Raw genomic sequence first — 494,568 nt, 5'->3', positions numbered from 1 at the left:
TATTTGCAATAGCAACACCCCATTCCTGATACCAAAATCTGTCTGTTTCCTGGGCTGATCAAGCAAATACCATGCAGTGAGGTGGTACAATGGGAATTTATCTGCTCATGGTTTTGAGGCTAAAAGAAAGTTCAAATCAAGGTGTCATCAAGACAATGCTATCTTCCTAAAGCTGGCTGCCAGGCATTCTTGGTCCTTAAGATGTCATGTGGCAAGGTACACAGAGACATCTCCTGGTCTTTCCCTTCTCTTCTGGGTTCTGTTGAATTTCAGCTTTTGGTCAGTCTGAATTTCATTCTGCTTATAAAGAATTCTAGTAACAGGATTAAGACCCATCCTGATGGAGCTGGGCCACACCTTGACTGAAGCAACCTTGTCAAAAGGTCCTAATTACAATGGGTTCACACCCACTGGAATGGATTAGGTTTAATATGTTTTCTGGAGTACCTACAGCTCCAAACTATACCTGACAAAAGGGATTTTCCCATGGGACTCTGAGCCCTGCCTGCTGAACGGAATGGTGACAAACACTGAAGATGTTTGCGTAGTGACACAATGAGCAGAAACATTTGGCCAGGAAAGCATTTACACGATGAAAATATTTCTTACAGCAAAGTTTTTACAAGTTCATTTTATACTAATGATCATTTTTTGTATCTGTGAAGATAATTCAGGTTTTCTAATTTTGCCACACTTCCCACCTCTTACATGATGAGCTCTTGTGAATGTATCTCCAGTCAAATGTATCAAGACCTTACCAAAGCAAGCCCTTTCAAAAAACCAATCCTGAGTGGTCAAAAGCCATAACCCAACCCCAAAGCGCAGCATTTTCTGCGTTTCCCACCTTGGAAACCTAACCAAGGCTGAGGACAAACCACAAGGCTCTTTAGCCTCCCCTATGGGGCCAAGGCAGGACTCTTGCGAAAACAGTGTCTTGGGCAGCAATATGCTCTTCCCCTACCCATCTATGCCTGCCCACCTATAGGACCCAGAAGCTGCCCAGCCCACCTCCTCCCCACCCACCTGGCCCTGGCCCCTCCCCCACCTATATACAGATGAGAACTTTTATAGGGCAAACTTCTGGCAGACAGGTATCAGATTTCTCTCTACATGGATACCTCTAGACCCTTTGTTAAGTGTCTAGTCTTTCCATACTATAAACTCTAGGGGCATTACCCAAAGGAAAATTACGGAGCCCCATTCTGCATGGCTCTCTAATCCTAAGAATGGGTCAGGGACACAGCAGCAAGTGTAGCCAGTTCTCCCTGCTCCACCCTTCCAGCACACACAGGGGCTGCTGCTCTTGGCAATACTTCACTGCTTTGTTCTTAAAAAAGTGACGCAGATTTGCTTGGTTAGAACCTCACTTAAGATATCATGCATCCTTTTCTCTTCACCTACTCTGAGCTAGATACTGGGCCAGCAAGAGATCTTTAAATGAAAGCTAACTTGGATAACTCTGTACAGATCACTGTGGGAACACCCCTCACATCAAACTGGGCAATGGGCCCCCTCCTTTCTCGCCAATAAGTGCTGGCTGAACATGCTTGTGTTTCAGACTAAGAACCATCAATGCTCCTTATTCAGGGTAGCTATGTTCTGCAAAGTTGCCTAAAACACTGAGTTAGCAATACTGAACCACTGCTCTGAAGCAAACTATAGAATTCGGTTCTTGCAAGCCTCTGGTCACAAAACTTGTGGACTGTTCAATACATACCCTTGCATTACATATATTTCTGTTTAAAGATGTCTTTATATATATATATATATATATAGTTGATTCACCAACACTGAACTCACAGCCAACAGTACTGTAACTTGGGCCTAAACAAAGCTCATTTAACACGTATTCCCTCCATAGGAACATCACAACCTTATTGTGCTTACGGACACTTAACAGCACCTCGGCACTATACTTGGAGGCCATTTTAAACAATGAAATCACCATCGAAAAGCATAAGAAAATTTTGGCATTAAACATAAGAAAGGACACTTATTTAAAATAAGGAAGCTGGGATAAGAAGGCAGATTGTCACCTTATTCCACCTCAGCTGGGAATGTGTACATTAGGCAGCTCACACTTTTTGCCAATTTGCTCAGGTTTGGAAATGACTGAAAAAGCACTGTGAATACTGATTTGGGGATTACAAATGCATTTTAGTAAGGGGCACATTTGCATACACATAACTTGTGAATAATGAAGATCAACTCTTCTCTCTAAAGGTATGAGGAATAGAACTAGCTTTCAGTATATTAGTTTGAATTTGGGGCTTTTTCAGTTCTAGAATTATACTGCTTCAAAAAAGGCTAATGGTTGAGACAGACATGATATAGGACTTGTTATGATTTTAATGTCACTCTCTAAAAGAGGCACCTTTGCAGGGCAGACACAGACCACTGCCTCTCAGAGGGAGTCTCCCTTCCACGTTAAGAAGTGGGCACTGTCAACAGTCAGGCAATCAGAAGTCAGGCCCCAGGTGCTTCCACACCACAGGTCCCTTTGTGGAGGCCATTCCTTTACCCTCAGCCTCATCTAATTTGAGGATCCACACAGTGCTACAATCCTGTGAAAACACTCACAGCCAGTCCCCCGCAGGCCTTTAAGAAATGGCACCGTATTACAGGTAACGTCTCTCCTGCCACACATTTCTCGATACACGAGGCTGAGGGTGCTGGCGTTCTGGCTCCTGCAGCCTTGGATTAGGCCAGGTCATTCCCCAGGGTCAGATGGCTGAAAACACAACAAACTTCTGAATGCTGTCCAGAAGTCACAGAAAAGAAAACACAGCACATAGCCGAGGTCAGCTGATGCACATCAAGAACCCAGTTGCTAAAGCTGGGCCGATTTTTTAAAACAAAAATAGCTCAGTTCCCTGCCTGGGGGGTCTGACTGAAATGGCTGTCTGAAGAGGTGATGGTTGGCACAGGAATTGCTAATTTGGGGGCTTTCCCTGGCATTGCAGTCACTGCTATCAAGCTACTGGGGATAGTAGTTGTGTTTAAGCTATTAGGAGTCTCACTAGTAGCTTGGATTTTAAAATAGACCAAATAGAACACTGGCAAAACAATCACAATTAGAAGCATGATAAAAACAGCATTCCACCACTGAATTCCACAGTCTGCACCATCTGCTGATGTCTTCTGAGTAGCTGGAAGCAGTGGCTGATTACAGGTCTCTGGGCAGTAACTTTCATTTAAAAAAACTTCTGACTGCATGGCCTTCTCAATATCCTGATCGATCCCCTTAAAGAAATCTGCCAGTTGGCTGGACTGGACCCCGGCGCCTGTAGCTGTTCTTTCTGGGTCTGGGAGGCCCACAAAAGTCAATTTGGTCTCGGAATATGGGTTCAGGAGAGGTTTTAGCTCTCTGTGGGTCTCTGTTAGAATCCCATGGTTTTTCACTGGAATCTTAATAGATTTTAAAGCATATAAGTCTTGTTCTCTGATGAAGTTGTTGACTTTCTTAATATCTGCGACCTAGAGAAGCCATGAAAAAAAAAAATCATGAAATACGTAAAGTTCCATAAAATATCCACCAAGTGGCTCAATCTTTCTGAGTGATGGACCTACCCACCCCACTTAAGAAGTATGAACACCGGAAAACTGCACCTACACAGAAAACTAGTTTAGCCTGAGTAACTGATTTTGGCTCTAAGCCTTAATGTACGTCTTAATAATCCAGTTTTTCTACAGACTGACAAGTCTGAACAACTTAAGATCAGATGTGGAAAACAGTTTTCTTATGTGGGACTGCAACAAAGTGCTTTTAGACGAAAAAAACAATTCTGTACAAGAATGAAAGGTATAGCCCTTAATACCTTTTTTTTTTAGGTTTTAAGGCAACAGTGCCCCCATCTGGCCAACTTCCCTCTTACATCAGGACCCAATTCCACAGACATCGTTCACTCAGCCACCTCTATAGACACACTCTGAGCCTAGTTAATGGGTACTGATGTTTTTTCCTCACCACTTTAACCCATTTTCCCCCAAGGCTGTATGGAATATAAACTTATTTTTTAAATAGAGACCTATAGTTAACTTTGAGAATATTACAACGCTTCCTACAATTAGAAACACATAGGGAATCACAAATCAAGTTGGAAGCTATGGACTGAGATGTTCTATTTCAATATTAGGTCTTGAGGAAAAAGGAACACACAATACCGTGAGTTTTATCAAGTAACGTAAAGTTCATTACAAGCTCTTCTCATAACTCAATATGCTGACTTCTGAACGCAAGATTTAAGGTGAGAGGAACGTAAGTCAAAAGGTAAATCTTCCCAGAAACTAATTTCGAAAACTATCTAACTTCAGGGGTAGATTCTAATGTTTTAACTCATAAGTCCAATTAACCTCGAGTGTAAATAGAGTCTGAGTCAAGCAACTGCTTTTATCATTTAATTACACTGGAGTGGGGGACATTTTTAAGTTGATTATGTCCTAAAACTAACACATGAGATACCTTGGTCTTCGCCCCTGATAAACTAATCACAAATTATGTACTTCAAATAGGAAAACTGATCACTTAGAGGAGACATTATATTTCCTCACTGATTTATTAGACATCAACATTCCAAGAAACCCGCCACATCTATTCAGGTCTTCGGTGGTGGGTGTTACTTTTCTATTCACGCCCTACAAAGAACACATCATATCCACAAAAGTTCATCATGAGAGTCGAGAGTATAGTGTAAAGTCCACTCTACCGCACAGGAGACTGAGCAGGTTATTTTCCTGGGAAAGAACAACACACCCAGTGTGTTTAGTCATTTGGACCTTGTTAGATAAATGACAGACAATTTAAAGAAGAAAATATGTTTTAATAAGAAGCTTATACAGCCATAGCGAAGGCCAGCTAAATTTTTAATAGTGTTAGCAAAATGAAATAAATCTTTCAAGAAAATGCAGGAATTCTGTAAATATGTTCCTACTTACTTTGCCATTGTTAGTCACTCTGAAGGCTAAAAACATAATTAAAAAGGAAAACAGAGTTATACAGATACACAGCATACAAAGACAAGATCATGTAGTTTTAAAAGATAGAAGGTAAAATTTTATCCATCAAATAGGCTACCTATATGGAAAGCCCAGAAAATTAAAGTAGCAAGAAAAATAAGCTCACCAAAGAAATCTTGGATCAATTCTGCCTGGCATCTCCAGCCCCCTGAGATTTTAAGTAAAACATACTCAAAACAACAAAATCAGTTTTGGAATTTCAGTTTGCTGGGGTAGAGTGGGAACTGCCCCACAGCCCGAGCCTCCTGACCCACCCTCACTCTACAAGATCCCAGGATTCAGAACTAAAGGTGCTTCTCTCAGCCCCTCTGACTATACAGCAGGCCTCTCCCAACAACCTGTCAGGTATAAAAGGAGGCTCCCACCCTGCAGTGAGTTCCTCTGAGTTTGTATAAACTTCTTCACCTGAGGGGCTTCTTACTTTGCAGCCGTACTGAAGCGCGAGTTTGTTGAGGCTGTCCTCCTGGGCCAGCTCCCGCTGCATCAGCACCACGTTCCCAGCTCGCGGTGGGCAAGGGCGGTCGGCTTCGCTCTGGAGTTCCTTGCCCCGGGGCCGCAAAACCACACTTTGTGACTCTTCTTCAGAGGAGTCCTCCACGTCTCCACTACCATTCTTGAGCACGCAAAAGTGGCTAGTGGGAGTCCTACAGACCACAGCTGGGCCTTGGAAGCTCTCGGTTAACACTTCCTTCTGCCTCATTTTCTTAACTAGAAACCAAAGGGGAGAGTTAATTCCACATAAAGCATATTCATTCTTCTGTGGGTACACTAGATTATTAGATTACTCCTTCCCTAATCATTTTAAATACTCAACAAAAACCCATCAGCACAAAAAAGAATGTGTTCATGCCTGCAGCACAGGAGACACATAAACTTTTTTCTAATTGCATACTTCTTGCACAGAAAAAGAGGAATCCCCCATCTTCTCGCCTCATTCCTTATCCATCAACTGTTTTTCCTCCACATCCATGTATGTAAGGAAATAACTTCTATTTATGGTTCAGTGCAGTAAAAAAAAAAAGTCCCGGGGAACCTTACACTGAGAGAGGTAAGTACTCATTTCCCTGCTGCTTCTTGCCACTGAGAATCTTAAATCTCAGAACCTCTTTACAAAAAATTCTTATTCAACACAATGCGTTGCAAAGTATCTTCATTAAGAAGGTCAAAAAAGGACACTTATTTGCTAAAAAGCACTATGTGACCAAATATACTATTAAAATTGAAACAGCTTGAAATACATATTTCTAAGAAATCCGTCCAGTTTTTCACAGGTCACTCTGCTTCCATTACACCTGCATGTCTAATGTTTATTTTCACTGTTAGCCAAGTGCACAAGCCACAGCATCCCATTTCCCCGCTCCAAAGTGTTAGGATGGAATTCCAGAACTGAAATCTCAAACCCGGGGACAGCCTCAAAAGGGCTGCGGCCATTTAGGGAACCTCCACCCCCGGCCTTCCCTCAAGAAAGCTAGGGCCCTGGAGCCGTGACCCTCACCCTGGCCCTCAGGGAGGCTGGGTCTCGCAGGCCGCCCCGGCCCCCAGCCGGCTCTCCGGGCGGGGTCTCAGCGATCAGAGCCCGACCGACCCGAAGGAGGCGCAGATAGGCGGCCGAGGGTCGCGGAGGGGACTCGGCAGCGGCTCGGAAACTGCAGGAGGCCCCGGCCGCTCAGGCCTCAGTTTCTCCGAGTCCGTTCCGCGAAACGGGTCCTCTCACGCAGGAGCTGACAAAGAAACTGGGGACGGACGGGCCCTGGGCTTAAACGGGCGGGGCTCCAGCGTTCCACTGAGGCGCGACCTCCAACCTCTGACCTCCAACCCCAGGGTGTTCGGCCGGCCCTCAACGGTCGCTGTCGCCGTCCCTCCAGCTGGGATAGGGCCTCCTAGGAGTCCGGGAAGTGGAGGCCCGGTCCAGGCCGACTAGCGCAATCAGGGCAGCAACGGCCGCAGAGACCCTCAGCCAGGCCCGCTGCCCCCGCTGCAGGCCGGGTCACCTCAGCGTCCAGGTTCTGCCGAGCCCCGTCGCCGCCGCGCCTGCCGATTGGCTCCGAAAATCAGCAGGGCCCAGGGGGCGGGGCAGGAGAGGCAGCCAATGAAATCAGCGGTAGGTGGGCACTGGAACGGGTCAAGCGACGCTAAGAGGTCGGCACGCGAAAGGCCCAGCCTGGGGCGGGGCCGGGCCTGGAGGCGGGTTCCAGCTCCCCGACCTGACCTTGGCTGGGCCGGATTGGCTGAGACGGCGGCGCTGGCAGGTTCAAGTTCCAGTTTTTTGCGGGTGCTCCGGGTTGGAACAGGCTTTGACGCACACTCCTCGGGAGGGCACAGATTTCTGATGAGCCTCAGTTTTATCACCTGTGGAGGAGGTCTTTGGCCTGCCTTCTGTGTGAACGCGGGGACGGCTCTGCAAGCCTGAGCCTTTGGGGACCAGGACCGGGAGGAAGGGAATAGAAACAAAGTCCACGAAAGCAAAATATTAAACCACGACTACGTGGACATAAACATTCGTAACATTTATCAAATACCAAATGGTGGAAGGTTTCTTAAAGCTTAAAAGTGATGGATGGGGCGGTGCGACGGTGGCTCAGTGGCAGAATTCCCGCCTGCCATGCCGGAGACCGGGGTTCGATTCCTGGTGCCTGCCTATGCCAAAAAAATTTAAAAGTTATGGATGAACTCGCACACTCTGAAGCCCAAATATTTAAAACTTCTATCCAAAAAAAGAAAACCAAGATTAAAAAGCAAACAGTTATCTGGGGGAAACAGATGTGCCTGAACATGATAAAGGATTAAAATCTTTCATCTAGAGAGACCTCTTCAAATGAATTCGAAAGACACTTTAAGACCCCAATAGATAAATGGGTGGAGAACAGGAGCAAATAATTCACAAAAGAATACAAATGGTTAAAAGAGCGAAAAAATATACAAATTCAAACCAGGTATCAGAAACCCCTTCAGTGGCTTTCCATCCCATTTAAAATAAAAGCCAAATTCTTTATCTTGTGGGACAAAGCACAGGATGATGTAAAGGCTTCAAGACATTCTCTACCATTCTCTCCCCTTCTTTTCAGTCCCCCTGCTCTTCCTTCTCACCTTTAAACATCACCATCTCCCACGTCTGGCCCTACATGCCAGCTGCTCTTTACCAGGAAGGGCCTGCTGCCAGCTGCTGGCACAGCTGAATCTTCTGAACCCCAAGCCTCAGATAAAGGCCTCTGTCTCACCTAGGCCTTCCCTCACCACCCTGCATGCATAGCTCCTCCCTCTGGGCTCTGTCAGGACATTCTGGTTTTTAAATAGCATTACGCAGTTGGTGAGAAATTACTTGTTCTGTTACCTGAATTCCCGTCTCCAATTGTCTTTGAGTCTGCTCTCTCACCAGTGTATTTCCCGGGTCCAGCTCTAAGAGCTCAGTCCAGCTCTCCTGTACTCAGAGGTGCTTAATAAGTATCGGTTGAATAGATGACACTAAGTGAGAGGCCAGGATGCAAAGAATCCAAATCCTGACCTGTCTGATTCTAGAGTCTAAGCTGCCAGCATCAGGCAGGTCTGACAAGTCTAGGGGTCGGAATTTAGAAGTGGGATTAATGGTGAGAGGAGTCAGAACAGAATTTACACACCTGCCTTAACAGATCCGCTTTCTTATCCGTTATGTGTGTTTGGTTCATTCACCTTATGTTTATGGAGTTCCTGCAATGGGCCAAGCACTGGGGTTGGGGACAGTGGTGGGCAAAGCTGGTAAGCCCTCCTAGAGGGAAGACAGACAAAAAGAAATAAAAAATACCCAGAAAAGATCATTATAGAGTATACTAAATTGATGAAAGATACAAACTAGGACATGTCTGTTAATAAAAATTACCCAAACTTTACAAAGGCAAAAAAGTGGCTGTGTGCCCTTTCAATGTCATGGTGGAATGCTGCGTAGCAGATGTGCCCAAGAATTATCTGATACTCTGAGGCAGTTCTCATAGGGCTCCCAAACTATGGGCTGGAGATACTTGGCATCCCTGACACCTCATCAGGGAGTCTGTGAGGTCAAAACTACTTTCACAGTATGCTGACATCATTTGTTTTTTTTCACGACCTTATCTTGAAAATACAATGTTAGCTATCATTGAATTCTTACTGGGTGCCAGGCAACATAAGTGAGCACAATACCCCTACAAGTTAGGTGCTGTTATGATCCCTATTATACAGATGGAAAAACTGAGTATGGGAAAAACTGCAAGTTGCCCACCCAATATCTAGTCCCACTTTTTTCCCTTAGAAACAGAACCTCAAAATTATTTGTGGCAGGAGGTGCAATGGTGGCTCAGTGGCAGAGCCACCGGGTTCAATTCCTGGAGCCTGCTCATGTCCCCCTCCAAAAAAAAAAAGATTATTTGTGGCAGCAATGAAGCAAGCTAAGACTACATTTCCCAGCCTTCCTTGCAACAGGGGTAGACCTGTGTGAGTAAGTTCCAGAAAATGAGATGTAAGAGGAAAATGTTGGGTGGGGCTTCTGGAGCTGCTCTTTAAAAGGGGACATCTGGAAAATCTCTTTTAAATGTATGTGTCCTTTTTACTCTTTCTCCTGCTGCCTAGAATGAAGATGTGATGGTTAGAGCACCAGTAGCCATCTTGGACCATGAGGCAACACTGAGCTAGAATCCATGTGCTAAGGGTGGCAGAATAGAAAGACAGAAGATGTGTGGGGTTGACATAATAAATGTCCTCATTGTTTAAGCTGCTGTTAAAATCTCTATTAGCAGCTGAGCTGCACTGGGTAAAATAGTGCTCTCCCAAAATTTATGTCTACCTGGAACTAGTCAATGTGACCTTATTTGGAATAATGACGTCTTTGAAGATGTAATTAATTTAACATGATATCTGCTCTAGTTTGCTAGCTGCTGGAGTGCAATATACCAGAAACAGAATGGCTTTTAAAAAGGGGAATTTAATAAGTTGCAAGTTTACAGTTCTAAGGCTGAGATAATGTCCCAATTACAACAAGTCTATAGAAATGTCCAATCAAAGGTATCCAGGGAAAGAAGGCCGATGAAATTCACAGTTTCTCTTTCACCTGTAAGGGCACATGCCTCATACAGTCAGAATTTCTCTCTCATCTGGAAAGGCACATGGTGAACATGGTCAGGGTTCCTCTCTCATCTGGAAGGGCACGTGGTGAACACAGCGTTATCTGCTAGCTTTTCCTGGCTTCCTATTTCATGAAGCTCCCCTGGAGGCATTTTTCTTCTTCATCTCCAAAGGTTGCTGGCTGGTGGACTCTGCTTCTCGTGGCTATGTCATTCTGCTCTGCTCTCTCTGAATCTCCTTCATTCTCCAAAATGTTTCCTCTTTTATAGGACTCCAGAAACTAATCAAGACCCACCCAAATGGGTGGAGACATGTCATCTAATCCAGTTTAACAACCACTTTGATTAAATCACACCATCCAGGGAGATGATCTGATTACAGTTGCAAACATACAGTATTGAATAGGGATTACTCTGCCTTTATGAATGGGATTTTAATTAAAACATGGCTTTTCTAGGGTACATACATCCTTTCAAACCAGCACATTCCACCCTCTGGACCCTAAAAAAGACATGTTTTTTTCCATATACAGAATACATTAATTCCATCACAGTATCAGTAAACTTTAAAGCATTTCAGTAACAATCAAATGCAATATGAGGTTAAAACCAGTACAAAGTCTCATCAAAGTTAGGTACAAGCATGTTCTGTGCTCAGGCAAATTCTCCTCTGTCTCTTGACCTTTGAAAACTCATAACAAGTTATTTGCTGCCAACATACAAAGAAGGAATACTCATAGGATACATATACACGTTTCCATATGTAGGAAGGAAAGCGGGTCACTGGACCCATACAGTTTCGAAAACCCACAGGGCAAAGTCCATTAGATTTCAAAGCCTGAGAATCATTTATCTTTGGGGCTTTAGAAACCAGCAGTCTCACCCTTTCTAAAGGCCTACACAGGGGCCTACTTCTCTCCAAATGCAACCTTGGGGGGTACTGGGGAGACCACCTTTTTCTCAGCTCCACCCTCTCCAAGTATTGGGGCCGCACCTGGACTTTCTGCCATCTCCAGGGCGCACACTCAACCCTTCCATGTGGTGGTAGCCAGGCTCTCCCCAAACCCCAAGGAATGTGCTTCACCCTCTCCAAGGCCTGAGGTGGCATGACTCTTCCACTGCAACAAGGCGGAAGGCCCATCCCCTGCCTCCGAGGCAAACTCACCTCCTTCACGGGCTTGGGTGGGTGCGCTCCCCTGGCCCAAGGCTTCTTGACTTCAGACCTCAGCCTCCATGGTGTTGCCTCTGAAGTTATTGTTCCTCCAATGTGTCCCTTCTCTGTCCCTCTGAGTGTCGACTGGCAGTGGTCCTCTTTATACAGGTCCTGCAACACTCTCGTTGGCTTTCTATGCAGTAGCCCTGGATCATGCCCATCAGACATAAGGAGTTTCCACAAATCCTTCCTGGATAACTCCATGTCCAATCCTGGCTTTCTCTGAAATGGGTGACTGGTTCCACATTTGGTCAAGTCTTCATGTGGGGCACTGTTCTCTGGGCTTTCCCTTCCAGGAAGCCCAGAATTCTCCAGAACATCAACTTCTGATTTCTTTGTACTCAAGAGTTCAGTTCTCAGCTGATCTCTTTCCTGTCGCATTTCACTATAAGCTGTGAGAGAAACCAGGCTGCACTTTCGACATTTAATTTGAAGATCTCTTCTGCTAAATATCCAAGTTCATGGCTTTTAAAATCAGCCTTCCAGTCAAAGCCACTCATCAATTTTGCCAGATTATCTGCCATTTTAAAACAAGGCTCCTCTTCCTTCCAGTCTGTAATGACACATACCTCATTTCTGTCTAAGGCTTTATCAGAAATGTCTTCAGAGTCCACATTTCTACCAGCAGTCTCTTCAAAGCATTCTAGGCCTTCTCTATCAAGCTTCTCACAACTCTTCCAGATTCTTCCCCTTATCCATTTAAAAAGCGTTCCAACATGTTTGGTTGCAAACTGCAGTAGCACCCCACTCTCGGTACCAAAATCTGTTCTAGTTTGCTAGCTACCGGAATGCAACACACCAGAGACAGATTGGCTTTTAATAAAAGGGGATTTATTTTGTTAGTTCTTCAGAGGAAAGGCAGCTAACTTTCCACTGAGGTTCTTTCTTATGTGGGAAGGCACAGGATGGGCTCTGCTGGTCTTCTCCCCAGGCCTCTCGGTTCCAACAACTTTCCCTGGGGTGACTTCTTTCTGCAGCCTCGAATTAGCTTTCGATGGAGATGTGTCTCCACCCATTCAAGGTGGAGTTGCTTATTGGAGCCCTCTAAGAGGGAATCATTTTGGAAAAAGCACAATTCTGACAGAGCCCATACAGCCAGAGAGCTTTGGAGATGCAGAAAGAAAACTCCCCTGGGAAACCTTTATGAAATGAAGAGAGAAAGCCAACAGATGTCACCATGGACCCTGCCAGCTGAGAGAGAAACCCTGGATTTCATCAGCCCTTTCTTTGGAGTTAAGGTATCTTTCTCTGAATGTGTTAGTTTGGACATTTCTATGGCATTAGAATTATAAACTTGCAACTTAATAAATTCCCTTTTTAAAAGCCGTTGTGGGTGGGCCATGGTGGCACAGTGGCAGAGTTCTTGTCTGCCACGCCAGAGACCTGGGTTCGGTTACCAGTGCCTGCCCATGTAAAAGAAAGAAAGAAAGAAAAAGAACAGTAAAAGCCATTGTGTTTCTAGTATATTGCATTCTGGCAGCTTACAAACTAAAACAGGCAGAGAGAGATGACAGGGAACAGATGCTAATTGGCTGACTTTTACTAGAAGCTCCAAAATTCCAGTGGGTAGAGAGCAGAGAATTATGGTCAACATTGTTTTAATTTCTTAAGCCCAATTTCTCATTTTCTAGAGAAGAATATAAGACTCAGAGACATGAGGGAACTTGCCCAAGGTTGCACAGCAGTTAGTGGGAGCTGTGAGGCACAATGGAAGAGCACCGAGCTGGAGTCCAAAGCCAGCTGTGAAATGTCCAGCCATGCCATCTGGGTGAAATCCCCTTAGCATTGGACCCCTTTACTCTGTGGTCCTTATCCCAGGGATGGTCACACATCCTTTTTGCATGGAAAAATTCCAGTTTATGCCTTTTGGGACAGCACATTTATTAACACCCTTACCTTCTGGTGAGTGTCTGAACATACCCTGTGCCTCTCTCTGTGGCCATCTGCTCACCTGGCCTATGCACTATGTGCACTGCACATGCTTTCCCTATTCATGCCCCAGCAGACATTACCAGTTCATCACAGATCCAGAGAGCTGCTAGGTCTACACACAGTATCCAAGACAGCTATGACTAGTCAACCAATATTGTCAGGGAAGTGAAAATGATTTGCCATCCCTACTCATGGTATCTGGTACTTGATTTGTTAGGTCTTGGGGTTTCTAGTGCCTGAGGAAAATCCATTGGTCTTTGGGATTCAGTCTTCCATCCATAAATGGGAAGAACAAAACATCCTGGCATCCTTCTACTTATTGCAGAAATGAGGCCCTTGGAAGAAACATGTATGTTAGCATTAAAGCTCCTGGCTCCAATGAGATTGCCAACTTCAGAAGTTCATGAGAGAGTTCATGAGAGGGGAAAAACATTTTAAGAAATTTATTGCATTTTGTACAGCAAAAAAAGCACCATTAAAAAGTTAAAGAGCATATGACAAATTGGGTAAAAATATTTGCCACCTTTGACATTAGATGTGTTAATATCTTCAATATACAAAGGGCCATGAGAGTTCAATTAAAGAAAAAACACTCCATAGAAAAATTGCCAAATGACATAAATAATTCACTAAAGAAATACTAGACCTAATAAACATATAGAAAAAGTAAAGTGTCAGCTTTGCAGAGAGTCAAATCATGAAACTTGAAAAACTGTAAGACACTCTTTATCGCCTACGAAATTGGGAAAAGTAACACCTAAAAGGATTCTGTGGAATGTGGTTTTGCATATGGGGAAAGGAGAACTCTTAAGCGCAACTTGTGGGAGTACAAATTGGGACATTTTTACCAGTAGTTAGCAATAACTTTCAAAATTAGCATATTCTTTGATTCTGATATACTACATTTATGCACTTACCAAGGAAGTAATTAGGACATGTAAAAATGTTTTAGCTAAAAGATTGTTCTTATTGGTAAAGACTGAGGGGGGGGGAAGTCCAGCAGTAGGGGATTAACTTGAATTAATTTAGCTCATTTATAAAATGGAATAAAGTGCACTCATTTAAAATAATCTTGAAGTAGTTTTCGACATGGAAAGATGTTTATGGATAAAAAGTAATGCTTTAAAAATTGCTAGAAAATGACGTAAGGAACAAAATACTCCACTGTATCACCCCACATGTGTCTGGAGTTTTATAAAACAGAATGCTCATAATGGTTATGCTGGGGTGATTTTTATTGCCTTATTTCTATGTATTCTATTTAAACTGTCTCTGATGTACATATTTACTTGTTATGAGGCGGTGGTGTAGCACTGCACAGCTTAACCAGAGGTTCTGAGGTCAGACAACCAAATCCCATGACCTCTGCAACCCTCTGTTTCTCCCTCCATAAAATGGGATCTGAGCTCCCTGCTGCTGTCAGGATTAAATGTCAAGTGTCGGGCAAATCCTGACAATGAACAACCAGGGAGTGTTCACTATTACTATTGAGGAGGAAACAGCGAAGGCCTGAAAGTTATCTTTTTCATTAAAAACATACATTGGGGTGGGCCACGGTGGCTCAGTGGCAGAGTTCTTGCCTGCGTGCCAGAGACCCAGGTTCGATTCCCAGTGCCTGCTCATGCAAACAAAACAAAATAAACAAAAAAATACCCCTACCAAACCATTCATTGCTGCTCTCACTTAAGTAGCTGGAGGTGATTTGTGGGGCCCTTTAGGAGTCCAGATCTGCTGTGATTTGGGGACAGATTTGTCTGGCGAGTTTTAGCCATTTGTCTGCAGCTTTCTTTGTGTCAGATCTAAAGTTCCCCAAGGCCAGGGTGTGGAAGGAGCAGCAAGAGGAGGCTGAAGGACCCACAGCCAGGTCTGCAGCTGGAGAGCTGCCATAAGCCAGCAGGAGTTGGGGACCCGGCCCATCAGAACAGGTTGAGATCTCCTAGAAGTCCAGCCTTGCCAGAACTCCAGGGATTGCCCACGCTGACTCCCTCTTGCCCCCTCTCCTTCCAGCGCCGAGCCTGGGGCTGTTCTATCAACACCTCCTTGTGGGAAACTCAGTCTCCTTTTTTTGGTTTCTCCAAGGAGCCACACCCGCAAGAACCTGGTGTGTGCAGCAGGGTGTTTTGTTTTATAGACACATCTTAACACTTCCTCATGGTCCTTCCGGGGAGCAAAGCCTCAATCCACCCCCACCCTCCACCCCCACCAGTATCACCCCACCCCCAATTTTTCAATCTGCTTGGCTTTCTCCTTTGCCAACCTTTAAGCTCAGCCCAGCTTCCCAGGTTCTCAGGACCTAATTCAACATCTCCATGGTCCTCAGCGCCCCATCCCTGGCTGGGGAAGAGGTTCACTCATTCGTCCAATTGCTTGTGAGGGAATCTGGGTGGGGTTCAAGTTTTCAGATTTGAAGAGCACCACAGGTCCATAAAAATTACATTTAAAAGGGGTGGGCCTTTTCTTAAAGTCAAACCCTACCAACAAGCCCACTTCTAAAGAGAAAAATATGTTCACACAAAGGCCTGTATGGTAATATTTATAGATACTTTCTTCATAATTGTACAGATCAACTAGTGAACGGATAAACTCATTGTGGCACATTCATCCAATGGAATACTACTCAGGCATAAAAAGGAACTGAGGCATGGGACACCATGGATGAATTTCTAAAGCATGATGCTTGGTGAGGTGTAGCAAAAGTCTCCCAACTGTCAAATGAAAAAACAAATGTGGACTTGAAAGGAGAGACTTCCTTGCAAAATAGGAAATGGACTATTGCAACAGGGAGGTCCTTCTGATTCTAAGGTCTGCAAGCATCTCGAGTTAGGCAAAAACAGTCTGTCTTTTACAGTGAAGGAAGACCTGGTTTGGGGAAGAGAAGTGAAAGGGTGGCGCAGTCAGAGAGAAGATCTGTGGTTTGGCCCAACCGCTAAACTATCGGGGAACCTCTACTCCTCAGCTTCTCACTGCTTGCTAGAGGACACTGCCACACGCAGAAAAGGGGCTCCAGCCGGGGGTCTGGGTCCAAGGGGCGCGCGCAGGAGACCTCGCTGCGGGTCTAAAGGACTGGAGGCCAAGTCAATTAAGGCATGAAGCGAGGTAGCTTTATTGTTGGTGGACGCTTACGCCAGGACCGCCAGTAGCTAAAGACCACGAGGCTCTGCGAGCCCTGGATTATATACAGTTTGAGGAGAGGCGGAGTTAGGGCGTGGCCTCCAGGGGAGGGTAGCCAATCACACAGGGAGGACGGATGAGTGACTGTGACCATAGAGATGCTGTTCCTGAGTGTACTTGTAGCAGTGGATGTTGGGCAGGTGGAGGACTAAGGAGAAGGCCAATAGGGTTAAAGAGATAAGACTGCATCATCACTAGTCGCTGGTGAGGCTTGTAATTCAGAGGCCTAGAAGAACCAGACGTGCCAAAATGGCGAGGGAGGGAGAGAAAAAGACTAAGCTACCAGGCCAAGAATAAAAGTATGCCACAAAGATCAGAGAATGTTCTATGCTGAAGCGGCCTTTTTTCTGGAGGCTTCTTTAAAGTTCAAGGTTCCAGAGGAAAGAAAAGACAGAAGCTTCACCAGAGTTTGGTGAATAAGCATTTTTGTTCGGATTGATCAGTGAGGACAAGCAGTTCAGCTAACCATTTGTGAGACAAAGAACAGGCCCGTGGAGGGTCTGTCCTTGTCGCAGGTAAACACAGGGGCAGCTCTGAGCCTTTTCTAAGCCACGTAGGGAAGAGTGGTTATTTGCAGTCAGCCGTTTCCTGAAATGGGGGCAGAGGGATTTCTTAAAAACTTCCTTGTTTTCAAGGATCATGGGACTCAGGTAAAATCTTACCTTGTCCTACTATATGATTCCATTTACCTGACATACTGGAATTTGCAAAACTGTAGGAACAGAAATCAGATGAGTGGTTGCCAGGGACTTGAGGGGTGGGGCAGTTGTCTGCAAGTGATGAAAATGATCTAATCTTGATTGTGGTAGCAATCAAAACTCATCAAACAGCATACTTGACAAGGGTGAATTTTCACTGCATGGAAATTATACCTCAGTAATCCTGAATTTGAGAGCACGTGGGGCAGGCGGGAGAGGTTTAGAGCAGCTATCCCAAGTCAGGTCCTATGAGCAAATGAGGCAGGCTGCTGACCACACAGGGAGATCTGAGGGGTGGCCACACTGCGATGGACTATGAATGCAAGCTGCACACCCGAATTTGAAGACTTCTATGAAAAAAAAAAAAAAGACTGTACAATAGCTCCTTCCCAATTTTCAGATTAAATTACATGTTAAAATGATAATTTGGGGATACATTAGGCTACAAATAATACTATTAAAATTAATTTCACCCATCTCTTTTTTTACTTTTTGCTAACATGGCTACTAGAAAATTAAAAATTACCTCTGGAACTCAGTATATTTCTCTTGGAGGGCGCTACTCCAAGATACTCCACTGCCTGTGGGTGCCGGAAACCCACTGCGCAGAGACCTCATTATCTGCAGGTCCCCTTGCTCTCTAATGAGCCCTTGTTCCAGTGTCAATATCCGGATCATTGTCATCAGGCCCAGGCTTGGCCAGGAGGTTGACTGGCTGGCAGGGACTGGGCCCAGGACAGCTGGCAATAGGATGAAAAGGGAGTGGAAATGATGCCCAAGAGAACCTTTTAGCACAGTGTTCGCCACCTCTGCCGTCCCTGACACCCCAGCCAGGATCTTTCGACCCTGAGATCTGTTGTTCAGCTCCTTCCTGCCCCAACCCCCTGATAGGTGGGGGGTGGGGGATGAGGGGTGGGCAGGGAGCAGCAGGGCTGGCAGAGGCAGATGGAAAGTCTCTCACCTGAAGATGCAGTGGGCCTGGTAGCAGGGGATAGTCAAGCGGCAAGACACATCGAGTAAAATTTTAGAGAGCAGGGTGTGAATGGGCCCCCAAAGAGAGGAGCTGGGGGCAGCAGTGGGGAAGCAGCGCCTGGAGCCGGGGTCAGAGGCAGCAAAGGTACATAAAGAGGGGCCCCATGTTCCAGGTGTTGCCAGAACCTGCAGAGAAGGCTTTTCAAGGCGCCCTGGGGAGACCATGAGGGTTTGCTGTCTGGTGGGACTGTTCGGTTGAAACTCTGGGTTAGTGCAGATCAGGGCATGAAACTGTGGAGTTGCTGGTACCTCTGGTAATGCAATGCCACTGGGACCCCTCCACCCACCACACCTCCCCCACCCACCCACCCACCCCAGGCTGTGATGACACACATAACGTCCAGAACCTCAGCTGGACTGTTGTCACCTTAAAACAGAGTTCTAGCTAATGTGTCTTCTATATACAGAATATGTACTCAGTGCCAGATTGTGAACACCTTGTTATTTCCAGTGCTTGGAACCCAGAAGGGACTCAACAAAGTGATTATTTAATTGATTTGAGTTTGTATTTGGCTAGTGAGTGAAATGAGAGCACAGGGCTGCTGCTGAAGCGGGGGCAGAGTGCCTCCGCGCGTGGAGGGGCTGCTGTGCCTCCAACCCTTCCAACGTTACTTCCAGTCTCAAGTGCTTACAGGAACAGCAGATCTTTGTATCATTCCTGGCTAACTCCTTTCAGACTCGATGAGCCCTGCTGTAGGATTTGAGCCATCTATTTGCTGGCTTCATCAGGACTTTTAGATTTGGCACTAAACACCTAAATCACCCAGAGGTGCTCAGTTCAGATGCTCCCATGCCTGTTGATGACAGAGGCCTCTACCAACTCTGTCTTCAGGTGTTCCTGAATAATGGGGACACTTCCCCAGCACCTGAACTAGGCTTGAGGCCACAGCCGTACTGCCAGGGGCTCTGGCCTCCTCAGGAATTGGAGATTGTCTCTCAGGCAGTCTGCGCGAGAACAAATATTGTAATCCCTACACCACTCCATTCATATTCACTTTTTTTTTACAGAGTTATTGACATTATTTCACCTATCATGAATTTCACCACCCACGTTCACCTTTTGAGTTGAACTGCATGTTGCAATTAATAATGAGGGGGCAGCTGACATCCTGGTTTCAGTAGGCCAGGTGAATAAGAACTAAGAAAGTTAAGCTGGGGAAACTTTCAGAGCTGAGATGCAGCCTGTGGATTTAAATGCATTATGTATCATCCTACGGGAGGGGATGTGGGGGGACATCAGTGGATGATTGTTTGGCTTCATTAAGGGAAACATTTGGACCACTGACTGACGTTTCTAAGTTTCATTTAGACTTGATATGTCTAGTAGACACAGTTCTTACTTGCTTTGTATGTGAAGGTCTCAGTATTGGGTAGCCGAAGTTACAGGGGTTCAGTTTGAATTCAGGGGTACAAAGAAACAGTCCCCTCTATTTTTCCCTTTTCAATGATTACGACTGAAGGGAATGTCCCAATTATTCAGAGTTTTAACATCTTAAAATGAGAAGTAAGGGATGCTGTTTCCAAAGTCTTGAGTATTCTTAAGAACAAGTGTCCATGCTCAGTTTTACAATTATTCGATGGGGAGGGGAGCTACTCTCAGTCAAAATACTGAAAGGGTTTGGTTTCGGCTTTCCTCTCTGTTGCCATCACCACCTTAGGATCAGAACCTGAGCCAAAGCAGAGTATTTCCAAATGCTTGCCCCAGAATGACCCATATTCTGTCCGGGGGAGGAAGGTGGGGTCCTGAGAAGAGAAGAGCACCGAGAGTCAGGTTACTAACTCTCATGAAACCAGACATAATAGGGAATTAGCCTTGGCAGATTTTGAAGGAAAGATAATCTATACTGAACAGTGAAGAAAGAGGAAAGGGAAGGAAGGATGGATGGGAGGAAGAAAGGAAGAAAAGAAGGGAGGCAGGGAGGGAAATGACATTCAAGGGAAAGATCTGAAGATACTGACCCCTGGGAATCCCTAACGAATGGCCTAGCCAGGTCACCCTACAGTGGTTGTTTTCAACCCCGGGTGATTTTGCCCCCTAGGGCTCATTTGGAAATGTCTAGAAACATTTTCATTTGTCACAACTGGGCGTGTGTGTATGCTACTGGCATCTAGGGATGCTTCTAAATATCCTACATTGCACATACTGTCCCCATAACAAGGAATTATCTAGTTCAAAATGTTGATAGTGATGAGGCTGGGAAACCTGCCCCGGCGTGAGGCTCTGTGCCACAAGCCCACCATGTGCTTGAAACTAACAAGTGTGATTTTAATCTTTCATCCTCAAATATGAGCAGGTAATCATTGATTTGCAGACATTTAAAGAAAGGCTCCAACATCAACAATAGTCATCAGAACACAGAAACAGAAAAGAAAGAGACTTGAGTAAAATAGAAAAAAAAAGCAGAGAAGGAAGGAAGGGAGGAAGGAAGGAAAGAAGGGAAGGAAGGGAAAGAAGGAAGAGGAAGAGAAGAAAAGTAAGAGGGGAAGAGAGGAAGAAAGGAGAAGACAAAGGAAAGAAGGAAGAAAGAAGATACCAGATCCACAAAACAAGAACAGGATGCTATTAAAAACAGTTATTTCAAAACAAGGAAGAACTCTTGAAAATTAAAAACGTGACAGCAGAAATAATAAACACTAAATAGTCAGTACATATTGTTGAGAAAATCTTCCAGAAGAGCAAAAATCAGAGAATGAAACTCAGGGAGAAAAGAGAAGAGCAGTAGAGGGCTAGTGTAGGAAGTCCTATAACAGGGGTTTCATGAAGAGAGAACATGGAAAACAGAGGGAAAGAAATCAAAAAATACTTCAAGAAAATGCCACAGAACTAAAACACATGAGCATTCAGTTTTAAAGGGTGAAATAGATCCACCACCGGGGTACTTCATGAAGGAATTTTATGGTGCAGTAGCTTGGCATTATGTACCCCAGAAAAAGGTTCTCGATCCATTCCTGGGGCTGTGAAACTGTTAAAAATAGGAACTCCGATACGGTTACTTCAGTTCACTGGATCAGGATGGGTCTTAATCCTATTTCTGGAGGCCCTGTAGAGCAGGCCACACAGAGAGCAGCTGCAGGAGTAGCCAGAACCTGGAAGTTGATGGAACTTAGAGGAGAAAGAAGACAGCACCACATGTGTTGCCATGAGGAACCCCAAAGATTGCCACCAGCTACTGACCTGGGAGGAAGCAAGCATTCTAGCCTCAGAAAGCATAAGCCAATAAATTTCTGTTGTTAAGCCCACTCAATGTATGGTATTCGTTTTAGCAGCCAGGAACTAAAATAACCAAGGATGAAGAGACTATCTTACAAGCCTCAAGAGGGCAATGAAGAAACCAGGTGACAAAGAATTGGAAATAATGATGACTTCAGACTTCTCATTATCACGCTGGAAGCAAACAGATAATTGTCACAATGCCTTCAAAATTCTGAAAATAAATGTTTTTTGATAGAGAATTTCTATGCCCAACAAAACTATCAATTTAGCGAGTGGAGGTAATAAAGACATTTTTGGATATGCAAGATTCCCTATAATTTATCTCCCATATACCTTCAACTAGGATGCCACTGAAGGATGCCTCCTCCAGAACAAGGGAGTGAAAGAGAAGGGATGAAAAATCATCCAGGACACAGAGAATACAATATGGGAGAAAGGGAGATGGTGAAGGGTTTGCATGGGCTGGGGTGGGGGAGGTACCCAGATCAGATTGGATCAAGCCAGATATGTCTGAATGTATCAAGAGAAATTGGCAGGGAGTTTAGGATTTGATTAGTACAAAATCATAGACAACTAAACACATTTTAAAACAATCCAACAATTATAACTCTAGGAAAAACAAAACATAGTGCAGAGTCTAAAATTAATAGAAGCATAGCACCCAACTCAGTTGCAAAGCATGTGGTGACCCCACCTAGTTATAGCTGTACTTGGAGGGGGAGGGGAGGAAGGGTACTTATGGAACAGTGGGGGCACACAGGACTCCCACATTTGTGGGAACCGTGAACACAGTATGAGTGGGGAAAATCCTCATCTTCTAAAGTGGGACTCCACAGGAAATACCCAACACTGAAAAAAAATCAAAAGTAGCAATCAGAGCATGTAACTTAGACATACAAAGATAAATACCAAAAGAAGCTGATGAAAGAGTTGAGTGTATTTGCTCTTGGGGGGGAGGGAAGGGAAGTGAGAGGGGGAGAGAATTATAGAACTACTGGATTCAAGAGCTGATGCCTTATAGCTTTGATAAAAATGGAAACCTTAAAAAGGAAGGAGGGAAGGACAGGATAGCAGGAAGGCGGGAGGAAGGAGGTATGTCCTTTACAGTTGGCACCTGCTGTAATTGTGGAAAGAGAATAAACTGGTGTTCTGCTTGAACTGTACCCACCTTCACACTGGAGCACAGAGCCCCTGATGGAGAAGGCTGAGAAGGCATCAGGTCCAGTCCCTGCTTTTTGTAGGATGCCCTATGCTCACTGGCCATACAGACATTCAACTACAGACATGGGGTATATGGAGGAATAAAGTCAAAGGGATGGGTTTCTTTCTGGACTAGTCTGACCCAGGAAGGAGAGGCATGATTTGGATTTCTGATTCTAAGCACAGCATACTCTTTAACTTCTTGCCATCACCTGCACACAGCACACTTCCTCAGTCAATGAGCTCAGCCGCACAAGCATTATGAAGTAGCAATGACGATGAGTGTCCATGACTACAAACAATCCTTTCATTCGGGTGGTTTTTTTCTTAAAAGTGTTCTTACTTGGCCTTCGTAATAACCTACCTGGTAAGGCCTGCAGGACAGGTTTGCTTATCCCCATTTTCTGTGTAAAGAAAGCAGGAGGGAGAGTCATATAAGTAGGACAAGCTTTGGAATCAGAGAGGCTGGGGTGACTGGCTGCCACATGCTTCTTGTGTGACCTTGAGCATCAGTTCTCTCATATGTCAAGTAACGTTTGTTACATCGACTAGTTACCAGGATTACATGAAACAAGGTCTATAAAATCTCATAAGCACTAAGCAAAGGTGGGTTTTCCCCTCTCCTATTTTCTTCAAGTGTAAATCTTTCCTCAAAGACTCTTATTTTGCTTGAAAAATAATCTATCTGTGCTTCATTTCTTATTGTTTAAATGCCTTTTAAATTGCAAATCACACACACACAATCCACCCCAAATTTTCAATCTCACTTACCCCGTGGTTTAACCCACTGTCAGCATGTTGGATCCATTAGGGTTCTTAGCTCCAAGCAATAAAAACCTCTTCCTCAATTTAGGCTAAAAAGTAACTTATTGAAAGTATCTCACTAACTTTCAGGGAAATATGAGGACAGCATCATAGGAAAAACCGTACCCCAGAACCAGCCGTTCATTTTTCCATTCAACAAATATTTGTTGAGCACCTATTACATACCTGTTTTCAGAGACTGCTATAGACCCTGGGATGTAGCAGTCATCAAAACACACAAAAAGCTTTGCCCTTATACTATTTATATTCTGGTCTTGGGGAAAGAGCGCTAAACACGGAATAAGCCAAATATACCACAGTTTAGATGGTAATAAGTGTTTCAGAAAAATAAAGTGGGGAGAGAGACAATGCAGCTTTCTCAGACAGGATGATTGCAATTTAAAATGGGGAAGTGAGAGGAGTTGTAAAGGTGGTATAGGAATAAAAAGTCAATATATTGTGTCAGTGGTGGCAAATGCCATGGAGGAAAATAAAGGTGGGTAGCGGGATTGTGACGGTGGGGGAAGGAAAATACTGCTATTTATAGAGCGTGGTTAGGGACAGTCTCAGTAGTTATGTGACAGCTGAACCAGGACCCAAAGGAATTGACGGAATGAGGTACGTCGATTTCTTATGGAAGAACATCCAGGCAGAGGACGAGAAAGGGGCAAGACTGTGAGGTGGAGCCGCACGTCAGCTTGTAGGCTACAGAAGGACTGTGGCTTTTTCAGTGAGGCAGACAGAAGCCACTGGCATATATGTGTATGTGTCTAGAAGGGCGTGCACATCTACGTGGGAAGCTGTCACTTTTTACTACTATGGGGTATTATATACTGCTTGTTTTTGCTTTCATTCTATAGCTCAACAATCCCTCATGTCAATTCCTTCCCACGGGAGGATGAATTAGGTAGCCCAGCAAACGCATGTTCTAAATCTTCATCCACATCCCTGCGGGTGTTCTAAAATGGGACCTCTTAAAGATAGTAATTTTAGTTAAGGTGTAACTCAACTGAGTCCGGTACATCTTAATCCATACTGCTGGGGGCCTTCTAAAGAGAACCCGGATGTCACACAAGTGAGAAAGGAGAAGACATCAGCATGGGAAGGGAACAGAGGGGCGAGCCAGAGAACCCCAAGCATGGCTGGCAGCCAGTGCTGAAACACTTCAGGTTTTCAGAAGCCAGCAAACTTTATCAATATCTTGATTTTGGACTTTTTCTAACCTGAAAATCATGAGCCAAGAAATCCTTGTTGTGGTGAGTCAACCCATTGTGTGGTATTTGTCAGAGCAGCCTGGCAAACTAAGATACGCCCTCTCATTCTTTCTACGGCTGCTTAATTGTAGTGGAAGGTGATGTGTGCCAAAGCTGGACTCATGAGTGAGTCAGAGATCGACTCAGCAAACCTGGTCCCTCCCTGCGGATTTCCTGTCCCAGCCCAAGGGAGCTGCCTCACCTCGGGCTGGCTCTCCTCCCAGGGACAGTCGGTATCCAATGATGCTCTATGCACGGTGCAACGATATGGCCCCTTGCCTCAATCAGGGCAATTCTGAAGGCTATTCTAGCTCCAAATCTTCCTGTGGGTGAGGCCCTCATTGCAAGGGCCCAACCCTGCTTTCCTTAGTAAACTTCCAGCATGGAAATCCCAACACAACCTGTAAGACAGCTGGTGCCAGGAGAAGTTCAAGGAAGCTGCTAGCCTGGGGCTTGGAAGCTGCTAGCCTGGGACTTTGAAGCTGGCTCACCTGCCACCAGCTGGCAGTGAAAACCCCATCTCTGGTGGGGGGTGGAGTCCAGTAAGAGCTCGCTTGCCCAGAGGTTCAATGGTTAACTTTCATCGGCAGGAAACCTGGATGAGATATCGGTGGGAAGAAATCCACTGCTGGGTGCAATGTTTCAGGCTCTTGAGAGGTGAAGGAAAAGTAATAGTGATAAGGTGTTAATGGAATCAGAGAGTTATTAAGGCATTGAAGAAAAACAATCAAGTGCTGAGGGTGACTAATCACCAATGTAAAGCTTGACAGCTTGAAAAGGGAATCTCATCTCTTGCAACTGATGGGAATTAAAAAAAAAAAAAACCAAAAACCTGGGCATCGGGACAAAGACTTAGTTACAAAGGAAGCCGAGCCTCAGGGACAGTTGAATCCAGTGTTCCTAAGCTGCCTCACCAAGGTCAGGACCTGTATATTGAAAAGGAATAGGAGCCTGAGCTGACACACTGAGAAATCCTGAAGGCTCGGATTCCCCTGAGTCTTCAGGGCCTGCAGAAGGCTAGAATTGCCCCCTTGCTTGAAGATGATGCAGAAGATTCTGCCTTGAGATACGGTATGTACCTCGCTTGCCCACTAGGTTAGGCCACTAGACTAGGATCAAGCCTGAAGATAATTCAGCTGAGGAAATGCTGGGGCAATGATTTGACCCTGGCCAGCAAGAGGAGGTGGGGTTGCTATTACAGGATGAAGCAAGGAGAAATGTATTTGGCCCCCAGGGGGTGCACAGGCATGTCTCTAAGCTCTTTCACACCCAATGTGGATGGTAAAAGGACAGATGCAGCAGCCATGGCCTGAGAAGGGCATGTGACCAGGGGCTCAGAGCCCTTACGGATGTTGGCTAAACCACCCAGACGAGCAGAGATGCTAGCCTAGCTTGAGGGCAAATGGGTTGCAGAGGAGGGAAACAGGAGCATCCACTGGGGCCTGGGACCAGCTGCTGCAGCAGGCATTAGAGTCTGGCCCATTAGCCCTTCCTCTTGTGAGTTTTCCCAGGAATAGAGAACCATCGGATCTTAAAGGAGCTGTTCCCAAAGAGATCTGAACACATGAGTCAGAAGGGTCCAAGTGGGGCAAAGGATGGACAGTAGTCCCATCTGTCCCAGTCTGATTCCACCATCAGCAGACCTTTGTTCCCAGCTGCCTGGACTGCTGGCCACCCATGGCTCTGACCTGAATCTCTCTCTCTGGGAACTGACCTGTGCTAAAAGAAACTGCCTCACCCTAGGTTAAGTGCCATCCCCGGAGGCAGTTCAACCAATGACTGGCTGATACGGAGGTACAAAAGCCTGGCCCTGTGCTCAATTCAGGGTAGCTCTGAAAGGCCTCTCCACCTCCAGCTCTCCTTGGGACTGACAGAGGCCTCCCTTAGAGGGGAGGTTCCCAGGAGCATTTCCTAATAAACCTTCTGCTTGCTGCTCTGAATATTAGCATCTGTTTCCAGGGGAATTTATCCTAAGACAATATTATTTCAAGATGTGAATGAACCATAGTGCATCCAACCATTTCCCTGCCAACGACCCTCATTTTGTTTTTCTATTTTGCCAATAAAAACATTGCTACAATTAACACCCATGTAAATATAGCCCACATATACATATGGGTTCTTTTATTATTCTGAGTTAGATCCCAGGAATGGGATGGCTGGATTGTAGTCTTAAATTGAGTAGGAGTGCCAGATCACTTTCCAAAAATGCCATAACAATTCACATTTCAGCAACAATGTCTTAAGAGAATCTCTTTGCCCACAATACATATTAATACTTATTTTAATCAGTCTGCTAGGTATAAAGTGAGATGCTATTTGGCTAAGTTGCATTTCCCTATCTACTAATAGCTTCAGCACCTTTTTATGTTGGTTTTTTGGATTTGTTCCTCTGTGAATTACTGTGTTGATTGGTTTGGATTCAGCTGTGTATATCGGAACACCCAAAAACAGCAGAGGCTTCAACTGAATATAAGCTTATTTCTATCTCCTGAAAAAGGATAGAGGTAGGCAGTGCTGGATTAGTATGATGGCTTTGTAAACTCATCAGTGACCCAGATATCTTCCAGTGCTCCATTTCATGTTCTCCAGGGAACGGCTGTGATCCTCAGCCCCATGTTCTGAGATGGCTGCTAGAGCTCCAGGCATTGTATCCTCATTCCAAGCAGGAGGAGAAAGGCAGGTACAAAGGAGAGCACATTCCTTTCCTTTTCTTTTACAGCTCCTGGGTTGCCTAATTGGCCAGAATTAGTTTTCACAAAACCCAGACAAGTTTTCATGCAGATGCAATATCTTATTCTAATATTTGAAATGCAATACTTTAAAAAAATTACTAATTGTTAATTTTCTGGGATAGTAAAATAGGCTTCAACTTGATAATCTCCCAGCTCAATGGCAAATTGTGCCAGAACCATTTATTAGGTAGCCCATTCCTGCTGAGATGAAATACCATCTTTGGTGAACATTAAATTCACACACACAATGGGACTGTGCCAGTTTGAAACTGCTGTGTACCCCAGAAAAGCCATTTTCTTTAATCCTCATCAGCAGTGCTAGGTGGAATCCTTTATTGTTCCCATGGAGATGTGACTCACTCAATTGTGGATGGTAATCTTTGATCAGATGGTTTCCATGGAGATGTATCTCCACCCATTCAAGGTGGGGTTGCTTACTGGAGCCCTTAAAGAGGGAACTATTTTGGAAAAAGCTCAGTGCCCACAGAGGCCACAAAGCCAGAGAACTTTGTCAATGCAAAAGGAAAACACCCCTTGGGAAACCTTTATGAAATGAGGAGAGAAAGCTAGGAGATGTCACCATGTGCCTTCCCAGCAGAGAGAGAAACTCTGAACTTCACTGCCTCTTTTTTTGGAGTTAAGGTATCTGTCTCTGGATGCCTTAGTTTGGACATTTCTATGGCCTTAGAACTGTTAACTTGCAACTTAATAAACTGCCTTTTTAAAAGCTGTTCCATTTCTGGTATATTACATTCCAGCAGCTTTAACCAACTAAAACAGGGGCCTATTTGGGGACTTTTTATTTTGGTAATATTGACTTTAAAAAAATACATTTTTATTGAGGGGTCTTTACACACATAAAGTTCAACCATGGTATACAATCAATGGCTCACAATATCATCACATAGTTGTACATTCATCACCATGATCATTTTTAGAACATTCACATCACTCCAGAAAAAGAAATTAAAAAAAAGAAAACACTCATACATCCCATACCCCTTACCCCTTCCTTTCACTGACCACCAGTATTTCAATCTATCCAATTTTTTACCCTTATCCCTCCTATTTATTTATTTTTACCTTATTATTTTTTTACTCATGTGTCCATCTCCTAGATAAAAGGAGCATCAGCCACAAGATTTTCAGAAGCACACAGTCACATTGGAAAAGGCATATAATAATACAGTCATTTTCAAGAATCAAGGCTCCTGGAACACAGTTCAACAGTTTCAGGTACTTCCCTTCAGCCACTCCAAATGCATCATAAACTAAAAAGGGATATGTATATAATGCGCAAGAATAACCTCCAGGATTGCCTCTCAACTCTGTTTGAAAATTCTCAGCCACTGAAACTTTATTTTGTCTCATTTCTCTCTTCCTCCTTTTGGTCACAAAGTCTTTCTCAATCCCATGATGCTGATCCCGGCTCATCCTGGGAATCATGTCCCACGCTGCCAGGGAGATTTACACCCCTGGGAGTCATGTCCCACAAAGGTGGAGAGGGCAGTGAGTTCAGCTGCTGAGTGGACTTAGAGAGAGAGGCCACATCTGAACAACAAAAGAAGTTATCTAGGGGTGACTCTTAGGCATAATTATAAGTAGATTTAACTTATCCTTTGCAGGAATAAGCTTCACAGGGGCGAGCCCCAAGATGAGGGCTCAGCCTACAGAACTGGTTGTCCCCATTGCTTGGAAAATATCAGGAACTCCCCAAGTTTAATATTTCCTCCTTTCTTCCCAATCCCACAAGGGGACTTTGCAAATACTTTTTTCTTTCCTTGCCCAAATTACTCTGGAATATATTGGGGCATCACACTAACTTACACAAACCAACAAGATCTCATCCCCTATTCACAATCCCATGTAATTATGGTGTTCAAGTTAACAGACCACACAAGTTAAATTAGTTAATGTGCTACCCCGAATATAAATTTTGCACCAAATAAACATCTCTCTTTTGGGTCTTGCACAGAAGTTGAAGTTTGAAAATATGGCCCATATCATCCTTCGTCTAGTATTTGATTTACCGTAGTCCTATCCAGATCAGCTCCATTCATATCTCTAGTCAAAGTCTGATCACTTTTTCAGCTTTTTAAACAGCTGCTGAATGGGATAAGGCTGACTTCCATAGCTTCAGAGCTCTAACTCTGAGTCTCAGGTGTCACATAAACACCCGAAGTTTCTGGGAATGACTAGGTTATAAAGAAACAGCTCAGTATCTCAGAATTTAGAAGTAACAGTTGCACCTCCTGAACAGATGTGGCTGCTGTAAGGGTCTATAATCTAGGACCCTTTACAATAGGCCACAACCTGATAACCCATGCTCTCGACTTCAATTCTCCAAGTTTTTTATATTGTAGTAGTTAGTCCATATGAGTTTGGCATTATAAAATTTGTCTTTTTGCTTCTGATATTCTCACAAACAGTGGGGACAATCAAATCAACAGGGTGAGCTCTTAGTCTTGGGGTTTGCCCCTATTAAACTTATTCCTGCAAAGGATAAGTTAAGTCTACTTATGATTATGACTAAAAGTCACCCCCAGAGACCCTCTTTTGTTGTTCAGATGTGGCCTCTCTCTCTAAGCCAACTCGGTAGCTGAACCCACTGCCCTCTCCCGCTACGTGGGACATGACTCCCAGGGGTGTAAATCTCCCTGGCAATGTGGGATAAAAATCCTGGGATGAGCTGAGACCCAGCATCAAGGGATTGAAAAAGACTTCTTGACCAAAAGAAGGAAGAGAGAAATGAGACAAAATAAAGTTTCAGTGGCTGAGAGATTCCAAACAGTTGAGAGGTTATCCTGGAGGTTATTCTTATGTATTATATAGATACCCCTTTTTAGCTTATGGTGTAGTGGAGTGGCTGGAGAGAAGTACCTGAAACTGCTGAGCTGTAGTCCAGCAGCTTTGATTCTAGAAGATGATTGTCTTTTTGTTTGACATTTCATTGAACATACTGTCCTTAAGGTTCATTCACCTAGTTGCATGCCTCACTTCATTCTTTCTTGCAGCAGCTCAGCAGCCCACAGTTCCCCTCCATTCCTCAGTCGTTGTACCCTTAGGCCACCTCCATGCATTGTGAATTGTGAACACTGTCACCATAAACACCAGAGTGCAAATGTCCACTCCTTTTCCCATGCTCAGTTCCTCCAAGTGCATATCTTGCAATGGGGTTGCAGGATCATATGGCAACCCCACCGCTAGCCTCCTATGGAACCACCATGCTGCCCTCCAAGGGACTGCACCTCTCAGCTTCCCTACCAACAGTGAATCAGCACATCTCTTTCTCCACATTTTCTCCAGCATTTGTTCCTCTCTGTTCATTTTTAATCAGTTTTATTATCACATCATACAATCCAACCTAAGTATGTAGACATGCTTTACCACCATAATCTATATGAAGACATTTCCTTTTCTTTGGCAGATAATCCATACCCCTACCCCACGTCCCCCACTTGTTGACACTTAGTTTTGGTATAATGCCTTTGTTACATTCAGTAGAAAGATATTACAGTGTTACTGTTGACTACAGACCCTAACGTGCATTGATTGTATTTTTTACCTGTATACCATCCATTTTCAACACCTTATAATGTTAACATTCATTTGTTCCCCCTCATGCAAAAACGTTTTTATATTTGTACATTTACTCACCATCACTGACCACTCTAGATTTTGCAAAGTTATACAATCAAGTCTTTATCTTCTATCTTTCCTTCTGGTGCCTTACATGCCCCTAACCTTCCTCTTTCAACCACACTCACACTCATTTTTGTTCAGTGTGTTTACAATATTGTGTTGCCATAAGATAGTATTGTGCTATCCATTTCTGGATCTATACAATCAATCCTATTGAACCTTCTATATTCCTTTAGCATCGAATGCCCAATCTCTACCCTTTGTCTATCTCTTGATATCCTGTGTTCTCAAGTTCACTCATTAATGTTAGTTCATATTAGTGAGGCCACATAGTATTTTTTCCTTTTGTTCTTGGCTAATTCACTCAGTGTAATGTCTTCAAGTTTCATCCATGTTGTTACATGCTTTATGACTTTATTCTGTCTTACAGCTGTGTAATATTCCATTGATGTAGGTACCATAGCTTGTTTACCCAGTCTCTGTTGATGGACATTTGGGCTATTTCTATCTCTTGGCAAGCGTAAATAATATTGCAATAAATATCGGTGTGCAAATGTCCATCTGTGTCCTTACCTTCAGTTCCTCTGAATATATACTTAGCATTGGGATTGTTAGATCATATGGCAATTCTAAACAAGCTTCCTGAGGAACCACCAACCTGCCTGACAGAGTGGTTGTACCATTTTACGTTCCCACCAATAGTGGATAAGTGTGCCTCTTTCTCCACATCCTCTCAAGCACTTGTTATTTTCTGTTTTATTGATAGGTAATATCAACTTTTAACTTGTTGACATATTTGAAACAAATGAGCTTCCCACCCACCCTCTCCGGCCCCCTCTCTGCTAGTTTGTGACTGGCAATTGTCTAGAGAAGCAGTACATTGAGCAAGCTGCAGTCTTCCAAAGTCATCCATGTTTTTATTTAAATCTTGACCTGTGTTTTAGTTTCCTTGGTTGTTCAAACAAATGAGTCAGTTTAAACAATGGGGATTTATTAGCTCACAGTTTTGAGGTGAAGAGAAAGTCCAAATCAAGACTTTATTAAGCCTTCATCAAGGCGATGCTTTCTTCCAGAAGACCAGTGTTCTGGGGTTGGCAATCTTTGGTTCCTCTGTCACATGGCAAAGCACATAGTGCTCTCTCCTGGCCTCTCAGTTCTCTTTCGGGTCTCCTTGAATTTTAGCTTCTTATTTCCTGTCACTTTCTCTAATTGCCTGATTTTCATTCTATTTATAAAGGACTCCAATAATAGGATTAAGACCCATCCTGATTGAGGTGGGTCACCCTTTAACTGAAGTAGCCTCATCAAAAGGTCCTCCTTACAATGGGTTCACACCCACAGGAATGGATTACATTTAAGAACATGTTTTTCTGGGGTGCACACAGTTCTAAACCATCAAGCCTGTGTCACAGACAATTTTGCAGTGGGCCCAGCATCACTTGGGGTTGCCTTCAATGGGTGATTCATATATTCAAGAGCTCTGCCTTCCTTGCAACGTGCTCCATCAGCCTCCCAATTCACTTGGCTCCCTAATGGACTCCAAAAAGTTAAGGTGTAGATTTCAGGCCTTGCCCACACCCCACTATACATCTAAGTCTGCAGCCATGGTTTTGAGATGAATCTGCACTTTAACTGTGTCAACAAATTTAACCCTATAAAAACCTTGTGAGTAGGGACTCTTCTGGTCTCCATTTTACAGATGAGGAGGCTGATATTTGGGAAGATTTAGAAACTTGCCTGCGATCATTCATAGGTAGAGCTGGACAATGGGGCCAGATGGTCTAACTCCAGAGCCCAGGCAGGTTGCCTACAAGCTGTGCTTGCCCAGTTCCCTGCCACGTGAAGGTAGGCCAGCCTGCAGTGCCTCCCCAGTGCCAGAGAGAACACGGACAGGCACAGGCACACTTACCTGATGTGCCTCTTGTCTGAACTCAGATCAGGCTGCCACCCAGGAAAAGAGGGGGGCAAAGGAGATACTGACCTGGCTTACTGAGTCTGCTGCATGGAAGAGAGGTGGGAGAGAAAAACAGAAGCTGTGTGAAGTGTGGTAGGTTGAATCAGGTATCCTCCAAAGCATGCTTTTTGTCTTAGTCTATGTTCCTGGTGGTGTGAGCCCATTGCAAAGAGATCTCTTAAGGATGCTGTTTTAGTTAGGGTGTGACCCAAGTGAATGAAGGTGAGCTTTTATCTCATTACTGAAGTTCTTTATAAGCAGAAGAATTAAGATAGAGAAAGAGGATGCCATGGGAAGAGCTGGAAGCCGGAAGTCAGTGGGAATCCAGAAGAGAAAAGAGAGGACATGACCATGTGACGGGAAAGCCAAGGAACCCAAGGATTGCTGTCCAGTCAAAATGCTACTGACCTGGTGAGGATACAAGTTGTCCAGTCTCTGAAACCACAAGACAATTAATTCTCACTGTTTAACCCTTTGTGTGGTCTTTGTCATAGCAGCCTGGAAACGAAGATAACTAGCCTCCCCCAGGAACCAAGCTCAGTACAGGCCTGCATCCAGTGTGGTGGGAGACTGCGGCCTCTTAACATCTTTTTTTTCTTCTAAAAATAATATGGAACGCTTCATGAATTTGCACGTCATCCTTGCACAGGGGCCATGCTAATCTTCTCGGTATCGTTCCAATTTTAGTATATGTGCTGCCAAAGTGAGCACCCCTTAACGCCTTGAGCTTGGCCACATCACAGGAGCTTCTCTTGTTCCTCTGACTCTCCACCTGAGCTCTGTCCTGTTGGGAGGCAATTCTCAGTGAGTCTCTCACATTTTGCACATCTTAGGGGCAGAGGCACTGGCTGCCTTTTGTTCTGGACTGTCTTTTCAAGGATGTTTGCACAGCAAATAGGCTGGGAAGATACAGTGTCTCCCTCTGAGGCAAACGGCAGATTTATTAGCTGTCCAGGATAATATAGATAATGTCTCTTTCTGGAACAAAACTGGGGCAGGCACACTAGCAGTCCATTATAAAAGAATGAGGTTTCATGGTTCCCCAGCTGTGATGCAAACCCAGAGCAGACACAGCATTCACCCGTATTACCACCATGGGATTTGGGGGGCAGGGGATGGGAAGAATCAACGCAAACATGAAGCTCATGATCCCTACTCTGCTGTGAGTGATAAAGTCCCTTTTCTTTGATCCAGGCATCCTGTGTCTTCTGCCAGCTTCTACGTAACTGTGGCAGGCTAACTTTTTAACATTGCGAGAAAGGTAAGATCTCAGAGCCTTCATTGTTCGTGACAATTTTTGATGATTAGAACAGGGTGCTGACAGAGACACGGCTTTCTCTTCGCTTCACACGGGCTGACCAACAGTGTTCTTCAGAAAAACAGAACTGACAGGATATATGCATGTGTGTAGATAGGAGGAGATTAAGTATAGGGGTTGGTCCATGTGACCATGGGGCTAAGCAAGTCTGAATTCCGTAGGGCTGACCACAAGTGGAAAACTCTGACGGAGGTAATGATGAATTCCCTAGGAAAAGCTAGCTGACTGAAGTAGAGATTAAGATTCTATATTCTGACTGCTGAAATCCTCAGTCCTCCCTTTAAGGCTTTCAACTGACTGGGTGAGGAACCAGGAGGCCAGACTGGAGGCTCTGCCAGCCTGTGTCCTGAATGATCTAGATCTTATGTGGGTTGTCTACAACAACTGTAAACAAACTTTCTTTCCGGGGTTGCCACGTGCACCCTTGGAATTGTACTTCTCGTGTAACCAAGCATTCACTTGTCTCCCTCCTACGCACAGGGACACTGGAGTGGGCACAGGAGACCTCAGACCTTTAAGGAAACCACACAGGTAGATCACATGGCCATCCAATGTCTGTAGAGACCTCTCCAAATGAGATGACCCTTGGTGACTCGGGGCCGGTATCTCACAGGGATCGCTGTGCATCCTGTAGGCAGTTTTCCCTGAAACAGAAGTTATCCAATTAGAAGAGGTGGTATGAAATTTGTCCCCGACTTTCACTGAAGTGATCAATGGCATCACCTTGGCCCCAAAACCCATTTGGTTTCAATTAACTGGCAAGGGTACTAAAAATTCCCTCATCTTCCTCTTTGCTAATACATTTGCTAATACATCCTTCTGTACCTGGCCAAGTGGAAAGGTCAATACAGAAACTTCAGGAGAAAGCCACCTGGATTTCTAAGGTAGACTTTGATGGTTGATGGGATTAGTTCATCTGGTTGGGTCTCGGACCTAGAGGGTCATGGTTAAAATACTGCAATCTGGCCTCATTGTGCTGCTTCGTGTCGTTTGTTTGCTGATTATAGCCCTATCAAAGTCCTGTCAGATACTACGAGAAAAAGTAAATGGATTTGGTTCCGGCCCCTGTTGGTCAGATTAATCAGAGTGCCCAGTGGAGTGGTTTACTTAGGGAAAAATTCACTGGATGCCAAAATGGCATAGAAACAAATGGTGGAGACTGTTGGGAAACCATTCCCAGTGGGTCTTTCATGTTCCTGCCTGTTTTCTGAGCAGAGGCACTGACAGCCCTTTGCCCTGCCCAGAGCAGGCTTGCTGGCTGTCCAGTATAACAAACACAACATCTCTGCCCTGAGTAAAGGAAGTAAGTTACCTAAACTTGGGGTTCCTTGCTGGGACACAAATCCACTGCCTGTGCAGCATCTACCTCTGTGTAGCCCCCATGCAACTTGGGGAATAAAGGAGAAACAACACAACATGAAATTCCTGCAGCCTACTGTGTGTAATAGAGTCCTTTTGCTCTGACCCAAGAGTCTTGAGGCTTCCACCAGCATCCATGAAACCTAAAGAGGCAGGCTAAATTGTCAGCTGGCGAGCAGAGTAAAATCTCAGCCCCTTCACAGTTCTTGGCACATCCATTCTGGGCTTTCATCACCTAGAATAGTTTTAATTTGTTCCTAGTTAATAGCTGATTAACTGCTGAATGAATAGTGTTGAATGAATTCTGCAGATGAAACACTCCCAACTATCTTCCTCATAAAGCTTCTGAAATGCCTGTGGTTTATGACCATGTAAATTTCACTTGGGTGTAAATGAAGGGGCGATGACAGGGCATTCTGCAAGATCAAGGTAGCAGGGAGGAGCTGTATTGTGATTTAACAACCATCAATTTCTATGGCTATTTCTGTCTATTGCACCATCATCATAATTTGGGGGCATGTTTGTGTACCAGGCATAGCTCTAAGTGTTTCTTCCTATTGAACTTGTACTAAAGTCCTTGAGGTAGAAACCCCAAGTCCACAATTTCTTTTCTGAAACCCTTGGGGACAAATAAACTCTGGAACTCCAAATCTGTTTGGTTTTTAGAAAAGATTTCAGGAGACTTTTATTATACACCACTCCAGCAGGATCCATAAAAGTACCCTGTTATTAAGCATGTTTATATGCTTTGCAGTAAAACATATGCGTAGTCCCACCAAGTAGGATTAAGTAAAGGATATAAATGAGCTGTGATCAATGCAAATTAGGCCTTCCTTCCAGTTAATTATAATTTTTCATTTTCACTTTGTCAGAGCTTTTTGGATTTTAGAATTGCAGACAAGGAACCATGGATCTGCATATCACCCTGCATTTTACAGATGAAGAAATGAAGACACAGAGAGGTGAAGTAACCTGCTCAAGATCACACAGCTAAGGTCAGAGTTAGGGTTCAAAGTAGGTATGGGGCTCGGCTTTAACAACACTGCCACTCACAATGGTTCAATTGGTGACAAGCCCCTTCTGTGGAGGGGACATGCTCTTCTGGCTCCTTCCTGCTGGGATTGGGCCCTCCAGCTACTAGCTGCACATGCCCAGCTCTGGGCTGCAGGCCCCTGACTGGCTGTTGGGGACTGAACTATGTTCCCACAAAAGATATGCTCGAGTCGTAATCGATGTCCCTGTGTGTGTGAACACAACCTTTGAACAGGCTATTATTAGTTCAGGAGTGGCCAAATTGAAACAGGGCAGGCCTTAGTCCAATATGACTAATATGACTATACAGAAGTCAGAAATCAGTGGAAACCAGAGAAGAAGACATAAGGAGAGAGAAGTTGCCATGTGTCAGGGAATTGCTGGAAGGCTACAGAATCCAGCTGAAAGCAAGCCCTGCCAATACCTTGATGCTGGTCTTTTAGCCTTCAAAGCAGTGAGACAATAAATTCCTGCTGTTTAAGTTAATCCATTGTGTGGTATTTGTCATAGCAGCCCTGGCAAACTAAGACAGTGGCTGAGTGCTGGTGGGTTCTGATCTCTAGGGTAGAACCAGGAGGCCAGAGGGCTCTGGGCTCACAGGGCCATGCAAATCAGGCTGAACTGCAAATCAGCCACAGGCAGCCCTGCCCCAGGTGCTTTGCTCTTAGAGACAGGCCCCTAGGCCCCCAGGATCCTCCCCTGGAAAAGGTATCAGTGGCTCTCCCTGTGCCAGGCCTGGGCTGTTTGTTTTGCACTGGGGCCTGGCACTATTTCCTTCTAAGAGGCTGCTTGGGCTTAAAAAAAACTTCAAAACTGGAAGACTTCTGGGAAGATGGCAGAATAGGAGAGGCCAAACTAACTTCTCCACCACAGAATAACTAGAGAAAACGCAGAAAATGACTGGGCCAGTGGTTCCAAGGTACAAGTGGCCTGAGAGAGACTTCTTCATTAAATAGAGAAAACCTGGATGAAAAAGCTGAGAAATTAGGACTGAAAAGACAGGGTGAGTTTATTTAATGGTGACTGCCTCTGGGACTGGCTGCTACGCATGGCCCAGAGTGGGTGGGGGAGGAGCTGATCACCAGCTGGGGAGTCATCCCTCAGCCCCACAGCAAGGAGCTCACGAGCAGGGATTTGGGAATCAACAGACTTATTTTATCCACGCACAGAGAACTTGCTGTGATGCACAGCCCCTACCCACCCCCCAACCTGGAGGCATGCCACAGGGGTTGCCTGGTCTGGGGGAAGACTTGGGGGGGGGGAGTGGAGGGGACCCAGAGCATAGCAGAGCTGGCTGGACAATTAGCAGGAAAGAGGGATGTTCTATGTTTTGCTGCCTCTATCCTTTCCCCATGTGTGGTAGTTAGATTCAGTTGTCAAGTTGGCCAGGTGAAGGCACCTAGTTCTGTTGCTGTGGACATGAGCCAATGGTAGGTGAACCTCATCTGTTGCTGATTTACATCTGCAGTCGTCTAGGAGGCATGCCTGCTGCTATGAATGATGTTTGACTTAATTGGCTGGTGCTTAAATGAGAAAGTGCAACGTAGCACAGCCAAGCAGCTCAGCATACCTCATCTCAGCACTCGCAGCTCAGCCCAGGCCTTTGGACATGCAGAAAGAAATCACCCCGGGGAAAGTGGTTGGAACCCAGGGGCCTGGAGAGAAGGCCAGCAGAGACCACCCTGTGCCTTCCCACGTAAGAAAGAACCTCAATGAAAAGTTATCTGTCTTTCCTCTGAAGAACTAACAAAATAAATCCCCTTTTATTAAAAGCCAATCCTCTCTGGTGTGTTGCATTCTGGCAGCTAGTAAACTAGAACACCATGGAAGCCCACAGTGCTCACTGCGTGCACAGGTGGCAAAGTGAGGACAAAGGAAAGAACCACACGGGAGCATCAAGAGCTAAACTCCCAGCCCAGTGGCCTGCGGGTACACAGAGGACAGGGAGCTTGCAGGCCACCAACAAGCAGGGCACTTCCAAGCTGGCTGAGGGCTGGGGAAGGTGAAATTCTCAACCCTATGGCCTGAGGATTTTCCACTCAGAAGCCTTGGAATCACCAGTTCCACATGCCCTCAAGTGGGTTCTCAGCAGAAGTGCAGAGCACCTACTCCCCAACCCCAGGGCTGGCCATCTGCTCCACTGACTGGAATTCCACCTGGCTTGGATCCTGCCCTCCCAGCTGCCACAGTCAGGGAAAGCAGGTATGAGGAAAAGAGGTGGCCCAAGAGCAACATCTGCTAGGAAGTCAGGGAAAGTGCACCCCAGAAAATTGCTGTTCTGTCAATCACCTACAGATGTTCAAATAGACATGTATCTCCTATGGGGGATCTTGCCTTGCGCAGACTGGGAATTACTGATAAAGCAAGTGCCACAGGAGATCTTCAAAGCAAACCCAAGCAACTATAAAATTTTAGGTGAGTGAGGGAAATCAACTTTCAAAAGAATCTTATCAAGATAATCAAATGCGAAGAAATCAACAGAAAATAGCAAAGCATATGAAGATGCAAGAAAATATGGCCAAGCCAAATGACCAAATGAAAAACCATGAGGAGACACAGAATTTGGAACATATAATCAAAGAAATATATACAAATCTCCAAAATAATTTCAATGGGTTGCCCAAAGACATAAAGTATATCAAGAAAACACTAAAAGAGCATAAAGAAGAATCTGAAAGTGTAAATAGAAAAATAGAAAAAAAAAAGTTCTTGAAATGAATGCTATAGACCAAATTAAAATTATAATAAAGACACAAAACAGCACATTTGAAGGAGCAGAAAAAACGATAAGTGAACTAGAGGGCAAGGCAATTGAATGTGAAGACACAAAAGAACAAATGGTGAAAAAGATGGAAAAATTGGAATTGACTCTCAGGGAAATGATGGACAACATAAAGCACACAAATATAGGAATCTCTGGTATCCAGAAGAAATGAAGAGAAGAGTAAAGGGCTAGGAACAGCATATGAAGAGATAACTGGAGAAATCTTCCCAACCCTTATAAAAAACATAAATATGCAAATCAAAGAAGCCCAGTGAACTCCAAATGCAATAAACCCAAATACACACACTTGAAGACAGATAGTAAGTAGTCTGTCAAATGCTAAAGAGAAGGAGAAAATCCTGACAGCAACAAGAGAAAAGCGATTCACCACAAACAAGGGAAATCACACAAGACCAACTACTGACTACTCACCAGGCACCATGGAGGTGAGAAGGCAGTGGTATGAAATATTTAAGATTCTGAAAGAGAAAAACTGTCAGCCAAGAATTCTTTATCCAGCAAAATTGTCCTTTAAAAGTGAGGGAGAGTTTAAAATCTTCACAGACAAACAAATGCTGAGAGAATATATTAACGAGAGCCCTGTCCTGCAACAAATAACAAAGGAAGTTCTGATAGCTGAAAAAAAAAGATGAGAGAGAGAGGTCTGGAAAAGGGTACAGATTTGAAAAGTATTGGTAAGGGTGACTTAAAGGATAAAAAGAGAACCAAAGGATAAGATGATTGGTTCAAGCACTGCCTTTACAGTAATAACTTTGAATGTGAATGGATTAAACTCTCCAATTATAAGAAAAAGATTGGCAGAATGGATTAAAAAGTATGATCCATCTATATGTTGGTTACAAAAGAGACTCATCTTAGACCCAAGGATACTAATAGATTAAATGTGAAAGAATGGGGAAAAAATATCCCACACAAGCTGCAACCAAAAGAAAGCAGGGGTAGCTCAGACAAAATAGACTTTAAATGCAAATATGTCATAAGAGTCAAGGAGGACACTATATGTTAATAAAAGTGACAATTTACCAAGCATAAATAATAACCACAAATGTTCACACACCCAATCAAGGAGCTCCAAAATACATGAGGCAAACATTGGCAAAACCGAAGGGAGCAGATTTTTCTACAATAGTGGGAGATTTCAATATAGCACTTTCTTCAATAAATAGAAAACAGACAGAGGATCACTAAGGAAACAGAGAACCTACACGATGTGATAAATGAGTTAGACCGAAAAGACATATATATAGATCTTTGCATCCCCAATACCAAGATACCCATTTATGGGGCACAAAACAGGTCTCAACAGATTTAGAAAGACGGACATCATTCAAAGTACTTTCTCTGAGCATGATGAATGAAGCTTTCAATCATGGTACCTGTGATGGGCCATCTGCTCTCAGCTGGGTCACCTTCTCAGGGCTCCACGTTTTACCCATTCCCCAACCGCGAAAAGGACTTTTTTTGGAAATCCAGATGCCAGACCGGATAAGGATAAGATGTGGCCACTGGGAGGAGTGTTTTTACTGCCCTGGCTGGGGTCTACTTCTCTAAGGGTAGATGTGGGGAATTAAGAGGAAAAACCCTGAGAAAAGTGCTTTGGACATGAACTTGGCGCTGTCAGATGGAAACTTCTGGGAGAATCCCGAGGTGGAGGGTGCGCACTGGGCAGGCCGCGGGCTCCCCCTGCTGGCCTCTCCACGCGCCTTGGCTGGACTACATCCTGTCTCCAGGTTTTCAAACTTTTTTGGCCAAACCCTCCAGTGAAAAATACATTCCACATTGCGCCCCAGGACTCACAGCCATACTTACAACTGACAGCAGTTAAAAAACATAAAAAATATAAATAGTTAAAAAAAATAATTCCTACCTTCATAGAAACAGAAAGTAGACTAGTGGTTACCTGGCGGACGGGGGCGGTGGGAGCTTTTGTGCAATGGATACAGAGTTAAAGTGCACTGAATTGTACCATTTAAAATGGTAAGAATGCTTTTGTGTGTGTGCCATATATATGTTACCACGATAAATATTTTAAAATAAAATTGGTCCCTATTCTCACTCTGTGTGAGGCTTTTGGATATTTTCTATCAGATGCTGCTGCTGCTGCCTTTGGTAAAACACCGGTTTGCATGATCCTTTCCACTGATTTCACAGCCCACAAACAGGTCACGTCCACAGGGCTTTAGAAAACACTGCACTCAGCTGTGAGCCCTCTGAGGACAAGCCCTTTGTCACCTGCCCTGTCTAATACACAGCGCATGCCACTGAATGTGGGAGGGAATTAGTCCAGCTGAGGGGGAGATTAGGGTTAGAGTAGGGTTAAGAGTTATAAGGCGTGATGATGGTGAGAATTATGAAACTTAGGACGTGTCCCATGTACTCCGTCTACCAGGAAGGTCAGAGCAAAAGTTAAAGCTTAGTAGTGAATAGTTCAGCAATCAGTTTTCAAATTTTATGTTCTCTCTCATGTCTAATTTTGTAAGATGCCTGAGGTGGTTTGAATTATGTACCCCCAAAAAACATGTTCTTAGCCCCACTCCTGTGGCGGGAGCCTTCTAATGAGGTGGCTTCAGTGGAGGTGTGACCCGCCCCAGTCAGAATGGGTCAAGCCCTGTTCCTGGAGACCTCTGAGAAAAGGCCACACAGAGAGAGAAGCCTCGGGGAGCAGCCCGCAGCTGGAATCCGTGGGAGCCAGGAGAGGAAGGAGAAGATGCCACCACATGCATTGTCAAGTGATGGAAAAGCCAAGGAGCCCCAAAGATTGTTGGCCAGCCAGAAAGATACCCACCCGGGAGGAAGCAAGTCTTCTAACCTCCAAAACCGTGAGCCAATAAATTCCTCTTCTATAACAACTCATTGTGTGGTATTTAGTTTCTCAGCTGTTCGAACAATGCCTCATATCCTTTTTGAAAGAAGTGTGTATACACACACACACACCCCAATCAGCAAACAAACACATTACAGATTGGGATGCATGTTCATAGATATGTATTTGGACCTATTTCTCATTTTGGCAGGGCTGGGATGCCCAGGCTCCTTGCAAAAAAGAGGGTCACTGTCAGAGGTCCTCAGTGCTAAAAAAAAGGCAGAGCAAATCTCTATCAGACTTGACTCCTATTTTCAGGCCCCTCCCAACCTCCACCTGGGTGCTGCCCTGATCAGTAAATTCAGAGAACTTTCTCCAGCACAGAAGCAAGTTGCTTTGGCTATTAGGGCTCTTCAAACTGTCCCTGCCATGGTTCAGAGCTGAATCGTTAGACTTTGTCTAACAAATTCCAAGGCTGGACCCCACCCCTTGCCTGGATACACCATTCCCTTCTCTCCACTTCCCTAGGCCAGCTGACATGGAATATACCCAACAAGATTAGAAGTATGTCAGTTATTGGTCCACAGTGCTTGTATTTTAAGGGGAGACAGCTGACAATATGATCCCAAGGGCTGTTTCACTCAGGGAGGTATATGGGGGCCCACATAGACGCCACACAGCTTAGCAACCCGTCGTGAACCCCCCGAGGTGGCTACTTTCTCAATCAAGTTTTAAACTCACCTCCACGTAAAGATGAAGAAGAGTTGAATGGCGTTGTTGGAAATGTATGCATGTTAGTACCCAATGAGCCACGTAGATGACAAAATCTAATATTTTGGCCAAATTCCAGTTATCATGGGTTGCACCTGGATGAAAACCCTACCTTTACAGAGGGGAAGGCGTCATTACTATGCATGGAAAACTAAATGTCACCTCTGCACTTCCTTCTCCCTCAGCCCTCGTCCGACAGGCTGCAAAGTCTCATCATTCTGCTTAAGATTTCTCCAGAAGCCAGCCCTTCTCTCTGACCCCTAGCCTCGGTCTTGCTTCGGCCTCTCATAGGCACCTGCTATGGCATCTGTGCCGGTTTGAAAGGATTATGTACCCTAGAAAAGCCAAGTTTTAATCCTAATCCATCTTGTGGAGGCAGCTGTTTTTTCTAATCCCTATCTAGCACTGTAGGTTGGGAGCTTGATTAGATTATCTCCACAGAGATGTGACATGCCCAATCGTGGATATTAACATTTCATTAAAAGGAGATGTGACTCCACCCATTCCAGGTGGGTCTTGATTAGTTTACTGGAATCCTTTAAAAGAGGAAACATTTTGGAAAGAGACACAAAACCCACGCAGCCAGAGACCTTTGGAGAAGAAGAAGGAAAACGCCCCTGCAGGAGTTTCACGAAACAAAAAGCCTGGAGAGAAAGCTAGCAGATGTCACCATGCTCGCCATGTGCCTTTCCAGCTGAGAGAGAAACCCTGAACTTCATTGGCCTTTTTTGAGGCACCAACCTCTTGTTGGTGCCTTAATTTGGACATTTTTATAGACTTCTTTTAATTGGAACATTTTCACGGCTTTAGTACTGTAAACTTGCAATTTAATAAATTCCCCCTTATAAAAGCCTTCCTGTTTCTGGTATATCACATTCCAGCGGCTAGCAAACTAGAACAGCATTTCAGCTCTCCACCCCACTGAACATGCCTGTTTCTCTTTTCCATTTGGAATTCTCTCTTCCTTTCGTCCACTGGAGGAATCCCTATTTCTTTCTTATGACCCAATTCAATATGATGGTCTCTGCAAATGTCCCTGATCCCTCCAAGAAGATTTAAAGCCCCTGCCCTGGGCCCCCTATGAAAGGGGCAGGCCACAGAGCCCTGGCATGAGCAGTGACACAGAGATGTTGCTGGCCAGGGTGGTCACAGTTCCCTCCAGGGACCAGGACCACAGGACACTCAGCCAAGCCTGTTAGCTGGCCTCCCATGGCCCCCTGATCCATCTCAGGACACCTTGGAAGGAAGGAGAGTCTGCCACAGAGACGGCTGGCTAACTGAGGGCACACAGACCATGCCCAGGGTCTGAGGCCCTAAAGCTGAGGGAGGAAGGCTGGCCTGGGCCTGTATATCTTGACTGACCTCTCCTTTGTGAGGAGCTGGAGCAGGTGCTGATGGGGGGCCCAGAGGAGGGGAGGTGGCCCCACCTCACAACACGTTTTTCTTGCCATTTTCTACACCCTCTTTGTTATCTGCACAAAGCCGGAGTTAAAGATGCTAGGTGTCATTACACCCGGTTAGTGCAGGATCTGAGGGGACAAACACAGGTCAGGTGGCCCTTCCAGAGTTGTGTGTGGTCCCTCTGCCACGGCAGCAGCCACTGCACAGACCTGCAGCCATTTATTTTCATGTCAAGGCACAATCTTCAGTTTCCTCTCTACTTCTCCAGGTCCCAGCCTGGTGTTTAAAACAAGCACATCAAAAGCTAGTTGATTGACTGAGTGAGTGACTGACTGACAAAAAGAGGAAGGAAGGAAAAAAGGAAGGGAGGGAGGGAGGAAGAGAGGTTAGAGAAAGAAGGAAAGAAAGAAGAAAGAAGAGAGAGAAAGAAAGTAGGAAGAAAAGGAGAAAGAAAGGAAGGGGAGGAGGAAGGAAATATTCCCCAAACTTCCTGTTGCCTCAGGAAACTCCTACCTGGAAAAGCAGCTTTCACACATAATTCCCTGTACAGTGGCTGTGCTTTCTATACAGTCATCTGAAATGCATTCAGCTCTGCTCTGCTCTCCAGATGGACAAGAGATAAGAAGCCAGCACAGAGTGTTCAGTGAGGCCCATCCCTCCTGCTGGATCTGGGGCCTTCTCGAGTGAACTCTTCGCTGGTCCATCCCTCCAAGTCCAGTGGCAGTTTCTCTAACTCTGCTTGTGGCAGGGGTGTGGAATTTATGTCAGCAGATGCTGTCTGCCCTGGGTCCCATCCTGATCCCTTCCTGTGGCGCCGTGGTGGGTCCACAGGCTCCAACCTGCGGCTGGGCTTCAGCAGATGCCCTGATACCTCTGGGGAGTTCCTCACAAGGCCCCACAAGCTGCCATGAGCCTCCTGTTTGCTCTGGCTGACTTTCCCCCTTTCCGGTTTCCCAACACAAACCCGGGCCCTCTCACACATTTGTTCATAGGCCACCTCAGCAGCCTACGCATGCTCCGATAGCTGTTCAAAGTGCTGCCTCTTCTACCTTGAGGTCCTCGTGTCAAACAAATTCTCCCAAGAAGATGTCCAGATCCTCCTTTTCCAAATTACTCTTCTGGCAGCTTCAATAGGTAGCAGGCTGCTTCCAATGGCCAGTGGGGCGAGAGGTACCCTTCCTCTTGGAGAACAGATGGAATCTTGAGACATTCTTCCAAATGTCAGTACTGCTGGGTCATTCGGATTTAGCAGAATTGAAATCACAAGATTCCCCCAGCTTTAAGGTTGACCCATAGGATTTACCCTACAGGCCTGCATGGGGAATGACTCTGTGCATGGCTGTCGTCATTTCGAGTCCTGAGCTCCAGGACACCCTCAGTCTGTCAGCCCCGCCAACCGGCCCTCTTAAATATTCCCGTCACACCCATTTGTTCCTTCCTAACCTCACCAACACTGGAAGTGCTCCAGTGTCACTCTGGAAATACTCCAGTGTCACTCCCTGTTCTGCATCTTGGCTTCCTCCCACTCTTTCCTCCACCTCTGCCGGAATGGTCTTCCTAAAATACAATCCAGTCACGTGCCTCCCTCTACTCCTACCCCTCACATTGGTTCTGCACTGTCTACTGGATAAAATCCAGACTTTTCTTTGGAGTAGCCTCCAAGGCTTACCCAGACCACCTTTCCATCTCTGTAAACCCTCCTTCCTCATGAGTGCTGGGAGCTATTACACAGATCTATCCAACTTTCTCTGGAAGTGCCATGTCCCTTCCTACCTCCATGCCTTAACTCATGCCACCCCTCGGTTCGGAAGGCCCTTTGCCCCTCTTTTCTGACTGGTCAACCCCTGGCACGCAGTAAGACCCAGCTTAAAGGGCCACTATTTCATCAAATCCTTCCTCCAGACAGAGTTTGCCATCAAGAAAACAATAGCCTACCCAAAATAGGGGCTTCCTGGGTCCTTTGCCCCTCAGCTCTCCACACAGGGCTTGACATGCTTCTGGCATAATAAAGTGTACTGGACAGATGCTGCTTAGAAATAAAATGTACAAAGGAAGGACACAGAAGTTACAGAATGTCCCCAGGACCCAGCTCCCCAGCAGCACCAGTAGGGCTAGTAAGAGTTAATTCCTTCCAGGCAACCAACAACCACAATTATCAATCAAGAATTCTATATTTGACAAAACCACAAGATAAAGATATTCACAGATAAAGAAAATAAAGAGAATTTGTTGCTAGCAGAGCTGGCTGTACTAGTTATCTTTTTCCATATAACAAATTGCCACAAAACCTAGTGGCCTAAAATAATACATATTCATTATCTCACAGTTTCTGTGCATGAACCTGGTCAAGACTTAGCAGGTCCTCTGCTCAGTGGTTCCCAGAAGCTGCAATCAAGGCATTGAGTAGGCTGTTTAGAGGAGTAAAAGAGGAAAAAGGATCAAGAAAAGATACAGGACAAAGAAAACAAACAGAAAATGGTAGATGTAGTTTCAACCATGTCAGTAATTATGTTAAATGTTAATGGACTAAACGCTCCAGTCAAAGATAGAGATTTTAAGACTATACAAAAAGAGGAAGATCCAACTACATGTTGCCTATAAAAGGCACACTGTACATTCAATGATACAAATATGTTGAAAGTAAAAGAATGGAGGAAGATATTTCACACACACAGAAACTGTAAGAGAGATTAAAGCCCCATAAAGCTGTACAACACAAACAGCGAACCCTAATGTGAACTACGGACTATAGTTAATAGTACAATTACAATAATATCCTTTCATTAACTGCAATAAAAGGTACCATACTAACGAAGGGGTTAATAATGGGGGATGGGGAAATAGAGGGACTCTTGTCTTTCCAGCATGATTTTTCTGAAAACCTACAGCTTCTCTAATAAAAAATATATGTAAAAACATAAAAAAAAAAAAAATGGCCTACGGATTTCACTGTATGTAATGATATCTTAATTTTTGAAGGTGTATAATACCACTGAATTGTATACATGTGTGTGATTAAAAGGGAAAATTTTAGGTTGTCTCTATGTTACTAGAATGAATACATTTTTAAAACCAAACAAGACACAATACGGCGTGAACCCTACTGTAAACAGAGGACTACATTTAGTAGGGTAATCATAATAATATCATTTCTTCAAATATAACAAAGGCACCACACTAATACAAAGTGTTAACAATAGGGGAAACTGTGTGTGTGTGTGTGTGTGTGTGTGTGTGTGTGTAGTATATTGGAACTCTGACTTTCTGTAGGATTTTTCTGCAAACCTATAACTCTCTAATAAAAAAAATGTGAAGCATTTTTCCTGGCAGAAAACCAAACTGAACCAAACTAAAAACCGAACAGCATGTTAGAGAAAAAGAGATAATTCCATAATAGTGGCAGGAGACCTCGATACCCTACTTTCCATAGCGGACAGGAAAACTAGGCAGAACGCCAACAGGGAGCAGCGGGTGTGGGCACCACCACCGGAAAGTAACCGATCTAACAGGTATCTACAGAACATTACAACCACTTATATCCGAATTCGCACCCTCCTCCGTGCGAGGCCATGGAACAACTCTCAGTAAGTAAAGGGACGGAAAGCCTATGACGCGGGCTTTCTGGCCACAACAGGATGAAATTAGAAATAATCAATTTCAAAGGAAATGTGGGGAATTCTCAAATATGTGAAAATTAAACAATACACTCCTAAATCACCAATGGATTGAAGAAGAAATCACAAGGGAAATTAAAAAATACTTTGAGATAAATGAAAACAAAAACGCAACATACCAAAATTGAAAGGAGGAAGCAAAAGTTGTATTCAGAAGAAAATGTATAGCTCCAAGGGCCTATGTTAAAAAAGAAAGATCTCAGACCAATAACCTAAACTTTCATGTTGAGAAACTAGTAGAAGTGCAAACTAAACTCAAAGCAAGCAGAAGAAAGGAAATACTAAAGATTAAAGAAGAAAATAATGAAATAGAGAATAGAGGAAGAATAAAGAAAACCAAATAAATTAAAAAGTTGAATTATTGACAAATCTTTAGTAGAATACTCTCCCCACCCTACCAAAAGAGAGAATATTCAAATTACTAAATTCAGGAATGAGAGAGTGAAATTACTACCAATCTTAAAGAAATAAAATAAGTTATATGGAAATACTGTGAGCATCTGCATGCCAAAAAATTAGATACCCTAGATGAAATAGTCAAAATTTTTTTGAAAGACACAAATTTTCAAATCTGACTCAAGAAGAATTAGAACATCTGAACAAAACTGTAACAAGCAACGTGTTTGAAATTACTTATCAAAAAACTTCCCTGAAAACTTCCCAGATGGCTTCAATGGTGAATTCTACAAATGTTTGAAGAAGAATTAACATTAATCCTTCATAAATTATTGCAAAAAATAGCTAAGGAGAGAACATTTCCCAACTCATTCCAAAGTCAGTATTATTCTAATCCCAAAACCAGACAAAGACATCACAAGAAGAGAAAACTATATACCACTATATCCCTTATGAATATAAACACAAAAATCCTCTACAAAATACTACCAAACTGCAAGCAGTTGCTTATAAAAGGATGATACATCATTACCAAGCAGGATATATCCCACCAATGCAAGGTCGGCTCAACATATGAAACCAACCGTATAATATACCACACTAATAGAATAAGGGACAAAACTACATAATAATTTCAACAGACATATAAAAAGCATTTGATGGCATCCAACACACTTTCATGACAAACACACCCAACAAACTAGGAACAGAAGGGGACCTTCTCAACCTGATAAAGAACAGCTATGCAAACCCACAGCTAACATCATACTTAATGGTAAAAGATTGAATACTTTGCCCCTAAGACCAGGAACAAGAAGGATGTCCACTCTTATAGTTTCTATTCAACATTGTACTTGAGGTTTTAGCCAGGGCAATTAAAAAAAGTAAATTAAAAATATTCAGAAAACATTGGAAAGAAAGATGTAAAACTCTCTCTACTGCAGATGACATGATCACGTATATAGAAAATCCCAAAGGATCCATAGAACGTTATTAGAGCTCATAAATGAGTTAAGCGAGGTTGTGAGACACAAGACCATTATACAAAAATCTGTTGTATCTCTATATACTAACAATAAACAACCCAAACATGAAATTAAGAAACATTAAATATCATCAAAAGAATAAAATAATTAGGAATAAATTTAACAAAAGAAGTGCAAGACTTTTATACTGAAAACTACGAAATACTACAAAATATGGCAGAAAGAAATTAAATAAGACTCTGTCTTACTGTACCAGCTAGGACAAGTGGCACTGCATAAAAGTGGTAAAAAAGCAAACATTCTTATCTCATTCTTGATCTCAGAAGGACAGCTTTCAATATTTCACCACTAAGCATGCTGTTTGTGATGGGTTTTTTGTAGATTTTACCGGATTAAGAAAGTTCCCTAAGATTACCAGTTTGCTAAACATTTTTTAAAAATCATAAGTGGGTGTTGAATTTTATCTACCACTTTTATTGAGAGAATCATGATTTTCTCCTTTATTCTGTTGAAGAGTTTTCTGAAGTGGCTGTGTCAGTTTACACTCCCTATGTAAAAGTGTATTGCTGGTTTTTCTAATTTTCACTTATTGTTCCATTGGTTTTCCTACTTTTTCTTATTGTTTCTAGGAATTCTTAATATGCTGTTTGTTGGATAGATGTATTGCAAATATCCGTTTCAATCCGCGATTGTGGGTTTACCTTTTTTCAGTGGTGTCATATAATACCCAAAGGTTCTTAATTTTAATAAAGCCAGTTATCAATCTTTTCCCTTATGGTTGGTGTTTTTTGTGACCTGTTTAGAACTCAAAGGTTAAGAAGGTTTTCATCTGACATCTTTCGGAATCTCGATTGTTATCTTCCTGATTATGTCTTTTATCAATCTGAGATTGATTTTTATGTATGCTATGAGTAGGGATCTAGAGTCAGTTTTTTTCCATATGTATATCCAATTGACTCAGAAATTTATTAAAGATACAATTTTTACTCCATCAGACTGGAGTGTTATCCCATATATCAGGTGATCTGTGCTGTGTGTGTGTGTGTGTGTGTGTGTGTTTTCAGTGCTCTGTTTAGTTCCTGTGTGTTTTCAGTGCTCTGTTTAGTTCCATTGGTCTATCAATGTGACAATACTGCACTATCTTAATCACTGTCACTTTAATAAATTTGAGTATTTTATAATATTAGTCTTCCAACTTTGCTCTTCTTGTTCAAAATTGTCTTAATTCTTCTTGACCCTTTGTTTTTCCATATAAATCTTAGAACCAGACTCTCAATTTTGACAAGAAAACCTGGCTAGTGCTTTGACTGTATTTATATTAAATCAATAGATTGATTAGGAAGAATTAACATCTTTACAACACTGAGTCTTCCAGTTCTTTTACAAGTTATAACTCTATTTAGTTCTTCATTTCTCTCAAGTAATGTACTGTAGTTTTCTGGTTTCTATTCTTAAACTATTTCTAGGTATGTTTTAGATGTGTTATAAATAATATAGATTTTAAAATTTCTATTTTCTAATTGTTTGCTCCAAGTATATAGAAAAAACAATTGCTTTTTGTATATTGACCTTTTATCCAGCAACCTTGCTTATTTATTTATTTATTTACTAATTTATTTATTTATTTAGGGGGTGCATGGTCTGGGGTGCAAAGTAATTACTTATTAATTCCAATAATTCACGTGCAGATTATTTTGGATTTTCTATGTATGCCCTTGTGAATGATGACATTTTTATTTCTTGCATTCCAATCATTATATGTTTTATTTTTCTTATCTTATCACACTGGGTAGGACCTTCAGTAAAAATGGTGAACTGAAGTGGCAGTAACGGGAATCCTTATTTCTCATCTCAGGGGAAAGCTTTTACCATTTTACCATTAAGAATGATATTTGTCGCAGATGTGATAGGCTGAATAAGCCCCTCCACCTCAAGCTGTCCACATCCTAATTCGTGGAACCTGTGAATATGTTATCTTCCATGGAAGAAGGGATTTTGCAGGTGTGATTGAATTAAGGGTTTTGAGCTGGTAAATTGCTTTGCTATCCAATTGGGTCCAATACAATCACAAGGGTCCTTATAAAAAGGAAGCAAGGGGGAGCCAGAGTCAGAGGAAAGAAGATGTGATGATAAATCAGAGGTCAGAGAGAACTTTGAAGATGCTATGCTGCTGGCTTGGAAGAAGAAAGAAGAGGCTACGAACCACAGAATACATACAATCTCCAGAAGCTAGGAAAGGCAAACATATGGATTTTCCTTTTGAGCCTCTGAAAGGAATGCAACTCTGACACCACCTCAATTTCAGCCAAGTGAAGCTGATTTTGAACTTCTGAGCTTAACATCAGTGAATTTAACAGATGACTAAATCCTGAGCCCTTTGAGTCAATAAGTGTTAATAGAGCACCTATTATGTGTAGGGCACTGTGGTAGTGTGAAGTGCTAAACACTCCAGAAAAGGCCACGTTCCTGTGTGCAGACCTACTGTGGGTGGGACTTTTTGATTAGGTTATTTCAACTGAGATGTGACACACCCCATTAACGGTCTCAATCTCCTTATTGGAATCCTTTATAAAAGGATAAAGGACACAGAGACGAAGCCCAGTTTTCTCAGAGAAGCCCAGAGAAGTTGAGAGAAAATGACATACCCACAAAGGCTGAGAGAGGAAACCAGTGAAGCCATGCAACCCGGGAGAGAAGGCACAGCAAATGCCAGCCATGTGCCTTCTCATGTGACAGAGGTGTCCCACAAGGCAGCAGCCTTTCTTCAGAGAAGATGTCATCCTGTTGATTCCTGAATTTGGACATTTTCACAGCCTTAGAACTGCAAATTTAGAAGCTAATAAATCCCATTGTAAAAGCCAGCCCATTTCTGGTACATTGCATTCCAGCAGCTTTAGCAAACTGAAACAGGCCAGGAATAAAACAGACAGAAATCCCTACACAGTAAAATAAGAAAAAAAAAAAGTGCTATTTGACATGGTGACAAATGCTATGGAGAAAAATACAACTGATAAAGAGGATTGAAATACCTGAGGCGGGGTTGTGCTCATCAACTGCCCCCTTATCTTCTAACCCATGACCCAGCACCATGAATGAATGCCAGATATATTGAAGTATCTAGGAAATAACCGTAGCTTTTGCTTTTAGAACAGATGCAGTTGCGACTGGACTCACCTTCATGCCCACTTAAAGGTGGCAGGTTCAGGGTTCACGTGGTTCTTATAAAACTGTCTTAGGCTCCGCAGTTGCCCACATGAAAATTCAGAGAGAAACCAATCTCCCTTTCTTGTCCCCACCCCCATCCCCGCAGGTCTGTGGAAGAGCCTCACCGGTGGGCATGGGGATGGTCCTGGTCATCCTCTCGGGCCAGCAGCAGCCACCTGGGTGTGGGGCCGGGCTCTCACCTGGCAATGCCCTAAGCGAGAAGGGAAGACTCAGGTCCCGGGCGAGCGTGTGCGCGCAGGGCGAGCGTGTGCGTCCAGGGCGAGCGTGTGCGCGCAGGGCGAGCGTGTGCGTCCAGGGCGGCCGTGTGCATCCAGGGCGAGCGTGTGCGCGCAGGGCGAGCGTGTGCGTCCAGGGCGAGCGTGTGCGCGCAGGGCGAGCGTGTGCGCGCGGGCCCGAGCGCGCGTCCAGGTGTGCCTTGGCCCCTGCGGGAGGGAGCGGGAGCGCGGCGGTGCCTTCACCAACCCCAACCCGGCTCCTGGAGTGCCGGCGCCCGACCGGCAGGGGGCACTGTGGCGTCGCCGTGGCTTTAGCTTGGCGAACCCGCGTCTCCTCCTCTGGCATTTGCCCAAGAGCACACCGCTGGGGAGTGGCAGAGCTTGGGTTTAAACTCGGGTGTCACTGACACCGAAGACCATGATTTTCCTACTGCCCGTGACTCAGTTTCCCCAGAATTCAGGCCTCGGTTCCCTTCTCAGGCCTTTCTTGAGGCAGATGGAAGCCAGGCAGTCCAATGAGCCCCACCCGAGGCGCCCGCTTCCGCGGTCCTAGCGTTCACCCCCAGCTGTAAAGGGCTGTGGGTGGCGACCAGCCTCTGACCCAGGGCCTTGGAGTTGGGGAACCAGAGCCTCCCGAGGCCACACCCGGTGGCTGTTTGAAAGGTCCAGGTTGACGCTGGATCCGGGTGTGTGTGTGTGTGTATGTAAAGGAGCCAGCCCCCAAACATCTCCCTGCAGGGTCTGAAGTCCCCCAGCGTGGCAGACAGAATAATTCCCTCCATTCCCCAAAGATGTCCACACCCTACTCCCCGGAAACTGGGAGTTATGCTACATGGCAATGGGGAATTAAGGTTGCAGGTGGAATCCAGATTGCTCATCAGCTTGGGATAAAGAGATGACCCTGTATTATCTGGACTGGCCTGATGGAATCACAGGGACCCATATAATTGGAAGAGAGAGGGAGAAGAGTAAGAACCAGAGAAATGGCAGCATGAGAGGGATTTGGCTCCAAAGCCATGAGCCAAGGACTGCTGGGACTTCCCAAGCTAGAGGAGGCCAGGGAATGGTTCTCTTCTAGAGTCTCCAGAAAGGACTGCAGCCCTGCCAACACCTTGGTTTTAGCCCAGTGAAAGCCTATTTCAGACTTCAGACTTCAGAACTGTAAGATAATTAATTTGTGTTGTTTTAAGCCACTGAGTTTGCAGTAGTTTGTTACAGCAGCCGTAGGAAGTGAAGACACCACTTTGTGTCCTGAGGCCTGTGCTAAAATGCATTGGGGCTGGTGGGTGGCCAGGAGCCCTTCAGATTTGGATGTGGTGGAGGATGGGAGGTGGGTGGTGATGGGCGTGGGGGTGGGCAGCCAATGGGAACAGCGATCCTTCTTTCTGGTGGCTGATGTCCCTCGGTGCTGCTGGGAAGAGCAGTTTGTCCAGTGTGTGTTCACAGTCGCTGCTCCCCGTGCCTTTGGAGTGAGTGGGAGTAGGTGAGGGGACTGCAGAGATGATGGCTCGGAACAGATGGGCCCGGGGGTGGGATGCAATCCAGCAAGATGCCTGGAAAGTTCTGATGGCTGGAGGTGGGAAGAGGTCTGGGAAGTGGGAGGTGTGTGGAAGGAGGTTGGGTGGGGGTGTGGGTGGGTGGTAATAAGCAGGGCAGGGCTATCACCTCTTTGGCAGAGAAAAGAGTTGTGCCAACTCTATGAGCCAGGACTTCTGCTGGGCTGCCAGGGGGAGGAAGCACCTGTCCACAAATGGGAGCCTGGCCCAATGGTGATAGTTCCTTGTCACACCAGACTCTGCCACTTGCTGGCTGCGCAACTATGGACAAGACAGTTTAAATTGGACTATGGAGACGTCTGAGTAAATAATTGAAGTATACACATGAAAATGTTTTGGCTTTTAAATTTTTTTTGTTAATTATTGCTTTCAACCATATCCCATTGAAGCTTCTATCCCCTAGAGAGGAGCTCTAGTAAAAATACCCAGCCTGGTCCAACAACTTGTTAGCCACTTTGGGTTAGTTAGAAATGTTCTTATTGGTTGGAACTAATCTGCTTAGCCCACCTTGATTCTCAAATTGTGATCCCCAGCCCAGTTGCAGCAGCAGCAGCTGGGAATTTGTTAGAAATGCAGATCCTCAGGCCCCACCCCAGACCTTCTAAATCGAAAACCCAGGCTGGCTCTGTAACCCGAGTTTAGCATGTCCTCCCGGGGATTTTGATGTATGGTAAACTTTGAGAATCAATGATGACTCATCCATGAAGATAGTATTGTTATTACTAATACTTTTTTTTGTAATTATGTTTTCCAAATTTTTATTTCTAGAAATGTTTTTTTCCAAACCCGCCAATAGTGTTTTCATATGTCTTCATCTTTTCTGTTTTTTTTTTAATTCCTTCTTTTATGTTGTTAGTAAGTTTAAACCAAATTATAGGCACTGTTGGATTGTCCTACTGTCTTTCTACTCCTGATGCTCACTGTCTTGCTGTCACCTGTGCCTGTAATTTGGGATTGTCTTAAGAGTTGGTATTAATGGGGTCTTCCTTGATGGGAATCTCAGGCACCCCAGAGGAGGGTAGATTCCTCTAGAATGCTTATGGGTTTGCTTCTGCCAGAAGGGAATGTCAGGACCATATTTCATGCCAATGCTTTCCCTTGGGGGATTCTGGACCATGTGGGTAGTCTACAGCCTAAACTTCCACCTGCGTAAGTACAGACCCACTGTGACAAATTCCCAGAAGAGTCATTTTCCCTATTTAGAGGCCAGGCCAAGTCCAACTTTCCTGACATAAATGCCAGTGGATGACTTCTTTCTAGTTGACTCTTGCAAGAGCCACTTGATTTATGTGTATGTGTCGGGGGGTCAGAGTGGGGCAGATCCAAGGCCTCCTGTCCCAGCTCCCTGCAGCAATAATGCATGAGCCCCTAGGTTGCACAGAGCACCAGTCCTCTGCAGGGCAGCTGGCCAGGAAGGAGCTCAGGCACCTCAGCTCCAGTTGTGCTTTCCTTTTTCATCTTTGGCCCTTAACTTCCTATAATGCCAGTTAGGCACTTCAGGGCATCTCTGTTATATTTTTCACAGCAATTCTGGGCATATTGCAGCGGATGTGATTTTCAGGTTAACTAGTTTGCATGTCACTGCCAATGGAGTTCTCCGATTGTTCGTTTGAAACTTCAATCCTCTCTTCTCCCCTCTACCCAGTACAGGCCAACCCTGGTGATTCAGTAGCTGGAGAGGGGTATAAGTGGTCCATGAATCCCCTCCCTCTTTCCCTTCCTAGCCCTAGTCATTCTGGGGTGGGATGGGGAAGGGGCCTGGCGAGGCCTGGCTGCCTGGGGCGAGCTCATGACCCTTTCGTTCTGTGGGCTATTCCTGCTGTTCCAGCTCGTTGTCCACTGCGGCTCTCAGTGGCCAGGAGGTGACCAGTGAATGTAGGTAGTGCTGAAAGTCCACTACCTTCTCCAGCTAACCCCAAGAAGCACCCTCATGATAGGTCCTGGCAGATTTGTAGCCCAAGACTCCTCTCCCTTCCATAGCCTTCAACTCAGGGCCCTGTACACATCTGCCTCCTCCATCTTCTCCACCTCTTGGGAGCTGAGGACTCTGATGGGATCATCCTGTGCCATCTCTACTTGGCATCCCCTCTCCTCCCATCAACCCTCTGGCCCCATTTCCCATTTCTCTGGCTCTGGAGTCACCTAAAGAAGCCTCTTTTCCAGCAAACCAACCAACTGCTTAGAATTCCTCCAAGCTCAGCATAACTGGGTTGCATATGTGAGGGAAATGCTCTGTAGAGGAGAGAGTTGCTTTTGACCTTGGCCCAGTTTGAGATTCTGGGTGTCTGATGGGGGGAAGGAAAAGTTTCCAGTAGAGACAATAAGAGCTAGAGAATACTGTCCACCCCAAGCCAACGGGGCCTTGTCTGCGCTGGGCTCTAGACAAGGGCTTCCTGCTTATGAGGAGACTCCCTCCTCCCCACGCCACCTGCTGCTATCCAGTTTGGCTCTTCTGATGCCAATGGTAGTTGGTTCAAGCCAGAGTCCCCAATGTGTAGGAGGTGGCTGAGAGAGGCTGAGCCCAGCCTGAAAGCAGTGTGGTGAACTCACAGACTGTCTGTGGGCTCCAGAGAAGGGAGCAGAAAAACTGCCCTAACCCCCCACCTACAATAACAAGCATATGCCGAGGCTTCTCAAATCCCAGGCAAAGCTATGCACCCAACAAACACCACCATAGCTTCATTTCTTGGAGGTCCCTTCATGCCCCTGGACTGGCTGGATGGGGGTGGATCAGCTTTCCAGACCTTGGAGCAATTCCCACAAATTTGTGCACAAACAGCTATAAACGGCCTCTCCCTGGAACCAACCCTCCTCAAGCCAAGAGTCTGGACTTAAATAGAAATCCTCTGTTATGGCTGAGACAAGTCAGCCTTGAGCCAGGGAAGCTGCAAACTCAGGACACCGTGTTGCCCTGAAAGGAAAGCCGGGACCCCCTGTGGAGAGCAATGGAGGTTCTGCTAGAGATTAAGCATATTCTAGCTGAAGTCTGGGCTTCTAGCACCCTGAGGCCAAGCCAATGGGCTGCCTTTGTTTATCTGCTGGCCTGGTTCTCTTTCCCTTTCTTTTTTCAAGTCTACCACCCCCCACCCCACTGGGTCCTTAATAATGTCAAAGAGGCAGCGCTGGGTTGAATTATGTCCCCTGATTTAGGCGTGTTTTTTATCTTAATCCGCATGCCTGTGGAGTTCAACCCATCACAGATGGGGGGATGTTATTTGAGATTAAAGTGCAGCCCAGCTGAATGAGGGTGGGTCTTAATCCAGATTACTGGAGGCCTTGAGAAGCAGAAGAAACTCAGGGTAAAGAAAAAGCCATGGGAAGTCGGGGGCACCTGGAAGAGAAAGGAGACAACATGGCCATGGGACAGGAAAGCCAAGGAACCTAAGGACGGCTGGCCAGTCAAAACGCTGCCACCCCCCAGGAGGAAGCCTCCAAAACCATGAGCCAAAACATCCCCATTGTTTAAGCCAACCCACTGTGTGTTCACTGTCATAGTAGCCTTGCAAAACTGAGATGCCATTTGTGTTAGTGTTCTCTAGAACCCACAGGAGAGATTTGTAAATATGAGATTTATAAAGGAGTCTCATGCAACCACGGGAATGGAAGAGTCCAAAATCCATAGGGCAGGCTGTGAAGCTGGCGGCTCCAATGAAGGGTCTGGATGAACTCCACAGGAGAGGCTCACTGGCTGAAGAAGCAGTGACAGAATCTCTCTTCTTTAAAAGCCTTCAACTGATTAGATTATTTCACTGTGGGAGACATGCCTTAGTTGATCACAGATGTGATCAGTCATAGATGCAATCTACTGACTGATGATTTAATATACTAGCCACGAAATATCCTTGTAGCAATGGTCAGGCCACTGCTTGCCTGACCAGACAATTGGGCATCATCATTTGGCCAAGTTGACACCAGAACGTAACCATCACGCCATTCCACCACACACCCAAGGCAAACCCTCTCATTTTTGGAAGAGAGGTTATTCATCTTTATGATGGGCCAGGTCACACATTCCTACCTGTTACCCAGGGCTCCTATGATCATCAGGTGAACCACTTAGGAGAGGGGGAAGGATATGAAAGCTGTGAGTGCTGGTTTGTTTAGGACCAGAGCTCAGTTCTCTCCTGTGCTCTCCCCAAACTTGCCAAAGACATTGCAGTTCACTTCTGGTTGGCTGACTCCCCAGCCATGCCCACCTGCCCCACCTGGGCTGCTGAGTCTGTGGTAGGGAGGCCTGCCCAGGGGAGTGGAGAAGCTTGAGGTTGGGGAGGAAAAGTCTGCCACCAAGGGAGGATCTTGGCCTGGGGAAAAATGGAACAGGATGTCCATTCAGGAAATGCTGTCTTTTATCATTCCCTAGGACTGTCATGACACAGTTGCATAAATGGAACAGGAATCTGTGGTCTCACAGTTCTGGAGGCTGGAAGTCTGAAATTGAGCATCAGCAGGGCCATGCTCCCTCTGAAACCTGTAGGGGAGAACCCTCCCTTGCCTCTTCCAGCTTCTGGTGATTGTTGGCAATCTCTGGCATTCCTTGGCTGGCAGCTGTAGAGCTTCACTCTCTACCTCCGTCTTCAGACGGCCTTCTCCCCTGTCTGTCCCTGTGTCCAAATGTCCCTTTAAAAAAAAATAAGGACACCAGTAATACTGGATTAGGGCCCACCCTGCTCAAATTTAGCCTCATCTTTATTAGACGAATCCCATCTGAGATGATCCTATTCCAAATAAGGTTGCATTCTGAGGTACTGAGGATTTCAGCATACTATTTCTGGAGGACACAATTCAACCCATAATATTACCTTTCAGGAGCTTGGCTTTTCCTTGCTAATTCTAGACAGTGAGCTACAGCGACCTCCCTCTGAATATGGTCAGCCATGGAAGGAGAATGGAGAGGCACCCTTTGCATGCGTGGCCTCATGTAGCCATTTGGGAAGGCAGACTGCAGGATGCTTAGTTCTGTTCAGTATTTGTGTATCTCATGTCCTAGAGATTTTGTCCCTGGGCATCCATCTGAAAGATTTGCACAGAAGGGGACAGAGAGGAGGATGGTGGAGGGTTGAAGGCCACCTGGGCATCCATTGCTGGAGAATGGACAGGTACACTGTGACAGATGCCACGTGGAATACTCTGCAGCCACACAAAGGAGAGACCCAGCAGCCTGGCTAGACCAGTGAAAACCAGGCAGCATAAGAAAAGTCAGAATGGGAATGAAATCTCTAATACAGTAGATCCATTCATAATCATTGAAGATGCCTACATATCAACAAACTTGAATCATCTCAAGTCTACACAGAGAGGAAGGAGAAATGTTGCCCACATCAGAAAGGCTGAATACCTGGATGTGCTGGTTCCAAAGTATTATGTACCCCAGAAAAACCATGTTTTAATCCTGATTTAATCTTGTGGGGGCAGCTGCTTCCTTTAATCCTAATTCAACATTGTAAGTAGGAGCTTTGATTAGATTATCTCCACAGAGACGTGGTATGCCCAATTGTGGGTGTGACCTTTGATTAGATGGAGATGCGACCCTGACCATTCTAGGTGGGTCTTGATTAGTTTACCGAATTCTTTAAAAGAGGAAACAGTTTGGAGAGTCAGAAGCCTCAGAACTGACAGAGCACCAACAAGAACTTCAGAGCAGAGCTGATAGGCAGAGAACAGAGACATGGATGTTTGGAGCTGCTTGGAACCCAGCAGACATTGCCATGAGATGCTAAGCAAGCCAGAACCTGGAGAGAGCCAGGGGAAGCCAAGAGACGAAAGTGAGTCCCAGAGAAGCAAAGTGAGGATCCCCCACAGGAACAGGGCTGAGAGCAACAGAGCCCAGGAGCATATGCCAGCCACATGCCTTCCCAGCTGAGAGAGGTATTCCGGACCCATTGGCCTTCCTTGAATTAAGGTATCTTACCCTGGATGCCTTGGTTTGGACATTTTATAGGCTTAGAACTATAAACTTGTAACTTATTAAGTTCCCTTTTAAATATTTTTATTTAAGGAAACAAAACAGTATACTTAGAACCACCAAAAATGGTTATCTTAGTTAGCTTAACCATAGGCATATTTAAATAAGGTATCTAAATAATCATTGGAAAACCTGTGTTTGCACAGAAAATTTCATAAACCAAAGCCATTCCACTTCTGGTAGATCGCATTCCAGCAGCTTACAAACTGAAACACTGGGGGTGAGAGTGGAGCCTGGGAATAAAGAGGAATAAATAAATAAAAATAAATATGATAGGAGCAGGAGCTTGCACAGAGGAATCATGAAGGTGTGCTCTAAACTGAGGTTGACTCTGCACATGAAACAAAACAAACTACAAACCTTGATAAGGAGATGTCAGCTGTAAAGAAGGAATGGTTACTAAAGCCTGGGCAGAAACACGATTGCAGGGTAGCCCCACCCTCTGTCCCCACCCATGCCAACAGCTCCAAATATTGGCTAGGTCTCTGGCAGAATCCTTCCCTAGCTTGAGAACGTAATTACCAGCACCAAAATATATATACCTGCATGGTTGGTTAAAAGGGAGAAATGTTAGGTCACATATATGGAAATAGAATAAAAATTAAATTAAAATCCATGGTACTACACTACACATGCAGAGAACCCTAAGTTAAACCATACAGTTCATAGTTCAAATTATAACATTGTGCTTTCATCAATTGTAACAAGCGTACCCCACTCACACAAGGTGTTACTAAAAGGGTGGTATGTGGAAATGCTGTATTTTATGCATGATTGTTCTGCAAACCACAATGTCTCTGATAAAGAAAACATTGTAGCCATAATAAAAAAGACGGATGATGAGTGTTGGCGAGGATGTAGAGGAATTGGAATCCTCAACCATTGCTGGTGGGAATATAAAATGGTGCAACCACTTTGGGAAACAGTTTGGCAATTTTTCAAAATAAAATTAGGGTTATCATATAATGTAGCAATTCCTCTCCCAGAAAAATGAAAATCTGTATCTACATAAAAATTTGTACAGAAATGTTCATAAAAGCGTTATTGGTAATAGCCAAAAAGTGTAAACAAACAAATGTCCATCAAGTGATGAATGGATAACAAAGTGTAGTATATACGTACAATGGGCTATTATTCAGCCATAAAAAGGAAAGAAGTACTGATACATGCGACAACATGGATGGACCTTGAAGATATTGTGCCAAGTAAAAATGCCAGTCACAAAAGACCAAATATTATATGATTCCATTTGTATGCAGTGTCCCTAGAAACAGAAAGTATATTATTAGTTACCAGGGACAGGAGGAAGGGAGAGAAGGAGAGTGACTGCTAGTGTGCACAGCTTTTCTTCCGGGGGTGATGAAAATGTTCTGGAATTAGACGGTGGTGATGTTTGTACAACTTCGAGAGTATACTAAAAACCATTCAGTTGTATACCTTACATCAGTAACTTTTATGTACTTGAATTATATCACTAATTTAAAAAAATCACAACTGGCTCTGATGCAAACTTAAATTGTCAAATTCAGCATTAAGTTAAATAAATTTATTTTAAAGTAATTTTCTTAGTTTGCCAAGGCGGGTAAATCAAATATCAAGACTGGTCGGCTTAAAGAACAGAAATTTACTCTCTTGATTCGGGAAGCTGGAAGTCCAAAATCGAGGTGTTGGCAAGGCCATGCTTTCTCCCAGAGTCTGCAGAGCTCTGCTGCAGGCTTGCTGCAATGCTTGAGGTTCCTTGGCTTGCAGCCCTGCCTCTGTCACGTGGCCAGCTCTCTCTCCTTGGCATTTGCTCCTCTCATTTCCATCCTGAATTTCCTCTGCCTTATAAGGCTTCTAGCCATGTGGATTATGGTCCACCCTGATTGCATCTGACCTCATCTACATAGCATCTTTGAAGTTCCCACCCACAAATGAGTCGGGCCCCTTCACTAACATTCAAACACCCTATTTACAGAAGGGGTCACCCCCCACAGGAACGTGGATTAAGACTTGAATGTGTCTTGTGGGTGACTTGATTCAACTCCCCAACAGTAATTGCTCCATTCATAAAAAAAAAAACTTTGACAAAGGAGGGGAAGGGTTGGGGTGATTCTGGTGGAGATGGGGGTAATCAGTTCCTACTTGGGGGGGCAGTCTTTAAAAAATTTTTTTAGAGAAGGTATAGGTTTACAGAAAAATCATGCATTAAATTCAGAGTCCCCACACAGCACCCTATTATTAAAACCTGGCATTGTGTGCTACATTTGTTACAATTCACGAAAGAACGTTGCCTGTCCATGTGCGAAATTCTGAAATAGGTGCATTAATGTTTCCCATTTTGATTGTTTGTTTATTTACGCTATGTCTATAGTTTTTGCAATATAGAATGAGGAGCCACAGCAGTAGTACACAAAAGATTTAGTGCTGTTGTGTCATCTTTGTGATTTGTACCTTTTATCAGTACATAATTTTCCTCTTGCTTAATGCTTTTGGCCTTGAATTTAGTCTGATATTGATAATGTGGTCCTTGTCTGTTTCAGGGTTGATTTTTAAAAAATGCGATTTGATTGAGATGTATTCACATATCATATAATCATCCAAACTGTGCAAGCAGTGGTTCACAGTATCGTCATATAGTTGTGTATTCATCACCACTATCAATTTTTGAACATTTTCATTACTCCAAAAAAATACACATAAGAATAAAAATGAAAAAGAATACTCAAAACTTCCCATATCCCCCCCATTATTTATTTATTTTTGTCCTTATTTTTTTACACATCTGTCCATACACTGGATTAAAGTAAGTATCAGCCACAAGGTTTTCACAATCACACAGTCACACAGTAAAAGTTATATAGTTATACAATCATCTTCAAGAACCAAGGCTATTAGAATACAGTTCAACAGTTTCTGGTTATTTCCTTCTAGCTATTATAATACACTAAAAACTAAAAAGGGATATCTATATACTGCATAAAAATAACCTCCAGAATAACCTCTCAACTCTGAAATCTTTCAACCACTAAAACTTTTTTTTTTGTTTCATTTCTCTTCCCTCTTTTGGTCAAGCAGGCTTTCTCAATCTCTCGATCTTGGGTCTCAGCTCATCCCTGGGAGTCATGTCCCACATTGCCAGGGAGATTTATACTTACTGAGTTCACCTCTAGAGTTGGCTTACAGAGAGAGGCCACATCTAAGCAACAAAAGAGGTTATCTGGGGGTTACTCTTAGGCATCACTGGAAGCAGGAATAAATTTCTTAAGGGCAAGCCCCAAAATCAAGGGCTCAGCTGTTAAACTGGTAGTCCCAATGCTTGTGAGAATATCGGGAATTCCCCAGGTGGGGAAGTTTAATATTTCTACATTTCCCCGCAGTTCCTCAAGGGGACTTTGCAAGTACTTTTTTATTCTCTGCCCAAATTACTCTGGCATATATCAGAGCATCACACTAACCTGCACATACAAATAAGATCTCATTCCCTATTAAAGGTTCCATGTAATTATGATGTTTGAATAAATTGACCATACAAGTTAAATTCTATAGTGTGCTACAGATAATATAAATTTTGCAGCAAATCAACATCTCTTCCTTTGATCTCACACAGAACTTGAAGTTTTTTTTTTTTTAGGTGCATGGTCCTGGAATCAAACCCAGGTCTCCCGCCTAGAAGGCAAGCGTTCTACCACTGAACCACCCATGCAACCCAGAACTTGAAGTTTTAAAATATAGTCAATATCATCCTTTACCCTTTAGTCTGATTTACTTTAGCCCTAACCAGGTCTGCTTAATCCAGGTCTCTGATTGAAGTCTAATCTCTTTTTCGGCTTTTTAAACAGTTGCTCTACGGGGTAATGCTGACTTTCATAGCTGCAGCATGATAGCTCTAAGTCTCTTTAGGGTAGAATTTACTTGTAGAATCTCTTTTCCAGTCCTTTATTTTGAACTTTTTTTCATCACTTTGATTTGGTGGGTTTCTTGCTAAGCAACATAAAGCTGGGTTTTACTTTGCAACCTAATCTGACAAATTCTCCTTTTGATGGAGAAAGTCAGCCCATTGCATTAAGTATGGTCATCAACTGACCTGGCTTTATTTCTTCTGTCTCATTGGGTTCTGTTTTCTCCTTTTCTTATTTTTGCTAGCTTGGTCAAGCTTCTGCTCATTTCCATCCCTCCTCATCCCCAACCAACCCCCCTGATTAATCTGGAAGTTCTCTGAGTTTTCATTTCCATAGGAATTATTGCCCATTCCTATAACAAAAGAATATATAGTTCCCTATTATCATTTCAAATCAGAATGATAAGTATGGCCCTCCCAAAATGCTTTATAAGCCACCCCATAAGATAGAAACTTCTGAGGCTTTTGCTTATGAGCGAAATGATTCACAGTGATAGTAAAACAGACTGAAAACCAAGGGGACATTCCAGCTCTGACAGGTGTAAGATGTTCTTCCAGGGAAACTGATCTAGTGATGCAGCAAAACTGAATGGCTGCAAGAATTTGTAATCTAGAGCTATAGGGTGGCTGTACTCAGTGAGGGCTTGTATACAGTTTTAGGACTTTTTGAAAGGAATCATAAAAAGGTTTTTTTTGGGGGGGTAAAATATATATCTGTGCACTGACAAAAGCTTAGAAGTATACAATTCTATAATGAAATGCTTTTTTATCTCTAAGTAGTGAGGTTGCAAGTTATTTTAATATTCTAATGTTTCTACATAAGTTTATATGAATTATATAATTAAAAAAGAGATAGAAATTATAAAGGAAAGCCAAGTTAGTTATACAGTATTGGATAACAAGTGAACTTCTGTGGGCTGGTTATAACATTTTGCTTTAGTTCTTTAAATTTTGTTTCAGACACGTTTTTCCCTTAAAGTTCCTATGCAAGTCAGCAACTAATTTTTAACCAAGATTTATGTGCTGTTTTAGTAAGGAGTTTGTTTTAATATAGTTAGATCTTGCTTTTTCACCTTTTACACTTGGGTCTGGGATAAATCAGGGCTTCCATTATTCTAACAGACATCACATAGAGGTAGCTATGGGCCATGCTTCCATATACCAGGAAATAAGCATCCTATACAGAAACCAATTGCAAATCCAATGCTCTATAAAATGACAGTCTACCAGCATGTGAAGTCTGCTTATATGGGGCAACTTGTGGCAAAAGGTCACTGTCGCCCACACACCCAGAAAAGAAACCCAAACCAAACCAAATCAAACCAATTCCTGGGCAACCAGCTTTCCTCTATGTGATTACTAATTGTTTCTAAGCCATTGTTCTACTAGGCTCCAGGATCCAGAAGTAGACAAGTAAACACAGCCCCTAACCTGGAGCCTACCATGGAGCAGAGAGGGTAGAGGCTGAGAAATTCCAATAATTTTTTGAATAATGAATTCTGTAGAGTGTATGGAGATATTCAGCGTCTCAGGGAATGTGCAGCTAATCCTTGTGTGTTAGGAAAACAACACACAGGCTTGAGGAAGATAAGCCTGAAGGTTGGGAGAGTAGACAGACAAAGTAGGGTGAGATGGAGCAGGGGAGAAGACTCCAGGCTTAGGGAGGACCATTAGTGAAGACCCCAAGGCTGAAAAGGCAGGGAGTACTTGTGGAAACTTGGGAGAGACAGGAGACAAGGGAGTGGGGTGGTGGGACAGGCAGTGTACAATCTACTAAATCACAGGGTTTGCCAACTTTTTTGATAGTGAAGAGACACATTTCACAAATGTGGCCTGTGCACACATATCTATTCATACACAAATAGGTAGATTTCTCTATATAGCTCTTTATCTGAAACCAAAATTTCATAAAGCAATAATGATCCTGATTGGGAGGAATTCCTCTGGCCATTTCCTGGGGTCCCCCAAACTCAATATCATTGAGGGTCATTTGATTTCTCCAAAACTCTTCCAATATCTTGCCTGTAAGTTAGGGTGTGGCTGCAAGTAAGGCCAAAGAGGGGAACTGGGTTCTAAAGGATGGCAGGCCACTTACTATATGTCTTTTAGCCTTAGCCTCTGCACTGTCACTGGGGGATAAGACTATCTCCTACACAGGTGCACGAGGGCTAACGGGACGACACCACACTCCCACCCGTCTACTTTGGCCCAGGTGGGAACCTGATGCCCCTTGTGGGTTGGTGGGTTGGCTGATTGTGTGACTCGTGATAACGGACATTCAGGTGGGGAAGCAGCATCTCACAATCTGCCCCAGGTAGAGGCCAAGAGGGTGCTCTGCTAAGGGGCCAGAGGCAGTCATTCTGTAGACCACTGGGAGGTGGATGGAAATGTTCTCTGTATCTATGGCCATAATGTTCTACATCCTTGCTCCAATAGAAAGGAGAGGAGCAGGAGAAATGCTTGGAATGTTGGAGGTTTCCAGTGAGGAGACCTCACTTCTAGAGGATACCAACATACAATGAGGAGGAGCCTTCTGCCATTTCTCACCAACACTGAAGGGTCGGCATGGGAGGTTTTACTTGGCACAATTTCTCCCTTGAGAGAATGAGCCCATGGGTTGGAGGCCCTTTAACTCCCAGGTGAAGGGACAGTCTTTGACTCAATCTGTTCTAAGTGAATTGTTTAAACTCCCCGTGGATGCTTCTTTGTGTGTTCCAGGCAAGCCCTCAGTGATGCATCACCCTCAGTCTCCTGGGAGAAATCAGACCACCTACTCCATACCTAACTGGCTGCCTTCCCTATCTGCCTCACTGGCAAAATATCTGGAAGTAGAGGACAAAATGTTAGGATAAGCAGCATCTCTGTGGTTAACAGGAGAAATACCAGGTCATAGACAACTGAGTCAGTTGGTCTCTGTGAAGTAGCATCTGAAATCATTTCCTGAGGTGGATTACTTCTTAGGTTTGACAGTCCAGACCCGGTTTCTCACAAATTGTACAAACAGATGAGGAATAGAGGCTGTAGTGAAGGCTTTTCCCACCCTTCATAGCCAACCTTCTGGCACATTCTATGACTCTGTTCCATCTTCTGGATCTCTGTGTCTTACTTTTATGTATCTTTGCCTCGGCTCTGCTGGTCTTTCCCTTGGTTCCTCCTCACTGTCTAGTTTATCTTTTTGTCCCCACCCCCCACCCCTGCTCAGTTTAAAGCATCTTTCATTTCATCCCATGGGCCTATAAGAGTGTTACTTCCTATCTGCACAACCATTGACCTCAGCCTCCTTCTAGTGTCACTGTTCATAGGCTGTCTTCTCTCCCTACCCTCATCCTGAGCCAACAGTGAGGATATCTCGGGGTTCTTCAGAGAAACAGAACAGGAGATTAAATATATCCATACATAGAAAGAGATTTCAAGAGATCTTTCCCCACGATTGTGGGGGCTGGCAAGGCTGAAATCTGTAAGCCTGGCTGCCTGGAAACTAAGGGCTGCAGTCTTGAGGCAGGATTTCTTCTCTGGGAAACCTGAGTTTTTGCTTCTAAGGCTTTCAGCCGATTGGCTGTGGCCCACCCACATTTTGGAGGGTGATCTCCTTTATTTAAACTTAACTGACTTTAGATGCTAACCATCTCTACAAAATACCTCCACAGCCATACCTCGGTAGTGTTTGCATAACCTGGAGGACATATAAAACCAACCATCAGAGCATCGACTTCTCAGGCTATAGAAACACTCTTCATAATCCACTTGCTGGAAAACTGACATCCAAAAACTAAACTCTTTTCCATCTTGCTTTTGGAAGGCTGGGGTGTAGTAACCCCTACAGTGTTATACTCTTGCTAACTCTTTGCACATAGTTGGCAAACACTAAATAAAGCAGATATTGGGCACCAATAGGGATGCTGTAAAACTGAGTAGACTTAGTAACAGGTTTCGACTAGGTATAAGCAGACCCTCAGAGCTGGCCATTGACACGACATTATTCAGGCTCTTTGTTAAAAGACCAATCAATTGTGAATGAGAGTAATTTACTTGTGGCATGCTGTCGCTGTTAAATCATGTTCTGGAGTGCTGGGAAAAGACTGAAGGGAGTTAAAAGTTGAAGGCTTAAGGCTTCTTAAGACAAAGCTCATTTAATGATATCCATGGGCTGATGACGTATTGCAGTAACCAGTCCTTGGACAGAGTCCAGTTTTACTGGTGATCCCAGGGGCGAGACAGTTGCCCAGATGTTGGGTTTCTGGAAAACAGTTATTCGTTTTCAGCATGTGTCTGGGGAGAAACCTTAGGCAGCACGTCTTGTATTTTTCAAAGCTCCAAATGGAGACCAAACGAGAGGGAGAGGTTTAAGGTTTCTACCTAAAATTCCAAAGTTGTATTAGGATTGGGAGAAGGGCCAGATTTCCTTGCAGTTGGGAACTTCCCCAGAGCCTCTCCAGGAGACTAGAAACTTACGTAAGGAAGACAGTCAACTTTGGAGGGACAAGGTGCTGTGGAACCGTCTAAGCTGCTTTTTAATGCAGTCGGCACAGCTGCTGTTACCATGAAGAATAATTATACCTGCCACCATCTCTTTGGACCTACTCTGTGCCTATCTCTGTCTTAGGTGTTTCGTAGACACTGACATATACAGTTTAATTTTCAGAGCAATCTTTCATGGTAGGTCCTACAATCCCTATTTTAAGAGTGAAAAACATGTACCATGTGCACCAGTGACACTGAACACACACAAATGCCAGGGTTCGGGGGTGGGGGTGAGGAAGGCTTATAAAACAACACTTTGCTGTGTCTTCACTGTTCCTGTAAATCCACTCTATAGGGCTAAATTCCTCCTTGGCCCTGGATGAAAACTTTGGCCCCATGAATTTTTTTGGTCTCTTCTAGGTAATAAAAGCAACTCTCCAATCGCTTTCTCAAAGCATTCTATTTTGCAAAATACCGTCTCAATTCAGTAATAAAAATATCCAGTTTCATGTAATAATCAAAGCCCTAAACTTGATTTAAAATTGCGTTTACTTCTTTTTCACCTCAGGCGGGAAGCCTGTGGGGGGGAAGGGGTCTATGAGAAGTCTCTTTGAGCTTTCTCCACTTGGGCACTCCTCTTCTTTCAAGGGCAGTGTGGAGAAGAAAGGGGAGCAGGGAAGTTTCTACTTGATGGGTTCCCACATGGTTATCAAGTATGAACATTCTTTGGGCCTTGCAGGTGCTTAAGACTGCCTTGGCCTCAAGAGGCCTTTTGACAGGTTGTTTGGAGCTGTGTGTCCATCACCCGATTCTTTGATGGGCATCTCTTCCTGTAGGGCTTCACATGGGAGATATGCTCTCTTCCACCTATGGCCAGTGCTCCTTCTCCACTCCTAGGATGCTGATGGACCACCCCTGTTGCATTCCCTCACCTCTCCACGTAGTTCTCTAGGATAAGATCTAACTCGCCCCTCACCGATACTCTTTCATACATGGCCCATGCATTCTTTGCCCAGACACACTCTGCAAGTTTGGGCGGATTCTGGTGTAGCTACCTCTCATTTGCTCTGCCGTTAATGTGGCTAGGCAGCCATTTTTTGCCCTTTAGATTTCCCAGGTGTGAGCCAGGCACCAGTCTGTTGTGCTGCTCAAACCTCTAGGCATATGTATTAAAATCTTTGAGAAGTCCCTGTGTAGTCCCTCTTCATGGACTCAAGGGGAGTAGGAGGCCCCATCCATTCTTCCCCCCACTTGGGTAGGGCTGGAGGGAGATGCATGGCTCACCAACAGCCATCTCCAAAGACATCCTTCTTTTATTTTGGCATGGGCAGGCACTGGGAACTGAACCCGGGTCTCTGGCATGGCAGGTGAGAACTCTACCTGCTGAGCCACTGTGGCCCGCCCCAAAGACATCCTTCATTAGTCACCAAAACCCACCTCTCTTAGATCCGTAAAGTGGGTGAGCGAGGGCTTTAAGGACATGTAACTGGTTTTGCCTTTTTGTTTGACAACTCTTGTCAGGCACTGCCTTTGGAATGTCTTGGCATCGGCCCAAACTTCCATTTTAACATTAATACACAGCTGGTAAGAAGCTGGACTCACATCTTGAATCCAGGTCCCTCAGACCTCTGGGTCTCAGGTCTGAGGTCTTTGCACAACTCTATTGCATGGTTCCTCTGAGATGGAAGGGTCCACGGCTGTAAGCTCATGAGGGCAGGGCCGTGTCTGTCGTATTTACCACTGTACCCCTTGCTATCTAATGCACCTGGTGCACAACCCACATTATTGTGTTCATGGTCATTGATGCATGGACGTCAGAGAGCCTGGCGCATAATACGGGCTCATTAAATATTTGTGAAGCATTGTTGAATGGTACTAAGGAGTGACTGGGAATCATGTAAAGATACTGGGGCCTTCTGGAAAGGCCGAGGGGGTGTGTTCTGTGAAGGGAGGCTCCATGCCATACAGCTGGGAAATAGCATCATCTGAACATTTCCCATGGGGCGGGGCCAGGCTCATCTCCATGGGCCCAGCTTCCACCTCTTCCCTGCTTCCTTCCAGGCAGACAGGAGCTATCTCTGTTTCTGCTGAAGGGCTGTAATTCCACATGCACCCCCAGAGGAGCCGATCATGGGGCCCACGACAGCTACACCGCCGTGAGCAGGCTGCAGGCAGCCCAAGTGAGCCAGTATCTCAGCCCCACTGGAGCAAAGGAGATCCTGGCCTGGGCCTGCTGTCAGATCCCAGTTAAGTACATGGTTTGGTAGATGAGCCTCCGCCCTTGGCCAAAGCAGGAGGCAAATCTGAAAGAGGCATAGTTAGAACAAAGAAGCTGAGGGTCACTGCTGCTTCCGCTGGTGTGACCTTGGTGAAAATCTTTATACTCTCTGGGTCTGGTTTGTTCCATCTAAACAAGCTGGAGTGGGGAAATCTGTTGGTTAACATTTTGCATATGTATGTTGCAAGGAATGACAAGACAGGCTCCATGAAGCATATTTTGTCCTTGGGGGTTAAACGGTACAAGCCATTTAATTTAGGAGCTTAGCTTAACCAGCTCATCCAGTTTAGCCCAGACACCTTCCCCCAATCTCCCCACCCCCCCTGCCCAGGCTATTCTGGCATGGTTTCTGCAGAAGCAACTAAGTCTAATTAGGTGTTCCTTTATGCCTGGAGCCCAGCTGTCCTGCTCAGAGCAGAGGGCAAAATGCCACTGGCCTGGTGTTCAAGGTCCCATGTAGTCTGTCCATCTATAGTCCTTGCTCATTTGTTCCGGCATCTTTACTGAGTCTTTCATCTGCGCTGGGCCTGGGGGGTACAACACTGAAAACATAAGTGACTTTACATCCCCAACTTCAGCCCCTACTACTCCCGCAGTGCCACAACCGTGTCCCCGGAACTTCCCTTCCCCATTTCTAGTACCTTCTCTTCAAGGTGTTGATGGATTCCCTTAACAAAGCAAGTCACTACCTGCTCTTATCTGTGGGAGGTGTGGACAGACCAGACCTCGGGAGTCCTGGTGCAGAATAGGGCGGCACCCACTCTCTTTGCAGCATGACGGACAGTCCTGGATTGCTCTCAGGGACTTAATGAATGAAAACCAAACAGAGTCTCATTTTGAGGTGGTTCCATTCCTGAACCTTCTCAGGACCTGGACCCTGCAGCTGACATTGCCCGAGGCCTCTGGGAGGGGCGCAGTTTCTTTGTGATGGGACATGTTTATCGTAGCTTTCCAGAAGGCTGGGTCTGGGGTGGGGAGAGAGAAGGTCCAAAAGAGCCCAGAAAGCTCGTATAAGGATAAAAAGTATAAGTGGCTTATTAGGGTTTTTCCTTTCAGAGGAGAGCCAGGAAGAGTTATACGTGGTTCCCAGTCTGAGGAGGGCATGCCAGCCACGGGGATGTGAGGCCAGAATTGAGCACCTGCTTGGACATAACCCACGGACCCCATCTGGTCTCCTCCCACGGAACCCACCTGTCTTGGTCTGCTAGGCTGCTGCAAGCCGATACCATAACTTGGGTTGGCTTCTAACAATGGGAATTTATTAGTTTACAAGCTAACCATTTTGAGGCTGCAAAAAGGGTCCAAATCAAGGCATCATCAAGGCGATGCTTTCTTCCTGAAGACCAGCTGCCAGCGATCCTGGACTCTGCTGTCACATGGCCAGGCACATGGCGGCGTCTGCTGGAATCTCCCTTCTCTTCTGGGTTTCGAAGCTTCTTGCTTCCATGGCTTTCTCTCTCTCTCTCTCTCTCTCTTTCTGTATTCATCTCATTTATAAAGGGCTCCAGTAGGAGGATTAAGACCCACCCTGAACTGTGCCTTAACTGAAGTAACCTTATCAAACGGCCCTACTTACAATGGGTCCACACCCCCAGGAATGAGTTAACTTTAAGATCAAGATGTTCTGGGGGTACAGCTCAGCTTCAAACCAACATTCCACCCATCCAGGCCTTCAGTCCTTGGAGCAGCCTCCTGTGGGTCCTCCCTTAAATCACCCCGAGAGTCCCCACAGCTTCCCACATCACCTCTTCATGTGGGGGCACACAGCTCCCTGCCTGCCCTGGCTCTCATCGCAGCGCTGGCCTCTTGTCTCTGGTGAGCCACGTGGATGCCATGTGGGCAGACGCCATTCTTCCCAGCAGCGCCAGCACCTTGAGAGGAGGGAGGGGAGAGGGGCGAAGCCCATGCGCTGGCCAGGACCTACCGGGCCTGGCATGCGGGAGACTGAGGCGGAAGGGAGGGCTGTAGAGCCCACCATGCTGCTGGGGGTGGGGGGAGGCCCTGAGAGGGGCCCCCAGGCGTGGACTATGTTGAGGGGTGGCATGGAGGAGGGCAGATGACCAAGGACTCTGCGATGGAGCTCAAGGGCACATATGGGAAGTTTTGCCCTTGCCTAGAATTATCATGCCTTGTGCAATGATAAACTTAAAGGCAGGTACAAATAGACCACAGGAGATTTTCCTGGGGCCAGAGTAGCCACAGGACTGAGATGGGTGATTGGGGTGGGGGTTAGGGTGGAGAGAGTTGCACCGGGGCTACCTTGAAGCTTCCCCTGAAGCAATGGCTGTGGTGAGGCTGGGCGTGACCCCTGACCAGGGACTGGCAGAGGAAGAGCTAAGAGACAGGGGAGCAAGGGCTGCCAAGGGACCAAGGTTTGCCTTCTTTAAGCATCTTAATCCCCTGATGTTTCAGGAAGCTGCACCCACTGGCGTCTGCAAGGATGAGGTGTTACTGGGACACAAGTTGTGGTCTGAGGCCGCCATTAGTGGGCCTCCAACATCAAGCTCGGGCAGGCCATGGGGGGGGCGGTCACTGGGGAACTGTTGTGCGGCTGTTCTAAAGATGTCAGGGACGCATTGTCCCTGAGCTGTGCAGACCTCCATGCCCCCGTGACACCACCAGCAGTAGAGACCAGAAGACTGTTAGTGTCGTCAAGACAAAGCTCTGCACCTCCCTGAACAGGGAAGCTCATGCGACCACGAGAGAGAGAGATGCCAGGCACCCAGTTCCTGCGAGGACCGGCCTCTCTCTGGCCCTTCACTCCTCGGCCCATGTGGGCTGATCGGCCACCACCTGTGGGCACTGTAGTGGGAATGGAGTGAGGGGTGCCCCAGCCCTGCCTGTCAGGAGCTGGCAGCCTGTGCTCGTTTGAAGCTGTTATGTACCCCAGAAAATGACATGCTCTTTTCATCCATTCTTTGGGTGCAGATCTGTTGTGGGTGGGACCTTATGGTTAGGTTATTTCAACTGAGATGCAACCCAGCCCATTCAAGGTAGGTCTCGATCTTTTACTGGAGTCCTTTGTGAGAGGATAAAGGACCGAAAAAGCCAAGAGCACTTCCCAAGAAAAGCCCTGGAGAAGCCAAGAGAGGACCCACAGAAGCTCAGAGAGGAAGTCACTGGAACCAGGAGCTGAAGGCGATGAAACCCAGGAGCAAAGGACCGGCAGATGCCGGCTATCTGACAGAGGAGCCCCGGATGCCAGTGGCCTTTCTTCAGAGAAGGTATCATCTTGTTAACGCCTTGATTTGGACATTTTCTTGTCCTTAGAACTGCAAATTTGTAAGCTAATAAATCCCCATTGTAAAAGCCAACCCATTTCTGATATATTGCATTCTGGCAGCATTAGCTGCCTAACAGGGAGACAGAGAACCACAGAGAACTGCAGCACTCTGGGAGCTGTGCTAGGGTGGCACGTGTGCAGGTGGCTGAAGGGGCACAATGCTGTGAGAAATGGGGGGTCTTCCTGAGGAAGCAGCATGAGGAAAGCCTGGGATACCAAAGAGTCTAGAGCAGCGACCAGCAAGCCCTTTCTGTAAAGGGTCAGCCAGAAAATATTTTAGTCTGTACAGACCATACAGTTTATATAACCACTTGACTCTTCACAGCATGAAAGCAGCATGGATAATACATACATGAACAGGCGTGGCTTGTTCCAATAAAACTTGATTTATAAGAACAGGCAGCAGGTAGGATTTGGCCTGCAGGTCCTGGTTTGCAGTCCCCTGGTTTAGAGTGCTGGGGGCTCACAGGCAGGCACAGGCAGGGTGCAGGAGGGAACAGGGAGGGATAGGGCTGGTGTGGCCTTGAGGGTGAGCTTGACTCTGTCCTGCTGGGATGGGCTTTGAGTGGGAAGTGGGAAAGGGAGTCCCTATTAGACAAGTGTCTTAACAGGGTCTCTCTGGCTGCAGGCTAGTGCAGTGGGTGGAGAGAGGGCCACATTAGAAAGAATTTAGAATTCAGAAAGGGACAGGACATGGGGGTCCTATCTATGGGTTGGGGGTGGGGTGGGGATGCAGGACGGATTCTTTGGTCTCTGGCTTTTGTGAAAATGGGTCACCATCAAAATGAAAAGGCCCGGGGAGGAGCTCTGGGCATGAGACAGGCTGATGGTGGAAAACTCTGAGAAGGATGATGTTGAGCCTTCCAAGGCTTGTTCCATGGAGAGGCGATCTAAACGAAAGCAGGTGTGGTCTCTCTCAGCACTTTCAAGAGCTGACTTGTCTCCTCCTGGTATCTGCTGTCAGATGAGCTACTATTCCTTTGGGGGGCATCTGTCTTTTCTCTTCTATTACTTCTAGGACTTTCGCCTCATCCTTGATACTCTGCAGCCTCACTATGAAGCGTGAAGTATGGATTTATTTCCGTTCATTCTGTTCACTATTTGCAGTGCCCTGTGACCCGAGGACTCACATCTGCCCTGATTCTGGTCATTCTCAGTAATTCTCTCTTCGAAATATGGCTCCCCCACCATTTCTTTCCTTCTGGTCTTCTAGAGCCCCCTTTAGACAAAAGTGACACCTTCCAAACTATCTCCCCTCTCTTGACTGCACTTTCATTTTTAAAATTTTTGTTCCTTTGACTTTGTTTATTGCCTTTTGGGTAAATTCTTCAATACTAACCTTCCAGTTCGCTAGTCTGCCAGACTTCATCCAAGGCTTTGGGTGTTTCATTTCCATGACGTTGCTTTTCAATTCCAAGCTTTCTTGTTGGTTCATTCTCAAATCGGCTTGCTTTTATTTCAGGATTTCCTGTTCCTTTAAAATGTGTGCTGCTTCTTGATTTATTTCTTCAAGCACCCTAAAGTCGTCATGTCAGAGTCCAGCCCACATCTGGAAACGGGTTGTGGGCAGCCAGACACGTCTGTCCAGCCTCGTCTGAGACGAGAAAAGTACAAAGGACCTTCCGATGTGGACGGACCTGTCAGCGGGTTTGGAAAGCGCCGGCAGCCTAATTGTGGAGTTCCATCGCGGTCACTGCGGTGTCAGGGAATGGAGTTGGCTGGAGGCTGCTCGTGAGTGAGGCCCTCAGACCTGGAGGACTTGGCTTTGCTGAGTTAGAGCAGAAAGTCAGCAGATCCGATTTCTCCTTGGGCAGAGGCCTATTCATCCTGACTTCGGAGCCAACAGCCCTATTCGTTTTGAGCTGACTTCAATATTTTCCACATTCGGGCTCAGCTCGTCATTGGCTGGGAGAAGGGTATAACAACATATCACTAGGATTCTCTGAGGACATGGGGCCTATGGGCTAGTCATCTTCTATTCCCCCACCCTACGTTTATCACGCTGCTCAATAAAAATTTGTTGACTTACCTTGTAAAATGGCTGTTTAATACATGAGTCACTAGATAAATGCATTTTATATACCTTAGCTTATGCATTCGGATGGGTGCTGTAGTCGCTCTGGGAACCTCTGTCTTAACTGAGCCAGGTGGCCATTGTTCCAAAGAACACAGGGACTCTATAGAAGTTGCTCTTACATAAGTTATAATAGGTTATCCAATCAACCGTGTGATCAAACGCCACAGGTATACATTGTATGTGTGCGTATATATGCATATTTACATATAAAATAAAAATGCAATATATTACAATATAATATATGTGGATATATTACATGCTTGCTTTCTTAAGAGAAAATCCTGGCAAAAACCATTAACACATCAAACCAACATCCTTACAAAACATTTGCAACACTCTCTCTTCCCTTTCCTGTGTCCCAATTTAATAGAATGCCATTTGGCTTCCTGAGGTTTCAGTATGTAATAGGTCAACAATTATAATCACATGTTCACTTTGCAATAGACTGTTTTAATGATGTGTTAATACACAGCAATCCTCGGACGGGACTTCTAGAACTGTTTTCTTAATAACTATCAACTGGCATGTTATAAGTAACCTCAGGGGCGAGAAAACCAACTGCAGGAGATACATCAGTAGCCAAAGGATCGCTGAATGGCAGACTGGCATGGGCAGAATTAATATGTCAGCGAGCAGCCAGAGACCTCTCAAACTTCTCAAGAACAGTCTGCAAGGAACTTCTGTGAGCAGTTTGAGAGTGAATTTTTAAGGGGTACATGGTCATATAAAGGCTCAGCGGAAACACCGAGAAGTTCCCATACACTGGACAATGAATGAGGAGTGGGGTTTCAGTAGAATCTCCTATATCTACAAAGGGTCAAAAGTCAGAAGTGGACAATCATCCTAAATTGGGGACGGTGGGGAAAAAATGTAGAGCGTGGAAAAGGAGGGTAAGAGAGATGGACGTGGGGCGGGAGAAGGAGACTAAATAAATATTGACATAAGAGCGAGACGGAAAAGACAGACAGAAAGGGAGAGGGCAAGGCAGAAAGCACGAATGAGAGATGACGAAGTTTGAAGAGAGGGAGAGAGGAAGAGGGAGAGGAAAATGGAAAGAAGTCTGTGGAAACTTCGGGGCCATTATCATTTTCTCCGGGCCTCATTTAAGTGCAACTGCACGTCTGTAAGTATAACTTGTGTACCTCATTCAGAAGCGCTGGACTATTGTATAAATATCAAGTGATAGGGCGTGAGGTAAAGCAGTCCTGGTGGTGCTGACGGCTGCCTCCTGCCAGGAAGAGGTCTTGTTTTGGCTTTACTGGGCTCTGTCTACCAAGCTAACCCTTTGATTTCCTGGGCTAAGTTACATTTTTCTTACAGTGGGATGGATTCCCCCAGATTTGACTCCCTGGACTTTTCCAAGGGAAACTTCAGTGGATCACTGAGAACTTCCAGAAGGAAAACTTTCTAATTTCGTGGTCATTTTTGAATGAAATCTCCCCATGACACTGAAGGTGTCTGGGATCTGAAAGGAGTTATTTTTTCTGAGGAAGCCTTCAAAGCCAAGGAGATGACACGTTCTTAATGCAGAGGGAAGAAATAATGAAAGTGGTCCCTGGCTAAGGAAACCCCAGTTAGGCTATGTCTGTGTCTCCCAGAAATCAGGCGTCAAACTGTTCTTGGTTTCAGCTCCGAGGGTAGGCTTGTCTTGACAATTCCATGAGCTCTTGTTCTACAAATACCAGATGGTGGCGCCTCATGAAACTTTAAAGAGATCCTCACCCAACCACAAACTGTCTGTGCCTCCTGAGTCTGCCACACTCCTGCACAACAAAAGAGAGGAACCGGCCTCTGGGTTTCCATGGTAACCAACTAGAAACACGTTTCTGCTCACAAGGAGTGGTTGACAAGGGGTAGCATCTGAAAAACTGCAAACGTCTTTTTTTCATCGACTTAAAAACTAGTTGCTCAAATATTTGTATCATTTAAGGTATAAGCAAAAAAAACCCACTGAATTTTAGAATGTATTTATATTATGAAGTATAGATACTGTGTTGATTTGAAGAGACAGATGCCAGGCACCTGGTCCCTGCAAGGTCCGTCCTCTCCCCGGCCCTTCACTCCTCTGCCCACGTGGGCTGATCGGCCACCACCTGTGGGCACTGTGCCGGGAATGGAGTGAGGGGTACCCCACCCCCGCCTGTCAGGAGCTCGTAGCCTGTGCTAGTTTGAAGCTGTTATGTACCCCAGAAAATGCCATGCTCCTTTCATCCATTCCTGTGGGTGCAGACCTGTCGTAGGTGGGACCTTTTGGGTTAGGTTATTTCAACCGAGATGCCACCCAGCCCATTCAAGGTGGGTCGCAATCCTTTTATTGGAGTCCTTTGTGAGAGGATAAAGTACAGAAAAAGCCAACAGAGTTTAGAGAGAAAAGTCCCAGAGGAACTAAGAAAGGACCCAAAGAAGCTGAGAAAGGAGGCCACTGGAACCAGAAGCTAAAATCAGTGGAACCTGGGAGCAAAGAAACAGCAGATGCCAGCCATGTGCTTTCCTATGTGACAGAGGGACCTGGGATGCCAGTAGCCTTTCTTCAGAAAGGGTATCTTCCTCTTGATGCCTTAATTTGGACATTTACACAGGCTAAGAACTGTAAATTGCAAGTTAATAAATCCCCATTGCAAAAGCCAACCCATTTCTTGTATATTGCATTGCAGCTTTAGCAAACTGAAACAAACATTTTCTGACACAATCCTTAATTTATCTGAAAATCACTTAAAACAATATAAAAGCAGACAGTAAGCAAATTGACTGAGGTCACATGTGTGCTGGGCAACAGACATCCAGCGATTCACAAGAGGGACATTCTTCAGCCCTCATGGAACTCACATTCTAGATGGGAAAATAAACAGCAAGTGAGCATAAGATTAACAAGGTAGTTATAGGTGGCGACAAGTACTGTGGAGGGGACAATGATGGCAGCCGTGACCGAGAAACTACTTTAGGTGGAGGTTGCAGGGAATGTCTCTCTGAAGAGTAACATCTCAGCAGAGATGAGAAGGATGTAGATAAATCAGTCACTGGGAGAGTTGCAGGAGTGGGTGGGAGTGTCATAAACAGAGGAAATAGCACCGGCAAAGGCTCTGCTTATAAGGACTCCAGTCATATCAGATTGAGGACCCTTATCCAGTTTGGCCTCATCTTAAATAATAACATTTTTAAAGATCCCCTTTACAAATGAGCACTTCCATGGGACTGGGGGCTAGGATTGAGCATGAGCCGAGGGGGGACACGAGTCAATCCCTAGCAGTCAGGAAGCTATCACAGGGTCCCAGCAGAGGGCTGTGGCTTGGTGGCCAGCTGCAGCAAGTGGAGATAAGGAGTGGACAGATTACAGACATGTCTTAGAGTCAGAACAAATGGTATTTACTCCTGTATTTGATTGGAGATAGAGAAACAGAGGAAATAACGCTGACTTTCAGGTTTTGATGTCAAACAGCCTGGATAGTGGGGCCATTTACCCAGATGGGGAAGCCTCAGAGAGGAAAGGGTCTGAAGGAGGAGGGCATTGGGCATTTAATTTTGTAAAAATCTTAAATTAGACAGAGGCAGAAAGTAGATTAGAGGTTATCAGGAGATACAGTGGGTGGGGCTGGGGGAAAGGGGCTTGCTCGGTGGGTATAGAATATTTGGAAATAAAAATCAATGAATCAAGAAAAAAAACCCTAAGTTTGAGGCATATGCGGCTGCTGTGATGTACTGCACAGACACCACCACCCACCTCACTTCAGGACTGAGGCCCTTAAGTCGCCAGCTGCCAGCAATGTTGGCTGCTGCTGACTGAGAGTTGAGTCTGTCCCCAGGAGCTGCCCTCAGCAGAAGGGAGCTGACTCTCAAGATGATGCCGCTTCCCCTAGAGCAGCCTGCAGCCAGGGATGTGCAAAGGCCAGTCCTTTTGCCTCAACTTTAATTAACTTCGAAGGGTCACTCCAGTTCCAAGGCCCTTACGGGAACAAGCAAGCCTTTGTTGTATTTGTGAAGTCTCCTTGGGGGAATGATGAAAAAGAGGGAAAATTCAACTTCCCCATGTGGAGTATTTCTGATATTCTCACGAGCAGTGTGGACAATCAAAGCAATAGGCTGAGCCCTCAATCTTGGGGTTTGTTCATATGAAACTTATCCCCACAAAGGATAGGCTAAGGCTACTTAAAATTAGGCCTATGAGTCACCCCAAGAGAACCTCTTTAGTTGCTCAGATGTGGCCTCTCTCTCTCAGCCAACACAGCAAGCAAACTCACTGCCTTCCCTTTCTCTATGTGAATGATGTAAACCTTCCTGGCAACATGGGACAGAAATCCTAGAATGAGCTGGGGCTCAGCATCACGGGATCGAGAACACCTTCTCAATCAAAAGGGGGAAGAGAGAAATGAGACAAAATAAAGTGTGAATGGCTCAGAGATTCCAGAGTTGAGAGGTTATCCTGGAGGTTATTCTTGTGCATTATATAGATATCACCTTTTTAGTTATGGTATATTGAAGAGGCTGGAGGGAAGTGCCTGAAAATGTAGAGCTGTGTTCCGGTAGCCATGTTCCCTGAAGATGACTGTATAATGATATAGCTTTTGCAGTGTGACTGTGTGATTGTGAAAACCTTGTGTCTGATGCTCCTTTTATCTACGGTATGGACAGATGAGTAAAACATATGGATTAAAAATAAATAAATAATAGGGGGAACAAATGTTAAAATAAATTTAGTAGATTGTCATGCTAGTGATCAATGAAAGGGCATGATAAGGGGCATAGAAAAAAATAGGGGAAACAAAGGCTAAATATTGGTTAGATGGAAATACTAGCAATCAGTGAGAGGCAGGGGGTAAAGGGTATGGCATGTATGAATTTTTTTTTTGCATGGGCAGGCACCAGGAATGGAACCTGGGTCTCTGGATGGCAGTCGAGAACTCTGCCTGCAGAGCCACCGTGACCCGCCCTGAGTTTTTTCTTTTTTCATTTTATTTCTTTTTCTGAATCGATGCAAGTATTCTAAGAAATGATCATGGTGATGGATATACAATTATGTGATGATATTGTGAGTTATTGATTATAGACCAAGAATGGAATGATCATATGGTAAGAATGTTCGTGTTTGCATGTTGTTATGTTTTAAAAAAAAAAAGTAATCCTTTGTCGTGGCTGCATCAGAGTTCATTATCTCCCTATGTCCCATATACCCTTATGCCCCATATCACCCTATGCCCCATATAGCCTTATGATCCATACTTCTGAAAACCCCATATCCCCTCATGCCCCATAACTTTCTGCACCCAAGATTCCCCTATGCTCAACCCTGTGTCTCTTACTTCTTCAAATGTGTTGCTCCTGAGAGCACCTTCCAATAAACTTCCTACCCCCAGATGTCCATCTCAGAGACTAGCTCCTGAAAACCAAAACTGAGGCCGCTGGTGCCAGGAATAGTCCTAGGAAGCAATCCTAGAGTGGGATTTCGTAGCTGGATCACATGCAGCTGGATATGAGGACTCCATCAAGGGAAGGGAAGGCCCTGCAATTATATGGGTAATGGGTCACATTTTCACTAGTGGTGCAATATCTTGAGTAGTTGAAAGATTTAGGTGAAATACTGATTATAAGGCACAGAAGTAAAAATGTGATGCACTGTAGAAAGACAATAAAAATACTGAGGATGATTCATCGCAATTCAAGGTAAAGTGGCAGAGTCTGGGGGCCTCCTTGGCAGCATAAAATGAAATTCATTTACCGCCGGAGGGTGGAGAAAGCTGAGGCTCAGGCAGAGGGTTTAATGATAGTGATTATGGAAGCTGTAAAGAGGGTTGAATTTGCAGCCCCAGCAGGCCTGTTATATCAAGTTAGGGTCCTGATTAGGGAGGAGTGGGGCTCTGAGATTGGAGTGGGGATATCTGGGTCAATATCCTCAAAAACTTCGGAATTCTAGATTCTTCTGAACCTTTCCCATCTGTGAAAGTGACCTTCTCTTCTCTATTAAAGTCTATCACACACCCTTTGCTTGACGATCATGCAGAGGCCTCTGCCTTGCAAGATAATCTCCCCTTCTGGGCACCAGATGAATAACTAAATCATAGTATAAACCAGCAGGGGAAGGTCTGGACATGCCACAGAAGGAAGGGAATATGTCCTGAAAGAGTTGTAGGCCCTAGCACACATGTAGATGCAGAAGCTGGGTCCAGGTTTGAGCAAGAACAATGGAACATAAAGGTGGATGGGAAAAGTTTATTGGCATGGGAGCACTTTCTCATGGTACAGGATTTGACTCTCTGGCAAGGACCCAGGGTTACAAACAGCTCAAGGGATCTTAGAGAAATATATGGGCTGCATAAAGCAAAGTAGAAATGCTATGGCAGATGGTGGGAAAAGGCATCAAAGAGCTGAGAAAATGGGCCTTTTGGTGGATATGGGGATATTCTTTTAAAAGTCTAGAAAACTCACTAGCAGACATTGTTTCCCAGGAGGGTCCACAGGGCATGCCACCTCCTGAAGAAACGAGGCTCTGGTGAGAGGGCGCCAGCCTTGTTGAGAGGTTCAGTCATAGTAGGCTTCTATAGGTCATGGCTGACAGTAGGAGACATGGTTGCAGAACTGCTTTCCCTGACAGCAATGGATTAATAGGGTCTCCAAATAATAGAGGCCAGGTGGCAGCTCTCAACCATGAGAAACAAGATGGATGCAATTATCACGTTGAGTGACAAGGTCAGAGTAGCAGCAGGGGGGCCTGACCTCCAGATAGCTATGGAGATAGTTAATACAAGGTAGATGGGCAGCCATCAAAGGTATTATTTAATATATACATAAAGAGATCAAGGATGAAGCGTCATGAGAAAAACCATCCCCCCCCCAAAGGCATGAGACCTTGTCCAGTTTCCAGTCCTAATTCAGTCATCATACATAGAATCCACTGATTGAAGGAGAGACTGGAGAGACTGGGTCTCAGGAGAAAGGAAATGAAATGATTGCCCCCAGTCACTCCCCAAAGGGACCAACAAACATCTACTTGGGGGAAGGAGAAATACACAGACATTTAAGGATCACAGCACACAGGATCCTTGATATTGACATTGATACCTGGGGGACGAGGGCAAAGTATCATCACGGTCCTCTTTTCAAAGTTAAGTGGAATAGGGTTTAAAATAATAAATGGAATCCTGGTCCAGGTTTGGTTCATAGTAGGTCCAGTGGGTTCACTAATGCCCCTGTCCCTGAATGTAGAATTGGAATGGATGGACTTGATCTTCGGCCCATGGGCAAAGAGCTTTTGCAGTGAGGAAGGCCAAGTGGAAACTGATGAAACTGCCCCTTCCCGCCCTCCCCAGGCAGGAGAATAAACCAGTAGCGACACAGTAGCCCTGTGTCATGCTAAAGGACATAAACAATGCAGGGGTGGATGCCATCATTATTTGTCTATGTAATTCATCAGTCCTGACCCTACAAAATTCAGAATGGTTCCTGTGAGAGATGACAGTGGACAACTACAATACAAGGTACACATGGATCTAGTAAATGTATTCTTTTCCATGCCTATCGTTAAGGAAGACCAGAGTTCACATTTGCGTGTAAGACAACAGTACCCATTTACAATCTTCCCTAGGACTACATGAACTCAACCACCTGCTGTTACAATATAGTTCAGAAGTACCTGGACTGTATTGACATACCACAGTCTATCACCAAATATCATACCAATCTACCATATCAATAACATTATGTTAATCATGCCAGATGAACCAGCAGTGGCAAAAGAACTGGAGCACTTTAGAGAGAGAGATTTGAACCTCAAGAAGACTCAAGGCCCCATTTTATCAGTGAAGGTTTCAGGAGTCCAGTGGTCTGGGGCATGTCAGGACATTCTCTCCAAAGGAAAGGGCACTTTACTGCATCTTGCTTCCCCTAACATTGAGAATGGATTACAACATGTGATAGCCCTCTTTGGGTTCTTGAGACACCCCAAGGAGAATCCTCCCAAGACAGTGGTACTGAGACCGGATGAAGGAACTGGTAACAGGTGCCTGGTTGGACTTGAAAACTGATATGAGCATTCTTCGAGTTTTCCTTTTCCATTCTATTTAAATAGGGCGAGTCTATTGCAGTCATCTTATGCCTGTCCTACCATTTCCAGTTGGGCAGAAGTCTCTCTTTAGTTCATAGGTCTTTAGGTTGTGAGAAAGGCTGTTCAAGGATCTGTGTCTAAGGAACCAGACAGAAGGAGCCTCATGGGCACCCAGACTTGATTAGGTGATGAAATCCTTGTTTCTCTGGAATCCAACCTAGGATAAGGTATCTGTTAGCCATGTAGCTGTAGAGGTCACGTGTGAGCAAGGAGTCATGAGAGAGGTCAGGGTGAGAAATATTCATTTGGGAAATGTCAGAATGTACGTGGTTTTAAAAGTCTTGGGTCTGGGTGATATCTCGTAGGGAGAAAGTAGAGAGAGAGAGATGAGGGTGAAGGACTGAGGTTTCCATCACTCGGAGAGCTGGGAGAGAAGGTGGAGCCAGCCAAACAAGGTGGGGGAGAAAGGTGGGAGAGTACGGCAGTCCAGAAAACTGGGAGAAGAGGAAGTTCCAAAGGTGAGGGCAAGCAGCTGTCCAGAAAGTTGTTGAGACTAGAGTAAGAAAAGAATACTAAAATGTCTATTGGATTTGACACCATGAAGCTCATGGATGTTCATGCAATGCTAGGGACAAATCCAGTGGAGTGGTCTGGGGAGTAAATTAAAAAGTAGGAAGTGGAGACAGTGCAGAAACAGATGGGGAAGAGAGCTGGGACCCAAGAAGCCCAGGCAGGGAAGGTGGGCACAGATGCAGGAAGGTTTGTGTCTAGAAGAAAGAACATAAGGGTTTTGCTGAGACCCTTTGGAGAGGGAGAGCTCCACTATAAAACATTCCAACCCAACCCTCCTTAGCCCAAGAACTGGAATGTCAATCCACAAACCTACAAAGGAAGTCCCTGACATTTCTCTTCTCCAAGTTCCTGCTGGTTTCACTCTTTCTCCCCTGTCTGGTCCCCAGGCTTGTCTGCCCGCTGGGCCCTGGGTTCCTGGTCCTGTCTTTTGTTCTTTCTTTTGCATTCTCAGCAGTTCCCGGAAGCGCTGGGTTCCTAACATCAGCTCGCTCAACACTTGGTGATTGAGAGCTTGCCAATTCCATCGAACAAACCAGAGTTGCTGAGGGTCACCCAGGCGTCAGAGCAGCTTATAAAGAATGGTATACCAACAGGGCTGTTAAAAATTTATGCCATGAAGAGATCTGAAGACAGAGAGAAAGGAGGAGAAGGATCTAAAAGGTCCCTGGGACAAGTGGGTGATTATTCCTGAGGATTAACACTAGCTACAGGTTTCCTGGCAACAAAGGGGCCACGGGAAGCTTGTTGTCTGTTAAACACATGGCTTTCATTGAGCAAAATTTCTGTTTACTGCTCCATTGTTAAAAGGATGCCTTCTCTGTCTAATGGGGCTGCAAACTCTTCAGTGGGGAACTCTTTCTCCTTGATGCCAGGAGGAAATGAAACCTTCTGGGATCTGCCACCCCAGCTCCATGCCAGGCCCAGATCAGGTCCCAAACAGTTGCAAACACCCCAGTTAAGAGGGTGGGGTGCCCTTGCTGTGTCCCTAGTGCTGGGAGATTGCAAGGGCCAAGGGGGTTACATTTTGAGTGCTGAGGTTGTAGGAAGCAGGTGCCCATTCTGGCATGCCCTGGGCCTGAGCTCTGTGTGAGGGGTCCCCTACAGCACGGTCACCTCCATGGAGTGTGGCCAGTAAGGTGGCTGCTGCTCAGTGTCAGACACACAGACTTGACACAGCTGTCAGGCCTTCATATCCGTGCCCTGGAATTTGCAAGCATGCAAGGATGAGTCACAGAGCTGAATGATTTGTTAGCATTCACTTGGAAAGACACAGCCACCGGCCAGAGTCACACTTACCAGTGACCCCTGATGCTGGTCACAATTTGGGCCGGCAGGCTGTGGCCCGATGCGGCCAATACCCAGGTAAGCTCTCTGAGTACTGCCTCCCTCTGTCGGCCCAGGAGGATGGGGTTTTGTCTATTACTTCACAGACTGTCTTAAAACTGTTCTGGAAAAAAAATTTATTAAACATATTCAACTTGCTTCTAATGAAATGGTTCATTGCTTTCATAGACAATGGTTTCCAATGTTTGTCTTTTGTTCTTTTTTTCTTTTTTTTCAAAACCAGCACCGAAAAGTAAAATAAAAATACTATGGGTACAGTACACAGTGTAAGTTAACTAGTGGAGAATACATACATTTGACTCTGAAACGAAAAAGAAAAGCAACGGTATTATCGTCCTTGAGGATCGATCCCTGTATTTGGAGAACATCAAGCCAAAGTCAACTGAAGGGGTTTCTTTTGCACCAATAAAAATAGCACCATAAGGTCGCAAGATTGTGTGTCCAGGAACACATTTGTGCAACCAGAAGGGTACAGTACTTGAGTAACAGTCCACGGTTTTGTTAACAATATAGAAGCTTCACTATCGGAATCACAGAATTTCAATGTCTCCGCTACAAGATGGAACAAGACTGTCCTGATCGCTTCGGATTGCATCGCCGAAGTAATTCACTGCTGGTGGTATAAATGCAGGGTGTGCTGGTGGCTTTCAGAACGACCACGTTAGGATGGGTTCAGAGAGCTCAGAAAGACATGCACTTCGCGAGTGGTGGTAACGGAAACAATCATTGGCATTTTATAGGGTGGTGGGGCCCTTGCCGGGGGCTGACCCAGTCAGGGTGGCCAGGGGGCATCTGCAGAGGCACCAGGAGAATGCCCACCTCTGCTTCTGCTCAGGGAGAAGAGGGTGCAGGAGGGCGTGCAACATGCCATCGCCTGGTTGGGGCAGGCTGCTCCAGCCCATGCAGATGAGCAAGCAAAGTGGCCGCAGGCTTCCTTGGCTGGCTGTCCCAGCTCTGCTCTGAAGCTCCCCCAGAGGTCTTTGTGTGGCCCTATGGTGAGGAACAAGGTGATTTGGGGCTGGGAAACAATGAAAACCCAGTCCCCATGCCTCTGTGGGCTTTGTGGAAATGGGAGCCGGGGAAGATGGCTGGTGGCTGAACCTGAGTGGCCGGGAGGGGTGGCCTGTTTGCACGGGCCCTGGACAATTGCTGGCCCTGCAGGCTGGGTCCTCAGTCTCCTGAAAACTCTCTGCTCTTTCCAGAGAGCTCCTAAAGGATTTCTCAACAGCTTCTTGTTGATTGAAGTGGAACTGAATAAATTCCCTGACATCCCCATCATGTCTCTGCATCTGTGGTATTAAAAAACAAAAAACAGGGTGGGCCACAGTGGCTCAGCAGGCAGAGTTCTCACCTGCCATGCCACAGACCTGGGTTCAATTCCCAGTGCCTGCCCATGCAATAAAAATAAAAATAAAAAAATAAAAAGCAAAATACAACCCAAAGACAGGGGAAAAGGTAGAAAATTTTCGAATTTTTGCTTTCTGATTTAAGCTAACACTAAACTTGGGTCATTAAAAAAAAAAAAAAAAAAGAAACCAAAGCATAAACACAGCACCAATAAATCAAGGGAATGTGGAGATGATTCCCAGGAAATGAGCCTAAGTAAGATCTTCCGTTTGAAATGAGATGAGTAAATGGGCTTCACACTTAAGTCCTTGAACATAAGCACCCATGAAACACCCACCATATTGGTGCCAGAACAGACCTCCTGCACCCAGCTGGCTGATCATCTGCTATGTTCTGGCTTCTGCAGAGCAGTGAGGGCACCGCAGGAGGAAAAGACTCACATTGTGCAATTCTGAGCACCATTCTTGCCCCACCCAGAAGATGGGTACATAATGACCACCATGATGGCTACTGGTATGGGGGGAGGAGGGGTAGATGATCTGAGCTACATGAAAGCTTGGGAGGGGGAGATGCGAGCAGACCCAGCCAGGGGCTCTCCTCCCTGACACTGGCTGGGCGGACCCGGGGGACAGCCCACTGATGCCAGGATGAAGGGGTCAGGCCTTCCTCTGCAGATCCTGGGACTGAGTTCGAGTACCAAGAAGTTTTAAAAGTAATTGACTTCAGATAAATGGCCAAGGCCAACGGGAAGCCATTTGGAAGTGTGGTGGCAAGTATGATATGCAGAGCTCTATGACATCCTGGCTAGACTGGAAGCCTCAGGAGGCCCAGTGGGGGAGACTCATGTGCCCTGAAAAAGCTGTCCAAACTTATCTATATGCCTGGAAGCAATTCCACTGCCAAAATTAGCTTGTTCACAGCACCTTGAAGAAAGGCTCCTCGGAGGTTGAAAAGCAGAGATCTGAAAACTATGGTGCTTCCCCAAACCTGGACACTTGCTGAATAGTCTATTCCACAGAACTCCAGGGTGCTGGTGTCCTGATCGGTTTACACAGATTTAAACACTCAGGGACGAGCTGAGGCAAGGCCCAGGAATGAAAGAAGAATATGTTTTCAGAGACCGGTAGAGAAGCCAAGTCCTTGCCTCGCACTGTTAGGAAGGTAGACTGAAAGGAATGTGCTCTTCGATAGCCCAGCCTTCTCCAGGGAAGCCATGAGCAGAGGCTCGTGGACATCTGTCCTTCCATCTGGGGCGTCTGGCTTTCAGAATAAAGCCTCTTTTAACACACAAGTTTTCATTTATGGGATTGTCCCCCTGTGGTGTGCACCAAGCGCTGGGAATTCAAAGATCTAAGGGCAGCCAAGACAGAAGCACTCAAAGACATCTCTCTCTTCACAATGGTTTGCCAGAAGTGTTTCCCTTCAAGGTACACAGAACCTTAGAAACGACAATTATTTTGTGACTCTGGTCTGTTTTTTGTTTTTCCTTGCTGTAGATAGCCATCCAGTGGCTGATAATAATATATTAAGAAAAAAGCACTGATGGAAAACGTCAAGTGCAATCTGAAGTTCTATGCAATTGGGTTCTGGAGACAGCCTGTGGGTGGGAGGAGCTTGTTTCAGGAGCTCCAGGCTGCAGAACGGTGTGCTCTTGGCTGGGTGGGGATGGAGGGCTTTAAACCAGCCATGCTGTCTGGACTTGTTTTGCACCGGTCCCCGGCCCCTGCGTCGGGGCTTTGGGGTCCCCTCATTGGTGTCAGGAACTCGGTGGCGGCGGCGGCGGGCGCATCTTGCTGGCATAGAAGTCCCTGCAAGTCTGGCAGCAGCGCTGGTACCACCTCATGTCCTGGCAGAGGTTCTTTTCTCGAATGACCCGGCAATACACTGTCCACTGGTCTCGCGTGCATTTGTAGGTGAGTGCAGCTAAGGGGACGGGGGAGAGAGAAAGCCCGTGGGTTATGGACAGCCTGGGAACTGCACGACACACAGCCCTTCAGAAGGTGCAGCTTTGGTCTGACACTCTCGGAGCTCCCCTGCACCCACTGCCTCCATGGACTGTGGATGCTGCTTGCCTGCTACCTCAGCCTGACCACTGTGACTGCATCAGGTGGTCTTGCTGCATCTTTACAGGAGAGCACCCTGCCACCCTGTTTCTGAGCTGTAGCATCTATAAAGCTGTGGGTGTAGGTGGGGTTGCCCACCCTGAATTTGTCCCAGTCCTGGTATGCAGAGTGAAGCTCTGGAGGAGGCCAACAAGGTGCATGCTCGCCAAAGCTATGCGGGCAACTCTGCAGCCTCAAAGCCCCTCCGTCCCAAAGAGCCACCTAGAAACTGCCCTTGGTTTCCTGGGGCTCCCCCCTCTAGGAAAATGTTGAGAAAATATCTCCTAGGGATTTCTATTTGCAAAAGCAGTAAAAGGATTCATCAGACCAGGATTGAAAGCTCCTCTCCGACTTCTCAGGCTTTCACGGGTCCTAGGCATGGATTGGAAAAGGGGCAGGCTTGGAGCACCCAGGGGCAAAGCTGATCTCACAGCAGCTCCCTGTTGAATTTAAAGACTCCACTCTACCACACTGCTCCTTTTTTTTTTTTTTTAAGGATTTCTCCCTCAATTTATTACTAAAATTTTCAAACATACAGAACAGTTGAAAGAAATTTACAGTTCACGCCAGAATACCAACCACCTAGATTGTATCATGAACACTTTACAATACTCATTTAACTCTGATCATCCAGTCATCTTTCCAACCATACAACCATCCCTCCATCCCTCCAACCATCCCTCCATCCATCCATCCATCCATCCATCCCTCCCTCCATCCATCCATCCATCCATCCATCCATCCATCCATCCATCCATCCATCCATCCACCCACCCACCCGTCCATCCATCCATCCATCCCTCCATCCCTCCAACCATCCATCCATCCATCCATCCATCCATCCATCCATCCATCCACCCACCCACCCACCCACCCACCCATCCATCCACCCATCCATCCATCCACCCATCCATCCATCCATCCACCCATCCATCCATCCACCCATCCATCCATCCATCCATCCATCCACCCACCCATCCATCCATCCAACACTTTTACTTTTCTGATGCAGAAAAATATTTTTTTCTAAAGGAACTGCAGACTTCAATACATTTCCACCCAACTACTTCAGCATGCATGCCATTACTAGAGTTCCTGAAGGTTAAGAAGGGGGCTTTGCAAGTGAAACAGAACCCAAAAGGTACAGCCTTTATGCATCCTCAAGGCCTCAGTAAAGGATGGACACCCCTGGAGCTTTCATTCCCAGAGAGAAGCACTTGCTCTGGCTACCTCACTTTTCAGGAACCCTAAAATGTTTGAGGGACATTCTCAAGTGTCCCCATTTGTGGACAGAAGGAGTAGGTGGGATACTCAACCTATCATATCTGAGGCTGCCATTCCATTTCTCCCACAGAGCTGAGAAATGTGGACCTTGAAGAAGTTCAAAACAGTGGCTTTGTGGCCATAAAGCTTGGCCACCCTGGAGACTTGCGCACCTCGGGGTGCAGGGGCCACAGAGGCACTCACCGAGGCGGGGGGAGGTGATGGTGTTGACATTGATCTTGTCGTTGCAGACCTCCTGGTGGCACTGTCTGTAGGCGGCCGGCTTCGCCAGGGCAGGGCACTCGTTGCCGTGGCGCCCGGTGACCTTGTGCATGCACTGGACCACGCGGGACTGCAGGCCCTTCCCGCAGGTCGCCGAGCACTGTGGGGACAGGGACAGCCTGAGTTCGGGGCCTCCCAACACGGTCGGCCCTGGGCACAATCTCCTGCCCCCTGGAGTCACTGCAGGGCAGGTCTGACTAGCCTCTCAGCTGAGACTGTTTCAAGATTATTGCTGAAGATTCCTTTATATTATATTCATTTATACCTCTGCATTGCACATCAGAGCCTCTCGCCCCTGCTTTAAGCAGAGGGCTGGATTGTGGAATTCTGGAGATGGTGGGCAGGAGAGACGGAGGCCCCGTTATCGCGGGAGTCTCTTGGGGGTCTGTGCTGTGAACAATTTGGGCCTTTACCAGTCTTTGGCATGGAGAGGAGCCCAACAATTTGGGGCTCAATTTCCCTCAAGCATGGATGGTTGGGGCTCCGAACAAAGTTAAGGAAAATAAGGAAGTGCAACCTTTCTTGTATAAAAGAACCATATTTGTTACCAGCAGGTTTTTTTTTTTAAATTGTTATAACATAAAAAAAAACACACATTTTCCAGTTTAGCCATTTTTAACTACACGCTTTAGTGGCATTTATTACATTCATGATGTTGTGCTTCTGTCACCAGCATCCATTACCAAGACGTTTCCATCATCCCGAATGGAAACTCTGCACCCATTAAGGAATAACTCTCCATTCCTGTCCCCAACTCCTGGTAACCTGCAATCTACTTACTGTCTCTATGAAGTTGCCTGTTACAGACATTTCATATTAGTGGAATCACTTTAATGTCTGGCTTATGTCACTCAATGTCATGTCTTCGAGGTTTATCCAGGTTGGCGCATGTATGGTGTTCTAGTTTGCTAGCTGCCGGAATGCAACACACCAGAGACAGATTGGCTTTTAATAAAAGGGGATTTATTTTGTTGGTTCTTCAGAGGAAAGGCAGCTAACTTTCCACTGAGGTTCTTTCTTACGTGGAAGGCACAGGATGGTCTCTGCTGGTCTTCTCTCCAGGCCCCTGGGTTCCAACAACTTTTCCCAGGGTGATTTCTTTCTCCATCTCCAAGGGCCCGGGCTGGGCTGCAAGTGCTGAGATGAGGAATGCCAAGCTGCTAGATTGTGCTACATTGTGTTCTCTCATTTAAGCACAAGCCAATTAAGTTAAACATCACTCATTGCAGCAGACACGCCTCCAAGCCAACTGCGGATGTAATTAGCAACAGATGAGATTCACCTACCATTGGCTCATGTCCACAGCAACAGAACTAGGTGCTTTCACCTGGCCAAGTTGACAACTGAATCTAACTACCACATATGGGAACTTCTTTCCTTTACATGACCGTGTGGTATTCTGTCATATGGAGACACCACATTTTGCTTATCAATTCCTCTGTTGATGGGCACTGGGTTGCTTTCACCTTTTGGTGACTGTAAATAATGCTGCTACGAGTACTGGTGTACACATATCTGTTCGAGACCCTGTTTTTAATTCTTTTGGGTATATACCTAGGAGTGGGATGTGGCTAGAAGTTCTAATTTAGATACCAAAGCACTAATTTGTGGCATTTCTGGCACCTGCAGACCCAGGTGCTTCAGCAAGAGTTGGCTGGGCTTGCAAAAGCCAAAAATCAATGCACTTCAGTGGGTGGTTCCAAATTCCCAATTTGTGGACTCCACTACACAGTTCTGTTCTCTCTGCTATTCCCCTTCTCACTCTTTTAAGGTATTTCACAGAGAGAAGCTGGCCAGGCAACCTACTCCTTACCCTCTCCAGCTCTCCCAGCCTCCTCGTGCCCTCACCTCTTTTCTCCTGGGAACTGTCTCTTTCTGAAGCTGTTTCTCTCCCCTGGCCAGAGTCAAGTTCTTTTTGTGCACAGCCTCTGTCTGGTGTCCCCCAATGTGACAGGCAGGGAGAACAAGGCAGTTGGGGGGCGGGGAATTGAACGCCAGCTGGAATTAATAAAGGAGCCTCATGGAGGAGAGAGCACAGGCCTGGAAGGTTAGGGCAGGAGCCTTGGCCACAGGTGCTGAGGACACCAGGTGCCGTCCAGATGCTGTGCTCTCCGTCTCCTTCTCCTGGGGCCTGACCATGGGCTGAGCTGGAGGAAGGGTCTCCCTTCGGCTGCAGGGTCACCCAGGATGGACTCGGCAGGAGCCGATGACATTTCCATACTTGGCACCGCATGCTCTCCTGGGGGATTGTGTGCTCTGTGGTGAGCTCATCTGCTTTCTGGTCTGACAAGCAGGACCATGTCTTTTCACCTTAGAAGCTGAAAGGCAGGTAAGAGGCAATGACCACCCAAAGGGGCCCGATGACTCAGAAAGCAGAGCTTGTGGTGACAGAGAACACATTGCGAATCTTTGAGTCACTTGGGCCATTTCATCTGGGTCAATGTTTTAACACGCTAGGGAGAGGAAATAATATTCCTAAATTAAAATATCTTTGTAACATGTAACTTTCAATATGAATGCTTAACAAGTGACACATTTAAGAAGGAATCTGAAGACTCTACTTACACCATCTACATTGGATATATAATCAAAAGAAAAAAAATGCTCCCTGGGAAAACAGGGTTTTGGCTTGTAACTGGGGTCTTAATTCTCTATTTGGCATATACACGACTCACTTTCAGAAGTCTCCATATTCCTTTTGGGAGAGGGAGCACATACAGGGGAGGGCAGGGGGCCAGCTGTTGGGTTTCTGGGTCCCGGAAGAGACACCTCCTACCAGGCTCCTCTGCATTGTCTGAGGAAGGTAAATGGGCCCTGGCCGTGGGGAACCAGCCTGGCCAAATCACCTCCATTTTGGGGTTCAGCCCTATACTGGTTCCTTCCTGGGCTCCCTGCAGGCCACAAGTCTCCTCCAAGGCTGCCGCTGGCTGCTGGGCTCAGAGGGGTCACATCTCGCATGGAGCTGAGACCCCACCTGCCCCGTCCCAAGGACGGAATTCTCTTATATGAGAGAGACAGTCTCATGGGTGATACTTTACGGGACATCAGGAATCAAAGACCAGGGTGCTTATCTGTCTGGCCAGTTTGTTTCAACAGCCTAATTACATGGAATGTAGACCAGGGAGTGAGAGCTTGTTATTCTGTACAGAGTAATGTACTACCTGACACATTCTGGAGTATTTTGGGCAGAACATATAAAAGTATTTGCAAAGTCCCCTTAAAGGACTGGGAGAAAAATGTGGAACTATTAAACTTCCCCACCTGGGGAATTACTGATATTCTCTCAAGCCTTAGGGCCTCCCAATTTAATGTGCCAAGCCCTCAATCTCGAGGCTTGCCCTTATGAGGCTTATTTCTGCAAAGGAGAAGCTGAGTCTACTTACAATTATGCCTAAGAGTCACCCTCAGAGAGCCTCTTTTGTTGCTCAGATGTGGGCTTTCTCTGGAAGCCAACTCTGCAAATAAACGATGGATCGATATTGGTTCATCAACTGTGACAAAGGTACTGCACTCATGCAAGACATTAATATGTGGAAACTGTGTGTGTGTATAGGCAGTATGAGAGTTCTCTGTAACTCCTGTGTAAGTTTTCTGTAAACCAAGAACTGTTCTAAAACTAGTCTATTTTTTAAAAAGATGGAATAATAATAATAGTAAAAAAAAAGACCGGTGTGGCTGCTTAAGCTTCACCATTTATCCATTATGTTTCCTATCATGGGTTGCTGGCTTTTAATTTTCCATTCCATAAAAAGAACTGCTCTTTTCAGAGCAGTTTTAGGAGATCATGGGAGTGTGTCTCTGGGAGGCTGGACCAGCTGTGGACTGGGCCATTGCCAACTGGCGGCTCCCCTCAGCTGCTGCCAAGGTGCTTTGGGGTTCATGCCATACCACTGTCCCAGCTGGTGGTGCCCCAGACTCTGCCCCTTCTACAGATTTTACCCTCGGGTTTAGGTTTAAATTCCAGTTGGAATCCTGGGGGTGGGAATGGGGATGGGCAGTTCCTGTAGCTATGGGCTGTGTGGAAGAACTTTCCAGAATGTAGGGATGTTTGCTTATTTACTTGAGAACTGTGTCTGAGCCAATGCCATAGCATACATTTCCATGTGTTAAGTGGGAAAAAGAAAGTTACAAAATAGTATGTACAGAAACCAGGAACCACCTCGTTTTGTTCAATATAAAAGTTTGGAAGATAATCCATCAAAAAAAAGTACCATGTTTCATATAGTTTGTGGGACTACTTTTTCTCTTTTGGTGCTTTTCTATAGTAAGATAGGATTACCTACATAATTAAAAAATAGAAGTGGAAAATTCAGCCCATTGACCCTCTGCTGCAGCCTGCTCACTACCTGTCTTCCATGCTTGCTGCTTTTTCCATTCAGGTTAAGGTGAGTGCCAGACATGTCCCTGGCCTAAAATCCACATGCTTTGGGTGGGCCATGCCACCCAGGGGCATAATCACTCTCCTTGATTGGCATTTCATCAGGGAGGACAGGTGGTGTAATGGATGGTGCAATGGTCAGAAGGATGGGCCTGTGGGCACAGAACATACCTGCTCACTAGCAAAGTGACCTTGGGCAAATTCTTAGGCATCTGAGCCTCAACGTCCTCATATATTGCACAGGGATATGAAAATTCTCCATGCAGACCAATTTCCATGAGTCGAGACAGCATGTCTACCAGCATGCTCAGGTAAGAAGTCCAGAATATGGTGAGTGCTCAAAAAGTGCAGCTATTATTAGTAACATTTCCAAGTGCAAAGAACGCTGGTCCAGGAGTCTCTGGAGCCCAGGAAGGATGCTCTGCTGCCTGCCCTGCTTACTTAGCTCTCCCCTGGCTGCCATGCCTAGAACTAGGTGGTTGTGAAATTCCCAGAGGGGAGCCAGCACTCAGCCAGACCTCGGGAGTGAAAATAGAGGCTGTTTTTCTCTATTGGAGACAAACAAGGTTCCGGCCAGGTCTGCAGGGGTTGTTTGGAACGGTCTTCTGTAATCTGAGCTGCTGTATTAATGGTAACACAGGCACCCACGATGAATTTCACCTTTCAGCTCCCACCTCGCTCTTCCATCTTTAAACAGTGGAGGAGTCCCGTGACAGCTGATGCTGCATTTAGCCCCGAGCATGACTGCGAAGCCATTTTCCAGGCTCTTAAAACACAAGCAAACGGGGTGATCAAAAACGTATCTGGTCTTGTCCGAAGCACGCTTCCACAGATGGGCATTTTTTCAAGACATTCATTACTTTAAGACAGCAAGTGTCTCCCGGAGACGCAGTTAACTGAGACCAAACTGGGAGCAGCAATAAATCAACGAGAAAAGCTTCTTGCCAGACAATCTGTCAAAAGCCTGACCCCCGTCTGGCCCCTCCCCAGCAAGAGCTTGTAGCTGCGCTTCCCACACACTGCCTGTGAGGACCTAACAAGCCCTGCCTGGAGGGTGGGACCCCCCCCCGCTCCCCCCCGCCGTGTCCCCCCTCTGCCTCCCACATCGGGTGGGATCTGAGCTGGATAGAGCAGAAACATCAAAATAAATTGAAGTGGATCTACTTCTGGATGTTCTGTCTTGTTCCACTGACATCTATCTGTCAAAATTGCACTGTCTCAGTTAACCTACCTCTATCGTAAGTCTTAAAAATGGGTAAATGAAATACTAGTGATCAATAAGAGTTAGGAGTAAGGGTTATGGGATATATGGGGTTTTCTTTTTAATTTCTTTTTCTGGAGTGATGCAAATGTTCTAAAATGATCATGGTGATGTATACACAACTATGTGATAATCCTGTGAACCACTGATAGTATATTTTGGATGGATGGTATGATGTGTGAGGATCTGGATAAAATTACACAAAGATTTTTTTTAAAAGACACTGGGGTGGAGGTCTCACCGGAGATGCAAAAATGGAAGAAAAAATTTTGGTGCAGAAAGAGCAGAAGGCTCATGGCCACAAAGGAGAGAGAGAGAGATATTTATTGATTTGGATTTACTCACATGCTTTGATGCAAATTCTGAAGTGACTGTGAGGAAAAGGGGTCCCTTGAGGTAGATAAGAATTTCCTGCAGGAAAGTGGGGAAAGACCTTCTGTTCCTCAGACCCGTGACAGTGAGGCACTGTGAAGGTGTTACTACTTGGCTTCTGTATATAACAGTAATAATAATAAAAATAGTAGCAAGGCCCACCTCCTGCACAGCGATCACGTTCTGGGATCTGGGCGTAATCGCCACGACCAGGGCAATGCTTGGATGCAGAATGCATGCAATAAGTGAGCGCCAAATGCAAGGATGAGCTCCCCAGAGAAAGGGCACCACTGTCTAGAGAGGCAGGTGTGAAGCTCAGAGTGTCCAGATCACTTTTTTCCAAGTCACACAACATGTGGCCTCTGGCCCTGGCCTGCCTGTCCCAAGAACCATGTACTTTTTCCTTGGCCACACTGTCCACCTACAGGGCGGCCCCAGCTCTCCACACCCTCAGCCCCGGCAGACATCCTCACCCTGGTTCTCCCTGCTGTAAATTCACGCTGGGCACCAAAAGGATGCTTTGAGGATTAGCTGAAGGAGGTCGTGGAAATTTCTGGAAGAGGAAAATGCTATGGGTGTTCGATAAATACATGAAGTCTGGTTCCTACTGATTGGACACAGGCTGAGGGTGAGGGTCCCAGAGTGAGATGGAGGGAAGGCGGAAGCCCGCAGTGCACACAGCACCCCTCCCTGCTCCGCCACTCCTTGGGCTATTTTCTGAGGGGCCAGCCTGCCTCAGGCAGGTTTTACAGAACAAAGAATGAGAGGGGGTGGGGAAGAATCTTTACAATAACTCCACTTTCTGCAGGTGCCGGAAAGGCTTGGCTGGTGAAATGTCAAAAGCTCTTCGAAAGCGGTTTTGACAGATTGCGCCCCACAGCCCACTCTTGGCATGAGAATGAAAGCCTCGGAAGCTGTTGAAATGTGAAATGGCAGGTTGAAGCAATAATGAAAATTCCCACTCTGCTTCAGCTTACACACACACACACACACACACACACATACATACAACTTCAGTTCATGCTTCTTTTCAAGACTTTTTTTTTCCCCTCAGCTTTGGCTTTGTCTCCCCCTACTCCTCTGCATCTGCAACCTGCCCCTCTGCAGATTTTGGTTGGGTCTCTGGCCTGGGGACCAAAAGGCCAGAGTAAACCCCAGGGCCCTAACAGGGGCTGCAAAACCCCCCAGTGTGCTTGATTCTCTGGTGGAGGCTGGAGCCTGGCCTACAGAGGAGGCTGGAGGGGCGGCTCTCTAACAGTTGGCTAACATCTCTGCCCCACCAGTGACTGTCTGAGAGGACCCCCACCCACCCCACGCTGGGAGAGGGGTTCTAGGTGCTCAGCAGCGCTGGAATGCATATCCTCTCCCGAGCCCTGCTCACCCCACGTGGGCACTAGGCCAGGGCAGGCACCTTTTCATGGGCCCTGGACCCCATCCAAAGAATTGTTCATCTACGACATAAATATTTTACAAGCCCATATACAAAATGGGACTCTGATGAGAGACAAGAAAGCTGGGAGTTTCGGGTGGTAGAGATGGTGGTGGTGGAGTAGGTGGTGGTGGAGGTAGAGGTAGAGGTGGTGGTGGAGGTGGTGGTGCTGGTGGTGATGGTGGTGGAGGTCGTGGTGGAGGTGCTGGTGGTGGAGGAGGTGCTGGTGGTGGTGATGATGATGGTGGAAGTGGTAGAGGTGGTGGAGATGGAGGTGGACGTGGTGGAGGTGGAGGTGGTGGTGGAGGTGCTGGTGGTGGAGGTGGTGGTGGAGGTGCTGGTGGTGGAGGAGGTGCTGGTGGTGGTGGTGATGATGGTGGAAGTGGTAGAGGTGGTGGAGATGGAGGTGGACGTGGTGGAGGTGGTGGTGGAGGTGCTGGTGGTGGAGGAGGTGCTGGTGGTGGTGGTGATGATGGTGGAAGTGGTAGAGGTGGTGGAGATGGAGGTGGACGTGGTGGAGGTGGAGGTGCTGGTGGTGGAGGAGGTGCTGGTGGTGATGGTGGAGGTGGTGGAGGTGGGAGTAGAGGAGGTGGTGGTGGTGGAGGTAGAGGTAGAGGTGGTGGTGGTAGTGGTGATGATGGTGTAGGTGGTGGTGGTAGTGGTGGAGGTGGTGGTGGAGGTGCTGGTGGCGGTGGTGGAGGTAGAGGTTGTGGTGTTGGTGGAGGAGGTGGTGGTGGAGGAGGTGGTGGTGGTGGAGGTGGTGGTGGTGGAGGTGGAGGTGGTGGTGGTGGTGGAGGTGGTGGTGCTGGTGGTGGTGGAGGTGTGAAGGTGGTGGTAGTGGTGATGATGTTGATGATGATGGAGGAGGAAGAGAAGGAGAAGATTATTAGCATCTGCTGGGTACAGGCCTTGAGTTAAGGGCTTTACAAAGTTGCATCTGCTCCTCGGTCAGCCCTCTAAGCATCTTAGATACAATGACAGAGAGCAATGCCAAGACAAGGTTAGATGAAGCCACTTTCCCTGGTCACCACAGAGCCAGGATTGGGACCTAGGATCTCACTCTGAGGCCACAGGCATAGTGTGTGGTGAAACAGGTATTCCTAGTGTCCACGGCTCCTCTGACTGGCCCTGTTTCAAGCACTGGTCAGACCCCATTGTGGTAAGAGGTGGCCTGGGGAACTGGTGGTCTGGCATCCTTACCGCTAGTAGGTGGCTGGTTTGACTAGGAGTGTGGGAGGATGGAGGGGACATCGGGGGGTGAAGGAGACCTTTAGATCACTGAGCTCAGCACCTAGAACCCATCCACACCTTCCATGCAGATGCTTCTTCTGGACATTTCTGGGGATTCTGTTACTCCTTAGCAAACTCATTTCTTTCAATGAAACAGGGACTTTTCTCTGTAACCATGTGGCCCAAGGTCAGGCTCTATTCACCCACACGACATGCTTGACTCCAAGGCCTTGCCTGGAAAAGCTCTGAATTTTGATGACCCTTCTTCCCCTGCTTGCTGCATACTCCCAAGAGGACTATTGGATGGAGGCTCCACTTTCTCCATGTTAATGGAGAGTGCTGACTGCCTCCATCGTATGATTTCTCACATCCCAGAAAAGGGCCCTAGTATCCCAAGAGCCTTTCATACTTCCTTTTTGATGTTCAAGTTTCCTCTAATTAGGACTTAGTTTTTATCTCACAATTAAGGTATGACTCAAAATGTAAGCTTTCCTGTATGAGACAACAGATTTATACTGAAGTGCAAATGACTGATTCAAAGCCCTCCTTGGTGGAGCAGGTTTTAATAGGGAGGCTGGGATGTGGACAGACCAGGCAGATAACCTGGTTTCATAACAAGGCTTTGCCTACAAGGATTAGAGCTGCAATTATCTTAGATTTCAACTCCTTTACTCTTCATATCAGGAATTTAAGTCTGATATTACTATATACTTGAAAGGTGGATTAAGAGTCAGAAGAGGGGAACCAGACTCCTAGCCCTGCCATTTTCTAGTTGCATGACTTTGGGTAAAAAAAAGCCATTTCACCTCCCTGAACCTCTTTCCTCATCTACATAATAGGGACAGAAGTGATTGTGAGGATCAAATGAGACAATGAGAGGGAAGATGCTCTATAAATTCTAAATCATCAGTGGCTATCAGGGGCAATGCCTCTGATCCCAATAACAGTAGTGTCACCCTCCACAGCATCCCCGCCCCCAGCTGGGCTGGACACACAGCACTGACTTCACATCTGCCTGGTGGGACACACAGTCTCCTGTAGCTGCCTGTCTGCCTGTGTCTAGGCTGTGTCATCATCCACTCTCATACACTCGGTGCCCAGGGCTGGGTCTGGCACAGAACAGGAGCTTAGGAAATGCTGATTGAATCACAGCGACTTGGCCATGAGCCCAAGTAAAAGCCCAGGCTGGGCTGGCAGGTCAGGGAGGTGCGGAGGCTGGGCAGACCCTGTCAGGGCAGGCGCTGGCTTCGCAAGTGGTGTCGGGGGGGTGAAGCCTTCTGTAATCCCCCAGCTCTCATGGCACAATGGCGAGTCAGTGCTAAGGTCAGGCAACCTGAGCCCTCACGTCTCTGCCCAGAACACAGGACGGTGTGCAACAGCTGAATGCATGGATGTAGTGATGTTTGGGTGAACTTGATCAGAGATGGGCTCTGTGGCTCTCAGGTTCTTCCACGCACATCGTTTCACCTGATCTTCCCAACACCTCTGAAAGGAGCTGTTATCCTAAATTACAGAGAAGACCGGGGCTCCGAGACTTCTTGGGGTGAAGACTTGAGGCGAAGCCTCACACCTACAGACCAGGCTCTTTCCAAGGGACCCCACTCTACCCCACGCCCCATGCACCAGGAAGTTGACCCTTCTGCATTCATGCACATACGCATGCGTGCGCACACACACGCACACACACACACACACACACACACACCCCCTCCAGCTTAGCGTCCCTGAGGTCTTCTTGGCCTGCTAGAACAAGCCTGCCCTGGTCCCACGCTGCACGGCACTGTGACTCCCCCTAGCCCCCCAGCTCTGTCTCGCCTGCTACTGGCCAGGGTGGGGCGACGACCTGGCTCATGCCCAGTCTGGGTGCTCTCCAGATGGCTCACTTCACATGCACATGGGTGCTGGCACGCCAGGAGAAGCCACTTCAGACATCCTCCTCCTTACTGCCCAGAAGCACTGATGAAGCTGACTATGGTAAAGACGGCCGCTGTGGCACCACTGTGCTCCACTATTCTGAAAAACCCGGGAGGCATTATTCACCCCAGCACAGCTAGTGACAAAAGGAATGCTAGACAGAAAGGTCCCACTTTGGCGGGTAGGAGAGAAGGCCCATGGGCCCGGGCACAAGAGTCACAAGTTGCCAGGCCCCAGGCACGGCCGTGCTGAGCTTTTCATATCATTTCAACCACCATCCTTTGGCGTCACACTGCTCCTGGCCCTAGGAAGTTGAAAGTATTTATGAAAATGGACTCTGTCTAAAAAGTCAGCGTGAGACTTCCTGGAAGATGGCGGCTTAGTAAGACGCGCGGATCTTAGTTTCTTCTCCAGGACACCTACTAGGGGAGTAGAAACGATACAGAAAGCGCCCAAAGCCACAACAGAGATAAAAAAGACAGCGTACCCCATCCTGGAACGGCTGGCTGGCTGAGAGAAGCAGCTCGGGTGAGATCGCCGAGGCGCGCGGGCCTTACCGGGCGGGGTGGCAAGCGGCCGGAGTTACTCCCTTCCCCCTTCCCGGGCCGGCTGGGAGAATTGGAGAGGCGGTCCCCTGAAACCAAGACGGCTGGCGCCCACACCACGCGCAGCCCCCGGACCAACTGAGAGAATTGGATCGGAAACCCCCAGGCCGCGGAGAACGGTGACGGGTGGGGGAGGCCCCTTCCAAACCCGTGACTCCCGGGGAACGTGCACTCTCTCGGGCGGGCCGCTGCCGCTGGCGCCCTCCCGCCACGCTTGTTGCCCAGGGCCGACTAGGAAATTCGGACGGGCTCTTTCCCTGGCTGCGGCGACCAGCAACCCTCCCTGCGTTCGGACCGAGGGCCGGCTCAAGCCGCTTCGGCTAGCGAACCCCCAGGACTGCGAGAGTTTTCCAAAGTTTAAGGTCCCACAGCACCTTTTACTGGTGGGACCCGCAGACAAACGTGTGCCACGAGCGCCACCTACTGGGCAGGATAAGAAAAACAGAACCCAGAGATTTCACAGAAAAATATTACAACCTTGCTGGGTCCAACACCAAGAGAAATCTGAATAAATGCCCAGACGCCAGCAGCAGAAGATAACTGTCCACGCTCAAAAGATTGATAATATGGCCCAGTCAAAGGAACAAACCAATAGCTCAAATGAGACACAAGAGCTGAGACAACTAATCCTGAATATACGAACAGAAATGGAAAACCTCTTCAAAAATGAAATCGATAAATTGAGGGAGGACATGAAGAGGACATGGGCTGAACATAAAGAAGAAATAGAAAAACTGAAAAAACAAATCGCAGAACTTATGGAAGTGAAGGATAAAGTAGCAAACATAGAAAAAATAATGGATAGCTACAATGATAGATTTAAAGAGACAGAAGATAGAATTAGTGATTTGGAGGATGGAACATCTGAATTCCAAAAAGAAACAGAAACTATCGGGAAAAGAATGGAAAAATTTGAACAGGGTATCAGGGAACTCAAGGACAATATGAACCGCACAAATATACGTGTTGTGGGTGTCCCAGAAGGAGAAGAGAAGGGAAAAGGAGGAGAAAAACTAATGGAAGAAATTTTCACTGAAAATTTCCCAACTCTTATGAAAGACCTAAAATTACAGATCCAAGAAGTGCAGCGCACCCCAAAGAGATTAGACCCAAATAGGCGTTCTCCAAGACACTTACTAGTTAGAATGTCAGAGGTCAAAGAGAAAGAGAGGATCTTGAAAGCAGCAAGAGAAAAACAATCCATCACATACAAGGGAAACCCAATAAGACTTTGTGTAGATTTCTCAGCAGAAACCATGGAAGCTAGAAGACAGTGGGATGATATATTTAAAATACTAAAAGAGAAAAACTGCCAACCAAGACTCCTATATCCAGCAAAATTATCCTTCAAAAATGAGGGAGAAATTAAAACATTCTCAGACAAAAAGTCACTGAAAGAATTTGTGACCAAGAGACCAGCTCTGCAAGAAATACTAAAGGGAGCACTAGAGTCAGATACAAAAAGACAGAAGAGAGAGATATGGAAAAGAGTGTAGAAAGAAGGAAAATCAGATATGATATATATACTACAAAAGGCAAAATGTTAGAGGAAAATATTATCCAAACAGTAATAACACTAAATGTCAATGGACTGAATTCCCCAATCAAAAGACATAGATTGGCAGAATGGATTAAAAAACAGGATCCTTCTATATGCTGTCTACAGGAAACACATCTTAGACCCAAAGATAAACATAGGTTGAAAGTGAAAGGTTGGGAAAAGATATTTCATGCAAATAACAACCAGAAAAGAGCAGGAGTGGCTATACTAATATCCAACAAATTAGACTTCAAATGTAAAACAGTTAAAAGAGACAAAGAAGGACACTATATACTAATAAAAGGAACAATTAAACAAGAAGACATAACAATCATAAATATTTACACACCGAATCAGAATGCCCCAAAATACGTGAGGAATATACTGCAAACACTGAAAAGGGAAATAGACTCATATACCATAATAGTTGGAGACTTCAACTCACCACTCTCATCAAGGGACAGAACATCTAGACAGAGGATCAACAAAGAAATAGAGAATCTGAATATTACTATAAATGAACTAGACTTAATAGACATTTATAGGACATTACATCCCACAACAGCAGGATACACCTTTTTCTCAAGTGCTCATGGATCATTCTCAAAGATAGACCATATGCTGGGTCACAAAGCAAGTCTTAACAAATTTAAAAAGATTGAAATCTTACACAACACTTTCTCGGACCATAAAGGAATGATGTTGGAAATCAATAATAGGCAGAGTGCCAGAAAACTCACAAATACGTGGAGGCTCAACAACACACTCCTAAACAACGACTGGGTCAAAGAAGAAATTGCAAGGGAAATTAGCAAATACCTCGAGGCGAATGAAAATGAAAACACAACATATCAAAACTTATGGGACGCAGCAAAGGCAGTGCTAAGAGGGAAATTTATTGCTCTAAATGCCTATATCAGAAAAGAAGAAAAGGCAAAAATTCAGGAATTAACTATCCATTTGGAAGAACTGGAGAAAGAACAGCAAGCTAACCCCAAAGCAAGCAAAAGGAAAGAAATAACAAAGATTAGAGCACAAATAAATGAAATTGAAAACATGAAAACAATAGAGAAAATCAATAAGGCCAGAAGTTGGTTCTATGAGAAAATCAATAAGATTGATGGGCCCTTAGCAAGATTGACAAAAAGAAGAAGAGAGAGGATGCAAATAAATAAGATCAGAAATGGAAGAGGAGACATAACTACTGACCTCACAGAAATAAAGGAGGTAATAACAGGATACTATGAACAACTTTACGCTAATAAATACAACAATTTAGAGGAAATGGACGGGTTCCTGGAAAGACATGAACAACCAACTTTGACTCAAGAAGACATAGATGACCTCAACAAACCAATCACAAGTAAAGAAATTGAATTAGTCATTCAAAAGCTTCCTAAAAAGAAAAGTCCAGGACCAGATGGCTTCACATGTGAATTCTACCAAACGTTCCAGAAAGAATTAGTACCAATTCTCTTCAAACTCTTCAAAAAAATCGAAGTGGAGGGAAAACTACCTAATTCATTCTATGAAGCCAACATCACCCTCATACCAAAACCAGGCAAAGATATTACAAAAAAAGAAAACTACAGACCAATCTCTCTAATGAATACAGATGCAAAAATCCTCAATAAAATTCTAGCAAATCGTATCCAACAACACATTAAAAGAATTATACATCATGACCAAGTAGGATTCATCCCAGGTATGCAAGGCTGGTTCAACATAAGAAAATCAATTAATGTAATACACCATATCAACAAATCAAAGCAGAAAAATCACATGATCATCTCAATTGATGCAGAGAAGGCATTCGACAAGATTCAACATCCTTTCCTGTTGAAAACACTTCAAAAGATAGGAATACAAGGGAACTTCCTTAAAATGATAGAGGGAATATATGAAAAACCCACAGCTAATATCATCCTCAATGGGGAAAAATTGAAAACTTTCCCCCTAAGATCAGGAACAAGACAAGGATGTCCACTATCACCACTATTATTCAACATTGTGTTGGAGGTTCTAGCCAGAGCAATTAGACAAGAAAAAGAAATACAAGGCATCAAAATTGGAAAGGAAGAAGTAAAACTATCACTGTTTGCAGACGATATGATACTATACATCGAAAACCCGGAAAAATCCACAACAAAACTACTAGAGCTAATAAATGAGTACAGCAAAGTAGCAGGTTACAAGATCAACATTCAAAAATCTGTAGCATTTCTATACACTAGTAAGGAACAAGCTGAGGGGGAAATCAAGAAACGAATCCCATTCACAATTGCAACTAAAAGAATAAAATACCTAGGAATAAATTTAACTAAAGAGACAAAAAACCTATATAAAGAAAACTACAAAAAACTGCTAAAAGAAATCACAGAAGACCTAAATAGATGGAAGGGCATACCGTGTTCATGGATTGGAAGACTAAATATAGTTAAGATGTCAATCCTACCTAAATTGATTTACAGATTCAATGCAATACCAATCAAAATCCCAACAACTTATTTTTCAGAAATAGAAAAACCAATAAGCAAATTTATCTGGAAGGGCAGGGTGCCCCGAATTGCTAAAAACATCTTGAGGAAAAAAAACGAAGCTGGAGGTCTCGCGCTGCCTGACTTTAAGGCATATTATGAAGCCACAGTGGTCAAAACAGCATGGTATTGGCATAAAGATAGATATATCGACCAATGGAATCGAATAGAGTGCTCAGATATAGACCCTCTCATCTATGGACATTTGATCTTTGATAAGGCAGTCAAGCCAACTCACCTGGGACAGAGCAGTCTCTTCAATAAATGGTGCCTAGAGAACTGGATATCCATATGCAAAAGAATGAAAGAAGACCCATCTCTCACACCCTATACAAAAGTTAACTCAAAATGGATCAAAGATCTAAACATTAGGTCTAAGACCATAAAACAGTTAGAGGAAAATGTAGGGAGATATCTTATGGATCTTACAACTGGAGGCGGTTTTATGGACCTTAAACCTAAAGCAAGAGCACTGAAGAAGGAAATAAATAAATGGGAACTCCTCAAAATTAAACACTTTTGTGCATCAAAGAACTTCATCAAGAAAGTAGAAAGACAGCCTTCACAATGGGAGACAATATTTGGAAATGATATATCAGATAAAGGTCTAGTATCCAGAATTTATAAAGAGATTGTTCATCTCAACAACAAAAAGACAGCCAACCCAATTACAAAATGGGAAAAAGACTTGAACAGACACCTCTCAGAAGAGGAAATACGGATGGCCAAGAGGCACATGAAGAGCTGCTCAATGTCCCTGGCCATTAGAGAAATGCAAATCAAAACCACAATGAGATATCATCTCACACCCACCAGAATGGCCATTATCAACAAAACAGAAAATGACAAGTGCTGGAGAGGATGCGGAGAAAGAGGCACACTTATCCACTGTTGGTGGGAATGTCAAAGGGTGCAACCACTGTGGAAGGCAGTTTGGCGGTTCCTCAAAAAGCTGAATATAGAATTGCCATACGACCCAGCAATACCATTGCTAGGTATCTACTCAAAGGACTTAAGGGCAAAGACACAAACGGACATTTGCACACCAATGTTTATAGCAGCATTATTTACAATTGCAAAGAGATGGAAACAGCCAAAATCTCCATCAACAGAAGAGTGGCTAAACAAACTGTGGTATATACATACGATGGAATATTATGCAGCTTTAAGACAAGATAAACTTATGAACCATGTAATAACATGGATGGACCTAGAGAATATTATGCTGAGTGAATCCAGCCAAAAACTAAAGGACAAATACTGTATGGTCCCACTGATGTGAACGGACATTCGAGAATAAACTTGAAATATGTCATTGGTAACAGAGTTCAGCAGGAGTTAGAAACAGGGTAAGACAATGGGTAATTGAAGCTGAAGGGATACAGACTGTGCAACAGGACTAGATACAAAAACTCAAAAATGGACAGCACAATAATACCTAATTGTAAAGTAATCATGTTAAAACACTGAATGAAGCTGCATCTGAGCTATAGGTTTTTGTTTTGTTTTGTGTTGTTTTGTTTTGATTTTACTATTATTACTTTTATTTTTTTCTCTATATTAACATTCTATATCTTTTTCTGTTATGTTGCTAGTTCTTCTAAACCAGTGCAAATGTACTAAGAAATGATGATCATGCAGCTATGTGATGATGTTAAGAATTAATGATTGCATGTGTAGAATGGTATGATCTCTAAATGTTGGGTTAATTTCTTTTTTTCCGTTAATTAAAAAAAAAAAAAAAAGAGAAGGGATAATTGGAGATGAAGGGATACAGACTGTACAACGGGACTGGATATAAAAACTCAGAAATGGACAGCACAATACTACCCAATGGTAATGCAATTATGTTAAAACACTGAATGAAGCTGCATGTGAGGTATAGGTTTTTTGTTTTTGTTTTTTTTGTTTTTTTTTCTTTCTATTATTGTTTTAATTCTTATTCTGTTGTCTTTTTATTTCTTTTTCTAAATCGATGCAAATGTACTAAGAAATGATGAATATGCAACTATGTGATGTTATTAAGAATTACTGATTGTACATGTAGATTGAAATGATTTCTAATTGTTTTGTTAATTCTTTTTTTAATTAATAAAAAAAAAAAAAAAAAAAGTCAGCGTGAGTAGGCTGGAGAAGCCCGGCCCTGGTTGGCCAATGACCATCTGCAAGGTGACCTGGCAGCTCTAAGCACCCTCACTGTGATTTCCAGCACTCTCCTTGCTCTGTATCCATCATGGAGGACCAGACTTGGTATTGGGGTTCAGGAGCTTGGATAGTTCCAGAAGCATGTGGGCAAGCCCGCCAACCTCTCTGAGTCTTTATTTCCTCTTCTGAAAAGCACAGATAACAACCCTGGCCGTAGAGGTCTGGTGACATGAGGTGCAGGAAAAGGCTTCATAAACTATCAAGGGAAAACGAGCAGGAGCTCCCCAAGTCCCAATGTGGTTCTGAGAGGGCGTGTGGCCCAGGCCTGGAACTGAGCATTCCTCATGCCTGAAGCCTGCCTAGGTGCCCAGAGGACTGCAGGGACACCTGTGACCACAGAGTCAACTTCTAGTCATATGGGCTGCCTTTTGGGGTGTGGCCACTAGGACCCTACTAACTCCCAGACTATCACAACACCTGTATCCAATTCACACCTGGACATCTGGCGTCTCCAAAACATTACTTTGCCTGTTTCTACATAAGGGAGTGGCTCCCTCCACATCTTCTGAACATTTAGGCAGGATATCACCAATTCTTTAGACACAGAATATATACAAATGTTTTGCTCCTTAATCTTGATTTAAACTATTAATGGTTCACCTTCATTTTATTGGACTGGGATTAGTGAACTTTCCCCCAACTGGGTCTGGGTGTGAAGGCCAGGACACACATGCTGGACATGTATGGATATGAGACATTCCTCAGTGTTGTTTTATAAAAGGCTGGGACTCTGTCTTGATAAGATAAAATTAAATCAAATCGAGCGTAGGTTAGACAGAGAGAGCAGCTACCCCACAGCGGTGTGAGCAGGAGGTTGCTGGGTTTTAGGTAATGAAACAGGTTAAGTTAACAAGATGCTTAGCCACCTTGAAACATCAGAGCATCTCTGAGAAACAGGCAGGGCCGATGTTAATGACTGTTGTTTCAGAGGAGACGGAGGTACATAGAGGTCGAGATGTATAAGTTCACCCTCAGCTCTGGTTTTCAACGGTGCAGAGTGCCGACTCTTTTTGTGAAAGCTTTGAAGTGACGTTTTTCCCTCCGGTGTAAGAGTCACCCTGGCTGTTCCATACTACGCTTTATTAAAATCTGTTGTTTGCTTTTATGGGAAACAGGACTGTTTTTCTCCGTTCTTCTGCTTTGATCAGATTTTTTGGTCAGGGAGTAAATGGGAAGGAGGTGTTTTTGGTCTCTCCAAAGTTTGCTGTTATCTAGACATTGCATTTTAGCACAGCGACACAAACTGGGTCCTGAGAAAATGGGCTTTTTTGTCCTGTAAGGGTGTGGAGGGACTTGTGTTCTGGCTGGGATCACTGGCATTTCTGCAGGGACCACATTTAGATAAGCTGTGCTTTCCGATGGACAAGTCATGCCTCCTTCCATAAAGCACAGGTGCAAATCTAATCACCTGCCTGGCCCAGGTGAGTAAAGTAATCGCAAAGTAGCCGGCAGGAGTCGCCAGGTGGGTGGGGAGGGGCCGATCTCAGCGCCTGGTCATGGTGGCCACACGAGGGCCCTTGTCCTCAGACCCTATTATTTTCATACAGAAGCCAAACGCCAAATTTTCAGGTGAAATTTTCCCATTTTTAAATGTTAGCACCAACTAATCCTATCATGTTTAAAATATCATGCAGGCTGAGCAAAAAACCGTTTGCAGCCTCAAGTGAAGAGAAATCAAGGGAAGCAAACGGGAGTTCTTCAGCTGCTAAGATTGAACAGAAATGCACACAAATGCTCTACGCCTTCATTTGGAATTTCTCGGTTTTTGTGAAAAGACTCTCTAGGAAACCTACTGGGTGGTTCTCACATTTGGGAATGATGTTTACCTGAGTCCCTAGTAAGTCGGAACCATTCAAAGGTATATGGGGAACTAATCAAAGAACTCACCCCCACCCCCACCCCGCGAACACACCAAACGTGTTTTTCAAGTAAAATCATTTTGGCATTTAACCCTCTTTGCCTCCAGAGGGCGCTGGTCTGGCAGCTGTGCACGAAGCCTCCCTCCTTTCTCCTGCCCCCGGGACCTGTGCAAGGTCCCGGCAATGAATGGAAGTGAGTCTCCTCCTTGTCTGCCTCCACCACGGATCCCCCAAATTCACGAGGCTCTCGCGATGGCGGGAACCAAGCCCACCGCACAGTCCTGGGGTGCACCCTGCCCTGGACGGCAGACCCGGCACCCCGCACCCTGCCACGTGCTTTGGGCTGCATACACATAAGGCCGCCGAGTGCTTCCCCAGAGGCTCCAGGGGCAGAGCTGGTGCTGCCTGGAAGGCAGGTCCTGGAATAAAGCGCATGGAGCCACCCGCACGGGCAGAGTTTGGAAAGAAAATGGATTTCCTGGTTAACCTAGCACTGCCTCAGAGCATGGCCAGGGGGTGGGGGTGGGGGTGGGGCCCGGACAAGGCCTGGGTTCCGGGTCCCCTTCGCGGCTGCGGCCAGGCGGATACGCTTACCTTCGACCAGTCCCCCATTTTCCACTCGTAGCAGCCCGAGTAGTCCTCGCACGCCGCCTCGGCCTTTGGCCTCCTGGACGCGTCACAATTTCCTTGTGGGTTGGTGCAGGTCACGGTGCGTTTTTGCGTCCCTGTTCCACAGTCGGCAGAACACTGTAAGACACCCCTCGGATATTTAATGCAGCCACTTCAGTTCAAGCCTATCGACACCAAGCGAGTCCCTGCCGTGGGCCAGACCTGGGCGTGCAGAAATGAGGATGGCTGGTCTCAGGCCTCCACATGCTCATGGTCTTCCTAGGGTCTGATCCAGCCACGTGGCCAGCGATGGGGGGGTTGGAAGGTCATTAGAGCCAGGAGGAGGTACCTGGGGCACCCAGAAGGTCAAACTAGGGGAGTGGGACTTAGTGGCAGTGGCCATTGCCTGGTCCCAAGGACCAGTGTAGTGGGCGAGGTCAAAGGGCAGATGCTGGTAGACCCTAGAGTGGAGCAGGAATCAGGGGTCAGGTGGAGGGAGGTGAGGAAACTGAGGCTTGAGGTTCTTGGCTCTCCCAGCCGACCTTCAGGTCCATGCACGCTGCCTGGGTGGAAAAGGATGTGGAGAGCATGGCCACAGTGACTTCCATGGAAGGCAGCCGGTAAGCCCTTGAAGTGAGAAGAGCTACAAGGCATGAGAGGAGTGCTCCCTCCGGTATTTTACTAATCCTGAGAGATGGGGGGAGACAGTGCAGGGAGGACCCCAGAGTAAAGCCTGAGGGGGTACAAATCATGCTCACGTCCTTGAGAACTCAAGTGGCATGGGCTCAAGCAGCAAGATCCCTGGCAGGAGGAGGGAAAGACAGAGTGGGTGGCAGGCTGTGGATGGAGGATGTTCTGGATGCCTCTGAGCCTGTCCCTGGGCTTGCGGGGGGATGGTGAGCTGGCTGGGGCAGGGTGCCTACCCACCTCCGAAGAAAGCCCTGGGAGGACATGGCTGACAAGTGCTTATGGGCCAGTGAGCAAACAGAAGTGACGGAGTCTGGCAGTTCTGGGAAGCAGCCCCTTGATCTGCCTTGCAGAAGGCGCTCTCCATGATGGACAGTCAGACAGACCTTGTGAAGACAGTGGACCGCAGGCTGCACCCCGCTTCCTTCTGACAGCTGGGTCTCAGAGCTGCCGAGAGGCGTGTTCATGGGCTACAGCAGCCCAAAGTGGAGCGCCCAAATCTATCATACTTGCTCAATTTACCAAAATAGGGGAGGCTACAGGAGTGATTTTCTTGAGCTACAACCAACCTGACTTTTAAAAAGTTCTACTGTGTTCATTTAAAAAAAAATTTATACAAGGGACACGTTATTCTTGATGCTTCTGTTTTAAACAATTATCCCAAAATGTTTCTTTACATTCAGTTTAGCTGTCTGTCCAGAAGTGCCATTGAGTCTTCTTTTTAGATTAATATAAAATGGTTTGTTTAAGGAGAAATGCACCCGCTTCAGAGACTGGTTACGATATACCAGAAGGAAATTGGGGGTGCTCGTGTATTGATCCTGGGCGTGGGGTGAGGGGCTGGGGGTCAGCACACAGCAGACTGCGTCCCCGGACCCTCCAGTCATGGGGGGCTGAGACCAGGAGACCAGGGGGGCTGCAGCAGGGTGCCTGAGTTCCGGCACCAAAGGCTGCCAATACTGCTCCTCTTCGTGGGAAGTTTTTCTGACCATTTCATCAATTGAGTCCTCATCACTTGGCTTCTGCCTGGGCTCAGTGCCCACGTGGCTGGCACCTTCTGAACCAAGAACCTCCTCAATATTTTTGCCCAACTTTCTGCTTTGCCTCATCCTGCTCTGCTCCCTTTTCCCCTTTCCCTGCAGCTCCAGCCTACTTCTCCTCTGGCTCGGCCCCTGCTGACCGGTAGCCCCTCTCGGGCAAAGTCTGGATCTGGGCAAGGGCAGGGGTGTGGCCGGTGCTGTGTCCAAGGGGCCTGCAGAGTGACAGTCAGTGTCTCACTTAGCTTCTGAGCCAGGGATGGGGCCACCACCTTTTGTTTTGCTTGGGACGTGTGTTCCTCATTCCCCCCAAAATAAGGAAGAAAGCTCAGGTGGGGGGGGGGGTAGGTGGTGAGAGTTAGCAGTACTGCTGAATCAAAGCAACCATGTCAAAAACTCTCCTACTCATTTATTATTAGTTAACCCATTCATTTCCAGAAAAAAGAGAGGCTAGAGGAGCTTCAACATAGGGTGAAGCTGCAGAAATGTCAGCTCTGTAAACATCTTGTGGGAACAGACTTGATTCTAAGTTAAATGTTTAGGAAGAAGCATTTTGTTCAAGCCTGGGTTGAACTAGAGTTTAGACTGTTTCGTGAGGTTAAGAGGCATATATAGACATATAGATTGTAAATAGAGTTATTTAAATCTTGCTTCAATTGTCTCATATTTTCCAAATATGGTGTTATTTAATGCTTTGATAATGACTGATAGTGATGGGGCTGGTTATTCTTTTAAGGAGGCTTTTTTTTTTTACCATAAGAGGGAGTGTGGGTAGAAAATTTACTGTTTTGATCATAAAGCACAAATTTTGTTTGCATCAGGACCCAGGTTATCCAGGCCCCATGGCTCACCTGGGGGCTGCGGGGGTTGGGGTGGGGGGTGAGGTGGAAGCTATCTACTTGCCCCTTCCGCCCTCTAGCAAGTATCAAAAAAAGTCCCTTGATTGTTAAACTTGTGACCCTAAGTACATGTAAATTAACAAAAATCAAACAACGTACTTATTAACTTCTCTCCTTTTTCTAAAATACCATAAAGGATAGTTAAAGACTCAGGTCTTTTAATAGATACATGCCAAAATCAGTCTGAAAACCAATTAAGTTGTAGAGCAGTCCAAAGCAAGCCTTTCTGCTCATTAAAAATGGGCTGAAGATACCAATTATTTGATAATAAAGAAGAGCTTTAAAATACTTCCCCTGCTAAAGAGTGTCTGGGATTTAGCCTTTTGAGTTCTCTGAAAAACTTTTGATGGGGGACTCGAGGGAAGCTTGCCTTTTATTCAGCTATGTTTGTTTGTTTTATAGTAAAAAAATCAAACTCATTAATGTAAAGTGGGTCTGTAAGGCTGATATCACCAAAGATAAAATGAGATTTCCAAGGTCGGTCTTCAAAGTTAAAATTTAAGGCTTAATTGATCTCTTCCCAAAATGTTTTATGGCATGAGATTTGTAGCTCTGACTTGCACACTAAAAGTTGACCCTTCTAGCTTCAGCTGCTGTCAAATAAAAAACTGCCATGGAGTTAAAGGAAAGCCTCTGAAACTAGCTTCCTGAACTGATCACACTACAGCTCTAGTATGCCCAAAGGAAAATCAAAAGGCATGCACATACATACATGCATGCATCTACACACATACATATATATCCATACACACGTATATATTTATATGTATATGGAAATGGGACCAAATATTTTTTTGCTGTGGTGTCAGCATATTCATTTATCAGCAACAAGGGGAAGCATGTTGCTCTCCCATATGGAATTTGAGAATACATGAGCTGGAAAAAACTTTGAGATGCAGAGGTTGAGGGCATGGGATTGGGTATGGCAGCTCATGAACACAAAAGGTAGTGTGTGGGGTCCCGGTGCAGGCCCTCTTGGTGGTCTCACACTGGCAGAAAGCTCAGGCACCCACCTGTGACCACTCAGATGCCTCCCAGATGGACAGGCAGTCCTGGCCTTCACAGCTCTGCACGGGTGTTGGCCTGGGTGCCGGGCAGTAGAGGGGCCGGGTGGCGATGTGGGTACCATTTTGCAGCTGGTATATGCAGGTCACCTCCCGATGCTGGATGCCTTTCTCGCAGGTCGCTGAGCAGGGGCTCCATGGCCCTGTCACCCACCTGCCCAGGAGGGAGGATAGACAGTGAGAGAAGAACTGGATGGAGAGGGCAGCTGCTCCCGAGGGTTTTTCAGTTGCGTCATGGAATTGTGGGTCTGGGGTGGGAGGGAGGGACATGGACCTTTGCAATTCACTTTGGCAATAATTCAAGAATATTGAAGCAAAGCAAGTGACCTGAATGGTCATCAGGTCACACAACACCCCAATGGTCAACTGAATTATTTCTGTCCCTTTGGTCACTCCTTCCCTACGGTGGGGTTGCATAGCCTACCCACTGTCACGTGGCTTGATACATGGTCATGTGACATGCTTTGTTCAGTAGGGGTGAGCAGACATGATGCTTGCCATGTCCAAGCAGACGCTTTCAATGCGATTATGCAATTTGACTCTTTCTTTGTTTCCCACCATCTACCATGAGAACAGCAGGTCCCAATAAATGTTCCTATAGCTGTGTTCTGGAATAAGATGACTGGTGCTTGGCCAAGCCGACCAATCCAAAGCCATCCTTAGCCCTCACTTATGGTAAGCAAGAAGAGTTTTTACTTTTCTGTAAGTCATCGAGAGATTTGGGTTGTTAGTTACTGCAACCAAAGCTGACTGGTACAACCCCTGACAAAGGGTTCTCCAGTCCCAGTTTGAATACCCCAAGGCAAGGTGTTCTACATCTTCCAAAGAGGGAGGACCCTGATGAATAGTAATTGGGACTCTTCTTGAATATGGCAGCTTTGGGCTATGGGGAGCCTATGCTCTGAGGCCATCAGTTTCAAAGTGCTGCTTTCCCTGCCTAATATTTCAAGGAACCTCATTCTGAAAGTGTCTTTGTTGGCTTCAAGGTATTGGAAGGAAGCTGAGCCATTTGGGAATGATTTTGCAGGATGACAGTGAGGCTTTGGATGCCCTTTGGGGACACAGAGTGACTCTTTTCTGATTTGGTCCCTGGATGGACAAATATGATACCCTTTTCCTTGTCCTTGTGCAAATTCTCCTAGCTCCCAGGAGCTCACCACTTGACAAAGCAGTTTAACCCATGGGCAGACACCTCTGATAACCACTTGGTTCTTCCTTATTGGTCAAAATTTTCCTAAATTCCAAATGAAGCAGAAATCTGATCATGCTGTCCCACTGTTGAGAAACATCTGGGGTAATGGAGAGGGTGGGCTTCCTGCTGGACTTAGTGTGGGCAGTGGGTAGTTTCCAACTCATTCACCCTTCCACTCACTGCATCTTTATTGGGAACCCACCGCCCAACTCTTTCCAGGAGAGTGCTTTGGCTCCTTTAGATTCTTCATGGAGGAGTAGACTACATAGCCCCACCTGTGGGCTGTCCTGTCTCTTCTTGCTTCTAACATTCCCCAGCAGATCTTGGAGTTCCTTAGTTGGTAGATGAGTCACTTCACTCTCTACCTCTGTTGACACATGGCTGCTTTCCCTTTGTGTACGTCTGTGTGTCCTTCCCTCTTCTTTTTTTTTCCCTCTCCTCTTCTTATAAGGACACCGGTCTTTGGAGTTAGGGCCCACCCTAATCCTGTATGACCTCATCTTAACTTGATTACATATGCAAAGACCATTTCCAAATAAGGTCACATACAAGGGAAAGTGGACTAGAACTTCAGCACATCTTTCTGGAGATGCATCAACCCTTCTCTACCACCTGGGACTTTGATTCTCACAGATGAAGTGGTGAGGGGTGGGGTGGGGAAGGGAGAATGAGAAGGACACATGGATGAACATGATTGAAAGTCACTCTCAGGGCAGCTCGCAGGACAGTTTCAGCTCCTTTGACAAACTTCCTCACCCCCCAGTTCCTCCTTCCTGCTTCCCAGCTCTGTGCTGGGTGGGCTCTGGGCATTCAGAATATATGGCACAGGAGCATGGGAGTTGTACAGACAGCCAGACCCCGAGTGTGATTTTAATGGATGGTTAGAAGGAGGTAGGAAAGAGGAGAAAAAAGGGTAAAGAAGTGAAGTGATTCCCAAGTCCCAGGCAGCCAAAGATGAGACCTAAGACCCAAGAGAGAAGCCTGATCTTCAGTGCTGACACCTGGGTTCTAAGTACCTGAGAACACACATTCAGGCCTGAAGTACCTGGTGAGCGTCCACAAAAGAGTTCCTATGCCACAAAGACAGACAGACAGACACACACACACACACACACTTGGCACTGCATTTTACCTATTTTTTAGGAAGACTCTGCTCCTGCTTTTGACAAATACATCATGGCGTGAGAGGAAGTAAATTCTAGAAAAGTCTTGCAAGTTTTTTTTGTGTTTTTCTCTTTTTTGGTGGCTGAAAGAACCATTTCAACTGATGGCTATAGGTGCAGGATGCCCACCTACAACATTGGACCCACACTGTACAACTGAGCATTAGGGTAAAATTCCATTAGGCCCAGCCCCTGCCTACCCTCCCACAGTCTTCCCACTTACCATTAATTCCAGGTCCAGTGAATCGGGAGGGGAACTGTCATTTCATAAAACATTTTATATGACAATTACAGCTGAAATTTATTGTGTTTTCACCTGTGTTCCCTAAACCTTAACAGCAACATTTACTAGCCAAGATTGAGTTAGCAGCTCTTCTGAAAAGCAATAAAACTAATTCTTTAGAAGGCCACCATTAACATTTTCCTAATTTAAGTCAACCTTTGCACAGTTCTTCTGATGGGGTCAGGATGGACTCTTAATTCCTTCTCTGTCCAGCACAGCAGACTCAATTCCCCTCGTATGAACTTCAAGTTATATCATTCTAATGAGATACTATGGGCAGATCAGTCACTATATAATGCCCTGTCTGATTTCATCACACATTACCAAAACAACACCAATTTAGTATCTTACACTGCAGAGGTCAGAAGTCTGACATAGGTCTCACTGGGCTAAGGCCAAGGTGTCTGCAGGGCTGTGTTCCTTCTAGAGGCTCTAGAGGACAACCTGTTAACTTGTCTCTCCAGCTTCTAGAAGGCACTGCACTCCTCACCTAGGGGCACTGCATGGAAGGAAGGCAATGAGCCAGAGGAACACCTGTTGGCAAAGGAAAACACAGCAAGTGGCTGAGGGCAGTCTGTCCAGGAGGGCCACACCTACCCATTGCAGAGGCTTATGGAGCTGTCATGGTGGGCCAAGCAGAGGAGTAGACAGTGGTCAGAGGCCTGTGCAATGTTCACAGTGCAGGGGGCCAGCAGGGAGGTTGGCCCAGGACCTGGTAAGTGGGAAGACTGTGGGAGGGTAGGCAGGGGTTGGGCCTGGCTCAGTGCTCGGCTGCTGTCTTTTCCTGGGACTTGGCATCAGGGGCTCAGGCTGGCTGGTCAAGTCACTTTGAAAAAGAGTTAATGCCTGAAGGAGTGGTCTTGTCCGTTCCTGGCCTGGGGAAACTCAGGCAATCTGATTTGAAAAGTGAGACCAATAAATGCTCTCACTTCTCATTCATTCTCTGCCCAGACAATGTCTAAAAGAAAAGTCTCGCGTGCTTTCCTCTGACGCTGTTGTAATAATTGCTGAGTTTGTGCAGTGCCCACGCCCTTCCCCACCCACGACCTCGTTCCAATGTCTCTGGATCTCTTGAGAGGAAGGCAGGGCAAGGACCACTGGTCCCCCTTCAGGGACAGGTCCATCAACTGGTGGGTCATCTGAGCCCCATCCAGGGTCTTTGGTTTTATTTGTATGTAGTCACACTAAAGGAGCATGACTACATACAAACATATATATATACTTATTAAAAACCCATGAATAATTTTCCACCAGTGGTAAAGGGGTGAATTCACTGATAAAATAATGCAGAGGCAACAGATTTTCATATGGAAAAAATAAATTCATTGTCTCAGTGACCTCTGTGGAGAGAAAGAACTTTTGGATGGAGTTAAGGTCTTAAATATAAAAAAAACAAAACCTTAAAGTTTGGAAATATATTTGTGATTGTATGAGTAAGACAAAAATTCTCAAATAAGAAGCAAAATCCCTAAATAAAGGATTTAATCAATTTAACTAAGTTTAAAGATAAAAGCTTCTACTCAAAGACAGCACTGGTGAAAAGACAAGCCTTCAAGTGGGAGAATATATTTGCAATCCAGGAGAGAGAAAGAACTCCCACAAGTCAATTAAGAAGGGACAAACTGCCTAATAGAATAATGGGCAAAGCATAGGAGAAGAATTCACAGAAGCAAATTATGTGGAAATGCCCAGCTTCTGTACGGAGCAGGGGAGTGCAAAATCAAATAATGATATACCACTGCACTCTCACCAGATTGACAAGACTGAGCAGTCTGACCAAATTTAGCAATGACTGCAGGACAGGGAGCTCTTCCATGGTGTCGATGAGAGGGTCACTACAGCTAAGCTCTTGGGGATTGTACTGGTTTGAAACTGTTGTGTACCCCATAAAAGCTATGCCCTTTAATTCTCCTTCAATATTGCTGGGTGGGATCTTTTTTATTGCTTCCAAGGAGACGTGTCTCTACCCACTCAAGGTGGGGCTCTTTACTGGAGCCCTTTACGAGGGTACCATTCTGGAAAAAGCTTCAGTGCCCACAGAGCCCACACAGCCAGAGTCCTTTGAAGACACAGAAGGAAAACACCCCGGGGGAAGCCTTATGAAATGAGGCTTCCCAGCTGAGAGGGGTGTCCAGAAGCCAGAGACCCCAGCAGACACCAGACATGCGCCTTCCCATCTGACAGAGGTGTTCCGGACGGCATCAGCCTCTCTTGAGTGAAAGTAACCTCTTGTTGGTGCCTTGATTTGGACATATTTATGGCCTTCGAACTGTCAACTTGCCTTAATAAATTCCCTTTTTAAAAGCCATTCCATTTCTGGTATATTGCATTCCAGCAGCTTTAACAAACTAAACAGAAACAAAACTCAAGCCATGTATCCTTAGGACCTAGCATTTCCACTAGGTCACATACACCCAAGGACACTGGGCAGGGATAGTTCTGGCATCACTGCTTGTAACAGTCCCCAATGGGAGACAACCTCAGCATCCATTCATGGCAGGATAAATACATAAAATGAAATAATATAGAGCAAAGGAAAAAGGGATACACCAGAGCTAAAGTGGCAATATGGGTAAGGTTCCAAAAGCACTGTCTACAACACACCAAACAATGATCTCTTCTTTAATGGATATCTACTTAAGCAGTAAAAGTAGGAAAACTTAATGGGAAGCATACACCAACGGGGGTGTGGCAGCCTCTTCTGAGAAGGGAAGAGAGTGGAATTGGGGCGAGGTCAAAGAGGACTTTCAATGTGTCTCTAATGTATTATTACTTAAAGGATGCGAAGCAGATAGAGCAATTGTTAAGATTTGTTGCAATCAGGAGGAATGGATGTGGGTGTTAATTAACCTCAGTACTTTCTGGTATATATAAGATTTTGCCTAAGCAAAATACTTCCACAAACAGGAGTTATGGCATGAGCTGAGAATGGGGGGCCCTACCTCGAAGGCAGCCATGGGGACCCCAGTCCCCCACTGCCACACGGCAGGGCCAGCGAAGCACTGCTGCAGCGTTTTTTTTCCCTTTTCTTTGTATGCTGTATGGCAGGGTCACATTTCATTATGTTTCCATGTGAGTATCGCATTATTGCAGCACCATTTGTTGAATTTTGTTTGTTTATTTCTTGGGAAGTGCATGGACTGGGAATTGAACCCTGGTCTCCCACATGGCAGGCGAAGATTCTACCACTAAACTACCCTTGCACCCCTACAGCGTTTGTTTTTAAAAGTAAAGCTGAAAAGCCAGGTTTTTTTTAAATTGCAATCTCCTGCTTTTAAAATGTTGGAAATGAATTCCAAAACCTTCAAATGCTCCGTGAGCCAACCTTGCCTGCTATGGAATTTGGCCTTGTGGCCTCCAGTCCAGGACTTTGCACTTTAATAGTCCAAGGCTGAGGCTAGGGCGGTTCTGACTCTCAACCCAAATGACCAGGGGCATATTTTTCTAGAACTCCCGAGTGAAGGTTGCCCTCTCCTTGCTTTTACAGTTTGGTCACTGCTTGTGTCCTCACCGGGACCCCACCCCCACCCCCTATTCCTGTTACACACACAGAGCAGTTTGCCTTTTGGTTGACTTAACAGGCCGATCCTGGACATTTTATCCTAAAAAGATTAGGAAAACAAAACAAAAAGACCCTCCTGGATTAATTTATTCTATGACCTGGTTTTCCCAAGACACCGGTCTGTGTGCCAGTCAGAAATGAACACCAAAGGCCCGAGTGAGGGAACCGAGGAAAAAGTCCCCGGAGGCCTGATTATTACTACCAGAAGGAGTCCCTGCTGGGCTCTCCCAGCTGTCTGCCCCACGGAATTATCCTAAGTGAAACCATGTGAGCAGACCTCCCCTGCATTCCACCCCCGTGGCGGCCCCACTTTGGATATGAGAATGCCCAGAATTTCACCAGGCGTGCAGAAAATGTTCCCAGGGGCAGTTCTCAAAAGCTGGAGGGAGCCAGCTTCCGCATCTTCTGGAAGGGGGTGCAGAGCGGAGGGCTAAGGGCAGAGGCAGGGCTGCAACACTGGGGGTCTGGAACTCAGGCTGGGGAGGGAAAGCTGGCAAAGGCCTGGAGCACGACGTCGTGAGTAAGAGGGTTTGCGGCTCTGCCCGCCTCCCCACCAGAACTACCTGCAACTACCTCACAGTTGCTTCACGCTCTCCTCCTGCCAAAGGTTCTCCCAGCCTGCCCCAGGACAGATGATGGGAGCCAGCAGGCCCAGCCCAGGTGACTTTGGGTCCTCTCTCTTGAAACCCTGATGTCTGGCAATGTGCTGCTGCATCTCTGGTGACAGCGCTAGTGGCTGTGGCTCACTAAGGCCACAACCTTGAGAAGAAAGTTCCCAGGGGTGTGAACATTCAGGCTGGAACCACATGTGGGGGCCGGAACCTGACTTAGCAGCTGGCTTTCTGCAGTGCCCTCCTCCTTGTACTCAGGTGACTAAGGGTCCTTCGAGAGCCGAATGTATCTTAACAATTCCCAAAGAGATGATGGCTTTGGCGATTTCAATACTACCAATCTCTCTTCCTTGGTTTACCTGCTTCCTCCTGGATTTCCCAGAGCCTGACACTCCTGCGTCTCTGATTACTCTTTGCCCCATGCTCTAAACACAGCTGATGTTTCCCCTTGGTTCATTTTGGTTCTTTTCTCCAGGGATCATTTATTTTTTTTGGCAGACTCCACCTACTGCCATGGTTTACACAGATACTTGGATGTCAGGGGCTCTTGGTTCTCCACCCTGGGAGCTCTAGGCCTGTGTGATCAAAGGCCCAAGGATGGCCGGCCACCTGCCATGGGGTTCTGGGTGGGTGCAGTCACCAAGCTCCTCTCTTTCTCCTGTGGCTGAAGTCTGGCCACTCCTTTCCTAGACACCAGCCATGTGGGGTTAGGGTCTGGCCTTGACTGCTCTGCACCCCATGTCCAGGGTGTGACCACATCCCACCAAGCTGACACCCACGACGGCTCTCACATCTGCCTCCCCTTCCCCATGCCTGTGGCTGCCCTTGCCTGGTGTGTTAGTCAGAGTTCTCTAGGGAAACCGAACAGGAGAGATCTGTAAATACGAGATTTTATAAAAGGGTCTCAGGCAACCATGGGAATGCATGAGTCCAAAATCTGTAGGGCAGGCCACGAGTTGATAACTCTGATGAAGGTCTTCAGTGAATTCCCCAGGAGAGGCTGGCTGGCTGAAGTCAGAAGAGAGTTCTCACTTCTGTGTGTGCTGACGTCGCTACCTCTCCCTTAAAGCCTTCAATTGATTAGAGCAAACCCAGCTGATCAGATTATCTCATTGTGGAAGATACTCCCTTAGTTGGTTGTAGACTAATCAGCCATAGATGCAATCAATTGACATGATTTAATAATCCAGCCTTCTCCTTCATTAATCAGCCACAAAATGTCCTTGGTGCCAGACAACTGGGCACCATCACCTGGCCAAGTCGACACATGAACCCAACCATCACACCTGGGCTGTTCCAACCATCTCCTAACTGGCCTCCCCATATGGGAGTTCTGTTTCCTTACAAGCAATCCCATGTACCTCTGCCCTAGTGTCAGTTGTGCTATTTCCTCACTCTATGATATTCAGTGCCTCCCCAGCGCCTAGTGTCTTTTCTCATCCTGGGACTGGCACTGAAGGCCTAGTCTGATAATGTAGTCATTCATTCAGCCCATGCTCCTCCGTCATTCCACCAAGGACTGTAGCTGGTTTCAAGATTATATGCAAGCAAATAAAAAATAAGATGCCAGACTGAGGAAAATAACAATTGGGGTAGATCAAGGTAAGTGGAACCAGCTCTATCCCTCCTTGCTCTGGCTACATGTGCCCCCCCCGGACTGTGCTGCCAACAGGGGACCCACTGCCTTGCGCACCCTCCTAATTCTCTCAAGTGGCCAAGGGAAACTACCTGGCCTTTTGTGAGCACCTGCTCAGACCCTCCCTGTGCCCTCTACTACCTCTGGCCCTTCCAAGATTATCCAAATATTCTGAGTGGCATGTACCACATGCACACACATACATGCACACACATGTGCACATGCAAGCCCACATACATGCAAACACACACATGTGCATATGCACAAATATTTCCCCACGTGTGCACACACATGCACTTCCCCCATAGGGACACACATATGTGCACATGAGGACACACACATGTGCACACAAGCACACACACACGCATACACTGATTTCGCTGGAACTTTCCCGATGCCCCCACCTCCCCCTCAGTGGTGGAGCTGACGATCGCACTCCAGCAGCGTGTTCTGAGTACACCATAAACTCTGACTCCAGCACGTTGCAGGGAGACAGCGCGTATTCACACTGCCGGCTAATAAAACAACCAGCAGTTTCCTATAAAAAGTTACAGTGGGATAAATCCACAATAAAATATTCATGTCCTTTATTTCCCTTCACAGAAAGATGAATACATCCCAACCAAATGGAGTCAGAGCAGATGCCGGGCAGATGTTCCTCAGGCAAGCAAATGAGAGACAATAATTAGTTTCAATTAAGTTCTCAGTAAATTAAGTAACGGAGACGTTGAGCCACTCAACTCCGGGAGGCTTGCTGGGCCAAAGTCAGTGAACCCGGTCCAAAAATATTTAGGAACGTTGGATTGCTTTGGATAATTCATGTTCTGAGTCAACTGCACAGACTCTTGGCATGAGTGGGAATAATGAATACCATAACCACTTTCAATTGCAAATAATAATTTGCTAATAATTTTCATGGGTAACAAGCTACAGAAACCATGTCCCTGAACCCTCCAAACAGAAAGGAAGGAGACTAATTTTATTTCAGCCATTTACTGAGCTTGGGGCATGAATTCGTCCTGTATGCTTTAGAGATTTTTATTTGGCGAGGGTTGTGTCAGGATGATCTATTTCCACTGAGCCACGGCTGCTACTTCTTGACTTTTAAAAACGATTTCCTAAGTCTGTATTCAGTGAAGGTGTTTGTGTCTAACTGGGCTTTAAGGAGGTCTCAGATGGTCTGGCCACCCTGCCCTCTGCTCTCCAAGAACCCCCAGAGAAACGACTCCTAAATCAACTCTTGCTGCAAGTACTATATGTTGTCAATTTCTTTGTTTGTTTCTTTAGGTGAGCAAAATCAAAAAAAAATTTTTTTTCCCATCAAAAGCAAATTTTATTTAGAGAACTGGAGAAAATGTCTCATATAATGTTAAGATTTGGGGGGTCACTTAAGAGTCAAAACTTCCCCTCCCTGCACCCCAAAGGCCTGCTACGTTTGGTTCTGGATGATCCTCAAGTACTCATCCCCCAGCATTCTCGAAGCAAGGACAGTTTCTAGTACAGAGCCTGGGGCTTGTTAAGGACCCAATGTATTTTTTCTCCATTTAATTCTATTCCACGGTTGTTCATGGAGAAAACTGGGAATCGAACTAGAACTTCCCCATTTATCTTCACACTGGTCTCCAGGGGACTTGGGGGAAACTGGCCTATGCTTTCACACATTATAGGAATTATATATACATGTAATCACTACTAAGTAAACAAAAAGCATGGATGTAGAAGAGATTCCCATAATGTATATACACAATATTCATGCACATTGTAGGAAATTTGGAAGGTACATTAAGTATAAAGCAAGAGAACCCAATAATCCCATAAGACCCTGGCCAGAGGCAATGCAGCCAACCTTTCCTTTCTGGGCAGTTTCGCCTTCTAGTTCTGTTCCATTAACTTATTTTCTCTAACTCTGAGGCCATACTGTAAGTAATCCATTTTGTATTCTGCTTTTTCACTTACGATAGTAGAAGCAATTCCTATGCTACTAAAGCTCTTTTCTAAGAGTGGTTTTTTTTAATGTTTGCATCTACTTCTTCATATAGGAAGCCATACATTACTTCACTAGTTCACACTTGTTGCTGACGGGTCTACATTTTAGATTCTTTCCAAAGGTTAGAAATGGAAGTACTAAATCGAAGGTGATGAGAAATGGCCCTCAAAAGACCAGCCTGGGACTGCTCTGATATCTGCAGTGATGGGGAGCTCATTACTCTATGACCTGGGAACGTTGTCCTGTTAGCCTGCTGAAGCATGGGGGCAGGCATGCTTGTCCTCTAGATGATGAAGCTCTCTGAATTCCCTTCTGTGTCTCCCTTTGGTCTTCTCTTTGCCTATACATGCAGTCCTTCAGCTGCTCTTCATAAAGCAGCAGAATCCAGGCCGCTTGCCCTCCACCCTTCTCCTGCTTTGGACCACCCTGCTGGTCACTGTTTCCTTAACATGTGGCCTCAACAATTACATGCTGTGGTTGTGACACGACAGCTTTGAGGAGAAACAATACTAATTGGACTCTAGTATGTGCCAGCTGTTATTTGCTTTAGTCTTCACTTGATTCCCAGGTAGATGAGGAAACTGAGGGTCCTAGTGAAGTAACCTGCTCAGGGTTACATGGCTAAGGAGGGGTGAGGTGGGCACCAAAGCACACTCCCAACAGCTGTCTTGCATGGCAGGGCCACTGCTTCTTGGCATCTGGACAGGGCATCCTGACAGGGCATCCTGACAGGGCATTTGTCCCATGTCCCCACTTCTAGGCACTTCCCATACGGCTGATCTGCTTTGTTTTCTCCATCTGTCTTTTCCTATCAGAAGGAAGCTCCAAAAGGCAGAGGGGAGTCCTGCTAATCTTTGGTTAGCCATAGACTTAATACCATGTGGCACATGGCAGATACCTGTTAAGGAGTGGATGAAGGAATAGCCTGAAACCCTCAGAGTTTAATGTCAGTGGGAACTCCTCAGTTCTCCCCTGCTTTTGAATTATTGCCGAGTGCAGGTTCTTGCATCTGTATATTTTGTGTGTACAGGTAATGGGACATTTGTTTTTTCATTTTGCTACTAATAACCAGAGAGTGTTGCCTGTAATATTTCTATTTTATGGAATCTACTGATGTTTTCTTTGTGACCAAATATTGGATCAGTTTTTGTGAATGATCTATGTACACTGATAAAAAGGTATACTCTCTATTATCAGGGTGCAGTGTTTGATATATATCTCCATAAAACCTACCTTATTATGTTGTTTAGGTCTTTTATGTACTTCTTTATTTTTGCTCCACTTGATCTATCTTATATTGAGAGTGGTATTTTGATGTCTCCTAAGTTTCTATTTATATCTCCTTGTATTTCTTGTGGTTTCTGCTTTAAACAAATGGTTACTGCATTATTTGGTGCATAAATATTCATAACAGTCATAGCTTCATCGGGAAGTGAGACTTTTAGCACTGTAAGTTTCCCTCTTTGTCATATTTCAGCTTGAGGTCTACTTTACTGGACTCAGGATCACTAACCCTGCTTTCTTATTGCTTTCATTCCCCAGGTATACTTTTGTTCATCCCTTTTTTATTTATCCTTTCTGAGTCTGATTTAGGTTATTCTTGCATACAACATATGGTTGAGTCTTGCTTTGTGAGCCAAATGCAAAAACTTTCCTTCTAACAGGTGAGCCAACCCCATTCTAATATGTTTGGTCTCAACTCTCATATTACTTTATTACAGTTACTATGCATATTCTGTTATATTTGCGGTGTTTTATTTCTTTGCTGTTTTAATTTTACATTTTTTTGTTCTTTAAAGGTTTTAATTTTTGTTGTACTTAAACTATATTTTTTACTAAGTAAAATTTTTACTCAAATATGAGAAAAGTATACACATTGTAAATCTGTACACATCGTAAATCTATAGCTTGATGAATTTTCATAAAGCGAGGCTAACTACAACTCGGCTTAAGAAATGGAACATAATCAGCACCTTAGAAGGCCCCTCATCCCCTCTCCTACTTACTACCCCCTCAGCAGTTCTGAATTCTATCCCCATAGGTTAGTTTTGCCTGTTCTTGAACTTTATATAAATGAAACCACAGATGATGCAGTCTTTTGCACCTGGCTTCTGTCCCTTAACACTGTGTTTGGGAGACTGGTTCATACCGTTTGGTGGCGCAGAGGTTCATTAACATCGCTCGGTGGAATTCTACTATATGACTATACCACAGTCTGTTCACACTTGGTTAATGGGCATGTGGGTTGTTTTGAGCTCTGGGCTCCTATGCATAAGTGAACACTCTTGCACATGTCTTGAACACACCATTAAATATACCACTGGGTATAAATCACAGGAGCAGAATTCCTGGGTTATAAGAATTTGTATGCAAGTGGATTATGTCAATTTACCCTTGTACCAGCAATGAGAGTTCCAGTTGCTCCATGTCCTTGCCAGCACTTAATATCATGACTTTTTTTTTTTTTTCAATTTTAACCACGCTGGTGGGTCTGTAGTGGTATCACATTGTGGTTTTAAGGTGTACAGGTGGAGAATACAGGTGAAGGCATCAGGGCAAGGAGAACAGCGTGGACATGAGTTTGGATGTGGGGGAGAACTTATACCTTTGTAAAATGTTCCTAGTCCCTTCTTTGTGAATCTTTACTTTCTGGTTTACTGCTTTTCAATGATATCTTTTGACCCCCATCCATTGTCTAAGCAACAATCAATGCGATTATTCTACTTTTCTCTTTCTCTCCCTCTTCCCATTTGTTTCTGCCACATTATTTTCATTTCATCAGAACACATAATATTTACATGATATTTTCCCATATTTTGTCTCCACCTTTGCTATAATCTTATGTCCAAAATTAAACATACAAGAATGTTCACCAGTGGCCCTTTGCCAAAGTTTCCCCAGTTGTCTCTTGGTTGGATGACAAGCATCCTATAATATAAGGGTAGAAAGACTGAGGGCCTTTTGTGCTACAATGGCAGAGTTAAAGAGTTGTGACAGAGACTGGATGGCCTGTAATGTGTTAATTATTTACTGTCTGCCCTTTACAGCAATCCTTTGCTGATCTCTCCTCTAGTAGATTCTTCCAGAATGAATACCATGGGTACGGTACCCTAAGCTCTTGCCTATTTAAAGCTGTTTATTTAAAACCTCAATACACAAAGGATAGTTCGGCTAGATGCAAGATCCTCAGTTCACATTTTCTTTCCTTTGTCTGCTGTCCTGTTACAAAAACACTCACACCCTTATGACCCCTTATGAAGCTGGGCGCCTCAGTACCACTCCCTTGCTAGATTTGGAACTGTGTTAGTAAGATTGAGTTGTCAACTTGGCCAGGTGAGCATACCTAGTCTTGTTGCTGTGGGCATAAGCCAATGGTACGTGAACCTCATCTGTTGCTAATTACATCTGCAGTCGGCTAGGAGGCGTGTCTGCTGCAATGAGTGACGTTTGACTTAATTGGCTGGTGCTTAAATGAGAGAACGCAATGCAGCACAGCCTAAGCAGCTCGGCATTCCTCATCTCAGCACTGGCAGCTCAGCCCAGGCCTTTGGAGATGCAGAAAGAAGTCACCCCGGGGAAGGCTGTTGGAACCCAGGGGCCTGGAGAGAAGATCAGCAGAGACCATCTTGTGCCTTCCACGTTAAGAAAGAACCTCAGTGGAAAGTTAGCTGCCTTTCCTCTGAAGAACTAACAAAATAAATCCCCTTTTATTAAAAGCCAATCCGTCTCTGGTGTGTTGCATTCCGGCAGCTAGCAAACTAGAACAGGAACCATGAGAAGTGGGTGGGAGGCCGAAGCGAAGGGAAGTAGAGTGACTGAACAGGTTCTGGGAGAAGCCCTGCTGCCTCACAGCCTTGAGTTTCTATGGCATGTCCTGATCTTGTGGCAGCACAACCAAGGAGCCCCGGCCAGAGAGTCCCATGGCATGAGGTTGCTAAATTGTAGACATTGCTGCATACAGACCCGCCACTGGGGGTCCCTGGAGACAGACCCAGGCAGTAAGTGTAGGGCGAGGGGCCACTTGCCTGCCCATGTCACGGGAGACTTGCTAAACACTCTGTTGACTGGACCTAGCCCTAATAACACTGTTCGACAGGCACGGCATGTTCTCATTAAACTCTCCCACGTTTTAGGCACGAACGCAGCCTTCTTTTCTAAAATGCACACAGTCCATCTGTCTAAACCATTGACTTGTCCTCTAGTTGTGCCAACAAACTGAGGCTGCATTTCTTGGACCTTCCCGTTTATGCATTTGGGAAGCCCCAAAGCCCCTTTACTTCTGGCTCTTCTCTCATTTGCCATGGTTTCTTAGCAGCAATCATCAGAGTCTCGGAGGTAACATCTGTAGTGTTGTCTAGCATTTTGGGTTGGATTTCAGCCTAGAATGGGGGTCTGGACACTTTTAAAAAATCATGATAATAGTGACCATAAAGATGACATATTTAGTATTACTAAATGCTAGTAATTGCCAGGAACTGTCTTAAGCAATTTATTTCTACTAACTCAGATAATTCTCATGATAGTCTTATGAGGTGGGTACTTTTCTTCATGCTTCATTTTACAGAGAAGCTGAGCCACTTACCCAAGTTCCCCAGGTGGTAAATGTGGAGCTGAGATCGGAACCCAGGTAGTCCAGTTCCTTATTCTCTAACCTCGATACAAACTGTTGCCTTGGGAGCTGTGTGTTCTGCCTTCTCCCACCTTTCTTGGGCCATCATTTTCTCCCTGTAATTTCTTCTGCCTTTGCAGGCTTTAGCCCTATTCTCCTGTTGAAAAGTACCAGAGTTTTGTTTCCTGTCACTTTCGACCCTACTGGGCTCATCCTTCCTAGTTTTTCTTGGTAATTTAATAAGCAACAAAGGTCTCTCTTTTGAACCCTTCTGAGCCTGGCTCACTCCCACCTGACCTGAGCTGTCTGCTAAGGTGCCAACCTATTTGCCACTTGTCATTGGCCCCACATCTCTCTCCTCAGGTGCTCTTGTGCTTCCATGACCAGCTCATCCGCTGGGACAGACCCCTGGCTCTGCATATGTTCTCCTCTTGTATCTTGTGGGGTTTGTCCATGATTTGTCCATGATCATGGGGTCAGACTAGAATCTTGCAGAATTTCCCCCACATGCTGAGCTGTATTTGTCTTCCTTACTTCTGAGATCAGAACTAGTTCTACTTTGACTCTTATTAATTCTGTTTTCTTAGAACATAGGGGTCTGTGTGTAACCCCACTCAGAGTTCCCTTTATTGGCTATGGCAAACTGCAAATTGATATCAGTTATTTCTTCTAAAGTTTCTCTCACTGTCCTACTAAATGACTACTCCTTCCTGGTTTGTAAGTATTAAATTCAGAGGAATGGGCATCCGTCATCTTTTCAGAGAAGAGCAAGCTGGGAAATTTGCTATAAACTTGGGAATCCAGCTGCCAACCCTCATGGCACCCCCAAATCTCCAGTCACCAGAGCTGCAGTTGTGCAAGGCTTGCAGCCTCCCTGGACAGCGCCACCTGCACTCTCTTCTCAGTGGGCTTCTCTGGCCCCTGTTATTTCTTCCCCTTCCATCTGTGGGCTCTGGGCCTTCCAGCTCTCAGGAGATCAGATAACTGAGAACTTCTCACTCCCAGATTAGCACCACACTCTTTCTAGTAGAGGATTTGTGCTTCTCCTGTTGTATTTGAGCCATGGGATCCAACCCACTAAACCTGTCTATTCCCACCATACTTCTCGAGTTAAAATTTCAAGTAACCCCAGTTGCCATGAGGCCAGTGGTTCTCAGTATAGATGCTGAACAGCATCATCTAAGGACATGTCAGAAATGCAAAATTCTCAGGTACCACACCAGATCTACTGAATCAGAAACTTTGGAAGAGGGGCCTGGCAACTTGTCCTTTAACCAGCCCTTCATGGTAGCACCACTTCATTATGCTCAGGAAATAATCAGAGGACGGAGCCTTGCTGCTGACTAGCTCTCTGGTTAACGGTGCCTGAGAATGGCTGGTCTTCATATCACCCTTTGCCCTTCCTGAAAACTCAACGGGCAGACTAATTTTTTTTTCTCTGCCTCCTCTCAAGATTCACGGCAAAGCTGTCTCCAGCTGTGGGGAGTGCTCTCTTCCCAGGGTGCAGATTAGGAGTCCCAGGCTGGGGCAACACGGTTTTGTTGCACACCAGGCCACGTTCATCACCTCTGTGGTGCTAATTTCTCTACCCTTCGTGCTGCAAGAAATTCCTTCTGGAAATAACTTACTTATATTTCACCAGGCCCCTTCCTTCAATGGTATTTAAATCCCAATGCAGGTTAGCAGGCAGAAGTGCTGGCAGCATCCAGCATTCTACATCCCTCTCCATCAAATGTAACTTCATTATTCTTACTTCCAGCAATCACTCCCGGGTTTGTAATGAGCCACCTGGGTGCCAGGCAGCTGTGAAGCTCCTAGTCCCGCGCTGAGCCTGCAACCCAATCTTTGGGATTCGAATGACACTGAAGCCCTCTTATAATCCCTTTTGCTCCCCAGGTCCTACCCCTGTCATGCTGATAATGCATGTTCTCTGGCATTCATCAATATCAGACTCAGAAACACTCATGAGGTGAGAAAGGGATCATTCGAGATTCTTCCGCTGTTCCAATGTACCCAGAAATAACATATAAATTACACAAATGAATGCCTTCAAAAAGGGGAACATTAGCATAGATGAAGGCCTTTCCCCAGTCTTTTTTTTTTGCATGGGCAGGCTCCGGGAATCAAACCATTGAACCCACGTCTCCAGCACGGCAGGTGAGAATTCCCCCAGTATTTTATTACCTGAAAAATATCAGCATGGGTTACATTATAGAGTTAAGCCTTATATTAAAAATGGGTGTGTGCAAGCGTGTGGGGGTGGGTGGGTGGGAGTCTTAAGAAATAATGGCTAACCATACAGTGCTGGGGTTCACAGCTGGCTGGTGTTTGTCATTAACATAGTTTTGTAACTGAGCAGTCAGGTGATTTTGGCCAACATTCATCACAGGCTTACACGTGGCTACGGGATTTATAGGCATTACTTCACCCAATCTCCTCTAGACTTCCACGAGAGGGGTTCTGATTTTTCAATTTCACGATGCAGAGGTCAGGTGACATGGGTTTGCGGGCCACTGGCAGTGGGGCTGGGACCTGGACCGTCCTTGCCTCCTTGTCCAAGGACGCCCCTCTGAGACACGGAGAGAGCATTGCACCCTTTTCTTGGTCAGCCACTGAGTCTAGCTCATGTGCATCTTTGTGATGAGGATAGAAGACTCCTGATTTGGCTCCCAATTTCTTTTTTTTTTTTTACATGGGCAGGCACCAGGAATTGAACCCAGGTCTCTGACATGGCAGGCGAGAACTCTGCCTGCTGAGTCACTGTGGCCCGCCCATATTTGCTCCCAATTTAAAGACAACCTACTTAAATACAGGCCCGAGTATGACATGGCTGGGTAAAGGGCAGGTTTAAGAGGAGGTTTCTATAGGGAGTTGATGCTGTGAGCCCAGAAGAGCTACTAGAAGAAGAGGGGAGAGTCACAGTCAGGGCTGAGGGGGGCAGTGGGCAGACACAACATGGACACAAGCCACCATGGGCCTCGCCTAAGGAGGGTGAAACATTTAACTAGGGAACATGCAAACACATGCTGGAACCCCCAATCCAGCCTGACGCCTGCTCCTTTGTCAACAGACCATCAGTTCAGACCAGACATCTACCACCAAAGTGGAAATGCTCATGCCGCGAGAATGAAATCCTGGTGTATGGCACAATGAGGCTGCCACAGAGACGAGGAATTCAGCAATGGCTGGGGCACTTTCCCTCGACAAAGCCCTCAGGATCCATTAAAATCACTCACAAGCACCCCTAAGCTCTAGGTGCTTTGGGTCTTGGGGTGGAACAGCATGCCAAATACTTTCCAGAGCCCACATGGCTCCTAGTAAATGCTCTCTATACATGTGCTGGGTGAATGGAATACTGGCCAAGTCTTAGCCCTCTGGAGAAGAGGGGCAGGGAAAAGAAGGTGAGCAGTAAAGAAAGGAATTGCACGGCATAACTGCACATCGTCACAGAAGAGACAGAAGTGTCCTGTCCGTATTTCTCAGCTAGTCCAGGCTAATTCACCTTTTGGGGGCCATAGTGGATACCCCAAATGGGATGGTTGAGGTCCTGAATTTTAATTTCTTTTCCAGCATGGGTCCAGATAACTCTAAGAAGAAGCCAGAAAACTGATCGACTACAGCATTCTAAGAACTGCTCTGGTGGATGACTTCAAAACTTCTAACTCCTGGCTGTGTCTCTTCACTTCCAGAGAAGAAAGCCACCACAGCTGCGAATCTATTCCCCCCAGAGCTGGAGTCCATTCCAATGTCATCTGCTGACTCTTCTTGTCCCACATTTGAATATCTAAATAACTTCCATTAGCAGTCGCCTTGGTCAGAAAACCTGCTTTTCCTTTCCTTGGTAGAAGCAAGTTGTACTGTTTTAAAAAAACCTGTTTTTTTTTTAAAAGAAGTGTGTAAAAGAGCAGGAAAACATTGGTTTGAGTTCCACTTGCAACTGGCAATACCTTGGGAAAATTTCACTTGCGATTGGTATGACCTTGGGAAAGTTCCACTTGTAACTGCTGTGACATTGGGAAAGTTACTAAAGAACTAAGAGTCTCAATGGCCTCATCTGTAAAATGGGGTGAATCTACCAACTTGCCAGAGTAACTGTGGGGCTTCCATGTCATGCCAGCCTATGGCCTGTGTCCCTATCTGATTTTAAGGTTCAAATCCTTCCTTCTCTACAACCCCAACAGGCAAACATGAATGGACCCACTCCCGATCAGCTTTAGATTTCTGCTCCCTCCACAATGTACATCTTTTCAAGTAGAACACGAATAAATTTTAAGATTCTGTGCATTTATACTGAATTTATTTTCAAATATTCTCTCATGAGAAAGAAGTGTCTCAGGGATATATGGGGCTACACTAAACCCGCCTAGGGAAGCACAAAGACAAGGAAAAGGATGGAGCAGACAACTGGCAAGTTCACTGGACCCACTGACTTTTTTTTTTTCTCAGCCATCACACCTGATCAGGTTAAGTACCAGCAATTGCAGCTTGTGTGGGTATAGCTCAGTGGTTGAAAGAATCAGGAGAAGTCTGGGTTTGGTAACTGGTTGTACCACACCCGGTCACTGAGCATCTGGAAAAAAAAATCTCATGCTCTGAGAATCATACAATTGCTGATGTTGGAAGGTTGTCAGCTAGGCTGACATTCCCATTGGGTTGCCTGTTTTCGGAGTGCATGGTAATTTTCCAGTACAGTAGCCCTCCTGCTAGCGGGCTTGCCAGCTCTCATCCTAGCTGGACATCGTCAGTTGGACGGTCTTTACTTGTTAGTCTTGGTTTGATTATGAGACCAGCATTTCTCTGTGTGCTCAAGGAAAAGGATATATCTGTTGTCTTTGCTTGCCCAATGTCGTCTTCCTTCTACTGATCCGAACACCTCGGCTTTCCTCTGTGTCTATGCTACACCCATAATATGCTAACCAACAGACCTTCCTGCAGGAATCTGGATTTTGAGTGCAGGGAAAATGTCAGGGGAGGATGTGCCGTGCCTCCAAAACCTGCCCACTGATTCTGCTCCTGAGATCCCCTCTCTAAAACCCAGTTTTAAGCTCATCTCCAATTTGGGGAGCTGTTCCACATTTTTTTCTGTATTCTCCTATTTTCTGGTATGTTTTCAGATCTTGTTTCAGAACCTTGACCCACACCATTTCTTGAGTGTAGCATTTTGCTATAATCAAAGCAAGGCCCAAAGTCCTTTAGAGGATGGCGATGACCAAAAACCTACTTTGCACTTCCATGCAAGTAGCAAAAGCTGAAGACCAGTTTTGGGGGTTGGGGGAGGCAACAGATTCATTTGCACCTATGCCATCAGCTTACTGGATGGTCTCCTTGCCTCCCACACCATATTTATTTTCTATTCCTCAGGAGGAAGAGACTGGTTGGTTTACTTTTCTAGTGGAGGGATCGGGTCTCCTTGGAGGGTGAAGTCCCCCAAGTCTGTATCTTTGGAGATGCTCCCAAAAGATAAGTTCCAAGACCAACATTGTCCTGGGAAACAGCACCCATTGCAATATTCTCACAGGCTGCTAAACGCACCTAGACAGAGCAGGATGCCTGAGCAAGACTGTGCCCTCACAGCCCTGCACAGCTGTCCAACCCAGTGCTCCTGACGCAACCACAAATCCCTCCTTCCTCCAAACTTGCTGTCAACCATGCTGTGGGAAATCCAGCCATGATCATGTTAGTGCACTAGCCAGGCAGAGACCGGGCCAGATGCTAGCAGGAGGGGTGTGGGGTGCACAGTCTGTAGGCCCATAGGGCAGCCTGGCATTCAGGGATGGGATGTGGGGCTACAGCTTCAGGGGCAGCACGGACCCCCTGGGTGAGCAGACGTTACCTGACAATGGACGTCACATTTAGCCTCGTTGACCATCATTGGGATTGGACCTGACAGCTGTGGCCTTAACCCATGCACAATCAGACAGATGTCACTTGAAAACTATTTCTTTGACATTTTAAGCTGTTCTCTAAGACCCTGTCAGGGAGGATCCTGAGCAGAACTGAGGACTGGGCCATGTTTGGTTTCCCCCCACCCCCCAACACACACACATCCTGCTCCCTCCTGTGCTGGGACCTGCTTATATTCCCAATTCTTCCAGCATTTGTGCCTCTCACAGATAAGGACCTGGTGAACTCGTTCCCACATGAGAGAATTGCAGGTTGGGTTGACTCATTCCCCTTCCAACATGGTATCTTTGGTTCACCTGAGAAATTCTAGGTTTTGCTCATTCCTTCCCCTTAATCCCCTCAGCATAAATGTGTGGGTTCACAGAGCCAGAATGCCTCCTTCCTCAGAGTAAGAGAAGAGCCGGCCTGCCTTTCAGATCTAATGCCTCCCCCTTCCCCAGGGGCACAAGAAAAATGCAGAGCCCCACGAAGAACCCCAAGCATGGGGAACATTTTTTTTTCAAAACAACTTTCTGAGGTACTGAGCCTTCAAAGTGCAATAACTCTGAACAAGGCCAGGCATCACTTTTGATGGTCAGAATAACAAGGGCAAGGGCACTTCTAGGCATCCCCCAGAAAGTTTGTGTCTAGACTATGTGGGATCTTTCTAGAAATGCTCAATGGTTGCTTAGTGAGGGATAGCTACAAAATGCTCCCATAAGTGATGTGCCCAGTTTATTTTAAAAAATTAATAACAGTGTTGGAATACTTCCAGAGTATATACATTACTTAGGAAAGAGTTATCCTCTCTGCATGGAGGGGACCTGGCCACAGCTTTTGCCAAGTTACTGTTTCAATTATCTGAATGGCATAGATGTTTGTTCATTGCTATCCTAATGCTTCTGCTTTGGGCAAGAAGTGGCAGAGATGACAGGAGAAATGGTGGACAGTGTTTTGTTCAGAGCAGGATGTGACAGACGGGGCAAGCCACTTTAAGCAGTGACCGCGAGGCGTGTGGAACTCATTGGCAAGAGGAGGTGAGATTACGGGGTCTACAACGACCCTGGGTGGGGGTCCCCAGGCCCAAAGACTTTTCTTATTCCGTGTAGTGCTTTTTTATGCGTACAGAGTGTGTTTTATCATTAATTCAAGCACTTTACTTGACATAATTTTGTTCAGTTTCAGTAGGTTGATAGGAATTTGTCCACATCACAAAGTTACCTAATCAATTGGCTATGTTGTTCATAGCTTTCTCTTACAATCCTTTTTATTCCTCTATTTTCAACAATAATGTACGCTTTTCCCTGATTTTAGTAATTTGGGTCTCCTTTCTTTTTCTCTTAGGTAATCTCACTAAAGATTTGCCAATGTTGTTGCTCTCTTCAAAGAACCAAGTTTGGGTTTTGCTGATTTTCTCTATTTTTCTATTCTCTCTCATTAATTTTGCTTCAATTTTTATTGTTTCCTTCCTTTTGCTTGCTTAGTTGCTCTTCTTTTCCAGTGTCTTAATATGGAAGATTTGTTATTGATTTGAGTTTTTTCTTCTTTACAGCTATACATTTCCCTGTAAGGACTGCTTTAGTTGCATCCCATAGGTTTTGCTGTTTTGGTGTCTTCATTTTCATTCATCTGAAAATTTTCTAATTTCCCTTGTGATTTCCTCATTAGCCCATTGGTTGTTTAAGAGTGTATTGTTCAATATCCATTTATTTATAAGTTTCCCACATTTTTTTTCTGCCATTGATTTCTATGTTCATTCTATTGTGGTTGGAAAACATACATATATTATTTCAATCCTTTTACATTTGTCGAGGTTTATTTAATGGGCTAGCATATGGTCTACCCTGGAGAATGTTCCTTGTACACTTGAGAATAATGTATATTTTGTTGTTGGGTGGAATATTCTATAAATGTCTATTAGGTCCAGCTTGTTACTAGTATAGCTCAAATATTCTATTTCTTTGTTGCTCTTCCAACTAGCTTTTCTTTATTTAAAGTGAGATAGTGAAGTCTCCAGCTATTGCTGTTTAATTGTCTATTTTCTCCCTCATTGCTGTTCCATGTATTTTTTTGGTTTTGTTGTTAGTACATATATGTTCATAATTTTATACCTTCTTGATAGATTAATCCTTTCATAATTATAAAATATCCTTTTTAATATTTAGTAACATTTAAAAATTTTTCAAGTCTCTTTTGTTTGATATTAGTATAGCCACTTCTGCTTTCTGCATTTTGCATGACATATTTTTCCCATCCTTTTATTTACAATGGGTTTGCATATGAATATGCACCTTTAAGGAGAAAAGAATGAGCCTTCCCTAGGACAAATTACTTCTATCTGTGGACTATTCATTCTGTCAGTGAGCCAGCCAGCACAGGCTCTAGTAGGAACTGGCCTTTACTAGCCCCCAAGGAGAATGGACTGTTCTGGGCAGCTGTCACCAAGGACATCCCAAACTTATTCCTGCAAATTCACCGGGGACCCTGCGATTTAGGAATTCTCCTGTTGCTCCTCACTGCAGAGCCATTCCTTCTATGGTCTGAAGTTCTTCCAGAACCTGGAGAATACTTATTTCCCCTTGATTTCTGACATATCACTTCATAATCTGAGTTGTTTTTGTTCTTTAAGTGTTTCTCAGACTAAGTTTTGCCTTCGAATTTTCCTTCCATATAATTTTGACTTAAAAATAAAATCCAAATATTGAATACTCAATGTACTTTATATTTTATTGTTCAGAAAAATCAGGAAGAAAGAAGGGCCTTTTGATGGGGTAAAGGGTCTACATGCAAAGTGTTTCCCGACAGAAGAAATTCTGTCACCTATGAAGATGCTTTCTTGGAATTCTTTTGACCTCTGTAATGATCAAAGAGAGGAATATAACATCAAAGGGTAAGGATGGTGAAAAAAGAAAACATGGTTTTCTAATTCTGAGACAGCACTCTGAAAATACTTTCTCTTCCTTCTTATTGAATGTTTCCTAATATAAATAAATAAGGAAGGGCTTCAAAGATTTACATATTTAGTTTAAATGCAGGTGAGAGTCTGGATTTTGGGTAATGTCAGAAAAAAGTTCTGGAATCAATTAACATAAATTTCTCCTCACCGTTCACTCCCAAATGACAAGGCATGTAGCTATTCAGAATTAGTATGGTTAAGATAATTGAGCAGAGATGATGAATTAAAAAATCAAACACATTTCTGTGCAGATGGCTATTCAATTCGAAAGCCAGTTTGAATGTTCTTTTCTAAATTATCCTAATTCAACATACAGTACAGCATGCACTGTCTGGGAAGAAGTTCAAATCATAAATACCATAGGGAAAAATCTAATTACTTGGAATGGCCTTTTCAAGCTCTAAAAGCTCTAAAAGGCCAAAAACCTCTAAAAGACTGCAAAAATGTTAAATCTGGTAAAGCATGAGCTATGTGCTGCAGGATGAGCCCACCTCACGGACAACCCCGCCATCTTGCTCTAGGGCTCTCTGGCACTGGGTCTGAATGAGCCAACACAGGATTGTTCTTTGGATGGTGGTGGGGCCCCTTCCCTGAAGACTTTGGTCAGCAAGGTGAAGGTTTCTGGCCACAGTCATAACAGCCGAACTGATTTGTGATTTCTGCCCTGCCTGCCAATGTCAGCGCCAGGTTTGCCAGTGTGTTTGTGCTGGTATGCAAGATGTTGGAGAGAGACCATCTGCCCTACATGTCAGATTCCAGATTCCTTATAGTAAGGGCAGAGTTTTGGAGAAGTAGTCACATAGACAAAGGATTAAAATAAAGAGGTGCTAATGGCATACAGTTGGGAAGGCAAAGGAAACTGTTGGGAACACAATGGAAAAAGAGGGTCAAAGAAAATTAAAGGTGGAACAGGGGAAATAAAGGGGAATACAAGAGAGAAAGAAAAATATCTGTTTTTTAAAGGTCAAAGAGTAAAAATAATACAGGCTCATTCACCTTGCCAGATTCAACAGCGGGTTGCATTTTGGCTTCTTTCACAAAGTTCACACTGTGGATTCTTGGGTTCTCCTTCCAGGTCACAAGCTCTGTCCTCCAATTATGCCCACCCCAACTGAAAGAGCCATTTGTCCCTAGACCCTAAGCATCTCCAAAATGTTTTTTTGATGAATGTATCTACCCCTCCCCCCAACTCCCACCCAAATTTTTACTGATGGATTGAATCCTTTCCCTATTTTCTACCACTCTTCTTCTAATGTCAACCTGTCTACTTTTCTTCACTTAATATTTATATAATAGTATATTTGTCCATAACATATAAATACACATACATACATTTAATTAGGATTTGCAAGAGTTTTTAAATCTATCAACGAATCACACATTTCTTTAACCAAACAATAAATATTCTCTGCTGAGCCATGAAACTTCATTTTTGTGCATCCACTTTAAGAAACAGTACAAGGGCAGATAGTTTGTAATAAATAAACTCACAAACAAAATGAGCTAGAGCCGGCGTCCAAGCATTTCCTTTCTAGGTTCTTAGGCAAATACCAGGTGTTGGCTTCCTTTTTATCAATTTCACTTTCCTCTCTGTTCATAGAAATCTCACTCATGCTTTAAGTCTGCTTTGTATGATTTTATAGCGTGAGGAAGGGAATGAAAGGGGGCGGGATAGAAAAGAGAGAGGCAGGGAGGGAGAAACCTATTATTTATCAAGTTAGATGAAAGCCAGAACCTTGTCTTTCTCTCCCTAAATGCCTGGCAAAAGGGAAGGTATTCAATGAATATGTACTGAGTGAATTAATTTATTGAGGCTTGCTATGTGCCAGGGGCTGCGCTGAATGCTACTAAAATGAGAGTAATTATACAATTTGAAAATAAAGAGTACCCCAATAATAATGGGCTTTGTATAATAAGAAAATGTACTGTTTGAGCTAGAACCTTTAGAGCTGGGGCTCACATTGAGTGTGGGAGCACAACATCTCTGTGGACAAGGCAAGTAGAAGTGATATTCTAAGGCAGCATTTAGCAATCTAAGGCTCGTGAACTAAATCTGGCCTGCGGACTCTTCCTTAGAGCTAAGAGTGGTTTTTACATTTTTTAAAGCATTAAACAACAGCAGCAACAAAGAACTATGTGTATTAGAGAAAGGATGTTGCCTGCAAAGTCAAAACTATGTACTATTTAGTCCTTCATGGATAAAGTTTGTTGATCCCTGTTCTAAGGAGGTACTAAGAGTGTGCTTATGAAACTGCTTTTTAGTCTAAAGTGTGTTTGGCACGAATGTGTGTGTGAACAAGGTGAGACCGCAGGATTGTGCTGTGTCAGACCACAGACTGTGAGCACCCTGGAGGCTTGCACACACTCACTTCCTCCAACACAAGCTTTGAGCAGCTCAGTCTCCATGAATTGCCTTCTCTCTTGGGTATGGGTCACATTTTTCTGATTCTTCATATGCCTCGTAATTTTTTATTGTATCCTGAAAAACTGTGGATGATGCAATAATCTACAGCAGCACTGCTTAATGGAAATAAAATGCGAGCCATACATGTACTTTTAATTTTCTAGCAGTCACCTTAAAGACTAAAAGGAAACAGATGGCTTTAATTTCAACAATATATTTCATTTGACCCAATATATCCAAAATATACTAATTTTAACATGTACTATTTTACAAACTTTTTTCCTATTAAAAATGTAAAATTTGCTGTTTTTTTTTTTGCACTTACAGCACATCTTAAATTACAGCCGCTCAACAGTTAGCGGCTACTCTATTGAACAGTGCTGCTCTAAAAGTACTATTCTAGAAGAGATTTGATTTTTGTTTTAGAAGGCAGCTAATTTGGCTGGGGGTAAAAAAGTCCCCAAACTCTGTCTCCCCTGGGGTGGGCAGCAGCTGAAACCTCAGTTTAGGTATAGTTCTTGCCGGGCTGTGTGTCTTCTGCCCAGAACACATCTTACTCCCAGAGATTTGGGCAAAATTTATACATAGAATTCAGGAGTCCCCCTCCATGGCTCTCTTCTTTCTGGGATTCTCCCTCCTTACTGTCCTTTGACTGCTTGTTTTGTGGTCAACCCTGTCCTTTGACGGCTGACCCTGTGACTGACTGCAGAAATCTCTGCTCCACAAAGATCCAACTGAAGCTTTCCTTTAGTTGAAAGTTACGAAACTGGGAAATTCATTTCTTTCTTCCATGTATCCATTCCCCTCCAGTTTCTGCCTGTTCTCTAGCTTTCAAATAATTGCTTTTAAATATTTTTTCCAAGAGTTCATCATTGTTAAAAAAAAAAAAAAAGAGTTCATTTTTGTGACCTCCAGGAGGTATGGCTCAATACAAGTTACTCCATCATTACGGGAAGAACACTTGATTGTGAAACTACAGGAATAAGGTCTAAAAACTGCCAGTCAAGAGTTCTGGGCTTACTCTGAGATGAGAGAGGGAGGCTGAGTGGACTCTCCCCCATTGTATATGTATCTCGATTCAATGAGAGCAGCTCTGATTTCCTACGTTTCATCTATTGGGTTTCTATGCATAATTCTAAAAACATTTGGCTACTGAAAGAGTTTGAAAACATGTTTTCAAGGCATGACCCTTGAGCACACACACTGACTTCTCCTCTTCTAGATTCGTTTATGTTGCTTTCTCGTTATTTCACAAGGGCCAGTCTGTCAGCCCCTGGTCTCAGGAGAAGGGATGATGGTCCGTCCAGCAAGCCCTTCCTTCTCTGACCCCACATATATGTGAGAAAGGACTGATGGGTTTGTGGGGTGGTTGCTCCTTCCCAGGATGCTCAAGAAGACTGGCCCACTCAGGAATTTTTTTCTCAGGGTCTCTAACATTTGGGTAGAACCTCATTTTTAATTTGCCAAGGAACACATAAAATCAGTGAAATAGCTTTCACCTTCTTGCTTTCCCTCTTTTACTTACCCACATCTTATTTTATGAGTTGAGCCAAGCAAAGGGGGTTGGTGCAAAACACCAATGCTTTGTGCAGCTCTTGCTCCAGGTAAGTGGCACCTGTTGAGCTTAAGAAACATCGCAAACTACCATATTAAAAGTCCAGCCTAGTTACAAAAGGCACAGAACCACAAAACAAAATCCATTCCATTCAACTCAGAGCAGAAGAGGTGGCAAAGGAGTGACACACAACCCAACAGCCAAGGCACTGTGCAAAGTCCCACTAAAACTGCTTTTTTAACCCACTGAAAAGAAAGGCGTGATGGATGAACACATGCCACAGAATTCATCTCTCCTGACAACCCAAGATAATTCACTTTGGACCATACCAGTGTCATGCCATGAAAGCTGGGATTAGGAATAAAAGTTCTGATGGATCCCAAACACTAAACACCAAGACCGACATCCACTGGCGTTAATTTCAGCCACTGAGACAGCTCAACCACAGGCCCTAAACTTTGGTGCACAATCACTCGTGGCAGCTCACATGGTGACATTTAGTTTCTTTTCCTCCAAGACCAAGTGATTTGGGGGAGTTGATGTGCATCAGTTGCAGGTGTGTGGTGATGGCTAAGTTTTTCTCAGTGAGATGCTATTAATGGTCTCCTTTTTGACAGCTTCCAGCTAGGTCTGTACAATTCCAGCAGAGTTCTGGCTTAGTAGCCAGAAACTCACTATTTCGAGGAGGCATTGATCACCCAACGACGATGACAGAAATCTGGCATGGAATGGCACTGAGGTATAGATGGGTGTTACCGCCTCCCCTCTGCTGGGTGCACTGCGGGACCCGCCCCGCAGCCCTGGGCTCCTTACCGTGACTGGCAGGGCTGCATGTTGCACCTTCGCACCTGGGGCTCCGGGCGGCTCTCTGGGGGGCAGTTACTGTCGTTCACCAATGTCATGGTCTTGTTAACAATCCGGGTGCAAGACACGATGGTTTTGCACTGCCCTGAAAACCAAGCCACAGGGAGCTGGGGGACGGCGGCCTCACACTGGCTGGCAGGGGAAGAGGGCTTGGGCAAAACTTTTGATCCGTTTGTCATTTAAAGTGACTTGTGATGGCTTACGGGTTGTCTGAGAGAGATGAGGGGTATGGGAGACAGGACAGCATGAAGAAGGGGAAAGTTCTAGAATGGGATCAGAAGACGGTAATGCTGCAGATTAGCTGTGAACTTGGACAGCTCGGGCTTCATCCCGGCAGAAGTTCTGATTTGGGTCTTTAATTTCTGCCCAAGACTGCCAATCTTCTTATCTCTGCATTTGATGTTTGACATCTATGCAAATCCAGGCTCAGTTAAATACCCGTACCTCAGCCCTCACCCAGGAGCACGACTCCCTATGACAGAATTCCTGCTTGCTAGGGCGGACGGACACACAGGGGGGCTTTTCTGAGGACGCAGAGCCCCACAGCCTCTAGCAGGGAATTCTAGACCAATCCAAGAACTTGTCTAGCCAACTGCTGCTTATGCTGAAGCACCTCCTGCTCTTGGGAAGCTCCCTAACCCCCCCAGCTGGATGTAGCTACTCTCTGGGGTGTTTCCAGAGGATCTTACATGCTGCTTGGCTGTGACTTTGTCCAGGAGGCCAGGTAAGTGGAGTCAGGAGGGTGGCCTCTGGGGCCAGGCCCTCCACCACGATGTACATCATCCTGGGTTAACCACGAAGCCTTCCATGGCTTGGTGAACTCAACTGGGCCAGTTTACTTCACCCCAGACCCGTATCTTATACCTTAGGGTGCTTCAACATGGGCAAAGTAAGTATGTTTATATATATTTATATAGTGCTTAGAACAGGGCCTGGCAGGTGATTAGCACTTGATATTTAGCTATCTTATTGTTGTAATTGTTGTTATTTGGGAAATGTGGTGATAAAAGATGAATAAGATGTCAGGCACCACTATTTGGATCCCAGGCCCCTTGCTGGGTCTGCCTCCTGGAGAACCGGCCACACGGGGGCGACTCAAAATCATGGTGCCCTGAATGACCTCCCCAGCCTCCTACTGCCCCCCTAGGAGTAGCCCTGGGCAAGTGCGGCAAGCTCGGAGCTGCTGCAAGCCAGATTCCAGCTTGGGTGGCAGGTCCGAGTTGTGGTCGGGAGCTGGAAGTCTGGTGTTGTCAAAGCATGTCACTGAGCCAGCGGTGACAGTGGCACTCCAGGGCCCCCAACCTAGGAGAGCCCGCAGCTGTTCTGTTCTGGCCATGCTCAGTTTGCAACAAGTTGCCCAAGAGTAAAGGCCTGGCTATGGTCTGAGCTGCAGGTCTAGGCTGGATTTGGAGGCTAGAGGGCCATCAGTATACAGGGCTGCTGAAGGTCTGAGAAGGCTGGAGAATCCAGAGCTGCTGGGGTCCCTGCAGTCATGCCATGCGCCATGGGCTGCTGAAGGCAGGCTGAGAACAGGCAGCAGGATTGGTTAGCCACGGCAAGCAGGAGAGGGCAGAGGTCAAATGGGCTCAGTGATGCTATGGTGACAATTCCCCATTAGAAATAAAGCGACAGGTCACTTAAGTGACAAACAATTCTGTACATATATGCGACAAATGTCCTTAACTGTAAATGGCAGCTCAGGCATGGGGATGGGGGAGCATGTCTCCAGGTCTATCCTGTCATCCCACCTTCTCGGGTAGCATTCTAGGGTCCAGGCCAGCCTTCCTTCCTCAGTCTGAGTGTGTCAAGATCCACCTGTCCCATGTCCCACTTCCATGGCCCTGCCGTGCCCTCCGTTAAGGAGACAAATGACACTGTAAAGGGGCTGCCTGCCAAGCATGAAGGGCAGTTTCCTATCACCCCCCCTAACTTTCATGGGAGTAAACACCAGGCCTCTGGTTCACAGTGACTTTGCCAGCCTCACAGGCTCCTGGCTGGCTGTGCAGCCCCTCTGTGGGCGCCAGGTGTGAGCCTCCCATTTTAGGGGGTGGGGGTGGGATCCAGTGTTAGGGAACGGAAGTCGTTTGCTGAGTCCGTTGGGAAACTGTGGCTCTAGGACTTTTATTCAGAATGTTTTGCCTCACTTCCAGGACTTTTCCTTTCCAGCCCATCAAGGACTTTGGTTAGTGGGGCAAAGAAGAAAGGACATGTGGAGGCAGAGAACTCTCTGGCCACCCTCCACCAGGTGACAGGCAGCAGGTGAAGGTCTGCGCTGGTCACACACCAGGGACAGCCGGTCAGACCCAGGACATGCTGGCACAGGGGCCACACCTACACTCGCGGGTTAGGGTTGGAGGGCCCCCTGGCTGCAGACAGAGAAAAAATGTGGGTGCAACACTCTCGTGTGTGGATTTGCAAGCCTCTGCCAAAGGGCTTTGCTGAAATTTTCAGCGGGGACTGCTTGAGTTTCATTGGGCACTGGCTGCTGAGAGCTGTGGATTTACTTCTCCTTCCTTCAGCAAAACCTCAAAGTAAATGGGCCAGAAGCCCTTTCCTGCATCCCTACCTGCTCCCCAGCAGCTTCCCCTCCCCACAGCTGCTCACCTCCTCCGCACTGCACGCTGCATCCTTCCCAGCCGCTGTGCGTCCAGATGAATGGCGAGTCCTGGGGTCTCTCCGGTTCGCTTTGATTTTCTGCAGTGTAGTTTACGGGGATGGTGTACTCGTAATGAATTCCATAGTTTTGGTCGTGAAACAACAACACCTGGATCAGCAGCAAAATAGAAAGCCATCTTAAAATCTAATGCACACAGAGAATAAAAACGTATTTGCAAAGTCCCCTTGAGGGACTGGGGAGAAAGGAGGAAATATTCAACTCCCCCATCTGGGGAATTTATTATATTCTTGCAAGCCATGGTGACAACCAATTGAATAGGCTGAGCCCTTGATCTTGGGGTTCCCCTATGAAGCTTATTCCTGCAAAGGAGAAGCTAAGCCTACTGATAATTATGCCTAAGAGTCACCCCCAGAAAACCTCTTTCGTTGCTCAGATGTGGCCTCTCTCTCTAAGCCAACTCAGCATATGAACTCACTGCCCTTCCTCTTACATGAGACATGAGTCCCAGGGGTGTAAATCTTCCTGGAAATGTGGGTCCTGACACCCTGGGATGAGTCAGGACCCAGCATTAGGGAATGAGAAAGCCTTCTTAACCAAAAGGGGAAAGAGAGAGATGAGACAAAATAAAGTCTCAGTGGCTGAGAGATTTCAAGTAGAGTTGAGAGGTTATCCTGGAGGTCATTCTTATGCATTATGTAGATATCCCTTTTTAGTTTATGGTGTATTGGAGTAGCTGGAGGGAAGTATCAGAAACTTTAGAACTGTGTTCTAGTAGCCTTGATTCTTGAAGAAGACTGTTTAGCTATAAAGCCTTTACAGTGTGACTGTGTGATTTAGCTATAACGCCTTTACAATGTGACTGTGTGATTGTGAAAACCTAGTGTCTGATGCTCCTTTTATCCAGGGTATGGACAAATAAGTGAAAAAAATAAGGATAAAAAAATAATAGAGGGAGATAAAGGGTAAAAAATTGGGTAGATTGAAGTACTGTGGGTCAATGAGTGGGAGGGGTAAGGGATATGGGATATATAAGTTCTTTTTTTTCTTTTTATTTCTCTTTCTGGAGTGATGCAAATGTTCTAAAAATGATCATGGTGAAGGATACACAGCTATGTGATGACATCATGAGCCATTGATTGTATAATATGGTTGGACTGTGTGTGGATATTTCTCAAGAAAAATATGAAAAATTGAGCCCACAGGGTTGAATTTACAAACCTACCTACCCTGTGGCTATTTCCCTGCCAAGGACCGCCAGCTCTTTTGTGGGTTTTAAAGTAGGTCCTCCTTTATTTCTGTCTTGGATTCCTCAAGTATTTCAAGAACTGTATGTGTGTGTGTGTGTGTGTGTGTGTGTGTGTGTGTGTACTCTCCTTCTGGAGAGACCAGTTTAGACTGGGAGTCTGGGAGGAGCACTGTCTGGGGCTTCTCTGTCTGTTCCAGGCAGAGAAAAATACATGTTCCCACACTCACTGATGAAGCTGCTTTGGAAAACAGGAAAAATACAAATATCTGGTTTTTATCCAGAAAGACATCTGAGCAAGTAGGGTTGCTCTTTCACTTTGCCTTTCTCCACCTTCTCACCAGTCCTTGCCATGTTCCAGGGAACCCCGGGGGAAGGCAGGCTCATGGGCAAAATACACCTACCCCAGGAAGAGACCAAGGATGCCAAGCCTTGTGGTCTTTGGAGAGAGGCAATTTCTGCTGCCAGGGCCGGTGGATGATGACAGTCAAGGGGTGGCAGGGATATAGGAGCTTAGGGCTTTAAGCTGGGGGTGGGGGTTGAGGGGTCCATCATATTTTCTGTGGGCTGTCCTGACAGCTGGGTGGCCCTTGCATCTGAAATGCTCCAGGGCCACGTTGAATGGAGCATCTGCCGCTCATTTGGCAATAGATGTGATAAGCACTACCTGCTTCGTTTCTTTAGATAGCATGGTGCAAAACAAGGCCTGGGAACTGTTGAGCTGGGTACCAGTAGCCTTGGGCCTGTGAACTGTTGAGCTGCGTACCAGTAGCCTTGATTCTTGAAGACGATTGTATGATGATGTAGCTTTTACAATGTGACTGTGTGATTGTGAAAACCTTGAGCTGATGCTCCTTTTTATCCAGGGTATGGACAGATGAGTGAAAAAAAATGGATAAAAAAATGAATGAATAATGGGGGAGAAAAGAGGTAAAATAAATTGAGTAGATGGAAATACCAGTGGTCAATGAGAGGGAGGGGTAAGGGGTATGGGATGTACGAGCTTTTTCTCTTTCTGGAGTGATGCAAATGTTCTAAAAAGGATCATGGTGATGAATTCACTGCTATGTGATGGTATCGTGAACCACTGGCTGCATACCGCATATGAACTGCACCTGTGTGAAGAGTTGTCAATAAAAACATTTAAAAAAAAAAAGCCCCATGTAGAAGTTTAAAACGGCCTGGACATGGGCAAGGTGTTATGTGGCCGAGCTCGGGGGCAGTGTGCACTCATGGGTGGGTGTGACAGTTAGCAAGTTCACTTCCATCCACGGAGGACTCGCCAGCAGGAGTTCCAGGCAGGGGGTGCAGGATTCACCTGAGCCAGGAGAGAAATCTGCCAAATGAAGGGAGCCACCTCCCCTGTCCCCAGTCACCTCTCAGCCCTCCAAGGGCTTCAGTGGTGGGGCAGGGACGGGTGCTAAGTAGCAGACCTAAGTGAAGAAATGTCCACTTCTCCAAGAAATGCACTTGGAGTAAAGCATTTGGAAAAATGCCTCCAGTTTAGAAAATTAAAAAAAAAAACAACACAAAAACCTATGCTCCAAAAGAAATTTTTATCATCTCAGTATGGGAATGAGAATGGTGAATTGAGAATCCATATGCAATCGATTTCATGCAATTTTCTAACCAAGTATAATTTGTGTGTGCGTGCATGTAATTGGTTTTAAATGCACGTCTCCATGGTTTTACTGGTGCCCTTAACTCTGCAAGCAATGCTGTGACAGTGGCTTTTCATGGAGAAGCAGAGAGATCCCTTCCCTCTCATTTCTGGGCTTAGAAACATGAAGTACCAATCACATTTCAAGAGCGAAAAATGAGCAATATTAAGTGAAGTGACAGAATTTTAGCCATGGCAGTTGCTGTTTGTCTCTGAGTTTTGTTTATACGGCCCAAATGAATCCAGGTTGTACATTTTCTTTAACAGACTGATGATTTGTTCAGTTTATGAATGTTTTTGGAAGAGGAGAGAAATAAACTCATCTTGGTGTTTGCTAGATGAAGCAAATACATGTGCTAACAAAAGGGGATGTTTCTGTATGAATTTTACCTTCTCTGTGACTCCTCTTTTTGTATCTCTGAGCAATGTCTTTAAGATCAGAATGGAAAGATTTGTCCTAAGGGCCTTGATGGGTTATCACAGAGAAATGGTTTAGGTACAGGTTCTTGGGTCCCAGGAAACAATTTGCAAGAATGTATTTGCAGTGGATTTGGTGGACTGAGTATGGCATTGGGAGATTTCTGGATAGCTTATGTTGCTCATGGAAACCGTTCACTTTTGTCTCAAGACAAATTGCAATGGGCTTAGTGCCACATGAGGCAGCACCTGGGAGGGGGGCCATAGCTTATGAGCAGCTCTTCGTGGGATTCCCTGGGGGTTGGCCAGAGAAATTTCTAGGTATCACCTAACTTTGAGTGGCAGCAGGTAGACAGAGGCCATAAATTAATGGGGGAAAAGAACATCCAAGTAGAGACTTTGGCAGGTAGTAAGGACAAACTGTGCTGCAATTACAGATGCACAAGCTGCTGCAAATCCTGTTCTTTGGAATGAGAAGGGGACTCAATCATCACGAGCTATCAGAGAAGTTAGCAACAAGAACTCCGGGCCCCTCACTAGCAAATGATGGTATTTCTTTCCCCGGAGATCTTTAAAATTGTTAAAAAAAAAAAAATGAATAACCAGATGCGTTAAGTGGTTTGCATGGAGTCCTTGTTTAGACAACAGACAAGAGACCACCTGAGAAGTAAGTAAACACTTAGAACCTAGTTCTCCCTCCTAATTGCCAAATGCTTGCTGCAAGTTGAGTCTGGAAACACTGAGTGATGTTGGTTTGGAAATAGAGTCAACACCTCATTTCCAAAAGGTAGTTTCCAATGTGCATAGAGAGACTGTGGGGGCAGATCTGTGCATCCTGCCAACTGATACAAAAACCCAGACTCTGAGTGCTGCTGTCTGCTCCAGGAGGCCAAGTCTCCCTGGCTGCCACATGGCTAAACATTTCCTTCTGGAGGCAGCTCCTTTTGGAAAGGATGGGAGTGCTGCCATGAAGAGCAACCCTGAGGCTGAAAGAGGTGAGAATTCTGAAGTATGTGGTGAAAGGTATTAAGGCAAGAAAAGAACAAGAGCTGAGACTAGGCAGCAGGCAGCTCTGTGCAATCCCAGGAGCCAGAATGTTGCTCTTTCTCCCTTCCTAACAGCCCTGGGGAGCTGGGAGATCTCTTGAGACAAACGAAGAAGCACAGTTAAGTTACCATCAAATGCAGTGGAATTTTGGTTGGTCCTTTGGCAGAAATTTTCTCCCACAGACCCCTTCTAACGTAGCGGAAGGTGGTGCCTGCAATCTGGAACTCCCCGGGGAGCTCTATCTTCCAGTCACTGTTGATGGATCTCTTGCTGGTGTCTTTGAGAGCTAGGAAGAAAATCAAACCATGGGATAAAGGCTGAGGGGCGGCAGCCTGTCTCTATAGGGAATCTGGGCTTCTCCAGTGGTGGTTCAGAGGTGTTACCTACCTGGGGAGAGGAGGAAGTTCTGACAGGAGAGGTCGGGAGCTTCAAGAGCCATAGGAATCGTGCATGGGAGAGCTGCCGTGAATAGTGCACCTTCCAACATGGCCTCCTGTCTCACAATCAATTCAAATAGTGGGGATGGCGGAGGGAGGATGGGCCGGGAGTGCAGACAATCACAGCCAGCTCACATGTGGCTGCACTTAGAGGGTACATGGTTTTCTCTCTGCAGAATTGATTCTGTTTTTGTGCATCCAAGGCTGCAAAACATGCTTTGCCTCGCGTAAAAACTCACTAATTCATTTTGCTGTTGCCTAGCGGTGGCTTTTTACGGAGGACAGCCTACCTCGAACGGTCCTAATGGAGCTGAGCCTCCCATGCAAGTAACGTGGAAGTTTCCTCAAGAAATCATTGCTGTTCTGTGAAACATTTGTGCTTTGACATGCAAGCACCCCGGTGTCGACTACGGCGGGAATGATCGGCAGTGGTTGGCGCTGGGGGCCCTGGCGCGGCGGGCCGGAGGTCGGTGGGTGCGCTCACTCACACTTGCACTGGGCGCAAACAGGTGGCGGAAGGGGCTGGGGAGTCAGCATTTTGCCGGTTGGCCAGAAGCAAGAGCTTGGCTTTCCATATAAGCCACATGCATGCTTTTTATCTGGAGTGTTTGCCAGGGACTCTTGTATGCTACGGTGGGAGTCCATGCCATTCTCGGGCACAGCATTATGCAGTGAAATTATGTTCCGTTTTTAAGAAACAGAAAACTAACTAGAACTTACTCTGGCATTGAGGAGAAGGCAACAAACGACAAGAGGTGACAGAATGTCTTTATGTCATTTCCAAAACTGAAGTTCCAATACCCTCACGCTCTGCATGTGTAGGTGGAGGCCTCTGTGCCCCAAACAGCTCTAGACTACTTTAGGGGACCTCTCAGTGCACAATAAAATCAGATTCTGTCCATTCACTCCCTGTTCTGCTTACTGAGGCCAGAAACAAGATGCCACACCCTCATTTAATTCAGATTTTTGAATGAGAATTGAAACCAAAAAGGGGTTCAGTTCACCCTGAACTCATTGATCCCCAAGCTAGAGGTTGGGACCCAGAGGTTCCATCCTAGTCACTCCATAGCCAGCTGGGAGATGCAGGTGGTCACTGGCCTCCATTCCCTGTCTCTAGCTCACTGTGTCCCAGGGCTCTCTCCTGCCTGGGCCAGCTCTCCTGGAAAACCCAGAGGAGCTGCGTACTCAGGACGCCTTGCTTATTGGAATGGCCAAGAGAAACTGAGAAGCTGGAAGGGCTGCCTTCCAGCCACAGGGACTTCCAAGTAGGTTTCAAATCCAGTTTGGTTGTGCACAGTGAGTGGGTGAGGGTTACAGGACTCTAGGGAATGCTTAGAAAAGGGAAAGCTCGACCACTTGGAATTGAAGGTGTTTCAAGAACTGCTGCCTGCTATTGAAATTTCCTGGCTACTAAAAGCAGGTGTACGGTGTGGGGCATCCATAATTGCTTCTTCTTTTTCCTCTCTCTACCGCCACCTGCAAACAACTACTTAAGGAACACTTTCTCTGGTTTAGGTCCTCTGTATGCTTTTACCCATTTAATCTTCCCAACAACTCCATAAGGTCAAGGAATAGTTTTCTTATTTCACAGATGAGCATATGGGGGCACAGTGAGGTTAAGTAACTTGCCTAAAGTCACACAGCTATGAAGTTGCAGAGTGGAGCCCCAAACCTAAACAGACCAAGCCCTGTGCTCTTGCCACTCCACCAATTTCTATTCCCATGGTCTTGAGGTTATCCTCTCAGTCTAGATTTTTGTGACAAATGCTGAAATGTGAACACGTAAGACCTGTTCTTAAAGAGAACAAATTCCAGGCTCTAATCACAGTAGGGACTCAGGTTCCATGTACTCCTATGACAATAAGGAACCCTACAGATTTCCCAAGCATCCAGGGAACTAATTATCCAGACTGCCTTTGGTTCACTGAATCCAGATTCAGAGGGTACAGATGTTGCACTGTTCTGTGTGTAGGTTTGGAATACTGCTGCTTGTGCATGCAGATACCTGGATTTAGGAACTAGTGTAGGCTGATGGGAAGTGGCAGGCAGATAAAATGAACAAGAAGGCAAAGCATAGGGAGCAGCAGCAGCAGCACCCCCCACTCATCCCCTCACCCTCCTCTGAGGGCCTCCTATAAGTGGGGCCTGCACAATCCATTAGGGCCCGGGGCTAAGGATACAGACCCTCAGGGAGCTCACATTTTTAGAAAGGGGTCAAGTGAGACAATGGATAACACAATACAGTCAAGCCCTACTATAGAGCTAAGTCCAGGATCCTGGTGGGGGGTGGGTAGGTGAAGGTCTCCTGAGATGGGCACTCTTTGTGCTGAGCTTAGAAGAAAAGTAAGAGAAGAGGCAGCTCGCCATTGTGGGAGATGGAGTGGAGGTCTGCCTGTTGCCCCTAACCCTTCCAGGAGATGGCTGAACTTGCCACGATCAGTCTTGGGGTGTGGTGAGCAGAGGAAGGCATTGAGCTGTGTGAGAGCAGTAAGAAGACAGTGATGAAATATGCTCTTCAGAAGTTTGGTCGTGAAGAGGAAGAGAGAGAGGAAAGTGGCCACAGAAAGATGGAGAAGGAGAGAGAGGCTTATTAATTGCTATTATTATTAGGACAGAGGACACAAGCACGATGACGTCTCCAATAGCAGTTCCTATAAGGCTGTATGCGGACCCCAATCATGCTTGGGCACCCCGTAGAGCCAACTTCCCACACAATGAGAAGAGGGATGCTTGGGAGGTCCCTATCCTCATCACTGTCTGTGTACACCCACTGACCCTCACTCACAATTGCTGACCATCTCCCACATCCACTGACCATCAGCCACATCCAATGGTTGTTTCCCATATCCATGAACATCACCCACATTCCATGCCTGGGCCAGACCATTGTGAGTCTGATCTTGTTCCAGTCTCATGGCTATTGTGAACATCAGGTGTATGTGCTGCCCAGCAGCGTTTCTCCTTTTTCAAGTAATGGCACCCTAATTTTTCTTTGGAGATATGTTCTTTCTCATGTCAGGCTGGCCCTTCACTCCACTTGACCCCAGGGATGGGCCCATCACCTAGCCCTAGCTCGGGAGAGTCCACCTTGGGAAGAAGCAGCTCTCTTCTTTCTGTGATGTAAACCTAGATCTCCCAGCTCATGGGAAGAGGGCCACAGAGTGAAGTCAACTCAGAAATAACAGTAAAGCCAAGTCAGAGAGAGACTGTTTGCCATGACGTAATTTTAAGCCCCTTGATCCAGCAGTGCCTGAAGCTGGTGCTCAGCAGTGAGAACTGGATCTGGCTTTCCCTTGTGCCCTTTGCCATTTGTTTTTCTAAATACTAACCACGATAGGGGTAGGGTAGGTGGAGAAGGAAAAATACTATTATAGACTCCAGGAAATCACCTCCCAGGATCCTAACTAACTGTTTTCTGGCCTCTGCTCCAGTCCTGGATACTAATGCTTCTGAAGAAGAGGCTCTTTCTCATGCAGCCTTGTTTGTGGATTTCCCTGGCCCTTTCTACAAGATGCTTTAAGTGACTTATAGAACTATAAACTGAAAATTACCCCACCTCCACACCTAACGTCAAACATCTGGGAGGTCGAGAGTGGGTAGGACTGGAAAAGTGCAGGAGGGCACACCTGGAGATGATAATAAAATGGCCCAGCTCCACCACTGCTGAGTGTTTCCTTGATTTCTAAAGAAGCTCTTAGCTTTGGAGATCCTGGCCTGAATCTAATGAGTCAGTGAAATCTCACACTATCACAACTTTGCATGGGGCAGCAAATTAACTTTGTGTGTGCAGAGATTGCTTGCAGGCCTCTTAATAGGGCCATGAGCTCCCAGGCTTTACCATCGTCCCTTGACCTGTTCTCGAAGAGGCTGCCATCCTTTCTTGTCCCAGAACAGCATATTTATGTTTCGCAGTCAGAGGAAAACACAGAAGCAGAGTTAAAAGTAGGAACCCAACAGGTCCAAAAGGCTTCAGGATGACTCTGAGCACTGTTTGCTTTGATGTGATGGATTTTGTCAGCAAGATTGAAAACTCACCGATGGCTATGGTCCATGCCCAGAAAGCGGAACGTCCTGCAGAATTAGAGTGTCTTACATTCCTTCAGTAGAGCAAGACTTCAAACTCGGAGAGTCTGCTGGATACCAAGATGATTTTTCACAATGAGTGCATAGGTTCAATGGGGAGTCCAGTAGAAAAGCGTATGGGGTGGTTGCATCAGCTCCCAAGAGTGGCTGAGAGCTGACCACCTCCTAGGCCACTCCGCAGCAACTCTGGGACTCCCTCCAACACTGCTGTCTTCATGTCCTCAGTGACGTTCCACAGGGAAGGTTTGCCAGGAGCTGGTGAACTTGAATGAGTCCTTTCCAATGCCCTGTATGTACGTTGTATTTTTCTTAAAGGAAGCCCTCCCCCTGTCCCTGCAAACGAAATAAGTTTGGGGCTCCACGTGGTCCTACCCCTCTAAACCTAAGGCATCAATGGGTACATTTAAGGCCTTCCTCTGTGAGTATTATGAGACTAATTGGTTTGTATTTGAAATTAGATTTTTAGACCCAGAAAGGACTCAACAGGGGCTATTAATGTGATTACAGAGGCTTTAATTTTACAGGCAAATAACAGAGTTATGAACGAAGGGAGTTTCTGGGCAACTTGATTCCATCCTTGATGCCTGAAATTCTCATTTGCTGGGGAGGAGACTTTTCACTTTGCTGGTTCTGGGCCAGAGGTTGGATATTTTAAAACAGTGTGTGGACTATAACAGTGCCTTCTTTTGTGCATTTTGCTTAGGAGCCATTGGAAGCCTCTCAGCAGTTGGAGAGAGGCTCTCCCACGGGCATCAAAGGAGGCCGGGTGAGTACTTTGCAGAAAATGGCCCGGAAGCTGAGGCCACATGTTGAATGCCACTTTCCATCCTGGCCCGTCCTTGGATATTTACAGATCCTCGCAGGAGTTCCAGGTACTGTGGGAGAAGACCATGGGCCATTCCAGTGAGTGAGTAGGGGGCGTTCCTGGTGCGTTGTGTGTGTGTGTGTGTGTGTGTGTGTGTGTGTGGCGGGGAGGGGGCTGGGGGTGGGGCACAGATGCTCTTTCCAGCTGGCTGGAGGCAGGTGTGAGAGGTTTGACCTGCTGCCTGCCCTCCTCTGGCAGAGAGCTGTGCAGCAGAGGGGATTCTGCTTCTCTCTCTCTCTTGCATTTAACTGGGAGACCTGACCCACAATCAACCTACTTCTAATCCTGGCCTGGAGCCAGCCCCTTTCATTTCTACTCAGAGTAGCGCCAGCTCTGTTCTCAGCTATGGATACAAACTGCAGAGGCATTTCCTGTTCCAGGTGGTTTTGAGCAGAAAGCCAGCCAGCCAGTCAGCCAGTCAGCCAGCCAGCCAGCCAGCCAGCCAGCCAGCCAGCCAGCCAGCGTGGGCTGAAGGAAGGTGGGGTGAAAATTCTTCAGGAACTGCTCCCAGCAAATTTGAGAGTAATTCAAAGTTACACTGGGTTGGCTTCCAAAGCACCCAGCCCTGAGTGGAAACGAGGCCTCTTTGAACTTTAGAAACCTAACAAGCATGGACCACCTTCAGGCTTATCCTGGGTTCACACGCCAGGTCCTGGAATTCTGGGATTCTGGTTTTTTAAGATAAGGGGAGGAAGGTTCTGGTAGCCTCCCATAGAGGGTCAGTGCTCCTGGGGAGCTGATGAGTCATCCCAAGACATTAAACCCAGCTCCCTGGGATGGAGGTTTGCTTCTCTGAAGCCCACACAGTTATTGGAGCAGCCTAGGGTAGGTTTAACCAAGTGTTCTCCAAAGAAAACTTTTCTCCATCAGTTGAGGTCTGGCCAGGATTGAACACCTTGGAGCAAGTCTGGGAGGCTCTGTGGCTCACAGAAGATCAGATTTGGATTCCAGTTCAGTACCCACTAGCAAAGAGGAGTTTGGTTGTGCTACTGAACCCCTTGGACCTTCAGTCTCCTCCTTTGTGAAATGACACTCTGGAGTACATTTGACGGGTTTGGAAGTGGGGGATTGGATTTGAGATCAGGTCTCTAAACACAGCTGGGACTCAATGACTCGGAGCTATTAATGTTGATGTTATTGCTATTATTTGTTTTGTGGCCTTTAAGCTTTGGGAGCCCGAAGGGAAAAGCATGAGAGGGAGTTCCTCTGGACACCAGCCACTATTGCTTGATTGGCCCAAAAATGTGTTTCAGTGAAAAGTTCATTTTTACTACAGGAATTACAAGTTGAAGAGTGATCTAAAGAATTCTATTCTCTTTTGTCATTCTTATACTGCCACTGAAAGGTGGTGATAAAATTTCCATTCTAGTCAAATCCCTAGGGCTGGGGCTGGATTGGGAAATCTCATAAGCCAGAATTATATGCAGGGGCACCTGCTGCCAATAAGTCAAACTTGAAACTTAACCAGGTCTTGAAATACAGGGATTATGATTTTTGAGTAAGATAAGGCATCAATGGCTCCCTCAGTGTCCCATGGAGGCCCAGTGCTCCTGGGGAGCAGAAACTTCACGCCAAGGCAGGGGAGGGCAAACGTATCCATCAGGATGGATGACTTCTGGGTGTGACATTGGGTGATGGGCCTTCTAATCGAGCACTACTGAGGTTGTCCCAATTTCCTCAGGTGGGTGGGTGGGTTGGGGGTAAGGAGGAAGACTCTTTGATGACTTAGTAAAGAGCCTGGCACCCCCGAGAAGCTGTCAGTAGCTGCACAAGGCCTTGTCTTAGAAAGCACGGAGAAGCGTTATTCCAGTTGTAGAGCAAAGCCTGGGACAACTGGGGACAAAAGGTCCAGATGGGCTGGCTGCTCAGTCCCGAGGGGGAAGAGTGGGTGGCAGCAAAGTGAGAACGCTGTGGACACGGGGACCCACAGAGAGCTGGGGTGCCATGAGCCCCATGTGCGGGTTGGGAAGCAAGAGCTTCCCCTGCTCCCACCTTTTCCCAAGGCAGGTGTGCAAGGAGTGCCTTAGTTTCTCTGAGTGTTTCTTAACTCTTATATAATAAGATCGTGTTCTTCATTGTAAATATGGCTATTTGAGATTTGTTTCATGTCTGTCTTGTTAAGACTATGTGTTTCCTGAGCACAGAGACTTATTTCAACAAGAGACTTGGATTCTTTTGTGTGGTCTACAAAGGCAGGGATATGAAAAGTGGTAACTTTTTAAAAAAATCAGTGGTAAACGTTGAAATAAAGGGTTTTGGGGGTAACTTCAGTTTAGTCCAAGTGACTTCTTAAATTTGCAACCAGAGATCATGTCTAATGCTTTTTTTCCCCCATCTTTGATAGCACCCTGCAACATCGACTGAGAGATTATAATATGAAAGAATCTCAGGAGAGGGGCACCTGGTTAGGAGATCGGCCACCTCCAAGGGGAAGTTTAGTCCGGCACAGGGACACAGGTTGAAGACCGGCCGAAGGATAAAGGCTGGGTGAGGGGCTCCATCCTGGTGACTTGGGAACCCCTGGCTGCCTCCCAGGGCAGTGTTTGCTTCTTCCCACCTGCATGAAGAACACTTGGCATTGAGCCCAGCATCCCAGCTGACCTGGTGCCTGAATACCAGGTTGGACTGTGCTAGGGTCAGTTGGGAGGTTGGAAGTGAAGCTTGGGACACTCTCAGAGGGTCTTCTGTGGCTAAGAAGGGGTTGAGCTGAACGATTCTTTTCAGGCACTGAGCATGGTTCTAAGGCGATGAAGATGGGTGTGGAATGGACCCAAACCCTTGTCCAGGAAGACCGAAGGATTCATGTCTGGAATCAACACAGGTGACCAGCAGGAATCTGGGCCACAAAGGGCTTCATGAAAATCAATTTTTTTCTGTTAGATTTAGGGCAGTTGCTCTTTTTCCAGCTAAGTGGGCATCCCCAAAACCACTAAGAGCCCATAAGAGCTTCCTGCAAGTGAAGCTAAGGGACCCAGGCTGCTCAGGCAAAGGCTGCCTGGCGTTACTCTGGGGGACTTACTCTTTCCCCAGTTTTTTTTCAGAAAGCAAAGTGAACTTCCTTTGCTCTGTCACATTCCTTCCCGCCCAAAGCTGGTGTCCCCCGCCCCCCACTACACCCCCCACTTTGGGGGTGGCTGTACTTCCGCCACGTATGACAACACTGTTTGGTCCATGTTGAGTACTTAACTGCGGCACAATTACAACACAGGTGTAAATGATAATCAGAGAGAATGCTGCAGAACCGAATTACCAGCCTGAGAATGTCACGATGACTTCTCAGAAAATACATTGTGAGCCAAGTCTTTTACCAAATTGTGGCTTTTACCCAGAAAACTGTGGGCAGGTTTATCCTCCACCACGCGAATCCTCCGAGCTCCAGCAGGAATGATCGCAGCTTCGATGTAACCTGCAGTGACAAGATCACACAGGTGAACCACACCTCCGCCCTCCGCCAGAGGCCCAGGCAGACCCCCTCCCACATCTCCCTCACCATGCCCTCCATGGTGGTTTAGAAACTACAGGCTGGTTCGGCTCTGAGGAATTCAAAAGGCGAACTAACAAGGAGGACATCTTTTTTCCATGCCCAGACCTCCTGGCTGCCCACCTTCTAGAGAGTTCCACGTGCATCAAATTCTCCGGTACCTGCCTGGAGTGGGGGAGAAGGGTGCCTTCATTCATCTACGGGAGGGTCCTTTGCTCTTTGCTACATTTTGAACTTTCTATGAATCTGAAAGCAGATGCCAAGCAACTTCCCATGACGAAATGGTTGTCTTAAGACACCACGCTCTGACATCTATGTCCACTTCCCTCTGGGCATTTCTGAACCAATTTTGGTTACAGAATTACAGTGTACAGTTTTGCCCATTTCCTTGATGTTTTATAAGAGGCGGAGGCCCTCTGGGGCCAAGGCCTTCCTCTGCCCGTTTTCTGAGCCCCCGCACAATGCTCAGCACAGCAGGCGGGCAGTGAAGACTCGGGGAGGGAACAAATGCGGTGGGGAGGAAGCCGGCAGTGGCAGATGCTTGGTTGATCCGGCAGTTATGTTGATAAATGAGCCCAGTATTATGGTGAAATGCAGGCTGGTAAGCATTTTGTTTTGGTTTTCATTTGGGGTTTAGACCAGGGAATCATGTGCTTGCATTAGCAATTCAGTGATGATCTCAAACTAGATTATGAATCCTATCCCTGTGGTTCCCAAATGTGATAATCAGAATCAGCAAGGGAGTTTTTTTTTAAATTAGAGATTTCTGGCCCAACCTCCCAGTGATTATGGAAATATCTACTTTGAGGGGTTTATTCATTTTCTTACAAGAAGATGACTATTTTTATTATAAAAATGGTACATGATTATTATTTAAAAACAATTCAAATAACATAAGGGAGGAAACACTCCACCACACAAAGAAAACTACCCCTGAGAAAGTAATATGTTGGTGACCATGATTTCCAGCATCTCTTTATGCTTATAAATATGCACACATCATCTCTCTATGCATTTAAACATATGCATCATTTTTTTGAATTGGATATTAAATTTGCTTTTAATAGATCAGGATACCTTTAAAATAATTAGAATCCCACTAGGCAGTCTATGCCCAAGGTACAAAATGCAAGTTATAAAAGGATATAGCAGAAAGCATATTGATCATAAAAGGTATAACATCTATATAACATAACATATAGTACATATATATAGTGTATATATATACACACACTAATACCAACCTCCTTGTCAAACACGCTTATAATTTCTAATAATTTGTATATGTTGGTGGGGCTTCTATGTAGCTAACTGCATCACCTGCAAATCATCTGCAAAGAAGACAATTTTAGTTATCCATTTCCAATCTTTACACCGCTAATTTCTTCTTATTGTTTCACTATTCTGGTTGGCACTTCGAAAACCATATGGTGTGTAAAATAAAATTGTGAGCATCCTTGTCTTATTCATGATGTTGATTAGTTTTTCCACTGAAAATGATGTTTGCTGTGGGGATTTGATATGTATCATTTATCAGGTTAAGGAAGTTCTCTTTTATTCATTAAGCATTTTTAACGTGAAGTATTGAAGTTAACCAAATGTATCTTTTAATCTATTAAGATGATCAAATTGCTTTCCTTCCAAACAATACCATGCCTTCAGAGTAGTTCAACTGCATTCAGGCTTGTTGTGACTTTGTGATATGTTTTCCTTCTTCCTTAAATCCACTAGAAGTTGTTTTAATGGAGGTTTCTCAGTTATTGGAAATGCTCTGCTTGTCTAGAAATGTCTTTATTTTGCTCTTAGTTTTGAGAGAGTTTTTTGGGGGGGTGGCATTTGATTCTAAATGCACTGTTATTTTCCTTTAACATTTGAAAGATATTTATCCTCTGATTTCTCGCCTCCCTTACCGATGTTGAGAAGGCACGTGGCACCCTATCATTCCCTCTTAAGTGGGGTGTCTGTCCGTGGGCTTTGATGCTCTGAGGTTTCACTGCAACGGCCTGAGGCACGGCTGTCTTTTGATTCGTCCTGCTTGGATTACTATCATGCTTTCTGGATCAGATCTGCGGGTTCATGGTTTTCATCTGTTTTGTGAGATTCTCAGCCCTTGATCTCTTCAAATACTGCCTCCGCAACATTCTTTTAGGATGTATGTGCTATTCTGTATCTCAACTTTTTTTTTTCACGTTTCCCACTTCCTTTTCTCTTTCTACAAGCTAGCTTGTCTGCTCATAATTTTATTTCAACAAATCAATTTGTTTGTTCACAAAGGTCCTATCTTTCAAAAACTTTGATCTGTTCACTTCTTGACAATCTTATTTTATGTTCACCTTTTGTTTTCTTTTTACATCAGCTTTATGGTGGTATAATTAATAAACAATAAAATCCACCAGATTTAAGTGTGCAATTGGATGAACTTTGACCAATGTATATAGTCATGTAACCAAAGCGCATTTCCCATCCCCTGGAAAGTGGGCTCCTGTCCCAGGCAGTGCATACTTTTCTTTGTGACAACATCCCTTCTTCCTTTAAACATTTTATAAGGACTGTTTTACATTCTGCACCTGATGATGCCATAATCTGTCATCTTTGGGGCTCTAAAATGATTGTTTGGTTAAATTTATAAGTTCATTGTTTGATACTAATCTTTGAGAATTGCACATGGGGGAATTTTTCCTCCAGAAAGAATTATTTCTGAAGCTGGAAACCAGGCACACCGCTGACCTAGGACCATTTTTGCCCTACTGAGGGACAGGCTGAGCTGGGAGGATCCTAATGGGGGGGGGGGGTAGACAACCATTAGCATCTGCCTTCAAACCACCCCTCTCGGGTGCCACTGTCTTTGGGGACCTCCCCTACCTCTTTTGAGACCAACAATGGCTTAGAGTGTGTTCTGTGTAGCACAGGACAGCAGGAGGTCACTTCGTTACTTAGCCATAATCCCAGAAGATGAACTCTCAGGTGGGTTTTTTAAATATATATTTACATTTAAAACTTGGCCTCATCTGGAATTCATTTTGGTATAAGGTATAGGACAGAAATTCAATATCATTTTTTTTTTCATTATGACTCTCTGGGTATCCCGAAACTATTTATTGAATAATCTAGTTTTTATTAACTAAATCTTGTATGTATTTGGGTCTGTTTGCAGACCTTTTGTTCTTTTCCATTAACATCATTTCAGGTTTTTTTTTTTAAATGTTGTATGGCAGGGTCACATTTCATTCTTTTTCCATGTGAATATCCCGTTATTGCAGCACCATTTGTCGAATTTTTGTTTGTTTGTTTTTTCTTTCTACTGTTTGCTTGTTTTTTGAAAAGTGCATGGGCCGGGAATCGAACCTGGTCTCCCACTTGGCAGGCAAGAATTCTACCACTGAACTATCCTTGTACTCCCCATTTCAGTCTTTTACTAAAGTAGTGCCATTTTGCTTTAAATACTGTGGCCTTATAATATATTTTGATATGGTAGGAGTAATTCACTTTTATCACTCTTCTTTTTAAAAATTTTCCTGACTGCTTTTGTTTTCAGTCTATTTTTCATAGAATATTTAAAATTAATTTGCTGAGTCTAAAAATCTTCTTTTAAATTTTTATTGGTTGTGTAGATTATTTTAGGGAGAATTAACATCTTTATGATATAAAATCTTTATATATAAGTAAGGGGTATTGTTTAATTTTCTTCAAGTCTTCCTTTGTGTTTCTCAAGGAACTCTTTAATACGGTTCTTATAAAATTTATGGTACGTTTATTCTAAGTTTGGATGTTCGCTTCTATTATGAATTGGATCCTTTCTTCTAATTTATTTATTTATCCATTTTTCACAATGCAAATGCAAAACCAAGACTTTATTATCAGGATTTTTTAAAATGCAACATTTATTTCATAATTCCTGGAACTGTAAAATAGCTTTTCTTTTAATTTATAGAATCAACAGAAGTACTTTAAATGTCAATTATACAGGCTGAATGTGATTTAACACATAAGCACCAAATATCTGAAAGTTTGCAAAAATTATTTAAATATGTAAGATGCACATACTCATGGATTACATTCAGTTTAAAGGAAGAAACTACTGAAAAGCTCATTAATTTTTAAGAAATGTCTGAATACCTTTTAACCTGGTTTACAGCAAAATAGCAAAGAGTGTTTTTAGTTTTCTATAGAAGTCATTTAAAATTTAAAATTTAAATTCAAAATTTAGGTGGTGCCTTATGTAGTGAATGGTAGTTTGATCATTAAATTTGTTTACATTCCAGTTTAATATATTTCAGATACACATTGGTACTTAATGCCCTAAAAAAAACAAAACCAAACAAGAACATACCTTGAATCATTTAGTGGACATCTGAAACTAATTAAAATGTTAGATCTCTTGTATATTTTTATCCAATTTATTTTTAAGAGATACTGATCCTTGTATATTAATTTTGTACCCAGCCAATTTATTGAATCTTCTTATAATTTATAATAGTTTTACAGATAATTCTCTTGTTTTTTCCAGATCTATAATAATGATGATGATGACAGCAATAACATCTGCCATAACAATGATTTTACTCTTTTCAAATGATTATGGTCTTATTTATTTTTCCTTTCCAATTACATTGGTGAATACCACCAGAAAAATGATAAATATTAGTGATGAGAATACACAACTTTGTTTAGTTTCTGATTATAACAGAAATGCTTACAGTGGTTCCCAATTGCATATATTATGGGTTTAGGGTCATTTATATATAAATACAGAATGCACTATATAATAATATCTCATATAAAATATGGTTTACATTACAAATAATACAATCCTATTAAAGAAGTATGCACTTCTTCTCATAATAAGAGTATTATTAAGAACATAATCTGAATTTCAGCACATGCTTTTTGGGCATTTAAGCACATGACTATTTCAGTTTCGATCTATTAACATTATAATGATACATATTCTAATACTGAACCACCTTCACAGTCCCTGAACAAAACTTACTTGGTCACAGTATATTATCCTAATAGGCTGTTGAATTCCTCTTGCTAATATTATATATAGAATTTTTGTATCAATATTCCTAAGTAAGAACAGTCTATAACTGTCATTTTTTTTGTAAGCTATCTTTGTCAGATTGGGTTTTGGTATTGAGATTGTTTGGATTTGGGTTTTGGTACTGAGATTGCTTGTGCTTTAATCAAAAGTATGTGGAAGTTTTACTTCACCTTCTGTTATGGATCAGTCTACATAGCCTTGGAATTATATGTTCCTTAAAAGCATTAGGTACAGTTTTCCAATAAGTTCTTTAAACATTTCCATGCTTCTTCTATGATAATTTCTCTGAGCTGATTTTCTATTTTTTTCTGGATTAACAGGTGAAAATTTATTCTTTTATCACTATTCTAACCAGGTTATAAACTTATTTACAGAGTTGAGCAAAGTAATCTTTTGTGGTTTATCAATTTCCTTTCTATACTTTATTTCCCCATTCTTTATTATTTTTAATATTTGTACTTTTCTATCCCCCTTTTGTTGATTAGATGAGTTAACAGTGGCACTGTTTTATTGCTAATTTCTTTAAATATCTAGCTTTTGGATTTTCTTATTAGTTCTATCATTTTCATGTTTTCTAATTCATTATTTTCACTTTTATTCTTATAATTTTCTTCATTCAGAATCACTGAGATTAGGGGCTGCGTTGTGTAGGGGAAGCTCTGGGAATTGAACATGGGTCTTCACCATAGCAGGCAAGATTTCTGCCACTGAGCCACCGTTACACTGCCTGTGTATATATGCTTTTACTTGCAGCATACCTATGGACTTTCTGATATATACTCGTATGGATTTCCACCTGCGATATCCTCGTTCATCCTGGACCCATTAAAATATACTTTTCATTCATTTCAAGGTGATCTTGGGAAGATGAGGAGCTCAGTGCTTGTGTTCCATCAGCCATCCTGCACCGAACATTTAATAGCATCTTTCTGTTTTGAAAACAAATGCCTTGGCAGTGTCATGTTAGACCCAGCTTCAGACTTTTACAAATAAACACTCTTTTTGATGTTTAGGGATACTCCACAGATGAAAACATGGTCTGGTTGGAAGAGAGCAGTTGCCTAATCTTTGCATCTTGATCAACCCTGATTCCCAGGCAGGATGACTTGAGTTGCTGCATCGTGGTCCCCCAGGATGACCCATCTGCTTCTGACACCAATAGTTCACTTGCCCCAGCAGTCCTGCCTGCAAACAGCCTCTGCACTGCCCAACTCTTATAGGGTGAGAACAAGCCATTCAGAAAATCTTCTTTGCTCTAGGAATAATTCCTTACTTAAAAAGTTAGGCCACAAGAAATATCTTATACAATCACTAAATCTTATACAATATATTTCTCTCAGGAGAAGTCCATTCTTCCTACATGCCTCGAAAAATTATTGGGTATGCAGTAATTCCAGGCATATAAGACAGTAAAGTATCAAAAACCAAACCAAAAATTTCCCGGAGTTTAAGTGATTAAAACCTTTTCTTCAGCAGAATCTAATGTACACCACAAAACAGGATCTGCTTGTGGAATGGACTCATTTTCTGAAAGAAGTTGCTGTTAAGTGGCATCTTTCTCCTTGGTGTTAGTATCACCAGGCTAGAGAATCTCACGCAACAGACAGATCTGCCCAGGCTCAGCTTTGTTGATTTCCCACTTCCCAGGGCAAGGTACATTTGCAAGAGATGCATGGTCACCACTTCTAACTTTTAAACTTAACTCTCACCCAAGCAGCAAAACTGAAAAGGCATTTGCTTCTCTCCCTTTCTCTTGAACCCGTGGATGGAGATGCTGATGACCAACAAGAGGCTCAGGGCAGAGGCAGAACTTTAAGTGGAGCTCATCCTCCCTCTCTGAGGTGGGCTCTGAAGGACAGGCAGTGTGGTGGATGTGTTCTGTTGACCTGTCTTCCTAGATGAGCTTCTCTAGTCATACTACAGAGGGGACTAGCTAGAGGGGAAGTCCCCAAATTGAAATGCATGCACTGTGTCATGAAGCCAACAAAATCTTTAACTCACTGTCTTCTTTCCAATGGCCCTTAATCTAACCCAGAGCTCAAGCCCACCCTGAGGTTGATGGGAATAGTGGCCAGAAGGAGAGAATCCTGTCACCAAAGCACCATGACATCCCTCATGCCAGAGGTCCCAAGATGCAGACACCAGACATCACCACATTGATTGGGATGAAATATGATGAAAAGGGAGGCTTTACTATAAGATGGATAGAGTCACATTTTAGGTAAGGTAGCCAGACTTTATCTTTTTTAATAATTCCATTCTAGTCTCTGCCATCAGGCAGGAGAAATCCAATCAGAGGGACATGATCTGGTTTTGAGAGGAAGCCATGGATAAAATTCAAACCCTTTTGCCATTTGTCCAGAGAATATGCCATTTTTGGTGCAAAGACTAGTGGTTGGAAGGGCCTTCAAAGCTAGGAAGACCTTACACCTGCCTTGGGTCTTCTGGGTAGCTGATATTACCAGGACATGAACAAACTCTCCTATGAAATTGTTTCTGTCTGAATTTGCAGATTGGCTTGCTTTTAGGTGACTTTGGGTTTTACAATTTTTCTCCTTGTGTTTTCAGGAGCATTAAAACTACCTTCAGAAGAAAACCACCGAGCTGGAAGGTGCCAAGGTGGACTGTAGGAAAAACCCTGGAGATGTGTCCTAGGCCCCTTTACTCAGCTAATAAAAGTCATATTTTAAAAATCCATGTTCTTTTTGTGTAATTAAGTCACAGACTTTTGGAGAGCTCTTATGTAAGCTTGTACTTTTTTTCCTTTTTACAAAAGTGAATAATGAGAAACTTCCTATCTGTGTTTGTCCGTGGAGGTTGTGCCTGGGTCAAACTGAAAAGAACTCATTCTTGGGAAGCCAGTGGCCCAGGAGGCTCAATTATTCTCACTCACCCCTAAAAATGTGAGGTCTGTGTAGACCAGGCAATGCAAGTCCGTGGCCTTTACCTCTAGCATGAAGACCCTTTTGCCATAGGAAAACCCAGTCCAGTGGTACGGAAACTTCGCTATGGAGGGAGTGCTGACTGAAGCTAAATTCTCTGGCACATCTCTGCATTTTCCACCTCAGTGCCAGTGTAGGGGCCAAGGGGGATGAAGATAGACCCTGGCACACTGAGGCATGCCACAGGACAGTGAAATGGCCCTGTGACCACACCAGACCACACTGGAGCCCTCCCCATTACAGTACGGGGGGCTTTAACTTAATCTCGGTCAATAGTCATAGACATAATGGTCACTGGTTCATTTTGTGTTTTGACTTGTGAGCTAGATGATAAGAAGTATTCTTGGCAAAACAAGTGCTCCTACATCTAGCACCGCAGTTGGAAAAACAGTGCTACCTTATCTGGCTGTGTCAACACTCTAGCAATTGCTTGACAAGGAATGACAGGGAAGAACTCAGGTTGACTCAGGACTTTCATACTTAATGCAATGTTTTGGGTTGCTAGCTAGTAGTGAGGGGTCATACCTAAGTTAAAATACCAACCATATTTATATCACCTCCTCCTCATGTTAGACACATGTAAGCTCTCCCAGTACTTTCTGAAATGAGATGAGAAACAAGTGAATGGAAGAAAATATCTAGTCAACTTTTTTCCTTCTGAAGACAAGGTAAAGTTGACTGGTGGAGACTCCCTATGTCAGGTGTACAATCTGGCATGGCAGTTTCAGTCGGGACCCTTGATCCCACGAGTCTTCATCATTTTTTAAGCTTTAAAGTTGGTTTTAACTGTATAGTGTTCCTTTTTGGCAAGTGTAAGGACACTGTATATGGCCTTTGTGTTTATCCATGGCTTCACGCATGACCCATTCTCATTGACTCTATTCAGGAAATGTTCAGGCATGTAAGCGACGCGTGAAACCCACACCAAGCGTGCCACCACAAGGACCAACGTGACACCTAGACATCTTACATGAGAAACACCTGGGAACGGTCTTTGTCATCACGCATGTGGACACCTTCGTACAGAGATTATCCTTGACTGAGAAAAACAAATACATTGTAATTGGTTTCTACCTGCATTTTAAGAACTGACACTGTAGTGCTTCACTGTGGTCAAAGGAGGCAACATTGCGTGTTTTCTATAATGAATTTCATGGTGAATTTCCCCAAGGGATGTCCACATCCGATGCCCAGAGATCTGAGCACAGAACTTGCCCCTGGCAGGGGCTCTAAAGGTAATGAGTGATTAAATAAATAGCACGTGGATCTGCCCACACTCAGAAAGGATAGAACATGCCACCTTCTCTTTGTAGAAATTCTGTTCTTTCCAAGAACAAAGTGCAAGTGGATTTGGAGTTTGTGGGGCGTCCTGGCTGGTTCTTGGTAGGGACTTCAGTCCAAGTATGACCTGGATGTTGGGGGGCACCAGTCACCGTGAACCTGACCAGTCACCTTTCTAGTGCTGGGGAGCAGGATGGGATTCAGGTGATAACATGAAAAAGCCAATTGAATTTATGACACGAAAGCCTTAAACTACTGCCATCAAATTACTACGTTCAAGGCTCAGTGGCAGAGTCCTTGCCTGCTGTGCTGGAGACCTGGGTTCGATTCCCAGTGCCTGCCCATGCACAAAAGAAAAAAAAAAACTACGTTCAAGGAACTCAGCTGTTTCAACTCGATCGAGGACTTGACCAATTTTGAAGCCTATCTATCAGAAAAGTAATTAGGTGGGGCAATTCAAGTTGATTCCTTTCCTAGAGGCATTGCTGAGGACCTTGTTTGTTCAAAGCGGGGAGGCAGCAGGCTTGAGGCTACACCCAGCATACATCTTCCTGGTCGCTGCACTGGAACCTCTCATGACACAAGAAGGGAGAATCCCATGCTGGAGAGGTGTGCATCTCCTCTGGATTCCTGGCTCAAGGAGTTGCGCAAGACGACCCAAAAGAGTTCAGGCAGGGGTCAGGACTTCATGTCATTGGGAAAAAAAAATTCTGCATTTAATCCTGTTTTATCTTTGGGGAATGGTATTTCTCTTTGATATTCGCCCTGAAGGGTGATAAGACATTCCTCCTTTTGTCATTCTTTTGAGCTGGGCAGAGATGAAAGCTGACTTCCTATCTAAACTGACAGCATCCCTGAAACCACAGAGGTGCACTTGGGAGTCACTCAGACATTCCATTCCCCAGGGCTTTACGTGATTTCTATGTTGGGTCTCATAGAATACACCTTCTCTTTTCAGTCTGGTATGTCCTCCTCTCTCCTCTGCTGGGGACTTGTCCTTAAAGACTCAGGGGCCTCCCTCATGTGCCCAAAGACCTGGGGGGGGGGGGTGCCCTGGTAGAACTTTGGCACCCACCGTTCCCATTTCACACTTACCTGGGACTTGAGCCTCAGAGCCCCTATTTCAACTGTGCCCTATCTGCTGACAGTTCAGTGTCCATTTATTTCTGTATACCTGGTGCTTAAAATGTAATCATGCTGAATAGAAGTTTCTTGGCCGTGTGGACTTATGGATTTGGCAGTAACTCTAACCATGTGCCTTCCAATACGTCAGCCCATTATTGCAGGGTTGTGTTTAGGTGGAAGCATGTTAGCTGTGCTGTCAGAGACTCACTTACGTGTGGACAAACTTCACACACACACTTTCACTAAGCAGAATTCATCTAGCTATGAGTATATGCTATGAGGATCTGAAAAAAAACACAGCTTCATATTTTAAGGTGAAGAAGTGACATTTGGCAACCTCTCAGAGTGGCGGGCAGCACACTCACAGGTGGGGGACTGTAAGGCAAATGTATCGTACTCTGAAGCCTGGCGCTTCTGCAGCCGGATGCACACTAAGCTGCAAGCCCAAGGAGGCCTGCTATGGTTGTCTGTCTTTCCGTGGGGGATCGGTGGCCACAGCCAGAGGCAGGGCCTGGCCAGCAGAAGCCTGCACCTTCAACCTGCTGTGCAGGGAGGGGACTCAGCATGGCTGGAATGGAGAAAGCGGAGGCAGGAATAAGGGCGTACCTCTGGATGCATGCACCTGCCCATGTTCAAACCAGAGGCCAGCAAATGGGCCAGACTCTGGGACAGGAGGAAACACATTTGCCCTTGATCTGGGTTCTCTTAAGGGAGCTGCTGCATGGCATAAGGTGGTGGTTTTCGAAGGTGTGTGATGGAGCCGTCCTCAGAGGTCTACAAAATTGTCCCCGGGTTAGGGGTGGGCATGGCTGGGCCCCACCTGCCTTCTACAGAAGGTATAATGATAGTCCTTTCTATTTATCGGAGCTAGGCACAACATTCAATGCAAATACAGAGTCCTCAGGCTTACTTTTTTTTTGAAAATCAACAGTAAATGGTAATCTTCTACCAACTGTGGAGATTTTATTCCCAACCACCGCTTTTGGCACAGCTGCAGTAGGTAAGATCAAAGTGTCATGGGAAACCAGGGTTTGGGGTGCAAATAGAGAAAGTGGCATAAAAAATATCAAAACAAATAGCAGAAAGCACGAAAGTTCCAGAGCAGTGCTGGCCAATAAACTCTCTGCGATGATGGCATGTTCTCTCTGCATTCCTGGACGGAAGCCACTAGCCACAGGTGGCTCATGAGGCCGAGGAACAAAATTGTTCATTTAAGTTTAATTATTACAATTTAAATTTCAATGAACTCAAGTGGCTACGGTATAGGACATGCACCTCTCGAGGAGACGATTTCCCTTAAACTAAGTGGCTCCAGCCTCACCTTCTCTTTAAGTTACCCAGAAGCCACTCAGCAGGCACAGATTCTCACACCACAAGCTTCACATTTCGCAGAATGGGTACCTGCCCTTAAAATTTTGAAATCAGCCTTTTCTGGGCCTCAAATATAATACTTTTGCACTCACATTCACCTCTGGTTTTGCTTGCACAATTTCCTGCAAAATACCCTAACCACAGGGCATCTAGAAGGAACATTCTCTTTAGACGTGGTCGTCTGCCCACAGAGAAGAAAAGTGGCAGGCACAGATTCTGCTCTCTGCCTTATCCCGCAGGCCTGTTTTGTGGGATGGAGAGGAATGATTGTGGTTCTATACTCCTGTTTGGCAGAATCGAACTCAAGAGCTTCTGTGTAAAATGATAGATGCTAAATAAAGTTAAAAATGATTTTTATATTCAAAAAGAAAGAAAACTGGGTTATCAGAAAACCCTGTTTAGCAGGGATAATTACACTCTGAAAGTGCTTTGTCAAGTCTGATTTGCTGGCTCTGTGGTCCCATCCTCATTTATTGGGGTGTGAGGGTCCCCGAGAACCTCACAGAGCTCCCTTCTCCCCCATCCTCGGAGGAGGCTCCAATGTCCACTCGCTCTGTGGCCTGAGGGGTGATGGCCAGCAGCAGCAAGCACACAGCTGCCCATCTCAGGACAGGGCAGATGGGCAGTGCCTGGGGCACGGAGAGGGCGTGCTTTGGAGGGTTCTAGCTGACACTAGGGGGTGGACACTCAGTAAGCCTTCAAGGAAAGGTCCCTCCCCTGGTGATTTGCCTGCCTTGTGCTCCCTTTTTAAGCACCAGCCACAGAGGCTTCCCTGGATGTCACAGGCTGTTCTCTTCCAGCCTAGGAGATCTGTAAACCATCTCTTCCTCTGACAAAGCAGCCTGGGCTGTGAAGAGGGTCCAAGCAGAAAGAGGAAGAAGGTTCCTCAACTGAACTGTGGAATGCCTCTCTGAGGACAACACTGGGAGAACTTCTACCCTTGGGAAAGAGGAGAGAGGATCACGTCCTCGGGGATCGGATTTGGCAGAGGAAGCTCAAGCTCCCTGGAACATATGACTTCATACACGTGTAAATGCTTTCCTTTCAGAAACACAGAAAGGTATTATACCTTTACTTTATAGAAAATTCAGAAACAGTGTCCAAGCAAATATGCTTTGGTAAGGTGTCCTGGCCACCTCCTGCGTTTGCACACAGGAGATGGGGGGAATATTTAATGAAAGTGTCACTAGGAGCTCAGCAGACAGGTATTATGAGGCTTTTGGGGCCTCGGGCTGAGCCACTGAGGGCAGGGTCTGTTTCCTTTTACAGGTGAACTATTTGCTTCCAGGAACTTAAAAGGAAGACCTCCTTCCTGCAAAGACACCATTCTCTGTTTGCAAAAATCACCAACCTGAGACACCAGGCCAACGACCCCTTAGCAGAAACTCCTTAAATAGGAATGCAGGGAGAACACGTTGTCACTGCATTCTGGGACCAAGGGCCGAAGGTATATGGCCCTTGCTGTCCGCCCGTCTGTCCGCTGGTGTGGCGTGTCCACCCACAGGCCTGTACTCACCGGTGCCCCGAGTGTGGTTGAAGTCCCCCTTCACCACGCGGCAGCTCTCCCCATCCCCGCTGCAGACCCCGCACCGGTCCTCTTTAGCTGCAGACCCGATGATGCCGTCACAGCCGATTTTCTAAATGACAGAGCAGTGGGTTATTCTGGGATGGAGATGGGGCTGGAGGGTGGGGCTGGGGGGGGTTACATAGGATGTCCCCGCAGGGCCAAGTGTGACTGGCACAGGACCTGGGGTCCCTGAGACTTTCAGAGGCCCACAGGAATGCTTCAATTTCTTCCTTTCTTTTTTTTTTTTTTTGGCAAGCAGAGAACGTTTTATTACTTCCTTAGATGTAGTAAACCTGGATGTCTTTTCTTTCTTTTTCTTACCTAATTGCCCTGGGTAGAACCTCCTATATGGTATTGAATGAAAGTGGCAATTCTTCTCTTGTTCTTGATCTTAGGAAAAGCTTTTAGTTTTTTTCCATAAAGTGTAATTTTAGTTGTGGGGTTTTTCTAGATGCCCATATTCAGATTGAGGAAGTTCTCTTCTATTCCTAGTTTGTTGAGTGTTTTATCACACATAGATGTTGAATTTTGTCATATGTTTCTTCTACATCTTTTGAGAGCATATGTAGTTTTCCTTTTATTGATATGGTATATTGATATGGTGTACATTGATTGCTTATATTGAACCACCCTTATATTCTTTGAATAAATCCCTCTTGGTCATGGTGTATAATCCTTTTAATAGGCTGTTGGATTTGATTTGCTGGTATATTGCTGAGGATTTTTGCATCTGTATTCACAAGGGATATTGATCAGTGAAGCCATCTGGTCTTGGGGTTTTTTTTGTGGAAAATTGATTACTACTTCAATTTCTATTTCTAGGTCTATTGAGATTTTTCTATTTCTTCTTGAGTCGGCTTTGGTAGTTTATGTGTTTCTAGAAATAACCAACTTTTGATTTTTCAACTTCGATTTCTTTTAAAATGAGAAAAGGAAATGAACACAATGCAGCCAGGATTGTGCTCATCTTTATACCAGAGTTGCCACAAAATATTTAGTATTTCTCCTTGTCTGGGGAAGCCACGTTAGAGTCCGAGGACCTGGCGGGGTCAGAGGTGCCTGGGGGCAGGGTAGTGGGTGGGCCACCATCTCCCATCGTTCCTGTTCCCTCTGGGCTGCTGGGTCACTGGTATCTTGGGGAGAGCAGCCATGAGTCTCAGAACATACAGCAGGAGCCACACTGACTTTGGGGAGCTCAAAGCCCTTTCAGGCAGTGCTGAGCATGAGCCCCCCATTTTACAGTGAGGGAGCTCTCATCTAAGAAGGGCTCCGGATCTCTCAAGCCTTTTCACAAGGCATCTCTAGAGCAGAGGAGAGGCAGCCTTTACGCTTTGTAAGTTTGGGAGGCACAGCCAAAGCCAGTTCACCCAGAGAAGGAAAAGCCTTCAAATGTCTTTGTGATCTCTTTTTAAAAAAATGCAAGAAAATGTTGTATTCTGCAAAATAACATATCCAAGTTTATGTTATGGTAAACACTGGAACTTATTTTGAAATGGAAGCTATCCATTTCACAGGATATCATTCAAATCATTGCTTTTGAATATCAGAGGAGCTCTAAAATTTGCATTTATGAGGGTTGGTGCTTCAAGAGAACCAAAAGATCAAACCCAAGGAAGCTCCAGACAATAAACTCTAAAACCTTTCTACATGATCCTATGATCCCTGGTGGTTCCTTCTGCATGTATACCAGGAACGCCTGTATCCATCTTTGAACTTTCCTAGCAGGCCTGGGAGAGTCCCTGGTCAGCCTCTGCTGACTGGGGCATGTTCTGCTGACGAAATTGGGGTGTATGTGAAGGGGACAGCAGGCTCCACAGCATCATTAATCAAAGATGCGAGGTGGTATGGAACTGATGGTGAAGGCATTAGGTCTTCTTGCTAAAGGCAGGCCCCATAAAACATTGAAATGTTCTAAGAAAAGCTTTAATGCTCAGAAACACGTTCCACAAGGGGCAGGGGACAGTGTGACCACTTTGCTCAGAAATAAGAACTATCTGTTCTTAGCAATGTGGAGCCTGGAGTTCACCCCCTCCATCTTGACATTACTCAGTGGAAGATCTCTGGTGACAAGCAACCTCTGGGTCTCCACAACTAGTGGCCACTTCTCAATCCTCAGCCTGTCTGACCTCTCTGTAGCCTCTGACGTTGCTTGGCTGTGCATATATTGATTTGTTCAGCCCACAGTTATCAGACACCTAGTATGTGAATAACTGGGAATAAGGGATGTAAGACAGAGGGAGAAGCCAACGTGGAAACTGGCAGAGACACCTGGGTCCATGCCGAGACGGAGGTGCAAAAAGATGCCACAGAGACCCAGGAGGGGATGGGTGTCAGCAATGCAGGGTGTGTGAGCCTCTTTTGACCTCTTTGCTCATTCTCCCTGCTCTTATCATTGACTCCTTAAAAGTAGGCAATACCCAAAGTGCTCTCCTTTAGCTATTCCCTTTGATTTTTCATGGTAATTTCACCTTCTTTTGGGCTTCAACAACACTTTTTATGCAGACAAATCTTAAAGCATAAGATTTCCTCCACTCCACCCAGGCTCACAGGCTCACACAACTAAGTGTCTCCTGGGCAACTTCAGTTTGCCTTTCAGCCAAAGCAGTCAACTCAATGGACCAACTTCTCCAAAGCAGCTCCTGGTTTCCTTAGTTCTGGTCCCTCATGGAACCGACAGACAGCAGCGTTCCCTGCAAGCCATTTCTGTCTTCTCCTGACATACCCAGATGGTGGCTGAGCCTGGTAGTTTTTGTCCTCTGAAAACCTCTAGCATCTATTTTTTTTCATGCTCCTGATAACTCCCTTAGCTTTGATTCTCATTACTCCAGAAATCAACTATCATCAGACCAGTCCACTCCCCACTGCTGCCAGATTAATCTTTCCACGAGAAGATTAGAGAAGGCTCACAGGTGTAACCCCTCACTGCCTAGCAAATCAAATTGCACTCAGGACTTTGAGACCCTCCATAATCTTGTCTCAATGCCTTACCATTTCAGCCTTACCTTCTCCTCTCCAAATTATATATTAAATCACACTGCTTCCCACCACATACTTTTCCTGCAAGCCCCACCACTTCCCAGCTATACTGATTGCTCTAACAGTCCCCTAACTGGTATTCCAGTTTCCACCCCTGCTGCTCCCCATGGTCAATTCTCCCTGAACAAGAACTCTTCATTCTTTCAGACCCTCCAGTGACTCAGAATCAAGACCAGACCCCTGCTCATGGTCTACCAGGTCCCTGGCTGCCCTGGGCCCTTGGCTCTTCTGCCCCCATGCCTGGCCCTCAGCCCCCGCCACTCTGCTTCCCCTGCTCCTCGAACGTGGCAGGTCTGTTTCTGCTTCCACTGGGAGCACTCGGCTCCCGGGTCTTCCCAAATGCCATCTCCTCAGAGAGCGCTACCACATCACCCTACAGTCCTGCTCTGCCACAACCACCACCTCCGTCTCTCTGTGATACTTTTATTTTCTTCTTAACCTGTCTCAGTCCTGGAATTAACGTCTTTCTGGTCTGCACAAGACCATGTTGTTGGCATGTTTCTGCTCTGCATGTTGGATGAGGTCAGGACCAGGCCTGCCCAATGCCCAGCGCTCACTACAGCTTCTGGCTGTGGCAAGTGCTCAATAAATAATGGAAGAATGAATAAATAAAATTCTACCCTAGGAGCTCTTGGCTATGTCTAAAGTGAACCCCCTCAGCTGCTTTTCACAGCCTTCAGCTCTGGTTGTTAGTTTTTCTTTGCTTCCTAACAGCCCATATGCACAAGGAGGATTGCATCTTCTAATTCTTTGCATTCTTGCCTTCTTTCCCCATACATGCACTGACTGCCTTGGAATTGAGCACATAATATGTGCTCAATAAATAGCATAAAAATAACCCCCTCTTATCAAGCTGCCCCTTGGGCAAGATTGGGAGTAAGAGATTTTGTTTTCCAAAAAAGGGTTCCCTGCCTCACTTCTCTGTGCCCCCACCCCTAACAGTGACCCTTCCCTGAACTTGATACAGTTTAGTTTTCTCCTGATTTGAACTGGCGCTTTCTTGTACAGTTTTTAACGGTCTTTGTTTTTTCTGGCTGGGAGAAGAGGTACTTGCTTTATTCAGCTTGCCAGCTATCTTCCAATATTGCCTCATTCTCTTTCTCCTGTCAGGGGGTGAGCCTGCTGACTTCTTGTGTAATCTTAATTGGATGCTTTCAGGCCAGCTGCTCAGCTATCATCCCGGGATTTATTGGACTCTTGGGTTAGTTCTACCAATTCCCGTAGAGCTCATCCTCCCCTTTCTTGATTTCATTCTTGTTTTGCTGAAATGCATGTAATTTCCTCAGAACAGATGATGGAAAATAAAAATTCTGAGTTCTTCCACATCTCTAAATTATTTTACTTTGTCCACATGCTTGGGTGATAGCTTGGCTGCATATAGAATTACAGAATTCTGTAAGTATCTCAAATTTTTTCCCTGGGTCAGGTTTTTTTTTTTTTTTTTAACATTTTTTATTGTAAAAATATAACATATATACAAAAAAGCAATAAGTTTCAAAGTACACTGTAATAAGCAGTTATAGAACAGATTTCGAAGTCTGGTATGGGCTAAAGTTCCACAACTCCAGGTTTTTCCTTCTAGCTACTTTAAGACACTGTAGACTAAAAAGAATATACATATGATGGCTCAGCAGTCATACTCATTTGTTAAATCCTAACTTCTCTGTGATAACTCCTCTTCTTCTTTGATTCTTCTCCCAACCTTTAGGGATATTTGGATATGCCCATTCTAACATTTTCATTTTGAAAAGGGGTGCTGACAATATGGGATAAAGGGATGGAATTGGTTGATGTTTTCAGAGAGACTGGCAACTCTGGGTTTCAGAACTTACGTGATGGTTTTAGGTTTCTGAAAAGTAAACTTAGTGTGTGAAACTTTTGTAGGGTCTCAGATAGAGCTATGGGTATTCTTCATGGTTAACAGGAACGATGTTGGTTGGGGTTTGGTAAACTGCGGTAATTGGCCATATCTAGCTAAAGCTTGCATAAGAGTAGCATCCAAAATGGCATCTTGATTTTATTTGAACTCTCTTAGTCAATATACCTTATTTTGTTACACTTCTTTCCTCTTTTTGGTCAGGATGGCATTGTTGATCCCACGGTGGCAGGGCCAGGCTCATTCCTGGGAGTCATGTCCCACGTTGCCAGGGAGATTCATACCTCTGGACATCATGTCCCACGTAGGGGGGAAGGAAATTATTTTATTTGAAGAATTGGGCTTAGAGAGAGAGAGGCCACATCCAAACAACAAAAGACGTTCTCTAGAAGCAACTGTTAGGCATAATCATAGGTGTGCTTAGCTTCTCTGTTACATAAATAAGTTTCATAAGAGCAGGCCTAAAGATCAAGGGCTTGGCCTATTAACTTGGGATTCTCTAGTGTCTGAGAGAGTATCAGGGGTTTCCCCCGGGTAAAGTTTAATAGTTCCATGTTTTTTCTACAGTCCCTCAAAACACTTTGCTGATACTTTTGATTATCTGCCCAACATACTCTGGGATACATCTGGGCATTACATTAAGCTATACAGAATTCTAAGCCCTCATTTCTGGGTCAGCTTTTATGTTTGGTTTTCTTGGTCTTTCCATGTTGCTGGCTTTCTTTAAAGAGCTGATGCTCTTTGGGTGACCACTAATATTTAAGAACAAGGTACAGAAGGCATGTCTGGGGGTGGGACCTGCTACATGGTAGGCTTCGTTTCCAGACAAATGTGTAGAAAGCTAGGGTGTGCCATGAAATCGGAAACTGAGGCCCAGGCTGGAGCACTGCCTCAGTTTACCCCATGGCCTTAGAAAGGGGTCCTCTGATTTCTTGCCTGAGGTGATCACTAACTGCCTACCCAGGCTCCGAGGGTAGGGCAGTGAGCTGCATGCAGACTTTGACTCTGCCCACAGTTTACAGCCAACTCTTCACTTCCACCCTCTATTCCCAAGTCCAAAGGCTTCTGGATTTGGCCTGACAGCCCGGCTTTCTTTCTAGTTACAACTCTCCAATTTTTCTCCTTCTGGCCTCTTCTGCTTTGATCCTCTAACAATACTTTCATCCGCTTTTGTGCCCCAGAAATTGGTTGAAGTCTCTCTTTGGTCAAAGGGCAGCCTCTGCTTCTCAATATGGCTTTTTTTTTTGGAGTGGAGGAGCTATACATCCTTTACGATCAGCTTAGCAAGGCAGAAGAATAATGGACACGGGGGTAGAAGAATAATGGACATGGGGCCAGAAGTCCAGTGGCTTAAACCAGAAGCTGCAGTGGGGATAATCTGACAAAAAGGGTGCAGGGAATGATTCTGGAAGTTTGGGCCTTGGTATCAGCAAAGGTTCATCATCAATAAGGATGCACTTTAAGGTTGCTGGCTAGGGTTCATGACATGGGGAAAGACAGTGACTGGGAGAAGGCTGTGGAAATACAGGCCCAAACATAACAGGCCCAGCACATTTCCTGCATACTCATTGCCCCTTCTTTGTCACCTGAGGATAAAGGTGAGGTCTCTTATAATTTTCCCGAATACCTCCAGCCCAATAGACCCTTTTACACAAAATGGGTGGTCAGTTAGTACTGGACAATGAAAAAGGTTCTGCTAAAATGGGCACTGGGTTCCAGATCCTCAGAGTGGGTGCTCCAGCCACCCACCCATCCACTCATTGTTTCTCCTTTTTAAATATACAAAGGATGTCCTCTATGTCAGTCTATGGGGAAACAGAGTAAGCAGACAGGAACCCTGCATGGAAGCAGCTTACAGGCCCTCCCTGCAAGTTATGGTCCCAAGGAAGCAGGACTCAAACAGGATTACATCGGTTATAAGTGTGCATGAGCTGATAAAGCATTAAAGAAGAGCCAAGCATATCTGGACCTCAGATGTATTTGAATCTGTCCAATGTCAAACAGGCAAAGCCACATGTTGGTAAAACTTATTCATGGTGTGTCAGTAGCTCTAGGGGAAGGTGATGTGCACAAGAGACCAACTTGATTTCTTAGCTTCTGGGTACCCACAGTAGGGACCATTAATGGTGGGGCTCCTGATTAATGCGGACTTGCTGAAAAAATACATGTTTATGTTTCTCCCCCCAACTCTCTCTCGTTTTTATAGGTGCTGTTAAGTTTAATTTCAGCATGTTAAGTAATCTGTGACTCAAAGTAAAACTGAAGTCGGTCTGCATAGAAACAGAACAAAATGACATTTCCATATTTCACATTCTGGTTTGAATCATCCTGCTATTCGGAGCTTAGTGGAATTTACTCAAAATGTCATTTTGGCCTATCTCCTCTGTCCATTCCCTACCAACGAGTCAGTGTTCCTCAAAATTGCCCAGAATTCCCTCTCCTACCCTAAAATAGTAAAATCTAGAGCCGAAGGAAACAGAGGAATAAGCTAGCAAGTCACAGCAAACCATGGCAATATTTCTGTAAGTACTGTTTTACATAAAATATGGCCAAGTTCTATGTTTCATCCTTTACAATTATGTAATTATATCAGTGAATACAGATCCTTTAAACTCATTAGACTCCTGATTTTTTTTTATTACTATTGTGACTATCATTCTTTTTAACCACTCTTCTTCGTGTTAGTCACAAATACCATAGGAATCCAGAACATTCCATCTTGGCAATTACTATCATTAGGAATAAATACTGTACTTATATTTAATTTGTGTGATCTCATTTAAGTATGCCTAATCTTGATTATAAAATTTCACTAAATATGACTTTAATAATCTAGATTTTTTTTTCATGAGAGTCTACTTAAAAGGAGGCAAAGGTTAATCTTTGTAGCCTCTCTCTGAAGAAAGGGTATTGCTAGAAAATTGCAGATAGAATTTTTAACTTGTTGCAACTTGCAAGTTGCTTCTCAAGCAACTTTTTCACCTTGTGAGGGGCTTACAGGCAAGTGCTGCTGCCACCTGCCAGGTCTGAGGTGTTTCTGCTAGGACTGATGGACTACCTGGAGGCGGAGGTAACCATCAACGCAGAAGAGCCTGAGCTGCCACTACCTGGCAGCCTGTATCGCCCATCAGCATGGGGGGCTCCCAAGGAGGATGAGACTGCTTGTAGAGTTTCATGAAAGGTGCCTTTCTCTGCACCTCTAGTGTCCCTGCCTTAAGGAATTGTGCCCAGCTCAGCGTAGGGACAAGTAAATGCACTGATGATGGCATTTAGTGGCAGGGGTATGGCAAAAGATTGGGGGTCTGGTGATGGGATGGGGCATCTGGGAACAGGAAGGTATGTCTGCCAGTGTCATTCCCATCACACCCAAGTGCAGGGCAGTCTCTTGCTTGATGATGCCCAGAAGACCTCAGATTTAGGGCTGGCTATTCAAACGCCCTCAGTGGCATCTCATCCCTCTCCACTGACTGAAGGACTGAAGGCTTTGCCATCTAGCCCAGAGAAGGTTTCCTAGTTGGAAAGGCTGCAGTTAGAACCAGGGTCATGGAAAGGCCCATGGGCGCCGATCCCTTAAAGTCAAAATTACATCCAGCCAATATCAGGGACCCCACTGGCCAGGGAATTTCAGGACGATTGGAAATGCTGCCAAGTAGGTGAGAGCACTGCAGGAGACACTGGCCAGTGCTGGGAGTGGCCTGGTTGGCCCTCCACTGGAAGACCCACGTGCTCTTACTTGAGAAGTTATTACCAAAGGCTGCAACACACAGCATCAGTATTTGGGAAGGCCCCTGCAAGGCTGCAATTTAAGAAGGAGATAAACACTGCGCTTGGCTTGCTGGCAGGTCTATGGAGAACTGTCAGCAATTCCTCATCTCAGTAGTAATGATAACAGCTTCTTCAGACCACTCAAGGAACGAGGCCCTGGACATTTCCAGGGAGGGTTTCTTCCCTGGAGAGGGCGTCAAGTTAGACTCTTGGGCACCAAGTGCTTGTCACCCACACAGAGCCACATTCGATAACAAAACCAGGCAGGAGTCTGGAGTGTGTCAGGCTTTCCTTGGAAAAATCCCAGCTTGGGACTGGTTAGGACTTTGCAGGAATAGAACTGGCTGGCTGCAGACACCATCCTAGATGCTATCTTTGTGGCTGGGTCTCCCAGCTTCTCTTTTATTCTGTCTTTCATGCCCTCATCCACTCTCCTAGACACTGAGGGAGCAGAGAGCCATCCGATGATGGGGGAGGCTTGGAGCTGGTTTCTGGTACAATAACAATTGAATGAAGACAGGCAGGATCTTTTCCCATCCAACCCCTGCCCCCAAGGTGAAACTTGCAATTTGTGTAATCCCTGAAACTGAGCATGGGAGATGGGCTTGGGGGTGAGGGGGTGGCCTCCAGTTCGGAATGGATGGAGACCCTGGTACCTCCATAGCCATGCATCCCTTGAAAAGCAGTTCTCTTTGCCCAATAAAACCAAACGGCCCTCCGGTGGCCTGGGAAAGTGGACTCTTTGTTTATTCTTAGTCTCACACAGGTGCTGGTCAATGGAGGCCAGACAAGGAAAAGCCAGAATCTGAAAAAAAAGACCTGAGCTTCCTTTCCATGGCAAAGGGTGGCCGGTACCATGCCAGGCCCTGATGCATGCTGATCCATGCACCATGTCCCTTCAGGCACTGAAAGGCTAAATGACTCCCACCCAACATCCCAGATGCTGCCTCACATCAGGGGAAGGTGCTTGTCCTGCTAGAGGAACAGGGAGCATGGCCCCTCTGTGATACCAGGAGGCACATGATTCTGGGGACAGCATGGCTACAGGTGGGCCTCAGCTCAGGTAGATTTCAATGCAGGTGGGGTGGAGTTCCTCCCTCGTCCCTCTTCCCTCCCTTCTGTCCCTTCTCTTCTTCTTCCTTTCTTCCCTTGCCTCTCCCCTTTCCTCCATCCTTTCCTTCTTTCTTTCCTAACCTCCCTCCCTTTTCTTTTCGTCTTTTAAGACAGCATTTCCCATCATCCTAAAGGGTTGCAAACAGCCGACATTAGGGTGGGGTTTGGGACCCTGTCCTGGCGGCACACACACTGAAAGCAGACCTCCCTGGGTGCCACGTGCAAAGGCATCTGCGCAGATCTATGCTCTCTTTTGTAACTAAACAGAGTATAGCTTGTCCAAAAAACATAAGTTTACATATACCTTCCAAGCTCATCTTAGCGTTCAACCTCTTTTCTCTTTGCTGCAAGGTCTAAAGCTATTTCAAAAAATTTTAAGATGATTCTGTTGCTTCTATTCTTTCAGCCCCTTGGACCCCCAGTTGGCTTGACACAGGGCAGGGTGGCAGGTAGGCACCCTGCTGGGTCAGAGCAGAGGGCAGCTGGGGAGGAGGGTGCAGGCTTCTCCAGAACATCCCAATTCCACAGGCCCCCTGAGGCCTCCTTCCCCACCCCCAGCCCACTCCGAGAAGAGGGAAGCCTCCTCGACAGACCATCCCCATCTCCCCGTCCCCCCCCCCCCACCCCCCCGGGCCATAAGGAAAGACAGTCACCTGGCACCGGCCATGCACGCAGAGGTCTGTCTCGTAGGGCCCACAGGGCGTGCCGTCCAGCACCCGGTCGGCCACCAGCAGCGGGGACTCTTTCCCGAGGGGAGCGCAGTGGAGTTCACAGGGCTTCTCTGTGGAGGAAAAGGGGAATGGGCATTTACCTGGAAAGGAATGCGGGGGGCATGCGTGCCTGTAGATGCCTGTGAGCTGCAAGGCCAGGGGGATGGGAGGTCGCAGGGTGGAAATGAAAGGTTGATACAAACAGGTGAAACCTGCATGGGCCACCAATGGGAAGAGGCACTCAGACTCAGGGCGGGGGTGGGGGGGGTGGTGACAGCTAGGATGAGAGTTCCATGGGGTTTCCTTCTCCTTCTCTGCTTCCAAATGCCTTTTATCCTTTGCAAAGATATATTTCCTTTTTCTGAAGGCTATAAAAATGTAAGGCTGAACATACATTTGGCTGTGTGCTAACCTCTATGTAATTTAAATACGTTTCAATTGTAAGCCCGGAAGCAGCATCTCTACAGTAGGGGTCGGGCAAGCAGGAAAGGGGAATGAGACTAGGAATTGGGAGTTGGGGGAGGGCCAGGGCAGTATCCAGAGCAGTGGCTTTTGCTACTGGATAGAAGCTGCAAAGCTGTGATATGTGCACGGTCCTGGAAGAAACAGGACAGGAGAAGAACACAGAAAGGGAACCTGAGGACAAATATTAAGAGCTGTGTCCTCATGCAGGATAGAAATCCTATTTTCTGCTGCTTGTTGAACGACCTGAGCTTCCTAACAAGCCAGGCTCTCATGCCTACGCTGCTGTCTCTGCCCAGAAAGCCCTCTCTGCACGCAGCTGTCTGGACAGCTCCATCACCCCATAAGGTCCCCTTCCAGAGCACGCTCCCCTCATGCTCTATGACTTGCGGTAGGAAAGACATCTCACTCACTTTCATAAGAGTCCTTCACCATTATCCTGTCCATACAGGAGCAACTCCCACATGCAAGGAGATGTCTTGTAAGGAAGATCCCGTTACTAAAGGCGTTGGAAAAGGATGTATTTTAATTACCTTGAAGCTAAAGATCTGATGGAACTATGAGACCTTTGAGGGCAGGGGGTCAAGGTTTCATCTCAGGTCCCAGAGCTCAGCCAAGAACCTGGCACACAGAAAGACTCAGACAACAGTTTTGAATAAACAAATGGATTTGTTCTTCCCTTCTTAGGTTCTTCCCTAAAAAACAGAATGCACCCTTGTCTCTTTCTTTCTCTTGGTGACCTGATATCTGATGCCCATTAGGTGATTATTTTGCAAAGGGAACTTCCAAAGAGAAAAACTTTGTGTGATCTCTGCCCAGCCCTTAGTCTCTACAGAAAGCCTTCATAAGGATGTATCCTTCTGAATTTGGGTGAGGAGGCAGGGGTGGAGAACAGCTTCTGAAACTTGCATGACCTCAGAGGACCTTGGCATCCTACTTGGAAGTTCTTGTTCCAACAGATGTTCTGTCTTATCCAGTGTTGGGGATTGAATCATGCCATCCACAAAGATACATTCAAGTCTGTGGGTGTGAGCCCATTTGTAAATAGGATCTTTGAAGATGTTATTAAAGTGTGCCCAAACTGAATGCAGTTGGGTCTTAATCCAATATGGCTGAAGTCCTTATAAGCCAAGGAAATTGGACATGGAAATAGAACCAAAGGAGAGAGAGACTGACATGTGGAGGAGGCAGAGAAGGATCTACAAATCAAGGCACCCCAAGGATTAGAGGAAAGCTACCACTAGAACACTATTGACTCTGGAGAAAACAAGGTACTCTGAAACTTTGCAGTTGGACTTTTGGCCTCCAAACCGTGAGTCAAGAAACTTTTTTGTTTAAAGCAACCTGTTTGTGGCATTTGTCAAAGCAGTTCTGGCAAACTAAGACATACGTCTCCAAAAGTTTTCATAATTAGACTACATTCATTCAATATCACCAGGTTCAGTACCTGTCCACAGGCTCCTTTCCCATGGGACCCTGTTGGTCGACACTCTTGGAAAGAAATCTCATCTTGGAAAGGAGCACTACAAAGGAGATACAAGAACTGGGGCTAATGGTGCTTGACGCACTTTTTCCAGTTAGTTATGGGGCATGAAAATCTGCTCTTAAGTGTAGACTGGAGGTCTTTAGCTTTCCAGTTAAGCAACTGAGTGTGCTTCCACATTTGTTCATCCAATAAATTATGGACTGAGCCTCTCCTACACACAAAGCACCCAGCAGGTACTGCTAGTGAAAGAAAGATGAGCAACGTGTGATTTCTCAAGGACCTGATGCCCTCATGGACACATACACAAAATCCCAGGACATGCAGAATGGGGAAAGTCTCATGAACTGGATCTGACCTGACTGTGGGAGGGCAGGGAGTAAGCTGGAAGAAATGACCTATCTCCTGAGATGGCAGGCTGAGATGCTGGCCCCCCTTTGGATGAAATGGCTGAAGGAGGTGGCAGATGGAAGGATGGCTACAAGAGACCCAGTGTAAACCAAGATCAGGTTCTGGAAGCTTCATTTGGCAAGATTTTGGAGGTGCTCTTTGGAGCTCTGAAGGTTTGCAGAGAGCATCTTAGGGGGGGCTAGGAGAGATGCAGCTCCACCCACCCTGGCCTTGTGTGTTTTGGTGGGTCCACTTCACACAAGGGGCTTCCTTGAACATTTCACTTTAAATAAAGGTCCCATGCTTACAGTCTGATGACTGGATTTTAAATGCAGACTCAATACACTGAGTCACTGAGCTCGGAGGATTCATTCAGTAACAGTGATGCTGATAATGTGATACAATCACAGTAATTGACATTGATTATCTACTGCAAGCGAGGCAGCGAGCCCAGCAGTTTATGTGTGCCCAGGTGGGTGCAGTTATTCCTGTCTGGTACATGAGCACAGGGGCTCACAGAGCAGGCATCACTGCCGAGGGGCCAGGGGCTGGATGGGCTCTTCCCACCCAGGCTGGTTCAATTTCCATCATCCCTGTTCACTCCCTGATCAAGGAACTTGAGCACCAAAAACACACAAGGGGCAGGACGGTGGTGCTGAACACAAACTACCCATTTCCTGGAAGTATGGGGTGGAGATGGAAGTGGGATTAGGGGAGAAAAGTAGAGGCCATTTGACGTTAAATTACAGAGGCCAGACAGGGAAGGGATGAGGTTGTTCACCTGAGCTCTCTGGGGCGACCATCAGAGAAGTGGGGGCCCTAGGGGCTCTCCAGAGCAGGGGACCCAATGCCAGATGAGAGGGATCTGGGCCATGACTCCAGGTGAGAAGGCATACCGACTCCACCTGCACTTGATTCCCCCTCCTGCAGTCAACTCCTCCTCCACCTGCATTCCACCCCACCATCCATCTGCACACCCCACCGCCCTCCTCACCTGTATCCCCCACCTGGAGTCCACCCCACTCTCCAACCTGCAACCCACTTCATTCCCTACCTGCACTCCACTCCCCTGCCTGTACCCTTCTTGTCCCCCACCTGTATCCCACTCCACCCCCACCCAAATTCCACTGTACTCCACTCCCTCACCTGCACTCCACTCCTCACCTGTAGACAATCCCCTCCACAGCCCAGCAGTCTGGGTCATCTGAGCTCTTGAGCTGAGTCCTGAGGTGGGTTTCCTTTCTCCCCTTTGCTGGAATTCCCTTGACTTGCTCATATCCTTTTCTCAGGACTATGCTCATAATTTGCAACACCCCAAACCTCTAGCAAAGTGTACCATGACCTCCCAAAGAGACTGAGAACAACCTGTAGAAAACACGAGCTGAAGGAGGCTCAGAGCCCCTGAAAATTCTCTATCGCCCTCCAGCCTGCTTTAGGTGGAAACCACCTGCAGGCTGAAAGTCCCGCCGTGTAAGCTGAGGTGCTGGGCCTCTGCATTGGGCACTGTGTCCACACTCTTGCAGCCTTAGTAGCAGAGGAAGAGGCTATGTCTTCTTTAAAATTATACAACCACACTCTCCAAGGAGAAGCTTGGAGCATCCTTCTTGCCTGGCTGGTGTGTGCTGGGACGAAATTCAGACTGAGGCTGGGCTGTCTGGCCTGGGCCCCAGGACTTCTTGGCAGGACTCACGCTTGGCTGGGGGAGCCCCAGACAGGGCAGGGGAGACCGGCTGGAGGTTTGAGGGTCACAGGCCACAAGCGCCTGTAGTGCTATGTAGCAAAGAGGCTGGTTCTGGGTCCAGGGCTTTCCCTGGTGTCTTGGCCAGGAGTTACGAGCTCTTACTAAGGTGAAGACACCATTTAATTTTGAGGCCGCCACAAAAGCTCACCTAAGCTCCTCCCAGCCCAGGTCTTGGCCGACTAGACTGGAGGGGGATGCCCCAATCGGAGACTCTCTTGGGAACGCAGGCTCAGATACAGCCAGGGCCTCTCTGCTTAAGGTGCACGGGTGGGTGGGCGGTTCCCTAGAAGTCTGCACTCTCCTATCGGCAATTCAGAGGTAGAAAAGTTCTGAAAACTACAAGCCTTTTGTACCTTTGTGTTTTAAACCAGCCCTGTGTGACAGGAAGTGCTTGCTGGTCTTTAGTATTCCATATTTTCTGGATCTAACTGCATCCCCCCAAAACGATCTGCTGAAGTCCTACTCCCTGGCACCTCAAAATGTGAACTTATTTGGAAATTGGGTCATTATAGATGGACTTAGGCAAGTTAGAATGTGCTCACGCTGGAGTAGGGTGGGCCCTTATCCAACATGACAGCTGTCCTTATCAGAAGAGGGACTCTGGACCCACATGGAGAGAGGGGAGAATGCCATGTGGCCACTGGGGCAGAGAACACTAGGGGTGCCGGCCGGCCACCAGAAGCCAGAAGCAGCACGCCACAGATTCTCCTCTCTAGATTTCAGAGGGAGCGTGGCACTGCGACGCCTTGCTTTCGGGACTTGTGACCTCCATAACCGTAAGTCAATAAATGTCTATTGTTTCCAGCCACCCCGGTTGTGGTACGCTGTTACAGCCGCCACAGGAAACCAACACACCATTTAATGGGCTGGTCGTATGGGACCTGGTGGAGATCTCCATGCGTCTGACTGTTGGGGGCCGCCCAGACCCCATGTGGGGTGGTCCGTGAAACATAGTTGATGCACCACTATGACCTACCCAACCCGAGAACATTCTAAATTCTGAAACATGTGGCCCCAAAGGATTTGCCAAGGGGTTGTGGACTTCTGTGGGAGCTCCCGTGGGATGGCCCCGTCAGCTCGCATGTCGGCTGTGGGGGCAGGGAGAAGTGACTCGCAAACAAGCTGTGGTTGCCATGGGTGTCCCCTGAGGCCTGGCCCATGCGCTCATGTGGCCGTCTGCACCCCTGCCCTTGTGGTCTGTGGGGCACCCAGCAACTTTCTAACATTCCCCTTTTCAGGAAGCAGCTCCAGCCGGACTGGCTGACATGAAATCAGGGTATCAAGGTACCCCGGGCCCCTTGCACCGGGAGGCTGCAGCCTGGAGGGGGCCCCTGCCATGCCACACGCCGTGTCCCCCCCGTGGCTCCCCCCAAGCCCTCCAATACTCGAGTGGGCGTGTGGCCTCTGGCCCCGGGCAGAGCCGACCTGACTCCTGAAGGTTTGCACTCAGAGGTCATTTCACAGGGAAAGCAGGAATGGGGTGGGTTTGGCAACTCGCCTTCTAACTGGGGTTCTGTCTAAAGGCTTTTCCGCTTAGAAGCATTTTCTAAGGAGACTCTTTGTCTTCTGTTGGAGGTGGTGTGGATTTGTGGTTCTGAGCCCTCCCCCTTGGAAAAATCTACCTCCGCAGGAATTTTTTTTTCTCTTCGTTAAATAAGAAAAAGAAAGAAAAAATATGGCTTCCCCTTTCTTGAACTGTGCGTCACCAGCCAAAGAATTCGGCCGCGATAGCAGCGCTATGAATAGACGCGTCATAATGGGTTTCAGAAGAGCCCGGAGCCCCAACCACAGGAATCGTTTCTATCAGGGCCAAGCTATAATTGTACCTTTCATAAGCCACGTCTTGAGGGGAACAGCTACAATCTGTATTCTCCCCCTGCCTTCTGAATTGGCCGTTTAGTAACTCGTTGTTATGCTCCCTGCAAAATGCTCCTTTGCAAAAAAAAAAAAAATAATAATAATAAATGCTGGCTTCTGTTTATATTTGTGAGAGAAATGAAACTGAATGTGCAAAAAATCATGACACAGCCACCCAAGGGAAGGGCTGTCTCAGGCCACTCTCGCAAGACCCTGACCTTGGGGTTTCTCCTCCAAAGGCAAAATTCTTCTGGCTGTCAGCTGTCCTTATCAAAAAAGGTTGCATTTTTCAGATCAAAGAGTGGGGAGGAGCTCTGGCTGCAATTATTTATTACTTGGGCAGGAGGAAATACAAAGCGGATGGGTGAAAAGCTACTTTCTGAATCCAATGAGATTCCCCAAATAGCTTCTTGGACGGAGGATCTGGGGAGACAGACAACTGCGATGATAAGGGAACCAGGGGCTCGGACATCCAAAAGTGGTTGGAAAGTAAAATAGACGTTTAATCTGGGCTTGGAGAAATCAGTGGAAAAACAGACATTTAAATGGGATTTCTGCATTGAATAAACGAGGCAGGAGAATTGAAAACTGAAGCAAATGACTAAGGAAAGAAAAACAAGGCGGCGGTGCACGTGGTTGAGTGGAAATCAAAAAGACATGAGTCTATTTTAGAACTGACCTCTTCTTGCTCCTTCGAGTGGGAGAGGACACGAAAGAGGACCTGAAGATGCCTTTATCTGGCGTTCGGGGGATGGCCCGAAGTTCAGAAGCGATGTTGCTTCTCTCGCGGGTGCTGGGTCCCTGGGGTCAGAAGGCGCCTGGGACGGCTGGTGGCCTCCCGCCTGCTCCTCCCCCGGTGGATGGTGGCGGGGGTGTGCCACCTTGGTGTGCCACAAGCCCAGGCCCTTGGCGCCGTGCCTGACTTTCAGGAAGGTGGCCCTCTGCCACGGGAGGGTGGCCCTCTGCCGTGGGTGACAGCCGCGCTCCTCCACCGGTTCACTAGCCACATGGGCGGTGGCAGCCACCATCGTCCTGCCACGCTAGGTGCATTTTTAAAATAAAAGATGTCTGGGGATCCTTGTGATGCTTTAAAAAGAGCCTTCAGCCATGTGGATTAGTATTATCTGCTACTGTAGAAAGCGTCAGTCGTCCTTCTATGAGTTGGTTCAGAGCTGATGGGCAAATTCATTGGGTTAAAAGCTGTGGGTCTGAGGGCTTGCTCTGGCCATTCCCTCTGCAGAATGTGGCTTTTAGAGGTTCTCTGAGCTACCAAAATAATAACTCATCACAGGGAAGCAACCTAAGACCCGATGCAGGAACGTCACGCTCAGGCCCACCACTTCAGAGGCTATCTAAAGATCAGGCCTGGCAGCTGCAGTTCTTGCTAAAACATGGTCATGCATTCTGTTTTACTGAAGTTTGGGAAGCAAGAGGATAGCTGGTTATTTTCTGTGAGTCAAGTTAACTTCTCTAGATTGGCTACAGGAGCTTGGACATGCCATGTAACCACTCTGGTCTCAGAGCTCCTAGTTGCACAGCTGTTGTTGCATATTAAATGAGATGATATATGTACAGGTGCCTCTACATACACGCTCCATCAATGGGACACACTGTTGTCCTTATAATGAGAAGACTCATTTCCTGAAGACGAGTGGAATTTTAGGTGCAAAAATCCCTGAACTAGGTCCTGGGGTGCCCTTCTCCACAATAAACAAATCTCACAAATACTACCTATATATATAATACACTGCCAAGAATTTTATCAGCTGCTGGAAATGCTGGCACTGCCTGCGGGGGCAAGCTCTTGATTTGGGAGAAAGTTCTCAGAAGGAAAAAATGTGACCTACATTTACTGTCTTGCCCAAATTGCAAACCGTTCTCAACATTTTCCCAAATTCTCAGTCAAGGAGTAAGAGCACATCCAGAATGAGCCAAGGAAAAAATACGAGAAAGCATGGCCACTGGACAGCCAAAGAGCAGACCGCAGACACAGCTGCGCTGCCCTTTCAGAGCCTCGCTGTCCTCCACGTCTGTCCTGGGCCCCTCAGAACAAGGTACAGGAGGGCGGGCTGCTGGCCCATCTGCCTCGCTGAGAAATAGGGGTGCAGAATGAATCTGGAGAGCTTCCTGCCTCTACACCAGCTTTTTGGGAACTCTCAGGGCTGGCCCACCCCAGGCCCCACTGCTGCTAATGAAAGCGGGTCCATGGCAGTCCTGGGCGGGGGGCTTCAGGCAGCCTGTCCCTGGCGGATGGTGGTATAGCGCTCAGTGTATTTTGCGTGCTGAGCCACTTGCCTCAACCCTGTCCTTTGGCCCAGCCCTGGCACAGAAACTCCCCCAGAGCCCCACAGCTGGGCTACCACCCATACTACCCACACATCTCACCGGAAATCCACGGCTGGTCCCAAATGATGAGCTCACCATCCCCACTACCCTCGGGCCCCCAGTCCCTACCCCCTAGCACATGTGTTTGCTTTAGTAACCAAGCCCTGCCTCCCACGGGAAATCTCCTAACCACCTTGGGACCCTAGAAAAGGCACTAGCCCACAGTCCCTCTCCCTGCGTGCTCCCCACCTGCTGCTTGGGGATCCCCCCACCCCTGCCAGCTGGTCACGCCTCCCACGGACCCCTCCTGGGCCCCCCTTCTTTCTGGGACCTGGGAGTAACACACGCTTTTTCTCAAACATGCCAGCCTCAGTTTCCCTATTATGTTGCACCTAACCTCCACCCGACCCAAATTTAAAATGCAAACGAACTGACTGGGAACAGGTGAATGGGGTGGGTGGTTTTCCCGTAAGTTTCCTGGAGGGAGGGAGGTCAGCCAGGCCAGGCCAGGCCAGGGGCCATTACCATCCACCACCACCGCAGTCAGCAGGCCCTTCATCTTGCTGCTCAGCCGGTCGTGGGTCTGGCACTGCTGGTCCCGGAAGCTGGGCAGACCCTTGGGGCAGGGGGGGTTCTCGCAGACCGTGTGCTCCACGCTGGCTCCGCCGCAGTGCGCGCCTCCGGGCCCAGGGCTGCAGGGAGAGGGCACCCCAACCGTTAAGAGCCAGAGTGGCAGGCGGCAGTGAAGCAGGGCGCTCCATTCCTCCCTCTCTTGCCAGGAGGAGGGGAGGGGGTAGTGGGGTGAGGCTGCCAAGGGCACTCCCTCCGGCCTTACAAACCACATCTCAGAAACCCCAGACCCACGCGGATGGCATGTTACACCTGCTCAGCAACCCCCCATCCCTCCCTCCCAATCCATCCAAGAGTTGTCAATCAGGGTCTGGAAATCAAACACAGCAAATACCCACTCAGCATGATCCACAAATGGGGGCTTTGGTCTGAGACACTGAAATTCCCAAGAAGGGTTGGGGTTTTGTTTTTATTTTGGTCTTCTCTGAAATGAGGACCTTTAAATGGCTCCTAGGAATACTCCAGAGGTCATGAGATTTCAGGAGGAGTAAATAAATAGCTCTCATTTACTTCATAATGAAAAGAACCAGAATTATTATGTTGCTTATGGCAGGGCTATGGAGCTAATGGGTTAGGTCCCAGTTCTGCCACGTTTTCCCGGACAAGCGGGGGCCCACCTGGGAGAGACCATGTCAAGTCAGTGATGTGGCTTGTGTCCCAGCCAATCTGGGCTTCAACTGTGGCTTTAAGCCGCTCCGGAGCCCTTGGCTATATATTTCCTGGCCGAGTCCACATGGGAGGGGCATTGAGGTGGAGGGGTAGGATCTCAGGCCCAGCTAGCCGAAGTGTGGCTCTGCCCAGCTCTCTCATGAGACCCTGGATATCCTCAGAGGACGTGAACTTCCCAACCGCTATGATTCTCATCATCCCCATGAGGCCAAGACCATCATGCTGGGATCAGATTTCTTTTTGTTTTCCATCCCCCTGCACTTGTTACCAAAGTATGTCACACAAGAGAGAAAGAGCACGGATCACCAGAGTCCTGCCTTGTGTTCTCTTTCCTGCCTAGAGCACCAGAGAGGCAGTCAGACCTCAGAAGAATAATTACATGGTGTGTGTGGGTAAATGCAACCTCAAGCAGCCTCACCAGGGGTCCTGGGCCCGGGACAGAGTGGTTTGCCTGTCACAAGGCAAATAAATAAATGGGTTCCTGAGCCACAAAGCACAGTATGGAAGGAACAGAGCAGGAGGGACGTCTCCATGACAATGCATGGGCTCCCATGACTGGGGACCAGAGGGAGATGAGTGGCACAACAGCTGCTATGGGGCCAGATGACAGCAAGGACCAGAACTTAGACAATGAGCCCAACACCCACTGGGATGGAGTTCAACCATGCAAAGTAGGCTGGTCTCACCCACCTTCATCAGTTGAAGTCTGGCTGACCCATGTACAGTGCCCACCCTGACTCCCTGTTGTGGGTGGTGGGGACAAGATGAATGTGATGAGAAAGAGCTCTCGGACCCAGCAGAAAGCTATGGGATTGCCCATAGGATACCAGGGGCCCCCAGCCTACCTCCTTCTGTAAGTCTGTTTATCCTTTTTCTTCTCTCTGACTGACCTTCATCCTTAGCCAGATTCCATTTCAGCCCCTATCCAGCTCACTGCCTTGCCTTTTCCACCCATGCCCCCAACTCCTTTCCCATCCTTGAGCTATCTCCTCCTCCCTGCAGCCTATTTTTTCCTCTCAAGTTGCATGGTCTCTGCTCTGATGTTGACTATCGACCTTGTGTAGAGGACAGCTGGGTTCTTGGCTCCCTCCATGCCTCTGCAATCTCTAGCAGAGAACCAGGTGGACATCTTCAATAAACTGCAATTGGGCTGAATTGAGCTACACTATCAGAGATTATCTGAAAGTCACAGAAGAGTTGATTTGATCTAGTTTTCCCTTGTGTCACCATTTGAACAGCATGGGAAAAGAAGAGAAGCAATCCACCACAACATGAGTCACCATCCAAATAATTCCTATATGAGGAATTATCTGAGGGCAGGGCCAGAGACCATATGCCGGTGCTCCCTCTTCACGACTGTCCCTATAATGCAGGTTTTCTGGGGGTTACTGAGAGACCGTGACTTTAGCCAGGGCCTCCTGGGTGTGGACTGGTCTTGAGACAACAAAGAGAGACCCCTAATAGGTGGGCGATAGATAAGACAGAAGGAGAACCTTCAGAAAAGGGCAGGGTGTGGCTGACAGGAAGGCTTCCTGCCAGAAATTTTGTGGGTGAAGGACCACCACTTCTAGACTGGGTGGGTGAAACCTGAGTCATAGGGACACAAGTGGCCTTCAAGAGAGACGTGGTTCTGAGCCATTAAGTAGAGAGGGTGGGAAGACCACCTGCAGAAGCTGTGAGGAGCAGAGGGCCAGGTTCTCCCTTATCCCAAAGGGTCTGCTAGGATATGTGGAGAGGATAAGGAAAAAAACAAAAGAAAGAAAGCCTGACATGGCTAAAAGGAAGAACGATTAAAATAACAGAATGACTGATAGAGAAATCATCTGTTTTTGAGAGCTAAAGAGATCTGCATTCTTCCTTCCATCTCTCCCACATGGCCTCATGGAAAAAGAAGGGATGACATCAGCAAGTGGAAATCTCCTTCCAAAATGTGGGACGGTCACTTGAGGACTCAGAAAAGTTGCAAGGGGAGAGTCACTTTCAAATAAATGATGATAAAAAATCCCAGTTTATATGCACTGAGAGCTTGCACTGTAGGCTCTTTGTCGCTGTTCCCTCATTGAACCTACACAAAGAATCATGAGAGGTCCCAACTGCATTTTTCAGAGGAGGAGACTGAAGCTACAATGGGTTAAACCACTGCTCAAGGGTGAGGAAGGGGTGGCTGTGAGACACGATGTGACACACAAGAGCTCCTGGGTCCAGCAGCCACCACCCGAAAGGGACGGTCAACCCAAAAGACAGCCCAACCCACTGACAGTCAGCTGGGAGCAATTTTCTTTGGTTGATCCATTCTCCTATAACAATCACCAGTTTTTATTTTTACTTCTTAAGGACTTTCTAAACATGGATAAGACCAGAGCTCAGATGGTAAACCAAATGCCCTGAACACACACTTTGCGAGGAAGAACATCTGATTGGCAAGTAAAGAGATAAAGAGATGCTCAACCCCGCTACTTAGGATGAAAAGGCAAATCAAATCCTCAACCAGATACTTTTACACACCCAGTGCAAAGACTAAAGTCTGGTGTCTTGGTTTGCCGGGCTGCTGTGTCAAATACCGTTCAAACGGGCTGGCTCAGCGACAGGAATTTATTGGCTCATGGTTTTGGAGACCAGAAGTCCCCAATCAGCAAAGTCATACTCTTCCCTGGAGGTTGTGGCATTCTGGGGCTGGTTTGCCACAATCCCTGTGTTTCCTGGCTTGCACTTGGCCTCCGTCATATGGCCGTCCCTTCTGGCCTCTTCTAGCTTCTGGCTGCTGGCACCTCTCTATGCTTTCTCCGACTTTGTCTGAATTTCTTCTGCTGATCAAGGATTCCCTTCTTGCAGATTAAGGTTAAGAACCTGTCTTGCGAGGGGGGACGTAATTCAGTCTATTACCACCAGCAACCCCAGCGCCAAGGAGGAAGAGGAGCAGGAGGAAGCCTCGTGGCTGCTCAGGGCAGTATGAATGGCATAAGCTGTTGAGAGAACAGGCAGATTCTCCTCACATCACCTGCGCACCAGAGGTTGGTGACTCCATGCCCGGCTGCACAGACAGGTGCACGCCCCCAAGTACTGAACACACACAGCAGCTATGATGACCAGGGCTGAGCATGGAGCCGTGCACTACCACATGTGCACGTTACTGTATGCTCAATTTTAATATATACACTTAAAAGTAAGGAGAAGGATGAAACAGAGGCTTTAGGGGGAAACTGGAAAGTTTGGGGTGAGATAGGCAAGTTCCTCCCCAAATCAGGAGCTCCTGAAGGACCCAGACCGGCAGTCTCAAGCAAGTAGAGTGCAGAGCAGGGGGCGGCAGAGGTTTGCTATGTTCGCAGGAAGGTGTGGCTGCAGACCTGCTCCTTTCCCTGGGTATGGATGCATGTGTGGAACAGAGGTGGCTGTAAGAAAAAAACGCCAGCTGGGTGGCACTTCATATTTGAGGTATTTGCCTTGCACTCGTCAACAAAGTTCAACTGGAAGATATGCCAGGACAGGGCCCATGTCTCAGCCCCTGCCTGGCACTGCCTGCTCCAAAGAGGGAGCAGGCAAAGGTTGGGATTTGGGAATGGTGCAGAGCAGTGCACCATTTTCAGACATCCTTTGAAAGGTATCCAAGCCACACAAGGGACTGATTTTCTAGGGTAGAAGACTTGGGTTTTAAAAAGCTATCCATAGGATGCCAGATTGTTGGCACGTTTAAAGCACACCTATGGGAGATTTCACCATGAAGCAAAAAACAACTGCAGGCATATAAATCCACACCAGCCTGTCCTCCCCCGAGCCTTTGGAAGGTTTGCTCCTTCCTCTCCAGTGCTCACGCTGTGAGGCTGCACAGTAACCCCAATGCGTCCCCCCACACCGTACCCCATTCCCTTCCCATCGTTCTCTCACCTCAATAGGGCAGACTTTTCATGCAAAAGGCTTTGAACATTTTCTCTCCAACCTACTCCCCAGTCCTTCTAGCGGGTACTAGAATTTGAGTGAATTATGAGTTTTTGCATGCAATGGGAATGCCTTCAGTGGGAATGCCTACTGACAGCAAATTATGGCAGGAAAATTTGGACAAGCCTAGGAAACTGGTTTAAAAGTCTGGATGATCCCTGAGGTCTCAGTGTCAGTCAGCAAGAAATAAAGTCCCAAGTGCTATAAAGACTGAGATGAGGGGGGGAAAAAAGGGTGGAAGGGCTCTTTTGCCAATATTTTTGGACCGTGAATAAAGCAGCTACAGGAGATGGGGAAAGGAGCCAGGGGCTGGAGCGAAAGTCAGGAGCACCCTCCAAACCGAAGATGAACATAATCCATGACTGTGGAGCCCACTATGAAACTGCAAAGGCAACAAGCTTGGTGATTTAAGGAGTGAGGCAGGCAGAGGAGGTTGTTTGGGTCAAGGCTTGTCTCTGGGACCGGATCAGCTGTGTTTTGTAAAAGTCATGTCAGGCTGTGCTGCCAAAGCAGGTTGTGTACTGCAGCCTGGATTTCATAATATACCGCCCCTGTTCTGCACCAGGGGGTGCAGCTAAACCACCTGCCCGAGCCTTGCCCAGCTCTTTCCGCTCCCCCTGGGGGTTGGCTACATGAAAGTGAGACTGGAGAACTACAAGGGGAGAAAGAGCAGGTTGTTTCGTTTGGAGCGGGAAATCATGCTGCATTGCTATTGCTTAAAGTCAGTCATACCACCAGGATGTAAATATTATAGGAGCAGAAACATATTGGGGATAACAGGGCTGGTCCCATGTTGAAGCTTGTTCTTGAGGCTGGTCCTCAGCCCTTCTAGCTGTGGACTCCACCCTCACTGGGGACGGGTGGGTGCAGGCTGTCTAGAAGGATGGGAGAAGGAGTGTGCCAGGGCCTAAACCACATGCCCTGGCTGTTCCATTAGCTTCCAGGCCTCAGCGAGGCATGGGGAAGGAAAGATGAAAGAAGAGAAGAGTTTGGAAAGGGTCAGGCTGAGGTGTCTGGAGGAGCCCAAGGGAAGTGGTGGGACAGTGGCTACTGAGGGTTGGTAGAGACTTGATCTGTTTTTGTTGGTCACTTGAAACCTACTGCTAGCAGGGTCCGCGACTCTGTGAAGGAGAATGCATGGTGTGGGAAAGGCTTCACTAGGTAGGAGCACGGGGACTGGAAGGAGTGAGGGGACTGCCTTCTGTTTCTGGTACATCTCCTGTGTCCCTGCTCCGTGGGTCCTGCTAGGCTACAGAGATTAGACAAGACAACTTCAAGCTCAGGGATATATCCATGTCCTCAACAATCCAGTGTGCAGAGACCTACAGTTCCCTAGATGCTTGTGAGATGCAGACTGAAGGACGCCCCTTACTGCTCCAGGGCATGATACAGGAAGAGGGACAATGGGAGAACTTCATGGCCACCATTTGAGGCCACCTGATAAAGAAAGAAGAATAGAAGATGACTCTTACAATGACAATTGCATTTCCAGAATGGCCTCTCTTCTGGGACCATTAGGCCTGGAGGGTGGGGTGAGGATCCCAACATGTGAAATCCCACAGTGGGACAGGCCAGGGAGGGTATGCTAAGTCTGCTCTCTGAACAAGAGGTGGGGATGAAAACTCAGGGTCTTTAGGCACCTTCACCACAAAATGCCATATTGGGTCCCGACGTGGCTCTAACAGTTGGGCAGGGCAGGAGGTATCCGACAGTTACAGTGAGTAAAGCCCAGGGCATTGAGCCACAAAGCCCCAGAAAGCCTCCTCTTAGGGCTACCAACAAGGATGCCTTAGCTACTGTTACCCCATTAAACAGACAACATTGACAACATCTCTTAGAAATTTCATCTAGTGCAGTTGCCCAGCGGCAGTGGCACCTTATCTTTGCAAGGGTCACCCTCACCTAAACACAGTCCAGTTGTTAACACTCTCAGGACATGGGGTCCTTAAGGGGCGTCAAGCTCTGAATTGCAATACTAGGGTGTCTCCTGATGTGGGATAATGTCCATAACACACCGAGGGAGACAGCCCCTTGACCAGGGCACACAACTGAAATTGGCAGAGGTGGAGTAGCTTTTGCAAATTGTGCTGTGCAATGAACAAAATGCTTCCACAGGAGGCACCCTCCTTTGAGCCTCAAAACAGCCTTGGAAGTTAGACAAGGCAGGTGAAACCATCTCATCTGTGCTAATGAAAGAGGCTGGGAATTGAATGCAGACCATGCACGTTACACAAATACCCATGGATTATTCCAAATTTTAGACAGAGAAACAGATAGTAAGGGTCAGTTGCTGTACATAGCAGTGCTGGGGTTCAAGGATTTTTCTATCTTTCCTTTGAAACCAGGCTCTTTCCACTGTGCCATGCTAGCTCCCACCAATGGGGGAAACTGAGGTCTAGAGAAGGGTCTTCCTTGAGGTCACATGGCCAATAACCAATGAAGCCAGGCCTGCATCTCAGAGCCATGATTCCAAACCCAAAGCTCTTCACATTGGGCTAGAGGTTAAACTATTTTAACTTCAACATACCAGCAACATAAAAACTAAGGTACTCTCTGTTAAGTTCTCACCATATAGCTAGATGGGGTTTCTAATCATCTACTCATCTACACTTTTAATTAAGAAATCATTCCTAAACAATTAAGGACTTATCATGGGTCAAGCACTCTGCTGGGCATTGGAGGAAAAGTTTTAATTACACACAATACGTGATTTAATAAGAATAAATTTTTACAGCATTACCAGCAAAAATGGCATTCCTACCATCAACTGAACTGTGAACATAATTTTCCTTTAATCCAGAGGCTCTCAGCCTTAGCCAGCTATTGAAATCACCTGGGGAGGTTTAAAACATCCTGTTCGCGGGTTCCACACTAAGTTTGTGATTTAATGTATCTAGGGTGTTAGCCTAAGCATCAGGGGTTTTAAACATAACAGACTGGTTAATATTCACCCACATGACTTACTTGTGGGCATTCAGCATTCTTTTTAGTGATGATCTACAACTTGCTCTTTTTCAAAATGGATGCCATGCGGGATGAGGGCATAAAAGACAAAAACAGATGGTTCAAAGAAATACTAAAAATGGGAAATTTCAAAAGAGAAGAGAAAAGCCTGTGCTGATGGAATGATGGTAATGGAGCCCAGAGTCTAACTTTGCCTTTTCAGAGGCATATGTGCAAAGGTTAACAAGGAGGATTATAGCGTTCGTTGTTAGTGAAAGGAAGCCTATGATGTAAGCTATACGATGCAAGACGCTGTATTGTGTCAAATATTTCTACCAAGGGCAGGTGAGAAATGTTTGGATGAACAAGGTGGTTCAATGCAGACATTCTGGGATTCTTTAGCCCCGGTGCTCCCTGCTGGCAGTTAGCAGCCAATTTGAAGGTTGCCCTCTCATTCCTGGAGGTCTACGGTCTTCCCTCTGATGAACGTGGACCAAGAGGGCACATGAAAGAGGCCACAAGGCCTTGTAATCTATTTGTTTCCAGGGTCCAGACAAGGAACTAAGCTACCCGGTTCACCTCCCAAATTTACTGCACCCAGGTTCACAGAAAAGGCCTGAGGAAGCCTGGGAAAGCCTTGCTGAGACCCCACTGGACATGGGGACCCCTTGGTTCCATTTTGTTTCCATTGCACCCAACTTCTCAGTGGGAGATGGACCCTGCTCTGCAGACGGCAGCAAGGACTGCAGTCCAGAGGTCTTGTTTTGGTCTCAGGGCCACCTCGAGCAAGGCCCCGGGGAGCAGGCCCGAGTGGAAGGAACTTACGGGGGGTTGTCACACTTCCTCTGCCGGAAGCGGGCGCCCGTGCCACACGTCCTGCTGCACATGCTCCAGGCACCCCACAGGCTCCAGTCCCCGTCCACGTGCTCTGGGATTGGGGTCTTGCTAACACAGTCCCCGGCACGACACCACTGAAACAGAGCAAGGGGGGCCCGTGGGCAAGGGGGCACTCAGGAGGGGTGAAGTGACCCTGTCCACACACCAGGGCATATTTCTACTATGTCAAAAATACCCCCAAAGCCCCATTTTTTTGGTAATTTTGGGGTTGTGCAGGCTTGCTAACTTTTGCAATGTTCCCTACTTACTCAACCCGATCCCTCTGTCCCTCTGGGGCTTGGATTTTCCCCGAAACTTCCACTTGGAATGTGGGGACTTTCTAAGTTCCCAGAAACAGGATGAATTCATGTGGCTGGGGAAGACCCCTGAGCTTCTGCAAACCCAGCTCAGTGAGTGCTCTCTCTCTGCACAGCAGCGTGGGCTGGCCTGCCTCTGCGGATTTTGAACCTCAGAGTTGGCTTTGGTGCTTTGAGATGCTGCTGCCGAGTCCACACGATTGACGCTGGTTCTTTCTGAGGATAAGAGCAACCTAGGTCTCCAAACCAGAATTTTCCAGAATGTGCGGCTCAGGCCTGGGGGCACGAGATGGGACCTTAGCAGCTCTCGGTCAGGGCACCAAAGGGAAAATCTAATTTCCTGTTCAACTCTTTTGAGCATCTGATAAGACCCAAGGGGAAAGTCTCAGCCTGTTGTCCAGGGTCTTGGCCCACCCCCACCTCCCCAACACTTGCTAATCTTTCTGTTTGTGATAAGGTGGCAGCCTCACTCACGGAATAGCTCACTAGAACTTGACAAGGCTATTCTCATTAAATTCATTTTTACAGACAGCCTTCTGTGTGTGGCAAGGGGTACTGCTTTTCCACTTAAGGCATACTGAAGTCATTTCCCTTTAAATAAATCCAGTTAAGTCACAAAAGGAGTTAATGTGACAAAAATATTAAATCATTTTTGCATCTTAAGAGAAAGGAGTGGAGTGAGGTGGGTGTCCCCATGTGCAGGAGGGAGCCGTTTCGGGGGGATGCTTTGTGGACTGCTGAGCACAGAGCGCAGGTTGCCTTTGGGAAGGTGAGGTGCCACGTTGGCTTACTTGGAGACATGGGGCTGCCTTCCGTGGGGGCCGCGGGAAGCAGGGGTTACCTTGTCTGCCCCACACTCAGTGCCATCCAGGGGTGGGTCAAGCTTGGTCTTGCAGGACGAATCTCCTTCCACCAGGCACCAGAGGCCGGCACACATCAGGTGCTGCAGCGACAGGGGACAAGGGGTGGGGCCTGAGGGTTGAGGACCTGAGAACATCCGACACACCCAGGCCACGGGCTCCTGGCTTCCAGCAAGGGTGTGGCCCTTTCAACATTTCGGGTTTAGGTTTGAAATGTGATGGGAAGAGGGAGGGTCATGCAATCTAGGCATTGATAAAAGAGGTACATGCTTTCTGCTGGTTTGTCTACCTCAACAAAATTCCATGCATGAACTTCTAGGACGGCTTGACTTGCAGGGAGTCGGTTCAGGGATGCAGACTTCGCTATGAGGCTCCACTAGTTGTAGGACCAGGGCACAAGCACGTAGTCACAGCGCCTGCCTCCCTCCCAGCCGTGACTGGCAAACAGCTTCTACTGAATGCCATAAGGTTGAGGCAGACACCGAGGGGCTGGCTCAAAGGAAAAGAATCTAACAAGCCAGGCCTTGGTCAGAGGTGGCTTGCTGGAAGAGGCAGCTCTAAAGCTGAGGCTGGAGTGAAGTGGTTGGGTAGCTGCTAAGCCAGGCCCCAGAGAAGAGAGCCCAAAGTGTGACGATGGGCTCAGGGGTCCCCCATGGGGTTAATGAGGTCACCTTTTGTGGTCACCCACCTTCTAGCTGAGCTGTGCACCAGCTATGCAGCTGGGTGAGACGCTTTCTGAATTTCTGAACAACTATAATATGGAACTCAAATATTTTAACTATAAGAGGAACAGACACTTAAAAACACACCAACTCCTATTTGTAGTTAGCACTAACAAAATCTGGACATGGAAAAACTGCTCAGAATGAGATCATTTATCCAAATAATTGAAGCAGACACCGCCTGCATCCTGCCCCATGTCCTCGCCTCTCCTGTGGGAGCCCCTGCAGGCAGCACCCTCCCTGGCCTGCTTGCCAAGCTCCCCACTGGGGTCGCCCTCAACCATGTGGGGTAGGAGGTGGATGAACCACCATTTCCAGCATCTGTCGTGGGGTGATTCTGGGGCATGTCCCATGCGTCTCCCAGAGGGTCCTGGAGAGACGGCCCCATGGCCCACAGCACTGACCTGCCCATCAGTGCACCTTCCTTGGCTTTCCTCCCTTCTTTCCCTCACTTCCTCGCTCCCTCAGCGCTTCCTGGGATCACTTCCCAGATAAACTAATTGCACCCAAATCCTTGCCTCATGGTCTGGAAATTAAGAACAGATGTCCTTAAGGATCTTTTAAGGATGCAGGGCTTCCAAGATGCCAAACACAATCATGGCTAAAGGGCCTGAGCTGGGGTGGGAAGGCATCTCCCTCGAGGGTGTGGCCGAAAGGACCCGGCTGGCATACCCCAGCAGGGGAGTGGTCTCAGTGAGGTTTGGAAAGGGCTTACCCCACTCCATTTAGATGTCTGCTGTTGCAAGGATTCTCAAAAACTGCCTACAAAGGATGTGCAACTCTGCTGTCCAAAGCCAAAAATATGTAGAGGGTGAAGGTGTGAAAATAAAGGAGAAACAGGAAAGGACAGCAGAGCTGGAGAGGGGGTTCTGCAAAGAGCTAAGAAGCACCAATAGCTTCTTCTTATTTTTCAAGTGTGTTGGAGCTGACCGGTGCTCCACCGAAGGTGAGGATTCCAGTGGAATACGGTACATTTAGGTTCAGAAAAGCCTCCACGCTCTCTTTATGGTTTGTCTCTCAATGGAATAGTAAATAGATGCAAGCCTCAAGTGCAGCACCAGCTGGTCCTATAAAGATTTCCCGCACCTCATTAAACGTTTGATTGCCTGCACCATGATCTAAGAGCTCTTCGAGAGTACGGTGTCAGGGTGCGGACAAACGTTTATGAGACAAGACTGACCCAGGAGATGAATTTATGGGTAGGAGAAATAGCTGCTGCATCAGGAGAGAGGAAGAAGATTTTTAAATCATTAAAGACAAGGAGAATGAGGTCAGGCAAAGATTTCTTAAGCAGAACACAGAAAGCATTATCCATAAAGGAAAACACTAATGAATTATACTACATTAAAACTGCGAACTTCTGTTTATCCAAAGACACCTGTGAGAAAGTGGGGGAAGATATTTGCAATGCATATAACCAATGATGTATTTGTATCCAGAATATATATATATTTAAAACCCTCCTATGGGTCAATTAATTAAAAGGAAGACCCAGTAGGAAATATGGGCAAGAGAACTTGAACAGATATTTGATACAAGAGGTTTTCTAAATGGTCAATAAACATATGAAAAGGTGCTCAGCTTCACCAGTCATCAGGGAATAGCAAATTCAAACCACCATTTGACACCTCAATACGCCAACCAGAACAACTAGAGTGAAAAAGATGGAGAATACCAAGTGTTGGCAAGGATGTGGTACAAGGGGTACTCTTGTGTACTCATGATGAGAGGCTTTTATGCATTGTTTATTTACAATTGCCTTATTGCTGTAGCTCCCAAATGAGGAAATGTTACAGTTTCCCGTCAAAGGGAAAAATTCTTTACAGTGAGCTACCTTTTCCCTAATCTCTGTTAAAACGGATTGAGAACTTCTAACTTTGTTGTCTGGTTTATAGGTATACGAGATGGCTGTAGTTCTCACAATTTTGTTCCCCTTGTGTTTGGTGGCTTTTAAAAATAAATACATTGTTCAAAATATATTTAACATAAATTTTCTATTAAAACCATTTTTTAAGTGTGCATTTCAGGTGTATTAATTGAATTTACAATGTTGTATTCCCACCACTATCATCCATTTCCAAAACTTTTTCCTCATCTCAAGTAGACACTTACCCTTTAAGCAGTAACTCCCCATCAAATCCCCTTCCCCCAGCCCCCTGTAACCTCTAGTCTACTCTCTCTATGAAACTGTTTATTCTAGATGTCTCATAAAAGTGGAATCATACACTATTTGTCCTTTTGTGTCTGCCTTATTCCATGCAGTATCAAGCCTTCAAGTTTTGTCCAATTGTAGTGTATATTAGCACTTCATTCCTTTTTGACTGAATAATATTCTATTGTATATATACACCACATTTTGTTTATTCATTCATCTGTTGGTGGCTTCACACCTTTGTTTTTTCCCCATCTTTGGGCTATTGTGAATGATGCAGCTGTGAACACTGGTGTACAAGCATCTGTTTGAATCCCTGCTTTCAATTCTTTGGGGGTATATACCTAAGAAATGGGATTGTCAGTTCATACTTAAACTCCAAGGAACTGCCAAACTGTCATCCACAGTGGTTGCACATTCCTATCAGCAATTTACAAGGGTTCTGATTTCCCTGCATTCTCACCAACAGTTATTATTTTCCATCACTTTTTTTTTTTTTCAAACAGCCATCATAGTGGGTGTGACACGGCTTCTCTGATGATGAGATTCCAACTTGGTTCAAAACCTTGGAAAACTCTTTGGCAGTTATTTACTAAAACCGAAAATACGTACATTCCATTATCCAGCAATTCCACTCCTAGGTACATATCAATAAGAAAGGAGTGCATATGTTCACCGAAAACATTGTCGAGCAGGTTCATAGCAATGCAATTTGTATTAGTCTCAAACTGGAAACAACCCAAATGCCCACCAATAGCAGGAAAGATAAATTACTATATAGTAGAACAATGGGCTACTGTGTGGCTCCATTTATGTAAAATTCCAAAACAAATAAATCTACGGTGTTGGGGGTCAGGACAGTGTAACTTTTGAGGGCAGAGAGCACGAGGGGACTTCTAGGTGCTGGTGATGCTCTATTTTCTGATTTGGATGGTAGTTTAAAAACAAAGGCGAAATGACTAGAAAAGGAGACTTTAGAACTGCGGTCTTGGATTGATCCAAGCTGAGACACCATCACTCTGGGCACCCAAGCCAAGCACTCACCCTTCCTGTGATTCTTTTGTGCCATGTGGACAAATGGGGTGGAATGCACTTGTCACCATGATGCCTTTTAAGATAGATAACCGGCATTTGCATCATGGTTTACAAGTTACAAACTGCTCTGACATCTGTCATCTTGAGGCTTACAATTGTTGGGTTGGGGTAAGACAGGGTTTTCCCCATCAGCAGCACAGGATTGGGTGTTCACTTAACCAGGTCAATAGCCTCTTTTGTTTTTTTTTTTTTAAAACACAGTTGTGTTTACTTTATAAAAACTAATCAAGCTCTAAACTTATGTTTGTGCACTTTTCTGTAGAGATATACTTTATTACAATTATTCACTAATGAAAAGATAAAGAAAAAATACAAATGCTCAGACTGGTGATTGAAGAGTCTCTGGACCCAGTTTGTGATGAGGTAGAAGTAGGGAAAGCAAGGTTGCCTAAGGAAATCACAAGGTCAACTATACTTGCAGGAAATCAGATCTCATGATGGGAAAGAGTTTCTGCATGGTGAGATTGGGCTGCTCTGAAAATTGAGGTCTTCAGCTCCCCTACCCCCACCTCTACACCCACAGTCCTCTTAGAGAGGGGATTCCTGCTAGCCTGGAAACAGCCTTGGCTCTCTCCAACCTGAGTGTACTATAAATAGCCCATCTACGAATAGCTCAAAGGTGAGCAATGGTGGAAAAGAAGCAGGCAGCAAAGAGTCTCCACTATGACAGCCCAAATAAAAGGGGCATGAGGAACAGGAGGAAGAAGTTGAAGGGACTCGCTAGATAACTGGTATGCAGTGCACGAGAATGACATCCAAGCATAATGTTACTAATTTTTTTTTAATGCAGCAATTGTATCTGTAAAAAAGAGCAAAAAGCATACACATTAAGAATTCAGGAAGAGATTGTCAGGCCCAAGAAGGAGATACAAATGAGGAATCAGAACTTCTTCAAGGATCTTAAGAGAAAATAAAATCTGATCATCAATGAAAACAACACTGAAAGGAAATAAAGAAGATAAACAACACTGAAAATATCATAAGGAACTTGGAGTTTATAACTGAGTAAAAATGAATATAATAAAACAGAAACGAGCCAACAATTTTAAAATATTAAAAGGAAATGACAGATGAGTGAATGATGATGGGAGCATAAGTGGTATTCCTAAAGAAGAGAACTAAAATAATGCAACAGAAAAAGTCTTCAATTATAAATTCAAAGAGAATCCTGAAATAAAAAGGGATTTCAGTAACAGACTGAAAGGCAGAGCCCTGTTCCAGGAAAAGTGGCACAGAACAATGAACACCGACACGTCCTGATCAAGTTATTGGATTTCAAAAATAAAGTGAAAAATCCTCTGGACAGCCAGGCACAGAGATCAAGTCATCTGCAATGGGGAAAGATCGGCTGTGTTCACATTTCTCCACATTCGTGGCCAGAAGGTAATGGAGCAATACTCATCAGGACACAAGGAAAGAACATGTGATCCAGGAAATTTAAATCAACTAAATTCAACTATTTAGGTAGCACACAAAGAAACAATTGTGCACATGATATATCTGGATTTTTTTTTTTTGTAGAAAATACTAGAATATGAACTTTGGCCAATTAAGGAATGAATGAGAGCCCAGGACAACAGGGCTAGCAGCGAGAGCTGATGAAAGCATTGATTAAAACAAACGTGAGGGAGAGACTTCCGGGAAGATGGCCAAATAGACTAGCTCAAGCTTAGACTTGCTCCACGGAAAACTGAGAGAAGGGACACGAAGGTGACTGAGGTGGTGATTTGGGAGTGTGGCTGTCCTGGGAGAGCCTTCAGCACCACATGCGGCAGCCCTGGTTGCAGAGGCTGAGGAACCAAGAGGTAGAAAGCTGGTGCCTGGCCCAGAGGCGCACAGAGCCCACAGGAGTGCACGGACTGGAACGCAGGACTAGGAAGTAAGCCAGGCTGCGTTCCTTGGGTGCTCTACCCTCACCAGCATGGCCCCGTGACCAGAGACTCACCCCATACCCTACGTACCTGAACCCCGTCATCTGCTTCCATTCCCTGCGCTCCAGGTGCCCCCACCCCACCAGCCCCCAGTGCATGTACCTGCCCCCCACCCCCACCCCAAGTGCAGTCCAACCCACCTCTCCTGCACCCCTCCAGAGCACTACCTCCCCCTCCCTGTTCCCTGCAGGCTGTTGCCAGCACATAAAGGCTGCAGGCACTACCCTCCATACCTAGGCTACCCCTGTCCCTCCCCTCCCCCCCCGCCCACAGTGTCGCACAGCCTCACCCCACCCTCTCTGAGCTGAGAGCAACTGTTTATGGCACTCTCAGGTTTACACATGTGCGTGGGCCCCCAATCATGTCATTCAACTCTGGGAATTGCACTTTACAGCAGTCTTAGAACCACACATGCACACAGCCCTCAGCCTCACTTCCCAGATCTGAGAAAGTGCTGACTGGGTCACAACTGCTCCCAATCCACGATGGCAGAACACCGACCTGTTGCCACAGCTCTACGTATGGGCACAGAGGGCCCGGTGCATTAGAGAAGCGCACACCAGGGTTACATCCCCCAGACCATTGCACCCACACAGCTACAACCTCCCTGGCCACTGGGCACCCATGTTCACAAAAAACAGCATAACACTCCCAACCTGCACTTATACCTGCCCTGAAACAAATCACCACACTGAGTGCCTGCCCCATCCCTGCTCACTGCTGTACAACCATCCTGCAAACACAAGGCCTTAGATTACTGAAAGAAATTAACTACCAAACTAAATCAATCAAGATATTTACACGCTATGAAGATAGCAGATCACTAAGCATATCACAATGCAAACAGATACAGACCTGCCTAATGACCAAATTAAAACACCAGAGGAAACACGGACTTTGGAACAACTAATCAAAGACGTTTATACAGCTCTACTTAATAAGTGGGATAACAAATGATATAAAAGAGATCAAGAAGACAGTAGAAGAGCATAAAGAGGAATTTGAAAGAATGAATAGAAAAATAGCAGATATCACAGACATTAAAGACTCTGTTGACCAATAAAAAACATACTAGAGGCACACAACACCAGATTTGAGCAGACAGAAGAAAGACTAAGTGATATAGAGGACAGGATAATTGACTTCAAAGACTCAAAACAGCAAATGGCAAAAAAGATGGAATTGACTTCAAAGACTCAAAACAGCAAATGGCAAAAAAGATGGAAAAAAATCGATGAGAACTCAAGGAGATGATAAACAAAAGAAAGCACACAAATATAAGACACATTGGTGTCCCAGAAGGAGAAGAGAAGAGTAAAGGGCTAGGAAGAGCAATTGAAAATATAATGGGGTAAAACTTTTCAACCCTCCTGAAGGACACAAATATACAAGTCAAAGAAGCCCAACAAACTCCAAACCGAATAAATCCAAATATGCCTCCCTCAAGGCATATACTAATCAGTCTGTCAAATGTTGAAGAGAAGCAGAAAATCCTGAAAGAGGCAAGAGAAAAACAATCTAATACATACAAGGGAAATCAAATAAGACTGAATTCAGACTACTCAACTAGCACCCTGGAGGTGAGAAGGTAGTGGTATGATATATTCAAGATCCTGAAAGAAAAAGACCTCCAGCCAAGAATTCTGTACCCAGCCAAACTGTCATTCAAAACTGAGGGAGAGATTAAAGTTTTCACAGACAAAGAAGTCCTGAAAGAATCTGTCAACAAGAGACTGGCCCTATAAGAGATACTAAAAGAAGTTCTGCCAGATGAAAAAAAAAAGACAGGAGAAGGAGGTCTGGAGGAGGGCACAGAATTGAAGCATACCACAAAGGGTGATTTAAAGATTACAAGAGAAGGAGGGAAAAGAATATATAGATCTGACAAAAGTAAAAAGATAAGATGGTGGAATCAAGAAACACATTTTCAGTAGTAACTTTGAATGTGAATGGATTAAGCTTACCAATTAAAAGATACAGATTGGCAGAACGGATTAAGAAACATAATCTAGTTATATGCTGCTTACATATACATGTTAGACACAAGGATACAAATAAACTGAAAGTGAAAGGATAGAAAAAGATTTTTCATGAAAATTGTAGCCAAAAGAAAGGAGGGGTAACTATACTAATATAGGACAAAATAGACTTTAAGTGTAGGATATCATAAGAGACAAAGAAGGACACTATTTACTAATTAAAGAGTCAATTCACCAAGGAGATATAACAAACATAAATGTTTATGCTCCCAATCAAGGAGCTCCAAAGTACATGAGACAGACACTAGCAAAATGGAAGGGAACGATAGATGTTTCACAATAATAGTAGGAGACTTCAATACACCACTCTTCTATATAGATAGAACACCAGACAGAAGATCAAAAGGAAATAGAGAAGTTAAATAACTTAATAAATGAATTAGACCTAGTGACATATATAGGCTATTGCACCCCAAAACACAAGGTTGTACATTCTTCTCTAATGCTCATGGAAATTCTCCAGGATAGATCATATGCTGAGGCACAAAACAGGTCTTTATAAATTTAAAAATACTGAAATTGTTCAAAGCACTTTCTCTGATCACAATGGGATGAAGCTGGATCTCAATAAGAATGAGAACATTCACAAATATATGGAGATTAAATTAACACACTCTTAAACAACCAGTGGGTCAGAGAAGAAATGACTAGGGAAATCAGTAGCTATCTGGAAATGAATGAAAATCATAAGAATACAACTTATCAGAACTTAGGGGATGCGGCAAATGCTGTGCTGAGGGAAATTTATTGCCCTACATGCCTATATTAAAAAAACAAGAAAGAGCAAAAATTGAGGACTTAACAGCAAACCTGGAGGAACTTGAGAAAGTACAGCAAACTAACCCCAAAGCAAATAGGAGAAGAGAAATAACAAAGATTAAAACAGAGATAAATGAAAGGGAGAACAAAAGAACAATAGAAAGAACCAATAAAACCAAGAGTTGGTTCTTTGAGAAAATCAATAAAATTGATGGGCCACTAGCAAGACTGACAAAGAAAAAAAGACAGAAGATGCAAATAAGCAAAATCAGAAATGAGAAGGGGTATATTATCCCAGACCCTGAAGAAATAAAGAAATCATAAGAGGATACTATGAACAACTGTATGCCAATAAATTAGACAACTTAGACAAAATGGACAATTCCTGGAGACACACAAAGAAGCTACACTGACTCAGGAAGAAACAGAAGATCTCAACAAACCAATCACAAGCAAAGAGATCCAATCAATCATCAAAAATCTAACTACAAAGAAAAGCCCAGAGTCAGATGGCTTCACAGGGGAATTTTATCAAACATTCCAGAAAGAACTAACACCAATCCTGCTCAAACTTTTCCAAAAAATTGAGGAAAAAGGAAATCTAAGTAACTCATTTTATGAAGCTAATAAAATTTTAATACCAAAACCAGGTAAAGATGTGATAAGAAGGGAAAACTACTTCCTACTTCCTAGGCCACTCTCCCTAAAGAACATAGATGTAAAAATTCTCAATAAAATATTAACAAATCGAAACCAACAGCACATTAAAAGAATTATACACCATGTCCAAGTGGGGTTTATACCAGGAATGCAAGGATGTTTCAACACAAGAAAATCAATTAATGTAATACAGCATATTAACAAATTGAAAGGGAAAAATCCCAAGGTCATCTAGATTGATGTTGAAAAAGCATTTGAAAAAATTCAGCATCCCTTTCTGATAAAAACACTCCAAAATATAGGAATCAAAGGTGATTACCTCAATATGACAAAGGGAATATATGAAAAACTGATAGCCAGCATTGTACTCAATGGAGAGAGACTGAAAGCTTTCCCCCTAAGATCAGGTACAAGACAAGGATGCCCACTGTCACTACTATTATTTAACATTGTGCTAGAAGTTCTAGCTAGAGCAATCAGGCAGGACAAAGAAATAAAAGGCATCTAAGTTGGAAAGGAAGAAGTAAAACTCTCATCATTTGCAGATGATATGATACTATACTTGGAAGATCCTGAGAAACGTACAGCAAAATTACTTGAGCTAATAAACAAATTCAGCAAGGTGGCAGAATATAAAATTAATGTGCAAAAATCAGTAACGTTTCTATACACAAGCAAGAGCAAGCTGAGGAGTCAGCTAAGGAAAAAATTCCATTCAAAATAGCAACTAAAATGATCAAATACTTAGGAATGAACTTGACTAGGAACGTAAAGGACGTATACAAAGAAAACTGCATAACATTGGAAAAAGAGATCATAGGAGATCTAAATAAGTGGAAAGACATTCCCTGCTCATGGACAGGAAGGCTATACTTGTTATAGTTAAGATGTCATTTCTCCCCAATTGATCTACAGATTCAACACAATACCAATCAAAATTCTAACAACCTACTTTGAATATTTGGAAAAGCTAACTACCAAATTCATCTGGAAGGGAAAGAGACCACGAATAGCTAAAAGCATCCTAAAAAAGAAGAACAAAATAGGAGGATTAACACTTCCTGACTTTAAAACCTATTATAAAGCCACAGGGGTCAAAACAGCATGCTACTGGCACAAAGACAGAAGCATTGACCAGTGGAATCAAATTGAGGATGCAGAAATAGACCACCAAATCTATGGTCAACTGATTTTTGACGAGGTCTCCAAATCCTCTGAACTGGGACAAAATAGTCTTTTCAATACTTGGGCATGAAAGAATTGGATATCAATAGCCAAGAGAATGAAAGAGGCCCACTATCTTACACTCTACATAAAAATTAACTCTAAGTGGATCAAACACGTAAATATAAGAACTAGCACCATAAAGCTTCTAGAAGAAAATGCAGGGAAACATCTTCAAGACCTAGTAATAGGAGGTAGCTTCTTAAACTTTAGACCCAAAGCACAAGCAACAAAAGAAAAAATAGATAAATGGGAACTCCTCAAAATTAAATGCTTCTGTCCTCAAAAGACTTTGTCAAAAAGGTGAAGAGGAACGCAACTCAATGGGACAAAATATTTGGAAATCACATATCAGACAAAGGTTTTATTTCCTGTATATACAAAGAAATCACACAACTCGGACTTCCTGGAAGATGGCGGCTTAGTAAGACGCGCGGATCTTAGTTTCTTCTCCAGGACAGCTACTAGGGGAGTAGAAACGATACAGAAAGCGCCCAAAGCCACAACAGAGATAAAAAAGACAGCGTACCCCATCCTGGAACGGCTGGCTGGCTAAGAGAAGCAGCTCGGGTGAGATCGCCGAGGCGCGCGGGCCTTACCGGGCAGGGTGGCAAGCGGCCGGAGTTACTCCCTTCCCCCTTCCCGGGCCGCCTGGGAGAATTGGAGAGGCGGTCCCCTGAAACCGCCGCGGCTGGCGCCCACACCACGCGCAGCCCCCGGACCAACTGAGAGAATTGGATCGGAAACCCCCAGGCCGCGGAGAACAGTGACGGGTGGGGGAGGCCCCTTCCAAACCTGTGACTCCCGGGGAACGTGCACTCTCCCGGGCGGGCTGCTGCCGCTGGCGCCCTCCCGCCACGCTTGTTGCCCAGGGCCGACTAGGAAATTTGGACGGGCTCGTTCCCTGGCTGCGGCGACCAGCAACCCTCCCTGCGTTCGGACCCCGGGCCGGCTCAAGCCGCTTCGGCTAGCGAACCCCCAGGACGGCGAGAGTTTTCCAAAGTTTAAGGTCCCACAGCACCTTTTACTGGTGGGACCCGCAGACAAATGTGTGCCACGAGCGCCACCTACTGGGCAGGATAAGAAAAACAGAACCCAGAGATTTCACAGAAAAATATTACAACCTTGCTGGGTCCAACACCAAGAGAAATCTGAATAAATGCCCAGACGCCAGCAGCAGAAGATAACTGTCCACGCTCAAAAGATTGAGAATATGGCTCAGTCAAAGGAACAAACCAATAGCTCAAATGAGACACAAGAGCTGAGACAACTAATGCTGAATATACGAACAGAAATGGAAAACCTCTTCAAAAATGAAATCGATAAATTGAGGGAGGACATGAAGAGGACATGGGCTGAACATAAAGAAGAAATAGAAAAACTGAAAAAACAAATTGCAGAACTTATGGAAGTGAAGGATAAAGTAGCAAACATAGAAAAAATAATGGATAGCTACAATGATAGATTTAAAGAGACAGAAGATAGAATTAGTGATTTGGAGGATGGAACATCTGAATTCCAAAAAGAAACAGAAACTATAGGGAAAAGAATGGAAAAATTTGAACAGGGTATCAGAGAACTCAAGGACAATATGAACCGCACAAATATACGTGTTGTGGGTGTCCCAGAAGGAGAAGAGAAGGGAAAAGGAGGAGAAAAACTAATGGAAGAAATTATCACTGAAAATTTCCCAACTCTTATGAAAGACCTAAAATTACAGATCCAAGAAGTGCAGCGCACCCCAAAGAGATTAGACCCAAATAGGCGTTCTCCAAGACACTTACTAGTTAGAATGTCAGAGGTCAAAGAGAAAGAGAAGATCTTGAAAGCAGCAAGAGAAAAACAATCCATTACATACAAGGGAAACCCAATAAGACTTTGTGTAGATTTCTCAGCAGAAACCATGGAAGCTAGAAGACAGTGGGATGATATATTTAAAATACTAAAAGAGAAAAACTGCCAACCAAGACTCCTATATCCAGCAAAATTATCCTTCAAAAACGAGGGAGAAATTAAAACATTCTCAGACAAAAAGTCACTGAAAGAATTTGTGACCAAGAGACCAGCTCTGCAAGAAATACTAAAGGGAGCACTAGAGTCAGATACAAAAAGACAGAAGAGAGAGATATGGAAAAGAGTGTAGAAAGAAGGAAAATCAGATATGATATATATAATACAAAAGGCAAAATGTTAGAGGAAAATATTATCCAAACAGTAATAACACTAAATGTCAATGGACTGAATTCCCCAATCAAAAGACATAGATTGGCAGAATGGATTAAAAAACAGGATCCTTCTATATGCTGTCTACAGGAAACACATCTTAGACCCAAAGATAAACATAGGTTGAAAGTGAAAGGTTGGGAAAAGATATTTCATGCAAATAACAACCAGAAAAGAGCAGGAGTGGCTATACTAATATCCAACAAATTAGACTTCAAATGTAAAACAGTTAAAAGAGACAAAGAAGGACACTATATACTAATAAAAGGAACAATTAAACAAGAAGACATAACAATCATAAATATTTACGCACCGAATCAGAATGCCCCAAAATACGTGAGGAATATACTGCAAACACTGAAAAGGGAAATAGACTCATATACCATAATAGTTGGAGACTTCAACTCACCACTCTCATCAAGGGACAGAACATCTAGACAGAGGATCAACAAAGAAATAGAGAATCTGAATATTACTATAAATGAACTAGACTTAATAGACATTTATAGGACATTACATCCCACAACAGCAGGATACACCTTTTTCTCAAGTGCTCATGGATCATTCTCAAAGATAGACCATATGCTGGGTCACAAAGCAAGTCTTAACAAATTTAAAAAGATTGAAATCTTACACAACACTTTCTCGGACCATAAAGGAATGATGTTGGAAATCAATAATAGGCAGAGTGCCAGAAAATTCACAAATACGTGGAGGCTCAACAACACACTCCTAAACAACGACTGGGTCAAAGAAGAAATTGCAAGAGAAATTAGCAAATACCTCGAGGCGAATGAAAATGAAAACACAACATATCAAAACTTATGGGACGCAGCAAAGGCAGTGCTAAGAGGGAAATTTATTGCTCTAAATGCCTATATCAGAAAAGAAGAAAAGGCAAAAATTCAGGAATTAACTATCCATTTGGAAGAACTGGAGAAAGAACAGCAAGCTAACCCCAAAGCAAGCAAAAGGAAAGAAATAACAAAGATTAGAGCACAAATAAATGAAATTGAAAACATGAAAACAATAGAGAAAATCAATAAGGCCAGAAGTTGGTTCTATGAGAAAATCAATAAGATTGATGGGCCCTTAGCAAGATTGACAAAAAGAAGAAGAGAGAGGATGCAAATAAATAAGATCAGAAATGGAAGAGGAGACATAACTACTGACCTCACAGAAATAAAGGAGGTAATAACAGGATACTATGAACAACTTTACGCTAATAAATACAACAATTTAGAGGAAATGGATGGGTTCCTGGAAAGACATGAATAACCAACTTTGACTCAAGAAGACATAGATGACCTCAACAAACCAATCACAAGTAAAGAAATTGAATTAGTCATTCAAAAGCTTCCTAAAAAGAAAAGTCCAGGACCAGATGGCTTCACATGTGAATTCTACCAAACGTTCCAGAAAGAATTAGTACCAATTCTCTTCAAACTCTTCAAAAAAATCGAAGTGGAGGGAAAACTACCTAATTCATTCTATGAAGCCAACATCACCCTCATACCAAAACCAGGCAAAGATATTACAAAAAAAGAAAACTACAGACCAATCTCTCTAATGAATACAGATGCAAAAATCCTCAATAAAATTCTAGCAAATCGTATCCAACAACACATTAAAAGAATTATACATCATGACCAAGTAGGATTCATCCCAGGTATGCAAGGATGGTTCAACATAAGAAAATCAATTAATGTAATACACCATATCAACAAATCAAAGCAGAAAAATCACATGATCATCTCAATTGATACAGAGAAGGCATTCGACAAGATTCAACATCCTTTCCTGTTGAAAACACTTCAAAAGATAGGAATACAAGGGAACTTCCTTAAAATGATAGAGGGAATATATGAAAAACCCACAGCTAATATCATCCTCAATGGGGAAAAATTGAAAACTTTCCCCCTAAGATCAGGAACAAGACAAGGATGTCCACTATCACCACTATTATTCAACATTGTGTTGGAGGTTCTAGCCAGAGCAATTAGACAAGAAAAAGAAATACAAGGCATCAAAATTGGAAAGGAAGAAGTAAAACTATCACTGTTTGCAGACGATATGATACTATACGTCGAAAACCCGGAAAAATCCACAACAAAACTACTAGAGCTAATAAATGAGTACAGCAAAGTAGCAGGTTACAAGATCAACATTCAAAAATCTGTAGCATTTCTATACACTAGTAATGAACAAGCTGAGGGGGAAATCAAGAAACGAATCCCATTTACAATTGCAACTAAAAGAATAAAATACCTAGGAATAAATTTAACTAAAGAGACAAAAAACCTATATAAAGAAAACTACAAAAAACTGCTAAAAGTAATCACAGAAGACCTAAATAGATGGAAGGGCATACCGTGTTCATGGATTGGAAGACTAAATATAGTTAAGATGTCAATCCTACCTAAATTGATTCACAGATTCAATGCAATACCAATCAAAATCCCAACAACTTATTTTTCAGAAATAGAAAAACCAATAAGCAAATTTATCTGGAAGGGCAGGGTGCCCCGAATTGCTAAAAACATCTTGAGGAAAAAAAACGAAGCTGGAGGTCTCGCGCTGCCTGACTTTAAGGCATATTATGAATCCACAGTGGTCAAAACAGCATGGTATTGGCATAAAGATAGATATATCGACCAATGGAATCGAATAGAGTGCTCAGATATAGACCCTCTCATCTATGGACATTTGATCTTTGATAAGGCAGTCAAGCCAACTCACCTGGGACAGAGCAGTCTCTTCAATAAATGGTGCCTAGAGAACTGGATATCCATATGCAAAAGAATGAAAGAAGACCCATCTCTCACACCCTATACAAAAGTTAACTCAAAATGGATCAAAGATCTAAACATTAGGTCTAAGACCATAAAACAGTTAGAGGAAAATGTTGGGAGATATCTTATGGATCTTACAACTGGAGGCGGTTTTATGGACCTTAACCCTAAAGCAAGAGCACTGAAGAAGGAAATAAATAAATGGGAACTCCTCAAAATTAAACACTTTTGTGCATCAAAGAACTTCATCAAGAAAGTAGAAAGACAGCCTTCACAATGGGAGACAATATTTGGAAATGATATATCAGATAAAGGTCTAGTATCCAGAATTTATAAAGAGATTGTTCATCTCAACAACAAAAAGACAGCCAACCCAATTACAAAATGGGAAAAAGACTTGAACAGACACCTCTCAGAAGAGGAAATACGGATGGCCAAGAGGCACATGAAGAGATGCTCAATGTCCCTGGCCATTAGAGAAATGCAAATCAAAACCACCATGAGATATCATCTCACACCCACCAGAATGGCCATTATCAACAAAACAGAAAATGACAAGTGCTGGAGAGGATGCGGAGAAAGAGGCACACTTATCCACTGTTGGTGGGAATGTCAAAGGGTGCAACCACTGTGGAAGGCAGTTTGGCGGTTCCTCAAAAAGCTGAATATAGAATTGCCATACGACCCAGCAATACCATTGCTAGGTATTTACTCAAAGGACTTAAGGGCAAAGACACAAATGGACATTTGCACACCAATGTTTATAGCAGCATTATTTACAATTGCAAAGAGATGGAAACAGCCAAAATCTCCATCAACAGAAGAGTGGCTAAACAAACTGTGGTATATACATACGATGGAATATTATGCAGCTTTAAGACAAGATAAACTTATGAACCATGTAATAACATGGATGGACCTAGAGAATATTATGCTGAGTGAATCCAGCCAAAAACTAAAGGACAAATACTGTATGGTCCCACTGATGTGAACGGTCATTCGAGAATAAACTTGAAATATGTCATTGGTAACAGAGTTCAGCAGGAGTTAGAAACAGGGTAAGACAATGGGTAATTGAAGCTGAAGGGATACAGACTGTGCAACAGGACTAGATACAAAAACTCAAAAATGGACAGCACAATAATACCTAATTGTAAAGTAATCATGTTAAAACACTGAATGAAGCTGCATCTGAGCTATAGGTTTTTGTTTTGTTTTGTTTTGTTTTGTTTTGATTTTACTATTATTACTTTTATTTTTTTCTCTATATTAACATTCTATATCTTTTTCGGTTATGTTGCTAGTTCTTCTAAACCAATGCAAATGTACTAAGAAATGATGATCATGCATCTATGTGATGATGTTAAGAATTAATGATTGCATGTGTAGAATGGTATGATCTCTAAATGTTGGGTTAATTTCTTTTTTCCGTTAATTAAAAAAAAAAAAAAAGAGAAGGGATAATTGGAGATGAAGGGATACAGACTGTACAACGGGACTGGATATAAAAACTCAGAAATGGACAGCACAATACTACCCAATTGTAATGCAATTATGTTAAAACACTGAATGAAGCTGCATGTGAGGTATAGGTTTTTTGTTTTTGTTTTTTTTTCTTTCTATTATTGTTTTAATTCTTATTCTGTTGTCTTTTTATTTCTTTTTCTAAATCAATGCAAATGTACTAAGAAATGATGAATATGCAACTATGTGATGTTATTAAGAATTACTGATTGTACATGTAGATTGGAATGATTTCTAATTGTTTTGTTAATTCTTTTTTTAATTAATAAAAAAAAAAGATAAAAAAAAAAAAAAAAAAGAAATCACACAACTCAACAACAAAAGAACCAACAACCTAATTGAAAAATGGGCTAAAGATATGAATAGGCATTTTTCTGAAAAGCAAATACAGATGGCTCAAAAGCACATGAAAAGATGCTCATTTTCATTGGCTATAAGGGAAATGCAGATCAAGACTACAATGAGATACCACCAAATACCTGTATAAATGGCTGCTATTAAATAGGAAACTATAAATGTTGGACAGGATGTGGAGAATCTGGGACACTTATGCACTGCTGGTGAGAATGTATAATGGTGCAGTCACTATGGAAGACTGTTTGGTGGTACCTTAGGCAACTATCCTTGAGTTGCCCTATGACCCAGCAATAGCACTACTTGGTATATACCCAGAAGAGCTGAATGCAATGACACAAACACACATTTGCACATTGATGTTCATAGCAGCATTATTCACAATCGACAAACAATGGAAACAAACCAAATGCCCATCAACAGACGAGTGGATCAACAAAATGTGGTACATACATACGATGGAATATTATGCAGCAGTAAGACAAAATGATGTCCTGAAGCACATGACAAGATGGATGAGCCTTGAGGACATAATTTTGAGTGAAATTAGCCAAACACAAAAGGATAGATACTGTATGATTCCATTTTTATGACCAGTATAAAGGTATAATCAGGGGTTTATAATACAGAATAGAGGGGACTTAGAGATACACAGAAACTAGGGATGGGTGAACCATTAACTAATGAGGTTGAATGCCAATGTAATGGAATAGATAGAAGTCAAGGTGATTCCTCTAGTGGGTCTAGAAGTAATATTATCATATTGAAGATGAACAAGATTGAAAGGAGTTTTATAGACCTACTTGTCCCACTGACTGATAATAGAAATACGAATTAGTTCTCATAAGAATTACTTCAAAGATATGATTCTTGAATAAGGAGTGTTTAAGGCCAGGGTACAGGGGGAAAACTGCTATCGCATGCTATGAGCTATGTTCAAAAGAAAACCATCAGCACTGCCACAGCAAAAGCAGAGGTAAAACATGGGGTGAAGGACAAGAGTTAAGAGGAGGTTTAGATTTCCTATTTGGCGAGGGTGTGTTTATTGATTTTCTTTCTCTTGGGAACAATGAAATCATCTAAAATCAAAAATGTTGATGGACTGTGGACTTGGGGCCCTATGAATGCAGGTGGCTGAAGGATGCACTGATGGAGAAGTAGATTGGCGAACCATGGTGTGTACTTATGAACGAAGGTTGCGCTACTACAAAAAAGAATCAAAGTCATGAGACAAAACAAGCCAGAAATAAAAGAACAACAATGGTATGGTCACCTTTAGAAAATGCTTATAAGAAAACAGGGGCCTAGATTGTAAGCTTTTAGAGCAGAGACATTAAGTCCAGAGTAGTGATTACTATTTCTGGATTTTGAGAGGCTGTTATATATATATATATATATAACCTGATACTTAGAGATAAAAACAAAGCTAAACAGGTTGGGGTTAAAATAATTCAGAACATAGGGGTAAGGAAGACAGTGTTTATATTTTAGACCACACACACTCTTTGAGACCAATGGAGGAAAGGTTTATTTGATCTAGAACTGAAGTTTTCTGTAGTGCATAATCTAATTCAACCTATCTGTATAGCTTATTTGAACAACTGAAACACAGGGAGCCCAGAATAAGAAAGAGGTCCTTTAATCTTGTATAGATGATTGTAATGCCTGGATACATTCTAGAGTATATTAAGCAGATAATCAAGAAGTACTGGCAAAGTCCCCTGAGGGATGGGAAAAAGAATATGGAACTATTAAACCTTATCATCAGGGAATCCCCTGATACTGTGTCAAACTTTAGGGACACTCAAACCAATAGGCCATGCCCTTGATTATGAGGCTTACTCTTGGGAAACTTATGTAGGAAGCGGAGAAGTTTAGACTACCTATAGGCATGTGTAAGAGTTACTTCTGGAGGACCTCTGTTGTTGCTCAGATGTGGCCTTAGTCTCTCTAAGCCTAACTCTGCAAGTGAAATCATTGCCCTCCCCCCTATGTGGGGCATGACATCCAGGGGTGAAAGTCTCCCTGGAAACGTGGGAGATGACTCCCAAGGATGGATCCAGACCTGGCACAAAGGGATCAATAATTCCATCCTGACCAAAAGGGGGAAAAGAAGTATAATTAATAAAGTATCAGTGGCAGAGAAAGTTCAAATAGAGTCGAGAGGCTACTCTGGAGGTTGCTCTTACACAAGCTTCAGGTAGACCTTGCTACCTATCATAACCTGCCAACACCCAACCAAGACCATTCCAGCCAATCCTAAAGAACACCTAGGGCAATATATAAGACTCCACAAGGGTTCCATGCACTAGAGTAACTTTCCAGAAACCTACAACCTCCAGATGGGTCCCTGGTTCAGGTAAGTCCTGAAACCTAGCCCAGCCTCTCCAGAACATCATATAGTTCCATCTCTCTACCCCATATTAGGGACAGACCCTTCCAATATGAAAAATTTAGAATTGCCATAGCTCAAACACCCCTAAAGAGAGGGATGGAAAGATTAAAGGGAGGGATGGTGAAGCTGTACAAAGAAGAAAGGATTTAACAAACGAATATGAATGCTGAATCATTAAACTGATATCTCTTTTAGTCTCCAGTACCATAGAGCAGCTAGAAGTAAAAACCTAAAATTGTGAAAACTGCACCCCCTGTCAACATCTGAAATATGTTCTACAACTAATTGTGGTGCTGTGCTTTGAAACTTATAGCTTTTTTGTATATATGGTATTTTTCACAAAAAAAGAAGGAAAAAAAAGTCGATTGTGATGATAGAAAAATATTTAAGCCCTCTAGCCTCTTGTATTCCGGAACAGCTAGAAGGAAAAATAGGAGAGGATTGTATGTTAGCCCATGACAAACTCTGGGATCTACCATGCAACCACTTGTTGAAGAGTGCTTTGAAAACTATTGCTTTTTTATTTCTTTGCTTTGTATATATGTTATACTATACAATAAAAAAGTTTAAAAAAAATGTGGGGATTAAAGTTAGAGATGAGAATGCAGATGATGTGGACCCAGACAAGGCAGCAATGATTTGGTAAGAACAGCTTGGAAAAGGTAGTAGAGGTGGGAAGAGGAGGAGGTCGTCTATATATACCAATTTCTAGCCAGGGAAGAGCAAAAGTATAAAAGATAAATAATTGAGACATAAGAATTTTTAAAGAAGGAATGTCAAATGCTAAGAAAAGTAATAAAATTGGATGCTGAAGGGAATGAAAGAAAAAAGGATGGAGATGGAAGTGCATTTATTTCATCTCGCCCATGTAGCTGGGATATAGTTAGTGAACTAAAGAGCAGGTTGACAGGTACAGCTTCTGCTCCTGGCAAATGGAAGATTAGATGATCTGGGAGTGCTTTAGTTTGCAAGCTGCCAGAATGCGGTATACCAGAAGTGGAATGGTTTTTAAAAAGGGGAATTTAATAAGTTACAAGTTTATAGTTCTAAGCCTATAAAAATGTACAAGTTAAGGCATACCAGGAAAGAAACCATAATTCGATGGGTCAGTGGGTCAGGAACACCTCTGTCAGCTGGGTAGTGACGTGGCTGGCATTTGCGGGTCCCTTGTTCCTGGGCTCTGTTGCTTTCAGCCTCTGTTTCTGTGGGGGTTCCTCACTTTGTTTCTCCAGGGCTGGCCTTTGTTTCTTGGCTTCCCCTGGCTCTCTGCAGCTCTGGCTTGCTTATGGGGATGTCTGCTGAGCTCCAAGTATCTCCAAACATCGGTGTCTCTCTTCTCTAAATGTCAGCATCTGTCGGCTCTGCTATGAGGTTTCTGTTAGCTCTGTTGTTTCTGATGTTTCTCCAAAATGCTTCCCCTTTTAAAGACTCTACTAAACTAATCAAGACTCACCTGGAATGGGTGGCGTCACATCTCCATCTAGTCAAAAGGTCACACCCACAATTGGGCGCACCACATCATGTGGAGTTAATCTAATCAAATGTGTCCAACCTACAGTATTGAATCAAGATTAAAAGAAACAGCTGCCCCCGCAAGATTGAATCAGGATTAAAACATGGCTTTTCTGGGGTACATAATAGCTTCAAACTTGCACAAGGAAGAATGGTGTGGCTCTTTCATTACGAAACAGTTAGGTTTTACGAGTGTACCAAAACATAAATCTTATTCCTGAGCTCATCAGAAGTAAAAGAAATATCCAAGAAAATAAATACAAAATACATACATAGACACATACACACACACTTAAATATATGCAGAAATATGTGTCAATATGTGGTGAGTATACAGAAAGAGCGAAGAGTTCTCCTGAGGGCAGGGGTTAACCTTGGCACTGCAGTTGGGAGAACGAGTTCTAGACTGGCAGCAAGGCTGGGGAGCTCTATCTCAGACTCCCAGGTTAAACCAGGGGGTCTGGATAAGTGCCTACCAGTTTTAGGTTGGTGGCAGCCCCTGGCTTTGGATGAAACAATAATAAATTCTCTCAAGGAGAGCAACCAACAATGCAGGCACTGAAATAAGTTCACGGCCATAGTCAATAGAATACAAACTCACAACCAAACATGGAAACATGAGTGATAGTCAGCAGAAACAAAAACATAGTAGATTTAAACTCTCAAGTTGTTTATTTAATAGAATTATCAGATTCAGAATATATACTAACAGTAACCATCTGTAACATGTTTAAAGAAATCCAAGGTGGAGTCATAGAAACATGCTTAGCAAGATACTACTGAATATGATCAGGCAAATTTGTAAAACAAACCAGAAAGAACTTTTAGAAGTTAAATATATAATTGTTTAAAAATAACAGTAGACTTTAACACTACTGAAAGAGAGGAATGGTGACTAGAAAACAGAGCTGAAGAAATTATTCAGAATGCAGAGTAGAGAGAGATGATAGGTAAAGAGATAGAAGGACATGGTAAGAAATACTATGGCATGTCTAATCATCGTCCAGAAGGAGAGAATAGGAAGAATGGGGAAGAAGCAATATTGGAGGCAACAACAGCTCCCCTATAACACACGCCATGTAGAATAGGGAGATTCCCCATCTGGTAGTAGTAGGCAGCCTCCAAAGTGGCCCTAATAATCTGTCTGTTGCTATCCACACCCCTAAGAAACCAAGTCCCCTTGAGCCTGAGCTGAACCTACTGACTTGCTTTAACCAAGAGAAGACTGCAAGAGTGATAGAATGGGGGTGCATGGGTGGTTCCAGGGTAGAATGTTTGCATGCTATGCAGGAGATGCAGGTTTGATTCCCAGCCCACACATCACCACTACCACCCCTCCACAAAACAAAACAAAACAAAAAACAGTGACAGAATGTCACTTTCATGCATAGGTTAAAAAGGAGTATGATTTCAGTCTTCCTAGCAGACTCTCTGTATTGCCTTCTTGGCTTACACACTTTGATGAAGCAAACTTTCGCAGAATTGCATGGCAAGAAACGGAGGGCAGTCTCTGGCCAACCAGCATGCAAAGACCTGAGGCCCTCAGTTTAATGATCTCCCAGTAGATGAATGCTGCCAACAACCACTGAATGAGCTTGAATCTTTCCCAAGCTGAACCTTCAGATGAGGCTTACAAAGCTTCCAAAGACTGTGAAACAGAGGCCTTGGCTAAGCCATACCTAGATCCCTGATGCACAGAGGCTTGGAGATAATAAATGAATGTGGGTTGCTTTAAGCCACTAAATTTTGCAGTAATTGTTGGATGGTAATAGATGATTAATGTAGATAAACTCCAAAATGCCAATGACAAGAGGAGAACTTTAAAGGAGATGCTTAAGTAAACAAAAAACATGGAGAATTAAATGTATAAAGTTATAGTTAATAAACTACTGGAATAAGAATACAAACCTTCTAAAGAAGCATAAGTTACAAAAAAGAAACAGAAAATATAGTGAGGGTAAAAAAGAGGCAATAAAACCAGAACATATAACATAAAATAAAGTGACAGAACTAGGACCAAATAAACCTGACTTACCAATAAATGTAAATGAGCTAATTCATCTATTAAAACAATGAATCGTTCAGATTAGATAATAAACCAAAACCCAATTATATGTTATATTACAAGAAATACCTAAAATAATAAGATTCAGAAGGTTAAGGTTAAAGGCAAAGTAGAGTCACAAACCTAGTATCAGCTAAAATTGAGTCCAAAATCCAAAGCAGAAAAGAGGACAAAGAAGGAAACCTTATATTGTAAAAAATACAATTTACAATGATTTACAGTTATATATAAAGAGCTTAACATTCAGTCTCATGAAATGAAACTTACTTGAGCTATAAGAGGAAACAACAAAAGATAAATTAATAAAAGAGTTTGATTCATCTTTCTTAGTCCATGGCAAACAAAATGGACAAAATTATGTAAGGATACATATAACAAGATGGATACAAAGGATAGAGGCCTATATGTTGAAAAGAAATAGATCTTCAATGATGATGTAACATTCATAAAAATTAACCCCCATGAAATCTGGAAAGAAGATACAGCATGATGAAATAAAACTAGGGGGGAAAAAACAGCTAGAGAATTAATAACTTTACCACCTAGAAATTTTAAAACTCTCTTTTAAGTAATTCTTGAGCCAAAGGGGAAAAATACAGCCTAAATTGTGGATTACGAAGAAAATAATGAAAACAAAAATAAAACATATCAAGACAATGGATACAGCTAATACAGTGCTTAGAAAGAATATTCAGAGCATCAAATACTCATATTAATAAACAAGGAAGCAAATCAACAAATTAAGTGTTCATCTCAAGAAATCTGAAAGGGAATAAAATAAATCTATAATAAAGGAGAATAAATTAATAAGGATAGGAAAAACCTATTATTTAGGAAATAGAAAACTATAAAAAAACATGTATCGGCTCTTTGAAGAAAAAAATAAACTAAATAAACCATGTGCTAACCTATTCAAGAAAAAATGGGAGAAAGCATAAATATAAACAAAAAAGAAAGAAGAAACTAACCAAAATGTAGACAATATCTTTAAGAACATCAGTAACCACCTAGTTCAAATCTATACATATAAACTTGAGATTAAATGCATTTCTAAGAATATTTAAATGAATAAATCCATTGTTCAGGAAAGACTCAAGATTTAACAGAGAAGATATAGAGAAGGTTGCTAATGAGCTATACTTCCTGAAAACCTCTGCTTCAGAGAGTTTCATAAGGGGATTTTTTTCACAGGAGGATTCTATTTAATCTTCAAGGAACAAATAACATCAATGCATTTAAACTGAGCATGAAAATAAGGGAAGTAGATTCTCTCATTCTTTATATTAAATTAATTTGACATTGATACCAAACCAAACATGATAAGCACATGAAAAGAAAAATTCATACCAACATCACTTGTGAATATTGATGTAAAAATCATAAACAAAATCTACTAGTACATTCAAACTAATAAACCATGACCAAATGAGGTTTATTCCAAGAATTCAATGACAATTTAACATTAGAAAATCAGTTACTATAATTTGCCATATTAATAGAATAAAAGAGAAAAATCATTTGGTGCTGTCCATGGATGCCAAAAGGACACAGTAAAATTCAACCACAATTCTTTATTAAAACACAATAAAATATAATATAAATAAGTGGATATTTTGCTAAGTAATAAAAAATCTATCTCATGGGGAAACTAGAAGTAGTCTCATCAAAGTCAGGAACAAGAAAATGAGGTCCATTATGACAACTACTATTATTAATTTAGACAAGAGAAAGAATCAGGGGATGATATGAAGTTATATAACCAGAAAATCCAAAGGAACCAACTAGAAAGCTATCACAATTTCTAAAATAATTCAATAAGATGGCTGGGTATAAAATTAAAATATGATAACTGTGGTGCTTTGGAGCAATATGTACCCCAGAAAAACACGTTCTTAAAGTTAATTTATTCCTGTGGGTGTGAACCCATTGTAAGTAGGACCTTCTCATGAAACTACTTCAGTTAAAGTGTGACTCACGTCATTCAGGATGGGTCTGAGTCCTTTCACTGGAGCTCTTTATAAACATAATAAATACAGAGAGAGGGGAAAAAAAGCTATGGATGTAAGAAGCTGAAATTAAGGAAACCTAGAAGAGAAGGAAGACCAGCAAACACTGCCATGGGCCTTGCCATGTGGCAGAGGAACCAAGGATTGCTGGTGGCTGGTCTTTGGGAAGAAAGTCCCACCTTGATTTGAATGCTTTCTTGGTCTTAAACTGTCAGCTAATACATTCCCACTGTTTAAGCTGAACCATTTCATGGTATCTGCTTTCAGCAGCCTAGGAAACCAAAGTAATAATCAAGGCTCTGTATGAATACAAATCAAAACCAATTTGACAATATAATAAAAGAAAGTATTCTATTAAAAAGTCTCAAAAATATTCTGTAGGAATAAATGAAAGAATTGTGTAAGATCTCTATAAAGAAAACTTTAAAATTCCCCTGAAGTCCTCTTCACCTCCCATCTGGATAGTTGCAGTTGTCCCTTCTAGGTCTACCTGATTGCATTCTCTTTTACACTCAGCGTACCAGTCAAATCTTTCTAAAATGCAGACCTAATCACATCACTTTTTGACTTAAACCTCCTATCCCTCCCTCCCATTACGACCCAGTTGCAATGCCCATCATAGCCCAGCCCCATTCCTCTCCTGCTGCCTCCTTGTGCCCTGCCCTAATCACGCCAGATCATTCACATCCCCAGACATCTCTGGGCTCATGCCCACATGGCTGCTACTGCCCAGAGTGCCTATCTCCCTGCAGGAAATGTCCTAGAAGAACAAAGTGGAAGCTGAGCATGACCTTCCACCTGCCCTCAGAGAGCTCAGCCAGGGAAGGAGGGAGAATCGAACTCATTTTACTGGCAAGTCATGGAATTGTCCTCCTTATTCTTCAAGGCCAAATCTAAGGGCCTGATTTTTTGAAGTCTCTCCTCCTTTTCTTGGTGCCCACCAGGAAGAGCCCACCAGGGGTCTCAGAATACACCAACCCAACTGGTCCTGCTGGGGACAGTTCCATGTCCCACATGTGTCATCTCCACCACTTCTACCCCAGCACCAAATGAGTTCCGGGAGGGCAGTTGTGTCTCGTCTCTCATCACATTAGCTAGCACGTATCCGACACATGGTGCATACTCAGTAAAGATTGCTGAATAAACCAGTAAACAAATTAAATGAATATGTTTGCAAGTAAAACAACATCTGGCTTCAACAGGACAAGATGAAAGCTGAGGCACTCTAAGCATTTACTGAGCCCAGGCATCCTGTTAAGTGCTTTACTGGAATTCTCTCATTACTCCTCCATCCAACTTGAGGATAGAAACTGTTACTACTCACATTTTGCCAATGAAGAAATAGAGTAAGTGATTTCGCCAAGCTGCGAGCTGTCCTGATTCTAGAATGCATACTCTCACCCTCTGGTTCTATTGCCTCTTGATCAACCCTCAATTCCCTCTTCCCATCTCTTCTGCTTCAGTCGTGAGTACTCGTCACACACCTCTCATATTTGCAGTGGGATGGAATGTTCTATCTGTGAGCACTGTCAGGTGGCATAATCCTTGGTTTAAATGAAATGTTGCACACTGAATAGTGTATGAACTGCTAAAGACACAGCCACTCAAGCTGCATTGGAGATAGGATGGAGGGAAGTGGGGGTGCTTGTGCCCAGACTCCTCTGGTTTCCTATGATCCCCAAGTAGCCACCTCCATACTGCAGTGGGAAGACACCAATTTTGGGCAAACAGCAAGGGCAAGAGAAGCTGCTTTCTGGTTCTGGCTTTTGTTACCTTCCTGGCCACATTTAAGTTTTAGTGAAAGTCACAGGAAGTGTGCTCTGCCACACGGTTCCTCAAGGTGTGCCATAATAAGCCAGCACCAAGCTTTGTTCTACGGAGTACTTTGAGAACATGAGAAAGGGTTGAGCTCTGCAAAAGAAAGACACTACTACTCATAGATACAAGACTGCCATTTTTCTCCAACTGGTGGTGTCCCTTTCAACTACTGTGAAAAATTTTTTTGATTTTCTTTTGATTTCAATAGGGAGAGCCCTTACTTTTTCACCCTGGGCATCCACTGAGCGACAGGGTGTTTGGAGAGCAGTTCTAGCTCAAAACAGTACTGAAGGGAACAGTTATGTAAAAACCCTCAAAAATATGTTGTTGATAACACAAGCCAAATGGGAGATAAAACGCTAAGAGCTGGATGAAAGAGTTACTAATCCAAATTTTCCACAAATACTACTGCAATTTGAAACCTTTCCCCAAGCCGGCACGCCAGCTCCAAATGCCAGTTCCCTTCCGGGAGACTTTCTGAGCCCTGGCCTTGGTCACTTCTAAGTTAAGAGGCCCAGAGACCATGCCTGGCTGGGGTGGACATTGGCGTGTAAGGGCTGGTGAGGCATGGGGTAGGAGTGGGGGACAGGAAATTATCACACACAACTCGCAAAAGTCTGGATTGTCCTCTGAGGAGACGGTCTACTGTAAACTTCCAAACACTTCTGGAATATTGGGGCTGACTGCTGCCAAAGTCCAACAGCTCTGAGAGAGGCTGCAGATGGTGGGCATGCAGCTGAGAGGCAGGCAGGCAAGACGGCTTTCAATCCAGCATCAGCTCAGTGTTCTACCACAGAGCCCTCCTTGTCTGAGCAGGGCAGGGTGCAGCTCCAGGAACTGCCAGCCACCAGCTCTGGCCAGGTAAGCCAGCTCTCACGGGACTGGTTTTGTTTAGATTAGTGGTTCCCAAACCACTGAACATGAGAATAACTGGGGTATCTGTATATAGAGATACTTGAACCTGCCACCTGGAGAGTCTAAGACAGAAGATCTGGAGTGGGGCACAACTTTTACCATTCTCTGGAGACTCTAATGACCCACCAGGTTTAGAGATAATTGGTATAAGACAAAAGAACAATACTGTTCTAAGGTGAAATTCTGAAACTCTGAGCTTCCTGGGTCACACAGGATCTTGCCGTCCATCAAGATGTGTAGACATATCTCCATGCAATTTGGGAAAGAACAGAAAGAGGTTTTCCAGCCTGGGAACTGGGAGCTGGCATGAGGTCCTGGTGCTGGAAAGGAGTCTCTGGGGGTTGCAGGCTCCCAGAGTGCCAGGAGGAATGGCCAGGATGGCAAAGAGGAAGATGCAGCAAAGAAGGAATGGGACCCAAGCCAACGTGATTGTCAGTTAAACAGTCTCTCCATCTCTCCTACTGGTTCCAGGAAAGAAGACGAGGGGGAAATGATAATACCTAACATTAATGGAGTATATGCTACATGCTAAGAGCTCTACTTTTTTTGCTATTTAATTCTCATAGCAATGCTATAGCATGTAGGTAGAACTATTTTTCCATTTTTCAATCAGAAGACTGAGACATAGATACTACATAACGTGCTCAAGAGACAGAGGCAGGATGGGAATGCTGGGCAGCCTGACTCTAGAGGACACTTTGCCCCCGTGCCCTCTGGCCAGCACCTCTACACTACAGAGACACCTTGAGAATTAAATGGACATGAGTAAAGGAGCAAACAGGTAGGAAAGAATGCACAACACTCTAAGCATTTTCACCATTCCAGACGCTCTGAACTTTCCGAAACAAATGTCTTATAACTTCTGGGTTCAACAACTTTTTGAAAAAAAAAAAGCATTGACTGCACATCTCAGTGCCTTTTAATGCCATGCCATGTAAGCACACTCAAGCCAACCAGCTAAGCTGGTGGGCGCCACCCCCACACGCTCTCCTCCTTTCTCTGTATGGTAGGCATGTGTGTACGTGGGAGCACAGTGGGGAATGTGCCAAGGAGCAGGCAGGGTAACAGCACTTTTCAGTGGAGAACTTCCAGGAATTGGGATGCTAAGGGGGGCCCTTTGGGGTTGGAGAGGGGTGGCGGTTTCGTGAGACGGTAAATGGTCAGTATGTGGCCCTCTCTCTTCCCTTCTTTCTTTCTCCATAGCCACGCCAGATAGTTTCTTTTGACTGACAAGGCTACTTTTGGCCTCCTTGCCCTGTTTCACCTGACCTAATAGCTGAGCTTCAAGAATCCTGAAGTCTTGTTAAACAATGATTTCACATTGCAGCGGCTTTGCTCGTGGAGACAGGAGGAACTTGTAATCGTAAAAAAAGACCAACTGGGCTAATGGTATAAATTCTGCTGCCCTTTTCTAATAAATATTTACCTTCCAATATTTATAAATTTTAGGTTTGGACTTTCTTGAAATGCTTTCTTGAATTAAAAACATCACATTACCATTGGCTAAAAGAGGAGACGGTTATATTTGCCAATAACTGCTGCAACAAATGCCAGCTATCGATGCCAATATTTTTTTCCATAGTTCGTATTTCCGGAGACGGCTTCGAGCCTTACAACACCAGCATTCTGCAGACAGATATGAAAGAGTAAACGGTGATGGTGTGTGTGTGTACATGTGTGTGTGTGCAGGACTGGGGGGCTCCAGAGCCCTAAAAATTAAAATGGGCTGTATTTACATTTTTCTTTGTATTCTGGTACACAAGTATTTAAAAAAGCAGCCGTCGGCTAATATTTGGGACCCAGGGCTGCTCTCAAACAACAACAGAAACAATGTTTTTCCAAGTTATTTATTCTGAACCTTTGAGCGAGGTAATGGCTTTCAGTGTTGGTTGGTCTTAAAACAGCTACCAATTGTAAGTGGCAAAAGAAGAACATATTGCTCAGATGTGGCCTCTCTCTCTCAGCCAACAGGACAAGCAAACTCACCGCCCTCCCCCTCTCTATGTGGGACATGACTCCCAGGGGTGTGGACCTTCCTGGCAACGTGGGACAGAAATCCTAGAATGAGCTGGGACTCAGCATCAAGGGATTGAGCAAACCTTCTTGACCAAAAGGGGGAAGAGTGAAATGAGACAAAATAAAGTGTTAATGGCTCAGAGATTCCAAAGAGAGTTGAGAGGTTATCCTGGAGGTTATTCTTATGCATTATATAGACACCACCTTTTTAGTTAAGGTGTAATGGAGCCTGGAGGGAACTGCCTGAAAATGTAGAGCTGTGTTCCAGTAGCCATGTTTCTTGAAGATGATTGTATAATGATATAGCTTTCACAATGTGACTATGTGATTGTGAAAACCTTGTGTCTGATGCTCCTTTTAGCTACCTTATCGACAGATGAGTAAAACATATGGATTAAAAATAAATAAATAACAGGGGGAACAAATGTTAAAATAAATTTAGTAGACTGAAATGCTAGTGATCAATGAAAGGGAGGGGTAAGAGGTATGATACGTAAGAACGTTTTTCTGTTTTCTTTTTATTTCTTTTTCTGAATTGATGCAAATGTTCTAAGAAATGAAATGATCATGATGATGAATATACAATTATGTGATAGTGTGAGTTATTGATTATATATCAAGAATGGAATGATCACATGGTAAGAATGTTTGTGTTTGTATGTTGCTATGTTGAACTAAAAAAAAAAAAAAGAACATATGCAGAAGTCCAGGTAGAAAGAGATTCTGCATCCAGAATTCTACCTGGAGAAGAGCCACAGTTGCTGGCAGGTCAGGTGCTTCCAGCTGGGGGACAGGACTCTGGTCTGACGCTCTCCAGCACCTGGCTTCTGGCCTTTTCTGGGCTATAGGGTAACTGGTAGAGCCAGGAAACCCCTTCTTAGAAGCTTACTAGTAAAGACTTAAAATACAATACATGTGATTACAAAGAAAACCAATATATGGAAAACTGGTTATTAAATTACAACAAAAAATCCATAATTGTGACATCACGGTATATGCTTCTTTTATCAACACACTGAATACCAAGACTTGGCCCTGGGTCTAATCACCACTGTGATTCTGAAGTACTGGAAAGTGCCAGTGATATTTCAAGGTATCCGCCACAACTACAGGAAAGTATCTGTAATTCCCACCCACAGTGACGGTTATGGGCTCTGCTAAGATTACTGTGGCTTAAGGCCTCCATCATAATGGACAGAAATACCAATTGTAGGTACAGGCTGGTGAGAATAAAGGTGAAATTGTCTTTGCATCCCCATTCACGAATCCTCTGAAATGTGCCCACGGACACCTTGGCGGTGGTCTTAAACCAAACTAAGGACCTCTGCTTTAGTGCAACTGCAAAGACGGGTAAAAGCGAAATGCGTTCTCCTGAGACTGGAGAGCCTGCCATCTTCCACCAGGAAGCGACTTGGGCCGGCCTCTAGGCAAATAAGCTTTTACTTCTCATAAAAAGCAGGAGCGAAATGCTAGCAGAACAGGATATGCCAATTTAGTCCTTCCACCAGAACAACTATTAAACAAGCAGGAACTGTCTGAAACAGCTATTTTGAAACTTTGGAGGCCCAGAGAACAATGTACAGCATTCAAGGAAGAGCAGAAGGAAGAACTGGTCAATTATGGTAAAGGACATAAACTTCAGCTCCCTGTACCCCCAGCGGTTACCAGCACCCACTCCCCACTTTTGCTGCAGGCTGTCACTGTAGGGTCCAGCCCCCAGCTAGCTCATTGGTGACAGAAGCGTAAAAATACTCTTCCCCAAAACCCGGGGTAAGCACGGCCAACTGCTGATTGCAGTTTTCACTGAGCAACTTTGGATCACTGGGGGCCTATCTCTGAGGGTGGAAACTGTCCAACCCACCCTGGACAAAAGCTGCTGGGGACGAGACTTAATGACACAGCAATTCCGCGGGCCTCTGGAGGACAGTGAGCTGGAGGGCTGCATTTGCTGGGCAGGTCAAGAAAGTTCACCTCTGGGGAGCCATAGAGGCAGCTCCTGGTCCCCTTCCTGATCCTCTCCCCAGGGCAGTTTGGATCTGGTCTGTGCCCCCTTCGTAGGTCCCTGGCCCTGTTTCAGTTGGAAAGACTGACTTGGGAAAGTCCTCTCTGGCACGAGTCTCTTCCCAGAATTTGCCCTCCAAATTGTCTAAAGCAGCTTAAGATGATGAAAGGAGAATAAGAAACCATAGAAGTGGACAGACTGAGCAAAGCCTTGACTGCTTTAAACACCCAGGAGAGGGAGGTCTGTCTCCTAGGAAATACAGAGGGCACTGACACTTCTATAAAAAGAGCAGTTTCAAAACAACTAAGAATCACAAGGCCAGGAGAAGACACAGGCCCAGAAAACACTGGTAGAACACGAGGCTCTCCATCTGCCTTGGGCAGACCTTCCTGTTACAAGGGTTGAAGCTCAGGAAGGTCTCTGTCTTATCACCAGCTGGTTACAAAATCAAGAAACAGACATCTCAGGGAATAAAACCCAGAGTTAACATTTTAAAATGTTAAAATGTACAGTAGAGCAATAGAAGGGCACAAGACAACAATAGCAACAACAGAAAAAAAAAACAGGAAATGATGGCCCATTCAAAGGAAGAGGATAAAAATCCAGAAAATTAAATGAAGATGACCCAAATGTGGACATACTAAAAAATGACTTTAAAAAATGATCTTAAAAGCACTCAAAGAGATGAAGAACAGTAGAGAATGAACTCTATTCTCAGGATATCAGGAAAACAAGGAATAAGAATTATGAGAAGTTTAGTAAAGAGAAATTTTTAAAAGGAACCAAAGAGAACTGCTGGCATGGAAGACCAAAATAACTGAAATGAAAAATTCCCAGGAGGGTTTCAATAGCAGACTGAAGCCGGCAGAAGAAAGATCAGCTAACTCAAAGATAGGACATTTGAAATGAGTCAGGTTGAGAAACAGAATGAAAAAAGAATTATAAAAAGTGAAAACTGGCTAAGGCACCTCAGGGACACGATCAAGTGCTCCAATATATGCATTATGGGAGTTCAGAAGGAGAAGAAAGAGAGAAAGGGCCAAAAGGAATGTTCAAAGAAACAATGACAGAGAACTTGCTGAATAAGCACATCCAAGAAGCCCTGAGAGCATCGAAGATGATAAAGCTGAAGAATACACCCCATTACATATTGCTCACACTACTGAAGAAATGGATCATTGAGTGATAGCAGCAAAGGTAAAGCAACGTGTATGTGCACGGGAGTTCTACTGGACTGAGCGCCATTTTCTCACCAGAAACCATGGATGCAAGTAGGCAGAGGGTCGAAATACTAAAAATGCCAATAGAAAACAACTGGCAACCATTTTATATCTGGTGAGACTTTCTTTGAAAAACGAGGGAGGGATTAAAATATTCCCAGATAAAGAGAAACTGAGGGAGTTCGTCACCATCAGACCTGCCCTATAAACAATGCTATAGGGAAGTAGTTTTTCAGATACTAGGCAGTGGTTCAAAACAGCAGAAAGAAATAGTGATCTCCAACGAAAGCAACCATGTGGGTGAGTACAAATGTCAGATTATAACTGCCAGTACTATTGTATTGCGTTGTTTGGTATGTAACTGCCCTTCATACTTCCTACAGGTGCTCAAATGCAAATAGATAATATGTAATGATAAATCTATGGTTTGGGGCATACAACGAACAAAGATGTAAGTGGTAGCAAGTACAGAGAAAGGTTGGGGGTTGGAGGGGTATAGGAAAAGTGTACGTGTATGCTATTGCAGTCAAGTTGGCATCAAACCAAATATGACTGTTATATATTTAGGTGCTAAATTTTAACCCCACTGCAACAATAAGGAAAAAGTATGAAGAAGATGTAAAGGCACTCAATATTGTACAACACAAAGGATCAAATAAATACAAAAGCAGACATTAATGGAAGAATTGAGGATGACAAAAGGTATAAGACTTACAAAAGCTGAATAGAAAAATGGTAGAAGAAGGTCCTGTATTATCAGTAGTGACTTTAAATGTAAGAGGATTAAACTTTCCAGTCAAAAGGCAGGGATAAACAGAATAGATCAAAAGCTTGACCCAATTATACGCTGTGTGCAAGACTCTCGGTAAATTCAATGACACAAGTAGGCTGAAAGTAAAAGGACTAAAAGAAAAATATCATGCAAGTAGTAACCAAAATAGAGCTGGGTGGCTATACTAATATCAAATAAAATAGATTACAAGTAAAAAACAGTTTCAAGGAACAAAGACAGTCATCATATATTGATAAAGGGATCAATTCAATAAGAAGATATAACGATTATAAATAAACATGAACCTAGCAGCAGAGCCCTGGAATAAATGAAGCAAATACTGACAGATATGAAAGAATAATCAGTTCTACACTGATAGTAGGAGACTTTAATACATCACTTTCAATAATGTATAGAATTAAATAAATAATAAATTAATAAATTTATTGATAAATAAATAATAAATTTGATAAATAATAAGTTTAACAGATACAAGACTTGAGTGATACTTTAAACCAACTAGACCTAGCACACATATACAGAACACGTGACCCAACAACAGCAGAAGACACATTCTTCGTGCATGTACAGGAATCATCCTCTAGGAGAGACCATATCTTAGGTCACAAAACCCATCTCAATAAAGTAAAAAATATTGAAATCATACAATGTATCTTCTCTGGCTACACAGAATGAACCTAGAAATCAATAACAGACCTGTTACATCTTATAATTTTCTTTTCTAGTCCAGAAATTTTTAAGATAAATGATTCACAAATACCACTGGCCTCATTACTGTTCAGGTGCTTTTTTGGAGCTACCCCTGGAGGCTGGGCACAGGAGGGCCAGCTGAGGGGTTTGCCAGTAGACATTCATGGTCTCCGACTGAGCACAGGGCTTCAGGAACCAGGATGGCTCTCTTAACTCCCAAGAATCAATGTGAGATTTTAGAGAAGAGATTCCCCCCAGTTATTGGAGTAGTACATCCCTCACTATCCTCTTTCCTCTAAGACTCTCTTTTGGTGTTGTGTTTTTTCCTTCTTTTCTATGACATCTAGTAAATAGTAGTATTTTTCCTGACAAAGTAGGCCAAACATGATTTGGATAATTCTGCAGAGAATTTTGCACCACAGTTTCCTCTGAAATAATGGCATGCCTTGAGATGTTATGACATTGGGGTAGACTGATAAAATGCCCCCCCAAAAGACATGTCCAAGTCCCAGTCTCCAGACCTGTGGGTGCAGACTCATTTATAAATGGGATCTTCAAAGATCCAAACGTGGACCTTAATCTGGTATGACTGGAATCCTTATCAGCAGAAGGAATTTTGAGACAAAGACAGAAGCCACACTAGGATATGCAAAAGACAGATCACCAGGTAATAGAAGCAGACACAGAGCTGTCACCAGGATGCTATGGAAGGCATGGCCTGCCATTCCTTGATTTTAGACGTCAAGATTCCAAAACTGTGAGATAAAAGATTGCTGTTGTTTACGCCAACTAATGTGGTATTTTGTTATAGCAGCCCTGGAAAGCCAAGACAGTCATCAAGACTGATCACTCTAATGAAGAATGGTCAATTGGTAACATCAATTTACAGATACCCATGGTTATGGAAGTCTTGAGTAGACCCTCATTTAAATGGAATATGTCATGGAGCTTAAAATAATGTAAATTACAACAGCTTCTTAGTGGAATGAAGTATAAATGACAAATGTGCTTTCACAATTCATCCTTTCAAAATCTATTTCTAATGCACTTAAGAGACCCCAGGCAGAAGCCAGATATGATTATATTTTATTTCCTTTGATAGCTTATTATCTACAACTCTTTGCTGCATTATTTATTGGTTGCCTTATATCATACATCTTTAACTTCTAGTCTGTCCTTATATGATCTTAATATACTTCATGTATAGTATAAAAGCCTACAACATTATACTTCCATTTCTCCCTTTCTAGCCTTTGTGTGATTATCAAACAATATACTTTTTTTATCCATGTTATATATCCTATACTATTGCATTACTTTCCAATGGCTGCTGTAACAAATTGCAACAAACTTACCTGGCTTAAAATAATGTAAATTTATTATCTTACAGTTCTGGAGGCCAGAAGTCCAAAATCAACCTCACTGAGCTAAAGTCAAGCTGTCAGCAGGGCTGGTTCCTTCTGGAATCTCTGAGGAAAAACTCCATGTCCTTTGCTTTTTCCACTTCTAGAGGCTATCTGCATTGCTTGGCTCAGGGCCCCTTCCTTGCATCATCCCCACTTCTTTCTTCTGTTGTCACACCTCTTAATATTCACCGTGATGTCTTCCTGCTTCCCCTTAAAAGGATCCTCATTATTACATCCAGCCCATCCAGATAATCCAGGACAATATCCCCCATTTTAAGATCCTGAATTTTAATGGATCTATAAAGTCCCTTTTCCCATGTAAGGTAGCACATGAAATTTGGAGATGGTGAGACAGTTGCTTAAATATCAAAAATCTTCTAAAGAAATTTAAATAATAAGAAAAAAATCTTACTTATTTATCCACTGAATTAACAATTCCAGGGCTCTGAATTTGGTTTTATAGATCTATATTTCCATCTGGTATCATTTTCCTTTTGCCTGAAAGACTTCTAATATTTTTTGTAGTGTGGGTCTGCTGGTGATGAATTTTTAAAGCTTTTGTATGCCAAAAACTCTTTATTTAACCTCCATTTTTGAAAGTTAGTTTGCTGGATATAGAAATGCCAGGCTTATTCTTTAGGAACTAGAAAGTTGTGGCTCTAACATATTCTTACTTGCATTGTTTCTCATGGGAAATCTGCTGTCGGTTTTCCCTGTGCCTCTGTATGTAATGTGTCTTTTTTCCTTTTGCTGCTTTTAAGATTTTCCATTTTTACTGTGCTTAAGCAATTTGATTATGATTTTCCTTGGTCTAGGTTTCTTCATGTTTCTTGTGCAGGGGGTCTGTTGGGTTTTTTTCAGATCTGTGGCATTACAGATTTCATCAAATTTGGAAAAATTTCAGCCATTATTTCTTCAAATGTGGTAGTTAGATTCAGTTGTCAACTTGGCCAGGTGAGGGTGCCTAGATCTATTGCTGTGGACATGAGCCAGTGGTGTGTGAACTTCATCTGTTGCTGATTACATCTGGAGTTGACTAGGAGGCATGCCTGCTGCAATGAATGATGTTTGATTTAATTGGCTGGTGCTTAAATGAGAGAGCTCAACGTAGCACAGCCCAAGCAGCTCGGCATAGCTCATCTCAGCACTTGCAGCTCAGCCCAGGCCTTTGGAGGTGCAGAAAGGAATCACCCTGGGGAAAGTTGTTGGAACCCAGAAGCCTAGAGAGAAGGCCAGGAGAGATCACCCTGTGCCTTCCCACATAAGAAAGAACCTCAGTTGAAAGTTAGCTGCCTTTCCTCTGAAGAACTAATGGAATAAATCCCCTTTTATTAAAAGCCAGTCCGTCTCTGGTATGTTGCATTCCAGGAGCAAGCAAACTAGAACAGATTTTGGTACCAGGAGTGGGGTGCTGCTGAGGTTTGCAAATACCAGATATGTTGGAATGGTTTTTTGGATGGCTAGGGGAAGATTTTGGAGGAACTGGGAAGAAAATGATGGAGAAGTCCTGGAATGCTTGAAGAGACTGTTGGTATAAAAAGAACCACTGCCAATCTGGACAAAGGGGGACACAAAGGAATAAACTGGAGTTTGCAGAGTGAGAACCATGGAAGCTTGGGTCTGAAGCCAAGAAAGTTTGACCACGAGAGTGGACCCGCCCATATACATGGAGAGGGTGAGTTTGCCCTGAGGGCAGAGGATGAATCTCCCATCTCATTGCAGTGGAAGAGTTGTGCCACCTTAGGCCTTTGAGAAGGTACAGCATGCTCCTTGGGGACTGGGGAGAGTCTGGCTGCCACCACATGGAGGGGTTGAGCATGCGTCCCGGAAATGGCAGAGAGCCCAGGTGTTGCCCCGATGCCTGGAGAGAGTGGAGCTGAGGAAAAGGTGGTCTCTTCAAGGTTCCCCAAGGTTGATTTGGAAAGAGGCAGGCCACTGCATAAGCCCTTGGAAAGGATGGAATGGCCACTTTCTAAAGCTGAAGTATAAATGACTTTCAGACTTTGAAATCTAACGGTCTTTGTCCTACAGGTTTTCAGAACCATTCGGATCTGTGACCCCTGTGTTCCTTCCAATTTCTCCCTACGGAAATGGAAAGCTGTATCCTGTGAATGCCCTCCTTTGCATACTGGCACCAGATAACTTGTTTTGAGATTCATAGGTCCACAGCTAGAAGAGAATTTTTTCACCTTAATATAGTTTAAGGTGATGCATGTAGTTGCCAAATTGCCAAGGAGTGGACATGTGGTAGTCAGATTCAGTTGTCAGCTTGGCCAGAGAAGGTGCCTAGATCTACTGCTGTGGACATGAGCCAATGGCGTGTGAACTTCATCTGTTGCTGATTACATCTACAGTTGGCTAGGAGGTGTGCCTGCTGTAACGAATGATGTTTGATTTAATTGGGTGCTTAAATGAGAGATTCAACGTAGCACAACCCAAGAAGCTCAGCATATCTCATCTCAGCACTCATAGCTTAGCCCAGACCTTTGGAGGGGAAAGTTGTTGGAACCCAGAGGCCTGGAGAGAAAGCCAACAGAGACCGCCCTGTGCCTTCCTACATAAGAAAGAGCCTCAGTTGAAAGTTAGCTGCCTTTCCTCTGAAGAACTAATGAAATAAATCCCCTTTGATTAAAAGTCAATCTGTCTCTGGTGTGTTGCATTCTGGCAGCTAGCAAACTAGAACACTCCTCTTTTCCTCTCTTTCATGGACATTAAGTACACATTTATTAGGTCACTTGAAGTCCCAAAGCTCAGGTTCTTTTACTTTTTTCCAGTTATTTTTTCTTTTTGTGTTTCATTACAGATAGTTTCTATTACTAGTAATTCAAGTAATTACTATGTCTTCATCTTGTTTGTTTCTCATTTCCCAGAGAGGATCCTTAATTTTTTAATGTCCAAAGTCTTGAAAATCGTTGTCTTACAGATTTTATCTGTTCTCTCCTTTTGCTCCATCCTGGTCAAAAGGAGAAGTTGGAATAAGAAATCTAAAGGCAATCTTGAAACCACAGTCATTTCATTTGATGATATCCATTTTAATCCCCCAGGATATTAAAGAGTCATATGATTATGAAGATCAATCATAGCACTGGACTAAAAGACATTTCTGTTTGGTTTTGGTGGCCTCAAGAGTATAGGTTGTGGGTGATGCTTTAATTTTTCACTCTCTCCAAGATTTTAACCCAAAGATTCACAGAAAGATTAATTCTGTCTTCCCAAAGATGGGGAATCAATGTTATCCAGAAAGATAATAATTACACAGATATCAGCTCACATATTTTGCAGTAACTCTGTGACAGATCCTGTTCTCAGTATTTTACAGATGTAATCTCATCAGAAGCCTGAGATTTTACCAGTGAGGACAGATAAAAAGAGATGGGAAACAGCCTAGAGATACTCACCATCAGATTCAATGTTCACCTTGAGTGGTTTCTTGTCCCAGGAGGAAGCCATGGCAATAGTTTCTGGGAAGCATTTGACAAAGTCTTACATGCTATGATGCTGAACCAGAAGGAGAAATATGAAATCAGGGCTAAAGGGTCAGCACGTTATATATGGAAGATTCAAAAGGGTTTCTTCTCTGACTTAGGCTTGTCATGTGCCAGGCACTGCTCAAGGCAGTTGGGGAACACTGGTAGGCAAAAGCAAAGATTCCACCACTTGAAGGGTTTATAATTTAGCAGAGAGAGAGTTTCGAAAACAATAGGCTTAATACCTAAATGAACTATATAGTCTTTTGGAAAACAAAAAGTGCTATGGACATAGGGCATTAGAGGGGTTGGGGGAGGAGGGTCAGCAAGTTGTAATTTCAAATAGGGTGGTTAGATTTCCTTGATAAATATACATTTAAAGGAACTCAAAAGAGATAAGGGATAAGAAAATCAATTAATGTAATATACCATATTTAAAGAACAAAGGTAAAAAGTCACATGATCCCCTTAATTGCTGCAGAAAAGGCATTTTATAAAATCCAGTATTCCTTCTTGATAAAAACTATTAGAAAACTTGGACTAGAAGGAAAGTTCCCCCAATATGATAAAGGGCATATATGAAAAACCCACAGGTAACATCATATACAACAGCAAAAGACTAAAAACTTTCCTTCTAAGATCAGGAATAAGACAAGGTTGCCTACTGTCACCTCTGTTTATTCCAAAATTGTACTGAACGTTCTAACCACAGCAATTGGGCAAGAAAAAGAAAAGGCATCCAACTAGGAAAGGAAGAAGTAAAGCTCTCTCTATTTGCAGATGACATGATCCTATTTATAGAAAATCCTGAGAACCCTCAAAAAAAGCTACTGGAACTAATGAATTCAGCAAAGAAAATCAATGTGCAAAAATCAGTAGTGTTTCTATAGACTAGTAATGCCCTATCTGAAGAGGAAATCAAGAGAAAACATCATTTATAACAGCAACTAAAAGAATTAACTATCTTGGAATAAATCTAACCAAGATTTCAATATTCCAAGAGCTTTCTTTGCAGAAATGGAAAAGCCAATCATCAAAATTATTTGGAAGGATAAGGGGTCCCAAGTAATCAAAGCTATTTTGAAAAAGAAGAATGGAAGTGGAGGACTCAAACTTTCTGATATTAAAACTTATTACAAAGTCAAGTAATCAAGGTGGTATGGTACTGGCACAAGGACACACAATTAGACTAATGGAATTGAACTGAGAGTTCAGCAACCAACACTCACATTTATGGCCAACTGATTTTTTACAAGGGAGCAAAGACCACTCAATGGGGGAAGAATACTTTCTTCAACAAATGGTGCTAGGAAAAGTGGATTTTCATATGCAAAAGAATGAATGTGGATCCCTACCTTACCAAAGTAAACTCAAAATAAACTCAAAATGGATCAAAGACCTAAATATAAGAATGAGAACTATATAACTCCCAGAAGAAAACATAGGGAAGCATCTTTATGACCTTGTGTTAGGCAATAGCTTCTTAGACTTTACACCCAAAGCATGAGCAACAAGAGAAAACAAAAAGCAGATAAATGGGACTTCATCAAAATTAAAAAATTTTGTGCCTCATAGAATGTTATCATGAAAGTAAAATGAAAACTTACACAATGGGAGAAAATATTTGGAAACCACACACCCAACAAGGGTTTACTATCCAGAATAAAAAGAAGTACTATAACTCAACAACAAAAAGACAAGCAATCCAATATAAAAGTGGACAAAATACTTAAACAGACATTTCTCCTAACAATGTTATCTCTCTAGACAGCCAAAAAGCACATGAAAGATGCTCAACATCAGAAGTACAAATCAAAACCACAATGAAATATCATTTCATACCCACTAGAATGACTACTATAAAAAAAAATAGAAAGCTACAACTGTTAGAAAGGATGTAGAGAAATAGGAACACTTGCTAATTACTGGTAGGAATGTAAAATGCTGCAGCCACTGGAAAACAGTTTGATGGCTCTTTAGAGTTAAATTTAGAATTGTCATGACAGAGCAATCCCACTACTAGGTATATACCCATAGGAATTGAAAGCAGGGATTTGAAGAGACATTTGCACACCGATGTTTACTGTGATGTTATTTACAATAGCCAAAAGATGGAAGCAACCCATGCGTCCATCAACAGACAGACAAATAAACAAAAATGGTCAGCCATACAAAGGAATGAAGCTCTGATACCTGTAAGAACACAGATGAATCCTAAGGACATTATGTTGAGTAAACTAAGCCAGACACAAAAGGACAAACATTGTACGATCTTGCTGATATGAATTAGAGTAAGCACACTCATAGACTCAGATTACCAGAGTCCAGGGTGGGGTAGGGAATGGGGAATTAATGCTTAAATTGTACAGAGTTTCTACTTGGAGTGATGGAAAAGTTTGGTAATGGATGGTGGGGGTGGTGGCATAACACTGTGAGTGTCATTAATACCACTGAATGATATTTGTATGTTTATAGGGGAATTCTAGGTTGTATATATGTTACTAGAATAAAAATTTAAAAAAATAGGACTGTACAATACAAATGAGGAATCCTAATGTAAGTTATAGGGTTACTGTATGTTCTAGTTTGTTAGCTGCTGGAATGCAATATACCAGAAACGAATGGCTTTTAAAAAGGGGAATTTAATGAGTTGCAAATTTACAGTTCTAAGGCTGAGAAGATGTCCTAATTAAAACAAATCTACAGAAGTGTCCAATCTAAGGCATCCAGAAAAAGATACCTTGATTCAAGAAGGCCGATGAAGTTCAGGGTTTCTCTCTCAAGTGAGAAGGCACATGGTGAACACAGCGTCATCTGCTAGCTTTCTCTCCTGGCTTCTGGTTTCATGAAGCTCCCCGGGAGGCATTTTCCTTCTTCATCTCCAAAGGTCGCTGGCTGGTGGACTCTGCTTCGTGGTGCTGCAGCATTCTCTGCTCTCTCTGAATTTCCCATTCTCCAAAATGTTTCTTCTTTATAGGAATCCAGTAAACCAATCAAGACCCACCCGAATGGGTGGAGACATGTTGTCACCTAACCCAGCTTAACAACCACTCGACTAAATCACATCATCCAGGGAGATGATCTGATTACAGTTTCAAACATACAGTATTGAACAGGGATTATTCTACCTTTATGACATGGGATTTTGATTAAAACATGGCTTTTCTAGGGGGCATACATCCTTTTAAACCAGCACACTGTACTATTAACTATAATTAATATCTAATGTATATTATATATAACAATGTTCTTTCATCAGTTGTAACAAATGTACCACCCTAATGCAAGGTGTCAATAATGGTGTGGGGTATATGGGAACTCTGTATTTTCTGCATGATTTTTCTGTAAACCTATAACTCTTCTAAAAACTGGAGAGTAAGAGAGAGAAAGGAATTAGTATTGTGGATAAACTTCAGGGAGAACATCTAGGCAGAGGAACGGCTAGCATAAAGAGGAAACTGCCAGGGGTGTGCCTGGTAGGTAAAGGAAGATCAGGGAAGGCCAGTGAGGCTGGAACAGAGCAGGTGAAGGGGAGGGAAGCAGGAGGTGAGGATGGGGAGGTGCGGGGGAGGGGCACAGACCAGCACCAATGAGACAGTGTCACAAGGAGGAAGAAAGGAACAATTCTGGCACGAAGGGACCCTCCTGTTCAACTGAACATCCACTAAAATACAGAACTCGAAAGGCCTGAAGTCAGGGGCATGGTGACAGAGGACCTCAGAACTCTGACATGTGGCACCGTGTTAGTTTGGAATTGATGCAGACGAGTTGATGGCAGGCCCACAGTTGAATTCCCCAAGTCCTTGGTTTTCAAGTAACGACAGGGAGACGTCAAGCCTCCTGCCTCTTGTCTTCCCCAGGAGGGCCAACAAGCATGAGTGTGACATTGTTTTCAATATGGAAAGTCACTGCCTATACTGCACAAGGCCTCTAGGGTGTGAAATAGGCCTAGAAGTGGCCTTGGCCAGCCCACTAGCAGGGGAAACGGAAGTGCAGGACTCCGGACAACATTCCGGATAACATTCCGGATAAACGTGACTTAGAGAATCAGTGTAGCAACAGGCTACAGTCTGCTTTGGAGACACTGCCCTTTTCTGCACCCTCAATACAGCAGGTTCTGCCCCAGTTTCTTGCACCATTTCCCACAGGAAGTGCTCAAGCAGCAGCATCCCGTCTCCTGAAGACCGAGCTGACCCAGTTCTGCTGCCTCGGTGCCAGGGCTCCAACCCTACAGGCACCCGCCCTCTGTGACTCTGTCTGCCTTGGTGTTGGCTCTGGTCTGAGCTCTTGCTCTGGAAACCCACCCCAGCTCTCCTGACCTCCTCTCTGGGACTAGACACTGTCCAAGCCCCAGGTCTTGGATAGCCTTTCTCTGAGGCCAGCCATCCTCTTGGGGGCTCCTGCATTGCACAGAAGCATAACTGGGTCTCCTGCTTCTGTTTTTTTTTCTGCTCTGGGATGGAGCTGGTGGAGGGAGGCGCCCTTCTTCCCTGAGTCCTACTTATCCATGCCTGCAGGACTGCAGGCTGCTCTGGCCTTCCTGGGGGCCAGGGCCTCCCTGTCCCCACAGAGCTGGCCATGCATGTGTCTTGCAGCCTGTAGCACAGTAAAATAACATGAGGTAAACTGACTTGGGTTCAAATCTCAGCTCTGCCACTTACTGAGCCATTTTACATGATCCCCTTAACCTCTGAGACTTGATATTAACTTCGGTGAACTGGGGATAGTGATCTGGAAAGCCGAGAGGATGAAATGGGATCATGCATGCTGGAAGCTGTGGACAGGACCACACACGTGGGCATTGCCCAGAAAGTGGAAACTGCTAATGGTGCTATCGTCATTATTATCATCATACATAAATTTATACCTTGCTACATTTGCTCAATCTCCTATTCTCCAGCATTTAAAATTGTTACATTTCTTCCATAACTGTTTAGAATTTGAAATAGGGTGACACTGCATCAGTTCCAAGAAGGATGGGTTACTTTTCATTTCCCGAGCATCCCAAAGTTTTAATGTCAAAACCTTAGGCCACTGGTGTCAGCAGCAATGCTGAAGGATCACTCTGCAAAACGGTGTATGTGTGGGAGTGTGTATGTGTGTGTAAGCAAGCACACAAGTGGATGTGATGGCATGTGTGCCTATCTGTGGGTGCACCTGTGTACATGCCTGGGCAGGTGTGTGCATATGTGTTTGTGTACATGAATGGGGGCACAGACACGTACAATCAGTTGTCATTCATAGTAGCTGTGTTCTATAAAGTTGCTGTAAAAACTGAATTAGCAAATACGGACCCACTGCTTCCAGGGAAATACAGGGTTAGGTTCCTTTGAGTCTCCAATCACATTTTCTTCAACTGATCAATATTTAATCTTGTTTTATGTTTAAAGACACTGTATTTACTACATATCGTTGATTCATTAACACTGAACTCACAGCCAACAGATAATAGCTCAGGCCTGAGTGAAGCTCCTCTAACACACGCATTTTTCCATAAGGCACGTCACAGCCTTTCCATGCCTGGGAACCCTGGACAGCACTTCAGCCCTATTCTTGGGAGCTGCTCTAAACAGTTTAATCACCAATACAAAGCACATAAGTACAAAAAATATGGCACTAAATATGTCCATGCCAAGGATACTTGTCTACAGTAGGAGCTGAAACAGGAAGACAAGGCATCCCCTGGTTTGACCTCAGCCGGGGATGTGCAGATTTTTTGCCACTCTGCACATCTGTGAATAACTAAAAGCACCAGAAATACCAATTGGGAGTGGTGGGCAGTACCAATAAATTTAGAGAGGAGGCAAATTCCAAATATAAAATCTATGGAGAGTGAGGATTGACTTGATGTGTGTGAATGTAGGCACAGGTGTGCGGTGTGTGTGCATGTGCGCTTGTGCATGTATGTGTGCGTGCATGTGTGTATGGATGTGTGAGTGGGTGTGGGTCTGAGACTGTGCATGAGTATGAGTATATCAGTGTGTGCTTTTGCATGTGCATGTGTGCAAGTGTGAGCGTACATGTACATTTGTGTGGTTGTGAGAGTGTGCCCAGGTATAAGTCTGTGTGTGTGGCTGTGTGTGCACATGTGTATGGTGTAAGTATGCAGGTATGAGAGTATAAGTGCATGCATGTATGCAGGGTGAGTGTGTGCATCCAGGTGTGAATATGTGCACAGGTATGTGGGCGGTGGGAGGGCCACGTCACCCCTCTCTGAGCAGCCCCGCGTGCTCCTTACCTCCATGTTCCTGCAGAAGGTGGCATTGCTGCCAAACAGGATCTGGCACTGCTCGCCGGCGCTGTAGTGCATGCCTGGCAGCTTGTGTGGGAGGCGCACCGCATGGCGGCTCCTGGGGTCCGTGACCAGCAAACAGGTGCTGATTTTCGACCTGAAAGGGGTTAGAAGCAAGTCGACTTGAACATGGACCACCCAGGTCTGTGTTTTAATATTTCAGTCACCAAGGAAGATTTGCATCCACGTTATTCTGGCCCCGGGCACCAGATGCATGGATTGCACTTATGGGAATTGCAACTCTTTTCCCACCGGGCAGAATGCAAGCGTCACTCTGCAGGCAGTAAGAGCTTGGGGGCCACGGAGGAGCCTGGGGATAAGGCCCGGGTAAGTGAGCTTGCTTTACTTTGGGAGTATGAGGGCTTTCTTTTGACAAATATGCTTTTTGAAGTAGATTATTGTGATGTTGTCTTAGAGTGTGGTTTTGGGTATAAGTTGCTAGGAAGGAGGAAAGAGCTCGAGTTGGTGCTGTTTGGTGGTTCTGGAGAGTCTCAGCAGCCTGCTGCACTGGCTTCCTCACCTCACTCTCCTGCCTCGCCTGAGTGCTGGTTGCTGGGACACTCTGCATGGGGTTTTGGGGTTTTAGCCAGGGTGGGGTGCTCACTTATAATCACAAAGACACCTATAAAAACTGAACTTGGGATTGCCTAGACATGGCTCTCTTCGGAGGTTAAATATTTGAATGCTTTTATTCGTAAAACAGGACAGACGAAGTACAGAGGAAAGCCAGTCACTTCCCAAGATTCTCTAAGGAAGGAAAAAACTTGCACACCAGTAAGCACACTCGTGCTGACACTGACCTCCCCTCCCGGGGGCACACACGGCCCTGGGATCAGGAGTGGGGCCTGAAGCTGCTTATGTGAGTACATGTGACACCTTCCCTTGTGTTCCTATTGGTAAAATGAAATAACATCAAGTGTCTTCCACAAGTTCACATGGACTCGGTGTTAACAAATACTACGAAATAGTCTATATGAAAGCTAGTGAGCTAATGAATAGCAATTACATGGTCTTACCATGGACAGGGGAAAGCGTTAAGAAGCATCTGGTTGAGGGGAGAGCTAGAATGATGCCTGCCAACCACTTCACCGAAGCCAGGGGGCCTGTGATGGCTTCCTGGAAGCTCCATCTGCAGGTGAGACTCATGGACTCACCTCCATCTCCATGGAGCATGTGGATTAAGATGACTAAGTGGCGAAAGTCTCTGCAGGCTGGAAAAATGCAACTTCATGTTGACTCTCTAAGACCAACCCTGAGGACCTGACTCTAAGGGACTCACGTCAACCCTGGGTAGGAACAGAAGCTTGACCAAGGTCTCAAATGTGATGGTCAATTCTTCCCAAAACTCTGAGAAGAATGGAATGGCCCACATGTCTTCTGGAAAGGGAGTGGCCACAAGATTAAATAAATCTACTCCCCACACGCAAAGGAGGTGAGCAGCCCTCCTCCCCGGCAAACTTACTCCCTGTCAAAGGAATCAGCAGAGCAACCAGAAAATGTTCTGCTCTGCAGCCGTCAGGGGGTACCACTAAGGTGGCATCCATGCACAGTTAAAAGAATGCCGGGAAAGGAGAAGGGTTCTTTCCCAGACCCTGTCACCGTGATGGTATCCCAGTCCTCATTACAATCACCGACTGGGTGCCCAACACCTTGCCAGGTGCACTCTTGGCAGAGGCTTCCTCCAGCTCAAGAGTCTCAGTCCTGACCTGCTTCTGTGAAGCTGAGGCCTCTAAAGGAGATTCACTTCCCCTCGGATTTGTAGAGGCTCCAATTTTTTTTGTTTCTTTTTTCTATGTTGGAAGTACTTCCTGTGGTACTGCTTCGATAGAGTGATGGGAAGACTTACTTGAGGAAGTTTTCGAGGTCCTCCCGACTGCAGGAGGACCAGGAGAGGTCACTGGGGCTGCGGCCCTTCACCCACTCTCCCGACATGACGTGGGACCTGCCGGCGCAGGACGAGTGGTCGTCGTCGTGGTTCATCCCCAGGCTGCCCAAGGGAGGGGGAGGGGAGAAAGGGACAGTTATGCCACAGGCTTCTTACAGCGGGCCCCAGAGAGCAGCACATGATGCTAACTTAAGTCTGAAACACAAAAGGTGACAGGGGGTGGTGAGGCCAAGTTCTCACAAAGACGAGCAGGAGTCAGGAGTTTGCAGAGAAATCGTCAAGGTACTGATCTGATTCCTTAGTGAATGAAGACTGTGCACTTAACAGATACTAACAGCATTCGCCAACTAAGAGAATGAAAATGAATGAACAAAGGATTAACTGTGATGCTATAGTTCTTAAACAACCAGCTTCTGATGATTAAATGCATTACATACAATGAAATAAAAATGAAAAAAAAGAAATTAAATACAAATTAAACTTAAAATAAAAAATGAAACAAACTTTAAAATAGCCAATGTCAATGGTTTCAGTATTTTGTGTGCCTTAGAGATAAGTCATTGTGCCAAGAGCTAATGGGAATCATCCAAGCCTGACAGAAAATCACTTACAGAATATCACAGGTTCAAGTACTTAAATTCATGAAAAAAAAATGTGGCTTTTCTGTCTTTCTGATCTCTTTACCAGGGTCCTGTTGAGCAGCCTGTCTAGGTATAGGTAGCTGATATACACCTTACATTTGATTTAGAAACTGGTATGTTTAAAATCTTTAAATGAAACTGATCGTAGAGTTTTCAAATGAATAGCTCTGAAAATTGTGATGCCTTCAATGAAATCTGTTAAATGGGTATAGGTGATAGAAATAAAACATGTTGGGGTTAAACTGTGCCCCCCCCAAAAGTCATGTTCAAGTCCTAACCCCCAGTCCTGTGAGTGCGGAAATAGGGTCTTTGAAGATGAGATTAGTTAAGATGAAGCCAAACTGGATTGGGGTGGGCCCTGAGACAATCTCCCTGGAGCCTTCTCTGAATGGGGGAGTTGGGCACAGACAGACACGGGGTGAGAACCAGGTGACGTCAGAGGTGGAGAAGTCGATGGATTGCTGACAAATCATCAGAAGCTAGGAGAGGCAATGAAGGAATCTCCCCTACAGGTTTAAGAGAAGTCTGGCCCTTCCATCACCTTGATTTTGGACTTCTGGCCTCTAGAACCATGAGATAATAAGTGTCTGGTGTTTTAAGCCACCCAGTTTGATGTATTTTGTCATGGCAGCCCTAGGAAACTAAGACAAAATGTCTCACAGAAAAGAGGCTCCAACTTTCACCTAAGAATGAGCAGGTATAGTCATGGTATGTGGACCTGGTTAAACTGCTCTGTCACCAACCTCAGCAGGACCCAAGGTCACCATCTGAGTCACTGATCAAGGCTCTTTACTCTTCCTCACAGGGTCCCTGACTTGGAAGAAATGAGGCAAATGCACGGTCATCTTTGTATCAACGACACAAAAATAAAGGGAACATATGCCTAAGGAAAATGAACATTCCCCTCTTTGGAGAACATGGGTGGTCTGGGGAAGCCCAAGGTTCTGGAACCCTGAGCTGAATTTACCCAGGGGCTCCCCTTGCCCAGGTTACCTGTCCACTCAACTCCAAAATCAAAGAATGCCCTTTTCTCCTGATAGAGACCCAAGTAAAGAGGCTCTCACTAGTCGTGGTGTGGAGAGTATGTGAAGCATGTCAAAATATGCACGTTCACCAACCAGACACAGCACTGTCTTATTTTCAGAAATGTTCAAGTCCCTTAAGCAGGAACGAACCATCCTGACACAAACTTGATAAAACCACCCACAAATTATCCAGGATTGTGGACATCTCCCAGCTCAGGTGGTGAAAACTGCAAACCCAGCCCACAAGCCCACGGAGAAATGAATCAACAAATGAATTAACTGCTCTTCTATCTTTGCATTTTCACTAGCAACCTCCCAACTCCCCCAGCTGGGATCTCCTGAGCTGCCCCCAATTGGCTTTTTTAAATAAGAAGGATGTTTGAAAAACCATGATCAGGGAAACCCACGCATTTGAAGAATGGGCTCGCCATGTATGTACAGAGGAAATTTCACTTGTGACTGGTTTCAAGTTTTCTCTGGTGGTCAAATTGGCTAGAAAATGAAAAGAGCCTCCTTCTACCACGCTGCTGCCAGACTCTGCTGGCCAGGGACCCTGGTATCTTAGGAGACACAAGTGATGTTTATACAAGTACTCAGAGAAGTTGACTTGCCGTTGACAGCTACACGTTCCTGACAGTGATTTGACAGATGATATACATGGTGTGCCATATCCACGTTTCACTCTTTGGGCCCTCAGAGAGGAACTTCCCTAAGGAACGTTTCAGGGCAGCAGGATCAGCCAAGACTGGGATTCGTGGGTTTCTGGAGCTTGTGTCTAATACAGGGCATGCTTGATCTGGTTCAAAAAGTTCAAATGCTAACTAAGTCCCTCCTAAATTTATGACTGTGATGATCTAGCATTGGGCAGGGAGGCTTGGTATTTGAGGTTTCCATAAACTACTGTTTAGGTTATTTTTAATATAAGTTAAAGATTACTTGACTGAAAAAAAATCCATGTTATTATAGGTTTATGTCCCAGGACGCCTATTATTTCTGGCAACATATTTGACCAAAATGCAGAGAGTTAAGCACATGCAGTAATTTTAACTTTCAGTGGTGGTGGAATTAAAAGACACAGGCAGGGCTGATGTCGCTTATGGCCCAGATGCATTGGATGCCATACTACCTTAATAGCCTTAAGCTGATTTTATCTTAAAATGGATAACTGCTTCTGCTGCTTCTGTGCTTGCCTCTGCAAATTTAACACATTCTGTGCAAGGGTTTCTGAGAGAATTCCCACTCTGCTCCAACCCATCCCAGCTTCACCCCAAATCCTGAAAGCCAAGGGAGATGGCTAGGTGTTGTAGAGTTGGAGCAGCTGCCATTCTGGAAGCTTCTGCTTTACTTGGCTCTCAGAAGTTTTGGAATCTTGATGCCAGATATATGTCAGATCCAGTCTCCTTTGCATGGGCTTAGAAAATCAATGCATGAGGTGGGATGAAAAACCTGTGGCATAGCTTCCATGAATGCAGCCTCTTCGTCTGGGGGAGTATGAGGCCAGCCAGAGCCCTGCTTTAATACTCCTGGGGGCACACTGCCTGGCAATCCCTGCTCAATTGAATGCTTTCTGATGCTGCAGTGATAGGGATGGCTCATGGTAGTTTCTAGGAAATGGTGGGCAGGTTTGAATTAGTTATTGTTAATTAATATAATGATAATTAATATGTCAGCATTGTATCAGAGGGGGGAATGATTCACTTATCCTTTCGGATTGCCCCCTCCATCTTCTGCTACTCAGACACTTTGTCTACAAGAACTAACAGTCACTAATGTCTATCAAACTGCTCCAGCATATAATAGTTTGTAGAACTGGGTTAATTTCATGAACATCAAACCCACTGATGGAGAAGGAGAAGACAGGCAACCAGAATATAACACTTCTTTCACCTCAGGTAAGTTCTGTTTGCTTGTGCAGGACAATGAGCCCACCGGCTTTCACGGATCCAGTAGCAATGCAATGACTAGAGTATAATCACGATTCCGATTATCCGTCCTGCACAACCATATACGATGCAGAATCATGTCAAGTCGAGTAATTCTAAGATGCCATGAAACTCTGATGCACTAACTGGTCATGATAGAGTGTGGGTGTTAAGTGTGTTTTTATGGCATCAGGGTGGGTACAGACGGATAATGCAAACCCAGTACCTGCTCTCTCTCTCAACCAACCAGAGCACCAAAATGACAAAAACACGCAAGTTCTTGAGTTCATATCTATGCCAGGTGTGTGGGTCATGTCCAGTCTCTCCTCCCCTCAAAATACTGCCTGTGTGTGTGTGTGTGTATGTGCATGTGCAGATGATTCACACCAAATGGGCTTTGTAACTTTTATTTTGACAAAATGTCAATTTGGTGGATTGAGAGAGAGAATAAAAGAAAAAGAGAGGTGACTGCAGCCCCTGTTTGAGTCAGTGTGCGTTTGTGTGCACGCCTGCCTATGCTTGGGTATGAAGTGGTACCTCGTAGTTTTGATGAATATTTCTCTAGTGGCTAATGTTGGTGAGAATCTTTCCATGTGCTTATTGGTAATCTGTATATCTTATCTGGAGAAATGTTTATTCAATTTTAAAATGCCCACTGTTTTTCTTCATTGCTGAGTTACTGAATTTCCTTAGGATGTGCCCTAAAGCCACCTGCTTGTCCTTCTCTCCAGAGGCCCAGCACCTGGTGGTCTCTTACTGTGAGCCCAGATTCCACTGAGAAGGAGACTGGCATCTCAAAACACGAATTCCTTGCACAGCACAGGCATGATGTCTGAAGTTCAGATTTTATGTGATGCCCAAAGAAATGGCTGTTGGTTCCCACAGGGGTAGCGGCTGTGATGGGCTCAGATGACCAATGTGGCACCTTTAAGTGATTTTCAAATACAATTTTAACTACACTATTACCCCTTTCACCCTTATTTTTTAGGACATCTGTCTCAAATGCAATACCATTGGGCTGCATTTTAGTTTGCAAATGCTGCCAGAATGCAATATGCCAGAAATGGATTGGCTTTTATAAAAGGGATGTATTAAGCTACAAGTTTTCAGCTCTAGGGCAATAAAAATGTCCAAACTAAGGCATCCAGAGAAAGATACCTTGACTCTGAAGAAAAGGCTTGTGGCATTTGGGATTTCTCTGTCACATGGCTATGTCAGCAGGCTTTCTCTTCCAGCTTCCGGTTTCAAACAGCTTCCCTGCGGGCGTTTTCTTTCTGCATCTCCAAACATCTCTGTCTGTTTTGGCTCTGAGCATTTTCCAAAATGGTTCCCTCTTGAAGGAATCCAGTAAGTGGATTAAGACCCACCTGGAATGAGTGGCGATACATCTCCATGGAAACCACCTAATCAAAAGGCCCCACCCTAAACAACAGGACTGCATCCACTAGAGTGGATTAGGAAAATGTACGTTTTTCCTGGGGGTACATAAGAGTTTCAAACCAGCACAGGCCATATCATTGTTTTTTCCTGTACAATTCCATTTGTATTTTTACAGTCTCCCAGTGAAATAAAGGAAAGGAGCCTTCATTTCCTTCATTCTTGGTGAATACATCTGGGGGCTGTAAAAACAGAGTGATTTGCTTCAGATCACCCAACAGGGTAGTCCCCTCACTCCCCAGCCCAGCCTTCTTTTTCTGAAACCATCTTTCCTTGGCCAAGTCAATCACATGAGGCACCACCCCCTCTCTACTAAGCCCCTCCCCTTCCCTGCTCCAGCTCTCCTCAGACACAGGCACGCACACAGCCGTCTGCTGCAACTTCCAGCCAGCCTAGAATTCTCTGATCGTTTGGAAGAAAATCTATAAACAGCCAAAGAACTTGATACAAAGTTCCCTTTCTACCTCAGTTTCCCAGGGCTGCCACACAACACAGTACCACACACTGGGTAGCCTAAAGCAGCAGAAGTTAATCTCTTAGTTTTGGAGGCTAGAAGTCCGACATGCAGGGGTCAGCAGCGCCTCCGTCCCAGCTTCTGCTTGTTGGATAACCTGGGCTTGTAGACATCAGCCTCTGCCTCCATCTTCCACGGCCTTTCCTGTGTTTGCCTCTCTTCCCTGCTTCTTAGAAGGACACCAGTCATGAATGTCGGGCCCACTTGAATCCAGTATGCCTTCATCTTAACTTGATTATATCTGTGAGGATCCTATTTCCAATTTAGATTGCATTCACCAGGACCTTAGGACTTCAGCCTCTCTACTGGGGGGACATAATTCAACCCATAGCACTCCACATGCAGAAGCAAGGTGCTATAGTGGAAAACCTGGATGAAAAACTCGAGCTCTGCATCTTGAAAAAGTAACATTCAACCTCTGAGTCTCAGTTTCCTATGATTGAACAAGGATAACAACACCTAATGTCATTTGTTCAACATATATGTGTTGAATGCCTTCTATGAGTCAGGCACTGTTCTATGTGCTGGGCAAAGATAATGCCCTGTTTCCATGTAATTTACATTCTAAGGACTGGAGGTGAGGGGCACATGGGAAAGTCTGTAGGCCCAGAGTTGCAAACTCAGGTGCTTTTAGGAAGTTGCACAATTAATGAGGCAATGGGAATGTGTAAAAGAGTAGGGAAGGTGGACAGGTCATGAACTGCAGAGTTCTTGCCCCACTTAATACTCATGAATGCCATTTTTCGTTTGCAATGAGCTAGGTGGATGTGGTCTAGGGATGGCAAGTGTGAGGCCCCAGACCAGAGGCTTCACGGAAGCTCTTGGTGGGTGGTCATTTGAGGACCCACCCTCAGGCTGGCAGAGAAGGAAAATCAGGGACTACCAGTGGCCTCCACTCCACGTAGCCTCAGGGAATGGATGAAGATGGTGATCCAGGTCAGAGCCTCCCATTTGTTTTCATCTCCTGGCAGCAAACCCAGGCTTGAATGCAGTAAACCTCACTCTAGCATGGGTCTCTGTGCAGCCAGCAGCCTGGGGTTGGCAAAGACTAGGTTTAGAGGGCTAGATCTAGAGTGCTAAAGCTCTTGTCATCTCAAGAGAAAAGCTGTGTCCTGTCCTGGGTGCCTGCTGGCTCAGCAGCCCCTGCCCAGATGGCCTTGCTCACGCATGGCAAGGACAGTTCTTGTAACAGTGACCTGGTCTCACTCTTTAGCTACCAGAACAGACCTGGGCCCATGGAGTGACTCATAGACAACTTCAAAATTGAAGCAACAGACGAACCTCTGGGTCCATTTAACAGACCTACTAGCTCATGGGACAGAGGCTACTATGGCAGATATCCTTCCAACGCCTCATTAGCACCAGGCATGTCCATGATTGGATGGTCCCCACCACAAACACATGAGGACACAGGCACCCAAAAGAGTGGCTTCTCCTTGGGAGGTCCATGCTCTTCTCACTCAATGCCATCACTGCTTAGTGTGATTCAACAAGTGGATCCAGAACTAGGCTTTGCAAATACCTGTCTTGCCACTTCAACGCACTGGGAGCCAACTGACATCTGAAAAAAACTGTTCACCCAAAATCCATGAGGCTGTGTTGATGTCTGACTTGGAAAAACATTCTATAGAAGCAGGTGTGGGAGTCTGAAGGTAATTCCAGTTAGAAATTTAAAAAATGTCAAGAACTTCCATCTTTCCATTGATGGAAAGTGGCTGTTGTGGAGAGCACAATACTCTTTCAGATGAAACAGCTGTTGGGTGTTTAAAAACCTATCCCAGAGTTGGGTGGGTGTCCCTGGCAGGCAAGTAGAGTAAATAGAAGTAATGAGACAATTTTCTTTCCTTCTTAGCTTTAGCCTTTTATGTTTCTTTCCAGAATTATCTCAGGTGCTTTGAGAATGCAACTCTTCCATATGATTTTGGTTTGTTGCGTTTCATAAAAAGTTCTTTTAGTTTGGGATTACACTGAATAACTGGATTAATTTGGGGAGAACTGACATCATCAAAATTCTGAGCACTGACATCCTGGAAAATAGGGTACTTCATTTTTTCAGGCTTTCTCTGGCAAAGTTTTTTCATTTGCATCATAAGTGCCTTATGTTACTTCTGAGTGTCATTCCTAGATATTTCATATCATTGTTGTGGATGGGAATTTGCTTTTTCTTCTTCTGTAAGTGATGAATGATGTGTACAGGGAAGCCATGCATTACTGTAAGCTGGTCATATAACTCAGTCCCACAACAAACCCTTATTGGTTCCAGGAGTTTGCCAGAAGAGTCTCTTAGAATCTCCAAATAATGATAGCTGTCTCTTTCCCTTTCAATATTTATACCTCATTTCTTTTTCTTGTCTTATAAAATTGGGCAGGACTTCCAATACCATGTTAAATACAGGTTACAGCATGGGATCCTCTACCTTGTCCCCAAATCTAATGGTAATTCCACTGAATGTATTTGCTAGATTCCTGATAGGCAAATTTGATCTACTTAAGGGTGCTTTCTTCTAAATAATCATTTGAAAAGCCACTCCTTGCTGCCATCTCAAGGTAAACACTGAAGATGGTCTGACCAAGTCGACAAAGTGATGGACCAGGGATAAAAAGGCTCCAGATGAGGTCTGTCTCTCAATGGCACAATCCAGTGAGAGGCTATGGACTAGTGAGAGGGGCCCAGAAACCCTGGATGTAGCTCTGGAGAGAAAAGGCGCTGGGGAGTGGCCAAGCACATTCCCTGGCCAGGCTTGAAGGATATGCACTTCCATTCTCTGGGCAGCCAGCCCTGAGGACACTCGGGGCTCCTCAGATGTAAAAAGGGGAAGGCTTAGAGCTGGTTCCCTTCTTCGTGGGTGCCTCTCCCTGCTGTCTTACCTGAAGTACACAGCTGAGATATCAGTAGTGTCAGTCTCTACCCTCCAATCTCTCACATATACCCCAAGACTTGGAGGTCAAAGGCAGAAAGGGAGACAGACGCCCCAGACCTGAGCTGATTGCTGGGTACATGTGCATGGTTGGGAAATGATGGTGTTACCAGCCAAAGGTGGTAGATTCTTTTGCCTGATGAGCTCAATGACCAATTCCTGAGACACTGGGGTTTCTAAGAGAGAAAAAGTTTATTGCTAGGTGCAAAGCAGGAGATCAGATGGCCTATCAGCCCAAAACCTGTCTCCCTAAACTGCAGTAATTCTGATAAGTTTTATAGTATCAAGAGATGGGCAGGTTTTAGGATAATGACCACAATGGCCCCAGACGTGAAATTGGACGTCAGCTAATTAATGAACATGCGCAGATTGATTACATGCTCAGTTGCAGAACGTGTAAGAAAATGGCAGCCTTAGTATGATGGGCAAGGTGTTTAATATTATGAGGTGACTTATAAGGTTAAAGTCTAAGCTACTACATCTGTCGGGTGGGCCCATTTTGGTAGGACCCAGTCTTGGTTATCAATATAACCTTGGATTTGGGGTGGGTTAGTTCTGGGCTCACCCAAGGCTCTTCATAATAAACTTTAGGGGCCGTCTTTAGTGATCACAACACCCTAAAGTCAAGAAACTGGATAAATGGATATAAGTGAAAGTTAGTCACAAGGGTTTTATAATCATAAGGGCCCAGGATAAAGGCTACACAATCATTATCAGAGATCAAGGCAGCTGGATTACAATTCAAAGATTTTTGGTACTCTAATATAACAGAAAACAAAAAGGAATGTTTATAATAATATATATAATAAATTAGTAATACTAGTAATTTAGTACCCATAATCACCCCTTAAATTCTAATTTCTCAGTTTAACAATGGCAGGGGCTTAGGGTGGGAAACTTTGAAGTTCTCAGTGATATTTACCTATCCCTTCTCCCTTTTTTTTTTTGCTACCTTAAACTTCTGCACATTAAAAAATATTGCCGAGGGTAGGCAAAGATGGCTCAGTGGCAGAGTTCTCACCTGCCAGGCCAGATACCCGAGTTCGGTTCCAGGTACCTCCCCAGGCAAAGAGAAAAAAAACAAATTGCTGAGAGATTTGCTGCTTAGGATGTAGGGTTTTTCCGGTAGAATTTAACTAGAATATATATTGTAAATTAATTATTTTCATATCAGCCTTTTATTTTCTTTCCCCCTCCAAAGAAGCCAAAGGACACTACTTTTTTTTTTTTTTTCCTTTCTAACCACTGATATCCCTTAACCAGACAAGATTACTTTCAGTTCCATCTGGATGGAACAACTTTGGTTCCCAGGAAGCTTAGATTTATCGGCAGGCAGTAGCGACTGCTCCACTTCTCAGGGAAGCTATTTTCAGTAGATTGGAGAGTGTCTGGCTTGCAGCACTGATGCATTTACTGAGTAGCTAAAATGAGTATATGGTAGAAATTCAAATGCCACAAAGGAGGAAAACCGAGCTGTCGGTCCCCTACCCCTAGTTCCCTAGACCCATGCTGCCCTCCCCAGAGGGGGCCCCGTTACAAATTCTCCCAGGGGTAGCCTTTGAAGGGGCACTGGGAGCCAGCCCCCCTTCAAAGGCAGTGCAGGAGGGGATTAGCTCATCTGCAGGAAGGGGACAGAGAGGGTGCTGAGAGAGAACCCACTGTTTCCCAGAGTTCAAAGACCCCTCAGAGATACATCAAAGGGCACTGGGGGTTTTGGTTTGGGGCAGTAGAAACCCTGAGGGCAGGCTGCTTCCTGTTCTTAATGACCCATTACCCACTTCTTTTTCTTTAAAAAAAAAAAAAAAATCCCACACCTGGTAGCGTTTTACAGTATAATTATTTGAACTTTTCCACCCTGCCAAGGAGCACTGGGGAGCAGGGGCCTGTGTTTCTCCATCAGACCTCACAGGCCCCCAGACCCGGGAGCCAGGGCTATGAGAGACTTGCCACAGATCAGGGTGCCCCAGAGGGGCATCTCCCTGAGTGATCCCAGCCTGCGCCCCACGGCAAGCGCCTGTATGACATCCACCCCAGGGCCTTTGCTCGTGCCCTTCATGATGGCCCCCTCCCCACATGTCCATTTCCCACATGCCCCACCTGGGGAAATTCTCCCACGAGCTCCTGACGTACCCCCTGATCCTCTTCAGTGGAAAGGGACTTGCCTCCCCCCTGCTCTCCCAAATACCACTCCCCTCCCTCCCTTCGGGCCCAGCTCACTGAGGGCCCAACGACCGGCCATTCTTTATGTCCTCAACCTGGAACCTCCCCAGACCCAGCCCGGCGACAACCACTCAGGAGGTGCTGAATGTTCACAATTGGATGGAACAAACGGACTGAACCAAATATAAAACAGAGATGGTATCTAAGAATTGCTCTTAAATAGTTTTAACCCCCGTGGAACTATGGTCCTTTGCCTGTTACTTAAGTAACAAGTTGTCCCCGCGAGCACCACCCCAGCACAGAATTCATATCCACCTCTTGTCATAGTTTCCTGTGGTTGCCATAGCAACATGTCACAAACTGGGTGGAGCAAAACAAATTTATTGTCTCAGTCCTGGAGGCAAGAAGTTCAAAATGGAGGCATTGGCAGGGTACATACTCCCTTTGAAGTCTGTAGGGGAGTTGCCTTCTTTGCCTCTTTCTAGCTTCTAGTGTTTGTTAGCAAACCTTGGTGCTCATTGTAGATGCAGTCCTTCAATCTCTGCCTTCGTCTTCTTGTGACAATGTCTGCCCTTCTTATAAATCATTCTGGATTAAGGCCTCACCTTAATCCACTATGAATCCATCTTAAATTGTATCTTCATAGATAGTCTTATTTCCAACTAAGGTCACATCCACAGATTCCTGGGGTTTAGGAACTGAACACACGTGTATCTTCTGCAGGAACACCATTCAACCCCTAACACCCTTTCGCCTGAGAAGAGACTCAATCAGAACCAAGCAGCCACATCTGCACTAAGGCACAATGGGTGCTCCACTGTCCATTCACTTCGTGCTGGAAGTCAGTTTATGTCCTGCCTAATGGATTTCAGCCCAAGGAAGTCAGGTCAGAGCATCAAAGGTAAATTCTAGAATTCCAAGACCACTAGGAGCCCCAGCTCAGTTTCTGTAAGCACTGGTTCCGAAACGTGGCTGCACACTGGAATCTCCTGGGGAGTTCTAAAAAGTACAAATGGCTGGCTCCCACTGCCGGGGTCTGATTTCACTGGTATGAGGCATGACTCAGGCATCTGGAATTTTAAAAGCTCCCAGGCATTCTAACGTGCATCCAAATTTGAGAATCCCTGCTACTGTGTAGACCTGTGGTTCTCAAACTTTAGCAAGCACTAGAATCTCCCACCCCAGGGCTTATTAAAAGCAGATTGTTGGGCCCCGCCCAGAGTTTCTGTCTCAGTAGGTGAAAAGGAAGCAGGCAAGGGAAGGGAGAAGAATTTGCATTTCTACTAAGCTCCTAGAGATGCTGAGGCTGCTATCCAGGGAATACACCCTAAGCATCCCTGCTGATAAAGAATTCTTTCAAATGGTAAGCAAGCACCCCACCTTGGCGCTCAGACCTGGCTGCACATAGGAATTATCTGGGAATTTTGTTTTTCTTTTAGTCTTCGTCCCATTTTTTTTTTAATTAGAGAAATAATAAGTTTACAGACATATCATGCAGAAATACAGAGTTCCCATATACATCCCCTTCCAACACATACATTTTTCCCTATTGATTAACACTTTGTCTAAGTGTGGTACCTTAGTTATAAATGATGAAACAATATTATTATAATTACGCTGTTAGGTATAATCCATATTTTACATTACAGCTCACTGTGTTGGACGGTCCTCTAAAGTTTTTTGTCCTAGTGACATATATACAAATTAAAATATCCCCATTTTAACCCCATTTAAATAAATAATTCAGTGCTGTTGCATTACAATATTGTGCTACCATCACAACCATCCATTACCAAAATGTTTCCATCACCCCAAACAGAAATCCTATACCAATTAAGCATTAGCTCTCCATTCCCTACCCCAATCCTGGCCCCTACCTAGCCTGTATTCTAGTTTCAGACACTGTAAATTTGCTTAGTCAAAGTATTTCCTATCAGTGAGAACATAAAATAGTTGTCCTTTTGTGTCTGGCTTGTTTCAAACAACATGAGGATTTCAAGATTCATCCATGTTGTAGCATGGATTAAAATTTCATTCCTCTTTATGGCTGAATGATATTACATTTTGTTTATCCATTCATCTGTTGATAGACACTTAAATAACTTCCACCTTTTGGCAATTGTGACTAACACCAGCTATGAACATCAGTGTACAAATATCTGTTTGGGTCCCTGTTTTCAATTCTTTTGGTTATATACCTAGGAGTGGGATTGCTGGGTCATATGGAAATTCTATACCTAACTTTCTGAGGAATTATCAAATGTTTTCCATAGTGGCTGCCTCATTTTACATTCTCAACAGCAGAATAAGTGTTTCTATTTTTCCCATCCTCTCCAGCACTTGCTTTCTTTTTTTCTGTAAATAGTATCCATTCCAGTGGATATAAAATGGTATCTCACTGTGGTTTTGATGTGCATTTCCCTAATGGCTAATGATGCTGAGAATCCACCTATTTGATAAGGGTTTGATATCCAGATATATTTTAAAAAATCCTATAAATCAACAATAAAAAGAGAAACCACCCAATTAAAAAATGGGCAAAGGACATGAAGAGAAATTTTTACGAAGAGGAAATACAAATGGCTGAAAAGTACGTGAACACACAATGGTGATACTGTGAGCCATTGACTGTATGCTTCGGATCAAATGTATTGGGTGTGAATATATCTCAATAAAATTGAATTAAAAAATCTACTGGCCATATATGTGAGGGTTTGTTTCTTAACTCTCAATTCAATTGCACTGATCTATATTGCTAGTACCATGATGTTTTGATTACTGTAGCTTTATAATAAATTTTAAAATCAAGATGTGAGTACTCCAACTCCAAGGTGATTTTGGTGATTCTACTTTTTTGTTTTTGCAAAGAAAACTTTTGGAATTTCCATTGATATTGCGTAGAACATGCAAATTGCTTTGTGTAGAACTGATATCTTATCACCATTCAGTCTTCCAATCCATGAACACAGAATGCCCTTCTATTATTTAGGTCTTTTTATTTCTATTACCAAATTTTTCGTAGTTTTTTTTGTACAAGAAATTTGCATCTCAGTTCATTTTATTCCTAGATATTTGATTCTTTTAGTTGCTATTATAGATTTTTTTTCTTGATTGCCTTTTCAGATTCTTCATTACTACTGTATAGAAACATCACTGATTTTGCATGTTGATTTTGTGCCCTGCCACTTCGCTGAATTCCTTTATTAGATCTTAGTAACGGTTCTAGATTTTTTTTTCCAGAATTTTCCGCATATAGGATCATGTTATCTGTGAACAGGGAAATTTTACTTCTTCCTTTCCAATTTGGGTGAATCCAATTCGGGTTCTTGCCTAATTGCTCTGGCTAGAACTACCAGTAAATTTTTCAATAGCAGTGGTGACAGTGGGCATCCTTGTCTTGTTCCTGATGTTAGTGGGAAAGCTTTTCTGTCTTTTACCACAGAGTATGCTGTGAGCTGTGGGGTTTACATATATACCCTTTATCATTCTGAGGACATTTTCTTCTACTCTTAGCTTTCTAAGTGTTTTTTTCAAGAAGGGGTGCTTGGATTTTGTCAAATGCCTTTATTGCCAGTTGCGATGATCATGTTTTTTTCCCCATCATTCTCATAATGTGGTATATTACATTAATTGATTTTCTTATCCACTCTGCATACCTAGGATATGAACCACCCCTGCACACCTAGGATAAATCCTGTGGTAGTTAGATTCAGGCGTCAACTTGGCCAGGTGAAGGCACCTAGTTCTATTGCTGTGGACCTGAGCCAACGGTACATGAACCTCATCTGTTACTCATTACATCTGCAGTTGGCTAGGAGACGTTTCTGCTGCAATGAATGATGCTTGATTTACTTGGCTGGTGCTTAAATGAAAGCATGCAACGTAGCACAGCCCAGGCAGCTCAGCATAAGTCATCTTAGCCCAGGCAGCTCAGCCAAGGCCTTTCGAGATGCAGAAAGAAATCACCCTGGAGAAAGTTGTTGGAACCCAGAGCCTGGAGAGAAGGCCAGCAGAGATCAACCTGAGCCTTCCCACGTAAGAAAGAACCTCAGATGAAAGGTAGCTGCCTTTCCTCTGAAGAACTAACGAAATAAATCCCCTTTTATTAAAAGCCAGTCTGTCTCTGGTATGTTGCATTTCAGCAGCTACAAACTAGAACAGATTTTGGTATCTGAGAAGTGGGATGATGCTGCAGTTTGCAAATACCAGATATGTTGGAAAATTTTTTTGGATGGCTAAGAGGAAGATTTTGGAGGAACTGTGAAGAGAATGATAGAGAAGTCCTGGAGTGCTTGAAGAGACTGTTGGTATAAATGGAACCACTGCCAATCTGGACAAAGGGGGACAGACATAGAGGGACAAATTGGAGTTTGCAGAGTGAGAAGCATGGAAGCTCAGGTCTGAAGCCAAGAAACCTTGGCCAGGAGAGTGGTCCTACCCATATACATGGAGAGGGTGAGCTTGCCCTGAGGGCAGAGGATGAGTCTCCCATCTCATTGTAGTGGAAGAGTTGTGCAGCTTCAGGCCTTGGAAAAAGTATAACACACTCCTTGGGGCCTGGGGAGACCTGGCTGCCACCACATGGAGGGGTTGAGCATGTGCCCTGGAAATGGCAGAGAGCCCAGGGGTGGCCCTGATGCCTGGAGAGAGTGGAGCCGAGAAAAAGGTGGTCTTTTCAATGTTCCCCAAGGTTTGTTTGGAAAGAGGCAGGCCACTGCATAGGCCCTTGGAAAGAGTAGGAATGCCACTTTCTAAAGCTGAAGGATAAATGACTTTCAGACTTTGAAATCCAATGATGTTTGCCCTGCAGGTTTTCCTTCCAATTTCTCCCTATGGATCCTGTGACTGCCCCTCCTTTGCATATTGGCACCAGATAACTTGTTTTGAGATTCACAGGTCCACAGCCAGAAGAGAATTTTTGCACCTTAATGTTGTTTAAGGTGATGCGCGCAGTTGCCAAATTGCCAAGGGCTGGACATGTGGTAGTCAGATTCAGTTGTCACCTTGAACAGGTGAAGGTACCTAGTTCTATTGCTGTGGACATGAGCCAATGGTATGTGAACCTCATCTGTTGCTCATTATATCTGCAGTTGGCTAGGAGGAGTTTCTGCTGCAATGAATGATGCTTGATTTACTTGGCTGGTGCTTAAATGAAAGCATGCACCGTAGCACAGCCCAAGCAGCTCAGCATACCTCATCTCAGCACAAGCAGCCCAGCCCAGGTTTTGGAGATGCAGAAAGAGATCACCCCAGGGAAAGTTGTTGGAACCCAGAGGCCTGGAGAGAAGGCCAGCAGAGATCACCCTGAACCTTCCCATATAAGAAAGAACCTTAGATAAAAGTTAGCTGCCTTTCCTCTGAAGAACTAACGAACTAAATCCCCTTTTATTAAAAGCCAATCCATCTCTGGTGTGTTGCATTCCAGCAGCTACCAAACTAGAACAAATTCCATGCTATTATGGTGTATAATTCTTTTAATATGCTGATGGATTTGATTGTAGTACTTTGTTGGGGATATTTTCATCTATATTCACAAGGGATAATGGACTGTAATTTCTTTTCTTGTGTTATCTTTATCTGGTTTTGGTATTAGGTTGATGTCTTCATAGAATGACTCAGGGAGTATTCCCTCCTTTTCAATTTTTGCAAGAGTCTGAGTAGAATTGGTGCTAATTCTTCTTGAAATGTTTAGTAAATGTCACCAGCAAAGCCATTTGGACCTGGGCTTTTCTTTGTTGAGAGGTCTTTGGTTAAGATTCCATCCCTTTACTTGTTATTAGTCTGTGAAGACTGTCTATTAATTCTTGAGTCAGGTAGGTAGTTTGTGTAATTCTAGGAATTTAACCATTTCATCAAGTTTTGCAATCTGTAGGTATATAGTTTTTCATGGTATAATCTTAAAAGTTTTTTTTCTGTGCAGTTAAGTAATGGCCCCCCTTTCATTTCTAAGTGGTGTTATTTACATCCTTTCTATTTTATTCTTTGTCAGTCAAGCTAAGTGTTTAAGTCTACTGATTTTTCTCCAAAGAACCAACTTTTGTTTTCATTGACTCTGTTTCTAAAATTTTAATCGTTTTAAAAAAATACTTGAAAACTTGCAGGTAAAAAATAATAAAACCTCACACAGACAACTCCAACAAATCCCGCCAAACACCCAGACACACCAATTTTAACATTTTGCCACAGTTGTTCTTATCTACTGATCCATCAATCTATCAATTCTTTATCTGCTGATCTAGCAATCCATTTTTTGATGACCTGCATGCAGGCTGTATACATTATGCTCCTTGAACACTTAATATTGACATGTACCTTTCCTAAGAACAAGAATATTTACTTATGTATCCTTCTTAAGTGTACTTACCAAGTTCAAGAAATTTAATATTGATATAAAGTTTACAGTCTATAGTCCAATTTTCTCATATGTCCCAATAATGTCCTGTTGAGCCTTCTTTCCTCCATTGTTATAGCCCATCCAGGATCGTATATTGCATTAAATGTCAGGTTCTTTAATTGCTGTTTTTCCTTTTTAATTATGGGAATATAATATATAACTTACAGTTTCCCATTTCAACACTCCCAAACATACCATTCAGTGGGATTAATTTACATAGTTGCAGTACCCTACCCACTTTCCATCACTAAATTGCCTCATCTCCCTATACTCATTTTACATTAACTCCTGACTCCTCTATACCTCAACCCTGGCACACTGCACTCTGTTACTGGTCTTTATGAACTCACGTAATCTATGTTTTCTTTGTAGTTACCATGGTGCTTAAATTTGGCATCCTAAACCTGTAACAATCTCATTTGCTTTGATATCAGCTATACTTCAACAGTATACATAAACTATGATCCTATAACCGTCTATTTCCCACATTTATGTAGTTCTTGTCACAAATTACATGTTTATACATTATGAGTCCAAAATGTAATTTTTTATTACATCTTATTCATTTGCCTTTTTCAATCCCATAGGAAGTAAAAAGTGGAGTTACAAACCAAAAATATGATGGTACTGGCATTTTTATTTACTCCTGTTAGCTATTGTTCTATTTTTTTTTTCAATTCTCTATTTCATTTAACTCTGCTCTAACCTTTGCTTTTCCTTCCTTCTGATACTTTTTGGTTTAGTTACCTCATCTTTTTCTACATCCTCCAATTGTGAGGTTTGGTCTCTAATGGGACCTTTCTCCTTTGTAATATAAACATTTAGAGCTATAATTTTCTCTCTCAGCATTGCCTTGGCTGCATCCCATCAGTTTTGGTTTGTGTATTTGTTTTCATTCATTTCAAGATATTTTCTAATTTTCCTCACGATTTTGAATTTGACCCATCCCTTGTTTAAGAGTGTGGTGTTTAATTTCAACATATTTGTGAATTTTCCACTTCAACCTCTGTTGTTAATTTCTAGTTTCATTCCATTGCGGGTCAAAGAAGATATACTACATGATTTCAACATTTTTAAACTTACTGAGACTTGTTTTGCAAGCTAACATAGGCCTAGCCTGAAGGCAGGCCCATATGCACTAGAGAAAAATGTGTATTTCACTGTTGTTGGGTGAAGTGCTCTACAAACGTCTGTTAGGTCTAGTTACTTTGCAGTATCTTTCAAGTCTTCTATTTCTTTATTGACCTTCTGTCCAGATGTTCTACCTACTATTGAAAGTGGCATATTCAAGTCTCCTACTACTAATGTAGAAGGGTCTATTTCTTTTTTCAAATCTATCAATATTTGCTTCATATATTTTAGGACTTTGCCAATATGTACATAAATATTTATAATTCTTATGTTTTCTTGTTGAATTGACCCTTTTATCAGTATACAGTAACTATCTTTGTCCCTTATAACAGCTTATGATTCAAAGCATACTTTATCTGATATTAGTATAACAACCACAACTCCCTTTTGATTACTAGTTGCTTGGTATATATTTTTCCATCCTTTCACTTTCAACCTGCTTGTGTCTTTGAATTTAACGTAAGTCTCTTGTAAGCAGCATATAGTTGGGTCATGCTTTTTTATCCATTCTGATAATCTCTGACATTTGACTGGAGAGTTTAATTCATTTATATTTAAAGTAACTACCAATAATGCACAATTTTCTTATGGCACTTTGTCTTTTTAAAATCTTATACTTTTTTTGTCCTTCAATTCTTCCATTAACATCTAATTTCATATTTATTTGACTTTGTGTAATGTATCATTTTAAGTTTCTTATTTCCTCTGTATATCTTTTTTCAGATATTTATGGTTACCATGGGCTTAATTGTGAGGCTTAAATTTAACATTTTAAATAACACTTAAATTTGATTTGATATCAATTTAACTTCAATAGCATACGCAAACTATTCCTACACCTCTCCGTTCCCCCATCATTTTATTTATGACAAATTATATCTTTATATACTATATTTCCAAAACTATTGATTTATCATTGCATCTTATGCATTCACATTTTAGAACCTGTAAGAAGTAAAAGTCAGGTTACATACCAAAAAATACAATAGTACTGGCATTTATAATTACCCATATGGTTACCTTTACAGGAGGTCTTTCTTTCTTTATGCTGCTTTGGTCCACTGTCTAGTGTCCTTTACTTTCAGGCTAAAGAACTCCCTTTAGCACTGCTTATAGGGTGTGTCTAGTGATAATGAATTCTCTCTGCTTTTATTTTTCTGGGGAAGTATTAACACTCCCTCATTTCTGAAAGACAGTCTCATCAGATATAAAACTCTAGGTTGTTTTCTTTCATCATTTTAAATATTTTATCCCACTACCTTCTCAACCCATGGTTACCAATGAGAAATAGGCACTTAATTTTACTTGGCTACCTTGTATATAACACATAGCTTTTTTTCCTGCAGCTTCCAGAACTCTCTTCTTGTCCTTGTAATTGGACAGTTTGGCTATTATGATCTGAGTGTGATTCTTTTTTAGTTTTTCCTATTTAGGGTTCATTGGCATTTTTGAATATGTATATTCATGCCCTTCGTTAAAATTGGTAAGTTTTCTGCCATTACTTCTTTGAATATTCCTTCTGACCCTTTCTCTCTTTCTCATCCAGGATTCCCATAATATGTACATTGGTATATTTGATGGTGTCTGTCACAGTCAGGTTCATGTGTCAACTTGGCCAACTGGTGGTACCTGTTTGTCTGGTTGGGCAAGTGCTGGTCTGTCTATTGCAATGAGGACATCTCATAGAATTAGATCATGATCACATCAGTTGCATCCACAGCTGATTCCATTTGTAATCAGCCAAGGGGCGTGTCTTCTGCAGTGAGTGATGCTCAATTTAATCACTGGAAGCCATTTAAGGAGGATTTCAGAAGAGACAGGCTCTCTTCCTGCTTTGGCAGGCGAGCCTCTCCTGTGGAGTTCAAGACCCTCTATTGGAATCATCAGCTTCACAGCCTGCCCTGTGGATTTTGGACTCCACATTCCTGTGGTCACATGAGACACTTTTATAAATTTTATATTTGCGATTGTTCCCTGTTAATTCTGTTTCTCTAGAGAACCCTAATTAATACATCTTGGTACAAGGAGTGGCTCTTAAGAAACAGAATCTTAAAAATGGGCTTTTATGAATGGTTTTCTACTCTGACTGGACTCAAACGTACTAAAGACTCTGATTCCCATAATCAGAATGACACTCCCAATCCATGGAGTGAGTTGGCAAAAGAGATAGTCAAAATATCACCATTCGATTCTCCTAATGTTTTGCTTGTACAAAGCAAGGCTCTGAGGGATAATGTTTTTGACACCTTTACAGTCTTGTGGAAATAAGAGGTATAGAGATGTTGGCTGGTTGTTGTTAGATACACTGGCTACATTAAGGAGTGAAAGGGATGGGCTTAAGGTTTCAAATAAGAAGCTTAAGTGCCGTCTGACAGATGTAGAAGATTCTATGAGTATTCTGAAGGAAAATCTTATTTCCTGTAGCCATAGATTTGAGATCTCTGAAAATAAGACTGAGAAGCTTATTGTTAGAGTAGCAACTTTACAACGTAAACTGAAATCTCAATCTTGCATGGTGTCTGCCATTAAAGTGAGGGCATTGATTGGAAAGGAGTAGGACCCTGAAAAATGGGACAGCGACATACAGATTGATAATAATGTTGGGGGTGAGGTTGCAACCGTAGGTCATGCTGAGTCTTCTCTAGATACCCTGTAATAGTCTGCCCTGAGGATACAACTACCCCACCTTCAGCCTGTCTTGAGGAGTTGGCCACCCAACCTCCTCCTGAAGGGATTAGCCCTAAAGTGATTAATCCTGTTTCACCAGATGAAACTGCAAATGAATGCCCTGAAGCAAATGGCATGGAAGATATTTCTCATTCTTTTCATGACCTATCCCCAGCACCCCTCATTTCTTCCAGAACTAAAGTCCCAACAGGCCCCTAAAGGTGAGGTACAAAGTATCACACATGAGGAAGTATGTTATACTTCAAAAGAACTGTGTGAGTTTTTTAATTTATATAGATAGGAATCGGGAATATGTGTGGCAATGGATTTTAAGGGTGTGAGATAATGGTGAAAGGAATATAAGACTGGATCAGGCTGAATTTATTGATATGGGTCCACTAAGCAGAGATTCTGCATTCAATGTTATAGCTCAGGGGTTAGAAAAGGTATTAACAGTTTGTTTGGATGGTTGGTTGAAACATGGATCAAAAGGTGGCCGACATCACCTGAGGTTGAAATGCCAGAACTGCCCTGGTATAATGTAGATGAGGGGATTCACAGGCTTAGAGAGATTGGAATGTTAGAGCGAATTTATCATGCAAAGCCTGCTCTTACACCCCAAGGAATGTCCAGAGGATGCACCTTTTACCAGAACAGCGATAAATAAATTTGTGAGACTAGCATCATCATCCCTGAAGAGCTCTGTGGTTGCACTTCTCTGTAGGTCAGATATTACTGTAGGAACTGCTGTCACTGAGTTGGAATCAAACACAGTGGGGAGGACTGGATCCTGAGTTGGCAGAAGCCAGGTGGCAGCACTTAATCCCCAAAAACAGGATAGACGTGGCTATTATAATAGACAGCAAACTCAAAGCAGGAATCAAAATTATATGACTTGTAGAGATTTGTGGCATTGGTTAGTAAATCATGGGGTACCTAGAAATACAATAGAAGGGTAGTCTACTAAATTCTTGTTCAAGCTGTATAACCAAGAGTTCTAAGTCAAGTGAAAAGAAGTCTAACCTGAATTACAAAAACACAGAGTCATAGCCCCTTAATCAATTTCCAGACTTGAGACAGTTTACAGACCCAGAGACCTTGGAATGAAGGGGAGGCCAGGTCCCTTTTGGGGAGAACCCTGTTACACTGCCACAAATTTATATTGTTAATCTTCCTCCAAGCCTTCCCCAAGGAGACCAGTGGCCTTTTACCAGGGTAACTGTGCATTGGAGAAAAGGAAATGATCAGATATTTCAAGGATTATTAGGCACTGGTTCAGAAGTGACATTAATTCCAGGGGACTCAAAATGTCACACTGGTCCACCAGTCAGAGTGGGGGCTTATGGAGGCCAGGTGGTCAATGAAGTTTTAGCTCAGGTCCATCTCACAGTGTGGGTCCAGTGGGCCCCTGGACCCATTCTGTAGTTATTTCCCGAGTTCCAGAATGTATAGTTGGAATAGACATATTGAGCAACTGGCAGAATCCCCACATTGGCTCTCTAACTCGTGCAGTGAGGGCTATTATGGTGGGAAAGGCCAAGTGGAAGCCACTAGAACTGCCCCTATTGAGCAATATAGTAAATCAGAAGCAATACCAGATTCCTGGAGGGATTGCAGAGATTACTGCCACTCTTAAGGACTTGAAGGATGCAGGGGTGGTGATTCCCACCACATCCCCATTCAACTCTCCTGTTTGGCCTGTGCAGAAAACAGATGGGTCTTGAAGGATAACAGTGGATTACTGTAAGCTCAACCAGGTGGTAACTTCAATTGAAGCTTCTGTTCCAGATGTGGTATCATTGCTTGAGCAAATCAATACATCCCCTGGTACCTGGTATTCAGCCCTTGATCTGGCAAATGCTTTTTTCTCAATAGCTATTAGTAAGGACCACCAGAAACAGTTTGCTTTCAGCTGGCAAGGTCAGCAATATACTTTCACTGTTCTACCTCAGGGGTATATCAACTCTCCAGCCCTATGTCATAATCTTGTCCGCAGGGACCTTGATCGTTTCTCCCTCCATAAGACATCACATTGGTCCATTATATTGATGATATCATGTTGGTTGGAACTAGTGAGCAGGAAGTAGCAACTACTCTAGACTTACTGGTAAGGCATGTGCATGTCAGAGGATGGGAGATAAATCCAACAAAAATACAGGGGCCTTCCACCTCAGTGAAATTTCTAGGTGTCCAGTGGTGTGGGGCATGTCGAGATATCCCTTCTAAGGTGAAGGATAAGTTGATACATCTGTCCCCTCCTACATCCAAAAAAGAGACACAACGCCTAGTTGGTCTCTTTGGATTTTGGCAACAATATATTCCTCATTTGGGTGTGCTACTCTGGCCCATTTATTGAGTGACCAGAAAAGCTGCTAATTTTGAGTAGGTACCTGAACAAGAGGAGGCTCTGCGACAGGTTCAGGCTGCTGTAGAAGCTGCTCTGCCACTTGGGCCATATGATCCAGCAGATCCAATGGTGCCGGATGTGTCAGTGGCAAATAGAGATGCTCTCTGGAGCCTTTGGCAGGCCCCTATAGGAGAATCACAATGCAGACCCTTAGGATTTTGGAGCAAAGCCTTACCATCTGCTGCAGATAACTACTCTCCTTTTGAGAAACAGCTTTTGGCCTGCTACTGGGTGTTAGTAGAGACTGAACGCTTAACCTTGGGCCACCAAGTTACCATGAGACCTGAGTTGCCTATCATGAGCTGGGTGTTGTCTGACCGACCAAGCCATAAAGTTGGGCATGCACAGCAGAACTTTATTGTAAAATGGAAATGATATATATGAGATAGGGCCAGAGCAGGTCCTGAAGGCATAAGTAAGTTACATGAAGAAGTGGCCCAAATGTCCATGGTCTCTACTCCTGCCACACTACCTTCTCTTTCCCAGACCAGAGCTATGGCCTCTTGGGGAGTTCCTTATAGTGAATTGACTGAGGAAGAGAAAACTCGGGCCTGGTTTACAGATGGTTCAGTGCGATATGCAGATACCACCTGGAAGTGGACAGCTGTAGCACTACAACCCCTTTCTGGGGTGTCCTTGAAGAACAGTGGTGAGGGGTAACCCTCCCAGTGGGCAGAACTTCGAGCAGTGCACCTGCTTGTTCATTTTGCTTGGAAGGAAAACTGGCCAGAGGTGCGTTTGTATACTGATTGATGGGCTGTTGCTAATGGTTTGGCTGGATGGTCAGGGACTTGGAAGAACCATAATTGGAAAACCGGTGACAAAGAGGTCTGGGGAAGAAGTATGTGGATAGACCTTTCTGAGTGGGCTAAAAACATGAACATATTTGTGTCCCATGTGAATGCACCAGACAGTGACTTCAGCAGAGGAAGGTTTTAATAATCAAGTGGATAAGATGACCTGTTCTATGGGTACCAGTCAGCCTCTTTCCCCAGCAACTCTTGTCATTGCCCAATGGGCTCATGAACAAAGTGGTCATGGTGGTAGGGATGGAGGTTATGCATGCGCTCAGTAACATGGACTTCCACTCACCAAGGCTGACTTGACTACAGCCACTGCTGAGTACCCAATCTGCCAGCAGCAGAGACCTACACTCAGCCCCTGATATGGCACCATTCCCCAAGGTGACCACCCAGCTACATGGTGGCAGGTTGATTACATTGGACCACTCCCTTCATGGAAGGGGCAGCAATTTGTTCTAACTGGAAAAGACACATATTCTGGATATGGGTTTGCTTTCCCTGCATGCAGTGCTTCTGCCAAAACTACCATCCATGGGTTTACAGAATGCCTTATCCATCATCATGGTATTCCACATAGCATTGCTTCTCATTAAGGAACACAGTTCACAGTAAATGAAGTGCAGGAATGGGCACATGCTCATGGAATTCTCTGGTCTTACCATATTCTCCATCATCCAGAAGCAGCTGGATTGATAGAACAGTGGAATGGCCCTTTGAAAACTCAATTACGGTGCCAACTAGGTGGCAATACCTTGAAAGGCTGGGGTTAATGTTCTCCAGGAAGCTGTATAAGCTCTGAATCAATGCCCGCTATATGGTGCTGTTTCTCCCATAGCCAGTATCCATGGGTCCAGGAACCAAGGGGTGGAAACGGGAGTGGCACCACTCACTATTACCCCTAGTGATCCACTAGGAAAATTTTTGCTTCCTGTCCCTGTGACCCTGAGTTCTGCTGGTCTACAGGTTTTAGTTCCAAAAGGGGGAGTGCTTCCACCAGGAGAAACAACAATGATTCCATTGAACTGTAATCTAAGACTGCCACCTGGTCACTTTGGGTTACTCATACCCCTGGATCAAAAAGCCCAGGAAGGGGATTGCATCATTGTCTGGGTGAGTGATTGACCCTGACTATTAGGGGGAAATAACACTGCACCTACACAATGGAGGAAAAGCAGTTTTTTCTTGGAATATAGGAGATCCCCTAGGGTGTCTTTTAGTACTACCATGCCCTGTGACTACAATCAATGGAAAACTGCAACAGCCCAATCCAGGCAGGACTACCAATGGGTCTGAAACTTCAGGAATGGAGTTTTGGGTCACCCCACCAGACAAAGAACCATGGCCAGTTGAAGTGCTTGGTGAGGGGAAAGGGAACATGGAACGGGTAATGGAAGAAGGTAGTGATAAATATGAACTACAACCACATTATCAGTTACAGAAACGAGGACTGTGATGCTGTTTTGTTCCTATTATACTATTTAAGTTGTAAGACATCAAGTTTAAGAATGAATATTAACCCCAGGACTTGCACCCTATTCTGGAGAGATTTAATGTGCTTCCAGTTATATGCAGAACTGTTGAGCATTGTTAGGTGAAATAAAAAAAAGTATGTTTTAATGTTTTTTATTTAGAAATTAGGTATGGTTTAAAGGTGATATATATATATATATAGCTGCCAAGTTGACAAGGGGTGGACGGTCATGGTCAGATTCATGTGTCAACTTGGCCAAGTGGTGGTACCTATTTGTCTTGTTGGGCAAGTGCTGGCCTGTCTATTGCAATGAGGACATTTTATAGAATTAGATCATGATCACATCAGCTGCATCCACAGCTGATTCCATTTGTAATCAGCCAAGGGGAGTGTCTTCTGCAATGAGTGATGCTCTCAATCTAATCACTGGAAGGCTTTTAAGGAGGATTCAGAAGAGACAGGCTCTCTCCCTGCTTTGGCTGGCAAGCCTCTCCTGTGGAGTTCGTCAAGATCCTCCATCAGAATCGTTGGCTTCACAGCCTGCCCTGTGGATTTTGGACTCTGTGTTCCCATGGTCATGTGAGATAGTTTTATAAATTTTATATTTGCAAGTGTTCCCTGTTGATTCTGTTTCTCTAGAGAACCCTAACTAATACAGTGTCCCACAAAGTCTCTTAAACTCTGTTCACTTTTTTCCATTCTTTTCCTCAGCCTGAATAATTTCAATTGTCTTTTCTTTGAGTTCACCAGTTCCAATTTGATATTGAAACTCTCCAGAGAATTTTTCATTTCAGTTATTGTGGTCTTCAACTCCAGTATTTTTCTGGTTCCATTTTAAAATTTGTATGTTTTATTAAGATTCTCATATTGTTCATTCATCAATGTCATGATTTCCTTTAGCTCTTTTTCCTTGTTTTGTCTACTCAAACATATTGAAGATAATTTTTCAAAAGTCTTTGTCCTATATGTCCAAAATCTGGTCTTCATCATTGATGACTTATTAATTTTTATCTTGTTCTTTGTATGGACCATCATTCCCTATTTTTTTGTTTGTCTTGTAATCTTTTATTACACACTGTATATTTTAATATTTTAGTGTGCTAATTCTAGGATTTAGTCCCTGAGCTGTCTGTTCCTTAAGTTTGTATCCAGTTAGTGATATGACAGAGATTTTCTTCAGTCAGGAGCTAACAAAAACAAACCAATGCAAAAAACATCTTTCATAGATTTTGAAAATTCATTTTGCATTGGCTAGTGCTCTCCTCAGAGTCTAGTTCTTCTATCAAGATCAGACTGAGGTGAAAGTGAAGTGCAAAGTCCTCTTTATCTTTTTTGAACCTGCATCTTGGCTTGGGCTTGTGCTTGCTTGTGGTCTTATGGACTCCTCCATTTACAGGAATCTGAATATTGCCTCTACTCTTTAAGAAACAGAACTCTCCTACTCCACCTCATGGTATTCTATGGTACGTCTTAAAGCCAGTAAGTTTTTGTCCTGGGTCACTTCAACTTAGTTATTTCTTATACTGCTTTAGCTGTCTGTAAGCTGCTTCTGCCTACAGGACAAGTTCTGAGATAGTGAGCCAAAGTTGAGTTTCCTGGCTCACTCTTTCAAGCTGCTACCTCACAGACTGGCACTGACACAGAAGCACCCCAGCATGCTCATACGGGTTATCCTGCTCCCTCTGGAACAATGCCAGGGACCCACAATGGGCTCCACGCCACACTGGGGAGGGATGGGGAAAGCCAGCAAGGGAGGCATGAGCTTCCCCTACCTTTTTTTTTCCTTTTTTGTATGCTGTATGGCGGGGTCACATTTCATTCTTTTTCCATGTGAGTATCTTGTTATTGCAGCGCCATTTTTTGAATTTTGTGTTTGTTTTTGTTGGTTTCTTTGGGAAGTACATGTGCTGGGAGTCGAATCCGGGTCTCCTGTCCCCTACCATTTTTAAAGCTGTCTTTTTTTTAATTTGATACTAGTTTAGCTACTGTAACCCTTTAAGCATTTTTTGGAGTTTTGAGGAAGTTGGCTCGGCTAGTTTTTCCTACTTGGTCAAAAATTCTGGAGTATCTTATGCCACCATCTTGGTAGACTGGAGTCAGCAGGCAAACTTTTGACATACCAATACCGGGGACCTCAGAGGAAGTACATCAGGATTGGTCTGATGGGGGTAGAGTGGCACCTGTCTTTTACAGGGAGTCTAGTGTACAGCTCAGCTAAAAACCTCACCTCGAGACCCAGGCTGTGCAGTAATAGTTCAGGCAGGGGTTGGGGACACAACTTCTTCCTCTTCTGAGTGGAGACCCAACTTCACATGCCTTCATGCACAGACCCCAGGCCTGCCTTCTTGATGGGCACTAAGCAAGTCCCCTCTCTTCACCATGTGTCAGAGTTCAGGGAGTCAGCATAGCTCTTGCATCCCCCTTTAATAATTCTCCCTTTTTGCCCACACATTTCAGGGAGAAGTCCAAGCTAGATAACAAACGGCAAGAGTTCCTTGCCCCAAAGTTCTAGCCAGGAAACAAAAAACCTAAAGTAATCACTTCTTGGTTAGTCAAAGCCAAAATTCAGACTGTTCTTTATTTCTGCCCAGATTCCTGAGTTTCCAGTGAGACCACGGAGGAAAGCAGAGTTGGTGGTTTCTGGACACGCACAAGTTACAGGGCTCGAATGTTTCTTCTACATACCCTCACTTGATGGGGAGTACTCTAAGGAACAGATGAATTTTAGGAACAATGATTACATTATGGCTAAATTACTAAATACAAGTTTGGGTGACTCTTTATGGAGTATCCTGGGTAGTGTATAGATTCATTGTTTTACTAATACTAAGGTTTGTTATTGAAACTTCCACACAATTGAGATTTTGGAACTTTGTTCTGCTGTTTCTTTCTCTCTCTCTCTTGTTTTTGAGGCTTTGCTTAAGAAGTATTTTTTATCTTACAAAAAAATCCTTCCCTTGCCCTAGTATAAATTATAGCTTCTTGCAATAATCACTATTGCTTAAAAGACATTCAATTTACAGGATAAAAATAATTCTTTTGGCATCCTTAGTGAATGTGTACACAACTTGTCTTCAAACCATTTCTGAATTTTAGCTAAAAGCAAGCATCATGTTCAGGATATGGAATGTGGTTTCAAGCAATGCCAAAAGAAAGTATTGCATAAGTGATAACTGATATTTTTACTAGTGGCAATTTTGTAGTTGATAACGGGTTATTAAAACAGGAAAGGCAGCTCTCACACAGAATCTCATCTGAGATGCAAGGGGCCAAGGTGCTCCAGAAAAAAAAAAAAAAAAAAAAAGCCTCTAGTGTCTGCAAGAAGTGGTTTCAGCAGGTCCCACATTTTCCTGAATGTGTAGCCTGAGGCAGAGAGCACCAGGGTATAAAGGCCTCTATGTTCTAGCTGTCCCCATAGCCAGATCTGCTGCAAAGGCTTCAGACTCTCCCTCCCCTTCCACCTGAGCTGTAGTCCCAGCTCAGGTGGGACTACATGTACCTTTAAAGCAATTGGAATGTGCAAGGGTACTAAGTGTCTGCCTTCCCTGTTTCTTTTTTTGTATGCTGCATGTCAGGGTCACATTTCATAATTTTTCCATGTGAGTATCCCATTATTGCAGCACCATTTGTTGAATTCTGTTTGTTCATTTTTTTGTTGGTTTCTTTATTGCTTTGTTTGGGAAGTGCACGGGCCAGGAATCAACCCGGGTCTCCCGCATGGCAGGCGAGAGTTGTACCACTGAACTACCCTCACAATTCCTCCTGTTTCTTTATTAAAAATAATTTTGATATGGTCCTTTATTTAAAATTTGTTTGCTCTCAGCTTGTTTACAGAAGGGATTAGTGCCCCATTTGGCAAACCCAATGGATCAGAGACTGACTGCTCTCAAACATGAGCCGCCAAAGGTAAGGCCAATCCTTCCTCACCCTTGGCCACTCACCCAAGGCCAAAACACCTGCCTCTGAGACCACGTAGAATGTCAGCCTGATTCCACTGAATTGTAAACAGCAGAGGGTTCATGTATTTACAGATACAGGAGGTTTGGTATTAATATTTTTCATTTGAGACTTCAGTGAGCCGAACTATGTCCACCCCCTAAAATATGCCCAAGTCCTAACTCCTAGACCCTGTGAATGTGGCTTGATTGGAAACATGGTCTTTGCAGATGTAATAAGTTAAGGACCTTGGGATAAGATTGTCCTGGGTTATCTGGGTGGGCCTTAAATCCAGTGACTGGTATCCTTATAAGTGAAAGGAAGGGGAGATTTGAGATATGAGGGGAAGAAGCCTTGTGAAGACAGAGGCAGAGATTGGAGTGATACTGCCGCAAACCAAGGAGAACCTGGAGGCACTGGAAGCTGCAAGAGGCAAGGAAGGCTCCTTCCTCATCAACTGACACTGACTCTAGCTGGGAATGGTGAGGCAGCTGGTGGTTGCTTTGCAAGATTTCACTCACTTTCTTTCTCTTCCCCCCAACTGCATCTTCCTGCCTCTAGAAAGATTCATTCTCTTAAATTTACAGGCTTGTAAATATTGGTTTTTAGCAGTCAAGAATTTTCTTTTTAGGACGCTAGAAATTCTGAAATAGATGATTAACCCAGCAATCCAAGAAGGGAAGCATGGCAGAAACAACTAGGAGGAAGCTAGCTGAGAGTGAGCATGTTGAAGGTGGTGCACAAAGTGGCAGACTTGACCTGCTACTCTAGGCATTCCTCAGAATGAGGCTGTGCTGTCCTCCAAACAAGAGACGGGACTGACTCACTGACGATGGCCTGCCCTGTAAATTGCCTTCGAAGCCCTGTTGCCAAGGCAAGGAGCCAAGCAAAGTCACATTAGCCCCCCAAGCTATGGGCCTTCTCTGCTTCCATGTTACTACTTCTTATTGAGTAACCCAAAGCATCCAGTAGAATGCCATACACACCAACATTTCCTTGCAAGGTGTATCTGTGGCTGGTATAGTCATTGCTATGCCCCTCTCCTGGCCCATTTATCCTGGGTCCAGATGGTTGGCCCCATGCCCCACCAACACAGGCGTGTGCCCAAACCATAAACGCTATCTCCAGGAAGGAGGAAGAGAAATACAAAATCTCAAGGAAGATGATGAGAGAAGGCTTTTCGATGCCAATGCATCCTAACCTCCTCCAGAACGAGTAGAGAATTCTCAAGAAGCATCAAACACACTCAACAGCAACTGCCCTCCCCTACTGACCTCAAGTGACATTTCTCTTCTTTGTAGGGAAAAGCCAAGAAGACGACACCAAACCAGGACCCCTGATCTACTCATACTCCTTTATGAGTGAGGAAACCCACCGTGTTCTCTGCTGTCAGCATCACCAGAGAATACCTGGCCCAAAGCGGGAAAGGAGCCTTGTGAGACTAAGACAGCAGTGAGGAAAGAAAAGTGATTATTACTGGTGACAAAATATTAAGTGCCTCAAATGGTAACAGGCAAAGGGCACAGGAGAGGATGCCATTGCTGTAAGGATGATGACAAGAAGGAAGAGGCTGATGACAAGGACGATGACTGCTCACACTGTTGAGCACAGCCGCGCAAACCTGGCTGCATGTCAGAAACACGTGGGGAGTTTGAAACTATACAGATGCCTGATCCCACCTGCAGAGATTCTGATGTAACCGGTGTGGGGTATGGTCTGAGCTTCTGGATTTTTAAAAGATCCACTAGGCACCCTCTTCTGTTTAACTTTTAATTTTAAAATAATTACAGAGCCACAGGAAGTTGAAAAGCAAGGTTTAGGAAGGCACTGTGCATCCTTCATGCAGCCTGCCCCAAGGTGAACACTGAGCATTTACCATCAGTATAATATCAAAATCAAGAACGGCCACGGAGCTTGTTCAGATTTCACCAGTCATATGTGCACTCATTTGTGTGTGTGTGTGTGTGTGTGTGTGTCTGGGGCTAGGCAATTTAATCAAACATAGGTTTGTGACTCACCACCACAATCAAGAAACTTTACCATTACCACACAACTACTCCCTTATGGCCACGCCCATCCTCTGTACCCCCATCCCTTAAAGCTTGGAAACCACTAATCTGTTCTTGATCTCTATAATCATGTTATTTCATGAATATTATATAAATGGAATGATGCAGACTGTATTCTTTTGAGATCACCTTTTTTTACTCAATATAATTTCCTTGAGGATCACTATTTTAGTTTCCTACCTGCTAAAATGAATACCATACAATTATGGACTTAACAATGGGAATTTATTGGCTCAGGGATTCTGAGGCTAGAAGGTTGGCTTATTCCCGGGATGGGTGTCTTCTGGCTGGTTGGCAATCCTTGGGGTTCCTTGGCTTTTTCTTTTTTTTTTTTTTTTGAGGGGTGGGGTGCCTGGTCCAGGAATCGAACCAGGTCTCCTGCATGAAACGCGAGCATTCTACCACTGAAGCACCCATGCCCCCAGCTCCTTGGCTTTTCTGTCTAATGGCAATGTGCATAGTGATGTTTTCTCTTTCCTCTTCCAAGTTCCATAGGCTTCCCAGCTTCTTGCTGCTCCCCGTTGCTGCTGCTTCCACGCGCAATTTCCTTTGCTTATAAGGACTTCAGTCATATTGGATTAAGGCCCACCCACCCTCATTCAGTTTGGCCAGACCTTACCTAATCACATCATCAAAGGTCCTAAGTACAAATGGGTTCACACCTAAAGGACGAGAGCTTGGGATATTATTCAATGTCCAGCATTCATCTAATTAGTTACATGTATCCATAGTTCACTCTTCTTTTTGCTCTGTAGTATTTTATGATATAAATGTCTCACAATTTAACAGTTCACGCACTGAAAGACATTTGGGTCCTTTCCAGTTTGGGGCTATTATAAATAAAGATGTTATTTTATAAATAAAGATGTTAGGAACAGTCATGTACAAATTTCTGGGTGAAAATAAGTTTTCATTTCTCTGAGATCTATGCCCAAGAGTGCAATTGCAGGGTTTTATAAGTTCTGATTTCAAAAGAAACCTCCAAACTATTTTCCAGATTGATTGTAGAGTTTTACATTCCCACCAGCAAAGTCTAAGTGATTTAGTTCCTCTGCATTCTCTCCAGTGGTGAATATAAAAATCCACCACTTTGATAGATATGGACTGATATCTCACTTTGGTTTTAATTTGCATTTGGCTGATGGGTAATGACACTAAACATCCTGCAGGTGCTTGTTTACCATCTATATATCCTCATCAGTGAAAAATCTATTCATGTTTTTTGCCTATTTTTAAGGACTATTTCTAGTTTTACTATTGAACTTTTGAGTGCTTTATATATTCTAAATATAAATCTTTTATTGGATATGTGAATTGCAAATATTTTCTCCCAGTCTATAATTTGTCTTTTCATTCTATTAACAGTCTTCCACAGAGTAAAAGTTTTTAATTTTTATGAGGTTTAATTTATAGTTTTTCCTTTAATGGATCATGTTTTTAGTGACAAGTCTAGTAACTCTTTGCCTAGTCCTAGGTCCCAAAGATTTTTTTCCTAATTTGTTCTGGACATTTCATAGCTTTAAATTTTACATTTAAGTCCATAGTCCATTTTGAGTTAATTTTTTTTGCATAAGATGAAGGGTTTAGGTAGAGGCTCACTTTTTTATTTGCCTAGGACATTCAATTGTTCCAGCAACATTTATTGAAAAGACTATCCTTCCTCCACTGAATTATTTTTACACCTCTGTCAAAAATTAATCGGGCATATTTGTGTGGATCTATTTTTGGGTTTTCTGTTCTACTCCATTTGATCTGTGTGTCTATTTCTTTGAATCTTGGTTACTGTAGCTATGCAGTAAACTTTAATATCAGGAAAGTGATTTTCCCCTTTTATTCTTTTTAGGGCCTTTCCCTATAAATTTTATAATAAATTTATCTATGTGTACAAAAAGCCTTGATAGGAACAGATCAATTTAGGAAGCCTCCAATTCATGGACATGGTATGTCTCTCCAAGTATTTAGGTCTTATCTTTCATAAGCATTTTGTGGTTTTTATCATATAGATCCTAAATGTGTTTGTTAAGTCAATTAACCCTCCTCATATTTTAAGAATCTCCACTTCAACCCCCAGGCCGGAAGGCCCAGCTCTGTACAAATGCCCCAGAGGTAGGAAATCAACACTACCTTTCCCATACCTGGAGAGCTCTAATTCTTGAACTTTCTTTCTCCCCAATGAGTTGAAATCTCCTCCTCTGTAGCTTGAGTACTTTGGTTCAGCTTTGCCATCTGGGACCATGCAGAAATTCCTTCCACTCTAGGGTTGTACTCCCAAATTCTTGTGATACCCTGCACACCTCTTCAACGTAAACATAATCAGTTTTTCCAGCGCTTTCCTTCACCCTCCCCCTTCCCTTGCACATCGACATGCTCTTGCCTTTTGACATCTCCTTAAAACAGGCTTCCCAATACTTAACACAAGACTCCAGGCACCACTTAACTTCTTGAAGGCAGAACTGAACTACTGCTGCCTTCTTCATTTCTGGAGACAAGCCTCATGGTAATGCAGCCTAAGAATGCATTGGCTTTGTGGGCATGAAGTTAACCATAACTTCTTCCATCCAGGATGACAGATCAGTTTCATCTCTTGTGTCAACCCGAGCCTAATGGCAGTGACTGCCTGCAGGGTAATGAAGGATTATGAGCTGGGGCTCAGAGGAAAAGGATACTAGGATCAATTAGTACTGTCTGTCAATGGATTACAATAGGAAAATAGAGACAGATGCATTTGCTAGTGGTAACTGAAATCCTTTAAGACATGCTACCATTAAGGCATGTTTCTACCATCCTGTGCATTCCATCCAGTTGACTTAGGGCTTAACCCATAGTAAATGCCACCTGTGAAGCCGTAGGGTATATGGTTGGTGCACAGACTTCAACACTGATGAAAGGCCTGAAGCCTGGCTCTGCCACTAATTAGTGGCATGTCCTTGGGGCCCATTTTCCTCTCTCTAGAATACAAATAGTTATCATAAAAGTATCATAGGATTAGGGTAAAAATTAAATGCATTTTACCACTTTTCTAGGCAGTCAAGAACTTCACGTATTCTGGATGTGCACATACTGTCAGCCTTTCCCATCCTTGTGATTTCTCAGTGCTGACAAGCATACCATTCACGCCCTCATCCAGGTCCCAGTTAAAATGCTAAACCAAACAGTGATTCCAGTGAGCCTCATGGAAGGCAGCAAGTGTCTTTCCCAGGTCTCCCTATTAATAAGCATCCTTTGGGTTAGGTTGTCCAGTAATTACAAATCATTTAGCCACAGCAGTATACAGCCCACAGTTCTTCATTCATTCCATTCCAAGTGTTGAGAGGTTTGCAGAAACCTTGTTGAAATTTACATTTCCTGTCTCTGCGTCATCTATCCTGGATAACTTCTAGAATTGCCTCTTACTTCTTGAGTGCTCCCAAATTATGTTTGAGTCATTCTGGAATATTTCATATAGACAATATTAACTTTATAAGTCAAAAATGTAATCATTTGTCTCATTTCCCTATTTTCAGCCTTAAGCACTCCTTGCTCTTTCTCCATTACTTCTGCTGATAGATACTCCATTACTATCAATAGAGGTTTGGCATCTCTGTTTGCAAACAAGTTTTTTAGTCTGGGGGAACCAGGCAGATGGTTAATCTCTAATCACCTCTTCCATTATCTGGTTGGAAACCTGGGGGTATATGAAAACTGGATGAGACTTGCTGGGGAAGTAAAAGTCACAACAAGTATGCTTACAGTGACGAAGCCAAAGCTCTATAAAGCCCTATGCTTTCAGTTACCAAAGGCAGGGTTTGCCAGGGTCTGCCAGGGTCTGGCTCTTTAAATCACAATGTGCCCTTGATATTTGCAAAGAGTATCTTTAGAACCCTCCGCAGATCCTCAAATTTGTAAATATGACTGCTTTTGGGGGCTTCTTAACTTTCTCTCCACTTTGGTGGTGAGCCCTCATGGTTTTCACTTTACAGGAGTTCTAGCTGCCCAACAAGAACTACAGAGCAAGAAGCACTGAAGACCAATGCCAGGCAGTCACCACTCCTAACAGGTGGACTGGCTTTCCAGGACCCATGATTCCATCCACACCACAACAAAAAATGGTCGGGTCCTGGGTTTTAAGGCTCACTCTAAATCCCAGACTCCAGCAGCTTCTGTACAGCATTCACAGGGCTGCAATGATCTTCTGGATGATGGGTAATATTATGTCAAATATGGAAAGGAAAATGATGCCTTTCACATCTGATCCAAAAGACAACAAAGCAGATTAGTTCCCAACTCCATATCTACCCCAACAGGGCAGCTGTGGCTCTGACCGTACAGGTATAGGCCACTGACAGCACGGATGGGAGGAAGCTACTCTAGGCAAATGACGGGCACTCAGGTGTCGGCTTCAGCTTCTAAACCGAAATAACTGAATTGGGGATCAGAGAGGAGCAAGGCGAGAAGGTCAGCATTTCAAAGTCTTAGGTGAAGAACAGATAATCCATCCTCTTGGTATGTCAAAGGCCAGTGTTTGGGGGGATTTTAGGAAGCGTTTGACATTTTTGTTCAGTATTTCAGACAATCTTGCCACTCCCTTCTGTCTTCTAGATGAAAAACCCCCATTTCACTGGCAAACCAACTTCTGGTTGATCAGCATGTTCCTGAATATACATATTTGTCAATACCCAAGAGTGTGACATTCTAGAGTTGAGCCAAAAATTTAGGCAAGATTTATGAAGCAAGTTAAATGTTTAAACTAGAGTGGGCTCTCTTGGACAGGTGGGATCGGTGGAGGCTGTATCACCCATGCGAAGCCAAGGAGGAAGCTGAATGGAAACCCAGCATCAAATTCTGGAAGCCAGCTGAAGGCCCGCAGAGCCTGCTGGTCCTGTAAGACCGAAAAATAAAGCATGGGTGCAAATAATAGACCAGAGGAGAAATTCCAAACAAGGGCAAGAAAGCTGTTTTTAAAAACGCTCTCACAGAAAAAAAAATTTTAAAGATTAAAAAACTAAACCAACAATGTTTTTCCCTTCTTGCACTCTATTAAGTTGTATATCTACACTGCAGCATATCGCTAAGAGCAGGTATAGCACTGAAATGAGCTTGGCAGAATTGTTCCCACGTTGATGTGCTTTATTCAGTTCTTCTCACGTCACGGGCACATACAGCACCTGGGGTGGACTTAAGCTCCTGCATTGCTAACAAGCTCTCACTTGATGCTGATGTAAGTAGTCATCAGACCACATTTTGAATGGCAAGGCACTGGTCTGAGTTTGCACTACTCTGTCCCTCGTGCTCCACCACGTACAGGACTTTCTCACTCTTCTATGCCAGATTCTGAACTGGGCATAGTATAAAGTAGTTTTAGGTAATAATTGTAAAGTCAGAAAGACGGGTACAGGAGGAGGGGGTTTCTGAGAACTGGTTTGGGTGAATAAACCAAGTGACTAAAAGCTGATGATTAATTGGCTGCCTTTTTTTTAAAAAAAAGTAGCAAACCACTTTCTGCTGCTGGTGCATGAGTTTCTAGTAGTCCTGGGTCATTGCAGAGCAGACAAACGGGCCCATCGTCGCTCCAGTGTCCTCTCCCACTGCTGAGCCACCAGCTCAGCAAAGTGCAGCCTCACAGGTACCATCTGTACCTGTTTCTCTCTGAAAGCAATCACATAACTGATATGCTGACTTGGAAATTGCTGTGGGGTATTTGCACAGTTCTTTTGGCCAGACACCATTCTCAACACCACAGAAGTGTGGCTATGATTTGCAAGGCAATGTCTTTTCAATGCTTCCAGTGAATTTTCACTAGGAAAACCACAACCCCCTTGTTCTATATCCATCTACTTGGTTTTTTTTTTTTTTTTCAACAGAGGCCATTCCCAGTTTCTCACATGGGACCTTGAGAACTACAGAGCTCTTCTCTGACATCAGGAAAAAAGCACGAGATTTCATGGCTTTCCCAGGCCCGTCTAACCCTCTTGGTGGTCCCTTTCTGTCACTGCCATTTGTGCAACCATCACTTCTGTGCAAGGAACAGTGCACTCCCGGGCCCATAAGCAGATCAGAGTGAGGGGGGTCTTGGGCTTGTGGCAGGGTCCCAGGAAGAATATGCCAGTGTCCTGGGGTCTTCAGCTTGGAATCTTCCAGCAGTGGCCACTTCAGGCATGAAGCTCAACACATAGGAAAGCAGGTAACATATCCGTAGTGAATTCTGTGCCATATACCCACAATCCCTATAAAACCCTAGGGCCATAGGCAGAAGGCACCCTTCTGAGCAAAGGGCCAGGAATGCAGTTATTAGGAGGGCCAGGTAGAGAGGACTTGGGCACGGCTCAGACCTTGCTCATTTGGGGGACGGGCGCTGAGCTGGTGGACCTGGTGCCTGGGGCTGAGTCTCCACTCTAGCACTCAGGCCCTTGGGAAATGAGGCAATGCGCCCAGTCGCCTGGTCCTGCCTCTCCCATCTATGAAATGAGGCTCAGAGGACTTCGGACATTCCTTCCAGCGCTGAGAACCATGAGAAAAGCCACTTAGGTGACGCTGCCAGAAGCCCTGGAAATCTAATGAGAAAACTGGATCCCAGCTAATTCCTGGAAGCGTCTGTAATGCCAGGAAGTTCTGAAGGGACTTCAGAATTTGGTTCTTTGGCCAAATTCAACTTCCCTCCCATCTCCCAAAATTTTCAGTCGTGCAGTCCACCCAGTAATTAGCTGTAAGGGATTCCTGTGGCAGAGACAAAGACCAGCCCAGCTTTTGTAACCCTCCTTATTACAGGAATGAAACTCGGGGCGGAGGCGGCCTTGGATACAGCTGGATTTTCCATCACGGTGATAACACCCAGCCACTAGCTGCTTGTCTTTGCTGCTCCCAGGCAGGTGGGACTCACAGCCGCCTGCCTGCTGGATGGCTTTTAATCGTGCTCCCTGTGTTTGTATTCCTCTCCCTTGGGCTGCAGGTCAGGCCTGACCTGCTCAGATTTGGAAGAGCTGTGGTTCAAAGCTCGTCCACAGTGAGAGTCTCTGGTTTTTCCAGATAACTAGAAGGCGCATTTTCTCTGCACATAAAACTCTGCATTGATGGTAAGACCCCAAAGGAAATAATGGTAACTTCCCTGCCACCCCTGTGAATGCCGGATGAGAAACCTTTTTAGTTTATGGCACAGAAGCAATTTAAACGGGGCCAGGAGTTGCAATGTTCCTTCCTGCTCTGGCCGTGGCACCTCCCATTCCAAAGTCTCCAGTCGGTGAAATTCTGCTTTGATTTGAGTAGGAAAAGAGGAGGAGAACTGGGGAAAGCAACCCTGCTAGGAAAGGGTAAGGCTAAGCCATACAGGGGCAGGACTGCCCAACAGCCACCTTTGCGAAGCCTCTACAGCCTCTTCCTCTGAAGTCCCAAGTCACTGGAAGAGTTTGGCAACCATAACATGAGGAACGTGGCTTGTAGAGGAGTGTGAAAATTCCTACAATTTTCAAAATTAGAAAAAAAGAAGAAACAAGGCCTGGATGTTTTGTACGAACTGTGGTATTTGGATGAGACAGGCGTGCCCAAAGGCTGCTCCCAAACTGACTTTGATCCCAGGGCCAAACTCACAGGAAATCTTACTTAGGAAATACTCCAAGCACCTCTGTGGGAAACCCGAGAACCTTTGATCAGGGCTCACGCCACCAATGACTCTTTCATTCTGGAAGGGAGACCGGCTGGAGGTAGCGGCTGTTGAGTGGGAACTGAGAGGGGAGGGGCCCAGTGGGTCTGGGGGAGGCCTGGCCCAACCCCAGCAGGGGACTTCCCTGCACCTCCTGGTTGTGGGGTGGGGCTGAGGGGTCCCCTTTTCTGTTCTGAGCGAGGTTGCCCCATGTCTGAACACAAGTGCCTTTACTCCAATTAGATCAAAAGCATGCCCTGGGATTTCTAAAGAGTTATGACATTTCCAGAAGTTCTCTCTCTTCAGCAGCACCCTCCTTCTAAGGCCAGCCCATTTGATGTCCTTACTCTGCCTACCGAGCTGAGCATCCAAGCAAAACAATTGCCCATTGCTGTCTGCTGGCCCCCACCCGCCTGCTCTGATGTGGCCTGTGCTTACTCTGCATTTTTCCCCACACTGCACCAGGCTTCTCATTCTTCATATACATCACAGGCGAACATTTCCTTGCTTCGCACATCTGGATAATGACTTTCTTTATTTCTTGTCCTGGGACTGAGACAATTCCTTTCGGTTTGAACCATGTCGACTCCAGTTATGAGATCATCACCGTGGAACAGCTTTCCTCTCCCTCCTCCCTCTGCTCCCCGCCCCTCCCCAGACGCCTGCCTGCCCACTGCCCATCATCTGTGCTGCGCAGAGCGCTAATCTGGTTCAGGTTCTGCAGCTGCATAAAAGGCGAGTGTGTCCCCGGGCCCATGGTCAAGGGGACATCTTGGGACTCTGCTGCTCATATTTGTGCAAGGTCACTTTCTGGCTGGAGGTATGTGGAATAACTGGAAGGAGTTTGGGGAGAGGGGGCATCTTTATCGGAGGATTTCAAGTTTCAAGTGTTTCCTGCTGGGGCCCTTGACCCCATTTCAGCCTGGGCTTGTTACTTGTGGCATCTACACGTGCCCTCATGGGAACAAGCAGGGGAACAGAGTGCCTGGCTCTGCTCCTGCTTCAGCACCCCTTTCATGATGACAGCGAGGCTGTGCTTCCAAAATGGGGCAGAGGGAGAGGATGGTCCAGGGGGACCGGGGGCATTACTGAGGGTCTGAGACCAGATGTGCATCACACCTTGTCATGACCCAGTCCATTCACATAGAATTTTCCACCTGTGTGCAGGCATGGATGTGGCTAACGTATCACTACACACACGTCCTTATTTGAACATTTATATCACTAAACCCTATGCCTGCATCTCTCTTCCAAGTGCTCTCAAAGGCAAGTCTTCTTTAGGCCTTACCCATCCCTCTACCTCTGCCCTGCCCAGGTCCATTTCCGAGCTCCTGCCTGCCATATTCTTCCCACTGCACCAGTGTGGGTCCCTTTGCCCTTTGTTCTATGACACCATCACTGATGGTGATGGCAACTTTCAGGGTGGGTTGGTCCTTTCCCCACCTGCTCGGCCAGCCTTGAGCACAATCAGTTGATATAGTGCAAGGGAAGTGGCAAAAGGCAAGGCATTTAGGGTGATAAAGAGAAAGGGATGAGCAAGAGTGAGGAAAGCAGGATGATGATTTGATGCCACCAGGGCTCCACATGGAAGGTGGCCTAGAAGGGCAGGGGTGCTGGGGCAAGAGATGGAAGAAGGTGGACAATGTTAGAAAGAACAATATGAGAGCTCTAAGACATCACATCTGCAGTGACCTTCATGCTGGTTGCACATGGATGAACTTTCTGGAGATTTTCCAGAGCCTTCTCTACCCCAGAGCCTCTGATCTAGTTGATCTGGGGTGAAACTTAGCCGTTTGATTTTGGAAATGCCTCAGGTGCTTCTCCTGCGCAGTTCTGCTCAGACGTCATCAATATTCAGTCCCCAAGCTTTCCAGAGGCCATAGGCTAAGCCCACTGACCAGAGGAAAGATAATTCTAGAACGGAAAGAGATGTGAGGAAGGGCACCTGGAAGCCAGGAAACACCTCCAAACAGCAGGTCAAGAGGACATCGGGTCAAGAGGATGTTCTCCAGGAGTACAGGTAACAAGGGGCTGGATAAGGGGTGTGGCTTGTATGCCACCTGGGCTGGAGAAGGCACGAGGTTTGGACTGACTCCTCAAGAAGGCATTTCTTTTCACCCTTGCCTGGATCTGGTTTATTTAAAAGAGATTCCTAAATTCAAAACAAGCAGAGATTTATTTTCTGCCAAGGGTAAGCTTTTTGTTTCTCTACATAAAGAATACACACTAGTGGATTCTGTCTCCTCTATCCCACCCCACCTAGAAGGCTCTGTTTGTAGACATTTCCCAGGGGCTTGCCATCTTACCTGATCCAGAAACTTCTGGGTTTCCCAGGCCCCAAGTGTCCCAATGAGATTCAGTTCTGTGCCCTCCTGGTCTCCAACTCTGGCAGGAGGACTCCTGCCAGTCACGTGCCTCCCGGCTCTAACCTGGCCCTATCAGATCCTACTTCCCTCAAAAGGAAAGGCCATCTCAACTAGCTTTTCCTATAGCCACTTACTTTCTTTTCTCTTACACTCTCACTTCCAGATCATCAGACAAGATATTCCAAAATTCAAATACACCTATCACACCTCATCATTTTAGTATTTTATCAGCGTCCCTACCTACATCCTCCTTGGCCAACGAGGGTGTCACTTGATTTTGTTTTCTTCTTCCTTCATGGGCAATTAGCACAGATGTGAGCTCCTAACCCTCACCAAGAGGTAACTCATCAGGGTTGACTCTCAAAAGCCTGAGCTTTGTCTGCTATAAAACAAATGCTTGCTTCTAGCCTTCCCTCTTTATCTTCAAAACCAAATATTAGTAAACATCTTGGACACTGATGTCCACCACAAGGCGCCCTGTCCTTGTTTCTTGAGGGGAAAAACCTGGAGAGTGTCTGCCAGCTGGGCTGCTTCTCTCAAGGAATCACTCCCAGCTCACTGATTCGGTCGTAACAAAGGACAGTGGATAGCGAGAGCTCTCCAAAACACCAAGGGGCCTGCGTAGCAATCTTCTCACACTTAGGAACCATAGCTTTCTCATGGTCACTGCAGGATGGAAAGGGCTAAAAAGGACTCAGGCTAAAATAACCCCATTTGAAGGTGGGTTTCTCAAGCTATCATTGCTAGACATGGAGAGGAGCTGCCTTGCCCAAACTTTTGCTACCAACACTTTATTCACAAGATGAACCAAAAGGTAACACATAGCTGCCCCCAGATGGTCTCTCAAGGTTAAGAAGGCAACTAAGGTCATGGATTCTCATTAAAGCTGTTGGTACTAAGACCACTGGCCAGAGAAACTCATCCTCCGGGCAGCAATACAGAATGCCGCTTCCCAGATTTTCAGCCACAATCTCTCCTATGAACCACACCTGCTCCATTTTCTGTCTAAAGCTAGGGTCAGGGTCTTCTCCAGCCTGCTCCTGTATCAGCAGGGCACCAGAAAGCCATCTATTGGATCGAGGGTACTGGAATTTCCTATGAGAACCTGACCTGCTGATGCCCTGGCTTTCTTCTACCAGCTAGCAGCAGCGAGGCCATGGCACTTATTTCCCTTTTTACCTTAGTGGCCACCAAACGTGAGGCACCTGGGTTCTATAGCCAGCTCTCTTCCTTTATTACCTACCTCTTGCAATTTGGATCCTTTTTTAATGGTCCATATTGCAGGGTATGTATTATCATACAAGTGGCCCCAAATCATTTGAAGTAGAACAGATCATTTTTAGATGAGTAATACTGGTTTCCTAACCCATAAAGTAAAAGCTAAATAACACCTACCTCTTAGGATCTATTAAATAGCATAATGAATGAACAGTATCTGACAGCATCTTGCATATGATAGGCACTCAATAAATGAAAGAACTGATTTGACTAAAAAATCATTAGTAAATTACTAATTCAAAACCAAAGCAGCATTTACTGACATCACCAAGGCAAGAATTTTAAATTTTATTTGTAATTTAGAAGCTATTGAGTTACAAACTGGATTGGAGCCAGTTGATAGTACTAAAAACATTCTCTTTTTTTGAGCTCTGGTATTTAAAATAAGATCACATACACAAGAAGACAGTAGAAAGAGAAGGAGGAGAAAAGTACAATTTCGGGACTCAGATGAGGAGATGAGGCCTAAATTTAGCTTTGTATTTTGTGACTGTCAAAGCAGAAGAAAAATCATGTTGACTCTCATCTGATAAATGGAACATGATGCTCGAATAGAAAGTGAATGGAAAGTGAATTTTTCTCAGGACCTGAGGGTAACTGATCACGATGACCCACATGACATATATTTGGTAAGTAACAGAAGGGCCAAAATATACCTGCTGGTGAGCAAAGCCACACAGCCCCCTTTCAGGGCAGACTTTTCACTTTAGCAGGATTAAATGGTTAGGACCAGCAGGTGAGCCCCTGGGCGGATTTCTGGGGTTACACAGAAGGATACTCTTTTCATTTAACTTGTTTAAAATTTCACCAAGAAATTTTGTTGGCGAACATAACCAGTGTTTCAGGTCCCCTGACATCACTACCCCACATTTTAAGGAACATGGAGTTAAACTGCTCCATTTTATATATACGGAACAGTCTTCAGATTGCATGTTCGTGAAGCAGCTCAGTGAGTGGTTGGCTGAGAGTGCAGGAGGGGCTCAGCCTTTTCCAACACTCCACGCAGCCTTCCTGCTTGCCTCGAGCTCCCCAGGAAACCAGAAGGGCCCATGGAGCAGAAGAATGTGGCTTCATCTTTGGTGGATCTGCTTCCCAACACTTTCGAATAATCAGACAACAGACTTTCCTGGGAAAACCATAATCACCCAACCGGAAGGGCAAAACCCTAAGAGGATTTATTGGTTTTGATTAACAATAAAGTGCCTGTTTGGAGAGGGAGAGTTCAATAGCAAGTTATATAAAGTCCTACAGAAAATGCTAAACAGACGCTAGCTACACGGTACTAAAAGACGACTCAAATCTAACCATTCTTCCTAGCAGTCCTCCCGTGCTGAAATGCCAGTGTTCCATCCACACAGTCAAACAGGTCATGGGGGGAAATGCCCTTTTGTTCTCGATCTCCAAGGGGAAAAGACCGCCAAGCAGCACTATAAGCCCACACGTGCATGCAATGAGCACTTGGGCATGTATGGTGCTGAATGCGGTGTGAAAGCTGGAATGCAAACAAATGGAGCTCAATTAATCTTATCTAAATTTACTCCTCAAAACGCCAGGACAACCTGGACTTTGGTGAACTCTTTGGCAGCTCTGCAACCAGTGGGTCATGTCCTAGTGGGAAGATCAATCGGTGGACATTTGCTAAACTCATCTGACTTAACAGTGGTACCCCAGCAACCACTCTTGCATACAGGATTTTTAACAACTCTGAAATACTACGCTTAATTTAAAAACTTATTTCTTCATAGTATGGGGAAAACAGGGTTGTCACCAATACTTTAGAAACACTTTCAAGATGAAATAACCATGTAGTTAGAGACAACTGTTCATCTGCTATATCTTGGCCCTCAATCTGTAACATGCAATTTTCACCTTAATCCCAGAAGATACATACAAGGTGATTTCCATTCTCTTTATACACATCACAATATCCAAAAAGAACAGAAAAGACAACTACCAAACTCCTCTTTGGGAGAAATTTTAAAGGAACCAGGTAAACTAAAAACAAAGCCTCAGATGTGTTCTGTACCCTTCCTTACACATTTCACTTAAGTCTTGCAAAAAGCTAGAGTTCAAATTGAAGACTACAAGCATCTTTCTGTGTAGGTCATTAGAAAATCTTTACAATATATATTTTTTATTTGGTAGGAAATAGATTTTCATTTAATTATGCCCTATTCAACCCTATATAAACTTCCCACCAGTTGGCATGCTCTGGCCTCCTCAATTTCAATTCTTTTTTGTCATCGTGGTTCAGTTCATAAGCAGTCATACTGCAATTTTGCATTCAGAAAATACTTCCAGAGAAACATACAACAGATGCCCACTCCAGGAGAAAGAGGAGACCCTTGGGCCCCAGTTTTACAGTCAGCTGGCTTTCTGCCTCCTGTGATTTCCCCCAGGTGATCCTAATGTGGAGATACCACTCAGCCAACCTCTCAGACCATCCGCTTCCTCATCTGAAAAACGAGGCGGCTGCATCAGAGCCTCCCTAACTAAGGCTCTGTGGTTATTCATCCCAAAGGGAAGAATTTCCACATGCAAAGGCAGTAGCTCTTAATTCTTTAAAACCAAGACACTGAAACTCTTGACAAGGCAAGCTGGTCTTTGTTGGAAACTGGCTGAAAAGAAAATAAAACATCAATAGATAAATCCCATCATTTAAATGTATATACACAGAGCAAACCAAAGGTCACGCTGGCCAGGAGAGGAAACACAATGAAATAAGACTGAGAAAAACCTCCTCCCTTTTCTGGACTGGTTAAGGATAGTAATAGTCAAATTACTATTTCAACTCACGGAGCTGGTCCATTCAGGAATCTCCAGGGCTCCCGGGCTTACTGGCCAAGGTCCCCGCTGTGGAGGGAGGGGCCCGGAGCAGTACGGATTTAGGATGTGAAGAGCGGAACTTCAAGAGGCAGGACAATAGGGTCTGATACTTACTTGTGGCCCAGCTCATGAGCGATAGTAAAGGCCAAATTGAGCCCATTGTCTTCGGCTAGCACACACTTCCTCTTCGCGCTGCACACGCCGCCTAAGTAAGCAATTCCTGCAGCAGGGACACAAAACACAACCTCTTCAGAATGCGGGAGGCCCTGGCCAGGCCGGTCTGCACGGTCAGCAACACGCACGCCCGAGGGGACGATGCCGACCTTGGGGCCGAACCCGTGATTCCTACCACCTCTAAGGGATCCGCTTTGTACGGGGCTGTTGTGGTCATCTAACACGGGCAGTGGCAGTCACAGACACACTCCTATCAGGCGCCGTAACATGCGCCGGGCACCGCACTGAGTAGCTGCACAAATTAACTCAATCGGATCTTCATGGCTCATTGTGGTTCCAATAGTGCCTCCCCCCCCCAAAAAAATATGCAGCTCTGAATCCCTGGAACCTGTGAATGCTATCTCATAAAGCAAAATGGACTTGGCTGGTGTGATTAAATTAAGGAACTCATGAAGAGGCGATTATCCTAGATTATCTGGCCCTAAACGCCATCCCAAGTGTCCGGAGAGGAAGGAATATAGAAAAAGAAGGCAGGCTGACAGTGAAGCATGATGCTCCACCACTGGCTTGGAAGATGGAGGAAAGGAAGGCAGCTCTAGAGTCTGGAGAAGCCCAGAAGTGGCTCCTCCCCTGAAGCCTCTGGAGGCAGCACGGTTTCAGCCCAGTGGGACTGTTCTGAGTTTTCTGGACTCTAGAACTGTGAGAGAAGGCATTTTGGTTTGAAGCATCTCAGTTCATAGTAACGAGCTACAGCAAGTGTAGGAAACGAATTCTACCCGCGATGGAGGTAAGAGAAGGAAACTGAGGTACAGATGGGAGATGTGATTTTCCCGCAGTGAGACAACTTAGCATCCTGCGCTGGGACCCTTCGTGGGCCGATGCGTCCAGGGCTGCAGGTCCAGGGCTGAGGCTAGAGTGAGACGAGAAAACTTCTCAGGAAGGAAAATTTAAGGAGGCACTCCCTTCTGGATGCTGGACCTGCACCTGCATGACCCCTAGAGGGAGTGTCTCCTTAAAGTGGCACAGGGTGCCATCAACCCCTCCCACTAGTCCGGGCCCTGCAGAGGTCCTGGCTACGCTATACCTCTCGAGGCTTAAAGCTCAGGGGCTCCCCACTGCCTGTGGAATCTCCCCACACTTACATTAAGCATCTGCCAAGCCTGCTCCCAGGAAAGACACCCCTCCTGAACCAGGTACCCACCCCCAACCCAGGGTTTATCTCAAGAAGACCCTCTGGGCAGAACTACTGGGGGCCAGAGGGGGCAGCAAGCAGGAGTCTGTCCAGCATGGAAATGAAGCCGGAAGTCTCCCTGATACCCCATCCCATTACAAAAGGAATCTGACAACGCTCAGAGCAGTCCTGGATAAGCTCCCCAGGAAATGAAAGAGCCCCCGGGCACTGGCGGCTCCCATGCCTGAAGAATGCTCAGGGTTTCCCTGTCGCCATGGAAGATCAGACTCAGTTATAGGTCAGGACATCTCCACCAGGGTTCTTCAGGTGGCCGGCAACAGGGTGGACGGGGGCTCAGTACCCCCTAGACTCTGCCTGCCCAGCCCCATGTACTGCCATGGGCTGGAAGTATGCCAAAAAGGGGCATCTTGTTTTCCATTCAGATGACCGCCCCCCTGCCCAGCAGCACGCTATCTCATTTGGGGGTGGGGGTCCCTTTCAGTCATTTGCTGGCAGTGGCTCTCACAGGTATAGGAGTCAGGGAGGGAAGCAGTGGGCAGAGAATAGAGAAGGGGATCGGAGGAGTTACTGAACTGAAATTAGCCCACCTCCAACGCCCAAAGAGCTAAACCAATATCCTCTCTGTTTACATCAAATTCAAGTTGTTAGGGAAATCAGTCAAACCCAGGACATTCCTTCCTGTCTGATCCCCTCCAGGCGGTGTAGGCTGGAGCTCACGCAGGCTCCTGGCTTGGCAGCCCAGTTCTGGGTGAGATTCATCCCTGGGGACTCAGGGTCCTTGGGGATCGGCTTGCGCTTTGCACACTGAGCCCGAGCATGATAGCGGTGTCTATTTTTATTTGGAAACATGCAATGTGCTTGGCCCAGGCTGGAGATTGGAAAACAAAAATCTTAAAAGTTCTTTGGTCTCAAGATGCTTTTTTGCACGTGAACACCAGAATCCAGCAATGCAGACTACTGGAAGGAGAAAAACACCAAGAAAGGATGCGGTCTGGCTTTCTGGTGCTTTCAAGGTCATTAATCTGGTTTTGTTTAAAAACGCTTTGCGGGATACTGTGAGAAGTCCACCAGTGACTAGGCGGAATGCTTCAACATTAAGCTCTGACGGTATGTGCCACCAGCACGCACACACACACAGACACACACACACACCACACCAGGGCCTCCCCTCCCATGCTGCAGACTCCCTGGGTCAATGAATCGATTAGAAACAATCAGATGAACACCCTGGAGAAGTGTGTGTCTGTGGGGGGCGGGGGAGACATAACGAGGCCTGATGTGCTGAGCTCACTGTCCCCCGTCCGTCTGGTCTCTCCTGCAGACCCACACCACGATCCACACTCAACCTGCCAGCGGGCGGTCCTGAGCTTCCCTTCTAGTCCCACACAGGGCTGGGGAAACAGGGCAGCAAACAGCCTTTTGATGATGGCATTTTAATTTTTCCAGGGCGCAGATGATTTTTTTTTAAACTAGCAAACAAAGGATTCCGTTTATTTACAAGAAATGCTCTCACACAAAAGTGGATTACGGTCGAGTGCTTTTAACGATTTTGTACCAGTCACGAGCAGCCCGGTCATAAAACAGAGCAAAGGAAAAATGTAAGACAAAGGGTCCCTGGAAACTGAGCATGGGAGCTGCGTGTGTTCAGGAGTGATGGGAGGAGTCATGCACTGGGTGCCTGAAACCAGGTCTGGAGAAAATTCCAGGTGGCTGTAAGAATAAGAGCTGTGGGGAATAAACAGCGATTAAACAGTGAGCTCTGCAGAAAACTAAGCCCGCCACTCTTCGATATTTCCTGTGAAGAAACAGCGAGGTTAGAGAGGACAGCATCTCAGGCTGCAGAAGACACCGCCCTGGAAAAACCCACCGAGTCCCCACCTCAGCTCTTGTCAAGAAACGAAGAAAAGCTGGTTCTTTCCAAATTGACTTATTTTGTTGTTGTTGTTCAAAATGAAGTTTTAAAACACATGTTCTTCAAACTTCGGTACTGATGAGACCAGAGGGGCTCCTTTAGGGAAACTGCAGTTCCCTCAGACAGCAGGGATTTCTTAGGCCCTAGAGTGGTACTTCCAATGTTTTTATTCTTCCACGATCTAAAATTCTCCACAAAGGAAGTCATGGTAAACATTTATTTGTTGGAAATCTAAAAACATGAGTTCTACATGTTCACAGAGTTTCTTGGAACAAGCGGGCAGCAGGAGGGCAGAGCTGGACTTGATTTAGGCTCCTTCCCTGAGGCAGGTACCGTGCTGAGACGTGGCCCTCTCACTGGCCCCACGTTACAGATACTAAAACAGAGGCTCCAGGGCCAGCTGCATGGCTCATCAGTGCCCAAGCAAGGATGCAAATGCCTGGCTCTCTGCCAATACCCACAACCCTCCAAGAAAATCCTGGGCCACCCTTAGCAAAGCTCTGGTGATAGAACCACAAGGAATAATCATTGAGGATTTAGAAGCATTTCGTAATCTCAATGTGTGTTTATGTGGAGACGTGGGTGGGGAGAATGAAGGCTTCCCAGGTTTAAGTCCAAATGTTTTTAAGCCGGAAGACAGAAAGAGAGATATACATGACAGTATTAATAGTAGTTACTTCTAGCACCTGGTGAAGGAATTCTTTTTATTTTTCTCCTTTTTCTCTTCTTTTGGCTCATACTAAATACAATTAATACTCATTTGGCTATGAACATTTAAATTAAAGTCATTGATTATGCTTTCTTTATCCAAGGGAACGTAGAGCAGAGGTAAAAGATTAAAATTAAAATGACCCTCTGGATTTTGGTTATGAGGTGGCAGATGACAGAGGACGTTCACAGCCTCGTCAGGAGTCTGGTGAACACACAGCTGAGTGTGTGTTTTTATACTAAACGGGGGTTCGTTCCCCTCTCCCACACTCCCGGGCATGGACCAGGAACACTGAAACACACTTTTAAAAAGTTGAAACCATAAGGGTAGAAATGAATGGTTGTAGAGCTTTCCTGACACCTGGAAAAGCAGATTTTAATTCACCAGAGCTGCCTGGCTTGTCTTCCCAGTCATGTCTACTCAATGTGGACACTTTCTCTTTCCCCTTTCTTCTCTTTTGCAATGTAGGAGCACAATTTATAGCAGCTTAATTATTTTCTTTTTCTGTAGAAAACTTCATGGTGTAAGCATGTAATTCTTGAGCTCAGAGTTGACTATAAGCTCCTCTCTAGATGTAAGGAGTATACAAAACACAACTGTATAAACTCTGGTCTATCCAAGAAATTGTCAAGTGTAAACAGTTTGCAGCTGTTGGATGGGCTGCCAATTAGTCAGACCATCACTGGCTCTGCCTTCTAGAGAGACAGCTGATTTCATCCCCCACCCACGCAAGGTACCAATGATTGTCATCACTGGGACTTCATGTTGTCCATTAGGAGGAAGCAACTTCCATCTTCTCACTCTGCAATCATAGTTGTTGAGACTGAATAATCTGTTCAAGCCCCTTGGCAAATCCTTGTGCTTTTGTAAACATCACTACATGGTGGTAGGTTTGATTTGAATTTGTAAGTGACGTTGAGAGCAAATGTCTTAATGAACCTAAGACATGACAAATGAGAAATGGCTATTCTGAAAACTTCATGTCCTCTTATCAGGCAAGATGAAGTCCTTACCAGTTGCAGTAAACAAATTTGGTTTTCCTATAAGCGCTGCTTACATGCCCTAACTCTATACTAGCTAAATTATTTGACTCTGCAATTTCTGCATCCTCTCCAAGGACAGTGGTCCCTGGGGCCACTACTTCCACAGAGTCATTTATCCCTAAAGGGCTCTGCATAGAGTGGGCCAGAGCCCCTGAAGGACAGGCTGAGCTTCTCACCAACTGAGGATGGTAATGGTAAGGTTTTGAAGTGCTAACTGGGGAGGTGACTCGGGTGGCCTGGTTCCCCTGCCTGAGATGGGAGTTGTGCACCCTAGAAATAGACCTTGTATATAGTAGTCCCCTGTCCCTGCTCAACCCCCTATCTCCTAGGTACAGGACTGAACAAACTCTCCCAAGCCCAACTTTGTCTTAGCAATTCAAAATCAGTAGATATTCTACTTTCCTTGGTTCTTTCCTTCTGGGTCCCTTGGAGTCAATCATGAATGGAAGGGAAATGGTTTAGCCAAGGGTTTATCTCTATACCATGGGGGAATGACTTCAAAGAGGCTCTCTACAATGCTCTCTTACCCAAGAGCACTGAAAAAGCTGCCACTACTATTCAAAAATGCCCATGCCAAGACAGTGTCAACCAAGATGGCAGCATAAGATGCACCAAAGTGCCATTCCCCCGCAGAATCTATGAACAACTAGGAAAAACGGGCAGTCATCTTCCTCAAAACTCTAGAAAACAGCTAAAAGGCTGCAGTAACTGGTCAAGGGTTGAATCAAGAAAATGCACCTTCAAAAACAGTGGGCAAAGCTCATGATAGCCTTGTTGGCTCCTCCTGCAACCCTTCCCAGGCACAGTGTGGAGCCAGCTTGTGCTCCCATTGTGGGTCCCTACCCTTTTCCAGAGGGAAGAGAGTACCCATATGAGAATATCGGGGTGCCTTTATGTCCCTGCCCATCTATCATATAGCAATTTGAAAGACTGAACCAGGAAACTCATCTCTGGCTCATCCTTCCAGAACTTGCCCAGTAGGTAGAAACAACTTGCAGATAGCTAAAGTAGTGTAAGAATCAATTAAGCCAAAGCATGCTGGTACAAAGGACCACCTGCATTAAGTCATATAATAGAACACCCAGGAGGAGAGAAAGCCTATTTAATAGAGAGTAGGGAGGCTGAAGAATTTCTGTAAAGGGGGACTTCCTAAAGCCAAGAGCAAGCATAAGTCATGTCTAGAAGCAGGCTCCATGTATGATGATATACACTAGAGAGGACCCTGTACTTTAACATCTAGGTTTTGTATCCAGAATACGTAAAGAAATTCCACAACTCAACAACAGAAAGACAAAAAAAAAGTTGAAAAATGGGCACAATACTTGAATAGGCATTTCTCCAAAGAAGATAAACAAATGGTCAATAAGTACATGGAAAGATGGTCAACCTCATTAGCCATTAGGGAAATGCAAATCAAATCAACAATGAGATACCATTTCATAACCACTAGAATGGGTACTATTTAAACAAATAGAAAATAACACATGTTGGACAGGACATGGAGAAATTAGGACACTCATTCATGGTTGGTTGGAATGTAAAATGGTGCAGCTACTGTGGAAGACAGTTCAACAGTTTCTCAGAAAGTTAAGTATAGAGTTACCATGTGACCCAGCAATCCCATTTCTAGGTGTATATACCCAAGAAATTGAAAGCAGGAACTTGAGGAGGTATTTTTACAGCAGTGTCCAGAGTGGAATTATCCGCAATAGCCGAAAGATGGAAGCAACCCAAGTATCCAAAACAAATGAATAAACAAAATGCAATATATATATACATACAATGAAATATTTTTCAGATGTAAAAAGGCATAATTTTGACTGAAATAAACCAGACCCAAAAAGACAAATAGAAGTATGATCTCACTGATGTGAAATAATTAGAATAAGAAAATTCAGTCAGAAACTAAAATATAGGTTACAATGGGCTAAGTAAGTTAGGGAATGGGGACCTAAGGCTTACTCAGCCTAGGATTTCTGTTTGGGGTGCTGGAAAGTTTTGTTTATGGATGGTGGCAATGGTAGCAATCATTCTGAACATAACAGCACTGAATTATATATTTGAATTGGATTAAAAGGGGGAATTTTAGGTTATATATATATGTTACTAGAATACAATTTTTTAAAGGCCCATGACGATACAACACAGTGAACCATAAGGTAAACCAGGGGCTATAATTAATAGTAAAATTACAATAATCTTTCAGCAATTATAATAAAGATATCACACAAACGAGGTGTTAACTAAGGGGAGGGTATACGGGAATGCTGTATTTTCTAGATTTTGTTCTATAAATCTACAACTCCTCTAACAGAAATATTTATATTTTTAAAAAGGGGAAAAATAATGCTTGCGCCAATGTCTTCATCAATTCAGACCATCCCCTACAACAGGAGAATGGCTGGGGCGGGGGGCAGGAAGTGAGGAGGGGGTATCCTTAATTCCACCTGCCAAGCAAAGCACAAGATGTGCCAACGCATTTCCAGAATGCTCCCCCACCTCACCCCTCTGCAACTGGAAGCCACCCCAACAGCTGCAATGTCACAAGCTAATTCAGTTAGCCAGGTTATGTGCTCAAATGCTATCTGAGCCATTGCTTTGTGATAGTGTGTTCTTGAATGTCATGAAAGACCACATGTAGTTGGCCTCACCTCCCATGGAAAGGGCTACTAATGAGAGCAACAGCATAGAACAAAACGTGCCCTCAGGCTGAAAAAAAAAGGCAGGAAGAAAGCTCTGGGGTTCCCAAGCACCTCCAGGGTTGTGGGCTTTGCTTTAGCCCATCTGGGAAGACATGCTATCTCCGAGGCAAGAATGACACAGCAGCCCCTGTGGAACTTCTACAGAGCGGGAACAGAAGCTCCTACAGAACATCTTGATGAGTTAAATGTAAACAAAGGAGTAAATTCCTGTGAGATTCACAAATTGGAAGAGAAAGAGTTTAGCCCAGTACTTGCTGCATTCTGAGGAAACCCGAAACGTTGGGAAAGGAGGAGGGAGGAGAAATGAGTAACTGTTGAAATTACAGACTACGATCTATAAGGTCAAAGGCACAGAGACGATGAGCAGATTCCCACCCTCTAAGTGAGATGGTACTTGTCAGGAGGGTCCATCACATGGGAAGGGATCACCAGGAAGCTGCCTTAGCATTCTTCTAGTGACCCACCTGCCTCTCCTTGGAGGACCTCACTGAGGCGCAGGAGACTTCTGGAACAGATGGGGACATCCTCCAGAAATGGCCCCCCAGGGGTTCACCTCAGGACATAGCAGGAAGGAGGTCCACTTAAGGGTCTCTGAAAGTCTAGTCCTGACTAATACTTGTCAAGTGTTTCCCGGATGCCTGTGTGTGACAGGCACCATGTCAGGTGTGAAGCCCCAAGTGGAATGAGAGCAGCACAGGTCTAGGGGAAAGGGCCTGGGAGGATCACACCAGCCACAAGGCAGAGGCAAGTATGACAGTGAGGAGAGGTGCTCCAAGTCTCTAAAAGACAGCTATCTCAGCTTTCCAAGTCTAGACTAGGAATCTTAGTTCCCCAGTTGCCATGGCATTGGTGCGACAACAGGAATTTATTGGCTTACGGTTTCAGAGGCTGGAAGGCTTGCTTCCTCCTGGGGTCAGCAGTGCTCTGGGTGGCTGACAATCCTGGGGCTCTTCGGTTTTCCGAGCCCATGGCACTGTCCTCTCCTTTACCTTACAGGTTCTGATGATTTCCAGCTTCCCACTGTTCCCTGTGGCTTTCTCTCCTTAAGGCCTCCAGTAATAGGATTAAGACCCACCCTCATGCAGGTGGGCCACACCTTAACTAGAAATGACATCTCCAAAGGTCCTATTTACAATGGGTTCGCACCCACAGGAATGGATTAAGACTAAGAACATTAAGGACATGTTTTTCTGGGATACACAGTTTAACTGGCCAACATCAGGCCTTCAATGGAGACGAGATAATGCTACATACGGACATGTCCCTACCCCCCCACCCACATTCACTCTCCTGACACCCCCACCTCCTTCCTCTAGGTCACCTGTCATAGCAGAAGTCCTCCTTTGTCCTTCATTCTTGTGTCCCTTCACTTGGTAAACATTCTTGAGCTCCTTGAACCATGGCTAACTCTTCTTGCTGGTGGGAGTGTTTGCGGACAGCTGGCGTGAACGGAGCAGGTAGGCGATTTTCAGGTTCACAAGCTCCCTGAACAGCAGAGAGGGTCTTGGGCTCGTCTTCTAGCATTCGCTGTTCAGAAAACGTGACCAGCCCTATGAATCTGCTCACTGTGTGGACCTCTGCAACTCTGCAACCTCAAATGTGTGTGTTTGCACATGCGTGTGCATGTGCACACAGTCCAGGGTGGACAGCACAAGACAATCTCTCTGTGAACTGGTGTATGGTATGAGGTTGATGCCTACACCCCTACAGCAACAGACCGTGCTGAATTTTGAAAGCTTTAACACTACTCACATTCTCTACTTGATTACATGGCTTCCCATTTACTTTGGCCAGTGATTTTAAAAATGAACTTTGCTAGCGCAATTTTGACAGTTTTAAGACTCCGCCATCTTCTTTTGTCACTAAAAATGCTTCTACATCACTCGTGGCTTAGAATGCCTTTCCCTTGGGGGTAGGTTGAGTTGTATACTCCAGAAAATATGTGTTCTTAACCTCAGTCCCCATACCTGTGGGTGTGGACCCACTGTGGATTGGACCTCGTGACGGTGTTATTTTAGTTAGGGTGTGGTCCAAGTGAATGAGGGTGGGCCTTGACCCAGATGACTGGGGTCCTTGAAAAGAGAACTCAGATGTCACAGAACCCAGACAGGAGAGGACACTGCCATGTGGTGGGAGGCAGACACACAGCCAAGGAGCCCCAAGGACTGAGGTCCAAAGCATACAGACTCCAGGCGAAAGCAAGACTTGCTGATATCTTGATTTTGAACTTCTTTTAGCCTCAAAATCGTGAGCCAACAAATCCCTATCGTTTGAGCCCACTAAGGAAAGCTGAAGCTCTAGGTGGGGGTGAGACTGGAGGGAAGTTTATTTACAGTTCGCCTAGATACATCTCTGCCAAGTAAGGAATGAGACAGCTAAGTTTTCCACAGGGCCAGATATCCTCAGAGGACACTGGAAAGTAGAAGGCTACCTGTTGAGATGCAAAAGCTACCTGGAAAGAATACATTCCTGGCCGAGCCTTCCCAAGGTGGCTACTGTATCGAGTCATAATCTCTTTCAACAGTTCTACTTGAATTACATGTCTTAGAGCCACGGCAGGCAGGGCCAGGAGGGAACATACTAGATTGAGACAGCAAGAAGAGGACAAGGTGTTTGGGGCTGGTAGGAGTGTCTGTGTGCATCTTCATTGTACCCAGGCTGTCATCTGATACAAAGGTACATGGCCTGTGTCCCCTCTGCTCCCCACCAGCCTGAGTGTGCTTGCTACCAGTGCAGCCATGTGGCACACGGGGGAACCAGGCTGTCTCTTCACAACACGTTTTAATAACAAGGGACGGACCCGGTGGGGTATGTGAGCATCAGGTTGGGGGTTGTTACAAAGATGATTGGTGGAGAAGGACAAAAAATACAGTCACAAGGGAGTCTGGGAGTCAAAGGGGTGTGGATGCTGTGTACTTAAGATAATAAAACACCGTGGCCATTTGGAGATACAGGAGTGACGGTTCTTGGTCACTTCACAGCAGAGTGCTGGGCAGGTCAGAGCTGGTGACATCACAGAGGAGAGGTGAAGAGTGGGAGGGCAAGGTTGTACAAACAGAGATCTGCTTCAGTTGTAGCATTGAGCATTTCCGTTTGCAGTAAACTCCTTGGAAATTCCCAGTTCCTAAAAAAATGTTCCAGAAAGGCTCATATACTCAGACTTTAAGAGAGGAGCAGTTTCAGAGACTCTTCTACAAGCAATGCAGTGCTAGGTCTAAAGAAGTGGAGGCGGAAATAGTTTCTTCCAGTCCCCAGAAAATGCAAAACGCATGTTGAGGAAGGAGAAGGGCACAGGTGAGCAATGCCTCAAGGGGAGCAAACTCAGAACCTGCTTTTGAGCTCCGTGTAGGAGCCCGGAGCCTCAGCTGGCACACGGGAAGCCCAGGAAAGATTCTGTCAAGCAAAGGGAGCGGTGCTGCTGGCTCTGTTTGGTGAATCTCAATAAAAGCAGAGCAGAAACAGGCATGGGGCCAAACGAAGTGTGCCAGGAAATGCAAACACTGCTTGTTTTTTAACAGCGACTCTTTCGGAAACCGCAAACTTACAAAGCCGGAAGACACAGAGAGCTATTTCTACAAAAACCAGAGCTGTGATGACTTTATGTGGAGAAAGGAAAGGACCGTGATTGGGACTGCTGTTATGAATTGAATCATCATGATTTAAAAAGTCAGACTGAAGTTACTCTGGAGGAAGCAGAGACAGGAAGGGGTGTGAGGGGGCTCGCCCCAGCTGACACTGTTTTGTTTTTTGATCTAGGCTCTGGTTACACAAGTGAGTTAGGTTTGTGAATGCTTGTCAAGCAGTATACTTCAAGGCACACTCACTCATCTACAGGTAAATTAGGCTTCAATTAAAATTTTAAAAAGGAAAATGCACATAAATCAGAGGCAGCATACGGTTCTGGTTAAACACTCCGGGAACGGTCAAGATAGCTGGACCATTTGCACAAAAACAGTATGTCTTTTCAGGGCTTTCGAAGGTCACAGGTTGATCAAGTGATAGTGGTCTTAATTAGTCAAGGCATGGCTTTAGCCTGTATCATCAGATTTGACTTCTATGTATTTCTTGGACCCTGTGAGCTGCTTCTACAATTCATCACTGCTGTGTGACACAGACCCTTCCGGAGTTATGTTCTTGAAACTTGCCGGAGACAACCTTGAAAAGCAGCCTCCCGCCCTCCCACGCTAATAGCTGTCTTTCCACAGGTTAATAAAACATAAGGCCCTGAACAGAAACATTTGCCAAGTTAGCAAAGAAAAGGAAACGTGCCCTCGGAATAATTAAGAAATGGTATTTTTGCTAAATGCTTAGCCCAGCAAAGCCCTTCTCTTCTGGACGAAATGTGGAATCTAAGTCAGGGTGTGGACTAGGTAAAAAGCAGCACAGCAGGCCTTTGCAATGGGCTCTTTGACCTATGGTAGCTCTCAGGCCTGGTTCCTATATGTGAAAGGGCTTAGCCAGACCCCAGAGCAGCCTGGGGCAGAAGATCCAGAGAGCCAGCCATAAATCCACCCACCAAGAGAATGCCACAGGCCCCCAATTAAAAAAGGAACCAAACACAGAAGCAGGGTATCATCTGGATGTTTCCTGAATGTTTGCGTGCTAAAGTCAAGCGTTCCTAAAAAGCCATCTTTCCTGATGTTGGCCAGGGGATGCCGGGTGGGGAGCTCTGCCACTATGGACAGGATGCACAGATGATACTTCATTGTATCTGAGAAGCCAAGAAAAAAACAAAAACAAGTGAGCCTGTTAAGAAAGGCATGTGAATGAGAGCCGCACTACAGAGTCAGGTGGGCTCCAACCTTTCCTGGAGAAAACAGGCTATTCGGTGGCAGGATCAACTGCATAGGAGGAAGATTTCAAGGTTCTGGGAATTGTAGGTGACTCTGCAGAAGTGGAGGGTATAAAGGCCCAGGCCCTGTCTGGTGGTTTGGAACCATATGTACCTCCCAAAACCATATTCTTAAATCCAATCCATTCCTGTGGGTGTGAACCCATTGTAAATAGGGCCTTTTGATGAGGTTACTTCAGTCAAAGCGTAACCCATTCCAATCAGGATGGGTCTTAATCCTATTGCTGGAGTGTTTTTTAAACAGAGTGAAATACAGAGGGAAACAAGAAAAGCCATGAAATCAACAAGACTTGGAAGAGAAGGGAGAGGTCAGCAACTGTCACCATGTACCTTGCCACGTGGCAGAGGAGCCAAAGATTGTCGGCAGCCAGTCTTTGGAAAGAAAGCATCACCTTGCTGATGCCTTGATTTGGACATTTTCTCAGCCCCCAAACTGTAAGCTAATCAATTCCCATTGTTAAGCCAACCCAGTTCATGGTATTTGCCTTCAGCAGCCTAGCAAAGGGAAACACCCTGCCTCTGGGGTGATGTCATTTCTCTGCTCTATACTGATAGACACATTGGGATTTATGGGCATAACCAGAACAATGGGATTATTCTAAATGTCAATGTCTCTCTTTCAAAGGCCAGAGGCTCAGAGGAAATAAATGCTCTTCACCTTTTAAGAACTGTCATATATTTCATATCACTTCTGTCCTTATGGTGGTCCCCAAACTGTTATGTCCCCGGGGCCAGGGTCTCATGGGAGTTCAGCTGTGACACTGCATTAAGGCTGTCTGAAAACTCAGCCTACACCAAACCCAATGTGCCATCCCAGACAGAGCCTCCCCAAGTTGTCTTCCCCTTGGTGTTCAAATGCCCGCAGCCCTGGTTAATATCTCCTGCTCGGCTCTCCTGCTTCATCTCAGTCCTCAGGAACTGCTATTTCCTGCTGCTAACAAACTCTGGGATTAGTTCCTCTCTTTCTGGTTCCAAGCCCAGACATCTGTTTTCACCTTACACCTGGCTTATTGTGAAATCTCCTTAGGGGTTACCTTACTGGTCTCTCCCCACTTCAATTCATCCTTAAAAAGTCCTGACTCAAGAGTCCCCATCCTCTCTTCCCTGACCCTGAAGGACATATTCTCTCCCTCCCCCAAGGACCCAGGTCCATGATGCCTGTGCTACAGCTTGAGACACATCTCCATGGCACACCATTCATTTGAACACACCTTATGTCTTTATTAATGTGAAGCAACTTTGGACCAGCATCTATCTCAATTTAACCTGCACAAGACCATGCTGATTAAACACATCTTTAATAAATTCTGTGGATGCATGACTGAAAACCAGCATTGCCAAGTTCATCTTCACTAAACACCACCCTCTGCTGCTTAAAAATTGTGCGGGAAGATAGAGGAATACATGATAATGATGACTGTGCTGAAGAACACAACATTCGTTAAATGCTTCCTACATACATATCCACCCCTATGCTAATGATATGCACGCATTATCCCCTGCGATGCTTATAACTGCTTATGGCTCATTGAATCATGCAATCCTGGAGAAAACATGTTCTTACATCCCTGTGGGTATGAATCCACTGTAAATAGGACCTTTTGAAGATGTTGTTTTTAGTTAAGTTGTAGCCTAGCCCAAACAAAGTGGGTCTGAGTCTGATTACCAAAGTCCTTTATCAACAGAAGAAACTCAGACATAGAGCAAGAAAGCTTCAGAGGAGCCAGGAGCTGGAAGTCAGCGGGAACCCAGAAGAGAAAGAAGAGGGTATTGCCATGGAAAACGGGCGAGCCAAGAAGCCCCAAGGAGGGCTGGCCAGTGGCTACTGACCCTAGGAGGAAGCCAGCCTTCCTCTGAAACAGTCAGTCAATAAATTCCTGATGTTAAGTTAACCCCAGTGTGTGCTATCTGTCTTAGCAGCTTGGAAACTGAGATACCACAGATGAAGGACATACTATTATCCCCAAGGTTCCCGACAAGGAAGCCAAGGCCCTGAGCAGTCATGCACCTCACCCAAGGTCAAACAGGAAGTGAGTGATGGAGCCAGAGTCCAGGGGCAGGTATTTCAGACCAGAGGCCTTGCCGTAAACCCTTGTATCAGAGGCTGTGACCTGGTGGCCACCAAAAGTATGAGGCCTGCAGAAGTGTTTTGTTTGGCTCATTTAGTGTATATAAATACAAATTTAAATTTGCCACAAAATAATAAAAATTGGGAAAGCTCACAGAAGATCCAGATTTCTTGATTCTCTTTAAAAATATCAGAAAATCAGGAAATGAGGGACTATTCAGTAACTAGTGCTGGAACAATAGGCTATCCCCATGGAACCAAATAATTCAATTCCCCACCTCACATCATACACAAAAACAAACTGTAAATGGACGCAGTACACGAACATGAAAAACAAAGCTTTAAATCTGTCAGAAGAAAATGCAATGGGATATCTTTATGACCTTAAAGTAGGAAAGAACGTTGAGAGCAATACCTAAAAAGCAGATACCTAAATGGACAAAATTGAAATGTCTACCTAAATCCATCCTGAAAGCTCCTACGTGATAAAATATATTGCAAAAGTTAAAGACAATGGGCAGACACGGAGAAGATATTTTCAACTCATGACCCAAGACTTCTTAGGACTATATATACCCTCCTCCAATCAGTCTATTTTCCAAAAAAGAGATAACCCAACAGAAAAATAAACAAAGAATTTGACAGGCATTTCACAAAAGAGAAAACCTGAATGGCCAAAACATAGTTGAAAAGATAGTGACCTCATTGGTAGTCAGAAAAAGACAAAATAAAATCACAAGAAAATAACAATTCATACCCAGCGTGCTAACAAAACTTAAAAATTCTAACAATACCTGACAAGACTGTCAGATTAAAGAGATTAAAGATACTCAGTTTAGTCTTGCTGCTGATGGAGTATAAATTGGAACAGGTCATTTTGGAGAGCAGTTTGGCCTATCTAGAAAAGTGAAACAATGTGTTAGAGTTGAGAAGTGGCTGTACCTTGGGTCACAAGCCTTACTGACACACCCCACCCAGCAGCCCCTGGCATATACACATGTGCAAAACATTCATGCTCACGTATGCATGCATGCACAAGCACATCCATGTGCTCACTTGGGCACACACATGCTCACACACAGGGACACTTGTACACACACACAAACCACCACCATCCTTTGATGGGATGCTGTTAATCACCCTCATTTACAGGTGAGAAAACGGAGGGTCTCTTTTCCGGCTTGTGCTGTGGCCAAGTAGGAAAACCTGCCAAGTGCAGGGAGTCAGGTCACAGACGCTGCCTCTTAACCAGCACAATGGTAAAGAAAAGTTTGCCTCCAGGGAACATTAAGTCAAGCAGGGAGACAGACCAGCCAGATCTACACATAGTGCATTCCAGGCACGATGCAAAAAGTCTGTCAACTAATGTTTCAAGTCCAGGGAGGTTTTTGTTAAAACACAAACAAAAAAGCGTCTCTAATAAAGATGCCCTTAACCCTGGAAATTTTAAAAGTTGGTATGCATGTGGACATGTCTGGCAAGAAGGGTTTATAGCCTTCATCAAATTTTCAAAGTGGTCCACAGCTTCAAAAAAAAAAAGGTTAAAACACTAAACACAGGAGTCTCAGAATATAATCAAGGCATTCCCTTGGGGAAAAAAAATCCCCCTCGAAAAGCCAAGTGAGACCAAAGATCCTGGGAAAATTATCCTTCGGCCTTTGGGGATAACCCAAGCATTCCTCAGAAGGTGACAACCAACAATGTTTTGTATAACGTGCTTTTTTTTGCCAGATCTCAACTAACTGGCTCATGAAATCATGAGTAGGGCTCTAACTTTCATTATATTGCCAGCAATTTTGCTTTTAAAAGAACGGCCAAGGTAGTATAAAGAGGGAAACTTGGGTTTGATCAAGTCAGTGCATATATTTATTGAGAACACATCTTGAATTAAGCATGCAACTTAAACTGGACACGCAGTTGTAAAAAGAACATAAAAAGGGAAGAAAACTACGAGCTGAGGGATATGCATGTATACACCATCGTACACATATGTGATGTATAAATATATAACCTTGGAGTGTCATATATTTAAACTTTATAAAGAAACCATTCTACTCTGTTCCGACAGGGTCCCCAGCTGCTCACCTGGGCAGCATCTAACTGCAGGACCTTTATGGCTGTCCTGATGTTTTTATTGGGATGCATGAATTGAATGTATGTGGACATGGACTTCATGCAAAGAGCAGACAGTGATATTTTTAACAAATTGTCGTTGTTTTCCACAAATCAGTACTTCTAAAAGAATTGATCTGCACTGGGTTAATAGAGTAAAAATATGATATAAACACTATCTTTTTCTCCATTTGAAGGATATTGACGAATGACCATTGTTACTCAGAAAACTGGTATCAACATCCATTGCGTGACCTTCAAGCCTCAGCCACAGGCACCTTCGCTCCCATCCACAGCACACAACCCGTGGCCAGTCCACACCCAGGACCCACCGGCACGGAACAGAGCAGAGCTTTGTTTTCCCATAAATCATTCTCATTCTTGGTCTAATATAAACAACCACACAAACCAAACTTGGAGACTTCCTCAAGACAGGGATAGAATCCCTTTCAAAAGGGCTCTTCCTTTCTAGACCGATCTTCTGAGCGAGTAAGGAACTGCACACACATCCTTCCGGCCATTTCTTGACCACACTGCTGATCTGGTCACCCCCCACCCTTCCTGCTTCCCCTCAGACAACGGGTAGTGGAAACCACGGAATGTTCTGGGTTCATTTGTTCAGCCTGCCACCCAACGGGGGGCTGAAATCGCTTCTTACTGGCAAAGGATGTATGACATCCTTTAACCAGTCATTCTAATTCCAAGTATGCCTAAATTACACAGTGGATTTCCTCTGGGCTCAGATCTGCATTTGGATCCCATTCTGCCACTTACCACGTGGGTCATTTATCTAATCCCGTCAAGCCTTTTATCCTCTTTGTAAAATGAGGATGGCAATACCCACCTCCTGGGGCTGGTTCTGGGTTTGACTGTGTTCTCCCAAAGACATATTCTAACCCCTGAACCTGTTGTTGTGAATTTATTTGTAAACAGGATCTTTGAAGATGCTATTAGTTAAGACAAGGCAAAAATGGACTAGCGTGGGCCCTAATCTATCACGAATAATATAAGAGGAAATCTGGATACAATGAGGAAGAGGGAGAAAGAGAGTGAGAGCGAGAGATGGACAGACTGCATCGGACAGAGGCAGAGATAGAGTTATGAATGGCTGGAGAGTCACCACAGACAACACCACAGGCTTCAGAGAAAGCATGGCCCTGTTAATACCTGGATTTTAGACTTCATGTCTCCAAAACCGAGACAATAAATTCCTGCTGCTTAAACCAGCCACTCTAAGGCGCTTTATTATGGCTGCCTTGGCAAAATAAAACAGTTTTTAAGGATTCAACGAAATAATGCAAGTAAAGTATTTTTCCCCTAGTAAACACCAAACAGTTATTAACTATCACTGCAATTTGGGGGGCCTAGTCCAAAAAGAAAAAAAAAGAGTTTTAAAAATAAACAACTTATCAAGCAAAAACTCTGTGCCAGGAAACTTAGAACAATTTCATAATTGTTGGCAGTTTTAGTTCCCAGTGTAAAGGTGCCCTGACTCTCTAAATGCTTCTATCGATATGACTTTTGGAAAGCTAGAGACAGACACTGCTGCCCTCCCCACCCCAGCTGGGAGAGCACCATCTTAGGTGGTACCAGAGGCCAAATTCTGGTTGTATGGTCTGGTGACAAGACTGTGGTCAGCCTGGAAGAGCCATCAGGAGCCCACTAGTTCACCAGATGCTAGCAAATTCTGAAAAAATAAATATAACAAAAAAAACAGGAAAGGTTTGGAATCACACTACACTTCTTCACCTTTGCTTCTGGTCTCCCTCCTCAGACCCAATTCCAACCTGGCTTTTGGACGGACTCCCTTCAAAGACAAGCCCAGGGAAAGCCCCTGCGCCAATGCTGCTACCTGCCCCGGCACTGCCTGCCCTCTGAAAAGCTGCCCGGATGTTCCATTTCAGACTCCTCTGGAACTTACGCTGCTTGGTTCTGATACTCCACACCTGCCTAGTCATCCCTCTGAGCCATCAAGGGAAAGGGGACCTTTAACAAAACAGTCTCAGATTTAGAAATAGGTGAATTCATTTAAAAAATGAATAAAGGTAATATTTAGTAACATTGAATTCATAGCACACCCTGAATGCACTCCTTGGAGACATCATGCTTTTCTTTTTCTGTTCTTTCTCCGAGGTCACGCTGTCTTCCTGATCTGGGCCTCCTCTGGTTTCCTTTTTACTGAACAATATGTATTTGGTCAAACACAACTCTAAGAATAATAAAATTATTTTCCTGAGGCAGAAAATGCTATTTTCAAGAGGAAGAGTTGATATTAAATTTATTAACTAGACCGTCAGGACGTGTCCTGGGGATGGATATTAGGTTTCAGAAACATCTTTCTGGAAGAGAGAGAGAAGAAAAAAAGAACATCTCATATTCCATTGGAAAAAAATCTGCCCAGATTTTCCCACCAAAATGTCATCCAGGCCAGGACAACTCAAAGGGTCAAATAAAGGTCTTTTCTATAAATGGTGCTGGGACAACGGGATATCCACAGGCAAGAAAATGAATTTGGACACCTACCTCATAACACATGCAAAAATTGACTCAAAGTAGATCATGGATCTAAATATAAGAGCTAAAACTATAAAACTCTGAGAAGAAAATAGTAAATCTTAAGGTCCTTGGGTTAGGCAATAATTTCTAAAACATGATACCAAAAATACAAGTCATAAAAGATTAATTAGTTGTATTTTATCAAAATTAAAAATGTCTATGCTTCATAAGACACTGTGGTACCCTGAACCATGACTTACACAAAGTCATGTTCAAGTACTAACCCCCAAGTCTAGAGGGTGTGGATTCCTAAATAGAATGTCTGAAGATCCTATTTATGAAGCCAAATTGAATCAGGGTGGGTCTTAATTCAACATAACTGGAGGTTTTATAAGCAAAGGAAACCTGGACACAGCAGTAGAAAGCCAGAGGAGGAGAAACAGGGAGACAGGTCTCCATGTGACGAAGACAGAGAGACAGCCACGACCAGATTGCCATGTACTTCTGAGAAAGCTTGACCTGCTGCCACCTTGAAATCTGATTTTTGGCCTTTAAAACCGCCAGACAAAAAACCTCTGTTGTTTAGAATAACTAATCTATTGTGGTATTTTGGGTATTACCCCGGCAAGCTAAAGAACCATGAAGAAAGTGAAAAGACAACCCACACACTGGGAGAAAATATTTGCTGATCATATATCTGATAAAAAAGACTTGTATCTAGAATATATAATGAATAGTTACAAATCAATAATAATAAGAAGAAACCTAATTTTCAAAAGGGCAAAGGATCTGTACTGACATTTCTCCAAAGGAGACATATAAATGGCCAATACACACAGGAAAAGGTGCTTGAGGTTATTAATCATCAGGGAAATGCAAATCAGAATCACAGTGAGATACCATTCCACTGTGGACGGCTAAAATCCAAAAGTCTGATAGTGATGCTGAGGGTGTGGAGAAATTAGAATCCTCCTACACTGCTGGGGGGAATGCAAAACGGGGCAGCTGCTTTGGAAAACAGCCTAGTAGTTTCTTAAACAATTTAACATAGAATCACCATATGACCCAGCAATTCCACTCCTAGGTGAAATACTTCTACCCAAGAGAAATGAAATCATATGTCTTCACAGGAACTCGTACTTGAATGCTCAGAGCAGCATTATTCAAAATAGTCCCAGAGTGGAAACGACCCAAATATCCATCAACTCATGAATGGATTTTTAAAGGTGTGGTATACCCTAAAATTGAAAAAATAAAGTAAAATAACGTGGTACATCTATACAAGGGAATATTATTCAGAAGTAAAAAAGAATGAAGGACTGATACAGGCTACAACACAGATGAATCTTGAAATATTATTCTAGGTGAAAGAAGCCAGTTGTGAAAGGACAGATGTTCTATGATTCCATTTATATGGAATGCCCAGAATAGACAAATCCACAGAGACAGAAAGTAGATTAGTGGGTGCTTTGGAATGGGTGAGGGGTGTTGATAGGAAATGGAGAGAGCCTGCTAATGGGGTACAAGGTTTCTGTACTGGGTGATGAAAACCTTCTAAAACTGATCGGCTGTGGAGATGGCTGCACAACTCTGTCAACATACTCAAAAGCCACAGAATTATACATTTTCAACAGGTAAACTTGATGACATGTAAATTACATTTCAATAAAACCATTGAACAAATGTCATCCAGCAGTCAAAATTTTTCTTAAAAACAACAGTTTGGCTTTACTACAAAGAATAGCACAGTAGATATTTTCAAGAACACTGGAGAACTTAAACCAGGAAAACATAGACCACTCACAATTCCATTGATGCAGAATATGGTAACTTATCTGTCCTTGGACAGTGGCTTTTCCATTTCAGACCCAATGTTTTTATCATAAGGGAAGTACACTGGCTTCTGGCAGCCTGAAAGTGCTGGATTTGTGTCTTCTGGAGGGGAGGGGAAGGGGTCCAGCCATGGCCCCCACATGTTCTGGGAAAGGTAAGTGAGGGGAGAAGAGCAGGGAGAATTCATATGCAGCTTCAGGCTTCTGAGATGACAAAGGGTAGAATGATTCAGTCTGCTTTGGGTACGTTCTACGGGTCATATATTTATTATTCTCTTCTACCTATTATATGACTTCATCTGACCTGGTGTGCTAGAAATTCTGGAATATTCTGAATTTGCAAATGCTCCCATCACGAAAGCCTTTTCAGTGAATTCCTCTAGTTCCTCTTCTTCCGAAAACTCTTTATTTTCTAACGTTGATGGGACATTATACATAACATTTTAAATAAGTGCCAGAAACTGTGATCGCTCACCCATGTCACCTACAGCCATTTCGTGAGGCAGGTAGAATTCTGATTCCCATTTTGCAGAGAAGGAAACCGAGACCCCAGAGCCCACGTCTTAGGTGCCTACTCATTTCCTCGTGCACGGCTGGGTTACTGCAGATGGTTACGCTCTGACCCCCCATCTCTGCACTCATCCATTAATCTAACCAGGAGTATTAAACTAATGGATGAACAGCTTTGTTGCGAATGCCCTTCAGAACGGACAAGAGACATATGTCAGCTTTCTCCAACAGCAGATTCCCACCCAGGGCCACATTTAACCCCAAGGGAAAATGGGGAGCTTTCCGTTGCCTGAAGTCCAATTCGCCCCTCCTATGTTTTTGTTTCCCAACTTAAATCCTGCCCAAATACGGGTGCATCTGTGAACAGCAGCAAAAGCATATGCTTTCTTGTGGCGGGTTTTGCTTTTTCTGTTTTTTGTGCTTTCCCCTGAATTTCTTTATCATGAAAATATCTAGCAGAAAAGTTGAAAGACAGGTAATATGAACATTCCTATTTCCTCCACAAAGACTGAATAATTAATAACACTTTGTCTTATTTGCTTAATCTATTTTTTTTATTGAAAAGGATCTTTTTTTATTTTATGGTTTTCACATACCATTTTTAAAGTATGCGATTCAGTGGTTTTTAGTATATTTACAGAGCTGTGCAACTCTTGCCATGATCTAATTTTAGAACATTTTCATCACTCCCTAAAGAAACCCGGTCCCCATTAGCACTCACGCTTCAGCCTTTCCTCCTCCAGCCACTGGCGACCACTGATTTACTTTCTGTGCCTGCAGATTTGCTTACTTTGGATATTTCACACAGATGGAACCATATAATATTTGTCTATTTGTGACTGCCTTCTTTCACTTAGCATGTTTTCAATGTTGTAGCCTGTATCAGCACTTCAATCCTTTTTATTGCTGAATAATAGTCCATTGTATGAGTATACCACATTTTGTTGATCCTTTCATCCAGTGATGAGCATTTGGGTGGCTGGCACTTAGTGTGAATAACGCCACTTTGAACATTCATGCACAAGTTCTTGGGCAGATGTACATTTTCAGTTCTCTTAGGGAGCTGCCTAAGGGTGGAATTAGTGGGTCATACGGTAATAGGAACTGAGCATATACTTCTTGATTTAAAAGTCAATACCCCCAATTTAATGGGCAAAAGCTTGTTTTCCTTGAAACGGTGGCCTACAATATGCATACAGATCTTCTAAAAGTCACCTAAATGGCTTCCTGACACACACAAAGACACGGTCAAAGTGTTTTCTGTTCACCTGTGCCAATAAACATTAATCTGTGTCTCATGACAGTGGTGCAAGTTTGTCTCATTGCCCCAAGACTTCTGAATCCTGAATAAAGGGTGCGCTTTTGTAAAGAAGAGAAAATATTTAGCCGTAGCAGTCAATAGCATATATAATTGGCCACATAAGGTGAGAATCTGCAAGTATTTGTGCAATAAAGTCAGGCTGAGAGGTCAACCATTATAAAAGTTTTATTCTATGTTTCTTATTGTCCCTTTGGGGGAACAGAAGTATTGCCCCAAGATGACACAAATTCCAATATACTTACATATACCCTTTAAATATAACATAAAAATTTTCACGTGTTCTAAAACCACTCATGTACTGGGCCAGCCATGACTGTTGCTAGAAACCCTGTATACATTTAACTCCCCACCACACATAAACACACACACACACACACACACACACACACACACACACACACGTTGTTCTCATGGGATCGCAGGTCCTTCAGAAGGGTTGTTTCTTTTTTTAAAAGGGGGATAAAAAGCACCTCTGTGCAGGTCTGCAGATGGCCTGAGAGCTGCTGTGATACAATCTGCAATGCTAGTGAATACCAAGGACTTTATGGAGAGAGCTTCTATCAACAGTGCCTGAAATAAAGCCCCACCATTGACATCCCTTAACTGAGGATCAAGCCTGGGGTTGCAACCACCTACTGAGACCCTTCTGCCCTCGAGCTGGCACTCTGCAAAAGGCAGCACAGGATTTCTGAGAAGTCCTGTGGGCCCTGTCTGACGGCCCGGGAGAAGCGCTCTGCCCCAACACACCAGGGCTGGGCCGACAGTCGGCCCCATGGGTCTGCATGCTCCTCCAAGCCATCTTAGAACTCAACTGAGCCTCAGCACAGAGAGCGCTGGGCTGGTGGTTCCACCTCGCCACCGCAGCCCACCCGGAATGTGTGCCCCCTGGCAACTACTGCAGACTCATTCAGAGCAAGGTGGAGTGGGGTGTAAATACCCAAACAGATCTTGGAAAGGGAGGGGAGGGCTGGGTCAGCCCCGGGGAGGTGCTGTTTTGTGCAGACAGTTGTTTGCCTTAAGCCTGGACATCTGGCTTTGGACTCCTCTGAATACCAGGCTGGGGCCAAGCCCAGTGCTTCTGCCAGTGAGTGCGGACCAAAGGAACCCTGGCACGTCTGAACAAAGAGCTGTGATAAGAACAATCGCAGCTTTTGTTCTGCAGGTCTTCTGAAGACCCTGGCACCTGCTGCAGGAGGCGGCATCTGGTGGCCTCAGAACTGAGCTGGGGGGGGAGGGGCGCTGGGCCTGGGCGAAGGGCAGAGCTAAGCAGCATCTGAGCCCCCCAACACCGAGCACGGTGCCTGGGCCTTCTTTTCTGGCCCACATCCATGTAGCTGCCCCAGAGAAGGGAGCAACCCTGGAGGGTCTGTGTTCTCTACAAGGCAAGTGCCACCCAATCCCCTGGGGGAGGGTTTGGACATACTGGATGGTGGGGAGAAGACTGTCACAGTCACAGCAACTGGGGAGTCACTTCTGGGCAGCGGCCGGGATGCCACATGCTCTGCTGTGCACGAGACCATCTCGCACAAGGAGCCGCGCCCTGCCCATGACTCCAATGTAGCTAAAGTTAAGAAATGGCTCTTTGTAGGCAAAAATGCCAGTGGTGGGTAGCATAAAGAGGGAGGAAGGCTCAGGTTGTTTAGAATAGCCTCTTGAGTTGTGTCCTTCTGACACAGATGTATTCTATTGACATTTTAATCACAAAGGGGTGATACTCCATTCCACAGAATAATATACTTCATGTTTTTCCCTTGAAATGCTCTGCCCTCTTGCCCAATCTTTCACTTCCCCCACTGTTGGCAAAGACACGGGTGAAAGAGCATTCTACTTGCTTTTTCTTTTTTCTTGTGCATGGGGAGGCTCCGGGAATTAAACCCAGATCTCCGGCATGGCAGGCAAGAATTCTGCCACTGAGGCACTGTTGCCCGCCCTCTATTCTTTTTAACTGCTCCACAATGAAAGGAACAGCACCAACCTGAGCAGACTGGTATATGCCAGTTGGCTTCAAAGGAGGGAGACAGGAGGGCACGGTAGGGACTGTGGCAAACTGAAAACCATCTAAAGGTGGGCAGCCACTGCACACTCTGCTGCAGCGCATTGCCACCACCAGGGAATGTGGGCTTGCAGTTGCTAGATCTCTCAATCTTGCCAGAGAAGCCAGAGAGCCAGATGTTTAGAAGAAAACACTGAATTTTAAAGAAAATGTTAGAAAACCAACTTTAAACATAATTAAACAAAGCATGGTTAAGGGCAGATGCGGCTTCTGGATAACTAGGTTGCTCCCTCTGTATGGGAGGCAAAGTGCCGCCCACCTGTGCCAGCCCTCAGCATCTCGCATGGAGCCAACAGCTACCCCTGCCATGCCAGAAGGCTGAGGAGCAGTGCAAAGAAGGCAGCGTGAAAGAGGAGTACACGAATGTCACAGTGACTCCTGTCCTAGGAAGAACCCCCCCCACCACCACCACCACACACACACAGGATTTTACAATGTGGTTCTGTGGGAATGATACCAAATGCAAGGTGGGCGCGGGATGAACGCAGAGGGGCAGGAGCACGGCGCACTCTGGAGGGGCTGCTGCTGGCACGGAACTTCTCACTGGTGCCAAGTTCCTCCTTCACAGCCACTTGTGATTTTCTGCAGCAGATGTAGCCAAGGGTAAAGGAATCATTTGAAACAAAGACGAGATTACGACATCATGAATTACTAAGACATCTTAAAGTTTGAACGGAGAAAAAGAAAATGACTCAAAAGGGATTTGACTTGAGAGAGAGAATGCTTGCCATTGTGAAGAGGCATACACTCCTTTCTTAGAAGGTCCCCATTCTTCACTCCAAGTGCAGAGGCCGGGACAGGGCACAGTTTTCCTGGCATCCCATCGGCCTGCCCTCGCCTTCTCCTATGCTTGCATTTCCAGTGCAGTCATCCGAGGGACACAGAAGCATCATTGTCTGTCACTGACCATACAGGGTGCAACATTCTAAGTCAAGGACCCTGCTCAGCTTGAAAGAGAGCTAGAGGGGCACTCCCAGGGCTGGGCAAACACTGCTCTTTGTCAAGGGCAGAGCCACTCACAGGTTTTTGAGGTAAAAACCACAAAGGAAGCTGTGAAACTGGGCAGGCAACTTCAAAGAGACCACAACTTAATCACCAAAGTTCCACCAGGATTTAGGAGCAGCCAGTATTTCCGAGCTCCCAGACCTGGCGTGGCACTGCGAGGCGGCTGTGCTCATCACGGCCTCATAGGAACCAGGTCTTACTTCCTTCAGGGGATGCCACCACAGCCACGCCGAGCACGTGGCAGCCTAAATTCTACAAGGAGAGGCATTTTTCTTTCATTTTTGGCAAATGCATATAACTACCTTGTCAAAAGTCTTCTGAGGGAAGGAGCAAAGACTTAGGCAGAGATCTAAAATAATATAGGGATAATTTTTTATGGTGGGGGAGAAACACACAAAATCATTACTCTATCACTCTGGACAATACATGTGGTTTCATTAAAACAACTGCGAGTCATGGCATGGCCCCCATGAGGTTCCGAGAGGGAATGGAGAGCTCTAGGCTATAGCTATGAGCTCTGGAGGCTTCTCAGAGGCTCAGAATCAAACCAAGCAGCAGGCATGCACCCAGACATCAATGGCAGGGACTGCCACTGGGCCCAGAGGCCACTCCAGGCCAGGATGTGGGGAAAGCCCAGCCGGGACATTCAGAGATGAAGGTTCAAAGAGGAAGGAGGGCAAAGGTCCTTGGAGCACCCAGAGGGACCCGCAGGCTGCCCAAAGGCCATGGGGTGCACGAACGTCTCCAAAGACAAGCGAATGTCAGCCCTGGGAAGAACAGAGCATGACCCAAACCCAGAAATCATGTAACATGTAAAAGGATGTAAGCTTGAGGAACCTTCAACTTTTGGAAGCACAAATATGAATCATCCACAACTAGAGCATCAAATGAGAGAGAGAACTTTCAGTGAAACTGAACTCCCAATACAAAGAGATGCACAGGAAAGATGAGACGCTCAGAGGAAACATGATTTCGAGGATATTTGCGAAACTATGGCTGCATTTGCAAATCTGGGGCAGGATATGGTTGGAGGGTAAAAGATGAACCCTGAGATGTGGGTAAGGGGTAGCTAGTAAAAGTCCCCAGAGAAGAATCTAAGCTGGGATTTTATCCTGAAAGCCTAGAACAATCAGCGATGATTTTATACAGGGGAGTGATATGATTAAATTTCATTAAAAAAAATAAAGCTAATAGATTGTTTGGTTTGACCTAACACGGTATCTGGTACTGTGTTGGTACTAAGAAATAGGAGGTTGAATCATATGTAACTGCCTATAGGCAATTGTTGTGACCTATAAAAATGATGATTTCATGTGTTTAACCTAATATTTGAGATTTTGCACAACTAAGTGACAAATGTGTGATATGGATCATTTTGAAGGACAGTAAGATAAATACACAGGCAGGCTGATCCAGTAAGGTGGGCTCATCTCCTTCCAATCCTCCCTCCACCCTCCTCCCTCCTCCCCTGGCCTCATCCTTCTGCTGCGTCACTCAGACCTCTCTTTGCAGATCTAGATTTGTGTCTCGACCTCCTCCTGCACACCTGCATTTGGATTTACCCCAGGTCTGCATCCCAGCTACAAATCACATGTTTCCTCTTGACCCAAGTCTTGTCTACTATGAGAACCATGCTAGGTGCTGGCTGGTGACCAAACGGATATTCTTTGGTTGTTCCCATCCACCATCATCCACGCTGCTGTTCACAGGCCCCTCACCATCCCTCCCCATCCACCTCCCGTTTTATATTGCCAAGTCCTGTCAGTTTGAAGAGCTCAAATCTACCCATGTATCTTCATCTTTTCTGCCTATAAATTAGGATGTATTTGGCTCCACGTAAAGGCAACAATGACTGTACATAACTGACTGGGTAACTTGGTACCATGGCTTAACTCTGGATTAGCATATCTGCGCTCTATTGAGCTTTCCCTCATGGTCTCAAGGTGGCTACCACAGCTCCAACAGCTGTCCTCACACAGCAGCTTCCCAGGGAAGACAATCTTTCTTTGAAACTCCCAGAAAACCTTCTTAGATTTCCTTGGCCAAAATGGGGTTACCTGGATACTGCTTCAAAGGAGGTTGGAGGAGTGACTATGTGGCAAAAGGAAATGGATTGCCATGACTAGCTTCATCACCCAAGGGTGGGCCCATGTGCAAGCGAGGTACGAAGGGGATATGGCTGTTGGGTACAGAAATGACAGTACCTTTCACACCACCATCGTTGTAGTACCAGTGTCCCATCATAAGCAGTCCATTAGTCTCTTTGCTTCCATTCCTGCCCCCATACCCTACCCCAATCACGCAGGCCTCCTTTAAAGTAAATTGGATCATGTGATTCTTCCCATCGCTTTTCCTAGGTGACCCAAGCACCCGGATAAAGTCCACAATCCTAATGGGGCCTGCAAGGCCCTCGCCTAACATGGCCCTGCCTTCCTCTCTCCAGCCTCGTCTCTCACCTCTTGACCTCCTTTTTGTTCCTCAGATGCATCAAGCTTTTTCTTGCCTTGGGGTCTTCTGAAAAATGGGTCCTGTCCTCAACTAGAACATTCTTTCCCAAGTCTTTGGTTGATTCCTTCTCACATTGCAAATCTCAACCTTCATGAGGTCTCAGAAAAACCTCTTTTCCTATCCTTTCTAGCACCCTGTCCTTTGCCTTTGAGGGAATGGCCACAGTTGATAACCTACATCTATTTGGGTGACTATTCCTTTCAAGTCTGTCTCCCTGGTTCAATCATAAGTGTGCCAAAGGCAGGAGGCTCATCCGTTCTGCACGTCACTGTCATCTGGCACCAGGCTCAAAGCCCGACATGCAGCAGGCGCTACCGGACACTACAGAATTCATTAATTGATTCATTCATGAATAAACGTACTAGCCTTGGAACATGGACTGGTCCAAGGGAAGGGGAAGGCTGGGAAGGTCAAGGGTGACAGTGCACTCAGGCAAGGATGAGGACACGGGTTTTTATGTCAGAGATGTGGGGAACTGCTGAGCAGACAAACGGAGCTGAACGCACAGAATGCTGAACACACACTCGGTGTGTCCTTGTGGAGACCTTATCCTCTGCCCACCCGGCCTGCAGAAGGAGCGGGGACCAAGGGCGCTTGCTGCACATAGCACGGCTCCAGGAGGGTGGACTCAGCTCTGGCCTGGTCTGTGACAGGCAGGGCGAGCCAGATCATCCTTGGGTGAAATTTCAGGGAGAAAAATGGGTGATTCTTAGGGGAAACCCCTAAATCATCCCTAAAGCCCCCACAAAGCAGCTCGCCCTTTGCTGTGCAGGCAACAAGGGGCGAATGGAGCTTTAAGTCCTATTCAGCCCCAAAGCCTGAGAACAGGGACTGTTCTATCCTGTGGAAGGATACTGCAGCTTATCCAAATATTCTCCCTCCTAAGCCATCTCGGCCCATCCATTCTGGAAGCTTCTGGGACAAGCCTGCATGAGTGTAACCAAAGCAAGACCTTTGAGGAAAACAAAACCAGAGGATGTTAACTGAGGGAAACACTTGGGGTCGACGGAGGAGGAACCTTCAAAGTGATCTCTGGGTTCTACGCAGCCCGTCAGACAGGTGTCCAGGTGAGGGCAGGCCCACTGGTGACAGGCTCTGGTATCTAACTTCCTCCAGATGTTGGCAGAGTTGGAGAAGACATTGTCTCTGTCGGCCAATGCTAAACCCAGCAGAGGTGCAGGAGCTGAGGGGTGGAGGGAATGGATTTAGTGGTGGGAATGGCGGGCCAGCCACAAAGCAGGAGCTCCTGAAAGAGTTGAACTGTCCAGTGGCATCTCAATAATATCTTGTAGGCCCTGGCCTCTGGATTAGGGAAGGAGAACCTGATATCTAAAGCTTCTTTCATGTTCGACTACTCAGCATACAGCTTTGGAAGGACTGAATTTTTAATGGAAAGTTTGTTTAAGTGAAGATACCTCATGGGTAAAAATTACAACTGGGGAAGAAAGATAATTACCAAAATAGACGTTAAATACCATACACACACATCTTGGCAGGAGCTGCAGCCAACTCCATTGTTTATAGCTAAGGCCTCCAGACAGGTGTTTTGACTCTGCCTGGGGGCTCAATTAAGAGTCCATTATGCTGTCTCCCAGCAGCCAGGGGACAACAGTCAGTGGGGAGGGGGCCGAGGAATTTGTAAGAACAAGGTAAGGACTGGAAAGCAGCCACCCTTTCCTCCCTGCGGTGCTGAGCAATCTGTTGGCATCAAAAGGACCTGTGCAGTTGGAAGCCCTTCCCTTCCAATCAGAACACAGATGGAGAGCCCACACATCCCAGGGAGGAAATAACCCAATGCAGTCTTTAAAATAAATACTTCCATCGGGGTAATTTAAGTCCTCTGAATCTAGCGGTGGCAGGCCTCATTATTTCCAGCACTGTGTTAGATTATGGACCGTGAGGCTTTAAATTCTGAGCCCACTGAGCCCACGCCGTTTATCAAAGACAATAAAATCCCCCAAGCACAACTACTTATCATCAGATGATCCAAGGGGAGGCTTAATCCTTTTGGCAAGGACCCCTACGTCTAACTCTCTGGCTAATTTTCCTTTCATTAAAGGCATTTCCCAGTGTGCCTAAGCTGCTTGTTTCACAAACCAGCCACTGGAACTCTGCAGGGTACAATTAATCGCCTTCTTTAAAGGGAAGACCCGCATCTCTCCTTCCTTCGCTGGCCTGGCAGGGAGGTGGGGGGTGGAGGGAGAGAATCCCGGCCGGCTGCTGGTGTGTGTATGACCTCGCTTCCTTCTCCACCAGCCATCTGCAATCAGAGCAGATTCATCTAAGTGTTATACCAGCTGATCTCTTCCTTGGGATTAAGGGGCTTTCTCCAGAGCTGACGTGGGACTGTGTGCAATTTCCTGGTTGCGCCCAAGGCTTTCTTAGGACAAGAAGCTGATTAGGTGCTGGGTTTTCCTGAAAGGCTTTACCAAGGCTTCTCAAAAAAAAAAAATGGGGGTGGGGGAAGTTCCTATACAGTCTGCTGTTTCCTTCTTGGACTTGGAGTATTTACTTTCCGGCCCTTCAATTCCCCCACAATCGTATCATGCAATCTTCTAGTAAGTCCCAGGAGAGTTGAACAATCTGGAGTGGTTTCTCATCATTTTTCTTCCTTTGAGCCCAAATGTGAGATCAACACGCAGGCAGACAGAATAGGTCCTTGGCATAGTTCTCTTTGCTCAGTCTCCACACCTAATTCCTGTCCCTTCATTTTATATATCAATTACACTTATTCTGCACTTGAATTGTCTTAGAGTCAAACTTGTTTTCCCTGAGCCAAAGCCACGAAGGTGGGTGACACTCTATGATAGACAGAGAAATCAGGTGGGACTGGGGAAGTCTGGCCAGAAACAGCCCCAGGTTTCATCACCAATACCCTCAACTGTCCTCAACAGAAACAGAGCCACCTCCACGCAGCCTACTAGCACTGGCAGTGGACTCGGGTACTGGGCTGCCTGCGGGGCTGGGGGCGTGGGGGAGGGGTGGAGCCAGGTGCCGGCTGTCTTCTCCCCTGCAGCACCCTTTTCCCCAGCGTGCCTTCTCCACAGTCCTGAGCATGGGACTCATCCATGGAAGGCAGAGAGAGGCCAGGCCGGATGGGGAAACCTACACTCCGGTGTTCCCAGACTAACCTCCAGTGCAGGTGAATGGGGAAAGCTGCAAAGAAGTTATACACCCTCCCAGCAAGCCCACTTTCTTCTTCATCAAAAACACGTGGCTGGAACCCAGATGCTGAATCAGCTGCACCTTTGCCTGCTCGTTCTGAGAAACAAAGGCCTCACGGTGCGCAGCCTCAGAGCAGTTTTGCAAAGCTCAGAGTTCAGTGTCACCAGAACCGGGCTTCTCCTGCTACGGAGTATTGAGACAGGCTGTCCAATGCCTCCAAGCCCCCTTCCCCACCCAGAGACGAACACAGCCAATCGGGAGCGTTTAGGATGAGCCAGGCAGCATGCTGGGCATTCAGCGCAACTGAGTTTCCTCACGATTCTGCGATACAGACGCTGTGTCACTTTTAAGATCTAACCTGGAGGCCCAGCATATTCATTCAGTTGTCTGAGGTCACACAGGTCGAAGGGAACATGTCAGGAGTACCCCAGAGGAGGGCATCACTCTTAACATCCAGGGTCCACTGAATGGCCTCACTGGGTTTTTTAAATGGAGAACATCGGAGCATCCAATAGATACTGGATATATCTGAAGTTCCTTTATCTGTTACACAGATAAAATGGTGCCAGAAAGTACAGAAGCTTACTTCACTGGAAAATCAAAGAGAGCATAAATGGAACTGAAAATTCTCTAGCAGTGTACTGAGTCCAAACACCATTACAGGGTAGAATGAAAAGTTAATTTGTTTGATAAATATGATAATTTATTCATTTGCCCATTCATTCATTTGCACAACAAAAATTTATCGAGCATTTGTTATCGCTGAGAATACAGAGGTGGACATGAAGACAACAACCTGTGCTCACTGAGTTTACCTCTTCTTCTAGAGGCAGATAACAAATGGTTAAACATGTCAGGGTATGATAACTAAGAAGGAAATAGAGACGGCTCTTCCATGTCTCTGAGGAGATATTATTTTAACGAATGCCTGAAAGAGGGGAAAGAGTGAGCCATGCACATGTCAGGGAGAGAGCATGCCAGCCCCCAACAAGCAGCAAGTGCAAGGAAGTGGCGAGCTCAGTGATTGGTGAGGGAGGAACAAGGAAGATGGTGGGACCAATGCAGGTGAATGGGGAAAGCACAGGTGAACGGGGCTGATGCAGGTAAACAGGGTCAGTACAAGTGAAGAGGCCAGTGTAGGTGAGCTGGCTGGTGCAGGTGGGCAGGTGAATGGGGCAGGTGCAGGCAAGTGAGGGAACAAACAAGCACCAGGTCAGCAAGACAGCCACAGACCATGTCTCTGGGGGCCTAGAATAGATGGCATCCTCCGTGGGTTAAGGAACCCACTGGAAGATTTTGCAAAAAGAGCTCACTTCTCCTACATCTGAAGAGCACCACTTTGCATGCCACGTAAGAATGAGGTGTGGAAGGAGGACACTGCAGGGGCAAGGGCCCTGTTAGGGACTACTGCCACATCCAGGCAGGGGTAGCCAAGGCCTGGACTGTGGGGAAAGGCAGGCAGGTTAGAAAGGTCTGATTAAGGATGTATTTGAAGGTAGAATGGACAGGACCTGCTGGTGGGTTAGATGTATCACCTGAGTATCAGCCCCTTTTCTGAAACAGAGCCTGTGGGCCAGCCACCTGACTACTAGAATCACAAATCATCAAAACCACAGCCACCGTTCCCAAGGGGGCAAGTGCTTTTCATTCCATCGCCCACACCCCCCTGCCAGGTGCATAGTAGTAGTAGCCTGAGTTCACCGACAAGTCTACCGCCCAGGCTCACAGGGAACTGGGCCAGGACTCCAACCTGGCCAGTGTGCCCCTCGGGGTCACTTACTCAGCCCAGTGACCTGTCTCCTTGGCTCCACCAGCCCTGCACTCTCAGCTCCTCCCTGACTAGTGGTGCGCGAAGCTTGGGCGTGGAGGAAAACGACTATTTGGCCCGACTCAGCGACAGTCTCATTGGTTCTTTTCTAACATGAAAATCTCTCGGGATTTCCGTGTTATCTCAAAACGTATGTTTATCTTGGCAATCGGAGCTCGTGGCAAAGCAAGCGCTGCAGCAAGCATGCGAGTGGGGGCCCCCGGAGGCTCCCCTGCAGCTCATCTCGCTGGCTGCCTCACCGGGAGCCTCCTTTGTCATCATCGGCCCAGGCCCAGGTGGAATGAGGGGCCAGCCCAACTCCTCCTCGTGCGTCCCAACACAGGCCCTGCACAGCTGTGTGTCCTGTTTGACTCTGTAACCATGGGGTACAGGAGACAATTGAAAATGTCTGCTGCATTATGAAACCAAACAAGAGAAAAAGCAGTTGGAACTCGAGGGAGGAAACAGAATTGAATTGGCTTCTCAAAGAATAACTCATCGTTTTCATAGACTAAAACCCTGGAATGCCCTGGGAAAAGGGAGTGGGGCCTCTGAGGCTGTGTATGAGAGTGTAGGCAGCACCCCCTGGCCAGATCTCCTCAAGGGAAAGAGGGAGGCCGAAACAGCCCCACAGTGAGCCAGGACTCCAGAAGATTCTGGGCAGGGGGAATGGAAGGAGGGACTCTTATTCAGGGACAGCCTCTTCTGTCAACAGTGAAATGATGAGAATTCCATTTAGCAGGTCAGCCACACCCAGGATCTGCCCTGGGAAGGGGTGCACAGTCCTGCCTCCCCCATTAGGCACTCAGCCTTTCTGGACAAGCCAGCCAAGGCCTCCTGGGCCCCTCCCTGCCTCGCTGGCTCCCCCCAGCTCCAGCCAGTAGCAGGAGGTTCTCCTGTTTCTTTGATACCACCAAGGCTTAGATGGGTGCTCCTCAAACCCAATCATGCAGCAGAGCCCCCAAGAGCTTGCTAAAACACAGAGAGCTGATATAGACCTATGCATGCCACCCTGCTCCACCCCAGTAGGTCTGAGGTGGGGCCGAGCGAGGATGTGCATTCCTCATACCCTTCCAGACAAGGCTGATGATGCTGGCCCAAGACCCCGCTTGCAGAGCTACTAACTGAGAGCATCTCTTTGCTCAAACATCACCACGGAGGGCTTCCGGGGCCCTCTTCTGCCACCTCTTGGGCAAAGGGCATTGAAAAGACAACACAGCCCGTGTAGAAGGAGCATTTATTGGGCATCCTAGGCCTTTACCTGGAGTACCTCATTACCTTCTCACAACCTCCTCGGGAATTATTATTAGGCGCATTTTATGGGTTAAGAAGCTGAAAAAAGAGGATAAGTGTATTGCCTGGGTCCTACCATCAGCAGCAGAGCTGAGATTTGAACCAGGCACCCCGAAGCTGTGCTTAAAACCACTAACCCCTCCTGTCTGCTCTTAACCACAAACACCGAATTTATGGAAAATCTGACTAGGGGCAAGTTCAATGCCTTGGGTGACAGTCAATATGCTAAATAGCACCAACTCAGATCCACAATCAACAATGACTGACTCAACCCCTGGCTCTAATGCCGGCCAGCTGTTAGCGTTACCAGATCCAAACCAAGAAAACAGAGGAAGTAACTCAGAAATTCATATCTTTGGGGACTTTTGTTTAAAAAAAAAGTAAATGTTAGCACATTTGCACCCGAAATAATGAAATGACAATAAATATTGAAAGAGCTACTTTATGCTCATGTCACCCATGCTTTTTGTTAACTGATAAAACATAACATTATGGGTTGAACTGTAGCCCTCCAAAATGACAAGTTTGAGTCCTAAGCCCAGGTCCTGTGAATGTGACCTTATTAGAAATAGGGTCTTTGGTCAGGTTATTAGTTAGATGAGGGCAAACAGGGTTAAAGTTTATAAATAAAGGGAGGCTCAGACACGACTGACAGACATCCAAGGGGAGAATACTTTGTGACAATTGAGACAGAGATGGAAGCCCAAGGATTGCTGGCAAACCACCAAAGATAAGGAAAGGGCAAGGAAGGAGTCTTCCCTACAGGTTTCAGAGTTCTAGCCTTTAAAACTGAGAGAATAAATGGCTGTTTGAAGCCATCCAGTATGGGGTAGTCTCTTATGGTGGCCCCAGGAAACCAAGACAGGTAGCAAAGGAATTGAGCACCCCCTGCTGCAATAATGTAAGGCAAAGCGGTGTTCCTGACAGCATCCGCATCGTCCGGCCCTCCCTAGGTTTACTGACCCAGAATGTCTGGGATGGGGGCCCAGCAGTCTGGGTTTTAACGAGTCCCCCAGGGAATGCTGATACAGGCTAATCCAAGAAGTCTGCTTATTTAGAGAACAGGCATGGGCCCTCTTTAAATCTTTATTGTATAAAAAAAGTTCAAACTGCCAGTCCCATGTTCCCCTCCTCTTGTCACCCAAAACAGAGAGGGGACAGGTCGCTTGCCAGAAGGAACTCTGTAGCTGGGCCCTTGGACTTTTGTCTCTACCAGTTCTGGGGTTCCAAGCTTCAATTGCTCTCTGCATTACGACTCAGAGTAAACTCACTTCGCTGGCTCCCTTGGCCACCAGGTGCAAATGCAAGCTGCGAGCAGGGCTCCCCGAGTCCCTGCCCTATGCCGTCTCGCCCCTTTTGACACAAGTCTAAATTGGGTGTCCGGGTGGCACAGGTTCATCCTGGCTCTGCCAACTATGCCCTATGGGATTTAGGGTGAGTAACTCACTGTGGCAGATTGAGCTACGGACCCCAGGACAAGACAGGTTCTTAAATCTTAATCCATTCCTGCGGGTGTGAGCCGCTGCAATTAGGATATTTTGAGGATGTTCTTTTTAGTTAAGGTGTGGCCGACTGAATCAGAATAGGTCTTAATCCGATTACTGGAGACTTTATGGAGAGGGCCACAGGGAAAAAGCCAGAGGGGAAGAAGCCGGAGGTCAAGAGACCCTGGAAGAGAAAGGAGAAGATGTCGCCACATGCACTGGCATGTGACGGAAAGGCCAGTGACCCAAGGATAACAGGCAGCCAGCCCGGAACACCACTCTCTGCAGGGAGAAGGCATCACTCTGCTGATGCCTCGATTTTGGACTTCTCTTAACCTCAAAACTGTGAGCCAATAAATTCCCATTGTTTAAGCCACCCCGTTGTATGGTGTTTGTCAGAGAAATACTGTGCAACATTGGAAACTAAGACACTCAGCCTTGTTTCTTCGTCTGTAACCTGGAGCCTATGTCCTTCTCCCAGGATGCTAGCACAGCACCTGGCAGGTGGGAAGTCCTCAGTCGGTGCCAGTCCCCTCAGTTCCTTGCCTTTGCTCATGCTTCAGATCACGCCTGGAGAGTCTTTGCTGGACCCTGCTGAAGCCCTAACCCAGCACCCTTCCCAGCCTGCCCACCCACTGACAAGACTAGGTGTCTGTGTCTGTCCTAAGGAAGGCCAAAGGGTAGCAAAGACAAGACTCACAGGGAGTTGCTACGTTAGGTGTTTTCGCAGGCATTTTCTCATTTGACGGCCACAGCAATCCTGCAAGGAGATTGTCGATATCGCATCACCCAAGGAGAGAAACTGAGGATCAACTTGTTCAAGACACCTGCCCATGCTGGCTGCCCACTGATAATCTTTCTTTGTTCTTGGAAATTAGTTCCCTCAGCACAAATAACCTTAGCACTTCTAGAAGCCCTAGCCTGCCAACAGCATTATAGGTGTGAAGAGGCTGAGTTCAAAATGTCACAGCAAAGTTTTCTGGCCACTCCAGCTAAACTATTTAGTCCTACTGCACCACTTGCTGTGGCCCTTTTTCTCCTTTATTTTTTCTCTATCTATGCTCCAGAGTTTACTTATCGTAAGTTTGACCTCCTCTGCTAAAACACCAGCTCCTGAAGGATGAGGACGTTTGCCGGTTTGGGACGTGGCAGCCCTACTGGTGCCTAGAAAGATGCTTGGCAGGTAATTACTAGTCTATAAATATTTACTGCATGTGAATGCTGGAAAAGCAGAATGTGTGTCTAGACAGAAGTCTCTTCTGAAAACAGAATATATGATAAAACTATGGAAAAGAAGAGGCTAATCCAAGGTAAAAATACTAATGGGCAATTTAACACTTGCAAAAAGAGAAAAACAAATGGACACCAATCTGGCAGGGGGAGGCAGTAGTTCAACCCTCTCAGGCCTTGCAGTGAGTTAGTTCAATCACTGTGACTCCTCTTACTGGAGTCCTTTATAAAAGGATAGAGGACGCACAGAAAACCCCAAAGAAACTCACGGGAAAAGCCTCCAAGATGCTCAGAGAAGGTCTGGAGAAGATTAGAGAAAAAGTCACAGATAGAAAAGCCAAAAGCTGAAGCAATGAAATCTGGGAGAGAAGTACCCACAGATGCCAGCCATGTGCATCACCACGTGACCGGGGAGTCTGCATACCATCTGATGATACCTTGATTTGGACATTTTTCATAGCCAAAGAATTGTAAGCTTATAAGTTAATTGGTCCCAGCCTGCTTCTCCTGGGGAATTCAGTAACAACTTCATTGGCATTTTCAACTTGCAGCTTCTCCAGGGAAATTCAACTTCTCCTTTGTCAAGTTCCCAACTTGTGGCCTGCCCTTTAGAATTTGGACTTACCAATCCCCACAGTCATGTGAGCCAATTCTCATAATATTTCATAAAATATGAAATTTCTTCATATTTACATTCATGTGTGTGTGCGTGTGTGTGTGTGTAGTATCTGTGCGTGCACGCGTGTACAGAGATAGATAGTTCTGTTTCTCTGGAGAACCCTAATTAATACAGTTAGGGTGCCCTGGGGCTGTGCTTATGAGCCTTATGGAGGACTGGACATTTGTGTACTGGGCCACCAGGCTTCCTGGCCCGCCCAGGGTTACCAGAGAGAAGGCCAGCACACTGTGAATGGAAGGGAGATGACATGGCTGGGAGAGGGCAGGCAAGGACACCTCAGCTTACGCAGAAGACTTAGCAAAGAAATCAGCCGTGACTTGAGTCAGGGACTTACCATCCCCAGACCTAAGAGATGGTAAACTCTCAGGGGGAAAATGTGCCCCCCACCCTCAGGACCTCCCATCACCCCCAGCCAGTGAAGGAGAAGGTGGTCCAGGTTATAATCTTCACAGCTCATCCTGCAGCCACATATCTCTTCTCCCCTCAACAACAGCAAATCCAGAGCATGCCCAACTCCAAAATTCTAGGCTGTCCAGGTTCAGCCATGAATGCGACTCCTCTGGGGTCAGCCCCCATCACCTTCACTCACATTCCATCACACAGATCTCAGGCACTGGTCATATCCACTGAAGGAAGGCAGAGAAATTTAATCTTCCAGCGAGGAAAAAGTAAATGAGTCTTACCCCCCTGTCTGAAGTACAGAACCTCTTCAAGGACCACCCCTCTGCCCCATCCCATTTATTCTCTGTGGGAGGTACTAGCTCCCTCCCGGCGAAGCCCAAAAGGTATCAGCTGGCAGTCTTGACCATTACATGCCAGATTGGTTCCGTGCTATGTTCTAATAGTAACTCAGCCCTTCCCTAACCATGACTCAGCCCTTTCCTGTCCATTGCCTCCTTTCAGTCCACAACAAACCCCCAAACAGCACATGCCAGGAATTTCTGACCCAAGCTGTCTATGGCAGTAATTCTAGAGACTGCTTGAATCCAAGCCCCAAATACCAGTCGGGTCCACCCAGATCTGATCTCTGGTAGACAGAACTGCCAGGAAGTATGATCCATGCAGGCCAGCCTGGCATAACCTTCTCTTCCCTTCCTGAGAGACTGTTTCTCAAGCTGCGTATCTGTAGAACTTGTAAAAACTCATAGACAGTTTCCAACATCACAAGGGAGAGTTTCTGGGTTCTTCCATTTAGTGAGGGCACGAAGACCACAGTGGTCTGGTGAACTGCCTGAAATCTGCAAGCCATGGACTGGCTTTCTCCCCAGAAATACAGTTCTCACTCCTGAAGGGCCATCCCACCCCTGACTCAGTGAATAAGTCTAAGCGCTGCAAAGGCTTGGGTCTGACTGATCCAGGCTTTCTTATACCATGAATCCAATGGTAGAGCAGTCATGGGCAAAATGAACTCTTGGCCCAATACTAAAGTGATGCCTTTAATGCCAGAGACAGATGAGGACTGACTTCGATCCAGGAATATATCAGTGGTAACTTAATGGGAGTCTCAGCAGCCCACGTGGCCAATCTCGCCTTGGAGTCTAATTCAAAGAAGCACAGCCTAGCAACGAAAAAGGAAATTTTCAAAGGCATTCTAATTGTTTTAGTTTGCTAATGCTGTCAGAATGCACTATACCAGAAATGGGTTGGCTTTCATAAAGAAGATTTATTAAGTTATAAGTTCACAGTTCTAAGTCCATGAAAATTTCCAAACTAAGGTATCCAGAGAAAGATACCTTGACTCAAGAAAGGATCTGATGATGTCCAAGTTTCCTTTGTCACATGGGAAGGCACGTGGCCAGCATCTGCTGGTCCTTGTTCCCAATTCTGTTGCCTCCAGCTTCTGATTCTAGTGGCTTCCTCTCTAAGCATCTGTGGGCTTTCACTTAACTTCTCTAGGCCAAAACTCTGGGTTCTTGCTTAGCATCTCATGGGATGGCACATAGTGATGACTGCTGGGCTTTGCATCTCCAAACGCCCATACCTAGGCATCTGCTCTCTCTGTCAGCACTCCAAGCATCTCCAATTGTCTGCATCTGTGTCAGCCCTGAAGCAACTCCAAAATGTTTCCCCTTTTAAAAGACTCCAGTAACCTAATCAAGACCCACCTTTAATGGGTGGAGTCACATCTCCATCTAATCAAAAGGCCATACCCAAAATTAGGTGCAGCACATCTCCATGGAAGTCATCTAATCAAAAAGTCACATCCACAACTGAGTTGGCTGATCTCCATGGAAACAATCTAATCAAAGGTTTCCACCCCTAAACAATAAGTCTGCCCCCACAAGATTAGATTAGGAAAAGAGCATGGCTTTTCTGGGGTACATAACAGTTTCAAACTAGCACACTAATCTCTACTCGCATCTCTTATAGAACTTAAGAGAGGGTTCTAATTCAAATCCCCAGTAAAGCTTCTTAAAATCCCTTCTCCCCTTTTCACCCAGAGCCTTTCCCAGCCTGTGTAAGTTCTCCCCATCCTCCTTCCCTGCACTGCCTGCTACCCTCTACCTTCCCAGGGCCCTGCAGCCACTTGTATAGGCCCCATACCCCACCTCCGAATGGAAGGAAGCATGAAGACCTGGGAATTTTCTGGGAATTATCTTCTAGTCATTCCCTGACCTCCTTTCTTGGAAGAACTCTTTGATAAGTGCTAGTGACTACACTTCACAACTCTGGCTCCTTCACAACAATCCGGGCCATATTATCCCCATTTACAGATGGGAAAACAGAGCTGGAGAAATTAGAGGACTCACACAAGGACCGTAGTGGATGCAAGACGTGAACGTAGATCTGACTGCAGCAAAACATCCCCTTTCTGAGTAGGCGGCCTCCTGAGAATGGGCTCAGGGTTCACTGAGAAGCTGATGGGCCCTCATGGGTGGTGAAAAGGGACCACAGGTGCTTTGTCAAGAAATGTTTGTGGGAGCACTTCTCCAGGGCCTGGCTGGGACATCTTGGGCTCTCCGCCACCAGGGCCCAGACTTCAGTTCTCAGTGAGCCCAGTGCACATGGTACCTAGTCCCTCGATCCCAGCACGTGCCTCAGCCTCCTTCAAACAGGCTTTCAGAAGCCACTCTGAATCTAGACACAACTTAACTGGCATTTTTGGGAAAACACCTTCCACCTATGTTTAAAGCTCAACCATGCAAAAGAAACATGTTTATCGAAGTATTTACTTTCTCACTTTCCCAGCAACTCTATTAGTTGAGAAATTAGAGCTGCATTTATGGGATGCAAAATCCTAAAATTTATAGAATGCTGCTTTCCTAACACTCTTAAATGAGTGTTCTATTTTTTTCTTTTGTAATACAATGACAAAGGCAGCAGTCGCCAAATGACTAGACACATGCATATTTGATTCCCAGGATTGAAACTTTGCCCAACCCTCTCAGACATCATAGAACATTTCAAAAACACAATTATAAATCAATGTAATGTCTGAAGAACAGATGAATTTGCTAAAGACCTCTGATTTGGGACAGCTAATGTGTAATTAATGTTAAGCCTTTTGTAAGCTCCTCAAAGCAGATGCAAAAGACACTGTGTGGCTAAGCCTGAAACTAAAGAAGTGCCAGATTCAAATGAGATGGGATTAGAAGGTAGAGACTGGTTTCAGACACAGTCAGACCTTCTGCACACAAAATAGTAATTTCCCCTCAGAGGCAATCACCAGACAGACTATGGACTTCTCACAAGCAATTCTGAAGCAACATTGAAACCTGATGTCTGTGAGGTCACAAGGAATAACAAAATAAAGCAAAACAAACGGGAAAACTCCAGAAACAAAGAAACTCACAGTTTAGCAAAACGCTTTTATTTTTCCCTTGAACAGTATGTTCCAGCCTCATCTACTTTATCCAGCAATAATCAGAATTGACACTTCAACAATTCAAAACCACTCTCACAGAATGCAGACTCCCCAACTCTGCAAAACCTCCCCAGGCCTGCTTGGAAGGGAATTGAACAGAGGGTTTCTACCCACACTTTCCCATGACTGGGAAAAGCAGACGGTCTTTGGGGGTGACCAATGCAAAGGGGATAAAGTATGGCTGGAAGAATCAATGTAAATTCTAAAAGGTGGCATTTATCTCTGAGCCTGAGCCCTAAGTTATGACCCCATGTTGTTTGCAGCCTCTTTTCCTCCTGGACACGATCAACAAATAAAAGTCAAACAGATCCAGAGTCCTGACACTGTCCGCCGCTCTTCCACCCCTTCAGTACATTTTGGTTTCATGGTGGGCTGGCCTCAAACACACATCCAAGGTCAAGGCTTCTTTCCCAAGCACGATAACCCTGGCGGGTGAAACTCCTGCCTCCCAGGGCCCATGTCCTCCACCAGCAAACATGCCCTCGCCTGCTCCCCCTAGGCCGGCATGCTGCTTAAAGATCAGTGACCACTTTCTCTGAAGCTTCCCTGGGGGCCCCCAGAACTTTTGGTGCCCCGGTGCTGTTGGGACACAAAACAGTTACCAAGGGATGGCACATGGTGATGACTGCTGGGCTCAGCATCTCCAAACGCCCATACCTAGGCATCTGCTCTCTCTGTCAGCACTCCCTCTCTGGCTCTTCAGAACATTTTGGTTTCATGGTGGGCTGGCCTCAAACACATATCCAAGGTCAAGTCTTCTTTCCCAAACACAATCACCCTGTCCTGTGTTTGGAAAGAAGGACACACGTCCATGAGGTCAGGGAAAGCCATAGGACCCCCAGGCAGTGACAGCAGGGCCCCCCCTCCACCCCCCACGGACCAGGGCTTGGGGCCCCTCGGCTGCAACTCCCGGTCCCAGGCATGGAATATCTCAGGTGGCTACAAAACTGCTCCATTTTCCTTTGGGCAGGATTATCACTTCCCTTTATTGGGTGGAGGAAAAATAAACCTTTTCCATTCATTAAAAATTATTATGAGACCACGCAAGAGGGAAAAAAATAAAGAAAAAACAACCACAACCCCAGCTTGGATAAGGCTTTCCAAGGAATCAGCCTACAGCCGGACCAACACCCCACATCACATCTGCCGTAACTCAGACGCCTGTCCGGTGATCCAGGCTGTGGCGAGAAGGGTATTCAGGCTGCCACCCAAGGGAGGCCCAGAGGTGAGTGCCAGGAAGAGGCCATCCCATGGGCTGGACAAGGCTTTCACGGGCCACTGCTCCCCTTCAACAGCCTGGATGTTAGGACTGAGGATGGAAAGCGCATCCCACCAGGTGAAGCAACCCAGCGGGTGTAAAGTGCACCCCGCACAAAGGCGAGGCCTGAGATGTGCAAAGTGGGGACCAGGAAAGGGGTAGCCGCTCGGCAGGCACGAAGCCTATCTGTCCAGGTCATTCTTTCCTAACAGCTGCCTTTTCTCTTGAGGGTGGCTCTGCTGAGGTGATCAGCAGAGTCCCCGATGCGTCATCCCTGCAGGCCTCCCCCTCCCAGCGGGGCCCAAGAAGCCACTGGCCAAGCCAGGAGGGAGCATCCCTCTTTACAGGTGTGTCCACCCATCCGTTTGGCCTGCCACCCCCAGTTGGTGCAGAGGAGCCTGGCGAAGCCGCTCCACCTCAGGGTGGTGAGGGAGACCCCATCTCCGCCTGCGTCAGCCAGCCCTGGAAAGCTCCGACACAGGAGGCCTGAGGATGTGCTGGGGTTTCGTGTTTCCACGCTAACTGACACTCAGTGGGGGGGTGGGGGGCAGTGGACATGGCTTATTCTGGTCGGTCGAGCAGCCATCCTTCCCCCCTGCCTGAAGTTCGGACCCCCTTCAAGGACCACCGCTCTGCCCCATCCCATTTACTCTCTGTGGGAGGTACTGGTTCCCTCCCAGTGATGCCCAAAGGGCCAGTGCCTCCTTTGCCCCAGTACAGACCCCAAGACTTAGGGCAGCCAATGGGACCCTCTCTGGCGGGACTCTGAGCTGGTGACAGAGGGCTGTGGGGGCAGATGGAGGGCATCCCCCACGGCAGCAGTGGCACGTGAGCCAGCTGGGCTGAGCCACCCATCCTGGGTGATGGTCTCCCGGTGACTGCCTGGCTCCCGAGCCTTCTCCTCCAGCTTCCTGGCAGCCAGGCTTCGGAGAAATGTCCCTATTGCTTGTATCCTGCAATCAGGAATCCAGGCTAATAAAATGGGTTGACGCAGATGAGACAGCACAGAGGGACAGAGTAAAGGGCAGCTATTTTTCGGGAACCCCAGAATTCCAATAAGTACTCTAGGAGCCGTTCAAATGTACCAATTAAATTAGCTTGAAATATATTTCAAGCTATTTTAAAAACAGTAATTATAGCACTACTGGTGCTGAGCTAGCTCTGTTTTTCGATGTAGTGAGTTCACTTAATGGAACAGTCTTTCTTCCCACAAACAGACTTTAAATGCAAAGTTTTATCAATTTAATTTATTTGTATTTACTACTGAGTGCTTCAGCTTTGATTTTCTTTGTATTTTCATTCAGTTGTTACATGAGCTATCGACAACACGGTTTTTAAAAATTAACTGTGTATTTGCCCTTGCCAAAGCTGAGCATTAAAATGAATGCTGTTTGCACTGTCACAGCATCAAAGTTTTTAAATACAAATTTAAAAATAAAAAGCACTATCAGAATAGTAGTTTACCTTAAGGGAATTTTGACAGGGAGGGTATGAAGAGTAGGTGGCTAATTCCTTTATCAAGTTCTTACCGACTGGATAAACTGTACAGATATTCTATATCTGACTCTGGATAACGGTTTCAAGAGTACAGGCATAAATAAAAATCCACCAAGCTGTACTTTTTTTTCCCTCTTTACTATATGTAAGTTACGCTCTAATTAAAACAAGAAAGCAAATAAGAAACATTGCTATATACCAAATTATAAAGCTTTGGCAATGCTCCAGCTTTCCCAGTTATCCCAAGGTTTCAAATTTTCTCATTTGTGGCTGTACTCAGAAAACAGTGCTCCCTGCTACAGCTGGACCCTGAGATTGCAAGGCAGCTGTTCAAAATCTCTCAGCATTGGCAACCACCTATCTATGTGATTCAGGCTATTTTTCCATTCTGTGCAATCAAAACAAAGCCCAAAAATAAACCGGATGTTGGAATGACAAAATCATAGAGATGAAATACAGATAAGTGGTTTCCAGGGGTCAGAGAAGGAGTGGGATGGAGGTTGGGTGTGACCAGAGAGGGAGAGTTCCTGTGTATTGATTGTGACTATACGAATCTGCACCTGATAAAATGACATAGAACCACACGTAAGGATGCAAGCCCCCAAAAATGAGTGCGGACAAAACCTGGTGAGATCTGAGCACAATCTAAAGTCCAGTTAACTGTGTGGTGTCAATCAATTTCCAGATTTGGACAATGTACTATAGTTATGTAGGCAGGAACTGGGTGATAGGAACAAGGGACCTCAGTTCTATTCTGCAATTTTTAAAACGATTTTATAATTATTTCAAAATTAAAAAAAAGTTTTAAAAAATACAGAAATAAATTGGATGTTGAGATTGCAGTAAGACTGCCACAACCTCAGTTTTAAAATTTGGATATTCATTGAATCACCCCCCTGTTCTTACTAGACTTGATGAAATATATAACTAAATATGACACATTAAAACAAGTGTATTCTGATAAGATACCATCTAAGTATTTTTTATTTAAAGAAAAAAGGAGTTTTGTTTCTTTCAAGTAGAAAATCAGAAGCAATGAACAGTATATGCAATGGGGAAGCAGGAGATGGGGCTAGTTCAGCTCTGAGCTAATCAGCAGGTCATATAAGCATGATACCCAGTCCAGAACATTAAAAGACTTTCATTCCAGTTTAGGAAGTGAAGCATACCTTCTTGGGAGGTGACATAAGGACATGAGATGCCCCACGACAGTAAAGGGCTGAATGCTAAGTGAGCAGGGTGGGGAGATGGGTCAAGGAGAGGGAGAGATGCTTGGTTAAAATCAGCCACCTGCTCTTCAACAGGGGCCTGATATACAATACGTAACCGCAGTTAATGGAAGAGATCAATGTTATTTACTCAAAAGAAAATATAAGCAACCATAAATCATGTGAAAGAAAACCATATAATTAGATCCAGGTGGTTCAAAAACACGGGAGTTCTTTCATCTGTGATCATTCATTCCTTCATTCATTCAATCGATCAACAGCGGGACTGAGCCTCCCACACCCTGTGTTAAGCACTGAAAGACACACGGATTAAAGGCCAGAGCTTGGCTCCATGTAGTTAAGGGTCTTCTAGGGATGACATACAGTGAAAGAGGAGTAAGATGGCTCAGGGCTTGCATGGGGCATGCACAAGGAGCAGGAGAAGCGTGGAGCAGAGGCCCTTCCCAGATGGAAAGGTGGTAGCTGTCAAATTTGATTTGTGAACAGAGGAAGGAGTAGCCACTTCTAGGGCTGGCACATGGCTTGGCAGCTCTGTCAAAGAGCAGGGATCAATACAGACACACCTTCTGCAGTCCCAACCAGACTCAGGCATAAGTCAACTATACTCCACAGAAGCGTATTTCCTTTTTAATTTGTCTGGTAATTGCACTAAGGGTCTAGCCCCCAGTAGCAAAGCACAGTGATTGGTTGGTCTTTTGATTCCCAGTTCTTAGATTTGGTTTAGGAGACTGGTGAAGCAAAGAAATATATATTCTATAAACTGTAAACTGTGACATGAATGTCACCATCATCACCCTAGGTTTTGAAGGGTCTTATATATCACCCAGTCCAAAGTGATCATTGCATGGATTAAGAAACTGAGATTTACCCCAAGCCATCCAGCTCATAAGTGAGAGTCAGAGTGAGGGTCAGGTTACCCCCTGCCAGGACTCCATGGGAAGGACAAGTTTCTAACATTTGAATTCTACTATATATATATATATATATATATATATTTTTTTTTTTCCTTTCAATTTTCCCTCAATGTTAAGCACATTAGATTCAGAATTTTGATACTTGCAATGCAATACTTAGACCACCTGGTGAGTAGCAATTTGTGCTCTCACAAAGTTGGAAACCCTCTTGGTGTTTCCTCTATTACTCAAGCACTTGAGAAGTCAAGAGCAAGCCAGATACCACAGAGGATAGGACAGAAAGGAAAACGCCAAGTGAAGGGGAGGGTTGGGGGCAAGGAGAAAGCAGAGGAGGGAGGAAGGGGAAGAAGGTAAGTGCGGGTTTTCTCAGCAGTGCATTTCGCATGCATGCTGTTCGACTATAAAGCAATTAGCCTGGCTGTCACAGTTTGGTGGAGAGACCCATCTTACAACTGCACTATCATCATGCTCCACCTCCCAGGACGCAGGTCAAAGGTAATCAGCAGGTGTGAGAGCAAATCATGGATGTTGTAACACTTCAACCTGCCCCGGCCTGCCTTAGGAAGATGCTCAGAGTCAAATGTGCCCCAAACTGTAGACACCTTGGGGTGCCCTGATGGCTACTGCTCCCCTTGATTTGACTCATAACCCTCTGTTTAGATGTCTTCTGTTATAATTAACTTCAAAACTTTGCAGAAAAAGAGGGAGATACAGTCAAAGAACCAAGTTCCAATAGAAGAGGCAAGAGAAAATGCAGAGTTTGTTAAGAAGAGCTCCTTCAGACTGGAAGTGTCATTAAGAAGTCTCCAGAGTCTCCCAGAGTTAACCAGTCCCTTGGATGGTTATTCTAATTCTCCACTTACCAACAGTGTCACATGGTTCATCTTTGTGGACGCAGAAATCTGTCCTAAAAATTAAAAATAAAAAAAGACATTAAAGTCAGGTTCATGCAGGGTCCCCCCCCACCAAGTATTCTAGAACATACTGTCAACTAACCTTGATTAATTATCCCTCCATTGCAAGATAATTACTTCAGTTGTCATAGGTTATAGTGAAGGATAGCAATCCCCAGTGTTTGCCAGAAAACAACCCATCATGATATTTCTAACCGGCAAGCCCAGTTACCTCCCAGAAGAGCTTCCTTTGATTGCTGAACTATCATGCATAACTCTCTGTTGCTGCAAGAACTCTTCCCAACAGCTGAAAGGTTTTTTTATTTGCAGGAAGATGTTGGCCAAGCCCTCCCACGGGACAGTTATGAGTCAATACCATCAAATTGCAGTGGTTTCCCCAAGCTATGCTACTTGGGAAGCAACTGGCTCTAGATGCTATCATGATCATGAACCACTTAGGTGAGAAGACAACAAAAAAGCCATTTTTAAAGACTATTCATTAGTGCTCCCCAGATTTCCCCCAGGTGTGTGGCTGTGGATGAATAAGAGACCAGAGGTGATTGGGGCCTGGTTCTGTCAGGTAACAACGGGCTCACTCTGCCCTCTGCCCTCTAGGTGTGAAAGGAGGGATTTGGTCCCTTCTTTTTCAAAATCAGATCATTCCCACGATTGCTTCCATTTGTTCAGTCAGGAGCTGACTACAGTGCACTGGTGGGGGTGGTGCCCTGCCCGGGGACTGGATGAGGAGCGCAAACGACCTGGCCCCCTGTAGCCCCCACCAGCCCTTCAGTTGTGGAGCAGGCCATTCGGATGCACCTGTTCATCTGTGCTGTTAGACCACATTCAAGCACAGGTGTGGATTTAAATGGTGTGTTTTGAGGTCACCTCTCCTCGTTCTACTTTTTCAAGATCTTCTGGGAAGGAAGGTGCAGCCAGCCTGATAAGGTTGGCACCAAGCAAAGTTGTGAAAGAAAGAGGCAGATCCTGGTGTGAGCCACACCAGGTCTTTCTTGGTGGAGTATAAACTCTCCCAGCTACTTAGCCCCCACAAGCAGACATTCAGTACCTCAGTTCTCCCCTTCCCTCTAGGAAAATCTACCTCTCCTAGAAGAACTGACCTATCATCCACACTAAGAGGGCTGCTGGTTTCTCTCTCAATGCGATTTGTTAGTCCCCTAACTTCCCCTCTCCCCACTTTTCCCTCCACTCCAACCCACAACACTCTCACTGTGTTTGCCTCTAAACGTAATCCACACCTGGCATGTAAAATGGTTCACAGCCTGCATGTTCTCAACCCTGGCTTTGCTTCAGCTCGCCTCTGAAGGCTATAAAAAATAAGGGTTCCCCAGGTCCACTCAGATGCACAGATTTGTAGGTTTAACAAGTTCTGCTTGGGGTGCTGATACATGGAATCCCAGACCCAGATCTACTGCTGTGGTAGACTGAATCATGTGCCCCCAAAAAAGGCCTGGTCTTAAACTTAATCCGCACTCCCATGGGTGTGAACCCAGTTGTAAACAGGACATTTTGAAGATGTTATTTTTAGTCAAGACATGACCCAATTGAATCAGGAAGGGCCTTAATCCATATGGCTGAAGTCCTTTTGAAGTACAAGAAACTCAGCATGGTCAGAGAAAGCCATGGGGAGGAGTGAGAAGTTAGAAAAGCCTGCAGAGTTAGAAGCTCAGACACAGGAAGAGAGAGAAGGCCTTGTGTCACGGGCAGAGATGCAGCCACGGATCCTCAAGGGTTGTACAAGGCAGGACCAGAATGCCGTGGACACCAGGAGGAAGGCTGGCCTCGCAGATGCCTCAATTTTGAACTTCTAACCTCCGAAACCCTGAGACAAAAAAATGCATGTTATTTAAGCCAACTACTGCTTGATATATGTCATAGCAGCCTTGGCAAACTAAGCTGTCTCAGCTTGAAGAAGTCCTACCAGGAGTTCCGGACTCCCTGCAAGTCCCCACGGAGAGGGTGGTCAGGTGGGTGGCCTGACATGAGTGACTTGAATTTTCTAATGTTTTCCTAACAAGTGTCCAAATTTTGAGTGAGCCATTGAAAAACTGTTTTAAGACGGAAGAAAAAAATGCCTTCAATACCCCATACTTTTCACAACCCCACTGAAAAACAAAGGAATGTCCAATGGAAATGGAGAGGGAATAACCATAAAGAGTTGAAAAAGGAAGCATGGTGACTTGATTTTTCTATCCAAGACTCCCTTTTAGCACACGGATTAACAGGCAGTGGAGGTGGTGGGAAGAAGCACCGGCAAAGAGGAAACCAAAGTCAGGGACACAAACACCCTCACTGCCTCGATTTCTTCCTAACTCCAACCCGACATGCCTGATCTGAAACTCTTCCCGTTGCGAACATTTTTACATCTCTCTCCTTCCTCTCTTTCTTCCTCCTTCCCTCCCTCCCTCTCCCCCTCTTCCCTCTGAGAATTAGCAGAGCTAATTCTCACTAGTCATGGTAGTTATGTTCTAGAAATCCAGAGCAAACACTGGATTAGCAAAAAACAGAACCACTGCTTCCCAGGGAAATACAGGATTAGGTACCTACAAGCCTGTGGTCACAACACTGTCATCAATCAATCAATGCACAATCTTGTTTAATGTGTATTTCTATTTAAAGACCCCTTATTTAATATACAATTGAGTAATTGTATATTACACACACACTGAATCCATGGATAGCAGCATTATAACTCATGCCTGAAGGAAGCTTCTCTAACACATAAATTCTCTAAGTAAGGCATGTCTCAGCCCTCGTATGCTGAGGAACACTAGACAGCACTTCAGTGCTACACTTGGGGTCATTTTAAACATCAAAATCACCAACAAAAAGCACAAACACACACACAGACTTGGCACTAAATATTCTGTGAAAGGGACACTGAAACAAGAAGGGAAGCATTGCCTTTTTGGACCTCAGCTGGGAACGCGCCTGTCAGGTGACTCAAATTTTTCACCCCTCTGGGCATGTCTTTAGCAAATGACCTTGAAAGCGCCACAAGTATTTGGGGGTTACAAATAAATTTTAGCAAGTATCCTCCACAAATAAAGAGGCTCAGCTGTCATTACCCTACAATGAAGGCTTCCCTTAGAGGTGAGGTAGAGTCTGTGGAAGGTTTTGTTCCACTGCCTCAGCGATGCTTGCATTCTGAGCACCTCTGAGAACACCAGCCCTGTCGGCTGAGAGGGGCAGAAGGTTCTACACTTCCAACCCCATGGCTTCCACGAAGAGACATGGGAAATCTCAAATGATAGACCCCACCACATCACTCACTGCTTCTCTTGGAGAAAAGGGGAGAGTGGTGGACTGCTTATGGAGGAGGAAGCTCAATCAGAAACCTGTCCTGAAGGGGACAGCCAAAATTTAAATCATCTCGCTCCTTCCTGTTCATGGCCGTAACTTAGAAAAGGAAAATAAACCACCTGCAGAGGCAACTTCACCTCCAGGTAACCCCCCTGTTATAAAGAACAACCCACTTTTTATATCATCATACTGCAAACTCATGCCAATCCAAAAAGCAGAGGCTGGGGATTCCTTTGGGGACTAGAGGGGGTAAAAATGAAGGCTCAGAGCCAACTTTCCTGTCTCTAAGTCCATTCAGGCTCCATAGTTCATTCCTCAATGAGAAGGAAGGCTAACGCAGGACCTGCAGGCCATATGTCGTGTGTGTGCTGGTCACACATGTGCTTAGTTGCACAGGGCCCCGCATTCAATGGGTCCCACACTGGGTTTAAGATTCTGCTGTCACCATCTTGGAATTCCTTCCTTCAAAAATTTTTTTTAATTGTGAAAATAACATATATACAAAAAAGCAATAAATTTCCAAGTTCATTTTAACAAGTAGCTTATTCAACAGATTTTAAAGTTATGGGTTACAGTTCCACGATTTTTCATTTTCTCTTCTAGCTGCTCCAAGAAGACACTGGAGACCAATAGAAATATCAACATATTGATTCACCGGTCATATTTATTTGTTAAATCCTATCTTCTCTATTATAATCTTCATTCTCTTTTTTTTTCCGTGAAAAATAACATATACACAAAAAAGCAATAAATTACAAAGTACATGGCAACAATTAGTTGTAGAATGGATTTCAGAGTTTGGTATGGGTTACAATTCCACAATTTTAGGTTTTAATTTCTAGCTGCTCTAAGGTACTAGAGACTAAAAGGAATATCAACATGCTGATTCAGCACTCAGACTCATTTGTTAGACCCCGCCTTCTCTGTAGAACTCCACCATCACCTTTGATCTTTCTCTCGCTCTTTAGGGGTATTTGGGCTATGCCCATTCTAACCATCCTGGAATTCTTAATAATTTTGGAACATGTGGCCCCACACTTTCCTTGTGTACTTGGCTATGCAAACTATGCAGCTGGTCCTGGGGATAACCTACTGCCTACCACTCAGATGGAAATTAATACATACGGCTCCTTTATTAATACTGGCATTTCCAGACCACCTTCAATTCTCCCAGCAAGTGCAACAGTGGCCACCTCTCTCACTGAATTTGGAAAACCTAGCAAAGCATGAGAAGGCCTGACAAGCAGCCCCTGAGGTCAGAAGGTAGACGGGGAGACCATTCCTGGGGAGCAGGATGGAGTTCTACAGGGAAGGGAAGGTCAGGGGGAAGCTGGGCTGCGCTGCTACCATAGGCTGGGCCTCGGGTTTGCCTTGGGTGGTCCCCTGGCATCCTGCGTTGGTGGGGACATCACCACTCCCCTGACTCTCAGAGGCCAAGTGCCAAAGGTAAAAGCCACAGAGGATGCTGAGGCCCCCCTGGAGTCCCTGTCTGCTGTGTGATCCCAGCAGGGACCCCAGACCCCTTCTCTCAGGAGCCCCTTCTAGCCACAGCTGCAGCTCCCGAAAACCTAGCTTCTGCTGTTCCTGGCTCAGTGGCTTATGCTGGACTTGGAGTCAAACTCACGTCCTCTGCGGCCATCTGCCAGCTTGGTGGGCGTCCAGGAGAATGCAGCTACAGCTCATAGGAAAGAGAAAGAAAACAGAAGAAGCCGTGGTGCTGGCCTGCCCCAGCCTCGGGACCCCAGGGGACAGTCCCCTAAATGCTGCCTTGTCGGGCCAGCCTCCAATTAGGAACTGGGCTCAGATTACTCTGGGAAGAAAAGATCGCTTCTTGCGAGGAGCAACCTCCTTGCACTGGATTTCCTCATGAAACCTGATGGTGGCTCACAGTGGGCCTGTGAGCCTAACCCAGGGAATTGCAGCTTTCAGCCTGTAATTATTACACAATGCTTCTCGGCCAGCCCTGCTTCCTGTGCCGGCTCTAACGCCGCCTCTCCGCCTTGTCCTTGCGAAAGGTCTTCAATTTACCATCTGGTACCAACCCGGAGGAGGGCCTGAGCACCCACCCTTCAACCCGGGGGGCCCCACGGAAGCAGCGCAGAGGATGCTGACGGGCAACTCAGGTAGCTCGTGAAGAGTCAGCAGGGCACGAAAGAAAAAGCCAGCTCCTGGGCCGTGGAGAGAGGCCCGTTCCACCCACTTTCCCAAAGCCCGGCTGCCGGCAGCTGAAGGAACGGTGCTTTTCCCCGGGCCCACGGGTTGGGAGGACACGCTCTTCCGCAACCTTCGGGCCCACACTCTCAGCCCTGCCTGCACCAGGTCCCTGAGGTGGCTGTAGCAAAGCACCACGAATCCCGGGCTTCAAATGACAGAACTGTCTTCTCCCTCAGTTCGGGAGGCGGGCGGTCCAAAATCGAGGGGGCTGTGGGCAGGGCTGGCTTCTTCTGGGGCCTCAGAGGGAGAAGCTGGCCTTGCCTCTCTTGCAGCTTCTGGGGGCGGCTGGCAGCCCGTGGCGTTCCTGGGCTCACAGACACCATGTCACCCCAGCCTCTGCCTCCGAGACCCCGCAACCTTCTTCCCAGCCCCGCGCTCCATGCCTCTGTGCCCAAGCCTCCCTCTTCTCAGACTTGGGAAGACACCGGCCACTGGATTTCAGGCCCACCCTGTGGCAGTGGGACCTCATCTTAGCTTGACCCTATCTGCAAAGACCCTGTTTCCAAATATGGTCACACTTACAGGGACCGGGGGTTAGGACCTGACCATATCTTTTTGGGGAGACACGATTCAACCCACTACCATGCTCATGCGATCAGGACCCTCACCCCCGCCCCAAACTTCAGTTAGAAGAGAACATTTTCACACAAAATATTTCCAGTGTGGTAGTCAGCAGTTACGAGGAAGGAAAAAGCAAAGGAAAAGGAAAGCTAACCTGCAGCTCCTCAAGCTGAGCTCTTGTCTGCTGAGGGCTTTTTTTATTTGAAAAAAGAAGGGCTAAATTAGAAGCTTCGTCAACTAATGTTGGTGAAATTTACTGCTTTCAGGAAAAAATTTGCCACTCTTTCCTAGACCAAGACCACCAGTGGGTGCTTTCACTGCCCAGACAGTGCAAAGAAATGGCAGGAAAGAGAAAAGACGTTACAGGTAAAATTCCTATAGGTGACTGATGAATAAAACCCAATAAGCCGAATGAGAGGTCCCCATTCTAAATCCCATGCCAGCCAAACCGAAATTTAGGTAAATTTCTATTCCCTGGTTCACACACAAAAAAACAGAATTAAATCTGTTAATCAGCCATCACCAACTCCCTATTCTTAAGCCAGAAAACTTACTCATTACTGAGCAACTGTAAATTTCTATTCCCTGGTTCACACACAAAAAAACAGAATTAAATCTGTTAATCAGCCATCACCAACTCCCTATTCTTAAGCCAGAAAACTTACTCATTACTGAGCAACTGCCTGCACTAATCATATTAGGAAATACAGCCTGCACTAACTAAAGAAGATTTCCTTCCAATGTCCTCCCTTGTTGTAGCTCTAAAAGCCCGCTGTTTTCTTTAATCAGTGGAATTCCTCTCTACCTCATGGCGATTAGAATCTCCCCAATTCACGAACTGATTCAATAAAACTCTGAGATCTAGCCAAATTTTGCTTAAGTTTCTATTTAAAATTGCTAATGCGTGTGTTTTTATCAAGACACCAGAACAATACATCCTAAATAAAAAGTACTTTCAAAGTAGTGACCTTGGGAGTTTACTGCATATTCCAAAGATGATGTGATTTAGTGCTCCTCTCCAGGAAAGCCCTTTAGACCTAACTTAATTATCATTTGGAAAATGAGTCACATTAATTTACAGTCACAGAGAGATGTGATTCCCAGGGACTACTTGTTTCCCCTCAAACCCACCCCAATTCCGCAACCCTCAGGGAGCCCTGCAGAAAGAACTTTTCAGAGTGCTCTGAGCAATGGTGAGCTCCAGGCAGTGAGTGTGTGGGCAGGGGGGTTCCTGAGGTCCCCCTGCACTCATGGAGTGGGAGGACCCAGGTCAAAGTTAAACATCAGGCAAAAAAAAAAAAAAAAAGTAAGCACTAGGCAAAAAAAAAAAAGTAAGCACGAGGCCATATCCATCCTTTGGACCTTGGTGCTTGGCAGTGCCCTGGCCATACTGCCGACCATCAGAATTATTGAATAGGCACTTCTGCAATGTTGTAATGTATGTATTTACTCACACCCTGCAGCAGCAACAAATGTTCTGTTATGTATGATCGACATGCTCCAAGGGACATTTTAACCCTCTGAATTTGACAACTGGTGAATTATCTACAAGAGTGACTCGGTGTCTGGTTGGTGCCTGTTGGTGGCAATGCATGGCTTGTGTTTTCAGGAGGAGAAAATGAGGGAACTGTACTACCTGGTGCCTGGGGCCACAGAGCTCCCCCAGCTCACTTTGGGATGTCATTGGGCCCGGGGACCTATAGTTGCATCTCTCGGCACATGGCCCCAAGAGCTGCAACCTAACAGCCTTTCTTAACTCAAAACCAAAGTCTTAGAGCAGATTTAACTCTTCTTGGAAGGACAGGCTGGACCTCAGACAAAAGATATACAGTAAATTTTTCTCTTCCACAATCTTACCTCTAAACTCAGAAAGGACGAAACAAACAAAAACAAAAAAACCCATATAATTTGGAAAAATTTCCTTAAATAAAAATAAAAATTCCTAAAATTCAACTCTAAGAAAATTTTGGTAATTTGAGTCTAATGGATTAATTAAGAAAAATGTCTGCATAGTTTCTAAAGGGAGTCCCTGCTGTGAATACGAAGTGATCAAAGAAAAGTTTACTCAGAGAGATCTGAGACGTAGAATAAAAAAAATAAGAGCCACATCTGCATGGCCACTGCCTGCTGTCAGAGATGGCCTTCGGTACCCTTGCTCTCTCGTCTCTCAATCTAGAGGAATGAGTCAAGTTTTGAAACCGATAAAGATTCGTTCCTGGCTTCAATGACCACCTCTGAGAGAATTCCATGGGCTTCCTTGCCCGCTTTTATTTTCCCCAGAGTGACCCGCAGGATGGCTAACCCAGGGAAACAGTGCAGGTCACACATGCGTCCCCCGGACTTCCTCCCACACACAAATTGTAGTGCTTTGCTCTGCCCCTAATACCGTGCTTCAGTGAGATTGGAAGCAGTTTCAAATACAGGCTGGTGCTTTCCCAACCGGCATTTTATTTAGTCAGGGGAAGACCTAACAGATGAATCTGGGGGGGAGATTGTAAAGCTCTTGGTTCCCTAGGATTTCAGTACTTTCATTATATTATTTTGAATAATAGTAACAATGGCTAATATCTGCCAGGTCCTTGCTCGAGGCCAGGCACTGTGAAAAGTGCAATAGTTTCTTTAATCCTCACCCTTGGAATTAGATGCTATCATTTGTCCCCATTTTACCGATGAGGAAACTGAGGCTCAGACAGGTTGTCCAAGGTGTCATTCCCAAGCCTGAATTCTTAACCAGTATGCCTCCTTCTCTCTTGAAAAAAAAAGTCCCTTCCCTCTCTCAAGACAGCTACGGATGGAATCCAGCCGTACCTGGTCACGAACACGGCCGCGTCCACGGGGGGCGGGTCGTCCTTCCCTCCTGGGACCTGGTTGTTGCCGAGGTACCTGGCTCCCCCGTATTCCTCGTTCTGCCAGTGGCAGAAGCTCTCCAGGGACCGCTCACCGTGGTGCCCAATGGACAACTTGGCCTAAAAGAAATCAGGGGCAATTAGAGAAGCACTGTCCAGGGGCGCCAAAGCTTATGCCCAGACCCTAGTGCAGAAGTTACAGTTGAGAGAGCTGCCCCGAGGTGGCGTCCAACCAGTCTAACCCCAAGAATAGCCTCTCACTGCAGGAGATATGCACAACACGACCGCCAGGGGCCTTATTTTATAAGTTCAAATGAACACTCTGCTACTAGAGGAAAGTAGTCTTCCTTTCTGCTGCCAGCACAGTGACCGAAACCAAGCATCGCTCCCTCCGTTTCAGAGCTATTGCTCGACTCTACAGGTAACGTGGAAACGTGCTCAGTTGAAGACCAATGCTACCGCAAATTCACACGTGGGCTGAAGCTCGGGCAAGCTCCACAAGTGTCACTGTGATTCCAAAGCCCTGGCCTCCGGGCCTTTGTGCACAGCTGAGGGCCCAGTGCTGGAGAGCAGGCAGCCTCACCTCTGAAGTCCCCTTGAGGCTCTGAGCAAACCAAGCACCAACCAAGCATCCCAGGCCCCTGTGCTCTGCAGAGCTGGGGAGGGAGAACCAGACAAACAAGCACCTGGACTCCCTGCCCCCAGCATGTACAGCAACCAGGGAGCTTTGGGAGGAGTCACATGGTCTGTGTGCCAGGAGAAGTGCCCAGTGGACTTACAGGACGCTGTCGGAGCAGGACGAGCTTGGTGACTTGAATGTTAACTCTAATCCCCAGGCTCTGGTGCTGAAACATATTGTATACCTATTGAGAGATAAAAAGGAAGCAAAGATAGAAGTATAAATATATAAATATAAATATATCTTTTTTAATGCAGTAGCATCCTGGATTGGAGCCCGGTAAAGAAAAAGAACATTCTGTAAAAACTACGTACATCCAAATAACTACAGTGGTAGTTAATAGTACTGTGTCAACACTGGTTCATTAGCTGTAACAAATATATTATGCTGTGGTAAGACGCTAATAATCAGGGAAACTGTGGGCCTGGGGTGCGGGTTGGTGTATAGAAACCCTCTATATTATCTACTCGATTTTTCTGTAAATTTAAAAGTGTTAAAAATATGGAAATATATAAGTAAATTATTTTCTATTGATAAAAAAATTCTTTAAAATTCTAAATATTAATAAGAAACCTATTGAAATGTAGCTTGTGCCCTTCTAGTCCACAAAAAATAAAAAGAATTATACCATATTGAAATTTCAGTATCCATAATAAAGCTTTATTGGAACACACAGAAAATACACATATATATATATATGCAATATAATCCAGATTTCATTACAAAGCCCTTCTAAGACGAAGGCAAAAAAAAAGAGAATTACTGAAAAGAAATATGTATATGATAGAAAACTCTGGAATTACACACATACACAAAGCTAAGCTGAAAATCAATTGGTTTAAAAAATTGCACAGAATTTAAAGGGATTTTTTTTTTTTTTTGCATGGCCAGGAACTGGGAAAATAAGGGATTTTTAAAAAAGAAATGGGATGTTAGATGATTTTGGAAGAAAGCACAAAACTGCCATTCTGGCCTTTCCTGCCGAGTTTGAAAGGGAACTTCACGATGGGGGGAGACCAGTGCCCTCTGGGCACAGCTGAGCGCCAACCTCTGTCCTGGGCAGGTGGCCTACACCAGCCCCCCCCCCCACCTCCCCCAGCAAGTCCATCTCCTCCACTGCCATGGGAAGCAAGCTCAGCGAGGCAGGACAAACTGCTCAGATCCTCAGCCAGGAGTAAAGGATGACCGAGATTCAAACCCACGTGTCTGGCCAAAAAAGACCATCTCCCTTTCGGTAGCCCTTGAATTCCTCTTTCTAACTAAAGTCTGTCAGTGCGATACAGTTAGAACAACAGAAAAGGATATGCTATTCTCAATTTTGCGCCTTCGTTGGACGACGTAATTATAAGGACCTCGGGATCAAGAAGCTGAAGGCGAAGGGATATGGGAGACCTCGAATATGGCAGATGAACCAAAGATGGCATGGATGGAATCAAACCTGTTGGACTTAAAGATACCCAGGTCTCCATCCTCAGGCCCCTCCTGAGACCTTTAGTGGGGAGGTGACAGAGGTGGCTGTGTGGGACACAGAGGGAAGAAGAGCGAGGCCCTCTTGAATATTCCCTTTAGCTTTCTGTCATAGACATAACTAGAAGGGACACTTCTCCAGCAAGCACATTAAACATTTGCCCCACCGATGTGCTGATAAACACCCTCGATACATCAGCAGCAGCATAACGTCACAACCAACCACAGTGGGACGCACAGCCACGGTCGATTCAGGTAAACTGAGGCTGATTGGCGACACAGCGTCTACCATGCCAATGCCAGTTGGCGAGCATAATGCAAGCTCTAGGCATCTGTGGGACAAAGCCATTGCGTGCAGCTGGGCTAGGACCATACTCTTTGAAAACTAGTATGTGAATTAAATAAAACCTATCTTTGTGTAAAGAAATAGTCATTCCCACAAGGAAAAAATAGAGCACGTTCTATTGCTCTGTCCTTGCATCCTTTTTTTTCCAAAGTTTCCTTGCCTCAAGAATAAAATAACAGGCATTTCGATTTGCTCTTTTTTCATGTTGGACCATGCATGGGGCCAGTTGCGAGGCCATGTCTTAACTACCTGCCCCCAAATCTGAGTGAAGAAGGGGAAAGCACATAGCTTTTTCCTTCTTTCTCTATTCTGAGAACCACCCAGCAGCTGTCATTCAACCTTTTCTCGAAATAGTCACTCTTAGGACTGGGTCCAAACTTGAAAACCTCTGTTCCAAACATGAAAATTAGGGCGAATGAAAACGTGAGATTATAAGAGAGAGAATTCATGTTGCAAAGAATTGCTGGTGCCATCTGGACACTCAGGGCCTGTGACGTTGGTGCTGGCCAAGCACCGAAGGCATGACACGCATTGTGGGTTTAGGGAGATAACTGGTAGAGTGACTCCCAGTGACCGTGTGACAAGCCCCATAAAGAAAGAGTAAGGAATCAGTCTGGGACCAAGCCAGTTTCAGGGAGCGCTACAGGGAGAATTGCCCTTGTTGACAGCTGAGAACTGTGTATGGATTCCATACTCCTCTTCCCCAAGGCTCAGCCGCTTCCCTGGGAGCACGTGCACACAAAAATGCTAACACGATGGAGAAGATGAGAGTGTGGCCCTGCAGCACGTCCCGATCTGTCATGCCAGACACAACCCCAGCCCTCCACAAGGCGGCGGGGCCTCCAAGACATGGGATAACCATCCCCTGTCCTTTTCCTCATGGAAATTCATGCTCCAGGGAAAAACTTGGAGACGTGGCCATAAGATGTTTAGAGAGACACCTTGTGGGGTAGAGAGAACGCGGTCAGTCGTCTGGAAATGTCTCTGGCGGTCAGAGCCAACCGTGTCCCAGGCAGGGGTTCAGAGCCCTGGCTACGACTGTCGCATTTCCTTGGCAGTCTGGATGCTGAGCTGGCGGACCTGGACAGGTTGCCTGGAGGACGCTGCAGCAACCCTGGTGCGGCGGCGGAAAGCAGGGCTGGGGTAGGACAGACAGGGACCAGGAATGAAGAGGGGGCACTCCCAGGGCCCAGGGGACAGATAGGGACCTGCATTAGCTGCCCCCACACCATGCCCTTAGAGCCCCCTCAGACCCACAAATAGCGAGGTGGGGGCTACATTCTCTAGCTCAGCACCTCTGCGAAGGGTGCTAGGCCAGGAGTTTCCAACCTCACTTGGGCACTCCTTGGGGCTGTAAGTTCTGGTCTGCATGCAGAGCTGCTGCATCAGGTACCCTGTGCATGGGCCTGCCCAGCAGAGTTTAACAAGCCTTCAGGGTGGGGGTGGGGGGGCTCTGACCTCTGCTGGAGTGTGAGAGCTCCTGCTCTCATAAAATTCTAGCGAGGATGCTAGTTACCAGAGCAAGGCTTGTTGTCTGTTTCGCATGGTAACCGTAAAATTTATGTCATTTTTCCTCCGAACAGAACTCGCCTGGCACGCCTTGGCATTTTCATTCCGTTGCATGGCTGTAGAGGAAGCTAGAAACAACCAAAGCTGTGTAGAAGGGCCGAGCCTCCAATCTGGCGGCCCAGACCCAGGGTGTCTGGTGTCAGCACCACCTGTTTCCGGCTGCAATTTGTTCTTTAAAATACTTCTCCCTCCTGTGTCACCCGCCCCACCCCCCACCCCAAGCGGAAGAATACTGAGTCATGTACATCAAAGGTAGCCGAGCCGGTGGGGAGAGGTGAGGAAAGCCAAGACTGGAACATTCCACTCTACTGCTCCGTGCCAGCTCAGAGACCCTCTGTGTGAGCCTGTGCAGGGGTGCAGCGTCCCCGGGGCACAGAGTTGGGGGTACGGTTCCATTCCTCCCAGGTAAGGGCCGGATTCAGGGGTGGGGGAGGCAGGGACCTTTTAACACACAATTTGGTACTCGTCACTTATCTTAGTTTGCTAGGGCCGTTCTAACAAACTATCACAGACTGGTTGGCTTAAATGACAGGAATTTACTGTCTCTCACTCCTGGAGACTAGAAGTCCAAAATCAAGGAGTCTGGCAGAGCCAGCTTCCTCTCAGGAGCTGTTCCCTGAGAACAGCTGTTCCCTGACTCTCCCGGGCTGCTGGTGGGTAGCCAGCCATCACAGCAGTCTTTGTTTTGTGGCATAATTCAATCTCTGCTTCTGTCACGTGGCCGTCTCTCCATCCATCTCTGTCTTTCTGAGGGTTTAATCCAATATGATTCCCCTAATACAATTTGGCCTCATCTTAACTAACACATCTTCAAGGACCCTATTACCAAATGGGTCTTGTTCTGGTTTGCCAGAGCTGACAAAATGCAAAATACCAGAAACGGTCTGGCTTTTAACAATGGGAATTTGTTAGTTTACAAGTTACAATTCTAAGGCCGTGAAAATGTCCAAATTAAGGCATCAACAGGCCAACACCTTCCTCTTGAAGAAAGGGCACTGGCAATCAGGACTCCTGCCACACAGGAAGGCACATGGTGGCACCTGCTGGTCCTTCTCTTCCAGGTTTCCTTGCTTCCAGCTTCTGGCTTCTGTGGCTTCCTCTTTCTGCTTCTCCGGGTTTTCTGTGTATCATTTATCCTCTTATGAAGGACTCCAAGAAGAGGACTGACACTCACCTTGAATGGGGTGGTCACATGTCAACTGAAATAACCTAATCAAAAGGTTCCACCTATAATAGGTTTATACCCACAGGAAAGGAATAACTTCAGAACATGCTTTTATGGGGCCTGGAAAGCCTCCAAATGATCAGAGAGCCACATTCATGGAACTGGGGGTTAGGGCTTGAACCTGTCTTTGGGGGGAACATGATTCAATCCATAACTTCACCCTTCTGCTTAACCTCCCCAGGCAACTCCCCATGGCATTTAGAACAAAGCCTGCTCTCCAAACCTGGGGGACCCAGGCCTGCAGGCCTGCCCAATCCACGTACCCTCAACATGCCAGCCACCCTCCCTCGCCCCCCAGGAGCAGCCCTCTTTCTGCACCTCATTAACGCTCACTGGCCAGCTCCCTGTCTTCTTGTCTAAGTAAAGGGTCACTTCTCGCAGGGGTGTCCCTGACCCCGTCCGACACCGACTGCCACTTTGCGCTTTGCACGGCGTCATCACTCTCTGGTTTTCCTTCTGTTGGTTGTGTGTATCGGATGTCGTTTGTCGCTCCCACTCCACGAGCTCCAGGAAGACGAGGCCTCTCACAGTCTCTCCCGCATCCCCTGCCCCTAGGACAGAGCCCAGTATACAAAGGAGCTGGATGGAATTGACGAGTGCATCTCCTTCATAACCCATTGTGAAATTTCTCAGGGGAGGCCACCTTTGTTGTTTTGTATTTTTTAACTGTTTCTGTTCTTGTACTTGTTTTGCTCAACGGCATCTACTGCTCTTGCCTCTGGGGAAACCTCTCCCCCACCAGGTGAGCTGTGGAGAAAGGAGGGCCCTTCTCTCCACAGCAGAAACTAAAGGAGGTGGACACTCACTCTGACTGCCCCGGGGGCAAATGTTTCCCCTACATGCCCACCTAGGACTGTGACTCTTGTGGGGAGAGGCCCCCAGCCTCCAGCAGGCGTGGCCACCCCATGCTCTTGGCCTGACCCTGGCGTGCTCTCTCCTGCTGCCTATGCTCACCCACCCCTCCCGCCTTCCCCTGAATTCTAAGCTGGGGGATTCAGCCTTCCTTCCTGATTCTGGGCACCTCCCTAGACGCCTACAAAAATATAACTCCTTTTCTGCTAAAGTCAGCCCAAACTCAGTTCCTGTTACTCGTGCTCCAAAGCCCTGGCCACTACAAGTGCCGGCTCATAGCTGCATGGACTGCACAGCTCCTTTCCTCCATGTTTGCAAACAGGTCTGCATGGGCTGGACAAATATATTATCGCATTAATTGAGAAACACTTTCTACCAAATTTATTATACCATAACTGTAGGATATTCTTGCAACTCAGATGGCTTTTTCGGAAGCAGATTAATCAAAGAATTTAAGATGTAAAGCCACAACTTCAATGCTAAATCCTTTGCAAAGGGCATAAGCGCATGGCGTGAGTCACGCATTCCCGCATCCACGGATACCACGCGTTTGCCTGATCGTCTCCTGTGGATGAACCAGGCCCGGGGTTAATAATGGTGAAGAAGAACGCACAGTCCTGCCTTCAGGAGCCTGCAGACAGCGGAAGGACAAATAAATCAAGGTGATTTTTTAGGTACTAGTAAATAGAGAATTACAAATCAAGATAAGGACTGTCAAGTAAAAGATCAGACTAGTATACAAAGTAAAGAGGGTGGCCCCTCTCCAGAAGGGTGAGCAGGAGACCCCTGGAAGGGGACATCTACAAGAAGGCCTGAAGGATGGAACACCAGCTCAGTAAGGATATAGGGAGAAGAACATTCCTGACAAAGAAGGCCAGAGGCAGAAAGGAGCTCCGGGCACCCGGGAGCCAGGTGGCCCATGTGACCTAACGGCTGCTTCTTTCCTTTGTCTTAGAAAATGCTGTTGGCAACTTGGTGAATCTTGAAGAGATCATTACTTAATAGGTACAGTTTCTGTTTGCGGTAATGACCAAGTTTTGGAAATAGATGGCGGCGATGGCAGCACGATGTTGTGAATGTAATTGACGCACTGACTTGACACTTAAAAATGGCTAAGGTGGCAAATTTTTTGCTACATATAATTTACCACAATAAAAGAAACATGTCATTGGGCCACTGGCGCACACTGACATAATGCATGAAAACTACTAGAAGCTATAGAGAGAGTGTGCAAACACAAGCACCAAATCCCTCAGCTGGGACACATGGCCAGCATGAGCCCTCAGCTGGCCCTGGGGACACTAGTCTGTCCGGTTGCTGCTCAGGCTCCAAGTGGCATGCACAGGTCAGCTGGGCATCCAACAGGAGCCATGACCCAGGTGGGAGGGGATCCCACCAGGGGCACCCAATGCTATCTCCAACAGCCCGGAGAAAGACACTTTGGAAAGAAGATGTCAACTAGGTCCAGCAAACTTCCTTTCAAATCTGCATGGGACGCGTTAAGGGGATGGAACCACTTCAGTTCCTGCAGCTGCACACAATTCTCTGGAGGGAGAAGTGCAGGCTCTCCGGCTTTGTGCTGCTGCTTGCTGCTCCTGAGCGCCCCGTCTAATGACAGGCACACTCCTCTCCCCTCCTCCTGGGTTTAAAGGTTGTCTTACTTACTACCAGAAACCCCTTTTCTAAAACAGCCATAGGAAGAATGGAATCCTTGGGATTTTCCAAACTCGAGTTTGGGGGATTTGAGGGACGAAGGAGAAGGGGCAGGTCTCATTTCAAACAAGGCATTATGTCTGCATGCAATATATTTTAAAATCTGCTGAACAGGGACCCATGACTAGGGTTCTTAGTGGTTAGATGAATTGCTCTCATTTGCTTTCTGATCCTGATCAGATTGGCCGGGAAGCTCCAAGCACAGATGACTGGCGGGCTGAATTTTACTCCTCTGTGCCCTTCACCAGGGTAGGATTGCCCTCATTAGGCAGGCCTCATCAGGAAACATCTACATGCACATTTAATTTATTTGTTTCCAGATTTGTCTTCTGCAGCAGGAAATGGGGCCTCCGAAGTCTCAGTAAAGGCAGGTGAAGAGGCGAGAACACCATCTAATTAAATCTGAGCATTGGAACCGTTCGATCCTTGTCCTTTAGTCCTTGCAGTCCATGATTGTGTGGGGAGAGGGCTGGGGGGGAGTCCATGGACCATCCCACTTGCAGCCCTGTGACATAACAATCGTCCCTGCCCAGAAGACAAACTGCAAAAGCAAGTATCAAATTAGAAGCTTTGTCTTATTCCTTTTTCATTACTTTTAATGAAATCATTATTCTTTTGTACTTATGCCCTGTACAATTAAAAAAATAGTAAGTGAAGTGGAATTATCTGCAGATGAAAGCACATGGCGTGCAGCCAGGTCTCCCCAGCCTTCCTCTGCGGCTTCCTCAGCACAGACCCTGCAATGGCAGCATAAACCACCACCACGGGAGATATAAGCTGTGCAGATGACGAAAACAGAAGTGTGTCCCGGAAACCAGGGTCATGCATCATTGCAGGTCAATGGAACGTCCAGTGTTTATAACTTTCAAGAGGGGGGCCAACCCAGCCTGTCAGGGTGCACTCAGAGACTTCCATCCACAAAGAGCTCACCAGCTGGTGGTCTGCCAGGCCTGGGTTGCAAGTTCCCTCTGCTGAAGAGCTGGGGCAGGTGAGGAAGTTGGTTGGAGTTCAATGAGGGACTCAACCAGAAGCATCTCTTTTCAAAAAGGCACTGAAACAGACTGAAGTTCAAAGCATAACATGTCCGAGGGAGTGTTTTACTGCAAATAGACTGTGGAGTTTTGAAGCTGTACGTACCCCCTCAAAACCGTGAGCTGATAAGTTCCCTTTGTTTAAGCCAACCCATTGCATGGTTTTGTTTTAGCAACTGGGAGACTAATACAAATCAATGTGTCAGCAAGGCAATGCTATCTCCCGGAAGCCTGTGGCATTCTGGGGCTGGCTGCTGGCCATCTCTGGTCCTTAGCGTGTCACATGGTATGGTGCAGGTGGCATCACCTCACCTCTCCCTTTTCTCACAGGTTCTCTTGATTTCAGCCTCAGGATGCATCCTCTGACTTACTTTCTGTCTGAATTTCATTCCGTTTTTCAAAGGACTCAAGTAATAGGATTAAGAACCATCCTGATTCCATGGGTCCCCACCTTAACTGTCCTATGTAAAATGGGTCCACACCCTTAGGGATGGATTAGGAATGGAAAAGAACATGCTTTTCTGGGGAACCTAACACCAAGTCACTACGTGTGTTCCTGTTCTGAGCTCAACTGTGTCCCCCGAAAAGTCATGGTCAACTCCTAACCCCTAGCTTCGTGAATGTGGCCTTATTCAGAAATAAGGCTGTGAAGATGTGAGCAGTTAAAATGAGGCCAAGTTGGATTAAGGTGGGTCCCAATACAGCTGGCATCCTTATAAGAAGAGAAAAATTTGAACACAGACACAGTCACGGGAAGATGGCCCCGTGTAGATGGAGACAGAGATGGAAGTGCCACTGCTTCAAGCTGGGGAAGGCCAAGGATGGCAAGGAAATACCAGCAGTGAGGAATGATTCTCCCCTACAGCCTCCAGAACTGTGAGAGAATAAATGTTTGCTGTTTTAAGCTATGCAGCTTATGATCATTTGTTTCAGCAGCCAGAAGCAACGAAGACAGTGCCTAAAGCAAGTACTGAGAAGTCTAACAAACCAGATGACATTTTAAGAGTCTTACTTTTACTGGGAACTCACCACAACCAATAACCCTGGGATTGGGTTTAGGGAAATCTATTTACTTGTGGCTGGTTAAGGGAGAGGCTAGGTCTGATCGCCATGGCCCTGCCGGTGCCTTCCTGGGGTCACACCAATGCCACTGAGCCATGCTTCTGAGCCGTGCTGCTTGTGGCCCTCCTTGGCTCCTTCCAACTTCTGGGAGTGCTCTGGGAAGCAGGCTGTGGGATCCCATCTCCACCACAAGGGGAGAAGGCAGTGCTGGGATCCTCTGTCCAGGCCACTGCAGCATCCCAGCCCCTACACTGCCAGTTACACAGTGATTCCAGTGGAATGGAACATCAGGGGTTCACCTAGGCTTTTCTGCCTTGTTCCACCCATGGCCCTACCCAAACAAGTCCTAAGAACCCCAAAGGTCCCTATCGGTAGCATGATGTCCAATCTCAGGCACACAACCAATCTCATTCAGCCTTCCACCCCAGCAACTCACCAGGCAGGTGGCCTCAATGCAACCAGTTGGACACCAACCTGGAGACCCTCACTCTTAGCTACCCTCCCACATGCTGCCCCCAAGCCATTCTGCAGCCCAACCCTGAGGCTGCATGCCACAGCCAACTTCTCTTCCCTTGTAAGAGACAGAGCACATATCTAGCCCAGCCCTGTCTGGGTCTAAATCCCATGCTCGTACCCTCTACTGCTCCTTTCTTTGCCCTCTTTGACCCTGATTTCACCTAGCTGGGCTCTCCTCTCTCCTCTCCTTTAGTCAAAACCCTCTGCAATTGCTCTTTCTACTACCTTACTTCTTATTCACTTTTCAATTTGTCTCTATCAAGTAATCCCCAACAATCCCTAAAGCTGTCCCATCAGGGACCCAACTGCCTCCTGATCCTTCTCATCCCCTTCCTTAGGGACAGCATCCTCCCAGACCTCTGCCTGCATGTCTGCCACTCCCTATCCTCTGTCCTGCCCACTAGGCCTGAAACTCCATGGAGCATTCTTCGCCCAACCTCTCTACTCACCCACTGCCTTCTACCTGGGCAAGGCCAGCCACCCCCACCACTTCATGCACTGCTCCATGCCACTGCGCTCTAAACCAGCAGCACAGACTGTGGACCTACCATGTTCATGATGGTGAGGATGAACCTCTGGGCTGCCTCAGCCCCGTGGTACTGGACCATGTCAGCGTCGGCCACCACCAGCGTCTCCACCGTGTACTCATTGGTGAGCTGGATGGCATTTCTCCGCTCCCGCCAGTCCCTCGAGGGCCTGCCCCTCTTTGGCTTCTTCTTTTCTGGAAAACGATGGAGACATTCATGCAGTCCTTAGCTTATGGATATGCAAAACCACACAATGACCAGGCCTTCCACCATGCCTTCTTCAGAGGGCCCAACCAGCACTGGCCTGTGGATGGGCATGAAGTCCCCTCACACGGGTGAGCCGTAGCCATTCATGGGGGAGGGGCTCAAGGGCAGGGTTTGGGGGCAGAGCTCATGCAGCAGGGGCAGGCCTTATACAGCAGGGGCAGGGCTCAGAGGGCAGGGGCGGGACTCAGGGCAGGGGCAGGGCTCAGGGGCAGGGCTCAGGGCTCATGGGTGCAGAGCCCTCAGGGGTTGAAGCTAGAGCTGGTCCGAGAGGACCAGCCTGGGCAACAGGTGACGCTCCTGCGTATCTACCCGCTCAGCCAGAGGGCAAAAATAGACAGAATGCCACAGATGATGTCCTGTCTCTTCGGAGGATCAGAAGGGCAGCACAAAGGCCGTGGAGCAAAATGAAGCTTGGACACAGTGGGGAAGGGCTTGAATGCACAAAAGGAACAAACTTTCTGAAAGGGCTATCCCCACTGCTGGTAACTAGAACATACTAGCTAGAGGCTGGGAAGTACAGGATGGGAGGTGCTCCAGCAGCTGCTGGGAGAGTCATGAGGGCTGAAAGGCCTAGAAGCAATATTTCAAGAAAAAATTTAAAAATCTCATGTGGCACACACGTCCAGTCTAGGATGATGTAGGTTTGACCTTTCCTTAAAACAGGGGTGATGATGAGTAAATGGGGCACCATCGTCTGCTGACTCTTTAGAGAACTGTTTCCCTGTAAGATCTTACTTTGACAGCTACTATTATTCATTAACAAGATCACGTCTGAACCTTCAAAGCTGTTCTCCCTGGAATGGCCTCGGCTTTGTAGGTGAAAAAGTCTCTGATCAGAGCTAAAAGTTGATCTGAATAACATGGACTTCTCAGAACCCAACTGCCCATAAAAAGGAAGTTCTTTAATTTGAAAGTTATTTCTCTTTTCAGAACGAGCCTAGACTGATCCCTCTGCTACAATTCACATGCAGTAAACCCAGCCTGTATATATACAAACAGGCTTCTTGAAGTGATCCAAGCATCCCATCACCAAAAATGTATACAATGAAGTAATCTGAAATATAGGTCATAATTTACAAACAAGAATATTCTGCCCAATGTAATTTATGATAGTGAAAACTGGAAAACTAAATACACAACCTTACAGAAATCCAGGAATGATAAAAAGGTATGAAGTGTGAAAATCATGTTTGTGAAGACTATTGAATGAGTAGAGAAAAGTGGATATAAATCTGTACAGTTAGATCCCAATTTTGCAAAGATTTTACATGCAAGTATCTACAGGTCCCAAAACATTTAGATAGATGCATTAGAGATTGGATCAGGATAGGGACAGGGATAGACACAGAGACAGAGATAGACAGATTGCTTGACTGACCTGGGAAAACTTAACTAAAATGTTAAGGGTAATGTGTGATTTTTATTTTATTTTTTTCTTTTCTATATTTTCCAAATTTACTTCAGCAAGTATGACTTATTTAAAGTAATATGAATTCAGTTTGAGTAAAACACAGAAGCAGCTTTTAAGCTCTAAACAATAAAACAGAAGGCATCAAGGAGCAAAGCTGCCATCAGATTTATCACAGAAACACAGGAGGAGAGGCATCCCACAGGACAGAGCCAGGCTCTTTCACACACACACACACACACACACACACACACACACACACACACCCATCAGGACTGCTGTAACTCAACTTTGGAATAGAGGAGGAGGAGGGTCCATTCTAAGACAAAAGGCAGATCTCAGATAGCATTGGGTAGCATGAAAATGTTGGAATGGAAAAGCGATTATAGGAAATCAGTCTATTGGTCTCTACCCATTCACCAACGAGGTTATCTCTGAACTTGATGAAGACAGAACATAGGTCATAGCCAAATTCAGGTCTCTGTGTACTTGCCAAGCATTTGCTGCTGAAATTAGGCAGAACTGTCCAACCTGGAATTTGTAAAGAATGGTTTTGTTTCCATTTTAAACAGCAGAAGTGAAAGACCTCCCAAGCAGGGAACTTTGCTGTAAGCTGAACCAGCACACCCGCACCCTCCCAGCCAACAAAGCTGCCATCTGAATAGTGGTCATGCACTCCTCTAAGTCAGTAATTCAGAACTCATCTCTTAAGTCCATAAACTTGTGTTCTCATCTGCAGAGTTTCCCCCACATTAGCTGTTTGACACTGGTTTTCACACCTTGTCGTATGTTTTCAGGCTCTTGTGTGGAAACAGCTGCAGTTTTAGCATGGCCTAAAGGGTGAATTACTAATACTTCTGGGGTATAGGGAATTTGGACGTGTAAGAGCTGAGCATTCTTGAAGAGAAGAAACCCGTCTCTCAGACCAGAAGAGCTGGTCAACCCTAGACATTGAAAATATCAAAATACGGCACTGAGTGCCAGTCTTCCAAGTCTGTTTCTTCATCTATAAAGTAGGAACAATAATATCTGCCCCTTCCTCCCGAATGGAGGAAACTGATATAATAGGGTGAAATGCTATGTGAGTTAATATATGTCCAGAGTACTAAGTAACAAGTAAAATGCCACAGCCAGTGCTCTATGGTTTCTAAAAGGTTTTCACTCAATTATCTCATTTGTTCCTCTTGATATCCTATGAGATGATCAGACATTATCATCCCCAGCCCCTAGTCCAGCACATGGTGGGAAATTCTCATTGGATCGACGAACAGAAGGATGGCTGGCTGGCTGTATGGGAGGATGGGTGAATACCGGGAGGGAGGGAGGGAGGGAGGGAGGAAGGAAGGAAGGAAGGAAGGAAGAAGGAAGGACGGACAGATGGACAGGAGGATGGGTGGTAGACAGAGCCCTTATTTCTCAGATAATAAAACTGAAGTTAAGCACTCAACAGTGGAGAATTTAGCCCTAGAACCTAAGACTTCAGCTCCTTGGCTCTGGTGCTCAGCACCCATCCTGCCTCTGCTGGAGGAAGAAGTGTGTAAAAGATACTCCTTGTGGTCATTGGGATTTAAAACACGAAGGTGAAGAAGGACCAAAGAACACTCAGCAGGAAAGATTCTGCCTTGAGCATAAATTAACTTGACTGAGCAGCCGACTGAGCAGCCGGCTGCAGTACCTACCTGGGAAAAGAGTGCACTATTTTCAGTCCACAGTATTCCTTCCACTCAGATGTTCCCTAGCTGGTTCTAGGCCCTTCTGAGTCTTTTACGTTGCCATCTGCCTGGGCCCTGTGGGGTCACCAGGCTCCTGCTTACACTTCCCTCCAAGCTTAGCCAGGACCACTCCAGGCTGGCTGACAGTTCACAAGGCAGACACCGATGCCCTGTTGTTTTAGTTTGTTAAAGTTTGTTGTTTTAGTTTGCCAGAAAAAAATATACCAGAAACAAAATAGTTTTAAAAAGGGGAATTCATTAAGTTGAAAGTTTATAGTTCTAAGGCCATAAATATGTCCAAACTAAAGCATCCAGAGAAGGATACCCATGGCTCAAGGAAGGCTGATCTAGGAAGGCATGTGGCTGGTATCTGTTGGTCCTTATTTCCTGGATCATTGCTTCCACTTTTGATGCCAGTGATTTCCTCTCTAGGCATCTGTGGATCTTCACTTAGTTCCTTCATGACACAACTCTGGGTTCTGGCTTGTTCAGCATCTCATGGCGAAGTCTGTTAGGCTCTGCCCGTGTCTAGGTAACTGCTCTCTCTGTCGGCACTCCCAGCATCTCCAAACATCCACGTCTCTTTCAGCTCTGAAGCAACTGTTTTCCAAGTGTCTACATCCGAGGTTTCTCCAAAATATTTCCCCTTTTAAAGGACTCTAATAAACTAATCAAGACCTACCCTGAATGGGTGGAGTCACATCTCCATCTGACCGAAAGGCTTCTCCCACAAATTGGGTGTGTCATGTCTCCACAGAAGGTAATCTAACCAAAAGGTCACACCCAGAAGTGGGTGTGTCACATCTCCATAGAAACAAAGTGTCCCACCCTAAACAACAGGTCTGTCCTCGCAGGATTGGATCAGGATTAAAACACGATTTTTCTGGCGTACGGAATAGTTTCAAAGCGGCACACCTGCGCTGCTCCTGCATTCAAGAGGAGAGGCTCCAAGCTTTGGTTCAAAGCCCCGTGGCCAGATGGTTTTTGGGAATTCAGAATTTCCCAGATTTTTTAAGACAGTAGGGTGTGCAGGCAGCATACTGTATGCCTCTTAACAGGGAGGCTCGGGCAGTGTTCCATATCAGAAGCACTGATATTTCTGCAGTACAGAAGGGGGGGTAAAGACAGATGCTGAATGCCTCCTATCAGTTTAAAAACACTCAGTTTTAGGAGTTTCCTGGATTTTAGAATTGTAAAAGAGACTGTGGACTTGCATTCCCCTTCAATGCAGGAGCTCTTCCTGGGGGCAGTAGCGGGAATGTGGGGGCAGTGGAGGAGCCTCGCTCTACCAACAGACGCTGGACGTCTTCACTTTTGGTAATTATTCCTCTCCCCCTAGGTAGAAAAGAACCATGGCATGTGTTTTTTAGACTCAAATTCCGTAAATCACATAAATATGCCTTAATAGTCAATGTAAGTTTCACAGGTGCCAGTATTCACAGATGGCAAGCACCTTGTTAAGAAAGAAGTGAAATGCCAATTCTACAACACCATAGGTGCTCGATTTAGACACCAACAGAGAGGTCTCAACCCAGGCCAGGCAAAAGCGTGGCCATCTGGTCTTCGGAAGTATCCCAGCTCTGCCCACTGACCACTGTCTCTAGCCACTGGGGAACAAAAAGGGGGCCCTGTTCCACCTCATGCAGACAGTCCACATCCCCTCAGGTCCCAGCCCTCTCCAGGCATGACAGGCCCCCATAATCGTTCCTGAAGTCAGGCCCAGCAGTTTCTTGAACCAGCACACTGCGAGAGCTGGGTACCAACTTGGTAGATGGTCCATCTCTGGCTTTGCGTTAAATTTTCTTCCATTTATATTCCCCTTTGCTCCAATTATCTCATTAAAAAAAAGAAAATGTGAGGTATTTATGTAAGACATCTTTTTTGGAACAAGGTGGGGAAGAGAGAAAAGAAAGGAAGGCATAAAGGGCATTACATGTTGTGCTTTTAGAACATCCCAATTATCGTTTGTATAAAGTTTCGGGGCTGCTGAAAATGCTAAGCAAGCACACATATTTTCACTGTAGTTAGTAGTTCTGCTCTTGGAACACTACAAAAACAAACCTCAATTATGAATTATTAAGCTCCCTATGGAACAGATGTTCCTTTAGTTTAATAACAATACAGTTCTTGACCAGAAGTACCTTGGTTTGCTGGTACATTCATCTTGGGGGATGAGTCCTAGTATTTTACTGTTAGGGAACCAGAGGCACAGGGCACAGCTGTAACTAAGGAGGAGCCGAGCCAGGATTCAAATCCAGGTTGTCTGGTTCTAGAATCTGAGCTTTCTCTCTTTTCTCTTTTTTTTTTGGGGGGGGGGTTGGGGGCGGTGTATGGTCGCAGGACAGAACCCAGGTCTCCCACGTGGAAGGCGAGCATTCTACCACAGAACTACCCGTATATCCTAGAGTCTGTGCTTTTGTGCTTTTGACTCCCAAGTCACACTTCTAGTCACTGGTCCCTTTCCTGAAAAGCACTGTGCAAGACGGTACTGAGGGAGAACAAGCCAACTTTGTATATCACTGATTAAAATCACATCTTTTTTCATGAAGGAAAAAAATGCCTTTCGTAAAGGTATTAACTGGAGGAAAAGAACACACAGGTAAAGAGATATTCGGTGTGGAAATCACAGCAGCAGCTGTTCCCACATTCGCTTCCCTCCACTCTTCATTCTACAAGATCTGTGCCCTGCTGTGGTTTGCAGACCAGTGGGGAGACAGGCGCAGGCACAGACAAGCCCAGGGCAAGGCAGAGAGCCGAGCTTAGGGGAGCTCCAGAAGGCACTGGAGAGGAGGTGACTTTGCAGGGACACAGTAGGGACACTGCTCCTTCTGGACTCCTGGTATTTCCTCCATATTGGGAGGGCAGAGGGACTCCACTAGCATTCTACTTCCCAGAGGAAGAGGAATGACTTATGTCGGGAGGAGAAACTGGGCTTGTTCAGGCCAGACACACATTCGGGGCTCTTCTTTGAGAGACAGGCTCCCGGCAGAAAATGAGGTCTGCTCCCCACTCCCCACGGGGAGAATTCCAGATGGACAGGTCCGGCGGCTATTAGAATCAAGAATAGTATTAGGAAGACACTTGCCCACAGACAGTATAATTCACTTTTTCCAAAATCAACTTTATCAGTCTTAAAGGTGATCTTTTAGTTAAAAAAAAAAAGTTGAGGTATGAAACAGTTAAATGGGCAAAACCCTGCCCAGAACTCAGTGATTTCCATCCAAACTCCCTCGTCTTTGCAGACCTCCTCAGAGGTGAGGCGTCCCTTTGATGCTGGGAGATGGGGTCCATGTGGGCAGAAGAGTGGCTCACCAAGTCACTGGAGACTCTGCTGCCCAGAGTAACTGCCCGGGGTAGCAGCTCCGCACCCCCAGGCCACAGGGGCTCCGGATGAGCAGCAGGAGTTAAAAACAGGGCTGTGGTCTGAGGCCAGCCCAGTCCAGCTCACCATGAACCAGCTGTAGGATGCTGGGCAAGTGCCCTATCCTCCCCAGGCTTTGCATTACTCATCTTTAAAACCAAAATAATTACATCCACCTCACCGGTTTTTGTAGTGCTTTAAAAAGATGTTTACTAAGCCCTTAGGACACTGCCAGAGATGTTGTGATTGTTAAAATAGCACTGGATGAGAAGGTGGTGGTGGTGGCAGCAGTGGCAGTGGTTTCTAGAGTCCTCGTTTCAAGGTTCCAATCCTGGCCCCTGACTTTGGGTGTGACCTGGGATGGATTGTTTACCCTCTTTTGACCTCAGATTATTCATCAATAAAACAGAGGTGATGATATTTCCCACGCCAGGGCTGGCGTGAGGATCAAAGGAGATCCCAAATGTAAGCCCTCAGCAGAGTGCCAGGCTCATAGTAAGTACTCAATAAACATGAGCTCGAGCGATCACTGGCAAATGTTATTGTTTATGGTGCGTAGTTGGAGGCTGACGAAGGGAGGGGGGCTCTGGCTGCGAGTATCCTGGCCTGTGACCTGGGCAGGTCATGGAAGCTGACTGCACAAAGCTAGTGAGGAAACAATGAATAAGTTCATAAGAAGTGCTTGGGAAAAGCTGCTGGGTAGAAGCCGGCACAATCAATACCACTATTAGGAAGAAGAAGGGGCACTCAGACCTGGCTTAATGAGGGCCCCACCCATCCCCAAAACACACTAAGCCCCAAGAGAAACCTGCTGAAATAGTAGAGCAGTATACCTAACCCCTAATTTGGATGCAGAGGTTTTGGGCTTTTAGATAAAATCCACCCCACTCCCCCAACTCCTGAGAACCTGAGAATTACTTTGATTAGGAGCCTCATTTTCTTTCCATGACTTATTCCCACAGAAACAGCCTCCGGCGATCCGAGGACACACTGTGGAAAATGATTTATTGGGAGCAGTTATCCCTCCTGAGGCCCCCACGGATGAAACGCAGGGGTCGTGCGTAAGCTCTAGACAGGGTAAAGCTGCATACGCCGGCCTGGCCCACCCACCAAGGGGCTCAGCTTCCCCTAGGGTCCTGAAGGGTCTTGTGTCCACCTCAGCTGCCATCCCCCTCATGCTCGGGTAGCCAGGCTATCACTCCCACCAGGGGCAGTCTGTGCAGGACAGCGCGTGGCTCCTTTATGTACTGCCAGGGGCAGTGGGGGCCTTCAGCAGAGCCTCCAGACCAGAAGGGGGCAATCTCTGGGCCAGGCAATGACGGTGTTCAGTGTGTCTGGCCGCCGCCCACTGCCCTCTGCCCTCTGGATATTCTGGCCCACAGTGCAAAATACATCCCCCATGTGATCCTTTGAGGGGTGGCAGGTAAATGGTTCAGATGAGAGTCATGGTTCTGAACTTCAAATCCATTCAAGGAAAACAAGCAAGTCAAGGGTGAAATCCATAAAAAAAGCATCTCCTCAACTTCCCCTGAAACAAGAGCAGCTCCCGCAGACAGAAGGCTGCGTGGGAAATGCAAGGACAAAGAGCAAGAAAAGACCAAGCACCCTCCTAAGTTGACTCTTTGCATAAAAGACTTACCTCTCAGATATGCAAGGTGAAGTAACAGTAGATAGCAAGAAAAGCAAAAAACCAGGAAGATAAAATACAAATATACCAACAGCCCAGGTCCACAGGCAGCTCTGATGATGAAACCTGTAATGAACAGTAGTTCCAAATGCACAGCTTGCTAAGTACTGCCTGCAGGGCTGAGCCCTCTGCACGCTCACCTGATGGAACCTTCCAGCAGCCTCAGAACCAAGGACTAATGGTACCCCACGATTTGGATTGGGAAAGAGACTTGTTAACTAACAGGCTACTGACCAAGCTGCTGAGATTCCAGCTCAGGCAGTCTGGCCACTTTTCCATTCTGCCTACAAATCTGGTTCTGAATTTCCTGAAATCCAGGGGGGGACAAAAAGATGAACATGCTAGATTATTGTCAGTTTGACAGCTTTCTTCCAACAGGGGGAAAGAGACCATTCCTCACAGGAAAAAAAGAATATTCTCCTAGCACCAAATGCTAAAATAGAAATATTAAGTAAGACTTTAAATAAGGGCCACTCAGTGATGTGATCGACAATGTCTTCAACATTGTTTTATGGCACATGCGACCAGGAATTTTTATTATAGCTTACAGTGGCTTCAATAACACCGAAGGGTCTCAAATTTAAATACTCATCAAAGGTAATTCTGGAAAAATTTCCCTCCACGTTCCAAGTTAGTGAGTGGTCTCTCGGGTCTGGAGAGAGCAGTTACATTATCTGGGAGAATGGATGAGGACCCAGGCCAGCGTAAAGGGTGGAGGGTAGAGATGGGGAAACAGAACTGAAGAAAGAAGGCTGTGTTAGATGGAAGGGGCGAGATTAAAGATGGTGACACGGGCAACCCGAATTACAGCGGGGCCACTGGCTCTCAGGGCGACACAGCCTAAGAGGGGCGCCTGTAGGCAGCACCCCAGGGTCTGCGGCTCCCTGGGCCCTGGCTGGCTGGGCTGCTGGTGGGACACATGGACAGAGAGGTGCCCTTTTCTGTACCTGCCACATCAAAAGCTAGTTTCAACCTGCGAACCCAGAAAACAGAAGTAACTGTGGGAATGGCAAAAGCTGCCAGGCCAGACTGAGCGTGAGAATGGAGACCATCCAGGGCAGCCAACGGGTTGGTTGGGATTCTGGAAACCCAACCTCAAGGGACCCTGGAGCACACCCTGATGGCCCACTTCCCACAACGCCTCCGCCGGGCTGCCCAGCTTTTCCTTTCCACTTTGTCGTTTAGCCCGTGTCCGTGCCACGCCTTCTTCACTAGACCGCTAGCTTAGGGGCTCAAACATTAATCTTTGGATCCATCACAGCACCTAGCGTTGCCCGGGACAGGTGAAGGATTGCAAAGAAATACTTATTTGAACGAATTTTTAATAACGGTTTGAAATTCCTGACTAACTAAGGGGCTAATTTTTGGGGGAACTTAAATGCCCTGAAATTAAAATCTCACAAGTCACTTTCTCCACCTAAGAGAGAGGCAGGGGGCAGAGCTGCAAGAAGCCTGGCTCTGACGTTCGGCAGAGCTGGTTAGAATCTGTCCGTGGACTTCCAGCGCGATCTTGGGCGAGTTTCCTCAGCCATGAAACAAGGTGATAATGATCCCGTTGTCAGGGTGGCTGGAAGGAATGACTAGGAGGATGCAACTGATAACACACGGCCAGGTACCCAACACACCCAAATCATGCTGCTACTCTTATTTTTTAGTTATCGTGACTTTTTTTTTCTTCTTACTGTTAACTATTATGATCCAAAAAGCAATTTTAAAACTCTGCATGTCCCAAGAAAATAAAAAGACCAAAGTTGGATTCTTTCATGCATTCCACAGGGTTTGAGTTGTCATTTTATCCATCTGCCCAGAACCTCCCGTCTAGACACTCACCAAGTGACTCGTTGCCTTTGATATTTCCTACTGGGCACGGGACTTGAAAGAATTTCTCTCCTCAGGCCACCCTCAATCAACCAACAATAAACTGAAAGTAATATAAAAATAAAAGGTTTGGGAGGGGTGGGGCGGCCTGTAACTCGGGTCCAACATCCCAATGCAACATTCCAGAGGGCGGAAGCATTTTAATTATCAGAAACATAACTGAACATAAAACATGACCATACATGAAATCAGCTACTCAAACCGTGAAACATTATTGACATTGCACCCAAGGCAAGGAGAATGAAAATCGAAAGTCATTCAGCAAAGATGGAAAACTGACACAAAAGTGGATCATGAGCCCATCTCCTTGTGGGGGACGCCAGCTGTAGCCACAATCAGGCCTTCTGGGTGCCAACCCCCCACCCCAACACCACCAACCCCTTTCCAGTGCATCAGAGTCATTACCATTATAAGCATGAAAAAGAGTGGACTGCGTGGTTTGTCCTACACGTCCAACAGCTTCAAACTCCCTCTTCTGCTTTCTGCTCTGTGATGCTAGGGCTAGAAGTCTGCAAACCCTACTTCCCAGACTTCCTACCAGCTGGCTGCCTACTGAGCTCTGCCAACTGGGGATGCTGCAGGGAGCTAGGAAGGCAGGAGGAGAGGGGCCAGGAACTATTTTTAGCTCAGGCAGATAATAGCCTCAGCAGCATTAGACAACTGTGACTCTACCCTCAAGCTCTTTGGACAGTTCCAGCCCCAGCCACCCCTTTCCACTTCTGAGGTATGGCGCTCTGGACACCAGCTTGGCTTCACCTCCTTGGGGATCTAGGCCCCTTCTAAGTCTGAGACCCAGCCCTGCAAAGCCCTCCTCCAAATCCTTTGACCTTGGAAATTCACTTCTTCCCTTTTATTTCCCCAGGCCTAGAGTGTTAGCTGCTTCCAGCAATTATTAGTCTCTGGGTTACCTCGGCTCCCCCTCTCATGCTCCTTCAGACTTTGAACATGCGTATAACCCATGCTCTGCATTCAACTCCTCTGTTAGAAGTCGCTAGTATGGTTTCAGGTTTCCCGCTGAGACAAGAACTGATACAGACTAAAATGAGAGGGTTGGCCCTTAAACTACTTCCTATGTATGAATTTTCTATATGTGAATTTCTAAAAAGAATTTTCTACATGAAAAGTCAAGCTTGAAGGATTCCTTCCAGTTCTGGAATGAAGGATTTATTTTTCTCAATGAGGGAATATAAGGATATTGAATGTGCACTTCCACACTACAGAGCTCTGGCACAGATAGGCTGGCTGAGCTACATTTGAGGCACCACTTCACAAATCAATCAAGAGGGTGCCCCACAATGGGGATGCATGCATCACAGTGCATTACAGATGTCTCAACAATCTGTCACTCTATGTCCAAGAACCTGGAGACAGTGGCTTTTACAGTTTCAGAGTCAACGTGGGGAAGTGACAAGCAGAACAAATCTGAACCCACTAGGGAACCAGCAGCTGGTTTTCAAAGCTTGCATGCACAGCTGCTTACAAACATGGTGCTTTCCAACAAAATTGTCAGATCTGAAAAAAACGTACTTTCTGCCCACTTTTTTTTTTTTTCCTAATCAAAGCAAACGGTCTGTTTATAGAGAAACCAGTTTTGTGGCTGGAAACGATGGTTCCACGTGGGCAGAAGAGCTCCAAGCCAGGTGAACTTTTCAGCAGCAGCATAAATTCAACCTCCTTGAAAAATAATGACCTTCTTTTTTTTTAATTTTCTTTTTTTCAAAAAGGAAAAAAAAATAAGTTTCATGCTCCAAGTATGAATTCTTGAAATAACTTCCCCCAAGGCCAAGTCATTTTTATAAAAGGCATCTTTCTCATGTAAATTCCTTGCAAAGAAAGGTGGAAAATATGGTGTTTTTGTGGTTAAGATCCTGCATGGAGAATTGATCATCCTTGGACTCCAGAATCAAGAGCAATCCAGGCTTGTGGTCTGCCACTGCTCAAGGCTAGAGATAAAAAAGCAGGGCTAGCCCCCAGAACTTTCCACCCACAATCAGACCCACTCTGGTACCAAGAAGCCAAGCCCTACTTCCTATAGATGAGGTCCAAAAATATTCAGTCAACAAATATTTCTTGAAAACCGACTATGTGCTAGACAACACCACAGTGTAGGTTTCCTTTTAGAAGGAATGGACATTAACTAAATAAGCACAAGAATAAATGAAAAAATTATAAACATGAGGAGCGCTGGCAAGAAAGGATACAAAGTGCTATGAAAGAATATCAAGAAAGGGGTCCCTGCTTAGACTGGGGGGTTCAAGAAAGGCTTCCCTGAGGAAGTGACACATGGGTGAGATGGGAAGGATAAGGAAGAATTAACCAGTGGGAACAGAGAGAGGGAAGTTGGGGGCAGTCCAGACAATGGGGAAAGGATGTGCACAGGACCTGGGACAGATGGATGTGAGGGAACCAATAGCAAGAGAAAGTGCAGCCTGCAAGGAGGACTGAGGAAGAGCTGGGGCAGACCTGCAGGGTCCTATGGATGGTGTGGTGGAAGCCATTGAGGGGCTTGGGTTTCAAATACATCACTCTGGCTCCTGTGAGAAGAACAGATTCCAAGGGTAAAAGCTGAAGCAGGTATTGCCACAGTTTGCCAAACCCCAACCAACATCATTCCAGTTAACCCTAAGAAACATCCAGGGTTCTATTTGAGATCCCGCAAAAGTTGTATGCACTAAGTTTACTTTTCAGAAATCTAAAACCTTCAGAGGGTTCCTAGGCCAGATAAGTCCTGAAACCTAGATGTCCATGAATACCAACCAGCTCCACCCCCCCATCCCATACTGTCAACACTCCTTTTCAACATGAACAGAGGTTAGAATGGGCATAATCCAAATATCCCTAAAAACTGGGAGAAGGATCAAAGGAGAAGGAAGTATTACAATGGGGAAGGTAGGATTTAACAAATGAGTGTGACTGCTGAATCATTATACTGATATTTCTTTTTAGTCACGGTGTCTTGGAGCAGACGGAAGAAAAGACCTGAACTTGTGAAACTGTAACCCATACCAGACTTTAAAATATGTTCTATAACTACTTGTTAAAATGTACTTTGAAATGTATTGCTTTTGTGTATATATGCTATATTTCACAATAAAAAAATGTTAAAAAAAAAAAAAAGTGAAAGCAGGGCCATGGGTGGGAAGTCCATTGCAGTAGACCAGGTAAGGGGGGCTTGTCTTAGCTTCCCAGGGCTTTCATAGCAAATACCACAGACTTCTTGACTTAAACATCAGGAATTTATTGTCTCAGTTTTAGAGCCTAAAAGCCCAACATTAAGGAATCAGCGGCCCATGCTTTCCCCAAAGTCTGCAGCACGCTGGTGGGAACTTGCCAGCAACCCACAATTCAATCTCTGCCTCCATCACATGAAATATGTCTCCTTCTGCTTCCTCCTCTGGCTTCTAATACTATGTACAATTTCCTCTGCTTATAAGGATTCCAGTCATATTGGATTAAAATCCTTTTAAGATGAGACCTGATTCAGTTTGGTCTCATCTTAAGATGATCTTCGAAGATTCTGTTTACAAATGAGTTCACACCCACAGGACTGGGGGCAAGCCTTGAACATGGCCATGGAGGAAATGATTCCACCCACAACAGATGACACCTGGACAAAGAAAGTGACTGTGAAGGTGGAAAGAAAGAAACTGACCCAAGAAGCCTTTAAAAGGTGACACTAACAATCCTGGAAATATCGGAGTGAGTAAAGAAGAGGGGTCAACAAGAATAACTCCTGGTTTGTGGATATTATCTGGATGTGTAGGGTGCCCGTCATTCAGTGAAGAACCACTTAGGAACAGAACAAGGTTTGAAGAAAAGCAGTGTGCATTTTGATCTCACTAACCTTCAGGTGCAAATCTTGAAATATTCAAGTGGAGATGTCAAGTTGTTGGATGTGTGGACTTAGAGCTCAAGTGCAAATTCAGCGACAGGAATTTTGGCATTGCTGGCTAATGATTAAGACAATAAGGGAAGAAAAAGAAGAGGAGCTCCAGATTGGGACCTCAAAGTGACATGCTGGATAGAAGAGCTGGAACCAACACCAATGAGAGACAACGGCCAGGAATCCAGGAAGAACAGCTGAGCGTGCAGAGGAAAATAAAGCCTCAGGGAAGGAGGCTGTTCAACTCTGCCCATACAGCAGAGGGCCAAGTAGAGTCAGGACTTAGCAAGAAGAAGAACACTGAAGATCTTAGTGAGAGATTTAATTGGGAGGCGATGGTGGCTGAAATCTGATCAGGAAGGGTTAAGCAGATGTTACGGAGCAGAGGAAATGATGCAAACTACCTTTGGAGAAGTCTGGGGAGAAGAGAGACAGAGAAGCAGCTAGAAGAGAACTAGAGTCAGGGAAGATTTATTTGGGAGGAGAAAATTGTGAGCATCAGATGAGAAAAGCCAGGCCAACTGGGGACCGCCATCTAGACTTGGTGTCTACAGCTGTCCCCTCCCAGGCACACTGGCAATGGCAGCTCCAGAGATCTCCAACCAGGAAGAACAGGCTTCTGATGCGCCCAAAGTTCACACTACTTGAGAAGCAGCCCCAGGCATTCAAGAAGCACTTGTCAAGCCCCCACCCTATGGCTGGCACTGGTCTGGGTGTTCCTCAAGAGAGGGAGACAAGCATGTAAAATCGTAACAGCCCTGCAATGCCCCACAGATGAAAGAACAGTGCTGTGAATATGCAAAAAGGAAAAGGTGCAGCACTCTGGGAAAAGAGTCTGTCTCCCTGGAGGATAAACATATTTGCTGCACCAGGAAAAGAAGAAAGCTGTGCCACCACAAATGAAATGCGAAAACGGAAGATAAAAGCACGACCTAGGAAGGGACGTTGCGTCTCTTCTGACCAGAATGTCACAGATCGGCCGACACAGGCTCCTCTGGGAGTGAAGCAGAATGCTGCATTTTCTGGTAATTCAACATCCATCTAAAACCTCTTTGCTCTAGCCTCTACTAAAGGTCCTTGAAAAAGATATCCTCCTCCTTTCCTGTCTTAAAAAGCAGAGCAAAGGCAGGACACCTTTGCACTCTGGGCTTCCAGTGTGTGTATAATCACACAGCCAGGACAATGCAACACTTCACAGCAAGGATAGTTGCCTCAGAGCTTTACCAAGATGCAAGTGGCAAATATGAAAAACCAAGTATAAATGCTTAGAATTATCACATGATTTTCAATGCAACTTTTCAGTTAAGTTTGTTGTTGAATGATTTCACTATTCTCTAGGGAGCTGGACAGGTTTATCTTCTAAACCGATGGAAGGAGGATGAAAAAGAAAAAACGAACATTCCCCAAACACATAGCTTGGGGGAAGAAATTAAGTAAGTTGCTCATGTTTCAACCAGTGCAAGACAGGACAAACAAATGCCTAAAAAGAAGTCCACATGGCCTCGGCACCTGGAGTCCCCAGTTGGGTGGAAAACTGGCTATTGTTTTTTTGACAGATGGTCTTTCACCTTTGACAAGGAAACGGCAAGAAACGTCAGGCAGCTCAGAAAATTCCTCCATCTTTGCAAGTGGGCTGGGCCACACCATGGCTTAACAGTGACTCCAACTCTTCTCCTTCGTTGCTTTAATACAAAAACTAAAATAAAGCAGAAGGCTCCATCCTTCTACCCACCTGCATCCCATTCCCAACCACAAAGCATCAGCACACCTAACAGTGGTCTGTTGGACATCTGCCCATCTCTGGAATTTGAAACAAGGGGGCTGCCCTTTTCGCCTTGGTATTTCCTGCCCAGAGGAGGGCACTGGATAACAGTAGGTATTCAGCCATTGTTTTTGAATACATAAGTGAACAAATGAATGAGTGAATGAACAAATGACCAAAAGAATCAAACAATACTTCAGGCCGTTTGTGGAGGCATAGGGAAAAACACATATCCTTAGCATTGCACGGCCCTTGGATGTCAGGGGTTCCTACGAAAGTGTCAAACACCCACAATACTTGCGGGGCAACTTGCGATCATACGACTCTGTCTCCTCCAAACTCCTCTTGAGGTGCACAGAAGCCCCAGGCTTCCCCGAAGATGAGGAGTGAGAATGCTCAACTAATCAACTGACAGACCTAGATATGGAAAAATCAGGACCAGAGCTCCTCTCTGGGCCTGGTCCCAGCTACCAGACCATGATTCTTTCCCAACAAATTAACCCCTCTCCCTAATGCCAATGAAACTCCAGGAGAAAAGGGGCTGTCCACAGGACCTGCCTAGAAAGGCCCCGTCACCGGGCATGGCCACACTCGTCCTGGCACCTTGAGCAGATCTTGATCTAATGGGGCTCCCACCCAACCTCCCTATGGCAACCCACTGGGGTGCCATGAGGAGGAGGGTCCCTTTGTGGTCAGGTCAGCCATTTCTTAAAGGCTTTCCACATGCAAAGTAGCCTTGGGCTCCACCAAGGGTGAGCAAACCAACCAAGCAAAGGGATGGGTAGAAACCTGTGTTAGGCCAAGTCACAAACTTTCACTAAGCCCCAATTTCCTGTAGCCTCACTGCATTGTCCTGTGGCTATCTCTAAAATCCAAGTAGGGGATCCCCAGTGCCTCATGACACCTGACCTTCATGAGTTCAAGCAGCTCATCTCTTTACCACACTATGGCCTCCAAACATGCTATACGCTCCATCTGGAAATCTGTTTTCCCCAACAGACAAATGACTAATTTGAACTCACACTTCAGATATCAACTCAAATTTCCCTTCCCCAAAGAGGTTTTCTCTGCCCCCTTTAATCTAAATCACCAAAGCACTGTTTTTCTTTGAGAACGTTCCAGTATTTGTCATTATTTAACTGTTTTGTGCTTAATATTAGTCTCTTCCACTACATGAGAAGTTCAATGAAAGCAGAACAGAATCAGTTTTATTCATCACTCTATACCTGAAGCCTAGCATGGTAGTTGAACATTAATACTGTTTTTCACTTTTTTACTTATTAGAGAAGTTGTGGATTTCTAGAACAATAGTGCATAAAATACAGGATTCCCATATACTACTCTATCATTAACATCCTGCATTGGTGTGGAACATTTATAACAATTCACTGATACTTTTAAAACAAGGAAATGAAAAAGCAAATGACTTTTGCATTATTTATGGTAAATATTTCCCCAATTTTATCATCTTTTAATTCTGTTTGATATTTAAGTCTTTACTCATGCTTTTTTTTTTTTTTAACATGGGCAGGCACCGGGAATCAAACCCAGGTCCTCGGGCATGGCAGGCAAGCACTCTTACCTGCTGAGCCACCGTGGCCCGCCCTTTACCCATGCTTTTATATTAACCTTTCAGGGTTATTTCTGAGTCTTTAACTTTTGATAAAGGATTGTAATGCTTTTATATTTGTTATTAAGAAATGCATTTGATCTGTCCTCTTTTTAGTTCCTTTTCTTTATGCATTTTCCTATCTGAGCAATATTTCATTTGGTTTATCATCGCTAGTAATTGGATAGGCAATTCTACTAGTTAGTTATTTTTACCATCTCAATAAATATTCTTCAATCTACAGCTTTCTGATTATCAGTGTCAAGAACAAAGTAGAATTTTGGCTTTCCCTTTTTTACAAAGAAGACTGTAACATCCTTTTTTCATACCATAAACCTTTCCACTACTTTCATTAGTAAATATGTCTGAAATTTGAAGTACAATTTATTACAATTAAAGTACTATATGTTATATTTTATATCTTTCTTTAAATTTTATATTTTATTTAATATAATTCAAATATCATATGAGTCACCCATTTAGAGTACACATTTCAATGGTTTTTAGCTCATTCACAGAGCTGTACAACCATTACCACAATTATAGAACAATTTCATCAACCCAAAAGGAAACCCCATATCTACTAGTAGTCACTCCTCACTTCCACCTACCTCCAAATCTTTCCCCAGACCCTGAGCTCCACTAATCTAGTTCCTGTCTATATAGATTTCCTTATTTTGAACAATTCATATAAACAGAATCATATTGTACATGCCCTTTTGTATCTGGTTCCTTTCACTTAGCATAATGCTTTTATAGCTCACCTATGTTGTAGCATGCATTGTTCTTTCGTTATTTTATTGTCAATGAAATATCACATTTCATTAACCCTCTCATCAAGTGATGGGCATTTGGGTTGTTTCCACTTTTTTGGATATTATGAATGCCATGAACACTCACGTGCATATTTTTGTGTGTGATGTTATATAATCATTTTTTGTGGTATAGATCTAGGAGTGGGATTGCTAGGTCATGAGATAACTCTATGTGTAAACTTTTGAGGAACCACCAGACTGTTTTTCAAAGTGGCTGCCCATTTTACACTTACAATAGACAGCAGCCAGCATATGAGGGTTTCAATTTCTCCACAGTCTCAGCAACAGTCATTGTCCATCTTCTCTACTCTCTCTTTGCCATCCTAGTGGGTATGAAGTAGAATCTCATTGTGGTTTTCATCTGCAGTTCCCTGATGTCTAATGAGGTTGAATTTCTTTTCATGTATTTATTGGCTATTAATATCTTTTTTTTGGAGAATGTATCCAAAAAACTTGGCCCTTTTTTAAGAAAATAAGTAAAACATAAATGAACTTTCTTTTATTTCCAAGTCCATTTAAAACTTACATTGTTTGACCTTTGGCATATTTTGTTGACTTGAAATGTCAACTGTGATTATCTTTATTCTGTTACATTGAAACTCAGAAACTTTGTTGTAGTCTTTTTGTTTGCTTTGTTTGTATTGCTTTTTGTAAAAATTGGACAGTCTTTCTGTTATTGAGTTGTAAGAGTTCTTCATATATCCTAAATACACGTCCTTGAGGGATATATGGTTTGCAAAAGAATTTTTCCCATCCTGTGAACTTTTTCACTTTCACAATGGTGTCCTTTAAAGCACAACCATTTTGAATTTTGATGCCATCCAATTTATCCATATTTCCTTGATTTTTGATGCTTTGGGTGACACTTCTAAGAAACCACTGCCTAATCCGACATCACGAAGATTTAAAACCTATGGTTTCTTCTAAGAATTATATACTTTTAGCTCTTTTTTTGGGGGGGCGGGTTCTTGATAGTTCCTTAAGTATTACATCATTGCATTCCACTTGTAATTATATTTGAATCAATTCATTAGGCTTAACTCTAGGTCAAATCAGTTTCAACCAACACCAACTCTGTATATCATGCCTTCCCTAATCACTGACCTCTTAATTTTGCTTCAGCTCAGAATCAACTGCAATTATTCCCTAAAGAAATCCTTCCTGGAAGTAGTACAAACTGGGTATATAGTTTACACCATCCTACCTGTCTAAAGGCTCCTTTCAGTTGTCTTCACTTTTGAACAACAACTTCTGAGAGTAGAATTCCTAGGGCCAAACATTTCTCATCAAAACACTATAGTCCTTGCTCCACTGTCTTCTGGGACTTTAGTATCATGGACAAGACCACCAGATTTTCATTTCTTTTGAGTATTCTGTTGTGTCTGCTTGAATACTAGTATTTTTTCTCTATGCTTATAATTAACAAGTTTTTCCAGAATAAATCTAAATGTGCATCTATGTATATTAATTCTTATCAGAACACAGTTAACCTTTCATCCTGAAAACTGAGATTTTCTTACTACTTTTGGAAAGTCTTCATTTCATTCTGAGTCTTTGATCAATGTTCCTAATTTAACTCGAGGGAAGAGTTTCTTCTCTAGAAATTCTTCAGTTGGACTTCCATTCTGTGTAACCCATTTCTATCGTGTTCCTTCTCACCATTCTCTTCTTTCTTTTCCTTTGCTGCCTAGGAAAGTGTCTCACATTTATTCTCCATATCGCTAATTAAATGTGTAATGGCATAACTGCCCTGTACTGCCTCCTAAGTGGATTTTAGTTCTGCTGCACCAAATTGAAGCTTTGTACAATTTTATTATTTCACCCAGTTCCCTTTTATTTTAAACTTACTGTTTTTACATCACAACCTGTATTCCCTATGGCATTATGCTTCTTAGAAGCACTATCTATTGTCTTGTATCCCATTTAGGATGCCAGTTTTCTAAAATGTATGCTGGTCCCATAAAATAAAACATTTTCAAAGGTATTTTTTTCTCTGCATATCCTGGATAGTTCCTTTCCTTTGGGCTAGAGTATTTATTCTTTGCCTTCAAGTTGGTTTTCTCTACCTACTCAAACTCCAGCGGTCATGAAATCCACCTAAACTAGTGCCAAGACCTGGGGTTCATGGTCTTTCTTGATCCCATGGATCAACATCCTTCCTCAGATCTACTGCTGGAGGGCAGGTTGACATACACAAGGAGTAATCAGCTCTGAGGCAGTAGTGGGGTCTTTACTTCTCCCAGGGGCTGGATGCTGAACAAAGGAAACACTTATATTTGGATATACTTTTCTCCTCTGTCCATGCAGCAATGCAAAATGCAATGGACCAGCCACATGCTTCCCTGTCACGGGACTTTCCTGGAATTGACACAGAGTGGTTATTAAAATGGCTGACGCCACACGAAGAGGGACAGTTGGCCAGTTTCCCAAGTATCAGAAATCCTCTGAATCTCAGAAGCAAGGGGAAGAAGGAAAATCTCTCTTTTCTCTGCTTTCAGATAGGTAGGGTTTGGCCATTCTGATAAGGCCACTAACAGCCCTTATCAACTCAGGTCCATTGTCCTTTACAGTTTGTAAAAAGTCTTCACAGATTTTGACAATAAAGTACACATTTTCTTTATATTTTAAAAATGTGTTTTTTTCCGTCTTTTTCTACCTTCGTGTGTGTTTTATTAGTACATTCCATGAGGCATCAAAGACCAGTGATTGGTCCAGGCCAGGCTGTGAGTGTACTCTGCAGTGTCTTCCGATCCTTAATCATCCACAGATTAATAAGAACATTTCTCTGACCTCTTCATCTGAGCAGGTCATCAGAGATGAAAAGTCAAACTGCTGCTATTGCATGGTCTCCTATAAGCAAGTCTTCAGACAGTCCTCAGCTCTGGCATAGCCTTTATAAGAGGCTCAGGAGTCATAAGCCCAGTGGCCTCAGCATTCAATCCCTGAGGAGACACACTCCCACGCAGTAATGCCAGATGCTGACAGCAGGTTGGGAGTTGAGATACAGCCAGAGTTGTTGCACACATTCTCTTCTCTGTTTTTACTGCACCCTGCCCCATCCTTTGGAGATAGTCCTCTCTACCTACATTTATTGAACACCCCGTATGAGCCAGGGTCATGTCACATTTGCTCTGACCCTCACATACCCAAGCTAAACATCCATTGCAAAAGGTTGGAGCACTCCAAGGGGCACTTGAGCCATCATGTTGCAAGAAGAGGGCCTCCCTCCGTTATGCATATGGTCAGTTTCTCTTTGGATGTGATTCCAATCGACTGTATCCGTGAAAACCACACCTACTCCACTATTTTTCTGCTGCAGAACCCCATAACAGCAGATCACCAGAACTCATTGGTTCAACAAGCAGTATTCTTTGGCAAATTCTGTCATCATGGAATTCTGACCACTTTCAGCAGTACTCCTGACTTTGAGGTGACCTCACTGTCTCACCAACCAGCACAGTGGTCTGGGATCAGCTCTGGGTAAGTCTTCGGTCTATAGTCACACCCTTCTAGAAGTTCCCAGCAGAAGCCTCAAAACAGGACACCTACAACCACATGAGACCACCCTGTGGCCCTAAACCCACTGCAGGTCAACCTGTCCCTGCCCAGGTACTCCCTGCGAGAGGGCAAAAATCTGGTTAGAGAAATCCAGAGGACAGCTGCTGCTGCCATTACCAACCTACTTACCAGTTCTAAAGAACAAACAAGAAGTTCCTGGCTGACCAGGCTGAAGCTCGCAGGTCCAAGACCAAGGAGGCACGCAAGCGCCGTGAGGAGCGGCTCCAGGCCAAAAAGGAGGAGATTATCAAGACTCTGTCCAAGGAGGAAGAGACCAAGAAATAAAGCTCCCCTACTTGTCTGTATATAGTGGCCTTGGCAGTTATATGGGACAGTCATTCAATAAATCAAGCCTTATCTGCTTTAAAAAAAAAAAAAAAAAAAAAAAAGAGTTTTATTTCTGGCGCGCCCCCTCTCAGAGCCATAGAGCTGTGCTAGTCTACGAGAATAAATGCTCACACCTAAAGTAACAGCCAATAGTGGGCCTTATCTCGCTTGGGGAAATTTTCAGGTAATCTTAGGTCACAGATTGTACTTCCAAATGATCCCCTTTAATGCTGTCCAAACCAAGTCATGACGTTCATGACTAAATTGCAACAGGCAAGCTGACCTCAGATTTTTGACACTTACGGTTCCTGCCACAATCCAGAAAAACTGATTTTATTACAACTGTGGTTTCTACCTACTCACTATCCTCTGTCAGTTCATGAACTGCTAGAAAACATGCCTGGGTTATACGTTAAGGATGGCAGCATGAGATCACTGGTAAAAACAATTTTAAAAAACATAACTATTTAAAGTCTCTAAAAATTTTCCTAAGGACATACAGCGTATGAAGAGAAACTTACTTTTAAAAATCTACTAAAACACAGTAGGAACAGTGACAGTTTGTGGCCTTTGAACCACACTACCTCTCTGCCCATTCCCAGCTCAGTTTGACAGGTGGGTGTGGCTAAGAGGACAAGGCAACCCCTCCCCTCAGCTTCTAATCAAGAAATATGGTTTCTAAAAGGGAGGGGCAAGCTTCCAGCAGCTTTCATCCCCACCAACTCCAAACTGAGGAGGCTAAATTCCTGGTGAAGGTGTACAAGAGTTCAAAGGATCCCTTCCTCCACTCAGTCCCAACTCATAAGACAGAGTCCCTACACCAAGTGAGGCAGACCAAGAACTCTGGGGTCCTGACTGTCCACAGCCCAGCTCACTAAAAGGGCAGGTATTCCATGCATGGAGAGTCAAGTTGAGAGGACCAGAGGCTCCCATCCCACTCAGTGATCAAATTAGTGGCTCAGAGACTCTCCCCAGAAGGAGAAGGAGTCAATAAGAATAGAAAGCTCCAAAGCTCTTCCCAATACCAGCTTTATTTGAAACAGAGTGTGAGAAAGTTCAAACCAAAGGGTACTTTCAAAAATTAATGGGGAGGGCAGATCATGGTGGCTCAGCAGGCAGAATTCTCACCTGCCATGCTGGAGACCTGGGTTTGATTCCCAGTGTCTGCCCATGTAAAAAAAAAAAACATAAATTAATGGGGATTTGGGTGGTAAGCAAATAAGAGGAGGCTGGCAGCTCTTCTTAAGAACAAGGTAAACCATAGGTCGGCTAGTTCACTAGAGAGAATGGGAGGTGGGGCACAGCTAAGAGGAGCCCTCCTGGGATCAGAACAAACCCTGAAGATTGAACTCCAAAATTAGCCCCCATCCACCCATTCAATTTAATTGGATGAGACTGTAAAGAAATTCATATCCCAGGACATTGTTGAAAACCACAGAACAATCAGATGACAGTTAGGAAGATTTATAGCTGTGTGTCATAAAATGAGGCAAACAGGGCAGGCAATGGTGGCTCAGTGGCAGAGATCTCGCTTGCCATGCTGGAGACCCAGGCTCTATTCCTGGTGCCTGCTCATGCAAAAAAAAAAAAAAAAGAGGCAGACAGCTTAAACAAAGAGAGCCCTGCCAAAAACACTGTCATACCAGGTGAGCTGTGCAGTCTGAGGAACAACCCCCCAAAACAAAAAGCTTTACAATGAGAAATGAACTTCATTAAAATAATCTAGTCAAGTCACTCAACAAATAGGCAAAAAAACAATATCAAAAACAAGCTCTGGAAAAGGGAGAGGGGAAACAGTATGCAGAGCTCCTATCCTGTATTATCTAAACTGTCCAGGTTTTAACAGAAAATTACAAGACTCACAAAGAAGCATGAAACTGTGATTCATACACAGGACAAGAGGCAAGCAATAGTAACTACCTGTGAGAGGCACCAGATATCAGATTTCACAGGCAAGTATTTCAATGTAATCAGTTAATATTGATATTCCCTTAGTTAAGGGAACTAAAGGACACATGCTTAAAGAAGTAAAAAAGCTATAACGATAGCATCTCATCAAACAGAGAGAAAGAAATTATCAAAAGGAATCAAATGGAAATTCTGGAGTTGAAAAGTACAATAACCAAAATGAAAAATTCTCTAAAGGGGCTCAAGAGTAGACTGGAACTGACAAAAAAGAATCAACAAAAGTAAGGATATTTTCATAGAGATTATGCAATTTAAGAACAGAGAGAAAAAAAGAACAAAAAACGTGACCATAGCCTAAGAGAAATATAGGGCACAATGAATCACACCACTATGCATGTAATAGAGACACCAGAAGACAGAGAAAGCACCAGAAAAAAATCATTTGAACAATAATGGCTGAAATCTTCTGAAATTTGATGGGAAACAATAACCTACGCATTCAGAAAACTCGATGAACTCCAAGAAGGATAAACACAAAGACAGCTGCACCAATACATTTCACGATAAAAGACAAAGAGAAAATCTCGAAAGCAGCAAGAAAAAAATGACTCATCTCATAGAAAAGAACACAAAAAAAGGGTAAAATAAAAGTAATAGCTCCTCTCTCATCAGAAACAGCAGAGGCCAAAGGCACTGGATGATATATTCAAAGCACTGCAAGAAAAAAACTGTTAACCAAGAATCTTATATTCAGCACAATTATCTTTGAAAAATTAAGCAAAATAAAGACATTTCCAGATAAACAAAATCTGAGAGAATCAGCTGCTATCAAAGCAACCTTATGAGAAATACTAAAGGAAGTTCTTCAGGCTGAAAACAAGTGGTCCCAGATGGTAATCTGAGTCCATACGAATAAAGCAGAGTACCAGTAGAGGTGAGGGTATGACTATGAGAGAAAGTAGCGATGCATATTTCTTCTACTTTCTTCTCTTAACTGATATAAAATTCAAAAATATAAAACAATTTAAATAACTGTATGGATGAACCCATAACATGGAGAAATGTAATATATTTGAGTGTAACAGCACAAAGAAAGCAGGTGGGATCAAAGTTGTCTTGGGTAAGGCAATGTCAACAGGTGGTACAAGTGAAGAGAACCAGAAATGATAAAAAGAAGCTTAATATAACAAACTGTGTGTATATATATACACGCTCTCCTTTCTATTCTCAGCTTCTTCACTAGACAAAGGTAAAAGTTATAGCAATGTACTGTTGGCTTTGTAACACAGACAGATTTAATATATAAAAATGAGGACATAAAAAATAAAAAGAGCAATAAAAACCCGTGTAGGGGTAACATTTCTATATCTCACTAGAATATAAACCTGAAGTTGATACTGGTAAATTAAAATATATATGTAAGTTCTAAAGTAACCATTGAGAAATTAACAAAAAATATAGTGACAATTCATTAAATGAATTAAAATGTTACACTAGAAAATACTTAATACAAAAGAAAACAGTAAAGGAGAAATAGAGGAACAAAAAATTTTAAAAGATATATAGAAAACAAAGAATAAAATGGTAAATATAAATGCAACTGTATTAATTATAATATTAAATGTGAATGAATAAAGCAATCCAATCAAAAGGCACTGAACAGGAGTAAACATGATTTCAAAACAAGGTCCAGCTATATGCTTTCTACAGGAGACCACACTTTATAGTCAAAGATACTAACAGCTTGAAAGGAAAAGGATGGAAAAATATATACCATGCAAATAACAACCAGAAGAAAGCTGGAATGGCTACAGTGCAATCCCTATCAAAATATCAGCTGACTTCTTTGCAGATATTGACCAGCTGATCCTAAAACTCATCTGAAAATTCAAAGGAACCAGAATAGCCATAACAATTATGAAAAATAAGAACGAAGTAGAAGGACTCACACTTCTAAATGTCAAAACTTGCCACACAGCTACGGTAATCAAGACAATGTGATTCTAGCATAAGGACTGACATACAGATCAATGGATAGAATGGGGAGTCTAGAAATAGTCCCATATGTTTTGGGACAATTGATTTTTGACCAAGGGGCAAAGACCATTCGATTGGAAAAGTTTTTTCTACAAATAGTGCTGAGACAACTGTATATGCACATGTGAAATAGTGAATTTACACTATATACAGAAAATTAACTCAAAATGGACCAAAGGCAGTGATAAAAGTATTTGCAAAGTCCCCTTGGGGGCTGGGATAAAGGAGGAAATAGTCAATTTCTCCCCTTGGAGAATTTCTGATATTCTCTCAAGCAGTGGGGACAACCAAATCAATAGGCTCAGCCCCCAATCTTGGGGTTCACCTCTACAAAACTTATTCCTGCAAAGGATAGGCTAAGCCTACTAAAAATTAGGCCTAAGAGTCACACCCAGAGAACCCCTTTTGTTGCTCAGATGTGGCCTCTCTCCCTAAGCCAACTTGGCAGGTGAACTCACTGCCCCCTCCACTACATGGGACAAGTAAATCTCCCTGGCAACGGGGGACAGAACTACCAGGATGAGTCTGGATCATGGGATTGAGAAAGACTTCTTGACCAAAAAGGGGAAGAGAGAAATGAGACAAAAGAAAGTTTCAGTGGCTGAGAGATTTCAAACAGAGTTGAGAGGTTTTCCTGGAGGTTATTCTCATACATTATATAGATATTCCTTTTTAGTTTACGGTTTATTGGAGTGGCTAGAGGGAAGTACCTGAACACACTTGAGCTGTGTTCCAGTAGCCTTGATTCTTGAAGACAATTGTATAAAGATATAACTTTTACAATGTGACTGTGTAGCTGTGAAAACTTGCATCTAGTATCATTCATAATAACAAAAAATTCCACCAATAAATTAATGTATAAATAAAATGTGGTATAGCCACACAATGTAATACTGTTCGGCAATAAAAGGGAATGAAGTACTGATACATGCTGTTCTAGTTTGCTAGCTGCCAGAATGCGATATAGCAGAAACAGAATGGCTTTTTTAAAAGAGGGAATTTACTAAGTTGCAAGTTTATAGCTCTAAGGCCGTGAAAATGTCCAAATGAAAGCAGTTCTATAAAAATATCCAAATTAAGACACCAATAAGAGGTTACCTTCACTCAAGAAAAGCCGATAAATTTCAGGGTTTCTCTCTCAACTGGAAAGGCACATGGTGAACATGGCAACATCTGCTAGCTTTCTTCCTAGGTTTCTTGATTCATGAAGCTCCCCTGGGGGTGTTTTCCTTCTTCATTTCCAAAGGTCTCTGGCTGCATGGGTTCTCATGGCAATCGTGGTTCTAAAGCTTTTTCCAAAATGGTTCCACCTTACTTACTCCAGTAAGTAATCCCACCTTGAACAGGAGGAGATACATCTCCATGAAACCCATCTAATCAAAAGTTACCACCCACAATTGGGTGGGTCACATCTCCACAATCACCCAGTAGTACCAAATGAGGATTAAAGAACTTGGCTTTTCTGGGGTTCACAGCAGATTCAAACTGGCACACATGCTAAACATGGATGAACTTGAAAAAAGTACGCTAACTGAAAGAAGTTAAGTCACAAAGGACCACAAATTGCATGATGCCATTATACATAAAGTCCAGAATAGGCAAATCCATAGGGACAGGGGTCAACGGGCAGTTGTCTAGAGCTGGCATGGAAATGGGTAGTGGCTGCTAATGGATATGGAATTTTGTTTTGGAATGATGGAAATGTTCCAAAATTAATTTCGGTGATGGCTGCCCAACTCTGTGAATATACTAAAAACCATTGAATTATATACTTGAAATGAGTGACTTACATGGTAAGTGAATTATATCACAACAAAGGTATCATAAAAAAAGAAACAGCTACCTACCAAAATAGAAGAAAAAAATACTGCATGTGAGGGAAAATATTTGCAAAATATATATCTGATCCATGATTTATATGCAGAATATATAAAGAACCTCATAACCCTTATAATATGAAAAAAAAATTTTAATGGGCAAAAGATTTGAACAGATACTTAACCAAAGAAGAAATATGATGGCAAAAAGCACCTAAAAAGATGCTCAACGTCACTAGTTATTATAAAAATGCAAATTAAAATCGCAAGATGCCACAACCAACCTATTAGAATGCCTACAACCAAAGGGACCGACCATTCCAAACACTGACAAGGATGCCGAGTAACTGCTGATGGGACTGAAATATGGTACAACCATTTTGAAAATAGTCTGGCAGTTTCTTAAAAAGCTAGACACAACACCTATCTTATTATTCAGACATCCTGCAATGATATATTTATCCAAGATAAAAAATTAATTTTAAAAAAGTCATGTCAATACAAAGACTTGTACACACATGGTCATAGCTTTATCTGGTATTGCTGAAAAGTGGAAGCACCCCACATGTCAAGCAACAGGAAAATGGATAAACAAACTGTGATTATCTCTATTAAAGACTGCTATCCAGCAACAAAAACCAATGAACTATCGATACATGCAACAACACAGATGAAGCTCAATATAATTATGATGACCAAAAGAAGCCAGATGAAGAAGAACATATACTATATAACCACATTGAAATAAAACTCTAAAAAGTACAAACTAATCTGTAATGCCAGAAAGCAGATCAGCAGTTCCAAAGGAAGAGGCATGCAGGGAGGGAAATGTGCTTTCACTGATGGATCCATACATCAAAACTTACACATCAACCTGTATATTTAAATATGGCCAGTTTATTGTATGTTGATTTTACCTCCATAAAGCCATAATTTGATTGATTGATCAGTCGATCAATTATCCTCAGCATAGCTATACCATACTCCTGACACAAAGATCTAATATGGGATGACCACCAACAGTTGCTGACCCCAGTTTCTAAAACGGTCAGGGTCGAAGAGAAGAAGGCCCAGCGTGTCCCAGCCTCCTTTTGGAAGGGCTCATCCATGGGCCCAGGGAAAGGCAGCCTCCAGGAGAATGAGGGTAAGAACAGGTCTTCCCCATGAGCGGCGTCACCTGCCTGCAGTTATAGAGGCTTGTGGTGTTCTAAATAAGGCCTCTAAATCCTTGGACATTAAGAGGTGGAGTCTGCTGCCACTTCCCTTGGAACTGGGTGAACCTGAGATGGTTTCAACCAATATAGCAGAGCAGGGAAGGTGCTAGACCACAGAAGGGCATCTGCCTGGTTGGGCATCTGCCTGGTTGGACTTCTGCCTGGTTGGCTGGAACTCTTGCACTTGGAGACCTGGTTATGAGGTAAGAAGTGTGACTGCCCTGAGGCCTCCAGGCTCGGAGGCAGCCAAGCTACACTGAACGACCACGTGCAAGTGCTGCGCCCGTTAGTCCAAGTCCTCTAGCCATCCATCCCTTGTGCCAGATATGTGAGGGAAGGAGTTTTCGGGTCACTCAGCCCCCCAAATTTCAAGTCGTCCCAGGTGAAGCTGGGACATGTGGAGCAGAAACGAGGTACCTCTCTTGTTCCCTGTCTGAATCCCTGACCCAGAGAATCTGTAAGCCTTTTAATAGGCAGTTTTAAACCAGGGAATATTGGGGTAATTTGTTACACAGCAATAGTAACTGATACAGGAGTAAATCTAGACATTTGTTGGTTTCTCCCATGCTGAGCTAGGCAGACACTCTCACGCCCCGCTTACGCTTCCAAAGCCCAAAGCAGGTAAAAGCAACCACCCGTACTACCTGAGCTAACCTCAGCATGTGCGCTGGAGATCCTTTGAGAACACAGGCCCAAAGAATCGCCTGCAAAGTGGCCTCCAGCTTACGTGTGATGCCCACCTTGAACATGACTTCTTCCTTCTGCTGCCTTCGGGAGACGAGGAGAAGGCAGCTAACAGAGGACAGTGTTACAGACCCAGCAGCACTTTTTGAACATCCCCAGATGAAGACTGGCCCAGGAGATAAGAGCCGAGCTTGGCAAAATCATCTAAGTGGCCTATGAAGACATGTGTTGTTCTGCCCCAACCTGATAACAGAATGTCTCTGCCTTTTGGGACCACGCAAACCCAATGGGGCTGTCTGCCCCCCACCCTCATGCTGCATGGGTGTCCCCATTACATGGACCCATAGGGTTCTCCAGTCTTTGTACAGAGTGACTGGCCCATGGCAGGGCATGTGGCCCAGCAGGACTGAGGCAGTCATTTTATGAAGTCTGATGTGACTGATTTCATAGGCAGCAAGAAGTATGCAAACCTGCAGCCACCAGGGTTTGCTGTCTGCCTGAGAATTAAGCCAACACAAAAGAAAACAGGTGAGAGAAGATAAGGGAAAGCAACAAAGTCTCTGCAGCATTACTGAAAACCCTGGATGCAGCTATGACTGACGCTAATGTTACCTGATGCACTTTTCACATAGGAGCCAGTAGATTCCTTTTTTCTTTTTTTTTTTTAATTTTGCTGGGCTTGAGAAGGAGAGGGTTTCCACTGATGTGGGCCCCTACTCCCGCATCTAGTCCCTAAATGCACCTTCATGTTTACTGAGCTGCCCTGGGAATCATGCAGTTTTACAGATGAGCATTTAGGGGAGGATAAAATGAGATAACGATGCAGCGGCTCTGGGCCTGGGCCAGGGGCATGCCCTCCATCCTCTGCGTGGCCCTGGATGTCAGGTTTCTGATGCCATCTGGAACAGCACCAGCAGTGTGAGCTCCCACAGCCCTCCCTGCAGACACGGCTGCCTCCCTGCTGTGGCTATAAAACTGGCACCCAGCCAGGCACACCTGGCACACCCACAACCGGGAAACCATTGCACTCACATACAAGAGTGTCCCACTAAGAGAATCCTATCGTCACCCATCTGATCTAGAGGAACAATTTTTTTTAAACGAAAAGTACAAAATCAACCCACAAACACTTTCTGAACAGCTGTTATACATATGCTAAAAACTTCTCCCCTTTACAGAAGGATCCACTCCAGATTTCTTTTAAAATGATAAGCTGTTCTACTTCATTTAAAATTTGACTCATTTTACTACAATCTCACTTTTTAAACAATTTCTCAGTGACATCTAATACCTAAAACATTATGTCCCCTGGAACATAACGGTCTCCACGTTTTTCCCATATGCACAGACTCCCGTTCCAACCTATTTTTAATAATGACCATGAATTTATCTACCATTTCCAGCATAATCTCTATCTCCCATTTTTCTGGGAAAAGAAAAAAGAAATGATTATATAAAATAATTCACACACATACATACACACAAGATGTCTTATAGTAGAGCCTTGTCAGAGAGTTATTATAAAACAGTTTCTTTTATCTGGCAGCCAGAAATGATGCTCAGTTGTCTGGAACACGGGCTGATGGAGGTTGACCGTCACAGACAACCGGAAAGGATAAAAGCAGACGATGACAGTTGTAAATCTCAGAATCCCCAAACACAAAGGGGGCCATGGAGCATCATTCCTCGCACGTGGGTAGAAACCTCAGGCCTCCCAAAGAAAAGGCCCACGGTGTTGACACCAGTACTAATCCAATGACGGCGATGCTTCTATTAAAACTTGAAAATGGCTTCTTTCTCTTTTGCTATTGCTAAATGCTTTCCCTTTTCAGGTAGTTAGTGGTGTACCAGAACTCAAAGTAACCACTTTTTAACACAGTTAAAACTGGATTCAAGAAGTCTGTACTGTCAGCGTTTACGAAGAAAAGAAAAAAGAAAAAGAAAAAGTCATGGGAAAGGAAAACAGAATCCCGGCACTCAGCGCTCCAACTCTACCCTGGCTTACTTTCTCCTCTGGATGATCCAGCGAGGAATCTCCAGGGAAGTCTGACTCAGCAGCGTCCCTGGAGGGGTGGAGGCAGGTCTCCCTCACCTGGACACAGGTCAAGCGCTCATGTGACACCCTGGCCAGGTGAGTTAGGGGGGCCACACTGGATTCAGGACCTTCGGTGCCTTCTCTTGTTTCTTCCCAGGTCACCCTATCCCCCAATCTAGCAATCATTGAGCTCCTTCCACAAGCAGGGCACTTTGCTAGGGAGTGCAGGTATCTTCACAGTGCACGTGTCCCACGTGTCTTTTTAATTGTGCACTCACCATTTTCTACCATGACTGGAATCTGCATCCCAGAAGAGCTACCATCCTGGCCCTGCTTCCCCGTGGCATGTGACCATGACCATACCCAGATCAGCCCTATAACTGAACCTCCCGAACAATTCCTAAGAAAACAGAGGCCTGCAAAAGACATACGGTACACAAGAGCACATGGTGCGTATGCCCTCTGGGCCTCAAGCGCAGGCCTGCTGCCTCAGCACTCACCACCATGGGCTCTGCAGAGTCCTCTCTGCATTCCCCAAAACCCGCACCTCCTGGCTTCCTGAGAATCTGAGCCCTATAAGGTGCCAGGCATGCTGACAATGTACAAAGTTACAGGTGACATCAGCTGTTCCCTTTGGCTGGAATGCTCTTTTCGCAAATCCACATAAAATCCAGCAGTGCCCACAGGCCAGCTCAAAACCGGCTCCCTGCCTCTCCCCAGTAAGCATCCCCAAACCCCGGTCACCCCTCCTTCCTTCCCTGGTCTCTCAGAGCCCCTGGTCACCGTCCAGAATCAGCGTGCCTGGGGGTCTGGGTGGCTCCAGCCCCCACCCCCAATCTGCAGCAAGGGCCTGGTGCTCAGGGTGACCCGGGAAGAAACAAGAGAAGGTACCGAAGGTCCTGAATCCAGTGCGGCCCCCTAACTCACCTGGCCAGGGTGTCACACCTGCCAGGCCCTCGCTGCAGATTGGGAGCGAGGACGTGGCGCTCAGGGCACCTTCAGATGGACTCTTCAGTGGACTTTCTAAATGTCTTACACGATGGCATCGTGGAAACGGGAGGAAGGAATAACTGGGCAATTCCTCAGAGTCTTCGCTCAACATGAAAAATCTCACTCTTCCTCTGGGAATGGCTAGAGCCGAAAGACCCTTCCCGGGGCAGATCCAGGGAGGAGAAATGAAGCAGGTAACCTGTCTGGAGTAGAACTGCAGAGGCTCTGTCACTGCAATCACCAAGATGCACGTGGCCGACTGGGAAATGCTTATTTATATGGAATAAGGAGGTTTTCCAAACTTAAGAGGCAAACCAGCAAGGGCCCTGATGGAAATAAACTGAGGGTATCAGCCCCAGTGGCTCTTCTACTACTCAGTACCAGCAAAACAACTTACTCTTCGGCAGAAGGGAAGTCGACAGACCTAACGTAGCTCAGATGATGGACCAGGACCTAGCGCGGGGAGGAACCCAACACTGAGCTCTCCCCCAGCCAGCTGTTAGCTCTACACGTCTTGGCTCGGAGTCAGAGAAGGTGGGGGGCAAATAATGACTCCCTGCAAAAGCAGAGTCAGAAAACTGATAGCCAGCCTCAGCAGGGATGGGGACCTGTTTCGTTTTCCTGGAAGAAAGTTGTACTTCTTTAAATACCAACATAAAGAATGGCTCGTTCCTTCCAGGGGCCCCAGAAGGCCAACCAGGGACCCCCTCTAAAGCACCAGTGGGACCCCAGTGTATAAGCTCTGGCTCCCAGTACTGGGCAGGTGGAGAGAGGCTCCTTCTCCTTGTCCAAGCTTCCCAGGGCGTCGGCAGGCCGGGTGGGAGGTGACCTGAAGGCAGTTCTCTCCACTGTCTACTCCCTCGGGGCCTCTGGTCCTCCACAGCTGCCTCCAGGTTGCATACTCGCCGCCCCCAAAGCTGGCCACCAGTGACGCCTGATGTTTTCTGCTCAACTGGGCAAGAACACTCCCAGCTTTCTCGAGCTTTTTCCCTACGGCTCCTTGTCCAGCTCCGTCCAATCCCAGTGACAGGGCATGTGATCTATGACTTGCTAATGGACCGAGAGAGGGCTGGGCCCCTGTGGCTAGAAGGCGGGCCGTGCAAGCCCACGCCAGGTCCAGCAGGCACATTCCCTGTCTGGTCGTGCGCAAGAAATCGCCCTGCGCTTTGAAAGCAGGCGGTGCAGTGCGAACGCAGTGCGCTCAGGCTTGGAAAGCACCCAGCACCACTTGGGCAGCTGTCCTGGCGAGACTTTGCGCTGGGCTTTTCCATGAGAAATGAGTGCACTGAAGAGGCTAGACCTTCCTGTAGAAGTTAAAAAACATAATGCAAGCCTAAAGGCATTGCTGAAAAAGACGGAAGGGTGGCTGTAAGCAGCGTCTGCTCTCCCTCTCTCTCCCTCTGGCGCGGTTCCTCGGGCTGGGAGAGAAGCCGGCCTCGCTCTCTTGCTCAGTCACACATTCTCCCCACTGATTCAAAAATCAGACGCTTCTGCGGGAGTTGGCAGGGGCCAAGCTCTCCACCCCCACGGCTCCCTGGAACACCGAGTCAGCACCTTGCTCGCTCGATGGGCTGGCTGGCGGGTGCCCTCGGGGAGCCACCAGTCCCTCCTCCACCCTCCGCCCTGAGAGCAGCTGCCAGGAGCTTCCCTGAGCCACCTGGACAGCTCCAGCCAGGGTGCACTTTGAATAATAAACTCTGCATTCTTGGTCTGTCTGCAGCTCGAGGCAGATTTTCCTATTTAAGCTGGAGGCCATCTCTGTTTTGAGTTACTGAAATGGGGCGGGTGGGTGTTGCATAAGAGGGGCAGGAAGAACTGGGAAGAGAAGGCTTCGCTCCTCATCCAATTCCTCTGCTTGGTGGAGCTGCATGTGGGAAAAAAGGATTCAGGCACACATGCACATGCAAAAATAGCATTAGAGCCTTTTCTGTTTTCGTTTCAGTGTTGGATTTTTAAATTTTCTTTCTCAGTCAATGAACAGGAAATACTCAAGAGAGGTCCCATAGGCTGGCCTGGTAGTGCTATTTCTGTGTTCTCACAGAGAACATATCCAACAGATGAGAGAAAAAGGAGAAAGGAAATCATAGAACCCTGATGCTGAGCTCAGTGCTTAAATCTGTGGCAGAAACAAGGAGATTTTATTTATAAGTCTGTGGTAGGCTGGAATATGATCTCCAAAGATGTTTGGACCCTGATTCCCAAAATCTGTGAATATGGTACCTTGCATGGTAAAAGGGTGTGATTAAGTAAAGGCTGTTAACATGGGTAGATGAACCTGGCTTACCCAGGTGGACTCAACGTGATCACAAAGGTCCCTGTAAGAGGGAGGCAAAAGGGAATCTCACTGTGGAACAATTATCAGAGTAAGTAGCGTGAGAAAGACTCAACCAGTTATTGCTGGCTTTGAAAGTGGAGGGAGGGGCCACGAGCCAAGGAATGCTGGCGGTCTCTAGACGCTGGAAAAGGCAAGGAGACAGATTCTCCCCTAGAGCCGCCAGAAGGAATGAAGTCCTGCCGGCACCCTGATTTGAGCCAATTGAAACTGATTTCAAACTTCTGATCTCTAGAACTGTAAGATACTAAATTTTGTTGTCTTAGGCCACTAAGTTTGTGGTAAAAGCCATAGGAAACTAAAGCACAGATCTTGCCTTCCAGCCAGAGAGCTCTGGACCCAACTAAGGCAACTAACAGCAGATAAAGGTACTCAGAATATATGGTCCTCTGTTCAGTATGGTACTCAGAATATAGCCAAAGCACCTCTAAAACTAAACTGAGGTGATCCAGGCGGACTTCTTGGTGGAGGTGACATCTCAGGTGGGCCTCCAAAAATGAAACGGACTTTCACGAGCCGTAGAAAATAAAAATACAAACAAAGTCATTCTAGACATTTCCACAAGCCAAAGCATAGCTTTAATATATCAAGGGCCTGAGGACTTGGGAATCTGCACTCTAGTCTGAACCAATTAAGCAATATGTTACGTCATTATTTAATACATTAAGTAAGGAGGGGCCTCAATGCACATTAATTAGAAAACCTAGATGAAATCTGTTAGGAAAGTACAATTTACCTAAATTGCCTCTATTAGCCATACAGAGCTTAAAACAGACCACTTTTTATAGAATAAACAGAGATGGTTATTAAGAAGCTGCATCCAGAAAAAAGAACTGGGCTGTGATCCTACCGAATTTTCACAGCCCAAACAGCCTTAGTGATTTCTAAAGCATTCCAGAGCACTGAAAATAAACAAAAGTACCCACACTTTTTTTCTGAAGCTAGTTGTGCCAGTTTGAAAGGATTATGTCCCTAGAAAAGCCATGTTTTAATCCTGAGCCTTCTTGTAGAGGCAGCTGTTTCTTGTCATCCTTATTCAGCACCGCAGGTTGGAAACCTGATTATCTCCATGGAGATGTGACACACCTAATTATGGGTATTAATCCTTGATTAAAGGGGGATGTGACCCCACCCATTCTAGGTGGGTCTTGATTCATTTACTGGAATCCTTTAAAAGAGGAAACATTTTGGAAAAAGCTTGAGAACCACAAGAACCATGAGAGTCTACCAGTGTCATGGTCAGGTTCATGTGTCAACTTGGCCAAGTGGTGGTACCTGTTTGTCCAGTTGGGCAAGTGCTGTCCTGTCTGTTGCAATGACATTTCATAGAATTAAATCATGATCATGTCAGCTGCATCCACAGCTGATTCCATTTGTAATCAGCCACGGGGAGTGTCTTCTGCAATGAGTGATGCTCAATCTAATCACTGGAAGCCTTTTAAGGAGGATTCAGAAGAGACAGGCTCTCTTCCTGCTTCGGCTGGCAAGCCTCTCCTGTGGAGTTCATCCAGACCCTCCATCGGAATCGTTGGCTTCACAGCCTGCCCTGCAGTTTTGGACTCTGCATTCCTGCAGTCACGTGAGACACTTTTATAAATTTTATATTTGCAAGTGTTTCCTGTTGATTCTGTTTCTCTAGAGATCCCTAACTAATAAAGCCAGCCAGAGACCTCTGGAGACTAAGAAGGAAAACACCCTCGGGGGAGCTTCATGAAACAAGAAGCCTGGAGAGAAAGCCAGCAAATGTTGCCATGTTGGCCATGTGCCTGTCCAGTTGAGAGAGAAACCCTGAATGTGACGTCACTGGCTTTCTTGAACCAAGGTATCTTTCTCTGGATGCCTTAGATTGAGCATTTCTACAGTCTTGCTTGAATTTGGACATTTTCACAGGCTTTAGAACTGTAAACTTGGAACTTAATAAACTCCCCCATTTAAAAAGCCATTCTGTTTCTGGTATACTGCTTTCTGGCAAGTAGCAAATTAGAACATTAGTAAAACATCAAACCTAAACTGACAATGACAGAACACACACACACACACAATTAGACAGCAACATCACATATGTGTATCGATGCAAAAAGCCTAAATAAAATATTAGCAGCAACATCTCGGGTGGGCCACAGTGGCTCAGCAGGCAGAGTTTTCACCTCCCATGCCGGAAACCCGGGCTCAATTCCCGGTTTCTGCCATGCAAAAAAAAAATGCAATATCTCTTTAAAGAAATAATATACCACAGCCAAGTAGAAATTACTCCAGGAATTTAAGGTTGTTATAACATTAGGAAATCCATTCACATAATACACAAATTAATGTAGTTAAGGAGAAAAATCACATGAAGGTCTCCATGATGCTGAAAAGGTCTTTGGCAAAATTCAACACCCATTTCTGAGCTAAAAATATATATATACTCACATTGGCCACATCTGAGACGACTTGAGCATTAGAATAAATAAAGGTAGTAATGAGTACTCATCAAGTAAAATGAGAGTCTGTAAGATCACAGTGATATAAATAAATAAGTGGGGAATATGGGAAGCCCTCCTTACATTAAATGTGAGGAAATGACAACTAAAAATGTGGGGAAATGACAGAGTTAGAGAAGCACCATTCTGAAACCATCACAATCATAACTGAGTCAGCTGTGAATCCTTGGCATCTGCTAACTGATGAAGAACAGGATATTTTCCTAGTCTAGAAAGTATCCCCGCCAATCATTTATTAATTACATATGGAAAGACACTAATTATCATTAGTAGAGTGACCTAGAAACACAGTAACATCTGCAAATAATGGGATAAACAGCATGTCCCTCCTGCTAAGGTGCACTGAGAAGAACACAACACCATCTCTGCATTATTTCTGCCCCAAATGCATTACCCACATCTAATCCTGAAGACACTTTAAATGAACCAAATCCAAACACATTCTACAAAATAATTTGCTCGTACACTTCAAAAATGTGAAACTCAAAGACAAAGTTCCAGATTGGAGGAGACTAAGGAAACCTTACAACCAAATGCAGTGTCTGATTCTAGATAGGATTCTGGATCAGTTTAATAAAAAAAAAACAACTACAGGACATTATTGGTACTATCGGCAAAATTTAAAATATGAACTGTAGATAATAGTATGTATCAATGTCATATATCCTATGTTTGATAAATGTACCATGGTTAGTAAGAGAAAGACTTTATTCTTAGGAAATATAAAGTATTTACAGTTAAAGGAATAGGATGCTGCAAATTACTTTCGAGTGGTTCAGACAAAAACTGCGTTATGTGGAGGGAGGGTAAAAGAGGTTGGAAAGAGAACAAACAAATTATAAAGCAAATAGGACGAAATAGTAACACTTGGTAGACTTGGGTAACGGGACTACGAGAGTCCTTTGCAACTATATAAACTCACAAAGAGCACAGGGCCATGCAAACAAAAGGGACAGGGATAAGAGAACGTAGTTACTCTTAAGTCTGGATGACAGGAAAAAACTGGGTAAGAACTTTGAGTTTTGGCTTAAGGTTGTAGGCATTTTCAGATAAGTGATTCAGAAACACCAGTTTCCAATACAGGCTCCACTTGCAGCCGGACACTGGAGATGCGAAGCTGCAGCAGAAGGAAGCTATGTGGCTACAGACAGCGACCGGGAAGATACCCAGTGAGAGGTGACGGCTCAAGGTGGAACTAGCTAAGGATTTTATAACAACAAGACAAAGAAAGAGCAGCCGAAGACATCAGCTGCACTCTGGATACCACCCAAATGTATAGGCAGTGGGGAAGAGAAGTAGGATCATCCCAGGAGGATACATTTTATAAACTCAGAACAGGGGAAAGCACAGGAGTGAAGGAGTACTGCTGTCACACGCCACTGTGAGTACCAGGAAAACTGGGAGGAAGGAAAAAACCCACGTGCTCTGTTCAAATACCACAGCCAGGGCTGAGTTCAAATGCTTCAGTCCCTGTGAGCCCATCTGGTCCCAGGTCAAAGGAAACCCAAGAACCCCAACAGATGCTAGAAATGCTGTACTGCAGGTAAGAAAGTGGGCGAGGCAGCGCGCCAGGTACCAACTTCAGGAGCAATGAGCTATTACCACACGGCGGCGGCACCCCACATTTCACCACTGGTGCATGCAGCAAAGACGGTCAATCTGATGATTTGGTCTCCCCCACTTCCTTTCTTTGCCACCCAGCAAACACCAGTGGGGATCAGGAATTCCTTCCACTCCACGCTCTCCCCAGGGTGGTCAGGGAAGAAGGGGTGTTTGAGATAATGGGGACCTTCTCCCTAGAGTGCCCCCAGAACAAGACTGGTTCTCAGTTTTCACTCTGCGCGTCAGCACTCACCCGCCAGGATGTCGGTTCTGTGAGGACATTTTGCCTTTTTTCACTGCAGCATCCTCATCCTCAGTGTCTAGACCAGCCTAGCAGAGGGTGGGCACGGATGTGTATTTGTCAAGTGACCAAATTACTGCCTGGGATAATGGGGCATATTAGGAGTTTAAACACACACAGAGACCTAAAAGTAACATTGACCTGAGCCAATTTAGAGAAAATACATACACACACATACAAATATACTGACAGCTTGAAAGTATTTAGAATACCATTAATATTTACACAGATACAAACAGTGCCTCCAGGCTGGCTTGTCCTTTTCTCCTGTCTCCCCAGGAATCAGCCCAGAAATCAGAGCCTCCAGGGGAGGACCAGAGTGCAGGTGGGCCTGCCGAGGGAAGAGGAGTGGCCTGCCAGATGGCATTTATGGAGCCTCCAGGTAGGGACACAGAGCCCATGTCTGCCATGCTCTGTCCACATATCTTTGGAGATCTGGAAATCTGGAAGTTATTTGTGCTGAATAAATAAATTTTGGGAAGGGTGAAAGGACAGAAAGATGGAAGGATGGACAGATGCACAGGCAGATGGATGGAAAGATAGGACGAAAGGATGGAAAGAGTGGAAGGATGGATGGGTGGAAAGAATGGAAGGAGGGATGGATGGGAAGGATGGACAGATGGAAAGACTGGAAGGATGAGAGGATGGAAGGATGGAGGGAAGGATGGAGAGAAGGAGGGAGGGATGTAAAAAAAAAAAGGGGGGGGGGGAGGGCTTGCTTTTGGGGACCCCAAAGTGAAACCCTTCCATAGAGAGATGACATTATTTTTGAAATATTACTACTTTTCTACTTAATGAAAACACATTTGCATCAGCTCCTTTCATTCCCAGCAATTCTGGTAAAGTAAAAATAGTTGAGAAAACTCTTATCCCTCTTTTACAGATGGGGAAATACAGGAATCAGGGAAATTAGCTGAATTGTCTCTGCACTTTTGCATGCTAGTGGCCACATCAGAACCTACCCAGTGCTGCTGGGTCTCTGTCCAGCTCTGTGTCCTCTCCCAGGCTGCCTGGGCAGCAGCAGTCATTATCCTTTCAAGAACATCTCACAGGCTCCAAATCCACTGAGTCACACACCCTCAAGGAACAGTAATAGTAGTAATAATAGTTTTATAGAGAGATAGTATTAGGTTTTAATTTTATCCTTTCAACAGGGTGACTAATAAACATCCTCCACCCACCTAAATACCCCAAAAGAAAATCCAAAAGATTTCCTCAGTCATCTGCCTTAAAAAGACATAAAACAGAAATCAGAGGGACTCAGGTGAGCACATTGCTCGAAATGGCAGGATCAGAGACTCCTCAAAGTTTATGGAAAATAAGCTTGGAAGACCATGGAAAATGCAGAAGTGATCATTACCAAACACTTACAGTGCAAAAGATGCAAAGAGCTGGAGATCTAAAGATCCCCACAGAGGGCACGGGGCAGCCACGAGAAGGGAAGACTCAGCCTGGGGGGGTGGGGGACAGGCATCTGTGGGGTCCTCTGGTCCCAGGGGAAGCTCCTCACAGAGGTCCCTGCATCCTCGCCAGGCCACTGCTCCTCCCAGCCGGGACCCCTCTGGACCAGCCAGCGGGCACCCAGCAGAGACGCCGCAGGGCCCGACCCTGGAGAGGCGCCCCCAGGGAGCACCCGGCCAGGAGCACCCACGTGGCCTCCTGAGGTGCAAGGACACCACTCAAATTACGTATCATTTAAAATCCCTGGTGATTTCTTTGGGCGATACTGACAGAGCACACAACACTGGCACTTAAGAGCAACAGAATTGCGGGGTACTACGGTCTGATGATTGACTGAGGTATCCGTGGTTTATCTGCTTAAGCTACTGTGATAGGTTAGCGTAAATTCTGCATTGACATAGGCACTTGGCCGGGGCCACGGGAGAAGTTGTCTGAGCACCACTGCCCCTCCTTGGCTTTAGTTTCTGAGATCCTGAGCTCCTTAAAAGAATGAGGTTCAGGGAGGATGGCACCCCTGGGAGGGGGCAGGGGTGGAAGGGGCAAGGGCAGAGCAGAGTTGGGGGGTGGCTTCAGGGATGGGCAGGTTGAGGTGGGGGTTCTCTGAGAAGCAGGGTGGGCCCTCTCCTGCAGGCCCCAGGGAAGGGGGCAGGAGCACTGTGGCGACGTCTGTGTGGTCACCGAGGCTCGTCCCCAGACACCACCTCCCCACAAAGGTCCCTGTCATCGAGGAAGGCACAGATGCTGTGGGGCCAGTTTAAGGTGTCCTGCAGGCTCAACAACATGTATTTCAGCAGGTGCCAGAAAGCTAGAGGGACGGAGGGCCCGCCTTGGAAGTCCTGCACTTATAAGAACCCAGGGACATTTGCACAGTGTGGAGTGGAAAAAAGTAATTTGACTTTGAAATGATGAAATTATATGGAATTTCTTACAAAGACCTGAGTCTGGGGAATAAAACTTTTGCACTGAGGAGTAAAGTAGTCATTAAAGACCTGGAAATACTATACAAAATTTAGCCACCATCTCCTCCAAAAAAAAAAAAGGTTTTAGGACATTAAACAAAAATAAAGTAAAAAAAAAAAAGGTAAATCCCCAAATGCCAGAAATAAAGAGAAATTTCCTATCTGGAGCAGTAAATGAGTGGTCTGAGAGCTCAGAAATCCAAGAGATCTTACACCCAAATATTGGCCTAAAGGCAACTGGGCCAGTACTGTACTGGCAAATCACTAGAAGAGCTCTGTCTGGGCCCCTGGCATGGCTGGGCAACCTCCACCCACAGTCTGTCTAGAGCTCTGAGTGCCAGCAGGAAGGTAGGATAGAGTCTCCAGTGTGAACGCCCAGCCAGTGGTAAACACAAATATACTCTGGGGCACAGGAGTCCCAAGGAAAAACATTAAAGCACAAATCATATTGGGACTTACGGAAAAGTTCCGGGGCATCTGACAGAAGCACATGTGAAACTACTCGGTAATGATTTTTCCGCAAGCCGAGGGCACAGAGGACTCCTAAAGAGGGCAGGGCGGACTGGAGGATGCGGAGATGGAAGCGCAGAGCCTAAATGGGCCTTACAAGATAAAATGGCCCAGTAGAGAGGAGGGTGAGCAGACCCAATACAGGAGGATCAAGAAATGCAGATAATGGAATATTTTGAAAAATATTTCAAGGGATTATGTCAAAAATAACTAAAGAGATAAGAGAAAGATAAAACTATAATGAAAGAACAGGACACCATAAAAAGGACAGGCAAAACTGGAAAAGATGTAAGTCCTAGAGGTAAAGAATATAAATACAAAAATTGAAAACTTAGTGGATAAATTCAATGGAGATTAGATCTAGTTTAAGAGGAATCTGAACTGGAAGTAGAAGTCATCCAGAAAATAGAACATGGAACTAAAGAGACCAAAAACAAGAAAAGAGGTTAAAAAGCAAGGAGTAGGGTGGGCCACGGTGGCTGAGTGGCAGAGTTCTCGCCTGCCATGCTGGAGACCCGGGTTTGGTTCCCACTGCCTGCCCATGTAAAAAAAAAAGCAAGGAGGAAAGAATGATAAAATTTGGACATATCTACCAGGAGTCTCTGGAGCAGAAGCAGCAGAAACAGAGAGACGCACTCTTCCATGAGGCGGAGGCTGAGCCTTTTCCAGAATTGACAAAAGCTATGAATCCTCACGTTTGAAAATCACAAGTCTCAAATAAGGAACATGGGGAAATCACCACAGATAAACTAGAGAAAAAAAGACAATGACATTTTTAAAGATTTTAGAGAGAAAAGACAGATTATCTTTGCAGAATCTAAAATGAGATGGCAGAAGACCTTTTTGTAGCAAAAACAGAAGTCAGAAGACACTGGAATAATATATTAAAAGTGCTGAGAGAAGATAACAGTTAACCAATCTAGAATTCTATATTCAGTCCAACTCTCATTCAAATATAAGGGTGAAATGAAGACACTTCTGGAAAAGCAAAGATTTTGTTTTGGGCTACCATTTTTTTTCTTTTTTATTGTGTAATTAATATACAGGAAGCAAAGAAAGAAAAAAGCAATAAATTTTCAAAGCATGCTTCAATAAGTAGTTACAGAACAGATCCCAGAGTTTGTTTTGGGCTACCATTCCACCATTCCAGATTTTCCTTCTAGCTGCTCCAAAACACCGGAGGTTAGAAAGAATATTAATATACTGATTCAGCAGACATACTCGTTTGTCAAATCCCTTTTTCTTCCTCCTTCTCCTTTTTTCTTTTAACTTTTTTTATTAATTAAAAAAAGTAATAAACAAAACATTAAGATAATGATTTAATGCTTCACAAATCTTTATTAAAAAAATGTTCTTTCAGAATGAGGACATTTCATCCAGAGACATGGATTGCTAGAAACAGTAATGAGCAGATAAACTGGTAAATAATCCTAACTGTAAAAATATTTATGATGATTATTCATTGGGATGATATAAAAACAAAATATAATTAAGTTAATAGACCAAAAAATAACATGGAAAATCATAGTTAATGCATTTGAAGGTTCTTAGATTACCCAGGAGAATGAACGACATCAGATACCATTGGAATTCCTTAGGATAAATGTGTTTTTAAATGCAAAGGTTGTTAAGGTAACAACAATATAAATTGATTAGATTATAGAAATTCTATACCATAAGAAGAGAGAAAAAGGGAATAGAGAAAAGCAGATTAAACTGACAGAAAACAAGAAAGAAAGAAAAAAGGGAAATAAAAAGCATTGCATGGTAAACAGAAAGCAAAACATAAGTGGCAGAAATAATCCCAATTATGTAAGTAATACAAAGATAAAAACATTCACCTTGCCAATTAAAAGTCAGATATTCCAAAACTAGACACTTAAAAAAATTCAGATACATAACACTTTTAAGAAACATACATAAATCATTGTTACAGATGGAGGAATGAAAATAAAGACAAGGAAAAAGAAATATCAGGCAAACATTAATCAAGATAAAAACTTTTATTGCCATGTGAATATTAGATGAAAACAACTATAAGGCCAAAAGCACTACCAAGGATTGGAGAAAGAGTTCACGAGGACCGTAGTCCTTAGCTCTGTATACACTACAAAGTATTGCCTTGGAACATTACAAAACAAAAATGGACAGAACGAAAAGATGAAATTGACAAAGCCACAGTAAGTCACAGGAATTTTAATATGCTGCTAATGAAAGCAAAAAAAAATCAAGCAGTCCAGAAGATAATAGGATATGAATGATTTTAACATGACAACAACTTGAGCTAATGAACACATATAGGACACAGTTCACAGCAGTTAAGAATTCACATTCTTTTCATTTTTATTTAAAACATTTAATAAAACTAACATGCCCATTTCTAGACTCCAATGCAAATCTCAATAATTACCAAAAAATTACTATCATATGGAATGCAATATGGCCCAGAGACTTCTATTGGACTTAAACCTCCTGTAGAAAACAAACCCCAACAAAAGCCAGAAAGTCCATGGCCTGAAGGCACAGGAAAGTGAGCAGAGGCAGGCAGAGGACTTGGAAGAAAAGAACAGCACGAGAGCCTGAGGGCAGGCCCAGTCGGTGCTCTACAGGGTGGCTAATCCTCCACTAACAAGTCTGAAGTCCTTCTTGTCTAAAGAACCAAAAGATAGAGTTCAGGGCCACAAAGTAACCAAAACAAGGAAAGCAGAGATCCAAAGGAGGGATCCCCAGATTCTGCATATAAATTCTACCCAAATCACTGGCCTGATCCCTGTGAATTACTAAAAGACCTGAAACTAAGAGTTGAGCTGCCACCCAGGAGATAAATTTTGCAATTTAAGTCTAACAAAATTAATTGCCAGCTAAAATACTCTCCAAAGGAATAAAATAGAATCCAGAGTTCCACATCACATTCACAATATCCAGAATATAATCCAAATTGTTTGGTATACAAAGAACTAGAAATTTTGACCTATTTTTAAGAGGGGAAAAAAAAAGCAATCAATGGAGCCCAAACCCTAAGATGAAAGCCAGATGTCTGAACAGTTGACAGGAGTTTTAAAGCCACTATTATCACTGTGCTCAAGGATTTAAAGCAAAATATGTACAATGACTGAAAAGCTAGGAAATCTCAACAAAGATACAGAAATCATTTAAAAAAACAGAACTAAGTGGAAACATCACATACGCCAAAGTCTCTGACCAACTATACAGAGAATTATAAATTGTTTTTTAAAGATGGCAAAAAAACATTTGATGAAAAACTATAAAACATCAAATAATTTATGGTATAACAATAATAAAAGATAGCAATATAGAACACTGACTTTGTCCCAAACATTGCTGTAAATGCTTTATATATATTAGCTTATTTAATCATCTTAATAATTCCATAAAGTTACATGCAACTATCCTCACCATTTTACAATTAGTAGTTAGTAAAGCTACTACCAGGAATTCAAACCTAGTCAGCCAATCTCTAAAATCTTAATCATTATATTATACTGCCTGTTTGGAAAAAAAATTCTAATGGTAACTGGGAAATATTCAGAAATGGATACCAATGGGAATATTACATACGAAAATGTGTATGCAGCCAAAACTGAGCTTCTAGGAAAATGTATAGCCTGAAATACATAAATTAAAAATGAAGAAAGAGTGAAGTTTAATTAGCTATGTATTCAACTCAAGATATCAGTGAAAAAGCAACAGCTTATTCTGGAGAATATAGAAGAGAAGACTAATAACAATGCATAAAGAAATTTACAAAAAGAAGTAGAAAACAAAAAGCAGTAGGGGAGAAAAGACAACGAAAGCTAGATCTTTGAAAAGCCTAATAAAATAGACAAAGTTCTGCAATTAAGATGAATGAACATGTATTAGCATGGATGGACCTGGAAGACATTATTATGAGTAATCAATGCCAGCTGCACAGTCTGAAATCCATTTATGTAAATTCCTAAACATGCAAAACAATGTAATATAATGTCTTATTATCACACATCACAAATGTTACGAAAGTATAAAAATGTTGAAGGGGAGAGTTCACATCACATCAGTATGTGGTGACTTCTGGGGAGTAGGCCAGAGAGGTTGACAGGGGGTGGGCTACAGGGACACTCAGGCATATATGTAAATTGTCATTTCTCTCAACAAAGAAAAACATTCTGAAGCAAATATGGCCAGATGTTAACATGGGTTAAGTCCGCATATTTGGTACGTGGGTTTCTGCTTTTTGTTATTTTTCACCCATGGTAAGTATTTTCTTATTAAAAATAATTTGTACCTGCTACATTTATTACTCCTTTACTATCTCTCCCATCAAACCATAAGCTTCCTAAAAGCAGAGACCATGCCATGTCCCTTCCCCACCACGTGCCTAACATCTAGAGAAACAACATGGAACACAACAAAAGGTCAACAAACTTGACAATGGGGTAAACGAAACATGAGAGGAAAAAATCAAGCACATGCCCTATAAGGGTAACTTTTGGTCTCAAAACTGTAAGTTCCCTTGATTTCTTCATGGATTTTATCAAAAGGAAAGAATGACAAGAATAATGAGGGCCTTTTGTTCTCAGGTCAGTACTCTATAGCATCTCTTTCTCTCCCGCTTAATAGACAATAAAGGCACTGAAGTGGTCCCCTTGACATCTCATTTAATACTCATAAAACCCCTAAGAGGCAGATGATCTAAGTTGTTGATGGTGAACCTGAAGCTTAGAAAGGCTCAGTCCTTTCTAAATCACCTGCAGTCTACACATCTCCTTAAATGACTGTTCATCAAGAGTAAAACTGAATAGATGACTGGCCCATGACACTATTGTTATAGAAAGGGTCCCGTTATGTAGCCCTTCTAAATTCACCTCTCCTAAATCTCCTCTAAATTTCGGGGGGGGTGGGTGTTGTTTTTATTTTTTGCAAGAGTTTTCTTTGACACACCCAACAAGGCAGCTAGAAGTGGTAACAGCACCTCTCGTCTTTAGTATTCCACAGCCCTGCCCTGAAAATCAAACAAAACAGGCATTCGCTTCCCAGGTTTACAAATGAGAAAAGAGGTATAAAGAGGTTAAGGGACACCCCTGGGGTCCCACCAAAGAGAGACAGAGCAGGGCACCTAGACTGGCTCTTCATTCTCTTTCTTGTGGAATAATGATTCTTATGATATCGTGCCTGTGTAAGCAAATAAATATTAAAAACGTTAACATGGAGAAGCTCAAAATAGCTATTTAATTCCATTTCTTTTAGGTTTTGTTTCCAGTCGGGATATAGAAGGACATGAAAGACCATCATAATCACAGTAACAAAACAATACTGGAGAAACTGCAAAATCATAATTTTTGCCCACTGGAGGGCTAAGGAACCAAATTTCAGGGATTGAGACTTTCCCAAGTGACTCAAGACCAGCAGCCATGGGTCTCCCTGGGGCACAGGTGGGTTGAGGTGCTAATCAGCCCGTGATAGAGGATCTTGTGGAAATAAGAAAAAACAGCCAAATTCTTAACAACCATGTGGGCTGGAATGTTGGATCAGGTTTGGATTGGAGGTGTCCTAAATCTATTCCAACAGATTGTTACCAAGTAGTGCTGGTTTGCAGGAAGGTAGGATAAGGTGGAAAGCTGAAAGCGATCTCCATAGCCAGGTGGCAACTAAGACCTTAGCTTTTCCCGAAGGACAGCTCTGATCCTGCCCTTAGAAATCTGAAACCAGCAGTGAACTGAAAGTAACTCATGTTGCAATCCAAACCATCCCAGCTCAAATCCTGATTAAACAGAAGAGTTTACCACCTCATCCCAGCCGCCTGACAGAGGGAAGGGCATGCTCTTTGCATGGTAAATGGCATCTCCCTTCAGCTCCACTATTTTTTGATACAAGATCTGGTATACAATAAATAAATATATATATATAATAGGGAAAGAAGCAGGAAAATGTGACCAATAATTATAAGACGTAACAGTCAATAAGAGGACAATGCATGCATTAGATCTTAGAAACAGAAGGAAAGGACTTTAAAATAATGATTATGCATATGTTAAAGAATTTAGAGGAAAATATGGACAAAATGGGTAAACAGAAACTAAATTTCAGCAGATACACAGAAGCTCTAAAACAGAACACTGGAATGCTGGAGCTGAAAAATATAGTATCTGAAATGAAGAATTCATGGGACAGACTTAACAAAAAACTGAATACAGCAAAAGAAAGGAATGTTGAACTTAAAAACAAGTCAATAAAAATTACTTAAACTGAATTGCTGACTGCGAAAGTGATTTTAAAAAAAAGAAAGAGCAGAAGAGCTGACACCCCTAGGACAACATCAATGCAACATGCATGTACTTGGGGTCCCAGAAACAAAGAAGACAATGAGGAAGCAGGAGAAATACTTGATGAGATAATTATTCTCAGATAATCGCTGAGAATTTTCCAAACTTGATGTATGACCTCAAGCCACAGAACACAGACGCTCAGTGAACCCCAAGTGAAATAAATGCAAAGAAAATCCCTCCTAAGAAACCAATATCCAAAACATAGGAAGACAAAGATAAAGAAAAAATCTTAAAAAGTACATGGGGGTGGGCCAGAGCGACAGTGGTTCTGTAGCAGAATTCTCACCTGCCATGATGGAGACCCGGGTTCGATTCCTGGTGCCTGCCCATGCAAAATGAGTTAATTAATTAAAAAGTAGCTGGGGGTGAGTGGGCACAAGGAGACATTCAGGAGAATAACTGTACAAATGGTGGTCTGTGCCTGTGATGGTCTACTGTAGGAGGTCTCTCTGGATTTAAAAGTGTTTTTAAATTGGTAAATCAAATTCAGAAATAGATAAAAATAATAATGCATCATAACTAAGCAGGGTTTATCATAGGAATGAAACACTGGCTCTATGTTTGAAAACCAATGTAACTTATCACATTAACAGGAGAAAAAACTGTATAATCAACTCAACAGATAACGAAAAAGCACTTGAGAAAATTTAATACTCATTCATGATGATAAAAAAAAATACTCTCATAAAAATAGTTCTAGGAAGGTCATGTCCTTAATCCTAGCAAAATCCTATAGGTTATACCATATTTAATGGTGATATACTGAAATTTCCCTGAGGTCAGGAACAAAGCAAGAATGTTTGTTTTTTTCTCTTCCATTCAGCACTGTATTGGATGTCCAAGGCTGTGCATTAATGCCAGGCAAAAAGGAAGGCACAAAAATATTGTAAAGAAAGAAGTAAAAATGCAGATGACATAGTTACATATAACAATCCAAAGGAACCTACAAATACATTATTAGAACTAATAAATGAATGTAATGAAGTTGTGGGCTACAAGGTCAATTTATAAAATCAATTGTATATCTATATAATAACAGTAAACAATTGGAAAGTGAATAAACTGAAAACATCATGTATTTAGAAAAATTTATTGGAAGACTGTGACCCCCCACCCCAGCCAACACATTCATACACACACTAAAAACTACCAATATATGGCCAAGAGAATTTTTTGTTTTGTTTAGTCTTTTAAAATTTTTAAGTTCTATGATGTATCTGGAGTTAATTTTTGCTTATGAAATGAGGCTAGGGGCCAAAGTTCACTTTTTTTCCCCATATGTATATCCAGTTCCTTCAGTACAAGATAACACTGGCTAATTTAAACCTTCAGTTTACTACAAAAAAAAAAAAATCAAAAAAGATAAATAATAGATGAGAGAAAACTTTTCAGTAAATATAATCTGATAGAGGACTCATATCCAGAATATATCAAGTACTCCTCCAAATCACTAATAAAAAGACAATGCAATTTAAAAATGGGTAAAAGTATTAAACAGGCACTTCAAAAGAGAAGCTTCCATATGTCCAATAAGTACATGAAAAGGCGCTAAATGTAATTGGTCAACAGGGGTATGCAAATTAAAATATCAATGAGATACTACTACACACCTACTAGAATGGCTAAAATTTAAAAACTGATGACACCAAGTGCTGACAAGGATATGGAACAACTCTCACATGTTGATGGTGAAATTGTAAAATGATACAACCACTAAGAAAAACTACTTTGGCAGTACCTAATAAAGTTAAATGTACTTCTATCATCTGGCCCAACAATTTCATTCAGAATATATACAGAAATGAGTGCATATATCCACAAAAAAACATGCACAAGAATGCTCGTTACACTCTTATTCATACAGTCAAAAAATTCAAACACTCAAAAGCAGGGGAGTAGATAAACAAAATTGTGGGATATGCAATGGATTGCTGTCACAGTGATAATAAAGAACAAACTAGTGATACATGCAAACTACATATAATGACTTGAACCTATTTCACAGTCATTATCCTGAGCAAAAACACAGAAGAGGACATACCACACAATCCTATTTAAATGAAGTTCAAGAACAGGCAAAGTTCATTCAGACTAATAGAAGTCAGAAAAATAGTTACCTCTGGTGGAGGCAAAGAGGCCTGTTGCTGCACAGGACCAGGAGTAAACTACCAAGGAGAAACCTACACCTTAGTTTGAGGGATAGGTACAGATAGGTAAATAAGTAAAAATTCAAGGAATCATGATTAGAACTTTTGTATTTTATCATATGTAAGTTACAGTAATAGAACACTGGCTCTCAGAATAGAGCCAGTGTTTCATTCCTATGATAAACCCTGCTTAGTTATGATGCATTATTATTTTTATCTATTTCTGAATTTGATTTACCAATTTAAAAACACTTTTAAATCCAGAGAGACCTCATACACTAGACCATCACAGGCACAGACCACCATTTGTACAGTTATTCTCCTGAATGTCTCCTTGTGCCCACTCACCCCCAGCTACTTTTTAATTAATTAACTCAGATACGACACCCTTATAATAGTAGATAACTCAGAACGACACCTCTTGGTTCATGGAAAGCTTAGGACATGATGGGAGTTTTGGTAACCAGACATTGTTTCTTCATTTGGTGTGATTTGAAAACACAAGGCCTAGAACTGTTGTAGCCTCTCTGTCCCCACAAGAGAAGCCAGCTGAGAACAAAACTGTCATACAGGAAAAAAACTTCAGAGAAGCAGAGCCCAAATCCTGACTATGCCTTACTTGAGGCCCAATTTGCCAGATTCTTCAGTTATATGAGCCAAAGTCAATTGCGTCTTCACTAATTAAGCCAGTTGAATTGCTTTTTGCAACCAAACGAACATTAATTGATACAAAGCACAGATTCCAACCAATTCTATGAGACGGAGCATTACCTGTATACATGAGCATTTATGCAATTGTTATAGCAAATATTAGCAATACATAAATTCTGAAGTTATAATAAAAAGTGATTTCTATTTTGAAAGTGCCTTGTGGCAAATTTGACTTATTCTTTTATCATCTACCTCTATCATCCTCATTAGTGGAGGAGACAGATTGAAATTTTTACTACAGAGAAGGCATGGCCAGCCAATACCTTGAATTTGGACTTCTAGCCTCCAACTACAAAGCAATAAGTTCCTGTTGTTTAAGCCAACCAGCTTGTGGTGGTTTGTTACAGCAGCCCTGGCAAATTAAGATACATATTTTTTTATTTCTTTCATTAAGCCTCTATTATTGAAGTGAAAAAAAATAACAAAAAGAATTGTTACTAAAGGCCATGAAAATACAAGTGGGAAGACTCCACATAAACAGAGAAATTAAAATAAGTAGAAGAGAAAACCAACATTTTTAAAATCAAAATAACCACTTGAAACTTGAGGAACATTTCAAAACATCCAAAGAACCACTTTAGTTGCTGAGAATAGCCAAAAATACTTTCAGAAACTCATGCTTCTACCAAAAATAAATAAATAAATGAATGAATGACTTGCAGACCCCACATTTTCATGCCAAGTACCAACCTAGAGTGAAATGTTATGAATCAATTTATTCAGTCCTGAAAATAAGGAGTTTAAAAAAAAATAGGTCCAGCCTGTCCCATCCCTACCCTGGGTGCCCCACAAGTGCTAGAAATGCAACCTCAGTAGTGACCAAGTGAAAGAAATGGCACTCCCAGTGACCCTGTCCGCAGACATAGGCCACTAGAGAATGGTGGCTCACTTTGGTGCACCATTCAGATAAAGAGAATGCTCCATGGAGGACAGAGGAAGGGTAGTCTTCCTCACCTGCATGAGCCAGCTGGACTAATCCCAGGCCATGGTCAAAGTTACCCAGCACAAGGTCAGAAGAGCATACAATGACCCTTAGGGCTGCCATGTTTAGCCACAGAGAACATGTTCCCATGGGAAATCTTGGGTTAATCTGATTATTCTTTCCAGGCAAATTCAGGAATGTACTTTACTGGTGTTCCAGTCAATTAAATTTTCCTATTTCTAAACTCCCAATCTGTAAAATTAATCCAAACTAGATAGGGCCTGACTGCTTATAAGCTAAGCCTATTAAAAGGCCTGTTGTCTTTCTCAATGCAGTAAGAAAAAGCTCAGTGAGCATAAGAAAGCTCAGACACAAAATATACACCTCTCTTCTATGTCTGTGTTCCTAGTACAGAGTCTGGGAACAAGAATCACCAGTTTAAACATACACTTTGCCCTGCACGGGAGAGCAAGTTGATGTGAAGCTTGGGTTCAGAGAATGGGAGGTTATTTTTTAAGCAAATTCAGAACTGTCTTTCTGCAGCATTGCACGGCTGCTCTTCTTTTAACTTGGTTTCCATCACATCCACCCCACCCCAGCTTTATTTACTTTATTTCCTTCATTAAAGAGGCTTAACAGTATATCAAAAGGATGCCCTGAAACTTGCCTTGGGAACAAAACATGTAAACACCAGCACGACCAATCATTTTCTCATCATATCCTTGCTATCACTCCCCTAAAGAGGATAGGAACTGGTCATTAGACAAACAATAAGCAAGTGCAGGTGGATTTCTGATCACTTGGAAACAGCTAAAGAGAGCTGGCTTGTGTAGAGGGAAAAGTGAGAATAAAACTTATCTGCCATCAGGTTTCATTGTGCGGCCCTGTTTGATGGTGCTCACCTGAGAAAAGCCACTTCCTGGGGGCACACAGGTGCCATTACACATGTTTAATAGTCCTCAGCACAGTGGTTCTCAAAAGAGCCAAATGCTCAGCTGCCCCGTAGACTAATTAAGTCGGACTTTGGGGGACTGGAACCGGGCATTAGGATTGTTCCAGCTCCCCAAGTGATTCCGATGTCCCTCCAGGGTTGAGACCACTGCCTGACTGTAATCCCTTTGCCTCTGGACCAATATGTTCAGGTCAGCCACAGCAAACACAAAGAAGATGCAGAATTTACTAGCAGTCATCCGCCAAGACAAAACTTAAATAGGGTCAGGTGGCTCACATTTAAAGTAACACTCTGTCATCAAGTCCACATAAGCAACCGACCATTGGACTTAACAACATCTCTACTCAAGGGCAGTTTTTGATCACTAGTAATTTTATGTGCCCAGGTCTATTGCCCCACTTTTGTAAGAGTACAGAACGGAACAAAGTAAAGCCATAACCTGTGGCTGCATTCTCTCTCCATGGAGAGCCTTTCTGGGGTTTCAGAATTGGTCTTTATTCAGCAAAATCACCTGTAAAACCTCCTGCTGGATGCCAGGCTGAGGACAGGGACAGCCTGGCTAGGATGAGGTCTGCATGTCGGAGCTAAGCTGAGCTGCAAGACTTGTTTATAAATAACAGTTATTCTAGAGTTGAGTCATGTACTCAATTTATTTCCAAGGTTGCTGGACTACTGAACCCTAAAACACTAATACATACATACATATATATATATATATATATATATATATATACACATACACACACATATATATTATATACAAAGACAACCCTTTAAACTAACAAAAGCACTGCCCCCAAAGGTCATCCATAAGGTCCCTGGCTTGCAGGGTGTGAAGACTACATGCCACTGCGGGCTGCTGGTTATCTATCTGGTGATCGATCATCACTTGCAGGCCGAGCACAGGGTACCAGGAAATGTTTTTAAACACCTGACAGATAATCCCCAGGTGGCTCCAATAGAGGCACAGTTTCTAAGAAGCCTGAGAACAGAAGAACCCTGGATTCTCACCTATGCTGTATATTAGAATCACTTCTACAAACACTGGTGCCCAACATCTCAGTCCAATTAGTTCAGGACTCCCAGGGGCCCAGGCATGGGATTCTTACAGCAGTGGTTCTCACATTTTGGCATGAATCACAATCACCCAGAGGGTGGGTGAAGACACAGATTACCATGTCCACCCCCAAAATTTCTGATTCAGCAGGTCTAGGGTTGGGCCCCAAGAATACGCCTTTCTAACAAGTTCCCAGGTGATGCTGCTGCTGCTGGTTCAGGGACCACACTTTGAGAACCACTTACCCACCAGCCCCACCAGGGTTCCAATGAGTGACAACAGGGCAGGAGGGCGGCAGAAGGAATTCTCATCCCAGCTCTGCTACTGACCTGGGGAATGATAACAACTAAAGCCATCCAGGTTCTTCAGGCCTGAGCTTTGCTCCTGATACACAAATTGAGGCACTGCATGAAGGAGATTCTGGGTTCCTTCCAAAAAACAGAATGGGGACTTCTTCAAAGGGCCGCTGTTACCAGCGAAATGTTGACACTAGTACACGAACAAAGGAGAAGGAAGTGGCCTTAAGAGCAACAAAATGTCTTTCCAAAAAGAAGGAAAGGTGGATGCCCATGGTTGGTGTTCAGGTGACCTCAATGCGCCTGGGAACGTGCCCGCGGATGCCCGACTGCGCGTGTGTGTTTCTCAGACTCACCTGTTAGAACCTTGCAGAGCTGCCCAGGTGTCCGGGACTCGTTAGTGGGGCTGGATGGCAGGGACCACGTGCGCCTGATCAGATGCTTGTGTCCACCGAACGGGTGCTGGGAATTGTTGAGGGGCTGGATCAGCACCTGCTCCTGGCCAAGCTGGATGAGACCAACCTGCCCGGAAAGGAGAGAAGGGAGGTCGGCCACAGTACCAGTGGGTGAAGGCCAGCCAGGACTCTCTACTGTGGTCTGATTTTTCATGTCTAGGTTTTTGGTTTTTGGTTTTTTTCTTTCCCCTGGAGGGTTGCTCAGTTTTACCTGAACCCAAGGGTGAACCTTTGTGCAACTTGAAAAATACCCCAAGTGGTTGTGATGGAGAGAGAGCAATAAGCACGTGGGGAGGACCAGAGGTATGTGTAATAGCACCCAGTTTCCACATCTGCTTTCAAAGAAGATGCATTACTTTATAATTTAAAAACAACAACAACCACAAACTGTTTCAACAAATGCTGCTGGGAAAACTGGATGACCATATGCAAAACAAAGGAAGCTGACCCTTCCCCACATTATACACAGGACAATTCAAAATGGATCAAAGACCTAAATATAAGAACTAGAACTATTAAACTCCTGGAAGAAAACACAGGGAAGCATCTTCAACATCTTGTGGTAGGCAATGGTTTCTTAGACTTGACACCCAAATCACAAGCAACAAAAGAAAAATTAGATAAATAGGACCTCATTAAAATAAAAAATACTTGTTCCTCAAAGGATTTTATCATGAAAGTGAAATGACAACCTACAGAATGGTAGAAAAATATTTGGAAACCACATATCCAATAAAGGATTAATATCTAGCATATATAAAGGAATCCTTCAATATAACAACAAGAAGACAACCCAATTTAAAAGTAGGCAAAAGGACTTGAAGACCTCCTCCAAAGGAAATACACAAACGACCAGAATGCACATGAAAAGATGCTCAACATCATTAGCCAACAGGAAACGCAAATCAAAACAAAATGAAATACCATTTCACACCCGCTAAAGTGGCTACTATTATAACGGGGCTGGGGGCGGGAGCGGGGGAACAAGTCTTGGAGAGAATGCAGAGAAACAGGAACACTCATTCATCACTGGTGGCAGTGCATAACCGGGCTGCCGCTGTGTAAGACAATTTGACATGTCCACAGAAAGCTAAGTATAAAATTACTATTTGACCTGGCCATCCTACTACTAGGTATATACCCAAAAGAACTGAAAACAGGGGACTGAACGTATATTTTCACACACCAATGTTTACAGCAGCATTATTCAAATTGCCAAAAGACGGAAGGAATCCAAGTGTCCATCAACCAATGAATGGATAAATAAAATGTGGTGTATACACACAACAGAGTATTACTCAGCTATAAAAAGGAATGAAGTCCTGATCCACGTGACAATATGGATAAATCTTGGAGACATCATGTTGAGTGAAATAAGCCAAACACAAAAGGACAAATACTGTATGATCTCACTGAAATGATTAGAATAAGAAACCTCATAGAACCAGAATCTAGAATACAGGTGACCAGGGCATAGGCTAGGATAGGGAATGGGAAGTTAAGGCTTAAAATGTGCAGAATTCCTATTTGGAATGACAGAAATGTTTGGTAATGGCTGGTGGTGAGCATAATACAACACTGTGAATGCAATTAACAGCACTGAGATACATATCCGAACCTGATCAAAAGGGAAAGTGTTCGATTGTATATATGGGAACAGGATAATATTTTTTTTAAACAGCATCCATAGAATTACACTACATTGTGAACCCTAAGATAAACCATGGACTTCAAAAAAAAAAAAAAAAGCTTTTCAAAATTTTTAAAATCATCCTCCCTTCCCCCAAAAAGTAAACCCACCTGAAAAGAAAACCCCCCAACATCAGTGGGAATTAAAATCATATCCTTAATGGGAAAACACATCTTATCCCTGGAGATATTTAGAATTAAATATAGAAAATATAAAGTCAGTCAGGTCTCCAGTATTAATACTTATAAGGAATTTGTACCTTTTTTTGATATACCGTTTAAGAGAATTTGGCAGAACATCTAATGGATTTGATTTGCAATTCTAATTTAAACTGCATAACTGACTTGGACTTATGATTTTAAATTAAAAATCTTAAAGGCTTTTAAGCAGCATTAAGAACATTTAGGGGTTGGCCACGGTGGCTCAGCAGGCAGAGTTCTCGCCTGCCATGCCAGAGTCCCGGATTCAATTCTTGAGGGCTCCCCATGCAAAAGAAAAAAAAGAAAAAAGGACAGTTAGAGAACTTAAGACTTCTATGTTTATAAAACTTAGTCATTAGGTTTGTAAGTATTCTTAAGTACCCACAGAGAGTTTGTTTTTTAATAACACTAAAGAATTTTAAAATGAAATTAAATGTTAAATTTCTAAATGCAGCTTTAAATTTTTTAACATTTTTAATAACTGAATTTGTAAGTGGGGCCCAAAATTATTCAAAGCCCCCTTAAAAGTGATTGCAAAAACTTGCTGGACTTACAACTAGAATATGATTTGCAAACTGAAGGAAAAACTTAAGAACCAGGGTTTGTAATTTGTCACTTTAATAAAGTGAATACTAACTATATACATCTTAGAATTTCCCTCACTTGGAATCAATGCTGATAATATTAAGGCAACAAATTACCTGCCTGCCTTCCCTGGGGATACCTCCTGCTGGCTCCCCCTCTTGAAGCATAGTCAACAAATCAAGACAAAGTTCCCACAGGAACCCCAGCTCAGCAGGCCAGGGCCGGGAGAGGACTGGCTTTTGTACCGTTTTCCGTGCAGTTAACAGACTGTTCTCCTGGGATGGTGCTCAAGGCCCACCTCTGCTGGCAAAGACTCAACACATCAGGTGGATGTGTTTCAGGTTGTTACAGATATCCTTTTCCCTCTAGCTTCCACCATTAATTCTATAACAGCTATGACTTTTGGATGGATTATATGATACATGAATATATCTGAATAAAACGGCATTAAAAAAATTTAAAAAGCTCTGACCTTAGAACCCAGCAGTTCTCAAACTCTAGCACGCATCAAAATCATCTGGAAGTCTTGGGGGAGACCCAAGGCTTTGCATTTCTACCAAGTTCCCATGTGATATTGACACTGCTGGTCCAGGGAACCACAGTTTGGGAAACAATGCACTAAACCAAAGCACTGCTTGCCCTCCAGGCTCCCGAACACAGCCCATGCCAGTCAAGTGATGCAGTTTCCTTGTAAATCCTGAAAGATGGATCGATACCAAGCCTCTTTGTAAAGAGATCTCCATGAACTAAGAAGATCTCTGACAACCTTTAGTCCCCAAGATGCAGGGTGAGACCACACTTACTACTCTAAGCAGATTTCAAGGTTTCCATTTCATTAGAACTCTTGCCAACAACAACTGAGAGATTTTACCGCCCAAATAAAACTGTCTTAAAGCGGCACCGTGTGACCTGCAGGAAAACCTGTATTTGCTAAGATATTTCGGGGAGATTGAGAGCTGAAGGCAGAGGTGGAAATATGGAACTCTGTTACAGCTAGACGCACAGAAAGCCTGGATCTGGGAGGTCTCAAGAGCCACCAATGGGGATGGCAATGGTCAAAATGAAGCTGGTAAGTGATGGCCAGGGAAGGAACCCCGTGCTCCCTGGAGGGCAGAGGGGCTGACTCTTCCCAGAAAACCCTGGCTGTGGAGGGTCGAAGGCATCCTCGGGTCTAGTGCTTTCCAAGCCAGTTATCATTCCTTCAGTCTAGCATTTGCACTTATAACTGCGCTGTAACAGCCGAGTTGGCCCTATGTGACACAAGTTTTTAAACACAGGGATACCCTCACCTTGCTGAGAAACCCTTTAGAAAGTGTCTGCACGCGTGTATTTATACATACAAGCATAACTGAGCTCCCTGGGGGAGGTTGCTCTTTGCCAGAGGAAGCCGCATGCCAGTTTCCTTGCATTCAGGGAAGAAAATAGTAACACTGGAGACGGATGAATGGACGTAGGGAGTTTGTATTCTACCTGGCAGCCACCTTCAGGCAACGATGTGACCAGGACTAACATCCGGGAACGGGGGACTGAGCAAGGCCCCCACCCTTGGAAACCAGCGCAGGAAAGGGCCCCACCCCACCTGTCTCACAACCCTATCACTCTGCTCCCGACCTCCTGTCACCACGTCCACAGTGAAAAAAGGTTTTGCTGAAAAAGTGTCACTTCTATCCCCCTCTTCCCTGGGCAATCTCAGGACCCAACAAATACCTGTCAGCCCTTCCCTATCTCCCCGTGACCCCCTCTTTCTCCAGGTTTAAACCCCCTTCCCTGTGGCCCACTGCACTCTGTGTGGCAGCCCGCTACCGAATGCCCCCATCTGGCATGGCCTAATGAATGGTTTCCTCCTTTGGGATAGGATCTCAGTTATCTATTTTTCCAACGTCTGCCACAAAATAGGTATTCAAGACAATGTGAACTGAATGAAGTGGAAAAGAATGGGATCGGATGGAAAGGGATCGGAAAGGGATGGGGAAAAGAACATGGATATGGAAAGTAATGAAAGGAAGCGGGAAGGGATGGGGAAGGATGGGGATGGGATAGGACTTCCTGCAGTGCCCCTTGCCCAGTGGTTCTCATCCCTGGCTGCACAGTGGAATCAATGGGGAGCTCTGAAAACTCCTCGTGTGGTCCCCACTCCAGGCTGATAGAATCAGACTCTCCAGGGGCTGGGGGCGGGGGGGGGGGGGGGGGCGGTGTGCAATTCAGGCACTGGTATTTTTAAAAAGCTTACCAGGAGCTTTTATCTTGACTATCCTACTTGCCGGGTTTGCCATGTCTGGTGTACCCTACATGGACCTGGCACCCAGGCCTCCACTGACGCAGGGGCTCTGCCTATCGCCCTGGCTCCCAGCAAACCGCTGCCTGTGTGGGGAGCCAAGCCTGATTTTGTGTCAACCCTCCAGCCCCCCTAGATGCTGAGGTGAGGGCAACGCTGTCCCAGGCACCCCCTCCAGCCCCCCCGCCACCCCGGCCCACTGAAGGCAGTGAGGAGCTGCCAGTGGGGATGTGAAGGTTCCGTCAGATGAAAGAAAAAGTGTCTGTGGCAGCCTGGAAGGCGTGGAATTTTAGAGGATACAATAATCCTCAGCAAAAGGCTGCCCTTAAAAAAGAAATCTAAAGTTTCTAAGATCCGGTGTCATACTGAAGAAGTAGGATATCCCATAAAACGTTCTCGGGTATAACCTGATATTTTAACAGTTCTGAGTGGCTGGTTATACTTCAATTCTCTTTGTTCTGGGCACTTCCTTTGAATAGTTTGTGTCTTGCTCGAAGAGCAATTTATAAATCAGGGACTGTTAACCTGCCCCCTCCCTGGAACACGATCAGTTCCGCATGGCACTGTGGAAAATGTGTGCAGGACGCACCGGCTCACCAGTAACATCAGCGACTTCTCGGCATGACCAGGAAAGGCTTTCAAGGGAACGTAAAGGAAGCCTTTGTCTGTATGCTCTGGAACTGAAGACTGCTCCTCTCCGGAGGGGATGCTCCACTTCCCACGCTGGGATTTGGGGGTCACAGGAAGCCCACGAACACGCCTGAGCCCTTTCTTGGGGAAGCAGCCCTCTTTGGTTAACTGGGGTAGGTCTTAGGTCACCTTCTCTACGTTTGGATCAGACAGCGTTAGGTGGTTCAGGGGATGGAGCAAATGGGGTCATGTATTTGCTTCCTGTGTAGGCAAGTCTGCTTCCAAGAAAGAAAAAAACTCCTGGAGGAGTCCCCCTGGAGGGGGACTGAAGAACCCCTGCAGCTTCTCAGATTTCCTGGGGGCTGCAGTGGAGCTGGGGGGCTCTCAGAGGAGCATGCCCCCTGTGGCACAGGTGTGAAGGACTCCCAACCTCCACGCCGGAGTCCCCCAGGCTGCCTTTCCTAAAATGCACCACTCAGGGATTCCCTTCAAAATCCTGCTGCTGCTGTTGCAATTTTAAGTGCCTAAAGGCAAACTCCTAATCTCTTTTCCAAAGGCAGCTTCACCTCCTGCCCCACCTTTAGCCTGGGGTCACTGTAGGATTCTTTCTGATCCCTAGATGGAGTGAGTCACAAAGGACTGTCAACCCTTTCTTCAAAATCTTTCTCACCTCCACAGTCCAAGATCCAGCCTTGCCATTCCATGCCTCTCAGCACTGGCCTCCCCTAACCCTTCCGTCCACACTGATTTCACCAGCTGTCTCCCCAGTCAAGAGCCCACGATGCCTCAGGGTCAGCAGTGGTCCAAGTGTGGCCCCAAGACCGGCAGCATCAGCAAAGTCTGGGAGCTTGTGGGAAATGCACCATTCTCTGGCCCCATCCCAGACCCACTGACTCAAACTCGGGCTGGGGCCCAGTCATCTGATCCACAAGTCCCACAGGGGACTCTGATTCCCAATCATGGCTGAGAACCCCTGCTCTGGGGGAAACCGCAAACACCTTAGGTTGGCAATCAGGGCCCCGCTGTTCATTTGGTCCATCTTCCACCTCCTATAAAATAACCATCCCCCACCACTACTCCACTGACCTCAGGAAGGGCCTGGATGGTTTTGCCATTATTAGCCCCTTCACCTTCCATTCTCCGACTCCCTGAAGCCGCCACTCTGCCCAGCCCAGTGGTCTGCCTTTCTCCCTGAAGTCTTCTTCCTCCCTCCCCCCTCAGCAACCCCTAGCTTCCAGTGCCCCTCCTTTCCCATGCAGCTCTAGACTATCTCCGAAGACAGAGCCTGCATTGTCATTCTCTTTGAGGTTTGCTGGGAGTCTACTGCAGGGTTCTACACAGCGCAGGTGTGTGACAATGACCAGGTCATTCAGCGAACACAGGTGGCTCATCGGGTGATTTATAACTGGGAAAGTCTGGGGACAGCCTGTGGGGTAGAGAAGAAACAAGTTTCTAATGCCTTAACATAGCCAGCTCTCACTAGATGACTTCACAGGCTTTATCTTATTTCATTCTAGCCACAGCCATGCAAGGGCGATGCCATCAACCCATTGTATGGCTATAGAAGGGATGGGTCTGGTGAGTTAAGTAACTTGTCCAAGAGAATAGGGTCCCATCCGTAGCCCCATATGGCTCTCCAGTTTCATTACCGAAAGAACAGGGGTGTGACCATGAATCGGTGTGCCTCTGTGCAGAAGCATGCACAGGGAAAGGTGAACCCATGACTCTGCACAGTTCCCTTTGAGGGACTGGCTGCAAAAACATCTCCTACTGCACAAGTACAAGGTCAGAAAGCTGCAGCCTTCCCAAGTGCAGTAAATAAGCTCCAATGATACAATCATTCTAAGAGGACTTCTTCAGAAAGCTGCGGCCTTCCCGAGTGCAGTAAATAAGCTCCAATGATGCAATCATTCTAATATGATTTCTTGGGTTTATCATCCCTTACTGGACTTTTATTCCCTTTTCAAAAAAAAAAATGCTGCCCACCAATTGAAAGTTCAAAGTTGGGGACTCTGGTTGCACACCCAAGGTGATAGTTCTTGGCAGCCTCACCCCCATGAGCTATTCTACAGTAAAAATCTCTCTCTGGCACTGTAAGAGATCTCAGCCTAGCTTTATCCTAAGTGGGGTGAATGAGAAGCCATCGATAGGGTCCATGAATATATTTACAGAGGGGGAGGCCAGAGGTTTTAGAATTCTCTGATCCAACCTCCTTCAATTCTTCCATGCCTCCAAACACCTGTCTCCGCCCTTCTTACTTTCCTGAAACACAGAGGAGCTTCCCCTTCACATCCACTCAATGTTTACTTTAAACAAAGCTTTAAATGTGCACTAATGCTTTAGTAATATCAGCAGATATGATATAGGGCTTCAGACATGTATCAATTTAATAGCGTTTAATGATACAGTTTGATCTACTTCCACCCATCCAAACCTCCACACTATATAATTTTAGACAAGGATAAATGATGTACTGGACCCAACTGATATTGCATTAAAAAGATGGACCACTTTAACTTCCATAGGGCATATCAATGGCTATCTGTTCTAAAGGGAGAGGCAGTGTGATGGTTCAGCTCACATAAACACCGGGCCAAGTTATGGTGCCCAGCTGTTTGATCAAGCCAGCATGACCTGATTGTTACTGTGAGGGTATTTTGTGGATCTAAATCATCAGGTGGACGATTCCATCTATGGCTGATTACATCTACAATCAAGTGAGGAGATGCCTTCAGCAATGGGAGAAGGCTCATCCAATCAGTTGAAGGCCTCGAAGGGAGAACTGAGGATTTCGGGAATCAGAAGGAGGAATTCCCATCATTGCTTCAGTCAGCCACTACCTCCTGGGGAATTTATCCAAACCTTCATCAGAGTTCCAGCTTTCACCTGCCCTACGGAATTCGGAATTGCCCTTCTCCACAGTCGCATGAGCCACTTCCATAATAAATCTATTATAGGAATAGATAAATATATATCCTGACAGTTCTGTTTCTCTGGTGAACCCTGTCTAATAGAGGCAGTAACATCCCAAACCTGCCTCTTTCTTATAGTTGTTGTATAAATGCAGGCTGCCCCTTCAAAACTGGTTTCACCAGCTCTTCCAGCCGCTGGCTGGCTGGCTGAGCTCAGCCTCCATCGCTTTCTATCTGGAAGACATTTCAACTTCTTCCCCTAAAAGAGGGGTGAGACTTCTCTCAAAATCTCCCAAGTGGACTGTGAGGAAGAGATGTATAGAACTACACCCATAAGAAGTACTGCAAATGATGGACTACCAAAATGGCCACCTGTTCTGCAACTGTGCTGTTCAGCCAGTAACCGTGACTCAAAGTAAGGGTCCTGCATGTGTGGCTGTGAGTTCGGAGGAGGCAAGCTGAGAAGATGCCTGGCCATCTTGCTGTCATTCTGGGGTGGTCTGGAAAATGGGCATGGCCACCTCACGTTCCACAGCTCCTGGGTGTCCCATCTCTCTCTTGGCAGACCATGGCTCCAGCCAAGAAGAGGTGGACAGAGTGCGTGGGGTGGACCTCCAAGAGCTTGTCAACATCTGCCTTAGGAGCACTGGTCACTGCTTGGTAGATGAAACTCAACAGCAGGGACCTCTGGCTTTCCCCTCCTCTCTGTTTGCAGAGATGGAAAACACTGCAGAGACAGCCTTTTCAAAGGCTGACATGCATTATTCCTTCAAATCCCATTTCCAATGCCCACTCCACCTGATGAAGTGGAACCTGATTCTAATTGTCCCTTGTATGATCTGATCCCAGACATAGGAAGCAGTGGATCCAAACTTGAATAAAATCATGGAGAACGTGGTGAGTTGAATGGTGGTCCCCAAAAAGATGTGTCCACATCCAAAGCCCCAAAACCTGTGAATTTGGGAAAAGGGTCTTTGCAGATGTAATTAAGTTAAGGTTCTCAAGAGAGATCGTCCTGGATTACCCAGATGGGCTCTAAATCCAGTGACAAGTGGCCTTATAAGAGGCAGGCAGTGAAGAGACAAAGGAGGAGAAGACAGAGGCAAACACTGGCTTGATGCAGCCACAAGCCAAGAAACACCTGGAGCCACCAGCAGCTGGAAGAAACAAGAAAAGGCTTCCCACTAGAGCCTCTGGAGGGAAGGCAGCCCTGCCAAAACTTTGAATCAGCCTTCTGGTCTCCAGAACTGTGAGACAACAAATGTCTGTTGTTTTAAGCCACCAAGTTTGGGGTAATTGTCAAGGGAACCACAGGAAGCTAACAGATGGGAATACCTTCCTCACAGTCATAAAGTTTTTTTGCACTGAAACTCTGTGCCTGTAGAAACTCTTCCCCAAAACTGACACTAAGGCCAAGGACTCCCTGAAACGTAAATGAAGCAAAGACACAAACAAAACAATAACACTGGAGTCCATGGTTTCCAAAGAGGTAAGAAGTGTGGCTTGCACAGCTTTTCAAAATAAGACAGAGAGAAGTGTCACAAGGCCCACTGTCAAAGGGAAAGGAAGCAAAATAATTTACTCTCCAAACTCTGTAAACAATTAAGTAATGGCCTATTTTAATAATGCATCTCCTTTAATCAGATGCCAAATATATCTGGAGACAAAACGCACTAATTCCATTCAATAGGGAACAGAGGCTGCATTCTCCCTGCTCCTGAGCTCAGCATTACTCACCGCTAAGCCATTTTGGAGTTGTTAGATACAAGGGGATTTACTCGCAGTTAAAATGATAGTCGACATCATAATCAAGTCTAACGGGAGCACAGCCACATCCATTTGTGTGTGTATCGTCTACATCTGCTTTTGCACTAAAATGGCAGTACCGAGTAGTTGCAACAGAGACCTGAAAAGTCGAAAATACATACTACCTGGTCCTTTACAGGAACAGTTTGCCAAGCCTGCTCTATGTGACTTTTTGGACACAAGAAGGTTTTGAAATGGTACCGTCCGTGGCTACCAGGTATCATCTACTTGGCATCTTCTCTCTCCACACCTTGCAGCCGCGACTGTTCTAAAAGATGCACAGGGCTCCACAGTCTCACAGGGCTTCAACTACAGCCAGCACGGACTAGAACAAGATCACCACCTGTATGAACTATCTGAAACGCAGGCGAGGACTGAAATCAAAGATGCTGTACAATGCGAACTTGGCTCATCTAAGTTCCTATTGCTTTTTTTTAAAATTTATTTATGCTGCCCACTTCCACCTGAGGTCCATTTCCAGTTTCCCCCCAGGCTCTTCCCTCCTGCCTTCAGTCCTTTACTTACGTGTAATTAGGGAGAAGTGGTCAACGTCCAGCTTTGCATGAATGGGCAGACTGAACACCCCCAAGTGTCTGGTGAAGCCAGAATTTAAAATCTGAAGTCTCAGAGGTCCCCCAGCAACTTGCACATACTGAACTCAGCATCTTGGCTGGGTTCCTTTATCTACAGCACAGCGCCCTCACATGGTGCCAAAGGGAAGGGCAGCCTTCCTGAAAATTCGGAGGACTTAAGTGAACCCTCTCGCTGCTTAGATCCCATCTGTGAGCAGGCGAGAACTCAATCTCTGTGAGGACTTGAAATCAACGTTATCCAGATTTCCACCCTCAGCTCCTTCACAGATAGCTTCTCGCTGGAAACTTTACACCGAGAAATATAAACTCTGACCTCTGCAGAAACTTACTAAACCGCAGCAAATGGGATTCAGATGTTTCCCAGTACAGTACAGTGATGTGACCTAGACTTTAAATACTTTGGCAAAAACAGGAAAAATGATGTGGGCCTTACGGTCCCTCCCAGAACATGATACAGCCTTGACCTAAGTCCTTCCTCGCTCCTACTTGTGCCTCCTTCGTCTGGCCCCAGCCCAGATTCTCTGCCCCAGCTATACACGAGCCTCCTGCCAGGCCCCCACCACGGTCTACACCATTTTTTTTTTCCCTGCTTAATTAGTTAAGCAAAAGTGGATCACATCCTGATTCGGACGGAGAAAATTCCTGAAAGGGGAACTCATGAAGGCTAATCTTAATTACCCCAACTCCTTTACTCTTTATGTCTCAGATAAAGACTGGGAATAAAGACGCAGGAGGCTCTGAGGCTTTGCTGCAGAGTCTCCGTGGCTATGGGAGAGGGGCTAGAGAATTCTTGGTGGTGGAACCAGACAAGCAGCAGGTGAGGGGAGCAGTAAGGACAACCATCAGACACTGTCGCCCTGGACACCGGCCCTGATGGAAGACAGGGAAACAACCAGCGGGTTTCAGGCTCAAACCCAACACCTGGCTTTTCTGGGGACAACTCATCTGCCAGCCATGTGCGCTTCTCTGGCAGGAAGCGGGAGCTGAGAGGTGTCTGGCCCGGCATCAAGGCAGCAAAGTGATCAGTGAGGGCACAAGCAGGGCAGAGACCCAAGAGAAATGGCAGCATCAGTCCCAAGTGTCCAAGAATGTCCCACTGCCCCTCAGAGCACCTGTCACAGCCCCCTCACCCCCACCCCCACCATCACCAAATGCAGCAGAGCAGCTCTGGGGGGCGGGGAGAAACAGGACCTTTCCACCAATGTAAGCAGATTCTCCCTCACTAGGCAGGGCGTGGATGCCAATGTCTGCTAAAAGTGTAAGGAAACAAGGAAAGATGCTGACACCCCTTCCCCTCTCTTGGTTCTTAAGTTTCAACTAAGAAGAGTGGGGTAGCTCCTGGCCCATCAGGGAACCCCTCCGAACTTCCTTCTCCAGATACAGCAAGACTCAAAACGACAGAGAGAGGTGAGTGCCCACCCCACCTTCATCCCACATCCAAACACCCGTGGGATATACACATACAGGTGTTCCCCGTGGTGCACACATACCTGCGCACATGGAAACTGTTCTCTACACCTGGGGTGGGGATGGGGAAGTCGCCTCTAAGTCCCAGGGTTTCATACTACTGGATCTGCACACACACACACACCCAGGTGCACCTGTACATCCCCAGCACCCGCACACTGCGGAGAGTCAGTACAAGGAGCGGAGAGCACGGGACAAGGAGACGCTTCCCCTCCTGCCCCCTTTACTCCCAGACCTTCCGGAAGGTGGGAAGATGGGTAGTTCCTTCCCTCCATTTAGGCGGCGACAGAGCTCCCCTGGAGGATGAACTCCTGCCGACGCGCCCCCACCCCCACCCCAGCCCTCCGAGGAGGCCACCCGGGGCGCCGCGCACAGACTCGGCAGGCAGACCCGGATCGGGGCGCGGGCAGTACCAGGCCGCCGGCGGTGCCGCAGGCGCTGAGCGAGGCGAGGGACCCGGGGTGACCGAGCACGCGGCCCGAGTAGAAGCACAGCTCGGCGGGGCGTCCGCGGCGCCCGGACGCGCCCTCCTCCTCCACCTCCTCCACTTCGAAGGCGTGGGATAGGAAGCGCAGGTCGCGGCGCAGCTGCAGGTACAGGTCGCGCCCGAAGGCAGGCAGGTGCAGCAGCAGGGCGCGCTCGCCGGGCCGGGGCCGCAGGGAGGCGAGAGGCGCGCGGGGTGGTCGCCGCCGCGGGAGCCCCGGGGCGCCGGGCAGCGGCGGCAGGTGCACTTCGTCCGGGCGCACCCGCCGTGGGAGCACCACCTCCACGTCCGCCGCTGCCTCGCCGACAGCTGCGGGGAGAGAAGGAGACGCGTCAGCGCGGCGCGGGCCCGCGGGCCGCCGCCCGGCCGCCCTCCCTCCCTCCGCGCCCGGGGTCCAGCGCGGGGGGCCCCGCGGCTCGGAGCCGGGCTTCCTCCCCGCGCCTACCGGGGAAGGGCTCGGCACGGCCGCCCCAGCGCCGAGGAGGAGAGCCGGCGGCAGCGCGTCTTCCCGGGAGCCGCCCGCAGCCGCCTCGCCTGGGCCCCAGGCGCTGTCCGCCGCCGGAGACCGGGTGCCACCGGAGGCCGGGGCTGCGAGGACGCCGCGCCGCGGAGCGCAGAGGCAGGGGACCCGGGGAGAAAAGCGCTACCTGTGCCTGGATCCAGTCCCCACAGCAGCAGCAGCAGCAAGGGCAGCACCAGAGGAGGCAGCAGGGCGCCGTCCCACATGGTCCCGGGGCGGCCGAGCCGGCGGGGAGCAGCGCGCGGGGCGGCGGCGCCGGCGGACTGCAGCCCTCCAGACTTCGGAAAAAGTAATTAGCGCTGCGGACAAACCCAACGTGGAAAACCCCAAGCCCCGCCTTCCCGCGGAAACCGGGCAGGGAATGGACGCTCGTTTCCCCCTGCCCCGCCTCCCCCTACCGGATTGGCTGAGACCGGTCAAAACCCGGGTGCGTAGTTAGGTTGTAAGCACTTTCTTACACGTGGTTTCTGGGCAGTGGAGGGCCGGGGACAGCAGGGGGCGCGCCGCAGCAGACTGGGGCCGCGCGACCCTGGAGGGAGCCGGGAAGACACCGGGCTCCGGTTCAGGTCTCTTGAGTCGCTTGTCCTCATTTTGGAAGTCCTCTCTGGCTCTGCTACCCGGCTTCCCGAGAAGACAGGCCGGAAATCGCCCCGGCCAACCAGTTTCATCCAAAAAAAGCATATTCTCTCTGCATCTGAAGTAAAATCAGTTTGGGTCGTTTGCAGCTGGGGAGGACTACCAGATAGGCCACTTTGGGGCACATTGGAGTTTGCACCTTGGGGCTACATCCTCGGTGTTTATCAAAACAGGTCATCTCCTGTCGTCGTTATCGCACGGAAGCCAGTTGGACAGGCATGAGCATATCCTCCGTCGGTTTAAGAAACCCAGGGAGAGAGAGCTTGAGGTGTTTGCTTGAAAGTTACCCAGCCAGTATCCTGCAAAGCAAGAGCTAGAATTTGTGGTCCGGATTTCCATGCCAGTGCTGTCACTGCTAACGCCAAGAGCCCTCCGAGGCAGGCAGAATGCAAAGTTAGTGGGATATGGGTTGGGAGCCTAGGGCAGAGTGGCAAAGTCTGGACTTGAACTCAAGTCTTCTAGCAATAGAATTAATTATTTCTCTTCCTACCAGAATATAATTGAGGTCTGTAGGATCTTACCTTCCTGAGAAGCATCTTGTAGAAAGCAAAAACAAAACAATAAACTGAAACGTTACCATTCCCGGGTCTTCCCTTTTTTTCTCACAGTCCTGTCGCTTTCTCAAAGCAGAAAGATTACAACACCCCCGTTGAATTCTTTGTTTGGGGCCTTAGAACCTAAAATTCGTCTCCGGATTATGTATCATTGGAAGGAAACAAGAGGTGAGGTTAAAAGCTGTCCCACTTCCATGCTTTAATTAACCCTAAGGTTGGACTGTGTCACTGATTCTCAATAAAGCCCATCACGGTGGCCATCAAAGCCTGCTGCTCTGTGTCTACTCAGAGGATGCATAGAAAGAATCCTTTCAGTTCTGTTGACACTTGTCCTCCAAAGAGGCTTGTCATGGCAGAGCCTTCAGGTCCATCCACTGCTCCAAGGGGCTACTTCCTGCTGCTTGGGGCTGTACTCCCAATAGCATCAGCACATGTGCTGCCTGGGGCTAGCGCAGGGCTTTATTTTTCCCATTTGGCTGTGTTCAAGTCAACAACGTCAGCTGACTAAAGGCTCAGCAGTATTTTTCTGGTGGCAAAGGAATTCATGGTGCAGCTTCTTGGTGCAGCTTTTTACAAGAAGAAGCACCTTAAAGCTTGCCACTGAAAGCCACAGAACAGCAACTTTATCACTTCACAAGAACAATTACTTCTGCCTTGGGAGTTGGCCTGGAGAAGTATTCATCAACTTTTCAGATGATGCTCAAATGCATTATCTGTAGGAACACAGAAACTAAAACAAGAGTATGATGGTTAATTTTATATGTCAACTTGGCTAGGTTATGGTGTCCAGTTGTTTGGTCAAACACTAACCTGCTTGTTACTGTGAGGATATTTCATACATATGATTTTCATCTACAATCAATTGATTGCATCTACAATGAGCTGATTGCATCATCAACAAAGGAGATTGCCCTCACCTCTGTGGGGAATCTCCTCATCCAATCACTTGGAGGTCTTAAAAGGGTTTCAGACAGTTTTAAGTCTTGAAACAGAGTTTCAGAGTCAGAAGAACAATTTCCATCTCAACTTCAGCATCAGCTCTTGCTGGAATTTCTAGCTAGACAGCTTCCTTGAGGAATTTGGACTAAGGGCTTCAACATTATCTTTATCAGAGTTTCCAGCTGTGACCTGCCTACAGAGTTCAGATTTGCCAGCCCCTGTGATTGCAAAGCCATTTCTTTATAATAAATCTCTGTTGGTTTTGTTTCTCTGGAGAACCCTAATATAAATAGGGTTTATTTATTAATAATAATTAATTATTATTATTAATTAGGGTTCTCTGGAGAACCCTAATATAAAGAGCAAGATACCATTTTATTCCCAAACGAACCAAAATTCAAAAGTTTGGTGATAACAAGTTCTGGAGAGAATACTCTCCTGTTCATTGTAGGAGTGAAACTGGTACAGCACTTTGCAGAACAATTAGGCAAAATGTAGTAAACTTCCACAGACCCCAGAACCATATAATTCCAGTTTTGTTTATCCTGAAGAAATTCTGGCACATGTACAAGAATTTTCACCATAGTTAAGAGCAAATAATTACAGAAGCTTTAGGGTTCACCATTACAGCATACATCAATTACAAAAACAAAAAAAGTAATAACCTTGTATATACAACAATATGGAGATATCTCCAAGACCATTTGTCAGATTTTAAAAATTGAGTTGCTGAATGATACATACAAAATGATAATACTTAAGTAAAAACACACAAATATCAAATCATCTGTATGGACTTAGATAAATGTACATAAAGTCACAGAGACAAAAGTCTGGAAGATATACCGCAAACATTTTTAAGAGTTAGTGTTCTTTTTATATTAAATTGTATGTTGAGGAAAGATATGTCAGGGAACAGTCATTATAACTGGTACCATGCCAGATATTTCAAGCAGGAATTTAATACAGGGAATTAATGACAAAAGTTTGGAAGTGGTGAAAGAGTTAGAGGGAGAAGGAGGGATTGGAGGAGCAAAATTGAAAAATTTTTCAATTGAAAAATTGAAGATAGAATGATGCTCAGATATATGCTGCTCCTGGCCCTGGGCTGGATTCCACCTCAGAAGTCCATGTCTGCTGTGGCACTATTGAAGACATTACCACAATTTGGTTCTGGATCTACTAAAGAGGTGGCACCTTGACCAGAGAGGGTCTCCTGCCCATGGTCACAGAAACACCTGCAAGCCCCTGCCACACTGTATGCTTATCTCTTCCTCCTGACACCTGACCTACTTCCAGGACCCCTTTTAGGCAGAACCTAATAGGTGAGCCTAAGAAATGCAAGTGAGTCTGGGAATGCAGGCTGCTGATTTTCAGACTCAACAGAATCTAGAAATGGGGTGTGAGACCGAGAAGCAGACCCTCCAAAAGTTTCAGTCCAGACCTAATGTGTCTGAATTCCCTTTGCCCTGGTCCTGGCATTCATCAGTCACCATTAAAAATTTATGCCTCTAAAATCTGATGGGTCCCTAGACCAGGTAAGTCCTGAAATGCAGAGGGCTCAGCCTCTCCAGAACATCAAACAGGTCCATCCCCCATCCCATATTATTGGCAGCCCCTTCCAAGATGAAAAAGTTAGAATGGGCATAGCCCAAATACATCTAAAGAGTGGGAGAAAGATCAAAGGTGATGGTGAGTTATACAGAGAAAGTAGGTGTCATGTTCAGGTTCATGTGTCAACTTGGCCAGGTGGTGGTGCCTGGTTGTCTGGCCAGGCAAGTACTTCTGTCTGTTGTTATGAGGACATTTCATTGACTTAAATCATGACCATGCTAGTCATGATTTAACAATCAGCTAAGGGGAGTGTCTTCTGCGATGAATGACACTTAAATCTAATCACCAGAAGGCTTTTAAGGAGGATTCAAAACAGGATTCTTCCTGTTTCAGCCAGCAAGCCTCTCCTGAGAGTTCATTAAGAACCATCATTGGAGCTGCCAGCTTGTGGCCTGCCCTACAGACCTTGGATTCTTACATCCCCATGGTTGACCAGCCAGCCTCTCCTGAGAGTTTGTTGAGGATCTTCGCTGAAGCTGCCAGCTCATGGTCTGCCCTACAGACCTTGGACTCTACATTTCCCTGGTTATGTGATACACTTTTATAAACTTTATATTTACAGATATCTCCTGCTGATTCTGTTTCGCTAAGAGAACCCTGCCTAATACAATAGGGTTTAACAAATAAGTATAATTGCTGAATCATTATATTGATATTTCTTTTAATCTCCAGTATCTTAGAGCAGCTAGAAGTAAAAACCTAAAACTGTGGAATACCAAACTCTGAAATCTGTCTACAACTAATTGTTGCACTGTGCTTTGAAATGTATCACATTTTTGTGCACATGTTATTTTTCACAAAAAAATTTTAAAATTCGATTGTGATGATTAAATATATATATATATTCCTTCTCGTCTCCAGTGTTCTGGAGTAGCTAAAAGGAAAAATCTGTGATAATGGAATGGTAGCCCATGAGAAACTCTGGGATCTGTTCTGCAACTACTTCTTGAAGAGTGCTTTGAAAATTATTGTTTTTTTTTCTTTCTTTGCTTTGTATACATGTTACATTATACAATTTAAAAAGTAAAAAAAAAAAAGTTTAAGCCTCCCAGTGTCCAACTTTCTCTTCCATGGCATTTCCTCTATAATGCCCTGCACTGCCTTATCCCTGACCCAAATGCCAGCCCCTCCGCAGCCTCACAGCCCTCCTACTATGCCCTCAGGACCTGCTGCCCCATAATCTGTATCTTCAGCTTCTGCTCTGAGAATTCCCTACTTACTAGAAGAACCCCTTTTTCATCCAAGGTGGCAATAAAATTCTACATTTCCCAGCCTCTTTGTGCAGCTAGAGACACATGTGTGACAGTTCTGGCCACTGGGATGTAAGAGAAAGCTACTAGCTGGAGATTTAGGAAAGCTCTTTTAAGGGGGTTCTCTCAGCTGATGTTCACCCTTTTTCACCTTGTTTCTTCTTCCTTGCTTCTGCCTGAAACTTGGATGTGACAGCTGAAGTTCCAACAGCCGTTTTGTAGGCATGAGGTCTGCATCCACAGGAATGAAGCAGAAAACTAGATGACCTCTAGGTTGCCAATTACATCTTGGAGCCACTTTGGCAGACCTGAACTGTCTACCTTTGGTCCTCTCTTTATATGAGAGGAGATTATACTTGTACTTGCTTCAGCTGTTGCTATTTGGGTTTTCTGTTACATGTAACCAAATACAACCCCTAACCAATAAACATGTGACTAACCGATCTCTACTCCCTACCCTCCACCAAGCTGCCTCAACCATCCACTCTAGCAGTCACATGCTGGGCTTTGTTATCATCCCTACATGTCACACCTTCTAAGTCTCTATCTTGAGCATCCACCTCTGAGCAGCTTCCTTTCCTTTCTTGCTTTTCCAAACACTCCTATCTCATAAGGTCTCTCAGTTCACATCTCCCAATCCATCAGCCTCTCTTCACTCACTTCCCTATCCAGTTTACATTCCAGGACCCACCACTCTTGCCAATACGCTCCATACCCTTCCCCAATGTCTTTTCACTGCAACTGTAAGGCAGAACTGCAATCCTGGATAAACTCAACTATCTGCTCTCCCTGAGCGTGCAGCTGAACTTGGAGTACTGCTGGAGCCAAGAACACAACAGAGAAATCTGTCATCGCCCATTTTATCTGGACCTTCACAATGCATATACCATTCCTAACACATTCCTCTGCTCAACTCCCTCTCCCCCTCAGAGCAAGATGATGTCACATCCCCTCCTTCCATCTCAATGTCGGATTCTACCACCTCATTCCTCAAATTTGACAGAGGAGACTCTCCCAACTATACAGGGAAAATCTCTAGCTCAGTCCCCTCCTTCCAGCTCCAGACCCTATATGCAGCTACCCAGTTGACCTCTTCACTGGACAAGACCATAGAATATGGTACAGTTTCAAGGATGGTTGAGAATGTCTTTTATTTTGATTTGCTCCTAATGCAGGAAATCAGCAGTATAGAATATATAAATAAGATAGAGCAGAAGGATGGAAGAATCCTGGGACACTGATGTCATCAAGTAGACACTGCACTTGTTTGGTTAACTCTCTTTGATTAACAAGCAGCTGTGGTCTGGATTTAGTAACATGCAACCAAACACAAATGATTCAGTATCCTCAGATAATCCTCCAGGATCCCACTTCTAAATGTACTCTTCACGAGGACTGGCCAGCCAGGAGTGATGGCTCTTTCCTCCTTTAGGACTTGAGGACAGCTATGCCCTGATACTGAATGATACAGAGGCCACCTGGTTGGCCCAAGCATAGAGCAGAAGAAAGGTGGGTGTGTGCTTATGAAAATTATGAAGCCCAAGCAGTTGCATTTGCTGCAAGTTTTAGATGACTCCCTGGTAGAGAAAACATTTTTTGTTTCAAAGAAGAGTTTAGGACTTCTTCAAATACTTGGACAAAAGGGATTGTCACAATAAAACTGACAACCTTTAGCTAAATTGACAAGGAAAAATAGCTACAATCAGGGAACATTACTATGACCTTACAGAAACAGAAGGCTTATAAGAGGATACCATGAACAATTGTACACCAACAATTGCCTACATGAAACAGACAAATCTCTAGAAATACACTAATTACCTAAAATGACTCAAGAAGAAATAGAAAATCTCAACAGAACAATAACAAGTAAAGAGATTGAATCAATAAACAAAGAAAAGTCCAGAACCTGACAGCTTCACTGGTGTATTCTAGGAAACATTTAAAGAAAATCTAAAACCCGTCCTACTCGAACACTTCAAAAAAAGTTGAAGAGAAGGGGACACTTTTTAACTTGCCCAACATCACCCTAACACTGAAGCCAGATAAAGGCATCACAAGAAAATAAAATTAAAAGTCAATGTCCCTTATGAACATAGATGCAAAAATCCTCAACAAAATACTAGCAAACTGTATCAAAAAGCACATTAAAAGAATTGTACACATTGGATTTATCCCAGAAATCCAAGAGTGGGTCAACATAAGAGGATTAATCAATGTAACATGCCTCATTAATGTAATGAAGGAAAGGGGCCACATGACCATCTCAATCGATGCAGGAAAGGTATTTGAAAAACTCTAGCAAGTCTGAAAACCAGGGATAGAGGGAACTTCCTCAACATGATAAAGGCCATACAGGAACAACCTACAGCTAACATGATAATCAATAATGAAAGACTGAAAGCTTTCCCTCTAAAATCTAAGATAAGAATGTCCACTTTCACTACAGGTATTCAACATCATACTGGAAGTTCTAGACAGAGCAATTATGCAATTAAAAGAAATAAAAGATATCCAAATTAGAAGGGAAGAAGAAAAATTACCTCTATTCACAAATGAAAGGATCCTTTATACAGAAAATCTCAAAGAATTCACAAGGAAACTATAGTAACTGATCAATGGAGTCAGCAAAGTTACAGGGTACAAAATCAACACACAAAACTCAGTTGTTTCTATACCCGAGCAACAAATAATCCAAAAAGGAAATCAAGAAAATAGTTCCATTTACAATAGCGTCTAAAAGAATAAAATATCTAAGAATAAATTTAACAAGGATAAAAGATATTTGCGCATTGAAAATTATGAAATATTGCTGCAAGAAATTAAAGAAGGCCTAAATAAGTGAAAAGACATCCTGTGTTCATGGATGGGAAGACTTAATACTGTTAAGATGTCAATACTGCCCAAGTAATACTAAAATACCAAAAGTAATGTACAGTTCCAATGCAATCCTGATCAAAATCCACGAAGCCTTTTTTGCAGAAATGGAAGGCCAGTCATCAAATTCATATGGAAAGGCAAGGGGACCTAAATAACCAAAACCATCCTGAAAAAAAGAACAAAGTTGGAGGACTTACACTTACTGATTTTAAAGATTACTGCAAAGCTACAGTAATCAAAGCAGCATGGTGCTGGCATAAGGACAGAGAAATTGACCAATGGAATAGAACTGAGAGTGAAACCCACACATTTATGGCCAAATGATTTTTGACAAGAGGCCAAGTCACTCAATGGGAAAAGAATAGTCTCTTCAACAAAGGGTACAGGGAAACTAGTTAACTATATACAAAAGAATAAAATCGAATTCCTAAAAACTCACATCATGTGCAAAAATTAACTCAAAATGGATCAATGGCCTAAATATAAGACCCTAAACCATAAAATGCTCAGAGGAAGACATGGGGGGGGATTTCTACAGGAGTTCATATTAGGCAATGGATTCTTAGATATGACACCAAAAGCATGAGCAGCAAAAGGAAAAAAATGGTCAAATGGACTTCATCAAAATTAAAAACTTTTGTTCATCACAACACATTATTAAGAAAGTGAAGAGGCAACCTAAAAAATGGAAGAAATAATTGCAAGTCATATATCTGATAAGAGTTGAATATACAGAAATATAAAAACTACAATTCAACAACAAAATGACAAACAGACCAATTAAAAAATGGGCAGAGAACTTGAATAGATCTTGCTCCAAAGAATATATACAAATAGCTGATCAGTACATTATAGACAGATGCTCAATATCATTAGTCTTTGGGGAAATTCAAATCTAAACTACAGTAAGATACCACTTTGTATCCACTAGGATGGCTATTATTAAAAAATAAACACACAGAAAAAAGTGTTATGGAGGCTGCAGAGAAATTGGAAATTTTGAGCATTGCTAATGGGAATGTAAAATGGTGTAGCCATTCTTTACTGTCCTCTCTAGAAGATTCCACTATGAGTAAATGCTGTTCCAGGCAGTGGGGATTTAGAAACAAAAAAGTAATTACCTTCTGCCCTGATTTGTGGGGGAGGCACATTGAAAGAAATAATTCCTGTTTGATATCATCTCATTTCATCTTAACCTACATAAACTGCCTTTGCTTAATTTTGTAGCAAGGCAGGGCTTAATCTCATTGCATAGATGGAGGAATGAGGACTCAGGGGATATTTAAAATAAGACAACCAAGCGAACAAGGGCTGGTAGCAGTCTGAAACAGATTCTCATCATCAGAGAGCTGATATGAGTTGAAGCTTGCCTGCCAGGTCTCCGGGTAAAAGACACTGACAAATTACCTAAACTTTTTGGCTTGTCCAACGCTTTTTACGATTAGCTCCATTTTAATGAGTGTCAGTCTTTTCTGAGTGTTTTCTGGAACTGGCACAGAACAGGTCAGTTACACCAGCTCTCCTGGGTGTTTCACTCACGATCATCCTGTTTGGATGACAGCCAGCCTCATCCTGACCGTTCTTATTACTTTGTCAAGCACCACCATGCTCACAGACCCCCGCACAGAAAAGAGGGCCAAAGATACAGTATGAGGACAGGGTAGGACCAGGACTGCAGCTCTTCATCCGAACTTGACCTTCTTTATTCCCCACTCAGGATTTCCTTTGGTTTGTGGTTGGTGTGTACAGGTGGCATGACTCATGTGTACACTTGATCTGTTTGTGCTCTAAAGACCAGTAGGCGTCCCCTTGGGGATAGGGTAAGGCGCAAGGGTAAGTGAGGAGGAACCCATCAAAAACAACCTCATCTTTGACGTGAAATTCATTTGGTTCCTGAGGCAACTCCAGCCTCCATGGCAGCCAGTGGGATGCCATGTTCCCTCCAGCAGGGGGCGCTAACATCAGCCCAGTCTTGGCTAAGCTAGAAAAGCGTGAAAGAAGCACCAGCTCCATCCTGGCTCCAAAGGCCTGTATTTCTGATTTATATTCTACCCCTTCTCTGCTGAGCTTAGATCCCAGCCTGAAATTCAGCTACTAAGTAAAGCTTGCCAACCCTTCCTCTGGGGGTCTGTGTTCTCTTCCTTGGGTGCGGCAGCATGAATGGGTGCCCTAGCCCCAGGGGGAGTGGTCACTGCTCATGAATTCCTGCTCACCCAGCCAGGCCCCCACGGGTATCAATCAAATGCAGAACAAGTCCAAGTTCACTTCCCCTTTACACTTTTTAACTCCCGCTATTACTTGTTCAATCAGGGTTGCTTCTGAGGCATCCCTAGCCCGACCCTTTCCCCAACGTCTTGGCCCATCCCCCTCCCAGGCTATGCCACCGAGGTCACCAAGGTCTCAGGCTGCCTCAGGGTTGAGTGTCTATGGCCCTCCAATGTCCCCATTTGCTGAAAAGACAAGTCCATTTCTGGGAACAATGAGGTGGCACTCCCAGATGCCATAATTCTGAATTAGCTATATCAGCTTCAGTGTTAGACATGTACATAGGGCTTCTTCCTAGCCATGCTGGACAACTGAGAAATGCAGTATATTTTTGGTGTTTCCCCATCACACTTTTCCCTTCTTGGTGGATTTCCTCCTCTTTTAGCCCTGTCCATCAGGGTTCCAGCGTCCTCTCTCTCTCCTAGTTCTTCCTGTGCTCAGTGAAATCATCTCATCTGATAAACTAGGTCATAATTTATGCAATTACAGGCTGAAAAACAATTGGATCAAGAGAATAGAATAGCCCGGATTTATATTTGATTTTAGTAGACGCTAGTGGTAATGGTTCAGGTTGGCATGGGAATGATGGAGTAATGGATCCAAAGTATTGGGCAGCTATCTATATATACACTTGGACAAAAGTTAGGTAGATTCTGCAGAGCTTTTAAAATACATCTACTAATTACGGAAACCGTCCCTTCAGCAGGTGGAGCCTGATTCCCATGACTAGGAAGTGTGCCAGACCTACTCCTAATGAATAGGATGTAGTGGGTGAGGCTAGATGATAAAAAAGGCACAGCTCCTGCCTGACTTTCTCTCTCTCTCTCTCTCTCTCTCTCTCTCTCTCTCTCTCTCTCTCTCTCTCTCTCTCTCTCTCTCTCTCTCTCTCTCTCTCTCTCTCTCTCATCACTCTATTCAGGGGAAACCATTGCTGTGTTTCAAGGACCCTCAGCAGTCCTCCTCATGTGCAAAGAAGCCCTCGTAGAAAGCAAATCAGTCTGCTGGGACCTTCTAACAAGCCATGTGAATAGCCACCTTGGAAGCTTATCCTCCAGCCTCAGTCAAGTCTTCACATAATTTCAGCATCTAGCTGCCGGGTGACTCACTGTGTCCTGACTGAATCCCTAACCCACACACATTGAGAGAAAATGAGTCACTACTATTGTTTTGAGGGTCTCAGTTTGGGGTGGTTTGTATACAGCAGTAGGTAACTAATACAATTTCATAACAAATACTAAGCTCAATTGCAAGACAGATTAAAGATTACGATGGGAACATTCATTTGATAGTGGCATGCAGGTGGCAGCCACCTAGCGAGTTCGAGGCACCCAGAAGCAAGCTGCAGGGCAAGCAGGGTGAGCATTTCAGCAAGTGCTGCCAGATAGCTGGCTGTGCCCGAGCAGAACCCTCCCCCAAGCCTGGGACCAAGCTGAAGGAAGAGACTGGCTGGCTGGCTCAGGAAGCGGTGAGTGTGGGTGCTTGGATTGTGCCTCCACGTGTTTGGCACCATCAGGGAGGAAGTGAAAGTCCCAGGGCCCAGAAGGTAAGCAGCAACTCTAATAAAAACAAATCCCGTACAAGAAAGGAAATGTAATCTTAATGCATGCTTAGCTCTGCAGAGAACAGCGTTTACAACATCATTGTAATGAAAACACCAGGAGATGATTTTCAACTTCCAGAATCAAGCAGAAACAAAGGCCAAATAAATCATCCTGGCTGCAGAACAGACTGTAGAAGTTATCACTCTTGCAAAAAAGAAGGGAAAGAATGGATGACAAAAGTGGGAAGATGGAAAGTGAAAGAGATAAAGAAAAGTACAGAGTATCTGTATCCCCATCTTACATAAGGTAGGGAATTCAAAGATGTATTTTGATAAAATAAGAAATAAAATTATATTTCTTAAATTTACAAAGGTAACCGATAAACAAATCTCTTATACTGTGATGGGAAAGTGGTAAGAGTGAGCTAAATGCTAATCCATCATGACATTAAGTCAACTGACATATCAGTGTTAACATATGAAAAAATACTGGGATAAGCACATTCCTTTTAATAATAGGAAGGAAACAACCAAAAGAACTATAAGCAAATAGTTAAAATGTTTGCTTCTGCTAGAGGCAGATGGGGCCAGTTATCATTGTTTCACATCTCAGGAACTTCTGCATTATCTGCTTTCTTTAACAAATAAAAGAAATGAATGTAGTACTTTGGGAAAATTAATTAATCAAAAGCATTTCAATGTGGTTCCACCTCTAGCATGCTTATACATATTGACTTTGTTTTTATAACTGGTTTGTATTTGTATAAGATAATTACACAAATATTCTACTTAATCCTTACAACACCCCTGTTCTATTGAATATCACTGAGATTTCTTACAATAATCACTGGCTAGGCATCATGCCCTCAGGAGTATGTATTTTAGCACCCCAACACCTAAGGCATCGCTTCACACATAGTATGTTTTGGTTTGCTAAAGCTGCTGAAATGCAATAGACCAGAAATGGATTGGCTTTTACAATGGGGATTTATTAGGTTACAAATTTACAGTTCTAGGGCCATGAAAATGTCCGAATTAAGGCATCAACAAGATGATGCCTGGCCTCGAAGAAAGGCTGCTGACATCTGGAACACCTCTGTCAGCTGGGAAGGCACATGGTGAGTGTCTGCTGATCCTTGCTCCTGGTTCCATTGTTTTCAGCTTCTGATTTCAGTGGTTTTCTTACTCTAAGCATCTGTATGTCCTCTTTTAGCTTTTCCAGGGCAAATTCTGGATTTCATCTATTAGCTTAACATCTCCTGGGGCATTTATGTCTCCAAGCATTTATGCTTTCTCCAAAAGGTCTCCCTCTTATAGGACTCCAGTAAGCAGATTAAGACCCATCTTGAGTGGGAGTGGGCACATCTTCATGGAAACAACCTAATCAAAGGGTCCCATCCAACAATAGGTTTGTTGGACATGGCTTTTCTGGGGGTACATAACAGTTTCAAACCAGCACATAATAGGCCCTCAACATGTAATTGCCAAATCACCACTAGTTTCAGGGTTTCTCCCCTTCCTTATATATGAGTCATCCAGAGTTTTCTTCCAAGATCAATTAAACTTTGAAATATAGATAGCAATCACCAGATTGTATTTGTCAAAAACCTGCAGTTGCTAGTATCAGAAATACCCTGAGATTGCATGAGCACAATGGGGAAATCTGCATAATCCTGTGCATAAGGACACAGGAATGAGTAAAGAAACAATGAGACTTGGGTAGGACTGCAAAGTGAGTCTGAAAAATCAACGGGAACTTGCAGGACGCTCTTCATTTCTCTGCTTCACACTTCACCTTCAGCTCATCTTTCTCTGTTTCTCTGTGTACTTGCAGAGCTCCATTTAACTTCCAAATACTACTCAAAGAATTCTTTGAAATTGCTTCTGAGTTATTGTTACCTTTGACATAAGGACAAGCCCAAGATGAACTAGATGTCTCTTAGCCCAGTTCTAAACTCTTGGGAAAGCAAGTCTGATGGAGCCAGGTGTTTCCAATGTCCCAGTCCATTTCACATGAGTGAAAGAGAAGAATGGATGAATAACTGAGTGAGGGGACGCTCACCAGGCTACCTCTCATATTAAAGAAATAGAAAGAGTAAGAGTTAGGTGATGTGGAGAATAGAAATAGAAATGTCAACACCTATTTAGTAAGACATACCAGAAGCAGAAAAAAATAAAATGGAGGGGAAAAACTATTTGAAGAAAGAATGACCCTAAATGTCCCAGGCATAAGGAAATATATAAGATTGTAGACTGGCAACATTCTCTAACCACAATGCAATAAAATGGTTAAAAATCCCATATAGCTTGATAGCAAAAGCAAGATCCAAAAAAGAAAAACTGATAAATTGGACCACATCAAAATTAAAAATTTTTCTCTGCAAAAGGCCCTGTTAAGAAGATGAAAAGACAAGCTATAGACTGGAAATAAATAATCACAAACCACATATCCAACACAGGACCTGTCTCTAGAATATATGAAGAACCCTCAAAAACTCAAAGGTGAAAAAAAACAATCCTTAGAAAATGGGCAAGAGGATATATAGATGGCAAATAAGCAAATAAACACAGGAAACATGTTCAACATCATTAGCCATTAGGGGAATGCAAATCAAAACCACAATAAGACACCACTTCACATCCACTACAATGGCTATTATTTTAGGAAACAGAAAATAAGTGTTGGCAAGTTTGCATAGAAACCGGAACCCTGATGCACTGCTGGTGGGAATATAAACTTTTCCAGCTGCTTTGGAAAGCAGTCTGACAGTTCTTCAAAAAGTTAAACACAGAATATACCACATGACCTGGCAATTCCACTTCTAGACACATGCCTAAAAGAATTGAAAATGAGGACTCACCTGTGTTCTCAGCAGCACTATTCACAATAGCCAAAAGGTGAGAGTAATCCAAGTGTCCATCAATAGATGAATGGCTGAAAAAAATGTGTTACATCCCTACAATGGAATATTGTCCAGTCATAACAAAGAATGATGTTCTGATACATACTACAACCGTGATGAAGCATGGATGAACCTTGAAAACATTATGCTGAATGAAATAAACCATACACAAAAGCACAAAAATTCTATGATTCCACGAATAAGAAACATGTATATAAGCACATTCACAGAAGCAGAATATGGGAAGAGGAGAGAATGAAAAGTTAATGTGTAATGGGCACAGGGTTTCTCCATGGGGCAATAAAAAAGTTTTGGTAAAGGATGGTGGTGATGGTAGCTAACCACTGTGAATGCACAATGGGGAAATCTGCATAATCCTGTGCATAAGGACACAGGAATGAGTAAAGAAACAATGAGCCTTGGGTAGGACTGCAAAGTGAGTCTGAAAAATCAACGGGAACTTGCAGGACGCTCTTCATTTCTCTGCTTCACACTTCACCTTCAGCTCATCTTTCTCTGTTTCTCTGTGTACTTGCAGAGCTCCATTTAACTTCCAAATACTACTCAAAGAATTCTTTGAAATTGCTTCTGAGTTATTGTTACCTTTGACATAAGGACAAGCCCAAGATGAACTAGATGTCTCTTAGCCCAATTCTAAACTCTTGGGAAAGCAAGTCTGATGGAGCCAGGTGTTTCCAATGTCCCAGTCCATTTCACATGGGTGAAAGAGAAGAATGGATGAATAACTGAGTGAGGGGACGCTCACCAGGCTACCTCTCATATTAAAGAAATAGAAAGAGTAAGAGTTAGGTGATGTGGAAATAAATAATCACAAACCACATATCCAACACAGGACCTGTCTCTAGAATATATGAAGAACCCTCAAAATGGGCAAGAGGATATATAGATGGCAAATAAGCAATTCCAATTCCAATTAAGTGTACACTGAATTGTACACTTAAAAAAAGGTAAAAATGGGATACTTTGTGTTATATATATGTTATTACAATTAAAATTCAAATAAACATGTTTAAATGGTCTAAACACTACAATTAAAAGGCAACCTTCTCAAACTGGATAAGACAAGTAAAGCATAACTATATGCTGCCTACAAGAAATACACTTCAAAATATAAAAACAGACATCTGGGCCAAGATGGCAGCTTAGCAATGTGCATGTTTTAGTTCGTCCTCCAGAACAAGTAGTAAATAACCAGAAACAATACAGAACAGCTCCTAGGGCCATGTCAGTGACGGGACACACAGCGTACCGCAGTCTGGACCAGCTGGACTGGCTGCGAGCCACCCCCAGAACCGTGAGTTCCCAAAGTGATGGTGACCGGCACCCCTCCCCAACAGCTGCTTCCAGAGGGGAAAGGAAAGAGACTTTACCAGCAGGGCTGAGTGCAACCAAACGCCAATTGTGGAATTAATTAACAAATTCTGACTACTAAAAATAGGCCCCCAGCTCAGGTGAACCTGGTCAAAGTGGAGGTCGCTCATTTTTGCCCCAGTGCCAAGGGGGCAGGGCTGATGGAAAAAGGAAAAAAAGAGAAGGAAACAGGTTTTTGTGGCTGTTTCTAGAAGGGCTTGACTGCCTTTGGATACAGCGGCAGGGCTCCTCAGGCTGCAACTGCCCCAGGCATAGGCAGAAACAAACTCGTTTTGAGAGCTTGTCTGGAACCTGGGCCTTCCCCAGGGGAGGGGTGAAGCCCAACTCAGGTGGAATCCCTCTCTCAAGGAATTCAGACACCAGGGCTTGGTAATTTGAAGCCATTAAAACCAGCCTACAACCTCTCCTCTGTCTCCACCCCACCCCAGCCAAAGTTAAAGGTACCGCATCATCTTATGCTGGTGGGACCTGTAGTCAGACAAGCGCCACATACTGGGCAGGATAAGAAAAACAGAGTCCAGAGACCTCACAGAAAAGTCTTTCAACCTGCTGGGTCTCACCTTCAGGGAAAACTGACGCAGGTGACTCCTCCTGATAGGAGGCCAGTTTGATCTGGGAAAATCTGGCTGGGGTCTATAATATCTAAGTAGACCCTCCTCAGGGTGGAGGGGGAAAGACACCTTACAAGCAGGGCAAGAAACAAAACAAGAACTGAAAAATTCTCCTATGTTAAACAAAACCTAAGCTAGAGGTCCAGAAAAAGCTGAACTGAATGTCAAAGAATAGACAACAAATTCATCCAGCAAGAAAACCCTAGGTAAAAGAAGTGAAAGCAATCTCCAGAATTAACCAATTAAGGTAATTAAATGCCTAGATGCCAGCAAAAAATAAGAAATCCCACTAGGAAAATTGAAGATATGACCCAGTCAAAGGAACAAACCAACAATTCAAATCAGATACAGGAGCTGAAACATTTAATTCAGAATATACGAACAGACATGGAAAACCTCATCAAAAACCAAATCAATGAATTGAGGGAGGATATAAAGAAGGCAAGGAATGAACAAAAAGAAGAAATCAAAAGTCTGAAAAAACAAATCACAGAACTTATGGGAATGAAAGGCATGGATGAAGAGATGAAAAAAAACAATGGAAACCTACAATGGTAGATTTCAAGAGACAGAACATAGGATTTCTGAACTGGAGGATGGAACATCTGAAATCTGGCAAGAAAAAGAAAATATAGGGAAAAAATGGAAAAATATGAGCTGGGACTCAGGGAATTGAAGGACAATATGAAGCACATGAATATAGGTCTTGTGGGTGTCCCAGAAGGAGAAGAGAAGGGGAAAGGAGGAGAAAAACTAATGGAGGAAATTATCACTGAAAATTTCCCAACTCTATGAAGGACTTAAAATTTCAGATCCAAGAAGTGCAGTGTACCCCAAAGAGAATAGATCCAAATAGATGTACTCCAAGACATTTACTAATCAGAATGTCAGAGGTCAAAGAGAAAGAGAGAATCTTGAAAGCAGCAAGAGAAAAGCAATCCATCACATACAAGGGAAGCCCAGTAAGACTATGTGCAGATCTCTCAGCAGAAACCATGGAGGCAAGAAGACAGTGGGATAATATATTTAAATTATTAAAAAAGAAAAACTGCCAACCAAGAATTCTATATCCAGCAAAACTGTCCTTCAAAAATGAGGAAGAAATTAAAACACTTTCAGACAAAAAATCACTGAGAGAATTCATGATCAAGAGACCAGCTCTGCAAGAAATACTAAAGGGAGCACTAGAGACAGATATGAGGGCAGAAGAGAGAGGTGTGGAGAAGAGTGTAGAAAGGAAGACCATGAGTAAAGGTAAAAAGAAGGAAAATTAGAAGGACATATAAAAGCCAAAAGGCAAAAAGCCTGAGCTGTAAGAACACTGATGTTGATGGATTAAACTTCCCAATCAGGGGACATGGACTGGCAAAATGGATTAGGGATTGGGACCCATCTATATGCTGTCTCTACTCAAAGGATATGAGGGCAAGGACACAAACGGACATTTGCACACCAATGTTTATAGCGGCATTATTTACAATTACCAAGAGATGGAAACAGCCAAAATGCCCATCAATAGACAGTTGGCTAAACAAACTGTGATATTTACATGAGATGGAATATTATGCAGCTGTAAGACAGAATAAAGTTATGAAGTATGTAACAACATGAATGGACCTTAAGGACATTATGCTGAGTGTGATTAGCCAGAAACAAAAGGACACATACTGTATGGTCTCACTGATATGAACTGACATTAGTGAATAAACTTGGAAAATTTCCTTGGTAACAGAGACCATCAGGAGATAGAAATAGGGTAAGATATTGGGTAACTGGAGCTGAAGGGATACAGATTATGCAACAGGACTGAATATAAAAACTCAGAAATGGACAGTACAATGCTACCTAACTGTAATACAATTATGTTAAAACACTGAATGAAGCTGAATGTGAGAATGATAGCGGGAGGAGGGCTGGGGGCACAAATGAAATCAGAAAGAAAGATAGACAACAAAGATTGAGATAGTATAATCTAGGATTGCCTAGAGTATATAATGACAGTGACTAAATGTACAAATTTAAAAAATGTTTTTGCATGAGGAAGAACAAAGGAATGTCATTACTGTGGGGTACTGAAAATAAATGGTAATTAATATTTTAAAATTTCAACTTATGTGTGAGACTAAAGCAAAAAATGTTTATTTGGTACAAGATTTATATTTTGACTAGTGCATTTCCTAATATAACTTATGTAGATAGCTTGGTTGAACAACATAAGTACATGGAACCTTGGGTAAGACATGAGATTTTGTTGGTTTGTCCATAGTGATGCCCCAATGAATCCCAGAGTGATTTGATCAGTGAGTAGAAAAGTATTTGCAAAGTCCCCTTTGGGGACTGGTGAGAACTGGGGAAAATTCAACTTCCCCAAGTTGAATTCTTGATATTCTCACAAGCAGTGTGGACAACCAAAGCTATAGGCTGAGCCCCCAGTCTTGGGGTTTGTTCATATGAAACTTAAACCCACAAAGGATAGGTCAAGCCTACTTAAAATTAGGCCTAAGAGTCACCCCCAAGAGAACCTCTTTTGTTGCTCAGATGTGGCCTCTCGCTCCAGCCAACACAACAAGCAAACTCACCACCCTCCCCCTGTCTATGTAGGACATGACTCCCAGGGGTGTGGACCTTCCTGGCAACGTGGGACAGAAATCCAAGAATGAACTCGGACTCAGACTCAAGGGATTGGGAAAAACCCTAGAATGAGCTGAGACCCTGCATCAAGGAATTGAGAGAAACTTCTCGACCAAAATGGAGAAGAATGAAATGAGACAAAGTGTCAATGGCTGAGAGATTCCAAACAGAGTCGAGAGGTTATCCTGGAGGTTATTCTTATGCATTAAGTAGATATCACCTTGTTATCTAAGAGGAAATGGAGAGGCTGGAGGGAACTGCCTGAAAATGTAGAGGTGTGTTCCAGTAGCCATGTTTCTTGATGATGATTGTATAATGGTGTAGCTTTCACAGTGTGACTGTGTGATTGTGGAAACCTTGTGTCTTATGATCCTTTCATCTACCTTGTCAACAGATGAGTAGAACATGTGGAATAAAAATAAATAATAGGGGGGAACAAATGTTAGAATAAGTTTAGTTTGAAATGCTAGTGATCAATGAAAGGGAGGAGTAAGGGGTATGGTGTGTATGATTTTTTTTTCTGTTTTCGTTTTATTTTTTCTTTTGTCTTTTTGGTTTTTTTCTGAATTGTTGCAAATGTTCTAAGAAATGATCAGGATGATGAAGCTATGTGATGATATGGTGAATTACTGATTATATATGTAGAATAGATTGATCACATATTGGGAATGTTTGTGTTTCTTTCTGTAATTTTTTTAAATAAAAAAATTAAAAAATATATATATCAATAAAATTGCAATAAAAATATATAAAAACAAAGATAGGATAAAAGTAAAAGAATTGGTAAAGATTATTTCATACTAATACCATAGGCCCCAAAGCTCGGTCCCACGTTAGAATCTGAAGATGGGCAGGTAAAGTCTCTGCCAGGCCGAGCTTCCGTCCAATTAAGCAATAATTGTATAGTCACAGGAAATTGCAAAGATAGTACAGAGAGGTCCCATGTACTCTTAATCCGGTTTTCCATTTTACATACTTCTTGTGCAGTATCAAAACCAGGAATCTGACATTCGGTATAATAAGGTGTGTGCATAGTTCTGTATCATTTTATCATGTATGTGGATTTGTGCAGCCACCACGGCAACCAAGAAACAGAAATACTGTCACCACAAAGCTGTCCCTCCTGCTACCCCTTTTAGCCATGTCCACACCTCTCCCTCCCACCATCCCTAACCCCTGATGTCTAAAAATCTGTTTTTCTCTATAACTTTGTCTTCTATATATGTGACCTAAATAGAACAATACAGTATGTGACCTTTTTTCTTTGGGGGGTGGGGGGAACAGTGCATGATCCAGGAAAGGAACCCAGGTCTCCTACATGGCAGTATGTGCCTTTTTAAGATTGGCTTTTTTCATTCAGCACAAAGCCCTTGAGAGCTATCCAAGGTGTTGGGTGTACCAAAGTTCTTTCCTTTTTACTGCTGAGAAGTATTCCATGGTATGAATGTGCCACAGTTTGTTTAACTAGTCACCAGCTGAAGGGTTCCTGGTTTGTTTCCACTTTAGAGCTATTACAAATAAAGTTGCTGTAAACAACTTTACAGAAATGAACTCTTCATTTCTCTGGGATAAGCATCCAGGAGTGTAATTGCAAGTGGGTAATATCGTAAGTGCATATTTAGTTTTTTTGTTCTTTTAAAGAGTCAAACTGTCTTCCAGAATGGCTGTAACATTTTACATTCCCAGCAATAATGTGTGAATGATCCACTTTCTCTACATCCTGACCAGCATTTGACAGTTTTTTATTTTAGCTATTCTCATCAGTGTGTAGTGATTTTCATCATATGCTTACTTTGTTTTTTCCTAATGGTTACTGTTGTTAAGCATTTTTTTCATTGCAGTAACATATATCTAACACAAAATTTCCAATTTATCCATTTTTAAGTGTACCTTCAGTAGTACTAATTACATTCACAAGGTTACACTACCATTACAACCTTCTGTTATGAGACCATTTTCATGATCCCAAACAGAAACTCTCTATTGACTAAGCAATAACTCCCCATTTTTCCTTCCCCCAGCTCCTGGTAACCTCTAATCTTCTTTCTGTCTCTATGAATTTGCTTATTCTAGAAGGTTCATAAAAGTGGAATCAAACAACATTTGTCCTTTTGTGCTCATTTCATTCAACACAATGTCTTCAAGGTTCATCATGTAGCATTTATCAGAACTTCATTCCTTGTAACAACTGAATACTATTCCATTGCATGTATAATTTATTTATCCATTAATCTGTTGATGGATACTTGGGTGGTTAACCCTTTTTTTTTGGCTATTGTGCAGTTTTTTCAACAGTTTCTGCTTGGTTTTCAATGTTTCTGGAGGAGGAGGGTGTGTGCTGGGAGCTTCTTACTCTACCATCTTGCTGAAGTCCCTCCTCCCAGTAGTCTCTTAAAAAGAAGGCAGAGAGCATACATTTCCTGAGACTCTGAATATCTGAAAATGTTTTTGCTTTAGTTTCTGTATTAGTTAGGGTTCTCTAGAGAAACAGAATCAACAGGGAACACTCCAAATATAAGATTTATAAAAGTGTCTCACATAGCCATGGGAACACAGAGTCCAAAATCTGCAGGGCAGGCTGTGAAGCTGATGATTCCAATGGAGGGTCTGGATGAACTCCACAGGAGAGGCTCACCAGCCGAAGCAGGAAGAGAGCCTGTCCCTTCTGAATCCTCCTTAAAAGGCTTCCAGTGATTAGATTGAGCATCACTCATTGCAGAAGACATTCCCCTTGGCTGATTACAAATGGAATCAGCTGTGGACACAGCTGATGTGATCATGATTTAATTCTATGAAATGTCCTCATTGCAACAGACAGGCCAGCACTCGCCCAACCAGACAAACAGGTACCACCCCTTGGCCAAGTTGACACATGAAGTTGACCATGAAAGTCTCATTCTTGACTGACAGTCTGGCTGGGTATAGATTTCTAAATTAGAGAGTATATTGTTTTAGAATTTTGGAGGTGCTAGTGCTTTATCATCTTATTTTCAGTGTTGTGGTTAAGAAACCCAAGGCCATTCTGATTCTGGATCCTTTGTACATGACCTGATTTTTCTCTCTAGGACCTTATGGCATTCTGAAATTTCATGATTATGTGCCTTGGTGTGGATCTACTTTCACTCGGTGCACTGGGCCTTTGGTGGGCCCTTTTTATCTCCTTCAATTCTAAGCAATTTTCTTGAGATTTGTAGTTCAATACATTTTTATATTAAGTAGTAGACCATATGTGGATCTATTTCTAGGCTATCTGGTCTGATTCAGATACCCTTTGTGGCTAATCTGGATTCTAATCTGCTTTGCCAGCTTGTACATGGCTGTGAAAATTTGTGTTGGCATATTCTTCCTCCTCCTCCATCAACTCCACACAAGATAAAACCAGCTAGAGCTCGTTTCTCTCCTAGGAAAGGCTCATCAACTTCTGGAATTCAGTTCTCTCAGGTTTCTTTGCTGACAAAACCCTCAGCCCTTTGGAGAGCTTTTGAAAAACCATGATTTAGCAGTTGATCTGGCTTGTTCTTATTGTTAGGGTAGACGTAATGCACTTTTGATATGTTTTGCAACATGACCAGGAGAGTCCTGTAGTTCAGGAATTCTTTTCCTGGTGATTTTCTCTCTTCACGTTCTCTGTACTCTTTTCCTAGAAATGCTATTTGGATATTGGACTTCTGGAATTGGTCTTATACTTTTCCAAAATGTTTTATTCATTTTTCCATCTCTTTCTTTCTCCTTTCAGGAAGACTTGCTCAACTTTATCTTCCCATCCTTATATTGGTTTTTGCATTTTGACCATCATGATTTTAACTTTCAAGAACCCCTTTAAAAAAAAAAGAGCCCCTTTGCATTCTCTAAATATTCTTTATATGGTACCTTGTTCTTATTTCATAGATGTGATGTCTTCTTTTATGTATCTAAGATTAATAGGTTTTTTGAAGCATTCTCCCTGAACAGTCTATGTCCTCCAGTTTGCATTTTTCTTTTGGTTCGTTTTGCCCTCTACCATCTGCTGTAGGTTTTTCTCAGATGTCTAATAATCCTTCCACATCTGCTCATGATAATAAGTGGGAGACTACCACACTTTAATCAGCTCTGGGCATGTTAGTGGGGCGTGCTGACTTTGAACTTCACTGCTCAGCAATACAAGAGGGATATTTGGGGGAATCCCTGAGTTCAGTTCCCAAGGTCTTTCCTCTTAGGCTGATTAGAATACACATGGCATGCTATTTGAAGCTAGTATGTAAGTCCCTTTTCAAAACTGAGCGATATAATGTCACCACTGGCTTCTATGCACTCATGTGAGTGAAAAGTGCATCTTAGAAAAATACTCACCAAATCCTATTTTGAAGTTATTACATAGAGCACTTGGGTTCTCTAATTTCCTATATGGAATGTAAGATTTTGACCATAGCATTCTGGGAGAGAGACAGTTTTGCCTCTGCATTCATCATTCAATATGCATATACCCACTTAATCCCTGTTTTTAGTATGGTACCCCCAAAATTGTATCTGGCAGTCCCATTTTCAAGATCTTCTGTTCTACCCTCTCCAGAGAAAAGGCAGAGAGCTTTTGGATGGGTGGGGAGCAGTCATTACCCAGCAGCATAAAATGAGAAGAGGGAGTTTGAGATGAAACTTTACTCTTCAACATTTATCTGTTCCCCTTAGTTTAGTCCTTTCTTTACTCTCAGCTCCAGAGGGATCTGATGCAGACACTCCTTGGGCCTTTAAAGATTCAAATTGGCTCTTTGCTTTCCCTACTGCAAGCCTGGGGTTCAGCTTTCTTGTTCCTACAAGTCAGAGTTGGTTTATTCATCTGCTTTCCAGCTTCCAACACGTTGTTGCTATTGTTTCCTATCCTCCTCTCCTCATCCTTGTTGGTTTATGTCTTTTTTTTTCTGTTACTATAGTTTTAGTGAGCTTTTTGAGAGAGAGTGAAATTAGATACATGTGTTCAATCCACCACTAATCCAGAAGTCAAGTCTATGCTTATTCTGCTGGGTAAAAGGGCATTATTTGATTCAAAAGTAAAATTGATTACAAATATCAGTCATTTCAATTTAATCAATTCAAATATTACACCACAGTGACCAAGCCAGTCTCAGTTTCGTGTGCATTTTTAGAAGAATAAAGAATGATAACTGTTGTAGGAAAAAAAAAGGGATCAAGAGAACAAAAGTGTAGTTGGGTTGATACTCAATTCTGGAAAATGTGCATGCATACTGAATTCTTGCTAACCCAATTGTGCTTTAAGTGCAGGGGGAATCTGGCCCTTCAAGGGAAACCTAAAAAGAAAGTGTGCATACAGTAAAGTCTGCTTTGCAAATTCTCCAGATCTTCCCTTTGGCTGAATTTCTTTTGGCAGAATTTTCTTTAACTAGGAGTCAAATATGCTGCAATACTTGTATAAATCCAAATTTATGTTGAAAGGGATGTTTTGGTGTTACAAGCTTGACAAGATAAAATACGAAGGATCCTGTACTAAGTCCTGCCTCATTTCCACGTCCAGCTCTGCCATTCTGAACTGGGTCACTTTTGACCAGCAACTTTATTTCTAGGATTCAGATTCTTCCTCTTTAAAAATAATAGCTTTGGATAGCCAAAGGAATAGCAGCTATTAATTCAAATCTCCAAATAAATCCTCCAAAAACCAATAAAGAAGAACATGAAGGACAAACCCACATCTTCTGCAAATCTCAAAGACAGAAAATGTCCAAACTTCAGTAGAAAAATGAATGTCAAGTTCTAGCAAGTAATCACCCAGCCATCAGAAGCCCTTGAAGAACATTCCAGAAGTAAACAAGCAAACAAAAACCTCAGAATGGAGAAGAAGGGAGTTAGCAGCAGGTCTAAGATTGATCTAAAATCACTCGAAGTATGAAAATACTGAAAATAGTCTGGTAGATCAGAACACTTACAGCAAGGAAGGGAACTACAAATGTGCACAATATGAAGTGGCAGGCTTGGAAAGATACTGCTTCTAAAGAGAAGAGGATAAAAACAAGAGAGGAGTTCCCTTTGAAGATTGGGTAGTGAAGGGGGAAAGATGCAAAAGAGAAACTTTAGCATCCGGAAGGACAAGAGAGAACCAAAAAATTGCAAGACACACAAACCTTTTCCTCAACAGCTCTTCCTCCCCCCCCAAAAAAATAAAAATCCATGAAAGAAATTATAATTCTCTGTATTGACAAAGAGGATAAAATAGTTAGAAAGAAACTTAATGAAACGTGTACAAAACCTACATAAGGAAAACATTTTTTTTTTACATTCCAGAAAGATACAAAAATAGGCTTGAATAAATGGAAAGCCAGCCCCTGTTCTTGGAAGGATGACTCATCATCATAAAGATGTCAGTTCTTCCCAAGTTAACTTAAATTTTATGCAATCACATTAAAAAAAAAAACCGATACATTTTTTAAGGAAATAGAAAAATTTATACTAAAGTTAACATTGAAAACTAAACACTCAAGAATAACCAGGAAAAAATAAAAACACTGGAAAAGGAGAGCTGTAAGAAGAGACTAGCTCTACCAGAAATTAAAATATACTATAAAGCATTTATAATGAAAACAGTTTGGTACTGGTGCATGAACAGAAAATTAGATCAGTGGAATAAAATAGGAAAGCCAGAAATAGAACCAAGTACATTTGGAAATTTAGTAAATTTAGTGATGACGGTATCTAAGCAAAGATGGACACTTTAATATGTAGTGCTAAGACAGCTGTTAACCATTTGAAAAAAATATAAAACTAGATCCATACGTCATAGCAGACACAAGAATGAACTGCAGATGAATCAGTGATCTGTATGTGAAAACAATGAAACCATACAAGCATTGTTGTGAAAACAATGAAACCATAGAAGGAAACAGTGGGTGCAATAAAAGAAAATATTGATGAGTTTGACTCACTAAAAATTTAAAAAAGAAAACTTTTGCTAGCTTCCCCCAGTAGATATAAACAATCAAAATACAATAGATTAACTAAAATAAAAATATTTGAAACATGTTACAAGCATAGGGCTGATAAAAAACTAAAACCTTTGACAAAAGACATCAAGAAACAATATATCATAAAAGGTACAAAAATAACCCTTAACATATATCTAAACATATTATAATATATATGATGATACATGCATATCATCATTCATAGTAAGAGATATGCAACAAAACAATTCTAAGATGTGTTTCTCACCCATCAAATTGGCAAAAAAAACCACAACTCTTCTGGTGAGGCTGGGGGAAACAGAGACTGTCATGTATTACTGATAGAAATACAACACGGTACAAGTCTTATGGAGAGAGATTTGGCAATATCTGTGTAAACAACATAGAGTTGATTCTTGTTACCTAACTTTGTTTTATGTATGTTTCTGTTTAAAGGAACTGTGTTTAATATATACTGTTGATTCATTAGCTTTAAACTCATGGCCAACAGCAGTGTAATTCAGGCCTGAAAAAAAGCTTATCTATCACAGGTATTTTCTCTGTAAGACATATTGGAGCCTTTTTGAACTTAGAAATGAAAGACAGCACTTCCACACTACCCTTGGGGCCCAAATTAAATAGTGAAATCACCCAAGAAGAGTACCAACATTGGTAAACTGTGGCGCTAAATATATAGTGAATAGGACACTCGTTTATAATATGGGATCCAAAACAAAAAGGCATCAAACATCATCGTGTTTGATCTTGGCTGGGAACACGTGTGTCAGCCACTCAAGTTTTTCCACTCTGCACATGTCCACAAATGACTGTGAAAGCACCTCCAGTATTGATTTGGGGCTTTCAAATAAATTTTAGCAAGTGGGAAACGTCACAAATTCAGAATCCACTAATAATGAGGATTAACTGTATGTATTTACTTTTTGACCTAGTAATCTCATTTTTAGAATTAACTCTAAAGATAAAAGTCCAACAACCTAAAAACACATAGACACAGATTGCTCATTGTAACACCACGTATAAAAGCAAAATATCACAAACAGATATTCAAACATAAGAGAGTGGTTGAATTAACAGTGGCATGCCACACATTGGAGTACTATGCTGTTGCAAAATAAAATGAAGCGAGAGAGAAAAATAATAATGTAAAAGTAGTACAATGCTAACATTTGGGGTATCTGGGTGAAGGGTTAATAGAAATTCTTCATAGTTTCAGTGAAACATTTCTGAAGTCTAAAATAATAATAAAATAAGAAGTTAGAACAAATTAGAGAGTTTGTGGGAGTTTAAGTTCATAAAGCACCTCTATAATTGTATTTTATTTCTGAATTCCTTTCTACCATTGAGAATATGTTATAACCTATTTAGGTTACTACACGTTGTTGAATCCATACATCTAATTGCATCCATAATATTTCATTGATCCTGGAAAGTCACTGAATGTAAGACATACTAATTCATGTGTCTAACTATGATTTTCAAAAACTGCCATTGATTTATCACTTTGAAGTTTTTATAATTACTAAATGCATTTATATATAGTACAAACAAAGCAAATAGGTTGTATTATATAGCTTACACATTTCATCTTCATTGTCCATCTCTTCTGGATTACGTTTCAACTCAGGGTCACTGGTTTCTAGGTTTCTCCACAAACAATATCTGTGCCATCAGAAGTGGTGATGATATAGTTCACCTGAGAAGACTGTGCAATGCTCCTAAACTGCTGACCCCTGGAGCTCTGCTCCTGGGACTTCCTGACTTGCACAGATGATGGCAACAAAAGGTTTTCAGGAAAGTAAGCAAGGCATGGCTGATCTTGAGGATCTCCAGATGGTCTTTTGACTGAAGCATCACAGATTACAGTTATCCAGCCATGTCACCAGGGATAGCTACCTGGTTGCACAAGTACAGACAAAACCACCCCCATGGGACTGCCACGTGGACCACGGCAATTGCAATGTACCACCAGCTTTAAGATTCTCCCTGCCCCCAGAGATGTTAAAATGTGGAAAGCATGCATCTTTGAATCTCTGGAATACGGGATTGAACAGAAGACTAATCACAATAAGAAAGTGTGCCATGATCACTCCTTGTGTACATTTTAATGAGAACCTCGTATGTGCCAGGCCCTGGGAGAACTTCTCCTGTACCTCATCCCAGAGAGTCCCGGCCTCCTCGTTTCTCACTGCACCATATCAATGGGAACAAAACAGAAGAAGTGACCTGGGATGAGGCTTACCTTGGGATCCACAATATCCATAATTTCTTGATGAAATTTTCCCTCAAGTTAAAAATGAGAGGAGTTTGGTAAAATGCAAGCGTCACCTGACCAAGTTCCATTGTTCTAAGATAGAATCGGGGTGTTTTCCAACTCCAAACCACCGCTGGCTTATCACAGCCTGCTCTTAAAAATCCACCAAGCCAAGATTCAGAGAGAGCAGAGAAGGCTGCAGCACCACAAAGCAGAGAGTCCACCAGCCAGCGACCTTTGAAGATGAAGAAGGAAAATACCTCCTGGGGAGCTTCATGAAATAGGAAGCCAGGAGAGAAAGCTAGCAGATGATGCCATGTTTGCCATGTGCCCTTCCAGATGAGAGAGAAGCCCTGACTGTGTTCACCATGTGCCCTTCCACTTGAGAAAGAAACCCTGAACTTCATCGGCCTTCTTGAACCAAGGTATCGTTCCCTGGATGCCTTAGATTGGACATTTCTATAGACTTGCTTTAATTGGTACATTTTCTCGGCCTTAGAACTGTAAACTAGCATCTGATTAAACTCCCCTTTTTAAAAGCCAAAAAAAAAAAAAAACCTCCAAGCCGGCCTTTGTGAAAATCCAGTGCCTCCCAAACAGCGAGAACGCTCTGTCATAGCTCATTCTAGGACAAACCAGCAGGCCGGACTCTCTTCAGAGCGGGGTAGGTGAGCTGCATCCTAAACACCGACCACACTCTACACATCTCAGAGTCACTGTGGCTCTCCTGGAGATGAGACTCTTGGGATCAGGACACATTGCCTACTCTTTCTGGAAATACAGATGCCCTTTAAGCAAGCAGGTAGAGCAGGGTGCTTTTCCTTAAAATAGCTGCTTTGCTGGTATATTCCATCCACATTCTGAGTGTGCCATAGTAATGGACTCAATAGGAGACAAGGGAAACTTTCTTACCATATCCTTTTTCCAAGGTTCTTCATTAAGTTACAATCTACAAATGGGGAAATGGACAAAATATAAATGTACAACTTAATGAATCATTATACAGTGAAAAGCCACATAATCATCACACAGATGTAGAAAATAGAACATTGCCATCATACCAGAAGCCCTATGAGGCACTGGCCATCGCCTCTCTCTCAACTCTAATACTACTGTCTAATTTTGCCCATTTTCATATTTTATATAAACTGAATCATACAGAGTTTGTATCTAGCTTCTTCGACTTAAATCAAATGCATTTTGTGAAATGCATCCCTGTTGTTCTGTGTAGCAGTAGTTAGTTCATTTTCATTGTTCTATTATCCCAATGTCTCACATTATCACAATTCATTTTAACAGCTTTATTGAGATATAATTCACGTTTCATAAATTCACTAATTGACAGTGTAACTACAATGCTTTTTAATATAGTCACAGCATTGTTCAATCATAACCACAATATGAACATATTTTTGTCCCATTCCTGTTAGCTGTCACTCCCCATTTTTCCACCTTACTCTTACTGAAAACCCTGGGAAACACTAATCTGTTTTCTGTCTTCACAGATTTTCTATTCTGGACATTTCATATAAATGAATTCATTCACTATATGGCCTTTTGTGACTGGCTTTATAGAGCATAATGTTTTCAAGGTTCGTCCATGTTGTAGCATGTATCATTATCTCATTTCTTTCCATTACCAAATAATATCCCATTGTGTGGATATAATACATTTTTTATCTGTCCATTCATCAGTTGATGGATGTTTATGTTGGTTCCACTTCTTGGATATTATGAATAATGTTGCTATGAATATTTGTGCCCAAGGTTTTCTATGGAGATGTTTTCATTTCTCTGGGAGTGGAATTGCTGCATCATAAGGCAACTCTATGTTTAACTTTTTGAGAACTGGCAGTCTGTTTTTCAAATTGTAACAGACGTACCATGCCAATGGAAGGTTTTAATAATAGAATGGTATATGGGAAACGTGTATTTTATGCATGATTATTTTATAAACCCACAATTTCTCTAATAAAAAATTTTAAGTTGGTTCTTTGAAAATATGAACAAAATTAGCAAACCTTCAGCTAGGATGACCAAAAAAAAAGGGGGGGGGGGGAGTAGGCTCAAATTATTAAAATCAGGAATCAAAAGGGGCACATGTTGACTTTACAGAAATAAGAAGAATTATATGGAAAATTATGATCAGTTGAACTCCAACATAACAAACAATCTTAATTAAATGAACAAATTCCTAAAAGACAAAAACTACTCACACTGACTTAAGAAGAAATAGAAATCTGAATAGACCTATGACAAGTAAAGAGACTGAATTAATAATAAAAAAAATCTTTCCAAAAAGGAAAGCCCAGGTCCAGATGCCATCACTGGGGAATTCTACCACATGTTTAAAAACGAATTAACACCTTATGGCGGCATTATTTACAATTTGCAATGGATGGTGATGACCTAAGGGTACCTGGCTGGATGAACAGAGGGGTGAACTGTGGTGTATACATACAACAGAGTATTGAGCAGCTGCAAGAAGGAATGAAGTCGTGAGGCATGCAATTAGGTGAATGAAACTTGAGGACAGTATGTTGAGTGAAATAAGCTAGAAACAAAAGGACAAATATTATAAGGCCTCACTGACATAAACTAACTATGATGAGCACACACTGAGAGTTGAATTTGAGAGCATAGGTTATAGGGGTAGAGTTTGGGCAACTGATGATTAAGGAGTACAAAATGTTCAATAAGGCTTATTGTAAAGGTTCCTAGATTGTAAGATCTTACAGCAGTTACATCTATTCCTGAGTTGTAACTGTTATTTCTAAATTCTGAGATTAGCTGGGTTCTTTGTGTATAACCTGGTAGTTCCTTGGAACTTTGGGTATCTGTGTGACTCCCGAGACTCAGAATTAGAGTCTTGCAGCTTTGAAAGGCAGCATTACTCCATATAGCAACTGTTTAGGAAGCTGAAAAAGAGATCAGACTTCAGTTAGGGATATGAAGAACCAAGAAATGGACTTGGTTAGGACTAAGATGAAGCAAAATACAAGGTAATGGGAGATACTGACTTTATTTTAAAACTTCAAATCTGTGTGAGACCAAAGGAAGAGATGTTTATTTGGTACAAAATAGATATTTTCTTTAGCAAACTATCTAATTTAACCTGTATGGACAGTTTATTTAAACATAATTACATGGAACCTAGAGTAAGGAATGAGATCCTGTATTCTATACAGGTTAATGTGATAACCCAATACATCCCAGAATATTTTGGACAGAAAATAAAAATGTATTTGCAAATACCCCTTGAGGGACTAGGGAGAAATGTGGAAATATTCAACTTACCCACTTTGGGAATTCCTGAAATCCTCACAAGCATCAAGGCCAATTTAATAAGTCAAACCCTTGATTGTGGGGCCTGCCCTTATGAAAATTATTCTTTCACAGGAGAAGCTAAACCTACTTATAAGTATGCCTAAGAGTCACCCCCAGAAAACCTCTTTTGTTGCTCCAATGTGGCCTCTCTCTCTCAGCCAACTCTGCAAATAAACTCACTACCCTCCTCCTATGTGGGGCATGATTTCCAGGGATGAGCCTAGCCCTGGCATTGTAGGATTGAGAAAGCCTTCTTATCCAAAAGATGGAAAAGAAATGGAACAAAACAAAGTTGCAGTGGTTGAGAGACTTCAAATAGAATCGAGATGTCATCCTGGAGGTTATTCTTATGCATTATATGGATATTCCTTTTTTAGTTTCTAGTGTATTAGAACAGCTAAAAGGAAATTCCTGAAACTGTTGAACTGTAATCCAGTAGACTGGATCCTTGATGATGACTGTATAACTATATAGCTTTTGTTATGTGACCACATGACTGTGAAACCCTTGTGACTGACACTCCCTTTATCCAGTGTATGGGCAGATGAGTAATAAAATAAAGACAAAAATGAATAAATAAACAATAGGGGGGATAAAGGTATAGGATGCTTTGGATGTTTTTTTATTTTTACTTTTTTTTCTTGGAGTAATGAAAATGTTCTAAAATTGATTGTGGTGGTGAAGGCACAACTATATAATGATACTGTGAGCCATTGAGTATATACTTTTGATGGATTATTTGGTATGTGAATTTATCTCAATAAAATTTCATCTAAAAAATGAAAAAAAAATTAACACCAACTTCTACAAGTTCCTGCAAAAATATTGGAAAGAAATGAGCACTTTCCAACTCATTCCATGAGGCCAGTACTACCCCAATACCAAAAGCAATCGAAATAAAATGAAAAGCAAATGATAAACCATTTACCCATAAATACCTGGATGCAAAAGTCCTCAATTTTTTTATACTACAAATTTTTTTTGTTCTAGGATACCAAATCTAGCAATATTTAAAAAGGACTCCACACCACAACCAAGTGGAATTTATCCCAGGAATGTTTCAACATATGAAAATTAATCAATGTAATAAATATTAGTATTTAATAAGACAGAAAATGACACATACAGAAAGGACAAAATGCACATGACCATCTTAATAGATACATAAAAATAAATTTATCCAAATCTAATACCACCCCAATCAGGTTGATGGACTGAGAAGCTTCAGGGTCCTCCCCACAGTAACTCTGAACAACCAGCAAGAACTGGCAGAAACTTCTCTCTCTAAGTTTCAGAAAACAGTTAAAGGAGTGCAATAAAAAGGCAACTTTAAAAGCAGTAGGATCTAATAGTGCCCTGGCTAGCCATTATCTCCTCACCAGCTCAGGACAGTTCCCAGTGTGGGTCCCTAGTCCCATTCCAGAGGGATCAGAGTAACCCTTCTTCACATACTGAAGGGATGGACATCTGATCTAACCTGCCTGGTAGTGGCCTAAGGTGTTGGACCAGGGCACTCACTGTAGGCTCAACATCCTCAAACTTGCCCTATATGTAGAAGGGGACTCACAAAAGTCTCCTACAGAACTCTTGGGAGACCAATCAAATTGTGGCTGCCCAGGCAAAAGAAAAAAAGAATAAAGCACTAAAAACCATCAATGAAGAAGACCAGATCTGGGACATTCTAGCAAAGACTAAAAAACATGGTCCTAAATATGTTCAAAAGGCTCAATGAAAACATAGACAAATAGCCAAACAAAATCAAGAAGATGATATTATGAACACAAAGAGACCATCAATAGAGATGGAAATTATGAAAAGGAACCAAACCAAGCTAAAGAATGCAGTAACAAAAATTAAAATTCCCTAGACAGGATCAACAGAAGTTCGGAGTTGTCAATAGAAGGAATCAGTGAATCTGAAGACAGGGCAACTGAAATCATCCAGTCTGAGGAGCAGAAAGTAGAAAGAATGAAGAAAAGTAAAGAGAGCCTAAGCAATCTGTGGGACACTGTATTAGTCAGGGTTCTCTAGGGAAACAGAACCAACAGGAGGTATCTGTAAATATGAGATCTTATAAAGGTGTCTCACACAACTGTGCAGATGCACAAGATGAAATTCCATAGGGCAGGCTGAAAGCTGGCAACAATGATGAAAGTCTCCAATGAATTCATCAGGAGGGGCTGGCTGGCTGAAGTAGAGATGAAAGTTCTCTCTCCTGACTGCAGAATTCATCACCTCTCCCTTAAAAGTCTTCAACTGATTGAATTCTCTCATTGTGGAAGATTCTTCCCTCAGTTGATCATAGATATAAGCAGTCATAGATGCAATCAACTGACTGATGATTTAAGTCCATAAAATGTCCTTATAGCAATGGTTAGGCCAGTGCTTGCTTGACCAGCCAACTGAACACCATCACCTGGCCAAGTTGACACATGAACCTAACCATTAAACATAGCAAACATGTACAATGTAAGTTCCAGAAGGAAAAGAAAGGGGCTGAGATATTAGTAAAAAAAATAATGGCTGAAAACTTCCAAGTTTTAAAGAAAGACATGAATATACACATCTAAGATGTGCAGTGAACTCCAAACAGGATAAATTCAAATAGATTTATACCACAACATACTATAATCAAACTGTTGAACGTGAAAGATAAAGTGAGAATTCTGTAAGCTGCAGGAGAGAGAGAGAGAGAGCAATGTCTGGCAAATAAGGGAGGCTCAATTTTATTAGGTGCCAATTTCTCATTCAAAATCCCTGAGGTGAGAAAGCAGTGGGGTGACATAGTTAAAATAATGACAGGAAAAACTTGCCACCCTGGTTCCTTAGGAAACTAAATATTGAGTTGCCCTATGACCCAGCAAATAGCACTACTTGGTATATACCCAGAAGAACTGAAAGCAATGACACAAACAAACATTTGCACACCAATGTTCATAGCAGTATTATTCACAATTGCCAAAAGATGGAAACAAACCATTGCCCATCAACAGACGAGTGGATCAGCAAAATGTGGTATATACACACGATGGAATATTATACAGCAGTAAGACAAAACAATGTCCTGAAGCACATGACAAGATGGATGAGCCTGAGGATACAATGCTGAGTGAAATTAGCCAGACACAAAAGGATAGAAACTGTATGATTCCATTTTTATGACCTTCATAAAGGTGTAATCAGAGGCTTATAATACAGAATATAGGGGATTTAGAGATACATAGAAACTAGATGTGGGTGAACTGTTAGCTAATGAGGTTAAACTCAATGTAAGGGAATAGATAGAAACGAAGGTGATTCTCTAGTGGGTCTAGAAGTATTATTACCATATTGAAGATGCCCAAGATTGAAAGGGGTTGTATAGACCTACATGTCCACTGATTCACACTAGAAATATGAATTAGTTCTCGTAAAAATTACTTCAAAGATATGATTTGTGTATGAAGAGTGTTTAAGTCAAGGGTACAGGGGGACAACTGCTATTGCATGCTATGAGCTGTGTTCAAAAGAAAACCATCAGCACTACCACAGCAATAGCAGTGATAAAAAATGGCGGGAGAGGCAAGAGTTAAGAGGAGGTTTAGATTTCCTATTTACAGAGGGTGTGTTTATTGGTTTTCTTTCTCTTGGGAACAATGAAATTATCTAAAATTGAGAATGTTGATGGACTTTGAACTTTGGGCCTTCTACAAAGTAGATTGGTGAATGATGGTGTATACTTATGAACGAAGGTTGTGCTGCTACTAAAAGGAACAAAGTCATGAGGCATGCAACGACGTTAATGAACATTTGGTGAGATAAAATAAGCCAGGACAAAAGAACAACAATGGTATTGTCACCTTTAGAAAATGTTTATAAGCAAACAGGGACCTCGATTGTAAGCTTTTTAGCAGACACATTAAGTCCTGAGTGGTGATTAATATTTCTGGATTTTGAAAGGTTGTTATATATATATAACCTGATATTTAGAGATAAGAATGAAGCCGAACAGGTGGGGTTAAAGTAATTCAGAACATAGGGGTAAGGAAAACAATGTCTGTATTTTAGAACCACACATACTCTTTGACATCAATGGAAGAAAGATTTACTTGATCTGGAACTGAAGTTTTCTGTAGTGCGTAACCTAATTCAACCTATCTGTACAGCTTATTTGAACAACTGAAACATAGGGAGCACAGAATAAGAAAGAAGTCCTTTAATCCTGTATTGACTATTGTAATACCTGGGAAAATCCTAGAATACATTAAACAGATAATCAAAAAGTATTGGCAAAGTCTCCTGAGGGAGGGGGAAAGACTATGGAACAATTAAGCCTTACCATCAGGGAATCACTTGACACCGTGTCAAACTTTAGGGACACCCAAATCAATAGGCTATACCTTCGATCATGAAGCTTATGTAGGTAGCGGAGAAGCTCAGACTACCTTTAGGCATGCCTAAGAGTTACTTCTGGAGGACCTCTTTTGTTGCTCAGATGTAGCCTCAGTCTCTCTAAGCCCAACTCTGCAAGTGAAATCATTGCCCTCCCCCCTACATGGCACATGACATCCAGGGGTGAAAGTCTCCCTGGTGAAATGGGAGATGACTCCCAGGGATGAATCCAGACCTGGCACCATGGGATCAATAATTATATCCTGACCAAATGGGGGAAAAGAAGTATAATTGATAAAGTATCAGTGGCAGAGAGAGTTCAAATAGAGTTAAGAGGCTACTCTGGAGGTTGGTCTTACACAAGCTTCAGGTAGACTTTGCTACCTATTATAACCTGTCAACCCCCAACCAGGACCATTCCAGCCAATCCTAAAGAACACCTATGGCAATATACAAGATTCCACAAGGATTACAGGCACTAGAGTAACTTCCCAGAAACCTATAACCTCCAGATTGGTCCCTGATCCAGATAAGTCCTGAAACCTAGCCCGCCTCTCCAGAACATCAGATAGCTCCATCTCCCTACCCTAATCTGTAGATCATTTTGGGTAGAATTGACATCTTAACTATATTTAGCACTCTTAGAGCAGCTAGAATTAAGAACCTAAAATTGTGAAATTGTAACCCATGTCAAACTCTGAAATATGTTCTACAACTAATTGTGGTGCTGTACTTTGAAATTCATTGCTTTTTTGTATATATGTTATTTTTCACAAAAAAAAGAAAGAAAAAAGTCAATTGTGATGATAAAAAAAAATATTTAAGCCCTCTGTCCTCCTATATCCTAGAGCAGTTAGAAGGAAAAATCTGAAAGGTTGTTATGGTAGCCCACGACAAACTCTGGGATCTGTCCTGTAACTACTTGTTGAAGAGTGCTTTGAAAACTATTGCGTTTTTATTTCTTTGGTTTGTATATATGTTATACTATATGATAAAAAAACTAAAAGAAACAAAAACAAAAACCATCCTATACTGAAAGCCTTCTTACTAAGATCAGGAGCAAGACAATGATATCTGCCCCTCCTACTTCTCAACATTGTGCTGGAAATTCTAGCCAGGGCAGTTGGTCATAAAAAGGAAATAAAGGACATACAGATTAAAAAAGGAAGAAGTAAATCTATCTCTATTTGCAGATAAAATTATCTTGTATATAAAACATCCTAAGGAATGCAAATCATATATCTGATAAGGGTCTAGGGTTCAAAACATATAAAAAATTCATACAACCTAACAAAAATGGCAACCCAATTTTAAAACAGGCAAAGGACCTAAATAGTCATTTCACCAAAGAAGATATATGAGGATTCAATGAGCATATAAAAAGATCCACAGCACCATTATTCCTTAGAGAAATACAAATTAAAACCGCAAGGTGATACCACTTCATACCCATCAGAGTGACTATAATAAAAAGACAGACAATAATAACTATTGTTGAGAATGTTGAGAAATTGGAAAACTCTCCCTTTGTTGTTGGGAATGTAAAATGGTGCAACTCTGGTAAACATTCTTGCAGTTCTTCACAAGATTAAACATACAGTTACCATGTAATACAGCATTTCCTCTCCTGTCATGATCAGGTTCATGTGTCAATTTGGCCAAGTGGTGGTACCTGTTTGTCTGGTTGGGCAAGTGCTGGACTATCTGCTGCAACGAGGACATTTCATAGAATTAAATCATGATCATGTCGGCTGCATCCATAGGTGATTCCATTTGTAATCAGCCAAGGGGAGTGTCTTCTGCCATGAATGATGCTCAATCTAATCACTGGAAGCCTTTTAAGGAGGATTCAGAAGAGACAGGCTCTCTTCCTGCTTCAGCTGGCAAGCCTCTCCTGTGGAGTTCATCCGGACCCTCCATCGGAATCGTCAGCTTCACAGTCTGCCCTGCAGATTTTGGACTCTGCACTCCCATGGTCACATGAGACACTTTTATAAATTTTATATTTGTGGGTGTTCCCTGTTGATTCTGTTCCCTATCGTATTCTAACTAATACAATTCCCCAAAGAAATGAAAATGTATGTCCACACAAAAATTATTCATTGCAACATTATTCATAATGGCCAAAAAAGTAGAAGCAATCCAAATATCTATCAACTAATGAATGGATGAACAAAGTGTGAAATAAAAGGAAATGGAGTACTAATTCATGCTACAACATGGATGAAACGAAAACATTATGCTAAGTGAAGGAAGCCTGACACAAATACTATCTTATTATTTTGTTTAAATAAATATCCAGAATAGGCAGATCTATAGAGGCAGAAGGTAGGCTAGTAATTCCTTAGGGCAGGTGTGGGGTGGAGGGGAGTTGGGTGGGGGAAATGGGGAGGGACTGTTAATGGGTAGAGGGTTTCTAATGTTCTAAAATGGATTGTAGTGATGGTTTCACAACGTTTTGAATATAACTAAAACCACTGATTTTACACTTTAAATGGATAAGCTGTATATATGAATTATATCTGGATAAGATTGTCAAAAATACAAGAATGAATATATTCTTCTTTGATATCTTCCACAAGCTTGATTGTTTTGCCTTTCCCATATGTATCCCTAAGACACTTATTAGAATAGCCTTTCATGTATTAAAGAAGTATGAAGGATCTGAGATTTTTACCCTGCTTGCAATAGAAGAAGTTAGCCTGCCACAATTTTATGCATGCAGGGACAAGACAGCAGGCAACATGAAACTTTATGTTCACATAGAGACCTTGTCCCAGGAGGCAAAAAGAAGTGGGTCCATCATGGCACATGCAGTGGATTTGCATCACTGCTGAGGAATTCTGATCTTAGTAGCTCCAATCTTTTAAAGAAACTGTAAACAAATCTGTTCAACTTTTGTCCTGGAGGGTCACACTGTTTCATTATTCTGGGCAGGAAACGAATCTTTCCTCTGACCCAGTGGAAGGCACTGTTTATCTTTCAAGGCTGTTTGCTATACAAATATCCTTGAAAAGATCATCTAGAACAAAAACCTGCTCACAAGATATGCAAAAACGTGAGAGATCCATGAAGAATTGTCTCCCAACGACAGGATGAGGTTGGAGCCAATTTTCATTTTTTCCCATGTGGATATCCAATTGGCTCAGCACTACTTATGAAAGACTGTTCTGCTTTTCAGGTCTCCTCTGATATGACTCAACCATCTACATAGGTGAGGGTCTATTCCTGGCTTCTCTATTCTCTTTCACTGCTCTATTTGTTTATCCTTCCTCCTATACCACTGTCTTAATTACCATAGCTGGCTCTATCATGCTATCCAATAAAGCAAGCCTTTGCCTATTACTTTTCTTCTTCAGAACTGTTTTAGCATTTCCCAATACATTTTGTAATCAGTTTGTCATTTACACATGAGCACACACCTTGGGATTTTGACTAATACTGCACTCAAACTGTAGATCAATTTCAACAGAATTGGCATCTATAAAATTTTGAATATTCCAATTCATTAATGTAATAAGTTCCTTCTTTTATTTAGATTCCCTGTATTTATTTTAATAATAAATTATTAAAATTATTTCATGATTTCCTTTTTAAAAATAATATTTTATCTCCTAAGTACTTATTGGTATAGTGAAATGAAAATTGATTTTATCAATCTTAGATTCAACAAGCTTACTAAGTTCATTTATTAACTACAAGTACTTGTTATCATTTTGAATTTTCATTGTCTATGTTATTGTTTCTGGTACATAGAAATACAAGTGATTTTCTCTGTTGACTTTTTATTCAGAAACCTTAGTCAATTCACTTATTAATTCTAGTAGTGTGTAGGTAGACTCTTTGAATATTATGTGTGTATAATTATGTCATTTGTGAATGATAAATATTTTATTTCTTTCCATTTCTTCTGCTTTTTATTTTTTCAGCCTGCCTTAATCACAGTCTAGGACCTCCAGTGCCAAGTTAAGTGGAAGCAGTGATAGAGGCTTTATCTCTTTTTGGATCTCAGAGAGAAAGTGTTCAGTGTGTCACCAATGAGTATGTTGTTTGCTGCAGGTTTTTTATAGATGCATTTTACCAGATTAAGGAAATCCACTTCATTTCCAAGTTTTTAAAGAGATCTTTAAAAATCATGAATGGGTTAAATTGGGTCAAATGCTTTTTCTGCATCTCATAAGATAGTATTTACCAACCTGATTTTTAAAAATTTTCACTCCATCCTTCCAGGAGCCTTTTGAATATTTTCTCCTAAATGCTGCTTGTCCATAAAATTTTAATACAGCTATACTGTATAATTGTTTGTGTGCTCTATGTGTCTGCACTTGATACATAAAGAGAGTAAGATATCATTTCACATCCAAGAACCAATTTTCACTCCCTTGATAGTAATGTCAGCCTTATGGAGAATACATGTAACAAGAAAATCATATGCCTTTTCTTGCCTTAATTTCTATTTACATGGTAAATTGCATCAATTCATTTCTGAGTGTTACCCTACTCTCACATTTCTAGAATAAGCCCTGTTTACTCATGGCATATTATTTTCTTTACATATCTTTGAATTTGATTTGCCAAGATTTTTAAGGGTTTTGCATCCTGGTTCACAAAGAGATGGTCTGTAGTTTTCCTTTCTCACAATATCCATTACAGGTTTGAAAATCAAGATTATGCTGGATCCATAAAAAAGTTAGAAAAAGACCTCTTTTTCTATTATCTGGGAGAATTTATGTGCAATTGGTATAATTTCTTCCTTTAATGTTTAGGAGCATATCACTTGTAAAGCCATCCAGACCTGAGATTTTCTTTGTGGAAAGAAGGTTTATAATAACAAATTCAATTTCTTTAAGAGATGTGTGACTATTTAGGTTTCCATTTCCTCTTCTGTCAGCTTGAGTAAATTTTATTTGAAAAAAAAGTGTTTGTCCATTCCATGAAAAATTTCAAACTTATTTACATGAAATTGTTGACAATATCCTTTTTGGTCTTTTTGATGTATGTAGAATATGCAGATTATATCTTCTTTTTCATTCCTGATCTTGGTAATTTCTGTTTTCTTTTTTCTTGATCAGCCTTATAAGGAAATTATATATTATTCTTTTCAAAGGACCAACTTACCTTGTTGGTAATAGTCAGTCTGCATCTGGTTCATCCCTGTTCTGAGAGTATAAACCTAGAAACCCATTGTCAGCTTTCCTTTGAGAGCTTGGTATGTCTTTGTCTTCTCAACTCTGAGAGATTACCTGACTCTTTCTCTGTTTTCCATTGTTTTTTAAATTGGCTCTTTCTCCTCCTTTACAGTTTCAGATTTTGACCAATGTCTTGAAGAGGGCTTCCCTCAAATCTACAATTTTATTACTCCAGCCTGGATTTTCAGACTTTCACTGAGCCCAGATGGGGAAGAGTACCCTGGGAAAAAGTAATCTTAGACAGCCAATCTTAGTCATTCTTCCCTGGAGGAATTTTAGTTCTCACTAGTGTTTATCAGGGCCCCTCTCCCTAGGGGATCTTTGTCTCCTATGCACTGGTAAAGTCCACTTTGCTTTTCTGACATAGTAGCTTCTCAACTCTTTAGCCTCTTGCCCATACTTTCAAATGTCTTTGTATGTGTGTGCATGTCTGTGTATTCATACTAATTTTTATCTCTTCTTTTCCATTTGCATCTTGTTAGGCAGATGTATGATACTGTTATTGTTGAATGGAAGTTTAAATATGTACATAAGAGTGTGTATGGGTGCTGAGTTGTCAAAGGGATAGATGTCATTTACCTATTTTCTCTCAGCTCCCACCCCTCTTCTAATCTCTACTCCATATTGCTGGGACTGGGTCTCTACAAAGTCTGTTTCCCAGACTCCCTTGCCAGTTGGATTCCTGGTAGGTTTTCCCATAGGAATGTTTACTGAGGGCCTGAAATGCAGAAGGAAGTGAGAAGGGAATTCCTTCCTATTTTCCAGCTCCTATTGGCAGCAGCTGATAGTGACATCTCCAGCTCCTAGCACCAACTTTACTTATGCCTTCAGAGAAACGAGCAGCAGCCAAATGGTGTCCCATGGAGAAAACAGAGCAATGACCCTCTGTCTCCTTCACCTGCCAGTCTGTATCTTTTCTCAGAGATCCAAACAGCAGCTGCCAAGCCCTGTCACTTACACAAAGTTTTGGAACCAGCTGTGCAAAATCAACTCCCCAAGAATCCAGGCAACATCCATGGAGCATCTCTTCTAAGCACCTGCATTCTGTAAAACCTTCACTTCTGTTCATGCAGTTATCATCTTTGGGAAACTCAGTGTTTCCTTTGACTTTTTTCACTCATCAACATATATAAAACCAACTCCCTGCATTAAAGTCCCTCTGTTGGAAATACACAGTGTGGTTTCTGTTTTCCAGACTGCTTTGGCTGATACTACGTGTGAAACATGGCCCTCTCCCACTGGATCAGTGGGAGCAGGGACGAGGATGTGTCTTAGATAGTTTAACTCACTGGACTGACAACCTTCAGTGGACCTCAATAAATACTGTCTAATCAATGAATACAAAAAGCATAGTTTTTGGAGATCAGCCAAAAGTATGAGTTTAAATCCCAAGTTGGGTGATTTTAGCCTCTATTTTAGAACTAAACCTCCTATTTGATTACTTTCCCTGTGCCGAGTTCCTCAAAATATATATCATTTAGTTCTCACAGCATGCCTCTGGGAAAGACACTATGCTTACCAAGGAGGAAATAAAGGCTCAGAGAGATGATGCAGTTTCCCTCAGATGGCATGATTCATACATTGATGGTGTGGCTGACCACATTCCATAGGCCACATTTTGTGTGTTTCACCATAGCTCCTCTCTTAGCCTGTTTCCTCATCGGCAAGCTGTTTAGTAACATCTTCCCTGTCAGACTTTTGCAATGATAATTGGGTTTGCAGGTATGAAGCATGGAATGGAATGGGTGCAGGTTGCACCTAAGTCCATTTTCCTTTCTTGGCCTTCTAGGCCCCCTAGTCCTGCTACTCTCAGGCTGCATTGCCCTGCACAGTCTCCCTGGTCCTCGACACAGAGGCTGAGCAAGAGGAGCCCTCGATTCCGTTCCAGTGCTAACTCCAGTTCCCTTTCCTCTGCCTCTGCCTCTCCTTCTTCCAAAGCCCACACTGGAGGTTAATAGCCTCTTTCCTGCCATCTAATCTTAGGAGAATTAAATTCAAGCTCCAGCCTGGCCTTGTTGGAATAAATGGATGTGACCAGATTTGCTTTGAGGATTTGCCATCCAGAGGCAAGGCACCTTCCCCTTAGAGGGCTGGTATCCCTGGAATGGTGGAGTGGGCAGAAGCATAGCACACTGGGAAAACTATACATTGGGAACAGATGAAAACTGTTTTCCAGTAAACTCTGCTTTGGGGAGATAAGTTCAGACTTGAAGGCCAGGAATGTGGCTGTATGTTTCAAGGACATTCTAATTGACATCTTGGACAAGGGACATTAGGAGGCTAAGTGCTGGTAGCTATCCAATGGCAGGGCAATTGAATGAAAATTTAATTGAACTCTACTCTCCCTACATTTTCCCTTGTCTCCCTTTAAGAAGGGAACTGCGCTTTGTCCTTCTTCTCCTGGGGAAATGGTGTAGTCTTACAGGTAAAAGCTGCTCAACCTTAGAGGCTCTCCCAGACTTGATTCTCTGAAAGGTGATGCTGCAAGTCTCCAAGGGGGAAGAGAGAGAGGAGGGAGGGTGGCAAGAGGGAAAAGGAGCATTTCTGCAGCTCGGGAAGGGGCAAAGGTCAGAGCTTCCCAGGAGAGGGGGAGCGGTTATTCCCTGCACTGTGGCTGTGGCCTGGGGAAGGTGGAGGTCTCGGAGGCCTTGGGCTGAGCCATAGGGATTCTCGCCTGGTCTCTCAGTTGTCAGGGAATCAGCAGTCAATGGACTTTAAGGGGCTCTGAAGGCTGAGCTACAGGCATGCTTCACATTTGTTAAGTTGAATTTCAAATTTGAGTCCAGTTGTAGGTAGGTCCGGGTGCAACACAATGGGAACCGGAGGCCATCATGTGTGTGCAAAAAAGAGGGTGTTTTCTGACACTGGAGAACACCTAGAGTGTTTTGTGTAAGATTCTGCAGGGCTTCTGTACACTAGGGTGGCTTCCAGAGGCTTCCAGCCTCCAGATGGGTCCCTGGAGTTACTGCCCCAGGACTGGAAAGCTGCTTATTAACTAAGACAAAAGACAGGGTTGAGGCAAGTGGCTTTGCCAAGGTAAGATGGATGCCAAGGCAGCACACAAAAAATGTGCTGGTTTGGGAAGGGTGTCTTTGCATCCAGGTTTTGTACTGTGAAGACAGCAAATAGTATGAAATGCTCCAGGGGTTCGAGGTGCCCCATAGGGGCCTGGAGAGGGAGCCCCAATACAGACCAAGAGTCACCAACACAGAATGGAGCCCCCAGGTGCCAGGCAGGGTGCTGGTGATGGGCAGAGGCACGTGGACTTGAGTCCCAGCTGGGCCTCTAGCCAGTCAAGTGCCCTTAGGCAAGCTCACACTGTACCTCTAGGGAATATTTTCTCCTCTGTAAAATGGGAATAATAATAGCCACTTTTAGTGCTACCCTGTGCATTTGAACAAGGAACAGGCAGTCGGTGTTGATGAAGTAGAGGAAGAAGGGAAGTGAAGAGAAGAGGTGGGAGGTAAGGGGGCTTGTGCTCTGGGGTCTCCCTATTGCTGAGAAAAGGCTGTCTTGCTGTTCCACAGGCTCCACCCAGCTGGAAATGGGTGACCCCTGACCCACTCGAGGAAGCATTTCTGGATGCAAGGGACTGAGGAAGAAATTATAGAAATCATTCTGAATCCTCTCTCCCTCTCTTTTTGTAATCGTTACCTACAGCTTTGGTTCTTTAACCTTGGTAATAAATTCCAGGCATGACTCCAACTGGCAGGCCCAGCCTTCCCACGTCTGTCCCTTCCTGTACAGCCCTGCTCTGGCCACCTTGCTACCTGGTGTGTCACCCTCTGCTCCCTGACTTGACTCCAGCATGGCTGCCTGTGGGGCAGGTTAACTGGTCCAGCGCTTGGACACAAAGCCTGGAGCTCTGTCTTCAAAGGTTAAGTTCATATTTGGGACCCCAAAGTAAATGCTGCAAGATTTTCCCCCTCTCTCGTCCCCCAGGACAACGACTTAAGAAAGCCTGAGGGTGGGAGCCGGGATGCGACACTGAGCCCGAGCCCAGCAGCCTCTGTTCCCATGGTGGTGCTTGTCTGTTCCCTGTCTGTTCCATGACTGTTCAATTCTGATTGGGATGGTGCAGAGGAAGCCCCTTCTGCGACGGCGGAATGCAGCTTGAGGGCTGGTAGGCTGGTTTACAGACATCATCATTTTAAAGAGAAAGGGTCCCCATGAAAGGCCACCCCTCACGGCAGTTATGCAGGATGGGCGAGTTCCAGGGGACCTTTCTACCACCTGCAGTGGTTGGTGAGGATAGGACATGCCAGATGATGGCCAGCCCAGGACAATGTCTGGTGTGGTCCCAACCCCAGGCATCCGAGGTGTGCTGCCAAGAGACAGATAACTCCACTGACCAGCCCGGGGCTGAAGCTCTCTCTTTCATCTCTCTCTGTCTCCTTCCCTCTCTCTCCTTAAAGACTTAAGGATTTTTTTTTTTCCTAATTTTCTTAACAGGAGCTTGGTGGAAGGTTTTATGAATAAGAAGGATAAGGAAGAGTTTGGCAACTTGGCCAAAGGCCAATTTAATGCAACAGGTTGTGGAGAGGCAGCTAAGATAGCAGCACAGAGAGGCAAGTCCTGGGCTTCAGCCTCAGTGGGACATAGCACAGACTTTAGTAGCAACTGCTTAACAGTCTCTGCACCAGAAGCCCTTGCTCACTGCGGGAGACAGGCTGAGTCTCATATTTGCTTTCGGGTCTGGGGCTGAGCCGCAGAATTCACTGGGACCCTGGGGGGCCAGCAGGTGCGGCTCTTAGGGGGCAGAGAGCCAAGAAAGCTGCCAAAGTAAGCAGCCCACTCTGCCACGAGGGCTTTGGAGCCAAGCTTTGAGGGGAGCCAGGGTTTTCCTGTTCCTGTTTCAAGAGAGAAATCTTCAGCCACTTTGCAAGGACTTTGCCCAGCCTGTGTTCTGGCAGGGCTCCACAGGTTACAGCAAGGGGGCTAAGTCCCTTGCCAAATAATAAAGGAGGGTCCCTAGACTCTTTGGGAGTCCCCTCATATGTAAAAGCTGGTAACATCTGTGAGGGCAATAAGCCTCTCTGCTGTGGGCTTTTTCCCTCTGACCCTCTCCAGCTGAGCCCAGATGGAAAAGAAGAGCTCATGGCTCAAGCGGTCAACTGCAAAGGTTTGGGAGCCACAACAGCAGGGGACCAAGTGTTTCCATGGAGTCTGAAGGGCCATCATCCCCTCCTGAGGGTCCAACACAGTCTGCAGGGGCGCCTCTCCAGGCATCTACCCAACCTCCTCCTGAGTTGGAGGAAGGGGAGAAGGGACCAAGTCATAGCCAGGCATTTGCCATCTATTCACCCATATATCCTGTATTAATTAGGGTTCTCTAGAGAAACAGAATCAACAGGAAATATTCAAAAATATAAAATTTATAAAATTGTCTCACGTAACCGTGGGAACGTAGAGTCCAATATCTGTAAGGCAGTCTGTGAAGCTGACGATTCCGACGGAGGGTCTGGACAAACTCCACAGGAGAGGCTCACCAGCTGAATCCTCCTTAAAAGGCTTCCAGTGATTAGATTAAGCATCACTCATTAAAGAAGACACTCCCCTTGGCTGATTACAAATGGAATCAGCTGTGGATGTAGCTGACATGATCATGATTTAATGCTATGAAATGTCGTCATAGCAACAGACAGGCCAGCATTTGTCCATCCAAACAGATAACACCACCTGGCCAAGTTGACACATGAACCTGACCATGACACATCCATCTAGTAACTTCTCACTTATTCATTTGAAAGACTGAGGGTTTGTGGCCTCCACAAGAAGGAGTCTGTGACTACAGAAATGAATCAGGCCCATGTTTTAGAATAAACATGTGTGGCCACAGCAAGGTATGGGCATAAATGCTGACTTGTGGGAGCAAAGTGGCAGTGGTTCACTGTCCTGGAGAAAATGGAAGGTTGCATGGAGGGGGTGGCATTTTAGCTGGGTGAGTAGGTATCATGCCTGAGTGAAAACTAGAAGCCAGACCTCTCTCCCGATGCCACTGATGCTAAACTCTTCCAGCCAAATTATCCGCCAAGGTTAGGGAATGCTTGAAAGCTTTGAGGTTGGGCTTTTTGTACCCCATTCCCCCACCTTTTAGATGCAGCACACTTTGGCTGGCAGCCATTGTTCATCTTTCACCCCCAGTACCATTTATCCCACCCGGGGCAGTTTCTCCAAGAACCTAGGGAAGCCAAGATCAGTCTGCTCTTCCAGTCAGCTGCCTGTGCTCCTGGGTAGAACTTCTGTAGGAAGAGTAGCTTTGGGTTTTATGCCAATTTGATACTATTATGTACCCCAGAAAACCACGCTCTTTAATCCTCATTCACTATTACTGGGTAGGATCTTTTTTTATTGGTTCCATGAGATGTGACCCACCCAATTGTGGGTGGTAACTTTTGATTAGGTGGTTTCCCTGGAGATGTGTCTCCACCCAATCAAGGTGGGGTTGCTTACTAGAACCCTTTAAGAGGGAACCATTTTGAAAGTGCTTCAGAATCAATAGAGCCCAAACAGTCAGTGACCTTTGGTCTGAACCAGCACTCTAATAATACTGCAACCCAAGAGACTCCAGTTCATATCTGAAATTATAACCGTCCACATAAAAAATATATAAAAAGTTATCCTAGAAGATTAGGAGAATTACCATGACTATAAACCTCTGAATTAACAGAAGGAAGACATAAACCCATATGCATTTTAAAGTAAATAATCCCTTTAGAAAAATATAGAAAAAATGGAATAATTAAAAATTAAAAATAAGATGAGAGCACTTAAAACAAATATATGCATTATACTAATAAATATAAATGGAAGAGATTTACCTATTAAAAGAAAAGACTTTGGACAAGATGGACCGGATGAACTGCCCCTATTCCTCCTGCTAAGTACAGTTAAAAACCCTGGACATTTATATGTAAAACTAGTATAACAAGACACAAGAAGGTGGAGAGAAGAAAGCAACAGGCTGGCTAGGAACCTTGAGACACAAATAACAACACAATAGTGAATTTTTGTTTCATATATACTGAACTTAGTGTTGGAGAAGCCTCAACCTGGAAACACCAATGGAAACAAATAGTCATGCCCCCTTCCAAACCTTTTTCTCTATATCCTAGAAAGACAGACAACTTTTGACAATAACTTCCCTACTCCAGCCAAATATCACAGAAAAAACTGAGCCTCATCCCCTCCCACATCAGCAAAGAGTAAGTGGGGAATCTAGACTTCCACATAGTTGTAATGAGGTATACCATTCACTGATACAACTTGGGTTGATGTCAAAGAAATCTGACTAGGGAGCTGAAACTTCCACCGCCTTCTAGTAGTAGGGAGACTTCCCCAAACTCTGCTATGCCAGAAGAGGTCACCTGGGGACCAGTAAAAGGTACCTGTCCTAGGCAGGGTGGTGACAGTGTCAGCAGAGGTATACAGTGGAGCCTGAGCTCCCACCTCTGCACAGCAATAAGAAGGCACCCTTCTGCCCCCAGGTGTCAGTGGAAGCCAAGTTCACCTTCCCCAGGCAGTAATGAGGCAGTATTTCTCCCACTTTTTCCCAACTAGCTGGTGTCAGAAGATTTCATAGAAACAGAAGATTTAAATAAGATCCAGAGTCCAGGATGCCATAACAAAATCACCTGTTATATAAAGAATCAGGAAAACCTAGTTTGAATGAGAAAACATAATCAATAGAGTTAACGCCAAGATGACGCAAATGTTAAAATTATGTGACAAGTAAATTTTCAGAACTTTTTATTCTGAAATAATTATGAATTCACAAGAAGTTAGAAAAAGTATTTATACATGGAGGTCCTATGCACCCTTCACTCCTGCTCCCCCAGGGCTAGCATCTTGTATGAAGACAGAACAATATCAAAACCATGAACTAGACATTGGCGCTGTCCACAAGATTTATTCAGATTTCACCAGCTATACATGCATACAGTTGTGTGAATGTGCATGTGTCTGAATGGGTGTATATATCATTCCATACAATTGTGTCATACGTGCAGCTTTATGCAACAACCACCACAATTAAGATGCAGAACTCTTCCATTACCACAAACCTTGGGGTATGGCTTTAAAGACATCCTTCCTCTCCAAATCCTGGCTCCAAGAAACAACTCATATTTTTCCCATTTCTACAATTACATAATTTCAAATGTATCAATGTAAAGTTGTTCATAGTATTCCCTTATTATCCTTTTATTGGCCTTAGGATCTATGGTGATAGCTCCTATTTCATTCCTTATGATGGCTATTTGTGCTTTCTTCTTTTTATCTTGGTCAGTTTTGCTACAGGGTTACCACTTTATTGATTTTTTTATTGCTATTCTGTTTTGATTTTAATTGACTTCTCATTTTTTATTTCCTTCCTGACAAGAACTTTAAAGCAGTTCTCAGTGAGAAATTATGAACATGTTTGAGACAAATGGGAAAATTGAAAGTCTCAACAGATAATGAGAAGGTCTGAGCAAAGAACAAAATGTGTAAAGAAAAAAATGTGAATTTTAGAAATGAAAAATATAAAAACAAAATAAAAAACTCCACAGATAGGCTCAACGACAGATTAGAGAGGACAGAGGAAACAATCTATGAGCTGGGAGATAATACAGTAGAAATCACCCAGGTTGGACAGACAGAAAATCTACTGAAAACCAGGACTGCCACCTCAGGGACATAAGAAAGTGCAATAAAAGATCTAACATTTGTGTCACTGGAGTTCTAGAAGGAAATGAGAAAAAGGGAGGGCTTGAAAAAGTTTTCAAAGAAATAATGGCTGAAACTTTTCCAAAATTGGTGTAAGATATAAACTACTGATTCTACAAGCTGATCAAACCCTAAACAGGAAAGAGCAAAGAAATCCATTTCAAGACACATCATCATTAACCTTCTAAAAAATAAAGACAAAAAAAAAATCATAAAGCTATAGGAGGGAAATGAGTCTGCCTATAGGGGAGAGGCAATTCAAATAAGAGAGTTTCTTATTAGAAACCATGGAAGACAGAAGGAAGTGGCAATTTTTAAAGTGCTGAAAAAAAAAATGGACTGTTAACCAAGAATTCTATATTTAGGGTCAATATCCTTCAGGGATGATGGTAAAATTAAGATATTCTCAGCCAAAGGAAAATAAAGAGAATTTGCCAACAGTAGACCTACCCCAAAAGAATGGCAAAAGAAGTGCTTTAAACAGAAAGACATGATAAAAGAAGGAATCTTAGACTATCAGGAAGGAAGGGAAAAAATAAGGTAAAGAGTAAAAATATGGGTGGATACAAAAGATTTCCTTCTCCTTGTGAAATTCATTTGATGGTTGAAGCAAAAAATGTTAGTATTCTTTGATCTGGTTCTCAAAATATGTAGAGCAGTGTTTAAAACAATTCCATTTTGAATATAGGAGGATAAAGAGAAACAAAGAAGGTAAGATTCTACACTTCACAGGAACCAGTAAAATGTCAACATCAGTGATAATTATGTATATAAAATAAAATACCTAGACAACCAATAAAATGTCCATGCAAAAGATATGCTCAAAACACTGTAGATAAATCAAGGTATAATTCTAATATATGCTCAAGTAACCCACAAGAAGGCAGGAAAAAGTAAACAGAGAAACAGATAAAAATAAAATGGCAGGCTTAAGCCTAAATTAAATTTATATAATATTCCCCAAATGACAAAAATATATAGAGGTTAGCAGCACATGGCAATTGTCAAGTCATGGGAGGGGTGATTATAAAGGCATAGCAGGAGGTAGATCTTCATGGTAATGAAAAATATATAGAGAGAGCAGTTGTTGGTTAGAGGACTCTACACATGTAATAAAATGGTATAGAATTTACACATCCATTGCACCAATGTCACTTTCCTGGTTTTCATAGTATATTATTGTTATGTAAATTGTAACCATTAGGAGAAATCAGATGAAGGGTACAGAGAACATCTCTGTACTATCTTTGTAATTTCCAGTGAATCTATAATTATTTCAAAATAAAAAATTTTAAAAAAGCAAAAGACAGCCAAATGACATGAAACAGCTACAAGATGCATTTAAAATAAAGCGAACCATGAAGAATAAAAATAAAAGTATTATTAGAAGCTATATCAAACAAATTGATTTCAGAATGAAGCTGGGATCAAGGAGCCAAGATGGCAGCTTAGGGAGGGGTGGGATTTAGTTCATCCTCCAGAGCAGCTAATAAATAGCCAGGAACAGGACAGAAGTGTGTGTCCACATCAGTGACCAGACACACAGCATATCTCAGTCTGGACCAGTTGGACTGGCTGCGAGCCCCCCAGAACCATGAGTCCCCCAAGCTGCAGTGGCTGGTGCCCCTCCTCACAGGCTGCTTCCCAGAGGGGAAAGGAAAGGGATTTTACCAGCAGCAAGGGGCTGAGCTCAACCAAGCTCAAATTGTGGAATTAATTAACAAATTCTGACTACTAAATATAGGCCCCAAGCTTAGCTGCACCCTGAGTAAACCTGAGGTTGCTGGGTTTTGCACCAGCACAGAGGGGTCAGGGTTGACAGAGAAAGAAAAAAACAAAAACAAAAAAACAGAGGTTTTTTTGGATTGGACACAACAAAATACTTGAAAGGGTCTGGGCCCTGAAGGAAAGGAGGGGACACATAGGACCTGGAGATACACAGAGCAATGTACCAACATAAGCTTTCGATTGGCAAACCTGAGGAACTGGGGTCCTGCTCTAAAAAGGATTTTTTTCTTTTCTTTTTTGTGGCTGTGTTTCTATGGCTTGAATGCTCTTTGCAAACTGCAGGAATTCTCAGGCTCTAACTGCCCCAGGCAAGGGTGGAATTATGCTTGCTGAGAGCTTGTCTGGAGGCTGTACCTTCCCCAGGAGAGGGGTGGGGCCTGCTCAGGTGGAAGCCCTCCCTCAAGGAATTCAGACCCCAGGGTCTGGAAAAGTGAAGGAATTAAAGCCAGCCTACAACCTCTCCTCTGTCTCCACCATGCGCCCAGCAGGGAGAGTCTGTTGAAGTTAAAGGTACCACATCACCTTATGCTGGTGGGACCCGCAGGTGGACAAGTGCCACATACTGGGCAGGTTAGGAAAAACACAGAGTCCAGGGGCTTCATAGGAAAGCCTTTCAACCTGCTGAGTCTCACCCTCAGGGAAAACTGATGCAGGTGACTCTTATCTCCTGAGAGGAGGCCTGTTTGGTCTGGGAAAATCTGAGTGGGTTCTCTAATACCTAAGTAAACTCTCCTAAGCAGGGGAAAAATTCACTATATAAGCAGGGCAAGAAATAAGAAAACAAGAACTGAAAAATTCTGATCTGTTAAACAAAACCTAGGCTAGAGGTCTAGAATAAGCTGAGCTGAACATCAAAAACAGATAGACAACAAAGTCATCCAGCAAGAAAATCCTAGGTAAAAAAAGTGAAAAAAATCTCCAAAATAACCTAATTAAGGAAATTAAATGCCTAGATGCCAGCAAAAAATAATGAATCATACTAGGAAAATTGAAGATATGGCCCAGTCAAAGGAACAAACCAACAATTCAAATGAGATACAGGAGTTGAAACAATTAATCCAGAATGTTCAAACAGACATGGAAAACCTCATCAAAAACAAATCAATGAATTGAGGGTGGACATAAGGAAGGCAAGGGATGAACAAAAAGAAGAAATTGAAAGTCTGAAAAAACAAATCACAGAACTTATGGGAATGAAAGGCACAGTAGAAGAAATAAACAAACAATGGAAATCTACAATGTTAGGTTTCAAGAGGCAGAAGATAGAATTAGTGAACTGGAGGATGAGATATCTGAAATCCAACAAGCAAAAGAAAATATAGGGAAAAGAATGGAAAAATAAGGGCAGGATTCAGGGAATTGAATGACAACAGGAAGCACAGAAATATAAATGTTGTGGGTTCCCAGAAGGAGAAGAGAAGGGAAAAGGAGGAGAAAAACTAATGGAGGAAATTATCACTGAAAATTTCCCAACGCTTATGAAAGTCTTAAAATTACAGATCCAAGAAGTGCAGCATACCCCAAACAGAATAGATCCAAAAAGATGTACTCTGAAACACTTACTAACCAGCATGTCAGATGTCAAAACAAAGAGGGAATTTTGAAAGCAGCAAGAGAAAACCAATCCATCGCATACAATGGAAGCCCAATAAGACTATGCATAGATTTCTCAGCAGGAACCATGGAGGCAAGAAAACAGTGGTATGATATATTTAAGATACTAAAAGAGAAAAACTGCCAAGCAAGAATTCTGTATCCAGAAAAATTGTCCTTCAAAAATAAGGGGGAGATTTAAACATTTTCAGGCAAAAAAATCATTGAGAGAATTTGTGACCAAGAGACCAGCTCTGCAAGAAATACTAAAGGGAGCACTAGAGACAGATAGGAAAAGACAGGAGAGAGAGGTATGGAGAAGAGTGTAGAAATGAATACTATAAGTAAAGGTAAAAAGAAGAAAAATTAGATATGGACATATAAAATCCAAAAGGAAAAATGGTAGAAGAAAGTACTACCCATGTGTAATAACACTAAATGTCAATGGATTAAAGTCCCCAATCAAAAGACACAGACTGGCAGAATGGATTTAAAAACAAGACCCATCTATATGCTGTCTACAGGAGATGCATCTTAGACCCAAGGATAAACATAGGTTGAAAGTGAAAGGTTGGGTAAATTACATGCAAATAACAAACAGAAAAGAGCAGGAGTAGCTATACTAATGTACAACAAATTAGACTTCAAATGTAAAACAGTTAAAAGAGACAAAGAAGAACACTATATATTAATAAAGGGAACAATTCAACAAGAAGACATAACAATCATAAATATTTATGCACTGAGCCAGAGTACTCCAAAATACATGAGGCAAACACTGCAAAGAGAAATAGACACATCTATCATAAGAGTTGAAGACTTCAATTCCCCACTCTCATCAATGGGCAGAATATCTAGACAGAGGATCAATAAAGAAACAGAGAATTTGAATAATACAATAAACAAACTAGACTTAACAAACATTTATAGAACATTACATGCAACAACAGCAGGATACACCTTTTTTCAAGTGCTCATGGATCATTCTCAAGGATAGACCATATACTGGGTCACAAAGCAAGTCTCAAATTCAAAAAGATTGAAATCATACAAAACACTTTCTCAGATCATAAAGGAATGAAGTTTGAAATCAATAACAGGCAGAAGGCCAGAAAATTTACAAATATATAGAGGTTAAACAACACACTCTCAAACAACCAGTGGGTCAAGGAAGAAGTTATAAGGGAAATCAGTAAATATCTCGAGGCAAATGATAATGAAAACACAACATATTAAAATTTGGGGGATGCAGCAAAGGCAGTGCTAAGAGGGAAATTTATTGCCCTAAATGCCTATCTCAAAAAAGAAGAAAGAGCAAAAATCGAGGAATTAACTGTTCACTTGGAAGAACTAGAAAAAGAACAACAAACTAACTCCAAACAAGCAAAAGGAAAGAAATAATGAAGATTAGAGCAGAAATAAATGAAATTGAAAACATGAAAACAATGAACAAAAGCAACAAAACCAGAAGCTGTTTCTATGAGAAAATCAATAAGATTGATGAACACTTAGTGAGGTTGACAAAAAGAGAAAGAGAGAGGATGCAAATAAATAAAGTCAAAAATGGAAGAGGAGACATAACCACTAACCCCACATAAATAAAGGAGGTAATGAGAGGATACTATGAACAACTTTATGCTAATAAACTAGACAGTGTAGATGAAATGGACAACTTCCTAGAAAGGCACGAACAAGCAACATTGACTCAAGAAGAAATAGACAGCCTCAACAAGTCAATCACAAGTAAATACATTGAATTGGTCACTAAGAAGCTCCCAAAAAAGAAAAGCCAAGGACCAGATGGATTCACATGTGAATTCTACTAAACATTTAAAGAAGAATTAGTACCAATACTGCTCAGACTCTTCAAAAAAATTGAAGTGGAGGGAAGTCTACCTAACTCGTTCTAGGAAGCCAACATCACCCTCATACCAAAGCCAGACAAAGATACTACAAGGAAAGAAAATTACAGACCAATCTCTCTAATAATATAGATGCAAAAATCCTCAAGAAAATTCTTGCAAATTAAATCCAGCAACACATTAAAAGAATTAGACACCATGGCCAAGTAGGATTCATTCCAGGTATGCATGGATGGTTCAACATAAGAAAATATACCATATCAACAAATCAAAGCAGAAAAACCACATGATCATCTCAATTGATGCAGAAAAGGCATTTGACAAAATTCAACATCCTTTCTTGTTGAAAACACTTCAAAGCATAGGAATAGAAGGGAACCTCCTCAACATGACAAAGGGAATATATGAAAAACCCACAGCTAACATCATCCTCAATGGAGAAAAACTGAAAACTTTCCCCCTAAGATCAGACACAAGACAAGGATGTCCACTATCACCATTGTTATTCAACATTGGGCTGGAAGTTCTAACCAGAGCAAATAGACAAGAAAAAGAAATACTAAGCATCAAAATTGGAAAGGAAGAAGTAAAACTCTCACTGTTTGCAGATGATATGATACTATATGTCAAAAACCCTGAAAAATCCACAGCAAAACTACCGGAGGTAATAAATGAGTAGAGCAGAATGGCAAGTTTCAAGAACAACACTCAAAAATCTGTAATGCTTCTATACACTAGTAATGAACAATCTGAGGGTGAAATCAAGAAAAATATTTCATTTACAATTGCAACCAAAAGAATAAAATATTTAGGAATAAATTTAACTAAGGATACAAAAGACCTATATAAAGAAAACCACAATAAATTGCTAAAAGAAATCACAGAAGACCTAAATAAATGGAAGGGTATACCATGTTCATGGATTTGAAGATTAAGTATAGTTAAGATGTCAATTCTACCTAAATTAATTTACAGATTCAATGCAATACCAATTAAAATCCCCAAAACTTACTTTGCAGAAATAGAAAAATCAATAACCAAATGTATCTATTTGGTGCCCCCAAATGGATAAAAATATCCTGAGAAAGAAAAATTAAGTCGAGGTCTCACACTATCTGACTTTAAGGCTTATTGTGAAGCCACCATGGTCAAAACAGCATGGTACTGGCATAAAGATAGATATACTGACCAATGGAATCAAATAGAGTGTTCAGATATAGACCCTCTCAAAGACAATTGATCTTTGATTAGGTGGTCAAGACAATCTGCCTGGGACAGAACAGTCTCTTCAATAAATGGTGCTTGGAGAACTGGATATCCACATGCAAAAGAATGAAAGAGGTCCATATCTCACACCCTATACAAAAATTAACTCAAAATGGATCAAAGACCTAAACATTTGAGCTAAGATCATAAAACTTTTAGAAGAAAATGTAGGGAAATATCCTATAACACTTATAATAGGAGGCAGTCTCCTAGAGCTTACACCCAAAGCATGAGCATTGAAGAAAGAAAGAAAGAAATGGGAACTCCTCAAAATTAAACACTTTTGTGCATCAAAGAACTTTGTCAAAAAAGTAAAAAGACAGCCTACACAATGGGAGACAATATTTGGAATTTATCAGATAAGGGTCTAGTATCCAGAATATATAAAGAAATTGTTCAACGCAACAGCAAAAAGACAAACAACCAAATTACAAAATGTGCAAAAGACAGGAGCAGACACTTCGCAGAAGAGGAAATACAAATGGCTAAAAGGCACATGAAAAGGTGCTCAACTTCCCTGGTTATTACAGAAATGCAAATCAAAACCACAATGAGATATCTCACACCCACCAGAATGGCCATTATCAATAAAACAGAAAATGACAAGTGCTGGAGAGGATGTGGAGAAAGAGGCATACTTATCCACTGTTGGTGGGAATGTCAAATGGTACCACTATTGTGGAAGGCATTTGGTGGTTCCTCAGGAAGCTAAGTATAGAATTGCCATATGATCCGGCAATACCATTGCTAGATATCAACTCAGAGAACATGAGGGCAAGGATACAAATGGACATTTGCACACCAATGTTTATAGCAGCACTATTTACAATTGCCAAGAGATGGAAACAGCCCAAATGTCCATTGACAGAGGAGTGGCTAAACAGTCTGTGGCATATATATATATATATATGATGGAATATTATGCAGCTGTAAGAATAATAACTTTATTTACAGAATAAAGTTATGAAGTATGTAACAACATGGATGGACCTTGAGGACATTATACTGAGTGAGATTAGTCAGAAACAAAAGGACAAATACTGTATGGTCTCACTGATATGAACTAACATTAATGAATGAACTGGGAGAATTTCAGTTAAGAACAGAGACCATCAGGAGTCAGAAATAGGGTAGATATTGGGTAACTGGAGCTGAAGGGATACAGATTGTGCAACAGGACTGATTGTAAAAATTCAGAAATGGATAGCAGAAAGCTACCTAATTGTAATGCAATAATGTTAGTACACTGAATGAAGCTGAATGTGAGAATGATAGAGGGAAGAGGGCTGGGGGCAGAAATGAAATCAGAAGGTAAAATAAATGATAAAGATTGATATGGTATAATCTAGGAAAGCCTAGAATGTACAATAACAGTGACTAAATGAACAAATTAAAAAATGCTTTTGCATAAGGAAGAACAAAGGAATGTCAATATTGCAGGTTGTTGAAAATGGTAATTCATATTTAAAAGTTTTAACTTATGTGTGAGACTGAAGCAAAAAATAGTTTATGTGGTACAAAATTTATATTTTAATTAGTGCATCTCCTAATATAACTTATACGGACAGCTTAACTGAACATCATAAGTACATGGAACCTTGAGTAGGGCATGAGATTTTGTAGGTTTGTCCAGAGTGATGGCCCAATATATCCCAGAGTGATTTAAACAGTGAATAAAAAAGTATTTGCAAAGTCTCCTTGGAGGAAAGGTGAGAAAGGGAAAATTCAACTTCCATTTGGAGAAGGCCTGATATTCTTACAAGCAGTGAGGACAACAAAATCAATAGGCTGAGCCTTCAATCTGGGTGTTTGTTCATTTGAAACTTATCCCTGCAAAGGACAGGCTAAACCTCCTTAAAATTAGACCTAAGAGTCACCCCCACAGAACCTCTTTTGTTGCTCAGATGTGGCCTATCTCTCTGCCAACATGGCAAGCAAATTCACTGCCCTCCCCCTCTCTACATGGGACATGACTCCCAGGGGTGTAAACCTCTCTGGCAACGTGGGACCGAAATCCTAGAATGAGCTGGGACTAAGCATCAAGGGATTGAGAAATCCTTCTCACTGAAAGGGGGAAGAGAGAAATGAGAGAAAATGTCAGTGGCTGAGAGATTTCAAATAGAGTCGAGAGGTTATCCTGGAGGTTATTCTTATGCATTATACAGATAACCCCTTTTTAGTTTAAGGTGTTTTAGAGAGGCTAGAGGAAAGTGCCTGAAACCGTAGAGCTGTGTTCCAGTAGCCATGTTTCTTTAAGATGATTGTATAATGATATAGCTTTCACACCCACACACACAAAATGAAGCTGGGATCAAGTTTTGAACATCAGTCATACAATTAAAACATGTGACATTCAGGGCAAAGAGAGTCAAATTATTCACGGCAGGGGACATTAAATAATAAAGTTAAATCCACATTGAAAGCTACAACTATAATTCATTTTATGTATCAAAAACATAGATCCCCCAAACTTCAATGTAGAAAACACAGGAGAAATTAGAAATTATAATTGTGATTACAGAAGGCTTTAACTTCTCTTAAATAATGGCATAAAAAACTAAGTATGAGACTGAATAAAATAATTAAGTTTGAACTCTATCCTGATAATAGAAGATCGACTTTTGCAAGTTCCTTGGAATACATATAGGGCAAAAAAATAACCTTAGTATATTAAAAAAAAAAAAGTGTTATTTAGAGCTTACCTGGTGTGACCCTAATAGAAAGAAAAATAAAGCTAGAAAATAAAAAAATAATAAATTAACTAACTAGAATTTTTTTAAATTTAGAAATGTTTAAAATTTGATAAATAATCTTGGATTGACAGAGAAATAAAAACTAAAACTATACAGTATCTTGAAAATAATTATATAAAAACAATACATATGAATATTGCATTGGAATCTGGCTAAAGCTGTGTACATAGGGAAAATGTACAGCCTTTAACACCTATAGAGCTAAATAAGATGAAAATAAGCATGCAGCTCACAAAATTATAAAAAGAGCAATAAATCTGAGGAAATATGAAGAAAATAGTAGAAATAGAAAAAATTCAAAAACAGGAAAAAAGTAGAATGGCTAAGTGTAAGATTCTTGAGGAGGTGCCACATAGATAAACCACTAGATAGCCCAATCAGGAAGGAAACGGAGGAAAGCACAATCATGTAACGTGAGAAAGAACAAAAGGGAAATAAACGTAGATGCAGAGAAATTAGAGAACTTTGCAATATTTTAGGCCAACACATTTGAAAAGCTGAATAGATGGTGTCTTAGTTTGCCAGGCTTCTATGGTAAATACCACACAATACGGGGTGACTGCAACGTGCGGTTTTTGGTTCACGGTTTTGAGGGTAGAAGTTCAAAATCTGGATGTCAGCACAGCTCGCTTTCTCCTGGAGTCTGTACATCCCTGTGCTGGCTGCTGGCTCCCTGGCTTGCCTCTCTGCCTCCAGTTAAGAGGCCATCTCTCTCTCTCCTCTCATCTCTCTCTCCTTGTGTTGGTTCATATGGTTTCCACTGATTTCCGGCTATTTCCTGTGAGGCCTTCTCCAACTTCTGGCTTCTGGTTTCTTCTCTTTATGAGGTCTCCTGTCACCTGGACTAATACCCACACTCCTTCAGTTAAGGGCCACAACTTAACTAAAAGTAAGGTCTTCGGGAGATCCTATTTACTATGGGCTCACTCCCACAGGGAGGGATTACAAACAGGTCTAAACTGCGGTGGATAATTCAACCTACCACAGATGGAATGCTTTCCTAATAAAATATAGACTACCAAAATTTGCCTTGAGCTAGATAAAATACCCAAATAGACCAATAAGAATGGAAGAAAACGAGAAAGCTTCCAAAAATTGCCCTGTGCCCCCATGCTCCAAAACTTGCCAGGCGCAAGTGACTGCAAAGTGAATTCTTTCAAATTCTTCAGGAATGTATACGTATGATGCTATTTAAAGAATCCCAGAATAAGAAAAGAAGAAATCCTTCCAATTTCTCTTTATAAACTTGGCACAATATTAATACAAAAACCATTAAGAACGCAAAATAGAAAACTGTGTGTGGTAGTTAGATTCAGGCGTCAGCTTGGCCAGGTGAAGGCACCTAGTTCTGTTGCTGTGGACATGAGCCAATAGTACGTGAACCTCATCTGTTGCTGATTACATCTGCAGTCGGCTAGGAAGTGTGCCCTGCTGTAATGAATGACGTTTGACTTAATTGGCTGGTGCTTAAATGAGAGAGCACAACGTAGCACAGCCCAAGCAGCTCAGCATACCTCATTTCAGCACTCACAGCTCAGCCCAGGCCTTTGGAGATGCAGAAAGGAATCACCCCGGGGAAAATTGGAACCCAGAGGCCTGGAGAGAAGGCCAGCAGAGATTACCCTGAGCCTTCCCACGTAAGAAAGAACCTCAGTGGAAAGTTATCTGCCTTTCCTCTAAAGAACTAACAAAATAAATCCCCTTTTATTAAAAGCCAATCCGTTTCCTGTGTGTTGCATTCCGGCAGCTAGCAAACTAGAACACTGTGAAGTATATAGAAAACCGAGAATGGACAACCCTTAGTGGAAACATGAGTACGATAACAGGTCCCAAAACTAACATACTAAAATCACCAGCCGTTCTAAATATTCCAAAAATATAGAGGAGGTGAAGATCTTATTTACAATAAAACCCGAAGATACATTACCCCAGTATAAACTTTAAAGGAAGCATTCAGAATCTATATGAACAAAATCTCCCGGTTGTGCTGAGAGACATAAAAGAGAATTCAACTGAATAGGGAGACATGCTATTCTTGTATTGGAAGACAGTATGGTAAATTCTCAATTCTCCCTAAATTCACTTATAACTTTCAAAGCAATCTCAAAATAGCATACCATCAGGATTTTGGTGGTGAACTAGCAAAATGAAACTAAAATCCATCCCGTTTCTAGTGTGGAATAAAAAAAAAAGTTGGAAATAAAATGAATGTTGGAAAAAATAAATTAAGTTAAATTAAATTTTGTAAATGCTACTGAAATTCAGGAAAAGAAGAGCAAAGCTGGGGAACTGACCCAACCATATTAAAACCCCTTATAAAGCTATATTAATTAAAACATTTCAATATTGTGTAAGTATTCTGGTGACACAGAAAGAGATGCAAAATGCAATGGTTATTTAAGGATGGCATTTTAGATCACAAGAGAAAATGGAAATTATTCAGCCACAGCCTTGGGGACAAACAGCAAACTATTAAAAAAAATGAGTTCCTACTGTGCTGGTTTGAAGGGATGTATGTCCCTTAGAAAAGTCATGTTTTAATCAAAATCCCATTTTGTAAAAGCAGAATAATCCCTATTCAATACTGTTTGAAGCTATCTATAGTCAGATCATCTCCCTGGAGATGTGATTTAATCAAGAGTGGTTGTTAAACTGCATTAGGTGACAACATGTCTCCACCCATTTGGGTGGGTCTTGATAATTTTCTGGAGGTCTATAAAAGAGGAAACATTTTGGAGAATGGAGGAGATTCAGAAAGAGCAGAGCAGAACAACATATCCCTGAGAAGTAGAGAGCCCACAAGCCAACAACCTCTGGATATGAAGAAGGAAAATGCTTCCCGGTGAACTTCATGAAACAGGAAGCCAGGAGAGAAAGTAGCAGATGATGCCTTGCTTGCCACGTGCCCTTCCAGCCAAGAGAGAAACTGTGACTGTGTTCACCATGAGCCTTTCCAGATGAGAGAGAAACCCTGAACATCATCAGCCTTCTTGAACCAAGGTATCTTTCCCTGGATACCTTTGATTGGACATTTCTATAGACTTGTTTTAATTGGACATTTTCTCAGTCTTAGAACTGTAAACTTGCAACTTATTAAATTCCCCTTTTTAAAAGCCATTCCGTTTCTGGTATATTGCATTCTGGCAGCTAGCAAACTAGAACACCTACCTACCTCACTTCTTATACCAAAGCAAATTCCAGATGGTGCAAAGATTAAATGAATCCATACAATTTATAAAAAGAAGCATGAATGGTTTTATGTATCATTTCTTAATTTCTGTTGCTGGATAGTATCCCATAGTATGAATAGACCAGAATTCACTTACCCTTTGTACTGTTGATGGATTTGGGGAAGTGTCCTGTCTATGCTACTGTGAACATTAATGGAAACAATGCTGAGACAAAGCTTCACATACATTCTCTTGTATGTATATATCGAATTTGAGGCAATGATGACAAAAAGCTATACTAATTAAAACTTATTATAAGACTATATTAAATTAAAACAATTTGGTACTGTGTAAGTACATTGGTGACACAGAAGGAGACAAAATTCTGTTGGGTGGGTAGT

At 44.2% G+C, this 494,568-nt stretch overlaps 2 protein-coding genes and 1 non-coding gene across 8 annotated transcripts; all 3 read right to left on the bottom strand.

The window, feature by feature from the left end:
- Positions 1–1,949: 1,949 nt before the first annotated feature.
- Positions 1,950–22,757, bottom strand: LYSMD4 (LysM domain containing 4). 5 transcript variants are annotated; one of them, XM_077124041.1, is made up of 4 exons: positions 22,514–22,757; positions 17,274–17,449; positions 5,438–5,724; positions 1,950–3,477 (listed from the first exon to the last, which is right to left on the bottom strand). In XM_077124041.1, exons 3-4 carry the CDS (start codon positions 5,714–5,716, stop codon positions 2,866–2,868), a joined length of 891 nt encoding a protein of 296 aa, XP_076980156.1. In that variant the 5' UTR covers positions 5,717–5,724; positions 17,274–17,449; positions 22,514–22,757; the 3' UTR covers positions 1,950–2,865. The 5 variants fall into 5 exon arrangements, with proteins under 5 accessions (XP_076980156.1, XP_076980155.1, XP_076980153.1 ...); XM_077124040.1 differs by lacking the exons at positions 17,274–17,449; positions 22,514–22,757 and adding an exon at positions 7,008–7,135; XM_077124038.1 differs by lacking the exons at positions 17,274–17,449; positions 22,514–22,757 and adding an exon at positions 6,512–7,056.
- A 10,780-nt stretch (positions 22,758–33,537) lies between these two features.
- On the bottom strand, positions 33,538–33,644 carry LOC143652920 (U6 spliceosomal RNA). Its single transcript, XR_013160967.1, has one exon. It is a non-coding gene; the product is annotated as a U6 spliceosomal RNA (small nuclear RNA).
- Positions 33,645–86,383: 52,739 nt separating this feature from the next.
- On the bottom strand, positions 86,384–431,974 carry ADAMTS17 (ADAM metallopeptidase with thrombospondin type 1 motif 17). Of its 2 annotated transcripts, XM_077124036.1 has the most exons (24): positions 431,857–431,974; positions 431,139–431,518; positions 418,469–418,634; positions 363,123–363,295; positions 352,894–352,977; positions 352,077–352,234; positions 343,143–343,186; positions 295,484–295,589; positions 249,754–249,894; positions 247,854–248,004; positions 201,817–201,918; positions 200,608–200,753; positions 192,133–192,299; positions 183,293–183,420; positions 172,799–172,919; positions 168,476–168,544; positions 159,364–159,444; positions 150,782–150,939; positions 146,274–146,433; positions 143,619–143,754; positions 114,914–115,118; positions 111,263–111,415; positions 91,261–91,438; positions 86,384–89,614 (listed from the first exon to the last, which is right to left on the bottom strand). In XM_077124036.1, the coding sequence occupies exons 1-24, from the start codon at positions 431,933–431,935 to the stop codon at positions 89,448–89,450; spliced, it is 3,453 nt and encodes a 1,150-aa protein (XP_076980151.1). In that variant the 5' UTR covers positions 431,936–431,974; the 3' UTR covers positions 86,384–89,447. The 2 variants fall into 2 exon arrangements, with proteins under 2 accessions (XP_076980151.1, XP_076980152.1); XM_077124037.1 differs by lacking the exon at positions 168,476–168,544 and having other exon boundaries at positions 86,385–89,614.
- Between the last annotated feature and the right edge of the window lie 62,594 nt (positions 431,975–494,568).

This window comes from Tamandua tetradactyla, chromosome 12 (genome assembly GCF_023851605.1).
Source record: "Tamandua tetradactyla isolate mTamTet1 chromosome 12, mTamTet1.pri, whole genome shotgun sequence".
Lineage (NCBI taxonomy): Eukaryota > Metazoa > Chordata > Mammalia > Pilosa > Myrmecophagidae > Tamandua > Tamandua tetradactyla.
The sequence above is the reverse complement of the archived record's forward strand: the minus strand, read 5'-3'. Positions and strand labels throughout refer to the sequence as shown.

Excerpts from the sequence above, each read along its gene's own strand:
- LYSMD4 (XM_077124041.1), bottom strand. The coding sequence starts at position 5,716 with ATGAGGCAGAAGGAAGTGTTAACCGAGAGCTTCCAAGGCCCAGCTGTG. Across the intron at positions 3,478-5,437 it reads CGCTTCAGTACGGCTGCAAA|GTCGCAGATATTAAGAAAGT; the intron begins GTAAGAAGCCCC and ends TGGCTTCTCTAG.
- ADAMTS17 (XM_077124036.1), bottom strand. The coding sequence starts at position 431,935 with ATGTGGGACGGCGCCCTGCTGCCTCCTCTGGTGCTGCCCTTGCTGCTG. Across the intron at positions 352,235-352,893 it reads TCCTGCTCCGACAGCGTCCT|GCCAAGTTGTCCATTGGGCA; the intron begins GTAAGTCCACTG and ends GATTTCTTTTAG. Across the intron at positions 89,615-91,260 it reads CATCACCTCCCCCCGCCTCG|CTGCACTCACCTACAAATGC; the intron begins GTGAGTGCCTCT and ends CCGTCCCCTTAG.